The sequence below is a fragment of the Sebastes fasciatus genome, chromosome 21 (genome assembly GCF_043250625.1).
Source record: "Sebastes fasciatus isolate fSebFas1 chromosome 21, fSebFas1.pri, whole genome shotgun sequence".
Classification (NCBI taxonomy): Eukaryota; Metazoa; Chordata; class Actinopteri; order Perciformes; family Sebastidae; genus Sebastes; species Sebastes fasciatus.
Genome location: NC_133815.1, coordinates 11,281,120 through 11,772,687, shown reverse-complemented (window position 1 = coordinate 11,772,687; position 491,568 = coordinate 11,281,120). Strand labels below are relative to the sequence as shown.

At 41.2% G+C, this 491,568-nt stretch overlaps 25 protein-coding genes and 1 long non-coding RNA gene across 56 annotated transcripts; 15 read left to right on the top strand and 11 right to left on the bottom strand.

Moving 5' to 3' along the window:
- Positions 1-74,781: 74,781 nt before the first annotated feature.
- Positions 74,782-76,587, bottom strand: bhlhe22 (basic helix-loop-helix family, member e22). Its single transcript, XM_074622542.1, has one exon. It carries the CDS (start codon positions 76,370-76,372, stop codon positions 75,560-75,562), a length of 813 nt encoding a protein of 270 aa, XP_074478643.1. The 5' UTR covers positions 76,373-76,587; the 3' UTR covers positions 74,782-75,559.
- A 23,625-nt stretch (positions 76,588-100,212) lies between these two features.
- Positions 100,213-104,733, bottom strand: LOC141759493 (uncharacterized). The gene is made up of 3 exons (XR_012592126.1): positions 104,480-104,733; positions 103,386-103,520; positions 100,213-102,412 (listed from the first exon to the last, which is right to left on the bottom strand). It is a non-coding gene; the product is annotated as an uncharacterized LOC141759493 (long non-coding RNA).
- Positions 104,734-151,525: 46,792 nt separating this feature from the next.
- On the bottom strand, positions 151,526-161,356 carry ythdf3 (YTH N6-methyladenosine RNA binding protein F3). 2 transcript variants are annotated; one of them, XM_074622540.1, is made up of 7 exons: positions 161,202-161,356; positions 160,782-161,056; positions 160,363-160,387; positions 158,602-158,750; positions 158,141-158,220; positions 155,365-157,134; positions 151,526-152,547 (listed from the first exon to the last, which is right to left on the bottom strand). In XM_074622540.1, the coding sequence occupies exons 5-7, from the start codon at positions 158,204-158,206 to the stop codon at positions 152,524-152,526; spliced, it is 1,860 nt and encodes a 619-aa protein (XP_074478641.1). In that variant the 5' UTR covers positions 158,207-158,220; positions 158,602-158,750; positions 160,363-160,387; positions 160,782-161,056; positions 161,202-161,356; the 3' UTR covers positions 151,526-152,523. The 2 variants fall into 2 exon arrangements, with proteins under 2 accessions (XP_074478641.1, XP_074478640.1); XM_074622539.1 differs by lacking the exon at positions 158,602-158,750.
- A 2,405-nt stretch (positions 161,357-163,761) lies between these two features.
- Positions 163,762-170,386, top strand: abhd10b (abhydrolase domain containing 10, depalmitoylase b). The gene is made up of 5 exons (XM_074622541.1): positions 163,762-163,920; positions 164,363-164,549; positions 167,659-167,770; positions 169,374-169,511; positions 169,617-170,386. Exons 1-5 carry the CDS (start codon positions 163,827-163,829, stop codon positions 169,956-169,958), a joined length of 873 nt encoding a protein of 290 aa, XP_074478642.1. The 5' UTR covers positions 163,762-163,826; the 3' UTR covers positions 169,959-170,386.
- A 1,153-nt stretch (positions 170,387-171,539) lies between these two features.
- On the top strand, positions 171,540-175,068 carry tagln3b (transgelin 3b). The gene is made up of 5 exons (XM_074622544.1): positions 171,540-172,082; positions 172,952-173,176; positions 174,410-174,584; positions 174,692-174,794; positions 174,894-175,068. The coding sequence occupies exons 2-5, from the start codon at positions 172,997-172,999 to the stop codon at positions 175,033-175,035; spliced, it is 600 nt and encodes a 199-aa protein (XP_074478645.1). The 5' UTR covers positions 171,540-172,082; positions 172,952-172,996; the 3' UTR covers positions 175,036-175,068.
- A 1,900-nt stretch (positions 175,069-176,968) lies between these two features.
- c1qtnf9 (C1q and TNF related 9) lies at positions 176,969-178,991 on the top strand. Its single transcript, XM_074621984.1, has 3 exons — positions 176,969-177,307; positions 177,404-177,466; positions 177,678-178,991. Exons 1-3 carry the CDS (start codon positions 177,121-177,123, stop codon positions 178,445-178,447), a joined length of 1,020 nt encoding a protein of 339 aa, XP_074478085.1. The 5' UTR covers positions 176,969-177,120; the 3' UTR covers positions 178,448-178,991.
- A 1,370-nt stretch (positions 178,992-180,361) lies between these two features.
- Positions 180,362-199,047, top strand: spata13 (spermatogenesis associated 13). Of its 2 annotated transcripts, XM_074621589.1 has the most exons (13): positions 180,362-180,891; positions 187,732-189,291; positions 192,204-192,650; positions 193,695-193,839; positions 194,052-194,173; positions 194,451-194,630; positions 195,029-195,202; positions 195,445-195,624; positions 195,713-195,945; positions 196,493-196,622; positions 197,680-198,055; positions 198,201-198,275; positions 198,385-199,047. In XM_074621589.1, exons 1-13 carry the CDS (start codon positions 180,883-180,885, stop codon positions 198,564-198,566), a joined length of 3,813 nt encoding a protein of 1,270 aa, XP_074477690.1. In that variant the 5' UTR covers positions 180,362-180,882; the 3' UTR covers positions 198,567-199,047. The 2 variants fall into 2 exon arrangements, with proteins under 2 accessions (XP_074477690.1, XP_074477691.1); XM_074621590.1 differs by lacking the exons at positions 180,362-180,891; positions 187,732-189,291 and adding an exon at positions 191,455-191,698.
- Positions 199,048-199,090: 43 nt separating this feature from the next.
- Positions 199,091-206,883, top strand: tmprss7 (transmembrane serine protease 7). Its single transcript, XM_074621592.1, has 18 exons — positions 199,091-199,503; positions 200,370-200,574; positions 200,665-200,795; positions 200,878-200,945; positions 201,069-201,262; positions 201,573-201,608; positions 201,691-201,919; positions 202,072-202,196; positions 202,474-202,586; positions 202,701-202,810; positions 202,987-203,123; positions 203,505-203,612; positions 203,752-203,859; positions 203,944-204,060; positions 205,278-205,473; positions 205,702-205,970; positions 206,233-206,369; positions 206,642-206,883. Exons 1-18 carry the CDS (start codon positions 199,429-199,431, stop codon positions 206,801-206,803), a joined length of 2,520 nt encoding a protein of 839 aa, XP_074477693.1. The 5' UTR covers positions 199,091-199,428; the 3' UTR covers positions 206,804-206,883.
- A 511-nt stretch (positions 206,884-207,394) lies between these two features.
- On the top strand, positions 207,395-218,863 carry LOC141759480 (suppressor of tumorigenicity 14 protein). Its single transcript, XM_074621591.1, has 20 exons — positions 207,395-207,545; positions 209,048-209,237; positions 209,331-209,455; positions 210,526-210,593; positions 210,697-210,890; positions 211,602-211,697; positions 211,890-212,109; positions 212,214-212,356; positions 212,506-212,603; positions 212,766-212,875; positions 213,061-213,194; positions 213,900-214,004; positions 214,156-214,266; positions 214,343-214,456; positions 214,599-214,718; positions 214,810-214,993; positions 215,065-215,336; positions 215,482-215,618; positions 215,860-216,021; positions 216,708-218,863. The coding sequence occupies exons 1-20, from the start codon at positions 207,474-207,476 to the stop codon at positions 216,732-216,734; spliced, it is 2,682 nt and encodes an 893-aa protein (XP_074477692.1). The 5' UTR covers positions 207,395-207,473; the 3' UTR covers positions 216,735-218,863.
- A 674-nt stretch (positions 218,864-219,537) lies between these two features.
- flt1 (fms related receptor tyrosine kinase 1) lies at positions 219,538-261,698 on the top strand. Its single transcript, XM_074621577.1, has 30 exons — positions 219,538-219,819; positions 223,531-223,621; positions 224,162-224,367; positions 227,065-227,189; positions 231,900-232,065; positions 232,221-232,357; positions 233,115-233,286; positions 233,493-233,610; positions 233,901-234,070; positions 234,169-234,316; positions 243,336-243,459; positions 244,420-244,528; positions 246,438-246,737; positions 249,621-249,767; positions 249,845-249,976; positions 250,912-251,018; positions 252,478-252,613; positions 253,075-253,179; positions 253,265-253,378; positions 253,525-253,613; positions 254,059-254,143; positions 254,236-254,333; positions 254,424-254,546; positions 255,348-255,459; positions 255,662-255,761; positions 255,967-256,072; positions 256,199-256,296; positions 256,570-256,639; positions 256,817-256,908; positions 260,943-261,698. Exons 1-30 carry the CDS (start codon positions 219,762-219,764, stop codon positions 261,109-261,111), a joined length of 3,807 nt encoding a protein of 1,268 aa, XP_074477678.1. The 5' UTR covers positions 219,538-219,761; the 3' UTR covers positions 261,112-261,698.
- Positions 261,699-262,676: 978 nt separating this feature from the next.
- pan3 (poly(A) specific ribonuclease subunit PAN3) lies at positions 262,677-283,224 on the bottom strand. 8 transcript variants are annotated; one of them, XM_074621581.1, is made up of 19 exons: positions 283,063-283,224; positions 282,498-282,946; positions 280,528-280,649; positions 279,053-279,125; positions 278,886-278,956; positions 278,600-278,744; positions 278,180-278,397; positions 277,561-277,665; positions 277,403-277,460; positions 276,870-277,031; positions 276,093-276,209; positions 275,157-275,258; positions 272,357-272,534; positions 272,011-272,098; positions 271,688-271,827; positions 270,360-270,489; positions 266,329-266,393; positions 266,105-266,243; positions 262,677-265,120 (listed from the first exon to the last, which is right to left on the bottom strand). In XM_074621581.1, the coding sequence occupies exons 1-19, from the start codon at positions 283,080-283,082 to the stop codon at positions 264,980-264,982; spliced, it is 2,523 nt and encodes an 840-aa protein (XP_074477682.1). In that variant the 5' UTR covers positions 283,083-283,224; the 3' UTR covers positions 262,677-264,979. The 8 variants fall into 8 exon arrangements, 7 of the variants coding, with proteins under 7 accessions (XP_074477682.1, XP_074477684.1, XP_074477683.1 ...); XM_074621583.1 differs by having other exon boundaries at positions 272,369-272,534; XM_074621582.1 differs by having other exon boundaries at positions 282,498-282,943.
- A 3,187-nt stretch (positions 283,225-286,411) lies between these two features.
- Positions 286,412-296,562, top strand: LOC141759477 (receptor-type tyrosine-protein kinase FLT3-like). Of its 2 annotated transcripts, none has more exons than XM_074621580.1 (24): positions 286,412-286,525; positions 287,183-287,256; positions 288,235-288,386; positions 288,486-288,610; positions 288,707-288,818; positions 288,914-289,053; positions 289,573-289,751; positions 289,966-290,101; positions 290,217-290,388; positions 290,544-290,644; positions 290,768-290,882; positions 290,968-291,176; positions 291,257-291,369; positions 291,451-291,583; positions 292,520-292,624; positions 292,715-292,825; positions 292,973-293,129; positions 293,264-293,376; positions 293,496-293,617; positions 293,812-293,934; positions 294,026-294,137; positions 294,242-294,341; positions 295,598-295,703; positions 295,797-296,562. In XM_074621580.1, exons 1-24 carry the CDS (start codon positions 286,498-286,500, stop codon positions 296,004-296,006), a joined length of 3,048 nt encoding a protein of 1,015 aa, XP_074477681.1. In that variant the 5' UTR covers positions 286,412-286,497; the 3' UTR covers positions 296,007-296,562. The 2 variants fall into 2 exon arrangements, with proteins under 2 accessions (XP_074477681.1, XP_074477680.1); XM_074621579.1 differs by having other exon boundaries at positions 290,965-291,176.
- Positions 296,563-297,213: 651 nt separating this feature from the next.
- On the top strand, positions 297,214-300,992 carry urad (ureidoimidazoline (2-oxo-4-hydroxy-4-carboxy-5-) decarboxylase). Of its 2 annotated transcripts, XM_074621753.1 has the most exons (3): positions 297,214-297,302; positions 298,376-298,588; positions 300,044-300,992. In XM_074621753.1, exons 2-3 carry the CDS (start codon positions 298,414-298,416, stop codon positions 300,391-300,393), a joined length of 525 nt encoding a protein of 174 aa, XP_074477854.1. In that variant the 5' UTR covers positions 297,214-297,302; positions 298,376-298,413; the 3' UTR covers positions 300,394-300,992. The 2 variants fall into 2 exon arrangements, with proteins under 2 accessions (XP_074477854.1, XP_074477855.1); XM_074621754.1 differs by lacking the exon at positions 297,214-297,302 and having other exon boundaries at positions 298,141-298,588.
- A 675-nt stretch (positions 300,993-301,667) lies between these two features.
- Positions 301,668-307,873, bottom strand: pdx1 (pancreatic and duodenal homeobox 1). Its single transcript, XM_074621751.1, has 2 exons — positions 306,215-307,873; positions 301,668-302,839 (listed from the first exon to the last, which is right to left on the bottom strand). The coding sequence occupies exons 1-2, from the start codon at positions 306,624-306,626 to the stop codon at positions 302,451-302,453; spliced, it is 801 nt and encodes a 266-aa protein (XP_074477852.1). The 5' UTR covers positions 306,627-307,873; the 3' UTR covers positions 301,668-302,450.
- Positions 307,874-309,087: 1,214 nt separating this feature from the next.
- Positions 309,088-312,467, bottom strand: LOC141759577 (uncharacterized). Its single transcript, XM_074621752.1, has 3 exons — positions 312,308-312,467; positions 311,828-311,902; positions 309,088-309,777 (listed from the first exon to the last, which is right to left on the bottom strand). Exons 1-3 carry the CDS (start codon positions 312,409-312,411, stop codon positions 309,426-309,428), a joined length of 531 nt encoding a protein of 176 aa, XP_074477853.1. The 5' UTR covers positions 312,412-312,467; the 3' UTR covers positions 309,088-309,425.
- A 2,050-nt stretch (positions 312,468-314,517) lies between these two features.
- lnx2a (ligand of numb-protein X 2a) lies at positions 314,518-328,122 on the top strand. Of its 3 annotated transcripts, none has more exons than XM_074621302.1 (11): positions 314,518-314,678; positions 316,941-317,490; positions 321,920-322,155; positions 322,253-322,390; positions 322,590-322,789; positions 323,621-324,034; positions 324,121-324,294; positions 325,187-325,364; positions 325,444-325,669; positions 326,071-326,229; positions 327,335-328,122. In XM_074621302.1, the coding sequence occupies exons 2-11, from the start codon at positions 317,096-317,098 to the stop codon at positions 327,468-327,470; spliced, it is 2,256 nt and encodes a 751-aa protein (XP_074477403.1). In that variant the 5' UTR covers positions 314,518-314,678; positions 316,941-317,095; the 3' UTR covers positions 327,471-328,122. The 3 variants fall into 3 exon arrangements, with proteins under 3 accessions (XP_074477403.1, XP_074477404.1, XP_074477405.1); XM_074621303.1 differs by lacking the exon at positions 314,518-314,678 and adding an exon at positions 315,921-316,059; XM_074621304.1 differs by lacking the exons at positions 314,518-314,678; positions 316,941-317,490 and adding an exon at positions 318,231-318,355.
- An 83-nt stretch (positions 328,123-328,205) lies between these two features.
- Positions 328,206-330,613, bottom strand: gtf3ab (general transcription factor IIIA, b). The gene is made up of 9 exons (XM_074621305.1): positions 330,406-330,613; positions 330,193-330,287; positions 330,010-330,106; positions 329,818-329,906; positions 329,661-329,734; positions 329,507-329,587; positions 329,161-329,396; positions 328,552-328,605; positions 328,206-328,466 (listed from the first exon to the last, which is right to left on the bottom strand). Exons 1-9 carry the CDS (start codon positions 330,517-330,519, stop codon positions 328,332-328,334), a joined length of 975 nt encoding a protein of 324 aa, XP_074477406.1. The 5' UTR covers positions 330,520-330,613; the 3' UTR covers positions 328,206-328,331.
- A 7,677-nt stretch (positions 330,614-338,290) lies between these two features.
- Positions 338,291-341,773, bottom strand: rpl21 (ribosomal protein L21). The gene is made up of 6 exons (XM_074621310.1): positions 341,632-341,773; positions 340,788-340,866; positions 340,573-340,634; positions 339,522-339,634; positions 338,688-338,838; positions 338,291-338,414 (listed from the first exon to the last, which is right to left on the bottom strand). Exons 2-6 carry the CDS (start codon positions 340,852-340,854, stop codon positions 338,325-338,327), a joined length of 483 nt encoding a protein of 160 aa, XP_074477411.1. The 5' UTR covers positions 340,855-340,866; positions 341,632-341,773; the 3' UTR covers positions 338,291-338,324.
- An 888-nt stretch (positions 341,774-342,661) lies between these two features.
- Positions 342,662-351,317, top strand: usp12a (ubiquitin specific peptidase 12a). The gene is made up of 9 exons (XM_074621355.1): positions 342,662-343,027; positions 345,586-345,666; positions 345,756-345,969; positions 346,120-346,355; positions 346,683-346,759; positions 348,020-348,103; positions 348,200-348,397; positions 350,219-350,297; positions 350,393-351,317. The coding sequence occupies exons 1-9, from the start codon at positions 342,980-342,982 to the stop codon at positions 350,492-350,494; spliced, it is 1,119 nt and encodes a 372-aa protein (XP_074477456.1). The 5' UTR covers positions 342,662-342,979; the 3' UTR covers positions 350,495-351,317.
- Positions 351,318-351,545: 228 nt separating this feature from the next.
- Positions 351,546-355,364, top strand: gpr12 (G protein-coupled receptor 12). 2 transcript variants are annotated; one of them, XM_074621357.1, is made up of 3 exons: positions 351,546-352,196; positions 352,300-352,346; positions 353,300-355,364. In XM_074621357.1, exons 2-3 carry the CDS (start codon positions 352,329-352,331, stop codon positions 354,335-354,337), a joined length of 1,056 nt encoding a protein of 351 aa, XP_074477458.1. In that variant the 5' UTR covers positions 351,546-352,196; positions 352,300-352,328; the 3' UTR covers positions 354,338-355,364. The 2 variants fall into 2 exon arrangements, with proteins under 2 accessions (XP_074477458.1, XP_074477459.1); XM_074621358.1 differs by lacking the exon at positions 352,300-352,346 and having other exon boundaries at positions 351,571-352,196.
- An 888-nt stretch (positions 355,365-356,252) lies between these two features.
- On the bottom strand, positions 356,253-374,180 carry wasf3b (WASP family member 3b). The gene is made up of 9 exons (XM_074621722.1): positions 374,061-374,180; positions 367,508-367,665; positions 364,698-364,832; positions 364,457-364,610; positions 362,909-363,026; positions 362,637-362,818; positions 362,232-362,507; positions 361,426-361,736; positions 356,253-359,306 (listed from the first exon to the last, which is right to left on the bottom strand). Exons 2-9 carry the CDS (start codon positions 367,638-367,640, stop codon positions 359,149-359,151), a joined length of 1,467 nt encoding a protein of 488 aa, XP_074477823.1. The 5' UTR covers positions 367,641-367,665; positions 374,061-374,180; the 3' UTR covers positions 356,253-359,148.
- A 2,341-nt stretch (positions 374,181-376,521) lies between these two features.
- cdk8 (cyclin dependent kinase 8) lies at positions 376,522-387,660 on the bottom strand. Of its 3 annotated transcripts, none has more exons than XM_074621481.1 (13): positions 387,191-387,660; positions 384,596-384,671; positions 384,054-384,164; positions 382,804-382,944; positions 381,064-381,121; positions 380,837-380,968; positions 380,597-380,740; positions 379,482-379,551; positions 379,205-379,277; positions 378,924-379,021; positions 378,676-378,763; positions 378,409-378,567; positions 376,522-377,561 (listed from the first exon to the last, which is right to left on the bottom strand). In XM_074621481.1, the coding sequence occupies exons 1-13, from the start codon at positions 387,316-387,318 to the stop codon at positions 377,436-377,438; spliced, it is 1,404 nt and encodes a 467-aa protein (XP_074477582.1). In that variant the 5' UTR covers positions 387,319-387,660; the 3' UTR covers positions 376,522-377,435. The 3 variants fall into 3 exon arrangements, with proteins under 3 accessions (XP_074477582.1, XP_074477584.1, XP_074477585.1); XM_074621483.1 differs by having other exon boundaries at positions 378,685-378,763; positions 387,191-387,647; XM_074621484.1 differs by lacking the exon at positions 387,191-387,660 and adding an exon at positions 385,586-385,608.
- A 2,157-nt stretch (positions 387,661-389,817) lies between these two features.
- On the top strand, positions 389,818-396,341 carry rnf6 (ring finger protein (C3H2C3 type) 6). Of its 2 annotated transcripts, none has more exons than XM_074622234.1 (4): positions 389,818-389,952; positions 391,792-391,947; positions 392,044-392,208; positions 392,643-396,341. In XM_074622234.1, exons 2-4 carry the CDS (start codon positions 391,806-391,808, stop codon positions 394,499-394,501), a joined length of 2,166 nt encoding a protein of 721 aa, XP_074478335.1. In that variant the 5' UTR covers positions 389,818-389,952; positions 391,792-391,805; the 3' UTR covers positions 394,502-396,341. The 2 variants fall into 2 exon arrangements, with proteins under 2 accessions (XP_074478335.1, XP_074478336.1); XM_074622235.1 differs by lacking the exon at positions 389,818-389,952 and adding an exon at positions 389,979-390,744.
- Positions 396,342-396,484: 143 nt separating this feature from the next.
- Positions 396,485-450,862, top strand: atp8a2 (ATPase phospholipid transporting 8A2). Of its 13 annotated transcripts, none has more exons than XM_074622222.1 (39): positions 396,485-396,670; positions 399,010-399,051; positions 399,137-399,425; positions 401,924-402,031; positions 407,174-407,318; positions 410,213-410,312; positions 411,571-411,669; positions 411,761-411,806; positions 412,039-412,079; positions 413,396-413,469; positions 413,911-413,980; positions 414,368-414,495; positions 414,970-415,081; positions 415,446-415,614; positions 415,734-415,861; positions 415,948-416,025; positions 416,169-416,257; positions 416,478-416,522; positions 416,718-416,790; positions 416,914-417,102; positions 417,187-417,236; positions 417,328-417,397; positions 417,483-417,567; positions 417,969-418,108; positions 419,087-419,225; positions 420,609-420,673; positions 428,943-429,115; positions 434,149-434,332; positions 435,479-435,589; positions 437,374-437,448; positions 437,874-437,996; positions 438,495-438,573; positions 438,712-438,773; positions 439,258-439,314; positions 441,923-442,030; positions 443,858-443,946; positions 444,146-444,250; positions 447,968-448,059; positions 449,311-450,862. In XM_074622222.1, exons 3-39 carry the CDS (start codon positions 399,383-399,385, stop codon positions 449,403-449,405), a joined length of 3,639 nt encoding a protein of 1,212 aa, XP_074478323.1. In that variant the 5' UTR covers positions 396,485-396,670; positions 399,010-399,051; positions 399,137-399,382; the 3' UTR covers positions 449,406-450,862. The 13 variants fall into 13 exon arrangements, with proteins under 13 accessions (XP_074478323.1, XP_074478319.1, XP_074478320.1 ...); XM_074622218.1 differs by having other exon boundaries at positions 407,141-407,318; XM_074622219.1 differs by having other exon boundaries at positions 399,134-399,425; positions 407,141-407,318.
- A 1,219-nt stretch (positions 450,863-452,081) lies between these two features.
- Positions 452,082-461,681, bottom strand: shisa2b (shisa family member 2b). Of its 2 annotated transcripts, XM_074622237.1 has the most exons (4): positions 461,621-461,681; positions 461,384-461,497; positions 458,731-459,656; positions 452,082-453,595 (listed from the first exon to the last, which is right to left on the bottom strand). In XM_074622237.1, the coding sequence occupies exons 3-4, from the start codon at positions 459,032-459,034 to the stop codon at positions 453,033-453,035; spliced, it is 867 nt and encodes a 288-aa protein (XP_074478338.1). In that variant the 5' UTR covers positions 459,035-459,656; positions 461,384-461,497; positions 461,621-461,681; the 3' UTR covers positions 452,082-453,032. The 2 variants fall into 2 exon arrangements, with proteins under 2 accessions (XP_074478338.1, XP_074478339.1); XM_074622238.1 differs by lacking the exons at positions 461,384-461,497; positions 461,621-461,681 and having other exon boundaries at positions 458,731-459,281; positions 459,408-459,826.
- Positions 461,682-461,698: 17 nt separating this feature from the next.
- On the top strand, positions 461,699-467,340 carry spice1 (spindle and centriole associated protein 1). Its single transcript, XM_074622233.1, has 18 exons — positions 461,699-461,850; positions 462,523-462,618; positions 462,947-462,994; positions 463,158-463,298; positions 463,501-463,603; positions 463,843-463,961; positions 464,085-464,173; positions 464,287-464,429; positions 464,524-464,649; positions 464,787-465,061; positions 465,304-465,435; positions 465,526-465,652; positions 465,744-465,851; positions 465,958-466,385; positions 466,610-466,796; positions 466,884-466,959; positions 467,051-467,114; positions 467,200-467,340. The coding sequence occupies exons 2-18, from the start codon at positions 462,523-462,525 to the stop codon at positions 467,254-467,256; spliced, it is 2,319 nt and encodes a 772-aa protein (XP_074478334.1). The 5' UTR covers positions 461,699-461,850; the 3' UTR covers positions 467,257-467,340.
- Positions 467,341-491,568: the final 24,228 nt, after the last annotated feature.

The following is a 491,568-nucleotide window of genomic DNA, read 5'->3' as shown; positions in this document are numbered from 1 at the left end:
AACATGAAATGGACATCTTCTTCAACCTAAATCACATAACAAACAAACCCTTTTTTCTTCAGGGAGACCATAAAACCTGCATGTTTCTATAACCCCCCCAAAAAAATATGATAAAAATAGTGTTTGTATTCCTAGGGAATTTTTACAGTGATGCAAAATCCTCTGCAGCTTCAGTCAGTATGATTGCTTTGTTAAGATATCATCCTGTATTCACAGCAAACAAAACTGTTTTTTGAATAAGCTGAAAGCTATTTGCTGAAAGTCATCTTGAATTTGCATAGGTTTTTGTTTTTAGTTCTGTCTTGACAGTGGCTTCCTCTTTTTGTGCCATTTCATCTGCACATATCTTTATTCCCTCTTTCTGCATTTCTTCACTAGAGAACACATTCTCTTCTTTTTCCCTCCATCTGCCCGTCTCTCTCCCTCTGCCGCTCCCTCTCTCCGTCTCTCCGGGTCTGATTAGCATGTGTAGTGTATGTTCCGTCACGCTGTAGTGTTGACCTGTGCTGTCATCTCCCTGATTACCTCCCTGATTCACTTTCCTTGTTTAGTAATGTGCAATCAATCATAATCAATTAGCCAAAATGTTGAATCATTAAAACCATTATCATTAATTAAAATAATTATCACTTTCTGCCAATGCTTCATTACCAGTGTTGTCTAACGTGTCTGCCACACACCAGACTTTCCCGCTCCTGCTTTTTTCTTTCGGAAGTCAGAAATTCTTTTTATAAAGCTCTGCAATCACTGATTACTTTCCTTTTGATAATAATTGTCAAATGCGGTCTAATATGCACATTGATATGATTAATTGTATGTTCCAGAAATATACAGGCTATGATGTCAGCAAAAGTTGCACAAAAATATTTCTCCAAAAGAGGTTTGTTTGAAAGTTTGGAGCGTCAACTTTGTCTAAAAAAACTCCTCCAACAGCTCCTCTTGACATGAGCTGAAGTGTTTTCTCACTGTCTGTGCGGGATTCTGCTGCCTCCTCTGCAGCTCTGCTTTCTTTCTTTCCCTCACGCCTGACCAGACACTGTCTTTTCTTCCACCTCAGACCAATGCAGCACAGTTCTTGAAAGGACAGAGCAGAGCAGAGATGAGACAGGGGGACCTTAATGATGTGTAAACATCCAGGGAGAGGCAGAGCGCTCGTCTAAAAAGCCCCGAGGGGAGAACAGAGAGGCAGACAGACACGCGGCTCACTTAGTCCAGCACACCGCCTCAACCCTGAGTTGTAATTCCAGACGATTGTCAGTCCGCTTCTCTACTGTGCGCCTGTTGAAACCTGGAATAGACCTGTCACTCCCTAACCCTCAATAATTGCTCATGTCAACATTTCCTTGAAAGTGGGCTGGGGACCCCGAGGGTGTCCAGGGTGCGACTGAGTGTATGTGTGCGTAAGAGAATAGGAGTCTGCGTGGGCGTCTGTTTTTCCAGCTCAGCCCATTGGGCAAAGAAGGGTCTCCTCGCTCCCCTGCCCCCCCGACACTGTGGCGGAGCATCGCTCACTGCCACCTGGGGAAAGCAGGCGTCTCATTGGGGTCATGCCACCCCAGTGGAATGTGAGTCAAAAGGAAATGGGCCTGAACATTGCACAGTATCCCCAGTCTGAGCTCCATTAAGCTAGGCGTCCTCACTCTGGGATGGATGTCCATTATTACACAGAGCACAAAGACCATCCATTGAGCTCATAGTCACTGTGCTTCACATCACTACACTAAGACTAGAGAAAAGAATAATGAGCCTATAGTTCCCATAAATGGAGTGTTTTTCCGCTCATATTTACACAATTAAAACGTTTAGGACAAATCACGCACTTATTCTTTAGTGCCTTTCCCCTCCCTTATTAAACCAATATCTCTCTCCGTGGAGATGTCTCTCGGCTCCGTGGCACCGCCTGGCATGGCAGGGCGTCCTGCGGAGAGGAACCACAGAAAACAGGCTGCGAGGCAGAAGGGGTCTCACAACATGTGGCACCCCTCGCTCCCTCCACCAAGAGGCCCCCCAGTCCTACGATTGGAGCCCATCGTGACCACCTGATTGCATCATTTGCAAACGGTCTTCAGGAATGAGTGTAATTGTGTCTCATTAAGGGCTATGAAATGTGACGTTTTACCAAAAGAGGGCAGAAAAATGTCTCCAAAAGCAGGATATTCTTGAGCCTAAAGACAAAGACATAAAAAAAAGTCTATTTTGAGAAACAGGATAACAAATCCGCTGGAGCACAATTGGATAAAACCACTGTACATGTTTTGTGATTTAGCAGTACATGTAACCACAGACCTCCGTACATGGTATTTGATGAAATAGCGTCCAGAAATAGAAACATCCCACTCCATGGTTGCCTCCACCTCTGCCTGTTTATGATGAAGGGCTCCTTTTTGGTGTGAGAGTGAAAGAGACAGGCTGGGCTGGCTGTCATGTCATAAAGGATGCAGTCAGAGAGAGCAGACATGATTTCATGGCTAATGATTCCCGCACTAATATCAGTGTGGGCTGCAGAGGGGATAACCAAGTTGAGCTGTCTTAGCTCAAATGATTCAATTAGGCCAGCTGTCCCTATTTGTCATGGCTCAACTGGCTTCTAGATTACCTTTCCAGAGTGCATACGTGCCTCTGCATTGAACTTACCAGCTCAACAGTTTCATAAAAACAGAGAGAATAAGGGGAAAGAAAGGAAGGAGCGGTGGAGGGGAAGAAATGGAACAAAGAATGCAGTAATAACCACATTATCCACTTAAACGCTGAGGCCAATTACAGAGATAAATGTGACTTTTTGTTTTGCGGAGGATCCTTGTGGTGGAATCAGTGGAGAGCTTCAGAGCGTGCTGGAGTGACTGGAGAGACGCAATACATGGAAATCTGGTCACTAAAAGAGCACGAGAGACAACAGCTGAGACAATGTGAAGGTCAAAAGGCAGAGAGAAGAGAGGAAAGGTGAATAAATAGCCTCTTCTTTCTCTATTTCTTACTCTGAGATGATTTATTTTTCTCTATTTTATTCTAAAGCTGCCTCAAATATAAAAATGTAAAAAGACAGAAAACAGCAGACAGTCCTGCTGCTTCACCTTTTCTTCCCTGAGCCTCGATTAAGTGTGTGATGAGTATTAAATTCAAAGAAGCATTAGAGTCATTAGCGTTGATTGAGTTGACGATTCTGAGGGCGATGTCTTCTTCCTTTCACTTTAATGTAGTTAAACGTAAATTTGTGTCAACTAACCTCATCAGATCCAATTAACACAATTGTCAGTTTTGGGTCAGAGAGTAGAAGACGAGGATCGGCACACTAAAACGGTAAAATATCTCCTTTATTAAAGGCAATTAGTTATGTTAGTGCTGTCACTTTTACATTAACACAGAAGCTATAAAACAATGGAGCTACTGTATCTCTGCGCCACACACAGTGTAATGCAAGGGAAAGCTCAATTAGACATGTCTCCTTACAATTCAAATAAACAACATCCCATTAAAAGCAGGGGATGTAACATGCTCTGTGGATAGTGTGCTCAATGCTTACGCAACCATGAAAACACAAATGATGTTTCATTTTTCACTTCTTCTTCTTCGTGGCTAAACAACAACACATTACTGCACGCCGACGTTAATACAAGAAATGAAAGGTTTTATCCTCGTGGGAGACATCCGAGCAGCTTAATGGGACAATACTCCTTAAAGATGCTCCGTGTGTGCTTCCACTGTACTGCTTATCGTCTGATAACAATGTGAGTGGAGATAATGAGATTACACTGCAATGTACAGCAGGACAGCTTCTCATCCCTGAAACTATATGAATGATGTGATGAGGAAAACAATACACGCTGTCCAGTGGCGGACTCAGGATGTCTGAGGGGCAGGGGTGAAAAAATAAAAAGGGCACCAGGTGCATGTGGTGGGGCACCAGCATGCAAAACGTTTTCTAGCATGTACGGCAGCCTATATGGCACTGCATCATGTTTTCTCCAGTTTAAGGGCACCCTAGAGGGCATTTCCAAGACGTTTTCTCTGCTGCAAGGGCACCCTAAAGGGCACTTTATCATGTTTTCTCTATTTAAGGCCACCCTAGGGTGCACTTCAAGACATTTTCTCCACTGGAAGGGCACCCTAGAGGGCATTTCATCATGTTTTCTCTACTGGAAGGAAATCCTAGAGAGCCCTTTATCACGTTTTCTCCATTTAAGGCCACCCTAGAGGGCACTTCAAGACGTTTTCTCCACTGGAATGGGATCCTAGAGGGCACTTTATCATGTTTTCTCCATTTAAGATCACCCTAGAGGGCACTTCAAGACGTTTTCTCCACTGGAAGGGGATCCTAGAGGGCACTTTATCATGTTTTCTCCATTTAAGATCACCCTAGAGGGCACTTCAAGACGTTTTCTCCACTGGAAGGGGATCCTAGAGGGCACTTTATCATGTTTTCTCCATTTAAGGTCACCCTAGAGGGCACTTCATCACGTTTTCTCCACTGGAAGGAAATCCTAGAGAGCCCTTTATCATGTTTTCTCCATTTAAGGTCACCCTAGAGGGCACTTCATCACATTTTCTCCACTGGAAGGGGATCCTAGAGGGCACTTCATCATGTTTTCTCCATTTAAGGTCACCATAGAAGGCACTTCGTCCCGTTTTCTCCACTGGAAGGGCATCCTAGAGGGCACTTCATCACGTTTTCTACATTTAAGGCCACCCTAGAGGGCACTCATGTTTTACTCACTGAAAGGGCAACCAAGATGGCAATTTTAATGGGTTTTTTTTTTTTCAATAAGGGGGCACCAAGCCCCCATTATTATTCTTTATCTATTTTAACAAACACATTTTTTACAATTAATTTTTACAAATTATTCAAAAGTTTAAGTCAAGACTCTGACTTTAAATCCCACAATTCTAATCCTCAGTATATTCAGATTTATCTCATTACTCAGTTTTTTTCAGGTTTGTTTGTTTCTTTGTTGAGATCCCAATTAGCTTTTGCATCGCAGCATCTATTCTTCCTGGGGTCCACACAGTTTGCATGGTGACAATACAGAAATACACATTCACACTACTCATCACAATACACAACACATTGTAATGCCTTACTGTAATTAAAACAATAACAGTTGACCCAATTTAAATAACAAAAGAAATAGATGATGCTGCTCATGGCTGTTTCTTAATTTTCACTGTACCTGAGATCAAATTAAATGCACAAAACTGCTTGTATACAGTTAGTGGTTCATTCATTAGTAGTTGCATATATGTGTTTGTTAGTCCAGCTCATTTTGTCTCCCCTTGTGCTGCACCGAGCGCTGTGAACGAGGGCAGCCTCGCCTCCGAGCTGTCAAAGCTCTGACTGGGGATCAGCCTTATTACGATGATTGAGAGAACAGGCCTTTGCAGCACAAAACACCATCCAAATGGACTAGAAAGGCCACATTCATACAACCGAGTTCACACATTTGTCTTCATTAATCCAATTCTGTTCTGTTTTGTCAGGTTTCTAGCAAACACTTACACAGTTATACAGTCAGTGGAGAGATAAAAAGGACCAGATATTGCCAGAGGTCACAGAATTGATACAGTAAATAGGAGCGCTTCATGTTGCAGTCCGTCTTGTTCTCTAAGAAGGTCCCTCGGGTGCTGGTGTTTTTTGACCCTTTGAACACTAAGAGTGTGATGATAGTGACATTTAATGTAATGAATCACAAATTGATTGATCGCTGAAGGAATTGATTTAGAACACCAAAGAGTGAGCATTTTTGTATTTGTTCCGCTTGACCTTCAAATTGTGGTTTTTAAAAGACAGGAAGATGAGTCTGAAATGAGTGATTTTAGATTAATTTAGCATATGTTGTCAGCATGCTATTTTGCTGTTGAGATCTTTACCACTCAGGCCAAATAGTGACTAACACCCAGACTCGACAGGCCCGGGAATACAGAACGTCATTACTGCCTTATCTTTAGAGATGGAGCGAGGTGTCAATGACACTTCTGCTGCATGCAGGCAGCAGCTGAGCTGTGAGATGTCCTGGCACACAGCGCAGTCTTCCTGGCCAGAGTTTTGTAGCCCAATCTTTACCTTTTAATTACAGGAATATTCATCACTTATACAGTCTACATGTGATACATTTTGTACCAGATCTGACTGAACAATGTTTTGAATCATTATTGAGAGTTTAACATCAAAGATCTGAACATGATGGTTTAATTATTCAACATTTTGGGAAGTATGCTTATTTGCTTTCTTGCAGAGAGAAGATTTAGATATTTGCATATTTATCTGTTTAATATGAAGGTAAATATAAAGTTAGCTTAGCCTTGCATAAAGACTTGAAACACAGCAACACGAGGACACAGCTAAATTGGCTCTGTCAAACGGTGCAGTAACGTAAAGAAATTGGGGAAATTGTCCAGCACATAATCACCGTACAACCACAACTTGTGGTTATTACACTTAGATTTTTGTACGGATTAAACAAACAAGATATAGTGTGTTAACTGGTAAGCTTCAGAGATGCTGATAGATTTATTTATTTTCTTTTGACAGAGTCAGGCTAGCTGTTACCCCCCGTTTCTAGTCTTTATGCTAAACTAGGCTAACCGACACCTCGTGTCTAGAAGGTAACCCACGAGTTATGAAACTAGCGAGATTGTTAAGATTAGGCATTGAACTTGAATGGTCAAGGTTAGGCATTGACCTGGAATGGTTAAGATTAGGCATTGAACTTGAATGGTCAAGGTTAGGCATTGGCCTCAATTGGTTAAGGTTAGGCATTGACCTCAATTGGTTAAGGTTAGGCATTGACCTGTAATGGTTAGTCATTGACCTTGATTGGTTAAGGTTAGGATAGGTCGTCGGGCAGCCAGTCTCGCAAGAGTTTATGTAAGTTTTTCCAGATTTTGCAATGTGTGGCTGCCTTATAGACACAACCATATTTCTGGAGTTCCGGTGTCATGCGGGCCAAGACTTCCTTTTCCGTGCGCTACTCATTGTTTACAGTCCGATTAGCAACTTCAGATGAGAGACGACATGTACAACCAGATTCTTTCACAAGTAACCAGTTTACACGCTAATTTAAAACCAATAAAAAGCTATGATGATGGGTTCTGAGATTGCATTTTGGCCAATATACGTTCCACCTCTTTTGCTCTCCACATGGACTGTTTACCTGCATTCAACCAACGCCTGCTCAAACGTGATTGGTCAGTACTACAAACGGAAACCAGAACCAGAAGAGAGTATATTTATAGAGATTAGATTTGTTTTAATTACGCATATGTTCATTTAGCCAACTTAATAAACCCAGCAAGAGTTTTACCAATTACATTCATCACTAATCTTTTATCAAAATATCATTGCTACCAAACTCTTCACACGCTGTTTGAGAAGAAGAATGCCCAGGATGTTATAACCTCTCATAATTAAGCTTTAGTCTCCTCTTTGTTCATCATCATGCTACCAGAGCGCTCTGCCCGGCTGGAGAGCACAGAGACAGAGGGCTCGTGGAAAACCTCTTCACCTGCTCCCTTCACCCCTCCTCCTGTCCTCCATGTGTACCTGCAACACTGCGCTGCACTGCATCATGGGTGCAGCTGAGGCCATGCCAAAACCCAATTTGGAACGTGTCCAGCACTTCATTGGAAAGTAATGGTTTTCACTGAACTGAGTTATGACCAGCTGTTTGCAGACAGTCTGTGACATACTGATGGAGCAGAACACCGTATGTTGCTTTCCAAATCAAATGATACAAGGAGTGTGACAGTGTGGAGAAACATCTGTCATTAGCAATTTTCAGCACGCTCCACTAATTCTGGACAAAATACGCCTAATGAAGTTACTGCAGGAAACTTCAAATATTGTCAGAGCAACAAGGCCACGAGAAGCCGGTGCTCACCAAGGCCTGTAATCTGATTCATTTGCTGTGAGAAAAATACAGAAGGAGGAGGGTAATTGTTTTTGATCATGATGTTTTAAAATGCAAATCACAGACGTTCTTCTTTAATCCAAGAACAAAAACCCCAAGAAATCAAGGACGAGAGGGTGGCTGGCTTTCCTTTATTGATGTCCCCTCCCTTGTAGTGGTGCTTCATAGATGGTGTTTCCGTATGGGGGGACACAAAAGCTTTGATGGGCCTGTTTATCAAGTTCAGTCAACATATATACATGATGATCTGTGGCAGAAACCCCTCTGTTCATTGTACAGAGGATCAGGATGCTTTCCAAGTTATCTCACAGGTTGTTCCTTCTCTAATCTCTACAGTCTATAATTGAATCCATAACAAGTTAAGTTTTATAATTTTTTTAATCGTAGCTCTTGATATGCTTTGGCACTGTGACAAAACACTAAACAGGATTTCCTCCTCATCGCCTTTATGGTTCAATATCGAGTTGAAATGCAGACTATAAGTCTAGCACTAACAATATTCATTTGGCCACTCTGTGTTTGTAATTTGCCAGTTTTCCTAGAACTGTCCTCAATTTATTCAGTCTCTGCTGTGAGGATGAGAGGGTTTGTGACAGGCAGCTCTGCTGAAAGTGGTCCTCTCCTCCAGAACAGTTGTTGTGGTGAGAAGTGTTAGGAGACGGGTGGGCGTCTGGACCCAAAGTATGCTGCTCAAACACGAGGCCTGTGTCTATCTGGCAGCCATCTCCTGGCGGCAGAAGGGCCATAAACCCGCCTGTGTTAATTCTGCCGTAATTATCATGGGTGCCACATGTTATGCAGGATGTCCTACCACTGCAGATCCACTCGAAAAGTTTGCAGTGAAATCCTTCCACGCTGCTTAAAGCCGTGGCAGACGAGCGGACGCAGAGCGTGACAGTTGGCCATTGTGATTAGGAAGGGCTGCTCCTGGAGCCTTGCCCCACGTCTCATTTCCTGTCGCGGCCCTTTGCAATGATGTGTTTTATGCGGTGCATGTTGGTGAATAACTGGCTGCACTGAGATGACAATAATCACCCATAATGCCCCTAGGGAGGCGGCGGCCTCTCTCGGGGACAACATTAGTCATAAATATGCAAAACGGCTGCTGTCCTTACTGCATGCTATTTCACAACACGCTTTGTCTCAGTTCAAGGTTGCTCTGACTGTATACTTAAAAATACATTATTTGAAATGACATAGTCATTTATAGAAGCTGATGAATTTGACACCAAATGAGACTCTTCAGTGTTACAAATTTTGCATTAGTGGAAATCAGAGAATCTTATACAAGGATGCACAAGACTAAACAAATCTAAATCAAATTTACTTGGTGGAGCAGTTTAAAGAGGATCTATTATGCTTTCGTGCTTTTTCCCTTTCCTTTAGTGTGTTATGTTGTTTTTTTGTGCATGTAAAAGGTCTGCAAAGTTACAAAGCTCAAAATCCACACCAAAAGGCTCTGACGCACCAAGCCAACGGTCGGCCGTCGGACAGTTTGGAGCTGTCGGTTAGCATCAATCGGTCTTGTCTTTTTTCGGTATATCCCACATTGTCGGCTCTAGTTGCCCGTGTCGGAACTTTTTCAGTCGATTCAGCATGTTGAATCAGCGGTGGCGCCCGTCGGTGAAAGAAGTCCCTCGGAATGGTGGTTCAGCTTAAACGAATCAGTCAGAGAGACAAACGGAAGTGAGGAAAGCAAGCCAACGAGTAAAGTCAAGGGGAAAAACACAAAAGGCTCTTCTCATTTTTCATCTTCATCTCATCTGATCATTTCAACACACGGATATTTTCACAACGAAATCATGGCCATCTGGAATGTAGCTAAGTGGTGAGTGAGAGTGGTGTGAAAATGGTCGGCAAATGCTGCTTTATTTCAGATACGTATTATAACAACGGATTGTATATCCGCGGTCCTCGGTCTTGCGGTTTCCCTTTATGAATGACGAAGGAGATGGAGAGTTATTTCGTCTTGCACAGGCACAGAACGTACGTGGTAGTTGGCCCTTGGCTGTAGTCTTTGTGGTGTGTTCGAGTGCAACTTTTTGGCCAAGACAAAGGCGTCTTGAGGCCACGGAACTGGTGGCCTTTGTCACCGCTAGTTCTTTGATGTCGGGTTTGGGCCTAAATGGAGATATTTTCCCCCACAGAAACACTGCTCCTGAACTGCCTGAAACGCCTTGCTTGAAGCTCCCAGCCTTTTCTTCCGTAACGTGGTGATGTCACCAAGTAATGCACTTTGCCTAGTGGCTAGTTTGGCACGCCTTTAAACAAAGCTAGTTAGAGCGGAGCTGGAGTTTGGTTCGCTTGACCAATCTTAAAACGTTTTTTAACATTAAAGCATGTAAATATGTTTTAGTAGAAACCCCAAATACTAGTATGCACCTGAAAATAAACATAATAGGTCCCCTTTAACATTTACCCAATAATCCATCAGTAATATTACCCATCATTCTCAGCCTCAGTCGTCCTCTTGCTGTCAGACCTGATAAGTGGCCCTCTCCATTGCCTCATCTTGAGTCTCAGCATCCCCCAGGAGAGAGCCACAAGCAGCCTCTCTCAGCCTGCCCAGGCCGTGCTTTGGCAGGACTACATGGTTTAACACCCTGAGAGATCGCACGCTCTCTCCCAGTCAGTGTGGAAGGCTTTGTGTCGCTCCCATCTTGACCTTCTCCCACTCCCGCGCTCCTGTCATCCATCTGTCGGGGAACGCTTTCTTCCTGTCGTCCTGTGATTCTGACAAGATCACCCACATGCTCCCATCTTGTTGTCCGTTCACAGGGAGACAAACTGCACACACAGACATTGTTTGCTACACATGTAGTAAACTGCATCATTCGTTCACATATTTGCACACATATACATACGTAATCAAACTGTGTTATGTCTCGTCTGTGCAGAAAATAGCATGCGCTCTGTCTTCTCTTCTCGGTGCTCTCATCAGTATTAACATATCGTCCTGTTTCCTGGGCTCTAAGCAGGGAGAGCAGGGCAGTGACATCTCAACATGTCTGTCAGGTTAGTGGATGTCTCCCTGCCTAAATCCGCTGACGTTGATTTGTGAGCAAAATGCCTGATTATAGGACGGGTGACAGATAAATTTTATCAAAATTAAGGCACAATTAAACATTTCATCTCCGCTAATTACTGGCTGTAGATTTGGCAAGATGACCACGTGCTGTAGGAAATCAGCAACCATAACACATTTTAATGGGCCACAGCTGTCTTACAGCTTGGTAATATTTGCACAGTGCACCAGAACTGTAATTTATGAGACAGAAAGAAGGAGAAAATCTGCATCGGATTGAGTGCCAGAATAGATTTTGAATTTATATTCTTTAATGAGGTTTGGATTTGTTGCTGCTGGTTGTTTCTTATTGAAGATCGATGTGGATGCTGTGGTGCATCTGGGAAGAGACCATTATTGCTTATGTGTGTGTGCTGTTTATGTAAATGCTCACTAAACTTAATGTTGTACCCTGCAGCCTCGCACTCACAACATTTAGATTCACTCGCTGCAAGAAGAGGAAGGTTAGTCGGTTTTTGAGCGTGCACGCTTCGCGGGCACTGGACAGACTTGATGGGTTCACGCTAAAGTAATCAGCCCCAGTATCCACTTGTGCCAAGGAATAAGCCTGGGAAATTCACCAAAATGTGGGAACAGCTTGGGAACAGATTGATGCAGAAGGGTGAAAAAGGCTGAGAGTGAGTGTATGTGTGTGCTGAAATGGGCGTGCATGTGTGTGTATGTGCTCTCAGAGCTAATTCCAAGGCAAACAAGAGGAAGCTTCCTCTAAGTAACTCAGCTCTGGTGTGCTCCTGTGGTACGTCTCCAGTGGGGTCTGGCATCGCCTCTTCAATTATATGGAAGTTTGGCCACCAAATCCCATCTAAAACAGATAGTGGATGCATTGTGAGGAATGTAAATTTGATCACTGGATCTCATTCGTCTGATATTGGCTGTTATTGGATGTTTTACGTCAGAATTTACACCTCAGCGGGGCCTGGGGGTTAGAAAGGCTTCACCATTATTGGAAGGTGATCTGCAGCAAGTTCTCTCTCTCTCTCTCTCTCTCTCTCTCTTTATATATATATATACAGTATATATACATATATATAACAATACAATACAATGCTGCTCCGGTGTGTTTGTTTCATAGATGCATTAACTCTGAGCTTAATATGAAAACAGAGGACCAAATACTTATCAGTAGCATACAGCCCTCTTTAAATGTGGCTGCAGTATGGCCTTCCAAACCAAAACAACGTGATCAATTAAGATATTTCCTGATTGATATTTATATCATACTCACTCCAGTCTACTAATATCATCGCAGCATTGCCTCACCGGTTGGACCGGGCAGAGAATGAGAAGGGCTCGGTCGGACTTTGCTGGCATGCTGCGGGCTGTGTTTGGTCTGAGCCCACCGAGGTTAATTCAACTGCTGTTTTCTGGGTGACACCTTCAGTCTGTGACAGGCCTGCGAGGGCTGGCTGCTTGTGGCACTTTGCATGATACCCCACCGATCTGTGCTTGGGTCCAGTTCAGGTGCTGCTCAGTACACTAGTACTCCCCCCCGAAGGCCCCGTTGACCTTCTTTCACGGGCGATTATTTTCATGTTTAGTGTGGTGACATTACGGTGACTTTAGCCAGTCAGACACTTTTTTTAACATGAAATTGCAACAGATTACATGAAGATAGATTGAGGATGGTGTTATAGACCAGTGGTTTTCAAAGGTCCTTGAGTTTGTCCCAGGGTGTTCCCAACAAAAAGGGGAATCATATTTCAATATAATTCCATCCATAAGTAACACAATGACAAAATGTATGACTATTTTGGTCATGGGTTTCATACATGTTCTGTCATAAAACATCGAAAAGCAAAAATCCTATCAGACGGGGGACCCTGGGACAAAATCTTATCAAATGGGGCTCCGTGGTCTAATTCGTGTCAGTTTAGGGGTACTTAATGTGGAAGAGTGTGGGAACCACTGCTATAGACAAATGACACATTTTTATGTGAAACACGATGTTGTTGTTTTTCTAAATGAATGGATATTAAGAAGTATTTACAGTAGTTTTTCAGGTTGCCTTGCCGCAATTTAATAAAAGTGATGCAGCAGACTGTGGCTACGAAGCGTTTCCGCTTCGCCCTGAGCTGAAATGTGACCACAGGCTAGTGTAGAGTATGTCAGTTTGTGCACTGTGCTGGAGACTGACGAGGGGGCTCACCCTCGCAGATAACCGGCTGTTGTCCTAAAAGTGCAGCACATTGCCGTATCGCCCCGGGACAAACAAAAAAAAAATCAGGGACAGCAAAGGACAATAGAGTGCATGCTGTACGTTCTACTGATCACTCTTTCAACAAACAAGCAGTGTGTTTCTAGTACTCACACAAAGGAATTATGTAGATTTTTTCAATGGATATGCTACAGTGGAAAGATTATTTATGCAAGGGAGTGTTTCTTCACTCATTAGGTCAGCTATGCGCTTGAATAGTGCATCCTTGCTGAGGGAATCCAAACATTAGATTAGATGTAATTGAGAGAAATGAAGCCATGCTTCAAGCAGTTAAGCCTTTTGCATTAAAGCGTGCACTGAAATGCTCTTTGTTAATCTCTGATCAAGTGGGATATTACCTCTCATGAAGAGCTTAGTAAATGCTCATTAAGGCATTACACCGTAAATGCCTGAATAATTATGAATTCCATTTCGCCTCCCCTATAAAAATCACACAGTTTACCAAACAGTGAGCCGGCATTAATGAACTTTAGGATTCTAGAGGAGCATGACAAATGTGTGTTGACGTTACACATGTCACTTTTTAATCCTGAACACAGTCTTCACCCTCCTGGTCATACAGTACATATGTCAGGGATAGGGACAACAGCCTCCTGCCAATGTCTCATACCAGGCTGAATCTGTTAGAATCAAACTCATGCATGAATGGACATTTGTGCAGACAGACTCACAGCGTAGTGCTCTGATTATTTTATTATGACAATTTCCAGGCACACACACTGATGCCTCTTTAGAAGCACTTATTAGTGTTGATCAATTGGCCCATGTGGTCACACGGCCTTTGCCACGATCCTGCAGGATGCTGTCAACATATTATGTCAAGGTGTGACATTCAGGGTGTGTCCATAATCCTAGATGTCACACATCAAATCACAATGTCTAGTACATGACAGTGTGCTACCGAGAAAACCACCAACACCCATCCCCACCTAACATTTTGCCACATGCCATATTTTCCCATTATTCAGGATTAGAAACAGGTGTTAGTGTGTGTCTGCGTGTGTATGCAGATGTATTAACACAACCATCACATGCCCTGAGTAGATCTGTGTTTGTTTTTTTGACAAGTGGTCCTGTGTGCTATGTCTGTGTGTGTGTGTGTGTGTATGTGTGTGTGTTGTCGTAGGCCAGTGACAGCTGAAGAAGAGGACTGTATTTGTGGAGGAACAGCATGGCTGCAGAGAGGAGTGGAGATCCTGAGGGAGGCCTAATGGTTCCACTCCTTCCTGCACAGAGATAAAGACTCATAATAAGCGTGTATGCTCACCATCTGGCCCTGTGCATGTGGCCCTTATGGAGGCGAAAGCAGCGCAATCTGTAAACGATCAGGAGCCATGGCGCTCCCCCTAGAGAGGCCGCCATGCAATCAAGGTGACAGATGGCAGCACCACTGCTGTGGCCTCATGGAGGAGATCAAAATCACCTTCAATAAACTCTGACTGGAATGGGCACAGGCCCCTCAAAAAGTCAGTTTGTCAGTCAAACTGTGGCAGCTTGCTGAAACAGGGGGAACACACAGCGGTCCGTCCGTCCACCGCCTGATTTCCATATTTTCCGTCTGACTGAGCCTGAACTGTGATCTTTCTCCAGTTGTCCTCTCGACTCGTGCCGGCGTGGGCGAGCTGGCTGCCAGGACTAGCAATGCTACTGGGGGGAAATTGAGAACATGATGCTGCTAATGTGGGGCAATAGGAGCGGATGGTGGCAGGGAGACATTAAATAACCGACTGGTACTCTATTTTTGATATGACAGGACCCCCATGATTTGCCTTGCTTTGTTTATTTAATTACACATTTACACACATGCAACCACACAAAAAACACCATAATACAGTATATAATACAACTCATCACTACAAAAACTGTACATTCAATGTAGAGCTCATGCTGATTTCCTATCCTTTATATTTTTTGTTGTTTTAACATCTGATGGAGCAGCATGGTCCAGCCTCCGCACCGTGTCTGTATCTGAGTGTTTGTGTCCTGAGCATGGAGATAGAGATGCTTGGGAATGCTATTTCACACATCCCCTTCATCTGATGCGCAGCTTCTGTCAGTGATGTGAGAAAAACAGCCTGACTCTCCAAGCTTTTTTTTGCACCAGTGCAAAAGTTCAAAATTGAAACGCCATCTGTTCAATAAAACTAATCTAGGCAGGGAGAGCCGCTTCCAAGGCTGTCCTGATTGGATGTGTTTCTTGTCTTTGAACTGCCTGCCACAAGGTTCAGAATCAACCCAGGATATTGTCATTTGCAAAAAGAAATTGATGTTGGGCAAAAACCAAGCCCAGTCCACAAGTTTTGAATATTTCCAATGCCTTTGATCATATTTAACATGCTTCTATGTGCACAGATCCTCTGTGTTATTAATTCAGCTGCAGGCACTTTTATTGTACACTGTATATCTGGATTCAGACTCACTCTTTAGTTCTAATGAAATGAGAGGCCGTAAGTACTTTCAGAGGAAATCAATTGTCCCCTCTTCCGCTGCAGCCCTTAAACACTCACTTAGTTAATTGCAACACTTATTTGATTAATTGGACAAGTTCCATTGTACTCTGTCTTTACCTCCTGTGTTTTATAGAGGTCTCCTGGAGTGCTCTTAATCATCCACTTTTAAACATTTTTACAAATGTTAAATATGTGCACTTTAACTAATAATTAGATCAATTACACTAATTAGTATCATAAGTTGAACTGAAAACAGTAAAGTGGCTTTTAGGATTCATATCCATAGTGTGATGCCTGTTTGACTCCAGTCTTAAATCTGTGACCAGCGGCTGCCGAGATGTACTGCAAGGACATCAGGGCTCTGCTCATCCCACTTAAGGTTAAAATCATATACTTAAAAATTCACCCAAATTGAATTGCTTTTATTTCACCAAGAAATATATGAGCTGTGGGACAACTGCACTTGAACTGAATGTTATGAGGGCTTTTTAAAACCATTAGTTAGGCTTTTAATATACTACTTCATATTCACACTGTACATTAGAGCTGCCTATAGTTCAACCACACCGTTGTTATATTGGATCTTAGACACTGTTCTGTGAAGAAAGAAAAAGGCAGATTCTTTTTCATTTTTGGAGCTAGTCTATGCACTTCTAAATACAGCAAATAAAGTAATTTCATTATTATTATTATTATTATTATTATTATTATTAATAATACTATTATTATTTGTACTCAATGTAATGTTGTTAGTGTGTATTTGTCTCATGAATTATACAAATTGAATCATGTAGTTGAGGTTGGGCCATGATTGTCCAAATAAATGTGGCTAAAAAGCACCTGAACTTGACCCTTACATCACAGTTGTCTTTAAGCGTTGAAAACAAGTGCCTAATATTCAGGATCAATTATGAAACACTTATTGATTGGTTCTTTTGATTTCCATCTTATGAGCACTGCAAATCATAGGAAAAATAACCCACTAAAAAGAAATGTGTGACTCTGATGTCGCACTCACATAGGGCCTGTCATATCTCAGATTTTAGGGCTCAGTATTAACCTAAACAGTAAATAAACTCAAATATATAAAAATAAATGTCTAGTCATTAATGCAAAGCACTACATCCCTGAGTCCCTAATGTTTATTGTGTTGCATTTTCTTTTGTGTTAGTTAATTTGATAAATTGGTTGACTTTTATAACCAATATATAAACGCTATGATACTCTGTCTTGAAGACCATAGTGTCAAAATGTAGCCTAGTTTTATTTAAATTTATTTATTTGACTTTATTTTCTTTTAATTCTTGGATTGTTTAAGTATGTGTTCTCCCTTTTTCCTCTGAATTCAATTGAAATGATAGTTTAAGATGAAATCTTGTTTTTAATTGTGTTTCCTCTCTCCCCCTCTTGTTTTAAGTTGTGACATTTTGTGTAAAAACAAAGAGACAGCTGTAAAATGAAAATACAGTAGGAAAGAATGTGATGATGATTGTATAAGTTGCTGAAACTGCAATAAAAACTAAATAAAAAAAAAAAATGTTGCCTAGTTTTATTCGTATCATTATTTCAGCTAACACTTTGCTTTTATGGTGCATATTCTTAAATGAATGTGTTAAAATTAAATTACCAATTCCCAGATAGTATTCCAGTATATAAATATTACAAAAAACTCACTGACAGCAGGAGGCATAGGAGCTCATTTTTGCAGGATTTTCTTCTTCTTGGTATAATTTTGAGTGGCAGGTAGTGGGCGGGGCTTGTCAATTAACTCACAGGTGTGCTAATGCCTAGCAGCGGTTAGAGGACATTTTGACCTGCTGTTTTGATTGATTTTGAGATCCACTACCTCAATTTTTTTGCCTGTCCTTGGTTAAAAACTGTTCAACTGGATTTACATCGACCTATGTCAACAAGAAGGAGCATATCTCAGACATTACACCGACTGACAGAGCCTAAATCCAACTTCAGGTAAGCTAAACTATAGTGAACCTGTGTTGTTTACTTCTGACTTCCTGGACCACATTTTCAACAGTGTCTTGCAGTAGGAGCAGGGAATGAAATTAGCACCTGCCAGCTGCCAAATAACAGGTAAATGTTGGCTGTGGCAGGTAAAACGTTCAGGTCACCTGCCACCATGGCAGATTAGTTTTAAAAAACAATTCCTAAATTAAAAATAGTCAGTGATTAAGGTTACATGATCCATATTTCTACTGTCTGTTACCGCTGACTCAGTGCTTACTAGGGGTGTAAGAAAATATAAAAAATATGGAGTATTGAAATATTATATTTTGTGATACTGTATAGATTCTCAAAAACCCTGTATTGATTTCTAAGTTAGTTTACAAGCAAAGATTAACTCAGTCAATATACTTTATTTTATTTGCAAAGAGAAATGCAGATCCTACTATTCTGATAGCATAAAAAAAGTTAGTTTAGTTTACTCAGATTGTATACATGTGGCAGTGTGTTTTTTATACTATGACCATTTTCTTAAATTAGATTTTAAAAAATCAATATATTGCTTTGCTTACAGTACTGCAATATGTCATGATATATTGAATCGTAACCCCTGTATCATGATACATATGGTATCGCCAGATTTCCTTCCTTATATTAAGAAATATTATTTTTAAAAAGCAATTAAAAATTAAAAATAGTCAGGGATTAAGGTTACATGATCCATATTTCTACTGTGTTACCGCTGACTCAGTGTTTACTAGAGGTGGACGAAAATATTGAGTATTGTGTTTTGTGATACTGTATTAATTCTCAAAAACCCTGTATTGAATTCTAATTAATAGTTTACATGCACAGATTAACTCAGGAAATACTTTACTTTATTTGCAAAGATATGCAAATGCAGATCCTACTATTCTGATTGCATAAAAAAAGTTAACTTTTTTATGCTAAGATTTTATGCATATAGTGGTGTTATTTATACTATGATAGTTTTCCTAAAATTAGATTTTTTTAAAAATCGCAATATATCGCCTTACTTACAGTATCGCGATATATTGCATCGTAACCCCTGTATCGTGATACGTATCGTATCCCCAGATTATTGCTAATACACAGTTCTAGTGTTTACGATTCTAAAGCGTTCTACATAGACTTCAGAAGTGGCAGACAAAACAGTTGTGTGGTTAGTAGAAATGTTCAGTGACCTGCAACAGTGGCACGTGAGGAAAAAACTTAATTTTAGACCCTGAGTAGGAGCGATATTTGATACTAGACTGATGCAAATGTTCTAAATAGGCCTGTGGTTTATTTCTCCAAGAAGTTATATCACCTAAGAGCTGCAACTCTTTATTATTTGTTGTATTAATCCGATGATTTCTTGATTACAATTTGAAAACATTGGAAAAATGACCATTGTTTTTGGTGACTTATTTAGATTAACATTCATTTGTAATTATATGTAATAGCATAAGCAGCAAATCCTCACATTTAAGAAACTGGTTAATGTTTTTTATTCAAACAATTAATTCAAATGAATTAATCAAAAATAGTTTCAGATTAATGATTTGTCGATTAATCGACTAATCGTTTCAGCTCCAATATTGGCTCTAAATGTGATTTTCCACCATATATAAAGAAGCACAAGTGCTTGTTTTGTTGCCAAGCATTTTTAGATCTATGTAAGCAGCAATGAATATAATTTGGTGGTTTACACAGACATAACATAATCAACTCATCTCTTTGTTTTGAGTAAGTTTCAACTACATTGTCAGAGCTTTTGAGTGGAGTTTCATTCTGCATCTGTATAGCCTGATGATGGTATTGTACATTTGGGACAATGGTAATTGCAGACGCACATAATAACATGTAAATAGCTCTGGGGAATACAACTTTTTCAATTAGCTCGTCCTTGAAACAAGTTGTAGGCTGTAACAGTAGGACTATGTGGAGAATTTTGCAGTACAAAGCAGCTAGTGTATAGTAACTAGTAGTATTTACTTTAAAAATGATAAAGACAAGATGTTTGCATAGGATGACATGATGCAATATTTGGTTCGTTTGGTTTCTTTGGCCTCGTTATAATTCTTTGGTTGGTCACTCTACTCTGAGAAGAGAAAATGTGATGGCAAGTTTGAACCCGGTTGACCCTCAGAACCAAATGTTCCCTTTAGGACTTAATGAAGAAAATGTGAAGAAGGGCAATTGGGTTGATCCTGAGTGGAAATTTTTGGCTTTGGGGTCTAATATGATTGGATTAAATCACACTGATTCATGAGTGAGCTCACACAGTTCCCATTGCTTTGTCAGATGAGGATTTTAATTTGAGCCTCACCTGATGGATGCCGGTAATTTATGCTGATTAGAAATAAAGCATCATATTTTCCTTTATCTCCCCCTACCCATCTGAACAGAAGAAGATTTTTCCAGAAGGGTATAAGGAGAGCGGTTGATTAGTTGTAATGTGACCGCAGTACCCCACAGGCTGAAATTTATGTCCTCCATTTGAACTGTGTCTGCGTGTGCTGTATACATCAGGTTTGTTAATGAAATTTGTCGCCAGGAGGGAGTCGCTGGCTGCGGTCGTTCAGCACCTTGACACATAATTGTGTGAAATCTAACCTTTCAAACTTCAAGTCAGCACTACTTTAATTGTAATATTATTATTCCCCCCCATCAAAACATAATACATTGGGTTGTCTTTATGGATTATTGCTTTCAGACTGTTGATAAACTATTAGAAATAATGAAATTGTGTTTTATTTAATTATTGTTAATATTGCCTGCTCTGTTGCTGTAAATGTTACAGAAGCACGGATGAAAAACAATTTGTTTTACATGGGCCAGCATGCAGCAACACCACTGTACCTGCTGTGGGTGTGGATGAGTGTTAAAGTGAGTTCAGTGCTGTGCTGCAGTAGCATGTGGAGCTGTGTATGCTGCTGTCCTCTCCGTCCTGTCTGTGAGTGTATGACTGACAGGTGTCAGGCTTGTCACGGCTTCCCAGGCAGCTGTGGGTGAGATGTGCGGGGACAGGGAGAGATGGAGGCGGCGGACGAGAGGGACGGCGAGAGAGTCTGTCATTTCATTCAGGCTTTTCCCATTCTGACACGCATCCTCACCCCCGTATTGTCTATCAGCATCAGCAGATGACTGACAATGGAACTGCTCAGCTACGGACAGGCCCACATCAAGACTGCGTGCGTGTCTTTGTACAGCATGTATCTGAATGGCTTACGCAAGTGTTAACACGTGAGAAAATGCCATGCCGCCGCTTTTGCGAGATCAGCATATCCTCACAGTGATGATCAGATGTTGCAGTGTTAGCATACAACGGAGCCTGCTGCCTCCTCACTGCCCTCTGCCCTTTACACTCACTCACTGACTCGACTCTGGCCATCAAAATGCTGTGTGCTTTCCAAAAACGTGATTTCACAAATGGAAAAACAGCATCTGCTTTACTACAGTTTCACATATGGCGGCCATAGCTGCTCATATGAACTGAAGCAGGTAAGAAGGGTAGGGGGGTGGCCCCTGGGGACCTTGAACAGAGGGCCTGGCCCTGGGGACTCTGTTGGGCCACTCTGCAGTGAGGGCCACGCTGTCCCGAGCCAGATGAACCTGCATATGAAATGAGGCCAGAGAGCACAGAGAGCTCGGGACCTTGAACATGGAGGAGAGGAGAGGAAGAACATCCGTTGTGTGCTAGTTAGAAAAGGCTTATTGGGAGTGGGATGATTTTAGTTAATTGTTGCAGCAACATAGGAGTTTACTCAAGATGATGTGTTCAAGGTTAATGATAACAAGCATGGCATTTTCGTTAGCATTGCCAGGCCTATCTTGTTCACACTGTGATTGTGCCAGAAGATGGTTGTGGTTAAAACTATTATTATTCTCATATATATATAAAAAAGATTTTGTAGTTTGAATTTCTAAAATTCAGCAATTTGGGGTGGTGTGGTGAGACAGGAGGGGATAATTCATACTGTAGTTCTTGTTACCTGTCCACAAGGTTATGTTTTGCTCCGGTTTGTTCGTCTGTTAGTTTGCATGTAATTTGATGTCAAATTTGGCCAAGGACCAAGGAAAAATATGAATCTAGGCATCTTTTAAGGGATTTTCGTAACATTGTAAGATGCAGCATTTAAATAATTTTTTTTCTTCTTGTAAACTAAAGCACTGTGTGAATAGAAGAAGTCTGGAAGGTGTAGTGTATGATTGAAGATAACAAATTTAGAAAATTTAGCAGCCATGGCAGTGGTTTTTACTCTTAAGTGCGTTGCGTATTTTAAGGCTAGCATATGTAGGTTTTGTGTTGTCATGATACTTGAATTTCTAACTTTGATGCAATACCTTGAAAAATGTTGATATTCAATACCATTGGAAACAAGACTCGGTCAAACCCGAGTATATGGCAGGACCGTGTATGGTCACACAAATAGTCATTGGTCATGTCTATAATGTTAAATCCAGCGCTACATGTCCACCAGATCAAATTTTAGATTTTTATTAAAAGATAAATAGTGGTGTGTGTGTGTGTGTGTATATGTGTATGTGTATGTGTGTGTGTGTGTGTGTGTCAACTCGCTGTCGGAGAGAAGAGAGAGCAGCTAGTACCCGTGTATTGATACTGCGGAAAATGAGTATTGAAACCTTTTCAAATATTCAGTATCTATACTTTGATGTTTTTGACCGAACAGTAGTAGGCTTGACAGTCTGACTCAGAACATTGAGGTTATCATTAATTCAAACTTTCAAATGCAAATTTACAGTGGGAACCTGCAGCTCTCACTTATAAATTCATTCATTCATTTCTGCATGACGACGCAACACTTGACTTGACCCGCCTCTTTTGCTTAATGCAGGCTCTCCAATGTCCAGCCAGTTTGACCTCTTATTCAGGACATATTGTTTGTTTATAGTCTTGTAATCTAGCTGTATCATGATGGCAGTGAAGTGATTGAGCCTGTATAATTAAGAGCTTTGGTGGACTGCGGTTGTTATCCTTTTTGCCATACTAGTGCCTGCAGTTTATGTTACAACCCACGCTACTTCCTGTCCCCTCCTGCTATTTTGGTCTGACTGCAACTTAATGCTGTGTCTACACCATGCCCACACATCCGATCTTACTCCCTGAGGTGTTTTAGGTGTAGTCATGTTATCTTCTTTTTTTTTTTCCCTTCCCCTCCTCTCCCCCGCCTCTGGTCTCGCTCTCCTGGCGGCATTACTGGTGATCACAGCGTGACAGACCGTCCTTGGGGAGCCAGGAGCACCGTTTACAACTCTTTTGGTGTCAATGCCTCCTGTCTGCTCCGATTTCCACCTCACTACTACTGTACCTCCTGCACTTGTCCCTACTCAGGACGTGCACATCTATTATACAGAGGGGATGATCGTTCAGAGTGAATGTTGGCAGAAAAATACACTGGTAACCTCTTTTAAACAATCATACAGATGCACACGCACTCACACAGACAAACACACACACACGTCCACAATTATCAGTCGGTTAAATCATTACCAATATCCACCTGTAGGCAACCCAGAGTAGAAATGTGTAATGATTGCTAATTGCCTTGTTAGTATGAAAACAAAGCAGTGTTTTCTTTTTTTTTTTCTTGTGCTGAAGGGCTAAATTACCAGGAAACAAACAAGTGGAGGGGAACATGTGAATAAGGATGTTTTTACATGAGCATCTGTGGATACAGCTGCCGCTCGCTCTGACCATCCTGCCTTCTCCTCTCTCTTTTTCTCAGGCTCAAACAAACAAAACCAAACAAGACAGCAGCCTCACGTGCCCATTTTGGGTAAGTGTTATAATCCACAGGCCCAGTTGTTTATGACACCAGTTCATGTCTTTTTGTCTTTGTGAGCAGTCGAGAGCCACATCCATCTACCTCTTATGATGTCCCCCCGTGGAAAGATCTCCTTTTTATGAGTTTTTCTGTGAAACAGTGAACCAGCACTACTATACAGAAACAGTAGTGTGGCAGATTGAAGTTACCACTAGCGTATCCTCTGGTAATGATGGTAACAAATAGCACTCCTGGGCATTTGTTTTCTTCTACAGTACAGTGTGTGAGTAAAACTTAAGCAGAAGCTGTCATGCCGATGATGAAACACACACTCACTTGCTTCTATGGTCTATCTTTTACTCCGTTTCTCCTCGCGCCTCCCTCTTCGTCCCCAGAGAAATGTGTTTACCTCGGCAGTCACCTGCCACTGCGGGAGCTAGAATGAGATTCAGTAGCCTTTTGTCCCAATCAGCTTTTCCTATCAGGCTAAATGCTCTCTGGAGACGGAGCTTATTACATGACACGATCCTCAGAGTAGATAAATGGTCCTCCATGTCACAAGCCGGACCCCACTTGTTGGGGGGGGTGGGTGTGGGCGAGGAGACAGACAGCTTTGGGCCCAAGAGATGAAAGGACCCCACAGCCTTACTGACGTTTTAATCAAAAACAGTTAGCACTGAATCAGTCTGTTTGCAGGCAGAGATGCAGGGAGGCTTTTCAATGGCGCCTATTGAAAATATGCAAGGATTGAAATGCAGACCTCGTTGACATATAATTTACCTGCTGTCAGTCTGTATGGGCCTGTTTTATCATGAGTGCTTGTTGTGATGCCCCCCTCCGCACCGCCACTGAAGCCTGACACACACCCCCTCCCTTCCCTTCACATCTTCTGCCACCTGTTTCAACCTCAGCGGATGTGTTGAAAAGTGATATGAGATGCATTACTTAGGTCTTCTTTTAGGGTCATATGAGTCCGTAGTGAAGTTAGTCTGAGGTCAGTTCTTTTAGCGAGTTGTCATCATGCTATAGACAGAGTCCGTCAACACAGTGTCATACTACAGGACAGCTGATTTGTGTTTGAGGACAGAGGAAGAGTGAGCGCTAAAAGAACAATGCAGATGTTGTGGTAGTTATGTGGATGTGAGAGTATTATTTTAAAGGGCCTGCACACCTAAATGTGTGTTTTCAGTTATTCAGCTGGTTAGACCTGTGCTCAGGTTGAAGGTGGCTGGGGCTATACTGTGAATTGTTATTAATGGCTACAGCCACCCAGAGAAAAGGTCAGGTCCACCTTAAAGGTCAGTCCACCTTAAGTGAGCCTGGGCTGAAGTTGTTGCTAACTTTGGGGTTACTACATTCACTTTAATCAGCAAGTGGCAAGCAAGCTGTAGCGGCCAGATTAATTATGACGGGAGCAAAGGAGGAAGTGAGGTGTATTATAGAGTGTCAAACTCTATTGACACCTAACCAAGTTGATTTTGTGCCTAACTAAACCTTAAAAATAGCACTGTAACATGATAAATGATCAGTATTTTTAACATTAAAAGTCAAGTAATTTAGAATGCAGGATTATAGCAATTCAAACATTGTTAGCAGTGTTTCTCTTAGGATGATGGCCATATGTACTGTGTATAATTCATATCCTGCGTATAGTATTTTTACTCCACATGCTGCATCACAGTATGAAATATGTATTGTAACATGCTGGTAGTTGACCTCCATTTACCTCCGTCACATCTGATTTATCCCTCAGGTTTAGAATGTTTAGAGAAATGTTATACACCGGGAATCTCAAACATTAGCATTTCTGTTAAATTATTCATTTTGCACGCTTTTAATCTGAGTCGGAGAATGCAGCGAACAATTCTCCACACTCAGAACTACACAACTAATTGTTAAACACACTCCACTGGGTTTTAAAGATGTTGTCACAGACTTTTCCATCAAACATTAACGCGTGGTACCGATGATTTCATGCAGTTCGCTCTTAACATCTCGCTTTTAATGACGCTCTGAAAAAAACATTAAAACTAATCGTAAATTACAAAATGATAATGGGAGGAGGGAGAGGGAGAGAAGGCTCTGCTCCCCGACCGGTCATAAGTTGATCATCTTAAGCTCCGAGCTGCAGGTAGGCGGTGACAGCTGCTTAATTTGGTTTTGTCACCGGGGTGACTTAATCCTGTAACGGGCCCCAGCGACAGCGGCCTCACAGACGGTTGAGAGACGGAACGGCACTCTAGTTGCCCGTTTACAGATGCAGCAATAGAAACCAAGGTCACTTTAATTAACTGCCAAATTACAATTTAAACGATAATACTAATCACTCACTTTTGCGGTAGCAAGAAGCTACTAGCTGTCATGTTAATTTAAGGCTGCGGGGGAAAATGGACGTTTCCACCTCTGCCTCACAGTAGGGCCCGGGTCTGCGCTGCCCTGTTTTCATTTGCTCTGTGTGCTGCCACTTTCCCAGATCAATAACAGCATGACCTAACTGTTTTCTACAGTTTCTCCTTACTGTAGTCTCTATCCCAACATCCCCTCCCCTGTCTGTTTGGTTTTCCTCTCCCATTTAATCTCTCTCCTCCTCTCCCTCTTCACTCTCTCTGAAGGATTTCAATTAGACGCCACTGATGCCTTTGTCTGTGTGTATTCCCTGTTGTTGGGCTAGATAGACTAAAGGGCCTCACTGCTGCAGCCTTTCACTTTCAAGTGTCTGCTGTTGAAGTGAATGGTACGCTCAAATTCACAGAGACTTCTCAAATTCGTAGTTTATGGTTTTGACCAGTGGGCTACATCCGGGTCTGAGAAGTGAAGCCAATGCTGAAGTGCCTTAAACTTGCATTCTTTCTAATAGCCAGCAGGGGGCGACTCCTCTGGTTGCAAAAAGAAGTCTGATTGTATAGAAGTCTATGAGAAAATAAGCCTACTTCTCACTTGATTTATTACCTCAGTAAACATTGTAAACATTAGTTTATGGCCTCAATTGCTTCTTCAAATACAGCATGATGTTAATTTAGTAAATTCTGGTCCCATTTAGAGTCAAATAGATCATAAAGCAGGGGATGCTTTAGGGCGTGGCTAACTTGTGATTGACAGGTTGCTACCACGGCGTTATCCGGTCTGGGAATTGTCTGTGTTTTTGTATTAGAGCTTTAACCATTTCACAGTGTGTTTTCAGTTCATGACAGTTAATTATAACCTTTTTGGTCGCCTGAAAATGTTTTATTCAGCGTTCGGTTGTACTTAGCTCCACCCTCTAGTGTCACTTCTGGTTGCAAAAAACCAAGATGGTGACGGCCAAAATGACTAATTCGAGGCTTCAAAACGGCAGTCCACAAACCAATGCGTGACGTCACGGTAACTAGATCCACTTCTATACAGTCTATGGTTTTGACTAAATGTATTAAATTTAAGTGCGTAATCACAGATAATTTTCAGGCACGAACAACAGGAAATTGTCTGGAATGATCACTGTTGTCTTTGAGGTTTATTATCAACGCAGTCATGTTTTGAATTTTTGGTTTTGTTGAGCAAAAGTTAAGATATTGTCGTATTATTTTCCAGTAGCTTTCAGTACATTATGTAATATACAAGTTTAGTGCAACGCTAAGTACATTTTAGGGCTGCAACTAACGATTTGTTAATAATCAATTAATCTGCAAATTTCTTTCTAAATTAATCATTTTATCTATAAAATATGAAAAAAAGTAAAAATGCCGTCACTATTTCACAGACCCCAAATTGACAAATTTGAAATTGCTTTTTTTGCCCAACCATCGGTCTGAAACTGAAAAATATTCAGTTAACTTTGATAGCTGATTAAAAAAAACAGCAGTTAGTCACATTTAGAAGCTGGAATCAATTATCACTTTCTTTTTTGTTGATTAAAAGATGAATTGATGACTCATTTCAGCTCTACCCTCCATGACTTTGATTCCTGGAGTCTTTGTTTTGTGGTGTAGAGACTAGGTAAGTTCCAGACCATGGGATATTTATTCTAGCCAACCTCCACCCCATTACAGTTACTGCCCATCTGCCACTGCTGCCACTCGGAGCCCTCCTAAAGGTTACTCATTTACATATTGGGGGGCGGGGGTGGGCAGCGTCCACTGATAACAGAGCTTCAATCAATCAGTGCTTCATGATTAGTCCCATGTAAAATCCCAGCAGTTGGTTAAAACTCTGCCTGCTTGCCTCGTTGCCACTTTTCAAATGAGGTCCTGGAATGCCACGACAACTAACTGGAGACAACTGAATGGAAAAATTCATAATTTCTCGGATAAATTATGACTGGGTGCCTGAAATTGATTTATTATTGTGATCGTTAGCCATATGGCACAGGCTGCTTCCCCCCTCCTAACATTCAAAAATGTGCGATTACAGGGCTAGGTCAGCGCAACCTTTACCATCGCACAAATGAATCTCAGTCTAATCAGAAGGGAAGGACAACAAAGAAATTTAACTTGTATATCTTAATATAAAGCCGCATTCACAATGAAACAGTGGGGGATATGAACACAATTTAGACTCTGTACAGTGTCCTGATGTGTCTACAGATGGAGAGGACAGAATTATGGTATTTTTTTATATTTAATGGAATCTAAATTAAGATTGCTTTTTGTTCTCGGAAAATTAGTTGACAAAACAATATCATGATAAGGTCCATTTAGTAGCATTTCTAGAGCTTTCAATCATATCACACAAAATATAGGTACATGTTGAAACTTCCATTTTCTGAGCACTTTTAGGTCTAAACATTGGGATTGAAATTCATTCTTGATCTTGGAAACAGCAGTTGACAAATGATCTTGCATCATGGTTCATTTAGAAGCTTTTGGAGCTTTCAATCATAAATACATGATCTTCATCAGTGGAAAGAGTTTACCATTTTTTAAGCACTTTAAACCTGCAATAACTGTAACAATAATAATTACGGAAACAATCTCTAAACATTGACAAATCTGCATCTTTTAAGTTAATATGCCAACTTGTTAGTTTTGGTTCTTTAGCTGCTAAATGCTCCCCTATGTAGGCCTGTCACGATAACTACTTTTGTTTGACGACACATTGTTCCAGAAATAATTAAATTGATAAAAGATATTATTGTCATTTTAAGGCTATTTTATGCCACTGATATAACGATAATATAACATAATAGCATAATAATGCAAGTACAACCTCTCAGAGAGCAATAAACTTTTAATTCTTAAAGATATTCAGACATTGGAATGTGAAAAATATTAAAAAGTCCTAAATATATAAAACAAATTAAATAAAACCACACAAATAATTATTAAACATGTTTATTCTGGCATCATGTTGGCTAAAATATTGGTCACATTCTTATGTAAATAAACGCGCATGTAAACCAACGGGCAATATCATGATAAGTCAATAATGTAATTATCGTGACATGCCTACAACTATGTTCATGAGCTAGTCACTAACTTTGTCTGTTTTCCCTTTGGTGCAGAGAAGGTAGTGTACTGTGGGGTCTTTAGAGCCTTTTTTGCTGAACTGCTACGTCTGAAAATAACGCTATGAGAGTGGTGAGAGTGAACCAAAACAATGAGCTGAAAGACACTAAAACGCTCCATAGAGTGGAACTGCAGAGTCGGTCGATAATTCTCTGTGGATTTGCACTAACCTTTTTCACACACACACATACTCATTTGATCCATTATTATAAAGATATTGATTACAGAGACTTGAAGGACGTTTTGATGGAAATGTTGTTTATTAAGAATTTGCTGTCGGTCTTAAGAAGCCTTAGTTTAACAACGTAAATTTAGAAAATTAGACTGACAACCATCGCGATGTTCCCTTTCTCACTAAGGGGATGAATGGACAACCTTACATGATATTTAATGAAATCCTTTTTGATCTTGCTCCAGACTCTTGTCATCTTCTCAGAAATGTGCCCTCTTGAGAGCTCACCCCTCCTCCTTATTGCACAAGCAATTATACCAAAAGTTAAAGCTTTAGGAAAAAAATATTGTATTTGTAATTATTTGCATGTGGCCTGCCAACGTTTACATTATCATCGCCGTCTCATAATAATTGCCTGGTTCTTCCCATTGGCTCAGGGCAATGTTGTATTAGATTGTAATCTCCAACACTGTTTCCTGACACAAACTTGATGTGTCACCGTGATTGGCATGGAGGAGATGACATGACAGAGCTGGTTTTGGGGGACTGACAGATAGTTGGCAGGTTAAGGCTCCCCTGTTGGGTGCTGCGCTGCCTCAGGACAGTCACCTGTCAACTCAGGTGAAGGCTCGTCATAGCTGATGACTGGGAGCAGCAGAGTGGATATAATGGGATGAGCAGACTGACACAGACGTAGTGCAGGACTCCCTTTGTCTGTGGGCAAAGGAGTAGACCTTGCTTCAGTCAAGTGTGCCGCCATGCTGAATAACGAGTATAAAGACTTTTAGCACTGTGGGTGATGTGCTGGCATTTATATCCTGAGTAAGATAACTTAACATACAGCTCAGAAAACGTATTCACATTTTGCTTTCTTTGTCAGATATTATCCACAAATGATCCAGCTTCGTCACAAGTTTTAAAGGTGAAGAGGCTTCGCAGTCCACATGTCTCTCTAGAGCTCATCTAGACAACGTAAAGAACATCCACTGGTGAAGTAAAGGTTTGTGCTCGTGTGTTTGACCGTGTTTGCCGTTTATCCTGGTCCGGGGTCCGGGGGGGCCTCTCTGCGTGTCGACCCAATCGCTGTTGCCGTTTTTGTTGAGTTTCCTCAAAAGACCGTCCTGCCAAGCACAGAGGGAGCATGTGTCCATCAAAGTCAGGCTGATACGAGGCGTGAGGGCTGAGGCCTGCTCGTGAGATGGAAGGGTGGGACTGACTCATGCAGAAGCTCAGGAATCAGCATGTCACTCTCAGCACAGCACACTGCCACTGTGCATCAACACTGACTCTGTGGAGAAACTTCTGGATCACATTCAAATACAATATGTAACAATATCAAGTGATGAGCACGACAAATATTAGTCCACATTAAGGAACAACATGTACAGTGTTGCTGTTTATTCGGAGGAACATTTGAAAGATGTGTCACAAGTAGATCTGCTGGTTAAGATGCACCTAAATCCACAATAAACTAGCCTTTTTGTGTATCTTCTCTAATTTATATTATATATTTTTTTATAAAACCAGTATGTTAGTGTTGGATATAAGGCAAAAAGGATATCAGTTAAGGTGCAAAATATTGTATTAATTAGTGTGATACAATATGATGATGCTTGTCCATTTACTCATCATATTTTTTTTTAAATGTGGTGATATTATACCATATTTAGATTTCCATTTTTATCTGGAGGTACAAGTTAGATTTTGATATAAATAGAAGGCTTTTTTGTAATTTTAATTAATCAATTAGACAGTTAATGGCTGCATGAGCTAAAACTGTGGAATAGAGATCAACCAATAGGTTTTTTTTTCTAAAGCTGACCCGAATGCTTCGAAGCTGTGACCGTTGCTATGGTAATCAACATCCAAATCAGTATTCGAATGTATCGTGTTTTAGTTTTTTTATAATATATACATTACCCCAAAAATCCCAAATAGCACATGAGATAAGGAATAGTAATACCACATTATTCATTATGCATCAACATGAATTATTATGAGTTATTCTCAGAGGGATAGTGCTGTTTGTTGTGTGTGTAGAGGGTGTGTGTTTTGTTGCGGCGCTGTCCTGGGTACTGAAACGCTGCGGAGGAGATTGATAGACAGACAGTCTCAACAAAGCCAGGTCTTTTATTTTAGATGTTGGTATCATATCAGTATATTTATCATTTGTTTATAAGCCTACATATTAGCAAATTTGTTTTCATGGGCTATCACTTTAATTTATTTGATGTGATTATTTCACATTTTGTGCGAAGGAAAATCCTTAATGTCCGATTTCTGTCCTCGTCTCTCATTAGACAATAATGGCAATGTAAAGTACAATATAAGTAAATAATGACCGCAAGTTTGAGGAAAGTTTCACAGCTTGTGTTGTCGTCGTTGTCTCCCCTCCCACCGCCAGGCTTACCAGTGCTCAAGCCGGATGGCCGCAACGGGATGCTCCGCTTGTAAACGCTTCCGCAGCAAGGTTTTTTACTCCGATACAACTTTCCACGAGAGGAACATTTTTTTTTTTCCAGCAGCTGTCTGACTGAGATCTGTTTCTCTTCTCACTGACTGAATGGGTAAAGGGTGAGAGGCAACTGACACTTGTGAAGAGAAGGAGGTTCTCACCCTTTCTCTCTCTTTTCCTCTCTGTGTGTGTGCGTGCGTGTGCGTGCATAACCACACATTATGTGTGAGACAGATTGATACAGTTGGCCTACAGTGAGCCAGCCTGTACCTTTTTGTGACGCAGTCTCTGTAACATAACATATAGCCTACAATGCGCCCCCCGGCTGACTCATATGAACTGGTTCAAACGCGGGTTGAATGGTGAAGAAAATATCAATACTCATGAGTATCGTGATACAGTATCATGTTTTGCGATACTGTATTGATTCTCCAAAATCCTGTATCGATTCTTAATTAACCTCTTAATATCTGACGCTATCGTGTCTGTCAGAGGTTGTAGCGGGCTCAGTTTTAAAGCTAGAGTGAAGATACTGGCATCATATGAAACTAGAAAACCTAAGGAATCCATTGGTACCAACCGTGTCATATGTCGCCGCTAAAGTTTTGGCGAGGGAAAACTGTCTTTCACCTCAATATATGTGAATGTAAATGGGTTCTATGGGTACTCCAGAGTCTCCCCTTTTACAAACATGCCCACTTTATGATAATCACATGCAGTTTAGGGCAAAACCATGCCATTTTTTGCATGCAGTATAAATGTGTTATTTTTGCCTCTTTCTAAAATTGTGTATTTGAGTATTTCTGTATACTGGGGTCACTAAATTGGGTATGACTCGAAAGCTGAGACTCATGTGGATCCAATAAGTCCAATTGTATTCATTTGTATTGATGTTAGTCCCCACAGTAGCATTTCACATAGTCACTTTTTTACTCTTTTATCTGCACTTTTTAATGTTTTGATGTAATTTATTATCACGCTGCAGCATCTCCTCTGCTCTCTGTGTCGGGGATGAGCTCCTCCATATACACACAACCACACACACATACACACACTCACCAGCTGGTGCTCACCTGTCTGCTGTCCACCTATTCTGTAGCAACAGTTCTCTATATCTCCCTGTCAAATCATCTGCTTGGTCCCAGAGGCCCCGAGCTTCCATCAGTAGGGCCTGTCAGTTATGAGGTCCGATCTGTATTCATAACTTCTGTCAAAGCAGACTGCCCTCCCAGCCTCTGTGAAGAGCAGCAGCAGCAGCAGCAGTGCTCAGTAACCTGGATATAATCTCTATAACCTGCTCAGATTATGCGGCTTCGTGGCCAGATACAGAGGTATACCATTTGAGTGTTACTGACTCAATGGTTCTGAATCACGCTACCCTCCTTCATCTGAGTCATTCGATTTATGAATTATGGATTGTTTCACTCTGAAAGGTAGAGCTTGTCATGTTGGTAGAGGAAACCGTGGGCAACATTATGAGTGTTGTGGCACTATTTTGAGAGGTAAAAACAGGTGACATCTGTAAGCAATAACTGGGAAATAAATTGTAATAATTTTTACCGGTACTCAGAGAACTTTTTCAAGCATTTTGTCTTGACAGCGTGGTGGAACAATAATATATGCAGTAGAAACTAAATTCAGCAGTAATCAAAGGTAATTGTGTGGTAATTACAGCAGAGTCCCCGGATCACTTTGTGAGAAGCTTGTTTTCATCTTGTCCCCGTCATCACACATTGCTGCAGGTGATTTTTCAGCTCCACTCTGTTCAGGGGCAAACTTCAAACGGGACATCTGCATTGTAAAAATGTAGATATGTATTTGTCTTTGTTGGGAGATTTTCTAAGGTCAGCAGCAGCCCCTTGGAGCATTCAGCTAAACCTTGCCACAGGAAGGTTGATTCCCACTGGTGAAGTGCACATGAAGGTGCTGCCCATGTTTTACCTTTCCCTCTGAGGGGTGGATTTAATCAGTGTGCAGTCAAGAAAACCACTCGTTAATTAATGAGACCTCCATGAGAGATCAGCATTCAACATGCCAAAGCCTCTCAGATTCAGAACTTCAGAACAAAACCGTGGTCAACAGTGGTCGCCTCAAGGCTGTGCTGAGTATTTATTTGTTGTTTTATTTAGCGTGTTGTTTTTTTTCCTCATTGCGGGCCCGACTGGGGGCATCTTAATTCTCTAAATGACTTTTTAAGTAGTGCCTCTGCTCTGCATGACCCCGCTGAGTGACAGGCCATTCTAATCCTTTTTCACCAGGGGAAACAGCCTTCATTGCAGCCTCTGGTCAGTTTGTTTTGCCCGAGCCCACAACATACGGCATTTAACACTCTCATAATTAAGTAGCTGAAGCCAAAGAGTTCTGCTTAATCTGAGGCCATAGGCTGGCGCGGATTGACAGATGAGCAGCAGGACAGTTGAGGTCCTGCTAACATTATTAATGCACACATAAAAATGATTACAGCAGCTGTGAACAGACCTGAAACAGTGACGAATTTGGATTAATCTCTGAATAAAATTATAGTAGTATTTGACGTGTTAACAGGTCAGTTTTCGTTTAATTACAGCAAAATCAATGTATTTGACGGAGATAAGCACTCAAACAATAATTACATGCAGTATTTGGGAGTCTTGACAGTGTCCCTGCTTGCCGTTTATCCTGGTCTTTTCTAGCCAACTGGGTGAAGGATACTCTGCCTGTTTCCCCACCCAAACTCTCGGTCCCATCTGCTCACAGAAAGGCACAACATTTGTCAAAGTAGACTGGATAATGGCTTTGGCATCCTTATTATAATCTCAGCATAATCTTCATTTGTCCACTTTTGGCACCGGGACACTTCTGGGTTTGGGAAACCGGTCAGGACTCTTAAGTGTCCTCGTTTCGTTTTCATTAGCTCAAATCTGGGCATGAAAGCTCATTTGATTCCAATTTAAAACATGGTGGTTCGGTGTTTTTCAGAAGCACACGGAGAGCTGAGGTTGTTTTCCATCCTACTGTGATTAGCCCGAATAAAACTCCCCAAATTAAAAACGATCGTAGAAATAAAGCCTCGTCAATCTGTGAGGCTGATTGTGCTTAATATTTCGGGGTTAAGTGTCCTGACCGAGGCTTCTCTCTGACACATTTATGGCATTTATTACAACATCATGAGTGAGGCATTAGATTAAAATCAGATTCCTTGATCACTAGATTAATTTTGAGGTACCACTTAGAAAATCTCCTGCTATCAGTGAATAGTCATACCAGAGGAAAAAGCAATAGAATACAAGCTAAGCCGACTTAATTTTCGACTTAATGCGTGTAAAGACAATAGAGACAAACTTCATACCGTGTCTCTCCATTCTCCATTAAGGTTGTGGCTCTCAGTTGACTACTGCTCCCCCTGTATGTGGGTCACACACACCGTTCCCAGCTGTGCAGCCCAGTCAGCTGTGCCTTTTGCCATGCCCGCCAACATCTGCTCCACAAAAACAATATCCAGCTTTTAGCACTCAAATGGAGGTTACACCATATGCCAGCAAGCCACTTAGTTTCTGCCAGGGGAGCTGGGGCCTGGCCGCACTCGTCGAGGTAACAATGAAGGAGAGCGGCGCTGGGATGTGAAGGAGAGCTCATCTTTCTTCTCCTCTTCTCTTTTATTCATTCTTTACTTTACCTGTAGCTCTCATTTTTTCCTTCTTACTTAAATCGTTTCAATTTCATCTTCTCCCTCTGTTTTCTTTCCGTGTAAACCCTTCGCTCTCTCTTGCACTGTTTTCTCTGCAGCTCGTCACTCAGGCCATCAATGTGTGCCAGTGTGCATCTGCTCAAGGTGCTTTGGCAGCATCACCTTTTGAATATTAATGCACCACCCAAACAACGGTTTTCCTGCAAGGTCTGCCACAAGGTCTGGTGAAGGGTGTGTGTTTGTGCTTGTATACACTCGTGTTTGAGAATCATTTGTTGTAACACTGGTTACAACTCTGCAGATGGGAGCGCTAAATTACTTGCAATTCTTTCTTAACTTCTCCTTTTGGAGAACTGGAAGACTGATCGCATGAAAAGAAATTTAGTCATTTAAGACCAATTAAGAGTGCAGGACTGGATAGTGTGGGCTAAAGTGCTGCTCACTATGCTGAGAGGTGATAATGGATTTTTAATTAAATATGGGAACCAAAGGTCCCAAAATGGAGCTTACAGCTAACCAAGCAGTAGCCATTTGGTGACTGTGCAGACAAGGTCCATTATTGTCTCTCTGGCCTTGAGTCTCTTCACTTCCCGTCCAATCCTTCACGGCTACCACAGCAGCTTCTTTTCAGTGTGTGCGGTGGAAAACAACAAAATGTAGATTGAATGATGCAAGTGTGAATAATTGTTTTGAAGGTGTTGCTTTGTTAACGGTGACTTGACATTCAATTCGCAGCTGGTGATTGTTTTTCTATCATAATGTATATCAGTCAGTAAAGCAAACAAAACACTGATGTTTTCACACTTTAACATATTTTTACCATATCGTGGCAGCGATTATTCATCTCGTGCGAGCCTCTTGTCCTTGTTCGGTCTTGGGGGGTGGCGGAGAGGAGGGGGAAGACAGACAGAGCCACGCGCTGGGGGGTGGATCCACTGAGAAGCTCTGGGACGGCAGGTCGGGGCTGCCTTCTGCAGGTCACGGTTTCACTTGTGGGTATTAATTTGGGAGGGACCAACACACAGCAGCTGTGTGCGTATGTGTGTGTGCGTGAGAGAGATGGCCATGGTGGGAGTTGTTGGAGGAGCTGGTGAGCAGTGAGAAATCACCTTGACAGGGCCTGTACTGTATATCATACTAGGAGCTGATGCCACTCATGAATGCTGATTAGAGTCTACTGGGGGTTTAATTACTTTCTGCTTAGATGCTGTCGCTGTTTGTGGTTTGAATCTCACAGGAGCAGTTTGTACAGTCTTTGAAAAAGATGGGAAAATGTTTCTTTTTTTTTGGATAGAAAACAACTTTGAGTATCATCTAGTTACCAGCTGGTTGAGCTTAGAATTATAACAACACTAATAAAAACTGAACCAAAAGGCTACGCTGGCAACAAGAATATATTTTTGCTGTTGAAAGATAATTTTGTTTGCAACATGGCAACATACTGTGACTTACTTTCCAAGTTGTTTATACCCACCTCTAGCTTGTATTTATTTAATCCGATTGCTATTTTTTGTCAAAAACTCACACATTTGCCACATTTATTTGATCAAATCACATCCGTCTCAGAGTCACTGCTTGTGTCGTAGAAATGCCAGCGCTTTTGGCAACGGCGGCAGATTTCTGTCAGCGTCTATCTTTGAACACCTCCCACATCGTGTTCTGAGGAAGTGATTCCTACTCGCTGCCAAAGGGGTGCAGTCCAACAACAAATGGCACTGGATAGGGGGATGGGGAGGGGTCTCCCATCCACCGACTGTGCACTCTCGACAAGTAATAAAACCAATCTTGAAGTCATCTTTTCTTCGGAAAATGTAATATAACTTGGAGCAGTGATGAGGAGTGGGTTGGTTGCCATGTTGATTGTATGCACTTCCTTGGACAGTCAGAGGAGGGCAGTGCTCATGTGGAAACAAAGCAGAAGCTGTCAGGCTACAGTCAGCTTCATACTATAAGAGTGTGGATGCAAAGGTGTCGTCCTTGTTTATATTCTGCGAGCCGTGTGGGTCTCTCACAGGTCAATAAGAATGTGTGGTTTGCTATTATCCACAGTGTGTAACATGCTGTTGGGTGTCTCTATTGTGCTATACATTACAGTAAGTAACACGGACAAACTAGCACAGAAATTATGCTAATGATGACAGTGATTATGTTAATTTGACTTTACCAGTCCGGTGCAATGATGCTGTGCTTACATGATTATTAATAGGATCACAACATGTTAGATCACATGGTAGTTAAGATATGCTTGCAGTCGTTATACGAATTGTCTGTGACACAAAAAACTTCATGCCCAAATACGAAATACTCATTCTAGTGTTTTATTATTGATGTTAATATTTCAGTATCACTAGATGTAAAATAGACTAGAGCTGAAATGATTAATTGATTAGTTGTCAACTATTGAATTAATTGCAAACTATCTTCTATGGGTTTGAGTATATTTGTAAGGAAAAAAAGTCAAAATTCACCCTTCCAGCTTCTTAAATGTGAATATATTCTGGTGTCTTTACTCCTCTACGACAGTAAACTGAATATCTTTGAGTTGTGGACAAAACTTCTTGGACTTTTGGAAACACTGATCAACATGTTTCACCATTTTCTGATATTTTATAGACCAAATCGATCAATTGAGAAAACAATCGACAGGATAATCAACAATGAAAATAAAAATAATCGTTAGTTGCAGCCCTAAAATAGAATAGTGTTTTAGTTGCTCCAATTCACAAATGTATTGAAATAGATTGAAAGCTTCTTAAAAATGTTGCTGCGAGGTTAAAATTATAATCTTGGTTTAGATATTTTTTGATGTTGAAGCAAACTTTACCTCTGATTAAATTAGAGCTTGACATTATGTCTCTGTCACATTTAAAGGGAGAAGTAAGTGGCTCTTATCTGTGCTCCAGCTGTGACGTCTCTTAGAGGCGACTTTTAAGGCCATTGCATGACTGCTCCAGACGAGAGTGAGACCTCAACAAATGCGTTCAGCCAGCGACCACATCTGGGTGTGATGCATCATGAAGACCCGTCAAAAAACTTTGATCCTGATCAGTGTGAAAAGTGTAGACAAGGATGTAATATTGAACGTCCAGATGGTTTCCAAGCAGAGACAGACGTGCGGTGGCTTGGCGTTATCTTTAATTCATATCTGCTCAGCCGCTCTCCCTGCATTGTTAGGCCCCTGTCTCTGGGCACTGGGAGATGTGCAACTAATTTAATATGGGGGAACAAACAAACTAAGTTTAGTCAGTGTCACTTTGGCTGGCACTCCGGCTAATTTGTGGGAACAGTATTGTGTATGATATAGTGCAACATGGTGAATGCTTTCTCTTACAATTGGAAATGACTTTTTTGGGGTGTGTTGCCAAGAGCTTGATGATGATGCTCAGAAGCCCAGTATGGTTCACGCCTCACTGCTTCAAAGCAACCGCTAAGCTCTTTTTAATGATATGACATGCACCATTATTGTGGCTGACTTAGTCTTTTATACCTGTATATGTCTTGTTTGATTACTTCTTGCTGATTTAAACATGAATATTTGGTGTTTTCACAACTTTATTCTTTGTTAAACATTCTGTCTGATAGATAGATCTTCTCCTGAAATGCATATCAACAGCAGTTGTAAGTCCATAGATTTTATAACTTTAAAAGATGAGCTTCAGGACAGTGAAACGGAGCTTAACGTGCGAGCGATGCCCTGGGAGGAAGAGCCAAGTGCCCCCTCTCTCTGGGGCATGGTTTAACCATATGGGTCTGAAAGAGCAGAGGTGATAAAAGATTCAGAGGGTTGGACACACTCATCTGCTATCGATTATGGTGCAGATGTGCCTGTATGTGTGTGGCACTTGACGTGAGAGTCCCAACAACACAACGGCACGGTTCAGCATGTAAATGCGTGAGTGCAAAATGCATTTCACTTGCAGAATGTGTGCTTGTAACGCATGTCATAATTGAGTTGTTATTGATTTTATAAGTGAAAAGATACACTATCTTTATGTGATTCATTCTCAGTGAGGTATACATACAGTTGAATGCCAGTATTGATCAGATGTTGAGATGATGAACTTTCTCTCCTTGGAGGAAATTCAATGCATCTGCTTTTCAGAAGCAACTGACAAATGTATGTTAATGTGTTGGCAGGATTTAAAAAGTGAAATGAGGCAGCCCATCTTTTCAGATCAGTCATGTGTCACAAAGCCAGAGCCTCGGCTCTCTCCTCTCTCCTCCATGGGGCTGGGATGACCTCAATAATTAAGCGACAATTTTAAAATGCATTTCTAATTTTCTACCAGACTGAAAAGCTTTATTATGGAATAGCTGACAAAAACCCTCCCCTTGAATGGGGGTGACTCCTGGGCTTCCACTAAACTGGTCATGAATGCACAAACCATCTGTTTTTCTGGCCGTTTGTCAGTGTGAGCGTGGCGGAGGCAGCTGTCGGAGTGGCCCCGGTTTGAATGATGGAGCACACAACCTTTGTTTCGCTCGGCAGTGGCTTTGTGAGCTCTGGCTCGTCCCGCTCATGCTGCCCTGCGCCGGAATAAGGCGGGAGATGGTTTTCTGTTGTCGGCCCACCAGTCGCCACCAAGTTGCCAGATAGACGGAGTCAGAGGAGCGAGAGATAGACTTGGAGAGAGCTTGAGGAAATTACATGAGAATGAATGAGAGGGAAAGAAAAATGAGAGAATGGACAGAAGGCATGTGGTGAGAGAGTTAAAGAGAAGGGAAGGTGTATGGCTGGTGAGTGCATTGTGTTGGTGAATGAGGATCTGGGGCATTGTGTGCCGGCCAATCTGTAGCTCAGTGGGTGAGGTTGTCAGGAGCCAGAGCCAAGGATGAGGGCCAGAGGGCCAGGGAGAGAAAGGTGAGAGCAGCCAGCAGGTTTGAGGAGAGTGGAAGCATGGAAAAAAAAGAACGCAAGCAGAGATGGGAAACAAAGGAGTAAAGACATGTTGATTTATTTATGCAGAGTCTGGAGAAAGTCTGAGTCAGATTGAGCTCTTATGATAAGAAACTGGAAAAGCAGTGTTTTAAAAAGGGGTGGTTGTTGTATGGGCCTGTATTCAAAGGGGGCCTCCAGGTTATTACCCATTTAAAACATAATTTCCCGCTCACAGTATGTCTTTATATTTCCAAATTAAAGGCCAGCACTGGGTAAGCACAGCATATTGGAGGGTAATTTAATTCTTATCATGCACAGTGTACTCCTGCTCTCTCCGCTTTATTTATCTGTTGTCGTATTTATTAAAGTGATTCCCTCAGACAACTGCGTGCCCTGATAAGATTTTACTTTCATTAACAGACTGACTGTTGTCCACCGTGTGGGTCACACTGGCCAGCATGACCTAATTGCATACATTTGCCTGGCTGATGCACTTGACCGGAACAGAGAGGCTGTGATTTTTTTAGGATACAGGGTCAAACCCGTGTGCAGTGTGTGTGTCTTATATCACCTGACACTAAGCCAACATATGTCAACAATATTAATAGCATTATCATAAAGGGTTTTTTAGAAAGATAATTTCTGATATTCTACCAGACTTGTGAAACTACCAGCCATTATCAATGACAGAGTTACTGACAGAAGTTGCCCGAAGGCTCCAAATAAATTTTGGCCCGCTCTTCTTAAGTGTGGTTTTACCGCTGAATGGAAGAGGAGCTGAAAGGGTCTGTTCTTTGTGTCACAATGCGAAGCTTATTTCACATGATTTGCTGTTTAGTCACAGACTTATTGTGTCTGTGTGCTAAGAAGAGTGTCTTTTCTTTCTGTGAATGGTTTAATGAAGTGGCGTGCATTATCCTAAGCAGTTTATTATTATTTGTAGAACTCGGTAAGATCAGTAACAGCAGATGGTAAGGAAGTTTTCGGGTGTATAGCAAATAATTTTATTTCATGGGTTTAAATGTAACACTTTTTGGCAAACAGTATGCTGATATTATTTAAGAAAGCATTGAAATTCCTGCACTGTTAAGCTGTATGTCATTTCATTTGGTTGTGTGTATAGAAATATAATTAACAACATGCCTTTTTATTGCTCTTATTGCACCCCGATCCCTTGTAATGGCCCGGTGATGTGGGCTGTGGGCTGGTAGAGCTTATGGTGGTAAAGCAAAGCTTAGCAGAAAGCAGTTGTGTCCTCTCACACGGCAGTCTGAGCATGGCGTTTTTGTGTAGCCCCGGGGCAGGCAGGCACCCGGCGCTAGCACTGCCAGGCCCGGGCCCCTCCCCATCTGTGTGTCACGAGTCAGATCTCGTTAGGGATGACGGCTCTCTGATGTGGACAAATTGTCACTAAGGGGGGACCTGGAGACCGAGAGACACAGCTTTGGCTACTTGGAGGGGAGAAAGTGTAGGGGAAATATGTGTTCAGAGGAGCCCCCCAGAGACATTAGAGGGGTAATTCTGTAGCCTGCGCCTTGCTGTGAGGTGTGGAGTATCTCTGGGGTTTCACCCAGCTCCTCTGTGGTCTCATGTGTAGCTAACTGTATGTCTGGGTGCTCATAGCGGCCAGGGGGTCTGGTTAGGTATTCAGCTGCCTTTTCTGTAAGATAGCAGGAGAGAAACCACCACTATGGATCTCTGTCTGCGTCTTGAAAATGAAAACATACCCCTTTTATTTAATGGGGCCACTCCAGCAAACAGAGTAACCCCCTCTCGCTTTCAAAATAGATGCTTGAATTGCATCAGGTGCAGATTCTCAGTTCAATTGTGTGGATGGAAACCTCCAATAGACTGCCAAGCACTCATTCATGATCTCACACTTTTGTCTCTTAACCTCAAAGGCCCACAATAGGCAGCGTGGCGACAGAATGGCCCCTCTTTTAATGGTTAACGGGCCAAGAGAGGCCAAGCATCAACACCAGGCTTTGAGAGTGGGCTGGAGAAGCATATGGAGCTCTAAATAAAATTCAGATCAAGCACAATGATAGCCGAGGTCTGCTTTGTGTTAGCACGACGTTGTGAAAAAAAGGGGGTGGAGTGGAAAGTTAGATCCCCATAATAAGATCGTGGAGCATGAGCAAATGAATGTATGGCTCTGTAATGTGGCATGCTTTTGAGTCTGGAGGAAAATTGCAGCAGCAGTGTTATTGTCAGGGACACAACTCTTCAAGCTTGGCCCTTTATTACTCTTTAACGGTTGGCTTCAATGAAGCCTCATCATCTGCCCAGAGTTCTGCTCCTAATCAATGACACTGACAGTTGACAGATTTTCCAGGCTTGCGGTCTTTGTTAGAGGCTGATGACCTGAAAGGGCTTGGGTGGTAGGGTAATGAATAAGATGTTTAAAGCTAATAAATAAACCCTCCAAAAGCTGCTATCGTATGTGTGTGTGTCTATTGCAGTAGTAGAAGGAGTGTGGGGGGATTTTTCTCTTTTCCTTTTTTCCTCCCTCTTTTTTCACACTTGCAGAATCTGCGGCCTTTGAAGGACTTGTGAAGCCGAAGGCGTCCCGTTGCTCAATCAAACAGATTAAGTCAGTCAGACAAGCAGCGATCTGTCCCATTCAATAAAGTTACTTTTGTCATGCTGGATCTCAGAGGGCCTCATATATGCATAACACCAGGCTTGGACATGTCACTGTTTTATCACACTGTGACCATGGCTTTGACTAGATTTTAGTTTGCTGTTTTTTATTAGGTTTTTGGATAGTGTAAATTTCTGCATTTATTTATTTTTTAAAAAATCCTGTTTTATGATAAACAGTATATGATTATTTTTCCTAAGTCACTGATTATTTTTTACACATTTTCACACTGCTAATGTACACCAAAAAACTGAAACCTTGTGATGTTTCTTAATCCCCTGATCTGCAAAAAGGTGAGAGTGTAGTATTTCTAAAGTGCGGGCGACCCAGTAATGAGGACATCTGTTTTCATATGGTCCTTGACACGTAGCACCAGAAATTTGATGTCATCCTGTCCAAACTGGTACATGGCTGGCAGACAGCATGGCACCCTGTGATTGGTTCTGACAAGCCAGTGACAGCTCTGGAGGTGAGGAGGGTGCATGACAAAGGGCAAGCAGGGGATGAGGGGGAACGGCGTCAGGCTATAGGTCTGTTCCTCTGTCTGTCTGCCTGTCTTTTCTGTCTCCTCCACCCACAACCCCCTCATAGCCTCCATCAAACTGTCCTCCCATCAAGAGTCGCCCCCCACCCACTCTCATAATGGGACCAATCAGAGCCCTAGTTATGATATCCTTGCTTCAAATTATATTTATTCTTTACTATTTAACTAGATTGTGTTAATATTTGGACCTCAAAGGAGCGTTCTATGTTTTGAGGCAGATGAGTTGTCAGTCTTGTTGGTAAATGTGCCAGCCACTGTGGTTTATGGCTAGTACTGTATGTAGATCTCTCATTTAAAGATGGCCTCCTGCCATTATGAAAATCAGGCGCTGCTATGCTTCTGCACACAGCTGAGCGCTGTAGGAGCCAGCGCCTTGACATTGAGTGTACAACAGATTTCTGGCAGTGATATCCCTTTATCATTTTCTCCTCTCGCAGACATAACAGGAATCCTCTTATTTTATAGAAGCGCCATTTATTAGAGCTGCTAATGAAAAAAAGGGCGCCGTTTAACACACTGACATTTTATTGTAGGGCATGATGACTACATCAGTACTTTGTGTTGGGCTCACAAAGCAAATTGGAAGGCTGTTTTCTCCTCATGTGGCCAGTCTCCAGTGTGACCTTGCATTAGTGCATATGCTCACAGCAGGGTCACTGGTTGAGGGCATGATCTGTCAGCCTTTGTTTATGAAAGGCAGACAGCACAAGCCTGTAAGATAACATATTTCATGCAATTAGTGGTCTGCTGTACTGCATTACAATTTCTGTGCAACCACAGTAAACAACATAGATTTAAGTGTTTTTCAGCTTTGTGTATTATTCGTCCATTTTTAATGTAATGCTAAAAGAGTTTTGTTATGTTTGACTTTTGATTAGAATCTATTATTCATCAAATACCCACCATCAGTACGCTTGAGTATTGCGATATTTTGTTTTATTATACTGTATCGATTCTCAAAAACACTATTGATTTTTAATCAATAGTTTACATGAAAAGATTTGTGGCACACAGTGGCTCAGATTGCAAAAAAAGTAGTGTTATGATGTTGGATGTTACATGTACTGTGATAAATGCAGGTCCCACTGTTCTGATTGCATAAAAAGTGACAGTTTTCCTAAAATTATATTTTAAAATCACAATATATTGCCTTGCTTGCATCACAATGAATCATAACCCCTGTATCATGATATGTATCGTATCACCAGATTTTTGCCAGTACACAGTATAATCATGAAATTGTGACAAATAGTTACAACAATCTTTCCTATTATGGCTGCAACTAAGAATTATTTTCATTATCGTTTTGCATACTGATTTCTTGAAATGTTTGCTCTACAGAATGTCAGCAAATCTCCTCCCAAAAAAATCACATTGCGTTTCCACAGTAACATCTTAAAATGTCTTGACTAATAGTCAAAAACTCAAAGGTATTCAGTTTACTATCATATATGGAAAACAAAACCTGGAAAATTCACATTTCAGAAGCTGAAATCAGAGAATTTTTGCTTGAAAAATTATGAATAATTGGTTCTCAAGATAGTTTCACATTAAAAATCTGTTGATTGACTAATCAATTAATCTACTAATCGTTTCAGCTCTACAATAAAGTATTTTCTTTAAAGAATTAATTTTGTTCTGTATGACTTTTAAAGTATTCTCTTAATGGTTTTCTACAAAAAAAAACACTAACCTTCCAAATAAAATTTCCACAAAACTACAATAAAAAAAAGTCATGATTTTATAAACATCCGATCTTTGGAAATCTAAGTGTTGGATTTTCGTGATTAATCACATATGAAGTTGTCGCGGAACGAAAAAGGATTTCCTACAAGTGTTTCTAATGAAGATGTGTTCAGGTTGAATGTGTATACTTCCTGGATGAGTTTGATGTTCACATTATTGAGATGGCTTCGATATGATAGCGATAGGTTGACAGAGTGTGTCAGTGCAGAGTCGGCAGCAGCTCTGATGACTGGCGCCCTCTGACAGTCGCTCTATAAGGCTTGGTAACCAGCCTTTTTCCTGGGAGGTGTTTACTGTCACTGTGTGTTGTGGGTGCCTGGCAGCAGTATTTCTCCAGGCTGTCAATCTCCACAGACACTAACCTGCCATGTTAGATTTGACCTCCACGGGGGAGATTACTGTCTCCAAGCTTTGGAGGCATCCTTCATTTTTTTTCTCTGCTCTGTAGGGATACCTGGGAGAGACGACACGCAATATTTACAACATTCAGATTAGGTCTGATTCCCTAAAATATTAATTAAATCTAAAAATAATATCACTGTATATACTACAGCTACTACACTATTATAACAGCAAGCATATATTTATTTTTTTATTCTAATGTCTGACTTGCAAATCAACAATTTTCCAGGAAATGCAGCACTACTATTCACGTATTCTTAATGGAGTGTATTTAAATGTCCAAAAATACCTTCTTATAATGTGCAGTATGTGTTGGGTTGTGTAGTAGTACTACATATCCTCGTTTCTGTAGAGCAGAAAGAGTTTTGGATAAGGACACTGGCTGTGAGTTTGATGCAGTATGTGTGTGGGAGGCCTCAGAAATGCCTGTTAATTAATGGTGTTACATGATAACTCTCAGCACAACCAGTGTAGGCTCCAGACTGAATTAGCTTTTACTAGGTTGTATTTTGGGATGTGATATTTTTTGTAGATAAACCTTTTAGTACTGGATATGTTAGCGTGGTATGTTTCCAATAATGGTGTCTTATTTTTTTTTAAATTACCCACAAAAGACACAAAAAAATAAAGTTGAGGATGCTCTGTTCCATCAGATCAGTATCACCTTCGATACAGAGTCTATTAAGCGGATCAAGTATTGTCTAGACATTATGTATATCATACAGACTTTGAGTATGGCTAAAAGGTAGCACCAGTGGGCGACCTCTGGGTATGAAAAGTGAAGCCAATGAGGAAGTGCCTTAAACCTGCATTCTTTCGAATAGCCAGCAGGGGGCGACTCCTTTGGTTGCAAAAAGAAGTCTGATTGTATAGAAGTCTATGAGAAAATGAGCCTACTTCTCACTTGATTTATTACCTCAGTAAACATTGTAAACATGAGTTTATGGTCTCAATCGCTAGTTCCAAGTCTTCTTCAATACAGCATGATGTTCATTTAGTAAATTAGGGTCCCATTTAGAGTCAAATAGACCATAAAGCAGGGTATGCTTTTGGGTGTAGCTACCTTGTTAATTACAATCTTTTTGGTTGCCTGAAAATGTCTTATTCAGTGTTTGGTTGTATTTAGCTCCACCCTCTCGTGTCACTTCTGGTTGCAAAAAAGCAAGATGGTGACGGCCAAATTCCTAGATTGCGAACTCGAGGCTTCAAAACGGCAGTCCACAAACCAATGGCTGACGTCGCCGTGACTCAACCACTTCTTATATCCAGTGTATGAGTAGCACTGACTAGGCCTGTCACAATGATTACGTTGTAGACTTATCATATTATATGGAAATGACCTTGATCATTTTTGCTGACCTCGATTTTACCCATTGTGTTTACATTCGTTACTACTGACCAGACAGAAAGCCGGTTATTTGGGCTTTCAGGGTTTGCTTGTCATTGTCACAATCCTAGAAGGTTTGTTCTTAGATCTAAAGATGTATATTTCCCAAACTGTCATACTATTCCTTTAAGGTATTGGAATTGATTGTACATCTCTCCTAAAGATCCATTAGAGATCTTACCCTGTTGGTAATTACATTCAAGCACAATGACCTAGTGTGGTATACATTACAACAGACATGGTCTATGTAAGTTGTATGTTAAATTACACTTAATTTGAATAATTTGTTTTGGGTTAAAGTTTTTTTCTAAATAGATGCTCTGTATCTTTTTTTTTCATAAACTTTGTATAATTTTGTAGTGAAATTTAATATTATATTTTAATGTTATGAGTATTGAATTTTCTGATATCCCCTTTAAACATGTTCTGAGTGTCTAGTGGAGATACAGCCGTCCTATCAGAGGCTGGTTTCGGCCCGTAATGATGTTGTTTGAGATGGGCCATCGCACATGAATTTACAGCTTTCTCCATTCTTATCATAAATTGAGTGGTGCATTAAGAACGGGGGTTATACAGTCACATAAAACCTCCCGTTATGGCCTGTGTTCTGTTTAGCCCTTGATAGAAACGTGGCGTTGCTTCCTGGTGTATTTCTGACCATGAAAATTATAATATGGAACAAAGATTAGAATGAAATTATCGTGGCCCGGAAGGCATTTACCCGCCGTGCTGAGGCACACTACGGAGGGTTAGGGGAGGGGGAAAAACCCTGGTCCCCAAGAATAATGATAATACATTAGGCTGTGAGCGTGCTGGTATTATTGCTGTACATTATGTATGTTCCATTTATACTACCTCACACAGCCCAACCGCTGCTGACGGATAGGTCATTACTCCCCGCACCGATGAACACTTATCAGGCCCCACTGCTGTTTATGGCCAGAATGAAGAGCACTTGTCAGTCAAGGTCACTGCTTTGTGTGTCCTCTTTAATAGTTCCTTCTTCACAGTTGTTGAACTTTGTATGCTAGCTCGGGCCCCCCTCTAAGTGGTGAGGGAGACGGGCCGGCTGCTTTAACGGTGGAGATTCAGTCTTTTATGTTGTGTAGAGGGACGTCTTTGCTGCCGGTGTTAACACCCAATGTGTGTTTGACCACTGGAGAGGTTTCATTGGCCTGAACAATGTTGAATTATGGTTCCCGTGTGAGTAGCATTAGTGTATTTGTGTGCCTCAGAGAGAATAGGAACCCGAGATAGAGAGAGATCTATATCCGATAAAGGTCTGCTCATAGTTGCTGCAGCAAACGAGCTGCTTTTTTTTGTGCGTGTATGTGTGCGAGAGTGTATGATAAGTTCGGGTGACAGGATCCTAAGAGCCTGCTCTAACTGGAGGGCCAATGCTAATGCATGGCTGGTTGCGTTACACCAGCTAGTGCTGAAATCAGAAGTGGCCCACAGTGCAGTGCAGGGTTTGGCCCTGGGACAAAAACAGATTTTGGTTGCCTTGGATTCTTTTAGCTTCGAGCCTCTTAATATTTGTCATCGCTGCACAAGTCGTATCTCTGTATCTTGTAGCACTATTAGGCCTGCACAAGCAAAGACACACACTTGTTTATCCAGACTGCTTAGGTAAAAAGGCTTGCCCCATGGTAACTGTCTATGTTGTTTTGTGTTATGCACCCATCATGTTTTTGCTTGCCGTACTTGTTTTCTTTACCACAAAAAATGGTCATTATTCAATTTTCAAGCACTTATTTTATCAATAACGTTCCTTCTTTGTTGTTTAATTTTGCAGTGCACACATTTGCAGCTATTCTCATGAGATTTTGGTCATGAAGACATTCAAAATGAATGAGTCAGATTTACAATTTCTACCACTGTTGGCTACGTCCTGCAAAAAAACTCAAAAAGCAAATGATGAATTTAATTTCCTTAAAAGATGTAAGATGAAATCACAGGTTACCACTGTGTTGCACCATGCAGGCTACACTGACAACAGTAACAGTGTCACATGAGGTTCACATGGACGTTGACGTAAAGAAACTAGATGTCTGAAAATGACTGACTCTTGGTCTCAAAAGTCTCCCTTCAACGTTCACCCTCCGTCACAGCCTTATTTTGACTCTGCTGTCATAAATCCAAATGGGTGATGGTTGACAAGGTGCTTTTCATTGTCATAATTTTTCCTGTAAGTCATCCAACATAATTTACGCCGCTCACCTTCCCAGCCCGTTTCCCCAGAAAACCCCCTCTGCCGTCCAATTCTCAGCTGTAAAAATGAACAGTTCCTTTTCCTCCGCTTTGATGCAATGCTGACAGGAGTCACTTTGATATACTTGGTAGTATGAAATTTCGATCCGTCCTGTTTTTTTTTTCCTCCCCAGGCTTCATCTTTGCAGACATTGGGAGCTGTCATTTCGCGACACCCTATGACGTGGGTGACACTCAACCGTTATGACAGGTGCTGGACAGCAGACGCACTGCTAGGCGAGCTGGCAATATTTCTTCAGGTAAAGTGCCGAAAATGTGTAAATGAAATATCTATAAATTTATCACAGTTGATTTTTCTTTTTTTTTTATAAATCTCCACAAAAATATCACAAACATTCACCTCTCTACTGGATGTGCAAAAATCCTCTGAAAGATAAAAGATGTGAGCATATCATTAGTAATCGCTGGGGTTGGATTTTGCAGATTCGTTGACTTTGGTTGCTAATATTTGCCTACTAATTAACAAATCTCACCAACTCAGACAATATTTATCAAAGAAAGAAGCAAACCAATCTTGAGGTTTATGCCAAGCAAAAAAAAAAAAATTTTTTGGTGCCACAATCACCCATTTTAAAAGTCATTTGGTCTCAGATTCAGCCTTCAAAAAGTCTTGAAACAAAGTGGTTTGTATCGCAAACAAATGAAATAATCTTATCCTTTTAGCATATTGTTTAGGTATTTTAGGAATTTAAGGTTTTATGACTCAACAATAGACAGTCTGGCTTGTTAAGATGGAAGATTTGTTGCGGTGTGCGCTGGGATGTGGGCTATGCAGTGCACTGTGGGAGCCCACAGGGTGTATGTTCACAGTGTTTCCTGGATTAGACACCTTGGTATGGCCTGTGGAGAGATGTTCGTATTCTGCTGTTCACACAATCTGCCTGCTACAGCTGAGCTGCCCTTTGCCAACAGGCCTGGAGACAGGACGGACAGATTTAGATCCACATGTCGCAGTTCTCTTACGGTGCAGCTCACCATTTAATGTTTTGAAGCTGTTGTAGTTCTTCTAATGGACTAATAAGGATATTCTCGTGAATGTGTCTTGGGATATATGAATTGTCGCAGTGTTTATATAACTGTTTTTCAGTAAGTAATAACAGCAAGTGAGCGTTGTCAGTCCATCTGTGTGAGGCCAAGTAGTGTGCACCCAAGTCAGAAAAAAAAGCAATGTCATAGTAATTCTGTGCGCCCACATGCATATGTGCATTTGCTTTTATTTAGTGTTAATATCTATTGAATTGTATGCAAGTTGCTGTCTGATCAATTTGTCGGTGTATTGGTTACTGGATAACCTGGCACTTCTGTCCATAATGGCACAGTTCACAGCTTACAAGGCCTATTGTTTCACCACACATACACACACGAACACACGCAAACATGTTGACATGCTCATCTGTCACTAGGAAAACCGCCACAGGCTGTGGCCTTGGCACAAAGACGTTCTCTGAGCTGAGTGAAGATGCTCGGAGCCAAGATGCACCCAGTCAAAATGTTAAGAATTTCAGATGCCAGAATAGACAAGCGCAGGCGTTGATTTGAGGAGAAATGATGTTGAAGCAACACTGTAGATGCATATTACAATGATGCTTTGCTCGTTTCTGACAACTATGTAAACTGGTTGGTTGTTAGGGGTGGGGGAAAAAATCGACACAGCATAGTATCGCAATATTTTGCGTGGCATTATCGATACACGGACATCAAGAATGGATCTTTTATTATATAAACTAATAACCTCTTAACAATCCCGACAGCTATTCTATCTTTCAGAGGGTGTAGTGGGCTCAGACTTAAAGATAAAGTGAATGTATTGGTATCATATGAAACTAGAAAACCTAAGGAATTGTTGGGATGTCATGTTAGCTCTCTCATAACGCTCCAAAGTTAAGCAAAATCTTGGCGAAGAAAAACTGGCATGGCCATTTTCAAAAGGGTCCCTTGACCTCTGACCTCAAGATATGTGAATAAAAACTCTGAGAGGAACAGTGGGAAAACTGTATCATATTAGATAAAACAGATTTTGACAAACTGCATAATTTGCAGTTGAAAAAAAAGGTAATAAATCACAATATATCTTATCGCAATACTATACTATTATAGCAAATCGCAATAAGATCGTATTGTGATTTAAGTATCGTGATAATATCGTATCGTGGGGCCTCTAGTGATTCCCACTCCTATTGGTTGTGTGGAAAATAAAATAATCATTTGAAGGTTAAAAGTATTAATTGTCGAATATTTAGCTCCCCAACAATACAGTTAGAGCACAAAAACTTTTGTCAAATTGATTTTTCCTTCAGACAATGCCTGCCAAAAACCCTTGCTGCCTCTAAAATTAAATCTCAAAAGAGCTACAGCGGAGCTAATGAGACGCCATGTGTACAGGGTGTGGTCAAGAAGGATTGTTTACTTCTAAGCAGGAGCTGTAAGTAGGCATTATTATCATTATTTTGCATCTGCATTCGTTCAAGAAACAGCTGTTGAGTTTTGAGCGAGATTTAAAGTGGCAGGGCCTGGAGTTGTTCTTGTTCATTCAGCTAACTTAGCTTTGACATGATGGCTTCTGGCAGAGTTTTGTGCTGAACTCAACATCTGTGACAACCGTCAGCACCACTGACCAGTCCTCCCTTCCTTTCTCTGTCTCTCTTTCTCTTCTGTGTTTACATATTTCCCTTCGTCTGTCCTCCATCTTTCCCTGCCTTCCAGGATTGCCCAGATTGGGGGTTAAGACCAAACACAGAAAAAGCGGGAAAAATGGGAACCTCTGATGCCACTAGATCAGTTTCTTCTGCCAGTACCCATCTCCATCACTGCCACATCAGCTGGTCCCAAGGTTGTGAGGTCATCCAAACATCTGGCCCCTCTACCATGTTTTCTAAGGTCAGTGGGTAGCATCTGTTTATAGACCCCGCCACCTTCAATGTCTCTGACAACGAGGCTCACGCTGAGAAAACCAGACAAAATGCTTTGATCAGTCATAAGTGTTGACAAGCTGTAAATCTGATGTAAATAAAACCTGCCACAGTCAGTCAACACTAAACCTCTAGACGTGGTATAGAAGTTAGAGCTATTGTTTTATCAAATCATACAAATATTAATAATCACAAACATCATCAAACTTAAACATGAAAATCAGGTAAATAGCATCATGAAATTATAAGACTGCCAGTTTCTTTAATGTTATCATTATTATAGCTCTTTTGTTGTCCAAAAATGACACACATAATGAAAACACACATACAGTAAATAAGCCATACTGTTGCACTGGATGATATGACACAGTGGTTTATTTTGACTCATACTCACATATACCGTCCTGCTGCTATAAATACTCACTAGTGCACCGAATGTGTATTAATCCACAGCTAAAAATAGTTCCCAACAACTACACTATTTCCTCCTGTTTGATTAACATTTGCTAAAAAGTACAGGGCCCAGCTGTTTTAGGAAATGAATAGCTTTTTTTTTTTTTTTTTTTAAAAGAAGAAAAAAATAGAAATTATTCATTTGTGACCTATTTTAACATCCTCAGTAGGGCTGAGAGTCACTGACAGGGCAGGCAAGTTGGATCCATTTGTAGTTTTGGGATTTGTTGGCAATAAGAAAAATATCCTTTAAGACTTAAAAGGGCCAAATAAACTAAATCAAAATTGCAAACACTTCTCCAAAGGCAGGCCATATTAGTTGCACACCATTTCTGAATATTTTTTTAAATGATACCCCTACAGTTTGAGCTCAGGTGCTGTTGTTTTATTGAAAACTAACTAGTCCTGTCAAAGTTAATGCGATAATTAACGCATTAACACAAAGTTGTTTTAACGCCACTAATTTCTTTAACGCATTAACGCAATATTTTTTTTGTTAGGTTGTAGGGAGCTCAGTTTTAAAACTAGAGTGAAGATACTGGCATTATATGAAAGTAGAAAACCTAAGGTACCCATTGGTACCAACCATGTCAGCTACCATGTAGCTTGTCGTGAAGGAGGCTGAATAACGCTCCAAACTTCTGCTAAATTTTGGCCATTTTCAAAGGGGTCCCTTGACCTCTGACCTCAAGATATGTGAATGAAGATGGGTTCTATGGAGTTCACGAGTCTCCCCTTTACAGACATGCACACTTTATTATAATCACTTTCAGTTTGGGGCAAGTCATAGTCACGTCAGCACACTGACACACTGACAGCTGTTGTTGCCTGTTGGGCTGCAGTTTACCATGCTATGATTTATTTAAGCATATTTTTTATGCTAAATGCAGTACCTGTGAGGGTTTCTGGACAACATTTGTCATTGTTTTGTGTTGTTAATTGATTTCCAATAATAAATATATACATACATTTGCATAAAGCGAGCATATCTGCCCACTCCCATGTTGATAAGAGTATTAAATACTTGACCAATCTCCCTTTAAGGTACATTTTGAACAGATTGGGATTGTTGTCATGATTTCCTCCTCAGCACATTAAATATTGTTTTTAAATGATATCCTTACTGTTTGAGCTCAGGTGACTTGGCCTTTTATTGAAAACGAACATATCTAATTGCCAAATCTCACTTAGCTGTCAAATTCTGCTGATTGATTACAGTTGAGTTTGTAATTATGTTTTATCGAAAGTCCATTTCCATAAGGTGTATTACGGTATTTTGTCAACCCCCTGTACGTGACATACAAACATGTTGGAGATATATGCAATGACATGTTGATGTCAGCTGTTGTCAGAGAATTTGAATCATTAAAAGTGATTCTTTATTCTTGCATTATAAATTATGTAGGACCCCATCCATATCCCAATCACTTTTTTTTTTTATGAAGACAGAAAGGGTTCACTTGGTTTATCCCAACAACAAGACAACCACCGATGTAGGTGATGCAGGTTTGTAAGCCAGATGATTTGGTAGCAGGCACCTGTCCCTTTGTGTCAGGTCTCGGTGAAGTTTGAACAGCAGCCGGTGCTGTGATGTCGGGGGCTCTTAGGGGTCAGGACAGGAATTATTGAACAGAGGGTGGCTGACAGAGGGAGCTGGCACTGGGAGCAAACAGATGTTGCAATCTTAAAGAAATACACAACCTCTGAATTAAATATGAAGAGCGGGGGCAGCCAGAATAGAGGATGCTGGTGACTTTGTCTCTTCTTCTTGGCCAATCACAGTGCTCTGTCGCAAGTCAAAGCTCCACTGAATGGTCAGTTGTTGTTGTGACGAGAACCAGGTAGATTATCTCAAAGTATGTTGGTTTCTCAGAAAGGACTTGAGGTGATGTGACCAAAAACCCTTAAAAAAGTTCTGGGAAGAAGACAGCTGTTGGGAGCATACTGTAGATTCATTATTCAGGAGCAGTGGGTCTCTGGACGCAGCATGTTATGTCAAAGTGTTTTAAAGCATTTACGCCACAGCAGCTCAGTGATGAAATCTGTAAAAAAGAGAGGAATCTGACATCGAATGTCTTCAGAACATCGTTTTACCACAAGTGTTTTGTTTCCCAGTCATTTTTACACAGCTTCTCACTCACAAGGAATCTGTCTGAATATTTGATGGCACCAGAAACCGTTTGTGTCTTTACTGAGAGAATGAGGCTTCACCGAGACAGTTCAAGGTCTTCTCATCACATGAATCATGTTATTTGTACCCCGAGTCCTCTTCTTTTAGAACGATTCAAGTTAAATAAAGTAGTGGAATATTTCCATGTAATGTTCAAACTTTGTGTATAGTAACTGCTTTTAAAATTTGGTTTTGCGTGAAGCCAATTACAAAAATCAATCCATTTTGCTAGACTAGAAGTGTGCGATATAGTTTGAAAGTATGAATCCAGATATATGCTTCAAGTAAAATAACTCTAAAGGTACTTTGTTTCATTGTCTGTAGGTCTGTGAAAAAATATTTTTTTTGGAAGGAGGTGATATCTGAAATAGTGTCAGTAAATTTACCTCTCCATCCCAAAGTGTTTATCCTGAGTTTGTACCCAACCAATCCTCATAAACAACAGAACAGAAGATATGTGCGTATTGCAAGCAAAATGCGTAATAGCTCTCGCCGGGAAAAGCATGAACAGGCCTAGTATTGGCCGATGACTTAAGGAAATGTTGTCTTGCTTTACAGTGGAAAAGATAACATATATGGTTAAGGGTAAACAAGAAACTTATGAAAAGGTTTGGGGACTATTTTTGGATTTTGTTGAGCAAAGTAATATGGGTGAAATACTGGCTAATGAGGGGAACTCTGAGTAATTTACTATGCTCTGTATTCACTAGATATCCGATTGGCTTGTGGCGCTGTGGTTCATCTAAAATATGTCCCAAATATGATTTATCCTATTGGATCAGACCACTACAAAAGGTAATTTTGTTTGTTTTATCCTGTTGTATGTATACAATATATAATATTGATATATATCGTGATTATGGGGTGTAACTGTACACAAGTCAGGGATCAGTTTATACCCGCGTTTGTGATTCACGGTTCGGTGCGAGTTCATACAGCGGTGAAAAAACCCAAATCCATTTTCTTTCTTTTCACTTATTTTGAACAAAGAGTAGTACAATTGTCAAAGACAGACAAAATCCTCTTGCTGGGGACTGAGGTAGCATTTTGCCCACTGGCAAGTGGTAAATACACTTCTTTATATAACAATTTATTATCTAAAAACATGATGTATTTGAGTCTTGAATCCAGCTCTGCATATCTCTCTCTGTTTATCTCTAAAGTGGATGGCCTTCTGCCAGTTGGGCCTGGCTCCGAGTGCTGTAGTGTCAACACTGAAGAGTGAGGGCCAGAGGGGTGATGTAAGTATTGATACACTCCTTGAAATCACTTTGTCACCGCCGGAGATACCAAGCTGCCGGAGCAACACAATAGCAGCGAGATGATTGTGAATTCTTGGCAGAGGGTTGAGGGATGCCATTAAAAAGGCAAATGTGATTAATTTTTAGTGAGAACGCCCTCTTCTTGGCGATTGTCAGCGAGGTCGGGCTAAAGGGATGTGACACAGAAATTACTCTTCCTCCTGGCGTCTAATGTGACTCGTCACTCTGAGGAAATATCTGGGAGATGGGGGGTCTGACAAAACCGCTCTCATCTAATAGACTAACTATTTGTCCAGGGCTCATGCGGCAGAGATCTGGCTCAATAGCGCTAAGTGATCAATTGCTTAAACACCACAGATCACTTGTGATTCAACACAAACAAAAGTGTTTTATCTCAAATTGTCACTGAGGGCTTCATCGCATTTGTATGGATGAGGGACAAAAGCAATTTAAAACAATCAGGGAAGCATAAAGAATAGATACAATAAATTCTCGTACGCGCTTCACATTTTGTCCTTTTAACACTCTTTATGCATTTCCTGATGTGTGTCAGTGGTTGTCAGGGTTTTCTTTAAACCGGTTCAAACTGAGACAAACCCCCCTGTGGAGTGACATTTTCCAGGCGACACAATAGCCACACTTTATCCCGACCCCTCCATAAACACTACGACCGCTGCCTCTGTCTCTTCCTGTAGACGTACTAACAACAACAGACAGCACACAGGTCACACTAAAGGTTACGTCTTTATCTATTTCATGCAGTTTCAGTCAAATGCTTTTTTATAAATGAATATGTGTAATAATTGGTATATGTTGGCTACAACTAATTGAACAACAGGAATCCTACCAGTCAGCCTTTCCTAAAGGCACAGTTGGGTTTTAAGGAATTTTGCTTTTTTTCCTACATAATTAAAATTGTACTAATCCATGCATTTTTTACCTCTGCATGCATTTTTTTTTGTCTCTAGATAGAGCCATTTGCATTTTCGCATCAGCCACAGTAGTTTTCGAACACGCTTGGCACACGGGAGAGGTTTCAGTTGGTTGCAATCTGCAACCTCATCGCTAGATGCCGCCAGATCCTACACACTGCACCTTTAACTTAAAAAAAGCATTGTAATTAATGTATATAGAGTTGCAACTTTTACTATGAAACCTGCAATGATTGATTTTTTGGCCACCTTGGGACAGTGGAAACAAACTGTAAACATAATAACTGACTTTTTAACCTTTTGACAACCTTTGAATCGCCATTTTAAGTTGACTAGTGCAGTGCTCGTTAGTGGCGTGGCCATTTGGAGCGGGCTGATCGCTTGGGTATTGCTACCTGCAGCATTGTCGGGGGGCGTGACCGTTCAGAGTGGGCCAATAGCTTGTCCCCAGGGAAGTGCTCCTTGCAGCGTTGTCGAGAACCGCTCATCGCTCGTTGACTCCAGGGAAGTGAAGAAAAGTTCAGTTGTAACGTTAGCATATCCAGCATCCAGCAGCAAAACTGAACTGCAGTGAATGAGCCGCGGTCTTCCCACTGCCAACGTCAGGCTCGACTCCTCCCTCGCTGCTGCACAGAGTGCCGTTTGCTTATATATTCAAAGTTTATGAATATTGAACATGTCGCATGTCCAAATTGCACCAATCGCTTCCTTGGGTACCCAGCAATACACCTGCCAAGTGTGAAGATGATCGGATGAGCGGTTCTTGAGATATTTGAAGGACACACAGACAGACACGGATTCCTTGCTTTATAGTTAGATATGGCGAACTGTTGCCTATTTACACATCGAGCAGATTCGGAGCAACGTTAACAAATATTTAAAGTCGTGTTTGTGTCCACCGGGTGAATTTATGTTCTATATTCACTCTTTTTTATCTCCAGTAACTCCTCACTGAAATATCAAAATAAAAAAAAATATCAGAATGTTGTATGTTCTTATGTAAACATTTGTTTAGAAAAATTGTGAAGGATTACTAAATATTAAAACCACAATGTATTTCTGTAACAGAACTGTAACTGATCCCCCCAGACCTCCGCTAAACTATTGATCTGATAATTCACTGTACCGTCAATCTGCACACAGAGACATAAAAACTCTTGGAAGGAAGAAATTGTAAAATCCTCCTTCTATTTATTTTAAATTGGCCAGCTGTGCATTCTGAAAACTAACATTCTTCTGAGTGTTGAATCGATGATAAAAGTCCTAATATAAGCCACTGGACATCACAATTGCTTAGTCCCATTTTGCTTGTAATCTTGGTTTAGTCCTTGGCTTGTATGTCCTCCTCAGGAAATGACTATCCCACTGCTACAGGCTGGCAGGTCGGGCTACTGCACACAATGCTGTAGTTTACTTTGTGAGAAAACTGCTCACGTTCTTGTATCCCATTACCACGACCACCTTGAGATAAATGGCTCTTTCTCCCCTCTGCCATAAGGTTTTATATCAAACGACATGTGTTGAGTATCTGACTGCAGGTTATATTGTTTCAGCGGAAATAAAACAATCACTTCTGGAGCTGTTTGTGGGCGCCTGCCTGCGGTGTGTAACTGCTGGCCGACCTATATATACACACACACACTGTTTATAGATGTAAGGAAGAGGACAGTGGCAGGTGACAGGTTAACTCTGCTGTGTAAATTCCTGGGCCGTGTATGATGTAGCCTGTGATCCTGCAGTCCTTGATTAGATCTGAGCTAGTAAATATCCTGTGATTAATCAAAAGGGCTTGTTCTGCGTGTAGCGTCCCTGTGTCACCTTCACAGCTGGGGAGCAGGGCCGCCTTGTTTACCACACTCCACCTCCATCTCCTCAGACCTCATCCTTATTTCATCGCAGCTCATAGACGGCTAACATATACGGCTCCGTGCTGGGGACATGGTTTGCATTGTAAAATGAGATGTTATAGCAGATATTGTACACGATCACTGCCTTATATTTCCATTTTGATAGTGTGTCCCACAGTCTTTCTTTGTTATTTACGTAAAGGACTGTTGTGAAAAATGGTATTATGTGACGTGTGGTATTTGTGATCGTTGTGCTTTTGTAAAGAAATACTTTTAGCGGAAGGATGATGATTTTTCTGTTGTAATTTAATCTTAACAAACCAACAATGAATGGCTCCTACTAACATGTATTGTCTGTGTAGTCAAAGCCTGATACCTCTAAACAACTCAACAACAATCTATCTCCACTGTAGTGCAAAAATGATTAAAAAAACACATCAGTGAGCCACATCATTGCACCGGGTGACATGTTCCTTCATTAAGATGAACGTTGTAGTTTATGTAGAGTCTATCCCACATTCAGTAGTACACTGTCCTGCTGCTGGAAGTACTCGTGCACCTAATGTGTAATTATCCACAGCTGAACATTTTAGGGCTGCCTCCTCTTAGTTGTTGTAGTCTTAGTCGAGTAAGATTTCTTTAGTCTATTAGTCATTTTTTATGCTTTTTCATGCTGAATTACTTATATCCAAGCAACTTATGAGCACATTTCTGGTAAACACAAGATTTAAAGTGGTGTTTTTTTGTGATTCTGCCCCAGAACATGTACTCGTTCGAGTGATATATATATTTATGACCCGTGTTAAGATTTCCGTCCTCAGTAGAAACAAATGGACTTGAGGCTGAGCGCCACAGGAATGGGTAGGGAAGTTGAAAGTATTGCGAGACGAACTAACACATTGTTGGCTTTGGTCTTTTTTTATGGGATTTGTTAATAATAACAAATATAGACTAATGCCAGGCTTATCCTTTTAATTACAAAATAATTAGCACTCAAACAGAGAATATCCCCTAGAACCAGCTTTGCTACAGGCTCGTTACATGCATGAAACATGTTAAAATGAAGGCCAACATGATAATGGGTGATTATAGTAATTAATAGACTGAACTAATTACTTTAGCCAGTAGAGATTCACTCAGTGCTGAAGAGTAAGGGGTGTTTGAGCAGAGCGCGTCCAACTGAAACTAAACCATTTCTAATTAACCATCCTGCTCTGCTAGCTTACAATAGTCGTAACATCGTCTGACAAGTGGTGTTATTTCTTTCTGTTTGTTAGAAATCTCCTCAGGGATGTTTGATACATCCTCTGAGACACTTTTTTTTCAAATCCCGAGAACAGTTCACTTGGAAAATGTATTGTGATGTCCCGACTTGTCAACACAGTCTTGTCCGCAGAGCATGATTTAACTGATTGCTGCCCCCCTTTTCATTATGACCCTTTGATTGTCATTCGAAGACGTCGTAAGGGACACGCATGTCATGTTAATAAAGACACTAAACCGCATGCATCCCTCCACCATAGTACGAAGTCCGGACCTGTCCGGGAATATAGATCTCTAATTGCTTTTGCGTGGTGGTGCAGCAGAATTGTGCTTCCCAGATGTCACCTCTGCCAAACCCGAGTGCGCGTCACTGTCAGTGGGCCTGAGAAATCTCCCTAACAAGCTCGCGATTACATAAATCTATAGCTGCTCTGGATATTGCACCAAAGAGACTGAACAACTTTTCAAGGAGACTTCATGTTTGATGTTCCAGGGCTTGATTGCATTTTGAGAAAAAAGAGAAACCCACTATATTGGGAATGTGTCCAAACAGTCTAGGTTTGCTAATTTTGTCATAGTCAATTTCATAGCGCGGCCGTGAGAACGGGCGGCGATGGAATGAAGGTCCTGAGTGCTTTGCAGAGGGGCGTGAGTGGGTTTGACAGGCCCAGTGAAATATGCTCAGCTGTACCTTTTTCCATTACAAGAGCACGGACCAAAAATGCAAATGTGGGGTCCTCTCTCCGGAGGTCGTTAGAAAAGTGACATATCAAACAACTGGCTTCAAGTGGCAGACAAAATCTTACATTATTGCTACATCGGTGTTTTCATATCTTAATTCGTGATATTATTACCATGGCTTTTCACACTCACAATTTCAATAAAGAGCTGTTTTGTTTTGAGCGGCTCTCCAAAGCCGTTGTTTAGATGGCCTCAGCGCTCACTTCCATGTTTAATATGGCATAAATCCTTGATCATCAGAATAGCATTCACATCCTAAAGAGAGTGACTGATCGACTGGATCTGTCTCACGGCCTTCTCTGAAGAGGTGATGAATTGGCTTAATGGGGAGTAGACCAGAGAGCCACGCTGAGGGGGGGTGAGAGGGGACATTAAATGACACGGTTTTATAGCCTATCAGCATTGTCATAGCCCCGCTGTAATTTCAGCCTCCTTTTTTTTCTGCACCATAACGTTTGTTGGATGTTAAGCCCTAAGCTCGGTTAAACACACAACGCTCTCATACCTGGTGCCTCATGATGCCATGTGTCATCGCCTGTAAATATAGTTGACATGCTGATTGAAGCTCTAACCACGAGAACCGACACTCAAAAGTTAGACCTTATTAGTACTTTTGCACATGTTTTATTGTAATGATTTTAGTGATGTCAAGTCTGTCTGTCCTTCTGTCAGTCGGTTGGTCTGTCCACCACTTTGGTCCAGACTGAAAGATCTCTGTAACTATTTGATGGATTGCCATGGTAAATGGTAAATGGACTTGCATTTATAAAGCACCTTTCTAGTTTTCCAACCACTCAAAGTGCTTTACATTACATGTAAACATTCACCCATTCACACACACTGATGGTAGAGGCTGCCATGCAAGGTGCCAACTAGGAGTGGGAATCATCAGAGGCCCCACGATACGATATTATCATGATACTTAAGTCACAATACAATCTTTTTGCAATAAGATATATTGCGATTTATGTAACAAATGCCTTCGTTTTCCACAACGTTGTATGTATGCAGGTCTTTGCACATGAAGTAAGTGATGGATTGTGTTATATTCTTAGCTCGCTCAGATTTGGAAGGCAGCTTTGTCAAGCTAAGTGTGTTCAGTGTTGGCTGTTTTTTCGGTGGAGCTAATTTAACATTTGCTTGACCGTCAACAGTTAACGCTATCTCTGGATGGACACTTATTCCCATTGTCTTTTGTTTTCATACGATACTCCTCGCAAATCGCATGTGTCATATCCTTACGTTTAATTTAAACGCGGACGGCACAATTCTGATTTCTCTCTCTCCGATGTCTCCAACTTTGTTTTGACTAACTTTCTGCCTATCCCACTGACTTTACCCATGACCGCACCAGAAATAAAACTCAGCACCATCTAGTGGACTGAAATATAGTCCAAAAAATTTAATTTGTATTTGCAATATTAATAATCTATATAAAAAAAGATCAATACTTGATGTCTGTGTATCGATACAATATTGCAAAATATCACGATACTATGCTGTATTGATTTTTTCCCTTCCACCCCTAGAGCTAACCTGCCCATCAGGATCTAATCTAAATGCTCATTCACACACACCGATGGCACAGAATCAAGAGCAATTTGGGGTTCAGTATCTTGCCCAAGGACACTTCCATATGCGGTCTGGAGGAGCCACGGATCGAACCGCCAATCTTCCGATTAGTGGACGACCCGCTCTACCTCCTGTGTTGCAGCCGCCCATGAAATTATGTACAGACATTTGTATTCCCCAGAGGATGGATAATAACTCTGATGAGCCCTTAACTTTTCATCAGTAGATGCTGATGTTAGCATTTAGCTCAAAGAACCACTGTCCCGCCTCACAGAGCTGCTAGCACGCCCGTAGACTCTTGGTCTTGTTAGCACGAGGAAAGAAAGCCAACTAGGTAATATATTCTAGGGATGTGTCCGCAGTGTGAAGATACAGATAATAAGATCATGTTTGTTTGAACCCACTCCAACATGCGCACCAGAAGCCGTAAACAGTGAGAGCCATTAGGGTGATATTCTCCCTGAGTATTTACCAGCCTGTTTTCAACACAACTCATTATTTGTGATAAATTAGCGGGCTGATTATAGTGATATGCTCTAATTTGTAAATGAGTGGGGTGCACCTGTCAGTAAGACTCATTTACTAATAACGACCATCCACTGAATAAGTAACGACCTTTCTAATGTCAGTTGACTTCTTAACCGTCTGGTTTGTATTATTCTGCCGTTTCCTTTTGCTGCAGATTGATTCCTCCATTCAAACCTTGTTTATTGTCGTTCCTCCTTTTTTTGTTTAGTTGGTTGTCTAACCGGTGAATGCAGCTGAAACTATCACTGTAGTCGACTAATTTATTAGTTCATTGACAGAAAAAAGGAATCAGCAACTATTATGATAATCGATTGATACAAGTTTTTCAAGCTTTGCTTTTTCATATATGAGAATAAACTCTATCTTTTGAGTTTTGGGATGTTTGTCGGATAAAACAAGCAATTTGAGTAATTCACTTTCGGTTCTGGGAACTTATGATTCTTATTTTTTGTTATTTTCTGACATAATGATTAATCAATAATGAAACTAATCATAAGTTGCAGCCCAGCTCAAATATTCAGTATCCAAAACAGTTTGATAGGAGCATACATACTGTACGCTGACACATATTTGAGCACAATTTTACACTCTTTTATTTGGAACATGGAAAGTGTGGAAATAGTAAATCCTGAGGGAGCAGCAAGAGAAGGAGCAGAGAGGTGGGATAACTGGTACCCCATTAAATGATACTGCCCTGTAACTTTACAAAGGCCTTATCGTAATACAAGACAAGGGGGTATGTGACCTTCAGCCATTAAACCATCTTGTTAATTGTCTTATAATAAAATGTTTTTATTGTGCAGAAACCCTTTAGTATAATTGAATTTCTCTCTGCTTTTCACTCATCTTTATTTTTATTTCTATCTTTTCGCTGAGGCTGTGAAGCCTCGCCATTACTGGTTATAATGATGGTATGGGATTGGTTTTCCAGGATTGCCACTCTAACTAAGCTCTGTTCGTTCATCCACCTCTCCATTCTTCTCCCTGCAAACTTAACATTTAAACCACTCTCATTACAGCACAGATTACAGAGGCCTATTGGTCCTCATTAGCGCCCACTGATCCTTGGCTGGGCCCGTGTCCTAACATCTTTTAATTAGCATTCTGGAAATCTAATCAATGTAATAACTCAGAATAATCTCCCCTTTTGCACTTATTTTCTCCCACTCTTTTATTTCAGGATGTTCTTGGCTGGAAGTCTCAAAGGCTGATAGAAGAACTTGGCCCTTTTTCTGAGCCTGCCAGGTATTTGACATGAGGGGTGAGGAGACATTGAAGTCATTGTAGTTGAAGGGCAAACTGGAGTGGATTTGACTACACTCTGTGAACTTTGATCAAACAGATTATATCTGAAAACACAAATTACACATCTGAGATTGTGTTTTTAAAGCATGTGTGCTGTAGAAGAACATGAAAAGCTTTACATACCTGTTAGTGACAGATGTAGTCGACAGAGGGCTCTGAGTTTTTCTCTAAATGCCCTGTAAAGCCAGTCAGTCCCCAGCCAGGCCCTGTGGCGTGATATGAAGTGAAAGCCAAGGCGGGGTTTGGCACTGGACGGCCATTTTGTGTCTGGTCTGATGCATGGTTTCTCTGGGTGTCACTTTGGCTACATATCAGAGTCAGTGGTGGCGGAGAGCGAAGCTGCAGGTCTCATTAGATAGATGCATGTTTACCGCAACAGTTGCAGGGTGAGCTGTTTTTTTAAACAGCGGTTACGGCATCAAATTCAAATTTTTAAATCATAGTGTTCCCATGGTATGTGTAATATCTTAAAAACGCAGATGCCAACATACATTTTATCTGCCCGTAATAAAGTAAAGGACGACTTGCTATTAGGCCACTGTGACCAGCTTCTGTGTGAGAGAGAAGCCTCTGCCAGCCTGGTATTCATACACCTTTGTGTACAGTAAAGTGCTGTTTCTATGCCAGGTATCCAGGGCAGACATTTTGGCACAGTTTTGGCAGAACAGACAAAGACGCCAGGGTGTGATGGGACACAGACCTGCCATTTCCCAGCAGCACTGGCATGCCTCTCACTGTAGAATGATGAATGGTTACACACACATATGACACTCATACACACTCACTCATATACACTCGCACACATGCTAAAAAATACAGGCAACCCTCCTGGTCAGGTCAACCAGGCTTTGGCATTGCATCACACACACACACACACACACAATCACACAAAGACAGACAGGCGTCCGTACTGTAGCGCTGCATTATTCAGAGCCAGGTGTAGGAGGAAGGGGGAATAAGGTTGTGTTTATTAGCTGCTCCCTTGGTGTTCTCTAAATTGCCTTGTTTGCTCGGCACAAGCACACAAACAGATGCTGTCCTCTCTGCTCTGGGTAATTCTCGGGGTCTCTGGGTATTTAGTGAAAGGCCTACCACACACACACAGCCTCATTTGTGCTTGTGCATACAGTCTACGCATACAAACGCACACATCAGGCTACTTGAAAAACACATTTGTGCGCTAATTTTGAGTCTGATTCGTGCAAAGAAGAAGACATTGTCTCTCTACGTAAGTAATTGGAGTCCCCCATATAGCAAACCTCACCAGTCCCTAACCCTCTCAGCGACACAATTTCACTCTTATTAGGAAAATCTGCATTTAGGAGGGACCAATGCTATCAGTCGAAATTAATCTGCTTTGACTGATCCCTAATGTGACCACAGTCATCGAGTAATTATTGTCTGGATGGCTGTGCACCAGCCTCATAACCGCTGTCCGCCTCCTCCCACTCCCCCCCCCCCCCCAAAATAGGGCTAGTCTTGGTGTGTGAATCCCTCTGCAGCGCGCTGGTTGCAGTGGGTACGGCAGGCATGTCATTTAGCGCTTGATCAGTGAGTCGTGATTAGGCTGCCCTGTATTATTGTGATTAACGTCCACCCAGCGGACGTCTGTCCTGTTGTCACCAGTGATACCATCTGAGATCTTGAGAGTCTGGGATGAGGGCCAGTGGAAGGACCTGGTAGTGTGGCAACACAAAACCGCTCACTCTGGTGACGTCTCCAAAACGCACTTCAACTTCTTACCCGTCAGTCACAAAATCGAATGCATGTAACGAGTGCAGCGCTCCTTCCCCATGCAGCTATGTTTTGTCTGTGTGTCTGCTCGAGTTAGTTAACCCACTACCTCTTGTACAGCTTGTGTGTTGTATAGTATTTCCATCAGGGCGCATGCTTTATGTCTGCGAATGCACTGAAATCCAGAACCTCATCTTTCTACAGTCCTCCGTTTTCCCCTCTTTCATTTTGCACCTCCTCGACCAACAAAGTCGATTTGACCGCGGCTGATTATAGTAACGAAGGCAGTCCAAGAGAATATGCACATTCTCACTGTACGTCAAATTAGATCACAGCGAGGGGGGGGGGATGCTGCGCGCTGACCCCCGTCTCTTCTCCTCAGACAATCGGTCGCTTACACAGAGGGAGCTTTTGAAAACAGGCCTGTGGACCAAACTGTGGTTGATGGCTCAAAGGACAAAGAAAGATTTCCAGGGGAAATTAGCGGCTCAGATTAAATGGATTGATTCTAGAGTATGTCAGAGAGAAAAAGAGCACATAGTTTGAGAGGAAATAATAGGATTTAGCATGTGAGCTTTATGCAAAAATGTCATTTGAGAAGCAGAGATGAGACTATTTCTCTCTCTGTGCATCAGTATCACACTTTAAAAACAAGTAAATCTAGAGATCCAAACTTGTTATATTTAGAAATATTTGCAATGCTTAACTTAAGTGTTCTATTTAGATCAGCGTTCAGGTTTTTTTCCCCCAAATTTGTGGTTATTTTTAGCTTTTTGTGCATGTATGTGTGTATCATTCCTTTGTAATTACTCGCCTAAACTCAGACCCCCTTCTCGTGGCTCTTGAGCATCCGCTGGTGAAAAAGAGTCAGTTTTGATTACAAAGTAAACGCTGCAGCATCAGACAGGGGGGGTTACATGCTGATATGCATTCTATCAGGATGATTTATGCAAATTATGCACATTATTCCCGCAGGAATCTCTCTTCTGAAAGTGCCAGGATAAATTGCCGGAAATTAGCCATAAAATTCACTGTGCAGGGAGTGTGAGGTGAAGGCCGCCGAGGAGCCAAGGACATTGGGCCGCCATGGTTACGCTTGGCCTGGCCTGCCTCCCCCATGCTTGGCATTCATGGCTGTTAAAGACCTCTGCTCAGACAGATACACTGAAGCCTCGAGTAGCACTCAGCACATCAGGAAGATCAGCCAAGCAAGTGTTACACTAACGGCCGCGGTTTCATGCTCTAGTAACATGACAGATTTTCAGCAGAGGGAAGCTGATCGCCTTTTTTCTTTCCACATTTTTAGATTGAAATCCACTTTATAATTCTACATTCCTAGAAAGGACGGGATTGATTGTAATTCAGTAAATAACCTCAAAACCAGTCGGATTGTTTTTATCTCTTTTTTTATGCCTTTGTTTAGTTAACCTCCTAGTGCGTCTTAATCTTCAGATTAATCCGAAACCTGTCCAGCAGTCAGGAAATGAATAGTTGTTTGAACAACACGTAAACAAGTCGCTGTCAGTGTCAGAACACACAATTCAAGCTGTGTTAGACTTCTTTATAGCTTTAACCACAGCTCTCTATTGGTCAAGCCTTTCATTTGTCTTGCGATCTGTGTGTGTGTGTGAGGGAAACAAAGAGAAAGTGTGTGTGTATATGAACTGAGCAGTGAGCGATCCACACCGTTATTGTGTCATCCTCATGTCTTTATTTCAATCTGGAAGCCAGAGTAAGTTAATGAATATCAGAGAGTGGAGATGAAATCCACCTCGCCTTGGCTTTAATGAACCCTGAGAGGGTTGGGATCTGCATGTTGATCAGGACAAGTGATCCCTGTCTGTCACACAAACTACACAAGAACACACAGACACACATAAACCAGATACAGAGATTCCAGCAAGCCCAAAATCATGTTGTTCGTTACCTTTTCTTAAAGCTTAGTTTGTGGCAGTGTTGTGGATGTGTGTCTGCTGAGTATCATGCTGGTTTTGCCAGTTCACATGATCCAGGGAGGCTGCTGGGTCACTGTGAGCTCTACATCCACTCTAATCAAACAGTGGCACATTATCTGAATGTTAAGGTCACAGAAATGGAAAGTTCACAGCTGTCTGGGTAGTCTTGAGTACTACACAACCATGGTATGTGAAATGGCAAGACTCTGGCGATGCGATAGATATCATGATACAGGGGTTATGATTCAGTATATTACAATAAATTGTGATACTGTAAGAAAGACCATATATTGTGATTTTTTTTTTTTAAATCAAATTTTAAGAAAACTGTCACAATATAAAGAAAACTCCACTATATGCATCAAATCTGAGTAAAAAAATACTTTTTTATTTGATCAGAACAGTGGGATCTGCATTTGCATTTATCACAGTCCCTATAATATTCAACATCATAGCACTTCTGAGAGGACACATCTCTTTGCAAATGAAATAAAGTATTGACTGACTTAATCTTTGCATGTAAAGTATTAATTAAAAATCAAGTGTTTTTGAGAATCGATACAGTATCATAAAACATATTGCGATACTTGATGTTATCGATATTTTCTTATACCCCTATAATAGACTTTTAAAATACCCAACAGTTACTTTAATAAACCAAGAGAAAAATTAGCTCATTTTGTATTAAAATTTATATATTTATTTGGATCACAGTGTTTAGGGCAAAACTTCCAATTTGAGAAGCCGGATAAAAAACAGCAGAGCTCAAAGTTTCTTTTAAGCAACAGCACCATAAAATGTCTACAAATCAAATCTCTCGACAGCATTCATAATTTGATTTACTCGGTGCAAATGTTTGCACAGCGAAAGCGCTTTACTCCATTGCACCTGTTTTTGTTTGCTCAAACCCAGAGTGAATTGTTGTTTTGGAAAACAACCTGTACAGCGACAGAGCCCCGCTCCGTCCAAAACAACACCACAAATTACTGTGCTCTGCCACGACACGTTTTAATCCCCGGCGGAATAAAAGAACATCAGATTACGGCGCAAAAACAGAGCCGTCGGTAAACAGAGATTAGGGGATTGGGACTGTAATCTGATTAATATGGAAGCAGTTGGAATATTAGAGATGTTACTCAACAATTGTATTCCAGATGAGAGGATAATCACACATTACTACGTCATTTATTGTACCCTGTTAGAGCTTTCAGAGATAAACACGCCACCATATGTTTACCTGACCTCAGGGCTGCCTCAGAGAAAAAAACATCCCCACTATAATGAATTAGGAGCTCAGTAGGCATGCAGGAAAACATACAGTTAGAGATGTACAGGAACTTTCATTTAAGTGTTGTTAGTATTTCAAGAAAATTGTCCTGAAAGAACTTAATAAAATGTGGATTATGGCTGCAACTAACGACTACTTTCATTGTCGATTAATCTAATTTTTTTCTTGACTATTATATTACTTGTCTATAAAATGTCAGAAAATTGTGAAAAATGTTGATCAGTGTTTCCCAAAGCCCAAGATTACATCCTCAAATGTCTTGTTTTGTCCACAACTCAAAGACATTCAGTTTACTGTCATAGAGGAGAAAAGAAACCAGAAAATATTCACATTTAAGAAGCTGGAATCACATCATTTTGCCCTTTTTTTTCATAAAAAATGACTCAAAACGATTAATCAATTATCAAAATAGTTAGCGATTAATTTAATAGTTGACAACTAATCAATTAATCGTTGCAGTTCTACTCTGGATAAGTTGTTAAAATGTCATAAAATAAAGTTCAGAGAAATCTTTGAATAGATTATAGCCGTTTAGGTCACACTGTCAGATTTCTGTAAGTTACAGCCGTGTATCTCTAAACACACTCTCTTTGAGAAAATCACTCAAGCATAACAAAACACAGGGGAAGATACAGAGTTGACAAGTGCAAAAGCAAACCAAAACCAGATAAAGGAGGAGTGGGGGGAGTGGCTTGAAAGGTCAACGCAGGTAGTACAATGTCATGTGTTTACAGATAATGATAAAGTTGATCATTGGAGTGTCAATATAGTACCCAGTCGTAGTTTAATTCAGAAACGTCCACCATATTTCCTTGTTGCGGCCATATATTTGGCTTCAGTTAGGTCACTTTTTGGATAATTCAAGACGATGCCAAAACATTTGAACAAAGGAGGTGCGGAGCGATCTACACTTGAATATACATTTTTATAAAATTTAACTTGAGAGAAATACAATTAATAAAGTTCCTTAAACTGCATCAGGCTGTCTAGTACAAATATGAATGTGTGTACTCCTTCTAGAGCTTCTTCTCCTTGCTTCTCTGTAGAGCTGCAATGACTCCTTTAGTTGTCAACTATTGAATGAATCGCAAACTATTTTGATAATTGATTAATCGGTTTGAGTAATTTTTTTAAGAAAAAAAAGTCACAATTCTCTGATTCCAGCTTCTTAAATGTGAATATTTTCTGGTTTCTTAACTCCGCTATGACAGTGAACTGAATATCTTTGAGTTGTGGACAAAACAAAACATTTGAGGACGTCGACTTGGGCTTCGGGAAACACTGATCTATATTTTTCACGATTTTCTGATATTTTATAGACCGTACAACTTATTGATTAATCAAGAATGAAAATAATTGTTATTTGCAGCCCTACTTCTCTGTTGTACCAAACCCCAAATCCATTTCCCATGCAGATTTTGATATATAATGAAGAATTCAGCAAGTTGGCTGCTTCTCTAGCTGAGGGATCTAGTAAAAAAGTTTCTTTATTTAATTCCCTGTAGACCCAATAAAACTTCAAACTTGAGTGACTGCTCAAATGTGGGAAAGGTTCCATCTATGAGGAGTAAATTAATACTTGTAATACCATTGCACCCCCATAGCTCATAATGAGGTTAGATAGTTTAAATAAAGAATGGGTATATACTTAACATAAGCAGATTGACCCCTTTAGTTACAGTTGTATCAGCCTGCATGTTGTGTGCACAACACAAAAACAACATTATGCATTGCTATCAGTAGCCTGACAAAGTTGAATTACCACCCAGCAGTTGATTTGGTGCCTCAGCCAGTGCAGCATATATATCTTTACACCCAGTGTATGACACAGCATGGATGGATCCACTGCCAGAGTTTAGCCTGTTACTGATACGAAGGGGACATTTCAATTCAACGCTCTTATGTATATTTTGACTTTCATGTTTATCATCCTTAGCAGACATCACATCCGCGTTATGAATAGGCACCCTGCTGGCCCTTGATATGGCAAATTGGACGTTTTATGGTTTATGAAAAGGGGTGTTTTTTTATCTCCCGCTTTTATTCATGAGCCCTGAATCTCGCTGTAAATGCCTTTAAGACAGATCCAGCTTTATTAGGCTCATGAATAAAAACGATGTTGTAATATGACTACCTGCTGCGGTCGGTGGCCACTGAGGAAAACTTCTCTTTCCGTGACACTTCTGAGTGCCACACCATTGCCCAGTCCAACATAACATCTCAGAGGCCCTTGTGTGTGCATGACATTTCACCAGCTTGTAATGATGGCTGAAACACCACCGAGTGTTCCCAAATCAAGAGGAATATGATGGCTTTCGCTTTATGAACGTCTCACTTAAATCAGGCAGTGCTTCACCTAAACGTTGTCATCCTCTTAGTGGTTGTTCTCTGATATTTTTTCGTGCTGTGGTCTGTTTTCCTTTGAATGTGCTGTTTTCCACACGCATATGGCTCTGTCTCACGCCTGGGGAATTTCCTCTTCTGGGCTAATGTGAATATTAGTATGGGTTAAATGCTCCAGTCATTTGTGCATTAATGCATATTGCATAATTAATGTTTTTGGTGAAGTCTCAGTTACCAAACAGCAGTGGAGGAAAAAAAAACTGTATTTCTGTGTCAAAACGTCAAAAATCTCCTGAAACGAGATGAAGCCCAACAGGAACTGCTGACAGGATTTTTATGCCAGAGCTGTTTTTGATGTCCCCTGATTATTTCCGTTCTTGATTAAGAGCTGTTCGGTGAAGATTCAAGGCATTCAGGAGTGTGATGGGATTAAATGGGACACTGTAATGACCCTGTTGTCGGAGTGGCTCATCATACAGACACAAAAGCTGAGACTGGCGAAAAACACACACTGTTTTGAACTGGGAACACAATGTCGTTTTTGTTCAGGAAAGAGAGATAAAGAATTTGTTTAAATTATTAGAAGGAAACATTGATCTAATATGCACTTCATTCATTTTTTTAGTGGTTCTTATTTATGTACTGTGTCAGTTTAAAGTCAGTTTGAAGCATTTAAATTATATTTGGATATTTTTAGTTTAATTTATTGAGTTATAAGTGACAAACTGTTCATGTTTTTTATATTAGGACTAAAAGAGAAAATTAAGGAAATATCATATTAGCTGGAAATCCTGTTGCCTTCAGGAAATTGTATAATATGCATCTACAAAGAATTATTTAAATGTCCACTTTTTAAAGTAAAAAAAAGAAATCCTGTATTATTAAATTAAAATGTGTTGCCTTAGAGCTGTGAATCTGCATGTCAGTCTTACATTATAATCAAAGCTGTTAGTCTGACAGGTAATGGTTCAAAACCCACAATAAGAAAATAAATAGCAGTACATGAATTAATCTGGTGGAGGAAGAAAAAAAAGAGTTCTCTGTATGTTTCCTTTGAAATCAGTTACCTCTGTCCATGGTGCTGAAGTATTTAGAGAACACACACACTGGCTTCACTTTATGTGACAAAGTATTAAATATTGGTAACTTGCACTACAGTAAAAGAAAATAATTATATTTTATTTGCTAATAACAACTTAGATTCTGGATTTAATAGGTGTTGCCTTTGTGCGTAATTGGAGACAGTGTTCCCAGTGTTTGGCCTTATAAGCGTTTCAAGTGCTCACCTCTGATTCAACTTCACTTCCTGTCTACACTGTTAAGACTTTCCCAGTAAAATAACAGTAAAGAACTGGCAGCAGGGTTGCCTTTATGTTACTGTAAAATTAACATTATTATACTGTCGCTGAAATTTACAGCTTTATACTGTTAATGTAAAATACAGTTTGAACTTTTTTTTTTATTAATTTCACAGTATTTTACAGTTAATTTACTGTTTAAAGATACATTATATAGCTGTTTTTCACCTTTCTTTTACATTATCTTACTGATTTGTTTTAATGCACTATTTAGGTTGTATTTTTTACATACATTTTAATAAACATTATTTTTTGCCTAAATGAATAGACTTAGCAGGTTACAGACATAGGAATAGTCACACTAAATACAATTAAAGGCACTTAGGAAAAAGGCTATAATAGACTTGTTGACACTTTTCCCAAAATGTCTGTCTATAGCTGGTTACAAGCACAGAATGCAAACCAGAACAACATGTGAGTGAAGAACAATAAAGCTAATTCACTGATTTTACAATCATGTACAATGTACAAGCCTCACATGTGTAGATCAGGTCCCAGAATTAAAAAAGATACTGCATGAAACTTTTACTGATGATACTTTAGACAGTTGATCAGCAGTAAAGTGCTGTTTTTTAAGAATGCATTGTAGTTCAGTTAAAAATAATTTAACAGGTTTTCTTTTGTATTAACAGTAAAGCACTGTTTTTAGCAATAACAGGTTAATACTGTTGAAATCCTGCTGTAAATTAACAGCAATTGTGTACATTTTGAAGATTAATATCCATGCATAGTGGCTGCTTTTGAGAATTGGGATTATATCATATATTTATAATATTTTTCACACTTTTTTGCTTTTCATCAAAATGTTTTTGGTGTGGACAGACGACCGAGGAGGACAAAGGGCGAGTCGATGGGAGTGCAGCTGTGATTAAAGACACCAAATTACGGCAATGAACAGTGTCGTAATTACATCCCTTAATCACATTCTGGAGGTCTAATTGCCTTAACGACGTGTTTCATTACGTGCAGCCAGGTATTGCGGTCGACAGTTTTCATATACACACTTGTTTTCGAATTATTATTAAACACCGTCGTGGAAATTGTTTTAATAATCACAATAAAGGTCGCCAGAGTTGTTTTTTTTTGTTTTGTTTCGAGGAGCAGAAACATCTTATTTCTTGCCTTGAGGCGATATTCGCCCACAACGTCTGGCCTTTTGCTCCCAAGACCTGGCGTCACTTATGGCTCAAGAAAAAGAAAAGTTATCGGTTTTGATGGAGCAGAAAATTATTGAACAATTCCATCTCAGTGTTCTTGACAACTAGAGTCCGAGACTGACATAATAAGAGCTATACATCACCTCCCAGAAAGGACGCTCTAATTTTATTATAAGCACTTGAATAAAAATGTCAAATTTCAGTGTGTATTCATCAAAAGCACAATAAAAAGCTAAAGACTGTGATTCCACTGACACTAAACTCCACATCAGATGAATAATCAGAAGTGTTTTTCTGTTGTTCAAAATATTTTAATAAAGCTTTTTCAACACTGAAATACATACAAATGACCCTCCTCGCTCATATAATAACTGAAGTATCTACAAATAATCCACATCTTGACCTGACAACGCGATTCATTTGAAAGACCTCTTGTGTGAGAAGAAAAAATAAAACGCAAACTAAAAGAAAAAAAAGACTACAATGTGCAATGCAAGCAAAAAATATCCAATATAAATAATCCAAATTAATAAATTACAAAAAGACACACCGAAACACCTGAAACACTTGAATCAGGTTTTCTAAAATTTTTCTGAAATTTTATTATACCACAGTATAATAGGCGTGCGCAACTATTAACAAGTGTCTGGATTAGCACATAAATATCTGACTGATTAAACGACTTCATCATCTATTATCATCTATTTAACTTCTCCTTGTTCATGACATTCCACGTGCTCAATAGAAAAAGTTCATGGCCTTGAACCAGTATAAGCAAAACAGCAAATGTCTCTGAGGTGAATGAAAGAAAAAGACGCACAAAATAAATAAGGAAGCAGCAGAAAGTGAGGTTGGACTAACGCTCCTGGGTGGTGTCCATCTATTTAAAGGTCCCATATCATGCTTATTTTCAGGTTCATAATTGTATTTTGTGTTTCTACTAGAACACGTTTACATGCTGTAACATAAAAAAAAAACGTTTATTTTCCTCATACTGTCCGCCTTAATATACCTGTATTTACCGTTTGTCTGAAACGCTCCATTTTAGTGCATTTCAACGGAATTTGGGTCAATGTTTACTTCCTGTCAGCTGATGTTAACATACACTGCAACTGGAAATAAACTGGGACACATTTAGAATGTTTATGTTTAAAACCGTGTAATGATCTAATATATTGTATATTTGTGACATCACAAATGGACAGAAATCATAACGGCTTGTTTTCAAACGCACAATTTCTGAATAAGGGCTGTGTGTATTTCTCCTTATATATTGAGCGTTTTGATAGTTTAACAGGATTTATATGGCACTTTAACCTGCATTGTAATATAAAAGACATGAAAATCTCACTTTTTTTACAATATGGGACCTTTAAAGTGGAAAAAAGTCGCAGGTTGTCATGTCACCCAAAATCTCCAAAAAAAAGGGTCCATATAACAGAGCAAGTGATCAACAACTCACTCAGGCCTTGTGTTTGGTCTTCACTGTCATTCATACCAGCACTTTAAGGATGATTTTATATACATAATCAAGTATTGTTTTGAACAAAAAAAGAAGCGCGTTTTGAATGCATTTTAGTAAATATTATAAAAGTATTCATATGCATTACTTCTTTGTCTCTACTGACTTCAACAACCCCCCCAAAAAGTGTTCTTTAAAAGTGGTGCCCATGTGCTTCTCTCTGAGTCTCATCTAAGGCTTGTCAGTGCACTGTTTGCAGAGGCTGGAGGTGGCGTTGTTGAATAGGGCACATTTATCCGGAATAGAAGATGCAGCCGATCCGGGAGGAAAGGGAGGATATCCAGGGGGCACGTCGTACGCACCCACCAAATTCGGGTTTGAGAGCGCAGTGGTGGCCGGTATAGACGCAGCAGAGATGGCTTGACCCTGGTTGAGATACGCCACCAGCCTCCTCATCTCCTCCAGCGCCTGCGCCTGCATGAGGATGTAGTTCTTGGCGAGCAGTAGAGTTGCAATTTTGGAGAGTTTACGCACCGACGGACTGTGCGCGTAAGGGATGACTCCTCGGAGCTCATCCAGCGCGTCGTTCAGATCATGCATCCGTCGTCTCTCTCTTGCATTGATGTTCAGGCGAAGTGTTTTCTGCTCTTTGGTTTTCTTACCTCCTTCTCCTTTACCCGCGGGCACCGTCCTGCCATCGGCTAGAAGCACCATGTCGCACCGGCCGTCGCTGTCATCATCCGGACTCTCACCTCCACTGCTCTCCGCTGCAGAGATCCGGTTGGCGCTGTCGCTGCCGAAATTGACGCACAAAGATCCGGTGGGTAGACCCAGAGGTCCGCCTCTACCTCCTGCGAGTCCACCCGGCTGGATGGAGTCTTGGTCGGTCTGGTCGAAGCAGCTGATCGGTGACGACTGGCGGTCTCTGGCCGGCATCTCGGACCTGATGAAAGGGTCCATCTTCTTGGTGGACACGGCGCTGAGAGTTTTGTGAAAAATGTCCCCAACCGAGGTGCTGCCGTTCAAGTTCATCCTTCTGTCCATGTACAGCGGTGTTGTTGTCAGGCAACGACGGTCGCTTCTGGAGACTCTTTATGAGCGCCTCTATGAGTTTCTCCTCTTGTGTTTGTTCCTTTACGAGTTAGAGTGAAGTTAACAGGCGAGTCCACTTGTCAGCAGCTGAGGTGAGGAGACGAGGAGGAGACTCAGTAATAAGAGCTGCTCTCTCTCTCCTTTTCTCTCTCTTTCTGTGTCTCTCTCTCTCTTTCTGTGTGTGTGTGTGTGTCTCTCTCTCTCTCTCTCTCTCTCTCTCTTTCTGTGTCTCTCTCTCTTTCTGTGTGTGTGTCTCTCTCTCTCTCTCTCTCTCTCTCTCTCTCTCTCTTTCTGTGTGCTTCTCTCTCTCTTTCTGTGTGTGTGTCTCTCTCTCTCTCTCTCTCTCTCTCTCTTTCTGTCTCTCTCTTTCTGTGTGTGTGTCTCTCTCTCTCTCTCTCTCTCTCTCTCTCTCTCTCTCTCTCTCTCTTCTGTGTGCTTCTCTCTCTCTTTCTGTGTCTCTCTCTCTCTTTCTGTGTGTGTGTGTCTCTCTCTCTCTCTCTCTCTCTCTTTCTGTCTCTCTCTTTCTGTGTCTCTCTCTTTCTTTCTCTCTCTCTCTTTCTTTCTCTCTCTGTCTCTCTCTTTCTGTGTCTCTCTTTCTGTGTCTCTCTCTCTCTCTGTCTCTCTCTCTTTCTTTCTCTCTTTCTCTCTCTCTCTCTCTGTCTATCTCTCTTTCTCTCTCTTTCTCTCTTTCTGTGTCTCTCTCTCTCTCTCTGTTTTTCTCTCTCTCCTGCCTCTCTCCCTCTCTCTCTTTTTCTCTCTCTCACTCTCTCCCTCTTTCTCTGTGTGTGTGTCTCTCTCTCTCTCTCTTTCACTCTCTCCCTCTCTTTCTCTCTCTTTCTGTGTCTCTCTCTCTCTCTCTTTTCTCTCTCTCTCTCTCTCTCTCTCTCTTTCTGTGTCTCTCTCCCTCTCTCTCTCTCTCTCTCTCTCTCTCTCTCTCTCTCTCTCTCTCTCTCTCTCTCTCTCTCTTTCTTTCTTTCTCTCTTTCTCTTTCTCTCTCTTTCCTGTGTCTCTCCTCTGTTTTTCTCTCTCTCCTGCCTCTCTCCCTCTCTCTCTTTTTCTCTCTCTCACTCTCTCCCTCTTTCTCTGTGTGTGTGTCTCTCTCTCTCTCTCTTTCACTCTCTCCCTCTCTTTCTCTCTCTTTCTGTGTCTCTCTCTCTTTCTCTCTCTCTCTCTCTCTCTCTCTCTCTCTCTTTTCTCTCTCTCTTTCTGTGTCTCTTTCTCTCTCTCTCTCTCTCTCTCTCTCTCTCTCTCTCTCTCTCTCTCTCTCTCTCTCTCTCTCTCTCTCTCTCTCTCTCTCTCTCTCTCTCTCTCTCTCTCTCTCTCTCTCTCTCTCTTTCTTTCTTCTCTCTTTCTCTTTCTCTCTCTTTCTGTGTCTCTGATTCACCTTCACTGGATCTCCATGAGGATCCTCGTTACGCACGAGACGCCTGAGTCTTTTTACATCATTATCTCGAGGCGGGTTATTAAAAAGGATTCTCCTATTGGGACAGAGACACCCTCTCCCTCTCTCACTCTCTCTCACTCTCCACCCAATCAGGTTCACCTTTTAATTAATGGCATTTAAACGATGACAAACAATACCTCGTGTGCTCTAGCTCTCCTTTTGGAGTGTGTGTCTGAAGCTCTCTGATCATCAAATGACCTGCTTCTGTGATTTGCTTTAGTGACTCTTCTCTCTTGTGTTTCCAGAGAAAAGTTCCTTTGCCTTTAGTCAAACTCTTATTCAATATTTAGAGTTTTGTTTCAGTCACAATTTGTTTAGTGTTGTTGTGGCTTTTCCTTCTTTTGTCGCTATGTTATAGCTCCTCTTTTTAAATGTGACACTTGAATTCAGAAGTAGACCTGGCTCATTGTTATCAAACTTGACAGGAGACTCTGCAGCAGACTTGAGATGCATTGATGATTTATTGTTTGTGAAAACTACAACCAGCAAATTGTATTTACTTTCAGGTTTTTTTAGTTTGTGACCCCCAAAAGGAGCATGCATTTCTCTGTTTCACTATTGTGGTAGTCTCTCAGTTGTCCCATGACATATTCTGCGCTCCTACTCCTCTTTACTTGTGGTCATACTGCCATCTACTGGGTTGTGTAGTGTAGTACACCCAGAATGGAAAGTCAACCATCACACCATGGCATGCCAACATTAACAAATGCATATTTTAGGGCTGAAAAAAAATATATGACATTCAAATTATTAATAAAATTAAAATTCTAGTCAAAATGTGGAGGTTTTCAATTCTACTGAACGTGTCCATAACAATAGTAGCTGGAAATGTAAAAATTACACTTAAATCTAGTGCTCACCCAAATGCTTCGAAGCTTTGACCGTTACCATGGTAATCAACCTCTAATCAGTATTTGAATGCTTCTTTTTTTGCATTATTTATATATATATATATATAAGTATGTAATTATATATAAAACCCAAAATAGCCCATGAAATACGGAATAATTCCACAATATTATTCATATTATTAGTTACTCTCAGACGGATATCGCTGTTTGTTGTGTGTAGAGGTGTGTGAGTGTCCAGTAGTACGGCAGTGGCATTGTATTGAAGCTTCAAATACCTTCAAATATTTCTCACCGAAGCTTCGAAGCCCAAAAAATTGTATTCGGGACAGCCCTACTCAAATCCGTAATCCTTAACTTAATCCATTTTCTATAAGAGGTAGACCGATTAATCTGTTTAGCCGATTAATCAGCGTTGATAGGACGTCTTACAAACTATCGTTATTGGCTGAACTTGGCTCTGATAGTTGCACAGCCGGCACCTGTAACGCAGGGACGTACATCACTGTTTTGCATGGATTCTCCATACAAGTCAAGGTAGAGGGGAGGAAAACAAGTTATCTCTGGAATATATAACACAACACTATCAGCTCTTTGTCCACGATACAAGACAAGCAGACAGGAAGGAAAATAAATCTTTCACTGTTACTTTAACTTACTTACCAATTTTCTCTATTCTAAATAATCCAGCCACGTAAACATGTGTACATGGTATTTCCTCAACTGACCTCAGTCACAAACTTTCTCATTTTACAGCTAAACAGTACACTACAAGATGTTTCTGAAACTATTTGAGATGAGAAATAGGCATTACAGTAACAGAATATTGATTCATATTTGATCAGCGCTGCCTAGTTTGACCGTTTGATCGGAGTTCGTGAGTGATTGACAGCCGCTCAGAGATGGCAGGTACCAGCTCAGCTCTGATTGGTTGTTTTCCTCCGGTCTGTGAAATCTTGCAGATGCCATTAGCAGCACTGGAGGACAACGGAGGACAAAGAGGCACATGATTACCTGTCTCATGCACTACTGTCAAGATATAGTGACCGTTTAAAAAAAAAAACTTATTATAATCATATTTGCTCCATTTCTACCCACTGCAGCTTTAATATAAGAATGATAGATGTTCACCAGAGTGTTGGAACAAGCAGATGCAGAATATACATCATGTTGATGCAGTGTGGACAAATGTTTTCTCTAACTTTGAAGCTGCTTAAAGGAGCACTGCACCCATTTTACACGTGAAGATTTATTTACTCGTTGCGAGGGGGGGTAGGCCTACTGCTCAGCCTGTGAAAACAGTAGTACAGTGTCTTCTAATCTGGTGATTGGTGGCATCTTGGGTCGTGTTTGAAAGATCAGATTTATAACAGAGAGCTTGTGTTACAAACTGGGGGCATGAAGATTGGAGGACATAAGGGGAGGAAATCACCAGAGGCCCCACAATACGATATTATCATGATACTGAAATCACGATACAATCTTTTATCTAATAAGATACAGTTTTCACTCTGTTCATCTCACTTCAGTCATTTTTATTGCAGAAAAATGGGACCAAACTTTTCATAAAAACATAAATGTTGCATCATGCACCTGACAAACTGAACGGTTTGTATTAGAGTCTACATTGTATTGGCAATATTAATAGTTTATATAATAAAAGATTATTGACGTCAGTGTATCTATATGATATTGCCATGAAAAATATCGCAATACTATGTTGTATCGATCCCCCACCCCTAGAAGACAGGGGAATTTGCAGGCACGGAGGGTCTAATGAAAGTCACTTGTGTTGCATATGGACATTTTTGCCCTTCATTTTGACCAGTCTTTTTTAGAAAAAATAAGTCTTAACACTCCTTTTAAGGGAATTATATAAGTTTTGGTGATTAATTTGGCTCATGAGAGTGTACAGCATGCACTGCAGTGGGAGCTGTCCGTGGTGCTGAACACACCGACAGCTCCACAGTTTACACCTGAACTTCTTTCCATTCCAAAGAAGTCATACACAGGTATCTGTTAAGTTCACTGTAGCCCGGGGAACCCCGCAGCTCACTAAGATTCAATAGGACCAACTGTGTGAACACATTCTTCTTCACCTCTTACACAAAAAGCCATTTCAGTAATTACGCTCCCCTAGAAACCATTTGAAGATACCAGGTGCAAAGCATTGAGGGCAAAAATGTCCCTCCGCTTCCAAGTTACCATGGCTAGTCACCATGGCATGTGGGCTGCCCATATTAAAGGTAGTGATTACATTTGACCCCTGCGAGTAGAAACCACAGTGAATACGGTGTGGATTTCTGAGATGTACCTTGGCAGCTACATGTTGTTTACTTAGAATGGAGCTTTGTGGAAAAGTCTCCTTCAGTATGTCACACTAAAGATGACTAAAGTTTACCAGAGTTTGTTCAGAATCCAAGTATGGTCCTGTGATAACATGAAGATACAGATAAATTAGTCAGAGAGAAGGTGAATTAGAAAGATTTCAAGGTAAAAGGCTACAGAAATGAGTCACTGATTGTAGATGTGTTTGTCAATTTCAGCTTGCGTTAGCTTTTCTACAACCTTTAATCAAGAGTTAATGACTTCTAAAACAGTTGAAAGAACATCTTAGCAAGTGATCACTTAACTGAGACGAAATGTGGTCAGACACAAAATGGTTCAATAAGAAATATTGTTGATGTACTAGCTGTGATTTTAAGTCAGCTCCTTAAAGACAGACAAGTCCTTTCTTGTAAAAAATCATCAGTTATCATAATAAAAAATGAGTTTCTAATTAAATCCCAACTCCCACATACAGTGATTTCTCACAATGTCTAGTATCCATCCTCTGTCACGACAGGTGCTATCCACCACTTGTTTTCACATTAATGCTATCCACCTACCTTTTGGCATTCAGTGTAATAATAATATTTTGACAGGCAAATAACTGATACTTAAACCTCATCAATATAGTGGAGGAAATAACTCATGAAAGCATATCAGCTGTTAAATTGAGCCCATCCACTAGTCTCGACATGCATATTTGCTGATTAAATGTTGAATCATAAGTTTTCTCAAAGAATGTTACACACTGGCAATTAAACTGTGACCTATTATGGGCTGTTTTACTTTATTTAATATCCCGAAAAAGCAAAGAAATGTGTTTTCATGCTGACGTGCTGTTATATTTTCACCGTGTTGGGGCTCAAAGAAGTTCTTTGCAGCTGCTTCCCAAACACAGTCGACCAGTACGTGCTGAACACGTTCAAGGTCAATGTTTTACCCCTTTTCCCAGCATATTTCAATTAGCGTATATGTTCGGTCTCTCTGCTGAGGCTCCACGAGAGGCCATCAGGGCAGAATACTTGAGGAGTTATGATCTAACGAGTGGCAGAGACAGCCGCTTTATCCTGAGACGGCAAGAGAACACCTTCATGGCCAATCAGGTCTGGCTAATGAGACAAGATGGGCCAGGACGCTGCCACAGCCATTACAGCCGCAGTCTGTCAGCACTTTGGTAATGAAGAGACCACTGAAGGCAAAAACTGTTAGGAAAGAGAACAAGCATCAATTTAGATTGGGACAAAAGAGGAGTTTAGACACAGGAGCACGACAGGAAGTGTTCCAACCATTAAAGAAACTACCAAACAGACAACAGGATGGATACTGCACCATATTTGCACCACAGTAAAAACAGTAGTTTCAGATATTTGATCCACTTTTGATGCACCAGATGTTGTAGCGTGTGGATGCATAACATATTTAAAGGTATCTAAAGCACTAAATGCATTAAAATGTGAAATTCATTAGACGTTTGCTGTCCATTTTGCAGGTTTTCCTAATTAATCTAAGAAATAATTCATTCAAACTTTGCCAATTTAAAATGATTCTCTTGTACATCCAAATTATGTTTCCAATCTTCACCACAAGAGGGCAGACAATGACAATGTAATGTTGCTCATGCTGGAGGAGCTAAAGGGTGAAGCAGGAGCCTGATGAACATGCTTTATGGATTTCATTCAACTTTGAAGATTTTGGTTATCAGTGGAAGCCAGACTCTCGGGCTGTAGAGACCTGATATGAAATTTCAATTTTTGTCATGCGGTGCTCTACATCAAGACCCACCAGTGAGCCATATTTATGACATGACATGTAGGCTGCTCTATTTATTCTGTAGTGCCAGTTCATTTCATGTTAACCCCCCCGACCAGGTAAATGTTGCAGCTGACTTCTTAAATAGTTGTGATGGTGTATCAGTGTCCCTCCTTCACTCAACCATGTCATGTTAAAGACTAGTGGTGTAGATTAATGCTCTTTGGCTCTACTTTTTTTTGTAGCTTCTATTTAGGACTCTAACTGGCAGTAAATCTCATTTCATTTAATTATTTTTTCGAATATAGATGAACTCTCGCATCCCCTCCCTCTTGCTCTGTTCGTTGTAGCGTTGACTGTTTTCACCACTCATTGCTTATTTGAAGGATTAAAGGAAATAAACATTAATGAGTTGGTGAAATGATTGGATAAACCCCCCCTCTCCCTCCCTACCAGGCCCTTCCTCCATCCATCACTCCTTCTGCCATTCTCGGCGATGATGTGCATTAATCAAGATCTGATTATTGTCTGCTGCTGTCACAGTGTGCAAAATGGAGCATGTGTCTTCAGTGACAACATTAACAAATGCAATATATTTTTTTTTAAATGTAAGATGTTGCTTAGACGGTGTGAAGCTCCATCTTATCACATTTTCTTTGTCAAGATTTTCTCAACTCTGGAAGAAATATTATCCTCTATCATGGTTTAATATATAACAGAGTGCTGCACCCCTGAACGCCACTAGGCGACACACTAACATAGGAGGATGTGATTTCATCACTTCTCCAGCTATACTGCACTGTATTCATCGGTTCTGTCAAAAATGTTTTTTTTGGACTTTCCAAACCTCTTAATATCAATTTAATCAGACATTTCAGTCTGTATCTGCAGCCCACCTCCTCATTTACATCCCATACTGGCACCGTGCGTATGGAAATGAATATGCAGATCAAATAAATCATAATATCCTTGTCATGCAAGGCCTTTTTAGGTGAGAAACTGGACCTGTTTCACTGCCAAAATTACCATTTTAAGGATTATTTTTTTGTGGGAGAAAAATGTGCCTCTAGCACAAGATGTTCACTTGTTTCCACTGCAGATCTGCTCTATACAGTTCTCTCCAAATAAGCGACATCACATTTAATCTGAGTGGTCGTTATTGTAGAAAGCAGTTACACCAATGTCACGCTGTCTGCACATTCCTTTCCTTTTTGATTTAAGAAAGCCTGCAGGATGTAATGACTATAAGCCTACATTAGGATTTTTTCTGCTATCCTCGCTTGTGTAGGTGTGTGTGTGTGTGCACAGTTTATATGTCTGCATTCCTGTACTACACTAAAACAGTGGAGCCATTTCCGCTTCTGCACAGACAGGCGAGTAAAACAAAAGGCTGATCGGTGGTGCGCAGATTTCAGCACCACAGAAGGTGGACAGCGCTCTCTGGAAGCCTGTGTGTGTGTGAGTGTGTTTGTCTGTGTGCGTGTGTGTGTGAGTGTGGATGGATGGATGGACAGCTCCCACCGACACACACACATACAGGAGCCATCACATGAATATTCACATAAAAGAAAAACAGAGCTTTAAAGTGGTTGTGTGTATTGACTTTATTGTTGGAAGGAGAAGGAGACAGTACATGAGTATAATGCGTTACAGAAGAAGCACATTCACTGTGGAAGCGACACCAATAAAGCATTTAATTAGTCATGATGCGTTTGTTGGATCTGCAGACATCCGGAGAAAAGAAGGATCATCTCTTGGCATTCACCGCGTGCCTTAATTGTAAGACATTAAATCAAGGTCCGCTGTGAACACGGAGAGACACAACCCGCTCGTCTGTGTGTGTGTGTGTGTGTGTTTGCATGCATGTGTGTGTCCAGCTGTGGGAAAACGGTCAGACACCTCGAACCTTTGCGTAAAACCTGTTATTACAAATATAATCAAATATAATTTTGCAGCATTTGAGGCCTGTGTTGTGTGACTATCTGGATGCCAAAAATGGAAAAAAAATCCCAAATCCAAAGAGATCAAATCCTCTCCTGGTTGCTGTGCAGGCCTACCTTATTATGTAAAAAAAAACATTCAATTGGAGTGACAAGAGGTAATGGTTACAAGAATGACTTAAATGCTGCTACGTCCCAGGTTGCTTTTTGCAGGAGAGAAAAAAGGGACTCCGTTTGATGCGTCCTCGTCGACTGATTTGTCCAAAAAACTGTCCTCCAAAAAAAAGTCCTCCATTATCCCATAATGCACCTAGAGAAAAAAAAGAAAACACAAAATGCGTCATGAACTTCATATGACAAAAATCTCATATTCCACATTGACATGTTAAAAAAAAAAAGAGCAGTAGAGTAGATGTCCATAAAACAGAAAAGTCCAATGTCCAAGATATTGATTTTCCTATAGTCACATAACGCAGCACGCACACACACACACAGGAGCCTGCAGACTCGACTTGCAGGTTAAAAACTGCCGCAAACGGGTCAGCTGAAGAGCCTCTCGGTAACTGCGGATGTCCTGAACACACCGGTGCTCATTGTGCGTCCTCTGTGCGCGCAAACTGACCGGGACACCGAATGCACCGACATGGACTAAATGGGACTGATCTCTCTCCGTCCGGTCCTTTCCTCTGACTTTGGGATTAATGGTGCTCCAGCCAAACAAATGAGGCATCTGCCTTCAGCACAAGAGGATTGGGATGAGGAGGGGGGGGGGGGGTGAGGAAGAGGAGGAGGAGGGGGGGGTGGAGGAAGAGGGGGGGGGGGGGGGGGGGGGGGGTGTTGACGTCACCGGGCAAACAGATGTTCCTCTATATTACCCAGCGTCCTCCTCATGACTACCCTGTGTCCTTGAAACTAGGAGGCAAATTGACGACTTCCTATTTGGAGTATTATAACGTTTATCACCCAAAATGTGTTAATAGTGCAGTTGGTTGGTTGGTGTTAGTGTAGTGTGTGCGTGTTTGTGTGTGTAGTGTGTGTGTGTACGGGGCCAGTAAGAGGAAATGCCAACAATGGCCCCGCAAAATTGTGAAGCCCTAAATCTGGCATTGGTGGCTGTGAACGGTTATGCAACATTGCACTATTCAGAAAAAAGAAAAAAAAAATGAGAACACGCGTGTACGTACACTCATGCACGGGCATGCGCACATGCACTCCTTTACACACACACACACAGAGGGATGAGGGAGGGATGCTCGTGTCATCCTGAGCTGTTTGATGCGAGTGCACTTTAACAAATACTCTATTTTTGCTCGGATGTGATGAGCTGATTTTTTTTTTTTTAGTCCTGATTTAAACTATATGGCACAAAGTGAGCCAATATTGCATCTTGTCATGATGATGGAAAAGTGTGCTATATGCTTGGAGATGAGCATTAAAGGATAAATTCATATTGTATATGGGGGTCTGACACAGATATAGGAGATCCAATGCAATCCAGTATATAATCTGCAGTGCTGCAGACAGAAAGCCTATTGATTTCAATATATGTTCTACTAAAAAAAAATGCTGAAGTCTGTCTGATCCTAATTCTAGGAGTCACCTGCTCTCCTATATCTGAGCCCTCTGAGCTCAGCATACATTCATACTGCACTTCAGTTCTCCATCATGACAGCCCCTTGTTTTACCATTAAACAGCACACATCCCTTTGCGTGTAGAGTGGAAACGAAGAGACGCAGCAGGCTGGTAGATATGGTAATCGCAATGCATTACTCGCTATAACAGAGAGGAGAGGGATGCAGAAACAAAGGGAAACGCCATTTTAGACGGAAACGTCCCTCTCATCCATCCATCCTCTGAAAACCCTCTTATCTCTTTATGTGCCGTCGTTTTGGAGCTTCATCATCACCATATTTCAGGTCTCTCTGTGTGTGTATCTATGTGTCCACCGACAGGAACACGACCCCTATTGTCCTTTAAAGCAACCGCGCAATGAACAAACGAGGTGGCTCCGAAAAAAACCCACTCATCCTCTTTATATACCCTTCTTACCGATTATGCAACCGTCGACATAAAACCCATCTGTGCACCCTGCGTTATGTTTTTCTATCTTTTTTGTTCCTAAAGTGGTTCATTCCCACAAAGCCTGCAATAAATAACAATGGCAAGTGCAACGTGCATGATGGGTGAAGCGAGCAGAATCTCTCTGCACATCCAAAATCTATTGAAATACATATTCTACTAACATTTGAAGCAAAAATACACATTGATCTCATCAATAATTGATCATAAAGCATCAGATACTCACCATGATGTGCCATATGGTGGATCCATCAACACTGCGCTCTGCTATAATATGGATCCGCGCTCTGCTGCTGCTGCTTTTTCTCCTCACTTCATTTCTATAGCACTATAACACAGATCTTTACATCACGGAGAGGCAGATCGCTTGTATGTATTCCCGGTTCCCTGTCGGTGTATAACGAGGCTGCGGACAAGCAAAGAGTCCGTTATAGTCGAGGAGGAGCTGCTACTACCAATGAGAGGAGCGATGCTGGAGCCTCTGCAAAGCATGGCTGCGCTTTCTCGCCTTTTTTTTCAAAAGAGGGCAGGTCGATCTGTGCATTACAATAAAATCTCTCTCTTTTTTTTTCTCTCTCTCTCCTCACATGCACACGCGCACACTTTTTATACATAGCCCTACAAATGCGCGCTCACACTGACACGCTCAAATATGCGCGCTCTGGAGAGAATCCTCTATAGTGTTTTATATTATATTATTTCTATTTGATTTTTTTATTTCCATGCATGTTGTAAACTTTTTTTTTCAGTGGTGCAGTGTAACACTCTGTTGTTGTAGTTTTTTATATGTGCAACATTAATAACTATTGTATGATGGAGTGAAGCTCTACATTATAGGAGTGTGTGTGTGTGTGTGTGTGTGTGTGTGTGTGTGTGTGTCGCGGCCACAATTAATCATGTTTAATGCCGTTTGTCTTGAGAGGTCCATTAGTGCGTTACAGTTTCACGCATGCAGGCCGCAGGATTGCAACTCAATTTCTATATGCTATGTTAGTCCAGTTGTGTGATAAACTGAGGGGTGTTTTACAGCAAGAATAAGAAAAAAAGGTAGTTTTGTTCGGTAATAGATCGATACTTTATAGATCCCAAATTGGGAAATTCTTGTGTTACAGCAGCAGGTTATCCGGCAATGCACAGGAGCAATAAATCTACATATCAACACTAGAGGTAATATCTATAGTATACATATATAGGCATATAATGCAAATAATATCTGCATGTTTTGCTGTTAAGGGTAGAAAGGAATCATTTCACTTTGTATTTCTGTTTGCACCCTTTCCTAGCATTTCTCTTCTATAGATTTGAACATGCAAAAAGCACAGAGATGCTGTGTAGTTTCTTGGTTGGGCGTTCAACATTGATGCAGCCATTGATTGGAGCAAGTGGCAGCAGTCCTGCACTGCTCGCTTGTATCCCCCCCTTTCACTTCCTGCCGTGATTGACTCTCAGGCAAAGATCCAATCGAAACCAGGGCCCCATGTATGATGTCACTGAAGTAACCTCACTAACCCTGTAGCCAAGGCGGAACACACACACACACATGCAAGGCCCAGCTAATGCCTACTTACCTCCAACCTATTAATATCTATCTGATTCCAGCATTAGAAATAGCCTGTAGGTGTTATTCACGGCCCTGTTTTCTTCGAGCTTCTCTCTCCTTCTGTCATCTCATCCTCTGCACATCCATCCATTCTCCATTCTCCCTCTTTCACAGTTTCACTCTGTTACTGTTGTATTGTTTCACTCTGTTACAGTGTTGGCCTTTGACGGCTGCAAAGAAAGTGCCATGATGCAAACCCTCGGTGTGTGATGCAACATGGGTGAACTACCACTAACAGTTTTGTCAACATTTTTGATTCTTTAGTTATTTGAAGGGGTTAGAGGGGGGAGAGTCTGCTGGGGTTTGCATCAGGCTACATATAGAGAGGGAAGTTTGAAAGCTGCTTTCTCTCTGGCAGAGAGAAGGATGGTAGGGAGGGGGGTGGGGGCGGGGGGGGTGGGGGGGGGATGCTATTGTTCCTGCTGAAACAATGGGAGCTGCGGGGCGACATGCAGCGGTGCACACATGAATGGCAGGGCTCTGGGATGTGTGTGTGGGTCAGTGGCCCGGGGTCTCCGTCCCAAAGCCCCTTTCCCAGAGCCTCACAATGAACCCGAGCAAGGTCGGGGCTCCTAGGGGTCACAGGTCAGCCCCCTTTTGTCCCACACTTCAAAACACATAAACATTTATTAATCAAGAAGGGGGGCCCCTGTTTAAAGAAGGGTGGGGGTTGAAGGGAGGGAAAAGAAGAAGAAATGAGAAAAGAAAGACTGCAGATGCAAATTCCATCATTTGGACAGAAGTTTGTAAAAGTTGCAGAGGGAAGAAGTTTGTGCTGCATTTTGGATGGAAACACACAGCCAAGTAAGACTGGATTTGGACTTGTTGTTGTTAAACTGTCCATCTGTCTCACTCTCCTGTTTGGATATGCATCTTTCTCTGGAATGGGGATTTTTTTTCTGTCGCACATTGTTCGGCACACCTGAGGACTCAAAAGGACAAACGAACCGAACCGATCTGACGAAACTGCGTAAAATAATGTAGTCAGTGTTGTCGCGTTATCACAGTGCATTCTATTCGTTTACATCCAAAACGCTCAGGAGGCTGCAGGATCGAAACGCCCTTTATACGCACAGCTTTCTGCAAACGTGAACTCGTGCAAAACTCGAACTGAGGCGACATCGAAATGCATTTGTCTCTATGTGCATTTTGCACCGAAGCTATTCAGTTATTTGTTGACCAAAAAAAAACCTAAAGCAGGCCTCCCTCTGCAGCACATGAAACGTACCTGATTGAGAATTTACTAAAATAAATAAGAGCTTAATTTTACTCCAGATCAAATAACATTTAGCACCGCACAAAATAACATTTAATTTGAACGTACTTGTAGGCATTTAAAGCTCAATAAACATCGCTGTTAGTGTTGTTTTTTGGATGCAGTGGAACGAATTGGAAACCAAATCGAAACGAAAATGTATGTGTGTCCAGGCAGCTGCAGGCTCGGTGCTCTGCAGCAGTGAACGTTGTAGTTGCATCAGTTTTAGCAACGAGATGCTTTAATAACCATCAGCCCTCCTCACATTTTGCATCATGCATCAGGCCTCCCCCCAGCCTCACACAGCCTAAACGATGTTGCTCTTTGTACTATAATATTCTCCATAAAATGTGCATCAAAGCTGGTTTGATATGTTGATATTTCTTGTTTTTTTGGGGGGTTTTTTTTACACATCAGTCATTGGTAAATACTTAGAATTGTAACATAGCTGTATGAAGTCGTCGTTAGTAGATTTTTTTCCTACAATTAATGTTTAGTCATAATTTGATTTTAAAGTTGTTTTGAACTGAGGTTTGAGTTGCTGACAGATTGAAATTGTTTTAACAAATTCTAATGTATTTTTTAGTTATTTAATTTTCCTAAACTCAAATCACTAGTCATTTTGGTGAGAAGCAGTCACTACAATCCAGAATAACATGTTAGGAAGTTGGAAAAAAATATTTTTTTTAGTTTCCTGGCTGAAATCAACAGTCTATTGTTACGTAAGCAACACAGACAGGTAAATGTACCTGCAGTACCACATAAGAAAGAGGGGGCATACTGTGTATTTCCATAGTTTGAGTATAAATATTTGGAATATTTAATAGTGGAATATTTGGTGACCATGTCGCTTAAATAACGACAATTTCTTGCAGTTATGTTATGTCCAAATATAATTTACATCTTGACCACCAGAACATTTTGCATGTATTACCTATACATCCTGCTGAACATTTATATTGATATTTATTCTTTAAAAAATAATTAAACTCATTAACAAATACAATACATTTGTTCTATTTGTATTCGTTTTTATGTCACTGTGTGAAAATTGCTTTTGGGGACACAAATCAATTTCAAACGTACATCAGTTTGTAAAAAATTAATGAATAAAAACTCAACATTGCTCCGAAGAGTAAACACAATTTTCCTATACAGTATAACAAAGCATATGTGTGGTTGTTATGGTAACCGTGCAGACACTACAATATCAATAACTCAATAGGTCATTAGCTGTTGTTTGTGCAAGTATGAACTCTTATTTTATTAAACCATGTTTTTGCCTCTTTCCCCATAAATATACATCTTACATTTCATCAGTTTTTAGACGTTTATTATCAAAATGACTTCTTGTGTAATCTAAAAAACTGATTGTTTGTGTTATGATCTTATATATATGCCAGCAGTCCTGACCTGCAATGAATAGACTCCTGAATTAGAGAATAAGCCCGTAGATCCTGCTGTGTTTCAGGACATGACCTCATTGCAATTTTTTTCTTTCTTCTCTCTCTTTTTTTTCAAACATTTCCTGACGGTAACGTGTGCCTGCTTAGCCCGAGCAGGGACAGTACGCTCCCCGAGCTAACATCAAACACCAAACAGCAGTTGTTTTTTCATGGTTGCGTGCAAGCAGAACCAGGTCATCTGCACTGGGTTACAGGCCTGCTGGCTGTGTTTGGAGTGTCCTCCAAAGTGTGCATCTTCCCTTACAGATATGGAGCTTTCCGCTCAGTATAAAATACATTAAGTTCTGTTAAATATACTCATTTAAATACCTGTAATTTCAGAGAATAATATATTGTAAAAAGAGAGATGAAATTTTGTGTAGGCGACTTGTCATTTGACTTAGTTTAGGTAAATTAATAAGTCTTTATGATCAGCTGAAGCCTTATTTTTCCTACTATCATACAATATCAACCATATATTTTCTGCTAAAAACCGTAGCCTGAATTCCAGCCCATTAAAAATGATGCATGTTATCTAGAATTGCGATATCTTGGATGGATTGCACCTCCCGTTACATAAACGTATAAAACAGGAAGCTGAATCCTGTCTGTAATCACTGCGACGGATACTTTGTACTATGTATGCGCCCTTGTGGTGTTTTGTGTGAGTGAAGCGAGGATGAGTGTGTGGGACCTTCCCCCTCTGACATTAGCAGGGGGTCAAATGTGCATGTAGGGCACCTGGCTCTCCACCTCCCCTCTCTCTGTGATGTTAAATGTCAACCAGCAGCATCCAGAGAAAGCAAGGCTAGCCTCCATTCTAATGCTTATGCCGGGAGATCATCACGTCTGACTCCCAAAGCCATGTTTCTCTTGTGTGGGGGCAATTAAAGCTGTAAGAGAGGGGAAATTTACTGAATCATTAACCTGAGGTTTTCTTTTTTTAGTGAGGTAGATGATGTAAAGGTTGGTGTGCTGAAAGGAAAACCCCTTTAATATGAATTTAAGATGCTTATTCTTGATTTGTTACGAGATGTGTACTAACATATCTTTAAATGTAGTGAATACTCATCCTCCGTGTGTGAACATAAAGCAGTAATTGAATTAAACAATTTATTTTGGACACAGGTGCTCATGCTTCTGAAAATAATTTTGCTCTAATAGCTTGTTTTCCAGCTTCGCCGCCGCCTCGCGTTGCTCAGCCACAGTTATTTTTAAAAACAGATGCAACAGGAGTGATACGATCAGATCACTGATTCTACAAGCCACGCTGTGGATTAATGTATAGCTCAATAACTGCATTGCACGCTTATCCAATTGTCTCTCCGATTCGAGATACAGTTCAGCGTTGTCGTCTCCTCCGAGGTGCACAGGAGGTTAGATGTAAATCTGCACTATCAGTCGCAGAACAACCCTGCTCAGAAATGGCAGCAGTCGGGACCTTCCGCTGCACTTCCACTGTTCCCTAATACAAAGCCTATTGAGGCCCAATCAGCAGGTCTGTAGCAGGCTTGTAAGTGGATTTCTCCCATACCCCCAAGGTTTGTGAAATGGGGGTCAATGGGTCTGTTATTGTTTTTCCTCTGCCTCTTTATCCCCACATAGCTCTGTGATGTCAACAGTGAAATGACAGAGAGAGCCGGGCCCCGGAAAAAAAAAAACCCAGAGAGGAAATAACTGCTATTATGATCTCTGCGCGTGTCTACTCTCAACAGGGCTGCAATTGTTCCAGTGGGCATGGACGCGTAGTACCCATATGAAGGAGGGAAAGCGGTAAATATCGCTTATCCCCCAACAGGTTGAAATGAAACCGCAGCAGCTGGCAGAGAGCTGCTGAAAATATTGAGTTTAGTCTGAAATTTATCACATAGCATAACCCGTACTGTCTCTCAGATGGTGCACAGTTCACTGTGCAATAAGGCTCCTCGTGAAATAATTTAATAGGCTACGTAAACAATATTTGTAAGCGCTGCTTATACATTTCACAGCGGGGATGTCTTATTGTTATTAACCGTTACTAAAGCAGGCTGTATACAGCTTTTCACCTTGATGCTTTTTAAAGAAAAAGACACATTTATAGTAGTGTGACTCTAAATAGAGACATTTTTTAACAAATGTGTTTATGTCAAAGGCAAAATGGCATTGTTTTCCATTGTGTTAGAGCCTGCTGCCATTTATTAAATGAAAGTGGGGATCCGTTATGAGGTGGAGTTTTATGCCTCTGCCTGCAATGTGATCATTGCACCAAAGCACGGCCATAAATTTCTTTTGATATAATTGTATTAATGCAGCGAGTAATGGATGAGCATATGTTTCACACTGATTACTATCCCTCTCTGACTGTGTGTCCTAGTTGCCTTCCCCATCGCCTGACTATCGGAATGAGAATATGTGCCTTGAGTTAATGCTGATTGCAGCAGCTGCCAACACATGAATCTCCATGGCAACAATAACGGTTGCCAGGCAACCATGCTCTTTTAGGGACACTGAAAGAAGCCCAAAGGCTTACTAAAAATATATATGGGTATAGTACTTCTTCAACGCCTCAGCCGTATGCACGTTATGCACGGAGTGACAAACAGTGAAATGCTTTAAGATCCTGCGTGTTAGTTTCTCCTATTCAGTGTGCGGTTACCCTGATGTTACCCTACTTTGGCATGAGCGCTCGGCTCTAAATGGCAGCCACAAACGCTGATACCTTTCATGACATTAACACACAGAGGCGTGACAGAGGAATGGATGCTTCTATAAGGTTATGTGCTGTATTTGGGGCCAGCCTGGCTCAAGGAGATAGTGATGTTTTTTTACACTTGAAAAATGGGGCAACTGTCAGCCATCTTGGCTCCCACATCGAGCTTCCCCCTCGCAGCTTCGCACAGACCCAGGTGGCATGCGCACACGCTGTGGAACAAAGCATTCCATCAGCGCAAGTGACATCACTGCAGTCAGCTCAGCTGTTTTCTGCCTGCGCTATAAATAGTGTGGCGGAAAGAGCGGATTGCCTATGCAGAAAATATTTAACTCCTGACCCCCGAGCCTTGAGAGAAATAGATTTTTTATTCCTGCACGGAAGTGGTGAACTGGATCTTTGCCAGTGCATCAATCATGAAATATGGGTGTTTGTTCATGCTCCCCTTATGGTTGTATGTCTAAGTCCTTGCACAGTATTTTGTAAAAGTGTGATGTATTATCTCGTGCTGTGTAGTGGATTTATGATCAGTGACTAAGCTTTGAAACAGCACAGAGGATTGTGAAGAATGCATTCAAAAGTGATCATTTCTATTAAATATACATTATGAGATATTTTAATGTTGAGTTTATAGTTCTTGTTATTTATTGTGAACAAGACTTTATAGTAATTTCTATGGTTTTATTAGTGTATTAAAGATTTTTTCCAGATTTGTTAACTGTGAGTTGTTTGAGTGTTGAGCTGAATCCACAGCGAGGGAATGCAAAGATAAAGCGAGGAGGAAAGCAGGGGAAGAGCTCGGTCACACACACACACACCCTGAGAGCCGGAGAACCAATCGCAGTCATCGATAATGTAGCATGTCAGCTGGCTTCCCGCCGCGGCTTTTGCACATTCCCCATTCTCCTTTAAACACACACACACTAACACACAGCAGGCTGTGGCTGGTGAAGCCTTCCTTCACAGCAACACTCAGCAGCCTGCTCGTCCAGCCAGCCAGCCAGCCAGCCAGCCGGGCTGAGGGTCGCAGCGTGGCTGGCCGGGCGCCAGGACGTGTGCAGGGGGCTATGCCATGGCGTTGGCCCTCGCAGGCTGGCAGCATTGAGGAGCGTAAAGGCATTCAGTAGCGTGAATGTCCCTTTGTCTCAGAGCAGCGTGCCAGGCTAGCTCTAATGAGGCAACTCTTTGTGGCAGGCCTCTCAACATCAAGTGGGCTGGTGGACTCATTAACCTGACTACTGCAAATAAAGCAGGCAGGCACAAGAGACGCCTATGATAGCACACTTAAGGCCCCGCTGAATCCCCCCACCGCCGCCATCGTCCCTCCACCTCCTCCCTCTCCTCTTCTCCCTCCAGTCTCTCCGGCTTCCCAGGGCTCCTCTGATAGGAGGAAATCAGCCTCTGGCCTATTTCAGGTGTCCCAAATAAGGGATGGGGGGTGATTTCCACTTTCCTTATTCTGTCTCCTTCATACCTTGAGCTTTAATCAGTTTTTGGCTCCGTACTCTAACCTAGTTTCGCTGAAAAATGAATGAACTGCTTGCTTCCGTGGAACAGTTTGTTGGTGTTTCAACTGATGTGATCCCAGTTCATATGTTTATTTAGCGCAATATTTCTCTTTATCACAATGAAGCTTTCTTTGTTGTGGCGGAGAACACACACTTCCTGTTGCCTCATAAATATCACGTGCGAGCTGTGAAAAATGTGCTGAAAAACATTGAATAAAGTGCTTTGGGTGTTTTTAACAAAGGTCAATATGCATTTGTATTTTAATCCCATTGTCCTCCCAACAGTCTATTATGGTTTGCTGTTCAGGGTCAACATTTAATTGCAGTTTATTTAGTTTTATCAATAATAGAACCACAGCTAACGGCAGCATATTCTGTGTTTTGGTTTATTTAAAAGTGGAAAAGGAAAAAAGGAGATGCAGGTGATGTATGGTAGGAAATATTCCAACTATCTTCTCTTTTAATATATTATATTCATGTTACCATGTCCAATTTCTTCTTCTCCGTTTTGATTGATGTGTTGCAGGTGAAATATCACTTCCAAACACATTTTGACTGTCAAGGTGCTCTCCTGCTGCTGTCAGTCTGATTTCCTGGTTAATGAGTCAAGTCTTTTTTATATCATCTTGAATCTTTTAAACTTATCAACTTGGGCGATGCAACTTGACTTATTTGGGTCAGAGAAGCCTTTACGAGTAGTTCTCCCAACTAATGAAGCAGTTGTAATGTGGAAACGAGGGATCGAAACTAAGAGAATCTGTTGAAATAGATTTGCTAACTTGTTTTGATGAATATTTTTTATAGTGGCGTGGAAGTCTTATAGCTCGCCACTGAATTATGTATCCATGTGAAATTGGGTCACGAGCAGCTGTTCTCTGCACACTGACAAGGACAGGTCAGATACTCATCTCACAGTGTGAGAGTGTGTTGTTTTATGTTTCTCCCTGTTATTTATCTCTCATATCCCTGCTGGTTATTAACGCTCAGCGTTATTGCTTATGGGTGTGGACCTCTCAGATATTGATTCGATGTTAATGTCGTGCACCGTTTGATATATGGCCGCTGAAATTGCTCAAGCATTTGATCAGGTTGCTTGTATGTAGATTAGATTCATTAGATATTCCCCCCGCTATTTTTCATGATGTTTCCTCACATTCATTTTACGGCCTCTCATTGTCCTCCCCTGCAAAGTAAATGATTTTAATCTGGTGATGCCGTGTGTCCTCTCAAATCCAGGCAGCAGCAGCGCAGAAAGGCAGGAAGAGGCCAACGCCACAATAAGCTCTAATCGTGCAAGCGCCTCATTTTCTGAAAAGGAATATTCATACCAACATCAAAGGGGTTAGCACTCCTGACACTGACAAATTGCAGATGAGGTTTCATTAATTAAGTAGGCCACTAATGTTTATTTAAATTAAATTTACGGCTGCATTATTGATTCGCCGCCACAAAATTATCTGACGCGATGCACATGGAACGTGAGCGGTGGCTCTGTGCGGGCGCAGACAGACAGCGGGAGTGAGAATGAGGGGATGGATGGATGTTTGGAGGGGGTTTAGGTATGTTTGAAGCTCGAAGAATTGGATGGGAAGAGGTTTAGGGATGAGTATAGCTAGGTGCCTTTGCCTATATACCCTCAGAGTGAAGCCTGTGGAGAAAAGGATGTTTTTGTTTGCATTTAAAGTGCAGACTATTTGCACGTCAGATGTAAGGAAATCTCTGTCACCGCTATTTCTGCTTTTATATTACATGTGGCAGATGAAAGCAGCAATAATTGACAGAAAGTACACATCCAATTCACTTGACTTCATTCGGGGTAGATAATACTGACATCAGAGGCTCATATCTCCCACCACACATCAATGTTTCCTTGTGCGGTTCGCCTTCTAGCTTTCTGCCTCTCTAACTGGTGAATGTCAGGTTTCCTATCTTTGTTGCTGTCATCATTTTATATCTTTAAAACAGCGTATTAAAAAAAGGAACACCACACATGGTAAAGAAATGCTTCACGTTTATGGTTTAGAAAATCTTCAATGCATAGCAAAACTGCACCGAGAACCTAAAACTATTTCATACATTTGTTCTCCTATTGTTCCCAAGGGCAGGATCAAGGAGACACGTCTAACCAGTGTGTGTGTGTGTGCATTTACGCGCCGAGCCGCACATACACGCTCCTTGCTTTTTGTCAACACAACACATGCAGACGAATTGTTATTGACAAGTACACACAATACACCAAGAGCTCCTGAAGAAGAGAAGACTCAATAAAATTGAATGATAGGCTTGTTGAGATCCGAGGCCTTTCTAATTTCCCGTAATAGACTCCTCTATGCTTTGAAATGTGATTTAGGCTGGAGTAGTGGGTTTTGGTAGTCTGTTAGCCACTCTATCCATCGCTCCTCCCTGTAATGGAGAGCACAGGCAGGTTTCTACCAGGCGGAGACGCACACCGCAGCATTCGTGCAGCGACCACAGCCTCTTGTCTGTCCTACAGTAAAACATTTGACTGAATAAAAAATCAATCGTAATTAGATCGGATGATATGAATCCAGGTGTCGAGAGTTCGAGCATAAACCTATCCCCTGGATTTGTACCATGATTTATCTGTGACACTAAATAAAACAATGCTGCAGCGCTTCCCTGCTGTAGTGAAATGTAGAAATGTTTTCACATATTTCATATTTCGAGTACCCATTACACAATCTGAAGTGGTTTATTTTACAGGCTGTAACGTGGTGCCGTGCAGCCAATGTTCACATGACATATTTATACAAACATGTACTCTTTAGTGGTTTCCATTGTATTTATTCAGTGACTTAACACAGACAAGAATGCACACACATGCTTTTGTCAGGGTCCATATGGTGTGCTTTTATTTTAGAAACAGATTTTGGGTATGTGTGTGTGTGTTAGAGTAGAGCAGATGAAACCACGCCTGTTGTGTTCTTCCTCTCGGGCAGGTCCAACGGGATGACTGCCTGCCATCTGTCCAGGTACGCTGCTCAGTACGTCTTCACCCCACAGCTCTGTGGAAGTGTCTGAATCTCGTGTGTGTGTGTCTGTTTTTGTGTTTTATGCCCTCTGTTCTCAGAAACATAAGACAATTATTTTCTCATGAGCCTAACTTCAGTCCAAAACTATTTCACACACTCTTTTAGGGGTGGGGAAAAAATTGATACAGCATAGTATCGCAATATTGTGTGCGGCAATATTTTATTGATACACGAACGTCAGGTATCGATCTTTTTTTATTAGGGCTGTCAATTGATTTAAATATTTAAAATGTACCTTTACTGGAGATTTGTATTTAAGTATTTAATGCTTTTATCAATATGAGAGTGGGCAAATAGCCTATGCTTGCTTAATGCAAATGCATGTATATATTTATTACTGGAAATCAATTAAATACATAAAACAATGACAAATGTTGTCCAGAAACCCTCACAGGTACTGCATTTAGCATAAAAAAAATATGCTCAAATCATAACATAACAAACTGCAGCCCAACAGGCAACAACAGCTGTCAGTGTGTCAGTGTGCTGACTTGACTATGACTTGCCCCAAACTGCATGTGATTATCATAAAGTGGGCATGTCTGTAAAGAGGAGACTCGTGGGTACCCATAGAACCCATTTTCATTCACATATCTTGAGGTCAGAGGTCAAAGGACCCCTTAGAAAATGGCCATGACAGGTTTTCTTATCAAAAAGTAGCGTAAATTTGAAGCGTTATTTAGCCTTCTTGACAAGCTAGTATGACATGGCTGGTACCAATGGATTCATTAGGTTTCCTAGTTTCATATGATACTAGTATCTTCACTCTCGCTTTAAAACTGAGCCCGCTACAACCTATCAATCGCAAGTTGCGTTAATGCGTTAAGGAAATCAGTGGCGTTAAAACAAATTTACGTTAACACGTAATTATCACGTTAACTTTGACAGCCCTATTTATTGAATAAGCTATTAATATTGCAAATACAATGTAGACTCTAATACAAACAGTTCAGTTTGTGAGGTGGTTGATGCAACGTTTATGTTTTTATGACAATGTCGGACAGGCTGTCTGCTTGACTGACCCCAATTTTGATGCAATAAAAAATATTGAAGTGAGATGAACACAGTTAAAACTGTATCTTATTAGATAAAACAGATGTTGAGAAACTGCATAATTTGCAGTTGAAAAAAAAGTAATAAATCGCAATATATCTTATCGCAATACTCAGCATATCGCAAAATGTTTAAAATCGTATCGTGACTTAAGTATCGTGATAATAACATATCGTGGGGCCTCTTGTGTTTCCCACCCCTACACTCTTTTCTTGATTATTATTCTCTATCATGACACACACACACATAGACACTTGTGGAACACGTATTACTCCGTCACACATGTACCCTCTAGCATGCACAGGCACTCCCACCACCGAGGGATATGTCCGTGTATATGTATGTGTCGTGTGGTAAAGCTGAAGGTAGAGATAGGACAGTACTGTGAGTGTGTGTGTGTGTGTGTGTGTGTGTGGCAGGTGGTAAATGACATTGCGAGCCAACAGGCTGAGGTCAACCTCACTGGGCAGAAGCCCAAGCTATATTATCAACTGGATAGCTGGCAGCTTGCTCTGCTGTACTGACGCTACCCACACCCACTGCTATCCACACCTAGACAATCTCCCTCTCTCTCTCTCTCACACACACACACACACACACACACACACAACCTTATAAAATATTGATTCGTAAGCAGCGTGAAATCCTAAAGAAATGTAATGGTTTTATTGCTCGTAGCAGCAGCATTGCATTCCAACTGTGGCACCAATTTAAACACACAAAAAATACCTTGAAAAATGGCAATATGTTCTCTCCATTTGTGTTATATTGATATTTAGAAATAAAGGAGGGAGGGGGCAGGAGATGCAGTAATCATTTTAATAGTAGCATTTTAAATTATCTGCTCTGCAAAAGCAACAACCTTCTTTATGTTTTCCCTGGTCACACTTAGTCACACTACGTCCCCTATATAGGATTTATAAGCAGTATACAATGATTTAATAAATGGTTTATAACACACTATAATAGGACATTTTAAGTGTTTATTAATGTAAATTATTTGTCAACAATTATCACTTCTCCTATGAAGACATATTTTATATTAGTACAACTGTGTGTTACTATATTGTCAGTCATTATCTGCTTGTTTATGCAGCAGCCTCCACTTATGGGTGACCACAGGAGGAGTTATGGTTGTTGACAACTACATTAGAGCGCATTATAAATTGTTTCTTCAATGTTTATATATACTGCCTATGAGTGCTAAATAAGGTGTCACCTTTTCCCGCATGTCTCCTTTGGAGTTTATGCTAAATAAGATCCGTTGTTTACTGTTTTTTGCATCAACATCTGATGAAAAATTATCATCATATGATGCAGTGTAAGATTGAACTGAGGATATTTTCAGTGTTCAAAATAGATCAAGTGCCTTTTGCTTGATAGCGCAGCCAGCGAGTCTTGGGCATCGCGTTGCCCTATCTACATCATCCTCTCAAAGCGAAAGAAAAATCTGACGTGCTCTCGTTTTTTTTTTCTTTTTTTGCGGCAAGTCATGCTTCATCAGAGCGGCGTGCTGTTTGACCCACTTTACTTCAACATTTCATCCTCCGTTGTCTCAAAGAAAACCAAATACCACGGTGCGTTTACTGTACGGTAGTTGGGGAAAGGGTACAATTCAGCAGCACTAAACGACATTGCAGTTAATACCACGGTTACTTTACATAACGTGTGTAACGAGAAAGATGTGTCTTCATGATTTGCCATATACGTGTGGTAAAATATTTCCATCAGTGGTACGGTAGCATGGCAGTGAAAACGGAGATAGATGTTGGTTACCATTGGTGATCTGTATCAGAAGTGTGTTCGAGGAGAGAAGGAGGTCACAAAATCTGACAGCAACATTTTGTGATTATACCCCTGCTGAGATCTCCCATGCACATACCGATGGCTCGTCGGCCGTAGGAAAGATCCTAAATATACATGTGAGGTTAGGAGGCAGGGGTGGATAGAGAGATGCTGAGGAGAGGGGGGAAAGGATGGGATGGAGAGAGAAAGAGAGGAGGTAGGGAGGGGGGGACACAGCAGCTGGCTCCTCTTTTTTTTCCTGTTATTATCCCTGGTCGCTGTTTCAGTCAGCCCCATTTGATGAAAGTCAAATAGTACACTAGCCCTGATTATGTGACAACTGGAATTCACCTACTTAGTTAATTCTGCATCGGGGTTTAGATTTCAATTAATTTCTCTCTGGTTGCTCCATCCTCCCAGGGGGAGGCGAGAGCCGGGGTGGGGGAGGGGAGCCTGCTGTGTGGGTGAGGAGGATACAGTATGATGGAGAGGGTGGGGGGAGGGGAAGCCATACATAGAGAACAGAGATGGCGAAAATGCCTGCACAGCACATTCACATATACCACGCAGGGCAGGGAGATGTCTGGTTTTTCCTGCTTCAACCGTGTAGTCAGGGAGCAATCGGCTGAATATTTTTTATAGCTTTTTACGTCCTTTGCAAAGGGATTCATGGTGCGACTGCAGCATATGCATGCACGTCTTTTGTGCCTCCCTGCACGGCGTTCAGCGAGCTGTCTGATATCATATCTACATGCTTACCAGCGTGTGCTCTGAATGCTTTTGTTCGTGAGCTCGTGTGTAAACCCGAGCGCACGCGACACACATTTCAGAGCATGTATTTATGTCTGTGTTTCACACAAAAAAAGCTGCATATTAATCAGGTCTCAGAGGCCCTTTAGAGGATCAAACCCCCCAGGTTGTGATTTTCCGCCATTAGTCTTACGAGGCTGAGGGGACTGGGACTGTTTAGGCCAGCTGAGCCTGCTGCGCTCGGGGAACAATGCTACTGTATCTCCTCTCCTCCTCCTCTTCCTCCTCCTCCTCCTTGTCTTCTCCCGTCTCTCTATCTGACATTCCTTGACATTCTGATGGAGGTTTGAGTTAGAGCCTCCTGGCCGTGTCGTCGCCATGGTAAATCTTTCGCCATATGGCGTCCGGTCACACTGGGTGTCTGTGATGGGCAGAGTGCCTGGCGAGATGCTGCTGCACATCCATCTAAGAAATAAGCAGGAAGAAGCAATGTGGGTTGAATGTCACATATACAATTTCTGCAGATATATGTGGATTTTTGTGAAAGTATTTAAAAGAAAATAACAAATCTTCTTCTACTGTATAAAATTGACATTAAATATTGTCTAATTCAAAGCATTACCAAATGTTACTTTTTTTTACGTATTCCACAAATATAGTTGAATACATTATAGTCTCCTTTTCGTATGAAATATGACATTTTGCATTGAGCGTGAGAGATGTTGTAAGTTTGCCCTTTTAGTTACTGACATAATTCATAATGCTCTTTTTGGGAAAAGGCTATATGTGAATAATTTAAATCAAGTCAAGAATACTCTACTTAAAGTACAAGGTCTTTTAATTTTTTCATGAATTTGTGTTTTGACAGTGATTGCATACAACAAAAAGCACATTGTGGAGTTTTATCACAGACTTGTCAGAGCTCTCTGCACGGCTATTGAAGAAGCTCTACCAATATTTAATGTTAAAAATCTACTAATGCATACTACAGCAGCTGTTAGCCCTGAATTATAGTCTTTTACTTTCACAACATTTGCTTTGAGTATTCCTAACTGCTGTGCTTCACAAACACATTTCTTTTTAATTTAATCCATCAATTAATTTAGTATTAGTGTAAAGAAGTAACTTCTCGTGTGTAACTCTTTTCATGCCATCATGTGGAAAGCATCGAAGCAGTTATCAAGGACCCTCTGCTAATGGGGAAGCTAATGGCAAAGCTAATGAGAAAGCTAATGTGAGGAGGTGATGGTGATGGTGGTGGTGGTAGCTGAAGATAATGCCATGTAGATGTCCTGCGGGGAGTCCTCGCTCTCCATCAGCTCTCATTAATAGAGATGGTGTGTTCTGTGGTGGGAGAGGAGGCTGACCCTTAATACACTGCCAACCCGCTGTAATCTGCTTTCACCAGTACGGCCTGACAGTGGAGCTGGATACTTACCTTACCTGCACCCGGTCCTGCACCTCCTCGTCCTTAACTCGCTGTCTCCTCTCTGCCAAGGTGAAGCCCCCAGAGCAGAGGATGCTGGGACACTAATGGTCCTTGGCATCGCAGCTCACTAACAGCACCTCCGGACTAGTGAGGATAGCGGTGTGAATACACAGCTGAGGTAGAACGAGGCAGTGAGGAAAACATCCTTCAAAATATGGTGATCTATTAAAGGAATAGTTCAACATTTTTGGAAACACGCTTATTCGTGTTTCCTGCAGACAGTTAAATGAGAAAATCAATATTGTTCTCATGTCTGTATAATAAATATGAAGCCACAGCTAGCAGCATGTTAGTTTAGCTTAGCACAAAGAGTATAGAAGCAAAGAGAAGAAACTCCTGGTTTCTTTTGACAACAGCCACTGCCGCCATTTTGGACTGAAAATGCCTATAATATTTATAACATTTTATCGTTCAACACAGGCAATTTCGGTAGAATATGACAATAGTTTAGTACGGCACTTTTTAGGCGGACGTTTTACATGGCGTCCGGTATTCGCTTTCAGTCCAAAATGGCAGAAGCGTAGCTTTGTTGCTGGGCGCTGATGTTGCAATGGAACAAGCAATTGACTTTCACTTCTGGGCAATATACATTCTTTGCTATGACTAGCTGGAGACTTGTCGTCACCATGACGTTCAATTTCAATTCAATTCAATTCAATTCAATTCAATTCAATTTATTTTTGTATAGCGTCAAATCACAACAGAAGTTATCTCAAGGTTGCCAGGCAACCAGCAGGGAATCCAGGAAGTCACTGATCCCGGCCAAGAAATAGGCTTCGTCCGAAATCACATACTATGCGCTACATAACCTATATGTGTACTATCGTTCAACATACTTTTGTGTGAATAAACAGTAGTTGTATCTTTTTGGACACACTGGGCAGAAATTGATGTCGTCACTTCTGAGAGCCTCCATGCCAGTTGGAGACGCGTAACCATGCACCAACCCGTGCCAACCTCCTGACCAAAACGTTTGTGAGAATCAAAGTCTGAATTAATTTAAGATATATATTACGCCTAGCAAAGGGAAATCTTATACTTACACTTAAATTGAAGCGTTATTGATGTTACAGAGCTGTCCGTCAACGTCTGTTATGAACGTTTTCGTCACTACCACATTGCAATGTGGGATATTTATGCCGCCATAGTGTCCAGCGTTGTATCCTGTAATATTTCACCAGAAATAGTATGCAATTTGAGTACTATTGGTTTCATACTAAGTTTTTCGGACATAGGCTACTAAAAAATCTCACATATAGTTTTAGCCTACTAAATAGCATGTTAGAATGGAATTTCGGACGCAACCAATGACTTCCTGGAGTCTTCTCATCACCATGAGGTTGCCAGGCAACCAGCAGTGACTCCAGGAAGTCACTTAGGCCGGCCAAGATATAGTCCAGCCATGGATGATTTAAGCGTCTCTAGTCAAAAAAAGCATTGTTCCTGTAGACCGCCGTTATAAAAGTCATGAAGTTTTGTATTTCTTAAACTTTCCCAGAGCCCAAAAAATATGCTCCTATGTGCATGATGTCATCCCAGTGTGAAGGCCATCGGTCAAGAGCAGGACCAAGCATCTAGATTTTATAATACACTCATGAGTCCCACACATGGACAGAGCCAAGCTAGCTGCGTCTTTTCCCTCCGTTCCCAGTCTTTATGCTAAGCTAAGCTAACTGTCTATTCAACGCACACACATGAGAGTGATATCGATCTTCTCATCTAACTCTCAACAAGAAACCAAATCTCCCAAAATTCTTTTAATATGTGCATGTATGTCATAGAAAGACGACGCAGCTAACATTATGTGAGAAAACAACCAACCGGAAACAGAGAGTCAGAGAGAAGGAGTGTGTGTGATGGAGAGAGACATGTACAGAGAGTTTTCCTGGCTCTGTAATGGCTGCCATCCTCTCTCTCTCTCTCTCTCTCTCTCTCTCTCTCTCTCTCTCTAACCCTCCTCCTCCTCCTCCTCCTCTCACGGCTGCGGCTCTGTGGATCCTCTGTGCCCAGGCATGCTGTACTGAACATGCATGGCAGCGTGTCTCCTCCTGTAGCAAGCTACCTCCTGCACCACTCCTCCCGCTATTTCAAGGAAAGTGCAACCTTTGCCTTGGGCCTTAATTATGTTCAATTTGCCAAGCTGGGCCTGAAACCATTGGGGGGTGGAAAAGCTCTCTGACCTATTTATCAATGCAGCTTTTTCCTTCCACTGACTGAGACCCAACCAAAAAGATACAGAGAGAGAGAGACTTTACTCAGTTTGCACATAAGCAGCACCGGCATAAGATGAAAAAACAGGTGCAGCAATGGTACAATATATATTTACATGCTGTGTTTGCATTAATGAGTGCTGATTGTCACTACTGTGGGCGTGTCACTGTACTGTTTCCCCTTTTTCTTGTCATTTTAGCTTATTATGAAATCAACAATACAGTTTCTTATGAGCTTTTTTTTCTATTATAATAAACACTCAAATCGAACCAAATTCCTTTATAGCGACTAAACTGTTAGAAAAAATTAAATGCCGTCAGTGTTTTGTTTTACCTGCGGACAACAATGCTGCGTTATCTCCCAAACAGACTGCTGCTCTTTCGATAGAGACTGAAGAAGCTTCTTCAGACCACATGATTGGAGGTAAACACTGAGGAGGCCATTGACCTTTCATTATAGCTTCTGATAAGGCCAACTATCTCCCCTCTCTACACTGTGCCCTAAATGTCAAGTCACTGTATGCGTTATAATTACCCCGAGTTGGTATTTTCCTCCTCTTTACGTTTCAATGCATGAAGAGCAAATCCCACTAGTTGAGGTTGGCTGAGGACATGTCATACTACATTAGACGTGTGCGGTTAATTTAGCTGTTCATGGGATGATAAATTTCCTGTTTTTTTTGTAACGTAGCATTTTCCAAAGATGGAAGGAGGCATTCTCAACGCTGAGAATTTACCTCCCCAGAGTGAAGAGCTTGTTAATACATTCTCATTAAGAGGTTTTATGCATGGACAAATAAACAAATGCTAATAAACTTCTAATTATTTTTCTCACAGTAAATTCAGGGGAGTTTTGAATATTCATGTTTTTCCAAAAAGTAGTGCAATTATTTCTCCTTTGCCTGAGCATGCTACTTTTTTGGAAAAAGCTTCTTTTTATAACAATCTGACTGTCAGAAAATGTATTTCAAGAACAAAGAGGTAAGTCTTGAAGCCTTGAAGAGTTGGTGTATGTTTTACCAAGAAGATTAGATTTGACTGATTGTTGAAAGAATATTTTGACACACCGCTAAAGGAAGAAAAGGCTCTAAAATGATCAGACTGTGCTTTTCGGCATATTTATATTTAATTGGTTGAATAATTTTTTTTCTTCCCACATGCTATTTCAGTCAAGTTTATTTTTTTGCCAGCAGCCGTAGTGTCGAAGTTATTTAGTTGGGAAAGATGATGTCAAAGTCCTGCAGTATTTCCCTATAAAAGAGGAACACCCTCAATACAATGCACCATATTTCAGCTCCATTGTGATTTTTTTTTTTTTTCCCCCGTGAAAACATTGTGCATCACTAATGCAATTTGACTTGCCGGTGCAATTGTGTGGAAGACGGTATAGGCCCATTTCGCTGAGTGTCAAGGAATGCTTTTAAACTGTCACCTCACTCTCTCCTTCCTTCATACAGAAACCTTTTAGAGGTCCTCTTGGACAATGGAGTGTGAACGCTGTTTCCCTATTCTCATTTTTGCTGCCGAGTTATTCGGTAGTAATGGCTGATCCGGTCTCAGACGCCTTGTCTGTTTTCGGGGATGTATGTATGTGTGTGTGTGAATGACATGGTAAACATAAGGGGTTTGGCGCATACAGACATACCATATCAGGAGTCCAAGTCTAGTTTGCATGTCGACAGACTGCCATGATTCAAGATGGCACCTGTCTCGCTGATGTCTTTACCGCTGCTGCTCTGAGCCTTCTGCAGCTTAGTGACAGCCCGAGTCCTCGCTGACGAGAAAGCCCAGAGAGAACCAGAGGCAGAATCTGAGATTAGGAACGTTGTTGTGAGCATTGAGATGCATGAATCTCCCTGTTAAAGACGGCGCTCCATATTAGTCATTAGATTAAAAACTGTGGGGTGCTAAAGACATTAGTCAGACTCATTCCACGCGGTGATTTGCTGCGTGCCTTTTTAACAACTGCGGCCCTTCACTTGCACATGGCAGAAAATGAAGTGAGGAGAAAATGAAATTATGATTTGTGATGACAAAACGGAGACGTGTGCGTGCTACCACAAAAACAGCAACAACTCATGAATAATGAATGGCTGCTGCCGTGGGCTATAGATTAAGTGTGAATATTCATTAATTTGCTTGCCCTTTGGGAGGTGATGCAAATTCATACAAAGGCATGCTGGCAACTGGGTTATCCACCGCTCATATGAGTAAATAAGGGTAACTACGGATGGCACTGGTTATTTCTTCCATAAGTACCCAAGCTGCCTGCAAACTGAAGGGCAGCGTCGGCGCTGTTAAGAAGTTTTAACAGGGTTTTTCCTGAAGTAGTGACCCCCCCAGCTCTTAAGTGCTAAGTCACCAGAGCAGGGAAAGCCCATTAGCGTAAAGAAGGTGGGGGGAAGGAAAGAGTTTGAGTGATTAGGCTGATTGGATATAGCAGCACTAGGTTGCTCAGGTCAGGACTAATCAGCTTCAGAAACAGAAGGAAGGTCCCTAACGAGAAATAAAGAAAGAAAGACGAAGAGATGCGACTGCTGTCCAGTGTAAACAGGCTTCATGTCACACACACAAACAATAAAATGTGTCATACAGCCCCGGGCGAGCACAGTGCAGTCACTGAGTCAGCATGGCGATGGATGAGCCACTAGAAACAAAACAGCTAATATTTTTTTGTTCTCTTTAGTCGCACCAGTTTGGACGAAGCCAATGGGCCCAAAACCTCCTGAAAATCGGTAAAGAACTTGGGGAACCGCGCACCGTGAACGGCTCACAGTCTGCAGGTTTTCAGTCGTCACCTGGCAATTTCACAGATAACTTCAAACAGAGCAGAGGAGCTATTCAGTGAAATCACCTCTTGTAGTTTTTGCTCAGAATGGCACCTGCAGACGTTCTGTTGCACATCGCTGACTTTTTTTGACACTATTTTGGCTCCCTTACATCACTCTTTACCTGCACTAGCATTCAGCTTCCTTTCCACATCCGCCGTCTCCCGTTTTTCCTCAACCATGAAAAAACACAGCGTGCAGGATAAATTGATTTTGTTTAGGGGATCATTTGCACATTTATCCACGCTATATGGAGGATCCCGTCGTGTGTGTTGCCCCTGCAGCACGGCAGTGGCAGGAGGAAGAGCGGGGATTGGACGGAGATAAACGACTCATTAACCCCAAATTGATCATGAGCCGCACACTTGTGAGGACATTTCATCATTAATATTTCAACTTAATTATTTGTGCGCGTGTTGACTCCGAGGTTCTAATTTACACGTCACCCTGTGATATATGAATTATTGTAATGAACAATATTTGAGCAGTTATTTCTTTCCCCTGCCACCATTTTTCTTCCCCCCTCCTCTCTTTGTCTCCCACCTCTCTCTCTCTCCTTGTCTCCCACCTCTCTCTCTCTCCTGTGTGCAGAAACAATTTGGAGTCATGATAAACTCATGTCGTAGGGGTTTGAATCCCGAAGACTGTCGCTTATAAATCAAACTCTGCTGGCTGAGGGAATTGTGCCACATACGGATGTATGAACCGCTAGCACAAAGTTTCTGCTTTGTATCGTTAACAAAAGCATTTTTGGTATCACTTTTGAGAAGTGCTGTCAGTAGAGATTGAATTTCTTATGAGTGGCAAAAACATTTTCATGAAGTTTTGTGTTCGCCTCGCCTGAGCTGTTTCCTGTGCTGTCCCGGCTTTTATTCTGTATGACATTTAGTAGGTATCGGCGTGGTGATTTGCTATCCCGTAGAGGTGGAGTGTCTGCTTTGCTTTGTTTACCTCCCTCCCTGATGTACCCCGTCACTTGTGCTCAGTCAGATAGCAGCGACAGAGAGAAACTTTCATTTCCGCTAACCCGCTGCCTTCAATGTACGGACAATTCAGAGCATCAACACTCCACAAATCACTCTGTACACTTGTACTATAACATCAAATAGCTAAGAAGCGTCTAAAGACAGCAGGTGTGCTCTGAATCGTTCTGACCAAACATGCCAACACCTCGAACAAGACGTCTCATTCCAGGCGCCATCACTGTTGCCGCAGCTTTAATAGACTTCTCTGGGTGAGGTTTGAGGTTCAGAGCCAGATTGAGAGGTCCGGGGATTGGAGGTGAGTGCAAACCTGTGCATCAGCATGTCTTAATCCCAGAGAGCCATAATCTGGGATTAGTGATCCTCACTGGATCCAGATTAGAGCATCCGCTCATGCAGCAGCAGGCTCTGCACCAACGGCTGGCACCACCTCCCCCAACCCCCCTGTGGGAGGAGCTCGGCGAAGGCCGTGGTGCTCCCCGATTGGAGGACGCTCCGGATAAACTATGTGGTGACAGGGGTTGCCAAGGCGATCACGCTGGCTTTGCGATGATTGGTTGTGTCAGAGCTCAGGATGGCTGGCTGTCCTCAGACCCCGCATTAGATCACTCACTGGAGAGGTGCTTGTATTAACGTATCTACACTCACACAAACACACACACACACACACACACTGTTGAACATGTAAACTGAATGATTGAAAGCTTTTCACTCTTCATACCAACAAATTTAACAGCGTACTCGTTAGAATGGAGAGGCATTGATTTATAGATCCAGAAGTGATTTCATTTGCACGTGTGTGTGTGTGTTGGTAGGTGGATCTTGTGCTGTCAGATATCGGTCATACACACACACTAACACACACACACACACACACACACACAGCAGCCCACATAGGTCAATCTCATCACCCTGCTCACTGGCACGTGGTGGGACCATAATCCTAGGGGTCAGAGGTCAGCTTCATGCTGCTTGCCTGGCTGAAAGGGCAGATGGGACACACACACACACACACACACGCACACACACACGCACACACAGGTCAGCCTCATGCTGCCGGGTTGGTTTGAAGGGCAGATGGGTACATTGTGTCATTATGGCGGCCGGGCTACAGCTTGTGGGGCAGCCATGTTGTCATTGAGAGGACACTCTCTGGGTCAGGTGTACAGAGGCACACACTCTACGTAGTGTATTATTATGTGGAAGCTTTTGTTTTGAGTGTGTGTTCATTTCTGCTGTTTATATCCACGACCTCTCTCTGGATTTCTTCATGTACATTCCATTTAAATTATCTGCAATTTTCTGTCTTTTACGTGTCTGATTTAGTAGGTCATTGGGAATTTTCTTTTTCTTGAAAAACCATTAATGCAAAAAGTGATTTAGACTACACACACAGGAAGCCTGTAAGGCAGAAACTCAGCTGAATTGTTCTTTCTGCCCACTTCCATGTTCTCATTTGGAGCGAATCCACTTGAGGGTTTTTACGAGACGGAGGAATCTGCGAGCAGAAAAAGACTGTGGAAATGGCAAAGTGATATTATATTGATTCAGTAAAGTAACACAAGTAAAGTCGGAAAAACCTTTTTGTTTTTTTGGTGCCGACTATTTAGGTCACAGTGCACAATCAATCGCACACACACACGCGTACATCTCATGTCAGCAGTCTTTTGCGATCACTAACTTTTTTTTCTGCCTGGCGGGCGGGGGAGCATTTTCTTCTTACTTACAAAGAAATCAGTGTAACAATGTCTTTTTTTTTTTAACACATCATGTACATGCTTCATTTCGCTCGCATGTCTCAGCCCCTTTTATTGCGGCATTGCGGTGAGACACAGTTTGGGAGGTTTATGTTTTGTAAGCTGCTTCCATTGCATTTCCCCCTGCAAATGTGGTATTAAAAATACTGCAATTTTAAGGAATTTAATACATGTATAATCTGCTTTTGCTGGATTAGGCTCCCACATTAGAACAAATCAGGAAGACACAAAGGGCAGGGACTGGGGGGCTAAATATACTCCCTTTATCCGTCGCCGCATCAGACCCGTTTTTGGGAGATGCGCTTCTGCTGTTGAGCGCTGGTACTTTTTGTTTTTACTGCGGAAGCATTAGAGTGTCTCTAAAATAGGCAGCGCTGTCATTTCAGTCAAAACCTTCTAGTGCCCTGATATAGTAAAAGGCCTCGATATTAGATATTTAAAATAGATATTGAAGTCAGTATAACACACAGGGCGTCGTGAACATGCCTTTCATCTTGTGATTATATATCCCAAAAGGGCACTGTGTATTTGTGAGTGTAGTGTAAATTTTGATCTGCAGGTAGAAGCCAATAGTAGTTGTGTGTGTGCACAGTATGTGTGAGTGAGAACACAAGATAGAAATGGGTGTTATACGCTGCGAGAGAGGTGGGCAGAGGGTGACAGCCCTCGGTTAGGTCTGTCAGACCCGGGGCTCTGCGGGCTGTCAGTCCCAGGATAGCGGAGAGAAAATGGAATACGCTTTATCCCCGGTCTCCTGCAGGTCAACTGTGACAGGGTTGCCCCTCAATTACAGAGTATCAGCACCTCTTCTCTCCTTTTTTTTCCCTCCTCTCTTCCTCCCGCTTCGCTGCAGCATCTCTGTGTGTGCTCTGCGAGGAGCGTGCAGAGAAGAAAAATAGCAAAGAGAGTGGGGGCAGGGTGGCGAGCACCTACAATAGGCTGCCTGGAGATCCCATGGAGCACGAGGAATTTCCAGAGGCGTTTATACCTCGGCTTTATTGTTTGAATACATCTCCTCACCTACACCGAGGATTTGTTTGCTATCACACAGCATAACGATAAACTGTATGTTTTATTGATAGCACTATGAATACTGAGCATCCCTTTAGATATGGCGGCCATGCTCAGTGTCGACTATCATCCCTTTAAGTGAATCGCGTATATCTAACGATCCTAAACTTCATGTTTTATGTATCCACCTCAACTAATAAGGTCAACTAGCAGTGAAATGGCTGACAGGAATCTATGCATTTTAATGCTTCTGCAGAACAATGGACACGCGCCAACAACAATAGGCTGGATGTGGAATCAGTCAATGAGGAGGTAGTGTGACCAGCTGGAGCCCTCTACCCCCTGACCTCGAGGTCACCAACCGCTACCCTTCTCTTTCATCCACCTCTCCTGGTCCACTCATGAAAATGCATGGAATCGGAAAGTTGCTTTGTCATACAGATAACCCCGACGCGTGGAGGTCTGATAGGGCGCCATTATGAAATCACGTCCCTTTATTTGGATGGGGGGTGATTGCTCAGACGCCCCTTGACGTGTCATCTTCTGTGTTTGTGATGGAAAGCAAGGTCTGACCTCAAGCAGATGGACTGGCTCGTGTCTGGAAGTCGAGCAGTATAACTGGACACCCTTGCTTAACCTTGACCCCGTATAAACCCACACTGTGCTTTAAGGTCACTCGGGTTTTAATTTCTTTCGAGTAAGCGTTAAAAACAAGGCAGCGACTCCCATCGAGCAGCGACACTCCTTTCTTTAATCCAGGCTTCTGAAAAGCTGCAGGCCAAACAGAAAAAGGGGCTCTAACTGGCTTCCGTGTGTCCCAGTCCCTTTCAGAGCACTGACTCGCGCTTTGTGTTGGGAGACTAAAGAGCTCTGTCCTGCTCCTCTGTCCTCTTTAGTGGCATGGCGAACAGACCTCGCCGCCTCCAGCTCTCAGCTTGCACAACGCCGAGGCTCAGGCACAGTAAGAAACCAAACTGTGAGACAATCCAACCTGCAGAGCAACTGATCTGCCATTCTTGCCCCCCCCCCTGCACTTCAATGGCTATGTGACCCATTAGCAGGAGATGGGCCTGTCAAAGAGATTGGGCCTTGAAGCTTTTGAGCGCCGGGGCACACTGACTGTCAGCCTGGAAAACGCAGCGAGTTTGTGCACAGTAGGCTTGCACCACCATTTAGTCTCCACTTAGAGGGAGCTCCTGACAGATGTATGAAGCTTCTCCACTCTTTTATTTGTTAAACTTTTCTAGAGCATCGATCAGGTTTGCCATGAAAAGCTTTTGAATGTAAGTTAAACCACCAGTTTAAACAGCGAAGTCAGTGTAGACTTTGCTGGCTTTGTGTTTGATTGTACTGGAATCAGGATACAATAGAAATATTGAATTTTCCCAGCGCTGGATTCAAGGTCTGTCTTTTCAATCTAGTATCACGTCTATAAAGCTCAGCCGCGGTGTTAGCCGAGTATTGTCAGACAATTGAGAGAGCATTGGTTTGCTCACGCTCTCGGGAAAGGAGGCAGAGACGAGGGAGAGGCGCAGATAACCAAGCCAAACATCCATGGATATCTCTGTGGCCGACTTCCCTGGTCTTATATTTCCAGGGTTAAAAATCAATAGGGCTACTGCTGATGAAATTTGACGCATGAGTGCGCGTCAGAGTCTGCAAAGTAGACCTGGACCGAGGCATTTCTCTTCACCCGCCCTTATTCACTTTTGTTCCATTCTGTTTTTAAATGCAAAGGGGATTTCATTTCATTCTCCTTTTTTTTTGCCATTTTACCTCTTTTTTTCTTTTTCGCTCTAAATCCAGCTTTTGGAAGGCCCAGGGGCTGAGTAAATGTGATCGATTTCTAGAGAGTGTGTCATCTAGGCCGCCCCTTTTTAGGAGTGGTTTGTAACAGAGGCACAAAGGCGCGTGGAGCCATCATTCAGCCGGCTCTTCTATTGTTCACTTAATTCATGCTGAAGGATCCAGGTCAAGCCAGCGAGCACCCTTCACAGGTTAGAAGTCAGGGCTCCTCTCTCCCGAAAAAAACACGGGCAAGAACAAAACCACTGAAGTCCAGAGGCGGGGTGTGTCATTATCCACGAGAAATATATTTCCACAGCTGTTTCGCCTCTATTTGTAATATGACTGTGAAACTAATGAGAACAGAAATTATATTTGCTCAACAGGGTTTGCAGAACAGGGAGCGAGATATGAGATGGGATGAGAACATCAAGCGTGGTTATTAGTTGGACTGTGTTCACCGGGGGAGCAGGTTTGAGGTGATTTTTGAATCTACACTTGGCTATTTTGTCTAACACGGTTGTCTTTTGTGGGATGAAGTTGAGTCAGTCTGAATTAACCACTGCGACATGCCATTACTGTATATTAGATTTGGTTTATTTAGCTTGTATCTCTTTCACAAAGTGTCCTCCGGCCTTGCTAAGTCCGTAACAATGAGCTCCTCCCGTCGAAGCTATCTTCTCCCCGTCACTGAGAGAAGAATGCACACGGCAGCCGGGCTCTCCCGTGAAGGAGAATTAATCTGCTCCAAACAACCTTTTATTTTCTCTACACAACTACTTGTCAACCGCCACTAAAAGCAATTTGTTTTTGGCCCGCTTCTTCAGGCTCATGTAGCAGGACTGAGAGAGCAGTGTGGCATGTTGTTTCAAAAAGGAGAAGAGCGGGAGGAGGGGGGTTAGATGGGGGGAACAGTGCTTTAATCTGATTAGACCTGGCTAAAATCCCAAACCGGGGCTGAAGTGCAGTGCTTGTGGTTTGTGAACGGCTTACGCTAAGTCTGTACCATGGAAATAATCTACTCTTAAAACCCAGGAAACAAATCAACTATGGTAAGGACATAAGTCGCTGTCATTACGGAGTCATTAGGAGAAACATTTCCATACAGCGTGCAGGCCGGTAGTGCTGGCAGAAGGGGGCAGTGTGTGTGTGTGTGTGTGTGTGTATGCACACTTCTGGGATCTTTATATTTAAGTGTTTATGTTTTAAATTCACAGTAGACGCATTCTTTTTATTCACATTTATATGAATTTAAACCTTTCACATACAGAAGATTTGTGCGTTTGCATGTATTTTCTGTGTGTGTGTGCTCGTCTTATCTCCCCTGCGTGTGTATATGCGTGTTTCTCCGCGCTGCTGCTGTGGGATTGCAGGACGACTTCTCGGGTGCTGAATAATGAATCAAAGCATGGGAGAGGAGCAAAGTCACACTGCAGCAGCAGCTTGTCTCTCTGCACTGCTTTTTACTTTAGCTGAGCTATAGATGAACGGAGCCTGAAAAAAAAAAAAAAAGCTTGTGCTAATAGGGCCAAGACCCCGCAATCACCTCCGCAACCACGCAGCAGCAAACCATAAAAATTCTCTTTGATGTGTGAATAAATACGAAGAAAAACTCCAGATCATCAATGAATATTTATAATAGAAATATTAGCATTTATTGTATAAGTTTTTCGATTGAAAATACATTCAGTAAGACAAGAGGAAGAGGCCATTTAGAAAGATCAATAGGAAACCCTCATAAACATGCACTCCAACAGATGGGTCTCGCCATCAATAAGATGTAGAAAAGAAAACCAGTTGATCAATACTCAATCAATATTGGAAAAACGACTAAGAGGAGCAGAGGATAGGAGGAAATATTGGCTTTCACTGCCACCTTGTAGGCTTGGAGCAATAACCCAAAGCCAGATCTTCCTAATGACACCATTAAAGTGTTTTACCCAGTATACCATGTTGTCAGCCACAGTGTTTCATTGTCTCATTAATAGCCTCCCAACACAGTGCAGATTTCAATATCAGTTTGCTCTCATTATCTCTCTTCTCTGATACCGTTTCATTTTGCGCGGGCTAAATTAAATGTAAAAAACCGTAATGCAATTTCGCTGGAGGAGAACATGGCGGCTAATTGCATTAGGCTGAACTGTCGGTGGCGTCTGCAGCGTCTAGGCCCCCATCACTCTCCCGCAATTAGCGCCGGCTACTCCCCTCAGCAGCAGGTGTTGTTCTGCCCGTGCCAGCACTCCAGCTGATTACCTTAGCAGAGCGCTGCGAGCCGCTCTCCATCCATCTAGGTTACAGCGCCACCACCACAGCCCTGTGCAGATACTCCGAGAGCCGCAATTACATTACTGTAAAGCCCACAGATACAGATGGTGGTCTATAAGCGCCACCGTCACTCTGCCGAGTTGCAGGAAGGACTCGTATGATGCTGTCATGTTGCAGGAAGAGGGGAGCGGTTAGCTGCAACCTTGGGCTTGAAGGTTGTGGTGTATTGATGTGAGAAGCCAGGAGGATGAGGAAGAGGAGGCTACGAGTGAGCTTAGAGCGGCAGAAACAGCAATGAACACACACACACACACACACTCTCAGCATGAGGTTGGCAGCATTCCAACAGTGTCTGAGAGCAGTTGGGCTAACCAAATTAGAAATTTACAAGGACTAAATTACATAGCTAGTGTACACACATACTGTCACATCAGAGACACAGCCACAGGCACACACACACACACACACACACACTCCCTCCTTCTCTGGCTGTCTGTCGTCTCTCTCAGACACACACAAATGCACACACACACACACCAGGGACACAGAAGCAGCCAACATCAAACAACTGAACTTGAACTTTGGACAGGTTCTGTGCATGATATGAATAAAAAGAAAAACTCTGCAGGCCCAAAAGAAAGCTCCAAGTCCACAGCTTTATTCATTACCGAACCTTCCTTCCTTCATCCCATGTCAATATTTCCATGTATCTGAGATGCAACGCAGTGAAAACAAACAATCTGAAATGTGAAATTGAGATCTGGCAGTATGAGAAAAGCCAAGGAGCCTTGATCTGGAGACAAGAGGAGGTTGTGAATTATCTTTTAAATTGATGTAGCTGAACAGGTTTGCAGCTTGATATGGAGCTTTCTCTTGTATATTTCATCCATATCTGACTGTGAAGTGAACGAACTTTCACTGGCCTCTCAGCCTCCTGACCACTAAAGCTGAAGAAATATTCAAATTCAGCGTCACTGATAACTGCTGCAGCACTAGACAGATGTATCGTACATTATCCGGCCAAATCGTGCTTTAATTATTGTGTATTCCACAATTTGAGATCTTTCATTTACTTTGTGATAGGAACAACGTTGCAGAGGTCCGCCTTTACCTTGCACGGCAGCTGGATTCTCGCGATGTCACTAGATCATGCGAGAATTGCAGGATCACATATCACACGAAAATCCATCATGTCAGGCTTCAAGTAATGCGTTTGTGTCCGGCAAGCTAGAGCACGGACCAATCGGCGTCCTGTGAGGAGCTACTGGTAGCTATACGGGCGTGGCTTAGGTGTGTGTGACTAGTGACACAGAGAGGCGACTGTTGGTGGCTCCTGTACTTTTTTAAAAGTGCCCGCCCTTTTCCAAACACTTTTCAATGAAGACTTCTAAGATGGTTCTGTGTAACAAACCATCTGGCGGTTCAGGTTAGGTCCGCCTAGACCCATTACTAAACATGAGACTATTATGTGTGGTCGCCGGATTTATGTAGAAGGTTTGCAGTGGAAATGGCTTAGATGTGTTAGTGAAAAGAATAGGAATCGCCATGTGGTATCTCCCGTAGCCGCTGAAACTAACAGTCCCCTTTTTGTCGATAAGTCGCCTAATCTGTCTTTTTGGTCTTTGTAAACTAAGATTTCTTCACTCGATTAGTTGTTTTTTATGCTTTTTTCATGCTGAATGACTTATTTCTAACAAACGTATGAGCACATCTCTGGTAAACACAAGATTTAAAGTGGTGCTTTTTTTGTGATTCTCCGTGGAGAAACTCTGTTTTACAGATCTGAGATTTTAAATTAATTTGTTCGCAGAATAAAACAAAGCAGAAGAAATACAACAATGAAAGAATAGAAGTTGTGCAGGTGGAGATTAAGAAACCCCATGGGGCTTATAGAAGGAATCTCACCTCAATAAGCATCATAAGCAAATATAAAAGTCATATCATCAACAAAAGTAAACAAACAAGCAAACATAAAATCCAAAAGCAAATGTAACGTAAGCAACATAAATCAAGCAGAAACTAAATACATAAACTAATCAATTAGCCTACTAGTATATATACTGTACAGTATATATGCTGTACAGTATATATACTGTACAGTATATATGCTGTACAGTATATATGCTGTACAGTATATATGCTGTACTGTAAAATGTTTTGTGATGATTGAATATTTTGCTGTCTAATTATTTCATAGCTGTCTCTTTAAAACTCCATTGAATTTCCCCAAATTCCTGACTTCAAATTCAAAACAGAACCACAATAAAACCAAATGGAAGTGTATATTGGGCTGTGTGTTGCGTATGACCCTCATCGCTTGCCATCCTGAAAGGTGTTAGTGTTGTATTGACTGGCACGGTGGTCCCGCTGTGCCGTTGCTCTCAGCCTCCAGGATTAAAGAGACACTGCACTCTAGACACGACTCGCTCATTGAATTCCCCCACTCACATGGCCTCAGTGCAGCTCCAATCCACTGGAGACGTTACGTAAGTTAGAGGCAACTTCACTTACTCAATCTATTAGAGGAGAATGTTTTTAATCGCTGTCAATTTTCTTTTGCCCCCCCCCCTGAACACAGACCAATGCTTTTACACTTGTGGTGTTTATAAGGATGAAATGTTACCCTCGATCTCTGTCTGGATCCCTCTAAGCACACAGTTCTCTTACAACAATAATAGGGAATAGCCTGCCGCCAATTACCCCCTGAACAAGAGCAGGAAAGTAAACATACCAACTCATTCACGCATGTGTACACACTCGCATAACTTCTTCCTTTTGCCACTTTTTCCTCCTTTCTTTCTCTGTGGTCTTAGCGTTTAGCAAAGAGCCAAGTCCTGTTAAAGCTGTAGGAGGCAGAATTGGAGAAAATATGATTAAAAAAAAGTTATTTTTAATAAAACGGTCACCATATCCGGACAGTAATAAATGAAACGGTGTCCTCCGGTGCTCCTTATGACATCTGCAAGATTTCACAGACCGAAGGGAAACAACCAATCAGAGCCGAGCTGGAGCCTTGCCGTCTCTGAGCAGCTGTCAATCACTCGTGACCTTCGATCAAACGGTCAAACTAGGCAGCGCTGATCAAATATGAATCAATATTCTGTTACTGTAATGTCTATCTCTCGCCTCAAATGTTTTCAGAAACATCTTGTAGTGTACTGTTTGGCTGTAAAATGAGAAAGTTTGTGACCCGGCAGCTTTGTTGAGATAAATTGAGGAAATACCAAGCACCGCCTATTCGCCGGAGCAAACTTTCGGGTACTTACGCATTACAGTAACAGAATATGGATTCATATTTGATCAGCGCTGCCTAGTTTGACCGTTTGATTGGAGTTTGTGAGTGATTGACAGCTGCCTCCGTTGAATGAACAGCCAATAGGTACTCTCTGAGATGACTCTGTGATTGGCCAAAGTCTCTCGTCACGGGATTTTTTAAAGCCTGACAACAGAGCCATGAGGAGGTGCAGAAGTCTAGTTATCTCTCAGAACACTTAAATTACAATATGCTGAAAAGTTATTATGGCATTTTTGCCCAATGATGCCAAAAATATTCTGCCTACTGTCACTTTAAGTCTGCAACCTATTTGTAAACATCATAGGCTTTAAGTTGTGAATGTGGAGCCCTGAACTTGTCAATTCTGAATGTCATACTCTGTATATACATAGTAGCATATGCATGTGCGTCTTGTCATTTGCTAGACAAACGTCTACAGAACAGTTTTGTTTTCTGAGACTATTGCTAATGCAAGCAAAATAGTATATCTGTATCTATTTAAAAGCCTCGTTTATAGTGTATGCTGGAGATGCGCAATTTAAAATACAATATTTTCAAATGTATTTCAATTATAAAATATCACCAGCACTAATATGGACAGAAAAAAAGCCACAGTGGTCACAGTCTGGACTTGCCCTGATCATGTATTTTGGGGTGTTTTGATGAAAATGTTGTGGTCGTTGTGGCGGAGCAGCTCGAGCTCACATCCATGGAGACAATGCACTCTCGTCTCTCCCATGGTTAATTGCTGTTCATGTTACTCCAAGTGAGGCCCCCCCTCCCTTATATCAGCCCCTCAGCCAATTTACATCTTATTATGTCTATCTGTGCTGAGACCTAGTATCTCAAATAGAGAAGAAAATTACTCTCTCCATTTCTGGGGGAAACAGTGACTCGTTCCAATCGCCCCAACACTGATGCGTTGTGTCACTGTGTCAGAGGTGCATATGAAGATATTGTATAAATTCTGGCCATGCGGGGTGGACATTGTTCCATACTCTCACTCCATTATTAAGACCGTAATGTCATTAGCTGCACAAATAAAATGGCTAGTTTGCAAAATAACCGAATGATGGAGGGTGAATTTGGCTCCTGCATTCAAACACCAACATACAGTAGAGGTATATTAAATCTTTCATTTTAAATCACTTTGACTATATTTGATCTGGGCTTGTATGTTTGAGGAAATTATACTGAGATCGCACATTGCTATTTTTACTTACTCTTTCATTATATAAAAAGTAAGTAAATGAAAATGTACTCGCATGCCAAACGTTCTCTGTGCCACATTTCCTACAACATTTTAATTAAGTCACGTCTGGTAAACATTATTAATTAAATTCAGATTTTACTCCTAGAAAGCAAAGTCGCAGACATTTTTGTTTAATCAAAAGTCTTGATATTTGGTATGGACATACTTTGGGCAAGTATCTAACAGTAGATCCCTTGAAAAATCACACTTTTATTAATAGTCAAAGTCAGGATTTTTTAAATATAAGGAAAAACGCTAACATTGTGTTTATTAAATTTTTTATATATGAAATATTTTTTTCTTTGTATATGTGTGCATATCTTTGATATTCAACTTGTTATGAGTTCATAGATACCAAATACTTGATTGTGCCATTTTATTATCATACTATATCTAGTCTTTGGGCACAAGGGACTACTGTTTTTACTTAAAATATAATGGAGTCTGTTGCAAAAACAGTAGTCCCATGTGGTCAAAGACTGGATATAGTATAAGAAAAAGTCACTTTTCAGCCAAACAGTTTGACCAATTTGTAAAATGTCTTCACATTTGTGCTTTAGGCAAGCCCAGAGAACACTTCCACCAACGGAAATTAAAAAATTGTGTTGCATGCACAAATGGGTTAAACAGATTTCATGTTGCAAACGAAGCCAACACCCTGAATGATGTTAAATATCTGTCGATTAGTTGGATCTTTGCAAGGCGTCATGTTTTTGTGATGCAGTGCTGTATTAATAAAGTTGACTGAGAGAGGAAAAGCCCTCTGATAGGACAATTATTTCAGTTTTAAGCAGCCTATGTGGGAGGACAGCTCCGCTCCCTCGGTTTCCACTTACCAGCAGTGAGTGACAAAGCCTATCTATTAAGGCGGCTAGAATTTTACCAGCGTTCACAATCGATCTTTTGCCCCGCGCGGCATATAAAATAATGCATCGTAATGAGGGGTGGGGGAAGGCCTTTGATGAATGACAGAAAACACCGTCTAACTGACATCCCAAAGTTGTAGGCTGTTTTCCATTTTATTCTCAATTTCAGTCGCACAGTGAAGCATTTTCTCTTATAATTCAATTTCCATCAAAGTCCCACATACACATGACTGTCAGTGACATCCCAATCAGTGTCGCTGACGTTATTCCAGATGAATGTCATAAAAACGAGCAAAGGGTGTTGAAGACGCTGGGATTGTTTCTGATAACACAAATCATAAACATTAAAACATACACTGTACAGGGGGGTACAGATAATAAAATATGGCACACATTTTGAAGGTTCCTACCTCAACCACGAGCTACCTACTATTCAGGTTTCTGGGAAAATATCACTAGTGAAAAAATGTTGTAGCTTTATTGACTTTGCAGGCACCCATTAGATTGCATGTGTTCCCTCTCTCTCATCTACATGTTCACACACACAGTGGTGGTGAGATGGGATCCTCTGATTCAGCAAATCAAAGGCCTCTCCTCCTGTCCATATTATCGATGCTGCTGGAGGGCCGCGGAGGATGCCGGGGCACAAGGCAGGGTGGGGGTAGGAAGAGCTGGCGGATCCGTGGGGGGCAGGGCAGGCAGGGCTGGAGCTGCAGATTATTCTGGAAATTGCCAGCTGCAGTGTCTGCAATCAGGATCAAACCGGTTCCGGGTGGGGGGAGGAGGAAGTCACTGTCGATTTTTGTCAAGCCAGCCTGTGCCTGCGTGTCTCCCGGCTGAGTGGGATGACATTCGCGAGGGCGACAGTGGAAATGTCCCACCACCTCATCCTCTCCTTAATAATTCATCCGACTGCCTGGGCTCTCTGCAGGTCTGTGGCTGTAGCCGTGCCGCCCGCCTTTTAATGGAGCCGGTGATTACCAACACCGACATCTTAACATTTAAATAATACACAGACACCGGGCCGGGGCAAAATCAATAGCACATAGAGAGAGGGGTTGGCACATCCAGCAGCCATCTCGCCTACTACAGGATATACACAGCATGTAGATGCAAAAACACATCCAGCCCTCCTTGCTCTGCACGCTACCTCCCCCACCCTACTCCCAATGATACTATGGGGTCTTCTTTTTCTTTTTTCTCTCTTCCTCTCCTCCCTGTTTCCTCTCTCTTTTCCCCCTCTCCCTCTATCTCTGCTTCTCCTGCTCTCTGAGGATTGCAGGGCTCCTGAGGCGAACAGCGGAGCCCTGGGACAGACCCTGATTAAAACTGCCTGTTAATGACAAAGGCCCCAACGCTGCAGCTCACGCTCTAATCCTAATCTGTATGCATTCGCAGCAGCACATATTTCCTCCCTTGCTCAGTCCTCTGACACCACACAAACGGAAACGCAGAGGCAGCCATTTTGGAACAGCTGCATGGAGCTTCGTGTAATGGAGGAGCTCTGCTCCAGGACGCCAACGGGGACAAAACCGCTGCAACGAATCCACTTGTACTTGTCTGTGGCCACGTCATGCTCCCCTCATCCCTCCAGGTCCATGGGTGCCAAATGTGTTGCTACATTAAGGGGGGAAAGGAAGCACACTATCGCAAGGTGCATGACGTGACCCTGCAGCTTTTAGCTTTCACCTTTCAGTTGTTTTAGCGCGATGCTCGACTCAAGTACGAGCCGCCATTTCATTTGATTTTAAATAACACACAGGGGAAGCTCGGGAGCACAGGAGAAGCAGCCCGTTCACCTGAAAGCGAGACTGATGGGCTAACAATACAGGGGGAAGGTGAGCAGTTTATTTTAGCAGCGAGGGGGGGTGTCTGCATGTCTCCAGTGATGCGGGGGTGATTTCTTTCGGCAGGCCTGCGAGTGCCCCGAGGCGAGAGGGATAAGGGCCGAAGAGGAGAGGGGAAGAGAAAGAATCTGGCCTGGAGAGACTTTTGCAACATGAGTGCGCTGGAGCCATTAAAAACCTAACACGAGATGAGTGTAACAGTGTATATTTAGCTGCGGAGATAGAGCCCGCTACGCCGTGTGTTGTGTGTTGCGCTGCTCGTTTTGTATATTTTGGTCACTGCATGAAGCTCAAATCAAAGCAGGGAAAAGCGGTGAAAGATGAAAAACAGCGAAGAAGCAAACGGAGGTGTTTATCAGTTGCTGCTGTTGTTGCTGCTGCTGGTGTGTAAAAAGAAGCACATCACATCTGCAGCAACCACTTTCAGTGCGATAAGAAACAATGGAGTTTTAAAATGAACAGGGGGATTGGCTCGGCGCTTAGAATTATGGATGCTGGGAAAGGATCTTGGGTGTGGGAAAGAAGAGAGAGGATTATGAATTTCAGCAAATCAGAGAAAAGCATGTGGAGGAATCTCAGCGACGCTTTATGGTTTTTTTTCTCTCTCTCCATTCTCACTCTTTAATTTTCTCTCCCTCGCTCCTTTGTCTCTATCTTGAGCTCCTTCGCTCTCTTTGATATTCTGGGTTTTACATGAGTTTTTCTATTGACGTCTGCCTACATTTCAGCTGTCCACCCATCCTTAATTCTCTAAACTGCTTGTACATCTAAACTGCATGAGCAGCTCTTTCTCTCTTGTTATCATAGCAGAGCTGCAGTATTTATTCAAACCCGTTAAATCTCATCTTTAAAAACCATGAGTCTGTTTTTGAAAATAGAGAATGTCACGTTGTGAGGCTGCTTTCATTCCCTCTTGTATCATCGGCCTTAATCGAGTGACTTTTCTATTTTTTTCTAAGTTTTCTTTGAGTTTTCGCAGCGATATAAACAGAACAGCACAACAACATCAACAAAAAAATAATACAATAAGATACACAAACCAAATGAAAAGTTACAATGATTGGTTGTCTGGAAATATTTCAGTATGCATATAAATATATTTTAGTTAGGCATTCATGTAGTTGGTGTCATGTCTCATATAAATGTTCCATTTTTCTTCTCTTTGACTCTCAAAAGTTATTTAAACTTTTCCATAACAATATGTCTTGGGACAATTTCCAGCTACTGTTCCAGTTTTGGAGTGTTTAAGCCAATGTCTGGGGACAGCTGTCTTACTTGCTGCCAGTAAAAATGTAGTCCCAAGATACATCACAGAGCAGTATCTGGGATTTCATATCCCAAAATGTTTTTGTTGCATTAACAATTTCCCAGTATAGTCTTATAGCCGAGTGGTCAGCCTCCATGAATTCCCTCCATACTAGTGAGTTTGTGGATGTACATTTGATACCATTATTCCTCTGTTATTTGAATGTTTAATTCTGCTTCCCATTTTGCTTTTATGTAGACCGATGATTACCCCCAAAGCTTGGTAGAAAGCAGAGATGACCCTAGGCCCCTTCTGTGTGTATGCATCCACAATCACCCCAATCACATTATTTGAAGTTTTATCTGGTTGCAACTTTTATCTTTTCGTGACCATACTTTGCCTTTAATGCTTGTAAACTCATACATTAGCCATTTTAGAAAACCGTACATTTTGCCGTTGTGCCTTTTTGTGCCCATTCTTCGAATATTGAATCGTACACCCCTGGCTTAAACTTTGAGTCATATGCAAACCACCTATAACATTCCATATTTCTAGTAGCGTAAATGCTACTATTGGATCCATAACATGTCCCAAAGCCCCTATCAAATATTAGTTTCCTACCCTGGGTCTGGTAACCCTGTATGTGCCTTTCCATTTCTTTCCTTTGAGACTTATAATCAGGTCTACACCAGGTCTGAGTTGAACTGTGTAAAAATATCATCCCGTTCGTATGAAAAGGCGTGTGAATGACACAATAATGCGCAAGGCAAAAGCATGCAATAAGAATGCTGTTCTTGCCTTAGGCGTGTCATTTGTATGCCAGTGTGTACTGACTGCATTGTAAATGCATTCACATAAATATGCAATGCTCAGAGCTAGTGATGTAGAATAAAAAGTGCGAAAGACTGCTGATGGCGGGCAGGAGGGGAGATGGATAGGTCCAACAAATACAGGACTTTCAAATAGGAGGCCCTTTGTGGTTTTGTGTGACATTTGTGACGTGTTTTCAGTTATGTTTGTGACGTGTTTTCCTTACTTATGTTACGTTGTTTCCGTACATATTTTACCTAGTTTACATACTTATTTTAAGACCGACCATGACGTTTCTCCTAAACCCAACTAAGTGTTTTTTTTTGCGTAAACCTAAGTGAGTGGTTTTGAACAGAGCATTTTTCTAAGGAATAATTTGGCTACTAATATGTATATTATCTTTTCTGCTGAGAGTTAGATAAGAAGATTTATACAACTGTCATATCTGTCTGTTAGCTTAGCTGAATTTTAGCTTTGCTGAAGGTTAGCTTAGCTGAAGCAAATGGATTGGAAACGGGGAAACAGCTAGCCTCGTTCGGTCCAAAAGCAGGACAGACATGTTTTTTTCTTTGACAGACCTTTTATTGGTATTTAATTGGAAAAGAAATCAGCACACTACTTGCAGTACAATCATGCTATCTACCAGGATACAGAAGTCCATCATACTCGCAGGCATTTCCATCCTGTCCACTGATGAATAGGAGATGGTGCCTGTAATTACAGGGTGCTTTGCTGAGTGTGATTGCAGCGCACCGAGGGACAGCGAGAGCAAGGTTCAGGCTTCTTGATATTTCCCAGAGAAATAAATATAACCAAGAGGTGTGCTCGGCCTCCTGCGGATCACAAAGCCGAGGTGCCCTCTGTGTAGCCACCTTTGGCTCCAGAGAGTCAAGGAAATGATTTAGTGATCTGAGAAGGCTCTGGGGTGCTTGAAAGGAAGTGACAATCATGGAGAAATTAAAGGGTAGAGTTTCTTTAATCCACACCGTCGGTAACCTCTGTATGACAAAATGTTTGGAGAATTGAGCAGATTGGTTTGGAGCCGTCTCAGCCGAGGTCTTTCTCTCAACCGAGGTCTTTCTCTCAACCCGAAGAGGCTCAATAGGTGAGAAAAGGTTTCTCCTCTGAACCAGCTAGGTGGAGCACACACTGTACATGTGGAGCACGACATGTCCTGCGCTCAAAGGAAGACTTCCTGCTCCGAGAGCTACATTATTCTCTCAACTCAAATGAAGCTAATGGTCGTTCCTTCTCATCATCGAAATGACTCTCCTGTTAGCGCCGTGCCTCCTTTGATAATACAGGTTGGCACGTACCAGAATCTCCATTTTCTAACAAAGCTAAAGTGGATTTCATATCCTCCTCTTGACAGCAATAGCGGAAACATCAAATATTGAACTTGATAATTTGATGTTTGAATTGCATGAACTTCTAGATGGAGATAGAAGACAAGCTCTCATCCTACCTCTTCACACGCGTAATTTAAATCAGTGGTGGCCATTCTCTAACTCTCAATCTGCAATCAAGGCGGAGGGTTGTGAAATATTTTCAGCTCAAATCTGTCCATTTGAATATGAATAATACACAAGGTAGAGTGCATTATGATAATAGCCTTCAATTACACACGATATCTGCATATCTATCCTTCACTTCTTGAATGCCGTGGAGGGGAGTATTAGACTTCTGAGGACACTCTGTACATGAGAGCAGCATGAATGTTGGATCGTCATTTCTCTCCTGCCTCTCAGCCGCTTGCTTAGTATCAGCATTCACAGTGAGCCCGCTTCAATCAATATCAATTAATTATCACGGCTACTCCAAAATGATAAATGCTTTTTATCTATCACTTCACAAATCAATGGCTTCAATGTTACCATGCTAACATTTCCCTCATCATCCGGAGCTAAATCAATGGAAAAGTCGCAGTGGACAATTTACATTGAAGATGTATGATGAAGGGGAATCAATATTATTAGCGGTGAGAGTGAAGGGGAGTGTGATATCTGTGCACGAGGAATTTTAAAAAGAGGCTTTAACATCAACGACTCTCAAATTGTGTCGCAGTAGATCAAAAACAGAGTGACCCGCATTGATTATAACAAAGTCCTTGCATGTCTTGCGTGCCGCCGTATATCACGGTTACTGTAATTCTTAGACTGTGCTCAAGTGGAACATCTGACGGGATGTTAAGTCAGAGGTTAATCTTTACACACTGGCCGTGTTTTCCTGTCATGCAGCGGTTGTAGCTCACGCCACAGACCTCTGTGACCATGTGACCAAGAACCCAGTGACCTGCTGTGGATGGTGTCTGACCCCCGGGGTCAGGGTGTACGGGGCGAGTGTGACAGGCGACGCCTCTCCTTGACGCTATACCGCTGACCTTTGACATTTTGTTTGAAAGCTTGGCTTTCAGAGTAGCTGCATAAATCTTTATGCTAACGGTCGTTCGTACATACAGTTTGTGCTTTGCAGGGATTTTAAAATGAGGGCGTATTGTCTGTTACTTGAATTATTCAAACACCATTGACCTTATTGTCCACTGAAAGAAAAAAAACAAAATATATTTAAAATGTCACCCCCATAACCTGGAAAAGTATTCAGATTACATAAGTAAAAGCATGAATACAACAATGTAGAAATGCTCCCAAGTAAACGTTTTGCATTCAAAGGTAAAAGTACAGAAGCATTATCAGCAAAATGTACTTAAAGTAATAATCTCTAAGATTTTCATGTACATAAATGTTAAGTTACTATATATCGCCAAATGAGGTAACACAATGGTGATTGAGCCTCTAGCCCATTGATGAAAGCCCTTGCATTTGCAGAATGACAAACTGGGTCTCTATGGTGACATTCCCAGGAAAAAATCACAAGTGGCGCACAGTTAGGCGACACTGTTTGGATCTCTGGGAAGTGAGATCCAAAAACGCACTGCCTATCACCATAGGTGCAGCTAAAGAGAACGGAACGGATATCTTTGAGATTGTAACTTTAAAAGTGCGAAATGCGAGCTTGGGAGCAATCTTATTGCCTCCACAGAGCTCTCAACATGGCGACAGCTGAACTGGCAGTTTGTTGCTAAGAGTGCTAACAGTGAAAACAAAGGCATACTGGCAGAGCTAACGGTATTAATCTGTGGGGGAACCGGAGGGTCAGTCGGAGCGTTGTTATCAGCTGTAACCATCATATGAGAGCAGTGCAGAGCGGCGGCCGTGAGCCAGTGGGGTACGAACATGCACTAAAAGCACACGCGGCCGGCCCGGCTATTTCAACAAAGCATGGAGAAGCTCTGATTACAACACACACAGAGGGAGAGCGACTTCATTCTCTACTCAGGTAGACATTACTCCTCTATATCTTTACATAGACATCTTTACAATAGTTGTTTGATGCCATGTTAATGCTCTGGATATCGAATAGAGAACCTTTAAAGTATCAAAAGTACTTTAGTACTTATTCTGCATAACAATGGCGTCTGTGACATATATGTTTTAGGTATAAAATTATTAGGTTGTTAATATTACTTATGCATCAATGCATAATTATCATTTACTGTTTTAGCTGGTTGAGGTAAAGCTAGTTTTTTGATTTTCTATACAGGATTAGACCAGTGCTAGGGGGGTGTGGGCCCCTCCAAAGGGTTACGAGATGAACCCTTTTATTTTGCTACAAAAATGTGTATTCTTTTTTGTGTGATATGTTTATCTTTTTGGGCCTCAAACTGTTTTTTAAATGACAAGCCAAAAATGTTGGAACACAACTGGTTCAATCTTTAGCAAAACACTGTATTTTATAAGATTATTTTAAAGGAACAGTGTGTAACGTTTAATGTTATCTATTAGCAACAATGGAATATAATATTGATAAGCATGTTTTCTTTAGTCTATAATCACCTGATAATAAGAATCATTGTTTTTGTTACCTTAGAATGAGACGTTTTTATCTACATAGGGAGTAGACCCTCTTCCGGGAGCCGGACGCCATGTTTCTACAGTAGTCCAGAACACACAAACCAAACATCGCCACCGTAGTTCTCCTACACATTTGGCACAAAAGAGAAGTATCAGTTGGTTGCAATCTGCAACCTCACTGCTAGATGCCGCCAGATCCTACACACTGCACCTTTAAGTATTTGTGTAAAGAATGAAGTGGCAGACAGTTAAACACAAATATAGCACAGGTATCTCAAAATTAGTACAGTACTTATGTAAATGTCCCTAATTACTGTAAAATAAAAGGCTAAATTAGAGTTTCATGCAGAACAAAGAAGAATAAGACTCATATATATATATCAGGCATCATGGTATAGACATGCAAAAGGTGAGGAGTGTTTACTATAATTACCCCCCTACTGTATTCTTACCTCCTACTTTAGGATCATGAGCAATGGAAAGCGCTTTATCTTTACATTATATATGTCATTATGCCTGAAGTGGTCAAAAGATTTTCTTTTTGCTTTTAATGTCTAGAACACCGTTGTTTCTACATTTCCTCCACAGAACGCGTTTAGGCCTCTATGCGTATTTGCTTAATTTGGACAGAATAGATTGTTCACAATGGTCTAATTGCCATGATTATACATGTTTCTATGGAAACCCACGAGTCCAGGTTTGATTCATTAGGTTTTGCCTCCCAGGCAGTTGTAATTGTTGTGATGCGAGATAAGAAATGGCTGTTGGCATTTTCAACTACCCCGCAATTGGCTTTTAACAGCTCCATCGCAGTTTCCCGTTGTGTCGGCCGCAGCCTTGTTCAGTATCCACTGTAACACCCACGCACCTGTCCAGGAACCAGTGGAGGATTATTCCAGCAGTAGGGAGGATGTAAACTTTACTGGATGTAATGTATCCTTCATTTCAAAACAGCTCAATTCTGAAAATATATCACTAATCTAATAATAAGTAAAAATATATATAATGTTTACCTTTCTACAAATTATAAATAAGAGCATTATAAATTCTATAAACATCATTTGATAGAAGCTTTTATGTACATAGAAAGATATCCCTCTTTTAGTTTTGATGCCTGTGTCACCAAGCCTTAATATCTTCTAAAGTAATTAAACCATAATAGAGCGAGCTATGTTTCCAATTACAGCAGTTTTCATTGAAATAGCAAAAAGTCACTTAAATGGTCAAATGGAAAATATATCTCACATTCTACACAATAATTGCTCGTGTTCCTCAACTTTCTGTGAAAGTAATCGCACCATGTGACTCCCAGGCGAGGAGCAGTTTCCTGCACTGGACTTTGTGTCCAATGATTCTTGTGTCCACAGAGGACGGGACTCAGATCCGCACATCTAAAGGCAACAGGTCTCAATCAGTCACGGTGGCTGGAGTCTGGACCTCCTGGACACATTCCCTCGCTATTACACAGCTATTGATCGTTTAATTACACAATACGGGTCAAATTTCCCATGATAGATGACACTGTAAAAAAAAGAGAGATTGGAAAGGAGTGAGAAAGTTGGAGAAACCATGTACAGTATAATAATGTGTGACCATACAGGTTACTGATTTATCCGCATATGCTGGCAGATGAGTATTCATTTTAATGTTGCATTAAATTAGTGAAATGAACCATATGTCAGAATATTTTAAACTTGGCAACTTGTCAAATTTAAGGATGATTTAGCATCATTTTTAATCTACCACACAAGTGACCAGTGGTGGAAAGTACTTTAACTCAAGGTCTGTGCTGCAGTACGTTTTTTAGGTACTTGACTTGAGTATTTCCATTTTCTGCTTTTTCATTCTTCTACTCCATTTCCAGGAGAAATAATGTATTTTTTACTCCACTGCATTTTTGTGACAAATTGTACATACAAAATATATGATTGGCGTATTAAATATGAAGAATTGCTATAGTTTAAACTGGTGAGTTGCACATAAATTAGTTAAGATTGGCTCCACCTCCACCAGCTACAACATTAAAAAGCAGCATTAAAACATCCATAATTATGATGCAATAATATAATAGACATATATTCAGCCTGTTTGCCCGAAAAGCATATGAATGACACAATAATGTGCAAGGCATTCAACGTGCAATATGAACGCCGTTCTTGCTTTTGGCGTGTCCTTTGTACGCCATGTAGTCTGTACTGACTGCAATGCAAACGCTCTGTGTAAATATGCTACGCTCAGAGCTAGTGACGTGGAATAAAAAGCGAGAAAGGCCACTTATGATGAGCAGGAGGGAAGAAGAAGAAAGAAGAAACCTTTATTTGTCATAGTACATACAGGTATATACATGAAATGGATGGGTCCAACAAACGCAGGACTTTCAACCAGGAGACCGGTGTTTTGTTTTGTCAGTTATGTTAGTGACGTTTTTTTCACGTGTTTTTTAGTGACCTTTGTGACGTGTTTTCCGTATTTTATTTAGTTTACATACTTATTTTAAGCCCAATCATGATGTTTTTCCTAAACCTAAGTGAGTGGTTTTGTTGCCTAAACCTAACTGTGGATGTTACCGTAGTTTTGTTACGTGGCGTAAAAATGGCACACTAAAATACAAAAATGCGTCCTCATGAAATGTGTAATGTTCTTGTAATATCCTGCTATGTATACGCCTTCCTGTGAGATTGGGTCGATATATTATAATATTCTGAAAGTGATCATTGCGCATGATGAATACTTTTGATACTTTAAGTACATTTAGCTTACAATACGTATAAGTATTATTAAGTAACACTTGTAAGTGTAAAGTTTTGTTTAAAAAAAATTATAAAATACACGCATCATTGAGAAACACATACACACACACGCACACACACTGTGCAGCATGCGTCATGTTATGACTTTCAAAGTTAATAGTTGCCTTAAGTCAACATTGATGTGACAACTGAACGTAACCGAGTGTAATATCGCTCTGCATTTCATGGAAAGCTTGTTATATAAACTCCTCTCTGTTATCAGAACGTGCTCCAAATCCCTCATCTGGCGAAAAGCTTTCGGGCAACACAGACTCGCGGTTACTCGTCACAGTGTGCTACCTGTGAAGTAAAGGTGACTGAATAGTGAAATCTCAGCCGTGTTATTTATGTGCTCTGTCTCTCCCTGTCGCTCTGTCTCCCTCAGCTGTGCTATTTTCTGCTCTCCCTCTGCAGCACGGCCCTCGCTCAGGCAGGCTCGGGCTCCCAGCTCTAATTCTGCAGCAATCGCCGACGTCCTTCAATTGACCTTGGCGCACCACGATGCCCTCTGCCGCCATGCTGCTCTAGCCTCGCTGTGCCCCCTGTGGTTCGCAAACGCATCATTACAGACACACAATCACACATATTGCCATCCTGCTAATCAATACTGCATTCGGGGCTCCGATCACGTGGAGGGGGCCTCTGGGGAAAAATCATTGGATTCGCAGCGCTGTGACTGGTCGCACATGTACGCTTGTGTGTGTGCTTACATCTGCTTGTGTGTGTTTTCAGTAATGAGTAGGGTGCAAAGGCTAATAGCGTTATTTCAATGATGACATGTTGGTCGCTGCATAGGGTTGAGTTTGTGTACGTGGGTGTGTTGGATCATATATGTGTGTTTACATTATGTAGGCTCCTGCACTTCCTCTATAGAGGTTACACTTGTATCATCTAGTCCTCCCCCTCCACCTCGCTGCCCTGCTTGCAGAACAGGGGCACTTAACAACCGTGTGTATGTTTCTACCTACCTTAACTGTAGAAACAGAAAAACATCTTTTTTTCTGACTGTGACTCAGAAAGTTGGGCAGCTGCTCGCAACATTGCATTGTGGTTATTTCTGTCTTCGTAAGAATTAACCCCTGCTCATACTTGTCAAGTATGTGCCTTTGTACTGGCAATTAAAATAGGCAGAATCTGTATTTTAAAGGTTGCCAGTGCATCAAAATCTGCAAAAAAAAAAGCTGTTTGTTTGATTGCAGAAAGTAACTTCAAGTGCCGCTGTTATGCAGAGCATAAAAATGCTGGTGATTAATATAAGATTAGGCGAGTCTGCATTTTAACAGTGCCCATTCTAGACCTGCATCTGTATAAAAGGCTGACCAGCGAGATAGAAGAGCGAGTGCGTGGCATTCGGCTCTATCTCCACCGCTCCATTCCACTCATCTGTCCCCAGGGCCAGAGTCGGAGCGGCGGGGATCAAAAGTAAAATCAGAGCGAAGAGCTGTATCCAATCGTGTCAGTCGGAGAGGTCTCTCCCCTCTACTGTAGTCTGGCAACGTCCAGGGCTGAGGGCACTGATCTCTATCAACGAGGATAAATTCAGTCAAGCCTCTAAAATGTGTGGCGGTGGACCTCAAGTGATTTAAATCATTAAAATGAGGCCAGCTGCATCATGCAGTCGGAGCACGCGGCGGGGGCACCCGGCAGCCGGGTACAGAGAGAAGAGTGCCATCATCTGGCCCCTACTGATACATCCATCCCACTGCAGAGTGCAACAGCACATCAGTGGAGCCTTTAGTGGAGGAATTTGAATGTGTATTTGGATATGATAACAAGTGTTTGGTCCAGTGTGACATTGTTGGCAACTTCTGAGACGCATCTAAAAGGAACAATCTGTACCTTTAAGTAGAAGTAGTCTACATGCATAATGGATGTGTACAGTGTCGTAGGAGGAAGAATATACCAGTGTTTGCTTTTTGGTGTGAGGCCCATTCTAGATAATCTGTGTAATAGCGCGATTATCAGCACAGATTGGGTGCAGAACTTGTGTGTTCAGGAGAAAAGGCGCACTAGCCTGACAGCATCTTAAGGAGGAACCAGCAGCTTTTACCAGAGACAGACAACAATCACACATCAACCGTTCCATTTGGCAAATAATAGAGCAGCGCCTCCTGCAATCATTATATGGGCCTGCGAGAGGGAGAGTGTGTGTGTGCATTTGTATAATTGTAGGGTTACGGGCATATGTTTGTGTTCATTCTGCTCATAGTAAAAAAGATTGTGAGGTGTTGATTTACCTTTCAGCGTGTAATTGAAAAAGAAAATCACGCCGGCGGTCTCGGAGAAAAAAAGTGCTTTCTGGGAGTGAAATGAACCGACTTGCATTAGTGCTCGACTCAGCTTTCTCTGGCTTTTGTGCTGGCAGTCGACAAATGTCTACGCCGTACAGCTCAAACTTTAACCGTTTTATGAAACGTAAAATGATTTTAGCACTCTTACTTGCATTTTCTCTTTGTCTCACACTGTAAGAAACATCAATGTAAGCAAAGCACAGTATGTTCCAATGCAGAGAAATGCTTCAAAACACTGCTCCTCAAACATCCTTGGGCTTCATGAAACATCTGATTGTCCTGAGCAAAACAAACAGGTGGAATTATCTGTGACACGTACCAGACAGCAAAAACCCACAGGAGCATCTCAAGTCAATCAGCAATCACGCCTGTCCCGAGCATAAACACACCTATTACACACGCCAAGCGGTGTCAGTGTAAACAATGCAGAACAATACGCTCTGCATTTTCTAGCTGCAGCGGCTCCTCTGATTGGCCGGATCGATCGTCGGAGGCATTTGATGTTATAGGAGGAGAGGCGAGGCATATTGATGGGAGGATAATCAGAGTCAAGCCGGCTTGGTCCTCTTCAATAATTCAAAGGAAGGATTTGGGGTGAGATTCCCTCAGATCGGAGGTGTGATGTACATTTCATAGCCTGAGAGTTTGGGGAGCTGCACGGGAGCGGGGAGGGTGTGTGTGTGTGTGTGAGAGTGGGATGGGGATGAGGGGGAAGCGGGGGGGGCTCAAACACGTGGGCTCAAACATGAGACATCTTTTGAACCAATCGCACCAACAGTGATTCTCTCCATCTTCTACAACTATGAAAACTATAGCGAAAAAAATTTGTATGTTGCATGCATGTGCTCGCGTCTGTGTGCTCGTGTTCACGCACTTAATGCCCATATTTCCCACTTTGGAGGCTTTTTGCAACATTCCCGAGGCAGAATGTATAGCAAACTGTGTTTACATCACCCAGAGGACCTTACACTGCAATCCAAGCATTGATTTTCCTCTAACACCTTCAGCTCTGTACGTGTGACTAAGCCAGTTTTACCGGGCGTGACATTGCTGTGAAAAACAGAACAAGCATAAACATTTTACCTCCTTTCTTTCTTTCTCTGTCTTCTCTGTAAGCATTAAATTCAGGATCAACGCACCGCCTTTTGAACCCGAATTAGATTGTTGTTGAACATCAGTTTGCATCAGATCAGAGAGCACGTCATGTCAAATGAACTTTGATTACGAGGATGCGGAGTTTAGCTGGTTTAGTTAGAACGAAGCTTTGATCAAATCATAACTCTGACCTGTCTACGTGTGTGTTTTAGTTGATCTGTTAAAAAACTTTTCTTACCTTTTAAAGGATGAGTTTCTAAACAATTGCAAATGTCACAGAATTTATTCTCACATGTATTAAAATATCATCAGTAAATTCATACTGTAGAATAGATAGCTCTTTACCTGGCTATTCTCTGGACAATAATACTCTACATCACCACAGTGCTGTTACATGAATAAATGAATGACGTTTTTATTATTTTTTGTCATGCATACAACTATACCCAGCCCACATCTTACAAGACACTAAGGCTGTGTATTGGCAAGAATCTGGCAATACAATATGTATCATGACAGGAAATACCATTAAATATATTGCAATATATTGCAATTTTTAAAATCAAATTTTAGGAAAACTGTTGAAAAAGAACACGCCACCATCTGCATAAAATCTGAGTAAAAAAGAGTATTTTTTTTAAATAAAAATGACAAAAAGTTTGCTTTTTGTATGCAATCAGAACAATGGGATCTGCATTTGCATTTATCACAGTAACATCCAACATCATATCACTACTTTGAGAGGACACATACACTGAGAGGGAGCATCTCTTAGCAAATTAAATAAAATATTGAGTTACAGTATAACAAAATGTAATATCACAATACTCGATATTTTTTATATTTTCTTACACCCCTACAAAAACCCAATGAAAACAAGCCAGATCCAGAATGCTGCAAAAAATAGTTTAAAAATTAAGAAAACCAATTTAAATATTTAAAAAAAATCTGAATTTTAGACCTTCATGTCTACAGCAAAATTCATAAATCACTAATAAAGCTTGTACTGTATATATGATAATGGGGAAATTAGAATTAATACCAATTAAATTGTCCAATTTACATTATTCTCCAGTCTTAAATGCATTAGAATTAAAAAGCCATAACAATTTTGCATTATTTTTAGTGTCAACTCTAATTTGTGGATGTACGCTCTTTTTTTATTTTTCTAGAATTGTTTTATTAGCTGCCTTAATTTCCTTTTTGCCAAGTAGTTAATGTTATTTAGTTAATTAAAACAATACTAACTAAGTAGCACACCTAGCTTATAACATATTATCCATTACATTATAAGCAAGGTAAATGGCAAACACATTTAGATTAACATGCTGTACATACTGCATATTGCTACGCATCAATGTAAGACAATAACAGTACAACATTAAAACAAGACGTACAGTATATTTACCCAGCAGACGTTGTGTGAATTAATTTGTACAGTATACAAGGAGAGGATTGTGGGAGTTGTGTGAAAAATACCAGCCAAGAATCTCTGTAAAGAAACAGACATGATTTATGGAGAATAGTTTTTGGGGAGCTTGGTAGCACCCGTGTGTAAAGTTGTGAACCACCCTCTACTGAGATTCTTGAAAACATTTGGCCTGTGACCATTATTATGGTGAAAATATCACAGTTTCACAGTTATCTTTTGAAAGCCAAGCTCAAGGTGCTTTCTGTGGTGAAGACCTGCAGCAGCTTTAGTGTCTTCATATTTCATGCCGCCCTGACCTGTGCTGTGGATCTATGTGGCGCTAGTCATACGTGCCTGGAATCTGACTGCGGCGCTGCTTCTGCAGCCACGGCGAAAGGTCACACAGGGGGCTTTCCTTCCCAACGCCTTGTTTTCTCCACGGCACTTATCTCCTAATCACTGCAATTACTATGGCAACACTTGTTTGTTTGTTTGCTGGAATGGTGCATTAGTGTGTTTGTATCCCGCTGACCGGTGCAGACGTGTCGGGCGGGCGTCTGGGGAGGGACACTGCGGTTAGAGGCTTTGCTGACTGCAGATGTGGGGTTTAGATAGAGGAGGCGCCGCCATCATCACCTTAAACATCATCATCATCTTGATCATGTCTTTCTCTCTATGTATGTATGTGTGTGTGTGTGTGTGTGTGTGTGTGTGTGTGTGTGTGTGTGTGTGTGTGTGTGTGTGTGTGTGTGTGTGTGTGTGTGTGTGTGTGTGTGTGTGTGTGTGTGTGTGTGTGTCCCTGTCTCTTTCAAAGTGAAGCACCACTAGGGAATTACTGCATCAGGTCATCTGTCAGTCTCCACACTGCACCACACCCTATACACCAAAGATGTAAGTGTATTGAGCTGTATTGAGCCCTCACCGTGCAGCCCTCTTCTTTACCATCTTTAAATCTTTCTATACTATAATTTTTTGTCTCTCCTCTTGTCTATTTTTTTGATCTACACCGGAGCCTTGTGATATCTTGTTCTCCCGCCGCCGCCCTTGTCTCGCTCAGCCTCCGACAGCAGCCCCCAGTCCATTTACCATTTGAGAAAAGGAGGTGAGCGTGTAGACAAACGTCCTCTCCCGTGCTCCCTGTCACCTCTTACCTGGAATCACATCTCCATACACTCTAATTATCCCATTTGATGAGAAACGGGGCTCTTCCACCGCTGCTGCTGCTGCTGCTGTCTGGCTGCTCTGGCTCCAGAGCCCATAGCGTCTCCAGCCCTTAGCAGGTAGATGCAAGGCTTCTCTCCCACTCATCATTACTGCAGGAGATACCTGGCTAATTATAGTCCTGTGCTGCTGTAATAGAGACAGACCTGGGTACCAGGGTGACTGGGAGGAGCAGGCAGTGCTGGAAAAGAACAATCTGATGAAAATGTTTTATTATTATTACTCATTTTGGTTTTTATTTTTTATTTTTTATGAATTCTTGATATATTTTCAACAATTTTCACTTATATTTTAATGGGTTTTTTTCACTAATTTCCAGCTTATATAAAAATATGCTCAGTCCCTGAATTCTTATAACACAACGTGAGATTCAGTGTGTGAAGTAAAACCTCTAAAATAGCATCCAGAGCACATTATTTATTTGAATAGAAGAGGTGGCGCCAACATTAGCTGCAGCGTTTCTCTATTCCAACCTACACAGTGCAAAGCTTCTCTGTTTAATACCGCTTGACCTTGATCGGAAAACTGTAGGTGAGCTGCACGGCAGGTTTAACACACACGTACACACACACATTATACTGTGTGTGTACATTCGCTCTGACCCAGCATGTCCTCTTTCCATCATCTCCAGTTTTTTTTTTTCTCTCTCCCATCATCATTGTAATGGTTCTCTGCGCTGCCTCTCTGGGTTTATGCAGCATCATTCACAAACATCAGCCAGTCCTCCTCCTCCTCGTCCTTCCTCTCACTCACTCCCTCGTCCTCTCGTTCTTTTGAAGTCCTTGATTCACGTATATTCTCCTGAAGAGCTCCTATATGTCAGCCGACCAGCCACAGAGACAAAGGCAGGCCTGAGTTAATTACCTATCATTTAGAGCAGATGGCTGCAGATGATATGTAAATGCCTGTGTGTGTGTGTGTGTGTGTGTGTGTGTGTGTGTATGCATGTGAAAATGTGTGTGTTTTTTCTGCATATGTGTGTTTGCATATTTACATCCCTCTATCTATTCTTATGTATGTGTATCCACAGTCAGGGAGGCATAAAGACGCTTTTTTATTTCTGCAAAGGGAGTTTGAATTTAAATTGTTATATGGATTGCTTTATTCCACCCAGATAAAGTGTTAATGACTGAGACCATAATTATGGGTTGCAATTTTTCTGCAATTACTCGCAGCCTCCTTTAGGCTGCCTGCATATTCATTCAAATGTATGTTTAACAATCTGTTTCTTCATCTTAGAATTAAAACACTGTTGTACATTTGCTTTTAATTATTTGAGCTCCATATTTTGCGCCCTGATCGTTTTACATATAAAAGATAACGCACTAGTATTTTTTTTTTTACTTAGTATACGCTCTGAATTCTTGGCTGCAGAGCACTGAGTTGTATCTAGGCCATAGTAAGTCAATTGAGACGTTTGTTTTTTAGTCTGTTTTTGTTTATCGGCTTCTCAAGAGTATCTTCTCCGAGCCCAGAGAGATTTTGAGAAACAAGCTCACTTAACGCCAAATATAAGCTGGTGTGTTCTGTTTCTTAGCACGGTAAATCAATGATGAATGTGCAATGAAACAGAGATATATGTTACAATGCACTCTATGACACAGGAAGAAATGTAACCACAGAGGGAGGGAGGGCCGGGTGGAGAGGGGGGGAGGTGAGGGTGGCGGTGTGGGGGTTAGCAGTCAGATCAATAGCACTGCTAGAGAGACCTGTCCGTTTTTGACTTCACGCTGTAAATTAAGCCTTTCTCTGTGCCAACGTTTTCTCAGCAGCAAGTGTGTGAATTACAGTGTATATGCAGGCTATAATGCACCCTTTTGTGCATTGTGTCTATAGCTGCTGAAATAATCTGTGTATGTTTATTCTCCACCAACACACCCAGCAGGAGTCTGTGAATGCAGTCAGCATGTGTGACTGTAAGTTTGCAACGCCACAGATGGAGACCCACTAATTTACTCATTATGGGGACTTAATATGGGAGAATGCTGCTGCAATGATCAGATGTAACTAATACATTCAGTTTGTCATTCAATTTAAGCTCGATTCAGATCCATTCGCCCTCTGCTACATTTCACTTATTTTATCCACTCATAAATGCCCCTAAAATTAAATAAATGTTTTTTCTATTTGCACAGATTTGTGGGGGTTTTTTATGCTTAGGCATGACACGATCAGTGCAGCAGCAGCAGCAAATGGAGCCAATTCATGTGATGGTTAGTCCCCTATTGGCTCCCTGGTGAGCAAAGCTCTTTCACAGCTCTGAGAAGTTAACGCTGCTTCAGGCCTTTTTATGGCATGATGGCAAATAGAGCAATTTGGCTTCATACATGTTAAGAGTCATTTATTAATTCAGCCAGTCTTCAGATAGTGCACTCCACTGTTCCATCATGTTAAATCTGATTTTAAATAACACTTAGCAAAAATAGAAATTGTGCAAATCTGTTTAACTCAAACAGAGTGAAAATAATTCTGGCAATTGTTTGTTGGTACTGCAGGAATTATCTAGTGACATTTATATCTTATATGTTGAAATATTAGATTATGAAAATGTAATATAATTCAGGTTAAATCTGTAAAATGTGAATAGTGTGTGTTACATTTATTTCACTGAATTTAGAGGCATTGAATCAGCATTGTCTCCGCTCAGGAGTCAAATCAGTGTGTGGCTGCTAGAAAATGGAACCGACCATCGCTGAGCTTTATGTTATAACAACGAGGCCCTCTAGTGGCATTAAGAGTCTCTGCACCAGCACCATGTTACAATATGACATGGAAAATACAGCCAGGATCTCCTCTGTGATCCTTTCCAGTGCTAGTCCATAGGGATTTTTTAGTTAGGGTTCCTTATTAATGCCTGTTTTAGCTTCAGTTGTGGTAACGGCGCAGACTGCAGGGTGAAGAAATCACTGGTGTTGTTTTAATTTTACATTCTGGAGACTGTGTCTCACTAAATGCAGAGGAAACTCTGGGATACACCCAGGACACTCTTGCAATTAGCAACATCATGTGTCTTTCAGTCTTAATATATCTGCTCCAAAATAAAATTGTGTTAAAATGATAGTGGCCTCATTAGGACAATAATAGCACTACAAAATGAGACAAAAGAGGATTGTGATTAACCTTTGGCTGTAACTTTTTGTTAGGCTATTAGTTACATGCTTCTGTATGGTAGTCTGATACATTTGAGACTGTCTGACTGCACGCGCCAGCTCATTTTCACACACGTTTTCTCGCAGCATCCCTCTCATCCCCCTGCAGAGAAACGTGTGCGCACCTTTGATCTGGTCTCACTCGTGGCCTATATCTCTCCTGAAGCAGAAAACCATTACATACACTTTGTGTCCAGATACACTTGTCATGCATTGGCGAGCTCAGATCCCAGGGAATCAAAGGTGCGGGTGATGCCTCCAGAACCTGCATTAATATGCATGAGAGCGGGAGCTGCCCTATGATGTAATTGCGGTAGCGGCGAAGGTCAGTGCCTTTGCCCGGCCTGTGCACAATATCAAAGCCCAGATATACGCACACCGCTTAGGTTTATTTATGGTAATCTCCGTGCATTTTGAAGACGGAGGATGACTCCGCTGATAGGGTTGTGTAAATAGATGAAAATCTGCTTTTAATTGTGTTATCGCCAAACTTTTTTATGCTCTCAGGGGTCTGACTCACATTATAATGTTGGGCTCTCATGTTCTCTCCTTGGACACACATCACAGTGAGCCTTTCATCCAGGGAGTAAAGCTGTTTACAAGCCTCCCACCAACCCATGTGGTCCTATTCTCAAGGCCCTGTTGGTTATGAGTATAATGGACCTTCCTTTTTATTCATGTTCCAGCTCTGGCCCTGATCTGGCCCCGAGGATTCGACTGTATATCAAAGCAAAGCATCCAAATGTTTAATGAGAATAGCTGAAAAATATCTTGAATATAGATCCCTTGCTACATTATGAAATGTATAATATGCCTTATAAGAGAGATCCAACATGTTTGCCTTTGTAGTGAGTGATTCATCCTGTGGTGAATTGATGTAGTTTCAGTTATTCTCTCTGTATTGTTTCCTGGTTGTTTGGGGTCCTGTGAATCCCTCACTGGTGCAGCTGATTGATAGAACCAGGACAGAGAACAACTTCTATCACACAGCTACGACTGCTACCAGACCCAGTTCTGTCACCACATATGATTTTACTTTAACAAAAAAAAATATGTAAAGTATTTAACATGGAATCAAACTTGTCCTTGAGGTATTTAGAGAGCTTTCAGTCGAGTTAAAAAGGACATGTCAGTCAGTCAAATAATCTCAACAGGCCAAATGACTTGATGACCATCATGTAAAACAATTCAAGACACTCACACAGCTGCCGCTCCGCACTGAAAGTAGGTTTGATGTAAACTTTTTCTTGCATATAATTCTGTGCCAAATCAGTTTTGAATGGCAGTGTGGCAACAAAACTAAAGAGTCTACTACAGCCATACTAGCTGCTCTTTGATGCTCTTTAGCACAGCGGTGCTTTTAAAGGTGCAGTGTGTAGGAGTCCGTATTTGGTTTGTCTGTTCTGGGTTACTGTAGAAACATGGCCAGTCCGATTTGTATTTTCAGGTGATTATACACTAAAGAAAAGATACTTATGAATATTATATTCCATTTCATTCTAACATTTGTTAATTAGCACTAAACACGACAGACAGGCGGACATTGCCATCCATACCTATAGGATGCTGCTAGCGTGGCTAAAAACGACCTAGATGGAATAGGTTGCCGGTTCTTTGAAGCTCTTAAAGGTTCTCAATTTGATATTCAGAGCATTAATATAGCAGCAAATAACTATTTGCTATGTAAAGTTATAGAGGAGTAATGTCTACCAGAGCAGAGAAGGAATTCGCTCTCCCTCAGTGTTGTAATCTGAGCTTCTCTTCTCTTCTCTCTCCAGTTGCACCGTTAGCTGCGAGCCGCCAGCTCGGCCATCACCATGTTATGGGCCGTGTGGAGGCAATAGATATGCTCTGAATTTTGGATTTATCAACATTAAGCACAGCAGTGTTTTTAACTAAATGTTAACAGGCTGATGTTTAAAATGTGAAGTTTACCAGGTTCACATGCTGAGGCTGATGGGGAGTGTCTTTTAGTCAAATTCGTTTTGCAGGTTTGATCATAAACTAAAGTATTGGTCACATTGAAATTTTCATCTGATGATGGCACTGGATGAAAAGTTAAGGGTTCTTCAAAATTATGACAATTCGTCTTGTAGGGAATGTGATTGTCTGTACCAAATTTCATGGCTTTGAACCAAAAATGTCAACCAGCTGGTGGCACTGGAGAATAAGTTAGGGGATTACCAAAATCTTTATACAATGTCTGTACCAAATGTCATGGCAATCCATCCAATAGACTTAAAGATACTTCACTCAAAACCAAAAATGTCAACCTCGCTCATAGTGCCACTGGAGGAAAAGTCAGGGGATCACCAAAGTCAGATTCATTGTCTGGGGGCCGTGAATGTCTGTATAAAATTTCATGGCAATCCATCCAATAGTCTGGACAAAAGGAGGGCACCAACAGACAGGCTGACATCGCCATCTCTAGCGTGGTAAAAACTGACCAGACGGCTTTAAGATAAGGAGTTTCTGAGAGGGAATAGGTTGCCAGTTCTGTGGGAATCCCCTTGAATTAGCAGCAGAGGGACACTTCCTGTACAGTAGCAACTAAGAAGATTTCCGTGAGCCTCTGTCAATGCTAATAACCACAGAGGTCTCACAGAAAGCTCCCCCAGGGCCGTTTGACCATGCAGGCAATGGGTAGGGGATGATGTTGGGAGAGGTGGGGGTCGGTGGATTTGAGCTGATGCCTCTCAGACTGTCTCAACTCATTTAGCTCTGAGAGGCACGGCCGATCCGTCTCTCTCGTGTAGAAACAAAGTTCATCATATACCCTGCTGTGTTTGGAGATGACTGGAGATGGTGAGAGCACAGAAGCGAGGAATGGGTGAGATGCGTGAGCGGACAGCGAGGCCGCAGACAGACACGCAAGCAGATATTTCGGAGGCTTGCCTGGGGGGTCTCGGGGCCTTCTGGGCATGCCCCAGTGCTGACATCAGCAGAGGCAGAGCAACCTCCACAGAGCACCGTGAGCCACAAAGGGTGGGCGAGAGGAAGAAGACAAGGGAGGGGCAAGGAGGAGAGAAGACGGAGGGGGAGGGGATAAGGACGGGGGTACAACACTTGTAATCGGATCATTGGCTACAGCGGGTTGAGTCGATGTGATCAATAGAAACTGCACATGCAGCAGAGAGCCTTTAATGGCCCTTAATCTCCATCAGGCCTGAGCAGGAGGGTGGAAGAGGAAGTCACAGGAGCAAAAGCAGCCTGCATCACATTACACACTCAACATGTACTCACACAAAGCCATGCACACATCTCTCTCTCTCACACACACACATACGTTTATATACAGCTGAGTATATAGTGGTGACTCCAGGCCTCAGCAGCCAGCACGTCATATTTCTTCCCTCTGCACCTTTTCATTTCATTTCAAATGCATTACATTTCAGACCTTTCCATTCGGCGGCGCTACCCCCCGCGATGCAAAACCTTGGCTCGAACACACCGTCCCAGCACAGCACATATTCCAACCTTTGAATTCAATAAGCAGCCTGACCACAGCTAGTGTGTCTACCGCTCATCATCTCCGCGGCACAAGAGAGGTTGCGGTCCAGTTATGAAGTATAAATGTGGTGCCGAGGCTCTACTTATTCCTTCAGTTCATTTTACTCATCTGCTCCATAGATTAAAGATTCATATGTATGAGGGCCCCGCGCTGGGTGCAGCATAATACACATACAGATAGAAATTAATGAATAAAAAACACAGCAGCAGCCCTCCTCCTCTTTCTTTTATTCATTCTTTCTCTCCCTCCATACTGCTTTCACTTCTTCATAAAGAGTGGACTGACAACCTGAAACCTCAGGGCAGAACTGTGAAATGTAAACTATGGCCCAGATATGCTCAGATGATCTTAGATAAGAGACCTTTGGAATCTACACCAAGTCCTTTTGTTTGTGCCTTTTCTCTTTTTTATTTTTTTCCCCATTAGCCACATCCTCTCTCTAAAGCATCATAAAAGAGGATTGATGAAGCTGCCTTTTCTCGTGTCTCTTGTGTGTACATTTGAAGGACAGCAGGAAATGCAAGTATCTTAACAGCAGCCGGATATTGCAGGCACTCCTCTTTACACTAAGACCCATCGCACTTATATTAGTGGTACACATTCTTACCCAAAGAGCTGCATCAACGTTGTGGTGTTGATTTGATAGCTGCCTCGTGTTGCCAGGAAACATTTGAACAGATTAATGACCCCTAGGCCTTGAATTATTCCCTGTTGCTTTGAACACTGCCTTTATGCATTACATAAACATTTCATTTGTCCAACAAACAGAGTTGTGAAGAGTGCTCTTACAGATTGCTGACTAATACACTGCATTAGTTATTCCAACTGTTGGAATAGCTTCATAAATCACTTGAATATAAAGAACTTAGGAAGCGAGTTGCCTTGTATTTACAGTACCGGTTAAAATTGTAATTGTTGTCAGTTTCATCCATGCTTCTAGTTGAGTAATTTAAATAATAGTCACCCGTGTATAATTTGTGCGTTTTACATTTAAAGTATCTCCAAAATCTGGAATTTGTCCCACAGGTACATATACATTATGTTGCAGGCTGTGCAGTGCACGGACGTTCACATAAACAAACTTGCTTCGGAGAAAGAAAATGTATTAGGATCTAGCTACATGAGCTCAGCTTGTACTTTTCTTATAGGGGAACACCACCTAAATTAAGAATTCCAGTATGTTATTTCCATATCCTAGTAAAGTGCAATCAATATTTGTGAACATGAGCTACTCTCTCTCAAAGCCAGAAAGTCTCAAACTTGTGATGTCAACAAGTCTGGCGCTGCTCCATAGATTATGAATGGGAGACTGATTTTATGGACCCACAGAATGTTTGTTTTTCTTTTTATACCCCACTGAGATTTATTCTATTGTAGTGTCCTCGCTTGTGAAACAGAAAATGTACCCATATACTAAGAGCATTTTTCTGGTTGCTAAAAAGGGTCAGTGTGTAAGATGTGGCGACATCTGGTGTGGTTGCACATTGCAACCAATTGAGTACCCCTCCGCGCACTCCTCCCTTTCCAAGACTGCGGTAACGTGAGCCACCGAGTGCAAAACCGTGGTAACGCCGTTCACCTCGCTCAGAGGCCATCCTTACCATAATAACACTACTTTAGGAGCAACGGAAGTCAGATGGCGGCTGGCGGTACCACGGTATTGTACTCTGCAGCTCACATTACCACGGTTTCCAAAGCATGTTGGAGAACTACAGTGGCCTTCAGGTAACGTAAAATCGTGAAAGGCTCTTTCTAGAGCCAGTGTTTGGTTTGTCTGTTCTGGGCTACTGTAGAAACATGGCGGACTCCGTGAAGAGGACCCGCTATGTAGATATGAAGGGGTCGTTCTAAGCTAATTAAAACACAACGATTCTTAGTTTCAGGTACATACACTAATGGAAACATAGTTATGGATATTATAATTCCTTTTCTGCTAATAGATCCCCCAAAATGTTACACACTGTTCCTTTAACATTTTTGAAAGAAAAACCGCATGATAAACTCTAAGTGTGGAGTTTGAAAGAAGGCATTTTGAAAGCAGTGGGGGCAAAAGACACTATTTTGTTGCATCATGGGAAATAGGATTCAGGTATTTTTGGAGCTTGATCATACTAGGGACTAAAAGTCAGGATATCTTTGCCTCTGTTGTTTTGAATTTGATAATTCTGTTTTTTATGTGTCTCTTCTGAGTTCCCAAACTTTATGGAAGTGCAATAATACTTTGCTGGAGTACCCCTTTAATTTTTGTCTTTTTTTGTTACTTTCCAACTTGGTTGCAACATTCAAGAGTTTTGGGTCCCTTATTACTCATCATTAACTCCCATAGTTGAGGGATAGTGAAGCGAAAATGGTGCTAAAATCCAAAGTTCTCTCAAAGTTTTTATAAAATAAGTATTAAATAGGTTTGACGATATTTAAATATGAAGTGAGACATATAAAAATGTATATGTACATACTCCTGTATATATGTATGCATAGAACAAACTGTTGGGCCTTGTAGAAGTAGGTTTAAGTCTGTTTCCCTTTTATGGATGGCGCCTCCCTGTGGGCATCAGAGACAATAACAACTCTAACACCAAGATAGGCAGCATAACTGCTCTTTCAACCTTTATTCTTTGCTGCAAATACAGACACAATTATAACATAAATATATGTAACGTAATATTAAATAAAACCAGGTAGATCTGTTCAAATCAAAATGTAATTTATGTGATAATTATTTGCCCTATTCAACACCTGCATTAACAGAATTATAATAAAATAAAAAATATTAGATCGCAAATCTTTCATTTCGCTTTCATTGTATGCAGAACAATCAAGTCTTTCCAGCTTGGATCTACATCATATCATTGTGTTCGGCGAAATGCTCAGCTCTACTTTCGGTTCACAGATAATGATATAACCATGGCAACAGAGACACCTTGGAAAAAGGGCAGGAAGAAAACTTAGACATTGCTGTCAGTCAAAACCCATTTTTCAAATGGAAAATAAAACTGCTGATTACCTCACCTGTCTTGCTGAGTAACACCTTGAAACTTCAATGTAGCTTGTGTGAGTCCTATTACATTAATCATTGTTGATGCTCTTATATTTTTCACCTCTCGCTGGCAACTTTAAGCTACATGTGCTTTCCTACAACATACAAACAATGCTAATCAGCAGACACACTTATTCAAAATAATTTCAGGCTCCTCTGATCATGTCAGTTAACATAGTCATCAATAGGACTAATGTTCTGCGAGGACTTATTGAGTGATGCGCTATGGCCCAGAGTGTGAAAACCTTCAAAACATGGAAGAAGTGCCAACCCTGAGACTTGCCCTAACCTTGCCTTGAGCCATGTGTTGATGAGTCTTCAGTGTGACTGAAACTTCAAAGGCATTTCAGCTCACTAAGCAGAGGATGCTCCTTCTCTCTCATCTTTACTCAACCGAATCCCTCTGCAGAAGGACATTTTGATGGTTTGAAAAAAGAAGAAGAAGAGTTTGCTTGACACTTTCTTGGAACAGTTTTGACCACTGTGGATGGGGGCAAATTAAATGCTGCTAACATTAAAGTCATTAACTAGTTAGTTTGATCCCGAAGTGGTAAAAACAACACGACAAGCCATTGAAGTCGAATGAAAGAAGGGAGTGGGCTTGCAGTACATTTGTTTTTCCTGTTGATTTCAGTGTTCGCTATTCATGAAACAGCCAAAATAAATGTTATCATACTGCACTTTTCATCAATTCCATGAACAAAGTAAAATCAGCATCACATTAGAGGTCTCTAATTAAATCAGTGTTTTGCATATTTGAGAATTTGTTCATCTCGGCACCATCACACACAGCTAGTAATAGTGAGGGCGTTGTGAGGCGAATAAATAGCGAGTTCCCTGCTTAGTTTTGTGTTCGCAGACAAATGGAGGCAGGAAAAGTGTGGTCTTTTCAAAAGGCCGCCTGCGAAAACCTGATGGATGCACAAATTAACACACAGAAAGAGGAGAGAGGTTGCAATCCAAAGCCTCCAATGTTATAATTACAGCTCTTTTCTTCCTCCTTGACAAACACAAAGAGGGATTTTTTTCTCACTCCCCGCTCACATCCTCTTTTCTCCCTCTCTTCTCCACCTCTCACTGCACAGCTTGGCGAGCTGGCATTAATTGCTCCAAAAAAGCTGTGGAAGCACAACAAGTACTTCTCATCCTGGTATAATTGTGTCTGTAGGAGTTGGAGGGCTTGAGAAGAAAGAGGGCTTTGCTGCTTACAGGAAAGGCTTTGTAGTGCGTCTTGAGAGCTGAGGACGTTTTTGAAAGAACCGTGATATGATGGCGCACTCTGCTGGACAGACAGTGGAAGGAAAGTTTGTCATTTCAGGGTGAAATAAATATGTACAGAGAATATGAAAAGCAAGAGACATGATTTAATCAGTCATTGTACAGCAGCATTTGAAAGTACTGTAATGTAAATTTATTTTCCTGTGAATTAAAGGTGCTCTATACAATATCCAGAGCATTAATATAGCAGCAAACAACTATTGGACTATTAAACAACTGTTATTCCGAGCTTGTCCATGCTTTGTTTACATAGCCGGGCCTGCCGTGCGTACTTTTAGTGCATGTTACAGCTGATAACGCCATCGCTGAAGCGTAGCACCCACCCTCCGGTTCCCCCTCAGTTTAACACTGTTAGCTCTGTCAGCAGTGTTTCCTTTGTTTTCACTTCCACATATTCTATCATCACATTATATTTTAAGATAATAATAGACAGATTCTGCGTGTAAAATAATCATTTCAGTTGTCTGTTTTGGAACTTTTCTGCCTATCTTATATGTGAAAACATGGGTAATGAACCCTGGACCTACAGTATATGAATAGCCTACAGTATGTTCTCCTGTACCTCACTTTCTACAGTACACCCTGAGTCTACCATCATGTTTGTGTATTTGACACTGAGATTCATCAGACCAGACAAGCTTATTCCCGTCATCCACAGCCCAGTGCTCTTGTCTCTTAACTCACTTCAAAGGTTTACTGTGGACAGGAAAGGTACCCTGCATGCAGTGGTGGAAGAAGTACTCACATCCTTTACTAAGTAAAAGTACCAATAAAACGAGTAAAAAGTACTGCATTCAAAATCCCATTTAAGTACAGAAGTATTACCAGTTAAATGTACTTAAAGTACCAAAAGTAAATGTACTCATTATGCAGAATTGCCGCTGTGGCTGATATGTTATATGTGGTCAGGACCCTCCAAAGGATAAATCTGAGGGGTCTTGGGATGATTAATGGAAGAGGAAAGAATAAAAAGGTCTGCATATCTGTTTTCATATTGTTACCAGCCTCGACAGTGACACTGGTATTGTATATTTTCACCTTGTGAGTCTGTTTGTGTGTGTCGTCCTGGCAAAATGTGGTCCTAGAGACACCTAAGGCCCTTTTCATTGCCCTGTTTGTACATCCTCACTTCCTTTCCTCACCTCCTCTCCTTGCACCTTAGTCCCGCCCACAGGAGATGCGAGCAGAGGAGGCGAGGAAGAGATTCGAGGAGGTACAAAATCGGGAAATGATAAAGACCCCTACTGTAGCAGGAACTACCACAGAAGCGTTTTGAGCATTTTGCCAGGTGTTTATATTTCTGGACAGATTTTGTCACCTTGATAGCTTCAAAACTGTTCAAGACGCAGTCACACATCTTTACAGATGTGTAGTTGAAATCAAAATGAAGGGTTGTGGTCCAAGCAAGGGCGCCGGAAGTAGGGAGCTAGGAAGTGAGGAAGGGTCCCCCACTTGGCACCCTTGACCCAATTTGCCGTCATGGCTAGTGTGATCCCATCGCAATATGGTCTCTAGTTTAGACATGTCTGTAATCTGTGTTTTTGTGAAATATTGGATCATTTGAAGTTATTTAAATGGAACCATCTGAGAAGTTTGGAGGGGGAGCTATGGGCTCAAAAACTGCTGGGAACAACTAGTTTTATCTGTAACAATGTTTGTTTTATATGATTATTGCGTGTTTGTATTTGTGTTTTTTTATGTGAAATCCTAACCAGGGAAGTAACTATTACATAAATGTGGTGGAGTAAAAAGTACAATATTTCCTGCTAAAATTTAGTGGAGAAGTATAAAGTGGCATAAAAAGGAAATATTCATGTAACCTCACAATTGTGCTTTAGTACAGTACTTGCTTAAATGTACTTAGTAACTTTCCCGTACTGCCTGCATGACCATGCCCTTATTATATGTTCCAATATTGGTTGTTAACCCTGCAGTTGTAGCCTGGTGTGACGGTAAATAACCCACTTTAGGCTGGGAGTGTTGCCTCCCACATAGCAAGCATGTGTTTGTGGTGTCCTCTTCAAGTCTATTTATTGTACACCTTTGATATTTTAACTTTATGGTCAAACAGGCACCAACGCACTTCACACTCATTGCCAGTAATATGCTGCAATGCAAAGCAGGTGTGGAAATGGAGCTGCTACTGTATACACACTCGCTCATTTAGAGGCAAGTATGCAAATAGAAGAGGGAGGATCTGCTTCTGCTGCAGGAGAATAGTTGTGTGGTGTGAGGCAAATGAGTAAAAACACAAAAGCACGGTTTAGCGCTAAACATGGATAATTTTTATTTAGCTAGTGAGTTACCTAGAGGAGAAAACTGTCACATCCTTGCAGTTGATGTCTTGCCGTTTTGGGGGAATCCCAGTCGAGCCGAGCCAGATGGGGCAGATGTGGGGATTCTCCCAAAAGTGCTTAAAAGTTGTTGAGGACAGACAGTCTGATTGAGCCTGAGGTACGGTAGAGTACATCAACATCAGAGCAAAGACAGTCACCCACAGGACCCAAGGAGGCCACCGCTAGTTCAGCAGGTTTCTCCTCAGACAAATGCACTTCAGAATGACAGAATCACAAGAAAGAAAAAAAAACAAATATGTGCACTGGCCGGTGCTTCGCCAGCCTGCTGCATAATTGTAATCTTTTGGTACACAGAAACAGATGCAGAAAGGAAGGGAACAGGTAAAGGGGGAGGATACATCCTATGATTGGCATGATTGTGGCTGTTTCCCAATTATTTCATCCCACCTGTCAATCATCCAAACCTCAGTCTGAGGAGGATCAGATGGCTGAATACAGATTCAAGTAAAAGATTAATTCATACATCTTTAATTCTCCTCAGGAGCTGATGAAGCTCGCCAATATCCCAAACATTTGAGGCATTAAAAAAATTACAAATAAGCCTGGTGAAATCTTCTGACTACTTTACGGTTAGTCAGTTAGTTGCTCACAAACAAAATCAAAGAAGAAGAACACAGAGTTAGAGAGTTAAGGGGTATGGTAGGAGGACTGAAAGTGCTTTAAAGACAGTTTTCAAAGTGGGTTACGTTCTTTTTTCTCGTGAGACAGGAACACGGGGTTTGATGCACCAGTCAACGGATACAGATGAGTCCATCTATTATCATGTTCAAGTGTTCAGATACATTGTCGTCTTCAGCGGAAAGATTTGTGAAAGCCTTTCCTCCTTGTGGTTAGGCAAATTTTATTATTTAAGGTCCTACGTCATTAGTGTTGCAGTTCTAGCGGAGAGAGCTTGCTTGAAGGTTACTGTTTATTTCTATTGCGCTCCTGGTGAGAGAGGGAGAAAAAAAACAGAAAGAGATAATCAGTGGATGGTATCAGAACAAGAGCAAACAAGGGACACAAACAAACAGCAGCTAAAAGTGCAACATCAGAGCTGCTCCCTTAGTCTTTCACTGACGGGATAAATATCAAATGTTGAAGGAAAATCCAAGTTGGTGACACTTCTTACGCTCTTGCTAATAGATAGTTCTATGCTGTCAGATACAGATCTATTTAATGTCTGAGGTGAAATTGGGAATAAATCAGCAAGGACGTCTGGGACCACTGACAAAATGTGACATCCTTAGAAGATGTGACACTTGATATTTGAGGTCCTGAAGGTATTATATAGCAAGAGATACTGCTGTGTCAGAGATGATCAAAAGCCATTTATGAAGGCGATCGATATTGATCTAACTTCTTAGAATAGATTTATCGAATGAACGCCTGTATCGTGTTCATCTGCACTCGTACCATTCAGCAAATCTCATTAATTACTTAGGATGTATTGAATGTTTCTGTTTTGAGTACATTGAAATTTGATCTTTGAATTATACATGGAAGATATTCATTGTAGGAAATAGTCGCAGTGTAGTGTACTGCTGCTGAAAGTGAACTAAAAATAAAAATGATTCCATCAATTCGGACTATTTGAGAACAGTTGTCTCTTCAGAAGCCTAAAACCAAATGAACATTTTATGTCATGTCATGTTTTGTGTGTCCATTTTGTGCAGTCTGACTTCCTGTTCTCTATGGAAAGAACAGGTTCCTAAAACCAAATGATGTTTTGCATATTGTCTTGAACATAACTTCATTAAAGACATCACAAACAATAATGCAAGAATAAAAATCATGATTAGTTATATACAGAAAAAAAGCAATATAGAAAAGTGTGTACAGGCTCCTCAGACGAAAACAACCTCTAAGATGACAACCACATATCTTATTGTTAGTCTATAGTTCTCATTGTTGATATACTGAGTTACACTGGCAGAAAAACGAATCAATCATTGAAGTAAGGATGCCTTTACTTTCTCTGTTTAGTGTTAAAATAAGTGAGAAAAGAAGTTTAGTAGGCCTCAGGTGTGTACTAACTAAAAGTGTTCTGATACGTTTACACTGCAGCCGTTACGCTATGCTTGTAGTTATGCCGGTGTTATGCTGAAGTCTGTTCCCCGGTCGAATAGTGTTCCCTGCTGTTAAAATGATAGCGACCCCTCGGTAGTTAGGGAGAAACAAATATCAACAGGAAACAGTACTAGACACGACAGCGGTCTAGCGGATAAACTCAACAAAACATAAGTAATTACAACACAACTCAAATATCAAATATTCAAGGGTGTGTTGATTACAATAAAAAGAGGAATACAGTGTCCTCTTTGAGGAGTGGGTGTCCATGTCACTGGTCTGGGAAAAGCCCTGTGAGACCAGTGTAACTCTATCCCCAGAATGGTCGCTCACACTGGGCTGTGGCTCTGGGGAGAGCAAACTGGTATTCACAACACAGCATGAGCTTCCTTATTACTGTATCTCCAGTAAGGAAGGAGCTAACCTCTAATCGCCAAATTAGTTATGCTAATAAAATCCTGCAACAACATTTAGATCCAAAGTTATCTTTTAAAAAACACTTTGGGAAGGTGTTAATAGAGCAGGTGGCTGCGCTGGTTTGACACCTCTCAAAGTTCGGGAAGGACAGGCCAAACAATAGAGAACAATTAACCTTGTCAGGCAAAGGAGGGCGAGGCCTCGGCTGGGCCGATGCTGTCATGTAGGAGGTCAGGGCTACAAAAGCAGCGCGGCGCAACGCCTGCACAACGCAGGATGAAACAGGCTTTCTACTGACAGGTTGTTTTCAGAAGGCTGAAAACATTGACTTGAAATATTTATGAGAAAGTAACCCGGCGCATATTAACAAGGTCAGCAGAGAGGAGTCAATACAGCATCAATGGAGCACCAGCAGTGGGGGGGGAGTGGGAGGAAAAGAGGGAGCGGGTCACGGGGGGTTTTCTAAAACGCAATTAGATTAGCATACTGGTGAATCTAAGAATGGATGCAGCAGAACGGTAGCGGTGATAACATGTTATTCTCTCCTTGGATGCTGTTTTTCCACAGCAGCAGCATCCCACCGAGTTTTTACCACTTAGACTAACATTTGTGGTACACCACTGTTATTACCGCGGCAACATATTTTAGTTTCCCCCTCGGAGGGCGCACCGTGTGAGCCTTTCAGAACAAATGAAATAATGCATTTTTATCATGGGAAACATTTCTTTTAAAATCAACCGTTTAGAACATCTGAGGCAAACTGTACCAACTCTGAGGCACGTTGCAGCCAGTTTGCAGGCCGAGGGGCTTATGTTGTTAAAGACTAGTAAAGCATGAGGAGCCTGTGGAGGGCAGAGAGGCTCGGCGTTCAAAGGGAGATCAGAGCCAACGTCTGCCTTTGTCTGAGAGAAGGAATGCCAGGAATGCGGGCTATTTCAGGAAACCTCTATGCATCTCACTCCACTTGGGCAGATCATCACACATCTCAGAGGCACAAGATGGCCGATGAGGAATCAGGGCTTCCTGAACCTGCCTGTGAGTAATGGTGGCATGTCAATCTGCTGACAGGCCTCTGGGAACTTCCATTTACACCACACTGTTCATTCAGCCACAGGATGTTACAACCTCTGGCTAAGAGCAGGTGGAACAAGATCAGCTGATTACAGTCTGCTGCCTGTAGCAGTGACTCAGGGAAAGTTACCTCCATTTAAAATAACTAAACTGAACAGCATACAAACAAGCTATTTACAGGGCTATTTATATGTATGTTTATCTCACCTTCCTCAGAGCCTCCTCCTCTTCCTGACGTTTCTCGTAATGTGCAAAGTCATCAAAGATTGAGGTGGTATGCTTGTAAGTGGCGATAATTTTAAGCACTTGTTTGGCCTTCTCCAGAGGTACTTCCTGAGTGTCCCTGGAGTTGGTCACTGGCTTGTTGTCATTGTTCTCCAGCCGGATGTGTCGCAGCTGGTTGTTGGGCACGTCTTTGATGAATGCCCACTTCACCTCAAACTTGCCCTTCCACTTGTCCTGAGACCAGACGCCTGCATAGGCATTGTAGTCCACCGGTGAGCGCATCTCAGCCACGCCGCAGAAGTGCCCGCTGCCGTTGACGCTGAACAACAGGTACAGGGGCCCCTTGTTGCCCAGTGAGCGGTAGGCGCCGTCCAGACGCTTGTTGCCGTGTTCTGTGCTGCACCAGATAGAGTACTTGATTGAGCGGTGGATGTCGTCTTCGGAATAGCTCTTGATGATGAAAACACGTCCGTTTTTCAAGTTCCAGTCAAAGTCTTTGGGGTTGTAGTTGTTGAGGGCGCGGAGTTTCTCCAGCACGGGATGCACTTCGCCAGAGCAAGGGGAGGCACTCAGTGGGACTCCCCCACCCAGACCGAAGCCCTCGCCCCGGTTCCTGGGAGCCACCCAGCGGTTGGGGGGTGGACCAGGCTGCTGGGGTTGTTGCTGATGCTGATGAAGGGGCTGTGGGGGGCCAGGCTGAGAGGAGAGGTGCAGGTGCTGAGGGCCAGGGGGCATAGGCTGGGGGTGTTGGGGGGACTGGAGAGAATGGAGATGGTAGGTCTGGTGTTGGTGTTGGTGTTGGTGTTGGGGCTGGTGTTGGGGCTGGTGTTGGTGTTGATGTTGTTGATGTTGGTGTTGGTGGTGTTGGTGTTGTTGTTGGTGTTGGTGTTGGTGTTGGGGCTGGTGTTGGTGTTGGTGTTGAGGGGGCAACGGGTTCTGCAGAAGGGGCTGGGGCTGAGCTAGGAGAGGCTGCTGCACCATAGGCTGCGGGGGCATCATAGTCTGAGCTAACGGGGGCTTGTTCAGAGAGCCCTTATCATCCCAAGTACCAATGTTCATATTGTGCTTTATTGGGGGTGGGGGGATGGCGCCTCCCCCCATCCCCATGTTGGCTTTGGGTTTGACCTTGGGCTGTGGCTTGGCCGGCTTCTTGGCAATGGCTGCCCAGGAGGCAGGTTTGGGTGCGGATGAGCTGACAGACGGGGGGAGGCTATTGGCTGCCATGCTGCTCATACCTGCCGTGCCTACTAGGGGCGAGCCCACGGTTTTAGTGACAGCTGCCACCATGTCCGTACCCAGTTTTAAGCCCGTCATACCTTGCTCGATGCTGTTCAGCACCGGGACTTTACTAAGCTGGGTGTCGCTTCCAAAGCCCGCCTGTCCGTCCGTGATGGCCCGACCCAGGGAGCTGGGGGCGTACCCATAGCTGTTACTGTAGACCGAGGTCTGCGTGGTCTGACCCTGAGAGACACTGGTACCCCAGGTGGAAAAGTCTGCATTACCGGGGAAGAAATTGAAGCCGTGCTGGCCCAGGAAGGGAGGGGTGTTCCCCAGGGCGCCCGGCTGGCTGAACACACCGTCAGGGATGAAGTGCGGCTCGCCATTGCTCATCTGTCCATAGGTGGTAAGGTAGGGCATAGGAGGGTCTCCTGCTGTGGACCAAGCGGCCTCTCCCAGTGAGTAAGGGAAACCAATGGATGGAGCATAGTAGCTGGGCATGTAGGGGTCAGACATTGGTGGATAGTTGTTACTCTGTGGGGAATAGGGAGACAGACGGTTAATGTACTATACATGATGACAATGCAATTAACAAATCAGCAAATAATTAAACATGATATCATATTACAGACAGTGAATATAGATTGGGAGTTATAGGAGCATATGTCATCTTAAGAAACAAACAAGATGCTCACAATGTGAGCTTGAGCTTGTTTTGTCTTTTCTTGTTTTACTGACAGTTTGACTTTAAATTGTTTTTATTGTTATTGTTTTTGTAAGGGATGCACCATGCCCGGATCGGATATCGGGCCGATACTGACTCAAATAGCTGGATCGGGAATCGGTGACAATGGGATCGTTCTATTCAATTCAGTTCTATGTTTACATACTAGCCTATATACATTATTAGACTGTAATTTTAATTCCTATTTAAGTTTTGACCAATTTGTTGCTGCATTAAAACGATTTACACTTGAATTGTAATTAATGTAAAATAATTCCTATTCATTTTGAAGATTTTTTTTTACCAAGTTGCTGGTGTAAGATTTATTATTTTAATAATAAATAACAATTCAGTAAACATATCTATGTATTTATTTGTTACATTTTGTTTTACAAAGTTAGGAAAGTGATGTTTAAGTCAAGCCTGATGTTGCTTTACACATAAAAGAATGATCCCAGTGACCTCCACACAGTGAGGCACACATCTTATTAATTAAAGACAGGTATCGGATCGGTACTCTGTATCGGTCGATACCCAAAGCCCAGGTATCCCTATCGGTATCTGGACTGAAAAAGTCGGATCGGTGCAGTCCTAGTTTTGGTGTGGACCCCAGGAAGATTATTGATCACTCTGTGGAAGTTAATGGGGATCAGAATAAAGAATAATAATAAAATAATGAAACTGGAGTGACTGTATTAATGTGTTTTGTGGCTGACACCTAAAATATGAAACTAATTTCTCCATAACATGAGATTATAGGCTAAATACTGGCCACAAGTACTAGGTGACATTTTAAAATTTACTGTAGGACATTACCTGATTTGTCTGGCCGCTTAGATAAGGCTCAAAATCATCATCATTCACACCATCCTTTTGATGCATTGATCCGTTTTGCACTAAGGATGGAAAGAGACGACATTAAACCATCATTTGACTGTACTGTATGTGAGTCACAAATATTTCCAGCTCAAGATATCATCTCATTATGCTTCCGTCATGGGTACGTATCGGTCAAATGTAAAACAGGACAAGATCTCAGTGTGGTAAGTAACATTATCATAAACAAATAGGGGACAGTCAACAATGGGGACATTAATAAGCTACATGTTTAGACTACAGTTTCAAAGCACAATCACAGACAGTGTGTTCCAATCCACATACTTCATGAAGTACTCTTCAATGTAGTGCACTGTGTGCACTCTGTACTTACTTGAGTAGTGCGTGAATTTCAACGTGGGTAGGGTCGTCTCAAATCGAATACTCTGCGGCGCACTTACCGGAAATGACGAACGAAACATTTCACTGCAGCTCGCTACTCGCCAAAATATCTTCTTCTTCAGGGTTTTGCGGCAGCTGGCATCCTTTGTGTTGCATTGCTGCCTCCTTCAGGTTTTACCCGTCAACTACCCGCCAAAATATCTGCCTGCTTTGTTGATCAAGAATACACAGAAAACGAAAGCAAAGTGGAAATTACGTTTCCAATGTCGTCACCTACGCGTACGACGTGTCCTCCTGTCGGCTGAAAATGCACCGGTATGTTTACGTATTGTTTTATTCTGTTATCTACGTAGCCCATAGATATCTATAAGGTACGTTGTTCAGCACCGCAAAAGCTCCTGCATCATCTGCCGCCATTTTCACGTTTGAATAGTGGTCGTGGTCCCGCCCCTTCCGCTATACGTAGCCAAGATGGCGACAATTGAGTGTGAAAAGTGTCCAGCGTTCCACACTCAACGATTTGACCGTTTTCAGTAGGGATGTCACGAGAACCGACACTTCGGTACAAAGTCGAGGTACCGTACGATGCCTGTAATGGTCATTGGTAGGGATGTGACAGTGAGGAAAATGTTCCCACCGGTTAATAAACTTGTGACAACACCGGTGTTACCGATTACACCGGACATTTTACAAGAAAAGATGACGGTCAACATGTGTAGAGCGCTGACTCTGATTTGTACCATTGGGTGGCGGTGTGTCTGGCCTCTCCGGTAGCGCTTTTGCTTCGGGGCTCTGCTGCGGGGGTCTACCTGGCGCCGCTGCTCTGTGACAGCTCTATCCACCTCACGGCGATAACCTCATTAACGTTATGGTTCCCTTATAGCACTGGGATTAAACGTGAAATATTGCTGCTTATTCCTGCTTCCTACTCCTGCTACTCTGAGCTGACGGACCAGATGCGTTCACGGTCAGTTTGTAGTGTCTGTCGTCTGGCTATCGATTGATAGCATGCCGCTGATACGCCAAAATGAACAAAATGGGTCAATTATTTTATTTATTACTTAAAGGCGACATGCCTCTGTTTTTTGTAATGTCCAAATGTTGTTGAATTACATGGGATTTATTGTTGTTGTTGTGTTTTTTTTTACCGTGGTATTGAATTCGGTATCGAGAATCGTGGAAATTCACTGGTATTGGTATCGACCACTAGATTTCTGGACATCCCTAGTTTTGAGTACAACATCCGGGTACTTCGAGTGCACTGCATTTTTGCCATACTTCACAGTGTAAACGCACTTATGCACTCAAAATAGTAAGTGTTAAGTACGGAAGTACACGGATTGGAACACACTCTTAAGTATCCTGATAGCATAGTTAGCTCATTTTAAAGGGACTGTTTGTAACTTTTTAGACGTATAAATCTACCGGGTCGGTGTCCCAAACTACACGGAAGCACCAAAACCGCAAAGTTAAATCTAGTGAAGCCCGTCTAGCAAAACAGTGTTGGCGGCGGTCGTAGTACGCGGGGGAGACCTCAGCTTTGGTCTCCAGGGCCGGAGTCTCTGCTGTACTCTGCTCCTCTGCCTGCCTGCTTGCCTTCACTCACACGATGCACATTCATGTCTATTTAGAGCACGCAACGCTGACTTTCGTTGACTTAACGGCCACAGGTGTCGCTGTTAACAAGCATTTCTGAAAGTTACAAACAGCCCCTTTAAACTGTATATAAGAAGATTTTAAATAAAAAAAAAAAAAAAAAGATTGCACCGCCACACTGAATTTTAAAAATGAGCTTTTTGTGCACCATTTAATCACCTTACCTTTATTTCCTTGTCCTTTAGGTCTCTGAAATAAATGAGCAGCACAGGAGAGAGATGTTGTCAGATCACGACAGGAAACACACACACACACAGAGAGATATAGAGAGAGAACAGGCTGTATCCTACATGAATAAACGATTTGTCGATTTGTAGTAACCTCAGGCTAAAAAAAGCATCAAGCCCGGATGTTAACATTTCACAGGTTGCTTCGCGTTTATTATTGACCGGATGTCTCAGTAACTAAACGGTGCCGCATTGGCAACCGGCTAGAGTCGGCCTACATTACAGCTAATAGCTACCACATATATCAAAGACTTTTTATTATAGCCTGGCGTGGCTAAAAAAACACATCAAACTCGGCAAAGTTTGGTGTCGCTGCTGCTGCACTGCAAAACGTTAATATCTGTCAATACACGAACCTGATCGACTGTGGTCGCAGACATCCTCCAGGAACCGAAACTGAGAGCTGTGTTTGTGTTTGTGCAGACTGTCCACGGCTTCTTCTCTCTTTGCTTTCCTCTCTCTCTCTCTTTTCTCTCCGGTGCTTTCCTGGCTCGTCTCTCGGGTCGTCCAATCACTCTGTAGCGGCTACAAGGCGGCCGTGTCTTCCTCCTCTCTCTCTCTCTCTCTCTCGACGATCCGCTTCTTCTTCTTCTTCTTCTTCTTCTTCTTCTTACAAACGGAGACTCTGTGTCTGTGTGTGGAGAGATAAAGCGTCAGTTAATGTGTACACACGGGTGGTGCTGGTGGTGGTGGTGTTTTAAGCAGCAGTCAATGTGTGAAGCTGCCTGGTCCTGGTGGTGCTGGAGGTGGTGTCTTTACTGGAATATATCTCTTACCATTTTCCACAATGGCGGACAGGCTCTCTACTCCCGCTTCCGTTCCGTTCTGCTGCTCCGTGACCTTCCGCCTGTGACGCTCTGAGTCATGTTACACTGACTGACACTTCACATGACACAGTCACCGACACACAACAACAAGTTACCCTGATACTTACAGTATGTTATATCCTCTATTATATCATCTATTCAAAGCAACCTAAAGATTTTATACAGAACAGCTATCTGATATAATAAAATAACAGTCACCTCTGCATGGGGGAAGTGTCTTTTTGTGTCAAATGGACGCCTGAATTCCCATGTGGATTAAATAAAATATAAATAATACAAAATAAAAATGTATGAAAAATACTGTACTGAATTATAATTTTGAGTTATTTTCTGCAACTTTCTAATACATTTCAGAGGGATATATTGTACTGCAAATAAAATATGAATAATACAAAATAAAAATGCATGAAAAATACTGTACTGTACTGAAGTATAATTTTTTTAGGTATTTTATGCAACTTTCTAATACATTTCAGAGGGATATATTGTACTGTAAATAAAATATAAATAATACAAAATAAAAATGCATGAAAAATACTGTACTGAATTATAATTTTGAGTTATTTTCTGCAACTTTCTAATACATTTCAGAGGGATATATTGTACTGCAAATAAAATATGAATAATACAAAATAAAAATGCATGAAAAATACTGTACTGAAGTATAATTGTTTTAGGTATTTTCTGCAACTTTCTAATACATTTCAGAGGGATATATTGTACTGTAAATAAAATATAAATAATACAAAATAAAAATGCATGAAAAATACTGTACTGAGCTGTACTGAATTATAATTTTAAGGTATTTTCTGCAACTTTCTAATGCATTTCAGAGGGATATATTGTACTACATATTTAAAAGAAAAAAGTTTTTAAAAAATGATATAACGTATTGTTATAGATTAAATTACTCACTAGTATATAAAGTACATACAATTAATTACATTAATTGTACATATACTCCACTTCATTTCAGAGGGATATATTGTACTACATATTTTTTTTTTAAACTGTTATCAAAACATATTAACCTATAAAATATAATGTATTGTTATAGATTAAATTACTCAATAGTATATAAAGTACATACATTAATTACATTAATTGTACTTATACTCAACTACATTTCCGAGGGATATATTGTACTACATATATATATGTATATTTTTTTAAGTTCATTAAAACACATTAAGCTATAAGATATGATGTATACATTAAATTACTCAATAGTATATACAACAACAAGTTCCCCCTGTGCTACTTACAGTATTATATCCTCTATTCACAGCGACCTAAAGCCTTTATACCGACCAGCTATCTGATATTAAAATATAATAGTCACCTTTAGCTTAGCCACTATACTATGTCAAATGGACGCCCGAATTCCCATGTGGATCAAATAAAATTTAAATAATACAAAATAAAAATACATGAATAATACTGTACTGTACTGAAGTATAATTTTGAGGTATTTTCTGCAACTTTTCAGAGGGATATATTGTACTACATATTTAAAAAAATAAATAATTAAAGCATATTAACCTATAAGATATGATGTATACATTAAATTACCCAATATTTTATAAAGAACATAAAAATAGCCCCACCTCAACCAACTACAACATTAAAATGACCCTTTTACATTAATGCATTATTATTAACAATCTAATAATATTATATTCCACCACATTTCAGAGGGATATATTGTACTACATCTTTTTGGAAAAAAAATGTTATTAGAACATATTAACCTATGAAATATAACATATATAGATTAAATTACTCAATAGTATATAAAGTACATAAAATTAGCCCCACCTCAACCAACTACAACATTAAAATGACCCTTAATTCATCATTATTAACAATCTAATAATATCACATTAACTCTACTTATATTCCACTACATTTCAGAGGGATATATAGTTCTACATATCTAAAAAAATAATAATAATTTAAACATTTTAACCTATAAGATATGATATATACATTAAATAAAAAAGAGAAAAAAGTCGTAATATTACAAGAATAAAGTCATAACTTCACGAGAAAAAAAGAAAATAACACGTAAAATTACTACTTTATAATATTATGACTTTATTCCCATAATATTACGACTTTTTTTGTAAACCTTTGACTTTATACTCATAATATTACGACCTTTTTTTTCTCGTAAACCTTTGACTTTATTCTCATAATATTACGACCTTTTTTTCTTGTAAACCTATGAATTTATTCTCGTAATATTATGACTTTATTCTCGAAATCTCAAATTATTATTTTTTCCTCAATGTGGATCTAATACTCCGTCGTACCATAAACCTACAACAATGATAAATAAAAATGAAAATGCAAACAAAAAAACAGTTATTAATTTCCACTAATTTCTTTTTATAAATCCACAGGGAGTCACTGGAGAGGAGCTAAAGAGCCTGTGCATGTGTCTCTGGAGCCTGCAGGTCACTGACCCCTGGTATAATGTAATGTAATGGACTACAATGCCTCTGAGTAAACGAGAAGTCATTGTTGCTGCAACTCTCGCGATACTTCCAGCAGTGGGTTCCTCGGAGCAGTATGGCAGCCGTGGCTCTGAGGTCCTGCCGCAGAGGACTTTCACAGATTTTAAGTAATGGAGGGCTCACAGCTTTGTCTTCTCAGCGTCTGGAAGGTTTGTTCAAGTCTCTCGCTTTCCACACAATCAATCTCACACGGTTTGAGTCTCGTATGAGGGCATTTAAAGGTTAAGTTAGGGGGTGTGGCTCACACAGACTGCGTCGTCTTTAAAATGTAGGGCACATTGTGAAGGCTTGTGCGTCGTTACGTTGATTCTCGTAGTATTTAATGCGACATTAATTAGCCTCATTATGTTAATGTGCGTAAATTCTCGGTATCTTTTGGTTGGTATCACACAAATGACCACGCTGTTTCTCCATGTGCTGTTTCCTAGTCTGCGCCAAGAGAAGCCTTATCTTATAAAATGGAACATGTGACATTGTATTTAGCAACATTGTTTTTCATAATGTATCTATTTTTGACCTTTTAGGCCACTGTGAATCATTTACATAAGATGTTTCGCACATGGCAATAATGTTGCATTTTGTCAACTACAGGAGCCAGGAGACACAAGTCCTCAGTCCAGTATGCTTCACGACCAGACCTTCCCAAGCTGGCCTACAGGAGAGTGAAGGGGAAGAGTCCAGGTGTGCTCTTCCTACCTGGATATGGCTCCAACATGAATGGGCAGAAAGCTGAGGCACTGGAGGAGTTCTGTAAGTCACTAGGACACTCATACCTTAGGTAAGTCATCCAAAACACACACCACTGAAGAGGCTGCATAAGACCAGGCCATGGTCATTATCTCACACCAAATACAGATTATGGTAGATCAGATCAAATAGACATTCATACTGGGGTAGTGTATTGGCAAGAATCTGGCGATATGTATCATGATACAGGGGTAAGAGAAGATAAAATATACTTTTATTGTCACTGTGAGGAAATGTTTGGACTAAATTAACACTAAATTAAAACAGCATCAACAACAATAATAAACGATTCCACACAAGACAGGGAAACGGTTCCACAGAAACAGATGTTTCAACACATACACAGTCCACGTACATAATGGCACATACTATCACACACCATAGCAGGTGTTGCACCCAGGGAGTGCACTGCACGTCTACCGTCTTGCTCATATTGCACAGACAATAGACAAGGCAAGGCAGCTATTTGTATAGCACATTTCAGCAACAGACGAATTAACAAAAGCCTGTCTAAATAAAAACGTTTCCGGCTGCTTATAAAAATGTCACAGGACTCTAGGGATCGCAGCGATAGGGGGATGGCATTCCATAAGTTGGGTGCGCTTGCAGCTTGAAAGGCACGGTCACCTCTGTGTTATAGTGGGTTCGAGGGACTGCCAGAAGTTTTTGGTCAGAAGACCTAAGAGCCCGATTTGGTGTTTACGGCAGGAGGAGGTCAGTGATATACTGAGGTGTTTGACCATGCAAGGCTCTAAAGGTTAGCACCAGCATTTTAAAATGGATACAGAATTTGATTGGAAGCCAGTGCAGAGAGTATAAAATAGGGGTGATATGAGATCTACTGTTGTGTCTAGTTAAAAGCCGAGCAGCTGCATTTTGGACAGTTTGAAGGCGATTCAAAGAAGATTGATTTATACAGGTAAAAAGGGCGTTACAATAATCTAAACGAGAAGAAATAAAAGCATGAATAATCATCTCCAAGACCACTAAGACTACTAAAACCATGCCATGGTCACAATCTCACACTAAATACACATTACGGTAGATCAGATCAAATAGACATACCTCATTCATACTGGGGTAGTGTGTTGGCGATACGATATGTATCATGATACATTATTGTTGTTGATGCTGTTTTAATTAAGTGTTTGTAACTGCAGTTGGACGGAGTCCAGGAAAAATCCCAACGGGGACAATAAAAGTATATTTTATCTTATCTTACCCGTTGGGATTTTTCCTGGACTCCGTCCAACTGCAGTTACAAACACTAAATTAAAACAGCATCAACAACAATAATAAACGATTCCACACAAGACAGGGAAACAGTTCCACAGAAACATGTTTCAACACATACACAGTCCACGTACATAATGACACATACTATCACACATACCATGGCAGGTATTGCACCCAGGTAGTGTACTGCACCGTCTACCGTCTTGCCCATATTGCCCACACAATAGCCCAATATTACACAGATGCAACATATTGCACTGTCCCTATTTAACATATTGCACTGTCTAAACATATTGCACTGTCCTTATGATAGCTTTATGTTACGAGTTGTTGGTACGATTCAATATATTGCGATACTGTAAGCAAGGCGATATATTGAGATTTTTTTTACAAATCTAATTTTAGGAAAGCTGTCTAAGAAAAAGTATAGTATAGCCTATATAGTAGTAAATGATTGGACTCATTGGATCCACAAGAGTCTCAGCTTTCCAGTCATACCCAATATATGCAATTCTAAGACTTTTTAGGGACCCAAGTATGCAGAAATATTCAAATACACCATTTTTAGAATAGGCGAAAATAACACATTTGTACCTCACCAAAATTTTGCCTAACTTTGCAGCGTTATTTAGCCTTCTTCTGTTGCAAGTTTGACATGGTTGGTGCCAATGAGTTTCTTTGGTTTTCTAGTTTCATATGATGCCATTCATATGGTACCTTCACTCTAGCTCCAAAACTGAGCCCACTACAACCTCAGAAATACAGAATAGCAGCTGGGTCCACCGTTGGATATTTAAGAGTTTGATTAAAAACTTGTATAGCATTTTGGAGAATCAATACAGTATCGCAAAACATAATATCCTGATACTCATGTGTATCAATATTTTCTTACACTCCTAATTCCTACAGTGTTGGTCCTGGATGTCCATAGTCTTGGTTTCGATCTTTAAAAACTGAGAAACACCTTTAATTCTTACAAAACAATAAAACTTTTGCACTCCGCAAATAAACTTGATTCATATCGCTCTTAAAACTGAACGCAGATGATCCAAAGTTCGTTACAGATTTGCAAGGAGCAAAAATAAAATACATGAACTGGAAAACATGCATGCATCCACCACACACACCCACAGTTACACTCCTACAGCCTTGATCAAAGAACAGCAGGAGAAGCACAAGTAGACAGGAAGTCAAATAGTTTTCAAAGTCAAATTAATCGAAAAGGGACTTCAATTTATGTGGGAGAGCAGCTGAAAATGCATGGTCACCATACATTTAGTGGCACTGTGAAACAAAGAAAAAGGCAGAAAACATGATTTAAAATGTCACAAGTCTTAGTATAAATTAAATTGTGCTTGTTTTAAATGCAGTCTGGTTTTGTTTCCAAGTAGCACGATGCCCCAAGATAACAAAGTAGGCTATACACATTTCAGTAGATTTGGTTATGAGTTGATTTTGCTTGCACAAAATGTCTAGTGCCATGTGCCTTTTGAATGTTACTGAAAGTATAACAAGTGGTAATCTTTTTCACTGAGATGTTTTATTTCAACAGACAGACCCGGTTCAATAACATTCAAAATTGAAAAGCCAAAGGATTGCATGTAAATGATGCAACAGCTGGTAACACATCAGATTACTCATGTAAATCAAAATTATTGTTTAACTCTTCTTAATTTTCAGTGAATCATTAAAGCCTCCATTCCTGAGGTGATTGGATATAAAAGACATCATACTGAATTCTCAAAGGGCTCATCCCATGTTCAGTGTAGTATATAACTGATTCACTGTACTCATAATGTCTTCAAAAAAATCCAAATGAACCTTGTCATTGGCCTCTCATGGCTTGCCTTTGTTTTCCCTTCTCATACTCATGGCCATGGGCCGTTCTATTTCTGTTTCCCCAGGTTTGACTACACAGGACATGGGGCCTCAGAGGGGGTGCAATCAGAAGGAACTATTGGTACCTGGAAAAAAGACGTCCTTTACGTGTTGGATGAGTTAGTAGAGGGGCCTCAGGTAAATATTTACAAGGATCGTGTCCCTTTACAAGTGACTGTACTGGTGGTTGGTAATCAATGAAGTTATGAAGACTTTGCTCGACAGGGACGGGAATTGAGAGTCGGCTCCCATTTAGAACAACTTTAATGTCAGAATTTATGCTCTTAGGAACGAGCACCGTCCTGGCTTTTCATGTGAGGCAAGCTAGACAAGAAGGGAAAAATTTATAAGAGTCGCAAAACATTGATTTCAGTTGTTATAGATGTTCAACATGCATGCATTAAATTACAAGAACATGATGTTTTTAATATCCTACAGCCACGTGGTGCTTCCTCTCACAGTGATACAAGTGCATCTCTTAAAATCAACCAGTAAAAATGTTATGATACTGAGACACAGGCAGTCTGTGAAATGATAAACCAAAGTGAAAAATTGTGTTTTGCAAACACAATATAAATGTTTTAATGTTAAACTCTGTAGTTAATAATTATTGATATTAATTTAAGACATATAAAAATACTCTAAAAAAACTCTTGAAATTACACCTCTCAACTCATTCCCCCTAATAAATAAATCCAGATTCTATGAATAACACAAATACAAATATTGTTCAAGCGTTTAACTGCTGGATACAAGAAGTCTATTCTCAGCGTCTGTGTATTAGAAGCTTCAAGTTTCCATATCACACTTGCATAAGTTGCATACTGGACGACGATTGGCTCCAAACTACTTGTGATGACATAAAACCCCGCTGGTGCGTCCACGTGTTAAACTCAGAAGAGAAACTTCAGCAGATTAATGCAAAAACAGACTTCTAGTATCAAACTCTGCACATGATGTATCATTCTGCACAGTGAAGCTCAAACATCCAAGTGAAGTAAGAATAAGCAAAAGGGGTTCTTTATTTTGTATTATATGTTCATCATCAAGCGATACAATTAACACTATAAAACCTGCCTTTAAAACCTCATCCTGCACTCAACAAAATACCAAAAAGGGATTTATTTAGAGAACCCGGGCTGCAACTAACGATTGTTTTCATTGTCGATTAATCTGTCGATTATTCTAGTTGTTTGGTCTATAAAATGTTAGAAAATAGTGACAAAATGTTGATCAGTGTTTCTCAAAGCCCAAGATGCTGTCCCTAAATGTCTTGTTTTGTCCACAACTCAAAGATATTCAGTTTTTACTGTCAAATATTCACATTTAAGAAGTTGGAATCACAGAATTTGTACTTTAAAAAAAAAAAAGACTCACGCCGATTACTTGATTATACAAATAGTTGACAGTTAATTTAATAGTTGACAACTAATTGATTATTCGTTGCAGCTCTCTCTCTCTATATATATATATATAGAACCAATAAAAAGAATCGGGCCAATAGCAGAATCAATAATAGAATTGGAGTTAATAAAATCATTTTAACCTCCATCTGTATGTTCCCCTATGTACCCAGAAGATGGCACTGTGTTACAACATTTGTGGTATCGTTAGTCTTCCACTGCCATAATTATACTGCATGAGTCTGGTGTCTTTATGGAGTGTTTTGAATAAGGTTTTTTGTGCTGTATTTATCATTTGGTCAATTGATTTACAGTCTATTTATGGTGTTTATTTGTAGATAATGGTGGGTTCCAGTATAGGCGGTTGGTTCATGCTGCTGGCAGCCATTGCAAGACCAGAGAAGACTGCAGCACTGGTTGGCATCTCCACTGCCGCTGATCACATCGTCACATTGTTCAACTCTCTTCCTCTGGAGGTAGGAACATATAATATTATCACATATATAAAATCTTTTGGTCATTCTGTTTGCAGACATTTTCATTTCAATGTATTTCTGAGTTGTCCATGTTTGAATGCGCAGACACGCAAGGAGTTTGAGGAGAAGGGGGAATGGACAGTGCCCACCAAACACTCGGAGCAAGGCTTTTACAAGTTTAGCATGGACTTTCTGAAAGAGGCAGAAAACCACTGTGTGCTCCAGAGTCCCATCCCCATCACCTGTCCCGTACGTCTCATTCACGGGCTCAAAGACGAGGACGTCCCCTGGCACATCTCCATGCAGGTCGCAGAGCGCATCCTCAGCCCCGATGTTGATGTCATCCTTCGGCGACACGGCCAGCACCGCATGTCTGAGCGGGACGACATCAAGCTCATGGTCTACACCATCGATGATCTCATAGACAAGCTGACCACTCTGGTCTGAGTAAGGGGACGGGGGAGTGAGCTTGAGAGGTTGCGGAGATCAGGAGAGAAGGACTGTGTTTACCAGGAAGTCAACCCTCAAGAAATTTACCAAACAACGGCATGTTTGTCCGCCAAATATGACCTTTTACCCATCTGTTATCCCCCCCCCCCCACCCCGTACTTTGTTTGTCATTTCAACATGCCGTTACAGTGCAAACTATAATGAACGGGAGCCTCCCTGCTAGCTGTTCCCTTATTTCTTCAGGTTGCATTTGTATGTTCCAGATTATTATATGGAGTGTTATGTTGACCTTTATTAGGTCCGCTGTTGCCGCCGCCGTTCTTCCTGTTTGACTGTTTCTCCCTCTTTACTTAGACGCATAGTTTTCCTGTGCCTTTTTTAATCACTTTTCACCGTTTTGGCCAATAAAACCTCTGCACACTAGAGTGCAGGTCTCAGTCTGTTACCACAACCAACACAACATAATCAACTGATAACTTTATTCATTAAAATACAGTGCTGTTGATATTGAAATGCACACTTGAAAGTTATAAAAAAGTGTAAAAATCTGACCATAACTCAAATCACCATGATTGCTAAACAGATAAAAAGGGTATTTCAAAATTAGGATATTTCTTTTACAAGAATCCAGATGGAGTAAACCGCGAAACACTGAACAGAAACGCAATTTGCCATCAAGGATTGTTGGCTGCAGCCATGTGAGGTTTATTGTTGTTGGCAGAACATTCTGTTACATGACTCCCCATACCTGATGGCCTTTAGCCAGAGAGAGGCCCGCTGAATGGAGCCGCTGGACTGTTGATTATTAACATGTAATTGGCGACTAGCTGCTATATGCTCAATGGTGCGACACCAACCACCTAACTGTCTCGGGTCCACTTAACTGCAGCGGTGACCTTTTAACTCAGGGTTGAGCTATGTAGTCAGTCATATTTTGTGTCAAAAATTAAAATCAAACATCATTAATGGGAGCATACAGCACGACAGTTGTAATTCAAGCGGAAGAGACGGCATATGGCGATGTTTTACTATGGACTCCCTTTGCTAAAGCATATTTTTCCACCACAGATCTTTGTTTACCAGGAAAATGCTTTGTACGTAGTAGTGTTGTTGTCTCGCTTCGTAAAATAACGCAGCATACTTTCCAACTTGAGCCACAGAAATCTGCAAACAGCATTTCCCATATTCCCAACATTTACCCACCATAACAAAAACCTCTTAATTCAGTAAGCGAAAGAAAATGGCTCATCACTGAAACTAAGAGACAGATGCTGTAACAAAACAATATATCTTTAGTGTTTGCTTTGTGTAGAAGGCAAACAAACTTAAATAAAGTTAGGATGAAGACTAACCGGTTAAAGCGGCTATTATAACAAGATAACATAAGCAAACATCCACTCTGCTCAGGTGCCGTTGAGCAAGTCACTCTACTAGTTATGGTGAGGTAAAAAGAGGATGTTGAGTTTATAGAGCTAATTAAACGAATTTGGCACCATCATGTTTTATTTTTTATTTTTATTTAACCTTTATTTAACCAGGAGTAAAAACTCATTGAGATTAAAAATCTCTTTTCCAAGAGTGTCCTGGCCAAGATAGCCAGCACCACAGTTACACAGTTGTAGACATAAAACAAACATAACAATTGAAAACGAAGACAAAGAGCAAATTCCAAAATCATCAGGTATCAAAAAAACATTCAACATTCAAAACATCTATAGCCAGATGTGCCTGTTGCCAAATCTTTTAGAAGCAGTTTAAAGATGTTCAGTGAGAACAGCTCTCCAAGTTTCAGTGTGCTTTGGTTTGCTGAGGGTCACTTCATGCTGCCTAAAGCTGACCATGCACTATACAGTGACCAGTGAAGCGGTATCACGTCGCAGTCTGTGTAGAGAGTCTCTGGGGGACCCCTCCTTGGTTAGTTGGCATATTAAAAGGAGTGACCCGCCCCTCCCGGACAGAGGAGATCCGGTCCGGCCTGACGCGCCTGTGCTGATCTTCATGGATGCTTCAGCAGTTGAGCAGCAGCAGCAGCAGCAACATCATCCTCACTCAGCCCTGCCCAGCTCAGAGGGATTAACACCAGGACTCAGACACATCTGACACATCCTCTCCTCCTCCTCAGTAAGTGTGCTTTGCGTGCATGGCATGTTGGATATGTTTACGCAGCCAAATCCAGTGTCGCAGCTATAGTGTGCGTGCAGCTTTGCGCAGTTTGCCTTTGGGTTTGTTTTAACAAGCTGCAGGATGCGCAGCAGTGTGGTGTCGTGACATTAGATATACATGATGGGACTTTCTTTTGCATTTTTTTGGATTTAACTGACAAAAATGTGCAAAAAACAACAGATGCATTGAAAACTGAAGAGTTGACACAAACCTTTATATGCGGCACATATGAGGGCTGACGTCATTTAATTAAACTGTAGTGCAGGCTAAATATAGAACTGTTGTGCGTTGCATGACTGCATGTTTTTGTGAGAAGGCCAACTTTTTCACAAAATGCAATTTTGATGATTTAATTGTCGTCATGAGGTCATCCTCGAGACCATCATCTCATGCAGCGCATCACTTGCACGCAGCGTGCCGGAAACTGGCTTGATTGTTACCATAGCAACGAGAGGAGGGCTTGTCCCTGTGTGGGACAGCATCCTTATGATGGGCCACACCCTTCACTGCTACAGCCTCCAGAGATGCGTCTATGGTGGACTGCTGAGCTGTAAAGGGACAGACTCAAACCTGGCTTTTCTTCTAAATTTAGATGGTTTATGATAGTGCTCTAATGCCATTTTTATTGTAGTAAACAAAACAAAAATAACTCTAAAAAGAATTGTAGTTACCCTGCAGCCATTTAATCAGAAAGTAGTCACAAATATTCACTGATATAATAGCCTACAACAGGTATATTATAGCAACATTATGATGTTTTTTGTCAGAATATTTTTGCAACTGAGTAATGCAATATCAGCCTTATGTGTACCATGTGTTTTCTTCAGGTCTACTATACACTACATATACTTGAGTGTTTTTCGAGACCTGCCATGGCGAACAGGGGGCCCAGCTATGGACTCAGCCGAGAGGTGCAGGAGAAGATTGAGCAGAAGTACGACACAGACCTGGAGCAGCGGTTGGTGGACTGGATGGTTGCACAGTGTGGAGCCAACCTGGAGAAGCCGCAGACGGGCAGGGAGAACTTCCAGAAGTGGCTGTTGGATGGAACAGTGAGTGTACTTAAGATAGAAGTTACTGTTGAATTATTTAAGCCACAACATAATAGAGCTCTGTCAGATTTAAAGAGACCCTGAAGTCAAATAAGCAACCAGATAAATGTGCCCAGCCGTTTGTGAAAGTCTCGGTAAACAATACTGGTCTGTAACTGGAATAATAGACCATTATCATTATCCAACTAATTAGAGGACTGTGTTTTGTACTAGCTTTGCAAATGTAGATTTTTGTGTTGAATCATTCTGGGAAACTTTGATGGAAAACTCCTGAAAATCCTTAGTACTATAAGACTTAATTAACAACCAATTATAAAATGCAGCCTGCACAATGCTGCAGTGTCTTCTTACTGGACACTCCAGCTGACTCTAATGTTAGAAAATCATTCAGACAAAGGCAGAGTCATTCATTTCTGCACCAGCGTGTTACTCAATAACGCAATGCAGCCACGAACCATGTTGCATTTTCAATGACTGAAATGACTCTCACTATTATAAATGGTTTTAGCTTTCACAACTGAATCCAAATGCATGCGGCAATCACAACAGCATAACCCCCTCAACGCTAACAAAATATTAATTATGGTATTTAAATATATTCAAATGTTTTTATCGGGTTTTACATGTACATTATACAGTATCCCAACATCTGCATCCCACCCACATCATACCCCTGGAAGATTGGCCAACACAACAAAAAATAAATAAAAGTATCATTAATAATAATAATAATAATAATAATAATAGTTGTAACAAATATTGTAAAGAATATAAATAAAAAAGGAAAAAAAACTCACATGGTAAAATAAATTAAATTAATTTTATTTTTATTTTTTTAAACAATTTCTTTATAAATAAATCAAATAAATCAAATAGAGATTCTAGAACAATTCTATGCAGTTATGGTTATCAGGTACTGCCAGTTATATTTCTTGTAGTGTAGACATTATTATAGTAGTCTAGGAATAATTGACATATTTTTAGAATTTATTAACAGATCTTTTCCAGCTTCAAATGAAACATTACCTCTTAAACCCAGCGGCTATATATGGAGGGGCGGGGGCTGTACTACCGATTATATAAAATGAGACGTCTTGCTAAGAGCAATTATGTCATTTAAGCATGAAAAACAAGAGTGTTAGGGAGAACTAAAAACCTCACCTGTCATTTTTGGTATGGTCAGTGTGTCGGTTTAATATGATCGAGTCAGATTTGTGACCTCCTCTGTCCCAGATCCTCTGCAGGCTTATCAACAGCCTTTATCCGAGGGGGAAGGAGCCCATCAAGAAGATACCAGAGACGCAGATGGCCTTCAAGCAAATGGAGAAGATCTCTCAGTTCCTGCAGGCAGCTGAAGCTTACGGAGTCACAACCACGGACATATTTCAAACTGTGGACCTCTGGGAAGGTGATTTAAATACCTCCTACTTACATCCCACCTACTGCTGGTGATATATATTCATTCACGTTGATAATACACATCATTACATAATGATGCTTTTGTTCTGGCTTTAGGAAAGGACATGGCAGCGGTGCAAAGAACTCTAATGGCTCTCGGGAGTGTGGCGGTTACTAAGGACGACGGTCATTACAGAGGTGACCGAGACTGGTTCCACAGGTAAAGAGAAACCTCACTGTGACAGAGGAGCTTCACATTTTCACAACTGCATGCTTCATGTTTCCTGTACCTCACCTTGTAACTGTTGTTCATGTATAGGAAAGCCCAGGGGTATCGGCGAGAGTTCAGCCAGGAGCAGCTCCGCCAGGGTCAGAGTTTGATCGGACTGCAGATGGGCAGCAACCGCGGGGCGTCCCAGGCTGGTATGACGGGCTACGGTATGCACCGTCAGATCATGTAGACCACTCACTCACTAACTAACCTGCCCCCCAGCTTCCAGACCTTATTTTCTACTAATACCACAAAACCTTCATATCCTTTCGAGCACCTGCCATGTTAACCTCAATTTTCCTGGAATTGCTGCTTTCCCAACCAGTGTTTTATCTTACGAAATGATGTCAAATGCTGTAGATCTTCCTGTTCCTCTCTTCCCTTTCGCCATGCACTGTTCCCTCTATAGCTTTGTTTACTTTCCTTGTCCAAATGATTACTTAATGTGAAGCTCAAAGTCATTTAACATCAATTTAGTCTTGCAGAGAATTTAAGATTAAAATCTCTCCACAAAAGAAGTCATCAGTATTATTCACATTTTAAATCTGAAATACTGTAAGCCACTGTTACAACATGCTGTATGCTATTTACTTGTATTTATGTATACATTTATTTATCATTGGTCATTGTTTTAGGATGATCTGTTACTGTGTACTTATTTAGCCTTAATTGAACTCAATGACCGATGATGTCTCTGCTATCTCGTCTGAAGACTTGTTGCAGAATCCTCTGTAACCAAATCAACCTCCTGTTGTGCCTGGTTATGGACTACAGAGACTGGCTCCTGATATATCGTCCTATAAATGAGTTTCGTTCATTCTGAGTCATGCCCTTGTTATTTGTTTGTTAGACCACATCTTTTGTCCATGTTGTGTCCGTGCAAGTAAATGTGCAGCAGCCAACATGTACAGGTAAAGACATTGCTTGAATGTGCACTTTTATGTATTGTCATGTTTATATTTTTAAAATATATTTATATCTGGAGGCTTGTGAGAAGAAGTATTGAAAAAATAAAGTATGTGAACATATGTTTGTGTCATATATCTGTGTAACACACCAGCTGGGTATCTTGACAACTGGGAAGTGAGGGTGTTTTTTTTTTCTTATCTTGGTTTTATGTTACAGCTCCTCCCTTGCGCCCATCCCTCCTGTCTCTCCTGCACAATCTAATAAAGGGGCAGCGCCACGCCATGCCATAATGATTAGGTTGACGGCTCCTCTACCAAATAGTCCTGATCCAAGCCTGTGTGTCAGAAAACCTTTGTCTCGAGTGACCATTAGTAAGATATTAAACCTCTAGTCCAGTAATATTGTTTAATAGCTGATCTTTCCTTTGTGGAGAGTTTAGCAAAAACAGAAGAGTCGCAAAAACTGCTATAAAATGTTTCTAAAACCCCGTATTGTGCTGTTCTTTGGGAATAGTTGTGGCTGTCCATTTCTTTTGTATAGCTTTTACCTTCCTATGGAAATTATGTGACATAACGTCCACTCTAAACATGTCTAGCATCTAGATAACATCTGAAGGCCACTATCATTAAGATAAGCAAAAACCTTTGTCTAAGGTCTTTGAACCACAAAAGGTCACATTTTATGTCAGTGATCTAGTTTATGGGGTCAATTGTTCCTGACTGTTGACATTTTAAAAAGCACATAAGAGAAGAGCATGCATGAATTAACATTTTAGCTTGTTATTAGCATCTAAACAAAGCCCATTACAATGCTGTCCTTTAAATCTTGTACAAAAACAACTGTTAATATTATTCTAAGGCGTCCATTCTTAATGCCATCTTGTTATTGCTCAATTAAAAATAAGATATTCTGCCTTCCAGACAGCATGTTATCATTTGCTTAAGTTGAATATCCTGTTTGCTTAGGCAGCACATGTGAAACTATGTGGCCTTTTGCATGACTGGCCCTGAAATACACTCTGCTTATTATTAGCCTCAACTACAGTGGAGAAGCAGCTAAAAGGATTCAGGTGATATGTAACTGACAGACTCAATAAGTCAACCACAAACACAGCCGGACCAATGAAATGGCTTGGAGGACTGAGGTCACTCTTGTCCAATGTTCTTGTCCAGCTTATATTTTCTTTGGTTGGTGTCTTGTTTGTCTTTTGTCCCACTGTGCTCCAGACAATTTTATCATTTGTTGCGTGTTCGCATACAAGTAGGGCATGTGGTTATGAGGCAAACTGTGCTTTAACTTCTTTTAGTCTAAACGTTTTTGCATACTTACAGGATATTAGTTTTGTTAGACAGGTGCATCGGGTACAATGTTGCAGATGATTTTTAAAGTCACTCTCTTGCTCCTTCCATTGGTGGGCAGGTGTGTTACACAGCAAGAAACCGAAAATAAAGGCTGTGTTTGTGGACACCCTGGAATACCAGGGGACCCTGGACACAATGGTACACCTGGAAGAGACGGCCGAGACGGACTCAGGGGTGACAAAGGTGATCAAGGTAAGTTTAGAAGAAAACGAGCATCTTTTCCTACATGTCTTAAGCTTCAATTTCACAATATATAATAACAATCATTTATGAATCATCCATTAAAAGGTGAAGTTGGCCGTATTGGATCAGCAGGCACTGATGGCCGCATGGGAGACAAAGGGGATCATGGTATGTATCTTCAGAACTAACTGCACCGCTGATAAATAAACCGATCTGTAAAGTGTTGAAATACGAATCTGTTTTTATCAGGCGTTTATACTTTATATGCACACGCAATTTATTAATATATTTGTTGTACCTTATGTGGCTTTAATGTATTGAATAGTAAACACTGAGCATAAAAGGATAAGGAGGTTTATTGTGTGCTTGTCGTTTACAGGTACAATTGGCCCGTTAGGGCTCAAAGGAAAAAGGGGAGAAAATGGAGAACGGGGGTTTCCTGGGAAAATGGGGCCCCAGGGACCCCACGGGCCCCTTGGTCTGAAAGGAAACAAGGGAGAGCTCGGACTACCTGGACCCAAAGGACTTAAAGGTGATTTGGGGCCTCTTGGACCAGAGGGTCCGAAGGGGGAAACTGGCCTTCGAGGTGACAGAGGCATTCAGGGACCATTTGGACCCCCTGGCAGGTCAGGGTCTAAGGGGGAACTTGGTGTTCCAGGTAACAAAGGCAGTATAGGTTATCGTGGTGACAGGGGGGTTCGAGGAGAGAAGGGTGATAGAGGTGAGAAGGGAGATGCACCTGTTATCTCTAAAAGTGCCTTCTCTGTGGGACTCACAGCACAAAGTAAACTCCCAATAGTTAATATACCGATAAGGTTCGACAAGATCTTTTACAATGAACAGAATCACTACGATCCAGTAACGGGAAGATTCACATGCTCCGCGGCAGGAGCCTACTTCTTCACCTACCACATCACCGTCTACTCCAGAAACGTGAAGGTGGCTCTGGTGAAGAACGGTGTGAAGATCATCCACACCACAGATAACTACCAGAGCGGCGAGGATCAGGCATCAGGGGGCGTCGTGCTGAACCTGGACGTGGGGGACAAGGTGTGGCTGCAGGTGGCTGGAGGAGAGCTGTTCAATGGGCTCTTTGCTGATGAAGATGATGACACCACCTTCTCTGGGTTCTTAATCGTTGGAACTTAAATTAGACATAATTTCTTTATAATTGCTGGTAAATGCTTTCAAAGGATAGAAATCAACCTGCCTCTAAACTTTAGTTGAGTCTATAATGCATTGTGCAATGGTGTCATTTTTTTGTCACAAGCTAAAGTTATTTCAGCTGCTTTGTGGTTTTCTTTAACACACGCACTTCTCTGGTATTTGGGGATGGGCATGCACAACAGAAATACACAACACATTAATTGTTTTGGCATGATACAATGACATGACAGGAGGAAGTCGGTGCAACACCATGTGCTACACCAACTGGAAGGTCCAGTATTATTGTCCTCCCAGAGCCTCAGGAAGTGATGAGCTGCATTCTTCTTCTTTGAAATGCTTTCTTTATTGAGCACATGCTCACTAACAGAGGTACAAACACATAAATAGACAATTGAAAAACAAATGTTATATACATCATATCATATTCATTTAATAATTTAAAAGTCTTAATGGCTTTTTTTGTTTTTAACATTGGGTGTGATGGTGCTATATTGTTTGAAATCATTAATAAAATGCAGGAAAGTTGGCTTGGTTCCTGACCATTTTGCATGTTATTTCCAATCTTATCTTGACTAAAATATAGCATTACATCAAACATATTTATTTCAACATTTGTCTTAAGTTTCTTTTGTAGAAAGTTGGATACATCAATCCAGAACATTCTTGTGAAAGAATATATGCGGAAATACTCTTTTTTTCAAGTCCACAGAAATCCCACTTATAATCAATATCCAGCTTGAATCTTTCTAACACAAGTTTTATTGTCAGTGTAATAACTTGAGAGAAACGTCCTAAGTTTGTTATTGATACAGTACTTATCACAAATTTTCCAAGCTTTCTCCCACTGTATTTTCTCAAATAAGGAAAACCAAAAACATCTAGTTGAAGGGAAGGAAAAACATAACTGAGTGAGTTCCTAATATGTTTGTTAAAGCACCTATCTTTCAGTATATTAGTACCTCCAATATTTTCCACACAATCTTCTGAATTAAAAGGTTGATCAACAGTACCAGGGTTTCGTAGAAGTATAAGGACACTTTTTGGTATAGCATCAGAACAATAGCATACTCTTTTGGTTTTACATGCATTTTGAATTGCAGAAATTCTTTATAAGATAATATAATATGATAATAATAATAATAAATTATGGAGGACCGAACTTGCCAAAATTTAAAATAAATGAATAAATAAATAAATGACTCAATAAATAAATATATATTTGAACTTTTGTGTACCCCACCAAAGAGCACCTTCATCACACTGATTTGAACTTCCGAGCACTCTGGACTTTTTCCCTTTTTGAAAGTAATATATATACCATTAGAAGTAGCAAAAAATAAAATAGAAAATAAATGTAGTAATTAATTAATTGATAAAATGTGACATTAATTTTTAGTTCTGTTATAATTTGCTTATTTGTTTATTTACCTTTGTATTAATTCCCTTATTTATTTACTTTTCTATTTAATTTCCACTTATATTTATTTACGTATTTATTTTTTATTTATTTATTATTTGTTTTAAAATGTTTGTATGTATTTATTTATGTGTTTGTTTATTTATTAATTTATGCATGATTTTCCCTTAGTATTTCACCCGTTAATTATATGATAACTAACCATTTTTATGAAGTAATTGGCCAGCTGTCAGTAGTCCATTATTAAACCCATGTGTGATAGAAAACAGTGAGTAGTAGTAGTAGTAGTAATAGTTGAGGAGCCGCATTCTCTCCTGTCCTGTTTTTTTTTTTCATCAATGAAAGAGCAGTTCCACTGTGGGCGTGGCTTTGTGGTCATCTACTTACTTCTGATTGGCTATCACTCGAGTGGTCACTTTGTGGTCAGCCAGTAACCTTCCGTGGTAACCTCTCTAAGCCCCGCCCCTTGGAGACACTGCAACAAGTGCATTAATGATGCTCAGCCAGCAGCTTCAAGAAACACCTCTTTGAACTGAAGTCATTATGAGCGTCTTCTTCAACAACTTCCGACGATATCGTATGACTCAGTATCCTTTAGGTGTGTTCACTTTGACTACCTGGTTCATCCCGGTCGGCGAAAGCGAAATTACACCGAAAAGATTGCGTAACTTTATCGTTTAGAAGGAGTTTTTATCAGTTAGCTCGTCAGCTAGCTCACTATGTTGCCGGGGTAACTAGTTAGCAGTTAGCAGGGCCAGCGCACTATGTCGCAGGGGTGACTAGTTAGTTGTTAGCAGAGCCAGCGCACTATGTCGCAGGAGTAACTAGTTAGGAGTCAGCAGGGCCAGCGCACTTGTCGTGGTTTTGGACATGTTTTTGCGAGACAACGAGGACTGTGAGGCAGCTGGATCTCAGAGGCTACTTCACTATGGATAAACAACCCAAAACAGCTGCTCTGTTGATGTGAGAAAAGAAGGTCAAGAGGACAACATCAGCCACTATGAGCAGGGTGAGCAAAACAAGTGTTGTTTAACTTGTTTAACTTCCTTTAAATTATTTATTTTTTATTTGTATTTAACCTTTATTTAAATTATAATATTTAAATAGTATTTATCACAAATTTTCCAAGCTTTCTCCCACTGTATTTCCTCAAATAAGGAGTACCAAAACCATCTAGATGAAGGGACAGAAAGATAACTGAGTGTGTTCCTAATATGTTTGTTAGAGCACTTATCTTTCAGTATATTAGTACCTCCAATATTTTTTATTTAACCTTTATTTAACCAGGTTAGTCCCATTGAGATTAAGAACCTCTTTTTCCAAGGGAGACCTGGCCAAGATGGTCAGCAGCAAGAACACAAAGTTGCAGACACAGACTACAAATAGAGATAAAATACAATTCATAAACACTAAAAGCACTCAAATTTGCATGAAAGAGAACTATCTAAAGACAAATGGGGGGGACAAAAAGGAACTTTTCTGTGAGTCAGCTGTACAACAAGGGAAGCTAAAAACATTGGCATGCCATACAGTCTGCTTCTAAAGCCTTCATTTTAGATTTAAAAATACTATAATACTAATAACTAAATACTAATTTATACTATTCGTGTTATCACGTTACAGTTGAGATTTTCCTCCTCTTGTGTTTGAAAATGGGACCAGAGGGGGTTATTGTAGTGCATTACAGCCGTGGTTGTTATAGTGATGTGGGAGATGCCAGGCTGTGCAGGGAGTTGGTGAAGGAGGGGTTGGTGGGGGCTGGAGGGGGGCACCTACTACAAAGAGCTTTATGGCCAAAGAAAGTTAATTAATGCAGAAATAAATAAGCAGCCCGAGTTCTTTGTGGGCTTAGAAAACTACTAATCCCTTTCCATAGCTCCTTGTTTTCAGATTCTGCTTCATTCTTATAGCACTACACATGCAAGAGTCTGCAGCCACCACTACTCACAATTATTATGGTTTTTATGGCTGCCTTGATGGCATTTTATACCAGAGGTGTGGTGTCTAGAACATTCAGTGTTCAAATATTCACAGGTCACAGTCCTCTCTGCTTTATAGAGGATATCAAATCAATAAACTTTACAACAGTAGTAACCATATAATTTTACACCAGGCTACTTTCTATCTCATACACGGTTGTAATTCTGCCTCATGAGGCACAAAATAGAGCTTTGTGTCTGTAGTTTATGAACTTATTCTGCATTAGTTTCGCATATATTTGGATATTCCGGATCGGATAATAATAATAATTGCTGTTTAAGTTTTGACCAATTTGTTCCTGCATGAACAAAGTTTCCACTTGAACTGTAAGTCCTGTTAATCTTGAAGATTTTTTACCAAGTTGCTGCTACAATTCTACAATTCCGTAAATGTATATCTATGTATTTATTTGTCACATTTAGTATTACAAAGTTAGGAAAGCAATGTTTAAGTCAAGCCTGATGTTGCCTTACACATAAAGGACTGATCCCAGTCACTTCCACACAGTGAGGCATACAGCTGATTAATTAAACACTGGTATCGAATCAGTACTCAGTATTGGCCGATACTCAAAGCCCAGGTGTTGCTATCGGTATCGGGACTGAAAAAGTTGGATCGGTGTAGCCCTAGTTTCCTTGTTTTTTTCCTTCTTTAGTCCGTAGAGTAACGAAGTAACTTCAACCAGACATATTCAGTGCTGTGACTCAGTCATAAAGGACATTTGTGCCAGGAAAATACTGTGTTCATTATCGACCTGAAGCTCAGAAACCGATGGAAACCAGTGTTTAAGATTGTCTCAGATCACCATATAATATTAGTGGATTTGTGCTCTTGAGACACTTTCAGTTTTCATGGTTTTTGAATGTTGATGGAGCAGCCTTTTGGTCATTGTTGCATCGCTGTCAGGTTACACTGTTGACTGTTGACAATGTGGCTCAGTGGTGGTTTTGTCCTCTCTAAGCCTTGTGCACCGTGCAGTGTTAGATTTCTGTCTGTCTGTATGACAGTCTACCGCAGATCAGGTGAGTAAGTGGCTGCCTGTGTGAGAGTGGTGACACTCCCTAGTTTTACCTGTACTTCCCACGCTCTTATAGAAAGGGGCGTGGCGTCTCCAGACCTCCTTCTATCTGCCAGATCAAAAAAATGAGGAACTAGGTCATGGACAAATATGAGACTTTACCAGGAAACTGAACCGATGTGCTCACCTGATCCAGATGGGACATGTCTATTTCATAATCATGATTCATGTGACTACAACAGAGGAAACTCTTATGTCTTAATTTTCACCCTTAAATTGTCGAGTGCACACAGGCCAAGTTGCCCCCTGCAGTCAAGCCCTGGTGGGCTGTTAACAAGCTTTGGGTGTCACTCTTCAGTCAGCGCTGAATAGCCTAGTTGTCGCCCTGATTAGGCTATCATGTGTAGATGAAACCAGTCCTGAATACAGACTGGTAAAGCTCCACTAAACAGATTATTACTGGTATGGAAAAGGAAAAGGCTATACACACACACAAACATACATTCATGCAGTAGATTTCCTTTAGAGTTTTTAATCTTTGCGAGGAAATAGTCTGTAAGGTCAGATAACAAGCATCAAGGCTAAAACGACTTTAATATGGATTCAAGTATTTAATACTGAATATTGTCAAGTGTTTCTTAATCTTGCCAGGCGCTTGTACAACCATGATTGTAAACTCATTCACTTGAAGGACAAAGTACAGTGAACTTTTCCTTTAGTACTGAACATATGTGCAGATTAAGTTTCATAGACTCCTAGTTACCCTACACACACACTGCTTTAGCTAATCAGCCAATCTGTTCTTTAAAACATTATCACATGTTTCCTGACATCCTTTAAGTATGTCTTCTTCACAGCTTTCATTCTTGGAGACAAATAGACAACCAGTAAATGACATCTTACAGAGGAATGGCGGGTGTTGCTCCAGGGTGGTTGTGTCTGTCTCAGAGTTAAGCCAGAGAACGGAAAATGACAGAAAAGCTTACTTTCTTTTGCTACTCTCTGTCTGGTGGTTTTTCAATTTAATGCTCAGTTCATTTTGGCCTAATTAGATTTATCCTAGCCTCAGGCAGGACATACCTCTCTGCAGAGGTGAACTATGGGTAGGAGGTCACTTATCATTATAAGTCCTTACATAACCGCCTGGGTTTTCTAGCCAAACAGGAAGGGAGTCAATGATTTAAATGCCTTCCTCCCCGCTCAGCTCAGTGCATGTGAGTGCACGTGCACGTGCACATGGGCCGTGCACTATGAGAAAGGATGCTCTAACTAATTGTGCATGTGTTTTTGGAGCGCATGCTTTCAGCCCTTGTATACATGTTTATGTATCTGGGTGAGTGTTCATCCTTGTCTCTAGGAGTCTAATCTGAGGCTGGCTCCAGCTGGCTGCCATGTGTGTGTGGGGGGGTACTCCTCCCTGAGCTCTTAATTAACTCTGGACCAGGGCCCCAGTGTGCCGCTCCCATCCATGGCCTAGCAGGAGGAAGCCGGAGAGCAGCAGGGATCCTGGTACGCAGGCAGAGCAAAGATGATATAGGAAAGTTCATAGTGAAAGTGACTTGCATTCACAGACAGTAGGGCGTGATTTTAACATTCACATAAGTAATATTTGCCTGGATGTTGCAATATGCATAGCTGTAGACATGGGCGTAGTTGATGCTTTTATTTTCTTGTCATTTCAGAAAATATGGAGGAAAGGAAAAGTTGCCAGAACTTAAAATTTAAAGTTTTTATCTTGACTTTGGAGATAAATGAACAAAATGAAATATGTTTTCATTATGTCTTTCCATACAACATATTCCTGTACTGTGTTGTTGACAGTATAAACATACAGTACCTTGAGTAAAAAGCCATACAGTATACCCTTATATTTCATCTCTCAAGGTATAAACAGCTTTTCATGATTAAGGAAGCTGCAGTTGTCGGTGTTGAATTTGTTTTGTAAAATCGGTAGTTATGGATTGCCAACCAACCTGCCATTTGAACAATGAAACAAGTTTGTCTACCATGCACATCAAAACTGACATTGTCATTGCGGTTGATGCATTCCGTCTAGACTAGAATACAACAAGGCTCATAAAGCTGTCACGAGTTTTAATGGGCATAGTTAGACAGAAACAGAAACTAATGCTGCAACAATTATTCATTATAATCTGTCGATTATTTTTTCGATTAATCGATTAGTTGTTTGGTCCATAACATGTCAGAATAGGTGGAAAATGTCGATCAGTGTTTCCCAAAGCCCAAGATGACATCTTAAAATGTCTTTTTTTGTCCACAACTCAAAGATATTCAGTTTACTGTCATAGAGGAGTAAAGAAACCAGAAAGTATTCACATTTAAGAAGCTGGAATCAAAGAATTTTGACTTTTTTTTTCTTTAAAAATTACTCAAACAGATTAATGGATTATCAAAATAGTTGGCCATTAATTTAATAGTTGATAACTAATCAATTAATCATTGCAGCTCTAACAGAAACTAACATACTGTGCATTTATTGCTGTGTAAAACATATTGCATATAAGTTGAAGCCTGTGTTCTTTTTGTGAAAGTCACCACCTGCGTCAGCTTGGTTCTGATTAAAAGCACTGCCAAGTATCAGTAGACGCCAACTGGCCTGTGACAGTTGGCGCCAGGTTTAGGGGAGAAGGCAGACAGGTGTTGAAGGATAGCGCAGTTGGAGGCTGATAGCAGGACGCAAGTATTCAAAACAAAAACAAGCCACTAGAGCGGTAGAAATTCCTTTCCCATCTCCTATCTTTCTGCTTGGAAAATAGTTGGAATTATTGATCCCATCTATTTTCCCAGTTGCTACTCAACGTGATTCTGCAGTGACTGAGGAGGAGAAAGCACAAGAAGACAATTCAGCGTAGGGTTGAAAGCAGCACATTGTTCACGAGGGGTGTTTACTGTCTGTCAGCAGTGGTGCTTGGCAGCGGTGGCTCTGCGTTTACATAAGTGTTCAGTGTGATGGAGCGGGCTGGTTGAAGTGACAGCAGATTCCACAGAGATTTTGACTGAGAAAGCCCATCTGCTGCTGAACACGCATGAGGACAGGAGGCATGGGAGCGTTCCAGGATCCCTGCAACTCCCCGCATGTGTACATAACAGACAGTGGGAGCAACACTGCCTTCAAACTAAAAAATGTGCCCTTCAGTTTGTGTTAGGACTGAATGATGCTGACAAAATCACATACCTGAATAACAATGTCAATATATTGGAGGTGACTATTTGTATTGTTAAAAGATTTCCTGCAAGAAATGTAAACAATCAGCAATGTCATTTTATTTTAACACCCCCCATTTAGCATTTATAAGCAGTATACAAACAATGAATTAACGGTTTCTAACACACTGTAATGTAGTTGTAATGTCTTCAGCGTATATGAGGATGTGAATATAATGATAATCCATAAAATTGTTCCATTTAACTGTAATTAAACCTTCAAGAATATGAAAAGTAAACATGTTTGCTATATTATATTATTATAATAAGCAAATTCTGAGATGATGTCTGGTCTCACACCATGATATTAATATTACAACTACATATCATCTTAATCTGTATGACAGAGACTGATTAATCAATATCAATCGGTTTGATTAATGCCATTTTGAGATAATTAACAAAATAATAAATAAATAAATAATCAAACAAAAATTTTATAGTTAAAATTGTGTTATCTTATTTTTATTTTAGATCATTTGTAAGTCAGTTAGTAGTTGTAGAAGTACTATGATGTGTCATTTTGCGGCCTTTTGAACACCAGTCAAAGCTGGTATTCAGTCATGAAAGAAACCCTTGAGAAAGTGTGACTTCTAAAAATAGACATAAGGCCTTTTTCACACAAGACATTTTGACTCGTCACAACGAAACAAGCAGATGAATGATGCCTGAATTCCATTTAGCTGCTTCAGTTTCGGGCGTCCTGGTATTGTGCACGCTGACTCAGTCTCACACTGTCATGGTTTACTGGCACACTTGAAGAACAGAGCCATTGCTGGTGTTACGTATTAGCACCAACACCTGTGCTTTTCCTACTATGACAAGCTAACTGTACGCTGTGAAAAAGACTTATTAGTTTGAATCATATATAGCAAAACATTGAGGACTCTGTGTATTAGGATAAAGAGTTGAACTATTCTTCACTGATTTGAAGACCACACAACCCTCCCCCTCACCGTCAGCCCTTCATCATCTACGTAATCTGGAGAAAACTGGGCAATTTATTGCATTAATCACAATGGATTAGCAAATTTCATTGCTTAGTCACGCTCACAAAGCCCCACTTCAAAGGCTCAGCAGCATTTACCACTGCTCTGAATCTCTCACACACACACACACACACACACACACACACTCACATAAAGCTGAACTTAGCACAACACCACCCCGACCTGGGCCTCCTCTCTCCTTGGACATTGAAATACAGCACCAAGGACAAATGCATGTAGTGTTCTCAGTGAAAGATGTTTTACTCCTCTGGATCCTGTGCACACTGAGGGATGTTTGTCTTTCTGTTTATCTGTGTCTCTAACCTTTATTCTCTCTGTCCCTCTTCTGTCACATACAAACACAGAAGGCATTGTACTTTAAACCACAATAGTTCATTCTCATGCTCCCATCCTTTTAAGCATACTGCATGTCTTTTTCATGCCAACGTTCTTCTCAGGAATTAATTGCACAGCTTTTCTACATATTTCTCTCTTTTGTTATCTGGAGTTGTCTTATCTGCTTTTTATCTGAGCAGCAAATTTAATTTCCACATAGTAACCTTTGAAGAGGATCATTAATTCTTCTATGATGCAACACGCAAAGATTTCTAAAATTAATCTTTGTTTGGTTTTGCAGGCAGAACAACAGGACAGGGTCTTGTCCACAAGCGAAGACTCTCTCCCGGGCCTCCACAACTCTAAAGCTGACCCGCTGATCCGAAGCCGTCCCCTCAGTGATATATACCCGTTCCATGGTCATGCTGACAGAAGTGCAGTCCCGTGTCTGCTGTCTGGGTGTGGCGCCCAAGTACAGCCTGCAGGTTCTGAAGAAAGCAGATTGAATGGCATCAACTCCTCCGCCTGGTCCAACCCGGTTATAGGTCAACCTGAGGGGAAGCCCTCAAGAATTATGAGGCTTTTTTCTAACTCGAGGAAGGGCCCTGTCCCCGCTCACAGTCCAGCCACTGACAGTCCAACCAGTGACAGTTCCGCCTCAACCCACAGCAACGACAGCAACAGCGTCCCCCAGTCCTGGTCAGGGCTCTCAGGACTGGGTGTTGTGGACTCCTTCAAAAAGCTCCGCTCTTCTGTGCTCCAGGGTATACAGAGTAGAGGGGCGGTCAACTTCGACGGAGAACATGACCTATCAATTCAGGTATTGGCTAATGGTGGCACAGGTGTGGTCAACACTGATCCTGGTCTAAATGATGCAGCAAATCCTTTAAAGTTTGCAGAAGGATACAGTGTGTCCAACGGAAGTTTTGCAGGCCAAAAGTTGGCTGTGATGAGCAGCTGCGGATCAGATATTGAGGACTGCGATGATGAGGAAAATGGCGAAGGAGACGGTCTCACGCGCAACACACGCTTCTCAAGGAGTATCAGGAGAGCGTACGGAGCAGGACGCATCTCTATACTCGACACAGGGAACAGGAGACTAACAAGAAGCAGCACAAATGAAGCTATGGACAGTCCGAAACCAGAACAGACATCCGAGGTCAATGTCCAAACAAAGAACATGAATGAGAACACAAATGTGAAGGTGCTGAGCAGACTGAGCAAAAGTGCAGAAAATCTTCATATATTTAAGGCACCTTTCAGACGCAAAGCCCCATCTCCAGGACGTCCTTCGCTTCAGGAGTTCCCCCAGAGGACTAGCCCGTCAAACGGGACTCCAAACATCCAGAGGACAGCCAGCGCCTCCTCAGTGGACCTCCGGGGACACGCTGTTAGCCACAGGAAGAGCCCTGCGATGACCAAGGGGCCGATGCTAAAGCTAGTAGGCAGCATGACTGACCTGACTGTCAGACGCAGGCGAAGTCCTTCCCCGAGCCCAACCTCTCATTCTCCCTTGTCACCCCTGACCCGTCTCCATGACGACTACTCCCGCCGTGTGCCTTGCCTAGCAACCAGTGAGCGACAGCGCCGGCCGTCGCCCGTCAGAGCCAGGGTCATTTCTGTCGAACGCACTCCTCTGGTTCATCTACAGCCTGAATACGATGCCATCCTCATCAACCAGATTTCTGTGGAGGTCCCAGAGGGAGCAGAGCAGACTTCACCTGGTGTCTCTGCTCATTATGAATCACTGACTGAGGCCACAACAAGTGGTTATAAACAGACATCAGATTCATCTCCTCTCAGCCAGAAAGAGCCTTCACAACAACAAGAACAGACTGAAGTCAACGTGCTACCAAATGAGGTAAGGGAGGAAAATCATGTGTAAAGATACCAGGGGTCTGATGTGACAAAATTCAATTCTCTTGATACATACTGTACATAGTAATGTTTCTGTTAGCAGTCAGTGTTGCTGCACCTGTATGGCAAGCCATTTTAATATTTAATCGAACCACCCTGTAATTACATTTTTGATAATTTGATAATTACACTTCCATAATAGCGCTCGTAGGTGTGAATGTGAGTGTGAATGGTTGTCTGTCTCTATGTGACAGCCCTGTGATAGTCTGGCGACCTGTCCATGGTGTACACCGCCTTCGCCCAATGTCAGCTGGGATCGGCTCCAGCCCCCCCATGACCCCGAATGGGATAAGCGGTTACAGATAATTGATGGATGGATATCCATAATAGCATTTCTCCTAGTCAAAATTGTATTCTGACTAGTCACAATGGTAATAAAACATATCCACAATAACATTCTTACTAGTAGAAATTGTATTTTAAGATATCTACAACATTCATTGTACTATTCAAAACTAAATTTAAGTTATCTTTAAATCCTTAAAAAGTACAAATGTCCATTTTAACATTTAATAGTTAGACTGGATATGTATTATAGATATCTGGTTTAATTCTTCCTAGTCAAATAGAACATTTCAGACATCCACAATGACATTCTTCAGGAGAAATGACGTCACTTTTGCCATTGATATGTATTGTGCTTTCAATTACAGATATCCACAATTGCATTTTTGATATCTAGAATGATCATTCTGGATATTTGCAATGCAATTCTTACGATGAAAAACTGCCCTTTTTGGCATATTGTTGTCTTTTTGGATATCCAGAACAGATAACCACAATACATTTGTGGATATCTGCAATTGCATTTTTTCTAGTCATAATTCTACTTGTAAATATCTGAAATTGCATTTTTATTAGTCATAATGCCAATTTTTCAGTCACAATGTATTTTGGATATTGAAAATTACATTATGGATATCTGGAATGGTTTTTCATTTTGGATATCTGAAATTAAAATTATGACTAGTAACTTTTAGTTTCTAGATATCTGAAATAGGAGTTTTTCCTAGTAAGAATTCTATTGCAGATATCCAGAATGATCATGCAAAAAAATGTCTGAAATTGAAAGCACAATACACATGAATGGTAAAAGTGATGTAATTTTTCCTAGGAAGAATTGATTTATGGATATCTGCGATATATACAGTATATCCAGTCTAATTATTAAATGGTAAAATGGCTTGCCATACCACCTGTTTCTCCCTGCTTATTAGCACAGGAGATGTAGATGTTCTGACACAACATAGGACGCGTGTTAAACAATAATGGTGACATCAAGCTAGTGTTACCTTTATGCAACTGGTCTCTTTGATTACAAGGCTTTTCACTGCTTACAGATAGATAAAATGTGCTGCAGCTGAAAGAGAACAAAGCTGCAAAATGTTTAGCACAATCACACATTAGCAGCACCTTTATCATTGATTCAGAAACACGGGGGATTGGAAATCATTAGATTACAGTTAAGATTCAAAGAGGAAGGAAGTGATGAATGACAGAGGAAAGATTTTCCTTATACTCTAGAACAGCGTGATCATTCATGGATGCCAATCTTCCAGTTGAATGGCATTGACCCTTGTCTTAGGAAGCAAAGCGTCACACCTCTAAGAAGTGATTTTATGAAGTGATCTTTGAAGCTGGCATGATTCTAACCCACTGCGATAAGTTCCCGTCAGCGTACGTGATGCTTGTCAGTATTGTGCTCGTATGCTAAAAAAAAAAAAGAGCTGTGTGTGTGTGTCCAAAGTCCCCTTTGGTGTCAAATAAATAATGACGTTGGCATAAATCGTTCTTCACTGTCCTTTTTCCTGTCAGTAGTATTTGATATACTGACTTCTGCCGCAGCAGGGTCACATGCTGAAGCCAGCTGTTCTGTGCTACCAGGCACACTGAAGGAGCAGAGTTAATGATTAGGCTTTGTTTATGATTAGTGGGCCCTTGCGCAAAACAGCTCCATAGTCCTGTTGCTGTGGGAGGGAAGGCAGCTATGAGGGAGTACTGCCCCTGCCTCACGTCTCTCCCTTTCCCTTTAGCTGAAGCCCAGTGGATCAAAGTCCAGCACCATTGACACTGGGCCTTGGACGGCTAGCAGCACCAGCAGGTAGACAGGATCATAAACACACCGTTATCGTGACATGTGCTTTTGAGTAGGATTTAGCCTTTGGAGATGAACCGGAAAAATCTGATTTGTTTACTTTAGAAATCAAGTGGCTTTTACTGGCCTCAAAAAAAAAAAGTTAGGGACACACGGGCCAGTCTGTGTTTGTGCGTGTTTCACAATGGTGCTAGTCCACTGTGTGCCTTTCCAGTGTATATGCCGGGGACCGGACCCAGATCGAGAAAACCAAGAGGTAAGGTTTGATATCGCTGGCTGACTAACAGACTTAGAACAACAATTTCCAAACGAGTAACCATTAGCCAATATTTGAGCGTTAAGTATACAATACCTGCATACAGAATGATAACATTTAATTGTGGAATATTTGTGGAATTTTTCTGCTGCAGTTCTTGTTTGAACTTGATAAGCGTAGGGGTTCACTGTGTTCAATACGTGGAGCTGTGTGAACATGAATACTTTCACATGATAATAAAGTTTCTCACGAGAATCCAGATAAAGTTAATTGAAATAGTTTCACACTGATTCCTGTGGTTTCTGCATCGAGATACAACCAAGACAGTTGCTTCTAGTTGGAACTTTTATGACTTGCAGTACCATTTTGCTCTGTTTCTGATTAACAGATGTTCTTCCCAGCAGACATGATGTTCTGCATCTCAGTGCATTGCGGATCATTGAACAGGGGAAAATCAATATCATCGTCCTTATTGAGTTTTGAACTTTTTCTTTTTGATCCCTAGGTGACATCGGACCAACAAGGGCCAGAAGCACTTCTCCATACAGAAGAAGTCTCTCTAACAACCAGCGGCAACCCTCCTATCTCTCCAACATCCTCCTCGGAGTCACCCACATCGCCCACAGATGCATCCACGGAAACATCCTCCGTCAAGCCCAGACGAAGGAGTGGGCGCCCGAAACCTCGACCCATCTCTGACTACGGGCAGCTCGCTTCCAGGAAGCACTCCATTCCAGAGGAAGTGGCAGAGCTGCATGCTGAAGAAAGGACAGCATATACATCATTGCATAAAGACTGCAGCGGTAATGACGCGTGTGGGAATGGAGAGAGCCCCGAGAACTGCAGCATGAACAGAGAAGTTCAAGGCATGAGGCAGCGTCCGATCTCAGTGATAGGAGTTGTGGATCTGTTCTCTCCTGATGCTGAGGAGAAAGACGACCGTCTTCCTTCTGTAAGCATTTACACTTACAGTTTAATCCTACGAGAAACACGCCGTTTTTAAAAAAGTGAAAAGTCTTAAATGAATTCCCATCTACTGTATATAAACTGGAAATGTGGTCGGATACTTGGTTTCAATCAGTCAAGTGTTGAATCAAGTTTGGCCTCAGGCTGATCTAGTTGGCAATGAAGGAATTAAAATAAGGAATGCATGGTTAGAAGCATGTTTAAACTCAACTCCAACAATTAGTTAAAAATACTGTATCCTCCACAATGTTAGGTAAGAAAACAATAATTTTCCTGCCAATGCTAACCATGTGAGTGGCTCATTGTTTTTGTTTTACAGATTTTCACTGAAAAATACCTAGATATCTAAAAGGGAGCAGATCAGTTAAAACAGATTTTCACTCAGCTTTTAAATCTACATTCAATTTGTGTTTCCTGCTATGACAAAAAGAAAGAGAATAATGAGCATTATTTAAACTACAAAAAAAAATACAAGACAAGGCATCCTTTTAGCTCAGTACTTTTTGTTGTTCTCTCTTTCTACTGTCTGTAATGTTAGGGCTGTCCTTGACCAAAGAAATTCTTAGTGGACTAACATATGATTTTGGCGACTAATTGATTAGTTGATTTAATCGACAGATCTGTAAAACAGAGTTTCTCCACAAAGGATCACACAAAAGCACAACTTTAAATCTAGTGTTTATCAGAGATGTACTCATAAATTTCTTGGAAATAAGCCATTCAGCATGAAAAAAGCATAAAACAACGACTTATTGACTGAAAAAATCTTACTCAACTAAGCCCAAAACTACCTATTAGTCGACTAATGAACTTAGAGCGGGCAGCCCTACTCTAATGAAGGCTTAAAATACAAAAAAGGAAAAGACAAGTCAAAAATAATTGATCATGGTCTCGTTTATGAATGTTCTCTGTCAGGAAGTCACAGGCTCTATTTCTATGTGGCAATGTAGTCATCAGGTGGATGGTGAAAGCCTGAGAACGTGAGCTCTTCCTAAATCCCAGGATGTTTCTTCTTGTCTTTTCTGTGCAGGCCCTGTCGCGGCCGCCCATCCCCTCCCACCAGGTTCCCCCCTACAGAGCAGTGTCTGCCAGGTTTCGCCCCTCCGCCCTCTCCCAGAGCACCCCCATCGGACTGGACCGTGTTGGACGGCGTAAGCTCCACAGAATGCTCAGCGGTGAGAGCCGGGGTTGTTGTTGATCAACAAATTTTAGTCTGCGGGAAAGCTGAGTCTGGGATTGGCAATCAGTATGTTGGAGGAAAATGTTGGTGTGGAGCCAGGTGTGGGTGTGCCGGCATCTGCGGCTTGTTTTCTGAATTATTTAAAACCTGTCAGAATGTTTTCAGCTCCATACATTTTTTTTTTTTAACCTCCTATATGTGTTGCAGAGGGTGTGTCTGCTGCAACACTTGATGACAGCGTGAGCGAGGAGGAGGAGGGCAGCTTTGATGAGCTCACTGATAACACGCCCTACCTCCAGCCAGGGGTGGAGCTCTCTGTGCTCAACGAGGTAGGTCTAATGAGGGAAACTTGTCATGTTGCAACACTCTTCTCCAAAGATGTGTTTTGAATTTATGATGGAAGATTTATCTTGTTGTATTCGTGCCTCGAGAACTGCCATCTAAAATTGTTTTCGTGTGTGTGTGTTTTCAAGATGTTTGGCCGCAGTTCAGCAGAACAGACAACCTCTGCAGTGTCCACATGTCTAGACATAATCGTACATGTTAGACACGGGCTTAGCCTGCATGTAATTGTGTCTTTATCTTATCTGTGCGTGTTCTTCTCAGTGGATTAGCTCGGGCCACACGGTGTATGCTGAGGCACTCTGGGACCATGTGACCATGGAGGAGCAGGAGCTGGCCTTCAAGGCCGGAGATGTTATCCGGGTCCTGGAAGCCTCACATAAGGACTGGTGGTGGGGCAGGGGTGCTGACAAGGAGGCCTGGTTCCCTTCCAGCTTTGTGAGGGTAAGTGGACTTCCTGACCTACGTGTCTAATGCATGTTTGCTCTCCAGCAGCACAGAAAAGACTCACAAACTGGCTTAGCGCCAAACAAGCCTCACCAGCCCTCTTAACAGTGTGTGTGGACGGGTTCTAACCCGGTTTCTGTGGCGACCACCGCTGATTGACAGTTGAGTCTTAATTAGGCAGGCTGTGGTAGCCATGGTGAGGTTATTTGATTGGCAGATGGCCGTCTGCTGTGTAATTGCTTGAAGCTGAATCAATGTTGCCGAACAAGAGCTGGTTAAACTTGTTGTTACCATAGTGATGTGGAGCTTTTTGTAGTTTAAGTACTTATTGTTCTCCCCCCTTTTTTCAATAATGTTTGTGTCGCTTATGAGCTGGGAATTTGTGGATGTTTCAGGTGCGAGTGAACCAGGAGGACTCAAGTACAGAATGTGTGGCAGACCAGGAAGAAGATTCAACTCCCAGGGACACACCCAGCACTCAGCACAAGGAGCAGATGAGAACCAATGTGGTTCAGGAAATCATGAATACTGAACGCATCTACATCAAGCACCTAAAAGACATCTGTGAGGTACGGGCCTCAACATTAACATCTAGGGCTGCTGCTTCTGTTATACTTGTCCTTTATTTAATCTAGACATGATTCACAGCTCTTAAGCATCATACATTCTAATAAATGTTCACTTTTTGTCATAAAATATTTAGAATAAGCTACATTTGTATTTTGTGACTTAACCATCCAGCACCTCCTGTTGGCCAGTGTTTGAACTGTTTCCATATGTAGTCAGCATACTGGTTTTGTGTAACTTTCAGGGTTACATCCGTCAGTGTCGTAAAGTCCCGGACATGTTCACTGAGCTGCAGTTGAAGACCATCTTCAGCAACATAGAGGACATCTACAAGTTTCAGAGGCAGTTCCTCAAAGACCTGGAGAAGAAGTACAACAAAGACCAACCGCATCTCAGTGAAATAGGCTCCTGTTTTCTCTTGCAGGTAGCGGCCACACACAAAACCTCACTTAATCACTGTGAAACTCATTTATTCCCTCATTATTCATTGAATGTTTCTGTTTCTTCCTCAGGGAGAGGGCTTCTCTATCTACTCAGACTACTGTAACACTCATCCAGCAGCCAGTGCTGAGCTGCAGCGCCTCATGAAGTCGGGCAAATATAAGCATTTCTTTGAGGCCTGCCGGCTCCTCCAGCAGATGATCGACATTTCAATTGCAGGTTTCTTGCTCACACCCGTCCAGAAGATCTGTAAATACCCCCTGCAGCTGGGAGAACTGCTTAAATACACCCCCAAAGACCACAGGTACTCCTCTGGAAATTCAGAACTTCACTATTTATACTAGTCTTTCACTACTTGTACTTGTATATTTTCCGCATCTATTTATTTAAACTCTCTGGTGAAGGCATATAACGATTACTGCACTCCAGCCTACAATATTATTGTCAACCACCCTGCACTATCAGTGTTGACACTGTTGGTCACTTCAGGACCCAACAATGCTTGTTGCTATGGTTGAAGAATGAACTCTACAGCAACTACTTGTTATGCCAGTTAATCACATAATAAAGATACCTTGACTGGATGAAGCTGTTGTCTGTGTAGCATTACTTTACGTTAGCAGTACAATGACAGCTGTAAGCAAGTGGCTGCAATGATACTTATAGTATGTATATAGCCTAGAATCAGTTAACATTAATCGCCAGTGGGTCATTTATTTATTGCCAATGGTTTGATTACTTACTTTTCCATGACTGAGATTGAAGCAGTGGTTTACTGTAAATGTCCTTTCTATTATTTTTATGTGTAAGGTGCACCCTATGCTCATTGTTCCTTTGCTGATTTATTGCAGTGACTACAGCGGAGTGAGCAAAGCGTATGAGGCTATGAAGAACGTGGCCAGTCTGATAAATGAGAGGAAGAGACGGCTGGAGAGTATCGACACCATCGCTCACTGGCAGGTGGCGATTCTCCACTGGGAGGTGATGATGACTAATCAATATTCTTCTAATTTGTACTCTGGTTATTAACCTTAAGAGAACCAATTTGTCTTTTTTTAGAGGGGGGCAGGGAGTCTTTAGGGGGAGATAGCAGGTCAACAGTATAAGTCACATAGAAGTGGTGTACATCATCTGAAAGCTGGGAACCTGTAGATTATTTGAGATGCATCTCAACACTGTGTGTCAAGTTGATGTAGTTTAGTTGTAGTTTTGGGTTGATACTATTTGGTGCTAAATTTAACTTTTTTATACCACTCAAGTATTAATACAAATGGTAAAAAAAACATCCCTCTAAAATACCACGTTGGAACACCATAGAAATTGCCATGCCGTGATTTGGTATCAAAAAAACTTTGACATTTTGAGATTTCTGCAAGAATTGCATTTTTCGGTGATTGGATGGTGAGCTCTTTTGCTCTGGAAACTGCTCAAAAACCCTCTTATTGTCGATATACCTAGGAAAGCCATCCATCCTCTGAATGCTCTAGGTCTCCAGTTTGTGGCTGTAAAATTTCATGAGGCTGTGATTATCCTAGAGGTCACCACAGGTCATTTTATACAGTGAGGTCAAGTTTCAAAAAATGGTTTCACTATCCACAAGAGTTTCAGCTTTAGAGTGATACCCAGTTTCTGTAATTCTAAGACTGTTTAGGGTCCCCAGTATGAAGAAATATTCAAACACCATTTTTTAGAATAGACGAAAATAACACATTTGTACTGTATAAAAACAACTGCATGTGATTATCATAAAGTGGGCATGTCCATAAAGGGGAGACTCATGGGTACCCATAGAAACCGTTTTTATTCACATATCTCCTCGCCAAAATTTAGCATAAGTTTGGAGCGTTATTTAGCCTCTTTCGCGACAAGCCAACAAGACATGGTTGAGCCATAAAGTCGGTTGGGGTTGCTGGCGATCTTGTGGGTCTCAGAGGGTTTATTAAAAGTAGCCTATATGTTTTGCCAATCATCTGTGAAGAATATTAAATATAGAGTTTAAATCTTCTGACTTTGTATCTGTGTAAACATGTTGTTCCAGGGGCCTGACGTGCTGGAGCGCAGCTCAGACCTGATCCACTCTGGTGAGATGACTCGAGTCCTCCGACAGGGCAAAATGCAACAGCGCAGCTTCTTCCTGTTTGACCACCAGCTGGTCTTCTGTAAAAAAGACGTCCTGCGCAGAGACCTGCTCCACTACCGCGGACGGCTCGATATGGACGAGACCGAGGTGTTGGACATGCCCGACGGGCGGGACCTAGACCTGGGCCTGACCCTGAGGAATGCTCTGCGCCTGCGTAACGCCTCCACTCTGGAGTTTGTGTGTATGCTGTGCTGCAGGAAGGCCCAGGACAAGCAGAGGTGGTTACAGGCCTTCGCCAAGGAGAGACACAGAGTCAAGGAAGACCAAGAGATGGGTGAGTCCTTCTGCATTCCTTTCATTCATGACGCAAAGCTGCTACTGTGGGTAGATGTCAAATAAAAGGTGAACAGGGTAGAATGATTGTTGGAAGAAGGGGGGTGGTTGGAAATATTTCTAACTGAAGGTGTGTTTGTTGGCAGGAATGGAGATCAGCGAAGAACAAAGAAAACAGGCCATTGTTAATGCCAGAAGAGCCAAACAGAAGAAGAGCAAAAGTAAGGAAATATTTTGCTTCGTGCCGTTTAGCCACTCATTTCCATTTGATCTTAATATTGATTTTCATACGTCATTTTTATGTTTTTGTTTTGCACGTTCACCTTTTAGACGCTGGTTACTCTGGCTCTGTCCCACCACACCACCAAAACCTTCACCCACTTCACCAGCGTCACGTCACCATTCCAACCAGCGTGCCTCAGCAGCAGGTCTTTTCACTGGCCGAGCCCCCCAAACGAAAGCCTTACCACCTGTTGTACAGCATCACCCGCAACGCCTTTTTCAGGAAATGAGGCTTTGCTCCCTCAGCTTTTTTTCCTCCATTCCAAAACGTCCTGAAGACTCAAAGAACACTTTATTTTTTCCTGTATTTTTTTCTGCCTTTGAATGTACTGTCAAGTTCTGTTTTTGTGCCTCATGTGTCTTTCTCTTTGTTTGTTTTAGTTTTTGTTGCACCATGAAGTTAAGTGCCTACAATTTGGAAGAGGCATGACAAAAAGTGTTAAAATACTGACTAAATGCTGCTCACTCAAGAGACTCCCATCCCTTTTTGTTTTATTAATTCCAACTGAAAGATTTTTTAATGTTAATTATGACAACAATGTATGTTCTGCTTTTACGTTGACAAACATGGTTTTAGTTTATTTCACAGAGGCTGGACCCTTTTTTTGCTGCGAGTCTGTCAACTCTGAGCTCAAAACAGCCAGAGGATAAATTAACTGACACAGTCACCTACCTTGTTAACACTGTAAATAAAACTCTTGTACAAACATACCTAACGAGAATGTTGTCGCTTTAAGATAATTAGTTTCTTTTTACTGCTGAGCAAACACCGTAGACTTCGGCTGTTTTAATATTAGTTCACGTGAATTTGATAGAAGGCAACGATAGCAGTTAATGAATGAAACATTAGCCATAGGACTGGAGGAGGTACGTTGCCATCAGCGAGCTCCTTGTTTCTCAATCACCAGGATCTGGTTTCACACACCTGGCGTCTGTGCATCCAAACAGTGTGCGCTGTGTGGCTCTACACTGTTTCTGTGAGTGCTGCTGTTGTTTTTACGAGGCAGTTTTTATTCTGAAGGACACGAGAATGGATCTTAAAAAGTGGAAATCAGGAATTAGATGATAGAGGCTTGAAGGGATGCCGGTGTCATGGGCACCGAGCACGAGGCGAACGAGAAGACAAGCAGGGATTATGATGATGCATCTCAACCGGATGCTGCCAGTGTAAGTATAATATATCCTTTAATGTAGTTATTTTTCTAAAAGCACTATTTTAAATCCTTTTGTCACATTTTAATTGGGAATATAGCTGTTTCTCCAGATTAAACCCTGGAGATTTGAGTGGACATCAAAGCCTTTAACACATCTATTGTCATGTTGCTTGATTAAATGTGTAAAATAAATTAAACTTTTTTTTTCTTTTTCCCGTGGGAATCTATATCCTGCTAACCTGTGATGGATTAAGTGCCGCTTGCACAGTATGGGATGACACTGAATGAATAATATATGTGCATTGGGTAACTCAATGAGAGCCGAGCGCCGCATCTGAAGTTGCTGTCAGGCGTTCTTCACAGGCTAAAGTGACCAGTAATGAAGCACCGTCACCAGTAGACACATTGTTGGCAGATCAACAGCTAAATGTGATGGTTTTGTTGTAACTTTATGATGTTTTCCAGTGCATGATGTGACTTTCTACTAGTTAAACACTTGCACATCCATGTCTCTGTGCATTCTGGATTGATTAGCATATTGTTCAGCCTACTGTAATCTAAACTAGCTGACCTGGATAAGGTACAGTGATAGGAGAAGAATGGCAGAAGCAAGGTTATGCCCTATTGATGTTTCTCCAGTAATTTAACCTCCTTATGGTCCTCAAAGAGGGCTCTCTTGTTCCCTTTTGTCCTGAGGCCTCTAACACACTCGGTGAGGGATCTAAATTATCAAGAGATATCATGTCAGCATCATTAACCACATCTCTATTAGAATCCACACAGATTGAAGTGACAACTCCAAAGGGCAAAGTCAAATGTACTGCTACCACGATGGGCACTTAGATTGTGAATGTGTCCCCCTCCTCTCCCTGGCTGCAGATTGCAGATGTGTCTGTGGAGTTGGCCACGGTTGACTACACTCTGCGGAAACTCTGCAGGATGTACAGGAAGACCAGACGGAAGCCCAAGGGACTCCAGAGGCTGTTGGCCTATCTGCTGAACATCCCGCATCTCGCCATCATCATCACAGCGGTGGTGTTTGTGGTGGTGGTCATCATGTGGTCGCTGCTGTGGGTCTACATATGTAAGTCTCAATATCTTTCCAGTGCATAATTACAATACATTACTTTTAAACTGTATTATATAATGCAAAGTTTTGACCTGAGTTCCTCAGTTCGCAGGGAAAGCAACAGTGGAGCGTATTTTGCCGGGATGTTTCGCATTGCCAACGTGGAGTTTATCCCCGAGTACCGCCAGGCAGAGTCCCATGAGTTTGTATCCATGGCAAACAAAATACAACACGTGGTATGTATTGCTTTAACCCTAGTATTTCCATGATGGTTAGTGCTGAACATGAGTCTTACTGATAATTGCTGGTGTCTCGCAGGTGAGCAATGTGTACTTGGTGTCCCCAGTGGCCAGTCTCTACAAGCAAGCTGTCATTTCAGACCTCAGGTACAGTGGGCCTTTTAGTCATCATCATCATGATTCACTTTGTGCTTTTGATTCCAGTTTCAAGCATCAGCACTTATGTACGACCCTGTTTTTAAAAGTTTTAATGTGTTTTCCCTCACCCAGTAACAACAACAAGGGCGGCGTGCTGGTTCATTTCTGGATGGTGTTTGTGGTCCCTCGACTGAAGAGCCCAGCAGTGTGTGAGGAGTGTGTTGGAGCCATTTTCAGAGACTCAGTCCACACCAGTATGAAGAACCGGTCCTCTGTGGGCTACCTGCTGGATCTCCCTGTGGATATAGACTCCATCCTCATCAACAGTGCGTTTATATCCTAAATGTGTGCATCAATGTAGAGTTTGGTTATTTATTGATCGTCTCTTTTCGTTAGCCTATTAATTATCTTCACGAAAACATGCTGACCACATTGTTTTTTATTTTATTTTGTTGTTTGTGCACTACTGTTGTTATGATTTTATCAAGATACTCTATGCTTTTCTTAATTTACCTATATTCTCTTTTATCTATGTGTTTTTACTAGATCATTCATGTGTTTTATTTAATCTTTGGTCAACATTTGTTGTTCGTAATTTGCTCTATAACTTGACTTGACTATTGTGTCTTCCTGCAGCTGTTCAACGATCAGAGTATTCATCAAATGGAGCAAGTAGGTGATAATACTTGAGTTATATAAACGTTGCTGTATGTCATAGTGTGTGTCCATGAAGGTTTTTCTCCTCTCCTCCCAGGCTCACTGTGTGTAGATAAGCTGTATGCCAACCTTCCTGGGGCGAGCGTACCTTTGAACGTGTTCTCGTCATGGGGTGGCGTGAATTGCCATGTAAAACTCACCGCTGTCCCCGGCTCTCTGATCCGTCTGACCGTCACATCGTTCCTCATTGAGCCCAGCGACTGTGTGAGTGATGCCCTGACCGTGTACGACGCTCTGCTGCCCATGAGAGGGCGCATTCTGCACAGGTGAGTCCATAGCTTCCACTAGACAGCTGGTATCTCTCCTTATGTTTTTAGACAGGCATGTTACCTTCTGTTTTTCCACAAATTACAGCTGCAACTGTATTTTCTCTAAAACATAAACCTTGTGTATACTAAAGTGCATCTCTGTGCTGCAGGCTGTGTGAGCCAGTGTCCAGCTCCTTCTCCCTGGTGTCTACTTCCAACGTCATGCTGCTGTCCTTCAGAATGACCAGTGGCACCAAGAGCTTCAGAGGACACTTTGAGGCCATTGCTGAAAAAAGTAGGACAAATTTACCTTGTTACTTTATATTTTAAAGTGATTATTCGCTTCTCAAATGTTTTAATATGAGTAATTTTTAAGAGGCCTGGTGGGATAAAACTACCTACGATAGAAAAAAGTAACATCATTTTGGGTATAAGAAAATGTTTTTGACTCTCCTGTTTCCTTTATCATCTTCTGACTCCTGAGGTTTATCTTGAGACCACTTTGAGATTCAACAGTGTTGGCTGGGGATGAATGTATAACTCTTAAGTCTGTCTCTGTCTCTCTCTCTCAGAGTGTATGTCTCAAATTGAGACCCACTTACAGCCCCACATCACTGGTCAAATCTACAGCCCCTTCCACCCCAGCCTTCTGCCTCCACAGTGCTTCTGCACCTGGAAGTTTGAGGTACAGTGCACACACACACACACACACACACACGTGACTTTTAAAACTGTGGCTGAGTTTTTCTTAACTGTGAAACAGTGTTTGATTGTATATTCTGTTTGTGTTTTATTCTAGACCCCTAACAGTGCTTTAGGAGTAGCTCTGCGCTTTCAGAACTATGTGCTGAAACGAAAGGGCATGATGAAGGGCTGTGAACACGGCTGGTGGAGAGTCAATGAAATCATGTATGTGGGTACAGCTGCATGCATATAGGTTTAAAGGAATATTTACAACCATAGACAATGTCTGTGGATATATTATTTAGGAGTTATTTTACATTGCATTCAGTTATGCATTTACTTTTATTCATCCCACAACAACATCCTGTGATGGTTTGTCGGTGGCTGCTTTCCCTCCCCAGTTTCTGTGGCAGCTACGTGGGACACCACACGGTGTTTCGGATCGCCGACCACAGCCCAGAGGTGGAGTTTCGCTGCAGCTCACGTAACTCTGTTCAGCCCTTTCAGGCGTCTTACAGCAGCTACAATATCAGCCAGCGTAAGCACCGCCGGGCCCACAGCATGACTCATTATAACAGTGACAGATCATAGGTGTTTCATTGTACTTCAGTGTGGATGTGAGTTAATGACTGATTTTGATGTAGATTCTAAACATTATAAACTACTTTACAGAGACAAAACATTGGAAAAATAGACCGTGGATACCGTGGAACTGTTTTAAAGAATATGAAAGTATTAAAGTAGATTTACTTTTGTCAATGTAGCTTTTGTGTCATTCACGTTTTGAACAACCATAGACGCATCTCGTGGTGTCTTTTAGTCAGTCACTAGAGTAGAAATAAAGCAGCAAAAGCATCATTTGTTTATGCACTTAATTAGCCTATTATAACATCTCTTTCCCCACTCTTGTGTGCACCAGCCTGTCCAGAGAGCCACTTCCTGTGCGCCACAGGACTGTGTGTGGAGAAGAGTCGACGCTGTGATGGCCTAGACGACTGCCAGGATGAGAGTGACGAGGTCTTCTGCTGTAAGTTGTCTTACAAGTTACATACTACTGGTTGCTTAAAAGAACAAATAGCACTGTGAGGTACTGGTAACACATGACACTGTGTTTAATTATATTTTGAATCAGTCATGCATTGGAAAAATGTTGCACTTCTTCACAGCGAGGCCGACAAAGAACTGTGGTGGCAACAGTCCTCTGCATCCTTTGTTTGTATGTAACGGAGAGACGGACTGCACCAATGGAATAGATGAGATCAACTGCACTCAGGGTATGAATTTTTTACAATTAATATGTGTGCCCTTTCACCCCTTTTAATCACTACTAATTGAAATTTGTTCTCTACTTTTGTCAGAAACAACCTGCTCTGCAATCAGGTATCAATGCGACAGTGGCTCCTGCTTCCTGAAGAAGAACGCAAAGTGCGACGGCGTTCATGACTGTCAGGACCACAGTGATGAGGCCGACTGTGGTGAGCGCTCTGCAGCACCTGCTCCATGTGCACATGTTGAAGTTGCACATAAAAAAGAAAACAAATCAATAATATCACTACAGAGTTTTAATAATCTTATGTCCACCCCTTTTTCTTGTAATAAATCTGGCAACTAAGATGCTATTAAAATGCCATTTCCACCACTTATTTCACTTAATTATCACTTATCTTATTATTATAATTATTATTATTAGTTATACTAATAATAATAATTATCTCCTTAATTGTTTTCCTTATTACCATCATAATTGTTGGACGCTGTCTGTTAGGAACATGTCTTAAACTTGTTCACTAAAATTGGATTCGATAGATTAGATATTGTTGCTACGCAACAGTGTTGGTGGTAATTGTTTTGGTACAGCATGGTAGCTCAGTTCCAGTGCAAAAGAACGAGAGAGAAACGAAACAAAAACTAGCAAATGGACACCATAAACCATTACAACAATGTGAATTAAGTGAGTTAAGTTCCCCAGCATACCGACTAGCCCAACAGGCAAAAGTACAATGAAACCAGTTCAGTGATATATCAACTAAGCCTCGATCATGCACATTTGGTTATGTCCCACCTGTATTGTTTGCTCTTAATGAAGCAATTGATACATAGAGTTTATACTTCAGCTACACTGCCAGTTCTCTGCCAGCTCCTTCATGTGGCTTCATGAGAAAGTTGTTGTTATTGTATTATCCACTGGGCAGCGCGCTCCAAACCTGCTGACCTGCAGCACTGAGGTGACCCAGCTGTAATGGCTCGCTCTGTTAGCTGATGGGGTCTCAAGGTGATGGGAACAGGCTTGTCTTTGATCACTCACTGATACGGGACAATACTGTACATGCACGCGTGTATGTGCACACACACGTCAAAGCTCTACTTTTTAATAAGGCGGCAGCAGACCTGTCTGTCATGGTGATGACTCAGCGTAGAAAACACACACTCATACTATGAACTCACACTGATACAGGGACACTGTGCAGATATAAATCCTTAGTAAATTTATAAACTGCACATAATAATAATAATAATAACATGCAATGCTTTATATCTCTCACTGAGGGATACTCTTTTGTTAGAGGCAACAACGTCTTGAATTTTAACTACAGTATGACGTAATATACTGCACGTTTACTGTGTTCTGTGCTCCTAAACCAGTATAATATAACCAGTATAACCACAGAGTCCATCCCTGTGTGCTCCTCAGACTGTGGTCGTCCCTCCTTGGGGAAGAAGGTGGGTTCGTCTACAGGGTCGGAGCGTATCGTGGGTGGAGATAACTCTGTGGAGGGCGAGTGGCCCTGGCAGGTCAGCCTCCACTTCTCTGGTAACCTGTACTGCGGCGCTTCTGTCCTCTCCTCTGATTGGCTCGTCTCAGCAGCACACTGCTTCAGTAAGGAAAGGTCAGTCCCTCTCATTGCTGATTAACAACATCCTGTTATTGTTGTATGATCACTGTAATGGCTACCGTATGTAACCACAGATTTGATATATTGTGACCCCTTAAAACAACCAGTATGTACTGGCAAACACCCAACACATGTCTTTCTGTGGACACAAGTTGGAACGCACAGACAGTATAATCTACAAAATGTCCTCCTTCGTTGACCCCTGACCTCTAACTCCACCAGGCTGTCTGACCCACGTCACTGGAGCGCCCACCTCGGCATGCTGACACAGGGCAGTGCCAAACACGTGGCGGAGATCCAGCGGATCGTGGTGCACGAGTATTATAACGCGTACACGTTCGACTATGACATCGCCCTGCTGCAGCTGAAGAAGCCCTGGCCTCCCTCTCTCAGCCCGCTGGTCCAGCCTGTGTGCCTGCCGCCCTCCTCCCACACTGTCACCGACCGCCACCGCTGCTTGGTGACCGGGTGGGGGTACCGCTCTGAGGACGGTGAGCTGCACCAGTGACTTTTATACTTTAATATATAACTATGATATGATCCTTGATGGTAATAATGCAGTAAGTTATAAACTGAATGTTATATATACATTTGCTCCTGTGCTACTTTGTTCCAGCTCCACCTGGGATCTAAGAGAGCATCTTAATCAACTCCTGCACTCTTTATGAGCTGCTGCTGCTTATGTCCTCCAAAATGTGTAAATATTTGTATCTATCAGTTGCATGATCTATGTCCACATGTTGCCCCCTGCAGACAAAGTGCTGCCCTCGGTGCTGCAGAAAGCAGAGGTGTCCCTACTGAGCCAGACCGACTGTAGGAAGAGCTACGGACCCGTCTCTTCACGCATGCTGTGTGCCGGGGTACCCTCTGGAGAGAGGGACGCCTGCAGGGTGAGCTCCCATCTGACTGAATCACCCACCTGTAATTTAATTTATACTAGTAATAATATAATAATAATAATAAATGGACTTATATAGCGCCTTTCAGAAACCCAAGGACGCTTTACAAAAATCATACTAATAAATAACACAGAGGAGAAACTATAGCTAAGTAATTAAAAGTGATATGTAGGAAGAGTCAGCTGAGATCATAGGCCTTGATGGATGTAAAGCATTAATATTTTGGTGTTCTTTCTCCATCAACTGCTGTCTTTGTGTCTCAGGGGGATTCAGGGGGTCCCCTGTCCTGTCAGGCGCCGGGCGGGGGTCGCTGGTTCTTGATTGGCATCGTCAGCTGGGGGGCGGGCTGTGGCAGACCAAACCTGCCGGGGGTCTACACCAGGGTCAACAAGTTCACCTCTTGGATCTACAGCCATATCAGCTGACATGATGAAACTCTGATTCATCCAGTGCCAGCACATGTTTAAATATTCTAAACCGCTCACATAATAAAAGCATCATCTGATACCGTGTACTGTCTTGTTTATTCAAGGGTTTGACTTTTACTTATTTTACAAGGTGCTATGAAAAGCGTGACAAAGGAAGACACCCTCAAATCAAACAATGAAAGATTTCTCATCAGGTATCTTTGCTGCATTCCTCCTTTCCAAGCCTGGGACTATAAATCCATTATATCTCCTGTTACACCCTCACAGTGGACACATGTGGTGCCAAAATGTGTAATTGCAGGTTTCTGTCCTGTTCTGTGTGCAGCATCCAATTATAATACCTCGCACACGTTTCCCCTCAAGCACCCCTTTTGTGCCTCCTATCTTTACGTTTGCCCACAATATCTGTCGCACGGATGGTTGTGCGGATTGTACTCTCTCTCATAGTGCTCTCATTGTCCCCCGCAGTGCATTCTGGGGCTCCTGTGTGACACCTGCTGCCGCCCCGTTCAGGTAAACGGAGATGCGGTGAATGGTCGGATTTCTGCGCTTTTTTTTTCTCCTCAAAGGAAGCGACAGCGGGGGTTTCCTCTCTCTCTCTCTCCATCGTTTCTATGCCGCAGGTACTGTTGCATATCGCCTCTCCGGAGCTAAACGGGACAGTGCTATGAGGACTCTGCCCAAAAGCAAAACTTGCGAAGTGTACTGCGTCTCCGGGCATGCACACCTTGCTGCACAGGTAAGACGCCATCACTGCGCTCTTTTCATCGTGCGTAAAAGACAGATTGTGCCAAAACGTGCCAAACTATTTTTCTACCGCGTAATGAGTGTTTATTTAACTTTAATGCAGCAGAATGATGCATAATAATCACAACCTATCATGCTTTATCTTAATTGCAAACTCCGTCTCTATGGGCTGTGTGGGTGTCTTTCTCATAATAATAATAATACATTTATTTATATAGCACTTCTCAAAACAGATGTTACAAAGTGCTTCACAAGACAATACAAGCAGATAAATAAAGTAAAAGATATGGTAACTGTTAAAACAGAATATTAGACAATAAAAGCAGATGAATAAAGTAAAAGATATAACTGTTAAAACAGATCAGACAATAAAAGCAGATAAATAAAGTAAAATATATGGTAACTGTTAAAACAGAATATTAGACAATAAAAGCAGATAAATAAGGTAAAAGATATGATAACTGTTAAAACAGAATATTAGACAATAAAAGCAGATAAATAAGGTAAAAGATATAACTGTTAAAACAGAATATTAGACAATAAAAGCAGATAAATAAGGTAAAAGATATAACTGTTAAAACTGAATATTAGACAATAAAAGCAGATGAATAAAGTAAAAGATATGATAACTGTTAAAACAGAATATTAGACAATAAAAGCAGATAAATAAAGTAAAAGATATAACTGTTAAAACAGATCAGACAATAAAAGCAGATAAATAAAGTAAAAGATATAACTGTTAAAACAGAATATTAGACAATAAAAGCAGATAAATAAAGTAAAAGATATAACTGTTAAAACTGAATATTAGACAATAAAAGCAGATAAATAAAGTAAAATATATGGTAACTGCTAAAACAGAACATCACAGAACATATCAATAATAATAATAATAGAAGTGATAAAATGTTAGGAAAGGTTCATAAAACAAATATATAATATATATACATGTGTATAAATGTACACATGCGTCCAGAAACGGATGTGTACATACATATATTTATACCCAGTCTTCTACTTATAGGAATGCTATCCTAAAAAAAATGTGTTTTCAAAAGTTTTTTAAAAGTGGATACAGAGTTAGATGATCGTATCTCTATAGGAAGTGCACTCCAGAGTTTAGGAGCTCTGACAGCAAAAGCCTGATCGCCTCATGAATGTCCATGTTTTGGGCTGAGCCACTATGATTGAGTGCAGGGTGTCAGCAGAGCCAGGCCGTGGGAACTTAGACTCGTCTAGCCACGCTTTGTCTGCTCCCCCGGGGAATCCTGCCAACTCCTTAAATGTTTTAGGAGATCCTTTCAGCTCAGAGATGCTCACCGTTACTCTCACTAAATCACTGTCTGCTCAGCCATTTCATCTATGTCTCATTGATTCTGGCACATAGGCTGCATCCTCTTTTATTGTTGTGGTCACTTAAGAATAAAATGCAAACAATTAGATGCAACTTGAGCATAAAAGCTGGTATGATATTTGAGTCCTTGTCTCTGGAAGGGATGGGTGGAGTTGAAGGAGCCCACCCAGTCATGGAGCCCCCCCACGAAGCCTGAGGAGCAGGAGCCGGAGGAGGTGGAGGGGGGGCGAGCTCCAGTCCTCAGCTCCTCCTGGAGGAGATGGATGTTAGGTCTCCTGCCTTTCTTTCCCTTCGCCGCTGCCATTGCACTGACTTTCCACTTCCTAACATGTGAGTACAGACCTGTCCTTAAAATGTGTTTATTTTGACTTAAACCCACAGTCACACACCTGTCTCTCCAATCTCTACCTTCTTCCTCTCCAGCTCCGCCCTCCTCAGTGTTCTTCCTCGGTGGCAGCGTGGAGTTCCCAAACCAGAGCTTCTCCTCGGAGCTGGCCGACTCCACCTCCCCTCAGTTCCGCCTGCGGGCTCAGGCTTTGAACCATTATGTAAGTGGAACGATGGACTTGTCCGTCACTGCCTCCCCCTCTGAATGACACTTTAGAGGGCTGCTTGACCTTCCCGCTCTGAGCTGATCTTACTGCTGTAACTCTGATATGGATCACTACAGAAGACTACTAGTCTCTTTAATGTGGCACTTTCAAAACACTGCTGGCCTCTTTCTACTTCCCGTTCTCCTCTCTTGTTGTCCGTCTTTGCATTTGCTTTTCTCTTTATCAGCTTTGTCCCCCACTCTCTCTCTCTCCTCTCTGTCTCTCTCTGGTGGTGCTAAATGTAAAGCTGAAACAGGAGCTGGGCACAGTGTGTGTGTGTGCGCAAGTTCCCGAGACCCCCAGGGACAGGGCCCTTTCAGGGCTGAGGACAAGCCCGGCATTTGTGAGCCCAGCTAGGCCCAGGCAGCGAGAGTGAGAGGAAGAGCAGGCCTTCAATAAAAACATTGTCTGTGTGGCTTTCACACAATCAGCCACTCTGTGTGCCGCACACTACAGAGAGGAGGTGAACCTCGGGTTTGACGCTGGGGTTGAGAGAGAGAGACGGGGCAGTAGGGCAGGCTGGGATGACAGAGATATGAGAGGGGGAATTTGGGATTTGGGAGCAAAAGGTCAAACGCACGGCTGAACATTCTTGCTGAGCAAGTAGAGAAATGGCGAATTGATAGGTGTAAATCCCCCAAAATCTACACGGACATAGTGTAATGCTCCTTTAATCAGCTGTGAGGGTGAGTTAGCAGACTTGTTAAGTGGTCATAGTATCTGTGCAGCCACCTGTTCATTAAAGAACAGGTGAACTGAAGGCTAGGAGCCCATACCACCCAGGGTCCTATCTCTACACGGCCAGCAGGTAGAGACACAATGGAGCTCTGTGCTGCTCAAAGACAACATACATACACTCACACACACACAAGAACAATGCTTTTGTTGAACTCAGGCTCAGGTGTGTTCATGTGTTGCTTACACAAGAAAAGTGACCTCACTTGCTCCGCTGTGATGTCACACCTACAGTACTGTAGTGTACAGTAACCCTCATTTTTTGTCCTTATTGTGTTTTGTAAAAACAGTTCTCAGAGCTCTACGAGTCCTCGCCGTGGAGCTCTTACTACCTGCACTCAGGAATTACTGCCTTCAGGTATGATGCACTGACAAAACATCTACTGACATGTGCATGCATGTCAACAACATCTTCAGCTCCTCTGCAGAACGGCATCATTGTGAACCCCTTTGTGTGACAGTGAAGGAGCAGAAGGGCTCAACGTCTTCTACTGGAGTAAATTCTCCGCCCCGGACGACGTTGCCGTGGCAATCCGGAGTTCCGGCCCAGAGAGGCTGCAGCGCAGGCTCCCTGGCAGCAACAAGGTGCTGCGGTACAGCCGCAACGAGCAGCGCTACTACATGGAGCAGGATGACGACATGCTCCACCTGCTGGGTAGAGGCTCCCACTGCACAGTGCATGCACATTAACCACACACACACTGTAGGCACACATGTAGTTTTTGGCCTCTTTAGTTTCAGCAATATGCAGAAATTAGCTTAACACTTTGCAATAACTACTAATAAATAGGTTAAAAACAGTAACATGCATAAATTAAACTTCACAAATGCTTAACACACCATTACATTTCAAATAGTATCACTCTATTTAGAAACAACTAATTACCCTTTGTGAATTCTTTATAAATATTTTACCCGTATTTTATTACTTTTCATTTAATTTTATTATTATGTAAAGAGCTGCAACGATTAATCAATTAGTTGTCAAGTATTAAATTAATCATGAACCATTTTGATAATTGATTAAGTGTCAAAAAAAGTCAAAAATTCTCTGATTCCAGCTTCTTAAATGTGAATATTTTTTGGTTTCTTTACTCCTCTATGACAGTAAACTGAATATATTTGAGTTGTGGACGAAACGAGACATTCAAGGACGTCATCTTGGCCTTTAGGAAACACTGATCATGACCATTTTCACAATTTTCTGACATTTTATAGACAAAACAACTAATCGATTAATTGAGAAAATATTCGACAATGAAAATAACTTTTAGTTGTTGCCCTAATTAAGTATTAATTATGGTTTTATATACATGTATTATTCCAGAGTGGTACTGAATTTGACATCTGCTGTGTGTGTATGCAGGTTTGGACCCTGACGACTTTGACTCAGACGGAAAATCAGACAAGAGTAAGAATCCAAACAGCATCCAGAGTGGGAAGTGGCAGCTCGGCTTCCAAGGTGAGGAGAGCATATGTCTGACTCTATATCACAAAGATCTGGTTTCTAATAGGGAGTTAAGAATTAGAGAAAAAGTATACTTTCATGGTTGCCATTAATGCTGCTTTCAAGGCCAGCATTACAGGGCAGGAAAAAGTGCACTTGACATAATTCATCTTCTAAATATTTCCACTTTTCACCTCCTCTGTCCAGCGATGTCCTTTGACCTCTATGCCAAATATGGCAACAACCGCACCCTGAGCCTCGTGAGTCCCAAGAAGCCGTACTACCAGTGGCGTCTCCGCGTGCCGTCAGGTCATGTGGTCCGACTGGTCATCCTCACCCTGCATGGCGCCACGCCAGGAAGCTGCACCGCCCACAAGCTCTCGGCCTATGACTTCTTGCTTCCATTACAGAACAAGATCATCGCCAGGTAAAGATGTGTTTTTCTCTGCTACTGCACTGATCTCATCTCTGTAATATGTATCATTTATATATTGTATATACACATATCTTGGATGCATTTACTCGTCTCAGGTGGTGTGGGCTGCCTATTTCGGGTTCGTCCCCGGTCATGAAGCTGACCTCCTCTGGGAATGTGATGTTGGTTACCTTCTCCTTCAACAGACAGAGGGATGGAGCGATATTCAAAGCTTACTTCCAAGCCATCCCAAAAGCAGGTTTGAGTGTTCTCACAAACAGACAAAAGCATACGCATATATACATATGTTCATGTTTGTGCTGGAATGATTAGCATATGTAGAGCAAAGCTGCCTTGGTGTTATTGTGTATTCTGTGCACGTCACTGTGTCACCATCTCCCCCTGCAGGTTGTGGAGGGTCGATTTCCTCCTGGAATGGCTCTATTTCCTCCCCCTACTACCCTTCCTATTATCCTCCTAATATAGACTGCACATGGACAATACGGGTGAGTGTTTGCATACACGCTTGTGAGTGTGGAAACAGTGGAATAAGGAAGAGAAAGTGGAATGTAAAGAGAGCGAAAGAGTGAATCATCCCTTTGTCATTTGGCCCGCCCACATTCCAGTATGTGAACGCTTTCTTTAGTCGTCTTTGGTTACCTTATCAGGCGCCGTTGCCAGGATACCTGATCTCCATGACGATCCTGACGATGGACATTCAGGATTCCTCGTCATCAGACGGCTGTGAGAAAGACTGGCTGGACATCGGAGGGGTCAAGTGAGTTGTGAAGCTGAACTGTGTGGCCCATAAGCAACTTAGGGTTAGCATTTCATCCACATCAGTCAAATATTCACTTCACTTAGTGTAAGTGTGTTTTATCTCATCATTGTTTAAGCTATTACATGTTTTTTGTGGCTGAGTTAAAAGTAAAACTCATTACTTTTGCGCTCCTCTGCATCTAGACTGTGTAATCCAGTGTCAGATGGCAGCAAAAGGCGAGTCTACTCCTCTCCTCTCTCCCTTCACTTCCATTCGGACGAATCTCTCACTCACAACGGCTTCTCCTTGCTCTACCGAGTCTTCTCTCCAGAGGGCAGTAAGTAAAATCTGATGCTTTCAAATGACTAGCCCTCTCTCACTGTAATTTGCTCAGACAGAGAGGCTTACTGACCCTCTTTACAACTGGCATTACAATGTGTTTTGGGTGATCAGATTGCAGTCGGATAGTGCTTGACCACATGGAAGCACAGGGGTAAATGCACCCAAAACGCATTGAGGACGTATTGTGATCCGATCGGCCAAACCACCTCCGGAGGTGGTCAGGGATGCATTGTGACCACATTGAACACAAGTGTAAATGAGTACCATTTTTTAGGCTCTGGAGCTTAGGTAGTAATCAACAGTGAATATTCAAAGCATTGGCCGGGTGTGTCGCCACCGCTCTGTCTGAGCTCAGCGTCTCGTCTCCTCATCCCCCTGTGTGTGCGAGTGCAGACGTACCTCCAAGTTATGTTTGCGGACCCTCTCCCCCTAAACGATGGCATTTTGAGGCTGTGTTCGCGCATAACGCAGTTCCTGGCTGCAAGCCCGTGCGTAGTGATCAGATTAAATCATATTGAGATACAATCTGGATACGAGATGCATTTTAATGCTAGGTGTAAAGGGGGTCAGTGATACAGTATATCATTCATGAAGGAACCGGGTTTTGGGGTCTACTTGGGGTCACATATCCACATCTACGCCAAAGGAAGGACTGTAATTCCAGAGAGCACATTCAAGTCCCGTCCCTGTCTATCTCCAGCCTGTCCTCGCCAGTTTCGCTGTGGAGATGGACGCTGTATCCCTCTGAGGAAGGTGTGTGATGGAGTGAGAGACTGCTCAGATGGACGGGACGAGGCTAAATGCTGTAAGTCTGTTGAACTGAAGACACTATTGTAGATGCAAAAGGGCCGAACACTTGACCCATGTACACCTAAATCTGAAAAACCTGACTCAGATTTGTATGTGTTTGTGTGTTTCTATGTGCATGTTTTGCACATAATGTGTAAACCATGTAGCATCCTGCAGGCCAGGTGAGGTGCTGTGTGGGAATGGCCAGTGTAAGCCCCAAGGCAGTCAGTGTGTGAGCCAGAGCAACTGTGCAGACAGCAGTGAAGAGGGCGCCTGCGGTGCGTAGACTGTCACCGTCGTAACATATGCGCGTGTTTGTTTTTTGATGATTAAAGCTCATGTGTTTGTTTTCAGGAGGTAAATGTTACCACACTTGTCCCAATAAGGTCTGTTTGCCAAAGTCTTCAGTGTGTGATGGTGTTATTGACTGCAAAGACCGCAGCGATGAACTCAACTGTACCAGAGCGTGTGAGTATTCATGACATCACACATCACAGGCTACACTGACCGATCAATTCAACCGTATTTTATTGCACTACGTTGTATTTATAAGTACTTTTCTCTCTATTTTAAGTGCCCTTTGTTTCACGCTGTCTTTCATTCTCTTTAGATCTCAAAGGCTGCTCCTCATCCTCATACAAATGTGCCAATGGAAAGTGTGTGAGTAAGGTTAACCCCGAGTGTGACAGAGTCAAAGACTGCTTTGATGGCTCCGATGAACTGCGCTGTGGTAAGTTGTAATTGTAATCGCGACTAAGAACTAAATGAAAGTCCTCTAATTTTCATGATTTTGTCCCCTCCTGTGTCTCTGTGTGTCCCAGGTTGTGGCACCCGGCCTAGGAAGCGCACTAAGATAGTGGGTGGCTCTGACGCTGCGGCGGGGTCATGGCCGTGGCAGGTCAGCCTCCAGATGGATCGCTACGGCCACGTCTGTGGAGCCACGCTGGTCGGCAGCCGCTGGCTCATCTCTGCAGCTCACTGCTTCCAGGACTCAGACGCCATTAAGTAAGAAAGATGCTTCATTATGATAATCAGAATTCACGTGTGTGCTGTGTTCATGCATGTTGTGTCTGCAGATACTCAGATGCCCGTGCATGGCGGGCCCACATGGGAATGCGTGCGATGACTACGGGGAACAACGGCGCAGCCACCAGGCCGATCCGCCGGATCCTCCTCCACCCAAAGTACGACCAGTTCACCTCCGACTACGACATCGCCCTTCTCGAGCTCAGCGCTCCGGTCTTCTTCAACGACTTGGTGCAGCCCGTGTGCGTCCCCGCGTCCTCACATGCCTTCACAACAGGGACCAGCTGCTACGTCACAGGCTGGGGCGTCCTCATGGAGGACGGTAAGAGATGAAGTTTACAAAAAGTATGTTTGCTGATGTTTTGAAACAAACTTAGATCTGGGGCAAGCATAGACAAGCATCACGGCATGGAAATATGTTCATAATACCACAAGGTGTTTCCATTTTGTGTTTGTTATATTTATAGGTGAACTGGCCTCTCGCTTACAAGAGGCCTCAGTGAAGATCATCAACAGGAACACTTGTAACAAGCTGTATGACGAGGCCGTCACTGCCAGGATGCTGTGCGCTGGGAACCTGCAGGGAGGGGTGGACGCCTGCCAGGTGAGTGTGTGCATCACTGTTGGTGTGTCTTTGCAGAAGTATGAATTTTATGGAAAAATGGCTTGCCTAATTGAATTGAATTGAATAGCTCACATCCTTTGTGTCACTGGATTTCTATTTCTGCCTGTCTTGAACTTTCTGTTATGAAAAGTCACTTCAGCTGCTCTGGAAATGTTTTTCTGTTCTTTTCTGTTCATGTTGTTTCATCTGAATGTGACTGTGCATGTGTGTGTGCCCTCAGGGTGACTCAGGAGGTCCGTTGGTGTGTCTGGAGCGAGGCAGGCGGTGGTTCCTGGCGGGGATCGTGAGCTGGGGGGAGGGCTGTGCGAGGCTGAACCGTCCCGGCGTCTACACACAGGTGGTCAAGTTCACTGACTGGATCCATCAGCAGACTAAAGGACAGGTGTGACCCAACACCACATTGACATGAAATACAAAAAAAAGACAGACTTAACACACAGGGTGAAGGTCTCAGACCTGGAGTCCATCTTCAGACGGTTGTCATGATTGCATGACGACACATTCAGTCAGTTTTTGGGAGCGTGTCCATGGCAACGGGCCAGCAGGGGCATCACTCCTGCTCCACGCCAACCAGCCTCCTTAACAATCTCCAAACACTGACAGTGGCTATGTTGACATGCACAAAAACTTCAATCCTTAACCTGGTTATTTAATTAATGTGGTTTTGGGTCGCTACACATAAATGTAAGAATTTGGAAGACATTAACATAAAACACTCCATTAGCTTTTAGTTTTCTTTTCACTGTCTGCACCATAGACTGCACACATGTAGTAATATTATAGTCTATTGCAAAAAGAGTATTCCAATGTGCCCGAAGACTATATATATCGGGTTGACATATTGACATGCTGGGTGCGAAAGCTTAACAGGCATAGCAACAGTAACCAAGGGGGGAGGGGCTTAGCGAAGGATGCTCTACAATTTGAACAGAGCAATAGTAGGCTTACGACTCTTCAATCAGATGGATAGGTCACGCCAAAGTACGACAACAAGCCAAGTTACCCTGTGCATGTAAATGTAGCCAATTACTTCCTGTTTTCCTACCCTCCCTCTGTTTCCTGTCACAGCTACATTGGTCACTTCAGAGACAGTGACCAGGTCAGGTGTTTACCAAGAAAATCACATTTATTGAACGTGGAAAGAGTTCTCTTCCCGCCACATACGTTATGTAACCGTATATTTTTGCCCTCATCTACATTCGTCCATGTACTGTATATGTGTGTTCATGACCGACTGTTATTGTACTGTATGTGTATGTATGTGCATTTGTATATCATGAGTTTATCGGAGTCATAGCCTTATGTTCAGTATATTCTGTAACTGTAGTGGATAATCCCTGAATAGGAGGTGATAATATATTTTGCATTTCAGTTTGATTTAATTTATCTTTATGGTGCCTCCTTTGTATTTCATGTTCCCCTTAAAATCATGATGCAGATGATGCTGGCGTAAGAAACAAATAAGACTATGCAGGAGAGAACCCAATCTTTTCTATGCAGACACACTTGCATGTTCTCATTTCTCCTGCTGTCCTCTTCTCATTCAGATCATATCACCACCCAGTGGCCAATCTGCACCATTGTTTTATTTCATGTCCTGAGGGAATGATGCACCTTACACCCAAAGGATTAAAAAAACATGCATCATTGTTTAATGATACCAGATTATATGCTCTTACATTAAAGACACTATTTCCAACACAGCAGGTCAAATCAGCGGATACCGAGTACTGATCTGATACCAGTCTTTAATTAATAAGCTGTATGCCTCACTGTGTGGAAGAGACTGGGATCATTCTTTTATGTGTAAGGCAACATCAGGCTGGACTTCAACAATGCTTTCCTAACAAATAAATGCATAGATAATCATTTACTGAATTAGTATTTATTATTAAAATGATAAATCGTACACCAGCAACTTGGAATTACAATTGAAATGTGAACCTTTTTAATGCAGCAACAAATTGGTCAAAACTTAAAACAGGAATTAAATTCCAGTATACAATGTATAAAGTATATGAATATAAAATTGAATTGAATAGATCAGCCCCATTGTCACCGATCCGGGTATTAAAGTCGGTATCGGCCCGATATCTGATCTGGTTTTGGTATCGGTGCATCCCTAGTATGTACTTATTGCTGCATTTTTATTATGACATTTATATTGTTTTATTTTTTTCTAATGTCTTTTGGCTTTTTTAACTTTGTCCTCATTTAAACTTTGGGCTGGTAAATCTCTACAGCTTCAGCTGTAATTGGTGCTTTTGACTGAAAAGAGTACAAAATGAGTCACCTGTACAGACCAATATTTCGGAGTTCTTACTACTTTTATATATGTATGGCATTATTTTCTATTATGGCGTGAGAAAGAAGTCACCTTAAAACTGAGGTCACCTGTCTAAGTGGTGAGATCAGTGTTTGTTCTAGTTGTGCAATGTGTGGCATGCTCTTACAAGCAGAACACCTGTTTATTTTCTATTTGGGAAAAAGATCAGCAGTTTAAAATGTGAGAAACACCACTGTCAAGTTGTTATTGAGGACACCACCCGTTCATTAGGGTGCCTACGTGATGATCATCCCGTGTCCCATTAGACTAGAGTACACACATGATTTAACCTCAGAGCTGCCCTGTGCTCATCAGTGGTGCGTAATTCGATAACTTGCAGATTATTAAATGGGAAATAGTTGTTTCATGTATAAATAAGTGTAAACAATTGCTGTTAATTTACAGCAGGATTTCAACAGTATTAACCTGTTATTGCTAAAAACAGTGCTTTACTGTTAATACAAAAGAAAACCTGTTAAATTACTCTCATAGGCCGTTTTTAACTGTAAAGTATTCTTAAAAAACAGCACTTTACTGCTGATCAACTGTCTAAAGTATCATCAGTAACAGTTTCATGCAGTATTTTTTTTAATTCTGGGACCTGATCTGCACATGTGAGGCTTGTACATTGTACATGATTGTAAAATCAGTGAATTAGCTTTATTGTTCTTCACTCACATGTTGTTCTGGTTTGCATTCTGTGCTTGTAGCCAGCTAGAGACAGACATTTTGGGAAAAGTGTCAACAAGTCTATTATAGCCTTTTTCCTAACAAGTGCCTTTAATTGTATTTAGTGTGACTATGTCTGTAACCTGCTAAGTCTATTCATTTAGGCAAAAAAATAATGTTTATTAAAATGTATGTAAAAAATACAACCTAAATAGTGCATTAAAACAAATCAGTACGATAATGTAAAAGAAAAGTGAAAGAAACAGCTATATAATGTATCTTTAAACAGTAAATTAACTGTAAAATACTGTGAAATTAATAAAAAAAAAACAGTTCAAACTATTTTTCATTAGCAGTATAAAGCTGTAAATGTCAGCAACAGTATAATAATGTTAATTTTACAGTAACATAAAGGCAACCCTGCTGCCAGTTCTTTACTGTTATTTTACTGGGAAATTCTTAACAGTGTACTAATAATAATAATAATAATAATAAAGATTATACAAATTGTCAATATTTGTGTTTTAAATATGGAATGCAGTAAGATAATGTAAAAGAAAGGTGAAAAACAGCTATATAATGTATCTTTAAACAGTAAATTAACTGTAAAATACTGTGAAATTAATAAAAAAAAAAGGTTAAAACTTTTACAGTAACATAAAGGCAACCCTTCTGCCAGTTTCTTTACTGTTTTACTGAGAAATTCTTAACAGTGTGTTTAAAAGTGTGTCAAAAAGAAAAGGCTATTTTGGAACCATTTACTTTTATTAACCCCTCACTGCTCGATTGCTTCACCACTGGGGAGAAACTGCTGTTGGGTGTGTCAATGGACGTCACGGAAGTCCTCTATCCGGTGGCTGCTGCACTGTGGGAACTGTATAAATCCACGCCACTATCCAAAACGATGGGAAAAAGTTGCACTGGAGTTCAAGCGTTGGTGTCCTGTAGCGTGATCTCCTGCAGCTCTCCTCAGGAAACCAACCATCTCCATTCACTGACCATCAGCCAAGTGCTGCTGCGCACTGTTGAGTCCACTCTGGAGAGGAGGAAACAACACCGGCAGGAATAAAAACTTGTTTCATATTTAATATTTGAAACCAACTCGCTGCATCGGAGTCGTTCCAGAGATGATGAATTTTATCCTCGTGTGCCTGCTATGTGGATTGTATGGTGTTCTTGCAAAAGGTGAGTAACAAAGTTTACTTTTTGCTGATGCAATATAGCGCACAGAGAGCACCTGCTGTGACAACTTATTTAGCTATTTAAAGTTCTTATTTCGTTCTTATTTGTTAGTTTAATTTTAAAGGTTGAAAAAGAAAGTGTACAACATGCATGAAAGTACAACATGCATAAATCATCCTAAATTCATACACATTTCACACACTTTAACATAAACTTTACCCATTTTACGCACGGCTGTATTTTACGCACAACTTCTATTATGGATATTATTCCCTATAATAAACCAGAGGGTCCTTTTAAAGGTTGAAAAGGAAAGAGTACAACATGCATAAAAGTACACACTCCAATATTAGTACAATACATACATTATCGTGATAATTGAATATTGAGAATGCCAGGAGAGTCTTACAGTACAACATGCATAAATCATCCTAAATTCATACACATTTCATATACTTTAACATAAACCCATTTTACGCACGACTTTTATAATGGATATTATTTCCCATAATAAACCAGAGGGTCCTTTAAGGGTTGAAAAGGAAAGTGTACAACATGCATAAATCATCCTACATTAATACACATTTCACATACTTTAATATAAACCCATTTTACGCACGACTTCTATTATGGGTATTATGCCCCATAATAAACCAGAGGGTTCTTTGGGGTCATGAGGCATCTTTGACGCTCTCTAAACAACAGTTATTTCCATGACCAAGGCAGAACATTTTACTTTGTAAGAAGACAAAAGATGCACAGATGTGCCTCTTTATCGTGGTGCAGTGGCTCATTTATTGGTCCATTATGTGTCTGAGGCTGTTCAGGTTGTAAACCTCTTGTTATAGCAGTGAGTGCAGTGAGGGAGATAAGCTCCATCCTGCCTGTTTGGAGCCTGTTTGGATAACTTGGACCTCTGTGGACCTCTGTGATCCGGCTCCTTGTGCACTTGGCCCAGGTTGAATGGACACACGCAGGGCGTTGTTTTCCTGAGGCTGATGAGGTTGTCTAATGAAAGTTGTGATTTTTTTTTTTTTTATTTATTTAGTTTTACTCAGACATTTACATAAACATACTTAGTTAGATATAAATATGAAGTGAGCCAACTTTTCCACTTTTTACAATGAAATTATAGAACACACAAATAGAACATGGGGTGCTTTTCATGTGAAATCAGATAAAATAAATCATAGAAATAAAACAAATTATATTTAGAAAAAAAGAAAAATTAAACAAAAGAAGGGCGTTTTGGGGAAATATACTTTTTCCACTCCTTCCAAATTTCCTCAAATTTAGTTTCTTGAAGCCTCATTGAGTAATTCTTTCTATTACAAATACTTCATAAATTACATCATACCAGTTCTCTAATGATGCGGTATCTATATTTATCTATTTCTTTGTAATTGCTTTTCTAGCGAAAGTTGTGATTTAAAAAGAATAAGGGGTCATGACCAGCTGAAGGACAATATATATATCCACCAGGCAGGAACCAGGGTTAATCTGTGCTTATTGCTAAAAACAGCCTGCTCTTATGTGGATCTCTGTGGTGTTATTGAGTCTCATGTGGCTAAAAGAGAGGGGGAAGTTGGTGATGCTGAAAGTGAATATTGTTGTTTTTTTCCCCTGCAAAATGAAATATTGTATTATGAATTAACAGGTTAAGAACTTTATATGTATAGCCTAATATGTGTTACATGGTAAAAACAGATGATCTGTGTCGGTTAACACAATCTGTGCCTTTATATTAGTTAACTAGCATTTAAAAAAAAAAAAGTTAAATGCTTTCTCTGTCTATTTTTTTTAAACTAAACTAATCAATGATCACTAATTGTCTCCTGCTGATTTACCAAATCAGCTTATAGGGCACAACTGTAAGGCCTGTAGTGTAATTACATTTTAGGGAACACTAACTTTATATATTTTTATTTTTTATATGTTTTTTTCCAGGTAATGCACTAATCTGTTAATTAACAAATAACTTAACTCCAATATTAGTACAATACATACATTATTGTGATAATAATTGGATATTGAGAATGCCAGGAGAGAGTCTTACAGTACAACATGCATAAATCATCCTACATTCATACACATTTCACATACTTTAACATAAACCCATCTTCGTTTGTATCCATCCCATTGTCATTTTGTTAAGATATTGTAATCAACCTTATTAGGTTTAATAAAGGTGATCATAAAATCTGATAGAAGACCTTGGATTCTTTAGAAAAAAAAAAATTTCAATAGAAAGTCCACGCCTAAATATGACCTAATACATAAATATAGCCGATTTGATTATTATTACAGTAACTTTTTGGCTCACTTGTTGCCTTGATCCCTTCAAAACTGCAGAACATTATCTGGAAATAATTTCCTTCCTCTTAAAGCTCTTGAGATTAAATAGTTATTTCAGTATGAAAAGTTCTTGAGGTGCACATTCATTCAGTGTTAAATCACTTTTGTATGAATAATAGTATTTGTTTCTCCACCTAAAAAAAAGTCTTTATATTCTCAAGTGTTTCCTCCAAAATTCCTGATAAGTCAGTTGACGTTATATTTCCCAGTAGTGGGCGTTTTACTTTTTTGGAAATGTGACATGTAGAAACAAAAACCTGAGCTTTCTATTTCACTTATAGTTGAAGTAGCAGGGAAAATGTACTGGATTCTTTGGAAATGGTGTTTTTTAGACACTTCACAGCTTGTTGGCTCTAACTTCCTCTCTGTCTTCCCTCACCCTGCCAAGTATGTGTTGCCTACTCACTCACTGTGAAATCCAAGGAAATAGTAAAGGAAGTGCTAGCAGTGTGAGTAATGCTGGTTCTGCTCAATGGGGCATCCACTGGGAACAATGATGCTGACAATGAATGGTAATAATGGACTTTAGTGATAAACTAACTCGCTGCTGTGCAAGTGATTTAGCTACAGTGAGAGAGTTGTGTTTTGAGCTGTGTGTTGCACACTCTGTGAGGAGCAGTCACAGTGAAGGACGGACTTCCCTGAATGATGTTTCCGCTGTTGTTGAGAGGAAGGAAGGGCGGACAGACAGTCGTCTTTATCTCTCATTAATAAACCTCGGCGATGGAGTGGAGAAATGCCTTTATTTGATAAACAAGAGGGACACTGCTTACGCATTTCCACACAAGTTGTCAAGTGGCCTGAGCGAGGAGATGTGCGGAGGGTCACAGATACCGTGGCCTGGATGGAGTACGTGCTGTGGAGGCCGGGACTCACCAAGACCGGTTCTGCAATCAGTCAAGAGTCCGGTTTAGTCCGGTTTGTAATGGACAGAGCGTACAGGAACTGTCCAAAAATAGTTATTGGTTGTAAAGTGGTTTGCCTTCCAGGATTTCCTCAGAAAGTGTGTCGATCTGGGTCAGACTTAGACTCTCCCAATCATATGATTAGAATTTAATCTAATTTGCCAAATTAGTTTATTAATAAACGAGACATTCAGCTTAAATGGAGTCCCAGGAGCCCCTATTCCAGAAAGTAAACATCCTGCCCAGATGTCCCTAAAGAATATAATGAAGTCTCACAAGCTGACCTTGACCTCTGACCTCTCTGGAGAGGTAAATAAACCCTTATCACCATATAATTACTATTAGGCTACCCATGATACAATTTTGTGATGCCTTTGTGATGCATTTTATCAGTGATGGGATGCTGCTTCCATTTCATGTCTTCTGATTCTCATCATCTCTCCTGCCTCCGCAGATCAAAAGGGGAAGTACAACGTCCCGATTCTGGATGTGAAAACCAAGCAGCTGATCCTTGACACCAACCAGACACTACTGCTCAGCTGCAGGTGAGTTTCAGGTAGATGGATCCAGGCCAGAAAAACTTAATTTGGGCAACGGTGATGCATGGCAGTCACCGGGATTAATACCTGTGAATCAAAGCAAACACACCCCCAAACTATGGCTCCACAAGTAATCTGAATTTAATTGAAATCGCAACATGGTCGACTGCAATTATCAAATTGCAGGAGGAGCAATATTTGTTAAATGTTGTGTGTCAAAATATCATTTTAAATGAAATATTGTCATTCTGCAGAGATGTCCTGGCCGACACATAATATACAGACTTAAGAAATCATCTTTGTTTGGTACAGATCCCTGCAAATATCACACCATAATCAGTTTAATATGTTTTATATATATTCTCATTTCTCACACTCAACACAAAAACCATCACAAAATGAAAAGAAGAAAACTAAAACATGAGGGATTTGAGTTTTAATAAAACCTCTTTACAGCATCTTCATTAGCTGAGTGCGACTTCACATGGAAAGATTGCTAAGTGTCTTCTAAGCAAACTTTCCTCCCCTTGTACCTGCTGACATTAGGGGTCGCTGGGAGCTGACGTGGGCGTTCCCATCAGGTGTGGCCAGAGATGAGGTGCAGGTGGAGGAGTCTCGCTGTGGGAGGACGAGCCAGCAGTACTGCAGCCGTGTGACGGTGAGCAGCAGCCGGGCCCAGCACACCGGCCTGTTCCGCTGCAGATACCGACACCGAACCCAAAAACAGACCTCCATCTATGTATATGTCACAGGTAATACACAGAGTACAACTGACACTTCTTTTCTAGCATGCTCTCATTGAGACTTCTTCACCTCCTCATGCTTATTGTTTATATCCCAGGTTTAAACAGGATGTGGTGGGTGCTAAATACAGACCAATGCCAGAGAGCCAATTATATCTAAACACTATTTGTCCCAACAACACATCCTTCTAGATGACTCTGGCACAGTTTCACCCCCCTCCTCCCTTTGCCTCTCTTCTCTCAGCGCGGGCCTTACCTCCATGTCGTCTATATATAAATCCTTTTTTACTTTCGTTTACGTGCTACCTCGAGGCCAGGAATAGCCCAGCTGCTGAAAGGCTCAGGCCCGGGCAGAGTTTCCCAGGGCATCAGCCTTATCTGCTCGGCTCAGCCTCGCTCGAAGCATCCTGTGCTTGGGGGAGGAGGGGAAGGACTTGAAGGGGGTGTGCTGGGAGGGGATGTCGCTGTGTCTCTACGAGGTGTGTTTGGAAGTGTGTGTGTGTGTGTGAGGAGCTGAGAAGGATAAGATGAAGGCCAGGAGCTCGGTGGTATCAAGGGGCAGAGGAGGCACGATGTCTACCCGGCCGGCTCCTCCCTGTCCTGGAGGTATGACGCTGTTTGGGCCGGGCCGCGCCGGGCATGGAGCTGGGCCCGAGGCCAGGGTCACGGGGCACGCTACTGTTTGGCCAACAGGACCCTTGGGGGCCATCAATCGCTCAGGTCACCATGTCCATTAAGCGTCAGACTTGGCCTGCGGCTCTGCTCAGACATTGCCTCCCTCCCCGAGTCCTCTATTAGGAATCAAAGCAAGAGAAGGAAGCCCTCCGTCCGCTAGTCCTTTGGGTACTTTTGTTCGAATGTTCAGAGATTTGCTTTCCTTGAATAACACCCTACGGTAACAAACAATACAGTGAGCAACACCCACACTTTTCAATGGCACAGAGCCGTTACAGTAGTCGAGCTGGGAGGAGAAAGCTCAGAGAGGCCGTTTGATTGCTTCTAAACAATCTGTGTGTGTTTATTGTTGACTACAGGCAGCCATTCGCTGAATGGGTATTCAATGAATGGGTGTGGAGGACGGAGCATGTTTAGGAGTGTGTGTCTGTTTGTTTTTGTTTGTTGCTGAGATTGATATTTGGAAGTGTGTTTGTTTGTTTGTGTGTTGTTTTCTTTCCTTTCTGTGAAATTAAAGGGTCAGTTCATAGAAAATGGTGGAAAAACATATTTTCTCACTCCCCCAAGGAGGTAATTTACACTGGGGATCTTTTCAAAATCTTATTTTTGTCCCCCTCACTTTTATGGTTTCAGGTTGATTTTCTTAGCGAGTGCTTTCTTTGCCCTGGCTTTCTCCTCTCAGGCTATGTAAAGGCTGGTCTATCGTATTGGTGAAGGTTATTGGACCTGTGTGTAGCCTAAAAACAAAGATAAGGTGTGCTCTTCATAGTGAAGATGCAAAAAAGACACACACTCTTCTGAAACCAACAGTGTTATCTAACCATGCTTGTGTTGATCTTAGGAGTCCAGATATTTGTCTCTGAGATTTCTGCCTCCACCCCAGCACAATGGGGTTGAATGGAAGTTATTTGCTCACAGCATTAATAAGGAAATACAGCAGCAGCATCTCTTTCTTGAAACTGTGTCCTTGAGAAAAGTTTCAATGGAACTATTTTCTACCGAAGAAATATTTCCTGTGAAAACTGTTGGCTGTGACGTCTGTGGATTATCCAGGGTAATTATCCAGAACATGGTTTCTGGAAAGAGATGTTTTTTTTTAAAATGTCAGTTTTCAATGCTGTGAACACCTTAAACCTAATTTCATTCACCTCCTGGTATGGATTCAGAAATATCAGAGATGAATAGAGCAAAAAAGAAAAATCACTGGTTTTAGCAATTTGATATCTTTGGGTTTTAATTTTGGTTGCACAAAACAAGACATTTGAAGATGTCAATGTGGGCTCTGAGAAGCTGTAACGGGCATTTTTAACTGGACCGCAAAGAGCCGGCCCTACAAATGCAAAAGCCTGTCACTGAGTGACTGACTGAGTGATGAAGTTACGCGATTGGTCGGCCAAGTGTTGGAGTTTCCTCATTAGCCGTTGCTCCGTCAAAAATTAAAAGGCGGGGAACAGTCCTTTATGCAAATGAGCCCGTCCAGCGTGACGCGTCCGGCTCATGAAACTTGGACCAAGCTGTCAAACTAGAGGATATAATTCTAAAATGAACCGAGATTCAGCAGTGGCGTAGCCTATTTCTCGCTTAAAATGTTTTCAGAAGTAGATTTTGGTGGATTGTTTAGACGTAATAACAAGGTTTACGAGCAGGCCACCATGTTATTTCCTGTTTGAAACGGCGAGCAGAAAACCAGGGACCAATCAGGTGCGATCCACGATAGGGTACGTCACCGCTTGAACAGTCAGTTGAGTGTAGCAGCGTGTCTCCTAGTGTCCTCGCTGGACCTGGTGGACATGTACCTCTGGATTTAACATTATAGACATGACAGAGTGACCGTACACGGTCCAGCCATACACTCGGTTTTGACCGAGTCTTGTCCTGTCATTTCTGTGAACTGACCGTTTAAACATGGTTGTACTGTATACTCTCCTTTATGTTATATTGTAAGAAAGAAAGAGTCTTCATTGATGCATTGCTTTGACATGCTTATTATCAGTACCATATGTGTCCCTGACCGCAGTGTTTGGGTTTCAGACAGCCAGCAGCCATTTGTGGACCATCCGGGTATGAGCCCAGATGTGTTGTACATGAAGGAGAAGCAGCCGCTGGTCATCCCCTGCCGGGTCACCCACCCTAACATCACCACCACACTGGTCAAGGTCAGTGCAAGGAATATTAATGACAAGTTGGATGTCTTTTTAAATCATGTCTGGGTGCAGAGATCTGCTCTGCATCATGATCTCTACATGTAGTGAGTGTATCTACACACTCTGCTCAATCACACACCACTCACATTCTCTGCACATCATCACTTATCCCAGTTTTTTCCATCAGGGCTCACATATGCACACAATGCACCGTCCCGTTGTTTCCCCCTCTCCAGATCATTCGCCACATTGTTCTTATCTTGGCAGCCATTACGCCATGGCGTGTGTGTCCGTTTGTTTGTGTCCGTCTGCGGATATGTGTGAAAGTGTGTGCGGATATGGTTGTGAGTGTTGGTGCTTGAGTGCTGAGTGAGGGGGCAGTGTTACTAAGTGCTAAGAGGAGCATTGAGTGCTTGCTATCTGCATATTTTTGCATGAGTGCATGTTACTGTATAGATGTTATTTGCCTGTGAATGAAACAAAAATATGTCTGTCTGCTTAAATCTGCAAGAAAACCTTCCAGTCAAAGATGCCCCTTTCTTCACTGACCTTTTCCGATCAAGCGGCGCCCACGGCGTCCTGTTGGCACCGTTTCCACACTCTGGAAACAGGACATGGGGTCTGGAGTGCCCCTTTGGCCCCTGGCCAGCACTTCCCACATCTCACCCTCCACCTCTTGTAGTAGGAATCCTGGCTGCCAACTTCCCCCAACTGATGCTTTAAACAGCTGGTTTGGCTGGAGGAGGAAGCAGAGGGTAGCTACTGTTGACCCCGACAGATCAAAGTACAATAAATGCTCTTTAATCATGAATGCTGATCATTAATATAACGGCTTGTGCTTGTGCGTCACTGTAGGAAGCTTATAACATCAATAGAGTAGTTGTAAAACATACAGAAGACTCTGAACTACATTGTTTTTGTATGTAAAGAAACAAGAAAAAATAAGTGTAATAAATAGGGCTGTCAATCGGTTCAAAAATGTATTCACGATTAATCACATGATTGTCCATACCTAATCACGATTATTTGCAAATTTATCACACACATTTTCATGCACATTTTTTATGTGTTAAAAATGAGAACCTATTTTCCTTCACATATCTTGAGGTCAGAGGTCAAGGGACCCCTTTAAAGATTACCATGCCAGTTTTTCCTCGCCAAAATTTAGTGTAAGTTTGGAGCGTTATTTACCCTCCTTCACGACAAGCTAGTATGACATGGTTGGTACCAATGGATTCCTTGGGTTTTCTGTATGGCCTGTATCGTCACTCTAACTTAAAAACTGAGCCCGCTACAACCTCTGAAAGATTTATTGCGTTAATGTGTTAAAAAAAAGTAGTGGCGTTAAAACAAATTTGCGTTAACTTTGACAGCCCTAATTTATGTATTTGCAGTATTAAAAAGTGGGCATTCTTGGGAAAAAATTTTGTATTACAGTTTTGGATTCCTTAGGTTTTTTAGTTTCATATGATACCAGTATCTTCACTCTAGCTCTAAAACTGAGCCCATGACAACCTAAAAATCACAAGTTGCGTTAATGCATTAAAGAAATTAGTGGCAAATTTGTGTTAACGCGTTATTATCGAAATTTCCTGACTTTTAGCCCAAAGTATGGTTCAAAGTTAAAAAATCCTAGGTCCTACACTTCCCATCTTACAACTGAAAAACATCTTTGTTAGACCCTCTCTGCCTCTTTCAAACTCCTCATCCCCAGTTTGTAGCTAGATGAAAAGTCTGAGGAGCACCAAATTATTATTATAATTCATCCTGAGAGGAACATGAATGTCTGAACTAAATTTCACGTCAATCCATCCAATAGTTGTTGAGACATTTCACTCATAACCTCAAATGTGAGCCTCATGGCGGTGCTAGAGGAAGAGTCAGGGGATGATTAAAGTAAGTTTAATTCATCCTCTGGGAACATAAATGTCTAAACTAAATTTCACGTCAATCCATCCAATAGTTGTTGAGATATTTCACTCATAACCTCAAATGTGAGCCTCATGGCGGTGCTAGAGGAAGAGTCAGGGGATGATCAAAGTTAGTTTAATTCATCCTCTGGGAACATAAATGTCTAAACAAAATTTCATGGCAATCCATCCAATAGTTGTTGAGATATTTCAGTCTGGACCAAAGCAAGAGGAAAGCTACAAAGAAATGGAACTGTTTTAGGATTTGGGATCCAGGAAGTGCAAGAGCATCATTACGACAAACCAGAACATGCATGACATGTCAAACTCGTCTCCAAAAATATGAATCAGATCCTAGAACGGACATGGCAGGACATCAACACGCGCGCGCACATGTTTAGCGTCCTGCTTCCTTCTCCTCCCAAATTGCCTGGAAGCTCAAAGGTAATTCTCCTAAAAATAGCTCTCCTCCTCTTCCTTCATCTCCCTCCTCTGGCAGAACCACAAGTCCACTCACTGTCACAGCATCTGGAGTGTTTTTTTCCTGGAGGGATTCTGCTCTTTGCTTGAATCTCTAATATGACCCTTCTCAGTGGGAACAATACCCAGGAGCCTCTGCTCTGTCGATTTCGCTGTGAAAGTGACCAGGTGGTCCGGGATGACGGGGTCGACCTGGGGTCCCAGTCAAAATGTCTATATCCTGTAGTAACAGGATGCCAGGACATGGACTGGAGTCACGTTGCTCGTATCCTGACTCCTCTGACTCCTTCACTTCTCCTCCTGTTTCTCCACCTTCATGTAGGTTTGGAGGATGGGGGGTAAGAGGGGCAGAGAGGGCACTGAGGGCGGTCAGAGGTGGCGTCAGTGAGTTTGGGAAGAGAGGGAAGCATCTACTTTACCAGACTGAGAGGAGGAGGAGGAGGAGCTCAGTGGCGTCTGAGAGGGTCGCCTCACTCTGGGAGGGGGGATATCAGCCAGTTCACACTGGGGGGGGCAGGAGTGGGGGGAAGTGTGTGTGTGTGTGTGTGTGTGTGTGTGTGTGTGTGCGTGTGTATGTGTGGTAGTGGTGGGGGGGTCCACCTGTTCCCTTGAGAGTGGGTGGGAGGCTTCCACTGTGTTGTAGAAACTCTAGTAAACATTTCCTTGAGGCTGCCTCCAAGAAAACAACAAGGTTGCGCAGTTACACAAGTGTCCATGTCAAGGTAGCCAACTATTATGAAACCAACACTGTGAGAATACAGGCAGCATCATCTGGGGCTTCTTAAATTTGACACTATAATTAGCATCTTCTAGAGGTTTTTGTAAGGGACTGGCGACTATTTTAGGATTAAAAGAGAAAGAACAAAAGCCCAAACCCAACTGGAGCCATGGAGGAGCAGGATTTGCGCTCTAACCTATTTTGTTTGGGTCCAAGAACAGTGTTGTAAAAGAAAATAATAAAATGAATAGTGGCAGTATTCTATTTATCTGCTTAAGTTTTAGGGTCCTGGCATCAGGACCGTAGACTTGAGCACAGTGTTGTAGTACTAGAGATCGGTCTTGGTCTCGACACCGGTCTCAAGACCATTTTTTGAAGGTCTCGGTCTCGTCTCGGAATCGACCGCATTTTTACTCGGTCTTGTCTCGGTCTCAAACAAAGAGGACACAGGATTTTATTTCAAGACCAAGACCACAACAGCAGGGAAATCACTAAATTGCCTGTGCATTGTCTGATTTATTTGTTAAAATCATTACTGTGATGGCTCATAGAAAACAAAGGAATAATCCCACTTGTAAAATTCACCTCTGCAATGCCTTTTGATTATTTTATCAAGACATTTCTCATGGTACACTTATACATACACACATATACAGTATATGTGGCAACAAAAGAGGTGAATGGAGAGGAATCTTAATTTGTTTTCTGTTTTATGGGAATGTGGATCTTTCAAATCATTTTGAGGAGTGTCTATGGTTTGCATGTTCCACATTTTATCATAAGTGTGTCATGCAGTCTGGGACTCACACTGGTCTGGTCTTGACTTGGTCTCAACCCGTCAAAGTTTTGGTCTTGTCTCGGTCTCGTTACACTCTGGTCTTGGTCATGACGTTCTTGGTTTAGGTGGTCTTGACCTCAACGCTGCTTGAGCTTGAGTAATTCTGTGTTCACACTACGAGCAACAAAGCAACAGGTTACAAGTCATTTTCAATGGAAGCCGGTGACATGAAGCTTCACAAACTGACGTCCGACACTTGTTGCTGCGTGACGCGCTACAAATCAAAGTTGAGCTGGCCTCAACTTTTTTTCAGCGCTCCAAAGACGCAGGGAAGCATCGACCAATCATATGTCAGCCAGTTCTTAGTGTTATTTAACGACATAACTACATCAACGAGTGCATGAGCAACACTTCAACAGCGACTCGCCGACAATGCAGCTGGCCACGCTTGGCCGTTTTGTTGCTTTGTCACTCAATGTGAACATAGCATCCCAGCTAACATCCCAGTAATGACGTTTTGAGACTTTACTTGGACTTTATTTACTTTCTGACAGCAAATCAAATGCAAATAACAAAGACCAGTGTCCACCTGTGTATTATCGCAGTTTTAACAGGGTGTTGCACATTACATAGGACCATGTTCCTTCTTTATTTGCGATGTTTTATGGTTTAAATATCAATGTGATGGTGTTCTTCTGTAGCCGTGACTCTGTTCTTCACTAATTTCTCCATTTGTACATGAGATTTCATTGAAAATGTGACGTGGCCGCTGTTCTCATGGTTGTGGAGCAGTGACACATTTAACGGATGTTGTCTTCTCCTCCCTCCTCCCACAGTACCCCAACCACAGCCTGAGTCCAGACCAGAGGAACATTGTGTGGAGTAGCAAGCAAGGCTACACCATCCGAACTCCCACCTTCTATTACATCGGCCTCTTCTTCTGCCAGACAATCACTGACGGCGTCGCACACAAGTCACGTATATACTTTGTACACAGACCAGGTCAGCAGTGCATAAATTCCTTTTAGATACAAATCACACATAAACATGTATGTGTGTCTCATTGGCTTCTATGCAAAACACCCAATCCACTCTTATTCCTATACATACAGTATACTGTATGTACATCTTCTATATTTGTTTCTTTCTTGTCACAGTGAGTAACATCATGGAGGTGTATCTGAACACCAGTGGACCTGTACAGGCCCTGAAGGGAGAGAGACTGGTCATAAACTGCACCGCCACCGGAGAGTTGAACACCAGAGTCAACATCAGCTGGGACTACCCTGGAAAGGTCAGACCTGCACTAAAGTCTGTGGAGATAAATGACCTTTGACAGAGACTAAGCAGGAGTGTGTAATTCTGTTAATTTGCAGTTTCTACTCAAGTAGACAGACTAGGGATGATAATTAAAAGTAGATATATAAGTGCTTCTTTAAAAGTTTATTTGAGCAAAAGTAAAAGATCTCTCCTTTAGAAATGGAATCTGAAATAATCCTCAAAAAGTGCACAATTTTAAGAAAGCAGGAATACTCTCGTTGTCTCCATTCACTATCAATCCCTTCACTTAAATTTTCCGATGCTAGCTGACAACATTTTACGTTGCAATGGATGAAATCCTAACTGAAGTATCAATACCAAAAAACAAAACAGTAAACATATAGCAAAATCTTAATATACAAATTCTCATAAACAATATGACGTAAATAAATATTACATGTCTGAAAAGGAGCAGGAAAAAGTATAAACTTATATGATTTTACCCCTTCTCCATAACTCCAATTATCCCAATATTTATCATAAATACAACTCACAAACAACTACCTCAATTCTACTATGATCCTTTACAAATTATGCTTTATCAGAAAATAGACTCTACAAAAAAAATACTTAAAAAGGCAAACGAAATTCAGTCAAGAGGTTACATGCTGCACTGTGGGTTGAAGGAAGTACCAGTGCTTGGGTTCACAGCTTTTCAAAATAAAATTTGAAGGACACACAGATGAGCCTTCAGTGTTAATTCTTGGCTCTTCCTCTCTCTCCACCTCCAGAATAACAACACCGGCTCCACTTATAAGAGGCTCCTGAAGCACCGAACACATATGTTGTTCTACAATATTCTGACCATCCCAAAGCTCCAGCGGTCAGACCGAGGCCTCTACACATGCCGCGTGACCAGCGGGGAAAACACCAAACAGCAGAAAGTCTCTGTTACGGTCTATGGTGAGTGTCTGAATTCCTCTGAAACGCCCTGACACTTAGATGATTCAACCGCTGACACATGGACAGATTACTCATAGATATTATTAGAACTACAGCGAGTTTCATTCTGAGAATATCAACTGATCTGTGGTGCATAAATGTTACAAAACTTTCCATTTGTTTTCTTAATCTTACCCAAATATGTGCATGTGCGTCTTCAATTTTAGACCGTCCGTTTATTCGCCTGAAGCCCAGACATGGATCTGTGATGGAGGTACAGGCAGGACAGAAATCTTACCGAATCTCTCCCAAACTACGAGCGTTCCCTGCTCCTGAAGTCATCTGGTAAGAGATCACCTTGATCCATGAAGTCGCACCTAACTGCCTTGTTTTTTTTTGTCTTTAAAGTCTTTTTTTTTTACTCCCTTTCTTAATGTCTAAATAAAGTATAACTATTTTAATCTCTGGCTCACTTTCTCAACACCATTTCCGTTGAAAGGCCTTGCAATGTTTGTTTTAGCAACCAAATGTTGCTCAAGTGATTCTGTAATTTTAGACTTCCCATTGATAAACTTTGGTTTATACTGACTGACAGTGACACAATCCCTGAAACTTTGCTCTTGTGTTTCCTCCAGGTTGAAGGATGGCATGGTGGCAGCAGAGCAATGCTCCAGATACCACATGGATGGGAGCTCCCTGGTGATCCGGGATGTGGCAGAGGAGGATGCTGGGAAGTACTCTGTCCTGGTACGAAACCAGGAACACGGACTCTACCAGAATCTCACGCTCACACTTGTGGTCAATGGTGAGAGATTAAATTCTTCCCCCACCCCCCAACCCCCTTTAGCTCTGTCTTAGATTTCCCTTAAACGTTTGTGTTTGTGTGTGCTTCTTGTCTGACAGTGAGTCCTCAGATAGGGGAGAAAGCGGTGTCGTTGCAGGACCCGGGCTCGGCGCCACGGGGGAGCAGACAAGCGCTTCACTGCACATCCCACGGAGTCCCTCCTCCGCACATCCAGTGGCTCTGGCATCCCTGCCCGTCCAAAGGCCTGTAAGTAGCCCAGAAGACAAAACGCAGCGCATTGTGCACATTAAAAACTCCAGAATAAGCAGTAAACCATCTGAAATTTTAAGTTTAATTTAAGTTTAAGAAATTGCACCAGCTGGAGTAAGTTAGTTTCACTATTGAATAGTATAAAAGCTTTACTAAATAGCACTATTTAACTAATTTAATTTGAATTAACTCAATACATTCAGCCCGTTCTCATTCCCAAGGCATCAAATACCGACGCATTGTTACGGCCGCCGCCACAAGGCACCCTTTTCCATTAACTACAATGTAAACTCATCCGCAGCAACTGTAAACACTCAGGGACAGGGCTGTAGTGATGTAGTTAAAGAGTGTAAGAGACTCACCGGGCGGGAGGGAGGAGAGGTGGATGGGTTCAACAAACACAAAGCTTTCATCCAGGAGACCGCTGTTCACGCGTTAAGTTTCACTTTCACGTTACAATCAGCTGTTTGTTCGTGTCCCGTATTCACAACGTTTCACCGTACAAACGTAGTAGTTTTTAAGCCCAATCATGACGTTTTTCCTAAACCTAACTAATTGGTTTTTGTGCCTAATCCTAAACAAGTGTTTTTGTTTAATTCACAACTTTAAGCATGTGTTTACTGCAACCAAAATGTGCCGCCGAGGGCTCTAACAAAGCGCCAGTATGTGACGAGTTGGAATGAGAACGCGTTGATACGTTGTCCATGACACATTGCTGCTGTTTTTAGTTGCCATCAGTTGAAACTTTGTATATTTTGTACAGATTTTGGCAGCAAAGGCTAAAAATAATATCAATGCTGTAATGTTGCACAACCACATGCAGCGCAAAAAAATGATGTCTTGTTTGTTTTATGTTATTTTGCAGTGTGTGTGTGTGTATGATTGTGAAAAACGAGACATGTTTTGTCTATTTCAGCATGTGTTCAGACAGCATTTCCGTCTTGTAACCAGAACAGATGCCTTTGGGGGCCTTTCATGTGCGGGAAATGTGTGAAAATGTGTGTGTGTGCGCCCACATATATGTGTGTGTGTGTCTCATCATGTCTGTGTTTATATGTTTGCTTGTGCAACTCTTTCTCCATATGTTTGTTCTCTTACTGTCCATGTTTCCTTTTTCATATGTTTGTTTAAGCATATACAAATGCATAGCCTGTGTGTGTCAGAGAGTGTGTGTGTGTGTGTGTGTGTGTGTGTGTGTGTGTGTGTGTGTGTGTGTGTGTGTGTGTGTGCCTGGTACATTCACAGACACAGTACACAGTGTATCTCAGACTTGAAAGGACAGAGAAAAAAAAACACACTTCAATAGAAGCCAGTTCCGTGCTCTCAGTCACGATTTGTTGGTTTCCAAATCAAACGCTATGATTTAATGAATTTCCTGTCCAGGACGCAGGGTAAGAGGCCTGTTTATTATTGTGATTGCACACCGCATCCTGTGATGCCTTTTCTTATATCTGACACACACACACTATATATAAAGTTCTCATGAGAAATGGCCCAACCCAGTGATGCTAAGGGACAGTCAACACACACGAGCGCTCAAGCAGGCACTTGGCAGAAACATTGATTGAGTCGTTCTTGGAGGTCAGACACTTATTGTGTTGCTTATGAACAAGTCAGAAAGGTTAAGTATTACCTGAGAGCACCGCAGCAGCAGCCGCCCATGCTCTATTCCCACTGACATCATCAGTGTACTTGACCCCTTAACACCGGCACTCTCGCATGGCGCCACGCCGAGGTGCCTCCAGTGTGGTTTCATCCGTCCGTCTCTGCCAAATGTAATCTACACAATGTACATGACCATCTTTTAGACCAGCCAGTGATGCTAAAGTATCTGATTGTTAGACTGAATCTATGTAGAGTGATATAGACTCTTTATCCTGCAAATATGTACCTAGAAAATCTGTCCGCATATTCAGAAAAGATATTTAGATTTTCCGGTAAATATTGAAATTTTGCTTCTGTTGTACCTCATTATTGTATTATAGTGTAGACGCACAGTATGGATGAGAGCAGATTTGATCTTGTTTCATCATGATGAGAGTCACATGCAATCTGCACATGAAGGACATTTGCCAAAATAATTTTATGATCAATTTGGTGAATCAGTGCTTAATTATAAATTGATTCTGAATTGGTTGTAAGTCAAATTTCTGTCTAGAAATTTCACAAACAATTTCTACAAAACATACATGCAACAAAAAAGCAGTTGCTCACAATAAAACAGTACAGTATAGAGATTTCACTGAAGCTGCAGCTTATTACCATAAAGGAACTAAAGTATAATTGCACAGTGATCTTTCAGCAGATTACATTTGGCCTCTTCACCTTTGGTCCTTTTGTAAAGCTCTGTTCTGGTTCTGCTTCAGTGTCTGCATTGAGTGTGTTTCTTTAGTTAGTTTTTGGCTGGATCCTCACCAGGTCCTTGTTCTTTGCAGTCCGGCTGCACCACGAGCCTGACGCCGCGCTGGAGGAGGCCCAGGGACATTGGACCAGGCTGGGCCAGGCTGATGGGGGGCCTCGCGCCTGGGTCCTGGGCCCACTCCTGGGTCTGGCCCTGGGAACCGCAGTGCTCTTATCTGGCCCGGGCAGGAGGCGCACTGGGCTTCCTGTGCGAAAATCAGAGCGCTTTTCCTCTCGTTGTTTGGCTTCCTCTCCGACGCGAGACGCTTCCCAGCAGCGTGATTGTCCCTTCGTCTTCAAACGTGGCACAGTCCGCTTCCTCAAGAGCTTGATCTATTCTTGAGAGCCCCCTCTCCCACACACCTCTTCCCCCAACTCTGCTGCCCCCCACACATACCTCTCCAACCCCTTTCCTCACCAGCTCTGCCCTCCACCCCAAACCATCAAGAACAACTCCCCATCGCCTCCCACCCTGGAGCTCATCCCCACCACCACCACCACTCATCAGTGCTTCTCTACAGCCGCCCCTCAGTGACATTCCCAGTGATCCCATGTGATGATACTGTGCTTGCTTAACTGGTGTGGAAAGTGAGGAAAGTGACTTGGAACACTGCTGAGCAGTGAAGACCAGGAGACACAGGAGGAAAATAAGCCACATCACTAAGGATATAAGGACGCCTGCTTTACTGATTATTTATTTATTTCCTTCATTTTCCAAATTTAAGTCCTCCCCTCGCACCCAGCCATCCTGTAGTGTTATGCTTTTTACATTTCACAGACATTTTGAGCCAGAAGAAGTGCAATTCCATTCATCCACCAGCCACATTTCTGGAGCTGCTTTGCTTGTTTTTTGTGTCCTAGAGTGGTACTATAATGGGTGCATGAACCGTGCCTGTCCCAAGCCCTAATCTGATTCTGACATCCGCAAAAGCTGTGAGTTTCTGTTCCGATTTTTAGCCACTGGAAGAAGGTCAAAATGTGCTCACCTTGGACGGGCAAAACAGGAGAGAGAGGACGAGCTTTGTGTTGTTCACTATGGGATGCCTACAGTTCTCTATATTAAAAGACTGACTGTCAGCAGACGCCTACCATGTAGGAAGTCTCCACAGACCAGAGACTATGCCCTCTGTCGTATTGTGTCATCCTGTGTCGTCCAGTGTCATCCCATGTCAAAATGTCTTGTGTGTCAAATGTCAGTATAACAGCCCTGTTGTCTTTGTATTGAAAGTCAATTAAAATCTAAATGTATGAGTGCCATAAGTGTTTTAGTAAAGTCCATTTCTGTGTGTGTGTGTAAAGCAAGTGTAAGAGTGTACGTCAGTGTATGTGTGTATGTCCCATTCTACGGGTGTCTCCCAATGTGATTCATTCCTTGTATACAGATGTTCTATGAGTAATATATGAATCTAATATTTAATAATTTTATACAACTAACTTACATATGACGAATGACAATATTTGCCAACTTTGTATGAATCTGTATTGAAGTGTTATATCAGTTGTTTGTGTTTTTTGCATTAAACTTTGCTTATATTTGTGTATTGGTTTATACGGCACTGTGGTTATTTTTGGGGGTTGAGACAGGAACGGACAGAGACGGCGGTAGAAATGTATATTTTAGGCGAGACAGGAAGAAAAGGCAGGAGATGACCCCCACTGATACACAACTCATTCATATTTCCAGGCGGCTTCTGCCCACCCTGTTTGCAGGCACACACTGAGTGAATGTGGCTGTGGTGTGACTGTATGCTTTTTCTGTTTCTAACCACGTTTATGTCCACACATCCATCTAACTAATCATATTTCTGTGTATAACTTTGAGTGAGAAAGCTTTCCCTGGAAAGCGTGGGAGTGTTTGGTGGTGTAATCTGTGCCTGTGTGGTGGGCTGAGGTGTGTGTGTGTGCATGCGTGCGTGTATTTGAGCATGTGTGTGTCAGGCCCGTGGTGTCATGCACAGGGTGGGTCATTTGTGCAATCGCACACTAGATGCCAAGAGGAAGAGCAATCAGGGAGCGGGAGAGGAACCGACCTCAGGGAGGAGCTCAGGAGGACAGACAGAAAAGGATACAGACAGAGACGGAGTAGAGAGGGGCTGTGACACATCCAATAAACACGCTGAGGATCAGTGGACAGAGTGGAAATGACAGTTTACAATGAGGATGATGGTTAATGTCTAAATAATGAAGCTGCATTCTTTTGATTACGAGGTCTGTTTACATTATACTGCCAGATAGATAGATAGGTAGGTTGGTAGGTAGGTAGGTAGATAGCATTTTCAGTCTGCCAAAAAACATGATGCCCTACCATCAAGTATTTTATTTTGATCATGCCTAATAACCATAGTGAATATATAGAAGTTACTACTTTCTTAGGAAAAGTTATATGGGCATACATATTATTTCAGGATGCATTTTTGGTCTGCGATAAAATGTATCCCCTCTCTATAACACACAAATGATGCCCTAATAGGGTGCTGCAGGAATGAGTCCTAAAACGCAGGAATGAGTTAGTATTTTAGCACTTCCGGTTCCCTCGTCTTGAAGTCACTGGATTTTATGAATGGATTGTTTTTGTTAGATGCTTGAAATAAGGTCTAAGTATCATAAACGTTTGTTTGCCACAGAACTTACTCTCTGCAATAATCCTTGCAAATGGAAAAATACTATTGGATTTTTGTCAAGGGAACCAGGGTGATGCTAACTTCCTGGTTGGCCTACAAAAATACGTCATCCCTGCACCACTCTATATAAAGTATTATTTTGCATCAGATCATGCCTTATAACCTTGGTGATGATGGAGACGTTTCTCCTTTCTTTGCAAAGGTTATAGGGGGATACAAATTCTTTCAGACTGCATTTGCAGTCTACCAAAAAAACACATCCCCTCTCTATGAGGGGTCAGATCATTTTCAAGTAATATAAAGAGATCTGTGGCATATTTTGATTTCATTCATTTCAGAGTTGAGTTTCATTATAATAGCACATGAAGATGGATAGGGTCTTTAAGATAAGATACGATAAGATATTCCTTTATTAGTCCAGCAGTGGGGAAATTTGCAGTGTACAACAGCAAAGGGGATAAACAAGATGCATCAGCTAACACAGTAAAAAAGAGCTAAACAAAGTGTAACAAAATATGAACCATTTAAATAGAAGGAAATATAAAAATAGGAGCAGTATATACAGTATTGACAATAAACAGACTATTAACAAAATTGCACAAGTGGAAAATGATATTGCACAGTGAGAATGAAATGAAATTCCACCTGAAAATGTCAGGTTATTGTCCGTTTTTGACAATAATTTTGCCTCATGAGTAAAGAATTTGGCTAAAGTTAGTAAAACATTAATTATTATGGTCCAATTTTTTGTCTTCAAATAAAAATTCCTTGTATATATGTAGGCTACTTGGAGAATAAAATCACATGTTGGCATGTCCCGCCCTACTCAGCCTCTGATTGGCTTACCATGATATTCTTACCCTAACCTTAACCAATTGCAGTCCTCATGCTTAAATCCATCCAATCAGACCAACGAAGGCAGTGAGTACTAGCCAATCAGAGGCCGAGGAGGGCGGGTCTTCGGATTCGTAATTAAAGCAACTTGCGCCTAACAGCTAACCTGGTGCTAACTGTTAGCAGTATCCATAGTAACCAGTATCCATAGTAACAGCAGAAAGACATTAAAAACATTTACATACAAAAGAAGCATGGTGAAAACATAAACAAAGAGCTGTAACAAACATAAAAGGACAACAGAAATGAAACAAAACAAACATAAATTGTGTGTTTAAAAAAAACAACACAAGAAAAATAAATAAATAATAATAAAAAAAAGACCAAGCGTGAGTATGACAATAATTTCACTTAAAAACTTTAAAGATATTGCTTACAGTCATTGTTTTCATTGCTTTTTTTGTTTTGTGAGGAAGAAGTTGTTGACAGATATAATTCTATTTCTTTCATAAATACAATGAAGTTAGTTTTTTTTTGGTAAATTTACACTTGTGAATGTATGCAATATCTTTAAAGTTTTTAAGTGAAATTATTGTCATACTCTTGCTTTTTTTATTATTATTTATTTTTATTTATTTTTTATTGTGTGTTTTTTTGCTTTTTTTATGTTGGTTTTGTTTCATTTCTGTTGTCCTTTTATGTTTGGCACAGCTCTTTGTTTATGTTTCTTTTTCGTTTTGTGAGGAAGAAATTGTTGACAGAAATAGATCAATTTCTTTCATAAATACAAAGAAATTAGGCTGTTTTTGGGGTAAATTTACACTTGTGAATGTGGAACTTCGCGAGAATTAAAATTAAATTAATAAGAAAAAATGCATTACTGTTTTTGTCACTGTAATCATAGCAACCAAATATAATATTTCTATAGTACAGTGCAAAATCTGAGAAAATGTTAACAAGTATAACAATTATTGACATCTTTCCACAATTCACATGTAAATTTACAGGACCAGAATAAATGAGAGCAAGTTTCAGGATGTGATTCTGCAGAAGGAACAATTTACATCTATATGTCACTCTTTAACTTTTGTAAGAAATGTTTCACTGGATAGAATCTGTGGATCAATGACACCTCTTTTACCTGATTTGTTAGAAGGAACTTTCGCGGTAAGGACCAAACTTTCTTCCAGTCAATATCACTAACAAAATTACTCCAATAAAATGTTGCTGCCAGAGCAATCCCATATTTATTACCTTGTTATTAACCCTCTGAGACACACTTAGACCAGTTTTTGTCTTGTTTTTAGGGGGTAAAGAGGGTCTTAGCAGGTCAGCAGTAGATGTAACATAGAAGTGGTGTACACCATCTGAAAGCTGCAGGAACCTGAAGATAATTTAAGATCACAGCTCAGCACTGTGTGTCAAGTTGTTCTAGTAATAAATCAGGATAAACATGAATTAAAGAAGTAATTAAAATAAATTGTAAAAGTGTATAAGGGTTTAGGACATTATGATGGAAGTATATGATGGTCATCCCCATGATCAATTATCTCTCATTAGTTGTTGCAGCAGTTTTTGGGTTGATAGTATTTGTTACACAGTTTTGGTGCAAAATTTAACATTTTTTATTGCTCGAGAATAGATAAAAAATGATCAATAATCCCTCCAAAATACCATATTAAGATACCAAGACCTTGAGGAACACCATAGAAAAAGATCATGCCGTGATTTGGTTTAAAAAACTTTTGACATTTAGAGCATTTCGGCAATTAGATGGTGAGCACTTCAGCTCTGGAAACTGCTCAGAAACCCCCTTATTGTCAGTCTACCTAGGAAAGCCATCCATCCTCTGAATGCTCTAGGTCTCTAGTTTGTGGCTGTAAAGTTTCACGAGGCTGTGATTATCCTGGAGGTCACCACAGGTCATTTTATACAGTGAGGTCAAGTTTAAAAAAATGGTCTCACTACAATGAAATGGCCGCTATGGGGACTAACCTCATCACACATGAAAACAATTGGGCTCATTGGATCCACAAGAGTCTCAGCTTTACAGTGATACCCAATTTATGTAATTCAAGACTGTTTAGGGACCCCAGTATGAAGAAATATTCAAATACATCATTTTAAAATAGGCGAAAATAACACATTTGTACTGCATTCAAAACTGCATGTGTGAAGTAACCTGTAAAGGGGAGACTCGTGAGTACCCATTTTCATTCACATATCTTGAGGTCATAGGTCAAAGGACCCGCGGGGCACTATGTAAAATATACTAAAAATATAAATGTTTTTGGTGTCTGTTAATAAGAATGAATCAATGAAGGCTTTAGTTCACTGACAGATTTTTATTTTATACACTATATCACAACAAAAATGAATTTTGTAACTAATGCTTCTTGCATTAAAGGCATGTACCACTTGTGGTGCTCATTAGACAAATTAGAAAGCACCTTTACTTGTTCCTTGTTGTAGATTTTCATTACTTTACATTCATCATCATATTCGATATGGACAAACAGTTCAGCATTACTTATACAGAACTATGAGACATGGAGAAGTAGATGAAATATACACCTTTTCCCTCAACTCTGAAACTAATTGATCAAGCATTGTGTGTTTTAGGCCCCTCCCCAGCTCCTTTATGATTTCAGAGTTTTTCATCCTAAGGACATGTGTATAAATAAACCACAAAGCAGCCTGCATAAGCTCCAGTTCCCACAGCTCTACTAGTGTGTAATCTATGGATTTAGACTTGTGAGAGTCACTGAGAGGGACAGGAACTCTTGTCCTGAAAATGTGGGATGATTTGTTAAGAATGGAAGGAAGTTGATCCACAGGATTACAATACCACCTCTGCATCCTCCATGGATGAACAATCCAGCATTACATAGTGCTCCAAAGATCCACTATTGTCAGCCTTGAAGGGCAGGGTGAGAGGACGTGATGCTGTTGATAAAAAAGGGTTTGGTAATGATGACTAACAAGCAGCGATGATCAAGGCGTTTTCCTGATGTTCTGGTCTTCCTCCTGCCGAGCACAGCTGAGAAAAACACTCACACACACCTGGAGGTAGCCTAAAATGACTTGTGTCAACACAGCTGAGTCTCTGTCCTTATCCCCCCTCCGCCTCCTTCTTCTCCTCCTCTTCCTCCTCCTTCAAGGTGTGTGTGTCCAACGTCCTCCTCGCCATGGAGCCCTGTGACGGCGAGAGTCCCCGCCACGTCCACAAGCAACCACATCCTGAGTGTTACGCACAGACAGGAAGTGCTTCAGGGGAAGAAAAAGGTAGGTGAAACACAGAAATACACACCGTGAGGTTAAAAGCACCCTGGTATGGATGAGCTGAGAGGTACAATAACTACAGTTTGTACTGAACAAATATTTAATTCTTTGATGGATATTGACCAGACGCACCAATCTGAATAGAAGTTGGATCATATGTTACAACTCTCATTATAAAAGAAATCAGGAAACTTCACTGTGTAGATTCATTTGCTAAAAAGTTATTAATAGTAAGATAATATTACAGTTTCACTCACAGTATCGTCTCTGCTCATATGGTACATTTCCACAGGCTCCGGCTTTTCCACGCTTCGCATTCATTGTCTATGTAAGCGGGCCGTGCAATGCATTCTGGTAGCGTGGCGACGCGATTCGAGAAACGGACTGTCGCATCGCCCGCTCCTCATTTGCACAAAGTTGAGGTCTCGGCTACTTTATGCAAATCAGGGGCGTCCGACTGCGACTCAACGCCTCTTGAAACTCCCTAGAAACTCTTAAACTAAATGTTGTTGATCCAGAATAAAGACAGATTTAGCAACTTCATGGCTTATTTCTTGCATAAAATGTTTTCAGAAACACATTTTGGTGAACTATTTACATAATATAAGAAAGAAAAAGTTTCCAAACGAGCCGCCGTGTTGGTTCCGGTTCGTTCAATCATGTACCTTTACTGCCCTTCTTTTGCTCACTTCCTCCACACACACACACTCACATATTCACAGACACACACTTTTATTAATACTTGTCGACAGCTTGCATGTTGAGCTGCCCACTGGGTTGGAAGTGGGCAGGAGGTCTGGCTCAGAGACCCCTATTGTCTGCTCAGTGGCCCCGTGGAAAATAGGATTCCTGCCATCAGTGGCAGAGGTAATGAGCCTTAAATGTGTGCATGTGTGTGTGTGGCTGTTTTTCATAGCGTGCTAAATGCCGGTTTGTTCATGCGGATGTTTGTGCACTCCATAGACCGTGGGGGTCCTGACTGTGGCAGAGGCCTTTGTGTCTGGACTGTATCGCTGCGTTGCCTCCAACTCTGCAGGAACAGATGAGCTAGACTTCCACTTCTACGTCACAGGTGAGGAATCATCTCCTCAGATATGCAACTCATTTTTTTTTTCAAAGCTTAGATAAGAAATTACAGTAAAGATCTATTTTCTTTCTCAGTCTTTGCCCTCCACGCTTTCACTTCCCAAAATCTTATTTTATCTAGTTTCTGTCTTCTTTCTGTCATCTGCTTTCAGTTTTGACGTCATGAAGCTAGGCCCACATCAGCTGATACACTTTCTCACTGGGCAAATCATTTTTGTACTGATATGTTATCCAAAGTAATTGAGTAAAGCTCTATTACCAGAAATGGAATATAATATTAATATGTATGTTTTCTTTAGTGTATAATCACCTGAAACTAAGAATTATTGTGTTTTCGTTATCTTAGAATGAGCCGTTTAGGGAGCAGAACGGACAACCCAAACACTGGCTCTAGATAAGGCCATTCGCTTCGTTTTCACGTTTTTGTTTCGGCCACCGTAGTTTTCCTACACGCTTGGCACATGGGAGAAGTTTCTACTGGTTGCAATCTGCAACCTCACCGTTAGATGCTGCCAAATCCTACACACTGCACCTTTAATTTCTCTATTCTGTTTGGTCAGAATTACCTGTTTTAAGGTTTTACTCAATGAAAAATGATGCAATTAATTATCTTTTTCCAACCTCAATCACTTCGATAGGATGTTTTCTGTAAAGACCACGTGTATAACCGCCCCAGTCATATTGAAGTAACGCAATCGGATATAAAACCCAAGCGACCCTGCAGTACTGACAGGGTGGAAAACTGACTGGTCTGTAAATATGACGTCAGTTATTACGTCATCATTCATCTTGTGAATTGCTGTCACAACTGCAAACACATGCACCACTCCTACACACAGTCATGCACAGATGACATATATTTATTGCCTTTTTTGCTCAGTTAGACTTTGACAGCATTTATTTGATTGAACACATTGCTGCAACGGACACCGAGCACATGCAGTAGATGAATGTTATTTGTGGAAGAAGCAAAAAGTAAAATGCTGAGTGAAAAGGAGGAGCAAAAGGGGAGGTGAGAACAGGAGATGGGCAGAGATGTTGAAGTTTTCAGGTTGCAGGAGAATACTGTATATGGAGATGTTGCTGCTGTGTCAAGGTCATTTCGCCATTAGTGAGAGAGAGGTGATGCAATATCAGAAACATGCAAAAGAGACACTGCAGCAATGTCACTGCAGTGGAAAAAACGTGATGGTTACAAATTGGAACTTTTTTTCATGGAAAATGTTCAATATTGTACAGAGTACCAGATACAAAAAGTCAAATAGATATTTTACATGTTTAAAAATGTTTATGTGTCACGGAAGAAGTAACACACACATTAATGTAGGTTGAAATCCTTGGCAGAACAAAGTAGCGTACGTGCAGCGGGCACATACTGTTTTGTGTGTCATGTGTTACTCGGCGTACAGGTAAGGGTTTTTTAGTGTTTATTTTTGTGCACGAGTGTGTGGCTCTGCATACGGCTGCGCTGAATGTGTGAGCAAGAGCGAAACAGGAACCTGGGGCTCTTATCGTTCCACTTCCCCGTGCAGCGCACTTCCTTGGACTGGCAGGTCCGCTTTATTTCGGGAGGCCTTGGGGTGTTCGGGAAAGATAAACACTATCTGCCATCAGGAAGCTCTCGAGCCGTTTCCACGGGAAGTTTCAAATGGCTAAAGTAAATAAAAAGCCTTTTCACTGTATTCCACTAGCTGCTTTTACCCACAATAGCCATTCAACATTGTCGTCAAAGATTAGAAAAATGGAGGATCGGTTGAATCAGCTCTCCTGGTTTCAGGCACCAGACAGGATCCACATGCACTTGTCGAGAAACTGAGAGGGCGTAATCATCAAACAGGAGATCAGTGAAGGTTTATATGTTGTTCATGTTCCCTCTTCACTTCTGCTTCCCTCAGACGTCCCAGGAGGCTTCAGTGTGAGCCGGAGGGAGGAACCCAGAGAGGGCGGAGACCTCCATCTCACCTGTGTTGCCAATAAGTACCTGTACACAGCGTTGTCATGGCAAAGAGTGAATGACACAAAGGAGGCCCAATCCCGCAGCCCTGCACTGAGTAGTCAGCAGGGGGAGTTTTCCAATTGTCTGGTCCTGTTGCTAAGCAACCTAACAGCTGGAGACTCTGGAGCCTACAGATGCTCCGCCCGCCACCTGATCACCGGACAGGAGACACACCTGGAAACACAGGTGGTGGTCACAAGTGAGTAGTCGCAACTTTATGATCTTCCTCCTCAACATCTATAAGCCTGTAGTCAACACTGTGCATATTTGGGGGCACTTACTTTAAGAAATTAAGAATTTTACTTTGTTACTTTTATAAACAATAATAGATCATCTCATTTATTTAAGGCATTTTTTGATTGTCTGCGGACAATGTTTGCTTTTTTCTGTTCATTTTTTTTTAGATTGTGCTACAAAAAATAAATGATTAAGTATGTAAAGATTTCTTTATATAGCACTTTTCAAAATAAAAGTTACAAATGCTTCACAATAAAAGCATTTAGTAACAAATTAGAAATTTAACAATAAATAACAATGAAAAAATAAATCAAAAGACGCAATTTATGGAAACCAAGAGGGCCATAAGCATTTGAATATTATAAGCAAGTGAATATATAACTAACATTTAACCACTACTGAATACTTAATGTTGAAATTTAAACACCACTGAAGTACAAATGAAGTGTTTAATTTAATTAATATTTAATTCTTTTATTGAATTTATGGTTTGTATTCTTCGCAATTTCAGTTTCCAGTCTCAAAAACTTGTATTTTTTCTCAAATTCAGAGTGTCCAGAGGTTTCCAGTCACTCATCTGAACTTTTTCTTTTCTCAGATCATAGGACAGGCAGAATGTAACCAGTTAGGACAGAAGTCTGATTTCTCCTTTTTTATTTTTAAATATAATTTTTTATAGTCTGATCGCTCTTCGTAGCCTGGATTTTCAAGTTTGAATTTTTCATCTTGAAATTTTGGCATCTGAATTTCACAAATACAGTTTTCACAATTTATCAAATTTGAGTAACTTAAAATACATATTTTTTATTTTCTATCTGACTTCAAAGTAGAATATGTCAATGTTATATTATGCTATTCAGTGCTATTTAAATGTCAACTTCAAGTATTAATTTTCACTAGGTATTGGTTTAACTATTGTGTTGCTTATAAGTTTCAAATAATTTTAGCCTTTCTTTGCTTCCATACAAATCATGGTATGCTAGAACTGAAAACTGTCCTCATGGGCTGAATTATTCAGGGGCCAAGAGCAGAACAAGGGCCCTCGAACATACCAGAGATTCATATTTATTGTCTCAGGGCCCCAAGTAAGTTGTTAGGGCCTTGAATTTCTAGCTGAAAAATTGTGTTCTTGATTCCTAATTCTGAGTCTTAATAACTAAATATCAAACACAGATTTAAGTCGCTCTCTCTCTATTTAAAACTCCCAGCCTCCCCATGTTTTCTGTGCACATATGTTGCACATACATACATACATACATACAAACAAACAAACACCCACACTCTCTCACAGAGTTTGGCTGCTTGGGAATTGGGTCCCCTCGGCTTCCTGGGGCCCCACCCTGCCTTTGCTCTTGCGCTCCAGCTCTGCACCTCTTTCACGTGGGAATGAGCTCTTGTCTGGAGGAAGAGCACACAATGGCACTTCCCACAATGCCACATTTACAGGCCCCCACACAGGGCCGGAGGAACAATCAGCCAATCAGACACTGTCAGGCCCCAGCCCCCGCGGACAATCATCAATTGTTGTCCAGGAGGAAGATAGGGGAAACAACAATCAGTCGCCTTGGTTAAGTGACTTTTCTTCATGTCTTTTACTGCTGTTCTCTATACAATCAAGGCTCAATACGTCAACTTCCTCCCCTGGGATCCCCACAAGGGAATTACTGGAGAGACAGGGTGACCAGAGAAAGAGAAGTTGGGGAGCCAAAAAGAGGGAGAATAGAGGAAAAAATTAAAACATGGGGTTAAAGAGAGTCAGGGAGCGATCTGGTCTAATTATAGCGTGTGAGTATTGTAGTGTAAGTGTAGTGCATGAGAAGGAAACAAAAGAAACGCACTCCACTCATTGTGTGCACTCATAATGTCCAGATGATGAAATACTGCATTGTTGTTGCTTTTTAGAAATGGGTTTGTATTACAGGGTATTTCAGGGTGAGTAAGGGGCCCAAGAGAAGCCGAACGTCAGCTGACTCACAGGTTGAAGCCAAGGCCACTCTGGAAAAATGTGTCACTACAGTACCAGTGCACGATTATTGTCCAAAAGTGGCACTGGTCCAGAAAACGGTGGGAAAAAATAGCACTGCTTTCACTTCATCACAAATCTGTTTTAGTCTATAAATATCTACAACTGTAATCAGTTATTGCAGCTTTAAAAAATATGACGTAAAGTACTCATTATGCAGATTTATAGTACTATTATATATGCATTAAACTGAATTTTAGTTGGTCAAAGTGGAAATGATTTTAATTACTTTTATATACTATTGTGTAGTTTGATAAAAATGTCTTTTTAAGCTGATTATATATTTTTATTTAATTAATTCTTAATCTACAAAGAAAAATGTCAGATAAATGTAATGTAAATATTACATTATTTCCCTCTGAAATGTAGTGGATTTGAAGTATAACATGGCATAAAATGGAAATACTCAAGTAATGTTATACTTGTATTAATGTACTTAGTTACATTAAACTACTGGTAATTTGACAAAAGTTGCACAAACAATGGTCCAACATCAATAACATCAATAACGCTTCAATTCATCTTTAAGTATGAGATTTGACTTTGCTAGGCGTAATATATATATATTTTTAATTATTTCAGACTTTGATTCTCACAAATTGTCGTTTTGGTCACATGAGGTTACACGTTTCCAACTGGCAAGGAGGCTCTCAAGAAGTGACAATGTCAATTACTGCTAAGTGCGTCCGAAAATTCACACAAAAGTATGATGAACGATAGTACATATATTGAGTATGCAGTGCATAGTATGTGATTTTGGACGCAGCCACACACTTATACTTCGGCACACATATTTTTCATGGTGTGTGTTTCTCCTTTCAGTTCTGGAGCCTCCTGTGCTGCTTAGCAATCTGACCGATTGTACTGTCAACGTCAGCAGCTCAGTGATCCTTAGCTGTCCCTCTGAAGGCGTCCCACCCCCAACCATCACATGGTACAAGGATGAACGTGCTCTGTCTCAGGGATCAGGTACAAAACAAAAATACTATAAACATGTGAACTATAGCTGTATTCAGGTGTCTAAGAGTTTGTGCCACCGTCTTCAGGTATTGTGATATCACCAGAAGATGGGACCCTTCATATTGATCGGATCACAGGGGAGGACCAGGGCCTTTATACGTGCCAGGCCACCAATGAGAGGGGATCTGCAGAGAGCTCTGCCTACATATGGGTTAACGGTAAGCATCTGTCAAATAGTAGTATTTTTCAAGCATCTCTACCTTTGATTGTCTGTGTTTACTTCCTCTCAAAGATAGGACTCTTCCATATATGGGTTTGTCTGAATGTCTATTGTTTCCAGTTCTGTAAATAGATGTCTGGATGTACAGACACATAGTACAGTACGTATGGATGTAGTATTTATACACGGAAGCGTGGTGTGTCTATTCTATTAATGGGAAATGATATGTCGGTTTATCAATTCCTGAGTAAACATTGATCAAAGAACGTCTTAACATTATCCCAGTGTGGTACACACTCCTTTGTTCAGTTCTCCTCATTCACACACACACACTGAGTCATATGTCCGGTGGTGGTGGAATAGACAGGCCCCGTGTGGTTCTGCTACCCCTCAGTCTGAGCATCGTCCCCTGGCAGAAGTGGTGGACGCATTTCCCAGTCCGGGTCTGCAGAGAGGAGTGGCTGTGTGTTGTTGTGTTCTGATCAGTCAGGAAGGAAGCTGTCTCCCATTTTTATTTCCTCCAGAAGGGCCCGGCCGGCATCTCAGAGTCACTGCGCTGCACTGAGCGCTTCAACTCCTTCACATAAAAAAAAAAAAGAAATGAAATGGGGATTGAATGAGGAGGATAGATGATAGAGTTTCAGTGACAGTGAAAACACAGTGCCCCCATTTGGAAGGGTAGAGAAAAATGAAAGGCACCTAGTATCCCTGATTTATCTGCAATTTCTGTCTCTGATTATCTCAATTTTGAAATTAACTGAAATAATCAATAGAAGTTTTTTCAGCTTCATAAAGGTAATAATATTCAAAGTCCCTTGCAGCTCACTCCAGGCCTGCTTGTGTATAATAAGTAAATTAAATCTAATGCAAAATTAAAGCTGATAAAGCACTGATGTGTATGTGTGGTCTGTGTGTGTGTGTGTTTGTGTGCAGGTGCCACAGAAGCCTCGTTTCTGGAGATTCCTGCACTCACCTGTACCTGTGTGGTGGCCACTCTCTTCTGGCTTTTTCTGACGCTCTTCATACGCAAAATGAGACAGGTGAGAAGAAACAAGATAAAGTTGTTTTTGGTGGTACGATAAACAAATATTTGATGTATATTCATGGTTTTCTGTGTACTTTTGTAGGTATTCTTATCTTCAGTTTTCACTATATAATTCCTCCTTCCTGATTATGACTGGTGGGACGTACAATATTTCCATGCAGCACCAACATCTCAGTTCTTCCTTTTTCCTCCTCCTTCTCAAATATTTTCACCAGAGTTATCATTACGTTACCAAGCTGCAATATGTGTGGTTGCCAACGTTTTTTCTAGGCAGGTACAGTTTAGAGAACCTGTGGCTTTGCATGTTTTAGCCACAGTACCAAGTACAAATTGCATACTTCACATTATTGCAGACAACTCGTCCAAGTATCCTACAAGTTTTTAGATTTATTCTCTATCTTCCAGGCCTTCTTTGTCCTTTCCACAGTGGTGGAAGACCTTTTATGTAAAAGTAACCGTACTATAGTGTAAAAATACTCTGTTACAAGTAAAAGTCTTGCATTCAGAATCTTACGGTAAAGGTTTAAAAGTAGTAGCATATAAATATACTTAAAGTACCAAAAGTAAAAGTACTCATTATGCAGACTGTCCCATTTCAGAATAATATAATAATATATTAATAATAAAATATTATCAGATTATAATGATTCATGCATTAATGTGTAAATCACTTTAATGTTGCAGCTGGTAAAGGTGGGGCTAATTACCTAATATGCTGCTGGGTAGTTTAATCAATAATAATACATCATAATTTAGTTGATTTATATTTTGCGCTATTAATTTGGAAAGTGACTAAAGTTATCAAATAAATGTAGTGGAGCAGAAGTATAAAGTAGCATAAAATGGAAGTACTCAATTTAAGTACAAGTACCTCAAAATTGTACTTAAGTACAGTATTTTAGTAAATGTACTTAGTTACGTTCAATCACTGCATGATACACATCAATAAACTATAAAACAATTTGAAATTAGATGGATGCTGAACAGATTAGATTAGACATTATTGTCATATTATTGTTACATGTAGGCTACTTAACTTGAAACATATACTGTATCAATAAGAAAAAAATAAATAGGTATAATAAATATTAATGGAAAGTGGTACGTCATACAGAATTACTATTTTCCTGCCCAAAACGTTGCTGTGATACAGTTTAGAGTCTGGGGTGTTGGTATATGTAGTGTTTGTCTACATTCAGTCAGGAATAGGTACTACTAGACAGTTTCAAATAGATGTTGCAACTGTGGGCATCAGATAAACTCATAAATACAATTCTTTTTGGTACCAAGATTTCAGATCGCAGCTGTTAGAGTCTCCCATAAGCACCTTGATGCATTTTTAAAACACTCCCTGCTCACAACTATCTACAAAATACTACAAAACTAACAGTGTTAGTATAATACTGGTATGGGTTTTCTGTTTTTACGCAACATACACTCTTCTTTCTCCAAAGTCCAACAGCTCAAACACCAAACCAGAATACCTGTCGATCATTCTGAACAGAGGAGAAGGGCCAATAGAGGAGCAGTGTGAGAGACTCCAATACGACCCCAACCAATGGGAGTTCCCTCGGGAGCGGCTCAAATTAGGTACAGTCCTTTACGTTATGACTATAAAAAATGGATGTTTTTAACATGACTGACTTGTGATGTGAGACTTGAAGGATTTTGGGAATGTAATGCTAACGATGGGAGAGAGGGAAGGTATCTAATTCACATACCAGATAGAAGGACTTTCTCAGAGGTCTTATCAGAGTATTATTGGGAGTGACTCTCATTCCATTAATCAGACTTTGTGTCTGTGTTGTCTGTGGTGAGCTAATCAACTCCAGCAGGGGGTGTGTGAACTGTGTTGACTGGAACTAATCAGCTCACTAGGGTGGGATTCAGTTAGATGGACTGTTGATGGGGTCTAAAGTCTTCTCTTATCAGCATCTCACGTCCAGGAGGGATAATAATAGTAATTAATAAAGCAGCTCAATTAGACACAAAAACTCCCTTTCCTCCTGTCAGCCTCACTCACATTCTTTCTCTCTCTCTCTCTCTCTCAGGGAAACCTCTGGGCCGTGGAGCCTTTGGTAAGGTGATTCAGGCAGCTGCGTTCGGCATAGACAACGCCAACAGCTGCAGCACGGTGGCTGTTAAGATGCTCAAAGGTACAAGATCAGGTCCCTGGTATTCTGAGAAAATAAAATTCTGTGACAACATTTATGCCACTCTTTTCTGCCCTTTGTCCACCAGAGGGAGCTACAGCCAGCGAACACAAAGCTCTGATGACTGAACTGAAGATCCTCAACCACATTGGACATCATCTGAATGTAGTCAACCTACTGGGAGCCTGCACCAAACTGGGAGGTGTGTGTGTGTTTCCCCCATGCATGTGTAATCTAGTTATGCCTATTAATACATGCAGATGTTCAATTTCATGCATATTTAGGTGTGATATGAGTATTTAAATGTGTTTGTGCCCTCACGCTTGTCATAACTATATGTGTTTGCAGGACCACTGATGGTCATTGTCGAATACTGTCGCTATGGAAATCTCTCCATCTTCCTGAAGGGCAAGAGAGAGGTGTTTGTGCACAACACAGTGAGTCTACGAAATATGGTGTCATGATAGCTGCATTTCACGCCGAAAACAGGACATCCAAGGCGTGCGGACAGAGTTCACACATATCTGTGTGACCGACACTTCTCTTTGCACTTGAGAAAAAACAAAATCGCCCCTTTGTGCTGCACACAATTACAAAATCATACGCTCAAAAAACTCACTTCTGCAATCTGTTTGAGGTTCAAAGATGCTATCAGTTCTCGAGCAGGAGGTCTACTTCCTTAATTTTTTTTTACAGGTTTAGACGTCACTACAAACTGTGGCCTCAAAGGTCATTTTCACTGTGCAAAACATGTTTATGAAATCCTCTATGCAACCAACCAATACCTCTTAACAAATGTCAGAAGACACATAATCTCAATTGTGTCATAATTGTCACTCTGACATGCAATATTTGATAATAACTGATTCCTCCCCATCTCAGCCGTCCAGAGGAAAGGATGGACAGCCTGATTGTGTCGGCAGCGTGTCCGAGTTTGATGAGAGAGACGAGAGAGAGAGTCACCCAGGTAAGACAGGAGCATAGTGAACATTTTCTTCTGTTTGTGCACAATCAAACTGCTTGATTACATCCCTGTACCTCCTCTTTTTCTTCCTCTAGATCCCAAATCTGCCTCCAACTCTCCTTTATTCCTGGAGGATCTCATCTCCTTCAGCTTCCAGGTGGCGCGAGGAATGGAGTTTCTGGCCTCTCGCAAGGTCTGATACTTGGTGTGGTTAGGTTGGTGGGTGGGTGGATGTAGTGTTTCATAGATGTCATTATTTGTGTTTTCTGTGTTTCTGCATCAGTGTATTCACCGAGACCTGGCAGCCAGGAACATTTTGCTTTCGGACAATAAAGTGGTCAAGATCTGTGACTTCGGCCTGGCCAGAGACATCTACAAAGACCCCGACTACGTCCGCAAGGGAGATGTGAGTACACGTGAGCAACGTGGTTCCAAAATCCACTGTCTGAAGGTATTACACTAGCAGTATTTTTAAAACAAAATGACAGATGACATCCCAAGAAAACACAAAACTGAAAGCAAAATTTGAAAGCTGCAGAGTGCGAAACCGCGGTGGCGTTACGTTACCGCAGTCTTGGAAAGGGAGGAGTGAGTGGAGGGGTATTTAGTTGGTTGTAATCTGCAACCACACCACTAGATGCCGCCAAAGCCTACACACTGCATCTCTAAAGCCATCAATCAGTTTATTTTTTATATTATTTCATATTTTAGAATTCATAAGATCAGTAAAGCCGTAAATAATTCATATTGGTAGTCATAAAAAACAGCTATAAATAGGATGTGAATATTTTTTTTTGTATTTTATACGTGCGGCACTGAGTACATTTAGAAAATAAACTGCTTTGCAGCTTCTTTCTTAAGATACTCACCGCAGGTAAAAGAGGTGTTTTACTCTTTTTAATAAATCCCACTGTAAATTCATGTGGTTGGACAACTATGTATAATGTTTTTAAAAGGCCATTACTGATGCATTAACCCACATCGCAAGTCTAGTTTTAATGAAACTTGGAGGAGTCTGCATCCTGTAACTGTTGCTCCCATCATTAACTTGTTGCTTCTGTTTTGGAAATGTTAAGCAACGAGCATCAAGTAATATTTTTCCTCAAAAGGATCTGTCGCCTAATGAGTTTTCAACCTGCCAAACTTGAAATGTTCCCACACGAGTGGTCTTTTGTAACTCTGCTCCTGTGATCTGATTGGCTGACAGGCTCGCCTCCCTCTGAAGTGGATGTCTCCAGAGTCTATCTTTGACAAGGTGTTCACCACGCAGAGTGACGTGTGGTCCTACGGCATCCTGCTGTGGGAGATCTTCTCTTTGGGTAAGAGCCCTCTCACCACGGTTTGGTTTCTAAACATACACAGGTGGTGGACAAAATAACAGAAACGCAATGCAATATAAAAGCCATTCAACTCGTACGATATGATACCTTATGATCTTACATTTTTAAGACTGTGTTTGGAAGATGCCAATTCATTATTTGGTTGGGTGTGTTCACATATTGATGTGTGTTTGTCCAACAGGAGCTTCCCCGTACCCTGGTCTTCACATAGATGAAGAGTTCTGCCACAGACTGAAGGGGGGAACAAGGATGCGAGCACCTGAATACAGCACACCTGAGATGTGGGTGGATACCTTTACAACACTGTTACCTATCGAAATCAGTAGGGGAGGCAAGGACATAGTAAATAGAGGTCCAATAGGGGACCCAAGGAGGAAGAGCGTCATTTAAATCTTCATGTCATGTCTCCTGATGTGACCCAGGCAGTGATTCTGTTAGTGCTTTGTTTGAAAATTAAACACTACACCTGTATGTTTGTGTGTGCAGTTACAGCACGATGCTGGCATGCTGGGAGGCCAGTCCCTCAGATCGACCCACCTTCACTCACCTGGTGGAGACCCTGGGAGAACTGCTGCAAGCGAGGGTTCAGCAGGTCAGCCTTTTTTATAGATCTGTTATGATTTATTTCTTGTCCAACAGAATGTGTCTCAACATATGGATAAGCTACATGAAAAGAATACAAAATGTCTTACAAATATTTGTTCCCTCTCTTTAACAGGATGGGAAGGATTATATTCCTCTGGGATCTTTCATAACTGGAGACACTGGTCGCATTGAAACCTTTAAAGAAAACCCACTTGCAGTCACAAACCTGAGGTAAGGAAACATGAGAAAATAAAAACATTGTGATTTAATATACAGCATGTAAGTCTGAGCCAGTGCACCTTGACTCAAGATGCTATGTGTATGAGTAATCAAGTATATTGGAGAAGTGCTATAGTATCATAAATATACAAGAAAAGGGAAAGAATTGAACAAGACCGGTGCGAATGTGAAAGTGATGAAACTTCAGAAACAACACGAAACAGGTTGAGAAAGTAAAGAAATTTCCAACTTTCAATGTTTTCTTTCTGAATCATATCTATCCAGTTACATGAGGGGTATGGCCACACTTCAGACGTTTGAGGAACTGCCCTGCGAGGAGCCAGACAGCCCTGAGGTAAGACACCTTCACTTCTGCTTGCATGCATGCACACACACACACATATATATATAGAGGGGATGAGAATGCATCCTCACTTTGTCGGAATTTAATAATTTCAGTGGAAACAGATGAAAAAAAGATTAAAAAACGAAAAACCCAATGAGCTGCATGTTTGCATCCTCTCTGTTTTAGGATGAGCAGAGTGACAGCGGCATGGTTCTACCATCCGAGGAGCTAAGACGTCTGACGTGGAATAACGACACCAAGAACAGGAAATTCAGCAGGTGGTGACCTCTCATCTCTGACATCTAAACACTTGACTTGCATCCTTTTTTTTGCCTTTTTTGACATACTATACTTTGACTTTCTTTTCAACATACTACATTATGACTTTTGCTTTTTTTTCTCCACATACCATACCATGACTTTTTTGATGTTCTTCGACATACTATACTATGACTTTTCTTTTGCCTTTTTTGACATACTATGCTATTACTTCTTTTTTTACACACTATACTATGGCTTTTTTGCCTTTTTTCGACATACTGTACTATGACTTTTTAAATTTTTTCAACATACTATACTTTGACTTTTTTAATTTTTTCGACATATAGTATGACTTTTAATTTTTTCGACATAATGTAGTATGACTTTTTCTCGACATACTTTCATAATGACTATGACTTTAATTTTTTCAACATACTATACTTTGACTTTTTTCAACATAAAATAGTATGACTTTCTCGACATACTATATGACTTTTTTCAACATACTACACTATGACTTTTTCATTTTTTTAACATACTATACTGTGACTTTTTTACTTTTTGGACATGCTATACTATGACTTTTTTATTTTTTCGAAAAATTTCATGAAAAAAAAGTCGTAGTATAGTATGTCGAAAGATTTCACCGAAAAAGTCATAGTATAGCATGTCGAAAGATTTCACCAAAAACAGTCATGGTATAGCATGTTGAAAAATTTCACCAAAAAAGTCATAGTATAGTATATTGAAAAATTTCATGAAAAAAAAGTCATAGTAGAAAAAAAGTCATGTCGAAAATCATAAAAGAATAAAAGTCATGTCGAAAAATTATTTTAAAAAAAATAATTTATCATGACTTTTGTCGAAATCTCGAAAAAAAAGTCCTGTCGAAAATCATTAAAGAATAAAAGTCATGTTGCGCGGCATGTCGAAAATCATGCAAAAAAAGTAATGTAAAAAATCATTAAAAAAGTAATGGAGCAGCATGTCGAGAATTTTGAAAAAAAGTAATGTCGAAAATCAAGGAAAAAAAAAAGTAATGTCGAAAATTATGAATAAAAAAAAGTTATGTCGAAAATCATAAAACAAAAGTCATTGATCATGACTTGTCAAAATCTCGAAAATCATGAAAAATCATGTAAAAAGTCATGTCGAAAATCATTAAAAAAAAGTCATGTCGCACAGCATGGCGAAAATTATGAAAAAAAATGTCATGTCGAAAATCATGAAAAAAAAAGTAATGGCGTAGCATGTCGAGAATCATGAAAAGAAAAGTAATGTCGAAAAAAAGTAATGTCGAAAATCATTAAAAAAAGTAATGGCGCAGGATGTCGAGAATCCTGAAAAAAAGTCATGTCGAACATCATGAAAAAAAGTCATGTCAAAAATCATGAAAAAAAAAAGTCACGTCGTAAATCATGAAAAAAAAAGTAATGTCGAAAATCATGAAAAAAAGTCATGACAAATCATGAAAAAAAAGTCATGTTGAAAATCATTAAAAAAAGTAATGGCGCAGTATGTCTGGAATCATGAAAAAAGGTCATGTCGAAAATCATAGAAAAAAAAGTCAAGTCGAAAATCATGTCGAAAATCATAAAAAAAAAAGTCATGGTGCGGCATGTCGAAAATCATAGAAAAAAAAGTCAAGTCGGAAATCATGTCGAAAATCATAAAAACAAAGAATCATAGTGTGGCATGTCGAAAATCACAAAAAAAAAAAGTCATGGTGTGGCATGTCGAAAATCACAAAAAAAAAAGTCATGGTGTGGCATGTCGAAAATCATAGAAAAAAAGTCATTGTATGCCGAAAATTACAAAAAAAAGTCATAGCGAAAATCATTTTTTTAAAAAGTCATGTAGAAAATCTGAAAAAAAGTCATATACAGACGTAGGCAAAGTTGTTGGTAACGTTCCGTTAAAGAGAGAAAAACCCACAATGGTCACTGGAATAACTTGAAACTGACAAAAGTAATAATAAATAAAAATTTACTGAAAATTAACTAATGAAAATCAGATATTGTTTTTGAATTGTGGTTCAACAGAATCATTTTAAAAAAACTAACTAATGAAACTGGCCAGGACAAAAATGATGGTACCCCTAGAAAAGATGTAAAATAATGTGACCATAGGGACATATTAAACTAAGGTGTGTCCTGTAAATAGCATCACAGGTATCTTCAAACTTGTAATCAGTCAGTCTGCCTATTTAAAGGGTGAAAAGTAGTCACTGTGCTGTTTGGCATCATGGTGTGTACCACACTGAACATGGACCACAGAAAGCTAAGGAGAGAGTTGTCTCAGGAGATCAGAAAGAACATTATAGACCTTCATGTTAAAGGTAAAGGCTATAAGACCATCTCCAAGCAGCCTGATGTTCCTGTGACTACAGCTGCACATATTATTCAGAAGTTTAAGGTCCATGGGACTGTAGCCTACCTCCCTGGACGTGGCCGCAAGAGGAAAATTGATGACATATTGAAGAGACGGATAATACGAATGGTAACCAAAGAGCCCAGAACAACTTCCAAAGAGATTAGAGGTGAACTCCAAGGTCAAGGTACATCAGTGTCAGATCGCACCATCCGTCACTGTTTGAGCCAAAGTGGACTTAATGGAAGACAACCGAGGAGGACACCAAATCATAAAAAAGCGAGACTGGAATTTTCCAAAATGCATATTGACAAGCCACAAAGCTTCTGGGAGAATGTCCTTTGGACAGATGAGACAAAACTGGAGCTTTTTGGCAAGTCACATCAGCTCTATGTTCACAGACGCAAAAATGAAGCATCCAAAGAAAAGAACACTGTACCTAATGTGAAACATGGAGGAGGCTCGGTTATGTTATGGGGCTGCTTTGCTGCATCTGGCACAGGGTGTCTTGAATCTGTGCAGGGTGCAATGAAATCTCAAGACTATCAAGGCATTCTGGAGTGAAATGTGCTGCCCAGTGTCAGAAAGCTTGGTCTCAGTTGCAGGTCATGGGTCCTCAAACAGGATAATGACCCAAAACACAGCTAAAAACACCCAAGAATGGTTAAGAACTAAACATTGGACTATTCTGAAGTGGCCTTCTATGAGCCCGGATCTAAATCCTATTGAACATCTGTGGAAGGAGCTGAAACATGCAGTCTGGAGAAGGCACCCTTCAAACCTGAGACAGCTGGAGCAGTTTGCTCACGAGGAGTGGGCCAACATACCTGTCAACAGGTGCAGAAGTCTCATTGAGTTACAGAAATCACTTGATTGCAGTGATTGCCTCAAAAGGTTGTGCAACAAAATATTAAGTTAATGTTACCATCATTTTTGTCTAGGCCAGTTTCATTAGTTTGTTTTTTTAAATGATTCTGCTGAACCATAATTCAAAAGCAATGTCTGATTTTCATTAGTTAATTTTCAGTGAATCTTTATTTATTATTACTTTTGTCAGTTTCAAGTTATTTCAGTGACCATTGTGGGTTTTTCTCTCTTTAACGGAACGTTACCAACAACTTTGCCTACGTCTGTATATGGCATGTTGAAAATCAGAAAAAAAATTTAGAGAAAAAGTCATACCATAGTATGTCGAGAACATTTTTTAAAAGTCATAGTATAGTATGTCGAAAAAGTCATAAAATGCCATAGTATGTTGAAAATGGTTTTAGTATAGTATTTTGAAAAAAAGTGATTAAAAAGACATAGTATAGGAAGTCATAGTACAGGAGGTCAAAAAAACTCGTATAGTATGTCGGAAAAAAGTCATAAAAAAAGTAATTACCCTCGATACTCGCGAGGTGCCACTAGTTGCCATGCAGTGTTGGCGAAGCTGCTTTGAAAGCATAGCTTTGCAAGCTACCAATTACGTCACACTGGAAGAAGTTGAACTACAGCAAAGCCCCCCTAGGGAGAAATCTAGTTTGGTTAACTAAAGCTATTTAGAAAAAGTAGTTCAAACTACTTTGTAAAAAAGTGATTGACAATGTGCATGTGATATGAAATTATAACAAAATATAATATCATTTTAGCTTAATGCATAATAAACAAGATAATAACTCTTAATTTGTATGTTTTTTAGGTTTTTTGCCTCCACTAAGTGCGAAGACAAGCAGGTGTCTTTCCTGTGCAATGACATCACAGGTCTCTGTGACGACAAGCCGTCTATCTCGCCATGTGATTGGGAGTCTGACGAGGGTGGATCTCCTCCTCCGGACTACAACTCAGCTTTTCTCTACCCCTCACTCTAGCATCTGTTCTTGGACAACTTTACACAGGGTCTTTATTTTCCTGCTCATCATTTTTAGTCAACTATACTTTATTCTGCTTTTCAACTTTGCTGTTTGCATCCTCTACCTCATATCTGCATGTATAATATACGTCAGTCCTCCTTTTCCTCATTCAACCAAACTAAGAGATAATTCCTCCACAAAACATCCCTTTGCTTTTTTTAAGTTCACAAAAACATATGCTGTTGTACAACAAAGCCTCTACAGTGATACCAAGTATCTTACATTTACCACACATAACCCCTTCCAAGAGCAGCTAAGTATTACCTGGTAGTACTTCATCATATGCAGTTATGCAGAATGTATTTACTGACCTACAACTATTAGAGCTTTTTGTATTGGTACCTAATGTGCTGAGCTTTGTGAAGAGGAACACTGCTGTATGAAATAATGGTTCCTCCTACACAGCTACTATATGCTGGAAAAAAAAGTTATCATCCACTGAATTATAGTATGTTGGACAGGATGCATCTATCTGTATTTATTTTAATGCTGTAATCATTTCATGGATGAGTCTGTATCTCACTGTGAATGTTGATATACACAGTTGCCAGTTTATGAATGTTGTAAAACTGATTTAGAAAGGTGTTGATATGAGAAACACCTCTCAGAAATAGAAACTACAGACTGCAAAAATTACAAACTGTTTCAACAAAAACATTGGCATGGATTAATTGCAGAGCTGCTATATTATAATGCATTGTATAACTAATAAACTAGCAACAAAGTGTACTGTGTATTTAATTCTATATTAAAAGGTATAATATGTTACATTTGTCGGTTGGTGTTTGTAAACTCAAAGCTTTCGTAGTTGGCCACTCCTCCATGAAGCCAAGAGAGCATCGATGGTCGAGCAAGAGTACATGTAGAGTGAATGAAGAGAGGGAGCGGCGTTGGTGAGAACAAAGCAGTGAATCAGAGGAATAAAACGTTATTTTCTGATTGTTTCAAGCACAAATAAACACATCCATACCTCCGCACCACCCTGCGTGAAGGTGCCACGTTGCCGGATTTTGAATGAATGCAGTCGCAGGGAAGGCTTCATCGTGTCCTCTCTGCTCGGTCAAACTGACACGCCGATAGCGGCACACAGCAGCCAACCTGCACACGGCAAAGTAGAGAAACGCAGAGCAGGGGGAAAAACTCAAGCACATAAAAACACCCAGCGATGACTAACAACTCGTTCGCATCCGTCAAATACGGCCACTTTGTATCTGACAGAGCTAAAGGAGGACTTGTGTCTCGGTATCAAACCCTGAGGGGCGTGACAAAGAGGCAGTATTTGATGTCTAGTAGAGTCCAAAAGAGAAAATACAGGCAGAGGGCTGGGTCTCTGTAGGTAGACACTCTTAGTGGGTCATAAGTGATGATTGAGAGGGATTATTATTGTATGAGTCAATACATTGTTTTTTAGGAAAATGTTGCATATTATACCTTTAATCATTGAAGAATGTAATTATAATTAATTTAGTAAACTTATATGTTGACATTTTTATGTTGCAAAACAAGACTAGATCCTGCATGTATCAGTTTTGGTATTCTTTATTAAAATACTGCTGTACACACAAATATTGCAAAATTTGAGACAATGAACACAAGAGGGGCATAAAACATACTAAGATGGTGATTGTAGGTGTGTTGATACGGGGGGGGAAGAAGGTCATCACTAATATTAACTGGAGTGTGTGTTATGATGTGGAAGAGGGTGATGTGAGCACTGACATTGTGTGGACCGAGTTGGGGGGCGTGTGTGTGTGTGTGTGTGTTTTGAGGGTTTTCTAAAGCACCACATTCACCAAGTATGTTTTTTTCCGTTCATTTCACTAAAACAGAGGAAGTTGTACATGATCGAACACAACCAGCTCCCTGCAGGTTTGTTACCCCCAAGTACAGACCATCCACTTCCACGACAACTTTGAAAAGTTGACGTAAAAGCTATGACACTGTTCCTGTTTTACGCATTTCACCTTGATTTGTCTCTTATCTGACACTGTGCTTCGTACATGAGACCCTGTTTTTTCTACAGTCACACTGATCAAAAGCTACTGAGAACTAGAATAAGGCAGACAAATCAACAGTGGTTAGAGCGTGGATGGATCCATTTATCAGGGGTGAAGCAAGTTTGCACCAAATTCATTCAGTCAATTTGATTCAAATCATCAACAGAATATGAGCCGTACTTAAGGGCAACAAGAAACTCCTCACGGCATGATCTCCAGTGCCACTAACGTCCTAAAACCCTCCACATGAAGACGTGCCACCCACTCCACTGTAGCTCATCCATCTGACTGGACAGGGGGCGGCCAATGACAGCCAAACACATTCAATCATTGGGCCCCTCCAGCTGTTAGTCATCCTGAGAGAAATCCAAGCCATCTGAGCCGCTTTGTCTCCAGCACATTTGTATTTCATGATCTTTAAAAGTCAAATAAAACTAAACGGTTGGTGCCCCTGTTCTCTCCTTCGCCCCTCCATCCCTTCCCCTTTTCCCTAAACCCCTGCTGGAATTGGTCCACAGAATAATAAAGTTGAATTGAGGCAAAAATAAATTGCCCTCCCAGTTCCCCATCATGCATTCCTGCACAATATCTGAGCAAAGAGGAAAAAACCAGCTAGAAAATTCACAAAAAGTGTCACTTTTTCTCAAATGTAGAGGGGCCTGAGGGGAAGTGAAGACTGGGATAAAAGCAGGAAGAAGAGGGGAGAGTAAGAGAGATCGAGAAAGGGGACGTTGGGGGCAGGAGGACAGGCGGGGGACAAAATAAGGACATTCCACAAAGAGGCAGCTGTGGCTCCACCTCAACAGAAGCCCCACCAACGGGCTACAACCAAGTGCTGGACAGCCAAAACCAAAACGACCCATCCTTGAGCAGTTTATGTCACGATAGCGTCCATTAACCAAAGGTGGTTGCTGCATATGTGACAAACACTTGGTAGGCGGCATCAGGAGACGACACCCCTTCCTCAGTGCCAACAAAAACCACATTTTACCCCCAAAATCCCAAATCCCAGTCCATGATAGCCCACCCACCCACATGTATGAGCCTGATGTTCCACTATCTCCAGAACAGAAATCCATCAATTGTTTTCCAGTTTTAAGAACCCTTCCCCCCCACCCAAGTGGTCTGTCCTTTCTGAGGGGGAACCAACAACAAAAGGCAAAGGTGGGCTGGCCCATTTCATGAAACAGGTGCCATCCCGCCCCAATGAAAGCCTCGAGTGGTGTGTCCCGTCTCCTAGTGCGTCAGAATGAAGGGGTGTGGTCTCCAGCCGGAAGAGAGACGCAGTCAATAGAAAGCTGGATTTTTTTTGTGTCGTTTGTTTTAACTCTTAGTCTGCTGTGGTATTTATGTCCGTGTGTGACTTTAGCTCTCTGTACACCCTGTAGGCCACTCACACATGTTGATAAAAATAACAAAAAATAACAAAAAAATTAAAATCTTAGTGCATCCTCCTCAGAAAAATAAACCCCAACTGTAGAAAGAAACAATAAAAGCCGGAAAAAAGTTGAAAACCTTTGTTTCTTGTTTTGTTCCCCAAATCTAAAAAAATGTCATATTCGTTCATCACAGCTTCCGTATTTGTCCTTTAAGTTTTTTTTCTGTTTGTTTTTACGATTTTCAGCTGCGGGGTTTAGGAAAACTAAAAAAAATACACTTTAGAAAAAAGCCTTCCTGGTGGACACGGTCAGTGTATGTGACTGAGGTTCACGAAGCCCTGCCCCGCTGCCTTCGCCATGCTGATGTCATCTCCATGAGCCTGGTCCTCTGCTGTAGTGCAATAGTGTGCTCCAGGTACGGCCAGTCCCATCCCGGGCCCGAAGAGGGCGCTACAGAGAGCCGGAGGCTGCAGCCTGCAGCTCCTGGAAGGTACTGTCGAAGCAGCGCTTCAGGTCCGAGTAGGTCACAACCAGGACGCTTTTCTCGTCCCGTGACACCAGGCTGATCTTCTCAGGAACGCCCGCGTCCAGCTGTGTCAACACAGGAAGATACAGTCAAAAACACTCATATTTTGGGAGTAAAGTGACATATTGACAAAATATTTTAATATTTTAAGTACAGCTTCAGCCGTTAGTTGATTAACCGATTAGTCAAACGTCAAAAAAATCCATCTGTAACTATTTTTGATTGAATCAATTAACGTCATTGTCTGATTCTCTTTATCTTATGGGATAGTAAACTAATTTGGGAATTTTGGACATCACAATGGGCTTTAGGAAATTGTGATTTTTCAGTATTGTCTGACATTCTTAGATGATTAATCAACAAAATAATCAGCAGATTAATCAATGATGAAAAATAATTGTTAGTCGGAGCCCTAATTTTAAGCAAGTAACTACTTTATACCCAGATGGTCTTATAAATCTGAGATGAGCATGATAGATTTATTAGTGAGTGTAGAGATAACTTTAACCAGCTTCAGACCTAAACAGTGAAAACAGAAGTAAGAAAAGAAAAACCAACGACTTGTGATAAATCTACAACAAAGTTAAGTTGCTTATTTTTTTTTAGGGTTGCTTTAGGATGTTTGTTGGATTTGGAATTTCAGACATAATTCATAGTTCAGTAACATTCAGAGTTTTCTGTTGGTTTTGAAAATGCTGCCGTTTAACACACAGTATTTAACTATATTTTTGTTTGACCTAACAAACTAGTTAAAAGCGCTGAAAGATTAAAATTACCACCGCTTTGGTCCATGACCACCTGCTAACCAAATACCAAAATGTCCCCGAGATAAGTAGGCCAGTTATAGACCTATTTTTACTCTCTGTTCTGCAATCGGTTGGCAATCGCGTGCATGTGTTTTTAATCAGGGCATATGAAGAATAAACAAATGTTATGAAAATAGGCCACTTTGCAAGTTTGACTAATTTATACACATTGAACAATAGTTTATTAAAATGGACAACTTATCAAATGTCTGCATAAAAAGGAAGACAAGAAAGCTCACTGACTTTGTTGAGGCAGGAGACGATGTGGCTGAGGTCGATCCAGGGCGTCCCAGCTTCTGTCACCTGGTGAAACAGATGATCCCGGAAAAGCTTCAGCAGGTAGCGATCGCCCGTCTCCGACCACGTCGGGTCCTTCTGAAACCTGAATCACACGACACAAGGTCACAGAGTAGTAACAGAAGCACAAATCACACATACGAGTGGATCTTTATACAAGTGCTACTTACTCTGGCCGCTCGTTGATGGTGCCCAGTTTGGCCAACAGGCGGAAGAGACGGCCGTTTTGCACCTCCTGCAAATAAATGATTTATATTCACCAACCTTTTTTTATATATATATTTTTACATTTTTGCGTTTATTGTACAGTCGGCAGTGAAGCGGTAGGCAGGAAACAAGGGGAGAGAGAAGGGTATGATATGCAACACATGTACCCGGCTAGAATGGGGCCGACGTTGCAGTGATGTGGCATGTGCTGTAACCGTTTGCCTACCAGAGTGCTCCAGCAATTCAAAACATTAACAGAAGAATGAACCTTCCGCATCCCTGAAGTTTTTTGAGTAGTTGCACAGAGGGGATACTGGTGAAATTTAGTGAGGGTGAGTCAGACTTAAAACATGATTTTAAAGTTAAAAGAATATCACTTTCTTAACAGACTGAAAATTGAAATTAGTAACAAACTGAATTTGGCCCCAAGTGACGAATATACTCTGCAGCGGGAGAAAACACAATTCAATTTAGATTTTAGTACATGCTCCTTTTAGCACTTTGGGGCCATTGTGATTTAGATTTTCCACTACTACAGTTGTTAAGAGAAAGCAACACTATGTTGTATGCTGAGAAGTGCAGGTTGAAGGATACATATAAATACATAAATATGCAAACAAGCAAATCAATTAATACATTCATGAGGAAATAAAGGGATTAAAGGTGTAATGTGTAAGATATGGTCAAATGCTCCAAACAAATATAGGTCAGAATTCCACCTCCAATACTGGGTTTATACAATCTAAATTAAAAAAAACATCTATCTGACAGCAGGGCAGGAATACGCAAAATTCGACCAAACTGCTGAAACTCTGAAAGACTCAGACTGTCACACTGTTTCTTATAATCGTACAGGCTGTACGTGTGGCAGCTCTGGGAGATGGACTTTTAGTTATTGGAGCTGCAGCAACTCAAATTCAGCCAGTGCAAACCCCAGCGCTGGGAGTCTGATCCCGGGGGTCTGATCCCGGGGGTCTGATCCCGGGGGTCTGATCCCGGGGGTCTGATCCCGGGGGTATGATCCCGGGGGTATGATCCCGGGGGTATGATCCCGGGAGTATGATCCCGGGGGTTTGATCCTGGGGGATTGCCCCGACTCCCCGCAGGATCAGCAAACTTTCTTATGCTGCCGTTACACAGGTTAGACCCAGTGCCGTCATTGGCCGCCGGCTGCTGAGACTCCCTACTCTGGGGTTTGCGCTGTCTGAAAGCTAGTCGCTACAGCTAACCACTAACAAAAGGACAAAACAAAAATATGAGTCTTTTTCTCATTTTTGACACTTTCGATCTAATCCAATAAACAAACTACCAAAATATACACGGACCCTGTACCTGCAACGTGACTGACAAGCCCTCAGGGCAGCTATAAGTCTTCGTCCTACCACGTTGGACTGAGGGCAGACTGGACTCTACAGTGACTCACCATCGCCGCTCGAGGTACAAGTGGTATTACAAGACAAGACGGACCAGTGCTAGCTGGCTAGCAAGCTCATTTCAGTAGATATCTCTGCAACACAATAAATAAACGTCTTTGACTAAAGGTCAACACTGTAACCTCTTCATATTCTGTTGATAATGTTAGTTCATCTTTTGAATGTTTTAAACTAAACTTCTGGCCTGATCTTTCACATTGCACCTTCAATGAATGAAGAATGGACGAACATTTCTAATGTGAAAGGCAGAGGCATATGTGACAATTCTTCCAATAAATGGACCCCTTTCAAATAACAAGACCACTCCCTGAGGGGAACAGTGTCAGAAACTGAAACCTCAGTCGCTCGACTTTCTGTCCATACATGGTGCCGGACCCTGTTTTCTCACAGGTTCCAGAAGACACTTCCTCCTTACTGAAAGTCAAACAGAAGAAGCTGCATTTTCTTATAAATACATCTATTTTTGTGCGCTGTCTCTGACTCTCTCTCAGATTATCAATTAACGGAAATCCGAGACACCAACTTCCACATCACTGATGAAGCTCCTAAACATCAAAACCAACTGTGAACTAATTTAGACAGTCAACAGCTTAACTTATTTGAATGTTTAGATGTCTAGCTGCTGTAATATTGTAAAATATGAGCACCTACTGTACAGATGCTGTTTTTGACTCCACATCAGATTACTGTCAACAAGTTGTGGCTCACCTTTCACCTCTGCAGATATAATTTACTCCTGCCTCTCCTTTCTCCTCCTCCTCCTCCTCCTCCTCCTCTCTGCCTGTCTCACCCTGTCAAACGTTTTCTGCACTGTTGGACAAAGTGAAAATTATTGAAAACCAATCAACCGATTAGTTGGTGTCCTCCAACACAAATTGCTCTAGACTTACTTGTTGTGTGGAGACAAGTTTACCAATATCGGACTTCTAACAACAATTTAAGATCACCTTGCTTTTCAGTACAGATGGGTGTCTTTTTGGAGCCGTTACAAATGCATCTTAAGTCACTTCCATATTGGCTCCAACCCTTGGAGTTTGTTGCATTGCAAAACAGTTGAATATTTTAGTTAGGAGAAACTAAATGCACATACGGAATTTTTAATCAAACAGCAACTCTCCTACCTTGAAATTACTTGCACCTGAATTTATTTAATCCATTTACATTTCAGAGTAGAGCTTTGTGATAAATTGTGTTATTACATCGAGCGCAAAAAGTTTTTTTTTTGTCAAAACGTAGCATAGATGATGGTCACATTAGCTGTCTAATTCATTACTCCAGGTTTCTGCTCTTTGATCTGATCTCTTCTTACGAGACATGAAGACACATGAGTTGACTGAACAGTGTGTGGATTCTACATTGTTCAGTCTGTATCTACCTGCTGTGTCGCCAACGCTAGCTGGCCAGCAGTCTACAGATATCAGGCTGATGTCAAGAAACACAAACAGCAGGAATAGATTAGTGGACCGACTCTCGGAGCTGAAAATGATTATCAACTGGATGATGCTCTACTTAATTGAAGCATCTAGCACTGACAGTCCGTAGCTGTGTGGGATGTATTTTTTTTTAAATGTGCACAACAATGACAGCTTTGCATGTGGTGCAGGTCTTTTATTATTCTTGCTCAAATGTATTTGTTTGGAAAAGTGAAAACCGTAACTTGAGAATGAATAACAACCTTAAAAATGGAAACAATGCCAATCGCAGACCGCAGCTTGATACAACAACATCATTGCTTGGTGTTGCAATGATGCAGCCATCATGTCAGCCCTATGTTTATGAAACCCTACGCCACCTGACCCTACGGTCCAGTTAAACTCAGGACTGTTAAGGGATGAAACAAACATAATGTGTTCTTTTTGGTCTTTATGCAGATTTGTCTTTAAAAAAAATAGTGTTTCCTGATTTAAACGTTTTGTCAACAAAAAGGCTCACCAGGCAAATAAACAACACTGCTACTTTTCCCTATGTGCAGATACAAATTATGCAGAGATGACCTGATAGACCAGAAATGCTTACTCTCTTGCCACCAGCACAGATATCAGCAGATCACAGGCAGGTTTGGCCAGAAAATCTACCACATTTTTGTATCCCAGTTTTATTACTACAGCCGGGTATTTCCTTGTTGTAATCATCAGTTGTTCTCTGAACTTATGTTGCTGACATATTGTGAGACCTGCTGGACATCTAACAAAGGCAGAAACAGAAATCATATGCGGTTAGGAGCTACACATCCACCAAACAAAATTGGGGAAGTTGAGACATGAACGAGAAGAAAGAGGGTTGTTTCACATATTCACACTCCAACACGGGGAGACTAAATTCAAGATGAGACTGCAAAGCCTACAATATATCATACAACATCCTGTGTGCAAACAACTTCCCTCTTTGCTCACTAAACCAATGACCTATTTCCGGCCACCACGAATATCAGCCTTGCACGACTGAATCGTGCATGTTCGTGCATGCTTTCTGCTCTGTACCTTGTGAGACACACTCTCTCAATTTATGTGTTTTTTTTTTTTAAAGTATTCCTGAACAAAAATGCAGTGCCCTTCACATACCTTGGCCAGGTCCTCCTCAATGACATCATTCCTCATCTGCGATGCATCCAGTTGTGTGTAGAATCGAGCTCCAATCATCGGCATGATGTCATTGACACTGCGCAGGCGAGACTGTTCAGTCAGCAGATACCTGCACGGTCACAAAAATGTCAGTTTGCCTTCAGGTGAGATAGAAAGGCTCAATACCACCTCTTCCACAAGTTGGTCAGTGACAATTAGGGCTGACCCGAATGCTTTTAAGCTTCTACCATTGCCATGTAATCAACCTAATTATATTAAACCAAATTAGTTAAAAAAAATGCTGTTTGGGGTTTTTTTTTTTATACAAGTACGCAATAATAAAGTATAAATCCCAAATAGCCCATGAAATAAGGCATAATCTCCCATTATTCATTATTCAGCGGGGCAGATGACAGACAGACAGACAGAAGAACATGTCAGCCTGCTGCGCCGCACCGAGAAGCTTCCAATACTTCTCACCGAAGCGTCGAAGCCCAAAAGTGATAGTGATAATTATAATGATGCCAACATTCAAGTCTTAAAACAGCCTTTTTATGAGTATTCACATTCTGCTCTACTTATGTACAAAAGGTGATAATGTAAACTTTGTAAAACCCTACAGGTTGTATTTTCAATTGGCAGTTTCAGAGTAATTTGAATAGACCGACTATAGACTAAGTTTGACACCTAAAATACTTTCAAACATATGTCAACAGCAGTGTTGGAGTAAAGCCTGAACTTAGCAGATATGCCTACTTCATTTCAAAGAGCAGATGTTACTCGCCAACCAGATTCCAGCTTTGTCTGATGTTGTTACAGCTGGCATTTACATAGACAGTATACCTGACTGCTGTTGACACTAAAAGTGTCTGAAAATATACTGAATACTATAATATTTGTATCCTAAGCCAGAGTATTTTTTAAAACTCATGATTATAATTTTAATTTGAGGGTTTATGCTGTTGATTTATTTCAATATTAGTTGTAAAACTGGTGATACCGCATCTTACATGTTTATCAAAACATCAAATCCTGGGCTGACATGTGATGGGAACTGGGGATAATTTGTGACAAAGTTACAGCATGACTGCCATGCAAACATGGGACAACGTCTTGTGGTTTTGAGGAAAATGAAGCAAGTTGCTTGTGGTGTTTCATCATGTGGATGTGGGGATGTTAACAAACCTTTCCTGTTAGCTACATATACAAGGCCATGTACTTTTTAGTCCAACTTTAAAATCAGGATAATTCTATAGGTCTATGCTAAATTGTACAGGCAGTGTCTGAAATAGATAAACACATGCTGCTGCACCCCAGCCCTTTCTTACAGAATGAGGTTCTTGAGGTCTGAAGAGTAGTTGATAGAAACCAGCTCCATGGCCTTCTGCAGGTTCTCCCTTTGAATACCAGCCAGGGAGTTACATGCTAACGCCAGCACCACCTTGCCCAGCGACACTAGGTCTGCTTGCTACACAACAAAAACAAACAAACATCGCAGAAATATAAATATAAATGATAATAAAGTCCCATTTTGAAAAGTGCTTTAACCACACATGCTGAAGTTAAGTAGATTAGATATGTGTCTCTCCATTAGCACTTCTGTAATGTGTATTCATGTGAAATTGACCGCAAACCACATGATAGACAGTACCTGGTACTGTGGCATCAGGGCAAGATGATTGGTCTGACTGCTGTCAAATGTTAAGACATCAAACACCCCAACGCAGTTCACCCGTAACCTGCAGAGACAAGAAACCATTATCATCAACAGTTTATCTGCATGTCTGAGTGTATTGACTGTGCAGAACCACATGGCTGTGAAAAAAAGGAAGCATCAACTGAAAATACTCTTCCGCTTTTAATGACTTTACAGTTAACATAGCAACACCTTCTGAGCTGGAAATTGAAATTCACACTGTTCCGTACATCTCCATTTATGGCTATGAGGCTCTAATCAACAACATTTATCAACCCATGCTGAATGATGAAGTATTTACGTTGGAGTGTACCTGGTCTTGCCAGTAATAAGAATCTTGCTGGGGTCCATGACACGGCAGGCCAGGCCGGCAGTGTGGATGGTGCGCAGAGCCGAGCTGAGCTGGACAATGTAGGCCCAGATCAGCGACTCGGGGAGCAGACCTGCATGCTGCCGTGGCGGGGGAGGTTCATGTTGTCCTGCACACAGAGACATGCTTATCACACAGACGCAGCCTGAATGGTTAAGACATTACTCATGAACTAAACCTCAAACTGTCAGCAACTTCCTTGGCAAGCTTATCTTCAGGATAAACTGTCTCTCGCAGTTGTGATGTCAGTAACAGGCGTCATTTTCAGCCAATCTGACCTAATTATTCTTACCTAAATCACAACTAACTTAATCTGCTGATCATTTTCTAGAATTTCAGAAAAATACCCTTCATAACCCCAAGGTGACGTCCAACGTAGACAGACGTCATAAACTGAAATCCTCAGAATTGACAATCTGGATCTCAGGACTGTTTGACATTGCTTAAAAATTTGCAAACAATTAATGGATTATTAACTAATTTTTCTTTGTCGATTCACTAAATAGTTTAAATTCTAGTATGAGCAAAAGAATTAGAGGAAATACAGCTCACTGTTCCCAGAAATCATGTTTACTATCAGCTCAGTGTCTTGCTGGGTAATATTACTCAGGCGACATGTGGCGAGTACGGATGTCACGGTACCAGAAATCTAGTAGTCGATACCAATACCAGTGAATTTCCACGATTCTCGATACCACGGTAAAAAAAAAAAAAAATCCCCTGTAATGTGTACATGTGTCTATATACTGTATATTCTCAGATTGCAAGCAGTAGTTTAAATTCACTGACATGGTGACATTTCACTGGGTATAGGCTACCAGAGGTGGGACCAAGTCCCAAGTCAAGTCCCAACTCAGTTCTCGAGTCCTAAACAATCCATATGTGCTCTTCACCAAATGTAACGTCATTTTAACAGCAGAGTAACTGGATCCAACTGGTGCTCAGTAACGTAACGTAAGCTCTTCATGGTTTTCTCCTGAAACTTGATTTGATGCTGTTGGATTGGTTCAAACTAACTGGATCTGGGGAGTTGATTGTAAGATAATCAAATGCAAGTCCCGATAACATTGTTTCAGTTCAGTTCAGTTTTTTCCCCCACATGTGAATCCTCTTCTCGAACATAGAGGATCTGTGCATCTCGCTGCTGCATGGCGCTGTTGTGTGTGTGTGTGTGTGTGTGTCAATCTCCCGCAGATAGAGGGCAGAAGCAGCCTCATTTGGCGCATGCCGGGTGTTAATTTCGGACCGTGCAGGCATCGTACGGTACCGTCGGTACTGTAGAAAACGACTACCGTCACGTTTTTAGAATATGGCATCGACTTGGTACCGCAGTACCGGTTCTCGTGACATCCTTAGTGACGAGTGTCAGGGTGTGTACTGCACAACAAATATGGGCAGAAATATGTGTCACTAGAAACTGAATCATATAATTTGAATTTGTATCGTTTAGCTTTAATATTGGATGAATTTACCACTTATCAGACCACAAATGAGAAGAATTAGCAAGCTAGAGCCCCCCGCAGCCCCTTGTTACCTCACTCCCCACCGCTGGAGACTGGGAGGAGAGCGGGCTGCAGCTCTAGAGATGGACATTCAGTAAGCGGCTGTAGCAGCCAGTTCAAACCCCAGCGCCGGGGATCATAGCAGACTGGTGGCCAGCGGGCTGGATCTAAACTGTGTAACGGCAGCAACACAGAATTTGCTGATCCGGCTGGGAGTTGTGGGCTTAACTGAAGGTCTTACTCCAAAGCTGCCGTCCACTCTCCTCACGGCGAAGTAGTCTCCAGCGGCGGGGAGTGAAGTTGAGGGACTACGGGGTGCTCTAGCTCACCAACTCTTGTCTCATTTGTGGTTTGATAAAGAGTAAATTCATCAAATTCAGTGCCTCATGTCGCTATTTTCCAAGCTACTGTAGCAGTCATATGTCGGGGGATGATTCAGTTTTTCAATGCAATTATTCAAGCTAAACAATACAAATTCAAATTATGTGATTCAAATTCAGTTTTTCAATGCGGTTATTCAGGGTGAGCAATTCAAATATAAATGATTCAAGTTCAGTTTCTAGTGACACATATTTCTGCCCATTAACAAACACCAAAATTCACACTGAGAACGCTGAGATGGCCAAAATGTTTGTTTCCCTAAAGGCCATTCCAGAAAGAAATGAATTTGCACTATAGGACTCAGTGCTTTTGAGGTATAGTATGTTCCCCTATGCAATTCTATACAACTCATACAGTATGTTTTGTTATCAGTGTTTGCTACAGACTAGACAAAGCCCAGGGTCTGAATGGTTTTGCTTCCTCTGTCTGCATTCCTATAGGTAGGCCTGACAGCACCTGCCCTAGGATCAGTTTCAGCCACAGTTTCCTCCAAGTCCCCACGTCTCTCTCGCACAGACACATGCGTTCTAACTGTCAAACTAGGACACTTCAGACTCAAAACACTTGAAGCCTCAAGACATCCACAAGAGTAGTTTTAGACCTTTTAAACTTCGTGGGAAATACAGTAAGTAAACCGAATGGTTTTACGTTTACAGTCTAAAGCCTTCAAACGCCGGATGTGAGCACATCCGTAGGCACTGCAAACCTGTAAACACACACACCCAAATAGACCTAGGCTGATGACCTTATTAGCAAACAAACTCAAAATGTGTGAAGCAGAAGGGTGCGGACGGGGGCCTGAGGTGATGCTGGGTTTATTTCATTGTTAGGGTGGAGGACCAACTCACCCCACTTCCTCTTGGTAAAGTACGAGTCTGCTGCTGGGTCATTGAAGTGTCTGCTGAACATGGTTTCTGCACCCGCGTGGAAGTCATAGGAGAACACCAACGCTAGGTCAAAAAGAGACAAACAAGCAAGAGTTAGAGCTAACATCTATACATACTTATATTCATCCACTTCTTGGCACTTTGTGATGCACTGTACTACCTAACGTGTTTGTCTTTCCCATCATGAGACAATCAAATGGGAGAATTAAGTACAAAATCTAGTTTCTATCAGTTAACTGGGGCTGTGTATTGGCAAGAATCTGGTGATACGATGCTTATCATGATACAGGGGTTACGATTCAATATATTGCGATATTTTAATTCTAATTTAAGGTCATCGTATAAAGAACACACCGGCATATGCATAAAATCTGAATGAAAAAAGTTTACTTTTTATGCAATCAGAACAGTGGGATCTGTATTTGCATTTATCACAATCCATGTCATCAACATCCAACATCATAGCACTACTTTTAGAGGGCACATATCTTTGCAAATAAAGTATTGACTGAGTTTATCTTTGCATGTGAACTACTAATTAAAAAGAGTGTTTTTGAGAATCAATATATTATTAAAAAAAACATAATATCACGATGCTCAATATTTTCTGGGTACTTTATCGCTCCTACTAACTTTTGAGAGACAAGAAAGCAAAACTTTGGTGACAAATATCCATTAAATAGAGCTTGAATACAACACTGCAGCAACAAGTAAACCAATACACCTTATATTTTAGCATTTTGGTTAAATACCAAGAATGGTAAATGTAAAACAATTCACACAATGTGGAGCAGGTTAACTTTAGGCCTGGATCATAAATGTCCAGGAGACACAATGGAATTAAATTCACACACAAGTCCTGTACATAAACGATTATTTTACACAATACACACTCACAGTGGTCTCCAAAGGCCTTTGTGGTGAAGACCTCCCTCAGTGTCACAGAGTTTGAGTGCTGAATCTTCTTCCACATGTCCACCAGCATCATGCACTTGGTGTTAACAAGGCGGAAACCTGTATACATTTTAAAAATACACAACACACATAGTAGGCAATTAGAAATAGAAATATATCTTTCACTATCACAACATCCTGTGACACCTTTCGATATGATAACAGCAGTGTTCCAACACAAGCAAATCATGTTTAATCTAATGGAAATAATAATCTCACATACCTTGCCCTGCTCATCATCAAAATGACAAATAACAGCTCTAATGAAGTTAGCTTTTTTTTCTGCACAACAGCAATGCATTATTTTCCCTGTAGGGGATAAGCTAATGTTGATTTATTCCTAATAGTAGGAAAGGTGTGGGCTTATCTAATCTTTTATCAAAACAAATGTACTATTATTCCAATTTTGCAAATAAATGTACTTATTTCCAATGCAGTTTTAGTTGCTCCAGCTATATTTTCTGAAAATACCCATCAATTTGGATGGAAAGGGATCATTAAAGAAAGATTACTTTGCTAGAATCACTAAAACATCCTTTAAAAATTATATTTCTGACATGTTTTGGTATGTTTTGGAAGCAAACAAATATCTCTGCACACTGTTTTTTTACTTATTAAATAGTTACATTAAGAGTTAATACACAATGACATCATTTGGCTATTGGCTATTTTAGTTGTGCGACATCTGTGATATGCTTCTTTGGAGGACATATTTATTACCGTGTATCCTCCTCAGGCAGTAAGGCAGGTCGTCCTTGCTGTTGACCGCCTTGTAGCAGGAGGTGATGTAGCTGAAGTTGCTGGTCTTCTGCATGCGGTTTGGTGGAGGGAGGGCCTCGAGGGGGAAGAGGCTGTGGTAGCTGTCCACCTCAGACGGTACATCTGCACAAAGCCAGACGTAGTTTCAGAAGGGGGAAAAAAATAACATGCACGAACACGCAATCAAAAACCAACAACTTTAAATAGGCTCTATGTCATAGCCCATATGAACAACTACTTGTTTTGACCAAATTTAAATCAGCACTAGATCATACATTTGCTATATGATTTGTTTTTACACATACTGTATATACTATGATGTAATTTTTCACAAAATTCACAATTTGAGCCCAATGTTGCGTGCCTAGCAACTGACACAGACAAAAAAACTGGAAGCAAAAACATCAGAGACCAAAAACATATTTCAACACCCTTCCACACCAACATGAGGAAATCAATAACCCTTTGTTGTGACAACAGAGAAGACCCTGTACCTGTGTTCTCTGAGTGGTCAATCTGGGCCATGGTTATCAGATGTCTGTTTATCAACTCCTGGAGGACAAATAAGAGGGCATCACATCAGACATTACCTCCAGAGAAGAAGACAAGGGGAATATTTGGTGAAAAAGGAGATGGACGAGTGGGAAAATACCTGTCGGAGTTCATCAGCCATGAAGAAGGACGGGGCGTTAGCTTTTGGTTGCATGTAAGCCACATGGGGCGCAGTGGGGGGATAGATATGGTATGTAGGAAACACCTGCAATGAAACCAGAAAAACAGCTTCCTATTTATTGAGAAATGAAAACCAGTGTGATCATGCATGTAAATTGTTTCCCCAACTATAAGCTCATAGCTACGCAAATGAATGTTATGGAACGAAACTCTTAACAGGATTTTGAAGAAGTGTTAAGTAGGTAACAAAATGCCTTCTGAAGCCAAATTATAACCCCTAGTTGGGCGTAATAAGTGTGTTTTTTAAGATTGTGGCGTTTCTGCACGAAAAAAGGGCAGCTCACAGATAAGAGTGGAGTGTAGGGTCATGTGTAGGAATATAGGAGTCGATGCTCTTGCCTCTCAAAAGAACCTCATGTAAAAGAATCAAGTTTTAAATGCAGTTTCCTTGTTTACACTCCATTTCTTCAAATGTCGTCATGTGATGCATCTTTGTATGTTTGGTTAGGAGTTTAAAAGTATTCTAGTGTATTCCCAGCTGTAGTCTGCAAGTATTTCCTAACTAAAATACAGAGTAGGACGCATTGTGCAGCACATACCATCCCAGCCATTGGTGCCGGGGTGTTGTCTGTGTAGAAGTAGGTGGTCCCCCCAACAGTCTCTTTCTGGATCATGTGAGGACCCGGGTCCACTGCAGTGGTGGGCACCATGTAGTTGGCAGGGTTCGGGGTGTGACTGCGCCGACGAGGAGCAGGTGAGGTGTGCGGTGTAATTTTTGGGGAGTGGAGAGGAGAAGATCCCGCAGACAGAGACATGCCTAAAAAATTGGAGACAAAGAGAGTCTGCGTTTCAACGGTAGCACATTGTGGTGCTGTACACAAGAGGGAATTCCCAAACTTGCTGAACTATACAATTTCAGAGCTAAAGATGGAAAACAAAACTGAGTCAAGTAGAAAGTAGAGCAAAGCAGATATAACAAGGTGATTTCTCTGTTGGTGATGCTCCAAAAAAAACCTCACCAGGAGCCAGAGCAGCAGCTGTGGAGCTGCTGAGGCCAGGATGTGGGAAGAGAGGTGAGGGGAAGGCCTGGACAGGGGACTGAGGCATGGTGGCCATACGTGGAGCTCCCTTAGGGATGAACTCACTTGCTGTCGGGTTAGGAGCCTGGTGGCACAATAAAAAAAACATGCAAGAGTTACAATAAATCTACCACTCCTGTTAAATTTATCCTAGTTAAGAGTACTGAAGTTTAAAAGCACTTTAAAATAACTTCACCGTCGTTGGACGGGATGCTTGTGTGCTCACCTTTCTCCTTTGGGAAATGCTAAGAGCACCAAAATCACTGAACAGTGAGGATGTCGGGGAGCTCACTGGTTCTGTGGAGACCAAAGAGTGTAAGAGTTGAGTAGAGGTCCTTTCAATATTCAATGGATGAGTACTGAACACTCCACAGAGCACTGTAGGAGTCTTACCATGAGTGCTGTGGCTGAAGTTCTTGGCACCATCGTTGAGGAGACTGGGAGAACTGCTGCTGGTAGTCATTCGCTAAAGAGAACAGCATTAAGAACAGAAGTGTTACAGAAGACTAATTAGGGCTGCACGATATGTGGAAAATATGTGAGAACGTTGTTGAATATCGCAAATTTGCGATAACTATATTACTTGCAATAAAAAAATAGATATTAAAGTGTACTCAGTTCTGCCTTTCTGCTGCTTTCAAAACAAATTTCTTGTTGATAGGGCTGTTAAATTTAAGCGATAACGCGTTAACACAAATTGGTTTTAACACCACTAATTTCTTTGACACAACTTGCGGTTTTTGGGTTGTAGTGGGCTAGTGGGTTTTAAAGCTAAAGTGAAGATACTGGCATCATATGAAACTAGAAAACATTGGCATGCTAGCTTGTTGGGAAGGAGGTTAAATCATGCTCCAAATTTACGCTAAATTTTGGCGCGGAAAAACTGGCATGGCCATTTTCAAAAGGGGTCCCTTGACCTCTGACCTCAATATATGGGAAAGAAAATGGGTTCTATGGGTACCCACGAGTCTCCCCTTTACAGACATGCCCACTTCATGATAATCACATGCAGTTCGGGCAAGTCATAGTCAAGTCAGCACACGGACAGCTGTCGTTGCCTGTTGAGTTTGCCATGTTATGATTTGAGCTTTTTTTTTTAATGCTAAATGCAGTACCTGTGAGGGTTTCTGGACAATTTTTGTCATTGTTTTGTGTTATTAATTGATTTCATGTAATAAATATATACATAAATTTGCATAAAGCAAGCATATTTGCCCACTCCCATGTTGATAAGAGTATCAAATAGTTGACAAATCTCCCTTTAAGGTCAATTTTGAACAGATAAAAAATGTGCGATTAATCTTGATTACCTATGGACAATAATGGATTAATCCAGATTAAATATTTGAATTGCTTGACAGCCCTACTTGTTGAATCAAAATAAAAGGATATTATTTCTAACATCCTTTAATTAAAGAAATTGAACATTGAACTGAACACAAAAGGCACCAATAAAAAAGGAATGATAATTACATTTTAAAGTGCAGTCTTCTAAAGATACTCTTTCAACTAACTCAAAAAAATCTCTGAGTGCAATATCGCAGTCTTTCATGATAAAGTTGACATTGTGATGAAGATAATAAAAAAAAAAAAAAATTGTGCAGCCTTAACTCTAATGTGCATATATGTTTATCAATAAGCAACATATATGATTGTGTTATGATGAAATGTGTGAATTCAAATAAAACATTTTAAACTAACTATATAATAAATAACTACATGCAAAACATTTCAATACCTAATGTAGTTCTTCACTTTACGGAAGCAACAGCAATGTGACCATAGTGACATCAAAATTTCAAAGCATTTTTTAGTTACACTGTATGTTCACACTGATTATATATATCTACAGCTTCCTTTTTTTATACCTGCATCATTGAATATTTAGACTCTGCAGGGCTTCCAAACCCATTGACCCCAATAAAGCTGCTGCTGAAGTAAGAATTGGTGAGATTGGCATCGGTCAGGGTCGCTCCCTCCATCCCTGGGACTGTGGATGACAGAAACCAAAGTTTAGCAAACACTGACTGCAGCAAGATTGATAGATAATTCTGTTTAAAAGTAGAGTATGCATGTTAAATGTCAGCACTACTACTACATGTTTGCAAAGCCACATTCACAGAGCCAATTTAAAACACATGTAAACAACTACTACAACTACAGAGTGAGCCACTACTAAAGTCTGTTTGTTTACATTGGGAAAACACCACACCACACAATGCTAAACCAATGCCCTGTGAGCAGCTAGTATGGCTAGGCTAATGTTAGCAAACATTAAACTTAAACTACATCTTAACAAACATCACTACAGCTTTCAGACGTAAAAAAAAAGGGTTAAATTATTGCCACTGCTACATTTAATAACTGAATTTATAGAAACTTACAGTACAGTCTGCACAGAAAAAAATGCATGACAAAACAATATTAGGACAAAACCAAGGGAATGGCAAAAAAAATAATAGACATAATAATAATAAATAATAAATATAATAATAAAATAGACAGGAGAAGTCAGTACTTTTTTATTATTATTTAATAATATTCTGCAATAAATGAAAAAATATATATATTTTAAAAAACTTATTTTAAAAATCATTTAATTTAAAAATAAATTCACATACATTCACAGAGCCAATTTAAATGCATGTAAACAACTACTACAACTACAGAGTGAGCCACTACTAAAGTCTACCACAGTATCATTTAATAACACACTTTTTTTTAGCAATTACTTGTTTCAGCAGTTCCAAGTTAAAGAGGGCTTTTGAGTTGCATGTGAGTTTTAGTTACATGCATGTTTGTTTACATTGAGAAAACACAACTCTAAACCAATGCCCTGTGAGCAGCTAGCATGGCTATGAAACTTTTATAATATTTTAAAAATAATTTAATTTAATAATAAATTCACATACATTCACATGCATGTAAATGCATGTAAACACAACTACTACAATAACAGAGTGAGCCACTAATAAAGTCTACCACAGTATAATTTAATAACACACTTTCTTTTTTTTACAATTACTTGTTTCAGTAGTTAGTTTTTGAGTTGCATGTGAGTTTTAGTTACTTGCATGTTTGTTTACATTGGGAAAACACCACAACACTAAACCAATGCCCTGTGAGCAGCTAGGCTAATGTTAGGAAACATTAAACTTTTTTTTATATATTAAAAATAATTTAATTTAATTTAATAATAAATTCATATACATTCACAAAGACAATTTAAATGCATGTAAACTACAGAGTGAGACACTACTATAGTCTACCACAGTATCATTTAATAAAACACTTTTTTTTTAACAAAACCTTGTTTCATTAGTTAACTTTTGAGTTGCATGCGAGTTTTAATTACTTGCTTGTTTGTTTACATTGTGAAAACACCACAACACAATGCTAACCCAATGCTAGCATTGCTAAGCTAACGTTAGCAAACATTCAGCTACATCTTAACAAACAACACTACAGCTCACTTAACTACATTTAACTGGAGTAAAAAATATCAACACAAGTAGTTAAGTTGATAAAAGCCATCTGAAAGCACAACCAACCCCATTAAAGTGAGTTAAAGAGGGTTAATTTAATGCTAAAAGCTAAGCTAAGCTAGATTTCTGCCCACTCACAGCTGTCACAGGCCTCCAAACAAGCATGGCTATAATGTTACCACGTTGTGCCACAAAAACATCACTAATAACTACCTGAAGATGTTCACAATGCAGATGAACAGCACAATGTTTGCTAGCTGCATGCTGAAAGGCTTTTAGCAGGTTAAGTGTGACCCACGTTGTTGTGTTTGGAGGCCTCACTTGAAGTGTGTGAGGCCTTGTTTGCTACTCACTGGTTAGCAGCTCTGCAGGCCCACATGTTTCACTGCTCTTCTTGGACACACTGGTTCCCGAGGCTCCAGGGCAGACAGCCGCAGAAGGGGGGACACCTCCACCGAGGGAATACCCTGCAGGAGTCCCTCCAACACCACCACCTCCTGGATTCATAGACAACTGGACTGGACTACCTCCACCACCTCCACCTCCACCGTGCAGCATTGCCATGGACGGATCCTCATGCAGGAACTGACACTCTTCTCCATAAAAGCACGTCTTGTCCTTCGCGTAATATCGGCAGAACTTCACCTTGACATTGGGTATTATTATCCCAGCACCCCCAAGCGGAGCAGCTGGAGCTGGGAGTCCACTGTTCATGGCACCGCCACCACCACCACCACTACTGCCGCCGCTGCTGCCGCTGCTGCTGCTGGAGCTGCTGCTGCTGCCGCTGCCGCCACCGCTGCTGCCGGAAGACACTCACACATAGAGGGAGACTGCAGAGGAGCTACTTGCAAACACAAGTTTACCAGCCTCTTATAATAATAATATCACTTCAGCAACTTAAAAAACACTACTCACATTATAAGGCTAAGATGCATTAAAGGGTTTAAGAGAATAATATCTTTGCATGCATGAAATCCTGCTGGTGCTGGTGGTAGTTGTTGTGGTTGCTATCCATGCAGCTGCTGCAGCTTTCCTTCCTCGCAGAGTAGCCTGTTGTTGTTTTTTTTGCAGGCTGCTCTGCTAGCGAGCTGCTAGCATCGAGGGGGATTCTGGGTAACGTTTGGCAGAGTTTTTACCTGCTGCAAATGTGCTGCAAAATTTGAGTTTGCAGCACCTTGATAGTGTGAATGCAATAATGTAGGTAGGTGTGTATGAGCAAAAGTTTTGCAGGATTAATGCTATTCAGTCTGTTAATAACTGAATTTATAGAAACTTACAGTACAATCTGCACAGAAAAAAAATGCATGACAAAACAATAATTTGTCTGGGTAATGTTTGGCAGAGTTTACCTGCTGCAAATGTGCTGCAAAATTTGAGTTTGCAGCACCTTGATAGTGTGAATGCAATAATGTAGGTATGTGTGTGTGAGCAAAAGTTTGCAGGAGCAATGCTCTTCAGTTTGTTAATAACTGAATGTATAGAAACTTACAGTACAGTCTGCACAGAAAAAAATGCATGACAAAACAGTATTTAAAAAAAAAATAGACAGGAGGAGTAAGATTTTTTTTATTATTATTTTAAAAATCAATTAAAATATTTGAGAAGCCAAATAATATACTGCAATATTATATATTATATATATAAGATATTCCATCATAAATATTTTAAACATATTTTACTCAAAATGATGAAAAAATAACATTATCTTTATCTAGAAACTTACAGTACAGTCTGCACAGAAAAAAATGCATGACAAAACAATATTAAAAAAAAATAGACAGGAGTAAGAATTTTTTTATTATTATTTTAAAAATCAATTAAAATATTTGAGAAACCAAATAATATACTGCAATATTATATATTATATATATATATATATATATATATATAAGATATTCCATCATAAATATTTTAAACATATTTTACTCAAAATGATGAAAAAATAACATTATCTTTATCTAGAAACTTACAGTACAGTCTGCACAGAAAAAATGCATGACAAAACAATATTAGGACAAAACCAAGGGAATGGCAAAAAAAAATAATAGACAAGAGAAGTATTTTTTATTATTATTTTAAAAATCAATCAAGCAAAATAATATGTAGGCTACATGGTACCAATCACAGCTGTGGAGGCACTGGTATAGTTCTTTATATGTAAGGCATTGATGTATGTATATATTTATATTAATATTAATATTTTTAATATCTTTTAATCATGACTTTTTATAGTGCTTCCTGTATTGTAATGTATTATATGTAATGTATTGTTGTTGTTGTTTTTTCTTTTTTTTCTTTGTTTGAATTGAATTGAATTGAAAATACTGCAAGAAATGTAAAATAATTTTATTTGGAAACATATTTTAAAAAATCACACTTTTCGTTTTAATCAGTGTCTTCTCCTACTTGCATACATCACAAATATTTTTAAGCATATTTTACTGAAAAGGATAAAAACAGTACATTATATTTTCTCAATTGTTTCTCCAAATGGACTATAAATATGACTTTGTAAAGACTTCAATGTGCATTATTGTATTTGTATGGTATTCTTGCTCCCTTCATATTCCATCACAAATATTTATAGTATATTTTACTCATGCAGCAGCAGCAGCCTTCCTCACAGAGTAGCCTGTTGTTGTTGTTTTGCAGGCTGCTCTGCTAGGGAGCTGCTAGCATCGCGGTGCATTGTGGGTAACGTTTGGCAGAGTTTACCTGCTGCAAATGTGCTGCAAAATTGAGTTTGCAGCACCTTGATATTGTGAATGCAAAACCAATAATGTAAGTATGTGTGTGTATGAGAAACATACAGTACAGTCTGCACAGAAAAAAATGCAAAACAATATTAGGAAAAAACCAAGGGAATGGCAAAAACATAATAGACAGGAGAAGTATTTTTTATTATTATTATTTAAAAAAAACAATTAAAATATTTGAGAAGCGAAATAATATACTGCAAGAAATGTAAAATAATTTTATTTGGAAACATATTTTAAAAATCACACTTTTCGTTTTTTTATCAGTGTCTTAAATTATTGCCACTGCTACATTTAATAACTGAATTTATAGAAACTTACAGTACAGTTTGCACAGAAAAAATGTATGACAAAAACAATATTAGGACAAAACTAAGGGAATGGCAAAACATAATAATAAGTAATAATACAAAATTAATATAATAAAATATATAATATAATATAATAAAATATATAATAATATATATATATATTTTTATTATTATTTTAAAAATCAATTAAAATATTTGAGAAGCTTCCCCCCTGCCTTTTGTTTATTGTATATCTTTCCTTTATGCACCTAAATGTATTTTGTAACCTGTGATCCTATGGATGTGTGGGTGGGTGGGTGGGTAGGGAGGGGGATAGGGAAGGGAATTTGGACTTTACTTTGTAAACAGATCTGATGAATATCTATTTTGTTTGACTTATACATGTTTTGTATCTGTTATTTTTGTGGGATAAAATCTTTGAAAATCAATAAAACATATTTACAAAATATATATATATATATATATATATATATATATATATTTATATATATACATTTGAGAAGTGAAATAATATACTGCAAGAAATATTAAATAATTTTATTTGGAAACATATTTTAAAAATCACACTTCGTTTTTTAATCAGCGTCTTCTCCTACTTGGTTACATCACAAATATTTGTAAGCATATTTTACTGAAAAGGATAAAAACAGTTCTGTATATTTTCTTATATTGTTTCTCCAAAAAGACTATAAATACGACTTTGTAACGACTTCAATGTGCATTATTGTATTTGTATGGTATTCTTGCTCCCATCATCACAAATATTTGTAATCTTATTTTACTCAAAAGGATAAAAAAAGAAAAAACAGCTCACTCCTACTGTATATTTTCTTATCCCACCCCATATATTTTACTGAAAAGGATAAAAACAGTAATTCCTACTTCATATTTTCTTATAATCTTATTTGTTTTTCCAAAAGGACTTTAATTACGACTTTATAACGACTTAAATGTGCATAATTGTATTTGTATGGTATTCTTGCTCCCATCATCACAAATATTTTTAAGCATATTTTACTCAAAAAGGTTAAAAAAACAGCTCACTCCTACTGTATATTTTCTTATCCTACTCCATCATATTTCATTATGACATTATCAGTTTCTTGCGCATTGATTGATGATTATCTTGCGTCTGTTTCGCGCTCTTGCAGCCATGCAGGCGTGGCTTCCAGTGAAACTTCCTCTGTTTAAAAGGACTCGCACACGTTTTCTACAGTAAGTTTCGCTGTCTGACCTGTGATGAGTGATGAGTTATGTGACACACTGATAGAGAGAAAGCATCAATGCGGAGGCAGAGAAATATGATTGCGGGTGAGTCAGACCACTTCAGGTCTCTGTTATTGGCAGTGTTGACAAAGTGAATTATAAAAAAAAATGCTCAGAATTTAAGGATGTTTATGAATTAAATAAATATAAATGTTTTTTAATAATATTTTCAAAAATATTTTTAGGATATCTTTCATATTGCATTTTTTTTCAGATTAAATAACTAGTATATCTCAGAATAAAATGTTTAATTATAAAACATTTTGGTTCAATGTCGAAGTTCAGCTGTAGTTCAACAGTACAGTAGTATGAGGAACCTTTTAGATCATAACCTGACACTTTATCCATCATAAAAAGTAAACTCTGTTGGAATAAAGAAATATCACAAATATAAAACCATATGGGTATGTCCCTGTAATAACCAAATGAGTGAAATGCGGTTTTAACAATTATTTAGAAGAATACAGAGTCCAGTAAAAAATCTATTTATTTTATACAGTGTAAACAGTATAATAAACCACTGAAAGGACAGAAACTAGGAAATTAACTTATCTATATGACATTATTGTTTGTTCCTTGTTTTTATTATTGCATTTCTCATGTCTATTTCTTGAAAATACCTTCTTCTTTTTTAAATTGCCTCAGGCTGTTCAGAAAACATTTACAAACATTTAGAATAAAGTTATTTTTTTTCTGTCTTAGCTGTCTTTCTGCTGTGTGCTGTCAAGCTTCACTGCTCTGATGCGCAGAATCAGCCCTGTGTGCCAACTCCTCAGGTAAAAAGATGCCACTGTGTGCCACTCTAGTACATATATGTACTAGTCAACTGTATATTTCAGTCATTATTGAGCTAAGGGAGACTGTTATTCCTTGGTAAGCTCCTGTGAATGTACAGGGAATGTGAATTTGGACATATTTTACATTTAGACAGCAGGTTTTACAGATCATAATGTTATTTAATGTTTGCTTTTTAAAGTGCGTTTGTCCAGCAGATACATTATTGTCATGAGCCATACAGCCATACATGCAACCATATTAACAGACTAAATAAAGATGTTTTGTCTTTTAGAGTACATTATATGGATTCACTTGGAAACAGAAAAACTAAACGGCCGAGCAAATAAGAGGTTGTGAAACATCAGAGAGGGAAATAGCACAAACTTGACTAAATTTACTCGTTTTATTTCTGCTCATCAGTTTGAAGTCTTCCCGTTTATCTATAACCTTGAGATATAAGATGACACCTGTAAAAGCAGACACAAGACAAGTTATTATCTTTGACATGTAAAGCATGACTACATTTAGCTTGGTATACTTGGTCCACAGACATCAAATAGCCTTGTACGCCTCAAATTACTGGTATAAATGTCAGCCTTTTTTGTTTATGTGTTTGCAACAGTTATACAAAATCTTGTTACGAAAAAGTAGTATACTTCAAGTTTATTTTATGAAGTATACTTAAGTAAAGTTCAAGTATATCTCCCTGAAGTATACTTTGTGGTTAATATACTAATATCAGTGAACTAATTCAATACTTCTTGGGACTAAATTGGCCCACTTTTTAGTTCATAAAAGTATACTTTTAAGTGTAAGAACAGTAAACTTTGAGTACACAACTACTTTACATCTAAGTTGTATTTTGTACTGCAACTATATTATACTAATAGCACACTTGAATAAATTTCTATTTTTTAAGGGACCACACCGAAGGCTACTTAATGCAGGATAATCAAATGGTGAGTTTTGTCTTCCAGGTGGCATGTTTTGAGCCAGCCGACTATCTGAATGCATCTGGTTCTGTCAGCGTAGAAGTGTGCGTTGGTAAGAAACTCATCATCTCCCTGGAGCACTTCTCTGAATACCCTGTTTGCCACTGGATCAGAGGAGCAGACCCAATGTTGACAGCGTAAGTGAATGTCTATGTGTGTGTGTGTGTGTGTGTGTGTGTGTGTATTTAGGTGTTTCCCCTATGATTAAACTGAGGCTTCTTCTTAAACCTCACCAGAAATGGAAGTCACTCTATCATCCTGCCACCACTTTCTGAGGCAGATTCAGGGGAATACACGCTGAGCTGTGAAACTAGCGACGGGACCAGGTCCTCAATGACTGTGTCTCTGCTGGTAGTGATGAGTGAGTAGCAGCTCTCTCATATCTCATCACGTCTCTACTAGTCTGACTGTTTGATGTTGTTAAAATGTAAAAAAAAAATGTGTTTGTGTTTTCTAGAACGTCCCACAAAACCAAAGCTGACACTCGACAAAGTAAATGTCAAAGGGCGTTCCCCTTTTTTCACATGCACCTCTGAGGGCTGCCCAAAGCCCACCCTTGAATGGTCTCGGTAAGATGTTTAACTGATAACAATGTCTGACACTAACCTTATAAAAAAACATCTTAAAATAGTATGATTTTCTGAATAATCCTCCTTTTGAACAGAAAAAAAGCTGGGAAAGATGTTCATGCAAACAGTGAAAGGGCAGGTAGCACAATATCCAGTATTGAATATGCTGAGGGTGGAGTGATGTGCTGTGCCACCAACGCTGAAGGACAAGAATGCTCCCAAGTCTATGACTACGGTAATTAAGTATTTCAACAAATTAATTAAATGCATCCTATAAATGATTCATCCATAATAAATGATCACAGACGGAAGCTAATTTGCTCAGTTTTCATTTCAACCATCTTAAAAAGTCATGCTGGGACTATCTCTAATAGATAGATAGCTAGATAGATAGATAGATGTACTTTATTGATCCCAAATTGGGAAGTTATTGTGTTACAGCAGCAGGCTATCCAAGCAATGCACAGGAACAGTATATAAAATGTACATGTCAACACTAAAGAAATATATCACTATATGACAATACACTATAAATAAACCTGACTACTACAACTAGCCTAAAAAAAAATCAAAATTATAAATATAGAATAACCCATTAGCAAGTGTGCAATAACATAATAACGTTAGCAAAGTGTGCAAGTTAAAGTGTTTTGTTCTTCAACAGAAAATAATTGAGGTTAATTAATCATAGCAAACAATTATTCAGGTACAATTAAAATAAGTGATTGACTTGAGGCCCTGTTGTGTGTTTCAGACCCAAATAGTGACTCTATGAGAAATGATGATGTTTCTAATGTGACCGTGAGCCCTGGTGAGTCTTTACTTCTTCGCTGCCGCATACAAGAGTATGGGAGGCCGTCACTTGTGTGGGAGAATGGCAACAAAACAATGGACCCCACAACATTTGCATGCCCTTCTAAAATCAAGGGGGAGGTACAGTTATTCCCACCGACACCATTGAGATTTTCTTTCGATTTTCATGTGAACAAATTTGAATTCTCTCTTTTTATGGATGTCTTAAAACTTACATTGTAATACTTCTAAAAGTCTAAGAGATAAAGCATAAACTACTACATTAATCTTTCAAATCATAACAACTATACTAATACTACTAACTAACAACTATATAACTATATATTTTTCCCAGATCTGCATTATAAGAGACTCGCATGGAAAAAATCAGATGGCCTACCTGTTCATCGACTCAGTTAGTGTGAACCATAGTGGCACATATACCTGCAGTACTCAAAGCAACAAAAAGTCTGTTCACATTCATGTCCAAGGTTAGTAGAACAAATTTCACTTTATTCTTTCTTTCTGTATGTGTAGTCATTTCAAATGTTCTTTCTAATGTTTAGTCCCATTTTATACCTTTTATTCATTCTTGTGTTGCCTCAGCTGAGGGTTTCATCTCTGTCCAGCTGGATAAGAGCAAGATCGTACCAGCTCAGAACCGCTCCTGTTTGCAAGCCAGTGTTTCCTACCACCCTGTGCTCCAGCACTGTTACTGGGAAGCTCCTGATAAAAATCTGACTAAATGCATCAGAGACAACTGGGTAACAAAACACAGGTAGCTGCATGAAGCAATGTTTCTTGAGCTGGACTCCTAAAAACGATGCATAGCTGTCTATTAATGTTCATGTACATTTCTACGCTGATGATGTGAGATGCTTTATTAAAGTAGTACGAGGTTTGGATGTTTTCATATGAATGTTGTCTTCTCAGGACTGTGAAGCTATGTGATGTACTCAAATCAGGAGATTATAAATTACACTTGGAGGCTGGAGGACAAAAAGAAACAAGGACTATATCAGTGTGTGTTGTAGGTAAGAGAGATGTATTGTGTGCGTCTGGTAACGTCTGGTATTAACTTCTGCACAATTATATCACTTTTAAAACTTAACAATTTTAAATGGTGCAAAGCTTATTGTCCACTGACTTTGTTTCAGACACACCAAAGTTCAAATTCAGGATTAACAACGCCAATAATACCGTCACCTTTGAGACTGCGAGCCTTGTGCCTGCAAATTATACCTGGATGTCTTGTTCTTTGTCCAATGACAGGTATGCTGATTGTCAAAGCATTGTAGCCCTGTTGCACACTCACACTCAGATTTGCTCAAGTTTCCTGCTCTTTGTCTCACAGCAGCTGTGAAACAGACTCTTCCTGGAAGGAGATCCCAGATGCCTTTCAAACAGACTCTGATGTCTTGTGTGAGAAGACAATCAAGAGCTCTCTGAGCAGAAATCTAGTGGATGGACACCGTTTAAGGTTTCACCTGACAAACTCAGTTGGCTCCTGGCAATCCAGAGACTCAATATGGTACCAACTACCCACCACCCCCGAGGCCTCCAAAGGTAGCAAGATTGATTTCACATCAAAATCCTAAATTTTTTTATGACTGTCATGAGAAAGTGTCCTTCATCCCTGTTTTTAGGTGCTCAGAATACTGATGACGGCAGCTTGATGGTGCTGAGAGCGGGCAGTATGCTTCTGCTCCTGGCTTTGGCAGTAGTTATTGTGGTGCTCATGTACTTTGTCAAAAAGAAGGTACGTATTACACATTGACACGTAGACAAACACACACACACACACAAGAACATGGTGCCAACCCCTTTGTGTTTCCAATAGAAACCCCAGTATCAGCCACAGCTTCAGATAATCCAGATGGTTGGACCCAATGACAACGATTACATCTACATAAACTTCAAGGATTTTGGGTACGACCTGAAATGGGAGTTTCCCAGGGAGAACCTGGAACTGGGTATGAACTACAGTATACCAAGCATTACACATGATACCACAAATACTTCATTACAAGTAATGTAAAAAAAATTGTAAATTTAAAAACCTGTATTTTAAATCCTATTTAGTACAAATGTATTATCAGCTAAATTTACGTATTAAAACTAAAAGTACTAGTTTACTCCTGTGGTTCCCAACCTGGGGGCTGGGCCCCTTCAAAGGGTCACAAAATAAATCAGAGGGGTTGTAAGATGATTGATGGGAGAGGGAAAAAAAAGAATGAAATTCTGCTACATAAATTTGGATTCATTTTTCAGATGTTTTTTTGTAATCTTTGCATTTTTTGTTAATTTTTGGAGCGTTTTACCTCTTTGGTTTTACCTTATTTAGTTGCTTATCTATTTTAAATGAAATTGAAAATCCAGAAATGTTTTGGTGCACTGATGATGACAGAATGGAATGGCTATTTAATTTTATTGCTTATAAATTGGCTACTTTTGTTTCTCACGCCAGGATGGTTTATTTGTTTAGTATTATTTATAATTTATGTTGCTACTCTGGTTTCTGCCATTTTCTTTTCTTTATTTTCTAAATAATGGTGTCCTCTTAAGCCCGCTTGGGCTGGGCATATTATTTATACATGACACAATAATAATAAACATCAAATCAAATATTTAAATTCAACCATCTGAGAGGTTTAAAAGGGAAATCAGTCTTTGGTGGAACTAATAACAACTCATAGACATCTGAAAAATGACAAGGAGAACGTAGAATAGAAGTAGCATGAAATGGAAAAATACAAATACCTCAAAACTGTACTGAAGTACAGTCATGAGTACTGTAATGTCCATCATTTTCAGATTTTTTTATGTTATGTTTGGAAGTCTCATTACTATGTGGCAATAAAGTTACACTTGCCTGTAAGGTGTGCTGAGTGTTTCCGTGTCCTCCTCAGGTCAAGAACTGGGCTCGGGGGCTTTTGGCATGGTGGTCCAGGCTACAGCTTATGGCATCAAGAAGCCTGGAGTCTCACAGCAGGTGGCCGTCAAGATGCTTAAAGGTCAGTGTTTCAAATATTTATTCTGTGAGCAAAATGCAAAATGTTACGGAGGTCATTTCAGCAGCTGATGTGACATTTTTGACGTTGCAGAGAAACACCAGACGGTGGAGAAGGAGGCTCTGATGTCGGAGCTCAAGATGCTGACTCACATCGGTCACCATGCCAACGTTGTTAACCTGCTTGGGGCATGCACAGAGACAGGTACCACTGCTAATTACACACATGCACAACACATTTGTAAACATCCCAACTGATAAAAGCGTGTGGCTTTTATCAGATGGGATACATCTATAGTGCCATGATTTCAGATCATCTTAACCCCTTTTATTATTTGTTTTCCCCATATAGGACCCATATACCTGATTTTCCAGTACTGCTGTTATGGAGATCTACTGAACTACCTGAAGACAAACAGAGAGCTCTACCACAAGTCTGTGACCGACGCCTTCAACAAGGACCGTTTCAGCAACCTTTACCACAACCTGCAGCCGAGGAAGAGCTCTGGGTGGGAACAATGGGGAAACAAGGGGTGGGAAGAGCAATGAGGGCAACAAAGGGGAGATCAAACATAAAGACAAGATTCTATATAAGTGCAGGCATATTTGTAAAATGACTCTGAACACGTTTGTGTTTCCTCAGTGAGCTGGACACAGCAGTGGACAATTACATGCCCATGCACAGCTCTACCGCGAGAGGGCAGGAAGAGATCGGCCTCCTCACCATCAACTCCGGTGATATGGACAGCTTTGAAGGTGAACATGCATGTTGTCAAAGAGATAGACTGACATATTAACAACTTCAGTTGTCCGAGCAGAGACTAACAGGTCCCTCTGAGCCGTGGTCATCCTAACCGATCCCAGTTTATCTGCAGACCCAGCGATGTATGAAGATCCACACGATCAGACAGAGGACCTGCAATCACTGACCTTTGATGACCTGCTCAGCTTTGCCTTCCAAGTGGCCAAAGGGATGGAGTTCCTCTCCTCCAAAAATGTAAGAAACGAAGGTCGAAACTCTTTGCATTTAAATGCCAAATTTTATGGACATTATAAAACGTAAATGTAAAATTGTTGTCAACCAAGAAAACAAAATGTTCGAATGTCAAACTGCAGTCACATGCTTTGTGGATTATGTGTTGTTGAGTGATTGAAGTAAACCTCCTGATGATCGGTCCTGTCTGTCTGCAGTGTATCCATCGAGACCTGGCAGCTCGAAACGTGTTGGTGACAAAGGGCAGACTGGTGAAAATTGGTGACTTCGGACTGGCCCGGGACATCGACAACGACTCCAACTATGTCGTGAGAGGAAATGTATGAGGGTTATATTTTACAGCATTCATTGGTTGCTAAGTTCTGTATCTTTTTTTTTTATCACTTCTCACACATTATGTGGGTGTTGCAGGTGCGTTTGCCAGTGAAGTGGATGGCACCTGAGAGCACCTTTCAGGGGATCTACACCATGAAGAGTGACGTCTGGGCTTACGGCATTCTGCTCTGGGAGATCTTCTCACTTGGTAACCATCCCTCTCCATGAGCAGTACATTTAAAAGACGAGCATATAATCAGTTCCTATTGCTAACTCTGTGTGTGTGTGTGTGTGTGTGTGTGTAACTCTCAGGTGTTACTCCGTACCCGGGCATGAAAGTGGATCACACGTTCTACTCAATGATTGAGAGAGGATTTAAGATGGAGTGTCCATACTACGCCAACGAGTCTGTGTACGTGTCCTCTGTCTGTATACAACCATTATGTTTCTCTATATTTAAGACACTGAGCAGTTTCAGAATCACCTCTGTACACTGTCATGATAAAGTTGATATTTTAACCACAATAATCACAATGAAGAGTAGCATTAAAAACTGTATGAGACGGCATAATAAATATACATGCTGATATAGATTTTTTTGTGGCAACATCTGCAAGCAGTGGTGGAAAGTAACTAAGTGTATTTTGAGGTACTTGTACTTTACTTGAGTGTTTCTGTTACTATTTTTTATGCTACTTTATGCTTCTACTTCACTACATTTCAGAAGGGAGTATTGTCCTTTTTACTTCACTAGTTATTTTAGTACTTTAATTACTAGTTACTTTAATACAAAAAATCCACCAGTGCAGTTAGAAGAGATAAAGTTCTTTGTTTAGACAGATTCATATGAATTAAAAACAGGTTGAACTAGGGCTGTCCTCGACCAAAACAATTCTTTGTCGACCAACACTCATACAATTTTGTCGACTTATCGATTAGTTGATTTAATCGACAGATCTGTAAAACTGAAGAATCACAAAAAAGCGCAACTTTAAATCTTGTGTTTACCAGAATTGTGCTCATAAGTTTCTTGGAAATAAGTCATTCAGCATGAAAAAAAGCATTTAAAAGGATTAAACAACTAAAGAAATCTTAGTCGACTCAGACCAAAACGACTGATTAGTTGAATTAATCGACTAAGTTGGTTGAACTAACTGCACTAACAGATCTTTACAATTGTTTTAAGAAAGATTTGTTTTGATCCAATTGTAGCCAGCACTTTATAACATTGTGGTATTTCTACTGTTACAGATTGAACTGTATATAAAATAGTTAAACCAGCTCCACCTCGACCAGCTACAACAGTAAAATTCCTCTTACACTACACATAAATACAGAATTAACAATTATCCACTAATATAATCTATATATAACACTATGAAATGGGCCATTTAACAGTACTTTTGATGCTTTAAGTACATTTTGCTGATAATACTTCTGTACTTTTACATATTTTGAATGCAGAACTTTTACTTGTAATGGAGTATTTTACATTATTGTATTGGCACTTAAGTAAAGGATCTGAGTATTCTTCCACCACTGTCTTCAAAAAACAAACACAGCAGTGCAGCGACCTTTGACTTCTAGATATCACTGGTAACTGAGAATCTAGATACGGGAACTATTGCAAACTATTTCATCTCCTTTCTCAATAACTTTGTTCTCCAGGTACGGGATGATGTGCCAGTGTTGGGCTCTGGATCCCTGCGACCGGCCATCGTTCTCCAAACTGCTGTCCTTCATGTGTGATCAGCTGACAGACAGAGAGGAGAAGGTATAGGCCTGCAGAGCAACATATTGGTGGTAGAAAGAGTCTATTAACCTCCACGGCTGGACAAACATGTAAATTATATCCTTCCTCTTTCAGCTCTACCATAACATGCTCGACCTGACACCCAGCGACTATCAGAACACACCGGCCGTTTTGGACATTTCCGCCTTGACAAAGCAGAACAAGACACAGTCAGTAAATGACTACTGTCGAACCCACGCAACCGAAGAAAGCAAAGCAGAAGTGTCCGACTCAGACACTGTGGCAGCTGAGGAGAAGCTTGAGAAGCCGTCTGATACGGAGTGATCAACAAATGTTCAAACCATTTCATCTATATATATATTTTTTAAATGGTTTAAAGTTTTTTCTCATAGAGTGACAGTAAAATGCATCTGCTTTATATTCTCTTTTATAGTAACAAAACAAGATTTTAATGATGTATGTGGGATTTCAGTCAATTCTATTCTCACTATGAAAATGTGGTCTGAATGTAAATACAGTATTTTTGTTTTCTACTTTCTATCGTGCAGCTAAAAATTTAAAGTTTCATAAAATAATCCTAAATATTCTCAGGACTATAGACATGTGAGATATGGAGTTGTAACTTGTTTTTCTACATTAGGCCTACATACTGTAGCAACTGATCAACTTTTGGTTTTAGCTTTGGTTTATCATATACATATCATATATATATTATTATGCAGTGAAATGTGATGGTAATAGCAATTATTTTTGTACACATTTATATATATATTTCAGTACAAGCTTTCCTATTTGAAATATTTCAGTGGATTTGTTTTATTATTGTTTGTTTAATCATTATACCTGCAATAAAATGTACTTTACATATTGAACAAAAAAACGTGTAGGTCAGCTGTCTGATCTGTCAACAAAAAAAGTGATTTTTGCTTCTCAGATTGTTTTAGACTAAATAATGATAGACTAACGATTCAGAATTTCACAAGAAAAGAGCAAATATTACAGAAAATAATTATAAAAGTATAAATATATACAATATATATATACAGGAAATCAGTGTAGAAGAAGTATTCAGATATTTTGTGTTGGAAGGAACTAATCCAGTCCTGTACTCAAAACCATACCTAAGCAAAAATATGCAAATATTATCAGCAAAATGTATTAAAGTATCAAAAGTAAAAGTACTCATTATGCTTTTTTTGCATTATTATCAAATTTAATACATCATAATTTATTTGTTGATAATATTTGTATTAATAATCGGAATCTGAAAAGTAACTTAAGTTATTCAATAAATGTAGTGGAGTAAAAAGTACAATATTTGCCTCTGAGATGTAATGGAGTAGAAGTATAAAGTAGCAGAAAATTGAAATACTCAAGTAAAGTACAAGTACCTTGAATTTGTACTTAGTTACATTTCACTATTGTAGGAAATAAAACCCCTGTAAATAAAAAATGCTGCTGTAGGTTTTGACTTTGGACAGCAGGGGGCGTAGTTTCACCATCAAGGTTATCTTCTTTATACAACACACACCTGTCAAAAACACTGGAGATTTATCTCTTTTGTTTCTATACTCTTTGGTTTACGTCGGTTTACCTGGGAGAGGCTGCTGTTGCAAAACGGTGAGAACATTTATGAATATATTTATAAAAAAAAACACTTATGTATATGTATAATGTATTTAGCAGTATTGTTTACTCTGTTAAATGAAGTTGCTTATAAGTTTGATAGGTTATCACAAGTATAGTCTGCCTTACTGGTTGTTCAGTGTTATGAATGTTTTATAGGTGTTCTCCTCCCTATAGAGGCGTCACTGCCTTGAATAACAGCCTGTACCTGTTTATACATGTTCCTTTTTGTGAATTGGAAAACCATTTCCTTCATTGGAATAATAATCTGTAATCTGTCTGGAGCTGCAAAACATTTGATCATTGTGATGAAGGTAACACAGTTTATAGTCTAAGTATATAGTATATAAGTCTAATGCAGTGAGGGCCAAAGAGCAAATGTACTACAGAGTATTAGGGCCACATTGAGGGAAAAAACATTTGAGAAAGTCCTAATATTACGAGCATTTTTTTTTTAATATTATGATAATAAAGGCATCACTTTACGAGAAAGAAAAAGTCATAATATTACGAGAAAAAAGTCAGAAATCTACGAGAAAAAAAGAAAATAACACGGAAAATTACTACTTTATGATATTATGCCTTTATTCTCATAATACTAGAACTGTTTTTTCTTGTAAACTTCTGACTTTATTCCTGTAATATTATGACTTTATTCTCTTAATAATATGACTTTATTCTCGAAATCTCAGATTTATTTGTTTTCCTCAATGTGGCCCTAATACTCTGTCGTACCATAGACCTACAACAATGATAAATAAAAATGAAAATGTAAACAAAAAAACAGTTATTCATTTCCACTAATTTTTTATAAGTCCACAGGGAGCCACTGGAGAGGAGCTAAAGAGCCACAGGTTGCTTACCCCTGCTTTAGGGCATTTGAAGTTGTCTGTGTGATATAGACTTCCAGTTTCTGTCTTTGGGCACTAGTCGTTGTAGAAGCATATTGCCTTTAAACTCTTCAGCAAACTTTTCAACATGAAATGATGAAATATTAACCACACTGGCTGTGGTGCGCAGTGGTCTGTGTGTGTCCAATAGTGCGTTGACCTTTGTCTTGTCTGAAGGTCAGTAAACAGAGAGTCCCCATGCACAGCACAGGAACATGGACATCGCCACAGTAAATGCTCTTCCTTACGAGGAGTTTGTGAATATTTTGGGCAACGTGGTGGAGAAATGTCCCATTATAACAGCTGCCGTGTGGTCGAGGCGACCCTTTGTGAGCTTGACTGCTTTGGAGGCTGAAATCTGCCAATTCATCGATGCTCTCCCAGAGTCAGGTGAGGTAACTTGCTCTGTTTGTCCATGAAATGTGATTTACTCAGTGGTGGCTGGTGGATATTTGTCTAGGTAGGGCTGTGCCACATCCAATCAATTTCAGCAAACATCCCAGTTTGATTTAATGCAAAAAAAGTGAAGGTATCAAAAACACATTACTACTTTGCAGTTAAATAATTAACAATTATTTTATTCCAACAGGAGGAGTAAATAATGCTTTGATAAACACAACAGTATAAAATGTACTCAGTGGTGGAATGTAACTAAGCACTTAAATACAATTTTGAGGTACTTCTACTTTACTTGAGTATTTTCATGTTCTGCTACTTTCTACTTCTACTCAACTACATCTCAGATGGAAATATTAGACTTTCTACTTTCTATCTGACAACTTTAGTTACTTTACAGATTCAGATTATTAATACAAAATATAATCACATTACAATCAAATTACACATATTACAGGGTGCATTCTATATTTAAAACACACAAATATTGACAATTTGTATAATTTGTATTATTATTAGTAGTAGTTTTAGTAGTAGTAGTAGTTTTTTAGTTTTAGTAGTAATGTTTTTTTGTGTGTGACTCACACTGTAAACAATTGCTGTTAATTTACAGCAGGATTTCAACAGTATTAACCTGTTATTGCTAAAAAACAGTGCTTTACTGTTAATACAAAAGAAAACCTGTTAAATTACGCTCATAGGCCGTTTTTTAACTGAACTATAATGCATTCTTAAAAAACAGCACTTTACTGCTGATCAACTGTCTAAAGTATCATCAGTAACAGTTTCATGCAGTATTTTTAAAATTCTGGGACCTGATCTGCACATGTGAGGCTTGTACATTGTACATGATTGTAAAATCAGTGAATTAGCTTTATTGTTCTTCACTCACATGTTGTTCTGGTTTGCATTCTGTGCTTGTAGCCAGCTAGAGACAGACATTTTGGGAAAAGTTTCAACAAGTCTATTATAGCCTTTTTCCTAAAAAGTGCCTTTAATTGTATTTAGTGTGACTATTCCTATGTCTGTAACCTGCTAAGTCTATTCATCTAGGCAAAAAATAATGTATGTAAAAAATAAATAGTGCATTAAAACAAATCAGTAAGATAATGTAAAAGAAAGGTGGAAAACAGCTATATAATGTATCTTTAAACTGTAAATTAACTGTAAAATACTGTGAAATTAATTAAAAAAAACAGTTCAAACTGTATTTTTCATTGACAGTACAAAGCTGTAAATTTCAGCGACAGTATAATAATGTTGATTTTACAGTAACATAAAGGCAACCCTGCTGCCAGTTCGTTACTGTTACTTTACTGGGAAATTCTTAACAGTGCAGTAGTAGTAGTTTTTTAGTTTTAGTAGTAGTAGTTTTTTTGTGTGTGACTGCCCTCTATTGGCCGGCCGTAAACCTGTAATGTCACTGATGAGATACCTGTTTGTGTGCAGGTAAAGAGGGGATCCTCAGGTGCCACCCGGACCTGGCAGGCAGAGACCTGCAGACCGGAACCCTGACCCGGGAGTCCCAGGAGGAGCAGTCTGGATCCGGGATGGACCTGCTGGACTCCTCTGAAGCAGCTCGCATGGCTCGGCTCAACGAGGACTACAAGGAGCGTTTCGGCTTCCCGTTCGTTATCTGCGCGCGGATGAACGACAAGGCCAACATCTTACTGCAGCTGTCCGCGCGCTGCAGGAACGAGCGCCAGGTGGAGAGGGCACGCGGCATCCAGGAGGTGAAGAAGATATGTCACCTGCGTCTTCAAGGTCTCGTGCTCACTGATGCTCCGAACAAGTTATGAACCAAAATTACTGGAGTTTAAATATTGGATTTCTTCTCCTGCATGTGCCAGTTTAAAGGTCCCATATTATGCTCATTTTCAGGTTCATACTTGTATTTTGTGTTTCTTCTAGAACATGTTTACATGCTGTAATATAAAAAAAAAATTTTATTTTCCTCATACTGTTGGCCTGAATATGCCTGTATTAACCCTCTGTCTGAAACGCTCCGTTTGACGGAATTGCAACAGAATTGCGTTGCTAGGCAACAGCTTCAGTCCATGTGTATTTCCTGTCAGCTGATGTCATTCACATTACCCTGCAACCAGAAATAAACTGAGACACATTTAGTATGTTACGTTTAAAACAGGGAAATGGTCTAAATATTGTATATTCGTGACATCACGAATGGGCAGAAATCCTGACAGCTTGTTTCAAATGTAGAGTTTCTGAATACGGGCTGTGTGTATTTCCCTGTGGATTGAGCGTTTCAATGCTTTCACAGTATTTATATAGGACTTAAGCCTGCTTTATAATAAAAAAACAGGAAAATCTCACTTTTTTATAATATGGGACCTTTAACCAGTAACGGCTGCCATTTGTTCCTGTGATATTTGCTTTATTCCGAATGTGTGTGATTAATGCATCATAATGAATTATTCCAACAATAAAATATTATTCTAATTTAACAATTTACATAATATATAGCCTATAAATACAGTCATATTACGCATATATACATTCATAAACTTGATTGTACACTACTCACATGTCTGAGGTGAAAAACACTCACTGTAAAATATAGTAGGTTTAAGACGATTTGAAGATGTTCTCCACTGAGTTACATTGTAAAAAAAATGTGGAAAAAGCTTAATATTTTAAAAAGTATAAATAGTTGAAACAAGAAAAGTCATAGCACTAATGTCCTTAAAGAGCTGAATATTTTGATAGTTAAACGGTTTCTGTAGCTGAAAGTATGCAGGACTAGTTAAACAGCAAAAAACATACGGAAGAAATAGTTGAAGAAGTTGAATAAACCTTAGAAGAACAATACTGGGAATGCTGAATCAGCATTCCCACTATTAGTTTAGTCTTCCAGAAAACAAATATCTGGAGATGATAGGGGTTTTTCACTGGACAGGAAGGGTATGAAAGATTGTAATTTGAAAAGTAACCAAAGTTGTCAGACAAAAGTAGTGGAGTAAAAAGTACTATAGAGTAGGCCCTTTGCTTTATTCCAAATGTGTGTTATTAATGCATCATAATGAATTATTCAAAACAATAAAATATAATTCTAATTTAACAATTTACATGATATAGCCTATAAATACAGTCATATTACGCATATATATACATTCATGAACTTGATTGTACACTACTCACATGTCTGAGGTGGAAAACACTCACTGTAAAATATGACAAAAACAGTTTGTGCAACAGAATCCATGTTGCTGCCTCTAAAAGGGGGAGAAATGTATGTGGTCCTTGCATGATTTGGATGTCTCAGCATGCCCAAAAAAACTCCCTCAAAGCATGCACGATGAAGTGGGATGAAGAAATGTCCCTTCAGTCCAGTAAATTAAATTAAATCCATGTAAGGAGGGCTGCTGTGATCCTTGAGAAAATACAGTCATATTACGCATATACATTCATAAACATGATTGTACACTACTCACATGTCTGAGATGGAAAACAATGCACTTACTGTAAAATATGACAAAAACAGTTTTGTGCAACAGAATCCATGTTGCTGCCTTTAAAAGGGGGACAAATAGGTGGTCCTTGCATGATTTGGAATTCTCAGCATGCCCAAAAAACTCCCTCAAAGCATGCACGGGATGAAGAAATGTCCCTTCAGTCCAGTAAATTAAATGAAATCCATGTAAGGAGGGCTGAGGTGATCCTTGAGAAAGTCCAAGGGGGTAAATGAGCACTTTCTTTAAATGCCATAACTTAGGAAATCCTCTCAAATGGGACTGCCTTAAAATGTGGATTTAAAGTTTCTATCTGGGTTTCCATTGAGAAAAAAAAGGTACCTGCAATATGAGTTTACATGCAGTCTTGAGAGTCTGCTGCGGCTCTATGCGGGCTCTCTGGCCCCCGGTGCAGGGAGGGTGTGCCCGTGCTGCGGGGAAACGGGAGGAGAGGGTGCGTGAGGTCCGTTCGTGGAGGTGACCCCTCCGGCGACCTCCCCCTCATGGTCCCCTGAGGTGATAGAGGAGTCCTGGTCCGGGTTGGTCCCTCTCACCCTCTTCCGGTCCTCCTCCTTCTTCCACTTCATGCGCCGGTTCTGGAACCAGATCTTGATGTGGCGCTCGGTGAGGTTGAGGGTCAGCGCCAGCTCCACGCGCCGAGGCCTCGAGATGTACCTGTTGAACAGGAACTCCTTCTCGAGCTCCAGCAGCTGGGCGCGCGTGTAGGCCGTCCTCGTTCGTTTGTTTTCCTCGGATTCTGCCATCATGTATTGTCCTGGAGACAAACAGAGATTTTAGTGTCCTCACAGATGAGACACTGCTGTGTCGAGTCACCTGTTACATTGACATGTTTCCTTCTTTCGTTCAATAATAACTATTTTAACATGAATAAAAAACAGACACCAAATGTCTGCATTATGGTTCAGCCAGACTGGCAATTGAAAGGGTGAAAAGAGACAAAGATCCCTCTGAGCAACAGCTCCACAGTAAGAGAAAATAACCTATACACAACCATTTAAAAAAATCTTAATCTCCAGATTAATTTACCACAAAATCTTGGGGAAAAAAACAGCTTTAGCGTGTCCCCATATCACCTGTTGCTTCCAAATGTCAACTCGGACTAAGGAATCAGGCTTATTTTTGGGTAAATCTCAAGTAATTGTTAATTCCTTGTAACATTACAAGTGAATAAATGTTTATTTTACTATCAAAAGACAAATATGCACTGTGGTTTCTGTAGGTGCCTGCTGGAGAGGTCGAAATCTAACCCATGCACTTCTAGTAAGCCCCATAGGTATAGAGACTGTAGTCATTTCCAGTAAAACATAATATCCTCCTTTTATGATAATTAATAAAATTAATTTACAATGACATTGTTTGAGATTAAGACCCAACAAAACTCATAATAAACCTTCAAATGCCTTTGATAAATGACTTACACTGCCGTTCAAACGTTTCACAGTCAGATGGCTGAGAGGACTACTCTATATTTCTGAGAGGGCTTTCATGCTTTTAGGTTGTAAAAAGTCCTCTTTATAATTATTAAACAGTTATTTTGTATGAAGGGTTTGCACAAAAAGTAATTTTGTGTACATGGAGAACAAAACACAGCAAAATTATTCAACCAGACTGGCAATTGAAAAGGCAAAAAGAGACAAAGATCCCTCTGAGCAACAGTTCAATAAGAATATAAAATAAATCACCAGTCATTGGTAAAATTAATTGGAAGTTTAAGCATCAAAATATGTGCAGATTTAAATATGAATAGGTCTCCGTTTCAGTGTCAAGTGCACAATAATGCAGCCTATAACAAGCTGGAATTAACAGATGATTCTTTAGCAAAGCTATTCTTAAAACTTCAAAATAGAAATAGAAAGTTATTATAAGGTTATATATTGGAACTGGATCAGGGAATATCTACTGAACTATACAACTACCACTATAGTCACTAATAACCTGTTATATTGACGTTTTCTTCTTTCTTTCAATAATAGCGTAACTATTTTAACAAGAATAAAAACGGTATAGGCCATTGGTCATTGTAAATTAATTATCATAAAGGGAGGATATTATGTTTTACTGAAAATGACTAGTCACTATACCTATAGGGCTTACTAGAAGTGCATGGGTTAGATTTCGACCTCTCCAGCAGGCACCTACAGAAACCACAATGCATATTTGTCTTTTGATAGTAAAATAAACATTCATTCACTTGTAAAGTTACAAGGAATTAACAATTACTTGAGATTTACCCAAAAATAAGCCTGATTCCTTAGTCTGAGTTGACATTTGGAGGCAACAGGTGATATGGGGACACGCTAAAACTGTTGGTTTTTTTTCAAGATTTTGTGGTAAATTAATCTGGAGATTAAGGTTTTTAAAGAATGGTTGTGTAAAGGTTATTTTCTCTTACTGTGGACAAAAAAATAACTTCCCAGCTGTGTACACAACCATATTTAAGTATACCAGTGATCAGATATTACAAATATTTATAGATTAGTCTGTGATATCTGAGATCCTTTTAATGTGGTTTAGTCACTGAGACTTTCACACAGTATTGAGTGTGACACAAGAAACTTTTTACAGACTGTAAAGACACAAAATTCCTAATTTTCCGGTGTTCACCTGATGACGACCAGCGCTTAGATGAATCGACTCAGCTCAGGAATTACCTGTATCTTACAGATGATCTATACATTTCACCAAAGCATATTACATATCAAATTCAAGACAGATATGCCAAAAAAATATTTATTCCAGAAACATTAAATATGTATACATAAATATATAAGTAAGCTTAGCCTACATTTTGTAGTCATGCCTCACTATGCTTTAAAATGGTGCACTTTATTCATTTTATTTTGCCTGTACAAACCTAAATAACCTCAATAAACTATTTCAGCTATTCTGCAGTTTCCAGTGTACTAATGCTGTATCAGGACGGGACAATGTTACATTTGCATATGTGACAATGAAATCATATATTTCTCCTTTAGAGTTGTCTTTTTTTATTGATTCAAATTGAAAGTAAATTGAGACTGATCAGTAAGATATAGATATATATCTATATCTATATCTATATATAGATATAGATATAAATAATTATACGTAGGTTAGACAGGTATAATTGCAACCATTTTTCCATTAGCATTTCACATAAAAAAAGTGCCATTTTACCGTCTCTATAGAATGAAAGCCGTCTTTGTGTCATCTTGTCCGTCTCAAAAAGTTTAATTTACTTGAATTACGCCATTTAAAAAAATACTTATTAAAGTCATTGACATATCTTCAATAAGCTACACTATAATTAACAATCATAACAATTGTGCGCAAAATAAACCAAGAATATAAGCCACAATGTCACAGGAGATGACTTTGTCGTACACGGAGCATATGAATCAATAATTTTAAAATATATATATATTACCTAGCCTATATTATATCAGTAAAAGAAGTAAAAAAAAAATAAAAAATGTTCAATGATCTGAAACTTTTCTCTGATATGAGAAAAGTCGGAGAAACTTCTTATGTATATTTTAGCCGAAGAAATACACAGAACATACTTTAATTTGGTGGTAGGACTATAATTAAAGTTATGTTTAATCAAAAATCTAAATTAAATGACTCAGTAATTTAATTGTAAGATTTGGTGAAAGTCAAACAATTCACTGTTCATTTAAAAAAAAAATAAAAAATGTCATATCATATAACCATGATCATATCAAAACCGATTGTGGTAGACGTGGGTGCTATAACGGCCTATTATACTCTATAGTATATAACCTATACAGCCTATTGATGGTTTAAGATACGGTGAGTTGTGAATATGTTTTGTATAGACAAAAACCTCACATTTTTGTGACGATAAGACCTGATAAAAGCAGGCGCTGACCTTCCGGGCCTTTTACAAATTGACTGACAAGGTAAACTGAAACACCCAGGATCATATTGTTGGGAGCATGATGTCACTAAGGGCTTCAGAAAGAGTCACACTTTGTTAGTGCTATGACTACAGAGTAGTGCTGTAAACATTGAAATATAAGCTGAGGAGTGATTACAACTTTGCTGATTTGATATAAGCTCCATTCAGTGATTGACTTTATTATTATGATCTTAAACACATGATATTTATAGCTGGATTAATAATTACCTGCCCACTGTCCCTTCCAGGTGTGTGAGTGAGATTTAGTGGTTTTCATCCAGGGGAAAGGGAGGTGATATCTGCTCTGCTGCTCCCCCGTGTCTCCATAGCCTGCAGCGGGCTGGAGAGGCTGCTGCTGCTGCTGGAGCCCCTGAGTGTGGTGGTGGTGCAGCTGCGGCACACCTGGATCCACAGGTAGACTGTAAGCGGGGGCAATGTCAGGTAGACCGGCCTGCTCCAAGGCTCCCATGGTCGACGGCGTGTAGACGGAGTGGACCTGCCTGCTCATGTAGAGGCAGGGCGGCGGACTGTGGCTGTAGTCCTCCCCCTGAGCTCTCTGGTAGGCACAGGAGTCCTTAAAAACCTGAGAAGGGTAATAATGATCTTCCCGATTCATGGCTTCCTCCGAGGACCCGCACATGTACGAGTATATACCTGCGCCCTGCCCTGCCTCGGCGTGGACCTTCTGCTCTCTGGCGCAACTGCGAGGCCCTCCCGGCTCCAACACAGGTGTGTCACTCTGCCACCATGTGACTCTGCAGCACCGAGGCCATTGGTTTCACTGTTTGCAGACCTATAGACCGCACAGTTTCCAGGATATTCTGCAGCTTGTGGGATTTTTTCAGTAAATTGAACAGCGCGTAAATCAATGGCACTCTGTAAATACCGCAACGTTTACCTGGCACACACCTGTATTTGCCTCCACCAGCAGCAGCAACAGACAGGTGAATCTGTTGAGACCCTGCCTCCAGAAAAATGGTTTAAGAGGTCCTTTAATGGTCTAGAGCGCACGAGAGAAACACGTTTCTCTTTGTAGGACATGCAGGATTGTCCTCAAACAATGTGGCATCGACACTTTATATGGATATATATCTCTTCTGGCCTGCACTCTGCGGGCTGATAAATCGATATGTATGGGCGCAAACATTGGTTGACCTGCCAGATAAGAGACCTGGAGTTGTCTTGGAAACTCGGGGGAAAAGTTCAAACACCACAGTCTGTTTCCACCACCTTTTCTTCATTTGTCTACACCTTTCTGACTTTTAAAAATGTACCCATTACACTTCTGTAAATGCATCATTTAACACCATTTAGCAGGCGTGGGCCCCGCACGGTCCCTGCACGAAGGGCCCTCGGAGATGGCAAACACAGAGCCGCAGCACTCTCGCCATGTTTGCTGGCCATTAGCCTTCAGCATGTGTGTGTGTGTTCGCCCCATTAAACAGCAGCTCTTGTGGTTAACCAATTAAGGTTGGAGTGAGCAACAGAACTCAATTAACCGGCGTCTGGGGTGGATTAACGCACAGGCTGGCCTAGGCGGCAGCCCATGTTTGCAAGGGACCCAGATTGGCCAGATTATTTTTAAACTTTAACCCTATTGGCCCATAAGAAACATTAAGAAATTAAGCAGCTGATGCTGACCTCATGAACCTGGTCCCATGATGTGACCAGGTTCATAAGGTCAATTTGGTTTTCAAATAATATGTCACTACTGGACAGAATAGTGGCAAAATGTCAGAAAGAAAATATGATCACGGAGCACAAAAACAAAAAGCACAACGGCTGAAAGAACACCATGACCAAGATCTACTAAAGAAAATCCCTAACTTGACCACTACAGTAGATATTTCAAGGCTCAGATTAAAGGCTGTCTCAATGTGTGTATGTGTGTGTACATGCCAGTGCTCTCCGAGTGTGTACGTGTGGGCCGTGTAATGTTCCTAGCGCGCTTTTATACACTAAATTACTTTTTTCTGTTAACATTAAAGCATGATGAGTAAGGGTGAGGGGCCCATACAAAGAGGAGCCTTGGTGCCCCTGACCACCTTAATCCGCCACTGACCCACGTGCACATGGAGCCACAAGCTCATCGGTTTATGCAACATTTTGAGCCTCAGAGTGATTTACCTATTTTTCATCTAAACTGTAGGCCTACAGGACGACGGGGCTTTTACATTGATAGTGTGCATCAATAGTCTATTTGCACTGAGTTCTTCAAAAGCAATTATAGCACTTTCCACGGTATCTTAATGGGGCACTCAGCGACGCAATAAAGTTCAAGTAAACCAATTCTATACAAATCACCCCCTGCACCACGGCTTAATGGTGTTTATATTTGATCACTGTTTCAAAGAGGAAGGAAACAGTTAACCCCCGAGCTATTCTCCACTACAGTGGAGACGGACAACGGGATTTATGAAGCATGAGGGGCGTTAAACGCATTTCAGACACAGAGTTTGGCGTAATGGCTTAAGCGAGGAGTAATGCATCTTTTAGATATAATACATCTATGAGTAATCAGGACCAAAGAGAATGCCACGCTTATAAAACACCGTGGGTGTGGAACAATAAAAGACTGTAAGCTTACACACATGGAGACAGGCCAAATGGATGGGGAAGATATAAACAGCAACCCTTTCAACGCTTGAGCACATGTCCATCTGTTGTCCTGAAATCCTGGTGACCCCACTAAACACCTAGAAATACCACACTTAATCACTAGATTGTTATTATTATTATAGTATATAGTTTAAAGTATTATTGTTGTTATTACAGCCTTATTAAATTACTACTAATCCATCACTGGAGACAACTTGTTCACCATGTAGGAGTGCCAGGAAAACAAGATTTTTTTTTCTCCTTTGACAAACAAAACCGTTTCTGATAGCCGGTGTATACATGTCCAAAAAGTTGGACACGCGATAAAAAGTGCTTACCCAGTGGCGACAGCAGCATGGCTTATGTAAACATTATGACTGTTGAATAATGGTAATGACATTATAATTGAAATCAAACCTCCTCTACTGTAGGTGAAACAGATTTACACCGAACCATGAGTCATGTGAGAGGGGAGGGCAAGAAAACGTTGGCTAAAAAAAAGCTCTTGGACTATAACGGCCACTTGATTTATTCACTCCAATTTAAGTGGAAAATCAGGGGAAAAAATAACTTAACCTTTATGAGACATTTTAGGGAATCAAATAAACCTCAACAACTACAAAACGGTTGTTAATTTAAAAAGTTAGTAAACTGCGAACAAACTCCATCAGCAGGAATACAAAATTAAAGTAATGTCTTCTCAGACAAGTGAACAAGACAGGTATTTCAGTCTGCTAGCAGTTCTGTGAGGTGTGTCAACTGGTCAGAGATCAGTTTCAGGAGTGTCCACCTCAGGGAGTGGCCTCTGTAAAATCAGAGTTCCTCCCCTGGACCCAAGTCTTTATTCATGAAGTCTGTCTTTGTCTCTGTCCTGTCCATCCCTCCCATGTCTCTGTCGGTCTCTGTTGTCTTTGTGCCTGTACCTCCTCTCTTTGTCTCTATCCTTCTTCTTATCTTTGTTATTGCAGCTGTCCCTGTGATGGTGTTTATGGTCTGTGTGGCCTCCTTTGCTCCTGTGATCTCTGGGAGGCGTTCTGCTGCGGTCGCGGCTCCTGTCCGGGGACTCGCTCCTCAGGCGCCCTCTCGTGGCGGAGTTTCCGTCTCTGGGCTCACTGGAGCGCCGCTGAAGGCCGGTGGAGCGCAGGGTGTTGAGGAGGAAGCGCTTGTTGGTGCTATGCAGGGGACACTTCAACCTGACGGAGGAGTGAACAGACAAACTTTTAAACTCTGACAGCTATTGCACTTTTCTCTGAGACCCATGGATGGTCATCACTGGCATCTAAAAGGCACAATGTCTTTTCATGCTGACTAAGATATACAGATATTTAACATCCTTAGTTGAGTTCAAAGCTAATAACCAGCTCACAAACATTTAAAAGTTCTTCATACTCAGGGCTGTAGCTACCACTGATGACACTGAGGTCATGTCCTCAGGAGTTACATTGCATGATTAAAAAAGAAATAGCACATGATGGGTATTTCACAGACTATTTCCATTGTTAAGTATATTATGAGTTGACTACTACATAACTGATTCATATATACAGTATATGCCCACTAGAATTATATTTCATTTAAGGCTTTGAATTAGACATGTCTTTGTGTTATTTCATGTTGAGAAACTAAACTGAATAAAAAAAAATATGATCCTGTTGAATCCTGGCTATGACCTCGCTCATACCAACTCTGAACAGGAACAAGACTGGTTTCCAGTACTAAACCGTATCATTGGAAAGAACTGCAACACTAAATGAAGTAAGAGACACGCATTCCTCAGAGGGACTTCTACTACTTCTACTTCTTTTACTAAATTTCTACTTGTTGATATTTTTAAAAAAAATGTGTGTGTGTGTGTGTGTGCGCGTGTGTGTGTGTGTGTGTGTGTTGACTGCTTGGTGGGACTGAATTGTCTTGTTTTGATGTTGTATGCATGTCATTGATTACAAGAAGACTGCCTGAATAAATACAACTTAACTAAACAATAGCAATCCATTCAATTTGGTTTGATTATTTTAAATCACACATTCACAGAGACAAAATGAGTAACTGGGGAAAGTAACCAATGCATTTAGCTGTGTATTCTGGCAAAATCAAATACCTCAACATCTATCAGTATCATTATGAAGACATTTTGAGGGGTGGCCAACAATTACACACGATAAAATTTTGACTAAACATTATTAGCAAACTGTCTATAATTTTGTTAATTTCACTCAGCTGGAACAATATTGTAAATAAATATGCCGTTTTCTAAAAGATATAATATCATATTATGTGGAGGAGCTATCTTTTGTTATTATTGGAGTTTTTATGCAGTTTTTGTTTGAGTGCTTATCATCAGTATTGTTGAGTCTTACTGTGAGTAGGCACCATTTTCATTGTAGTATTATGAACACTAGGGCTGCACCCCTAATAAACACATTTATGTGGACCCCGGGGAGAGTAGGTACAGTGTACCACACTAGGTATTGAGGGCATAAACAAACAAACTAGTTGAGGATATAGCATAGAAACAAGACATATTGTGCACACACTAAATCACTAAACGCAACACAAATAGTTGACACTCATGATTTACGACAAATACTATTTAAAAAAGTTCAGGTTCAGTATGTGTGTGTTGTGTATGTGTCTGTGTCTTGTGCTTAGGGGCTGTGATTGTATATCTGTGACTGTTTATTTGTTGTATTTCCATTGTGTTATATATCCTTTAGCATTATTTGTGGGAGGTTCGTGTTCACGATTATGTCTGGATGATGCTGGTGTATTGTGCTGTTAGATGATGGCGGGTTAACATGCCAAAATTGGGGCGGCAGTAGCTCAGTCCACATGGACCAAGTACTGAGTGTGAACTGGTAGCTGGAGAAATGCCAGTTTGCCTCTTGGGCACTGCAGAGGTGCCCTTGAGCAAGGCACCAAACCCCAACTGCTCGGGACGCCTGTCAGGGGCAGCACCCCTACTATGTAATATGTAAAATAATATCTGTAAAGATCAATAAAGTACCTTTCTTCTTCTTCTTAAAATGTTTGATCTGTTGTTAGTTAATGTGTCTGAATAATCACATGAGGGATGGGTTATATAAATAACCAGCTAGAAAATCAATTATTCATTCATTCATTCTCAAAGAGCAAAAAATGCCCTAGTGCAAGAACAGCTAAGCAGATAAGTAGCAGTGAAATGTACACATATGACTAGATGTGTGCAGGCTGATATACAGATGGCATGTCAAACACAGTGCTCACCATCCTGCAGGGCCCATAGTCTCTGCTCTCACCCGAGCTCTGTCTGTCTCCTTCAGGAGCTCCTCCACTGCCCTCCTAACACAGAGATAAATACAGACACAAATGAGTCATGTGAAGGAGAGGAAATGGGCAGAAGTTGAGGACAAACATAGCACAGAGGGGGAGCCAAAGGGAGTTTAATTTAATTAAGTGAGAGAGTGATGCAGAGGAGAAAGTGAGTCATTTGAATGAGGGACAGTCTGTCCTGGTTTGACCCCCGAGGAGCTGCTGAATCAGCAGAGTATCAAGCAGAGGAGACTCACTCATTTAGCCGACCTTTAACCACACAGCTCATGGTAGCTCATGGTAGCTGAAGGGTTTCCTTACAACCACAACAACAACACTCGTCTTACAAACTCAGTTAAATACAACAGCTGTCAACCAGAAATACCCCTCCATGTCCCTACACATGGACAACACAACAACACAATAGTTACATACTTCTCCAGTTCATTATCTTCTGCCATCGCGTGGTAATAAATTACACGTTGACACAAAGTTAATTCGACTGAAATCGATGACTTTATGTTAATTAACGCTAGCATGCATCTTTTGTTTACTTCTCAGCGGGGTCCTTCAACCAAAGGACCCTGTGATTTTAGCTGTCCTTAATGATGCCTGATAGAAATCGAACAAGTCTTTTTGTGACACAAAATCTTGACAAGTAACTTGCTAAATTATTTTATCAATCAAATATAGGCTAAAATGCTGATTAATACCTTGCTGTTTTAGATAGATTTTTTTGTCAATTTTTACAGTTTAAATCAAACAAATGACAAACAGTTGTGGAAGAAGTAATGAATTGGTATTGTGATTAAGTTATATTGTAAGTAATGAATTGGTATTGTGATTAAGTTATATTATAAGTAATGAATTGGTATTCTGGATTATTAACAAATTTATATTTTGATAAGGATAATTATATCAGTAATTAATTTATATTTCTGTATGACACAGATTAAAGGTAATACTTATATTTAGAATAATTATAAATAATAATAATTTAATTATAGTATATGTATGGCTCAATAAGGAAGCTGGTTAATTATTAATAATTGGCTTATGGAGAGAAGGGGTGGGATTAAATAAATTTATACTTCTTCTCACTCCTTTTCGAATATGTAAATCAAGGCATCAAGTGTTGACAATTTATTTTTCTTATGCTTTTCATTGTATGTTACATTTGGTACATTTTGTATATACATATCTTAATCTGCAACTATAATGCTCACACTTGTTATACATACAAAACTGAAAAATCAATAGTTTATTACTCTTTATTAGTAAGTTCTTAACATTAATATCTGCAGACTGCATGGCTTATTAGAAAGTGAGAAACTCATAGCACCTATTAATGACTCACCTGTCAGAGAGATTTTTTAACAAATTGGCAACCAAAAAGTGTTCTTACACTCTCACACATTACTATATTATTTATTAACCCTTACTAGAGCCATTAGTTACACTTTATTTTATTTTATTTTGTTTTATTTTTGCAGGGACGACGCACAATTAAAAGTAATTGCACCAGCGTTAGCTCTATTTAAATTAGCATCTGTTGTCCCTGGGCAGGTAAACAAAAAAACAACCACATGACAACAAATACATTACATAAAAGTTCATCAGTGTGAGATAATAAATTGAATCAGTATGATAAAATACAATAAATATTGTTTATGGCAGTACAATATTCATCTTGAAACAGCATCAACATTATAAAAAAACATTATCAGCAATATTAAATGTATCAAAAAATGCAACATAGTAAGATATGTAACTTAAAAAATGGTGATAACTCGACATTTGTAACTCATATTCAATTCAATTCAATTCAGACTTTATTGCAGACTCAAGGTCCACATAAGAAGAAAAGAAAAAAAACAACAACAATACATTACATATAATACATTACAATACAGGAAGCACTATAAAAAGTCATGATTAAAAGATATTAAAAATATAAATATCAACATAAATATATACATACATCAATGCCTTACATATAATGAACTATACCAGTGCCTCCACAGCTGTGATTTGTACCGTGTAGTGCTAAATCTGATGTTAGACAACCGCAAGATTATGTCATTCTCAGAGTGATTAAGCCGGCATATAAATTTGTACATGTGATTTCTTAATACAGTTTGAAAAGTATTTATGCCTGCAGACACAAACATTTAATTTGCACTGGAACATGTAGAATATTGCAACTTCATTAAAACTCCTAATTTTACATCACAGTAATCTTTAAGAGGTGAGTGTGGGTCCAAAATTTTAATTTTATTTTATTTTATTTTATTTTATTTTATTTTATTTTATTTAATTTTATTTTATTTTATTTAATTTTATTTTATTTTATTTTATTTTATTTTATTTTATTTTATTTTATTTTATTGAGCAGGCTTCTTTTTTTTAGAATATTGCAACTTTATTAAACTCCTAATTTTACATCACAGTAATCTTTAAGAGATGAGTGTGGGTCCAAAAAAATCTTTTATTTTATTTTATTTTATTTCATTTCATTTCATTTCATTTCATTTCATTTATTTTCATTTTATCTTATTATATTGAGCAGGCTTGTTTGGTCACCACCCCTCTGACTCTCTCTGGATTGACAACCCTGGCAGGCCCCTCCCAGCCCGGTTGACAGACAGCAGTGGGCGGGGCCAGCGCCGCCAAAGGCACGGGGGCGTTTTCGTGCGGGTTTGCGGAACGGGCCGTTGCGGTGAATGCGTGATTGAGGTCCCGCGGCTAACAAATCGTGCCCCTTTCTGGGGCCGGAGTGCACGGCGTGGAGGAGCAGCCGGACTAGGTAATATCACATCTATCTGATTGTATCCAGTGTCTGCAGGAGCGGTGTCAGTGTGTGGCTGGCTGTGCATTGATATTGCCATTGTCGCTTCATCTGTCCTAGCTTGTGGAGGGATGGAGGCAGACAGATGGGGGGCTATGATTACAAAAAAAAAATGCTCTTCTCTAATCAAATGTGTGTTTGCATATAGATCATGACACTTCAGTTGGTGCATTGGGTAAATTATGACTGTGACAGTGGAAAAAAATGATGCAAAATATCAATTAAATCAGTGTCAGTTTTTGTTGTTATCATTGCATGTCTGACTGTTGTGAAAAAAAGCATCCTATTGCAAACAGAGCAGCAGCAGCAGCAGGCCTGTTCTTGCAAGTGGCTATCAGCCTTTTTGTAGATTTTATTTTAAGATAAGAGACGATGAGATGATGGGAGGGTTTATGAAAATGTAGGGTAAGCCTGATAGGACCTGAGATTTTAAATCTGTGGCCTAAAACATCATCTCATCTTATCTGACAAATGTCATTCCTGCAGGCGAGCTTGTTCATGGCCTGCCCTGTTGTTATAAGATTAGATTGTCATCTCTGAAAAATAAAAAATCAGCAAAGACAGGTGCAGGTTCCAGGACTGTTATTTATTAATATATAACAGTATAGTTGCAATGACAATAACAGCATGGCCTTGGACTCTCTCACACACACACACACACACACACATACTCACAGTGGGATTAAAAAGAGAGATATTTCACAAGCATTTGCTAGTGTGTAAAAGAATCTGTTGCTACAGAGTCCAGCTATGTTTAAAATAGATTTAAGTGCTTTTGAAGGCCGCGGCTCTAAAACTGCTGCCACAGTTGAATACTTTTACTTATTGATAAAGACTATTTGCAGGATCCTGGTAAAGCTCTTGATGCACGCTTGCTTATGTAGACTTTTATACTTGCATGTCTACAAGTCTGTGTGTGTGATGTGGTGATGTCACAGCTTTGTTATAGGAACAGAGAAGCCTTGTGTCCTCATGATTAATTCATGTCCAGCTGCGGGATAGAGACAGAAGCAGCCAGTCACACACAGACAGGAGCACGTATACTTAAAGGAGAACTAAGTAACTACCGGTCCGGTAGCCAAGGAGACAGGTTGTCACAGAGATGGGTAGCCACGGAGACGAGAAAAAGCTAAAAAACAAACCATCTCATCATTGTCTGACAAGGCTGTACCAGGGAGGAGCATCCTGCTGAGCTGAGAGGGATGCATCTGTTGTGTGTGTGTGTGTGTGTGTCTCCTCCGCATCCTTCTCCGGCTACACTCTGAATGTCAAGCCCCACTGAACAGAACAGGCTCCAGGTCGTCATGGAGACAAGAGCAGACCCCCAGCTGGAACAGAGGCAGGTAGTCACTGTGGCTTGGCTGGCCCGCTGCGAGCTGAGGCACGCCCTCTGCTGTCCACCGATTGCATCAGGCCCACCGGGGGGCCGGGGGGGGGGGGGGGGGCCGGCTCGGCTAATAGAGCGTCTGAAGGTCTGAATGGCTTTGGATGTGAAACACTGTGGAAATGATCAGCGCACACAGTGCATTAGCTCTGGGGACGCACTCTCCTCGGCGGAGTGCTATATTTCAAGACTTTGCTTTAGGCATGTTCTCTTTCTGTTGCACAGAGGAGACTGAGTGCATCTACTGTAACACGGCCCTGAACCAGAAACATCAAGTTCACTGTAGGGAATGTGTAAAGAATTGTTTTCTTTTTTGTGTATCTCTTTCATGGACTTCCTTTCACATCCTCTCTTCTGTCTTATTTTCCTGTTTCAGATTTTTACATCCCATTAATCTCGTTCGCCTCCCTCTTCTTATCTCCTTCTCTTCTTCCTCGCTCTCTTCTCTTACCCCCTGGCTGGCACTATTCCCCCCCACCCCCCAGTCCTCTGTTGCTTTCCCAATCCCACTTCCTCTGATCTGTGTCCTCTCTCTGCCTCAATCCCAGATAATTCCCTCTCTGTGGAATTGGAAGATTGCAGCAGGCGAGAGCAAAAGAGAGATTATACTGCCAGATTAGTGGACAGGAGCAGCAATACATAATCTCAGCACACTCACTGACACACACACACACACACACACACACACACACACACACACACAGTGCCACTCTCATGCAGACACGTGGGCTCACGTGCACAAAGCATTTGCCACATGAATAAATGCACATAATCAGACACTTGTTGTTTTTTCGTAACAGCTATTTAACCCTCTTTCTTTGACCTCTGACCTGCAGGGTGATGTGCCATCAGCCACTGGGGGGCATCTGTCCTCTCTGCAGCTTCTTCATCCTGTGACGCTTATGGGATAGGAGTGGCGTGCCCCTTTCCCAACACTGCAGCCCCACTGGAGTCATTTGTGCCAAAGCTGAGTTGTGCCGACGGAGCAGAGATGGGCAGCCCGGGCTGTGAGGTGGGTCCGGTGGAGCCAGTCCTGGAGTCTCTGTGTCCCGAGTGTGGCCAGATCCACCGCAGCTGGGAGAACCACCTTTTCAACTACCGCCTGGAAGTGGACGACGACCTGGTGTGCCACATCTGCCTGCAGCCGCTGGTGCAGCCGCTGGACACGCCGTGCGGACACACCTTCTGCGCCCGTTGCCTGCGAAGCTTCCTCCAGGAGAGGGACTTCTGCCCGCTGGACAGGACGCGGCTGCAGCTGCAGGCGTGCCGCAGGTCCAGCATACTGGTGCACAAGCTGCTAGACAAGCTGTCCGTGTCCTGTCCTCTGGCCCCAGTCTGCTCCCTCAACATGCCGCGATGTGACCTGGAGGCACACCTCAAGCACAGGTATTAAAGCTTTCATCGTAGATTCATGATTTCATGAGAGCTGTGTGCAAACACTAACACAGATCAGACAGTATGCATGCACGACAACCATGATTTCACCAGCCTGGTACAGGTAATGTAGCTTTATTGGAATCAATCAGACTATTAATATGACACTGGTTACTACTCTGTGACCTTTCTAGGTGAAAGGATTAGTCAGTTAATCGATTAGTGGATCGACAGACAATGAATCAGCAGCCGTTTCTATAATGATTACTCACAAAATGCCAACAATTCATTGGTTCTAGGTTCTCATGAGTGAGTGATTTGCTGGTTTTCTAAGTCTTCTATGGTAGTAAACTCAATACTTTTGGGTTTTGATGGTTGGTCAGAGGAAACAAGCAATTTGAAGACATCACTTTGGGCACTTTTTTCTAAATTTTTTGACATATTCTAGACCGAACGATTCATCTATTAATGCAGAAAGTAACTTATAATGAAGACAACTCTAGTTAACTTTCTACAACTTTTAAAAGTTGCATTCAAAACCTCTCCAACCTCACGAGTGATTAATTTATGGCGGGAACTTTTAGAGATATCATACCTCTTAGTCCAGAGCGGTTAGACTTACCCAGCATCCTTTAACCTCAAGGGTTTCACACTTTGGCTTTTGGCCCGATTGGACCAGGTGCTGTGAGACCCTGAGGGGATTATTGGGCGGTAGGTCATGTGACGGAGGGGATTAAAGTGGTTCCCTACCGCAGTCATGGGTTGGCTGACCAGGAGCTCCATGTTCTCATTCTGCAATCATGCTGAGCAACTTCAACACCAGAGATCTGTTCAACCATTTCTTCTGTGAGACAGCCAAAGGCAACCCTGGCCTGTGGTGAGTCGAACACGGCTTGACTTGGGATGGCACCTTTTTCTCACTGGTTTCCTCTACCTGTCCTTCTGTGTGTCTTTTCTATTAAATTTCTTTCTTGCTCTCTCTCTCTCTCTCTCTCTCTCCTGTTTTCTCTGTTCCAAGACGGTGTGTGTATTTGCATCAGAGTTGCCATAGGAAACCCATGTTATGCTGTTGTTGCTCTTATATGGATGAAAGTAGTGTAAAGAGAGCATTTCAAAATAAATGTAGCAGTACTTGGAGAATATATGCAGCATATAGCAAGTTTACTTTGCATTGGTGCAAATCTTCTGGCGAGAACAGGCTGTGAATGTGTAAAAACTATAGTTATATAATAATCAGCGTTATTGATTTGAGGAGCAAACCTCTATATACTTCAATATTTCTGTCTGTTGCTAAGGAGCATTGCATCGGTGTTTAGACGCTTGCTTATTGACTGTATATCCACCTAACACCTAAGTCAACGAGATTTTCCTTAACAAGCTCACACTAACAAGCTATCACTAACAAGGTGTTAAAGCTTTTCTGAGTCAACTGTTTTTACCGGAGATCCCTGACACATGCTTTGGATCGTGTCTAGATGGTATCCTGCAAATTGCGAAAACTTGCAAAAACTTCTGAATACTCTTGAGTGACTTGCTGCCCGACGAACTATCCTAAAAAAATGTTTTTAAAGATAATTTTTGGGGCTTTTTGTCTTTATTCGATAGTGACAGTGATAGTTATGAAAGGGGGAGAGAGAGGGGATAACATTCAAACTCCGGGCCGCTGCAGTAAGGACTCAGCCTTGGTACATGCGGCTGACCTTAACCATCTCACGAGAGTTTCTCAATTTCCATGTTACTTTCTAGACTTGACCTATACTTCATATCTTTAAAGCTAGACTAACTTTTGCTGAGTGATAATTACAGGAAAGCAGTAAATGGTAAACATAGTGTGTTAAAGAAGAAGAAGTGACACGAGAGGGTGGAGCTAAGTACAACCGAACGATGAATAAGACATTTTTAGGCGACCAAAATGTTACAATTAACTTTCATGACCTGAAAACACACCGTGAAAGACAAAAACACGGACAACTCCCAGACCAGACAACGCCGTGGTAGCAACCTGTCAATCACAAGGTAGCCACGCCCTAAAGCATACCCTGCTTTATGGTCTATTTGACTCTAAATAGGACCATAATTTACTAAATGAACATCATGCTGTATTGAAGAAGACTTGAAACTAGCGATTGAGACCATAAACTCATGTTTACAATGTTTACTAAGGTAATAAATCAAGTGAGAAGTAGGCTCATTTTTCATAGACTTCTATACTCTTCCACATTGGCTTAACCTTTCAGACCATGGGGTCTAGTGAAACATATGGTAACAGTAGCAGGAGTAGAGAAGAGTCATTTAAAGGCAGTAAAGTTACTCCGTTAATAGCATGGGTTACACAGCAATATCTGTCTAAATTTAGCTAAAGTTTACATTGGCCACGATAAGCCACTGGTCACACCAGACCAAGTTATGTCAGCAAAATCCCCGGGTGTATTAAAGCGAGGTTGTGTTTTTAATCCTTATAAATTCAACTTTTCATTCGTGAGAAGAAAAATGTTTTATTTCACCTTTCAAAAGTCACAGTCACGCTTTAAGAAAAGTTTTGATAGTGTCATTTCATAGCTGCAGCCCATTTAAACTTTATTGTCAACAGTCTCCTTGTCCAGGCCTGTAAATCGATCACATCAGCAGAAGGGAACATCTCAGCGGAGGCTGCAGCACATCACGTTGGTGTCGAGAAGACAAGAGGAAAGATAGTTTGAGAGAGATCAAACAAGGTCACTGTGAGGGGTAACGTAACATTCTTCAGTAAAGATTAAACCTTTGGCCCACGTGGGCTCGCCTCTCCCCAGTCCTGCAGACTTAGGTCTAAGATAGTAACATGAGCCAAGAGAGGGATCGGTCACTTGACATTAGATTAAAAGACGAGAGTGCCAGGCCACAGTGTTCCACCGTGGTCAAGGTGGTCTGGTTGATCTTATTACTGATGGTGTATACGTGTGAAGTACTTTCACTGTTCCTGAACCAAAGTACTCGAATTAAAGCCTCTATATGAGCTCAACCTGTTCGAGTTTTACATATTGGTTTCCTCTCAAAACTTCTTGGTCTTGATGGAAACGGTCAAAGGTAGAAATGGTGAAATTATATCAGGCCAAATGGCATTACAACACCGGTTGTGATTGTTTTAAAGAGCAAAGTGTCGTGGGACCGCAATATCTGTTTTCCATGGTCCTGTTTATCTTAGGAGGAGGAAATTTAAGCATTTAAATAATTCAACCGGCTCATAGCTGCCACTTACAGTAAATACTTCAGAGTCAATTAAGGGTGAGACCACATTGATCCCTTGAGTCTGTCTGTGTTTATTTTTAATTGCCTCTCAGCGAAGACTTTCTATTTGTGGGACAGAGTTGATGCATCCGTCTCCACCAGAGTTGTTGTGTTTGTTTTCAAGGAAAGAACGTCCCGGAGTGGCTGAACGTTTTTGCGACTGACCTATATGTCATTATCCAATCATTTATAGAGCAAATATGCTTAATTTATAACTTATACCGGTCTCAAATGTGAGTATTTGCTATATCTATTTGATTATCCTTAGGTTTTAGAAACTTGTGGAGTTTGAGAAATTGTGATGGACATTTTTCACTATTTTGTAGTTTCAATTAATTGTTTATAAAGTAAATAATTGATAGAAATTGTGTTTTCACAGCCTGCACATGTATAAACGTGTCTAATGTGGAATGCATACAGATATAAACAATTTACACAATATACTAGGGGTTGGAATTACCAGAGGTCCCACCATACGATATTATCACGATACGATATTATTGCGATTTTAAACATTTTGCAATAAGCTGAGTGTTGTGATAAGATATACTGTGATTTATTTCCTTTTTCTATTGCAAATTATGCAGTTTGTCAACGTGTGTTTTATCTAATAATACAGTTTTCACTCTGTTTGATCTTTCATTCACATATCTTGCAAATGGCCATGCCAGTTTTTCCTCGCCAAAATTTTGCATAACCTTGGAGCGATATTCAGCATCTTTCCGACAAGCTAAAATTACATGGTACCAATCGTCCATGTATCGATACAATAACGCCACACAAAATATTGCGATACTTTGCTGTATCGATATTTCCCCCACCCCTACAATATACACATGGTAACATGCATCTACAAATATTCCCTGATATACTTGTATAATCTTTAGTTCATCAAATGAATAGAAAAGAATCGAGACATGCGGCAATGTTCTTTGGTATTTTCTCTCTAATCAGTGACAGATCAGTGGGTCTCCACCATCACTTCTTCACTTTGTCCACTGAATCCCTCCCAGCTACACGTGACCTTGCCCTCTGACCTTCTCTAAGGAGAGGACACACATAAAGAGTCTCTCCCTGATGGGATCAGTGGCGTCACATTAAATTAACTGATGCTGAAACCTGATTTTCTTTACACGTCAGATGGACTAACAAACTGACGCCTGTTGCTTGGTGAAAGGTGTCCCGGGACAAGGTGTCAGCAGACCAACCTGGACGGCCCGCGGTGCGACAGCGGGGACGAGCGAGCGATGGTGACCAGCCCTCCCAGGTCGCCCCGCTCCCCAACGACAGACCTGAGGGACCGCACACCATCTCCGCCCTCCGGACCCAATGAAACCAGCGGCAACGGGCCCGTGTGGACAGACGACGCCGGCCTCGACAACCCCGCCTTTGAGGAGAGCACGGAGGAAGAAAGTGAGTACATCTGCTGGCCTTTTTTAGATTTACTCAATGACGTTAATACAGTTTGGATTGAGACAAACACTCTGGCATCCATCTCTTCTGTCTTTAGGTGTGGTAGGTTTGGAGTGTGTGGTCCCCAGGGTGAAGCGGCCCCTCAGTAATCCCTGCATCCACCTCCTCCGCTCTGTCAGCTCCACCTCATCTGGCTGGGACTGCCCCGAGTCTCCGCCTCTCTCTGCTGAAGAGGGTATGACATCGCTTCCTCCACTTTACTGAACATCTTCCTAAAGGGCTGAATACTATAGAGATCTGAGACACTGCAGCTTCTTGTAAGAGCTGTAATCTCAGACTAGATGACAGGATAATCACATTCAGGCAACATTAGGGAGATGTAGAAATTAGATTCTGAAATGCAGCGCTGTAATGTGATTTGTGTGTCCATAAAGGCTGCGTGAAGCTGCCCTCGCTTCCTGAAGGAGAGATAACTGCCATAGAGGTGCACCGGGCGAACCCGTATGTCGAGCTGGGCATCAGCGTGGTGGGGGGAAACGAGACGCCACTCATCAACATCGTGATTCAGGAAGTGTACAGAGACGGGGTCATTGCACGAGACGGGAGGCTGCTGGCCGGGGATCAGATACTGCAGGTAAAACCCAACACCCTACTCCATTTTCATACAAGAATGGGGCTTCCAAAGCATTCTTCTAGCTTAAAGTTCCCATATTATGCTCATTTTCAGGTACATAATTATATTTTATGTTTCTACTAGAGCATGTTTACATGCTTTAATGATCAAAAGACCCTTTATTTTCCTCATACTGTCTGCCTGAATATGCCTGTATTTACCCTCTATTTGAAATGCTCTGTTTTAGCACATTTCAACGGAATTGCAAATGAATTGCGTTGCTAGGCAACAGCTTGGGTCCATGTTTACTTCCTGTCAGCTGATGTCATTCACATACACTACAACTGGAAAATAAACTGGAACACATTTGGAACGTCTACGGTTAAAATTGTATATTTGTGACATCACAAAATTACAGAAATCCTGACGGCTTGTTTCAAAGGCACAGTTTCTGAATATGGGCTGTGTGTTTTTCTCCATGGATTGAGTGTTTTGATACTTACAGATATAGATATACAGTATCTATATAGCACTTAAACCTCCTTTATAATAAAAAATATGGGACCATTAACTTGGAACTACAGTAGTATCTATATGTATCCAGTATTGTATATTATATTAGTAATTTACTACCTTTTTCTTTCCTATACCTCGCAAAATATCGCAGCTAAAGAGCCAAATATTTTCCTCAGGAGTTGGTGGAGACCAAAATAGAGCTAATCTGAGAGTGAATATTGCACTTACATTTGTCAGATAGCCAGAAACAGAAGACTCCAAATGAATGTCAATGACCAAAAAATTCAATTAATGCAGATTTAAACATAAATTTCCTTGACTTTTCTTTCTCCCAAGGTGAACAATGTGGACATCAGTAACGTCCCCCACAGTTTTGCCCGCTCCACACTGGCACGCCCCTGCACCACTTTGCAGCTTACTGTGCTTAGGGAGCGTCGTTGTGCCTCCAGGGCGCCTCCCTCCTCTTCCTCCTCCACCCCGGCTGTGCCCCACGCCCCCTGCTCCACCCCCGAGGGCGCCCCGTCCAGCCCCGCCACCCTGAGAATCACCCTGCACAAGCGGGACTCAACGGAGCAGCTCGGCATCAAGCTGGTGCGGCGAACGGATGAGTCTGGAGTGTTTGTGTTGGATCTGTTGGATGGAGGCCTGGCAGCGAAGGACGGCAGACTGCGGAGTAACGACCGCGTGTTGGCAGTCAACGAGCAGGACCTACGCCATGGCACCCCGGAGCAGGCTGCACAGATCATACAGGTGAGGATGCATTTGATTTCTCTTGGTAAATATAGGAAATGTGAGTGAGAAACAAAGTTCCTAAAACACTATCTCTGTCTTCCAAGGCGAGCGGAGAGCGAGTCCACCTGCTGATTGGTCGACCCACCAAACCAACTCCTCCTCCACCGCCAAAATCAAGCTCCACCAGAGACCTCTACTGCCTTGATCACTTCCTGCCTAACCACAGCTGCACTCCAAGCCCCGTGCCCATACACCTCTCCCGCACCAGCACTCACAGAGTGAGCAGATGTGTTATATATCTATGTGTGTGTGTTTGTACTCAGGGGTCAGATTGTGTGTTTGGGGGTATTTTGACTTTGTAACCTCAACATGCAAGTGTTCAATTTAAAGAGGACCTATTGTGCTTTTGTGCTTTTTCCTTTTCCTTTAGTGTGTTGTATAGTTTTTTGTGCATGTAAAAGGTCTGCAAAGTTACAAAGCCCAAAGTCCACGCCAAAGGGAGTTTTTTCCCGTAGGCCTTTTCTTCCGTAACGTGGTGATGTCACCAAGTAACACATTTGCATAATACCTGCCTAGCGGCTAGTTTGGCACGCCCTCAAACAAAATTAGTTAGAGCACAGCTGGAGCGGAGTCTGAAGAGTTTGGATCGGTTGATCAATCACAACAGAGTGGGCTAACTGACCACTCAGAGCAGACTGGGCTTATCGGGAGGGGGCGGAGCTCAAACTGGGCATTTCAGACAGAGGGTGAAAAGAGGTGCTGCAGCACAGCTGGTATGAGAAAAATAAAGCATTTTTTTAACATTAAAGCATGTAAAAAAGTTCTATTAGAAACCCCAAATACAAGTATGCACCTGAAAATGAGCATAATAGGTCCTCTTTAACATTCATCTGTACATCAGAGGAATGTAGCTAATGATGTAGGGTGATCAGGACTCATTATTTTCAGGGGGAAGGGGGGTTTAAAGTCAAATAGTTTATTGTCATATTATCTATTTATTTTATATATGGAATAACAGGTTAAGTTCAGAATATAAACATACACATACATTTTTGGTGCAAATGAGTAAAAAACTGAAAACAATGATGTACAAAGAGTAAGTTCACATTTTCTGTTGTGGTGACTGAACCTGTGTTTGTGTATGTGTTGCCTCTGTGTGATTCTACCCAGGACCTTTCCCAGTGTGTGTCCTGTAAAGAGAAACACATCACTGTGAAGAAGGAGCCCCTCGAGTCTCTGGGCATGACTGTCGCAGGAGGGCGGGGCAGCAAGAGCGGAGAGCTGCCAATCTTCGTGACCAGCGTCCAACCACACGGCTGCTTGTCGAGGGACGGGCGAATCAAACGAGGTGAGCGCACCCTCAGGACCAATTCAGCTCAAAAACATTACATCAGAGAACTACAGCATCTTCTTCCTCTCTCCTTCAGGGGACGTCCTGCTGAGCATTAACGGGCAGGACTTGACGTACCTGAGCCACAGCGAGGCTGTGGGCACCCTGAAGGCCAGCGCCGCCTCGCCCTCGGTCCAGCTGAGGGTGCTGGAGGTCAGCATGGTGGAGGAGCCCGACCACGACGAGCTGCTGCCTCACACGCATGACAGTGACTTTGATGCCAACTGGTCCCCCTCATGGGTCATGTGGCTGGGCTTACCCAGGTGAGAGTACTTCCTCTCTTTTTCACTTCTTCTTGGGGTCTGGGCGATATGAACTGAAATATATTATCACAATAAATTGTCACATTTACCGTCATGATAATAAATGTAACAACGTGTTCTTTGATATATCAGTGTAAGATATTGTTTGTCCATGTTAATTACTCAAATGTTCAGACTTTGGACTGGGCTTATTGGTTGTTTGAATGTCTGGTTAGATGTCATTTTATAATTATTTGCAAATTGCAAGAGGTGAAATTACCCCACTTGTAGATATTTTCCTCTACTTTTAATAGATTTTAAGAGTCATAATAGACAATTCTTTTTAGAGACGAAGCAGCATCTTTGCTCTTTGAAGGATAAAGCCGGCTCTACTATCTGTTCACTCTGCTGTCTTCTTGCAGCTACCTGCACAGTAGTCATGAGATTGTCCTGCGAAGGAGCCATCCGGGCAGCTGGGGCTTCAGCATCGTCGGGGGATACGAGGAAAGTCACGGCAACCAGGCGTTCTTTATTAAGACCATCGTCCTCGGCACACCTGCGTACTACGACGGCCGCCTCAAGTGAGTGATAAGTTGTTGGTCACGTGACTGTCTGTGGCTTCTGGTGGTGAATTAGCAGGTAGATAAACCATGACCTCCAGTTGGTGGTTGATAAGAGTGGCGTGATGATAGGCCACGCCTACGGAACATTTTATGTTCGCTGTCTTTTTCTGTCTTAACTATTTATTTTAAAAGTATACCTTTTAATATTAAAGAACATTATGATCATTAAAATTCAAGACAGAAGACCTGTTTATTTGAGCATTTTGAGACATCAAGAAAAAAAGATTTAAAGGTTTTGCATTTGTGTATCAATCGTGAAAATATAAATATTTACTGTACTCTTATATTTCTCTCATTGAATAAGGTTTCATTTTTACACTGAACTTCATAGACGTTGCCTTTCTGCTCTGTCATCAGTATCTTATCTATTGTAATTTTGCAAATAGCCACCAATAAACCCCATCTTTGTACATATGAATATTTCATAACATAATGCTATTGTAGGTTAAAAACAAGCTGGGTAAACCCTGTTCTGCCTTTCAAAAGTAGAGGTGGAACATTTAGGAGGCTTTCACATCATGGACCCGGGCCCAGATCCAAGTACACTTGACCCCAAAGTCCAGTTTGTTTGATTAGTGGAAACGCTCCGCTCTGTGCATTTTGTCTCTTTTTTGGCAAATTAATTACACTCAAAATACGAGTGTAAAGAGGTGGAGAGAGAGTCTGTAATCATAACTGTATATAAAATGATTTAAGAGGCGCTGGATTATTTACACAATATTATCATGTGTATCAATATTTCATTTTTAGATATGTTGTGACAACCATAGCTGGAACCAATGAATTCTTTGATATTTTTGCTTAAAAATGACCTAAACAATTCTCAGATTTGTTGCCAATAAATTTATTATCGATCGATTAATCGACTAATAATTTCAGCTCAAGTTCTAATTAATTGTTGACAATAACAGAAAGAAACAGCCTCATCCTTTAACTGTATTTTCAAGCTTCCTGCCACACCAATTGTTTGTCATCTCAAATGTCTTCATGTGTCGTTCCATAATGTAGAGCTGTCATGTCCTGTTTATAATCCATATTAACCTGTCTCTTGGTGTTGCCCTAGGTGTGGTGACATGATCGTGGCGGTCAACGGCCTGTCGACAGCGGGAATGAGCCACTCGGCGCTGGTGCCCATGCTGAAGGAGCAGCGCAGCCGGGTGGCGCTCACCGTGGTCTCCTGGCCCGGCAGCCTGGTATAGATCAGGAGCAGGCTGCGCACCACACCGAGTCCACCCAGAATGTTCTATATCGGGAACGACCTTGGCCAAAGTGAACTGGTACACGCTACTGTACATCGCTCCATACCGGGCTTAATCCAGGACCAAAAGCATTCAGAACTGTAGTAGACCCAGCAGGACCAAGCCTGTCCTGACCAGGTGGGAACTGATCCAGATCGTGCCACGTCACTCGACAGACTGCACTCACAAACACACCGCTGTGTTCATATGGTCATGTTGTCATCACTCCCGCAGGGAGGAATGGTACTGCAACTGTGAACAGGCGATCTGTGTGCCGTGTTCACCTCACCAGGCAGTTGTAGAAACCAGGGCTGTATTCAGGTGGATGCATCGTTGCAGGTAGAGATAGAATATTAAAATTAATAAAGTAGCCTGTGATCCTCTTTGTCATCTAGGATAATGACCTGTAATCACTTTAAAAATGAAGATGTTCTGCAACACCAGCGCTGTATCCAGCTGAATAAGCCTCAGGCCTTATTAGAAACCTGCTGCACCCTGGGGGCTCAACTGCCCTTAGGCCTCATCACCATGACAACCAGCTGTCCCATCAGCTGGAGTTTTATACATGTGTGTGAATGTGTGTTCTGTTTGTTTAATAAACATTTCCTTCAAAGGATTGACGGCTCTACGGCATGATTTTCCCACTTTGCTAATGGGAATGGTCAGTTTATTAGGAATGAGAAAGATTGCGAGTAGTGCTGTATTAATGAGGCTTTATTTTCTTAAATTGCATAAACAAAGGATATCAACAGAAAAATTGTGATTTGCTTCACCATTAATGAACATTTACAAGCCTTTTTTTTTTTTAAATATAATGCAGCCTCAAGATTTGTTATCCTTTAAAGTTGTGTTGCGCAGCTTCGCAGTAAGCTTGTTGGTCTCCGCTTGATTGGCTGCAGCTGCCAGTTTGACCTGCTGTGCCAGATGCCAGGGCTGGTTCTTTTTAGGAAGCAGTTTCTGGAAGGGGAACAAAAAAATAAATATATATAAAAATACATAAGGACAAGAAAAGTCACTTTTACTATATAAAAGGACACATTACCGTCGGCTTCTTCTTTGCTGGGTCATGCACCACTGCATGTCGCCACAGGCTTTCCTGATTAACAGAGACCAGTTACCAACTTCACTGTATGATTTCATTTAACAGAACACCTAAAAATCTCAAAAAAACATCTCACATGTAGTGGGTCTAGCCCTGTATATAGTTTCAGTTTTTAATGTGCTCCGTTTTTGGTTTTTTTAAATATCTGCCACTACACAAATAATGAAGGTAACGGCAATTGAGTTTGTGCTGCTCAAAACACATTTCAATAAGCAGTGCATCTTGCCAAAAACATTTGTGACACGGGTAACCATTTCCTCTGTAGAAAATGGTTAAAGAGAAACTAATCAATACAGTAAGGTCTAGATAATCATCAGTGCAAAGAAATGCTGATATTTTTAGAAGAAAAAAAAACACTTTTTTCACCACTCTGACCACCACCAACTAAATTCCATTCACCTCTTGTTGTGTTGGGGTTGTAGCAACGTGTCAAATGTGCATATTAAGTCAAGTAAAAGCCAAACTATCAGCGTGACTGGATACCACTAGTTTAAGAAAGTAGTTTGATTTGAACCAAACATTTAATATTAAATTGAAGTGCAGGTTTACCTTCATGGCAAAGCTCTTCCCACAGCCAGCAAACACACAGCTAAAGGGCTTCTTGCCCTCATGGTCTCCCAGTACGTGACTCTCCAAGTTGAAGCGGCGAGTGAACTTTTTAGCACACCCTCTCCTGGGGCACGACAGCTTCTTCTTCTCCCCCCCGGAGTGGACACGCAGCTCATGCTGCTGCAAGAACCAGGCGTTGTTAAACAGCTTTTTGCACTCTCCACACGGCACCTTGACTGAGAACAAGAGAAGTCTTTAAAATACAGTTGCTTTGTGACTCAAACAGCTCATGAGTAGCAGGATATAGGATGCAACTAAAACAGTGTTCCCAGCATTACATTCATACCTTTATGTTCTTTTCTGTGCTTCAGATATTCAGTCCACGTCTTTCCCTGAAAAGGACACGCTTCATTCTCACAGGGGTAACCTGGAAGCAGAGAGAGATTTGTTAAACACACAAATTAAAAAGGAAATAAAATCCCTTCTAGTCATCAACCAACCTTGATGCATTTTCTCATGATGCTTCAGTTTTCCATGAGAAGGGAATTCTCTTGTGCAACCACTGAAAGTACAACTAAATCAAAAGATAAATAAGATTTTAAGATGGCCAAGGACAGATACACATTGCAGTTATTCTTGCATCAGATAGTCACTCACTGAAATGGCAGAATCTGTTGGTGCTCACACGTATGTGCTTTCAGTTGGTTCCTCTTGTTGAAATCCTTCCCACAGCCCTGATGGTCACACTGAAAGAGAACAAAATGAGCAAAAGCAAGCCAGTACATCATCACGGTAAACACCTACTTGTGGCAAAGTAAGAAAAGAAAAGGCAAACTAAGATTATTGCACTTTATATTGCTTCTCCTGGTGCTGGTGAACTCGAGCCATGTGGTTCTTCATGCTGGTGTTTGTGACAAAGGCCTCAGAGCATCCATCAGCCAGACACCTGGAGACCAGAGCGGGTAACAGTTCACACCAAAGGTCACATTTTACTACTCCTAGTTATTTAAAATAGGGAATATAGAGGCTTACTTGTGTGGTTTTTCCCCACTGTGATTGAGCTCATGTCTGGTGAGTTGGTAACGAGTGCAAAAGCTCTTGTCACAGTTCTCACAGGAGAACGGTTTCTGAGGTTAGGGAAACATAATCCCAACAATCAAACACAATATAAACTGTTATGTAATGATGTGTCCACTTTCTCACATGTCATTTGTTCGGTTTGTGGCGTCTTAGCAGTTCACTTACCAATCCTGTGTGTTTGCAAAGATGAGCCTCTAGCTTCCATGACTTACTGAACGTAGCTTTACAATCAAAAAAAGAGCAAACAAAGCTTTTTTGACTTTGCAACCTCTCCCCCATCTTTAATTTAATTTAATTTCAATGTCAGATGTGGTTACAGACAAAACTAGTAATAAAGGGGCAAGACACTTACTGACCTGCAACCAGCAGCTCACCTGTGCTCAATTTATCTTATTGGGATGTACCAATTAGAGCAGGAAAAGAGGGGTGTCCTACCTCACTGAAGGTGGAAAAGTATGCAAGAGATTTAACATTTAAGCATTTTTATTACAACAAATGGATATGCTTTTTTTTACACACACTTATAAAACCTCTTGTTCAGCAGTTACTCAGCTGTGCAGGACTGTAGCACAGGTGATGCAACATGTAAGATGCTAGAAAATGATTTAGGCCCCTGAGTTTAACAGTGATACTCAAACATTATAAACGTCCATGACTCTTTCCTCCACATTGATTGATTCAGGCTTTAAAAATGTCACCCAGGCTCCTTGCAGTATGCCTTCCTATCTGCCGATCTGCTGTGTGTGTGCGTGGTGCGCAAGCAGGGAGAGAGGCGACTGTCTGTCTCCATTAATCACACACACACCGAATTTACTGCCGTAATCTTAATCTTATCAACCCTCCAATATTGTTTTCTGATAGGTGTGATTTATTGTTGTCAGAAAGTAGTCTTCACTGAGATCCTTTGTGACCCATAAACCTGAACTAAATCAACCTTTCTCAGCCTTTAGAGCTACGCTATGGGACTATAGAAAGAAGAAATGACACATTCTTTGAAAATATAATTCATATAATTCATCAGCAATGAGACCCACGATCGCTCAATTCAATACACTGATTTGCTGCTACAGCCTTACTTGGCACCCCAGTGCATTATTATTATTACTATTAATTAATAGTATAATATAATAATAATAATAATAATAATAATAATAATAATAATAATAATAATAATAATAATAAATAATAAATAATAATAATTATTATTATTATTATTATTATTATTATAATAAATTATAATAAATATAATAATAATAATATAATACTATATTAATAGTATTAATATTAATGAATATTATTACTATTACCCCAGTGCAGACCATTATTTATGGAGAAGAAGACAATTTATTTCTTCTTTTAAAAGTTACATAGTTGAGCGACCTGATGTGCCAAGTGGTTAGGCCGCATACCACATGGGCACAAATGTCCTGAATGGCAAGTCCTAGGTTTGATTCCCAGCTGGCAGGACTATTTCCTGCATGTCATTCCCCTATGCTCTTTCCCCCCATTTTTGTCAAATGGTTCCCAGTTTGGGTGGCGGGGTACTGCTTTAAAGGATCAGTGTGTAGGATTAGTGGCATCTTGTGGTGAGGTTGCAGATTGCAACCAACTCAGTACCCCTCCGCTCACCACACCCTTTCCGAGTTTGTCGGAGAACTACGGTGGCCTTCAGGTAACTTAAAAACATGAAAGGCCCTCTCTAGAGCCAGTGTTTGGTTTGTCCGTTCTTGGCTACCGTAGAAACATGGTTGTGCAACATGACGGACTCTGTGTAGAAGGGCTGACAAAAACATAATTCAGGTGATTATATCCCCCTAAATCCAACACACTGGACCTTTAAGTCAATGTAAATGCTAAAACTGCCATTTAATTAAAGCAGAAATTCAAATATTAAAGATTACACCAAACTGCTTAAGGCGAGACAATATAACTTTATTACTGGTTAACATTCTGGGTAACAATAGCACAACTACAGAAGAGTCATAAAGTCAACAAAACAAACAGTTAGTAATATCTGCTAATACAGGGTTGTGTCTAGAAGGGAGCCTGCAAATTGCGAAATCTGACCTGAGATCTGCAAAAATTTGCAAAAACTCTGGATTCGCTGCCTGACAACCTATCCTAACCTCAAGGTCAATGCCTAACCTTAACTAGGCTATTTGAGGTCAATACTTTAACAATCTCGCAAGAGTTTCCCCAGTTTGCGGGCTCCCTTCTAGCCACTACCCTAAGTAAGCCTGTAACAACAAACCCCCTGAGTGTATTGAATTGAGCGAGAGTGCGTTTGTTTATGAATTTAACTTTTCATTTGTAAGGGTTATTTTTTCTTTCAAAACTTATGTAGACTTGCTTTAGATAACAAAAAGACAGCATTTTAAGGCTCTATAAAAAAAGACAGAGACAATCCAAGAACACTATCTGCTTGTCCAAACATTAGCAATCACCCTCTGAGCACATGCCATGCTCTCATAGTGAAACCTTTGACTGACTTTTTGTGAATAAGGCCTATTGAGAGCCTGTTGGGCGTTACCTCGGTGCCCTCCCACGCTTCAGGTGAGCACGCCTGGGTCAGTTGACACCATTATCAGCCTCCTGCTCTTCTCATCCGGTCCCCCCCCCCACCTCTGCTGTCAGGGCCAGGATCAATACAGCTGGCCCAATATCCACATATATGACCATGCCTCCCCCCAGTCTCTGATAACCACACAAGCTCTATCACCTCACCTATCAGCGTAACAGAGATACACTCTGTTTGGCCTGCAGTGGGATTTCCTTGAGCTTTTGTCAAAGCTCCAGGCCTTTCCCAAACACACACACACACATGATGTGGACACACAGTGTCACACCCTCGCTTTCATCACAGTCACAAATATTACGCTCAAGACCACTGAGGGCCTTTTTTCTTCAAAGAGGAGGAGAGTATGAGGGATGGTGAGGTTTTGGAGAGGGGGGTAAGGAGAACAGAGTTTACATTTAGTTTTTTTTTTTAAAGGCTTCACCCCAATACAAAACAATTTCATATAGTGGAATTTTTACTTCAGTATTTAATTTTATGTTACCTCAAGTCCACTTAATTTCAGAGGGAAATATTTTATTATTTACTCTACTATATTTATCTTTTAAATTAAATATTAAATACATTTTAATGACAGTATGATTACTTTTAAAAATTAAGATTTTTGTACAAATGTATGATGAGCTTATAAAATATGATGATGAATGTTATAGACTCCTATTTTTCTAAATTAGCTCAACCTCAACCTGCCACTAAAATAAAAAAGTGACACATGAATGCATCAATAAGAATAATAATCAACTCAAATCTGGTAAAATCAACTATATTTATATAATATCACACATCACAAATTTACCTAAAGAGGCTTTACAATCGTTATTATATATATATAATATAATATATGTTAATTATCATACATATAATATTTGAACACTTGGTCCATTCTGCATAACATGTACTTTTATTTTTGATATTTCAAGCTCATTTTTCTGACAAAACTTTTGTACTTACGCTTAAAGTATGATTTTGAATGCAGGATTAAAAACTTTGATATTTTTACTGTGACTCAAATAAAGGACCAGACAGAGAGTTTTTGACAAATGTTTTTTTAAACAGCAAAAAACTAAGAGTCCCTATTATTCTACATATTCCTCAGAACACATTGCCAACAGTTATAGGGACTATTTCTTCAGCAGCTCCAAATAGGAGTGTCACGATATCGAGGAATTGACAATAGCCGTGATATCATGTAAATAATACACATTTTGTGTAAATTTAATTATTAAATAATAATTAAATTATTTAAAACCCAACTCAATACCTACCTTAATTCCTTGAACTGTACCCTCCTGTTCTGTTTTCTTTGGTTGACTTCTGGTTGTATTTAAGTTTTCCCCTCTTGTGTTTTTATTATGTTTTATTGATTCTTTTATATAGTATTGTTCTTTTGCCAATGTACAGCACTTTGGTCGACTTCTGTTGTTTTTAAATGTGCTCTACAAATAAACTAAACTTTAAACTTATATTTACAGTTATGGTTACAGACTCTTTCTCCAACTCCCTACACTCGTATTTTGAATGTAATTCGTTTGCCAACAAATAGAAAAAATGCACAACAAACAAAGTGAAAGATTAATTTGACTGATAGCATTACTAATTTTCTATAGATACCACGATATCTATAGGTGTAATTTGGGTGAACCCACCCTTTAAATTAAGTGTGATCAGGTGAGGCTGATCAATTGTGAAATTTCATATCGTGCAACATTTCCACACACAACTCCTCTTGCATCAGCGGTGTCCATATCCAATTATCTACTATGTGTGTGTGTGTGGTTAATATGTAACACCGCGGGTCGATACGGCTGCTGGCTGAGCTGACAGACTCAATCTGTGTGTGTCAAACATGTGTGATTAAGGAGTTCATAGTGCTCCACGGCTTTTATCCACCATCCTCGTCTTTGTGCCCTCCTCCCTCTCGCTTGCTTTCTCTCCCTCTCTCTCCTTCTCTGTTTACTTTGTCTTCCTTCAATCAGTAACTCCCATGAGTCAGTGCCACACACACATGACACTCTGGTGTATCTGTGAGAACACACACAAAGGACTTACTGTAGATGTATAGGCAGGGTGGACATCATATTATGCTATAAGGAGAAATCTACAACAGTATTGATTCATTAAAATTTAAAAAAAAAAATAGAAATTGAAGCAGTAGAAATACATGATGAATGATTTTCAATCCACTATTTAAGTGCTCCTTGCTAAAAGCTGTGGGAATTTACAAAAACATAGAGGCACCATTCGCCTTATCTAAATACTACGAGCTAAATCCAGATCAATACCAAGGGCTTTGGCTGCCAACCCGCTCATTGATTGATTGCATTTTATTTTTCCATCTGTTTTTTTCCTGGTTCTCCTCAGGTTGTTGGATACTTATTACTCTGTCCTGATAAGACCCGTGTCTGAGCTCCCTGACCTCATGGCCTGCAGGGTTATGAGGGTGAACAAAGGTTTATCTCAACACCATTGTCCAGGACGGGATTAGTGTCTTTCCTCTTTTTGAATAGACTTATATCTATTCTATATCTCCTCTACTCCGAGAAATTCAAGTAATGCATCCACAGAAATTAAATATAATCCTTCATATAGTGATTCACTGTTGGCCTTCTCCCTCTGGGTCTCACACACACACACACACTTGATCCTGTCAGCTGCTCCCTATCTCTGTAAACTCGTCCTAATTCGTGTAAATATTGGGTAAAGTACTGAGGTGCGATGAGATAACCTATTTGTCACATAACCAGCCAGCCATTCAGCCTCCACTGATTAAACAGCACACATCAAGTGCTCCACACACACACACCGTGACAGGCAGTTCACACACAAACACACACGGGTATATGACTCATATGGATTTTATTTTTATCCAGAGGAAAATACAAAAAACAAAACATATAAAGATGTTCTTTAAGGGAAGAATTTCACCATTTTGTCACCTTAAATGATGAACCACTATAACTTCTACCCGCTCATTCACAAAAGACAACAAAAAAAGTTAACAAAGATGAAGTCCACTGCAGCCGATGACACAGATAATTTATTAAAAGTGCCATTTTCCCTTGTATAAAATAAATTTTTTTTTACAATTCCAAGAAATGTTTTGACCAATAAACATCTACAGATTATCCAGTCAAAGTTGTAGCTTTTCTTATATCCATTATCCTGTTTTTGTTGCATTACATTTACCTTACACTGGGAAGCACTTTACACTCCTTGCTTCAAAAGTTCTATGCAAATAACATTATTATTAGCTTATAAACTCATATTGGAGATATGACCTTGTGCAGAGGTGAGTGTGGGATATCACGGTGGTTAGGTTAGGGAGGAAATTTAAGGAAATTGCTGTATCACGATTTGCCCAAAACCCAAACATATGTCAACCAAAGTTGTGACAAGTCGTATATATAACATATCCACCTTTATTTTTACAAGTACGTGTGCACATACAAGGAATATCACTGTTTTTTGTTGATGTACTTGCAGAGAAATAGAAATACCAGCAAGGATAAGAAAGCTGGACAAATAAAGGTAAATAATGGACAGGACTGTTATGTAAGACAAGTAGTGAAAAAATGGTGTTTAATATTATTATATTATATAAAAAGCACCAATAAATAACAATAAAATAAAAAATAAAACGTCTATATAGCCTACAACTCAAGTATTCTGTAAGTTGTAAACAATACAAATACTGCAAAGAAATAAATACTGAATGGATATACAGGGACTGGATGATTATGTACAGATGTGAAGATGATTATATACTGTATGTAGTGTGTAGGATTTATACTGACAGTGACAGATGATATGTACATATTTAAAAATGTGTGCATTAATAAGACTAAAAATGATAATCTATAAGAGCAGCAGTGAATATTTTGGTGTTAGAGGGCTATTGACAGTGTATGACAAAATATGGTTCACAATCCAATAAAGCACAATTTTGACACTCATTAACTCCATTAATAACATCCCAATTCAGTTTTTTACAGTAAGGTTGCTTTCATTCAGCAAGGTGTCTGATGTTTATTCTAAGCTTGACACATATCCTGGTGACCACTGCCACCTACTGTTCTAGTACCGCAGAAACTCTACCTGTGGCATCCACTATAAGAAAGGGACTGAATGATTTGTCATACATATTTGTCCTTTGGCTGATATGTTCGACTTGGCTTGAGGTACTCACAGCCACCAATCCAGTGGCATACTGATGCCTCTAGTCTATATACAATTAACTCCTTAGTACCCAGTTCCATTTTATTTCCCCTTTAAGTAGTTTTATGGTTGAAAAAAAAGCCTCTTTATTCCACTGTCAGACAGCATCATAAACATTTTCTGTATCTGCTTGCTTCAAATCTTAGTTTAAGGGATATGTGATATATGGTTATACTGAGTTTCTTATGGCTGCAATAACCAATAATATTATATTTGTCTTGTGCATCATTTGATACATTTCCCCATAATTCAGGCTGATGTGCGTCATCTTTAGAAACTTCAGAATCTCCAATAGATTTCAGTATAGAGCTCTGTGGGTTTCAGCAATGTTTTGCTAAACAGCACGAGTTTGTAATGACTTCAGCACTGTCAGGGGGTGGAAGAGGTTTAACTGCAAGTTACCCTCTGAAACTGTGGACACCATCATGACTGTCTTATATTAGCTTAACTGGGCAACTTCAAATGACACGTACAACCACACAGGTGTTCTCAATTACATCTGATCAGAGCTCCACTCAGATTGAAGCATCATTCCCACTTGAACGATAAAGGTGTAAGTTGCCTTTAACAGACAGAACATGAGATCATGGCCTGTACATACCCACTGAGGCTTTTGTAAAACACAAAATCTACTGTATATTTATTTGTGGGGAAATTGTATGCCTCTAAAAAAACTGGATAGGTCTGTCATCTTTACAAACTAGTTTACTTTAAAATGAAATAAAAACCCACTCAGTGACAACTAACAATCAGCAAGCTTAAGTGAAAACACCTGTGAGGGTTTAATAGGACTCACCATAGAGGGAAAAGCAAAGGTGTTACTGATCACATTAACAATGACTCTGTTCTATTCAAGTGTCCCAGTATGACATGTCTTCAAAGTAAAAACATTTGCATCAAAAGGCTTGATAAAGATTCAAGTTGCTCTGCTTTAATAGATCCATTGTTTATACAAGCCAACACAGCAAGGCCTAATCAGGAAATTCAGTGAAAACACCCACTTGTGACACATTTCATTGGTGCCCAGGTTGCTAATTGACAGATGGGATAAACCTTGTGGATTGGACAAGTGTAAGTGTGAGGATGTAAAATGCTTGTGACATGTGTGCCAATCACTCTCAGATCGTCGGTGAAATGTAAAGTGCAATTGATTTCATCATCAATCAAAGGAGGAGAATCATCACTGAGTGACGGCACATCATGACACCAACCTACTAACATAATTCACATGTGTGAACAGATGACAACATGACGAGCGGCGTGTGTACAAATATTTTTATTTTGGTGAGCACTTTTATGCCATGAACTCGTAGGGGATGGGCTCCAGCAGCACTGGCACGTTTTTCTTGGTGCTGACGAAGTGAGCGTCACGGGGAGCGGCAGGCTGAAGAGACAAGAAAAAGGGTGGTTTTAGATGATATCAACAGAAACTCCAAAGAAAACTGACAGAGAAATGTGTTAAATATGACAAAAAACAAGCTGACCACTTCAGTTGCAAATACAGTTACAACTTAAAATTTCTAGACTACCAAGATTAATTAACACAAAATACCATTGGGACTTTTGCTATCCCATTTAAAAATGAATTTAAAATTTTAATTCAAAATTGTTCCAATTTGATGTACACTAAACAAAGTAATTCTGCATCATTTCCTACCTGTCGCTTCAGCTCCACCCAGCTGCCCTTCTGCTTGGCCTCCATCTTCTTGGCCTCGTTCTCCTTGACACGCTGCAGGAAACTGTCCCTGCTCTTTGAGTGCTTCACATGCTCAATACGCACGTTAATCCTCTTGGCCAGGATCCTGCCCCTGTGAGAAACAAACACATAATTTAGCTCATATCTATACACATAAAATCAAAACAACTTGACTGGTAGCTTTGGCTCAAAATTAAAAGTAACACTGTTTCAATATTTGCACTTTTCTCTGCTGTCTCCTCAACACAGCCCCGGGTCAAACAGGAGTTAGACTGGGGTGCTTAAGGATGAAATACTTTTCCCCATGTGAATGACCACTGAGGACATGAACAATCCTGGTGGCAAAGTGAAGATGGGGGTCACATCTCTCCTTCTAGATGAAGTTTATGAGCAAGTACACACCAAAGACTAAAGCCAGGATTTACACGTTCCAGAATAAAAAATGTCAAGATAACAATGAGGATCTGAAGGATGGTAAAGAACGTGCACTCGATCTATTTATTAATGTGACATCGATAAAAGACTCTGATCTGTCTTAAACTGGCCTGAGACAGAAGCAGACACAAGATTGGCCTGTGCAACCCTCGTCAGGTTCACGATGAGGACACCACTGGTATCTGGATAACAACTGAGAACTAGTCAACGAATCACAATCTGTGATCCTCTTTACCATCCTGTGTGCATCTTTAAATAATTGATTATTGGTTTTGAAGTTTTACAGTTTTAGATCCTTTGGTGTGTGCCAGCTCAAAGTTACACAAGTAAACATTTAGAATAAATGCACTTCCTACTTACTTGACCTGCTTGTTGACAATAATGCCGACAGCATGTTGGGTTACGTTGTAGACACGTCCTGTTTTGCCATGGTAGCACTTGTGAGGCATTCCTTTCTGAATGGTACCTGTGCCCTGAAAAGATATCACATGTTAACAATGTATTATTCAGCAACAACTAAGTCACCTTGTTACCATTAGTCGCCACAACATGGAAGCAATGTGTTTCTAAAGTTAAGGTAATTATTGTTGTCTTTTTGGAGTGGAGTTATGTTATTCTATGTATGCGTGTTTACTAGGGATGTCACGAGAACAGATACTTCAGTACCAAAATTCTAAAAATGTGACGGTACTCGTTTTCGTTGGTACCGGAGCGGAGGTACTGGAGATGCGATTCTTCCAGATCTAATGGGGGGTATACGCTTACAAGTGTTCTCATCTGCCGTGAAATGAAGGAAGAAGAAGAACGCCGTAACAGCACAGAAAAAAACAATACGAGACGTGAAAGATGGCAGCTATTGCAGCGCTACCTCCGCCTAAACTCGTTGAGAAAACAAATAGCAAGAGTCGGGTATGGAAGTACTTTGAGTTCGAGGCAGATTTACAAGGAGTAATAGATTCGCAAAAAACAGTACGCGGTGCAGTAACGGTGCCGTCGTACTTTTCTTTCCAAAGGAGGAAATGCTTCCAATTTAGCAAATTACCTCAAAGACAGACATCCAGACGATAGTTTGTTTTAAATACTCGAAGGCTACATGCCTCTGTTCGGTTTTGCAATGTTAATAGACGTTTTTTTTTTATTTATTATTACTTAAAGGCTACATGCCTCTGTTTTTTGTTATGTTCAAATGTTTTAATAAAGGAGTGCGTGTTGAATTACATGGGAGTTATTTATTTTTTTACCGTGGTATCGAGAAAATTCACTGGTATTGGTATCGACTACTAGCTTTCTGGTACCGTGACATCCCGCGTGTTTACCAGTAGGTGACTCAGATCTGTTTACACAAAAGGCCTGAATTTGCCAACTGATCACCCAAACAAGAATACTCGTCAACACATCTGCTGTGCCCTACCTTGATGTCAACGATGTCTCCTTTCCTGTAGATGCGCATGTACGTGGACAGGGGAATGGGGCCTGTGAAGTGAACGCAAACCAATTAATTCATGTTATTTTGCACAGATTTGAGAAGCGGCTCTAAAAGCCACATTTCCTAATACACAATTACTAAAAAAAATACACTCAAAGTGTGGTCTGATATAAAATGCTACCCTTTAAATGTGTACTCACCATGCTTGCGGAATGGCCTGCTGAACATGTACCGGGTACCCCTCCTCTTGCCTCTGGTGTTCGTCATGATGCCTGATTACTGAGAGAAAATACACTTCAGTTAGTCATGATGATGGAGCCTGAAGATTTTATTTCCATTGTAAACACATTTTACACCGGTTTAGACAAAAAAATGACATGTCAATTAACTATTCATCATAAAATCTAATTTATTTTCATCTCAGTGCACCACACAATAACGGAAACCATCATAGGACACTGTGATTGCAGTAACAACCCATAAGTTAGCTGCCATACAGGTTAAAGTGTGTTTAAACAGCTGATCCAAGTGAATGACAACAAATTGTCAAGTATATCCCTATCACATAAGGGAGATTTTAGATCAATCTGATGATCCTACACAGTATAATAAAGCTGTTAATTAACATTAAACCGACTGAATATGCTAAAATATGCTAATGTAAAGGGTAGTAACGAGCTACATGTCAAGCACAGGTACCACTGACGTCACGTTAAGCAGCACAGCATCCACAGCTTTACAGTCTAGTTAAAACGTCCTAATATCCAGGACAAACGCCGTGTTTGTGTCTGCATCACAGCGGCTACAACACGGTGTTAACAGAAGCTGCTGCTGCTAAACGCTCCGCAGGCCCACATGGAGAGAGCCACGCTGCTGCTGCTGCTCACTTTAAACCGATAATAACACTCAATATAACGATTTAAAGACTATAATAACCCGCTGAGATGTAAGAGGAAAACCTGTGGTGCATTTATGGATGTAATAGTGTTTGAATTATATGATAATAAAGTAAGAAAATAGCATTTAAGACGGAGAGGATCTTACCGCCGGTCTCTACAAGATGGCGGGTACGGCGGAAAGAGAGATGGAAGGACCCCAAACTCCGCCTTGTGAAATACAGATAGAGGCAGGCCGAGATATCGCCTGAGCCAAATGAGCTGTGACGCTGATACAACAGAGGCAGGCCGCGATAGTGCCTGAACCAAATGATAATTTACGAGAAAAAAAGATGTAAAATTATGAGAATAAAGGTTTTACGTGTTATTTTAGAGGGGAAATAGTGTGAAAATGAGGAACGTGGAGCATCTTGTGATGTTATACTTTAGTTTAGGTTTCACAAATAAAATTATTATAAGTAATAATAATGTAATTTTACGACTTTTTTTCCCGTAATATTACGACATTTTTTCTCGTAATATTATGACTTCATTCTCGTTATATTTCGACTTTTTTTCTCGTAAAGTTATGATTTTATTCTCGTTATTTTACGACTTTTTTCTTATAATATTACGACTTTTTTCCTCATAAAGTTACGACTTTATTCTTGTAATATTACGACTTTTTTCTCGTAAAGTAATTACTTTATTCTTGTAATATTACGACTTTTTTTCTCGTAAAGTTACAACTTTATTCTCGTAATTTTACGACTTTATTCTTGCAATATTACGACTTGTTTTTCTCATAAAGTTACGACTTTATACTCATAATATTACGACTTTTAATATTCTCGTAAAGTTATGACTTTATTCTCGTAATTTTACGACTTTATTCTCAAAATTTTACGATTTTTTTCTTGTAATATTAAGACTTTATTCACGAAATCTCAGATTTTTTTCCCATCAATGTGGCCCTAATACTCGTACAAACGTGATTTCAGAGTTTACAGTTAATGTAAATGGCATGAAGGGGAAAACATATGACTGCGGCTGCTAAAATACAATTATTATATTGTGAAAAAAAAACACAGATACTTTATTCTTTTAACTGGATCAGTTTTAAACTAAGTGCGATATCATTTACAGCTATTCATGATAATACGCATGCGCAAAACTTCAGCAGGGCAAACCTTTAATTTTTTGACGATATGTAGCCTACAGTTACTTCATCAAAGATTTTAACATCATATAAATTCTTTTCGACCACTAAGATGTCCTCAGAAGGTTAAAAGCGTCCTAATATGACACTTTTAACCCCAAAACGAAGCTTTTATCCGCTTTACCGAGCGTGATTAAAACGAACCCGGAAACAACCGGCAGTGAACACTCTCGTTTTTCTTGGACCCGTTGGACCTTTCCGTTCCGTCGCGAGCTCTCAGCAGTTATCGCCTCACGAGGGTGAACCAGCCCAGTCTTGTCAGCGCGCGACGGCGGTGGTTGAAGATGGCGCTAGCTGGATGGAAATCCTAATGACTGTCTCCAAATTTGCCTCTTTTTGTACCATGGTGAGTCCAGCGCAGTCTCATACTAACATTACTCACACTACAAGGTGTTAGGGAAACAGTTGCTCCGCTGCGATCCGCTTTTAAACCGTGTGGTTATAAAGAAAAGCGGTTAATTCTGTGATTCACACAGCTAACAAGCTAACAAGCTAACTAGCGTTAAAGCTAACAGCAGTGTTACGTCACGACCAACAACTGGACCGCAGCTGGATAATGGATGTCTTCACACTGATTAATCTGCAGCATGGTGTAAAGAAAACTGTGGAGGAAAAAAAACTGAAGTGTTGGCCTTTTACTAGCAGACATTAATAACGCAGGCAATGACGACATGATTTAACATCAGCTGCGCAGTTGTGGAGCCGCTCTCCAGGTTTCATGTCCACTCTGCAGTTTGTTGCTATCTACAATATTGCATCATGGATATTTTCTATTCTGATGCATGCAATTTAGTCATTTTTAGCCGAGCTTTACATTTGAAACCCTTTTTTTTGGAAGCAGAGGCCAGGGACATCACAACTTTACTATCAGTTAAAGATGATGCTTTTAGATATAATGGCATAAAAGGGCAGAGTGGAGGTGATAATGGAATAAAAATGCTTAGTCATGGAGTTTTTAAGCAACCATTAGTTTTTGTTTATCTGCAACAAATAACCTTGAAAATGCCAGTCTAATTTGGCATTACTTACTGATTCAGTTGGTGTGTTTTTGTCCAGAGACATCCCAAGTTTACTGTCAGTTAAAGATGGTGCATGCTTTTAGTTATTTATTTATTTAAAAAGGATCTCCATTAGCTGATACCAATGGCACCAGCTAGTCTTCCTGGGGTCTGAAATCAAGTACATTACATTTATCACAAACATACATATATATATATATATATATATATATATATATATATATATATATATATATACACAACATCATATTTGTGTTACACTAATAATATAAACATATATAAATTTCACATTCATACACATCTTCCACAACCATTTAGCTCTCCAGGTTTCATATCCACTCTGCAGTTTGTTGCTATCTACATCATTGCATCATGAATATTATCCTACTCTGACACATGCAATTTTGTCATTTTAGCTGAGCTTTACATTTAAAATCCTTTTTTTTTGGATGAGTGTAAGCACTGGACATCCCAACTTTACTGTCCCAAAAATTGGTGAAAGGGCTTTTGCATATTTGCACCCTCAGCCTGGAATTTGCTCCAAAATGACCTAAAAATCAAGGAGCTGGTATCATTAAATATTTTTAAATCTAAAATGATGGCTTTAGAGGCAGACTCTCAGGCATGGCAATGGTTTTAGCTTCCCTTGTTGTTCAGCTGACTCCCACAAAAGTTCATTTTGCGCTCCCCCCATTTGTCTTTAGATAGTTCTCTTTTAATGCAAATTTTAGTGCTTTTAGTGTTTGTGAATTGTAATTTATCTCTATTTGTGTCTGTGTCTGCATCTTTGTGTTCTTGCTGCTGACCATCTTGGCCAGGTCTCCCTTGGAAAAAGAGGTTCTTAATCTCAATGGGACTAACCTGGTTAAATGAAGGTTAAATAAAAAAGTAAATGACGACATGATTTAACATTAGCTGCGCAGTTGTGGACCAGCCCTCCAGGTTTCATGTCCACTCTGCAGTTTGTTGCTATCTACTTATTGCATCATGCATATTTTCTATTCTGACACATGCAATTTAGTCATTTTTAGCTGAGCTTTACATTTAAAACCTTTTTTTTCGGTTGAGTGTAAGCTCTGGCCAAGGACATCCCAACTTTACTGTCAGTTAAAGATGATGCTTTTAGCTATAATGGCATAAAAGGGCAGAGCGGAGGTGATAATGGAATAAAAATGCTTAGTCTTGGAGCTTTTAAGCAACCATTAGTTTTTTGTTTATCTGCAACAAATAACCTTGAAAATGCCAATCTAATTTGGCATTACTTACTGATTCAGTTGGTGTGTTTTTATCCAGGGACATCCCAACTTTACTGTCAGTTAAAAATGATGCATGATTTTAGCTATTTATTTATTTATTTAAAAAGGATCCCCATTAGCTGATACCAATGGCACCAGCTAGTCTTCCTGGGGTTCCTAAAATCAAGTACAATACATTTATCACATACATACTATATACAACATCATATTTGTGTTACACTAATAACATTCAAATTTTCCAAACATATATAAATTTCACATTCATACACATCTTCCTCAACCATTTAGCCTCAAGGCCCCCTAATCAGGGAAAAGGAACAAAAGAAGAACCATACATGACCAACACTGGACTATCGATCAGCTGCTTAAGTAATGTATTCTTGCTATAATGGCATAAAAAGGCAGAGGGGAGGTGACATGGGGAAAATGCTTAGTCTTGGAGTTTTTAAGCACCCATTAGTTTTTTTGTTTATCTACAACGAATAACCTTGAAAATGCCATCTAATTTGGCATTACTAACTGATTCAGTTGGTGTGTTTTTGTCATCGTTTTGTTTAAGATAATATCTGAACTTAAGATATGTCTTCTTTTACAAAAATAAAAGTTTTTTCTTTCTGTGCATTTTACAGGGCGCCAATGCCTCTGCTCTGGAGAAAGAGATTGGATCTGAGCAGTTTCCGGTCAATGAACACTACTTTGGCCTGGTCAATGTAAGTGAATGATGTCTGTGTTTTGTATACTATCCACCTGACTGGTACTCTGAACTGATTCGACTGCATTTCATATGTGATTTTTTTAGTTTGGAAACACCTGCTACTGCAACTCGGTGCTGCAGGCTCTGTACTTCTGCCGACCGTTTCGGGAGAAGATCTTGGCCTACCGCAGTCAGCCTCGGCGGAAGGAGAACCTGCTCACCTGCCTGGCCGACCTATTTCACAGTATCGCCAACCAGAAGAGGAAAGTGGGCGTCATACCACCCAAGAAGTTCATCACACGGCTTCGCAAAGAGAATGGTGAGAGGAAACTGGGAGATTGGTGTGATCACAAGAAGCTATAGCAGAGTGTCAAATCATCACTTAAGAAAATGCTTTAAAATTCCTTACAGAATACCGAAAAAGCAGAATTGGATCTCTAAAGTCTCTCTCTTGCTCTTTCTTCCTCAGAGCTGTTTGACAATTACATGCAGCAGGATGCTCACGAGTTCCTAAACTACCTGCTCAACACCATCGCGGATCTGCTTCAGGAGGAGAGGAAGCAGGACAAGACCAACGGCCGCCTTGCCAACGGCACTTTGGACTCTCAGAACAACAACAGCAACGCCACGCCCGCTCCCACCTGGGTCCACGAGATCTTCCAAGGCACTCTGACCAATGAGACACGCTGCCTCACCTGTGAAACGGTAAGACGCCTCGCTGCTGTTTTCATAGGAGGGGGGGAAGCTTAAGTGGCTTTACACCAAACATCTTCTACCAGAGTCTTGTTTGAACATGTTTCATTCACGTCAAACAGTCCTGCTGCTGATTTCAGGGAGTAGTAAACATTAAACGGGTGAAGCTTCTTGGCTCAAGGTCAGAGAGAAGCTCAGGTTGTTTGTGCTTTAGTTTCTGTCAGTGTAAGTGCAAACAATATTTTAGGAAAATACAATAGAACTGCATACAATGACACATTTGTCTGGTATTTGAGTTTAGTTGCTTTTAACTTATTTTGATGTCACTTTTCTCTTCAGATAAGCAGCAAAGATGAGGACTTTCTGGACCTTTCTGTGGATGTAGAACAGAATACTTCCATCACACACTGCCTCAGGTAAACAGCATGTTGAAGCAGGATTAGTAACTGACTGACAGAAAATTAATCGGCAACTATTATGATAATTAACGAAAATTGGTTTTCAAGCAGAAATGCGAAACATTTCATGGTTCCAGCCTCTCAAAAGTGCTTCCTTTCTTCGTCTAACATTATAATAAACCAGATTTCTTTGGGTTTTGGACCGTTGGTTAGATACATTTCAAGATGCTATTTAGAGATGGACAGCTATTTCAAGATATCACCTTGGTCTCTGGAACATTGTGATGGATATGTTTCACTATTTTTAGATGTTTTAAAAGACCAAACAATTGATTCAAGAAGAAAATAATCTTAATTATATTAATCTATAATGAAAATGCAGCCCTGGTTAAGAATTTAGTTCCAAAAATGTTGTAGCCACTCTTTTTAAATAATACCAAAAAGGACAAATGTTTACTAGCATTACGGAGCTAGTCACTGTTGATTGGCATTGAGGCTTTTACTTATTTCAGGAGACATTTTTTAGAGGTTGCAATTAGGGGTGTAAATCACAAGTTTCATCACGATACGATATTATATCATTGTATATTATTATTTGGACATCGATACAATATTTGCTGATATCACAAAGTCTGTAACGATTCGATTTTGATTCAGTTCAATTCAGAGGCCTGTGATCGTTATGAGATGATGCCCATTTAACACAATCCGTTAGATTTATATCATCTCAAAAAGCAACTAAAACATGATTTTACAATTTGATTACTGGGCTCTTCCACACATTTAAATGAAAATTCAAAACCCTTTTTTTTTTTATAAAAAGAATAAAAATAGACCTCCTGTTCATTATTAAGTGCCACATGTCTCATGTTTAAAGGATGTTTGAACGTTTAGGAAAGAGGTGCGCTTGGACGGAAATGGTGACAGACGTGCAATGGGAATTTTAAAATAAAGGCGCATCTTAAAGATGACGATATACATCGATGTTTTCACATTGCATCGATGATATTGCATCATTGAATCTATATAATGATTCATAATGATGTATCGTTACACCCCTAGTTACAATCTGTGGTAAAGATTTTTTTTTAAAGAAGACTGCATAAAGTGCTTTTCCCAGGTGATGTTTCTTTGAGGCTGCTGGATTATTGAGTGTAATGAAAAATAAACTGTTGTGTCCTTCACCAGACTACATGAGGAGAATGCAGTATTTTGAAATTCAGTCATTCATTTTGTAGATTATACATTGACTAATTCTGTCTTTGTGGCTCCTCTCAGAGGTTTCAGTAACACAGAGACACTGTGCAGCGAGTACAAATACTACTGTGAAGAATGTAGAAGCAAGCAGGAGGCACACAAGAGGTCAGTATACAGCTTGATTCTTAATGTGTTCCTTTTTTTAGGTGTGCGGTTGGATATTTAGCTATTGTGTCTGACTCTGTGATATTTGTGACGTAGGATGCGTGTTAAGAAGCTGCCGATGATCTTGGCTTTGCACCTGAAGCGCTTTAAGTACATGGAGCAGCTGCAGCGCTACACCAAGCTGTCCTATCGCGTCGTCTTCCCCCTGGAGCTCCGCCTCTTCAACACCTCCGGGGACGCCACCAATCCCGAGAGGCTCTACGACCTGGTCGCCGTGGTGGTGCATTGTGGGAGGTGTGTAGGTGATCGCACAGCCAGAATACAACACCTTTTTATAACCGTCTCCACAGCGACCAGAGACAGGCAGACAAACCATTGTTCTAATAATAAAATGCATTAGAAACTAAATGACATCTAGCAGGAGGAAACACAGACCCACATCCTCCACTGTTCAGCTGTGCTGTACTGTTTTTAGCGCCGGGTTTGACCCAGTGCGAGTGGGAGTTTGTCTGTCTGTGATTATACAAGGAGTTTCCCTGCTTTTCACACAGCGCACACTGAAACAGACTCCAGCCCTTTTAAAGAAAGTATCTTAAACTTATATAAGAGTTGAACAAGTGAGTCCTCCAGATGCAAGTTATCTGTCTGAATCTTCTCTTCTCCCTTCGAGCTCTACTCCCATTTCGGCTCCCTTTAGCCGGGTTATTTTCAGAGATGCGTCGTGAAATTGATGTCATGATTTTAGGCCACATATCATCTGGGATTTCGGTTATCATAACGTCATGATAGTGCTTAAATAATTAATTGAATGCAGCTTCAACTGAGTGAAATTAACACAAGATATCCTCGCAACATGGCATAAGACAGTATAGTATAGACCGTAATACTATGTATCCTGATATTATACTTTTCAGAATACTGTATTCACACAAAAGTTAACAGACGGTCAGCTTTAAAATGTATTTATTAATCTCAAAAGCAAACCACTGCATTAGTAGCATATTGCTTATTTCACTTTGTTGCTTTGTGTTGAATTATTTTTCTTTAAGGGCTTCAGTGACGACGTAATTTATTACTTGTCATTCCTGTTTTATCCCCTTTTCCTGTTTGTGTCTACTGTATACTGTACAATATGATTTTATTCAGTCTACTAAAGAGAGCTGATGATTACATTTCATATAAAGCACAGATTAAGATGTTGCAGTTATGAGTGAAGCTCAGGTTTTATACAGAAGTTCACAATTTTTAACCCCTATTGTTTATGCAGCTCAGTTTTACAAGAGTAGAATTGCAGATTCCTATTGAAGTGTGGGGGATTAACCTCATAGTGAAGGTAAGCAATGCAAAAATCCTGTTTTACTGAGCCAGCATTGTCATAAAATATGCTAATTTAATACTCAATACATAGATTTGTAGGGCTGCCCCCTCTCAGTCGATTTGCCGACTAATCTGTCCTTTTGGTCTTAGTCGACGAAGATTTCGATAAGTCGTTTTTTAAGCTTTTTTCATGCTGAAATACTTATTTCTAAGAAACTTATGAGCACATCTCTGGTAAACAAGATTTAAAGTGGTGCTTTTGTGTGATTCTTTGGGGAGAAACTCAGTTTAACAGATCTGTCGATTAAATCAACTAATTTAGTTAATCGAATAAGATTTTATTTGGTCGAGGAAAACCCTAGTTTTGTTTAATTATTTATTTTTATTTTTTTTGTATTGGTGCATTGTTTTGTCTCATGCTTGTACATTACTAATGACCTTTTCAGTGCATATTAATCACAGCTTTTGTGAACATTACCCAGCTCCAGTGTTACCTCTGTCTGATTCAGTGAGTCCAACACTAGACCAGCCTCAGCCCAGTCTGATTTAATCATTCCATGCTCACCATGTAATGTGTTTTTATTCACAGCTGCACAGATCTGTGTTTCATTAAACACCCACACAGGTGTTTCCACCTAAAAGGAAGGTCAGAGATGTCAGTCAATCAGTGTTTACACACTTACAGTCTAATCAGGCAAAATAAGTGGAAACACCTGTGTGGGTGGGCCTTTTAAATTCCGGGTAATGTGATAATGGAGGTTAATGTTTACTCTAATACACTGTTCTGTTTCTTTTCAGTGGTCCAAACAGGGGTCACTACATTGCCATTGTGAAAAGTCATGACTTCTGGTTGCTGTTTGATGATGATATTGTAGAGGTAAGTGAGTTAATCTGTGTATACATTTGATTTCACGGTCACATTTTTTATTTTTTGTTCTAACCCTGCTGTTTGTCGTCTTTCTGTTCTCGCAGAAAATTGATGCACAGGCCATAGAAGAATTCTACGGTCTCACTTCTGAAATCTCCAAGAACTCTGAGTCAGGCTACATCCTCTTTTACCAGTCCAGGGACTAAACGTGGAGCAGAGCGTTTCACCACAGAAACACGGAGAAATGCTCTGTTCCTTCTTTACGGGGAGCAGCGGACCATAAACGCACCACAGCAGCCCGCACGGTGTCACACCTGCCCGCACAGCTGTAGTTCATCATACTTGTGCTTTTTACGCGCTCAGCGCTGCAGCTCAGCCGTGGAAGTCCTCCCCACCCCCCACACCCCCCTCCCCTTACTTACCAGCTGTCCCTCCATGTCCCTCCATGTCCTTCCTCCATGTCCTTCCTCCATGTCCTTCCTCCCTCCTCATCCCCTTCACTCTGGCCGGACGCCGCTGCTGCCGCCGGAACAATGAGACGATAATGAATGAAAAAACTGTGTCAAGATTGTTTTTCAAAAGACGCTGAATGAGGGTTGTACAGATATCAGTTGGTCGTTAGGTTTTTCTTTGGGTGCGGGGTTGAATGGGTATTTAATAATTCATATGATGTAACATCGACCCGGTGTCTTCACCCCCCCACACACACACACACTGTTATTCTGCACTGGGATTTACCAAGAGCGGATCACGTGTTTGATCAGAAAAGGAGGACGGTGTGGGGGGCACGCTGGGTTGTGTATTTCTACAGTGTACAGAATGGTATTTGTATAAATATTACAAGAAGATAATATTATCATTGGAAATTGTTAGACCTTGAGAAAGATGTATTAACACTATGGTGCACTTTTGATACCGTTTTGTAGGTGTTGGCAAGTTTTAATGTGAGGGTTTGCTTGAAAAAAAGGCCTGTTGTAAAGCGATCATTTTCTGTTTTAAAGAAAAAGAAATAAAGCCAGTTAAGATTGAGGCATGGGTGTGCTCTCTGTTTTCTGTGTCCTACAGGTGCGCACTGATGACTCATAAGAGCTATGCATCGCCCCCTAGAGGTGGTACATGGCAGCACAGCTCTCCCACTGCAACAGGAGCTATTTTTAAATCCATTCAAAAGGCAGGTGCTTTGGAAAAAAAGAACAGCCCACGCACACAAGCAGACATAATGCCTCATGAACTAGTCACCCAAATCAGCTCCTCATCAGCATCCGTGTGGCAGGGAAGGGGGGATGAGGCAGAGAAGAGGGAGGAGGAGGGAGGATGGTGACACACATCAGGGTTGCTGTTAATAGCACAGACAGGACCAGAATAGCAGGGCGTCGCAGGAGGAAAGAGAGGATCTGAATGCAGCATCTTCATCTGAGAGTCAGGCAGCTCAGAATCACAGTTTGTTCAGGTGAGCTGAAGTAAGCTTTATTGTGAAAATAGCTTTCTACCTGGACACACACACCTGTGTTTGTCCTTGAGACACTGGAGCAGACATTCAGCTCTTTAAAGGAGTTCAACCGGTCTTTGGTGGTCTGGCTCATTTGGGACTCCTCCTTCATCATCGACCCCCTCCTCCTCCTCCTCCACCACCACACCTCCTCCTCTTCCTCGCTGCTCTCTGCACAGCCGCAGTCCACGGCTAAACGCCGTTAACGGCAGAGCGCTCTTTTCTTCTTCTTCTTCCATCATCCCCAGCTTTCAGAGAGGACCAGCATCCCCTCCTCCTCCTCCTCCTCCTCCTCTTCCTCCCCGGGCTGCGTCTCAGTCCGCCGGCGCTGCTGCACCATCCTTATCAATAACATGGAAATACAAGGCTGTCTTTGTTTTTCCATCTAGACGGTGGAAGTGTCACCTCACAGAGTCAAGGTAAGTAGATAGGCTGCCAAACGGGATTATTGAGCATCCCCCTTTGACATGCATGAAAGAAAAAAAGCAGCCTGTTTTTTTTTTGTTTTTTTTCCCTCTCTAGCATCCTTCTGCTGACGTGGAGCAGCTCTGATGCAAGGTGCAGAGAGGGTAAAGCAGCAGCACCATATGGCCACCACTGTGAGATGCATGTATGGCGGTATATATAGAGGATGGATGTTTCCATGACGGGTGCAGACTGGGTATCTTCTGCGTGATTTGTTACCGGTTATCGATATATGTATCTTAGGAAATGTGGCTTTAAATCTGCTGCAATATCTGCTTTGCTTTTTTATCATCCTCTTTCATTTCCCTTCTCGACTTATGAATAAATAAAGCTCTCCACCTGTAGTATATCATATAGGCCTCCTCTCTTATAATAACCTAACAAGTCACTGTGTTTAATCCCCCAGAGGATAATACATGACCTGTTAACTGTCTGGACCAGCTTAAATGTACATTTCTATATTGCTCTACAGCGTTTTAATCATTAAAAAGAGGGAGAAGCAGAATGAAAGAGACTATAGTTTTGAGCTCATGGTTTTGCATAATGTGCATTCAGCCTCACAGCAAGAGGGGTCGCAGGTTTGAACCCGGCTTGGGGCCCTTTTGTGTGGAGTTTGCATGTTCTCCCCCGTGTTAGCGTGGGTTTTCTCCGGGTTCTCCGGTTTTCCTCCCACAGTCCAAAGACACTCAGGTTAATTGTTGACTCTAAATGTCCCATAGGTAGGTGTGAATGTGAGTGTGAATGGTTGTCTGTCTCTATGTGTCAGCCCTGTGATAGTCTGGTGACCCCGCCTTCGCCCAATGTCAGCTTGGATCAGCTCCAGCACCCCTGTGACCCTATAAGGACTACATACAGTACCACAGGCTACGAATATAATCTGGACTAATTTATGTTGTGGAATGATGTTTTAAAAACAACACAAGCCCAGTGGCGTGCACGGAGGTTGGCCGAAGGGCAGGATGGAAATAGCCTCCCCACTCACACACTGTTTTTCTCCTCAGAGCGTGAAACTGTAAAGCCAAAAAGATAACAGTGTGTTTGTTTGTGTCACTTTCAGACGGGGGCTACAATGAGTGAAGAGCCAGCGGTCACCCCCAGCTGGCTGACCCCTGACCCCACAGCATGGGCCAGTGGAGGCGGGGGACCAATGGACAACAGCACCGGCCTGGGGATGTTTCCGTCGGACTCCCTCCCGCCCAGCCAGCTGCCCCTGCTGGTAAACCCCTGGGACATTGTGCTGTGCTCGTCGGGGACTCTGATCGCCTGCGAGAACGCCCTGGTGGTGCTGGTGATCTGGCAGAATCCGGCGCTCCGAGCTCCCATGTTCCTGCTGATCGGCAGCCTGGCGCTGGCCGACCTGCTGGCTGGCCTCGGCCTCGTGCTTCACTTCACCTGTGCCTACTTGCTTCAATCCGACGCGGCCCAGTTGCTGACCGTGGGCCTGGTGGTGGCCTCCTTCTCCGCCTCCGTCTTCAGCCTGCTGGCCATCACCATTGACCGCTACCTGTCGCTGTACTACGCCCTCACCTACAACTCGGAGCGGACAGCGGCCTTCACCTACACCATGCTTGTGCTGCTGTGGGGCCTCTCCCTGTGTCTGGGCCTGCTGCCGGTCACCGGGGTCAACTGCCTGGCGGAGGAATCCACGTGCAGCGTGGTGCGGCCACTCACGAAGAACAACATCGCTGTGCTCTCCGTCTCCTTCCTGCTGCTCTTCGGCCTCATGCTGCAACTCTACGTCCAGATCTGCAAGATCGTGATGCGCCACGCTCACCAGATCGCCCTCCAGCACCACTTCCTTGCCGCCTCGCCCCACTACGTCACAACGCGGAAGGGCGTGTCCACGCTGGCCATCATCCTGGGCACCTTCGCCGCCTGCTGGATGCCGTTCACCGTTTACTCCCTCATCGCCGACTACACCTACCCTCCGCTCTACACCTACGCCACGCTGGTGCCCGCCACCTACAACTCCGTCATCAACCCGGTCATCTACGCCTTCAGGAACCAGGAGATCCAGAAGGCGCTGTGGCTGGTGTGCTGCGGTTGCGTGCCCGCCAGCGTGGCCCAGCGTGCACGGACCCCTAGTGACGTCTGACCCGAACAGACCCAGGTGGGAAGAGAGAGGCGCCCTGAGTCAGCTCTGCTCCTCGCCGGATGTGACTGGTGTCCAAGAGAGCAGCAGCAGGGGAGGTCAGGGGTCGTGGCAGAGGCCTGTGGCTTCAGCTCTGGCTGGAGATGCTACTGGCGGAGTTTTGTTAGTGATCCACAGCCCACCTGGAGGGAAGGCGTTTCTTTTTTTTGTTACACTCACCATAGGGTAAAGTGTCTCACTGTCTTCCCCAGTTATAGGTGGCCACTGCTCAGGCAGCATCCCAGCATCCCTCCTGTCCAACCCCATGCCACGCCCTTCCTCTGTTCCGCAGAGAGTGCATCACATGTTATACACAATGTGCATCTCCTTAACAGCACTGGAGCTTTGGGTTGACACGTGCTTGTTTTTTTTCTTCAAATAGGGAGGGAGTATTAGATTGCGCCCCTGTGCGTCCGTGCGTAAAAGCGCACAGCAGATTAATGTGTGTGTGAGGAGAGGAGAGGAGAGGAGAGAGAGGTGAGAGCGGCTCAATATACACAGGCATTTCCACATAAAGCTCGTCTGGAGCAGCATCCCGGCGCTCTGCTGCTGCACTCTGAACGTGCGTCGAAAGCTAAACAGCCGCGGAGAGCTAAAAATAGACCCGGAGCTCTCTGATCCGCGCCCTGCGTCCTCCACAGACGCCGAGGAAGAAACCAAGCCCTGTGTTTCTTTATCTCCTCCTCCAGGCCGCTCCAAATGTTATCAGTCTTCTTCTTCTTTTCTCTCTGGACTGTGCGTGACTGTGTTTTAGTTCGTCTGGGAGGCTCAAGACAAAGCCCCAGGAGACCCCATCATTAAACCCTCCTCCAGTTTTCAGCATTAAAGGAGGCACCAAACCCAATATGGGATTATGTAACCACCTTAAATCCCTCCTCTCTCACTTTATGAATGGAGATTACTTATGACTTTTTGAATGTCTGGAGATTGTTATATAATGTTTAATTATGAATTAATTATAGAGAAAACCCCACAAATTTGAACAGTAATTTGATTTATAAGGTCATTTTATAACAGGATAACAAATCCCTAAATAGGATATTAAATGAACATGCCTATGATCAGATCACTACAAACCTGTAGAGAAAAAGCCCCAAAATGATATGATTTTTGTGTGGAAATCTGCTAAATCTGAATGTATTTCCATTTATTTAATATTTTTATGGGCTTAACACCAACCGCATATCTGATCTGCATGCTAGACTTCGGTGTAATTTGCATGCAGCAAGCACAGATGCCCTGTTTTCCCCTCAGTGTGAGTTCAGTGTGGTAGGTCACGCTGGCCACTGCAGGCCATGTGTCATGGTACCCTGATGTCATCATGACCCTGATAGTTTTGTTTATGTACACAGTGTACCTCACAGAGTATCACATTGAATGAGCTACAATCATCACTTGATGGTCACAAGAGTTGCACCCTTTTTTGGAAAAATGTGGAATTTTTTAAAGATATATTTGCTGTATTAGTGCGGAGAAGTTTAGAGGCTAAGTGTGATTCAACGGAAAGCCCAAATCACAACCACCTACCAGCTGCTCTGAGTTAGATCTCCATTATTTCAAAATGAGTTCGCAAACCCGACGAAGCATGCACGCTAATTCCTCATATCTTGTCAGCAATAACTAGCCTCTGAATGGTAGTTATTATAATTTTTTTAGATGTGAAGCAATACTCAGACAGCAATAACATCCACGTCCCACCGCGACTTCCTTCTTCCTGCAGCGTGAAGCACCATAACGGCCGCTCGGGTGGGGATGTGTTGTAGTGAATGGGCTCAGTGGGCTACAAGTGATGCTTCATCTTCAAATAGGTGGGGGGATAATCACTCCTGGGCTCATTTGTCACGGTGACACCACTGCCTCATTCCTCCGCAATGATTTATTTTCTTCCAAAACCCAAAATCGGGCTTTGATTCTCTGTCACACCAGGATGAGATTGATTTTGTTGTTGTTGTTGCCTCTGCCTTTTGTGAGCATATGAACTGTCCTGAGTGTCGTAACCTCAAGTGTCAGTGTGTGATCTGGGTGTTTTCGTGCGTACGGTATGAGTTGCATGGCCTCTGGGTGTGTGTGTGTGATCCAGCAGCTCAGCAGACCATAATCTGTCTCCTTGTGATGGGGGGGGTAAAACAGGTCCTGTTGACCCCCCCTGACCTTAGAGGAGGATAAATGCTGCCAGTCTTCCTGTCAATTCTGAGAGAAGTGGCCTCGTTACGTGTTTGTAGAGCTTTTTTGACGAGAGAGATGGGACTAGGAGGACGTGGAAGCTCCAGCACTTCAAGCCAAAGTGAAAGGGACTCTGAACGAACTGGGATCCTAGTCCTGCTGTGTGTTTTCTGTCTCCTCTATATCACTAATATTTAAATCAATCCAGTCTGGTTGAGGCAGGCGTCCGCTAAGTGACCTCTGAATGATTCTATGAGCTAAAAATGGTCACCTCCAAATACAAAGATAATGCTTCTTCTTCTTCTTTCCTTCCTTGCTGCGTCCCCTCCCCTGATAAGAGGCATTTGAGGAGCTCCCAGACGTCATCTTTCTGGCCTCAGATCAGATGCAAAGGGTTAAATAAAAAAAGGGGGGATGAGTAAGGAAAGCAGAGGAATAGCATTTCCGAGCATTGGAATGTGAACTTGTGCACAGTGTCAGACTGAATCCTGTCGTTATTCCGATGAGCACCAACAGGTCAGGCTGGCACATTACCACCGCATCACAAACTCTTATTCCTTTACCTTTGGAGAAAAAAAAGTCTATTTTGTTATATTCATTGAAAAGTTCTATTTTTTTCCACTTTAGTCTGGCCTGAATTCTTTCAGATTTTCTGATGTTGTTCGATATAAACGGCGCTGTAAAAGCCTTTTTTCTGAATGTAGTAATAATCACATTGTTTAACTGATACCCCCCTCCTCTGGACTCATTTGTTTCTGTAAATACGGCATGCTGGAGAGGAGGGGCTTTATACCACCGTGCATGGTGCTACCAAAGCCAGTCAAACTACGGGATGAGTTGGGTTGCACCATTTCTTTTGAATGACGCGTCTCCACCTCGGATGTTAATGTAGAATTTCTTGTTAGGCTTCAATATGCACCAGTTTAAAGGATAACTGACTGGCTACACAGATGGGGGGGGGGATGCTTGAGAAAACACGACTTTCTGATTGGTGAATGTTTTTCTCTTGTTGAGATTTTTTCACGATTGAGCAGGTGTGAACAAGGGCTTTGTATCCAAGAATAGCAAAAGACTGTGATGTTGGATGTAATACTTCTCTGTATACACACACCTGTTCATCTATTGAATTGTTTCACGGTGTAATAGTACACAAAGCAACTGGGGTTTTTGAGAAAATGTGTAGCCAGCGGGAGGATTACTGATGGTTACTAATCTAGAGCTAAATATCAAAACACTCAAGGGCCTGTGAATGTGTGTGTGTGTTTTGTGGGTGGGGGGGGGGGTTGGAGATGGGAGGACGCCACAGTTAACAGCATCTTGTGTAGACGTATGCGTAGTTTTCAATGTGAAATGCACTTTATTTTTTGGGATGAAAACGGCACAACAAATTAAGTATCTGCAAAATGAAACGTATAAGGATAATCAACATGCACTAACTTAACTGAGATATTGTAAAAAAAAAAAAAAAGAAACATTTGTGTGAACGTGGTGTCTATTTTTCCAAGGTGTTAGTTGTACTTTTTATTGCTTTGGTTAGCTCACTCAATTGAGAGATCTTGTTAATTTTGTATTAAAAACCAAACATGTGCTGTGCATAAAAACTCCTGCCTCGACTAATTTGTTCATCCTCGCCCTGGCTCCGTGCCCCCACTTTCTCACACTAGTCTGTTTCCCTGGCAACACCCTTCTTAGCTATACTGTTACCATGGAAACTGAAGTCTCGGAGCCAGGTATGTGTCGTCTCTATGACGACAGTGGAACGAACAGTCAAGAGACGGGGCGAGCCCAGCCGCGATCCTTCATTCATCATTTTTATTTTTCTCTGGGTCACAGGTTACAGAGCTCATACTAGCATATACATGACCCCCACCACCCCCCCATCCCTCCCTCGCCCTCCCACACAGCAGTGATCGATTGCAGACGCAGATGGCTCAATCAATTATCATGTTTATGATCAATAAGACTTATTACATTATCGCCCTCTCGTCCATCTTTACCACAATGCTCTCCCCCATTCACTCCCTCAGACTTCATTACTCCTTCACTCCTTCACTTCCAGTTATTGACATGTTAAAAAACTTCGCCTCATGATCTACAGCAAGTGTTTCAGTAAAAACATTAAAAAAAGACAAGTACATTGGTTAGCTCAAGAGGAAAACGTTTCTAATTCTTCTAACGCTCTCAAGCTTCGACTATACATGAAATAAGCACCTTCACAGGGCGTCTATAGTGTTATAACAGGTAGAGAAACATCCACTGGGGTGTATTCACAATGCGTTGAAATATATTTGTCAAGCTACATGTTAATGTTTCAGTAAGTAGTATGTTACTAGTGTCTTTACAGTGTTTATGCATCTTGAATACACCCCCACAGTTCCAGTTTTTGGACCATTCAGCTTATATCAACCTACAGCATGTGATTGTGTGTAGGAGTGTGTGTGTGTGTGTGTGTGTGTGTGTGTGTGTGTGTGTGTGTGTGTGTGTGTGTTTTCAGCAACAAAGTGTGACAACCCGTGAGTGTGGTACAGTGGGCATTCGTTCAAGCGAGTGTGAAATCGACTGATTGTGTATCTTCAGTGGTATTTGTGTATGTGTATGTGTGTGTGTGTGTGTTAATCCGACCAATCGTTCTCCTCCAACTCGGAGTCATCCTCGGAGTCGGAGTACTCCACAGCGATGCGCCGCGACAGGATGGTGGCCACGTCGTTTCCGACCGGCTCCCTCTTGGCCTGCTGCTCCTGCTGCTCCTGCACCTTCTTCAACTGGATGCCTGCGCGGAAACATGGGACGTGTTTTTCAACTGACACAGCAGTGTAAAGATCATCAAAAGTAGCTTCATTTAAGTGTTATTTCCTTCATCACAGAATCATTTCTTGATCAAATCACAAAAAACAAGCATTTCTGACAAAGCTGAGTATCAACAACACACTATTCTAGCATTTTTGTTTAATATCAAGTATGGTAACTGTGAATATATTGTAAATACCCTACAATTTAAAATGTTAGAGTAGATGAGATATAACTAAGTAATGTATATAAGTTAAGTGAGAGATGTCTGTGACCCTCCGCATAAGGTCACAGACGTTGCGTTGTAAAGCTGCTCCTTCAGTCTACTTTGTCCTACTGAAGTTTGAATACATGAAGTTTTGCAATGCAATGGGAGAGTGCAATCCAGTTATTTTCACTTCAGTAGAGAGGTCACTAACAGAAAACACTAAAATCTGCCCACTATTCTGTCTTTCAGAGGTTGTTGCGGTCTCAGATTGAAGATACCGCAAAGAACGCTAAATAACGCCCCAAACATAAGCTAAATTTTGGCAAGGAAAAACTGTCATGGCCATTTTCAAAGGGGTCCCTTGACCTCTGACCTCAAGATATGTGAATGAAAATGGGTTCTATGGGTACCTACGGGTCTCCCCTTTACAGACATGCCCACTTTATGATAATCACATGCAGTTTGGGGCAAAACAATGGACCTTTTTGCATGCATTACAAATATGTTATTTTCAGCTAATTTACAGAAATGCTATGTGTCATACTGTTGACTTTTTTTTTATCTACCCCTGAACATCCCCTGTCTTCCACCACTACACCTCTAATAAAGGGAGGCAGAATGGTAAAAGGATAACTAATACATTATTGAGAGTTATTACATTTTGACAGAGCGTTTCTATTTTAACCGGCACAGCAGGAATCTTTTGAGCAAACACTCAAATCTGCACTGAATCATAATACAAGTTATAGACATAATAAGATCTGGACCTTTGCATGAGGACATTTTCTCTGAATTTCAATTGAAAACTCCATCTTTGGTATGTACCTCAACATTTGCGGCTTACATAACAGGTTTAAATTGGACTTGTTTAAAACCTGTCCGATCCATATGTGTTTGAGATACCAAAGATACAGGAGGACTGCAGTGATGGTACTAAAAAATCAACATGTTTCTTTACATATAAAGATTTTTGGTCTTTGGTGGAACACTCTAAGACACATTTTTAAATGTTCACTTGAGCCATTTAATTATAGTGCTCAAGATCTAGGCCATTTCCTGCCATATCGAGACAAGTCCTAATAAAATGTAGGTCACACGCATTTGCTAAAGCTATTTCTCACTCTTTGTTTCCCAGTGGTAGTTTATTTACAATGGATTCACAATTATATTGCTTGATTTAACAAAAAATTTAATATCAAGCAATAAACCTATATTCAGACCCTTTGACTGAGAATGTTTTTCTTTTTAATACCATGCCTATAAAAAGTATTCACCCCCTTAATGTAGATCACATTGTAGAGATCTGTTTTCACTTTGACATTAAAGGCACAATGAGTAGGATTTTCCTAAAATACAATGTATAGACTCGTACAAAAATAATCCCTCTGAATCATCACTTCATTTGCTGTGTTCAGGACGTTTCTGAGCATCAACCTCTATAAAAACGTAGCGACCAGGGGCCAGATTGTGAGCATGCATCCAAGAGGAAGCTATGAAAATGGTGAACACGACGCCGAAAAAACGCAAATATAGCTAGGCAGGTGGACGAAGCTCGTTCCAAAATGAGAGTGATCCAGGGGTTGGCTTTCACCCGTTGGCGAGCACTATAACCCTCGTTGAGCCTGGGAGGAGAGGCCAACTTGAATGTTGTGTTTACAAACCTCAAGCGACAAATCCTACTCATTGTGCATTTAAAGCGTCCTTTTCTGTTGATCAGAGTCAACAAATAAAATGTAAAACAATAAAACATGAACATTTCTAATGGGGTGAAAACCTTTTATAGACACTGTATATGTTGGTGCTTTTTTTATTGTAGGTTGTTTTAAACAACTAGTTCTTCTCTTGAAAGATAATAAAAATGCAGGCACACACATGCACACTGTACAGCTCATACCCATACGTATAGCAGCCAGCAGATCGCTGCGGGCGTCAGTGACCGCTGAGGTCTCAGCAGGTGCAGAGGACATCTTGCGGGATGTAAAGTGGGAGGCACCGGCTGCGAGGGGAGGAGGTGGAGGACCGGGGGGAGGCGGAGCTGCCTGGGCTCCACCCATAGGTGGTGGAGGCAGAGCGAAGCCACCGGCGCCGGCCATCGGCCCGAGTGGCATCGGACCTCCGGGAGGTGAGGCGAAGGCAGTTTGGGCAGAAGGGATGAGAGGGGCTGGAGGGGGAGGAGGAGGACCAGTGTTGGCGTAGCCATCCATACTGCAGGAGAGAGAGGAGACGAAGGAGAATCAGTAGAGAGTTAATACAACTTATAGCTGTCTGTACTTTGCTTTGCTATCACAAGTACAGTCGTCAGGGTTTGAGAGTGAAACATAAGGACACTGACCACTAGGTGGCAACATTAGCTCGAACACAAAATAATTGTGGGCACATATAAAGACAAATAATCAACGAGAGCAGCAGTAAGGGACATATAGAATATATGAATTGATTTAGGAAGAAGGATAATGTTGCTGGGTTTTATCATCCCTCCCTGGCCATTTTATATATATTTTTATACTTAATTTTATCCTTTAATGGACATTGTAACCCCTCCCTTGACTCCCAACTCGTTGGTATGTATTGTTAAATAAAAAAAAACACCTAAACTTGTCACAAAGAAACACAGAATATAAATATGAATAAGATATGAGAAATACAACATTAAGAGCCTGTTAGAAAAGTGTCCCATTGACTCTGTCTTGTATGTTTTACCTATAGTCCATTGGTGGTAGGGACATGGAGCCCCCGTTCATAGCCTCAGAGGGTGGAGGAGGCAGCGGGACCTGGTGGTGGTGAACACGGCCCAGCGTCCCCCCCTGATAGGCCATCATGGTCCTGCCTCGGACATCATGTTCACCTCCTCCGCGAGGGGCGTGCCCTGCCGCCATCTGGGCGGCCAGGACGCTGGGCGGCGGGCCGGAGTAGGTGTGGGCGTGGCCAGCGTGGTTCATCATGTTGGGGAAGTGGTGCTGATCAGGACCGTGACCCCTGATAGAGACAGAAGAGGTGAAATTAAAAATGTACAAATGATAATGCACCTTTCTTCAAACTGTCAGTTTTTCTTACTGCGGTGAAATTATGCAAATATATAATGCTTCTTAGAATTAACTGAGCTACCTGTTCTCTGGTGACATGGAGCCCTCAGAGGAAGCCCCTCTGTCTCGGTGTATGGTGTGTCGATGGTCCGGCCTCAGCTCTTTATCCAGAGCCATCATGTTCCACTCCTGCCGACGGTTCCTCGCCTTTCGGACCTTCTTCACCTCCCTCTGTAACGTTCCATCCACACAACGCCTCTGCTCCTGAGAGAAAGAGACAGAAGGAGAGCATTTAGGCTATTTTATTTTGTTAAAATCAAACTATTAATGGAAAGATCAAAAGCTGAATTGTACCTTCTGCTTCCTCTTCTCTTTCCTCTTATCCTCGGTGTCCTGCAGCATCTTTTCCTTCCACAAGTCGAAGAAGTAGGAGGGATCGGTGTAGAACTTAAGTGCTTCCTTGTGGTCATCCCTACGGAAACAGACACCAAGAATTATACAGGTGCACAAATGTCTTTGTATAGAAACGTGTATGAAGTAAAGTCAATACACTGTCTTTGTTTAGGCAGAATGACACGATAGACAAGATTTTTGGGCTCTCTGTGGGAAGACTGAGTTGAGTCTAAAACATGTGGAGCTATGAATATTGCAGAAGTGGAGGAGGCTGATGGGAGAACATGGGGGCAATTATGAGCTTAACTGGAAATGACAGGATGAAAGAGTGAAAAGGCAGAGAGACATAAAGACTGGAGAAAGAGAGAGAAAAGTGTGCTATGTAGTCAGGGTTAGGAGTTAAGATTCCCACTGGAGACAGCCGTGCTAAATATGTAATGCACCCAAAGTAATGGAAAGCACAGCGGATAAAAGCAGCAGTAGGAAATAGCACCAAAATCTGCTGTTTCACAGTGAATGTAGGTCAGAAACAAGGAGCCAAAATCAAATCGAGAACAGTGGATGACTTTAAGTATCACTATCAAAGTTATAAAGTAGAACACATGGTTTCAACTTGAGATTTAAGCCACTTAAAGGAACAGTGTGTAACATTTTTGGGGATCTATGAGCAGAAATGGAATACAATATTTATAACTATGCTTTCATAAGTGTATAATCACATGAAACTAAGAATTGTTGTGTTTTCATTATTCATTAAACTATCCAGCATCATATTCGAATTGAAAGTTCTCCACCACATGCATTGAACAGACGTTGAGTACATTTAAGTACATTGTGCTGATAATGCCTCTCTTTTACTCTGCACTTGAAGTAAACATTTGAATGCAGGACTTTTACTGTGCGATATTAAACGTTTTACTATTAATAGGTAATAGTTTTACTTCAGAAATAAACGTTTGAGTAGCCTACTTCTTCTACCTCTGCCAATACCAACATTCCCCGTTAGAAAAAGGGTGAAAAGTAATGCCAGACAACATTCGCCTGGGACCCCAAAAATCACTTAATCTGCCGCTGCCGCCAGCCGACGTCTGACTATCGTTGCTCCTAAAGGAGTGTTATTATGGTAAGGAACGACGTTACCACGGTTTTGCACTCTGTGGCTCACGTTACCGCAGTCTTAGAAAGGGAGGAGTGAGCGGAGGGGTACTCAGTTGGTTGTAATCTGCAACCACACCACTAGATGCCGCCAAATCCTACACACTGTACCTTTAATACACCTGACCCAATATTTCACAATGTAAAACGTCACAAACACATGCTTTGTTTGCTCATACTGTTAAAGATTGCGATATAATTTCACTTTAACATTATTTTGTCCATGTTTGAAGACCACACATGCAGGGGAAAAGCAAAAAAAGCTCTTGATTTCAGAAAATATGCCTATGATTATGCTGCGAGAGTGTAAGAGGGAGGGTGTTTGGTTAGTGCGTACGCATCAACAACACCAACCTGTAAGATGAGAGGATGTTGAGTGGCGGAGGTTTGTCACTTGTATTGTATATCTCTATGACAGGATTGGGCGTGCTGCTCTTGGACACCACCTGCTGGTCCTGAGTGGTGGAGCTCTTGAAGGCTTTCCTCATGTTGATGTCTTGTAGGGAAACTGAGAAACATAAAAAGTGGTCAAATGACTGACAATACTTGGACAACGTGTGACTTGACTTCCTGCGCTTTTCCCCCTCTGACCCACCTTCTTCTACGGTGGAGTCCAGCTGCGTGACCTTGACGGCCAGCCGGTCAATGCGGTCCTGGAGAGAGTTGGCACGCAGATAGAAGGTGTTGGCCTCTTTGAACAGCTCGCCAAATATATCCTCTGCATGTTTACCTGGAAAAGAAACAGCAGAAAAGACGGGAAATTTGAGAGAAAGAAGGAGACTTGTAATCATTATCTGGAGCCAAGCAAATCCCCACAGAGACTGGAGTCCAATCAATACAACGGTAATGTGACACAATGTGAGGTCAGGATCCTGAGAGTCTGTGCAGGAAATGGCATCTCATACAGCTCCATATAGCAGCATTCCTCATTAATAAATTAAACTGCACTGACTACAGAAATCCTGCTACACTTGTTTTTTAAAAGTTATTCATCGCTGTCTTGTTATTGGTAGAGTCTCATCACCTCAAGGTCTCCAGTTCAAAGCCGTAAACCATCTGTACAAATGTTACCAGGGGAAGAAAATAACCTTTTTTTTAGTGTTTAGTGACTTGAAATAGAATATTTGGTACATTTCACACTCCTAAACTTGTTTACACTAACACAATGGACAATATCTATTAACACATGTCTACCCTCCAGATGTTCACACATACAGACTCACAGAAGCGACAGGCTAGGTCCTGTATGTGCTCAAGTCAGTCCTGGTCCCTGTCCCGACAGATGTCACGTGTCATCATCGCGTCATATCATTGGGGGTACAACACATGCGCAGTAAAATCTGGTTCTGCACTTGCCGAAATTGAGCCAATAGCAACGCACAACCCGGCTCCAGTTACACTGTGCATGTGTCATACCCCATAGCTCAAGCTCCGTGTCCCAGCCTCTTTCAATAAGCCTAGGTCCCGACATTGTGAGTGGTGCAGGGATGACATATTTTTGTAGGCCAACCCGGTTCCCTTGACAAAAAAAAAGCCAATAGGATTTTTCCATTGGGTTTTTGGATTATTGCAGAAAATAAGCTCTGTGGCAAACAAACGTTTATGATACTTACACGTTTTGTTCAGCAAGATAATCTTCACAAATAGTGATAGTATACACAACGAGGCTGTAACAGCGGATAAGTCGGCGTGATGGCGTTTAGTAGTCTCATTTAGCCACTTGTTAGCCAATTTTAAATTAACAAACGGGGTATATATTGACATATTTTATATTTTAGAACAAAACGTTAAAATCTCTTCAGCTTGTGTGAACCTCAGACCTTATTTCAGGCATCTAACTAAAAACTCATTCAAGAAAACCTTTCAGACGATGGAACCGGAAGTTCTAAAATGCTAACTTATTTCCGGGTTTGAGGACTCATTCCTGCATCCTGTGAATGGGGGGGTTTAGCCCACCGCTGAAGATTCACAGTTTGTAAAGCAGAGGTTAACATCTTCAGAATGGATCACAGCAATTTTTGACATTTGATTGAAAATACAGTTTCTGTTGCTTTGGTTCTGACCCCAATTCTCAATTGTGCCCTGTGTTTTGGGAAATAACCCTGAAAAGTAGAGCTGACCCTGATCTGGAATGGGGTTTAGTAATGGCCAAGGGAGGAAGTAAACCAAGTTAAAAGAAGGTTTATGGAACTATAAACTCTAGACACTGGGGATCTTAGCCAAGAGCTAATGAGTGTTAAAGGAAATACTGCTAAGCTGAGCAGTACTGAAAAGGAAAGACTGTAAAAAAAAAAACGTCTCTCCTTGATGTCAACAGGTTAAAACTCTGCCAGAGTGATTTACTACTAGTTTAATTATAGAACACTGTGTGTAAAAAGGTGGTATGGCCAACACACAAGCACACGCTAAGGGCTTTTTCTGTCCCTCCTGCTGACAGGATGGGCTGCAGGAAAAATATTTAGAGGAAGGAAGAATCACATATCCGGCATGCTGAGCCCGGTCAACTCTGACCTCTCCGCAGGATCCTTATGGCTCACTTACAAACATACATGTGCAAGCAGACATGCACACTGATGTATGTATGTAGACATACAAGCCTGCGTGTGCATTTATATATAACCTCCACAGCTGCTGTTGAACGGTCCACTCCCAACGCAGGAACTTCACACAATAAGAGACAGAGTGGATATGACTGGGCCAAAAGGTAGAGCAAAAAGGAACTGGTTTAAATGTATGTTGAAGCTCAGAATCAACTCTCAAGTCAGTATGAGAGAGGGGAAATGGCAGCAACTGAGGATGAATGGGTGAAGGGTAACTCACAACACATAACACACTGTTGACGGCTTATGAAACAAGGACATGGGGATGGAGGATGGATGGGGAGATCGATGTCCTTGGTGAGGTAATAACTCTGTCTAATGCATTTACAGTGAGCATAACAATCAATATAAAGCACAAACACAGTTAACACACACCTATCCAGTCATACGAGCACAATGAAACACACACACACACACACACAGTCTATCTGCACACAGCTGTCCAGATAAGTTTTGCAGGGCTATCAAGGATTACATTTCAACCCTCCAAGCTCCAGCGTGAAACCGCTGTAAGTCTGCGGCTAGCCCAGTGACCCCAGGCCGTGTAACCATGACAACGGCCAAATCAATCACAGCATCAGGATTACCGGTGACACCATGTGATCTCATCCTGCTACAAAGAGGCTACACACACAGTGCAGACAGTCGTCACGCTCAAGTTAGTGGGGTCACAGCCTGAGGATGCTGTAGTTTCTGTTTTTAATGTTACACAAAAGCCTCTATTTGAGGCTTTTTTAACGGCTGTTATCTTTGTGCAAAGACCACATTGCGTGCACGTGTTTGACTATGCGAGTGTGTGTCTTACTCAGGCTGCTGAGCTGACGGATGATGGCAGAGAGCGTGTTGTTCATCACACACTCCAGCTCGCTGCCGATGCCCCCGGGGAGCTCCCCTCGGCAGAGGTGACGGGGCTCGATGTTCCTCTTCACCAGCGGCATGGCGAAGGCCTCGCGCCGTCACAAACTGCAAGGGAGACATGGGGAACAAGCACACACACTGTTTTAGACACCGGTGCCCTGACTGTAATGGAGAAACAAGCATGCAGATGCTAGCCAACTGCATCCGGTCTGCTGTCCATGATGAGCGAAACAGCCATCCCCCACTGACTGTGGACACACCGCTGTACACATCTGCCACAGAGCTAGGAGAAACATATATAACAGACGTTGTGATAAGAGGCTAGATGTTGTGTGTTATTTTGATTATCATAATACAATCATATAGTTTAAATTAAGGCTGCAACTATGTTTTTTCATTATAAATTAATTATTTTCTCAATCTGATGAATCGTTGAATCAATATTGAAATTGCTTGTTTACTCCGACCAAAACTCAAATATATTCAATCTTCCTTTTTAAATCAGCAAACAGCCTATTTAAAAAGCTGGAACCAGTGAATTTTTGTCATTTTTGCTTGAAAAATACTTAAACAATTAAAGAGCTATAAGTTTAGTATAGCACCTTTCATTGAACACAATTCACAAAGTGCATTACAAGAATAAAAATGAAGAACAATAAACCATAAAACAGTAAAAAAAAAAAAAAAAACAGCTGTTAAAACACATTTACAACCCCAACAGTTTGTCCAAGTGTCTAAGTGAATCTTTTGCTGTTTTTTAAAGGTGTCAACAATCACAAAGTTATTAAAATAGTCATCAATTAATCTTCTGTCAATCGATTAATTGACTAATCGTTTCAGCAACAGTTTTAATGTAATCTTTTCTTGTTCTTAAAGGCTTAAATACAGTTAAAACATCACATATTCTAAAAGGATTGACTGTTTTAAATACATAACAGCTGTTGGCTGCTTGGTCATCACATCAAGGTCACACACTCACAGTAAATGTCGTATAAAAGCACCAATAAAAAAACAGTTATCGTTCCAGCATACTGAGTCAAAATGTTCACGCTTGATTTGTCAGTATCACCCAGTTCTAGTTCACACTGAAGTGAATGACAGTAACCATAAATGCAATAAACTTCCCTATTTGAAATCACATCCTCTGTATGAATGAATTAAATTTGTGTGGGTGTAGTTTGCGCTGCTGCTGCTTTTGTTGTAGTTATTTATTGTGAGGTGTTTCTAGTTTTCTGTCCACCCTCTGTATCCCCTCTACGTATACAGTGCGTTGTATGTAAAAACAAAGAGAGAACTGATAGTGATGCCCAACAGTGTCCCAAAGCCAGAAGACTTTGGCGAGCAGCAGAGAGATTAAAGCATTAGGGATAGGAAGATACAGCATGCCAGCTAATCCCAGGCCGGCTTGTCAGTGGCCCAGCTGGAATCCTGACACAAACAGAGATTCATGGATACGGCCAGGCAAACACCAAAAAAGCAGGAAAGTCAAATGGGAATATAGATAAATGACAAAAACACCTGCAGATACCTACAGCTTCACAACGTTTTCCAGAAAACGTACAGACATTTGCCTTTTTCTGTAGCGACTTGACTGTCTAGATGAAACCCTCATTGGGTCTTTACTCGCTGTAGTTCAAAGGACTACAAACAATTACTCAAAGCAGGCGAAGTCTCAGGGTGCATCAGAGCAGCCATCTTATCTGAGCTTCTTCCTGCTTCCTGTTTTTGCGGCCTCAACCTGAGTCCTGTTTCCTGGTCCTCTCTGTGTCACATCTCTCCTTCCTGTCCAAACACTCGGCCAGAACAATGCAGCCACGGCTCAAGAAGCGACCGAGAGGACGGACGGGGAGGCAGATGGAAACGCGCTCACACAATTTTTAGATTCGCTGATCAAACGATTCACTCCTAATTGCAGTTCCAGACTATTTTCCTGTGCAGCGACGCCAAGAAAAAAACAATCACTCCTCTGAAAAGCAGGTGGGAGGAACACAGGAGCTGTGGCAGTGTGACAGAAGGCTAATAATAGCTAACAGGTACTAGAAATACAACTCATGTTTGTTAGAGACCTTGCAGGTATTAATTTGTGTTCACAAGAAATTAGATTTGATGGGAAGTAAGTCTTAAAATCCTTCTTAATCCACCTCAACTACAAAATATAAACCTTCTAAGTGGCTTAAAATGTTTATCTTTTCGTCTCTGTCTCATAAGAGACCAAATAAAAAGGCGAGGTTACATCATCAACACAACAAATCACCAACAAAGCAGTGCTGTGCTATCAGTGTCTCAGCAGGAAACTACTGTAATTACAGATCGTGTCATTTCAGCTGTCCAAGACAGAAAAGAGACACTTCTGTTCACTGAGGCCAATTCCCACCAGCCGAGTCCTCATCTGGCCTCGTTTTCTCAGCCAGCGACCCCCTGCAAACCCCAACAGCCTCACGCCAATAAGAGAAAACAAAAGGGTAAAATTACACCATGTGCTTCCACAAAGGACTCTGAATACAGTCAATAAGGTCTGATTTTGGGAGCAAAAGAGCTCTTTTAGCAGGATTTAGCAGTCTGCATACACATTTTGGAAACACTGTGCTTCTTCTTCTTGTGGCATTAGGAAAAGGAGGGAGGTGATGCAAATGAGAAGATTGCATGTTTTTGCTTTTACTGTCTGGCTGGCATGACAATCACATCAATGAGGCGAAATAATGAGCGACTGGGGGGCGAGCAGGAGGAGGAAGAGGAGGAGGGAGGAGGAGGGACGGCCTTGTCTGCTTGTGAGAAATGAGGGGAAAGTAGAGGCAAAGAAGAAGCGTGTATGGGAGAAAGTGGGATACGAGTGTGTGACAGGATTGAGACAGTGAATGAGACAGTGTGTGAGACAAGGTTGTGTGTGTAACATTAAGAGGTGGGCAAAGTAAGTGTGTGTGTGTGTGTGTGTGTGTATGTGTGAGGGAGAAAGGGTGTATCGGGTGGGGGGAGGGGTACGAACAGGGACCTCGGGGAAGCCACTGAAAGGTTCCCGGGACAATAGAGCTCCGTTCACACGGCAACAGCTCTAGCTCTCCCATGCATCCTCCTCCCCCTCCTCCTCCTCATTCTCCTCCTCTTCGACCTTCTTTAAGGCCCCCTGTACTCTTGCAATGAAGCGCTCCTCCACTCACTCTGGGACACAGACGGGAGAGTAAAGCCTGAACGGAGACACCAGAGAGGAATGTTATGCTTTCAAACACCGATTCTCACTCTCATGCTTTAGTGTTTCTCACGCTTCCTTTTTGTCATGTGTTTGGATGCTTAATTCATTACAACCCAACATACACAGTTAGGCATTCAGGCATACAAACGTACAAACACAGCAGGTAGCCTCTAAAAATGTCCCATTAGCAGCGTGTTAACAGTCCCATCCGCTGCAAAAAATGTCTTTGATCCTGAGAGAGGTGACTTTCAGGCTGCATTCACTTCCTCTGTGACTCCTGCAAGATGCCCACATCTCTACACCAACACACTCAGAGATAGAAGATACATTTACTACAGATGTGAGAGCTCCATTAAAGGGAAGTCATTACCAATTTATGAGCCGAGTACAGCTTCTTGTGTTGCAGGCTGTTTTGCTTGCTCTGATGTTATGAATAATGCAGCCTGGATTACGTCAGGTCACACTGCCCTAAATATGACGTGAAATAATTTCTGTGGTGACACTGCGCCTGTTCCAGGAACGCCTCCTCGTCCCAATATCACTCAGGGGCAGCCGTGGTGAAACATCCAGGCACTCTGGGTAAAAGGTACCTACTGAATAGTGAATCCTCACTGTGTACAGTAGGCCAGCGAGCTTGGCCATTACTTTAACCTTCTGTTTTGCAGATAAAAAAGACAGAATCTCTTTTAGGGCTGGGCGATAATTCAATAATATCTTTTATTGACTTTTAGCAAAATTGTCACATTATGATATAATCTTATCAACCTGTCATTATACAAATGTATATCCATGTTAATGATTCAGAGCAAATTAAAATGAAACAAAATTTGTATATCTAAGAAGAGTTGGTTGGTTGTTTTGAACATCATTTCATTTTAATATGTGATTTTGCATACTTTTACCATATAATGATGTATATTAATATCTGAAAATGTTCAATGTCAACTATAACCCATGCAGTAGTCAAATACCTGACTTTTTAATGCAAACATGAGCCCAAGTTTTCATAATCCTAATGGTGATACAATGGGCTAAACATCTGATTAATTTTGTATGTTAATTGATTAAACATGTAATAATAATCAATCAACTATTAAAAACAGTATCTGGTGGTTTTCAGCTTGACAGTTGCAAATATTGTTTGCTTTTCACCTGATGACATAAAATGGAATAAATTAAGTTATTTCAGCTGTTGGGAGTATAATCATTTCTCAATTTGAGTTTTGCATTTGTTTTGTGTTAATTTTGCCATTTTATATAATAAGATTACTCAATAATCAATCAATCTAAAATGTTGTAAAATGTATTGCTTAATAGTGAATAGTTGCAGCTAGATATTGCTGATATATTTGCTATGAATATAAGGTAAAAATGTCATTATAATATTTATAAACGAAGTTCCCACCATTTATATTTCATTAATCTACACTTTATTTTGGATTTCAGGTTGACTAACACTAAATATTATCACGTGAATGTCATGCAAAAGTTATTATAATGTATAATATATGATATATATGTTTATTGGGTTTTCTTATTTTCACAAACACAATAAGAATAAGAATTAAAAAAACAACAAAAAAACAACAACAAACAAACAAACACTGGTACAGCTCAGATCAAAAAATGTATATAGAAGGTCATAGGAAATAGTCCATAGTGTAGGGAAGTCACAGGATATATGAGTTCATGTTCAAGAGACCTTGTGAGATAATGGAGGAGATCAGGTCCAATATAATTCAGATAGGGCTGCAAAATACTGTGTAACTGATCTACTTTGGCATGTAGAATATTTGTAAGATATCCCAAAGGGACCATCTCAAATATGACTTTACACCAGCCTTGAACAGAGGGTTTCTTATCACTAATCTTACTGTATAATCTTGATGTCTCATGCTTTAAAATGCCCAATTCATCCACACACACTCACTCCCTTTCTGTCCTCCCCACAGGCTCACACACACACACACACACACACACACACACACACACACACACACAAACACACACACACACACACACACACACATGCATGTACTAATAGCAACCTCGATCAATCACTGTTCCGCACCGTCGCTTCCCGTTACTGATGGACTGACCCACATCTGTTCATTCTACCTCGGTTCCCATGAATTTCTGCAGGTTTTAATCCTACATTTTAACCAGCCGAATTATGTCTAGGTTCCTAACAAACTGATTAACACATTATTTGACAACCAATATCAAATATCTGGTCAAAAAATCTATAAAGTTACCCAAAATATGCAATATTTATGGTGGGGTTTCGGTCGTTTATTATGAGGGTCAGCACATACTGACCAGAAGTGGTTCCAGTGAATTTCTGCCGGTTTTAATCCTACATTTTAACCAGCCGATTTCTGCCTAGTTTCCTAACAAACTGATTAACACATTGGTTGACAACCAATATCAAATATCTGGTTGAAAAAATCTAAAGTTACCTAAAATATGCAATATTTATGGTGGGGTTCGGCCACGGAACGTCCGTTTATTATGAGGGTCAGCACCAAATGACCACTTCTGTTCATCCTACCTCGGTTCCAGTGAATTTCTGCCTTTTTTAATCCTACATTTTAACAAGCCGAATTCTGCCTGGGTGCCTAACAAACTGATTAACACATTGGTTGACAACCAATATCAAATATCTGGTCAAAAAATCTATAAAGTTACCTAAAATATGCAATATTTATAGTGGGGTTCTGCAGTTTATTATGAGGGTCAGCACATACTGACCAGAAGTGGTCCCGTGAATTTCTGCCTGTTTTAATCCTACATTTTATCCAGCCGATTTCTGTCTAGGTTCCTAACAAACTGATTAACACATTGGTTGACAACGAATATAAAATATTTGGTCAAAAAATCTATAAAGTTACCCAAAATATCCAATATTTATAGTGGGGTTCGGCCACGGAACGTCCATTTATTATTAGGGTCAGCACATACTGACCACTTCTGTTCATCCTACCTCGGTTCCAGTGAATTTCTGCTAATTTGAATTCTACATTTAACCAAGCCGAATTCTGCCTAGGTGCCTAACTAACTGATTAACACATTGGTTGACAACCAATATCAAATATTTGGTTAAAAAATCTAAAGTTACCTCAAATATGCAATATTTATAGTGGGGTTTCGTCCACGGTTTATTATGAGGGTCAGCACCAGCTAGCTTAATGTCCAGTGGTCGACCACTTAGTTTGGACATAATGAGACTACACTCAACAGAAATAACCACACACATTTCACCATTTAGATAAAAGCTGTCGTTAGTTGTAATAAAGTACCATAAGACCCTCACCAGCAGCTTGAAATATTAGAAGAAATCAGCCCGTCCGCATGTCCCGTTAGATACTCCTATTAGCTCTTCCATCCTGCGCCCGTCTGGACACTCCGGGGAACAATCCTTTGAGGACGTGGACACGCCCCCTCAGCCATATGAACCAATCAGATCACGAATAAGGGGATTTAACACATGACGGGCGTTCGCGTCAACCAATAGGATCTGTCGAAAGAAATGAGTGACAGGGAAGACTCCCCAGCTCTAGAGCGGTGTTGAGAATGGAAGGGGCGGGGCTTCGGTTGGGCGTTGCTGAAGAGCTTTTTTTTTTAATTCCCCATTCCTTGTCCAAATTATTAGGGCTTTAAATTCAACTTGGGACCCTGTAGGGATTTTTATATAGACATGAAGACAATTTTGGAGCAGTAACATATATCTCACACATATATCTTATACTGTATATACTGTATATGTTCTTAATGTATATGTTCTTAATATGCCTGTATATGTTCTTAATATGTCCTTGTACAAAGTATTTCCTTTTATAATTATAATGTAAATTACATTGTAATGTAAATGTAGTATAACTTATTATTTTAATGGAGCTTCCCAGCAAAAAGTATTTCACACATTTGTACCTGTATAACCGGCGTGACAATAAACATCTTGAATCTTGAATCTTGAATCTTGTAATGCAAACAGCACGTTCTTTTAAATAGATAAGATATATGATTCATACGACACCTTCTCACACAAAAATAAATCTTATACTGTATATACTGTATATGTTCTTGATGTATATGTTCTTAATATGCCCTTGTACAAATTATTTCCTTTTATAATTGTAATATAACTTAAAGTATTTGTAATTGTAATTGCAATATAACTTATTGTAATTGTAATATAACTTAAAGTATTTGTAATTGTAATTGCAATATAACTTATTGTAATTGTAATATAACTTAAAGTATTTCCTTTTATAATTGGAATATAACTTATTATTTTAATAGAGCTTACCAGCAAAAAGCATTTCACACGATTGTACCTGTATAACCGGCGTGACAATAAACATCTTGAATCTTGAATCTTGAAACTTTACTATGGACATAAATGCACTTTTCTCTGCTGCTAAAACATGACTGCAAATTGGGTGTATGACTGCAATTTGTGTGAAATTGTGTCTGAAACATTTACTTATTTTATTTTTTTATTGTTATATTTTAGGTATGTTAATTTTAATACTTATTTATTCTATCCTTTTTAATGCACTGACGGGAGCCGGGAGAAACAATATTTTGTTTCCTTCTGTGTATGCAAATACTCAATGAAATGACAATAAAGTGAATCTTGAATCTTGAAGACCTATTTAGATAACGAGTAATAGCAGAACAATTGTGAGCTAGAGAGATTTTTTAGGGGGTTAGACTTAGAAGCATGCTTGAGGCAGTGATGCTGAGAAATGAGCTGGGATATAGTATTGTATAACACACTGAAATAGGCCAGCATCCTGCAGGAAGAGGTTCAATAAGAGGACTGGCTATACTTAGATCTGTGCTTTACTCTACCAGGTGTGTTTGTAGACAAAAAACAGTCTGAGGGAGATGACGGTCATCAAAGCAGGGAAAGGGAGCAGAGAGTAGACTTGGTTTAGTCCATTAGAAAGGGAAAGGGACTTTCATTATTGAAAATGCACTTCTATTCCTGGACAAGGGGGGAAGCCACAGCCTGCATTTGTTATACAGCTGTCAGTTTAACATATATAATTGATTTAGCTATAAATACCAAAGCATACATGTGTACAGTATGTGACTATGTTACAAAGTGGGGCAGTTTAGACTGACTATCTTGGCATACTTGGACTTTATATTCTGTGCATGTGACAGAAATCTTGCAGATTTCATAAATAGCAGTGCTGAAACAATTAATAAATCAACAGAAACTCAATCTGCAACAATTTTGACAATATATTATAATTGTATAAACATTTTCTTGTTTCAGATTCTGAATGTAATTTCAATATTTGTAAGTTTTCGACTGTTGATCGGACATCGTAATGGCCTTTTTTCCCCCACAATATTTTCATGTTTTAAAGACAAAATTATAATCGATTCACCAAGAAATTGTCAGATTAATCAATAATAAAAAATGATAGTTTCTTGCAGCCGTCTTAAAATAACATACGTCAAAGAGTCATAATGAGTAAAGGACTACATGGTCTAAAAAAAAAAATAGAAAAATGTAGTGAGCTTTCGGTGATACCGGGTTTTGTTAAAAGTGCAAAGATTGATGTCACCTTTAAATATTCATCCAGCAAGTTTATACACATTTCCTGCCAGCTAATGCGATTTATCTGAATTCTTGAGAAATAGTTGTGAAGTAGAAATGGCAAAAGAAAAGAAAAAAGATGTCGTTAAATGTGCAAAAGGGAATAATCAGTTTACATCGGTCATCAGCTGCTTGCACATACACACAATTAACAATATCAATGTTTTCACTTTTATTGTCAGGATACTTGCTTCATGTAAAATATTTCAATACAATACAGTACAATGCATGTTCCGTCTGCCATCCTCCATGCGATTGGTTGGTTTTGTCATCATGTTGTAAGGCTTACCCACAGCAGCCTGCGCAAGCTGCTTTGCCACACTCGCCATGAAAACAAAACCATGAAAACAAAACCATGAAAACAGATTAAATTAGAAACTACTAAAATCTTTTTTTTGTCATCTTTTTTTTTGTTGTCCTTTCTGAATAAAAACTCTCAACACCACAGCTGTGGGGGGGCTCCACATCCTCCCAGCATGCTTCACAGCAGCTCAGTTCAGTCCCCAGCTGAGGCCCTCGCAGGGCACAAAACAAACGGATAAACAGACAGACAGAGACAGACAGGAGGACAGTCGGACAGGGAATCTGTCACCGCTGGCAGTCACATAGCAGCTTTCAGTCTCATCCAAGCTTCAACGGGAAGAGGGTAACTGGCTGGGGTAGGTGGGGGTGTGGAGACAGGTGGAGAAGAAGAGGGGAGGAGATGACATCACAGCAGATTAACACGTGTCCCCCCCCAAACCAAGCCATCTTCTCCTGGCTGGTTCGACCACAGTATCCATTCTTCTCATCCACCCGCCTCGTGTTTCACCCATCAGGTTTTGCTCTAAAGCGGTGTCTCTAATACTGGGGTTGTGTTATCTTGAAGAAGTGTAGACTGCTGCAGAGAAAGTGCCCTCTGTTGGGCGGGGTGTGGCTAGTTTGTTGCCTTGGAAATCCCCACATCCCTCAGTACATTCGTTCACGTGGGCATGGTGAGGGCTGTGTATGCATATATATATGTATATATATGCATATATATATATGTGTGTGTAAGTATAAGTGTATGTACAAATGTGTGGGAGGGGTGTCTCAGTAGCGGTGGGTCTGGTGGGAGTACTGGGGCGGCTGTTGGGAGGTAGAGGAGTATCCCATGCTGCTTTGGGGCAGTGATGTGCTTGGTCCAGGGTTCTGGTAGGCAGCATGTGGATTGGAGCGCTGCAGGGAGGAAGAAAACCACAACATTATATACTGTATTCATTAAATCATACTATCAACTACACTTCGGTTCAGCTTCAAAACATTACCTCAGTTTTTACACTAGTGACGGCTTGGTTTAAAGATTTACAGGTTGTGACATTAGGCACAGACAGAGGTGTGGACTCGAGTCACATGACTTGGACTCGAGTCAGACTCACAAATTTGATGACTTTACTTTTGACTTGACAAAATAAAAAAGGGCTTGCGACTCCACTTGGACTTTAACACCAGTGATTCGTGACTTCACTTGGACTTGAGCCTTTTGACTTGAAAATACTTGATACCTTTGCCGAAGCCCAAAGATTAAAAAGTATGTTATTTAAAAAGTGTGTGCACGAAGACGATCAACTGCCCGGTACCGGAGGTAACTCCGACAGCTTCAGAGATGTTGGGTTTATTTACTTTTTGAGAGAACCGTTATTGATTTTTTTTTTTACGAAGACGATCTGAACAAACTGAATTTCTATCTTTTGTTGATTATTGCTGAATCGCCAAAAAGTTGTGTTTTTTTTGTTGAACTCTGGACTCTTTGGTGAATATTATTGTGACTTGCATTTGATTATCTTACACTTTATTCAAGTTGCAGGAGAAAACCATGAAGAATTAATGTTATGTTACCGAGCGCCAGATACTCAGTTTGGTGAGTGCATTATGACTTGTTCAGGACTCGAAACTCAAAGTTTAGGACTTGGGACTTGCAAAACAATGACTTGGTTCCACCTCCGGGCAACAGACATGCCAAGCTAACATGAGAGAGCTAGATTTTCATCAAAAAGGTCAACTGTGGGAGGGAGGGGAGACCTACCTGGTAGTCTGAGGTCATGATGAGGCCACCTGAGGTAGTGGTGGGCGGGACAACTCGCACTTTCTTCAGAGGCGGACCCTGGGCGTGGCTGTTGTCAGGGTTACCAGTGTGCCCCGCCCCGTTTGTGTGGTTGTTTCCCTGTTGCTGCTGCTGGTTTTTCTAATAGCAAAAAACAAAAAGAACACGTGTACATCGACTGTATGTGTACATTTACTACCTCTTTGCAATTATATTTCTGTATGACTGTAGTGAGACAGAATTTCGCACATTTCTTACTTTGTCTGCTTTGTCCTCCGGCTCCTCCTCTGTCAGGAACTCCCTCTTGGGGTAGGGAATCTGGCAGCCTGCAAACACACTGGAGGAAAAAACACAAAGAGGCTTGTCAACTTTAGACATTTATTCCCCTGACCTGGAGCTAATTAGCCAAGGGACCTGCTCAACGCGGTAGCCAAGGAGTAGCACAAGATAGATGAACTGTAGGTATGGGTATGTGTGTGTGTGTGTGTGTGACTCACTCAGAGGTGGGCAGCGGCTCCTCCAGAAAGTAGGGGTCCTGCATGGCCTGCTCGGATGTGATTCTGCGGATGGGGTCCATGGTCAACAGCTTCTGCAGCTTTAATGAATTTCACACAATGTTAGCCTCAAACAAGAGACCATTAATAGAAGTGGCATAATGACAAAGCATGCTTCATTTGTCACTGAGAACAAAACTATAGCTTCTATTATAATTGCACTATAATGTCTAAGTTATGCAAATTACATGCAGTCGCCCTATTCCCGAGGCATTTTAACTCACCAAGTGGAATGCTTTGCTGTCTGGTTTGACTTTGTGTTTCTCCATGTACTTTATAAGGCTGCAGTTTGTGTATCTGGGATGGAGAAGGAGTGCATTATATTAATATCACGCCTTCAGTGCAATTACCCCGAACATGAAGATGCAGAGTTATTACACGGTTAAGTAAGAATTGTGTACAACACTCAAAAATGTATTTTTTTGCCAGCAGACATAGCACTTTGTTTTTTGCTTTAACTTTGTTTCTGATCTTTCAGAAAACTAGGACAGCGGTACTCACGTGTTCCTTCTAAAGTCTTTCATCAGCGTGGAGTGTTCTGGCATCTTTTTGATGTCCTCCCAGTCTTTATCTGTCAAATGAGGGAAAGGCAGGATTACACCACGTTACACCCTCCTTCCCCTTCAAGAACAGATTATTTGGGTTGTAGGGTCTGGATTACAGTCTTTTAAGCATGATTTCCCCACAACAACCTCTTGTTACATAACATTGAGCTTTGGTTTTGACTTACACTTTAAGATCTGTTAACATAACTGAAAATGACTTCTGCAAGTTTTTATACAATTTACATTGGCTTCAAGGGTTGATTGTCTTGCAGAATCAAAACAAAAATCCATCAGACAGACTGGTGAGTTACACAACCAGAGCAGCAGAGATGGTAGAAGGAAAAAAAAAAAAGAAGATCAGAAGCAGCTTAAGTGAACTGGAAAATATAGGCCCAAATGTAGCCCTGCAAGTAAAAGTTTCTATGTTTGCAACTTGGCTTCATATATCGTGTCAGTGGATTGGTGTTCAGAGCCAACAGACCACAGTACCGCCTGGAGAGAAAAAAGGAGCTTGAAAAGACCGGGCAAATAATCTGCCTCTGCTAGGAACGGAAAAAATGCTTATCCTTCCACGGCATTTTTCCATTGAAAAGGCAACGCAGCACACTGAGACACTTTGGTATAATAGCAACTGAACAGCATTAATAGAGGCACATTGGGCCTCATGCAGTAATATTCTCTTATATTTTGTCTTAATTTTCTGTTAAGAGAAGTCAACTCCAGATGCACCAAACCATCCTAAACATCCAAATCTGCTCTTACCCAGGTGTGCTGAACGATGAATCCCACTTGATCGTAAATTGGAGGCGTGTGACCGATTGTTTATTATTAGCATAGATAATGATAATTCCCCAAAACACTATATAAGGGCAGGTGTTGTGCCATGTGCAAATACTCTGGCACATTCCCAAGAATTGGAGAGAAAAAAATGCCATAAGAAGAACGGAGATAAGATAAAGATGATAGATAGATCGATGGATAGATAGATAGATAGATGTCACAAGCAATACATCCCCTTTCAAAGCAATTTGGGGATTTATTTTTCTGAGTCTGGCTGCAGTGGATTCTCACCAGCAGGGAAGCCCATGACGTTAAAGATGCGGTCCAGTTGGTCGTGGTGGTATGGGTTACTGGTCTTGATGTCCTCCTGGCGACAGTGGAATATGGGCTCAGACGTCAGCAGCTCCGCAAAGATGCAGCCAATCGCCCAGATGTCTGAAAGGGGAAAAGCAGAGCACACATTAAAGTCAGAAGAACTGGCTGATCACACGTGGGAAGTGGCACAGACAGATGGTGATGCACGGCTCTCACCGATGGCTTTGGTGTAGTGCCGAGCCCCCAGCAGTAGTTCAGGTGCTCTGTACCAGAAGGTGACCACCACAGGGTCGAGATCGGCTAAAGGCTTCAGCGGTGAATTGAAGAGACGGGCAAACCCCATGTCCGCTGCAGAATAGAATAGAATAGACATCACAGTCAGTAACGTAATGGCAAACTTAAACAATAACTGTGAACATTTAAAAAGGAGACATTATACATACCAATCTTTACTCTCCCCCTCTCCGGCCCTTCCCCCATCACTAGAATGTTAGCTGGTTTCTGAGGAAAAGAGACAGATTTTGAAATGCTTCCACAATCCAAACATTTCAAAAAATTACAGCAAAACCACTGCAATTAAATCAGCTTTGTTTGGCCCAGTTGTTGAGACCATGATTTCTGCAGGGTTCACAAGACTTTTTAAGACCACATAGAATGCGATTTGATACCCGTTTCACAGTCATACCAGTCAAAGTATGATGGGTAACCAGTAGGGAACATCAGGCCTAGAATTATATCACATTCTCAGTACTTTCCAGCAAAATATAATAACAATTCTTTACAATATAATGCAAGCTGGATAAATTAACAAGTAAAAATGATTAATCATTTACATTTTTACTAAAATAAACCCTTGACAATGAGCTTCCTAGTAGCTACTGTATTTAGCATTAGTGGCAGTAATTATTACAGGTCTGATGGCGCTGGCTGAACCTCCTGCACACAAAATATATTGTCATAATAATACCATTTTTATTTTACAAGTAGAGGTGAAACGATTAATCAATTAGTTTTCAACTATTAAATTAATCGCCGACTATTTAAATAATCGATTAATCGTTTTGAGTGATTTTTTTTAATTAAAGAAGTTAAAATTCTCTGATACCAGCTTCTTAAATATGAATATTTTCTGTTTTTTTTACTCCTCTATGACAGCAAACTAAATATCTTTGAGTTGTGGACAAAATAAGACATTTGAGGACGTCATCTTGGGACTTTAGGAAACACTGATCAACATTCATTTTTTACCATTTTATAACAGTCAACCATCAGATACAAAAGCATTTTATATAAAAAAAAAAACTGTGCCTACAGCAGGCATGAGAAAATAGGCTTTTGTAAATTATATTTAAGCCTTTTTTAAATCAATTACATTTTCTGAATTCAATGCTTTTTCAGTCATTTCAAGACCTGCAGCTCCTCTGTGGGTAACTGCATGCGGTGTGTAATCAAAACTCTATGTTGCTGCCCTCTAGTGGACATAATATACACACTGCATCCCACAGGAGAAACCATTTCCATATCACAGTGGATGTAAAAGGCAGATAATTTGGCCTTCCAGTCAAACAAGTAAAATCTGTTAAAACCCTGAGACTAAATTGGGACTATTTTGAATTATTATTTTACAGAACCAAATGCAAAATTAGAAACAAAGCTTGTAAGTTTCCTTCAGAACACAATAACTGCTAATGTAATAACCGTCCACTAATGCAACTATAACATAGACTATTGTAGAAAAAGTGTATATGAAAAATGCATGCTAATCTTCTTTAATCGACTTAAACCTGTTAACAATCATTACTCATTTACACACTAAAAACATTTAAAGCATGTGAAACTAGTAAGTTATGAGCCACAACTCAACACTGACGCAGCTTCACATGCCTTTGGTTGATTCTCTGCCCAATAACAATCTTCCAATCTCTCATCAACTGCTGCCTTGTTTTCCCTTCTACCAAAATATTTTCTCCCTCCCCTCCCCTCCCTCCCCTCCTCTCCTCTCCTCTCCTCTCCTCTCCTCTCCTCTCCTCTCCTCTCCTCTCCTCTCCTCTCCTCTCCTCTCCTCTCCTCCCCTCCCTCTCCTCCCCTCCCCTCCCCTCCCCTCTCCTCTCCTCTCCTCTCCTCCCCTCTCCTCCCCTCTCCTCTCCCCTCCCCTCCCCTCCTCTCCTCCCCAATCCTCTTACAAGGTCTCTGTGGAGGACCCAGTTAGCGTGGAGGTAATGGATGCCATCCAGGATCTGGTAGAGCAGAGACTTGACCATTCCTCTCGGCAGCTGAAGTGGCTTCTTGTTGGCCTTGGACGCTCTGTGGAATTTAATAATGTGCTACGGAAAGACAAGATAATAGTAAATTGTGGTGTGTGTGCGAACATAGACTACAATCCATACTTTTTTTGTGCTTTTGCCACATTTATATGGTCACAAATGTAAGTTTACGCTACAGGCAAGATGAGTAAGGCTGATGCTTGTGGCGTGTGTTTCCACTTCCTTGGGAGGGGAATGTGAGTGTTGCAGCTTTGTGGCAGAAAATGGCATTTTAACTCAGTTCTGATAGCCTGCCAAGTGTAATGAGGGTGACTACCAAATGTTGAATACTTCTTGGTGTGTGTGTGTTTTAATGAGATTTAGCAATGCATAATTAGCACCATTTTGAGTTTCCTTCCTTACAACTGGCTGATGGTGAATGTGAGTATATATAAGCATCAGTACTATGAGTAATTATGCATCTGTGCCTTTGTCCCTCATTTTAAAAGAACAGCACGAGGCATACAAATATATAACCCACATAAACTCATATAAATGGGTGGGAACCTGCAGTATGTGGATGTGTGTTGGTCTAAACTAATAAAGAAATCATTAAAAATGAATTACACAGAAACTATCAACATGCATTAGGGCTGTGTCTAGGCAAGAATCTGGCAATACGATACGTATCATGATACAGGGGTTACGATTCAATATTTTGCGATACTGTAAGGAAGGCGATATATTGCGATTTTTAAAATTTAATTTCAGGGAAAACTGTTATAGTATAAAGAACACACCACCACATGCATACAATGAGTAAAATAAACTTTTTTATGCAATCAGAAGAGTGAGATCTGCATTTGCATTTATCACTGTCCCTGTAACATCTAACATCACAACACTACTTTGAGAGGAAACATGCACTAAGAGGGCACATCTCTTTGCAAAAGTATTGACTGAGTTAATCTTTGCATGTAAACTATTAATTAAAAATTTACAGTGTTTTTGAGAATCGATAAAGTATCGCAAAACATAATATCACGAAACTTAATAATTTCAATATTTTCTTACACCCCTAACATGCATTCCCCGCTCATATTGGCATATTCACTGGACAATATTCCAGTATGTTTGATAGGTCATGCCATGCAGCTCCAGTGTGTGTGTTGCGTGTGCGTGCGTTTTACCCAGAGATCATGTTCGGCGTAGTCGAAGAGCAGCCATACTTTGCGGTCTGCGTGTGACAGGAAAACCTTCTGCAGTGAGATGACGTTGGGGTGCTTCAGCTCCCGCAGCAGCTGCAATACACAAACACACTCAGAGGACTGACGGCAGAAATCATGAATGACAAATAGCCAATTTGCTCTAGGTAATGCTGCTATTAAACTGCTAAAAGTGGGGAAATTACTGTACTGATTACCATAAATAATACAAACACAATATCACCTGTACAACTGAATGCAATACAATACAAAGGACTCATTTTTTGAAGCATATGATGTTTGAGAGCATAATTTATATTAATCTCTACCCTTTGTATGCATTACACTAATATACATGTTCTTCATATGTGATTCTTTCTAGCTCTTGTGTTTGATGTCTGTTGCGTACTTTACAAAAGCTACTCCGTGAAGGTGATTCAGTTATTACATAAGTCACCTAGGACTGGCATGAGGGTGTTGAACAGAGACCAAACAAAAAGGGACAAAGTAAGCCAGGTAGCTCTTACTGCAATCTCTCTGCAGGCTGACATGGAGATGCCAGTGCCTTCAATCTGCTTGAGGGCGTAGTCCTTATCATCCTTCCTAAAAACAGAGAGAGGCAGAGCAACATCAACACCAAACCAGACCAGACTGCGAGCCCCCTGAGAGCTGTCTGCACAGAAACATAAAGGGGGGTCACTTGGCAGCTGGCACAGGGGCACCGAGAAGAGGCCGAGTTGCATTACCTCCAGATTTGTGTAATCAAGCTCACCTCTGTGGCTCAAAACAATACATGGGGAGAGGAAGTAGGCCCTGTCTGGCAGCTGGCGAGGGACAAACAGAGCAGAGCACAGGGACTGGCTCGCACTTGAATGAATTGGTTATAACCCCTCCCTCCCCCCTGGCCTAAATCATCTCATAAACTCATGCTTTGTGCTTCCTTAGGCCTCGTCCAATTGCTGCAGCACAAATTAGCTCATAAACAGGAGCCTCCTAAAGTGAACACTAACGTCTTTAAACACTTTAAGGATCTTTTGTGTGGTTCTGGCTGCCAGTATGTCCGAGCCTAGTATGGGGTCTGGTAGCTCAAGCTACTCCCCAGGTCCAGACACAGTTTCATGGATTAGAAACAGTAGGGAGAAGGGGAATAAATAAAAGGATTAGAAATGAAGGTGGGTGGCGCCCTAGTGTCCTTCGGGTTTAAGGTGCTGACTATGGAAGTTCCGGTCCAGCCAGGGACCTTTGTTGCATGTCTCCCTCCCCTTATTTCGTGACATGGCAAAAAAGCCACCAAAAAGGGAATGCATGTGGGCTGAGGTTAAGATTAATACAGACAAAAAAGAGCATGAAATCAATAAAAATGTAGGCATGTTAGAGAACAGATTTGATCATACACAGGACTAAATTAAAAATAGCCAAAAATCAGCTCTTATGCCAGATTCCTCTACAAATTAACAATTTTAAGCAGCCTCCTGGGTGATGGCACAATTCATATAAGTTGGTGTAAAGATATTTACCTTGAGTATGATAAAAGCAACCCCCCCCCGCCCCCCCTGACACCATTACCAAGTGCCTGCTCATGCACCTGCTGCATGCATTTTTACCACATCACCTGCAAAAGGCTCTAGAAGTGTCACAAAAAGGGAAGCCAGGATCACAATGGTGAAGCATATGTTAGTGAAGCTTCATCAGCATCCTGACAGTGCAGGTAAATGCACTAATTTCTCCTTTATTTCTCTACATAAATCTCTACCAGCATGCCTCATCTGCAGCCAGCCTTGAAGAGGAGAAACAGAGTAATTAACATGTATTAGGGCGAGAGAGAGAGAGAGAGGAGGCTGGTGAGATTGGCTTATAGAGGCGTTGCTGACCTGAATTTTCTACCTGCCACAGCCAACATTTAGCCTGTATTTGGCAGGTGGCAGGTGCCAATTTCATTCCCTGCCTACTGCATACATTCACCAACATCACCTGCAAAAGGCTCTTACTTTTTACTAAATAAAAATACTGTTGAGCAACAACACAGGGAAAAAAATAGATGCTTTAGAAGTGTCACAAAAAGGGATCACAATGGTGAAGCATATGTTAGTGAAGCTTCATCAGCATCCTGACAGTGCAGGTAAATTGTGTGCTTTTACTAAATAAAATACTGTTGAGCAACAACACAGGAAAAAAAATAGATGCTTTAGAAGTGTTTTAACGTCACAAAAAAAGGGAATGCATGTGGGCTGAGGTTAAGAGTAATAAGGATAACAAAAGAGCATGAAATCAACGAAAATATAGGCATGTTAGAGAACAGATTTTATCATAAACAGGACTATATTAAAAATATCCAAAAATCAGCTCTTATGCCAGATTCCTCTACAAATTAACAATTTTAATCATTCACACAAAGCCTTATAAGTTGGTGTAAAGACATTTACCTTGAGTATGATAAAAGCAACCCCCCCTTGACACCATTACCAAGTGCCTGCTCATGCACCTGCTGCATGCATTCACCAATAGCACCTGCAAAAGGCTCTTACTTTTTACTAAATAAAAATACTGTTGAGCAACAACACAGGAAAAAAAAATAGATGCTTTAGAAGTGTCACAAAAAGGGATCACAATGGTGAAGCTTCATCTGCATCCAGGTCAAATGTGCACTAATTTCTCCTTTATTTCTCTACATAAATCTCAAACTGAATTTTCTACCTGTCACAGCCAACATTTACTCTGCTATTTGGCAGGTGGCAGGTGCTAATTTCATTCCCTGCCTGCTGCATAACATTCACCAACATCACCTACAAAAGGCTCTTACTTTTTACTAAATAAAATGCTGTTGAGCAACAACACAGGAAAAAAAATAGATGCTTTAGAAGTGTCACAAAAAGGGAAGCCACCATCACAATGGTGAAGCATATGTTAGTGAAGCTTCATCAGCATCCTGACAGTGCAGGTACATTTTGCACTAATTTCTCCTTTATTTCTCTACATAAATCTCTAGCAGCATGCCTCATGTGCAGCCAGCCTTGCAGAGGAGAAACAGAGTAATTAACATGTACTACAGTGAGAGAGAGAGGAGGCTGGTGTAGTGATTCACTGGCTCATAGAGGCCTTGCTGGTGCTGATCATCAACTCACCCATCTTTTCTCTTCGCCTTGTAAACATGACCGTAGGTGCCTCTTCCCACTTTGCATCCTTCGTACTCAAACAGGTCCTCGACTCGCTCTCTTTCTCCGGTCAGCTTCACTTTAAAATCATAGTCCATTTTCTCCTCAATGTGTCCTGCTCCTTCCTTTATTAAAGCGTCGCTTTGGGAGGCAACTAAAGCTACTAAAGCTACTCCAACGAGCTGCTCGGTTTGGTAGATTCAGCTAGTCGCCGTCCACCTCCAGCGTGGCCCTTTTCTCTCTTCAGCCCAGCTTCCACATCGAGTTTTCTGCTTGAATTGTTTGTTACTGAGAGAGATGCTCGGTGCTCGGAGGTCGTCCAGGTGGGAAACGAGCCCGAGATGTTTTTCCTTTCTGTTGTTGCTGCTGCGTTTCTCTCCCCAGCCGGTATATCTGCTCCCAGAGAGACGCACTTCAACTCCGTAACGACGGACGGGTTGGCACACGGCACTGTCGTAAAAACGTCGTGAAGACAGACAGACAGCCCTGCAGCAGAGAAAGAGACCTGGGTTAGACAAAAGGAATTTGCTTTGGTTTTGTTGGTGCAAATAAGCAGTATAATAACAAAAGAATAGATAAAAACGTTAGAATAAAATAAGAATAAAAAAAAATTCCACCAATATACAATATAAGCTATAAACAAAAATAAACATGATATAAACAGATAGTACAAAACTGATGATTTTACACATGCCACAACTTTAGCCACTTTCAATCCATTTTATTCTATCTTATCCCATTTAATTTAATTCTATTTAAATTAAACTATATTTAAATATTATTCTAGTGCATTTCTTTGCCCCATAAAGCAATATAGTCTTCTTATACGCTTTAATTCAAAACAAATGGATTAAAACAGCTATACTGAGGTAAAAGACATGCAGATTTCTCTTAATGCGCTTGTATTACAGCACTGAAATATGCCATAATATGGCAAAATAAAAATATATATACACTTATTTCAACATACTTCTGTTATGATTGAATATACTTCTACATTATCTCTAATTAGTAAGAATTTCCACGTGGTGTGGAAAACAATGGATTGAAAGTGCCTAAAGAAAAAATGGGCTAGACAGGCTATACACCACGTGGAAATTCATATAATAATTAGAGATAATGTATAAGTATTTTCAATCATAACAGCCGTATGTTGAAATAAATGTATATCTATTGTTTTGTCATATTATGGCATATTTCAGTGCTGTAATATTTGCACTATCTGTTTATATCATGTTTATTTTTTGTTTATAGCTTATATTGTATATTGGTAGAATTTCATCTATTCTTTTGTTATTTTACTGCTTATTTGCACCAACAAAACCAAAGTTATTTTAACATGGTCATGGAGCATATATATATACTGTATATTTGTATTCTGGGGGGTATCGTTCCTATGCAGAGGGTAGTTTAGTTTATTTATTGACTACACTGAGGGCGTTTTATATTTTGATAATTTATTTATTTATTTATTGTGTTGAGTTGAATGTGCTACTTATTTTGTACTGTAATTACCTTGTGCCTTTTCTACCTTTTTTCTTTTCTTAAAGCTGACTCGGTGTAAACTGCTCAGAATTCCAATGTACTTAGGTGCAAATGGCAAATAAAACTCTTGAATCTTGAATCTTGAATCTTGAATTTCAGTGCTGTAATACAAGCGCATAAAGAGAAATCTGCATGTCTTTTACCCCAGTATAGCTATATTAATCCATTTGTTTTGGATTAAGTTTGGATGAAGTCTCTACACTGGCTGCCTGTCTCTCAGAGAATTGATTTCAAAAAACTGCTGCTGGTTTACAAAGCACTAAATGGTTTAGGGCCAAAATACATTTCTGATCTTCTGCTGTGTTATGAACCATCCAGACCTCTCAGGTCATCTGGATCAAGTCTGCTTAGTGTCCCCAGAGTCAGAACTAAACATGCAGAAGCAGCATTCAGTTTTTATGCACCAAATATCTGGAACAAGCTCCCAGAAACCTGCAGGACCGCTCCAACTCTCACTTTTTTTAAAACAAAGCTTAAAACTTTCCTGTTTGCGGGTGCCTTTTATTCTGACACTGCACTATAACTTTTACTCTTTTGAGTTTTATGCAATTTTAGCTTCTATCCTAGCTTTTATTTTTAGCTTGTTTTTATTTTCTAATCTTTAATGTTTTAATGTTTTTATGTTTTTATAACTGTTTTAATTATTTCTTAATGTTCTTTTGCATTCTGTCGCAATGTTCTTGAATATTTCTGTAAAGCACTTTGAATTGCCCTGTTGTTGAAATGTGCTATACAAATAAAGCTGCCTTGCCTTGCCTTGCCTAAAGCGTATAAGAAGACTATATTTCGCTCCGCATAACATAATAAATACATTAATTCTAAAAGTATGATACTAATTAGAAAAAGGCAACTTATAAGAAGAGGCAAGTTAATTTGCACCTGTCAAGCATTGAGGAAATTCATGTGTCATATTTTGTAATATCAGCTGATGTGTGGAAATTAAAGAAAGGAAATGTAGTATAATTTCCCAAAGGGAATAGTAATTTTGTTGCACTCAGTGTATCCATTTTTTGTCCAACAAATATTGAGTTTTGCAGATGATGTTATGTTATTAGGGGAACTAATCCAGCCGGGGGGGGGAGTTGTTTCTTGTCGGACACTCTAGTGAAGCACACCACTGGTCCCATCTTGAGAGAGAAGAAGGCAGAGAGCAAAGCAAACCGTCCATATTACAGCTGCTTTGTCAGGTAGTAAAATCTTTTTAATGGCATTGTCATCTCTTATAAAACCATGCTAGGGTTGAGTGTTAACCTCTGTGTACATGAACTGCTTCACAAACAGTTTGTCACATTAATATCTGAGGAGTTATTCAGCCTCTCAGCTCGCTAGCATGTCGGCTAACCTCAGCTAGCACTACGTTGCTATGAGCTAGCTGCTAATTAGCTAGGGGCTCGTTTAGCAACTAAAAGTGCGCATTAGAAATGACACTTCGCTTCAGAGAAAGGGCCACAAAACTGAGTGTTTGTGTGTTGGGCGTAAACTCAGTTCGTCATAGCTAAGCATTAACATGTTTATGATATATTTATGTCATAAAAGCTGACAAAGATTCTTTGTCTTTGCCCTGCGTTTACATGGAGGAGACTAGTTTTATAGTGACCCGCCTTTGTCGAGCGCTGATTGGACGCTCGGCCTGTCCGTCATTTAAACTAGGCCTCTGATTGGTTGGCTAACCAGGATGACAACGCCAGTTTTGTTGCTTTATTCCCTTCAACATGGCCTTCCCTAGCTCCTGGTTTAACTTGGCTAACATTAGCTCACTACGTTGTTATTAGGATCTTGTATTGGCTTAGCGTTACAGTAAATTAGTTGAGCATTCATCCACTAAATTAGATGCTAGTCTTCGGGTTTAGCAATGTTAGATTAAGATTACTGTAGTCTTTTTACTCAGTCTCTTGCTGCTGGTGGAGTCTGGATAGAAAATGGATGGCGTTGTCTTTAACTGTCGTCCTTGGCTAGAGATTAGTCATTGTAAGGCTAAGGTAATTGAACAACTCTAACTTGCATTTCATTTTTTTGCTCTAGTATCTAATATAACCACATTAAGATGTTTTTATCTTTCCAAAAGAGAATCAAATAGCCATTAGCTTGAGCAACATCACATATTTAGCACTTGGAACAGTGGAGTTGCAAAGGCTCAACATGTGACTGTAGCATTTATTTTATAATTTAGCATTTATTTTATAAATGTAAAGCTATAGTGGGTAGCTTCAAATAACATCCCACCCCTGGGTCTCAACTGTCGTCCTTGGATAGAGATTAGTCATTGTAAGGCTTAATGTAATCAAACAACTTTTAACTTGCATTTAATTTTTTTTCTCTAGTATCTAATACAACCAGAAGTAAGAGAGCTGTTTTTATCTTTCCAAAAGAGAATCAAATAGCCATTAGCTTGAGCAACATATTGTAATCACATATTGAGCACTTGGACAGTAGGAGTTGCATAGGCTCAACATGTGACTGTAGCATTTATTTATAATTCAGCATTTATTTTATAAATGCTAAATGTAAAGCTATAGTGGGTAGCTTCAAATAACATCCCACCCCCTGACTGACACCCTCACTCATCTCTGCCAGCACTTCTCACGGTGATGGACCCTCCTGGTCCATATTTATGTTATACATTTAGCATTTATTTTATAATTTAGCATTTATTAATGCTAAATGTAAAGCTATAGTGGGTGGCTTCAAATAACATCCCACCCCTGACCGACACCCTCACTCATCTGTCTGCCAGCACTTCTCACGGTGATGGACCCCTCTGGTCCATATTTATTTTATACATTTAGCATTTATTTTATAAATGCTAAATGTAAAGCTATAGTGGGTAGCTTCAAATAACATCCCACCCCTGACTGACACCCTCACTCATCTGTCTGCCAGCACCTCTCATGGTGATGGACCCTCCTGGTCCATATTTATTTTATACATTTAGCATTTATTTTATAAATGCTATATGTAAAGCTATAGTGGGTAGCTTCAAATAACATCCCACCCCTGACTGACACCCTCACTCATCTGTCTGCCAGCACTTCTCTCGGTGATGGACCCTCCTGGTGGGGGAGACGAACGGCGGAGGCAGGCAGAGCGTCTTCGTCGGGAGGAGGCATACTATCACTTCATTAATGAATTGAGTGAAGAGGAGTACCGCCTAATGAGAGACAGCAACCTGCTTGGCACCCCTGGTGAGGAGGGACATTCATTGTTATGTTAATGTTAGTTCTTCTTGACCCACTGCTGTTGATGGCACATAACGCCCTGCATGTTCATATGTTTCACAGGGGAGGTGACTGCTGAGGAGCTTCGGCAGCGTCTTGATGGAGCAAAAGAGCGCATGTCATCTCAGCCCCGTACTGAGCAGCGCTCGCAGACTGCTGATTCTGGAGAGCAGCAGGGCAGTAGCGGCGAGGGAGAGGAGAGAGGGCCTGGAGGGAGACGAGGAGCAGGTAGGGAGAAATTCTTTATTTGATCTTTCCAAATCTGGCTTTCACTAGTCTTGATATAATATGGCTTGAGTTAAGTCACTATTGATTAACAAAGAAGCCAAACAAATGATTTCATCATAGATTCTGTGAAACTGAGTCCTCCTGAAACATTTTTCATACACTATTTAGGACAAATATTGATGAATCTTTTACTTTAGTTAAGTATAATCTTGGTCAAGGTTTACAAAAGGTTACAACACAAATTGTTCAACTGTGAGTCTGGTTTAGCATGGCAGTAAATACAGTGAAAGTGCAGGCTTTGAGTAAGATATGAAACAGACTGGCTAAAACTTTCAGTGTTGTAAATGGACACCAGCAAATCACAGTATTTACATGTACAATAGAATAGATTTTTTTAATTGTTAGTTTACAGTCCATATTTGTTTTGTTTACAGGGGGCACAGAGCCCGGAGCAGAAACTTCTAATGGTGACTCATTACTGGAGTGGCTGAACACTTTTAGACGTACTGGTAATGCTACTCGCAGTGGCCAGAGTGGCAACCAAACATGGCGTGCCGTCAGCCGGACCAACCCTAACAGTGGAGAGTTCCGCTTTAGCCTGGAGATCAACATTAACCATGATCAGCCAGAGCCGGGGGAGCATAATGATACTGTGGACACTGCAGAGCTGCCAGTGACTGCCCCAAACATAACTTCGCCCTCTATACGCACGGCTTCCTCTTTCTCCAACCCTCGCCCTTCAACCACACCAAGGCCAGTCCCGTACCCCACCCCCCGCCCAGCCCTCAGTAGGAGGATGCAGACGCGCCGTACACGCAGCAGCACTACCACTCTTTCTATGAGCCCCCCTGCACTTCTTGCACCAGTGGCCGCCCCGGCTGCTGCTCAGAGGAGAAGTGCCACTTTGCACTCTTTAGCACCACCTCCTACTGTTCCCAGCCCTCCTCTTGATCAAACGACACCTTCGCAACATCAAGCCCTGAATGCAGAAGTAGAGCAGGGCAGTGATGATATGTCTGCTTCTATAGACTGTCCCCGTGTGTCACCGCAGTCTGGATCTCAGGCCCCAGTAGTGGGACACGAATCGCGTGGCAGTAGGACTCGATCACGTGGCCGTGCACGCAGGGCTGCAGCGGCGGGTGGGGTTTCATCCCGCTTGTCAAGGCGCAGCCGTTCCCCCTTGCACAGAATACCTGTCGCCAGTACCACTCCACCATCAAGCAGTGGTGTCAGCAGCTCTAGCGTCCACACTGTTGAGCCAGGCAGTGGCACAAGCTCTGTTCCCATGGAGACCGGGGAGACTGTGGCAGAACCTGCAGCTCTAACAGAGCCAGCTGTAGAAACAGGAGAACGTGAAAGTGAATCGCATGTAGTAGGAGCAGGAAGTGCAGCGGTGCGGCGGCACCCAACCATCATGTTGGATCTGCAGGTGAGAAGGATTCGACCCGGGGAAAACCGCGATCGGGACAGCATCGCCAGCAGAACGCGTTCTCGTGCCCGGGTAGCTGAGAATACTGTCACATTTGAAAGCGACAGTGGTGGATTTAGACGCACCATCTCCCGCTCTGAGCGAGCTGGGATCCGCACCTATGTGAGCACTATCCGGATTCCACTGAGGCGCATCAGCGAGACAGGCCTGGGGGAGCCCAACTCCACCGCCCTGCGTTCCATCTTGCGCCAGATCATGACCGGATTTGGGGAGCTGAGCTCCCTAATGGAGACAGAGGCTGATTCTGAAACTGTCGCACCTAGCAACACAGATGCTAGTGTTACAAATAGTAGCACCAGTCCAGCCAGTCGTCTACATATACATACACACGAGACGGAAGCTGGCCAGGTTGGTACGGGTGGGGTAGATCAGGAGAGGGTGGGGCTGGTGGGAAGTGAGGAGGAGCAGGGTGGGCAGCCCAGGCTCGGAGGAGGGTTAGTGAGCACCACAGAGGGACGAGCCACCAGCAGAGACACCAACAACCTGGTAGAAAATGGTACTCTCCCCATCCTGCGGCTGGCACACTTCTTCTTGCTCAACGACGAGGAGGATGACGAGCACCCTAGGGGCCTGACCAAAGAGCAGATTGACAATCTATCCACGCGTACCTATGGTCAGGCCAGCCTGGAGGGGGAGATGGGTCGTGCGTGCAGCGTTTGCATCAATGAGTATGCCCAGGGCAACAAGCTGCGGCGCCTGCCCTGCTCCCATGAGTTTCACATCCACTGCATCGACCGCTGGCTCTCTGAAAACAACACCTGCCCCATCTGCAGGCAGCCCATACTCGCAGTGCATCATGACTGACCTATTTGCTCACAAACACAACTATCAAGTTCCTGGCTGGCTGAACTGAGCAGACCCAAGTGGGCTTTGCATGTACATAGCGCTTTCATGGTTTAATTTCTTTGAAAATATCCATTGTGTTGAAGTTGAAGAAGGTTGAACCAAAAGTGCGGAAAAAAGATACTATAAATGCAGAGAATTAACAAAACTTTATTTTTTTAGACTATTTGTTTTCAGCAACTTATTGTTTTCTTTTCTTCTTCCTATGACCTGTTTCACTGGTCTCTGTCACAAAGCTTAAGAGGCCCATGTCAATGGATGGCATTAATGCTTAAGGAGCTCCTGTAGCCGCTGCTGACTAGTCTCACTTTAACTCTTTAATGTCTGATACATGTGACGTCTCTTTGTCACAACTGGTCTACACAAATCACTTCTAGATTTGATTTATTCAGTATAAGCTGTAAATAACTCACCACTGCTTGTATTTAAGGGTTTTTGAAGCAAGCCGCTCCTCACATGCCATCTGTTTAAAATGGAAACAGGAAACTTTCAATTTTTTTTTTTTTTTTTAACATTCACCATTTTAAAGCTTCGACATCCATTTTAAAGTGTCCCTTTACAGTTGGATAAGAAATGTATGATTTTTTTGAAAGTGTATGAGCTATGTATTTAATTTTGAAATAAGTTTTATTCTGTACGTCTAGTAATTTGTTTAAGCTCTTTCCACATACATACATTTCCATATGATTGCAATACAGAATTCATCCGCTAAAATCAGCCACTTTGAAATCATTACATGAGCAGCACAATTCAAATGAAATGCAGAAGGCATGTGATAATCAGGAATTCAGAGATGTAATTTAGTATGAGTTGTGCAATACGGAGAGGAAAAGACAGTATTGTTTGTTGTGTTGTTCATTGTTTACATTGTAATGCCTGATTATCATCTCCACTTAAAAGCAAAGTCTTGTTTACCCTGAAATCAATGTTTCCTCTTGGTTCCTGTTGCTGTTGCGGATCCTGATATCTGACAGACACCCTTAGGACCTGTGTCATGAAGTTGCATTCAGTAGTTAGCCTGATGCATCTGCTGAGCAAAAAAACTGGAGCATGGAATTACAGAATAAAATTTTTTTTTTAGAGTTTTTACAGTTGTCCAGCTAACTCAAAAATCCTTCTTCATGAGATGGGTGAAAATTGTTGATGTTTGGAGCATCTGCTGCAGCTGTGGCTCCAAAACTAAATTTTCTGAGAATCTGTTAACAACGCATCTCTTTCTAATTCTGGTATGTCACAGTGCAATGGTTGCAGTCTAGTTCAGTTCCAGTGCAACACTTGAATGAGGCAGTGTTCGTAATATGATATTCCTGTACGCTCTTTATGGTTTGTCTTTACATTACATGCACAGATGTTGGCATTTCTAGTGTAGCACAGGTGAATTATTTAGCAGAACCACCTAGTCGGTGTGGATCACTTTGTACATCAACAACATCAGTACACAGGAGCTACTACATCTCTGCAGTTAACATGTCACTAATAAAACTGCAGGAATGATGCAGTATAGTGTGTGAGAGTGGGGTAAAGTTTGTATGGTTTAATTGTGTGCATGTGAGATTTGTGTGGGTGCTGAAGGAAAAGGTCCCAGTAAACCTGGTTCTCAGAGAAGTCTTCTGTTCAGCTTATGTCCACCTGAGGAGACTTTTGGAGAGGATTGTGGCCACTGAGTTCAGAAGTGAATATTTATTCTGTTCCTATTTAATAAGATGGAAATCAACTTTTTGAAATATGTATTATGTTACAATGTGATGAGAGTAAAACAGTTAAGATAAATATGTTACTATGTAATAAAATGAAGACATGGGTTTTCTTCTCTGCTCCTTTAACATTGGAATAAAATGCAGCTTTGTTATGCCTGGAAATCTGGTCTATATGGGTATATATACTGTGCGCGTGCACGCCATTGATTTAAATAGATTGCACTGTGCGCGTGTAGTTTTGAGCGACAGATGTCAACGGCTAACCAACGACTAACCGCTCTAGCCACCAACAAGCTGTTTATATTCAGCCTTATTGTGGTGAAAATATGTACTTTTAACAAAAAGACAAGTGGATTATGCTACAAAAGTCATTTTAAACGTTTATACGCACGTTTTGGTGACTTTATATCGTCGTAAAACTGTCGCTGTTTGGGTGAGTGTTGGCTAAATACTCAGAATGTGTAACCATAGTAATGTAACGTTATTAGCTAACTAGCTAGCTAGCTAATACATTAGCTACTTTGACGCTCAGTTAACGTTAGAAGTTATATGTAATGCAAACTTTAGAAATAGAAGAAATAACCCATTATACTTCTCACAAGTTGAATTTCTAAACAAAACCCAGTTAAATAGACAACACAGTCCAACCAGTAGCTTATGGTTGCTAACTAGCCAATGCTAACATTACCTAGCGAATGATGTTGCTTAGCAACTGCAACACTGTATTTTCTGTTGGAGACATATTTCCGTATTTCATAAAAACTGCAATAGGAAATTAAGCTTTTTTTTAATATAATATATATATATATATATATTATATAAATATATATATATATTATATCAAAATATATATATTTATATATATCAAAATATATATATAAATTTATATATATATTAATATATATATCAAAATATTGATAAAATAATAATTGATAATTTGCGCACTCATCTCATCATACGATGCGCGCCCCCGTGGCTCAGCTCACCTGAACGCGCACAAGTGACAGTGATAAAGCCCGCACAGGACAGAAGCGGAAGTGTGACAGTTGTCCTTCAAAATAAATGTTTACAGATAATTTCTTATAAGCATTTAAATTATAATCACGTATTAAATGCAGGGCTGAAACTAGCAATTGTTTTAATCTGCCACTTATATACGCAATTGATCAATGAATCATTTGGTTTATCAGAGAATATTGAAAAATGCTCTCTACAATTTCCTAAACCTCTTCTTTTTTTGTCCCACAAACCCAAAAGATATTTAATTTACAATAGTATAAAACAATAGCAATGAACAACAACAGTAAAGCAACAAAACTTCACAATTAATAGGCTGGAACAAGGAAATGTTTGGCATTTTTTATATCAAAATAGTTGCTAATTATTTTTCTGTTTCTGATTAATTCAGCTCTAGTTTAATGTGACCAAGAACAAAACAGTGTCTCAAAATAGAACACATCAAAAGGAGTAAATAATATAAAACTAATTAAATATATAACTTCCATGATATCCTACAAATACAAAGATGTGTGATGATCATAAGGAGATACTTCTTGATATGCGGTATTTTTAAACGCTTCTTTTGCTTTAAAATATAAATCGTATTGTGTCACAAAAAGAGTAATGTGGGCTATTTGAAAAAAAACAAAAAACATTTGTTAAAATGTGACACAAAGGCAATTTAGATGCTTGTGTATGTCTTAAGATCTGCAGTAAACTGTGGCACCAGTTTACTCTAACATGTTCAGTTGTAAATGTTGCGTTAAAATATTAAACATTCAAATAAGTAAACTGTGTCACCAGATTTTACTAGAAAATAGCCGTCTTGTTTTAATGAAGTAGCCTGTAACTGTAATAGATAGATAGATAGTAACTTTATTGATCCCGAGGGAAATTCAAGTTTCCAGCATCACAGTTCCATAGTGCAAAACATGTTAGTAAAATGGCAGTAAAAAAGTAAGTAGTACAAAGTACAAAGTACAAAAAAAATATACCAGATATAAAAATACAAGGAGATGAAAACAGTTCAAAGTGAATATAGTGCAGGGTAACAGCTGTGATACAGGACTATTAAAAAAGTAAATATAGTGCAGAAGACACTGTTAAAAATTAATATAGTGCAGGTATAATAACCATAGACTGTGTAGATGATAACCAGATATATTATGATGAATTAAAAGGAGTAATGCAACATATGAACAATATGTAAAATATGAACAAAACACATTTATCGTGGTACATATTGTCATTTTGGCTTTTTATGCATGAAACCAAAAGCCCCACATGGTGCATATTCCTATGTAAATCGTTTAATTGGTGTACTTTGAAATGACAACATAAGTGTTGAGGTGATCCAGCCATCATTAGAGGAATATGTACTCAGATTTTTTTAACATTTAAAGTAGTAATATCACAATATAAACTGAATATAGTGCAGGGGTAACAGCTGTGATACAGGACTATTAAAAAAGTGAATATAGTGCAGAAGAGACTGTTAAAACTGAATATAGTGCAGGGTAACAGCTGTGATACAGGACTATTAAAAAAGTGAATATAGGTCAGAAGAGACTGTTAAAACTGAATATAGTGCAGGGTAACAGCTGTGATACAGGACTATTAAAAAAGGGAATATAGTGCAGAAGAGACTGTTAAAAATGAATATAGTGCAGGGTAACAGCTGTGATACACAACTATTAAACAAGTGAATATATTGCAGAAGAGACTGTTAAAAATGAATATAGCTAATGTGGCTAAACCTAATCCTATCTACAGTTGTATCATGACATGATTAAACTGCGAAACGGATCTTGACAGGTAAAAAAAATCACATATTAATTAATTACACTGAAGATTGATCACATTCCACTTGAGTCTTTATTCTAATTTATTTTGAAAGCAGGCACCGGAAGTTGCACCTTCTTTATTCCGTCTGAATCAACGCTCTGCTGTAAGCTGCACTGTACAACATTACCTCCGTGGTCCAACCGAGAAATAATGACCCCCGATCAGCAGCAGCAGCAGCGGCCGCAGCAGCAGCAGCCTGGGCCCGGAGCAGCTTTCCTCTGCTCGGTCGGTGAGCCATGAGCATGCCACCGCTCCGGCCTCCTCGTCCCAGCCTCACTGACACTCGTTCACCACCAGCAAGATGTATTTCAACCGGAGACCCAAGAAGATACACAGCGAGGGAGGTAAGCTAAAAAACAAACATTATTTAATCTTCGCTCGATTGAGCTTCCACCCACCGCTTAATTCGTGACATCTTACTGTAAAATCGCTTGATAACAGGCCTAACATTATAGAGGATATAGCGGCCTGTATATATGTGCGTATCTTGTTATGTGCTTGGCATAATAACGCGGATCGGTGTTGTCCGGTACTGCGGCATGCATGTGGGGTGACTTGCTGTAAGCCTACCGGTGTTTATCTTCCAGCTCATTTTTTTGGCACAGGTTGGGGATGCAAGGGCAAGCAGACTGCAGGTGCCTGCTGTGCAAACCAAGCTGTCATTTATGCCCTTTACATAAATTGGTATTTTTATATAGATAAGTTAAGTGATCCGTGCTGTGCCTTGACATCACAAACAACATATTTATTCCTGATATGATGAATGTGAGTCTGTTGTGTGACCTTATCCCTCTTCAATGGAATGTACTGTTTTTTTCCCATGGCATCATTATGGTATTATATAATTTTGTTGCAACAGCCTCTTTTATCTAGACCTCCTGCATCGCATCCTATGGGGGTATTTTCTTATGGATTTATTCGCCTAGAATATTCAAATATTAGAAAGATTATAAACTATGTTGCATTTCAAACGTCAAAAACCCAAGCTCCTACAGATCAGTCCAAGAACAGCCTATTACCTCGCCGACTTAACAAATCCACGTGACTGTCTAAAGAGCTGCTGGGGGATGAATCGCACCTGACCTGAAGGCCATCCACATCCAGAGCCTGTGTTTACCTGACAGCATTTGACACAGTCATGTGTTGGAGAGAGGTGTTTCGGGCTGTTGCGCACAGAGGGCCTGTGTCTGCGAGATGCTGTGCGAACCAAGCTGTCAATTTAAATAAATCCCCCATGACAAATTGTATAGTGAGGGCTCACTTTTTGGGGAGAAATATGCATATTCTCCTCAGAGTAGGAGTTGGAGAGAGGATGGGGATGTTTAAACACAAAGCTGCATCTGATGATTCCACACATGGCAAACAGACACCAGATTGGATTGTCCTGGAAGAGAGGAGCATGTGTTTGGCTCATCCAGTGGCTTATCCAGTGGCTTTTAATAGTGACGGGCATATTGTCAGGCTGCTTTGCTGTTGTGTGTGTTTGTGTGTATATGATGTGTGTGGCTGCATGCCTCATGCAGCTTCCAGAAATAGAAAGCAGGGCAAATTGTGAGCAGAGATGAGCGCCAACTGGGCCACACTGTCTTCAGGCCAGAGTTTCCCAGATATTTATTTTTCGTTAAAAGAATACACCACTAGATCTTTTGACAACACCAGTTTCAAAAGGTAGAAGCATACATTTTTGACAGACAAAAAAGTACATAACTCTCTCTTTTAGCCATTTAGATTTTTTGTATAAATAGAATATAAGATGGCCTAACAAAGGAGTCACACCACTGTTGTCATTTGTTTGTTTTACATGTCTGTCATCATGCGATATTGACCTAGCCGTGCGGCAGAGATTCAGTTATGACATTCACTAGTTTTCTTCTTGTTTGTATCAGAACAATTAATTTGGGACTTTCACTAACTATAGTGGAGACCTTTTTTTGGTTTCTGTCATCTTAAAGTTATATTAAAGTGTTTACCACTGCCATATTTAAAGCATAGCAGTAGTATGTCGGTCGGTATGTACATGTGTTCCCTCCTGGATTCACATTGCTGCCTTTACTGTAATCTCTTGGTGGCTGACCTCTTGATTCTTTGCTCCAATTAGCAAGCTTCCATATCCCTGGTGATGACGTCTGCAGCTACCAATCTGTCACATTTATTCACACACTATCAAACACATTCACCCACAGAATAATAATAGTATTTGTTTATATTTAAGTAGACCATGAATAGTGGGTGATAAAAACTCTGACAAACATTTGAATGTCATGTTTCTAATTGCACTTTTGATACATGAGTACTCAAAAACTCATAAAACACTTCACACATTGGTTGATAAAGCACATTATACTGTAGAAAAAAGTATTTCAGCATTATGTCACAATATGAAGCTAAGCAAACTGTAATGAATTTGTCTTAGTTTTTGCAGATTGTCTTTTATGCGAATCATGCAGCTCAGCCAACTGTCAACAATACATCTGTTTTGGAAAGATAATGACTGGTCGTCATGGCTGCCAAGCAACAGAAGATGCCATTTGGGAGATAGAGAGAGGCCTAATAAATTGCAGCAATGTTGTATTTGCATAAGTTGGACACAAGAGGGCACTCCTGCTCAAGCTACACGGGTTTGGTCAAGTCCATTTCTATGTGCCACTCTTCAGGTCTACATCTTTCATATGCAGGCATGAATCTCATCCCACTAGTAATGCTTCCAGCAACGGGCACACACAAAAAACACATTTATAGTTCAGTTATTGACACATGGATGTGTTGTGTGCGGAATGTGTATATTGACTTGCTGTCTTGTGTGTGTTGTTTTCTCCTGCCGCGGCCTCTCTGGCGCCCACAGAGCAGTTAGTGTTGACCACCATTAGGCAGGAGACCTCTGAACTGCAGGACCCAGGCGAGGGTGCCGGCGCTACCATGCGTGCCCGCCTCACAGACAGGTTTGACAAAAGTGAGTTTGCTCGAATTAGACTGGATGACGCCCCATTTGTGTCCGGAGATCCACGGTGCATGTGGCCATGCGCAACAGCTATAGGAGCAGGTGTCTCTCAACCCCCGGCCCTCAAGAGCTACAACGCCTAGTTACTAGAGTGTCTCTGGTTGTTGTCTGAAAAGGTTAAGACATGCTATTACTGCTGCGGATCCTGAATAATCTGTAACTCCTCGGGGCCTGGAGTGATGAATGCTGAACAGGAATTAACCCTTTCACTGCATGTGCTTGTAGATAGCGGGTTGGCCACTCATGTCAGACCATGCTGATGAAGACAGATCTATATGCACCGGGGTCCTTGTGCAAAACTTTCAAAATGAACACATATGCATGCTGTAGAACACAACACATGCATGTGTGGACATGGCATGCCTGAATAGAGCATGTACATGAACACTGCTGCATGTGTGTATGACACATAAGTGCCTGAGCTGGATTTAGAGAGGGGGCAGGGGAGAAGCTGCATGCAGCCTTGAATGTTTTCTGGCATTAATAGATGTATGTTCACCTGTGTGTGATAGAGTGTGACCCATGAAACAGTCAGTGTGTGTCTGTATGTGCATATGCATACATTATGTGTATTTGTGTGCGTGCTGCAGTCTCACCTATAGGATTATCAGGTTATGGATTAGCAGCAGGTGAAGTTGCAGAGCAGACACAGAGGGGATTATCATGCGCGTTCACTTGGCTCATAAGAGGCTTTGTTGCCTTACTTTCCTACTCCGTTACAGTGGCAAATGGACCCACTGGGGATGCTTGAGGCTAGGTCAACAAGGACCTGCAAATAGGGCCTGCGGTTCACCCAGGACACCAGGACAGCCATGGGACGTAAGGCTCGCCCAGGCAGACGATGCTCTGTTGGTAATGCTTTTCTGACCACACAGCAGGGTTATGGGCTAGACAGAAGCATGTGGGGGAAGATATTTTAAAGTGTTTTTGTTTAATTGAATTGAAGTGATTTAAAGTGTGGTGGTTGTGGTTCAGTGTTTAGCTCAAGAGCACTTTGACGGGGCCTCTGGCTGTCACAGCAAGACCTTCGGCCTGCTGACGATTTAGCCTCTGGAGGCAACAGCCAGTATGCCTTGGGTTCTGGTGTTAGCCAGCAGCTATCTGGATAACGGGTATCCAGGCCAAGACTTCCTCTTTCGTGCACCGGTCAGTGTTTACAGTCTGATTAGCAACTTGAAACTCAAGAATGGAGTTGAGAGACGATGTCTACGACAAGAGTGTTTCACAAGTAGCCAGTTTACACTCGGTTAACAGTTTGTTTTTTAGCTAATGAAAATCGAAAGCGTGGTCAGAAGATAGTCGATGGGTTCCGAGATTGCATTTTTGCTCTCCACACGCATTATTTACCTGCATGCAACCAAAGCCTGCTCAAACGTGATTGGTCAAAACTACTCAGACTACAAAACAGAAACCACAACGCTTCCGATACCAAATTCTTGTCCCGTTGCTTAGCAATATCTGTTCACAGAGATTAGTTATGGGACAATGACTCCAAAAACTTTGCGTCCACGTTGCCAAGTGGAGGAAAACAAAACATGCTAGGATAAAATATGCAAAGTATGTGCGATATACTCTGATTTGCCATACACATTCAGCTGCCCAAGTGCAATTGCATTTAAAATGTTTTGGCAGTTTTTCAGATAATAAAAATGTGGAAACAGCTAAAGTATCTGTCGGTATCAGTGTGGCTTGTGGGGGTTGGAGTGCTTCAACAGCTGGGGATAATTGTAACTATTCTACCATAACTGCTGTTATGATAATTAGCTATTTCTTTTCTGGCTCATTTCAGCTCTGGGCTGGGTGTTTGGAGGATGTGTAGTGCATTTCTGTTAAACATGATTGAATTAAACGTGTAAGCATCTCCAAGAGACGCATTTGTGTCATTTCAAAACACAATTCTGGCAGTCGCGCTAATTGACACAGCCACCGAGGGAGGCACTGTGATAGTGGGTGACATGGGAGACGTTTCTTGAGTGAAGACGGGGCCACAGCACCAATGAAGAGCGTCTGGTGAAATATGCTCTGCCATACTGGAAAATGTAGATGAATTATGCAGCCTGTCTCCATCCATTATTCAGTAGCCTAGCCTGCATTTTAACAGTGAAACTTTGGCCCAAAGCCAGGGCAGCTTGGGTTCAGTCCAAAACACAAAGTTAATACTCCATATTAAGATATTATGAAGCTTGTGAATTAGTGACATCTTCTTCAAATGACACGCATGGCGGATTTAAATGTCTGCATTTTCAGACTGCACTACCCCTGTTATGCTTACTGATTTCATCTGCCCACTGTGTAAAATGTGTTTGGTTTATTAGGCTTCCAGGTATTAACGTTAGAGAGATAGTAAAGGGGCTATTAAGCTTCACTGCATAATGGACGGAAGTTTGACTAATTAATGCACCGGATTGTTTTAAAGAAAGGGGACACGTCTTATTTAAGCTTCGCCAACCAAATGGGTAGCTGTAGTATCTTGCTGGCAGGGTATGAGATCCGAGTGTTTGTTGAGGGCGGATCAGTCTAGTCTTACCTGTTCTGGGTGCAGGTTATCAGACCTATGAATACCTGTCCGGCTAGCCTGGGTGCTTCATGTGTAATTGACCTGGCTGTGCTCTGCTGGGGTTTGCTGCTGACTCATCCGTGCTGCATCAGTAATGAGTTACGGAGGTGACTACGCCTCTACTCCATCAGAGATGAGTAACTGAGGCATTGATCCCCTCAGAAATGAATCAGAGCTGAAGTGGGCTGCTGAGAAAGCCGTTATTGATCTGCTTGGAAAGGTAGAGTCTTGACGGGTTAAAAGGTGAAGGTAAGGGGGCGAGGAGGAGTACAGGTCTGTGTTGAGTAGTACAGTAAGTAGCTCTGCAAGAACAGAAATAAGCAACAAGGCATAAAGAGAGAAAGGTATGAAAAGGAAAGAGAATTGCTTTGTGAAAGAGAAAATTACATTATAAAGGTAACAATGTGCATCGCCCTTCACTACCTTTAGCCTTGTATCATCCTTACTCATTTCCTCACTATCACTCGCTATCTTGATTGACCTCAGTGCCATTTGCAGTGTGTAGTGCTGAACTCTGATTGTGACTTATATGGTCAGAGGTAACAGCCTAGTCAGAGATACAGAGATGAGGGATAGGCTGATTATTACCATTTTGCTTGGACAGACTTTGACCCTTGCTCGCTGCCTTGTGTAGACACTGTGGGCTGGTGTGGTAAAGCACTATACTAAGGTTGGAGTTTTTAACGGTGTTTGAGCTCTTAAAATCTCAAGCAGGTTTCTTTTGCAACGGTAGAATGGCAATTAAGTATATTACGATAAAAAACTGAAAGTTGCACTCAAGAAAATGTAATTATCGTAGCCGTTTCCTGTAAACACACTCAACTTAATGTCTCTTTCAATGAAAAAGTGGAAGTCTGATGTGTCAACAGCGATAATAGCGCAGATAAGCCCGACTGGCTTTTGTGTGGGTCGTCTTACAATTCCTCACCTAGAACAACAAGCCTGAGTGGAATATAATGATATTTTGGTTATTGATGAGGGGGAGAGAATGACCCGTCTATTGAAGGATTGTAGTGCTGCAGAAATAGAGTTTCAGGACTGTGGAAATTCAATCTCCCAAACCCTGGCAGTGTTTATTCGTTTCTAATTTATTTATGCAATCAGGCTGCTGTTGTTTTAACTTACAGCCTCACAGCACACACACACAAGCACACACAATGTACAGATCCCAAGAAATGATACAACCGAACAAAGGATTACAATAATCCCATCATACAGCTCATCATTATGATGGCTTGTGGGAATAATATCAGAATAAAGACAGGATTGGCTTACCTGTGGCTTTCCAGATGAATGCACTATAGATAATATTCTTATGTAATTACTGGAGATGCAGGGTAACACACACTATCTGCATCTATGCAAACTAATGAGAAAGACGTGGAGAGAAACCTGTAGTGAGTGACCACTGGTGTTCGCAGTGGAGGGAAAGTGACGTGAAGTGATCTCCTGATGGATGGTTCCTGCCTCAGGGAAGTCATTTGAGCCAGCTTGCCTAACCACAAGCGATATCAGGCTTCTGGCCCTTTAAAAGTGGAGAGCCCCGGCTTTGCAGCACTGAAGGAGCTCCATATGGGTTCCTCCTGTTGTCTGCGCTTGGCAGTTGTGAGCCGCTCAGCATCAAAATCGGAGGGAGAGGAGATCGTTCAAATCGCTCCCCGATATAAAGACTTTCCCGAGGCGTGCAGGTGGGCCAGATGACACGGCTGCGGAGCTCGGCGGGCCAGTATCTTTCACCGGGAGTTTCCTCTTCAGCAAGGCCGAAGGAGGCGAGAGGACACACGGGAGGCGTGCTGCTGCTGCTGCTGCATCTGTCCTCGCCCAGGTTCGCCTGTTTGTTGTTGTACCAGCTGAGTAAACGGCAGACCTGTTTGCATTGCTCTCTCACTATCCCCACAATGTCCCCGCTGCTGCAGAAGTGCACATGTTATCCCGTCACTCGAGGTTGCAAAAATGTCCCGCTCCCGGAGATCACGACGCGTTAAAATGGTTGGAGACGACAAAGCCAGGCAGGGAGTCTGCAGAGAGTCTGCAGGAGAAGAAGCGTGTTGCATCCTCTTCTGTCACTTTTTTTTTTAATGCTAATTTGTGCCTGTTAATGACAGCAATGTGCACCAGGTCTTCTCTCTTGTGTTACATATAGACAAGTGCTGATAAAACAGACAAAACTCGGGTGTGTTTGTTCGCCATTGTGCATCCCTCAGCACATCCATTATACTGCGGGGGGTCCCGTGGGTTGTCGCGTGTGTTGCATTGACGGTACCTGCATAATAATACTGAAAGACAAGGGAGGGGTGTTTATAAAACGTCATTGAATCGACCCCGCCGGCTTCAGCATACATCAGCATACAGTAGCCTCTAGTAGTAATTGGTCGCCTTCGCTTTTGAACCGTAAACCGTCTCCCGTCTATGTCTCTGTCTCTCTCTCTCTCTCTCTCTCTCTCTTTCTCCCTCTCTTTCTCTCTACCTCTATCTCTGTCTTACTTGCCTCACCACTCACTCAGCCTCGCCTCTCTCCCATCAATCCAACGGTGCAGGACCTGCTTGCTCGTCCGGCGGTTACCGCAAGGCAGATGATGAGATGTCCGGGACTACTTCCCAGGCGGATCCCGTAGACGCCACCGCGCGGACGGTGCTGCTCAACCGGCCACAGATTACCAAGTTCTGCGACAACCATGTCAGGTAGGTGTCACTCTGGGCTTTTTTACCTATACTGCACGTTTTGCTATGATGCATGCTGTGTGTGCACTGATTTTTATGCTGTATACTGGAAGTCAAATAGTAGTCTATAGCCAGTAGAGGGTAGATCAAAACTAATTTAATGTTTAAACTGTTTCCCAGAAGTTTTAATCAGCCATTGCAACGTATAGGCTACATATCACTGGACATATGAAAATCTCTGGTCATCATATCCAATATCTTTTGTTTATTTTGAGTTTTATTCAGAGGCTCATCTTGACTGTATTCACTTTAATACAGGTTGTTTGCCTGCCTGAGGTCAGATTGAAGAGATCATGTGTCTTTGCTAAAGGACACTCCAGCATTGTGTGGATATTTGCTCAGAGGGGCTTTACACCCATGTTTTCAGGTTGAAGGACAGCCTACGTGCTTGTGTTTTTTTCTTCTTCCCGGCATGCCACGTGCGACAAGTAGACTTTGGACTTCTGAGAATTTGCTTTTTTCTCTCTTAAACATTTCCAATTTTTAGTTTTGCCTTAAATCACAGTAACTTAAAAAAATATTAGTTTTTTTTAGGTTTAGTTTTCGTTTTCGTTTTACAATTACTACACTTTTACAGGTGAAACTCTATTGATAAGGCTGTTTAATAACTCACCTATTAAGGTGCAACTCTGCAGCGGCCCCTGACGTACGAGGCTGATCTGAATCTCAGTGGAAAAAGTGCTTGGTTTGACAATTTAACATGGCCGTGTTGCTTAATCAATATGTCCTAATAAATATTTAAGGCTGCCAATGAAAGTAAAGTAACTACACTTACAAGCAACACTATACAACAGGGAACATCTGAGTGAATTTTCTTCTTGTGTGTAGTTATATGTCATAGGTAGGGTCATGAGCAGGGCCAAATATCACGTACTGCAAGTCTGTTTTCATAAGCATCATCCCAGCTGTCGTCTGCATATTCTATGGGCTCGGTTGTGGTCATAAATAGTCGCAGTCAGGCAAACTGTATTAGAGTTTGAATTAGACAGAAGCCAATTTAATTTGTCCCTGGACTTTATCTTTTATTATTCCTATTTGTATGTACTAACTGTGCCTGGCGCCACAGGGAGCACTGGGCTCATGTTCTGTGAGTTGAAGGCTTGTCATTAGTCAGTTGACATTCAGTGGTCTGCCATTACTGCCAGGAGATTTAATTCACTTTTAAAAGAGCCTGTTTCAACTCTACGAATAAGATTAAGTCGAGAGCTCCCTGGCTCATCTGATTGGATCACATGTGGTGCTCTGCCCCTCGCTGCATGCTGATTGGAGAGTCAAGAGCACTCCAGCTCCAGAGGGTTGCCCTCTGATGTCCCTGTGTTCCTGTAACTCTTTAGTTTATGTTTGAAAGGTTCAATAGCCTTATTGATTTTTCTTAGATTAAAGCCTTGTAGCTTTTATCTGTACACTCAACTCACCTCCTCTCCATTCCCAAGGTCCTCCACATCCATATTTCATTGTATGCAGTTGTTTATCCAAACTGGCCATTAGTGCTGCACTCCTGTGCACAACAGCAGCAAAGTAACCTGCTCGATTATCCTTAGGAAAAGACATGAAATAATGTAAATTAATAATGTTTAACTAAGTCACACATTCATGCTATTGACACTTATAAAATTAAATCAAACTTATAGCAGAAATTAAAACTGACAATTATTTTTACAAACATTTGTATTTTCAACAAATGCACCTGATTGTGTTTTGAGGGATGACTCCTCTCTGACTTCAGCCCTGTGTTGTCTTTTGGCCTATAATATATGAAGAACACTGACCTTTTTTTTATGAAAAAAAAAAACATGACAAAGCCACACAGCAGCAGGAGAGCATCTACCCTGCAGCTAACAGCTGTTAACCACACCAGCATGTTGGACATCTATAGTATGAAAAATAACACAGCCCAATGTTTTAGCCTTTTTTCCTCCTTTTTATTTTTTGCCTGGCCCAATTGAAAAGTGTGTGTGCGTATGTGGAGTCCGATATCACTTGTCTTTGATTAGATTAAAGCAGCTTTATCTGCTGGATCATAGGTGTAGTATCACTAACTCTGAGGTATCCAGAGCATCAGGGTCAGGCCACTGAGTGTGTGTGTGTGACAGACTAACAGCTGTTGCTACTCTGTTTTGTGTGTAATGTCCTGCTCTTTGTAGTTTTGTGTCTGTGTGAGTGAGGCAGACGGAAAAAGCGGTTACGGGTTCATCTCCTAGGAGATCGTGAACTGTGATTGAGGGGTGTGTTTTCCCATTCAGTGCGTGCACTCAATGCCCTCACGCACACAAACACACACTATCCATTAAACAAATGCCATTGCAGAATCTCTTACTTTTCACTCAGGCCACACAGGAAAAAAACGAAAAACAAGGCAGGCCTTGACTTGAAGGTTGACTTTTTTTATTTTTAACTTCTCTAAAAGCTCTTACGGTAGCTCCTGGCTATAACAAGGCTAATCAATACTGTTGTCTGATCAATGCAGTTGATTGACAGACAAGGTGAGGTTGCCAAGGTTTCTTGCACCTATTTTATGGGGTTCTGGGTCTAAATTTAGTTTGCTGGATTTAAAGTATCGGCCTATATATAGGTGTGATGTGTGTGCATCCCGTAATGGCTCTGTTTAGTCTCTCTGAGCACAATTGAGTGTTTCTAATAGATTTTCAAGTGCTGCAATATTAAAACACAAACAGAGTCTGTTATTCAACCTTTTAAGGTATTGCTGTTTAACAGTGTCGGGTGAAAAAAAATCATTAGCACACAAGTTATGCATGAATTCCGACTTTAGCTAATGGACTATCTGGCTTTCAGCCTCCATCTGTCTGAATGTAAACAACGTATAAAGTCTCCTTTCTCCTTGTCTTCTTCTGCAGTACCACCAAGTATGGGGTTCTCACCTTCCTGCCGCGGTTCCTGTATGAGCAGATCAGGCGGGCTGCCAACGCCTTCTTCCTGTTCATCGCACTCATGCAGGTAAATCCCACGCACAAAAAACACTAACAATGGTGATCAGCACCGTTGGCTCCGTGTGCTGTTTGGTTTTGGTTTGATTTAGTAGCCCACACAGGTTTTAGATGACACATCCTGAAATGTCTGCTTTAAAACATTCCAGGATTCCCACAGGCCCGCTATTTTTGAGTTATGGATTATTGAGAGTTGTTTTCTAAGATTTGGTACATTTCCTCTGAAAGCCAGAAGGAACAGAATAATAGATAAATATACACAAATGGGTAAAAATCATAGGCTTGTGTCAGAATAAATCTATCAATATTAGGGTTGATTGATTGATTAGTGTGATTGTCCATAGTTAATCACGATAAATCGCAAATTGGATAAAGCAAATATGGTTGCTTTATGCAAATGTCTGTATATATTTATTATTGTAAATCAATTAACAACACAAAACAATGACAAATATTGTCCAGAAACCCTCACAGGTACTGCGAGACTCACGGGTACCCATAGAACCCATTTTCATTCACATATCTTGAGGTCAGACGTCATGGGACCCCTTTGAAAATAGCCATGCCAGTTTTTCTCGCCTAAATTTAGCGCAACTTTATTTAGCCTCCTTCACGACAAGCTAGTATGACATGGTTGGTTTCCTTTGGTTTTCTAGTTTCATATGATGCCAGTATCTTCACTCTAGTTTTAAAACTGAGCCCCAATACAACCTAAAAACCACAAGATGCGTTAAAGGAATTAGTGGCGTTAAAAATAATTTGTGTCAATGCGTTATCGCGTTAACTTAGACAGCCCTAATCAATACATATTTATTAGATCATATTACTAATTTAATCATTTGCTAAATTTAATATTGCATGTTGTTTATATTAATTATTTTCCTCACAACATGTGAAGTCCTATGGCAACTTTTACACTGTTTCTAAACTGAAGGAAGAAATTTGATCATAGAAGATAATCACTAATCCCACTCTGTAGTCGCTTCCTGATTGGTTGACAATATTGTTTTCCCCATGGATGGTAGGAGAAGACGGGCACTTTTTTTACTCCGTGTTAGCCTCATGAAAAGTTGCACAGCCTTCCATTGTGCTCACATGGCTCTGCCCACCCATCAAGGAGTCATTATACAGTTCACATATTATACTCCACTGCCTTGTTTATTGTTTTCTGTGCCATCACTGTGGTGGTCCATTATGGGTGCTTTAAGCTACTCAACACTCACTGTCAGCAATGATTTCTGAGTGTTGCCTCTTTTGACTCTTATCAGCAAATCCCTGATGTATCACCAACCGGTCGCTACACCACACTGGTCCCCCTTATCTTCATCCTCACTGTGGCCGGGATCAAAGAGATCATAGAGGACTATGTGAGTACCACAGCACCACCTGCTATATGGGCAGAAGTTACACCTTAAAAGTATCTTAAAAGCTAATACGTCTTAATCTGTGTCTTTACAGAATAGACACAAAGCAGACAACACCGTAAACAATAAGAAGACATCAGGTACCGTCTGCGTGTCTGTGCTTGTCAACGTGCATCAACCGTCTGTGCGCTTTTCCATGAGTGTGCTTGCGTCTATTTGTGTGGGTTTTGTTTTCCTTTCATGGCTGAGTGAATGGCTGTTGTCTGTCACTCACTATAGTGCAGGCCCCAGACAAAAAGTTTAGTCGCTATGAATACTGTATGAGTGTCGCTCTATAGGCTGACTGATGGCTGTGTTGTCCTTGTCTCTCAGTGCTGCGGAGCGGAGCCTGGCAGACGATCATCTGGAAACAGGTATCACTATCATCACAGACCTCATCTTTGCTGCTCTCTCACTCATCACTCCTATGCTTTGCCTTTCTCTCTACCTCACTCGGTTTTACAATTCAGTTTTATTGGCATGAATGGCTTAAAATAATACTGTAAGAAGCTACATTTCTTCTAAAAATAGAAAAAAAACCAGTAGGTAAATTAGCAAATAAAACTAAATCAGCTAAAGCAAAAACATTCACATAATAATGTAGGTATAAGATAATGCAATTAGTCAAAAAATACTGCAAAAGCAGGAACAGCAATAAAATAAAAATGTAAAATTGGGGATTAACTATCAGATTTATTGGCTTATTTTATTATTAAATTGTCTCAAAGGAGCTACTTACCTGTCTCAATCTCACCTGTTGTGAAATTATTCCATATCTTCTCGTCTTTTGGTTTCCAGGATGTCTCGTATTATACTTCTTATGGCTAGACTGTAGTCACTGAGTCTGGGTTTGGTCAGGATCTGTCTCTGATCCCTGACAGTAAAAAGATACTCGTTCAATTGGTATTGATGTTTTAGGGCCAGATAACAAGTGAGTTAGTGGGTGATTTATCCAATATTCCACAAAGTCTTGTTAGTTGAATAATTCGTTTTTTACAGTTCATCTGAACCAGTGAACCTTATGTCTGTATCACACAAAGTGTTTTCTTCCAGTGCAATCTTGAATGTAGTCATTAACTTGAGTCCAGCTGCGTACAGTCTTGCTCCAGCAGGTCAAATCAAATCAAACTTGAGTCCTTGTTATGTGGTGTAGAGCAGGAATGTAGCCCCTTGTTATTCGGGGTCAGAAAAGGTGAAGGAATTTGTTCCAGCTGCCCTGCTAACTCAATAATGTTCATATTAACGAGAGGTGGTGACAAGTAGTTTCCCTGAAATTCTCCCTTTCATTGAGAGAACTCTGTGTCATAGGACGTTTTCCCATTTTTTTTTTTTTTATTTTTTTTTAAAAGCTACAGATTTGTAAGGCTAATACTGAATGGCTTTCTCTTCTCTTTTCTGTTATCTACATGCTTGTAATCTTTGTGTCTTATTCTGGTCTGCCTCTGTTGCAGCCAAATCAAGAGTTAAAGCTATGCACCGCTGTGCTAACTGTCACTTTATCTCAAGTCTTCCTCTGTCTATTGGCTGCCTCTCGGTTGGTCACTAATTAACCTGCCTCTTGTTTCCTCGGTCTGTCTCCCTCCCTTACCCCTCCTATTCCCCCTTTCTCTCTTCCTTAACACCCCTCTTTTTCTTTCTCCCCACCTTTTTTCTCTCTCACGCTGTCGCACTGCTGCGTCCTGGCCACAAGGTGGCAGTAGGAGACATAGTGAAGGTGACCAATGGACAGCACCTTCCAGCTGACATGGTTATTCTGTCCTCCAGGTCAGACTTAAGTGTGTATGATTGTGCGTGTTTGTGTGTGAGCACACATTATGCATTTGTCTGTTAATATGTGTTCTAATTGTTTGTGTGTTATACTACTTTTTAGGGCTGCAACTCATGATTATTTTCATTATCAATCAATCTGTTGACTAGTCTTTTGATTAATCATTTACTATATAAAATGTGATGATTAATTCCAATCTTAAATTGCAGGAACCTAAAGTACTGTCTTAAAATTGATCAACAGTTGAAAGCTAAAATTAAAAATTGTATGAAATCATGTAAAAGGAGGCAAATATTCATATTTGAGAAGTGCAATAATAATAACGTTATTATTAAAAAGACAATTCTTTAATCGATTATTGTCATTGACTGATTTCCTGTTGATTGATGGATTAATCATTTTAAGCACTACAATGTTCTGATGCCTCTTCTCCACAGCGAGCCGCAGGCCATGTGTTACACTGAGACCTCCAACCTGGATGGAGAAACCAACCTGAAGATCAGACAGGTATGACACCGGGGCAAATCTCTGTTTGTCAGATTTCTCAGTGCATTGGATTCTGCACATGGTCAGAGAGGAGCTTCTCCACTCATCTAAGTTTGTAGGTAGTATGTGTTGTTTTAGAAACATCTAATGCAAATGAACAAATTAAAAAAAGATGTTGCAAAATGTTGTCATTGGCTTTCAGGACTCTGTATCAAATGAAACCTTATTTCCTCACTATCCTTACATTTGCACTTGGGTCACACATATGATTTGGTCATGTTTAATGTAGTTCTTGTTCTCTTTATATCTCCTGTTCTTATCCGAGTTTGACCTGTTTTGTTGTATGAACCTTGCTTTTTCCGTAATGTACTCGGTAAACTTGACTTGTCACGTTTTCTTTTTTTCCAGGGTCTCTCGCTCACGGCTGCTTTTCAGAGCTTGGAGGATTTGGTTGCACTGTCTGGTCGTTTGGAGTGCGAAGGCCCCAACAGGCACCTGTATGACTTCACTGGCACACTGCGGCTGGAGAACCTGAAGTGAGACACACACACACACACACACACACACCCATACACCAGTTATTAATTTACATTAGCAACTGTATTGCCAGTGTTATATGCTAAATTTTATTATTGTTGTTTTTAACTTGTAAGCCAATAGTATTCAAATAGTATATTTGTATAAAACAGACTGCCAAGACAGTAGGATAAAACTTATCATAGATTTTATAGCCTCATCCAGCACAAAAGAGATACAATTTAAAAGTCAACTTGGAAAGTTAAGCCTGTCAAAATAATTTTCATTCTTCATGAATTCAAATGTACAAAAGGTTGTATAAATAAAAAATTTGAGGCAAAAAAAGTAAAGCTTGAGAAGTGCTACACCGATAGTATGGACGGCAAAAAACACTGCTGAATTTTACTCACAAATAACAAAAAAAATGTAGGTCGCCCTAAATCGGCATGCATTTATCATGTTTTGTTGCTGATTGCCTCCCTTGTTCTCCTCAGTCCAGCTCCCCTGGGTCCAGACCAGGTGTTGCTGCGCGGCGCCCAGCTGAGAAACACGCAGTGGGTTGTGGGAATTATTGTCTACACTGGCCATGACTCCAAACTGATGCAGGTAAACAGTGTCTTGTCTGAATTCAGTAAATCTTAGTTTCAAAACAAGTTTCCTTTGATAGTTTTTAATAATTAGAATCTTCCTTCCTTGTGAACTTCATATGAATAATTTAGAGCATTTAACTGAGTGATACATTCACAACTGGGAGCACATCCAAGTCCAAGTGTTTGGACATATTCTTCTGCCAAAAATGATTTTGTAATTGTGTGTGACAAATTAAATTAGTGAAAAGTGTTTTAAAGGCTGCTCCGAGTGGCCCTCTTCCCAGAGAAACCATTGCAACTCAATGAAACTGTGCCCTCATCCAGCACCATCTTGATGCAAGTGTCTTTGTGTTGTATTCATTGACCTGTCCACCTGCCAGAACTCCACCAAGGCACCACTGAAGCGCTCTAATGTGGAGCGGGTGACCAACATGCAGATCCTGGTCTTGTTTGGCATCCTGCTGGTCATGGCCCTGATCAGCTCTGTGGGCGCTGCCATCTGGAACAAAGTACATACTGAAGATTCCTGCTGGTACCTGTCCCGAGCTGGTGAGAATACACACACACAGATAACACATTACACAACCTGTAACTCCTAACAGTAATGAATTGGGATTAATACACAATTTAAGGGTCAGTTAATAAGTGAATATCGTGTGTTTGTGCAGGTGACATCTCCACTAACTTTGCATATAACCTGCTGACGTTCATCATCCTGTACAACAACCTGATCCCCATCAGCCTGCTGGTCACTCTGGAGGTGGTCAAGTTCACACAGGCCCTCTTCATCAACTGGGTATGGGCCATGTGTGTTTTATAATGCATGTTTTCAAATGAACTTACTGCAAGTAGTCAAATAGTCCTGTTTTGTTTTCCCCTCAGGACATGGAGATGTACTACGCAGAGACAGACACACCGGCCGTGGCTCGGACGTCCAATCTTAATGAGGAGCTGGGCCAGGTCAGTTCTTCCCCCTCCTTATAATCAGTGGCTTTAGGATTGGAAAGTAGGAACGCCAAAAGTTACCATTACATGCACACTCAATCAATATGCGCCTGTTAAAATGTGCTGTGTTTCCTTTCATTACCTCTTGTCTTTTCCAGGTGAAGTATCTCTTTTCCGACAAGACAGGAACTCTGACCTGTAACGTCATGCACTTCAAGAAGTGTACCATTGCGGGAATCACATATGGGTCAGTCTTCTTTTCTTTTTTTTTGTAAATTCATTCTTGCCTCTTAGCACTTTAGCGCTGAGTAACCTTTTAATCTCTTCATGTTTCAGATTAACTTGTAATAAAGAATGAGCTGTTAATAAATGTAGTTGATTGAACTCTTGCATGCTTGATCAAATGAACTAACCAACTCATCAACTGATTGATTCCTTTTCCAATTCAACCTCATTCATCACTGCAGCCACTTCCCTGATCTTGAATGTGATCGATCAATGGAGGACTTCAGGTTAGTGACCTTCTCCTCTGACCTTCTCATCTATCTTCCCCTTTCTGATATTCTTTTCTTCATTTTAGGCTCTGCATGTTTTGAGAAATAAATGTACTGTGTATGCTTTAATCAGAAGAACAAGTTGACAAAAAATCACATATTTTAGCCTGCAATGCTATTTGAATGTCAAAAATAATTTTTCTCATCTCACAGCAATCTGCCGTCCAGCAGCAATAACTCTACAGAGTTTGACGACCCAACTCTTGTCGAAAACATCGAGAACCATGTAGGTGTCTCTGAAGCTTTTCTCATATTTCTTTATTTGAAGCAAACCTATTCTGCCTAAAAATGACTAGAGGATGCTGTTAAAAACCATGTCCACTGTGTTTGTATGTATGTATGTGTTCAGCCTACATCACCTCAGATCTGTGAGTTCCTGACAATGATGGCAGTGTGCCACACGGTGGTCCCGGAGAAAGAGGAAAACCAGCTAATTTACCAGGCCTCTTCGCCAGATGAAGGAGCGCTGGTCAAAGGGGCCAAAGGGCTCGGCTTTGTCTTCACCGCGAGAACCCCGCATTCAGTCATAATCGAAGCTGTAAGTGTGTATCTGTGGGTTTTTTACCGCAGTAAGAGCTGCTTTTTGCGAAGTTAGGAGCTGACATTTTGATGTTTATTTCAGAGAGGAAAAGAGATGAGCTATGAGCTTCTGAATGTGCTGGAGTTTTCCAGGTAATACTCCCATAAATGTTCTTCTCAGTCAGTAAATAATAATATAAGACTGTAGTGTGTTTTGAAACTAAACCCACTGCTTCCTTCACAGTAACCGCAAACGCATGTCTGTGGTGGTCAGAACTCCCCACGGGAAGCTACGGCTGTACTGCAAAGGAGCTGTATGTTTATCTCATTAAAGCTGTAATTCACAACTCCAAATGTCTTTGAACATTTTTCATTGATGCTCATTTTGTTGTTTTGCAGGATAATGTCATTTTTGAGCGTCTGACTGAGGCGTCCCAGTACAATGATTTAACTATTGCTCATCTGGAACAGTTTGCTACTGAAGGTAAGAAGGAAAAGATACTTGTTTGTTTAACTGGACATCCATTTATCTTTGTGTTGACTTCCTTACTGATCATTGGTCCGAGCATGGGAGCCAGAAGTAGGAGGTTAGGAAATAGGGAAGGGGCCATTGACCCCCCCACTTTATGCCCCTGGCCCGATCTGGCGTTGCGGCTGGTGTGATCCCATCGCAAGATGTTCTCCAGTTGGCCTTGTCATGGGACTGATCCGAGGGTCTAAGTGTCAAGACTTGACATTACTTGGTCCCACCTCAGAACCATCTTTCCTGAGTTTTCTCCATTCTACTTTATCTGCTTCTCAGCGTTCCAACCACTCACTCCCAGTTAGAAACATAATCTGTTCTCCATGATCACACTGATCGTTATCCTCCTTCCATCTGTCCAGGACTGAGGACTCTGTGTTTTGCCTACGTTGACCTGGAGGAAGATGCCTACCAGGAGTGGCTCAAGGAATACAATCGTGTCAGCACTGTGATCAAAGACCGTGCTCAGAAACTAGAGGAGTGTTTTGAACTACTGGAAAAGGTAAACGCACCATCTCTTTATTTGTAGTAATGTCTATTGTTGGTTTCCAACCTTATGTGAGATTTCTTGAAATCAAAGCAGAGTCCTGAAAAGTCTTCATGTCATCAAATTTTTCCTGATGCATAATCACACACACGAACACACACTTCATGTTTGCCAGCAGGTGGCAGAGTGGCTCCATTGACTCTCACACTGCAATAAACGCAATGCTCCTTCATTACTCATCATGTCCGTTAATTGCAATATACCATCAAGTTTCCCTTTTTAAGAAGTGTGTGTTTTTCTTTTAGCAGAATGTAAAGACAGATCCTGCTCCTTTCTAAAAGGAAATGTTGTATTGGTTGATTAGAAAGATGGCACTGAATGGGGAATAAGTGAACAAAATGATAGAGATTTCAGATGAGAGGATATTCAGAAGAGAGTTGAACTAATAGGTGAGAAAACCAAGGATTTAGAGTCGAGAGTCTAGGTGAGAAAAGTAAGTGAAAAGGAAAAAAAGAGGAAGCAGGAGGAGGAGGGGAGCTCAGACTGGGAGACCACAAGGGCAATTACCTTCACCAGCCTGCCAAAAGCCCCATAAAACTGGAGTCAACAACACAGTAGTGTTAACTTGTGTGTCTGTGCGAGTGTTTGTGTGAGCGTCCGAGTGTGTCTAATGAGGGTACACATGCATTTAAATGCTGAACAAATTAAAGCAAGGGGGGGAAAGGTAATGGGTTACTTTTTGGCACGAAGACACAGAGTTGGTACAGAGGTCTAAAACGAGCTGCTGTACCAACTGAAGTGAACTTGCTGGCATCGTTCTCAGCCTCTAACTAGATATGGATGATGCTCTCTGGAGAGAAAGAGGCCTCACATACAGAGGGGGGATGTTTGGCTGAATTGCCCAAATATGATTTATTCTAACCTACTTTCCTCTTTTGTGCCATATTTTGTTCTCACTGTCTTATTTCTGTCTCTTTATCTGTCCACCAACAGAACTTACTACTGTTGGGCGCCACAGCCATAGAGGACCGTCTGCAGGCTGGCGTGCCAGAGACCATCGCCACTCTGATGAAGGCCGACATCAAGATCTGGGTCCTCACTGGAGACAAGCAGGAGACTGCCATCAACATAGGTGAGAGTGAGAGGAAGGCAATTGGAATTAACACTATGGCCAAAATGTGATTTTTAAGGGTGCTTTCTCAAACCATAATCCGTTTGGCTAGTCCGAATCAGAGTGAAATAGATACTTTTGGTTCATTTTCTATTTAGTCTGATTTGGTTTCAGAGTGCAGAAATTAAAGCGGACCAAATAAAAAATGTATTTGCTGAGGGGCGTGTACGAAGGAGCAAATTTATCTTTTTCGTCTTGAGAGCTGCCACGTGTACGCAGGGAATCATGGTTTTTGAAATATTGCTGTCAGAGTTTTTTCACTTTGACTCGGCATTGATGCTGTGTGCACGAATCCCTTCTCCTTCACTTCATCTTGAATGACTTAATAAACGACGCTATTTTCGTGGACTTTATTCAGCATATTCTGTATGTCCTCTCCCATTCATGTTAACCTGTCATTTACCTGTGTCCATCTCAACAAATCCCCGCGCAGGCAGCCTGCATTTTGGTACGCTTGGAAACTTGGTCCACACCAGAGTACGATTACTGCGTTCACAACTGGCCATACAAACTGCACCAGGGGTTGAACTGCATCAGAGTCTGATTAAAACGGACTGAATGTTGGCTTATGAATGCGCCCTTCAATAAGTCACAGGAAGGACAGTTCTGCCACAAGCAGCTGTGAGGGTGCTTCTAGTGGAGTATGTGCCAGGGATGTAGGCAAATCCAGCGATGGTGAGGAAATCCCTTTGTCATTGCAGCCTGATTTGCAGCAGAGTAGGAAACTACTATGTATTGTGTGGAGTTTATTAAATCATGGCTAGAAGAATAGGGGGCATTATGTGTGAGGTGAAATGTCAGACATGTCCCCAGTCTGTCAGTGAAATGTTCTAGTGTCCAATGTATGCAGGGTGGAAGGGACTTAAAGTTGCACAGCAATGACATTAGTGCTTTTGGTTTCTTGTGGCAGTTGTGGAGGAAGTTTGTGGCAGATGTCCAGAAAGACAACACATAAAAACTAAATTTAGTGTAAAAGTTTGGACACCATTTGAGACTGTACTGTGCAAATTGTCTCTTACTTTTTTACACACCTTTTTATGGTCGAACTGCTGTCTACACCAGCATTCAGAGTAATTGTGAGTGAGTGGTTTTGCTGTGTTTAATTGGTGCATGATGTAATTGAACTATGTACTGTATAACAGACGACAATAGAGATATGATGATGGCCGGAGGCTGATGGAGGGGAATGGAGTCAGATAGCGTCTGTGTGAAAGAGTGGAGCAGGATTTTGCAAATGCAGTTGTACATGAGACCAGTTTTTCACCTGTGTTTTGGGTTTGCGTAAATCTAATCTCTCTCCCATCCCCCACTCTCGACCTTCCACTGTCTGTTTCTGTTTCTCAGGTTACTCCTGTCGTCTGGTGACGCACGGCATGTCCCTCATCATCGTCAATGAGGACTCTCTGGATGTGAGTAGACCCTTATCTTCCTCCTGCCGACCTGCTTGATTCACATCTGTGTACACTTTGTACAGTATTGGGACTGTGTGTGTAGGAGGGAATGGGGGGGTCTTAAGCAGGTTACCGTGGGAACTAGGGTGTGGTCCACAGCCAGATTGGTGGGTGGGGCTCTTTGTGTGCTCACAGGTGCAGGTAATTAAAGTCTCTGGTGTCCCTTTGGAGAAAGGGATGAAAAGAGAAGTAGTGAACTATCACTTCTTTCCCTCTCTCTATGTCTCTTTCACAACATTCAAACACAGTACCCGGCTTTCAACAACCACACAGTATTCTCACACTGTTTGTGTCTCTTTATCTAACCTATTTGTAGCTAAAAGCCAGCACAGACTGTGTATGTGTTCACATGTACACATGTACGTATGTTCCTGTTGCTATTTAGAGTGAGATCTGAGGTCTAAATTAGATTTATGCCCCTGTTTGTTCTTTGCGTTCAGGTTTCATGTGTGACTGCTTAACCTAAATGGCTTGATTACTGTCATGTGTCTCTGTGTCTGTCTCTCTTTCACACACACACGCTCTCCCTGACTCCCACATGAGTGCTTACACTCAAACACACACACACACACACACACACACACAATCACAGGGTGTTCACTTTTACGGAGTTTGTTTATATGTGCGACCGGGGAGATTATGCCTCCATAAACTTTAAGCGTCGGAACTGTGTGTGTACTTGTGTGTATTTGTGTATGGGTGTTTATGTGTGAGCGCTTGTTTGTGGGCCCAAAGAGGGATTTTATTTGTCTGTAACATGATCAACATGGAATTAGAGACCTCTATGTGGTTGATATTTCATCCAATTGGAATCCTGTGTGAAAGGACTTTAACGTTGGTCATTATTTAAAATTGAATTGCACAAATTCACACCTATAATTATGAAGCTTTCCTGTATTATGCCACCTTCTAGTGAAGGAAATAGTGGTGATTTTACATTCACACGCATCAAAGTGGTGTCTGGCTGGTCACGAGCCAGACAGCGTGCAAGGCCACTTTCCACGCTGAGTTAACTGAGCTGGACAGGGTGAACATTTAATGTCAGGGTAATACAGGTACTTTAGCTTGAGAATTGCCTATGCAATTAGCAGAGGGTGAAAGCTAATACAGTTAGCACTGTAAGTGGATCATTGTTAATATGGTTTGGAAGATTTTGTTAGCAGCCTCTTATATGTTTTATCACATACTGTACTGTTCCAGTGAACAGTTCAAAGTCGGATTGCTGTCTGGTCAATGTACTGTAGTCTGGGTCGGCGGATGAGACATTATGCAAATGTATGTATATATTTATTATTGGAAATCAATTAACAACACAAAAGAATGATAATTATTGTCCAGAAACCCTCACAGGTACTGCATTTAGCATAAAAAAATAATTGTAACATGGCAAACTCAAGCCCAACAGGCAACAACATTTTCATTTTATTTTCAGGTCAAGGGACCCCTTTGAAAACCATGACAGTTTTTCCTTGCCAAAATTTAGCACAAGTTTGGAGCCTTATTTAGCCTCCTTCGCGACAAGCTAGTATGACCTTTATAACAAGTGACATGTATGATGTTGGTACCAGTGGATTCCATAGGTTTTCTAGTTTCATATGATGCCAGTATCTTCACTCAAGCTTTAAAACTGAGCACACTACAATCTCCAAAAGAACGATTGCCTTAATGAGTTAAAGAAATTAGTGGTGTTAAAACGATTTTGTGTTATCGCGTTAACTTTGACAGCCCTAGTGATAACATAATACAAGTTGTTTCTTTCATTGTCTTGCCCTGCTGCTATTGCTTATACATATTTGAAATTCTTGTCTATGAGCTTTAATTGCATCTAAAGGGAATGTTATGTTATGTCTTCCTAGGGAAACACTTCTACAGAGATTACATCTAGATGTAGGTAGATCAAATAGCACAAGACGAGATTTTCGTTATCATGAAGTCAACACGTATTTTTTTGCATCTACACGTCAGAAAAGAAACCTTTCTAATCCCTTAGAAATATTTTCATGCTGATGTCTAAAAGAATCCAGTATAAACAAAAAAAGAGTGGTGGGAATGGTGAGCAAAGTGGCTGAACTGATCAAGTTAAAATTTCTAGAAATTCCACCATTTCATCTAAAGTTGAATGAAAGTGAATGGCAACTAGAACTAAGGAAAAAGTCACATAAAAGCTGTCTCTCTGATAATGACATGACTCACTTGATTTCACGCTCACTGAATTATTCTCAATATGATTTTGTGTGATGCGGTTTTCAAATTTCCTCATGCCAAACGCAGACGGAGAATTTCCGTTCAGTACACTCCATTTAGCTGCAACTCAAAACAACTTGGCGCAGCAGGGAGTCCATCTTTCAGCTGGAAAGCCTGGCCTTTAAAACACAGAAATGGCAAATGTCCACCCCGCTGATGTGTCCTTGAGCAAGTATTTGAATTTGTACCAGCTCAGGGTTACAATCACTCAAGGGAGTTCTTTTGTAAAATAAAGTTGCACTAACACATTTCGATATGGCACACAGAGGCAGGAAAGTTGAGAGAGACAGCTGGTTGACATGAAACATAAACCATGGGTCATGAGTGGAATTTTTCATGTGACAAGATCTATGCTTCAGAGCCTGGTGCGCTTTGTAGGACATCTAGGCATACATACAAACAGCTGCAACAAAACCCAATAAAAAATGGGAATAATTAATGCTGAATCTTATCCCTTTATACGCAAAATACAGCAATGGCGCCCCACAGACAATTCGTCAGATCAGATATCCAATATCCTCTCCCTCAAAAACATCACATTAATAACTCGATTCGCAAATCTAGATTTATATTTGGACATATGGATGTAAGAGAAGAAACTCTCATGTATGAATGTAGCATGCTTGTGTGTGACTGTGCACGCAGTGTCACAGTCACGCCTGTCAATCAGGGCAACTTCAGAGAGCTCTGGTGGTCGGTGTGGATGAAAGCAACACTGTCTCTCTTATCTCACACTTAAAATAACCCGCGCTGGCTCAGCTTCTTAATGCTTGTGGGCCTGTTTGAAAGTGTGAGCGAAAACAGAAGCTGCTTATCAAAATCTCACCTCGAGGTCGACCTCTTGGCCCCGTTTAAAAAAAAAAAAAAAAATGTTCCCAACTTTTCACTCTCTCTCTATCGCACCCTCTTTCTGCTGTTATCAGTGTGAAGGCTGATCTGTGCTGCAGTGGATCTTGCATTTGCCAGTCTTGGCGGCAGATGCAATCTCCCGCTTCCCCACCAAGCCCATTCTCCGCTCCATGTCTCCTTCACACTACTACCTCCACATCTGTCAGCACTCTCTCTATGCACAGGAAGCGACTACACAAGAAAAATGACTGTGTGTGTGTTAGAGGGAGTCAGAGGAAGAGCACGAACAAGCGACAAAATGTGTGTGTTTATCTTAGTGGAAACGCTGGAGTGTGTTTGTGAATAAAGCAGAGGGAGTGTTTATTGTACTTCAAGTATGAGACAGACAATCTGGACAGAGCAAGAAAAGGGGGGGCCGAACCATGTGAGGGCGATGAGTGAGTGGTAACGCGATCTCCTTTTGGTGCTCCTCCTCATCAAAACAAACCCAGTGAGCAATGCCTCCTGGGTAAACGGTTTTGCGACCGCTGAAGCTGTGACAAGCGCCATCTGTCACCTTCAGATCACATGCCACACACAGACTGACACAAATCTTTGCCTTGTCTCCTTCTGTTTAGTCAATACTGAAGGACACACAAGCATACGAATGTAAAGTCTCCTTCACACACACAAACACTGTTTACCCAAGATGCAGTGGCACAAGATCACCCTGATCGGCCTGATAGTTCTGAATATACATTACATCCAGCTTTCCCACAATCCCCCGCTCCCCGTCACGCTGCCCGCAGTACAACTCTTAAACAAACAGCATCACTCTTCTGCTCATTAATCATCTTTATACACACTCGCACACTCACATTTTGTAGCGCCTCAACTTACATGCTCTATTGTTCTGGCATTTTTCAATTTATAATAGTGTTTTAGACATCAGGCCTCCCACTGTTAAAGTCCACATGTGTGCCTGTGTCTATTTCTTTTTCGGTTAGCAGTGTGTGTGTGTGTGTGTGTGTGTGTTTCTGGCTCAGGCAGCAGAGGATGTGGGTGTTTGCACAGATGCACAGTCAGATAATTAAACGGCAAATTAAATCTCAGTGGTGGTGACAGAATCTGCACTTCAGATATGAGCATGTCCTTCTCCGCCTTCTTTTCACTCCGCAGCTCTCTCTCGCTCTCTCTTCCTTTTTCCCCGAGTCTAGTTCACACTCCGTGTCCTTCATCATTCTCCTTTTCTTTGTACCTTTTCCCATTTATCTTGCTTAGTGCTTTCTTTGTATATTTTATACTCTGCCTATGTACATTTGTCATGATGGCACTGGCGATTGAGCGCTGTTTGAGTGGAGAGGGTGGCCTGGAACGGATCAACATTTGGCTTTCCCCATCCTCACTGTGCATTTATTTATATATATATATATATATATATATATATATATATATATATATATATATATATATATATAGATGTGTGTGTGTGTGTGTGTGTGTGTGTTTTATGGTAAAGTATGCAATGAGAGAAGGTGACCTGTGATATCTCAAACTGCCTCCATGCCCTTCCCATTTTGTGATCCAAATATAAACCTGATAAAATTCCACGCAGAAGGGCCTGTGAACATGGTTTACAAAGTGTGTGTGTGTGTGTGTGTGTTTCCGCCCGTTTCCGCCCTCTTTGAGCTCAGATGCACATGAAAAGTAAACATTTAGTTTGGAGCATAAAACTCCCTGCTAATGAGATCTGTCGTATTGCCTCTGGTGCAATCAAAGAATTTCTCCACTAAGGCCTCCAGAAATAGCGGGTAATTTAGCGTGAGAAAGAGGAAAGTTCCATCGTAATGGATTTCTCTTTGGTCTCATGTTTGTTCTCTTTGAGAATGTGTTAACAGATCATAGCGGACCTTTTTGTGAGCTGTTTCTTTTCATGTTAAGACGCCGTTCTTTCTCAGGAGGATACAGTTAGGTCTGGACTTGCTGCGCTTTAGTAAATGGTTGCCTGTTAGCTTTAAGATCTAACTAGTGTTTGAACCATGGATGTATGAAGAGAACTGGCTACAGCGTCGAAGGTGGGCTTTCGTTCATTCCTATGAAAGTTGCCCAGTGGCGCCTAAAGCCAAAATGGCTCGACTGCCGAGGGACAAAGAACCCGGATCATCCAGCGATCTTCCGCATCCATTGGGCCCATAGAGCAGGCGCACTAGTGTTTCCTTTAACTCCGCCTCCCAACCCTCGGTCCAGCCGCGGTCTCCGGCTCATTCACATGAACGCCGGAAGGGAAATAACTCTGAATTCGGCTATTACTGCATTTTACAACTTTTAGGACCACATGATTTAAATAAGGGCTATTCAAGTGTTCATACTGGTTAGTTGATTTACCTAAAAAAAAAATTATCTGCTGAGTTACAGATGTCTCTTTCCCAAAGTAAGTCTATGGGAAAAAGTATTTTTGGGCCCAATGGCATCACGTGACGGACACGGAAAATGTAGTACCGCCATTTGGCCATAAAGAAAAAAATTCGCTTCACAGCCCGGCGCTGCTCCTGTGGGCTTGGTTTGTACCTTAGTTACCTTTTTAATCCTCTATAGCTCCCTGCAGACTTAGCCTGGTTATTATCCTGGGTTATCTTAGCCGCCGCTAAAGCTTTGACTGGACCTGCTGTGACAAGTTGCTGTGTTGTATTAGCAACTCACTGCTAGGCTGGTGAACTGTTTGCATTAACTTGAGGATTAACCCATGTGTGTGATCCTCTCTCTTAGTGCCTTTTATGATGACATGGCTTCCAACTATTGTGAATTTCATTTGAAGCTGTCCCCCTCACACACTCGCTCATATCATGTTGGAAAGCGCTCCCATCAATCAAGCCCCCATGCAGAAAGTTGTGCAAGACTTGAAGCATCAACACCCACCGCTCCAAATATGTGTCATGTTCAGTGTTTTTATACAATCATTTTTCACTTGCGCGCTGTTTACTTTGTATTATGCTGCTGAGGCTTTTTTGTGTCCATTCCTCTGTGATGAGGTGAGGACAAGCAGGGAAAAAGAGGTTTTGTCAGATTCTCTCACACATGCACGACATGTACACACACACACACAACCCCTGTGCACTTACATGCAAACAGACACATGTTTTACTCCTCTGTAAAAACACATGCACATCACACACACACACACACACATAGACACTTTGAGTTTCAGGACTCTGACAACCTGTAATCTCCTTTAATCCTTTCATTATGTTTTTGTTTTCCTTTCCCCTGTTTGGGGGAAAAAGGTGAATGCAAACAGGAATTCCGGCGTACAAAGAAAAACACACAGCCTCAGGCTGAGAAAACAAGAGCAGGGAATTTTTTTGTGAGGAGGAGGGACACTTGTGTGCATGTGTGCATCGCTATTTGGCAAGAAGAAGAGAGGCCGCATTGTTCTTATGATTGTGTTGCGTGCGTGCGTGCGTGCCGTGTTGTCTCTTGCACATGCTGACCGGTGGACAGAGGGGTCATCTCTCTGCGGGTCACTGCACTCTCTCAGGTCTGATGGCCGCCAACAACCCGCTGTGAGAGACCGTGTAGATTCTTAACGGCGCCAAATTTTTCAAATGTTTTGTGTCTAGAGTTGGTATCTGATTGCCATGTGTTTAGTTAGATTGCCCGTGTTTCCACAAACAGTTCCTGTTATGGGGCGTTTCATTTTGCGTCATTCCTTGTTTATTATGTGTATAAGCTGAATTCCACATGTACAAAACTGTCCCAGGATAGACAGTTAGTGGAATATTTGCTACGGTATTGGAGAATACTTGATGGATAAAACATCTGCTGAGTGATTTGAATAGTCTTTAACCTGAATTCACCTGATGATCTCCTTAATAAAAAGTTATCTTAGAAACATTAAGTCAGAGCTGGAACCGTTAATTCCTGTCAACCGTATTTTTGCACTGTTCTTACATGTTTTAATGACAATTCATAATTGAAAGCTAAAAGTTGTTCCTTTTTATTTCTTATTGGATAGTCAACAGAACTTCTGTTTCACATTTAAAAGACACAGGTGGACCACACAAGGCAAATATGATACATATTGAACCATTTTAATGCTCTGTAACATCCCATGGAAATCATAATTTCAGTCAGTGGAAATGAAGAATTCAGGTGTGTGTGTGTGTGTGTGTGGGCCGGACTAGTAGCTTGTAGCGTGCCTTCTCCTCCACATGGAATTCATTACAACTCTGTGGGATGTTTATTTTCTCTATTAATCCCTGTTCCTCTATTATCAAGAGCTCCATCAAAACTGCCCCCAAACTACTCCCCTGCAGGCAAGCTGGCATTTATACACTTCCACTTTGCTTTTAGACATGAATGATGCATTTTACCCCCGCCACGCCATTTCCCCTTTTTCCTCTAGTTGTGTGTCTGTTGCATATTTCCTCCCACTGTGGCGTGTTGTTGCTTTGTGAAGTAAAGATTGCGGAGTTGATGTCATGGTTCAACTTGCCTCCAGGACCTTGTAGCATCAGCGTGTTGTGGTGATGTCTATAACAACTGTGAACTTCATGTTGGCATTCTTAATTGTTTAGTGTACACACAAGCAAATTCTTTCCCCAGATGAAAGCAGCCTGTGCAACCAGAGCATGTGTCTTCCATTTACTGCCACTGGTTTTGACCTTTCAACAGATTGTCTGTGTGTTTTGATGTGTGTGATTTGTATTTTCACCACTTTATGAGGCCACAACATCGCCACAAAAACATAAAACCTGCAAAATGAAAGGGCCGCTGTCAGATCGCACCAAAAAAATAGTTCCTTTCCGGGTGAGATTTAGAGTTATGATTGGTTTGGGTGCTGGTTAGGGTGCAGATTAGGATACTAGATTGTTGGTAATTAGTGGTGAGGTTCAGGGTTGGAAGTTAAGGTTTCACTAAACTAACAGTATTTCCGGATACATCCTATGAGCACTGATTTGTTTGTGTGTATGTTGCTCATTTGAACCAACTGTAGAAGAGATGTTTGAGATAAACATCAGTAAAAACATGTTGATGATGCGTGAAACTGTCTAACTGGTCTCTGAAGCTTAGTTTTGGGGGAATATCTTGTCAATCTTCCTTTTAAAGATTTAAGAAATACCCAAACCCTACTCTCTGTGTCTTTGTCTCCTTGCAGGCTACTCGTGCCACTCTGACAGCTCACTGTTCGTCCCTGGGAGACTCTCTGGGGAAGGAGAATGAGCTGGCGCTGATCATTGATGGTCAGACGCTGAAATATGCACTGTCCTTCGAGCTCCGCCAGGCCTTCCTTGACTTGGCGTTGTCCTGCAAGGCCGTCATCTGCTGCCGGTAGGGAAGCTGCATTCATCACACACATACACACAGACACAATCACATGCACATACATAAGCAAACTTTGCTTTATTACAAAATATCTGCATAGGTCTGGGAAGCCTGGAAATGTTTGGACAAAAATATTGAAATTTCAGTGCTTTACCTTGTCTGTGCTTAAATCTTCTTTGAAAATGGTTGCAAGATCTGAATCAAAATTAGTCATCAGTTCAGTTGATGATGTAATTAACAATGAAAAAGGAGCAATTTGTCTTGGTTGTCTATAATGGAATTTATGTACCACATTTTTGTAAATAAAAGGAGCATGAAATTTAAAAGTCCTACAAAAACACACAAACCGCATTAAAAAATGACAGTATGGACAAAGTTTACATCTTGTGACCGAAAAAATGAAACAAGGAAGTCTGCAAGAAGTCTAGACAAAGTCTGGAATTTTAATCTGTCAATAGGTCAAGTACCCTTTATTAGAAAATAATTAAGAGATACACAGGGTCATTGTACTGTTCTGGGAAAACCCCTATGCACAAAGAAAAAGAAGAGGTTGTCCGCATGCTCTCCAAAGTATCTTTTATTGCAACGTTTCAAATTACAATGTCTTTGTTAGGGAAACCCTTATTTGTTAGCTGTTTTTTGTCGCGCTCCTGTACCCAACTGGGGTTGGATATCTAACTTTTTTTTGCTTAAAACACTTAAAAAAGACGACATTGTTCTCTACCGGGGTGTCTTTTATTCTACTGACATGACAAAATGGTCTTCCTCAGGTAAAGATGAGGGTGTGAGCTGTAATGACAAAAGTAAGCCAATCGGCAACTGGAAGCACCTATAAAGAAAAAATGCACACAAACGCTTCAGAAAAGGATCCATTGAATCTCAGCATATACAGATTAATTCGCACTCTGCTGTGTGCATGATAAAGAGAGAGAGAGAGTATCAGCGTGCGTGTGCATGTGCAGGCCTGTATACCTGCGTGCGGGTTTGTAAAGGTTGTTGGTTGCACACGGTCAGCAAATGATGATAAAAGCCGGTCCCTCTGCACAGCAGGAGTAATGTAATACGCTACGCTGCATGGAAATGTCAAAGCCGTGACTCACTGGTGGCACCCCAGGAATGGGCACCAACACACACACACACACACACACACACACAGAGACAGACACAGACACACACACACACAGACATTGCCGTTATACATTTCTATTCATACAAAGTGCACTCTGTTCATACGATGTTTACTGCTCTTTCCCTTTTTTGGTCATGTTCCACTGGGCACCAGCTGTGATGTTTAACAAAAGAGTTTCCACTCGTCTTTTGTGTGTGTGTGTATGATCGTGTGTGTGTGCATGTGTGTGCAGCCAGGAGGGAAGTAATTGACTCTCCCTTGCATATCCAGGCCATATCCGGACTCAGGTCTCACAGGCCTTGCAAACAGCCTGCAGCTTCCTTTCCTCGATCCTTCACTCCATCCTGCTCTCTATGTGCACATCACTCCCTCCCCCCCTCCATATATCTCTGGCTACTCTGGTTAGGGCTGGGTATCGAACATCAAATGTCTGATTCATAGATAGTTCCTGTTATAAATCAAAATGTTGCCAGTTTTAGACGTGTGCAAAAGAGCCAAACTTCAGGTACTTAAGTGTAGAGGAGCGTAGTGGTATGTGAGGTTTGCTCTTTTGCATGTTTGAAGGTTTTTCAAGGCTTTCAACCCTTTTTTCTTCAGGAGCACCAGCATTACTTTGTTGAGTGCATCCCAAGATTTACCCATTGAGCAAAACGTCTTTTGGGATTTTAGATTGCGTTTAAAGGCCCAGACACACCAACCCGACATCAAAGAACTAGCAGCAATGAAGGCCGACTGTTGCGTCGCCTCACTCCGCCTTTGTCTTGGTTGACAAGTTGAGTTTGAACACACCGTAAAGACTGCAGCCGACAGCCAGTTAGCACGTACAGTACGATCTGCGCCTGCGTAAGATTCAACAAGCTGAATCGGCCAGAAAAACCTCAGACACGGGCAGACTGGAGCCGACTATATGGGACACACCGCAAAAACTAGGCCGACAGACGCTGGCCAACGGCCGACCGTCGGCTTGGCGTGTCAGGGCCTTTATATGAGCAGTTAATTCTTGTACAGCTGCTTGTGTTTAGACAATATTTAACATTTGAAAAATTTGGCTCCAAAAAGGGATTTGTAGACAAAAAAAGTTTATATTTATCAAATTATGAAATCAGGAAAAAACATTGACTCTGGAAGACATTTTTATTTTGTACTGTAGGTCAGTGGTTCCCAAACATTTTGTTGCTCACTCTTTAATTTGATTAAATAGAGACCCGATGAAATAAAATGATCCGCAGCTCGAGAAATTTGAAAAACAAATATTAGAGAAAAGTTTCAAGATTCCGTGGGAGGTCCCGACCTGCATGTTGGGAACCACCGCTGTAGGTGCTTCCTGTTGTGATTGTGGCACATTACATGTTAATAAGGTGCCTGAACGTAATGAGCTGTAGCTTTGACTTTTAAGACCCTCAAGTATCTCACCTACTGTATGTGTGTGATGTTTCACAGTTTGGGAATGTGTGCGTGCGTGCGTCGAACTCGTACGCATGGCTTCCTGACTTCACTGCGCGTTTGTTTACAGGAGGGCTTAGCGGCTGCTTATTTTCTGCTCAGTTCCACCGCGAAGAGCACTGGGAGCCTTTCATCTCTCCCAACGCCACTTTACACAATCCCAGACACTGTTAGCAGTGTTTAGAGGAAAGGTAGAGAGAGAGAGATAAAGAGAGATTTGTGGTCAGAGGCCAAGAGACGCACAGGCAGACACACTCACACACACTTCAGACGGAAGAATTGGAGAAAACAAAGAGCAGAGGTTGATCCCATCCTTCTGCGACGTCTACAGAGACCAAGACGCTCTGAGGTTTTCCCCTGTGGTGTGTGTGTGTGTTTGTGCTTGTGTGTAAATGTGTGTTTTTGCACACGCCTATGTATGAATGCCAAGCAGACCACCCAGCTCTGTGATTTCAGTCTGACCGGGACATGATCCTTCCTACATATTCATAGAAGATAGACCGTCTTTATGACCTGTGGGCTCCAGCCGGATGTGTGTGTGTGTGTGTGTGTGAAGAGTCATACATCTGCTCATGATCTCATTTTGTCGTCTTTATCAAAGCATCATGCTGCATTCTGTTTGCATGTGATGGGTCATGCAGCTGCACATAATTTGATTTTGTAGTATCATTATCTGAGCAGTGACGAACCCGGTGGGGAATTGAAGACGCCTGAGTTAGAGCCGTACTTAACACACACAGAGTCAATGGGAAAGTGACTCCTCCTCTTTCTAGGAACAGTTTGAAGTATTGTCCACACAATGGCCCAGTGTTGATACTCAAATTACTATCACCTAATACATCACTGAGGCTCAGGTAATTACTATAATCAGGGAAATGTAATGTAAATATTTAATGTCTGGATTTGAGTTAATCTCTAGAAGTGCAGCCAATAGGCAATTGGCCTACTGTACCTCCAAATGTGCATTTATGCCAAATAAATGTCACATTTTAAGGTACTGTAATATGTTTGTATCTGCACATAAGCCACTACAGTTGCAAGTCCCGTACTGTGGGAAATAAAACGTGTCTTGTTATACAAGTTTAATCCCAGTCCCAGTATCAGTTTTCTCCCACGTCTCCTCCTTTTGTAGATGTAATTGTTTTCACAGTACAGGTTGCAGGTAGTAAGAACTCACTTAAGTTGTAGACATGTGAATGACAGGCAGTAGGAACGCCTCCTCATACAAAGCATTGATGTTTTGAAATCAGAGATGAGGGCAAATTCCCTGTTATATCTCTCTAAAAAAAGATTCAAAGCTGAACTTTCGACTATACAAATAGTAAGGATAGTACACATATGCATGTGAGAACAGGATCATATAAATGTCTTAGTAGCTTGACAAAAAAGAAACGCCTCTTCTCCTGTCACTGCTTCAAAAATTGAACGGTGTGATTCGCGCAAGAAACGCCATTCACTGTTTCTAGGCAACAACAGTTGCAGCTGTTATCTCATTGGCTGCACTTTGAAAGGTCAGCGGTATCAGAGGTCAAAGTTGAAATAATTTGAACTTTGGTGGCAATTTTGAGCGGTGCGCCACGCCAAGGTTAGTGCTTCCGGCACCGCTCTCTCCAAAGGAAAACAACGGCACAGCCAGCGCAGAGCGATTTTTACCGCTGATCGTGTGGGTGGGCGGCTTTAGTTCTTAAAGTCTTCGGAAAAAATGGGAATTACATCATTTTCATGACAACTGGGTAAACTCCCTCTGCTGAGAAAGACCACGTGATACAATCAACAGCTCCAATCCTCACAATTTTTTCCATGGCAGGTGGTGGAAGAAATTAGGGATTGGTGGGAAAAAACACTTCCAAAAGCTTTTTTAGTAAAGCCAAGCAGAAAACCAATACAACAGAGGGCATCGGTTGGTGGTACATGGTACCATAAAATATAAAAGAATATTCACAGTACTTAAGTAAATGCACCGTAACACTTCACTGTCGTCTCTCAGTGACCCCCCGAGGGAAACGTCTGTAATCGAGCCTCCCTGGGTCCTTCATTGTCACTGAAGAGACAGAACCGGTTATGGACAGGAGGATCAGTGATACAGGTCAAGAGGGTGGAGTACTGCTGGAAGCTCCCTGTATGCAGACATGCATAAACCCACACCGCTGTAAGCACACACACATATATATAAACATCAAACAGGGGCTACCAAGAGTCTTATTAGCAGAACAGTGAATCATTGTTTCCTAATTCGTGATGAAGAGCAGCTAACAGAGCCCTGGCCAGCAGTGTGTGTGTGTGTGTGTGTGTGTGTTTCTGCCAGCCTCTCATCCATCTTTCTTTTTCCCTTTCGTCTATTCCCCACTCTTTATTTTTTCAGGCTTTATTCTTCTTTCCTAATTGCTGGCATCGTTGTTTTCTAAATGTACTTCTTGTTTTCTTTCTTTCTCACAGTATTCTTCTTCTCTTCTTATTGTTTCCGCAGAGTTTCTCCGCTGCAGAAGTCTGAGATTGTGGATATGGTGAAGAAACACGTGAAGGCCATCACGCTGGCGATAGGCGACGGCGCCAACGACGTGGGCATGATTCAGACGGCTCACGTCGGAGTGGGGATCAGTGGCAACGAGGGAATGCAGGCCACCAACTCTTCTGACTACTCCATAGCGCAGGTGGGATGCAGACATAACACGGAGACAGTCATTCATGCTCGGTCAGGGTCATACAGATATGTTACAGGCTTTATATGAACGTAGATAATGGATTCACGCTTGGTTGTCCACCCTGCTCGAGTGTCTTAAGGCAAGACACTGAATCCTTACCACTGCTCACTCTTCAGCTCATCCTGACCTTTGACCTCCCTGGAAGGGGGACAACTGAAAGGAGAATTTACTTACGGGGGTCACTCAAGTATATCATGTTATCAAGACAAACGAACGGCTCATAGCAAGTGTTAATATTCTTACAGTAAAAGAAAGAAGTCCAGAAGAAAATCAAAACATCTGTATGCTCTCAGCGGTGTCGGAAAGTTTCTTTTAACGGGCAGTTTTATACAAACTATTAAATAAATGGTAATTTTTCAGTGCTAAAATTTATTTAATGGTAAATTTTAAATATTCATCACTTGAAAAGAGTACTCGAGGCATTATCCTTTTTTCCCAAAGTTTTTGAAACAAATATAGTGTCCAACAGGACAGCTCATATCTCCCATTAGTGCTGAGAAGATTAGTTGATTATTTGATTTGTTGATTGACAGGAAATCAATTGACAATTTTGATAAATGCTTTATCATTTATAATTCATTTATTAATGAAGAATGTCAAACATTCTCTTGTGAATTAAATATTTTAGGATTTTACACTATTGGTCTGACAAAACAAGCTGCAGGAAATTGTGATTTTTTCACTATTTTCTAACTAAACAAATAATTGATTAATTGTAAAATATACCGTAGTTCCCAGTATCTGTGTGACCCATAATGACAACTCAATGAAAACGTGAAGGGGATAAAATGAACCGGGGGGTTCTCCTAATTACTGAGGAGTCTTATCTTTTCTGTTTCTATCTCACACAAACGCATTCTCTCACTTTCACTGTTTGAGTTGTTTATCTTTTAGCCTTTGGGCATCTTGCACAACTTATCTGTATCAGTGGACCTCCTCTTTGCCTCCCAGTCACATTCTTAATATTCTCTCTGTTCCCTTTCTATCTCAGATTTTCTTTTTAACTCCTTGTTTTTTCTTCTAATTATAGTAACAAGTCTCTCTCTCTCTCTCTCTCTCTCTCTCTCTCTCTCTCTCTCTCTCCTCTCTTGGTAGTTCTCCTACCTAGAGAAGCTGCTATTGGTCCACGGGGCGTGGAGCTACAACCGTGTCACCAAGTGCATCCTCTACTGTTTCTATAAGAATGTGGTCCTGTACATTATAGAGGTAGGAGCTTCACCACCACACCCTCTCTGTTTTACACACACACACACACACAGTAACGTTAACAGAGACGTTCTGCAGCTGTTTGTCGACACGGCTGACAGTGATGGACGAGGTGCCCTTCTGGTGTCTGCTTTCTGTCTCTTTTTGCACACATACACACACATGCACAGAAAAAAAACGTGTGTTAAGATCAGCAGTGACGAGACCTTGGGTCCAAGGGTCGACGGCTTTGAGTGTGTGTGTGTGTGTGAATGAGATGAAGGGGCAAACCGCAGCCCTGGCCTGCCTGTTATGAGGGGTATTTGTCAGCTGTGCTCCACCCCACTGTCTCACATTAAGGATGCCAGCAGGTGCAAGTCCTCATGGGAGCCTACTGTCCCGCTCACACCACCACTCTGTGCCCATGTATGTGTGTGTATCTGTGTATGTGTGGTTCCATGATTATCTCACATGATTGGCTCCCTGCAGGGCGCTCTAGGCCAAAGGTTAGAGACTGTCTCCGTCCACTTAGTGGAGACAGAATAAGGGGGATGGTTGAGTGTGTGTTTTTGCGTATCTGACCTCACCTCTAGGCTGTATGCTCCACTGTACGCCCCAGGAATGCCACAACTCCCACTAGCGGCCCCAAACATTTTCTCTATCTGCCCTCAGATCAGCCTACGTCTGCTCTGTGAGTGTGTGTGTGTGTGTGTGTGTATGAAGGCGTTAATGAAGGTTTCCCCTGGGTCAGAGAGTCATATTTAGACACTGTTTTCAGTAAATTTACTTCTATAAAATCAGAAAGTGGTTTCAGAGCCTGCTACAACCTGCATGAGGAATACATTATAAAACTTCTTGCCAGAAGACTTAATGGGGCTACAGGAAGTGCAACTACTATACTAGCATATGTCATATTTAAAAATCAATGCAACATTCCCAGATGAATCATTATGCTTTGGAGGAATTATTGTAAACAACCACCATCTATTTTGCCTCTCACTTCATCAGTATTGTTGTTAGCTCATGTGTTTCTAAAAAATGATGACCACGATTCCCATGAACCCCCACTGCTCTCTGTCATTATTTGTTTATTTTCTTCAAGGTGTTAACTGAAGGGTAAAACAATTTTTAGAACAATTTCTCTATTAGCCTTTTTATTTAGTTTTATTCCTTTTTTCATGTTTCCCTTGTTTAACCAGGTACAAGCATTAAAACATAATAAATACAAACAGCATAAACAGCTTAAGACAATTATCACACACTACAAAAAAGTGTAGACAATATCCAGTTATGAGTTTCCAAAACTTTCTAAAATGATGTAACACTACATTTCAAAACAGACACATTTACTATTTTCTACATCCTTGACTTGAATTTACCAACAAAAATTCACCCGTGTGGAAATTTAAAAAACAAAAGAAGACAAAAGAAAATTTGCTCTCTTCCTATTTTGTACAATATAGTGATTTTAAAATAAGTTCTGCTCCAGTTAAACTGTGATAGACCTTCATTCACATGCCTGAATCTTTCCTGATGAAGGTCTATCAACTGACACATCATGACTAAAACGAAAGTGAGTAAAAGTGACAGACAGAGTGCAGGATTTCAGGTTTCCTCTGGCACTATAAAGTACAAAATGTTCCACCGAAGTTATTTTATCGTGTCTTGTTCATATAATTTTGTAAACAGAGGCACACATTTGGCCATCTCTCTCTGCTGTTTCCACTATCAGTACCTCCCTAAGGCTGATTTACCCTCCACTATTGTTCCTCTCATCCCCTCTCATCCCTCTCTTTGTGCTCCAGCTCTGGTTCGCCTTTGTGAACGGGTTCTCTGGCCAGATCCTTTTTGAGCGCTGGTGTATAGGCCTCTACAACGTGGTGAGTAACCGCACTCACTCTCTCTCAAACTTTCTCACTCTTTCTCTCCCTCAGTCTCACCCCCTCCCTGTTTTACTAAGTTCACGTTAAGTGCCGACTCTCGCTCTTTACCTATCTCTCAATCAATCTCACTCTACATTGTCTTCTTATCTCTGCTCTTTCTGAATGCCAGAAGCGTTTGTATGCATGTGTGTGTGAGAGTTTTTTTCTATGTGTTTTGGTGACCGCTGTGTGTACTTACAGTATATGTCTGACTGCCGATGCCTTCAGGCTCCCCACTTTTAAAACATTGTGGAATTCCTTCTAATGCCGCTGTTGATATGAACGCTGATTGTCCAGCTAGTTGAAGTGTATGTGTATATGTAAACACGCTGCCCTGTCATTATGTATTTAATGGCTGTATGTGTATCTTGTGTGTGACGCAGATCTTTACTGCACTGCCTCCGTTCACTCTGGGGATATTCGATCGGCCGTGCAGCCAGCAGAACATGCTGCGTTTCCCACAGCTCTACCGAATCACCCAGAATGCCGAGGGCTTCAACACCAAGGTACATGCACACACACATTTACAGTCTGCATGCACCTACACACACAAACACACACACACACACACCATGTGCTGCATAAGCTAAGCGCTCTGCATTCGACTTGTTGTGCCTTGTGGCTCGTCTGTGGGATTGACGAGTGATGCCTGCTGTTTGTCTGGGACGCCAGCGAGTAAACAAGAGTGGCAAGGAGACTGGGATGTTTCCACGGCAACCTCTAATGAGATTCATAGGGCCAGAATAAGGAAGTCTTTCATTTTAGAGGGTACACTAGCAACCCAACCTACTGTATGTGTGGGAGTGTGTGTCAGTGTGTGTGTGTGTGTACAGTACAGGAGGGCACTTTTGATGGCAAGAACACAGTGGAAGTTGTGTGTTACTGTGAGGAATTGCTGTTTTTATGTGTGTGGGGGCATATATGTGCTTTGGCATTAGTCTTCACTGACTTGTTTCCCCCTCTTTCTCTCTTTCTTTCTTTCTGTCTCTCTTTCTGTCTTTCAGGTGTTTTGGGGTACCTGTATCAATGCACTGATTCATTCAATTATTCTCTTTTGGTTTCCACTAAAAATGTTAGAGCATGGTAAGTGACATGCCCGAATAACTCACCTACATTCTCATAATTCTGCCTGGTAACACGTTGTCATGAGGCATCTTTGTGTGTGTGTGTGTGTGTGTGTGTGTGTGTGTGTGTGTGTGTGTGTGTGTGTTTTCCCCACAGACTCTCCGTTCAGTGACGGTCAGGGAAATGACTACCTGTTTGTTGGAAATATGGTCTACACAGTAAGCATCTTACTTGTATTTTCGATGTGTTTATGCGTCTTTTTGTATATATTCCGTTTTTAATTTCTGTGTCTTTTGGCATGCAGATTTGGGCATTTTTTTTTGCACATGCTCAGTATTTGTGTACACACCAGCACTGTGCTGCTGCCTCAGCGCCGTTACGAGTCTCCAGTCAATCTAGTTTCGTCTAGCCAGCCTGTCTCCCCTCCACACTCGTCCATCTCTTCTCTCTACTCACTTCTCCTCCATCTCACACTCTCGCTATCATTTTACTCCCCACAGTCCCATGTGAATGTCAGTGTTTATATGTTGTGTTATGTGTGTGTGTAGACTACACAGGGCTGTGAGGGAGCATTTTAACACACATTGCTGAGTTTACTATATAACATTAATGTTTATTATCTCCACAGTCGCCAGTGATCTAATCCTGTTTCTGCTTTTTTTTATTTGCCCTCCCTCTCCCCTTGTGTGTGTGTGTGTGTAGTATGTGGTAGTTACAGTATGTCTGAAAGCTGGAATGGAGACCACCGCTTGGACCAGGGTAAGAACATTAACGCTCTAAAACTCCACACCACATGTGCTGTATTTTACTCAACCGTTAATAAATAAAAAGGAGGGGAGGCCCACTCTGTGAGGATTTCACATAACCCGGTCTAAATGCTCCATATTCAGGAAAGACATGGGAAAAGATGTGGTGTACCTTCATCTTGTGGTGGAGGTTTGCGGTTTCTTAAACAGCAGTTGCTTACGCCACCCAACCAGCTCACTTGTGACTGCATTTCCTTTCCATTGCTCCTGTTCAATATTTCAAACTTATCCACTTTAAAAAAAAAAAAACTCTTAAAAATGTCCAAATGTTAATAAATTAAGACTTCCGAATCATTCAAGTCAATCAAAGGCATTTACTGGGAAGCAGCTGCAAAAACTGTTTTAATATGCTTTAACAGATGAAACTTGCAAAGGAGAAAAACGGAGCAGAAAACAGCGAGATTACCATCTGTTAGAAGAAGAGTAAATACAGAAACATAAGAGCGAAACAGATTTCATTTTACATAGTTAACATGCAGCCCAGATGTCCTCGTTCCTTTCAAAGACTTCTCTATTCAAGTCATGAGAAATACATTTTTACACTCATCTATCATATATGTTTACTGTCAAAAGTTCAAACTTTATAGACTTTTCATATAACTTTCAGGGCATACTGCCTGCCCTACTTTCTATGGACACGCTTCTCACTTATAAACATCAAGGATGCGGGCACCACAATGTCACGGTAGCTTATGTATTGACATCCATGCAACTTGCTGGAAACCAGTAGAATTACTTTTTAAAGGTAAATATCATCCTCATGTTTCCACAATGTAGTTACTACACGCCACATGCTGCCATCTCTAGCTAGATAACTTTAAGCATGCAATCCATGGATGTATTAAGAGAACTGGATACAGCATTAGAGGCGGGCTCCCGTTCATTCCTCCTTCATGAGACTTGCTCACTGGCGCATGGAGCCAAAATGGCTCGACTGCCGAGTGACAAAGTACCCGGATCGTCCGGCGGTCTTCCGCATCTATTGGGCCCATAGAGTAGGCGCAGTAGCATTTCCTTTAACTCCACCTCCTAGCCATATGTCCAGCCACAGTCTGGGTCTCGTTCACATGAACGGAGGAAGGAAAATAACTCTGGATTCGGCTTTTAGTGCCTTTTACAACTTTTAGGACATAATGATTTAAATAAGGGCTATTCAAGTTTTCATACTGGGAGGTTGATTTACCTCAAAACAAATTATCCGCTGAGTTACAGACGTAACTAAGATGGCTTTTGCAGTTAATGAGAAATTACCTGTGTTGTGTCCCAGACCATCAACAGGCAGTATGGGTTAAAAGCACTGACACCGGAATCACACAAGTAATCTTAGCATGAATGAAACTCCTGCTATTTACTATCAAAATACATTAGATAATAGATATATGCCACTATGTGTCACTTTACCATTGTCATTTCACTTTTATTTACCTTTATATACTTTACATATTGTTTTACAAACTGTTACACCTCTGTATATATATTTTTAGTATTTTTATTATTACATACTACATTCCTGTCTACATCTCCGTATATATATTTTTAGTACCCCTCATTATTACATACTACAATCCTGTTAACACCTCTGTATATATAGTTTTAGTACTTCTCATTATTACATACTACGTTCCTGTTTACACCTCTGTGTACATATATTACTTCTCCTCATTCATATACATACTACATCCATTGCATTCAGTTTTCCCATCTGAAATACTGTCTTCCACAAAATTACGAATTTACATTTACATTACTATTTTATATTTACTTATGTGTATATTTAAGCCCTATATTTTAACTGCACTATTTTATGCCATTGATTATCATTTTGCTTTTACTTTACTTGTGAGATTTCCCCTTTTATATATACATATGTTATGAGCATAGTTGAAGGAACCTTATACCAAAGATTTTCATTGCCAATTACTGCTTTGGTGGAATTGAAGAACCTTGCACCTTGATATGCCATATGTGAAAAAATAATATCAAATGACTGCAGTGTGTACAGGCAAAACTTGAACTGGTGTACATGAACTTTGCCTCGGTAAAATACAGTAAAACAGTTAACAAAATTATGTTTTAAACAATGAAATATCTGAACAAAGATGAATTAAACAAAACCAAGAATCGGAGTATTTGGTTCAAATCTTTTGGAGCAAAGTCAGCAGAGGTGGATGTAGACTAGGACAACAGTAGCTCAGGCGACATGATTTGGCTCCTTTCTACTGTTGGAGAGGGGGAGAGAGAGAGAGAGAGATTGGCAGGACGGACAGAAGGGCGCTGACACTTTTGTCCGTTCAGCTGTCCGCACAACAGCCTGGCAGTAATGAAGCAGGGTCCCACTGGAATTCACACAGTGTCCCGTTTCAGCGGATCACAGAGAGTAGGACGAAGATATGGGAAGGAGTGAGGGAAAGGTTGTGTATATTCGGATGAGCTGTATGTAAACTATTTGACCTCATGCTGTCTTTCTTATCCATCTCTTAATCCCCATCCTCTGCTGCGCTCCATCCCATTGGCTCCTCTTTTTATTTGCCTTCCTCCTTCCTCTGTCTCTCTCTCTCTAGTTTTCCCACCTGGCGGTTTGGGGAAGCATGTTACTCTGGATGGTCTTCTTCGGTGTCTACTCTGCCATCTGGCCCACCATCCCCATCGCCCCCGACATGCAGGGCCAGGCAAGTCCCTCTCCATAAACACGTGTCACTCATTTCAGTACCAGGGGGTTAAAATAGCCCTTCCCTCTACATCTCTTTCCTGCAACCTCCATCACCTGCCCCTCCCTTGTTCTTGGTTGCCAATACATGGCGCCTACGAGACTCACCTCTTGGGTGTTCTGCATCGGCACTGCTGGAGCCCCGGGGGAGATTTATGCCTCGCCAGCCCCTCTCACCAGGCTTCCTGCACCTGCTGCGTGTCACCCGAGCTCCGGTTTTTTACTGCCCTCTGTAGAGGTGTTGACTCAAGAGGGTGGGCTGCTGCTGCTGGTGGTGATGCGGATCCAGTGGGGGTGAGAAGAGCGTACGCGGGGACCCCTTGATTGAGAGACTCATTTTAGAGTTCGGGGATCAGGCGGGGGTGAGGTGAGGTGCCCCACTGAGTGGGTAGAGAGTCTCGGGAGGGGAAGGGAAGGGAATAGGGCCGTCTAAACTCCCCTCAGCCCATTAATTCAATTTGTGTCAGAAATCAGGAATGCGGTTGAATATCTGTGCAGCTGCTCAGTCTAACTGGGGAATGGTCAGAGACACTCAGCCACCGCCCCCCCCCCCAACCCTCCATCGTCCCCCCTAACTACCCTATTACCTCTCTTATTTCCCCTGCTCCCGCTATCTATATTTCCATCTGTCCATGGGGGACAGGGGATGGGAAAGAGCTGTATATTTTTCTGCTCAGAATAACTGCGGGAGTGAATGTGAGAGTTAATGTGCTATGTGTGTCCAGCTATGTGTGATTTGTGTTGATTTTAAAGCGGTGGAGACCAACAGTCTGTTTCTATGGATATAACAAAGCAGAGAAAATCATTTAGCGTTCCCTCCATCCTCTGAGCGTATGAAGACCATGTGATCTAATGTGTGTCCAGTGCTGTAAAAATGTGTGTAGGTGTTTGTCACACACAGAAAAGACATATAGAGTATGTGCGAGTCCAGTCGGATCAACTACGACTTGGTTGTGTTTCCAGCTGCTGCAGAGGGTATTTCCTAATGGTTGTCCGATTCATTTTCCCCCGTTTCCTCTCCCTCTGGGAACCAAATTATCTCTACATCTCTGGATCCAAACACAGGACACAGGAAACACACGATATGGGCAATAAAGTAGTAGAAGTTAAGGGATGTTATGGCGCATAAAGTGTTTGTGACTGTTGACTGAATCACCTAGAGACAAAGACTTGGAGCTTGTGAAACACCACAGAGCTCTTACAGATAATTTGAGGAGGAGATATTGGGTAATAAAGGGGAAAATTGAGGGATTTGCAGAAACAGGCGAGGACAGGCAGCAGAAGATACAAAGACTAATAATGAAAGAAAGTTGTGAAAGAGTAAGATTGGAGGGAGCCACAGGAGAAAGAGATGTGTAGGAGTAAGAGGCACGGAGACAGACAGACGGACAAATTGAGACAGTGGTTAGATGCATGATTAATCCCTGGAGACGGACTGAGGATGAGGGTCAAAGGTCTATGAGGCTGTTTGCAGCTGGACTGCAGAGACAAGTAGGGGGGGATCTGTGGTTACTCCCTAGCATTTTTACCTTTTAGCATCATAGAAAAACTGTATTGAAGTTGTGGGAATGTGGTGTAGATACTTGGTGTTAGAAAGCTGTTAAATATGTTTGGCTAACATTGCTGGTATTCAACTGCTGTGAATGGCTTTCAATGTGTTTTGTCTCACACTCCTCTGTGCCCTTTCCACATGTGTTTCTCTGCGCTCGTTGCAGAGAAAAATGACTTAATACTCAATTTGAATTAATATACGAACGAAATAAATGGAGCCTGTGTGTTGTCATTGCAGGCTGGCAAGGTGATGCAGTGCTGGCACTTCTGGTTGGGCCTGATCCTGGTGCCTACTGCGTGTTTACTCAAAGACTTCGCTTGGACCTCGTAAGTAGAACACATTTAATATAAATACATGGGAAATCCATACAGAGACTATTTAACTTAGCCGAGGCGTTTACATAACCCACATTGAGTCTATGTCAACACTTACGCACATTTTATATTATGAATCACATATGTCTGCGAAGTAAAACACACTCAAACTTTCCTTCATGGGTCTGATGAGCTTATTTCTGCTTTGCAGCACACGTCGGTCTGTGAGGAAGTCTCTTCTAGAGGAGGTGCAGGAGTTGGAGGCTCGGGCCGTAGACCCAGGGGCAGCTGTACTAAGGGATGCCAGCGGCCGCAGGTATATACAGTAAAAGCATCATGGGATCTTGCATACATTCATATTGAGTTTTATTTGTCCATCAATCAGTTCATTCTGTTGATTTGTTTTACTTTTACATTTGTTTTAGGATTTTTTTATGATGATTTTATGCAAGAACAATCCATTATTATTTATATTTACACTCTATGTACATGTGCAGATTCACTGTACAACTGTTATATTCTCACAGGCCACTTTTTTGGGTACACCTGTAGATTCAATACAACAGTGCAGCCGTAATCTCTACCTTTACAAAGATAATAGTGATCAGTTTTGATTGACACTGTCAGAGAAGTATTCATTTGATTTAACCATATGTTTGTTATTGAGGCTGTAGTTTGCAGTGGTGTTGAACTGGACTGCATTATATTCAGAGGAGTTTTTAATGTTTTGCCCAATCCATTTACAAACTATTAGGGATGTAAATCACTAGTTTCATCACAAGGTATTATATCAATTATTTGGACAACAATACGATATTTGCCGATATCACAAAATCTGCCACGATACGATTTTGATTTGATTCAATTCAGGGGCCTGCAATCGATGCGAGACAGTATATGATATGCCCATTTAACATTTAATCAGTTACATTTATATCAAAAACCACTTCAAAATAAAAGCGTATCTTAAAGATGATATGTATCGACCAACTACGAACCTCAATAATAAACATATTGTTGAATATCATCTCCGAAGGTTTGAACAAAAACTGGTCATTCTGAGCTTCGTAAAGGAAGAATATGTGGCAGAGCTGTTGTATCGGGTTGCATTAAATTGTATAGGTGTACCTATTAAAGTGGCCAGGGAGTGTATGTTTCTGTATGTGTGAAAATAAATGGCATTTCCAACTCCCCGGTGGCAGCGTCCACAGGGCCGCAGCCAAGGCTGAGGTCCCGTAGAGCCAGAGCTGTCACATGGTGCTCACAGAGGTAGTTTCTGGGTTTGCACTGTCCCGCTGTGTGAACTGTGACCTCCAATGACCTGTGTGACCTACTGCAAGCTACTTTGGAGTGACCCTCGCTTGTTTTCCATTAACTTAAGGTCACACCTCTCTCTGTTTTATCTTTCAATCACTCGTTCCCCTTTGAATCATTTTAAAATTTAATTTCTCTCCGTATGTCCATTTTTTCCATTCCTCCATCTGTGGATTGCTTCATAGGTGGATCAATTTGAACTGCTGTACAGACCTGGTGTGTCTTCTCGATTCGTCTGTAGTTGTCTCTCTGTGATTTAGTCGTGTGGTGTCACTAGAGCTGTGTTAGAAACAACTGTATTGTTTAGCTTGTGGGGACATTTGTCTAAGTTATAGATACAGTATGGATTTAGGATTGTTGAGGGTTGACTGCTAGCAGTTGTGGAAAGTAACAAAGTACATTTACTAAAGTACAATTTTAGGGTACGTTACTTGAGTATTTCCATTTTTATGCTGCTTTATACTTCAATTTCACAACATTTCAGAGGGAAACATTGTTCTTTTTTGCTTCACTACATTTATTTGACAGCTTTATTTAACTTTCAGGATCAGATTTCAGATACAAAACATACTAAACAACAACTACCCAATAGCAAGTAGTTCAAATTAGCCCCACCTCAACCAGTTACAACAGTAAAAGGCACTGTATATGTGTATATGTCAGTAATGACAATCAAATAATACAATATATATAAGAATTTCCCATTCTGCATAATGAGTGCCTTTACTTTTCTAAGTTAAAAGGGATAGATGTAAGAATCAGAAATTGCTTGTTAACACCTGTGGCTATTAAATCAACGTCATCAGCATCCTGTTGCTCGCGCTTGTGCTCGCACTAAGAAGAACCGAGCGAGCATCGGTCAAAACAGTGAGGCGACACACGCGAGATTGACAGGCATCATGTTGATCAACGTTAGCAACATAAGCCTGCTAAAACCACAGTATCACTATGTATTTCACATGCTTGGCAGTAATGTTAGCTCACCTGTCCAATAGGAATTTTGCCAGGTCGGCGTCTGTTTTGATACCCAAAACCAAACGAAGATCCCTCCTTGAATCAGAGGCCCAGCCGATGTCGATCCTAGTTTTTACCCCCCCCCCAAGAGAGTTGTATAATATTCTGGTTAGTATGACTAACTGTAATAAAGAGTCAGATGTGAGTGAGTCACCAAGACAAGCTGCTTTCTCAGAACAGCTTGGTGCCATCTGAGGTATGTCTTAAACTGCTCCTCCTGACCCCGATGCAAGGCCCCGTCCTGGACTGACCTTGCTTTAAACCCAGAAAAACAGGACTGGGTCCTTTCTCCGTTTAGAATAAGAGAAGTAAAGTAGCGGTGCGCTGAGAGGCAATGGAGCAAAAGTGAAAAGAGCACATCTGTGTTTGTAGTTCCTGGGGAGGTCCTGGGGTAGGCATGGGAAGGGGGTGGAAAGGTAGAGTACAGGGGCGTCTCCGGGGAGGAGTTCAAACGAAGCACATCCTTGGGCCTTTTTTGAATCAGAGGTTAGCCAGAAAGAAACATTACAGAAGGACAACTTGAGGTGCACTCATGCATGAGCCTTTCATTTATTTGTCCAGCCACCATGTAGTCTTTTATCATTCAGTCAGTGCGGTCATCTATCTAACAGACTTTCATTTTTTTTGGCCAAAACCTTATTGAGCAAACTTCAGAGCCTCTCTGTTTTTTTTTCTTCTCTTTTTTTGACAAACACTCTAGTGAAGGTTCCCAACCGTCACATACAGTATTAAGAGTTTCCTAACTGCCTGATCCAAATCTAAACCTTGGGAAGGCTGGCTCTAGTCCATAGCTGCTCCGTTGATCATCAAAAGTGCCAAGGAAACTCCTCTTGTGTGAATTTAATGCTCCATTGGCAGATAACATGAAGAAAAGTGTAATCTTTCAAATGAAATTGGCAAAAAGTGACTTTTTGATGTGGCAATCACCGAGAGTGGCGTCCTTGCATTTTCCATCCAGCGCCTCCGCCTAATGACTTTACTGGCTGTAATGACGGTGATGAGAGTGGAGAGAGGTATCGGACTAAATAAGTGTGTGCATGCATCTGTGTGCATGCCTGCATTTGTGTGCAATATCTGGAAAGGGCTTAGTTATTTTTGGTCACAGGAGGAGAGGAGCCGTGACGGCGTGTGGTCCACGAACAGAGGATCCAGTCTTCTTCTTGGAAAGGGGGAGAAGGAGAGAGGAGTGGGGGGGCCGAGGAATAGTTTACTGTGGATGTCCTGTTACCCTGCAGCCAGTTTATGACTTTCTGTTGGAGCTAAATTGCATGTCAGAAGCAGTCAGTATCCAATCCACTTCGTACCAACGTTCTGGTTTTAAATCCACTTAGATTTTGTTTGCTCGTTGATCTGTGTGTTTCTCTGTTGAACCGTGAAGGAGATATGTACGTTTGGCTTATATCCTTTTGCTCAAGGACAGTTGAAGGTTGAAAGACTGTCTTTAATCATCCTGCTGCCTTAAAGCTGTGGGTAGTTAAGACATTATATTTCAACATGTCTCAAAAAGAAGCTAAACCTGCCACTGCTCATAACTGAAAGCAAAAAGAAAAAGACAAAAGCATTGAGAAATCTGTACATTCCCAGTAGCTAGTGACGGTGTTGTGCAGTGGTGTAAGTAGTGAAGAGTCTCTTTTTAATTACGGATTATTAAGTGGTTATGTGCCGTCACTGTGGAGTAACTGATCTCTCTTTCCTTTCTCTGCAGTCTAAACGAACGGGCCCATCTGCTGACAAGAGTCTTTAGGAAAGCGCCTTCAAGCGTGGGACGCTCAAACTCGGTGCAGCAGACTGTGTCACGTGAGTGTCCTTTCCAAACACACATACTGTAACGTTATCAAAGTCCTGCTTCATTACAGGCCTTATGAGAGAGAATTGTGTTTCAGTCTCATTACATGAAATAAAGTCTTAAAAACTAGGGCTGTCAAAGTTAACGCGATAATAACGCTTTATAATTATATAATAACGGCACTAATTTCTTTAACACATTAGCGCAACTTGTGATTTTTAGGTCGTAGCGGGCTCAATTTTAAAGCTAGTGTGAAGATACTGGCATCATATGAAACTACAAAACCTAAAGAATCCATTGGAATCTTAATTTGTGCTACATTTTGGCGAGGAAACTGTAATGGCCATATTCAAAGGGGTCCCTTGACCTCTGACCTCAAGATATGTGAATGAAAATGGGTTCAATGGGTACCAACGAGTCTCCCCTTTACAGACATGCCCACTTTATGATAATCACATACAGTGTGGTGCAAGTCAAAGTCAAGTCAGCACACTGACAGCTGTTGTTGCCTGTTGGGCTTGAGTTTGCCATGTTATGATTTGAGCATATTTTTTATGCTAAATGCAGTACCTGTGAGGGTTTCTGGACAATGTTTGTCATTGTTTTGTGTTGTTAATTGATTTCCAATAATAAATATATACATAAATTGGCATAAAGCAAGCATATTTGTCCACTCCCAAGTTGATAAGAGTATTAAAAACTTGACAAATCTCCCTTTGAGGTACATTTTGAGCAGATAACAAATGTGTGATTAGTCGCGATTAACTATGGACAATCATCCGATTAATCGCAATTAAATATTTTTATCGATTATTAGCCCTATAGCCCTATTAAAAACATTATTTTGCTTCATATTCTGCCAATATAAACTTGAGGCTGTCCGATTTTGTTTGGTGCGTTTGATTTGTTTATTTATTTATGTATTTATTAAGGGTGTCATTTGAAAATCTGGCAAACAATGCAGAGAGTAAATGAGGAGAGTAGCCCAGAAACAACAAATCGATTCCCAGTATTCAGACAATATTTGGCTGGGAAAACATACACTGAGTTAGCCAATCCAATATAACAGTCCTATAATGAATGCCACATTTGTGAAACTTGATTCAACTTTATGGTCATTTTTGAGGCAGTGGTTTGTCTGCACACAAACACATTAAGTACAAAAGTACAGTGCTGTCGTACTGCACTGTAATACATCACACAGGTGTTTCTGTTTTTCCAATCACAACCCAACACCTCCCTCCTCTTGTCTCTGTCTGCAGATGGCTATGCCTTCTCTCAAGAGGAGCACGGCGTGGTGTCCCAATCCCAGGTAGTGCGCTCCTACGACACCACCCGCGAACGCCCCAGCCTCTAGCCCCGCCCCTGACCAAGGCTTCGGCTCACCGTAGCAACGGTTATCAAGGTGACAGCGGAGACAGACTTAACGTGACACCCCCTCACGCCGGGTGACCGACCCCTGCTGTGGCCTTACTGGAACTATGACCTGACCCCTCGCCGAGGGAGGGGGGTCACGGTCGGGCGTGGAGGCCGTCGCTGGCGCATAGAGGACTGACTTGAGAGAAGGGACCAGGCTGGCTTTATGAGGAAAAAAAAAAACATTCTCCAAACTCAAACAAGCTGCACAGGCATGAGCAATCATATTCACGCACAGACATGACGAGTCAAACTCAGAGACTGCTGCTCATATCTGTATACCCCACAGACTGGGTTTGCTTCGTGCCACTGTGTGTTTATCTGTGTGTGTGTGTGTGCGTGCGTGTGTGTGCGCATTCCCGTGCGCCTGTATCTGCCTGTGCATGTATGTCTGCACGCATCGGCGCTCCCGTGTTTGTGTGCATGTGTGTGTCGGCCCCGCGTGCGTTCGCTTCCACGGTTCTCTCTTCTCTCTCCCGTGAGGTGGGTTTCGCTCGTCTGTCATCACATGCCGACGCGGGAGGGGAGTGGGACGTCAAAATAAACACACGCACACACGCACTGATGAATTCCTTAAAAAAGGGAAGTAGGGAGGGAGGGAAAGCAAAGAGCAAGCAAAGAGCGAGGACCGCCGCAGCACTGAACCCCAGCTACAGGCCCCCCCCGTCCCATTGCAGCACCAAGCCTCACTGCCAAACACCACAGAGACGCCACTGAGGCAGAACACTCACGCCAAACTGGACCACCACCCTGCTGCAACCCCGCCCACCCCTCCCACCCCACCGGGACGTCCTCTTGCTTATCTCTCCTTCATGTCTTCCCTCCTATCTCTCCATCTCCTAGCCGCTCCGCAGCCTCCACGTCTCTCCTCCTCTCACACATCTCCTCGTCTTGGCCAGTTTTAAAACCCCACTTTGTTTCCTGTTGTTTCTGACTGCTCCTGTGATTCCTGATGCCACCTCCCGAGCATCGTCAGCTGACACAGAAGCCCGGCAATAGAGCTTCCTTCCAGTTTATTTGGATTTCCATTCTTAACTGGACTCTTTCTTTTTTTTTTTTATTATTATCATTAAAGTGTTTTGTGTTTATATATTTTTTTTTTCTCTTTTCATTAATGCCTGTTTTTGTACTCATATGTGGAGACACACGTCTTAGAGGGAATATTTTACTTGAACTAGCGCTAATAGGCATCCAAACAGAAGGGATCTGATTGAGACACTTGTGTTATTCTGGCTCTGGGATTGGTCTGAATGTAGAGTCCATTGTGTGTGTGTGTGTGTGTGTGTGTGTGTGTGTGCTCTGTGTTGAGGACACTCTGGTTCAGGAATGCAAGAGTGAAAGGGTGGGAGAGAGGGGGGGTTGTCCATCCGAGTCCTAATCATTAAATCTAATCAATCCATGGCCTGACTAAATGTCTCCGTCTCTTGACTGTCTACTCGTGTTTTCAATCTGTGGCTACGGGGTAGTAGGAGGAGTTTACATTGTGTGCTTAAAATGGATCAAAAGGCATGGATGATTTCATACATTACTAGAATCAAACCTGTCCCACGCTCCCTCTTGAAGCTCAGGAGAGAGTCAGTGTAGACAGGCCATTAGAGGATTAATACACCCCCCCAGCCCCTGGACAACGGAGCCCAACTGCCTTTCCCACCCACCTTCCTGGATGTGTCCCAGCCCAAACCGACTACAGCTGCTCCAGTATGGAGAATCCATCGAGCCGAGCAGGAGCCAAAGAGCCATTTATGCTTTTCAACTCCTCCCCAGTGACTCCCTCAACGGCCCCGCTCCGCTTTCCACATTACTGTAGTTTCTGCCAAGACTACACCTCCACACCACACGTCATAGTTTTTAAACTGCCCATTGTTGCGGTTTATTGTGAGTCGGGGTGATGTGACGGGTATTGGGTCTATCCACTATGGGTGGTAGAGCTGTCTGTGAATGTGTGTAATTAGTGTTTCTAATAGCTTAACCATCAGTGTGTTTGTGTTTCAAGGGGATTAAGATGTGAGACAGTTGTTTGTGTGAAACCCATTCACCTCAGATTTGTTTCTTACCAAGTTTCCAAGCATGTAAATCTCACTTATGCAGAGGAGCAATGGCAACAAAGCATAGCTTGATATGTTTATGACAGTAGAAGGTGATAAAACACTGAAACACACATTGTACTGGACACTGATTTCTGTTTAAAAGTTGTTTATTTATTTTTTAAATTCATATGAAAAACTCCTGCATCAAATTGGACCAATTTTCATTTTACAGATGCTCTTATTTTGTCACACACAAGCTGCCTATGGCATATTACAGACATTGTGCTCGGCGTACAGATGAGGTACACACAAACATACCAGTTTCAGTTTCTTTGGGACATCTCGGGCTGCACGCTCAGTGGAGCAGCACATTCCTCAAGTTGCATGTTACCGGTGACCCAGCTGCACAACAGGAAAAAAAAAAAAAGCAACTTTGACTCATTTTTTTTTAGATTAACAACCATTTCTGTGCTGTTCTTAAGTGGGAAATAATGAGTCAAAGCTGCCCTGCAGCTGCCCGTGCCCTCTACTAACGCACTGAACTGTGGTAGTGTTAAACACACACACACACACCTCACAGGAGAGAAGTGAACGGGGCAGTTTTCACTGTATAATTAACTTGGCAATCTTCAAAGAGCTGCCTTCTCTGCCACACACTTGTCGGGTACATTAACTGCCAGGCTTGCTTGAATATTTACTTTTTTTTTGGTGGGTGTGAGTGTGTTTCCGCTCAGGGCAGTTTTTTTGTGTTTTTTTTTCTTTTTGGGTGGCAGGAGGGGGGTTTGTATCGTAGGGTGGAGCGTCACAGTCTATGTCCTGTGTTCACTTCATTAGAGTTTAAATGGTCTACAGGGAGATCGCGACTGCCTTTCACATTACACCACCTGCATTTCCCATCAGTTCACTCACAGTTAACTCATGCAACCACATCCCTCCTCCACGCCGACTCGCACACATACAGTACAAACATGCTTTCTCTCCTCACGCTTTCAACACAAACACATACTGTAGAAACCACTCACAACCATTCACAAGTGCAGATGTGCACATGGCATAAACACAGCATGTGGTCATAATTTTTTTTTTTTTCATACAGTTCACTGCTATAAATCATCCAGTCATCACTCACTCCAGCACAAATAAGCCAACAAATCTTTTTCTCACTCTCGCATACGCACACATGCAACACAAACACACGCACAGACTTTATTTGAGCTGCAGTGAGCTGTGCATGATCGCCCATCTGGGCTGTGTAACCCTCCTATAGGCAGTTTCGTCTTTGCATCAAGACAGAAAATTGTTTATGCGTCCGTCATAGGTTGAGCTTAGCTCATTCCGACTCGCCAAGAGATCATATGACACACTAAACAGACGCACACCGCACACAATAGCAAGGCAGGCCCTGCAGCCAGCAACGGCTTTATGAGTCCTTCATGTGAGTCCCTGCCTTTTCTTTTTTTTCCACTCTGGCAGCATCCCCTAAAGGTCTCTGGCGCGGTCCTCACAGGTTCAACAAAGTGGCAGAGTGGTCTGCGGGTTCATCATACAGTCACTGCGGGGTATTTCTGGTCATTGGAGACACTGCACCCAACATTTGGAGGAGGGCAGGGTGACTGGAGGGGTCTGTACCCGCCCTGAGTGGGGTCCAGGTAGGTCGTGGCAGGGTGGGCGTAGCCGATGTACTGCGGGTGAAGAAACTGTCCCTGGTGAGGCATGATTTGCGTGGCCTGCTGGCAGTTGAGCACGGAGAAGTTGGTGGGCATGTTGACGAAGACGCTGGCGTCCGGGGGCAGGCAGCAGGAGGCCTGGGCCCGCATGAGTTGTTGGGGAGCTTGGCGTGGCGCAGCGGGCGGGGCGGAGGAGCTGGACGAGGTGGCCGTGCTGGACTGGCGGGACGAGGAACCCCTCGAGGTCCCCACGCTGGCCATCATTGGGATGGTCTCAAGGAGGCGACCGCCACCAGCGCCTCCTCCTGTCGCACCTCCTGACGACAGCTCCTGCTTGGGCCGGAGGCAGCGGCAGCAGCACACGGCGACCACAGAGCCCACCAGGATGAACGCTACAAACACCGAGCCCACGATCAGGAAGGGCACATAGATGGGAACTGCAGAGAGAGAAGAAAAGACACTTTAAAAAACAGCTTTTGTGGCAAAACATTAACTTCTAAGTTAGGCTTCAGAGCAGTACCGCCTCACTCACACACACACACACACGTGTCTTGGTTCCCTGCACAAGCAAAGCTCCTACATGTGAGTGGAGATTTGGTGAGACAGTGAAACAAAAGAATGAGCAGAGAGGAGTGTTTGGACTCGGCTAGAAGAATGAGAGGTGCACTGGGACCGAGTCCCCAGGGAGCCCTGGGCTCTCATTAGCAGTTATTAACTTTGTTTTGATCTGTTTTAATCCTCAGCACCCTGCTGTGTCCCCAGCCTCCTCGACCCTGCAGACCTGTGTGTGTTTGCATGGGTGACATTCTTAAGCCCGGCTGCCAGCAGATATTTGTGACCCTTCTTTTTCCTCGGCTATTTATGACCAACCCTTTGAAACTAAGTTACTCAAGTTGAACTACAGTACTTGGCTTCTGCTTAAAGAAGGGTATTAAAAGTTGACTGATTTAATGGAGCTGAATGGGAGCTCATTCAGGCCTTTAAATCAAAAGGAGTAAGCCAATTTCTTCTCACTGACCTTTTTTTTCTTTTTCTTTAAAACAGCAAATCAGACTGGTAAGAAAGTACTCTCACTATTCCACCAATCGCTGGGTCATATAGCAGAGGCGTTATTAAACAAATCTTGACATTTTTATATGTTAAGATCTCAGTTCCATCTGTAAATTTGCTAAGTGAGCGGGAGAGGCTCCAACAACAACTTTGAAACACGATCAACAATAACTTTCCTTACATTTTTTGTTCTAATTTCAACGAGTGAACTCTTTTTGGCAGAAACGGGGTGACCGGCGAGATGAGGTCACTTCTGAGGTGTTTTCCCCTCTCCTTCATTCCCATGCTCGCTCGCACAAACACCTTACAAACACAATAACGAGCATGTTACAGTATAAGTGATTGGTTGTGTTTTATTGTTCCCACAGGGTGTAGTTATTTTCCGCTCTGAATGTGCCCATGTGTTATGAGGTGTAACTGTATGCCAAAGAGAGAGAGGTGGCAGCCGGCTCCGGTTTCCTTTTGTCTCTTTGAAATGCATCCACGCGGCCTTGAGAAACTTTTTCAAAATGCTCATCAAAAGTAGGCAGGGTATTACAGGGATTACTGCATGAGACCTGTTAAGAGCTGAGGAGACATTGATCGGCTGAGGTGGTTAAGACCAGGTGACAAAAGACACAGGCCAGCGGCAGAAGAGGCCGAGACACGGTGACATGAAACCAACTAGGACCTCGACCCCGTTTCCCTTTGACGAGAAGCGGTGTCGACTTCAGAGGCTAGTGCTCCTCACAGCTACACACCTTCCAGTAAACAGGTTTTAACAGGAACTCGTGTTATGGCAACACATATATAAGTTACAAGAGCAGAATTATCCCATAGCGCCTTTCTGTTTTCCTGCACTTATATGGCCTCCACCTGAACATCTCAGCCTCCACTCCCTTTTTCTGCATGGATGATGGGGATTAGTAATTGCAGAAATGTTCGTCTTGTTTTACTTCATCCCTGCTTTCAACTGTAGAGCTGCTTTCCAAAACTGTAAATCAGTGATGGAGGGGGTAAAAAAACACCACTTAAAGTTCAGCAAATAGGCTGCAGTGGTGGAAGAAGTTCTCAGATGCTTGTGCAAGTAGAAATACCAAAACAGCAATCTAAAACTACTTAATTACAAGTAAAAGTTACTTAAAGTATTAAAAATGAAATAACTCATTATGCAGAAAAGGGTCTTCAGAGTCATAAGATAAATCTGTGATGTTGTGAAAGGGGGAAGAAAGAGGAAACAGCCTCGCTAGCGGCTCTGTGAGGCTGTACTGAGGGCAAATGTCGCTTTGAGCTAAATGCTAATATCAGCATGCTAACATGCTCACAATAACAACGCTAAGTGATTGATGTTTAGCATGTTCATCATTTTACTTTAGCGTGTTAGCATGCTTACATTTGCTACTTAGCACTAAATAGGCTACAAAGTACAGCTGAGGCTGATGGGAATATCATTATAGTTTTGCAGATATTTGGTCATAAATCAAAGTATTGGACAAATTAAAACTCAGATTTTATGATGAGACTAAATGAAAAGTTATGGTATCGCAATTCATCCTGAGGGAGACATGAATGTCTGTTTAAATCTTTATAGGAATCTGTCCAATAGTTGTAGAGATAGAGAAGTGGTGGACCGACCGACCATAGAGCCATGCCACTAGCGTGGTTGAAAACTAAAGTTTGCAAGACAAATTTGTACACATTTTGTTTTACTTTTAAAAAGGACCTATTGTGATTTTGTGCTTTTTCCCTTTCCTTTAGTGTGTTATATAGCTTTTTTGTGCATGTAAAAGGTCTGCAAAGTTACAAAGTCCACGCCAAAGGGAGTTACTCTTCGCCACAGAAACACTGCTCCTGAACTGCATGAAACACCTTGCTTGAAGTCCCGCCTTTTCTTCCGCAACATGATGATCTCACCAAGTAACACATTTGCATAACGGCTAGTTTGGCACACCCTCAAACAAAGCTAGTTAGAGTGGAGCTGGAGCGGAGTCTGAAGAGTTTGGTTCGGTTGACCAATCACAACAGAGTGGGCCAGCTGACCAATCAGAGCAGACTCAAACAGAGCGTTTCAGACAGAGGATGAAAAGAGGTGCTGAAGCACAGCCGGTATGAGAAGAGTAAAACGCTTTTTGAACATTAAAGCTTGTAAACATGTTCTAGTAACTAGAACATGTTTGCAAAATACAAGTATGCACCTGAAAATGAGCATAATAGGTCCTCTTTAATCTTTGTTTTTTATGAAATGTTGGAAAATTGTACCTCTTTGGGCCTCAAACAGTTATTTACATATAATCATCTCTCTTTTGGTTTCTGCTAGAATCTAGTAGAAACCCCAAATACAAGTATGCACCTGAAAATGAGCATAATAGGTCCTCTTAAATCTCTCTTTGGGGAACTGCTAACAACTCATAGACATCTGAAACGCGACAAAGGGTTCAGAGTAGACACTGGAACCACTGGTTTAATATTTAATAATGTATTGCACTTTATAATATGTCTTTTAATGTAAAATCTTAATGTGTAACTAGTAACTACAGCTGTCAGATAAATGTTGTTCAGTAAAAAATGGTATTTCCCTCTGAGTTGTGGTGAAGTAAAAGTATAAAATAGCATGGAAATGGAAAGTAAAGTACAAGTACCTCTACTCAAGTAGAGTAAATGTACTTTGCACTGCTGAGCTTGTAAATCTGGAAAAACTGTTGTGGCTTTGTCAACTGCAGGACTTTTAAAAAAGCACTTTATTTCTGCACCTCTTGCTAAGGTGATATTTTCCCATTTTGTGCACATGGTGGTTGAAACCCTCCTATTGTTCCCTGTCACTCCTCCACACCTGTCGCTGCCGTTGAGCTGTGGCAGCCATGCCGCAGCAACAGCAGCCGACTCTCTTAAGCTCTTGTTTTGGGCACAATCTCTGCGGCTAGACTCTCCCTCGTCTCCCTCGTCTCTCCCACGGGCATTCTCCTGTTCCTAAATACCATATGTTCCTTCATGTCGAGCACATTAATAATTTCCTGCCTGTTATCCATTGACGTTTACAGTGTGTATCTTTCCCGGATGATTAATAGGCTGCAAGCGAATGAAAAATGAATGAAATGCCCAAAGTGAACTTCCTCTTTTCTGAGTGAGGAGAAAAGCTGCTTTTCTTTAAGTTCTGTTGGCTGGAGGCCACTGGATGAAATGTATATACCCCTTCCTGCAGCGATAAGGCATGATTGTCCAAGCAAATGACAGATTATAGCTGGAGGTCCAAAAGAGGGCACGATATCCTCCAGGGAAACGTGAAGTAAGCCTGTGTTGCCTTTCTCTCTGATGTCCAATATTTGCTCTATTTTCCTGGAGCAGTTATCAACTTGTTGATCTTTTATTCAAGATATGAGGCAGCTTCAAGAGGCTTTATGGTAGATTAATTTATGGGAATGTAAGTAATGATGAATGAGGGGAAACAGTTTGTATTGTTACCTAATCCACCATATAATTTGGGATATATTTTGCCTTTAGTTTTGGTAATGATTCCTCTCTTAAAAGCAGTTTCTATGTATGAGTGTGTTGTTTGAGTGTGGATCCCTTGAAAGCACCACAGACACCAGAGAGACTGGGATTACAGGAGGAGAGGGACTCCACGAGTCTGCTAGGAAATGATACATAACAGGATTTGTGCTTTTTTATGAGCAGAGTTGTCAGCGCCTTCGGGGTGAGCCACTGTCCAAGATCCGGTCAAGTCCAAACTTGATCCCCGTGGGGACAATGTGATCTGAGCTCCCCCGGCCCCTCTTTGCACTGTTACAGGCCAGAACAAACACAGCTATTTATAAGTGCAGCACGACACAGTTTACCATTTGTGAGTGCAGGAGTCTGCTGCTGCTGCTGCTGCTGCTGTCTCCTGTGCAGCTGTCGTTGCCAACCGGGGGGACAGGCAGCAGATGAGCCTTTTTAACAGGGAGACACTGTGGGACTGTTGGGTTTATGAGGGGAAACCGAAACTTGTAATGGGTCTGCAATTTGCAATATCAAATTCAAGACATCCTGTGCATGCACCTTGGGCATTGCATTCATTCATGAGTCACTTTAAATTACATTAATTTGGAATAAACCTTAAAAAAACAAAGGTTAGGCAATTAGTTTTAGTATCAGTCTTTCTCTGACATAAATCACAAAGGAAACTAGTGTATAAGGGTTATATTTGTGCAAGTATTATTGAGTTTTTACTATAAAACTAACATATTTGTATGCATTTTTTTGTATGTTAATCCTTTTTCATTGATTTGCCCTCTTTTGCAGTATAGGTGCACATGTTTTCTTGAAGTATTTATAATGAAGACTAATAATGATTATCAACATACTTATGTGTGCGAGTATTATTGAGTTTTTACTATAAAACTAACATATTTTTATGCATTCTTTTCAATGTTAATCCTTTTTTTCATTGTTTTGCCCTCTTGCAGTAGGTGCACATGTTTTCTTTAAGTATCTATAATGAAGACTGATTGATGAACATCAACATACATCATAAGTTGCTGAAACAGTAGAAGTTCTGGGTTAATACCTGCAGCTGAGTCCTTGTTCTCCTTGCTCGCTGTGCCTGGATCCTGAGCCTGCCGGTCGTTATCGCAGCTGCCCTGGTCCAGCCTCGCCTCGGTGCTGCCGCAGCAGTAGCGCAGCTCGCACTTCCCGCAGCAGATGATCGACTCAACTCCATCGATCTTCTCCGGACACTGGAAGCCTTCCTTCCACGCACCCTGGTTGTCGTGCCAACCGTGGCAGTACTCTCCACTGGCCTTCACGTCCATAACAACCAGGAGAAGAGTCACAAACGCGGTGGCGGACATCTGGAAACCTCCTCTCCACATCCTCCAGGAGGCTTTTTACTCCTCCAAGTCTAAACCTGGTGAGGACGGGAGTGATACGGTGGATCTATGAGATGCAGGGAGCTGAGAGGATGAAGTGAGGGAGTAATAAACCACTTAAAAGCTGTCATTTGTTAGAGGAATCCCGTGCGTAATTCTCATCCAAAAACGTCTCCAGTGCGTAATTGTGATCCAAAAACGTCTCTAGTGCGTAATTTTGATCCAAAAACGTCTCCAAAAGTGCGTAATTCTGATCCAAAAACGTTTCCAGTGCGTTATTCTGATCCAAAAACGTCTCTAGTGCGTAATTGGGATCCAAAAAAACGTCTCTAGTGCATAATTCTGATCCAAAAAACGTCTCCAAAAGTGACTCCACACGGTGGGTGATTATCCAAGAGTTGTAAAAAACAAAACACTAGATGCTATTGAAAGTAACAGAAGCTTAACTAATACTCAAGCTGTAAACCTTCAGAGTTCTTGCTACAAATCCAGTATGGAGAAACTAAATGATCTTCATGTCTCCATGACTCTTCAAATGACTTTCCACAGAGGATGCAGAGAAACCAACACTTGTAGTCTGATCCATGTCGCTGTCACTCACTCCAGAGACTCCTCACCGACAGACCTGTGTGCAAAAAGGATAAGATTTCAAACTTTTTTTTTGTGGCTTGGTCCGCATTGTTGTGCAACCAGGTCCGGATCTGTGCAGCCTGATTGAAGCAAAGCGCGCAGAGTCTGTCCTAGTGTGCGCCAGAGTGAGAGGGGCGTGATGCAAACACACAACCTCCTTCCTTAATCCTTAAAGTAATAAACCGTAGGGACCTATGGAAGGAACTACTAGTGGTCATAATGCAAAGGGTAAAATGCAACTTCCGGGTGAAACCTTTAAAATAAAAGCCTAAAGCAGAATAAAATGCACTACTATGAAATTAGATAGATATATAGATAGATAGATAGATAGTAACTTTATTGATCCTGAGGGAAATTCAAGTTTCCAGCATCACAGTTCCACAGTGCAAAACATGTTAGTAAAAAGGCAGTAAAAAAGTTAGTAGTGCAAAGTACAAAAAAATATACCAGATATAAAAATACAAGGAGATGAAGAAAAACTGTTAAAACTGAATATAGTGCAGGGTAACAGCTGTGATACACGACTATTAATATAGTCATAGTAGAGATATATAGTGCAGAAGAGACTGTTAGAAATGAATATAGTGCAGGGTAACTCCAGTAGCTTAGTCTATGAAAGTGAACTGTGTGCATTATTATCTGTCCTGCAGATTAGAAGATAATTTGAAAAGAAGAATTCGTATTATTTATTATATATAAAGATAAAAATATATGCATTTTTAAAAAGTTCAAATTATTTATTATATAAAAAATAGACGATAATGAAAAATAATTCAAATTATTTACATCTAAAAATGAGATAATAATAATAACAATAATAATAATAATAATAATAATAATAATTTAAATATAATAAATATATTAATAAAAATGCCATCTTTTTCCAGACCAGACCTCAAGCGTTTAGAGAATTTAGCTTGATTCATTTTTTATCTTTTGTCCTTTCAGATCTGCTTCAGAGACATTTTATTGGCTACACTATCTACCAATTATCAATCTATTTGCAGTCAATCACTTTAATTTGTCAGTGTCAATACAAGCCCTCCTCAAGCTTAACTTCTACATCAGCTACTAATAAAATATTTACTACACCATGCTATTATTTTGCAAGTTGCTTTATTTCCGGTTGAATGTTGTTGTGGGCTTGACGCAGCTTCTCCCATCATTCTACAGCAGATATATTTGTTAGAAGCTTTCGCCCCAAAGTTCAGTTAAACTTTTCCAGGTTGAGTTTAGTTGTAGTTATCTCTTGGTGAAAAGGAGCTGAGAGATCTGTCAGCTTGGCTCTGAGCCTGCAGGGCAGCATCCCCCCTCTGCTGCACACTAACAGGGATTTACATGGTGACAATGCCATCTAGTGGTGTAGCCAGATGTTTGCTCCTTTAAGAACATCTGGCAACACCACTAGAGAAACTAGAAATGAACAAATGCAATGGAACAGAGGCCTCCTTAGAGTTTGACAAAGTTGCCAATCTTACAAATCGTTCTTGCAACAAATAAAGCTTATGAAGATTGGAGGGGTATGTATTTGCCCAAACAATATTACCATAAATCAGATAGGGATAAATCATGGAATAATATAAGGTTATTAAACAAGAAACATTTATGAAACTTCTTAGTTTAATGATAGTTTAATGATTCAATTACATTATAATATTGACGATAAAACAACTAAAGGGTCTATTTTACTGTATAATGTACACTTTTATTGATGATAATTACCAGATTCCTCTCCTCCAGTACTTCAATTCCCATGATGCTCCAGTGTGAAGCGTTGTCCATGGCAACAAGCACAGGAGGTGACGAGCAACTGTTTAAAAACTGTCACACAACAAACTGAGGAGGAGATTTTTGATGTTTTAAAACGCTGTTCATCAGTAATAATGATTAAATTACATTATTATCTTGACAATAAAACACCAAAGGGTCTATTTATACACTTTTATTCATGATACTTACCAGATTCCTCTTCAACCTGCTGATCCTCCAGTACTTCATTTCCCATGATGCTCCACGGTGAAGCGGTGTCCGTGGCAACAAGCACAGGAAGTGACGCGCGACTGTTTTAAAAACTGCCACACAACAAACTGAAGAGGAGATTTTGATGCTGTTCAACTTGTGATGGAGAAGTTATAGACAACCTGAAGCGCTCTTCTCTTATAACTAACCGTGGCTTCGTAACGTGAAACGTGAGTGTTATTTCAATATGTGGCTAGCTTTTGTATGAAGTCACATTTTAGCTGACTTTAGCTAAAAGCTGTCAGATAGCTAGCTAACTTTAAGCAAGGCAGCTTTATTTGTAGAGCACATTTCAGCAACAAGCAGTTCAAAGTGCTTTACATAAACACTCAAGAATAATAAGAACATTAAGACATAATTAAAACAGTTATAAAAACATTAAAGATTAGAAAATAAAAGCTAGGATAGAAGCTAAAATAGAGTAAAACACACAAGAGTAAAAGCTCTAGTTCAGTATAAGATCATTATCTGGTTTAATTAAAGGCAGCAGCAGCAAACAGGAAAGTTTTAAGCTTTGATGGTCCTGCAGGTTTCTGGGAGCTTGTTCCAGATGTTTGGTGCATAAAAACTGAACGCTGCTTCTTCTGCATGTTTAGTTCTGGCTCTGGGGACACTAAGCAGACCTGATCCAGATGACCTGAGAGGTCTGGATGGTTCATAACATAGCAGAAGAGCAGAAATGTATTTTGGCCCCTAAACCATTTCGTGCTTTGTAAACCAGCAGCAGTATTTTGAAATCAATTCTCTGAGAGAGACAGGGAGCCAGTGTAGAGACATTCTTTCTACTGTGAAGCCATAGGACTACTCTATTAGTAATCTACTCATATTGTCTGTGTTGTCAGATGTCGTTTGTGAGAGTCAGGCGTCCACAACAACACACTAATGGAAAAAGGCCTGTTCGCCCCAAGAAGGCAGCAGCTCCCCAAAAAGACTGGGTGGTGAGTACTGACATCTGCTCCACCTGTTGACTAGAAAAGTATGTACTTTTGTCAAGTACTTGTACTTTATTGGGATACATTCTTAAGCCAGTATTAGTACATTTTTAGGAAGATGTTTTGATGAAGTAGCCTACAGTTACCACCGAAGGAGAAGAGGCCTCAATATTTACTGCTGCTCCTCTTCTCTCTCTCTCTTCTTCTGTCCACCTCCTCCTGTCCTCCTCCCATCCTCCTCTTCCTCTTCCTCCTCACTCCTCCTCCTCGTCTCTCTCTCCTCCTACATTTAGAAAACAATTAAGTAATTACAGCCCTATCTTGTTGGTTTCAGAGCACTGTCAATGACCTGTCTGTGCACAAGCTGTCACCTGCAGAGCTGGTAAGGTGTTTGACTGTGTGAGAAGCAATTCATACTGTTTCATCTCATACTATGCATTATAATAGCACTTGAATGTCATTTTAGTGAGCTGATAGTACTAAAACAATTAAATCCATTATTTCCAGCCCATATTTGCTTGTCTGATTGACCACTTCTGTTTTAGAGCCATCGGCACGAGATTCACAAGTCCCACAACAAGGCAGCGGCTCAGTGGGAGCTGAGGGAGAAAGCCCTACAGCGTCGTTTTAGACACCCTGGAAGTCCTGCACCTCTAGACCACACCAGCCTCAGCATCATCAGGGAGGTGTGTGTGATGATGATTTCCATGTTACTGTTAGTTTCTTCTTTGCTAATTCAATTTTTGTTTCTTTTAAAACAAATCTAGTTTTGTTTGTTATACACAAACAATGTATTTAAAATGTAAATCCCACTGAAAAACCTCCCTGGTGCTGAGTTTACAGGGTTTTTGCTGCTGGTGATGATGGTGGTGTGTTTTACTGCTGCAGGTGTTCTCTGACCAGCTGCTGCTACAGGATGTGCTGGCTCGCTCCGACAGAGCCATGGCTGTGGTCAAAGACTTGTTTGGAGATGCTCCACGCAGGCAGACTGGTAGAAATCTTCTCATTCACTCTTTTGTTGTAGGTATAGGTACATAAATGCAGTGCTAAATGGATAACACATGTGTTCAACTGTTCCCTGCTTGTAGACGTACGCAAACACATTTTAAGATATCTGGTTTTCCTAGAAGATTAGATGTTAATTACTAAACTAGTATTTGTCTTTATTATTTCTTCCTGAGATTTTAAGGATTTTTGGGTTGTATACAGAGTGTTTGTGTATTTCCGCAGGGCACCCCAGTGTGACGATGGCTCCAAACTGTGACTCTGACTCAAGGCTACCTGTGCTTCAAAGACCAGATCCTCCAACGCAGCTGTCACTGCTCAGCCATTCTATGATGGACCAACAGGTGTGCCAAAATAATGTCATACATTTGTGGTTTGTTATTTAATGTTTTCACCAGTTTTACTTTCTTGCATAAAGATTTTGGTCAGTATTAACATGTTTGCGTATGTAAAATGGTTCTTTCCAGGCTCTTAATGAACTAGAAGCTTCAGATGAAGACCACAGCGATGAAGATACCTGTCCTACTGGGAGTTCGGACGATCATGTAATCCATAGGTAATAATGCCTACAAAACATTACGCAAACTGATTAAAATAATTTACTGATTACTACTGAAGTTTCAGATGACACTGACACCACTACATTGCTTGTGATACTTTTCTTTGCAGGGCCAATGTACGAAAAATGAAGGCACACTCTCGGAATAGAGTGATACAGCGACAGAAAGTCCAACGTCCCAACTCTGACCAGGCAGACAGCGATAATGTTCCTGTAACCCCCTGCACATCAGGCAGAGCACCAGCCCAAACAGGTAGAATGAAAAGATGAGGAGAACAAGTTAGAATGTATTTATTTCATGCAGTGAAATCCTTTTCCAAATTCAAACTCATCTCACCTTGTTTCAGCTCTCAATGCCTCAGTGGCTGTCAGGCGTGTTCGGTCCAGACAAAGCCAGTCAGAGGAAGGCCAGGGGGAACCGTCAGTCCTGGTTTCTCAGGTCCTGAACCCTGAGCTGCCTCTCAACCAGTCAGGTAATATCAGGAAGGTATCTGTTTCTTCATAATGTGTCACTCTGTGACAATGTGCCATCATATGAACTGCTAATCGCTGCAATAAACAGAAGAAATTAGTGGTATCTTCTCTGTGTTTCTCTATATGTATTTATCAGGCAGGATCAGTAGTCGCACCAGCAGGAACAGGAAGTGTGTTTCTCAGAGTTCAGAGCTGGATGGCTCCTTTGTCGCCTCTCTCAGCGGGGACCAGTCCAGTCTGGGCCTGCTGCAGGCCATGCTGGGTCAGGTGGAGGCAGACTTGGATACTCTGAGTCCTGACACTGTACCAGCTTCAGCACAGAGTCGAAAACAAAACAGAACTCAAGGCCTCACTGGATTCTCTGTCGCCTTGGTCTCCACTCTGGGACGTTTAGTGCACCTCCTCAAACAGGTACTGTAATTGATCCAATAAAGTCTTCATTAAACACTCACATACATCCAACATGCATGGACACATAATGGGAATGTAATTGGCTTTGTTCACCAGAGCCTCTTTTTAAAGGTTATTATGAGTTTTTGTTTGTCTCATTGAGAGTCCAAAGTTTTTTATTCATTGTGTTGTTAGTATTTCCTTGATGTTTGACACTGTGCTGGAGCGTCCCTAATTTCATGACATCCGTTGAACTTCCTCAGAGGGAAGAGGAAGCTCAGGAAGAGGCTCGGGAGAGGAGACGACTGGAAGACGAGTTGAGAGAGCACCGTGGGCTGATAGATGCTCTCACTGCTGAGACGATGACTCTGAGAGAAGAGGCCACCGCCCTGCAGGTGAGACGGAGCTTACCACATGTTCTGACACTACTTTATTGTCCCGATTCCAACTGTGCTCCTAAATTGGTTCTTTTTGGTTCCTCTCAGGCCGGGTTGCAGCAGCGGACAACTGAGCTGGAGCAGAAGCTGGACACAGTGGTGTTGGTGATGGGGGGACTTGGACTACTGGAGGAACATGTTGACCCACCCCGAGACTCTGATGTCAAAGCTGCAGGTTCATACAGCGTGTGTTTATGTGTGTCTGTCTGTGCATGGCTATTTGCGTTGTAAATAGTGTATAATTGGTGTTCTCATGTCGTAAACAGTTTGTCAGTCAGTTGCTGAGCAAGATCCTGAACAACTACAAGCTTCTGTCTCTCCTGCCGTCTTGCTCTCCCCCCCTCGACAGAGAGACAACTGGCAACAAAATCCTGGTATCACTGTCTTTTTAGTTATCTGATTACAGCTGTATGCCTTCATACCATCTTACTCAATCAGCTGTAAGAAGCCTAATTTTGCATTTTTCCTCCTCTTCTTCAGTGATCCATCCTGTACTGCTGCACCAGGAGCTTCCTCCTGTAGACATCCTGCATTCCCGCGAGGACGTCCGCTCCTACAGCTCATCCTGGAGCGTCACCAGCCTTCCTCTCACCAGCCTGCCCTCCTCTTCCTCATTATCGCTGACCTCCGACCCCCTCAGCTCACAGCTCTCTCCAGAGGTCATGCTGGCCGAGATCGCTCAGCTGAACAGACAGAACGAGCTGATCAAGGCCCGACTTAGCCAGGCTAGGGGCCTGGGGTCAGAGGGCGGTGGATCGCCTGACAGTGGCAACGAGCAGAGGAGGTCGAGGTCAAGCAGCACAGGGAGAGTCACACCCCAAAGTGTCGGAGAGAGGAGGACGTCAGTTTCCAGCAGCACGGGGAGAAGGCATGTCCAGGCTGCTGAAGGAGAGCAGCTGACTAATCAGGTGAGATTAAGTCTCTCAAGGTGTCCTCCACACACCTTTCTGAAGATTTTAAAGGTCTTATTGATAACATTTTTATGTAGACGAATATTTTTTTTAAATAATACATCCACAGAGCCTTTAGGAAGGTGCTGAATAAAAGTAACAAACGCGTAAACACAGAAACAAAGAATTCTCCTTGTCATCTGGGCTGATAATGATTTGTTTCTCTCCGTCTTCTTGCTCAGGCAACATCACCCAACACCCTCCATGTGAGCAGTGTGGAACAGCGCCTCCTGGAGCTGAACAGGCAGAGTGCAGCGGCGAGGGGTCGACTGCTGGAGCTCATTGAGCAGCAGAAGCAAAGTGTTGGAGCCAAAGTTTCTCCCTCTGGTTCCCCCATCCCTCCTTCGGCCTTCAGCCCACATTCAGCAGGTATGGTGGCTCAACCTGACACGCCTCTGTCCATCCGTGTAATGACCTGTCGCTGTAAAAAAAATACTTGTATCATATCATTCTCAGCTGGAGGAGGAAGTCCAGAGATGTCATTGTTGCTGCCTGCACTGGAGCTCCTGTCACAGCCTGGTGATGACAGACGGTGAGTCGCTCTTTTAGATGATATGGATGTTTAACAGACTTCTTATAAAACAATTTTCTTTACACATTATTATTATATTTCTGTGCTGCAGATCTGATGTTTGTGAAGTGTCTTCTCACAGTCTTGGAGGCGAAACGAGGGATGGTAAAACACAGGTACACACAAACTATAGGTTACATGGAAGCACTCAGGTTTCTCCAAACTGTTGGATCTATAACGTCTTTTCTTTTTGCACAACAGATGGAGAAACGGAGCGAGAGAGAGGGGTGGTTTGCCTTGTCCTCTCATGTGAGATGACAAGAGGAGTAATTATTTAAAGGACATTGAAAACCCGTGTTTTTTGTATTTTATCTATGTATTTTAAATGACTGAAATAAATGTGTTTTAAAAGGAACTTTGTGTTTTTTGACCTCACTCTTCAGAAAAATGCCTGTTTTGGATTGGAACATGGGAGACTAGAGAGCATATCAGAGTTTAGCCCAGACCATTTTCTTTTGTAAAAGTGAAACACACTGTTTGAAAATATGAACACTAAGGCATAAATCTAACTGTTTCTTTGTCAAATATTGTTTTACTATACTAAGCACCAAAACAATCCAAATATTATAAAATAAATAACATTTCTTTTTAAATAATATTGTACTGGGGCTAACTAACGTTAGCTCCTCATTCTACACAGATCTTTTTTATACTACTAGATACCTATATTGTGTTATTACAGGGTACAGATGATTACAGTATGGAAGTATGAAGACCTCCATCTAACTTTCACTATAAGCTCTTCATCATCAATGTCCTTATGACTCCTCCATCAAACACCAATCATAATCTTTTGTTCTCAGATTTGAGCTCTAAGTCACAAAACACAATTAATATTGCAGCAGAGATTGGACAATTTGCATGAATATATTTATATATATATTCAATTATTGCTGCTTTCATGTAACAGTTAATAACAAACATTATTATAATTTGTTAATGTTGGGGGAAAAAAATCACAATGCACATTTTGACAATATATATCAGGCTATAAGTATTGTATAGTATAGTATAGTATAGTATAGTAGTCAAATATGTGGCAGCCTCTAATTTGCATAATGAGGCAGAAATGCATAAAGAAAAGAATACAGAAATAAATACATTTGGGGAAATAAATAAGGGGTGAAATGCAAAGTGGAAATCATGCATAAATACATAAATAAATAAATAAATACACACATTTACATATAAAATAAATAAAATTAAAATAAACAATAAATTCATAAAAATAAGATAATGTATTAAAATAAATACATGAATAAGTAAAAGGGACAAGTAAACAGTAGAGTAAATAAATAAGATAATTAATAGAAAGATAAATAAATAAGCAATTTGATCAATTAATTAATGGCTACATTTATTTTTAATATTATTTTTGCTACATTATATATATTAAAAAAAGTATATATTTATATTATAGTTATATTTATATTATTTATTATATTTATTATTATATTATTATTTATGTACATTACTCAACCTGGATAACTGAAATGAAGAAACTGATAGAATATCTGCAGAGTATTGGACTATATTTGACCTATACTGCAGCCAGCCACCAGGGGGCGACCTTTGTCTTCCTTTTTGGGAGCTGTCATGTCCTTCATCTTTCTATACAGTCTATGGTCACAACAAGTGAAGCTTCTGGGTCATATCACCTGTAGACCAGACTGTGAACAACTAATGTTTTCGAGGAAAACTGAAGAAATCCACTTTGTTAGCTAACTGAAGCGTCAGTGAATGTGCTCAAACAGCTTAAGTGTAAATGTGTTACTTTAAAACACAGTAACATTATCAGTTAGCTAAACCACACATTTAGTGATATTATTATCTCTCTAAACATAACTTAAACATAGTTTTTCATATGGTCTGTTAGTTGCCAACACAACAGTGTTCTGCACCTCAAAGAATTGTTGAAGAAAGTAAACAATCAGTTTATTTGGATGTTGGTTGATGGTTTATTGCAGCAACACTCATGGCCCCTAGCATAGTGGTGGAAGAAGTATTCAGAGCCTTTACTTAAAGGGGACATGTCATGCTCATTTTCAGGTTCATACTTGTATTTTGTGTTTCTACTAGAACATGTTTACATGCTTTAATGTTAAAAAAAACAACTTTATTTTCCTCAAACTGTCTGCTTGAATATACCTGTATTTATCCTCTGTCTGAAACACTCCGTTTTAGTACATTTCAATGGAATTGCAACAGAATTGCGTTGCTAGGCAACAGCTTGGGTCCATGTTTACTTCCTGTCAGCTTATGTCATTCACATACACTGCAACCAGGAAATAAACTGGGACCCATTTAGATTGTTTACATTTATAACTGTGAAATGGTCTATATATATTGTAGATTTGTGACATCACAAATGGACAGAAATCCTGACGGCTTGTTTCAAAAGCTCAGTTTCTGAATACGGGCTGTGTGTATTTCTCCTCAAAGTGAGTGAGCTTTTTAAAGCGTTTCCGCTTTTATTGGGTAGTTTATTGTGAAGATAGAGTCTGAAAACAAAGAGGGAGAGACGTGTTTAACAGCTGGAATTTAACCCAGGATGTTGAGGTTACATGTAATGCATCTTAACCACAGGTCGCCCCTGTAACAGGACGTCTGTGACTTGGCCCATTCATTGGCTGCTGCTCCCTCTGTGCAGCTCCTTGTGGCCTAAATCAAAAAGCCATAAATAAGTGGTCGTAAGCGGACTCATTTCCACTTCAGGTAGTGTTTGCTGAGGGTTTTAAGGTTTCGGGGGGTGACGCTGGAGTAGAGGAAGGAGAGCACTTGAGTTTTCCAGTCGGTCAGGAGTGCTGTGTGGGCACGACAATGGCCAGCAGGGAAATCAAAAGGAGTAAATATTGCAGATAATAACAGGATGGAGGCATAAAGGGGCCGGGGACAGCAGCCGTAAACGTGGGGTCAGAGGTCGCCGCGGAGACGCAGGGGGAGGCGGGCGGGGCTTATTGTGCCCGGCCCGGCTGAGTGAAGGACGGGGTGAATGGGGATTAACCCCACCCCAGTGCCTCTCAATGCCCCCCTCCATCCTCCACCCTCCACCACAGAGCCTAGGGACGGTTCCCATGTGACGCTCCCCCCTCCAACACCACCATCTTTATCTGGGCCTCAGCACACCTCCTTTACTCCTCATACACACATATTCACACATGCATCATGCAACTTATAGTGGAGCGAAGAAATCAATTCATATTAATTAGGAATTTTTCAGTTTTGAATAGAAAAAAATGTGCACCCAACGAGACTGGAGTAAAGTCACACACACACACATACAATGATGTGGGGGTGTAGCTGCCCCCCCCGGTAGTTTTCTTTACTCATTTAAATCTGCCCCCACTTCACCTCAGTGAAGGAGGCTGAAGTCACTCAGAAAAACACACACACTAAAGCTTGTGCACACACTCTCACACTGGCTCATACCACTGCCTTTGATAGTGTCCAAAGTGACGTTGTCAGATAGTCTAGACCCCACAGAGACCTGAGCAGGAACTAGTTTATTTCTAGAAAGCGAAAAACATTTATAATTCTTGCTTCATTTTCTGTTTTTTTAGCGTTTTTAACCATAATTTTCTCTGAGCTATCATGAGATTTTTCACTAAATTATTTGGATATATCTTGTTTCAAAGTCAGTAGAACTTCTTGTGTTTCTTGAGTAGTTTTTTTTAAATAATTATGCCAAAGACCATTAATCCAAATAACCTATCCTAATAACAACACCTCTGTAGTTTTATTTAAAGGTTTATAGAAGTATTTATAGAAGTATTCTTTAATTTTACTTTCCCTTAAATGTTGCAGTGTGGTTATCATGCCACTAGAGGGCAATATTAATGTACTGCAATAGCTCATATTTGGGTCTTGAGGACTTCATGTTGAACTGTTTAACCAAACTTTTTTTTCATAATATATTATTAATTTAATAAAACCACTCTGCAAATAACAAAAAATAAAAATGTATATATATATATTTTAAATAAAAGATAGTAATTGTGGCATCACATCAGCATCAGTCAGTTATGACGTACACTATTTCCACAAATTTAAAAATAGAAATTGCAAACAAAAAGAAGCATTGAAATAAACTAGATTAAACTGATTGATTATGATACCCTAGTGGTTTTATATACCGCATGAGCCACTTGGACATTATAAACACACAGTAGATCTTAGTTTTTATACTGTGAGTTTGTTTTGATGCAGTTTGTTGTCATGTGTAGCGAAGCCATTTTGTGGATTCATTCTGCAAAAGTGCCTTTAAAATGTCTCAAGTTTTAGACTCAGCGTGGTGCGACATGTGCGTGACGAGGAAACTGTGCGAGTGTGCATGTGAGCGGTGCCCGTGTGCGTAGGAGGCGTGCACTCCGCAGCTGTGCGAGGTTCTGATCTGAAGCAGGCTATTGCTTGCTGTGAAAATATTATTGCAAGTGTTTATTATTGCTTCAGTGTGAAACAGTGGGAGTGTTGTGTGTGTGTGTGTGCTGCACGGGCTGGTGGAGTACGGAGTGCTTGTGGAGGGATAGTGGTGGTACTGGTGGTGGAGGTGGTGTGTGAGGTGAGGGAGTAGGAGAGGAGGTGGAGGGCGGGGGGGGTTCCTCTCCCTTCTCCTCCTCTCTGTTTCCCACCGGCCAGCCCCCGGCCCGTGGCCCATTGCACCCTGGGTAACGGGGAGGCCTATTGGAGTTGATTAGTTCCGGCTGGATCCCAGATAGAGTTCTGACAGGCAGGAGAAACGAGCTCTCAGCGTGACCCCCCACTTCCCCCCCACACACCCCTGTCTCAGGCACAATGGGCAAGGCAAGGGAAGGGCTTTTTAAACAACTGCAGCTTCACTCTACTCCGCTGCACCCCCCTGAAAACTGGGCCATTATTACTACAAAAAAACACATTACACTGCTGCACAGATTCTTCTACTAGCAGCTATTAAGACTGTGTGCATTTTACTAACGTCTCCCCTTCTCTCTCCGTCTGGATAAATAAAAGCTATCTATATGTCACGAGTCCTTTTGATGGATGTTATGGATGCGGCGCGCTCAGTGTGTTGCCCCTACAGAATTGGCTGCATACATCAGGATGGGCCGCGGCGCTTTGTGTTTCCTTGACAAACCATCACACGTCTACCATGTTGGACACCTGTGGCATAAACTGACATCCATTAGACGCATTCCTCCGCAGAGCAGCATCATTCACACACATTCCCCTCCGCAGCTTCATCCTCTCTATCCTCTTTATTTCCCACTCCACCCCCCTCGGATCCTCTCTTTCTTCTTCTCTCCTTTCCACCGCTCCCCCTCTTTCTCCACACATAATTGATTAAGGGCCGTTTTCATAAATCAATTTGGGACGCACATCAGTCAGCCCTGAATGGAGGAACCCCCCTCTGAGCAGCGGTATTAATCTACCTCAGCATGCCCTGCCACTCTCACTTACACACACACACACACACACACACACACACACATACTCACACACTCACACACACATAGATCTGTATAGTTTGTTTTCTTTACTTTAAGTTTTTGGCCGTTGCAGGTCGCCAAACATGAAATATGCAAATGTTTTCAGCAGTTTTGCAGACCTGGAACAGGCAACCTGACAGACAGACGCATACACACAGTTTCCACCGAGTCTGGACAGAGCTCGCTGTTATGAAGAAATTGGAAGAGAAATGTGGGTGTTTCAGGGGTTTGATGGATTAGAAGGGACGATAAAAGCAGAGGCAAGCAAAAATAAAAAGTGGCGTCTTTTTTTTTTCTTTTATAGAAGTGCAATTCTTTCCACATGTCTTTGCTGTACATCCCTAAACAAACAAATATGTTGTTTGTACACTCAGCAGTCTGTCTCCAAGACAAACGCGTCTTACTGCTGTTTATAATTACACACATTTAATTATTGTCATTACTATTAAGTGACTTCATCTCTCTCTCTCTCTGCTCTCTTCAATTCAAAGCTGTTGTTTTGGATGTTTTGATATTAATGTAACCATGACACCGCCCTTTCTCATTAGAAAAAAGAAGTTGCAATGGATTCTGGGAACATGAGCCTGCAACAGCTGCAAGTGATATGCCTGACTTTCCCGCTCTAGTCTAGATTTTCTTACACTCTGCCCTTTTTCTCTCTTACTTTTTCCTTCACCTTGATCTTTTGTTCTTTTTTTTATTACCTCCTTTGTACCCCTGTTGCTCCGGCTCTATTTGTTTCTCGTTCTTTTACCTTCCCTCCATCTCCCCCCTCCCCTTGCCCCGCCGCCGCCGCCCCTCTCCGTGCTCCAGGGTGTTGGCTTTAGTGGTAGTGAAAGCTGCTTTGCCTTAAAAAACAGTTTGTCTTAATGAGAAGGGGGGGCCGGGCGGGAGAGAAGGGGGCGGAGGGTCACAGCTGAAGCCAATTGCGTCCCTTTCCTGTCTGAGGTGCTGCTGGCCGGGGTCAAGCTCAGGGTCACGCTGCCTCGTCACTCCGGCTGGGACCTGGTGCCGGTTCTGAATTGCCGCCAGCGTGTGTGTACATTTGTGTGTACAAGACAGCGTGTGTGTTTTTGTACGAGTTAAGAGAAGAGGGGCAAGAGGCACATCTGTTTCTGATCCCCCAGAAAGCCTTGCTCTCCGGACCTGGAGGTGCTGGCATGCCTGTGGAGGACGGCGAAGGAGAGAGGGAGGGGAGGAGAGGAGAGGGCGAGTGAGCGGTCACACGCACACAGTATGTGTCGGGTACGATGTGGTGCGATGTGGCCTGTTTTTACCGCCACCTCCTCCTCCACTTCCTTCCACTTCTGCCTCTTTTACACTTACATTTTCAGAATGTAAGCAGGTTATAATCAAAGTCGTCAAATATAGGACATAATATATGCCATAAATGGTCTTGAATAAGCCACAGCCAGCGGGATGGTTAGCGTAGCTTAGCATAAAGACTGGAAGCAGGGGGAAACAGCTAGCCTGGCTCTGTCCAAAGGTCACTAAATCTGCCTACCAGCAGCTATCAAACTCACAAATGAACATGTTACGTCTCGTTCGTTTAAAGGGACTGTTTGTAACTTCTGACACATATAAATCAATCCGGGTCGGTGTCTCATGCGCGCTCGCGCGTGGCTGCGCTGTTCAGACAAGACTCCAACACAAACTACACGGAAGCACCAAAACCCGTGAAGCCCGTCTTGCAAAACAGTGTTGGCCGCGGTCGGAGGACGCGGGGGAGACCATAGCTTTGGTCTCCAGGGCCGGAGTCTCTGCTGTACTCTGCTCCTCTGCCTGCTTGCCTTCACTCACACACCGCGCGCGTTCTCGCTATTTCGCTCCACCTCTACATGTGCATGCGCGCACACTACACACTGCAGAAGAGTTAGTTTAGCTCTGAGAATATCTAGTGAATGTACAGTGGACGTTTGTGCAGAAATAACTGCTGCAGCTCCTCCAGACCAACAGAGGTTTCCCGTGTCTTGTGAAGTGACAGGGCTCCGCAGGGAGAAACGTTATCGTCTCTGACCGGGTGCCGGTGTCGGGAGGCTGAGGCAGGAAAAGCCAACACTAGGATCAGCATTGATTCATGGAGAGACCTTCGTCTGGTCAGCTAACATTACTGCCAAGCAGGTGAAATATAGAGTTATATTGTGGTTTTAGCTGATGTGTGTCGCCTCACTGTTTTGACGGATGCTCGCTCACATTCAGGCAGCGCGTGCACATGGGCGAGCGCGAGCAACAGGAGGCTGACTTTCGTTGACTTAACGGCCACAGGTGTCACTGTTACAACCAATTTCTGATTCTTACAAACAGTCCCTTTAAGCTGTACGAAAACCAAAGTCTAAAAATGATATATATTGGTACGGGAGGTTTTGTCCAAGACTATTTCTTGGCCTGGACCAACAGACTACCTTCCTAAAGCCACTCATTAAAGTCATATTTACACTTTGTACAGGTTCAACAAAGCAAATATAATGTGTTAATTAGTGAGCTTTGAAGGTGATGGTAGGACCAGGCTAGCAGTTTCCATCTGTTTCCAGTCTTTATGCTAAGCTAAGCTAACCGGCTGCTGGCTCCAGCTACATGTCTTACTGCACAGATATTAAGGGTATCCATCTTCAGTAGTATCAAACTCTCGGCAAGAAAGCAAATAAACATATTTCCAAAACTGTCAAACTACGGCTTTAAAAATGTGTGACAGATTAACCCTTTCATATAAAGTTAATTCCCCATGAAGTGGTTTTAAGATTGTTAAAATCATCTTATAAGACACTATCTGACAGTATCTGTTTATTCTGTATCATCCAGCTCTTATTTGAAGCTGTATGGTGTTTATTCTGAGTGAAATATGCAAACCCCAAACACTCAAGCACCGTTCAGTCAAATAGAAGGCTTCTACCTGATTTTTGCATTATTTTATACACATTTCCCCAACATTTAGTCTGCTATATTTGGTGTAATTTGAAAGTTTGAGAAGAATTGAACAATATTTGGCTGCACAGGATGAGTTTCTAGTGACAGACCATTTGACACGCCCGCTGCACGTCATGAAGACTATTTTCTGTTCAACATCTGCTTTCTATTTCTGTTTTTAAATTGAGAAGTGAGATATTAAATGACGCATTAAAAGGATCTTTAAAAGTCTTTTATTTAACTTGATGAAACTTGCAGACGCATTTTCTTCTCCCTCTCTGTCCAGTTTGTGTCTGCCTCTTTCTTCTCTCCAGACTTCCTCCTCTCATGACAGCATCGTCTTACTTCATGTGCTTTTCTTTTGTCTCTTCACCTTTTAAAGACTTCAGTTTCTTTTTGTGTTTGCTTTTGAAACGTGCCTTTTTGCTAGTTTACTATATGGCACACGACCATGTGAAAATATCCCACAACCCCTCCGCACTATAGGCCCCATTCTCCCTTCTTCCTCCTCCTCTTCCTCCTCTTCCTCCTCTACTCCGTCTCTGACTGCGTGGAGAAGGTAAGGTTGAGATGAAACACCACGTCAGTCTTTGAACAGAGCCCGTAAAACAGGCGCATATTAACGAGCATGACTAACAAGCTGCAGGACCCACGGAGCCGGATCACACTGTGCACACACACACACACACACACACACGCACACACACACACACACACACACACACACACACATCATGTCTTCTGCATGATATAGTTTTCTTTCTCTCCCTTCATGATGTTTTTTTTTTCTCAGTTGCAGCTTTTCTCCATTTTCCACACACATTTCATGCATGATATACTCCAGAGCTGGGTTTTTTTTTATATCTTTTAGATTTTTTTCTTTTCAAAGTTGTGTCAAAGGATAATTCCAGTTCCCTTTAACTTGGGTCTTATTTTAGTCGCCTAGTTTTGGCCGCAGTTTCTCTCGGTTGTGATAAGATTGTAGGCCACTCACCATGAGTAATTGTTGAGAACACTGAGTCAACAACAAAGTCTGCAAAAAAAACACGAAAGGTCAGATGATCAAAAACACCAAAATCGTCACTCATTTAACGGTAAAACTACAGCAAGTACATTAGGTCAAAGTTCATCCAGGAAGTCTGTTAATTGTGACCGATAATTACCAGTTACGCTGGATATTGTGGGTCATAATCTCACTGTTTGCCTTTGTCTTGTCTTCCATATATATTTGGCTAACTGACTGTTGTGTTTCTTGCCCTGACTGACTTCTTTTTGACGACGTCGCTGTGTTCCTAGATCAGCAGTTAATCAGCAGTGTTATCATATCCAATAATACAGATGGTCTTTACAATACAGGGTCCTAATGAATAAATATTCAAGGTTTTGGCTATAAGACGTACCTGTTGGTGTCTTTCATTGTTCTGAGATTTCTGGACAAAACTTGGGACTTGAATGTTTTTATCTCAAGTCACAGGTCAAGTCTTAAAGCGAGATTATTCAACTATATGAGACAGTGTAACTACTTTTAAAAGAAGATATAACACAATTTTCCTCTTATAGGTGAAAGTTCATAAGAAATAAAACACAAAATTGTCACTTGTGCTGTTTGGCCAAAATTACATAGTCTAGTTTTAAATCTACAATTTCGTGACTTGAATAATTCAGCATTTTGGGGAATAAACGTATTTGCTTTCTTGCTGAGAGTTAGATGAGAAGACTGATACCACTCTCATGTCAGTACGGTAAATATGAGGCTACAGCAGTGAGTTTATGGTCTCAATCGCTAGTTTCAAGTCTTCTTCAATACAGCATGATGTTCATTTAGTAAATTATGGTCCCATTTAAAGTAAAATAGACCATAAAGCAGGGTATGCTTTAGGGCGTGGCTACCTTGTGATTGACAGGTCGCTACCACTGCGTTGTCCGTGTTTTAGTCTTACAGCTTTAACCCTTTCACAGTGTGTTTTCAGTTCATATAAATTAATTATAACATTTCGCCTAAAAATGTCTTATTCAGCGGTCGGTTCACTTCTGGTTGCAAAAAAACAAGATGGCCATGGGCAAAATGGCAAACTTGAGGCTTCATAACTGCAGTCCACAAACCAATGGGTGACGTCACGGTGACTACGTCCACTTCTCATATAGAGTCTTCGGGCTACAGCTAGCAACCAGTTAGCTTAGCTTAGCATAATGACTGGAAAGCACATAGGAGAAGTTAACCCTTTCTGCCAGAAATCTCCTTAGGTTTGGCAACAAAACTTACTTGGTTTAGGAAGAGTTCATGGTTTGGGTTAAAATAGATCCTTTCTGGCAGAAAGTCCCGAAGGCTAACTTCTCCTATGTGTGACTTGAGACAGGGGAAAACGGCTAGCCTGGCTCTCTCAAAAACAATGTGACAAAATGCACCTTCCAGCACCTCTAAGGGCGATTTCACAAGCCATAGTCCATTTGGTTAGTCCGAATCAGAGTTAAATTGATTCTTTTGGTTTGTTTTCTATTTAGTCTGGTATGGATTCACAGTGCACAAATCAAAAATGAAAAAGATAAGTTGCTGAGGGGGCGTGTACGAAAAGCGGAGTCATCTTTTTCATCTGGAGAGCTGCCACTTCTATGCAGGGAATCACAGATTTGAATGCTGTCAACGTTTTTTCACTTTGAATCAGCGCTGATCGACTGCGCATGATTCCCTCTCCTCCAATTTATGACATTATAAACATGACTTTGTGATTTTGTGGACTTTATTTAGCATGTTCTGTATGTTCTATTCAGCTCAGATGTCATGCAAACATGTTAACCTGTCGTTTACCTGTGTCCATCTCAACAAATGTCTGCACAGGCAGCCTGAATTTGGTTGGTTGAACCGCACCAGAGTTCGATGCCAGCTTATTTCACCTGGTGCAAGTACTTATGCTAAGATAAGCTTACCAGCTACTGACTGTAGCTTTACAATTAACAAACACATGTCATAGAGTGGTATTAATCTTCTCATCTAACTCTCAGTAAAAAAGTGTCAAACTATTACTTTAAGCCTGACTCAAGTCTACCGCTCTCTACTTTTCCTTCCTTCATTTTGTTTCTCTCTCCTTTCTCTTTTCCTTGGTCCTTCTCCATTTTCTTCGCTCATGTCCTCAGGGATACACACACTTCTTTGCTAAGACACACACTAATATCCCCCAGTCACCGTTTCACAGTCCCAGACTCTCCGCCCGACACACCTGAGCCAATAAAGTGGAACGTTTATGCCAGGAAAAGCTATTTCATTCTGTCTCTGCCCTCCCCCACTTTCTCCCCGTCTGTCCTCCTCCCTAAATTTCATTCCCTGAGGCCCTAAAAACGTCTGTACTTAACTTCTCCCAAACCCCTGAACACCACCATGTCCCCCAACCCTTCTCCTGTTCCCCAACTCCTCTCTGACTTCATCCCCGAGGGCCTTAAGCCGCCGAGCATTTAACTCCTCCTCCCCCTTTTCTCTCTCTCTCTCCCCCTCCAGGCTACTCCGGAGAGGTTCTTTACAGCCCTGTCATCCCTGCCAGAGCAGTAAAAAACACATCTGGAATCGCACTTTACGTTCTACGCTCTCACCCCGTGTTTAAGAAGCCCACCCTCTTCTACCTCCCCCCCTTCATCCCTTTCCCTCACACACACTCGCTGCGAGGGCCACGCCGCAGGAAAAACACTCCCATAACGAGCTACAAACACTGAAATAACACTGTTACCCTAAGTGAGATGTTTCTAATGAGGGCTGGAGAGGAGCGTGACAGAGAGGCACACATTTTAGGGGGGAGGAAGGGGGTAGGAAGGACACCGTGAAACAAGACGCAGGCATGTTGGATTCGACTGTATTCATCCACCCACACAGGCTGAGGCCATTTTGGATTTTGGTCAAGCTTCGGCTTCCCTCCCTGTGTTCTTTCTTAAGAGGAGTTTGTTGTACGACCCCGTGTTCGCTCTCTTCGGCTTTTGTGTGAGAAAGTGTCTCCTGGTCTGAAGCGTGACTATATATACATTTAATAAGGGCCTGTGTGGTGTAGTAATGGGCGGTTGGGCTCGGCTATGGTACGGGGAGGAAATGTCAGCAACAGATAGAGAGCTAAGCGAGCGGAGAGAAAACAAATTGATTCCCTGAAATTGCCACCTCATCTGCTCTGATTGAGACTTGTGTGAAGAAACTTCGCTGCCGCGTTTTCAAGTGTGTTTGTGTTTCCGAGCTTTTGAACCACTTTACTATCTGTGTGAGAAAACGTCTGAGCTATTGTTCCTCTGTCTCAATTTTCCTGAACTGGCTCCAGATAATAAAGGCTCAAGAAATCCTCCGGCTGTTTTACTCTCCCTCTTTCTTTCTTTCGTTTTTTTTTTTACAGAGCAACTTAATCAGGATGAGAGAAAGACGGGAGGAAAGCGGGGAATGATTGAGAAGGGGAAAGAAATATAACTCCTCCTCTCTCGCATTTTCTGAAATGAACGTTTTTAGAAAATGAGAGGAATAACTCCACGAGAGAGAGATTGGGTTTCATTTGGAGCCAAGAACCGTTTTAACCAATACCATGTGCCACTTCTTCTTGGCTGGTTTGTGTGTATGTATGCATGTTCATCATGTGTGTGTGTGTGTGTGTGTGTTAGAGAGAGAGACGGAGGGTCAGGTTTCGGCGCTGAGGGGAGGCGCTCGGTGCTGTAAAGGAAAGAGAGCAGTGCTGCGGTAGGTAAATAGGGCCCTGACCCAGGCCTGCCAGTGGAACGCTCTCTTCTCCCTCTGCCAGAATCTTTTTTGTTTTGTTTTTGTGTTTTTTCTTCTTCTTCTTCTTCTTCTGTAAGACTTTGGGGGGGGGTGAGGGTGGAGTTTAGGTGGAGGAGGAATGTGTGTGTGTGTGTGTGTGTGTGTGTGTGTGTGTGTGTGTGTGTGTGTGTGTGTGTGGAGGTCGGGGCGGCTATTAACGAGCACCATCGTTTTTCTAATTAGTGCTTTGGGGAATATTTTCTTAAGGACTGTCGACCCTCCCTGCAGAGCTTTTTGGGAGAGAAATGCATGTGTGTGCGCACGTATGAGTGTGTGCATGTGTGTGTGCACGTAGGAGTGTGTGCATATGTGTACAGCATGTGTGTGTGTGTGTGTGTGTGTGAGCGTGTGCAAGTACGAGTACGAGTGTATTTCTGTGTGTGCATGTGTGTACAGTATGTGTGTGTGTTTTCTTTCTGCGGTTTCTCCTTTTTGTGCAGAAACTTTGCAGAAACTGACTTTATTTTCTCTTCGCTCAACTTATTCATGACTTTTATACATTTACACACACACCCTTGTCACATCCTAAAAGGTATGGATGGACACACACACACACACACGCCGTCACACACACTCCACACTCCCAGTTCATTAATTCGAGGGGTTTCAGATCGTCTTCCTGTAATCTCTGAACTCAAGAGCAAAGGAAATTTTCCTTTCTCTTTTCTTCCCTCTGAAAACTTTCTTTTCTCCTCTCTTCCCTCTTCTGCTGTTTCTTTTCAGCGAGTCTGCTGCTCTCGTCCTCGCTTTGATCCCCCCTCTTCTTCTTCTTCTTCTTCTTCTTCTTCTCCCCCCTCCACCCCTTCCACCCCTCCCAGGGCCTCTAGCCAGCTCACTGAAGCGGTTTCCTGAGTCTGCCCAGATTAATGAGTGTAGCTTAGTGTGTACGTATGTGTGCGACGGAGAAAGAATGCCTCAGTGTACCACAAATTGTGAGTGTGTGAGTTTGCATACTGTACAAGCCCTAGTGTGTGTGTGCGTGTGTGTGTATTTGATCCGCGGTTTCCAAACCAAACTTTATTTTGTGGATTTTTTTTTTTCCTGAGATCATCAAAGTAAGTGATTCCACAGAAGGCTGGCTTTCTTGTTACATCTGGGCCGGGTTTTTTTTCTTTTAAAGAATTCCCCGATCCCGAGGATGCCGGGATACGATTGCAATCAAGCGGCAGGCGTCTGCAAAAGAAGCCAAAAATGCTCCCAAACTGGCCTCTGTGACGCTCGTGTTAGCCGGGGCCAGTTTGCAGAGCCGAGGCTGAAAACTTCATTCACATACTGAGAGTGTGCGGAACAATCACAACACAACTGATTAGAATTCCTCCATGAAAACACAAAGTGCTAAAAATAATCCCCTGATTGGAGCCATGTGTTGAATTTGGGGCGGTGGGGGTAAGGTGGTGTGTGCGTGTGTGTGTTGTACTGCGGTGGGTCGTACAGAAAGGCAGGAGGCAGCAGAGGGTGGGATGAATCAAACCGGAGTGAAAAAACAGTTTGTCTTTTCTCTGAGCTCTGATAATAACGCCACGTGAGTCCCCGCTGCACAGCGTTTATTTACTCTCACAACTCACAGTGTACACACTTTCACTCTCTCTCACACACACACACACACACACACAGACACACGTACACACACACACACACACACACACACTCTTGTCATCAGCACTGCAGACAAACACACACATACACACAGACGCCTTCCAGCAGACTTACAAATATGGACATAAACATGTAATCACAACCATGCATGGTCCAGCTTCTCACTCCTCTCCTCTCCGACACACACACACACACACACACACACACACACAGATGGGAGGAGGAGGAGTGATGGAGACGAGGAGGGCTCGTAATGGCCAGGTGGTTTTAGTTAGGATGTATTCCACCTGAGAGCATACATTATGAAATAATAGAAAAAAGACAGAATGAATTAGTTTTCTTGGCCAAGTAAGTTTCCAAGATATTCAACTTGGGTGGTTCTGTGTTACAGTAAAGTGACATCAAATTGTGGTAGACAGCAAAGTCTAGAGTAGAGATTCAGGCAAAAAAGCTCTTTTTGTGATACAGAAGTACTCTGAGAGAAGTTTTTAAAGCTTTTAAAGGGTTATTCCAGTATTTCACTTCCATAAATTTGGGGGGGAATTTATAAAAAAGGTTAAAATCGAAGCAGTAGAGGCCAAGATATCTTGACTTTTGGTCTCTAGTGTGGGTCAAGCTCTGAAAACATTGGATCCTACACTTCCCATGATGCAACCTGGTGTCTTTTATCAGACGTCTTTCAAATTCCACCTAGTTTGTAACGCTTTCTGTTAAAAATCAGTGTGGTCTTTAAGCCCAATCTGAGGTAACCCTGGTCACTATGACATCATCAGGGTTATTTGCTTCATCAACCAGTTGTCACTGAATAATAAATGTTTAAAGGACTTGAACATCTACATTTCCATGACAACTGGCCAAACTCTATCTGCTGATGAAGATCCAGCCCAGTCACATGAAAAGGCGTGTGAATGACACGATAATGCGCAAGGCAAAAGCGTGCAATAAAAACGTCGTTCTTGCTTTAGGCGTGTCATTTTTACGCCATGAAGTCTGCACTAACTGCAATGTAAATGCATCCACGTAAATATGCTATGGTCCAATAAACACTAGACTTTCAACCAACCGGTGTTCGAGACCGCTGTTTTGTTTTGTAAGCTAGGTTATGTTTGTGACCTGTTTTCCGTACTTATGTTACATTTTTCCGTGCATATTGCACTTAGTTTACGTAATTATTTTAAGGCTAACCATGAAGTTTTTTTCCTACACCAAAGTGAGTGGTTTTGTTGCCCCCTGCTGGTAGTGCACCTTCATATACGCGTGTAATATTCACACCGCGGCGAGGCAAAATGTGACACTGACACGCAATCTTCTGGTGGACAGGCAGGTCTATTACATGCTTTGATGTGTACTCTTTGCGTGATCTCAGGTTGGAAGATGTGATGTGATCGAAAGCTCCAGAACAGCTACAGTCGTGAAAATATTTGTCACCCTTTTTTTTTATTTGTTGCTCCATCACATACAATGGAACATTTTCTGTCACAAAATTAACCTTGTGGTGAGATGATTTTGTCAACTGCTGTTTCCAAGGTCAAAAATGAGCCTTGAACTTCACTTATTTCCCTCTTAGGACAAATAATTTACTGATTTATAAAGTTGCTTAACAAGAATATAGATAAAAAATAGTATTCAAGAGGTTAAAGAATAAACCAAGAGGCAGTAAAACTACAAGAAATGTACCCATGGAGTGAATGGATGGTTGTGTGACTGTGTGTAAGACTGAAGTACATTTTAAATTCATTCATTCTTTCACTCTGGACCTCTCGTTAACTCATGTGTTGACTCATAAAGCCTCCATTGTGGGAGCCACCATCGGCCCCTTATCTCTTTGTCATAACTGAGGTGGCTGCCATGGCAACAGAGAGGAAACACTGTGTCACATCTGCTCTGAATGTGAGGGCATCTCTGGAGACTATAAATCAGGCACATCCACATGGATAATTGAATTAAAGGGGATGAAGATATTGTAGATTATTGCACTTGTTGTCAATCAGGATCTGTGAGTAGTGTGACTGGTTCCTTTAGCTGTCGATCATCATGAACAAACAGAGGCTCCACAGCCCGGAGGAAAGTGGGCGGGATATCCTCTGGGAGCGTGTGGTTGGACAGCGGGCTAGGAGGCAGTGTCTGCTTATTTGATAAGAAGTCGTCCGTCAGGAAGGAAAATAAACAGCCGAGCGTGCTGCTACTGCAGAGCCGGAGGAAGAGCTGTTACTAGAGCACAACACAATATTTACACTGCTGGACACACATCCACATAGAGACACACTCACGCTCGCCGCCAGCACATATACCTGCACACATGTAGGGGCGAGCAAACGTTGAGACGAGTGTACATATACACAATCACAGAGGGGAAACAGGTGCTGGGGGGTGAAAACAGTATTTAAAAACATAATCTTAGTTGCACAAACAATAGAGATTGTGGAGATGCATATGTGTAATTGAGTATGCATGTGTGGGCCTACATTTAGCGTAGGAAAGAGTACTGAAATGTCATATTCAAGTGCAATTATTATTATGTTATTTATGTTTTAGTTAAGTAAAAGTAGTAAAAGTGTAAAAAAAAAATGTAGGTCACTTTAAATGTACTTACAATAAACACAACGGTGTAGTTCTTAAAGTACTAATGGAGAGTTAAAATCACTAGTTCCCAGAAGCTACTGTAAAAATCTAGTTCTGCTTTTCAGTGGTTTAATTTCTCACCTTGCTGTAGTGATGTAGATGTGTACCCCAGGGAGTGTACACTGTGACATCAGTGTTCTGTGTGCTACAGGTGCAACAGACTTAAAACGTTCAACCAGAGATGGTTGTTATGCACTGATTGTTTTTCAGATTTTAGCCTGGTAGGAAGTTACTCTTTAAACAGCAACAAAGATGGCCAAACATTTGGGGGTTTTGGACTGTTGGTTTGACAAAAGTTGAGAAAGACAGCTAAACCACATTGTGCATATTAAGCGTGATTTATGCCTGATTTGTGTCCACATGGAGTGACGTCACAGATCCCAGCGTTTCCTCGTCACGATTCCACGTCAGCTCATGTTCGTGTGACCGTCCATGCAGAAAGCATAACCAGAGCGTTACTCTTCTGTATTACAAAATAATAAAGATATAGCAAATATGAACTTCAAAAGACTATTTTTTTACTCAGTCTGACAAAACAAGCAATTGGAAGACCTCAACTTGGGCTCTGCGAAAGGTGATGTGAATTTTCCACTATTTCTTTACATTTAGTAGACTAAACTATTTGCCAATTAATTGAAAAAGTATTGACAAGTGAATCTATAATCAAAATATTCATTGGTTGCAGCCCTAGACAGGTGGGACCCTGATCAACAAGTGCCAAAAGTGTTGATTCACTCCTACTGGTATTTCTGAATATATAATTGGAGGTTTTGTTGTACTGTGTACCTTTGTAAGGTGTTCATGTTATTGTGTCCACCCTGCTGTGCTCATATTCAGTCTGTGTGTGTGTGTGTGTGTGAGAGCATCTCGAGTACTTGTTTGTTTAGATAAGGAAGGAGGGGAGAGCCGAGGGACCATGAGAGTCCTGACCTCCTGGCTCTGAGCCCCGCCCTCTGGCTGTGACTGACAGATAGCATCAGTTCAGCTCCTTATCAGTTCCCTGCCCTCTGATCTGGGATCTGCCTCCCAGCACTGCAGCGAGGAGGAGGAGGAGGAGGAGGAGGAGGAGGAGGAAGGGTGGGAGGAGGCGGGTGATGAGGGGGGACATGCCAAGGCAAGAGGGCACACAAGACACACAGTTATGCACATATATGGACTGGTAGAGTTGCTCTGTTTTTTTTTTTTTAATCTATATGACTATTTATGTCCAACATATGTGACACAATAAATGAGTAAGGACAGAGAAACAACACAGTCTAGTTTATGTTTAACCAAAGAACCAAGGCGGCTTTATGACATGAATTCTTTCTCCTTTACTTTCTCCTTCTTTCCCCACAGAATTAGTCATAATGAGAGTTACTGCCAGTGGACGCCTTGTATAGTGTGTGTGGGTATGTGTGTGTGTGTGTTGCTCTTGGATAGTAGGCCGTTCTGTGTTTGCGGCCTGTGTTTGGGAGTCTCTGTAAGTCATTTGGTGTGTTTTTTGGAGGGGGTGAGATCATGCTTCGCTGCTGACGCTGAACATAAAGAGTCATTGAGTGGAGTGTGGACCATAGGCCAAGTCTGGAGGTACAGGGGAAACAGGGATCTGTGTATGCACATACACACACACACACACACACACACACACACACACACACACACACACTTTCTCTCCCAGGGCAGCGAGTGTAGAGGGCTCCCGAGGGCCAGGGGGACTATCGTTTTCCCCGTTAATTATGACCGTCTGGCAGGCTGGAGAGCAGGAAGTCAGAGAGGGAGAGATGGAAAGAGGGAGTAGATAGATGATAGGAGGGAGAGGGTGGAGGGGGGGGGGGTGAGTGAAAAAGCGAGTCAAAATAAGGGAGGAGAAGGCGAAAGCCAAGATGGATGATGGGAGGAAAAGAGGGAAAACTATGAAAGGGGAGTCCAAGAAAGGATGGGGGAGTGATGGAGAGACAGATCCAAATAAAACCATATGCAGGGAGGGTTTGGATGATAAAACCAGGTGCTTGATAAAAGGTGGAATGTCAAATCTTTTTTTTTTCATTAAAGCCACGTCAGGTTTTTTGAATGTTTTCTCTCCCCTCCGCCGCTCCGTCTCCTGGCGTTCACTCCCGGACTTCTGATATACAACTTACACTCCTCGACCTCGGCTTTCGTTCAACCTTTTGACCCTTTCAGCAACACCAGCTTGTGCCTATAACTTAACTTTACTAGCCAACCTTTTGTACCGTCCACCTCCTCTGATGGGTCGTTCTTCATCTGACTCCCCCTGAGAGCAAAGACAAGAAGAATGCAGATGTAGCTACGCAGCAGACTGTATGCACAGATATTAATGTTTGTTGTTTAAAAAGTGAATCGCTGTAAGGGCCAAGCAGTTATGTGAGCTGAGCCGAGCTGAGCGGGTCCTGGATTTAACTGGCTCCAGGTCCAATTAGGACAGACTGCCGCATCTGGACACAGTTAGAGTAACAGTCAAAACTCACACTTTGCTCCAATAGGGATATAAAGTCACAACTTTTTCGACTACAGGCCAGTTAAGCTTCATACCACAAAGAGCAGAGAGCATTTACAGCTCGGCAGCAGTCATAACATGGCTTCAGATAAAAACCTGAAAGAGGAGAAGGCAGCATGAGATGGAGTGAGGCTGGCGTGCTGCTGTCAGATTGTGTCAATAAGAGGATTTTTTCCATGTTGCAACATACTAGTTATGTTTGAGGCTTTTGCTGAGGGCAAACAATTACTGGAAAAATTGCAAGATCTCTAAACTAACAATGCTCTGAGTTTTGCCTTCAAGATATGTTCTCTATACTCGTGGAAAAAACACACATTGATCACGGAAAGGTTGGATTGTTTTTATGTATATAACTTTTTATGTGGAAACAGGATTTTCTAGCATATTTTTTGTTGTTGTAATAGAAAAATCTAAATTCAGTGTTTCTCAGGCAGCCAATAAAAGCTCAGATTTGAAACACACAAAATGTAAAAAAGACTTTCTACAGAGGAAATTATCTTTTTTTTATCATTTGGACAGAGCCAGGCTAGCTGTTTAACCCTGTTTCCATTCCTTATGCTTTCCGTAGCTTCATATTTAACATACAAATATGAGTGGTATCAATCTTCTTATCTAATGCAAATAAGCATATTTCACATAATGGTGAACTATACCTTTAAACTGAGCCTTAACAACTTATATCAACAGTGACCACAAGTTACAACTAGAAGTGCACTCGGAGAGCGCAGACCTCCGCCAAGGTAGGTTTCATGTACGTTGCAGTACAGTACAACACAGTAACTTAGATGGTGGTGGAGAAGCAGACATGAGTACCAGCACGGAAGCTAAGCCATGTACTGCTGTGTGCACGTTAGTTCAGATCCGAAAGTCACACAATAACACAACCAAACTAACCAATCGATGCAGAGGTAGACCAGCAACTCCCGTGTTCTGCAAGTTAAAATGACTGTTTTTGTGAATGGAGTCTGGTCTGGTAGCTTGCTTTGAAGAGAGCGATACAATGGCTTCGGTTCCCTGTTGGAAAGGGTTGTCTGATGGCGAGGTAAAGCGGTGAAAATATTCTAAATATAGCATATACATAAACTCATAGTGATTTTTTTTAAGTGGCTAAAATAATTTTTTATGCTGCTCTGGTCGTATAGAACAGAACGCAGATGGACCTGCCCTTTAACACTAGCCACCATCAGCTACTGGTCATACCAGACCAAGTGAGGCAGCAGCTTTTGGCCCAGACCCAATTAGTTGATCAGTTCATGGAAAACACCTTCTGCTTCACACCACCTTCCTCCTGATTGTCTGCTAGCCAATCTGTAAGTTGTGCATGATTGCAAACGTTCACCTTTAATTCACATTTTCACACTTTTTGCATATGAAATAAATGGATCCCCCTTTTTTTGCATCTGAAGAACCTCTTCTAGTTTTCATCAGAGAGCGGGCCTTTTTAATAATGACGTTTTAAATCAATATCAGGCTTCGTCAGAGTCTTCTGCACCAGATTTCTTAGTGAGGTAGCAAAGACGCCAAATGGAAATCGCTCAAAGACGAGAATGAATATTGGATCAGAAGCTTTTTGCACTGTGGAAAACAGCTAACGGATAGAACAGGATCCAAAGAGAAATGGAAAGTTACAGATTTCAGCTTCAAGCTGTGCCGATGACCCGCGCTGACATACTGGATAGACATCAAGTTGCAAAATATCTGGAACAAACAAGTAAACACAGTAAATAAAATAAATCAGATGAATGTCAACAAACAGATGCCATCACTGCTGCACAATAGAAAACAGTTGCAGTAAATTGCATCCCGGAGTCTCAGTGGAGATATGAGGCGGCCTCTCTGCAGAAAAACAACATCTAATCAGAGCAGTCACACAGCACATTCCACATCATGACACACAGTAACTCAGCCTGAGGTCTGACCCCACCTGAGCCTGCTGGATCTCTGTCTCAACAGCACAATCACACTGGAATGAGAACCAATAACAGCCAATTACCCTCCATATCCCTCCAACACACTCACACACACACGGAAAGCTTTACATCAGTAAGAATGGAAAAGAACAATAAAATCTCCGGATATGAAAAACTCCCGAGGCAACGACGCACAGTTAAACTACAAGATCCTCTCTCTTCGTGTGTGTGTCTGTGTGTGTGTGTGCACATCTGAGAGAAAAAGATGCCATAAATCTCCCCGAGTCGTACTGAGAGTTTTGATTGTGTGTCTAGATGTGAAGCCCAAAGGCACAGTTATCAACGTCTATCTGTATCTGTAAAACTGAGGCAAGCTACGAAATAGTGAAGAATGTTTATTACAGTAGCGTGCGGGTACTTTATTATATTCTTTATTGTACTTCATTACATTTATCTGATGGCTGTAGTTTCCAACGTGAATACTTTGCACAATCGAGATTTGTGCAAAAACTAAAAATGTGATGTATTATTAGAGGTTTTACGACCTTTTTAAAGAATCTCTTCGTTAAAGAACTAATTGTACATTTCTAGTACAAACTCAGTAACTACTTGTTAGCTTTGTAGTGCGATGCTTTATTTGACTTAGGGGGGGCACAAAAACGGTAAGAATTATAGGTGAAAACATTTTTATTAACATATCATTTAGGGCTGTTAAAGTTAACGCGATAATAATGGGTTAGAGTTAGCTAGAATGAAGATACTGGCATCATATGAAACTTGAAAACCAACTACCAACCATGTCATACCAGCTTGTTGAGAGGAGGCTAAATAACGCTCCAAACTTACGCTAACTTTTGGCGAGGAAAAACTGGCATGGCCATTTTCAAATAGTTCCCTTGACCTCTGATCTCAAGATATGTGAATGAAAATGGGTTCTATGGGTACCAACGAGTCTCCCCTTTACAGACATAACCACTTTATGATAATCACATGCACTTTGGGGCAAGTCATAGTCAAGTCAGCCCACTGACACACTGACAGCTGTTGTTGCCTGTCGGGCTGCAGTTTGCCATGTTATGATTTGAGCATATTTATTTATGTTAAATGCAGTACCTGTGAGGGTTTCTGGACAATATTTGTCATTGTTTTGTGTTGTTAATTGATTTCCAATAATAAATGTATACATATATTTGCATAAGGCAAGCATATTTGCCCACTCCCATGTTGATAAGAGCATTAAATACTTGACAAATCTCCCTTTAAGGTACATTTTGAACAGATAAAAAATATACGATTAATCACGATTAACTATGGACAACATTTATGGGAAAAATGCTTATTCGCTTTCTTGCTAATAGTTTGGTAACTAAGGAAATAAAATCTGCCTACCACCATTCCTAAAGCTCACTGATAGACATGTTATTTGTTTTTTGTTTATTCCGTACAAAAGTACCTTTGGACAGAGCCAGGCTAGCCGTATCTCCAATTTCCAGTCTATGCTAAGTGAAGCTAACAGCTGTAGCTTCATATTTACCATACAGATATGAGAGTGGTATAAATCTTCTCATCTAACTCTCAACAAGAAAGCAAATTTACCATTCCTCTTAGGGTTGAGAAAAATCTCCTACTTCTTATGCAAAACTAACTGTTTTGATTATTTAAATTTTTTTACAAAGCTGAAAACAGGGCTGCTTTTCTTAGCTCATAAAAAGTTAATGTTATGGAGATGTTTTCACAGGACAGGGACAATTTGAGAATCTCAAGCGCAACGTCTCTGTCTACAGACTTCACTGTAGACAGTTGTCGTAGTTCTACTTTCTATAGCTAAAATTAAACACACCTTATGTAGCTCCAGATGCTCAACACTTAAAATGATCTGAGATCTGTGCGTCTACGGAAATACAGTAAATTCCATATTTTGTTTACATGACGAAAGGTTTTTTTTCAATTTCAAATGAATTGGTACCATTTGGAATGCAGGACCGATGTTTTTACTCTTTCTTAAGTAAAGGATTTGTGTGCTTTCTCCTCTGCTGGATTTCAGATAAATCATGCGCATGAAGCTGCAGTTCAGAGGTCATAAAACGCCATCCTTCAGTTCTCATGAAGACAGTTTCCCATGAACTCCTTCTGTGAGTTATTTTTTAATTTAGGAGCACCGAAAAGAAAGATAAAAGAAGAGGAAGCTGTGGAAAAAGCAGCCGACTCCCGGTTTGAATCCCTCGTTGGACAGCTCTGACATGTGCTCTGCCGTTTGAGGGTTTATTTTTAAGTGTATATCCTGAGAAAACATCAGGAAGGAGAAATCCTGCCACTGTGCTGTTGACTCAACCGCCCATCATGCTTCATTGAATCCTTTATTCAGATACTGTAATGGTGTTATGTGTCGTGGAGAGGAAGGCCTTCACTGGGCTGCTGTAGCAACACCTGTTGTTTGAATGTCTGGGTTATTGTAATGATTTGAACCATGACTGAGGGTGTTTATGCAGCGACCAGCAGCACGTTGCTCCAGTCAGCGGAGACGAACCCTGAAACTCCCACAGAGATTTAGGTTGTTGTTGTTTTCACTGAAAAAAAATCAGTTTGTCACTTGAAAGAAAAGAGTCTTGATTGCTTTCAGTGTTATCTTAATACATTATAGTCTTTACTGGCTGTGAGGTGAGGACACCATAGCATTAGTACACTGTAAAAAATAGGGGATAAATTTCACAGTCGCAGCGATCTTGCAGGTTTATGTCACGCTGTTTGAGATAGGTCTGATAAAGTCTTGGTCGCAATCTGTGTAAGATTGTATGGGAGAATGCA

Bases quoted from the DNA above. Each gene is read 5' to 3' on its own strand.
- bhlhe22 (XM_074622542.1), bottom strand. From the start codon at position 76,372: ATGGACAGAAGGATGAACTTGAACGGCAGCACCTCGGTTGGGGACATT.
- ythdf3 (XM_074622539.1), bottom strand. From the start codon at position 160,805: ATGTCTGCGACCACAGTCGATCAG. The intron at 160,388-160,781 runs GTTCGTGTATTG...CATTTATTTCAG, and splicing joins CTGCGACCACAGTCGATCAG to AGACCTAAAGGACAAGGAAA. The intron at 157,135-158,140 runs GTAATGTCCTAC...TATTCCCCACAG, and splicing joins TAAGCGGCCAGACAAATCAG to AGTAACAACTATCCACCAAT.
- abhd10b (XM_074622541.1), top strand. From the start codon at position 163,827: ATGGCAGCCGTGGCTCTGAGGTCCTGCCGCAGAGGACTTTCACAGATT. The intron at 163,921-164,362 runs GTTTGTTCAAGT...TGTCAACTACAG, and splicing joins GTCTTCTCAGCGTCTGGAAG to GAGCCAGGAGACACAAGTCC. The intron at 164,550-167,658 runs GTAAGTCATCCA...CTGTTTCCCCAG, and splicing joins CTAGGACACTCATACCTTAG to GTTTGACTACACAGGACATG.
- tagln3b (XM_074622544.1), top strand. From the start codon at position 172,997: ATGGCGAACAGGGGGCCCAGCTATGGACTCAGCCGAGAGGTGCAGGAG. The intron at 173,177-174,409 runs GTGAGTGTACTT...CCTCTGTCCCAG, and splicing joins AGTGGCTGTTGGATGGAACA to ATCCTCTGCAGGCTTATCAA. The intron at 174,795-174,893 runs GTAAAGAGAAAC...GTTCATGTATAG, and splicing joins GACCGAGACTGGTTCCACAG to GAAAGCCCAGGGGTATCGGC.
- c1qtnf9 (XM_074621984.1), top strand. From the start codon at position 177,121: ATGTTGCAGATGATTTTTAAAGTCACTCTCTTGCTCCTTCCATTGGTG. The intron at 177,308-177,403 runs GTAAGTTTAGAA...ATCCATTAAAAG, and splicing joins GGGTGACAAAGGTGATCAAG to GTGAAGTTGGCCGTATTGGA. The intron at 177,467-177,677 runs GTATGTATCTTC...TGTCGTTTACAG, and splicing joins GGGAGACAAAGGGGATCATG to GTACAATTGGCCCGTTAGGG.
- spata13 (XM_074621589.1), top strand. The intron at 193,840-194,051 runs GTGAGAGCCGGG...TATGTGTTGCAG, and splicing joins GCTCCACAGAATGCTCAGCG to AGGGTGTGTCTGCTGCAACA. The intron at 198,056-198,200 runs GTGAGTCCTTCT...GTTTGTTGGCAG, and splicing joins CAAGGAAGACCAAGAGATGG to GAATGGAGATCAGCGAAGAA.
- tmprss7 (XM_074621592.1), top strand. From the start codon at position 199,429: ATGGGCACCGAGCACGAGGCGAACGAGAAGACAAGCAGGGATTATGAT. The intron at 202,587-202,700 runs GTACAGTGCACA...GTTTTATTCTAG, and splicing joins TCTGCACCTGGAAGTTTGAG to ACCCCTAACAGTGCTTTAGG. The intron at 203,613-203,751 runs GTAAGTTGTCTT...ACTTCTTCACAG, and splicing joins GAGTGACGAGGTCTTCTGCT to CGAGGCCGACAAAGAACTGT.
- LOC141759480 (XM_074621591.1), top strand. From the start codon at position 207,474: ATGAGGACTCTGCCCAAAAGCAAAACTTGCGAAGTGTACTGCGTCTCC. The intron at 207,546-209,047 runs GTAAGACGCCAT...TGTCTCTGGAAG, and splicing joins ATGCACACCTTGCTGCACAG to GGATGGGTGGAGTTGAAGGA. The intron at 210,594-210,696 runs GTATGATGCACT...TTTGTGTGACAG, and splicing joins TCAGGAATTACTGCCTTCAG to TGAAGGAGCAGAAGGGCTCA.
- flt1 (XM_074621577.1), top strand. From the start codon at position 219,762: ATGATGAATTTTATCCTCGTGTGCCTGCTATGTGGATTGTATGGTGTT. The intron at 219,820-223,530 runs GTGAGTAACAAA...CTGCCTCCGCAG, and splicing joins GTATGGTGTTCTTGCAAAAG to ATCAAAAGGGGAAGTACAAC. The intron at 227,190-231,899 runs GTCAGTGCAAGG...CTCCTCCCACAG, and splicing joins TCACCACCACACTGGTCAAG to TACCCCAACCACAGCCTGAG.
- pan3 (XM_074621581.1), bottom strand. From the start codon at position 283,082: ATGCATCTTAGCCTTATAAT. The intron at 282,947-283,062 runs GTGAGTAGTGTT...GTCTTCCGGCAG, and splicing joins ATGCATCTTAGCCTTATAAT to CAGCGGTGGCGGCAGCGGCA. The intron at 266,244-266,328 runs GTAAGTAGCACT...CGTGTGATTCAG, and splicing joins ACCATCAACGAGCGGCCAGA to GTTTCAGAAGGACCCGACGT.
- LOC141759477 (XM_074621579.1), top strand. From the start codon at position 286,498: ATGCGGAGGCAGAGAAATATGATTGCGG. The intron at 289,054-289,572 runs GTAATTAAGTAT...TGTGTGTTTCAG, and splicing joins CTCCCAAGTCTATGACTACG to ACCCAAATAGTGACTCTATG. The intron at 293,935-294,025 runs GTATGAGGGTTA...TGGGTGTTGCAG, and splicing joins ACTATGTCGTGAGAGGAAAT to GTGCGTTTGCCAGTGAAGTG.
- urad (XM_074621753.1), top strand. From the start codon at position 298,414: ATGGACATCGCCACAGTAAATGCTCTTCCTTACGAGGAGTTTGTGAAT. The intron at 298,589-300,043 runs GTGAGGTAACTT...GTTTGTGTGCAG, and splicing joins CGATGCTCTCCCAGAGTCAG to GTAAAGAGGGGATCCTCAGG.
- pdx1 (XM_074621751.1), bottom strand. From the start codon at position 306,626: ATGTGCGGGTCCTCGGAGGAAGCCATGAATCGGGAAGATCATTATTAC. The intron at 302,840-306,214 runs GTAATTATTAAT...GTTTGTCTCCAG, and splicing joins CTGGAAGGGACAGTGGGCAG to GACAATACATGATGGCAGAA.
- LOC141759577 (XM_074621752.1), bottom strand. From the start codon at position 312,411: ATGCTAGCGTTAATTAACATAAAGTCATCGATTTCAGTCGAATTAACT. The intron at 311,903-312,307 runs GTATGTAACTAT...TCTCTGTGTTAG, and splicing joins GAAGATAATGAACTGGAGAA to GAGGGCAGTGGAGGAGCTCC. The intron at 309,778-311,827 runs GTGAGCACTGTG...CTCCTCCGTCAG, and splicing joins ACTATGGGCCCTGCAGGATG to GTTGAAGTGTCCCCTGCATA.
- lnx2a (XM_074621302.1), top strand. From the start codon at position 317,096: ATGGGCAGCCCGGGCTGTGAGGTGGGTCCGGTGGAGCCAGTCCTGGAG. The intron at 322,790-323,620 runs GTAAAACCCAAC...CTTTCTCCCAAG, and splicing joins CCGGGGATCAGATACTGCAG to GTGAACAATGTGGACATCAG. The intron at 325,670-326,070 runs GTGAGAGTACTT...GTCTTCTTGCAG, and splicing joins ATGTGGCTGGGCTTACCCAG to CTACCTGCACAGTAGTCATG.
- gtf3ab (XM_074621305.1), bottom strand. From the start codon at position 330,519: ATGGGGGAGAGGTTGCAAAGTCAAAAAAGCTTTGTTTGCTCTTTTTTT. The intron at 329,588-329,660 runs GTTGGTTGATGA...CTCTGCTTCCAG, and splicing joins TCATGAGAAAATGCATCAAG to GTTACCCCTGTGAGAATGAA. The intron at 328,606-329,160 runs GTAAACCTGCAC...TCTGTTAATCAG, and splicing joins GGAAGAGCTTTGCCATGAAG to GAAAGCCTGTGGCGACATGC.
- rpl21 (XM_074621310.1), bottom strand. From the start codon at position 340,854: ATGACGAACACCAGAGGCAAGAGGAGGGGTACCCGGTACATGTTCAGC. The intron at 340,635-340,787 runs GTGAGTACACAT...TTCACTTCACAG, and splicing joins CAGGCCATTCCGCAAGCATG to GCCCCATTCCCCTGTCCACG. The intron at 339,635-340,572 runs GTAGGGCACAGC...ATATCTTTTCAG, and splicing joins GAGACATCGTTGACATCAAG to GGCACAGGTACCATTCAGAA.
- usp12a (XM_074621355.1), top strand. From the start codon at position 342,980: ATGGAAATCCTAATGACTGTCTCCAAATTTGCCTCTTTTTGTACCATG. The intron at 343,028-345,585 runs GTGAGTCCAGCG...TGCATTTTACAG, and splicing joins TTGCCTCTTTTTGTACCATG to GGCGCCAATGCCTCTGCTCT. The intron at 348,398-350,218 runs GTGTGTAGGTGA...GTTTCTTTTCAG, and splicing joins GTGGTGGTGCATTGTGGGAG to TGGTCCAAACAGGGGTCACT.
- wasf3b (XM_074621722.1), bottom strand. From the start codon at position 367,640: ATGCCGCTGGTGAAGAGGAACATCGAGCCCCGTCACCTCTGCCGAGGG. The intron at 364,611-364,697 runs GTGGGTCAGAGG...TATGTTTCTCAG, and splicing joins GGACTCCACCGTAGAAGAAG to TTTCCCTACAAGACATCAAC. The intron at 362,508-362,636 runs GTAGCTCAGTTA...TGTCTCTATCAG, and splicing joins TCCATGTCACCAGAGAACAG to GGGTCACGGTCCTGATCAGC.
- cdk8 (XM_074621481.1), bottom strand. From the start codon at position 387,318: ATGGACTATGATTTTAAAGTGAAGCTGACCGGAGAAAGAGAGCGAGTC. The intron at 379,278-379,481 runs GTGAGTACCGCT...TCTCCATCCCAG, and splicing joins AAAGACTTTAGAAGGAACAC to ATACACAAACTGCAGCCTTA. The intron at 379,022-379,204 runs GTGAGTTAAAAT...AATTCATTAAAG, and splicing joins ACAGCAAAGCATTCCACTTG to CTGCAGAAGCTGTTGACCAT.
- rnf6 (XM_074622234.1), top strand. From the start codon at position 391,806: ATGGACCCTCCTGGTGGGGGAGACGAACGGCGGAGGCAGGCAGAGCGT. The intron at 391,948-392,043 runs GTGAGGAGGGAC...TATGTTTCACAG, and splicing joins CAACCTGCTTGGCACCCCTG to GGGAGGTGACTGCTGAGGAG. The intron at 392,209-392,642 runs GTAGGGAGAAAT...TTTTGTTTACAG, and splicing joins TGGAGGGAGACGAGGAGCAG to GGGGCACAGAGCCCGGAGCA.
- atp8a2 (XM_074622220.1), top strand. From the start codon at position 399,383: ATGTATTTCAACCGGAGACCCAAGAAGATACACAGCGAGGGAG. The intron at 399,426-401,923 runs GTAAGCTAAAAA...TGGCGCCCACAG, and splicing joins GAAGATACACAGCGAGGGAG to AGCAGTTAGTGTTGACCACC. The intron at 418,109-419,086 runs GTAAACGCACCA...GTCCACCAACAG, and splicing joins GTTTTGAACTACTGGAAAAG to AACTTACTACTGTTGGGCGC.
- shisa2b (XM_074622237.1), bottom strand. From the start codon at position 459,034: ATGTGGAGAGGAGGTTTCCAGATGTCCGCCACCGCGTTTGTGACTCTT. The intron at 453,596-458,730 runs GTATTAACCCAG...CTCTCTCTGCAG, and splicing joins GAACAAGGACTCAGCTGCAG to TTCCCATCTATGTGCCCTTC.
- spice1 (XM_074622233.1), top strand. From the start codon at position 462,523: ATGTCGTTTGTGAGAGTCAGGCGTCCACAACAACACACTAATGGAAAA. The intron at 462,995-463,157 runs GTAAGGTGTTTG...CTTCTGTTTTAG, and splicing joins AGCTGTCACCTGCAGAGCTG to AGCCATCGGCACGAGATTCA. The intron at 465,852-465,957 runs GTATCACTGTCT...CCTCTTCTTCAG, and splicing joins CAACTGGCAACAAAATCCTG to TGATCCATCCTGTACTGCTG.